This window comes from Papio anubis, chromosome 7 (genome assembly GCF_008728515.1).
Source record: "Papio anubis isolate 15944 chromosome 7, Panubis1.0, whole genome shotgun sequence".
Lineage (NCBI taxonomy): Eukaryota > Metazoa > Chordata > Mammalia > Primates > Cercopithecidae > Papio > Papio anubis.
Genome location: NC_044982.1, coordinates 89549480 through 90126195, shown reverse-complemented (window position 1 = coordinate 90126195; position 576716 = coordinate 89549480). Strand labels below are relative to the sequence as shown.

The window sequence follows — 576716 nt, the reverse complement described above, 5'->3', positions numbered from 1 at the left end:
AATTATTTCTTTGGGTTATTCCTGGGGAAACCTGCAAAGAAATGCAGCCAGAGGACTCTGGTTCATTTTATTCCTCATCTCCTAAAAGTGGTTTCTCAGATTTTTAATCCTTTTTTTTTTCTTTTTCGAGGAAAGGGCAAGGAAATAATTTTTCGTATTATTCTTGTTATCATCTGTTTATTTAATAACAATTGACTATTGAAACAAAGGAAGTACTTATCTGCCAGGAAACTCCCTTCTATTATTGGACTTCCTTGCTTTCCATTTATATGTTGCCTAATTCCAAAGAGATTTTGAGACAGCTTTCAATTTAAAACAAAACAAAAACAAAAAACAAAAACAAAACACCGCATGCCACGTGGATAACACAGGACCTGTATGGTCAAATTGGCAACGACCATACCACACGAGAAGGAAGATTATTCTTCCTGGAATCTGGCTCTCTTGAGATTCTTTTTCTTTTCTTTCTTTTTTTTTTTTTTTTTTTTTTGAGATGGAGTTTCATTCTTGTTTTCCAGGCTGGAGTGCAGTGGCCTGATCTCCGGCTCACCGCAACCTCCGCCTCCCGGGTTCAAGCAATTCTCCTACCTCAGCCTCCCAAGTAGCTGGGATTACAGGCATGTGCCACCACACCCGGCTAATTTTGTATTTTTAGTAGAGATGGGGTTTCTCCATGTTGGTCAGGCTGGTCTCGAACTCCCAACCTCAGGTGATCCGCCCGCCTTGGCTCCCAAAATGCTGGGATTACAGGCGTGAGCCACCGCACCCAGCTTCCCTTGAGATTCTTATAAGCCAAGGCAAAAGAAGAGACACCTTAAAGTCTGTATGTGCACACCTGCCTCCCCCTCATTTTATATACAATTCAAGGGCTTTGCTTTTGGAAAGTTTGCCTATGTAGTCGTCCAGGGCTAAATTAACACCTGTCTTTATCTTTGTGTAAGGCTCTCTGGGAGGAGCTGTGAGGCAAATAAAAATAAGGAATAGTGTCCTGCAAGGAGCTTACAATGTATGCATTACAAGTATATACTGAGCATGGCCCTGGGAACACAATGAAAAAACAGTATTCCTGCCCTAATGCCGTGTACACTAGTGGAAGAGAGAGCGAGAGAGGCAGTAAACCTAAAAATAAGTCTTTTAAAAAAACTGTGGTAAAATGCACATAACATAAAATTTACCATCTAACCATTTTTACATGTATAGTTCAGTGGCAGTAAGAACTTTCACATTGTTTTGCAGCCATTACCATCATTTATCTTCAGAACTTTTTCATCTCGCGCAACTGAAGCTGTACCTATTAAACAGTAACTCCTCGTTCTCCTTTCCACCTAGCCCCCGGCCAAAAACAAAAATAAATCTTTGATCGTAAATGTGATCAGTGCTTTGAAGGAGATGGGAGGGATGCTATCATAAAATGATGGGGCTGCAGGAATGTCACCTACCCAGAGAGGGCAGTCGGGAGAGACCTCTTGGGAATGATGACATCCAGCAGGCAGGTCATTAAGGCATCTCTGAACGGGTCGAGAGTGCAGGGAGACATGAGCCAGGCAGATGGAGCAGCATGTGTGAAGGCCCAGAGTCAGGAAATGGTCTGCTTCCTTCCAAGGAAAAGAAAACAACCAGTGTGATTGGAGGAGGGACTAGGAGAGAAAAGATGTGCATGTGTATGTGTTTGTGTACCTCCATCATGATTTAGTAATATCAGCGCCACTGTGTACTGAACCTGGAGTACAGACAGACACAGCCGCATCCCAAAGCTTAAGAGTGCTGGTACCAGGAAATTACGGAAATCTTTGCCGAATAGATGAATGAATGCATCTTCCTTGATACAGGGTCAGAGAGGGGAAATCTGAGAAAAGCAGGTGGGCAGTGTACTCCCGACATACTGCCTTCCATTGCAGTGGCCTTGAGTGATGGAGCAAGGGTGAAGGAATGTTCCCATGGCACTGGCACCAGGATGATTTTTTGTGAAGCAAGAGCAGTGGGTCTTAGATAGTGGAGGTGCAGGAGGCGTGAGAACTGGGCAATCTGACGGCTGCACCAGCCAGCTGGCTGTCTTTGCCACCTCCACGCCCAGGAGCTGGCCCAGGGCGCCTGTGCACAAAGCCAGTGCTCTTTTCAAACCGAAAACAGCCTGTGTATGTTCTTGCTTGTAACTCAGATGTCCAGCCCACTGATCCAGGAAGAGATTCCTTTGACCTGGGAAGTCATAATGACAGATATTTAGACCCAGCTCTCAAGCAGGCCTCCAAGTTGTTCCAGTGAACCCCTAACTTTGAGTAACCTGTGCTGGAACCAGAGAGCAGGAACTAGTTGCAGAACCTTGTTGAATAGAATTATTTAGCATTGTCCATTTATTTGAGCATTTCAGGATGCCTATCCTAAAATTCGGTATCGTCATGGTATTTACTCTTCACCCACCTCAATCTCAGCCCAGTAATTAATAACAAGGGACTTGGTTCTTCACCTCTTTCTTTGTTGGTTGTAGGAAGTCTTTTCCTTACCACAGAGGAAGGAACTTCTGGATCCACAGAGAGTTTTCATCTAATCTGTGTATTAGTCTGTTTTCACACTGCTGATAAAGACATATCCAAGACTGGGCAATTTACAAAAGAAAGAAGTTTATTGGACTTACCGTTCCATGTGACTGGAGAGACCTCACAATCATGGTGGAAAGTGAAAGGTACATCTCACATGGCAGCAGCCAAGAGAAGAAGAGCTTGTGCAGGGAAACTTCCATTTTTAAAACCATCAGATCTTGTGAGACATATTAACTAATAACAGCAAGGGAAAAACCCACACCCATGATTCAGTTAGCTCCCACTGGGTCCCTCCCACAACACGTGGGAATTATAGGAGCTACAAGATGAGATTTGGGTGGGAACACAGAGCCAAACCCTATCACTGTGTAAAGGTTGAATAAAGTTATTTAGGAGCACATTGCATTGGGAGTTTGTGTTTTGAAGAGCCAAGTAAAGTCACTGGAAATCCCACCCTACCTCCCCTACCCCAGTAGGTACCTGCATCCTGTGAAGACCCTTCAAAATAGCATCTGAACTATACTGGGCCTTCAAATGATGTCTTGGGTAAACCCATGTCCAACCTGCACTAAATGAAGATTATTTTCCAGCGAATGGATTTAAGAACAGTGCTGAAAAACTAGAATTTGTAATATTTTTATTTGAGCAGTGGTGAAATTTGAAATATTTTAGAATCTTGTCTTACGATATTTTTTTCTTTCTTTGCCATATAGTCGTCCCCTAGAAATTAAATCTCTGGATCCCTAGTATATGATCTAATCAGAGACATGGCTTGGGGTCTCCTCCTTTGCCCGCTTCCCAGCACATTATAATCCACTGGGCATCTCCAAGGATGAGAGACTAGCGGGTCATATTGTGAGACTGGACATCTCTCCTACCCCATGTACACTTCAGCTGAGCAGGCAGAAATAGCAGAGTCAGGACTAGAAGTTCAGTCTAGGGATCAAATAATAACAGTAGCTGATGTTTAAAGAGTACCTAAGATCCACCAGGAAACATACTCAATATAGTTCCATGGTTTGTCACATTTCATCTTATGCCAGTAGCACAGATGAAATTTGTCTTATGTGTATACTGAGGAAAACAAGTCCCTCTGATACACAGCAGCCAATAAATGACAAAGCTGGGATAGAAACTTACTTCAGTCTAACCTGAGAGTCCATGTTCTTACATGGGCACAGCCTGCCCTCCCCATGCTCTGCTTCCTAAACAGAGGATGGACTTAAGCATCTTAAAATTTTAAACATTGACTTTCCCTAAATCCAATTAAAAAAAAAAAAAAAAAAAAAAGACAGACAGACATGACTTGGGCCCTTAAAAATGCAGCCAGGCTGGCATATAAATGGGCGTAGGCTGTTTTGAAATTTTTGCTTTAAATTTTGCCAGCATAGCTTCTGGACTGGTAGTTTTGTTTGCTTTTTAATATAGTTTTGACACTGTTTATGTGCAGAGGAATGCTACCTCACGTCATCATGCCCTCCTCCCTGAAGGCAAGCCAAGGATGTCAAGGGGCCACTTCAGGGGATGTGCACCCTGAAGGTAAAGCTGCCCCAGTGGGAGGGGTTGGGGTAAATGACAATGTTAGCAGCTGGTAAATTTTTTTTAACATGGGATATCTCACAAGACTTACTGATGCATATTATACATAATAACCTGAGGCACATCAACATTTTCCACTTTTTCCTGTTCTTTCTGTATTTTCATTGATACTTTTTTCAAAAAAATCTCCAATAAGTTTAGGATCAGCTTCAAGATTTCTCTTCAGGTAAATCTACTTGTATTCTTGATGGCCATCCTAGTCCAGTGTGAAGATATAAACAAGAAACCCCACATAAAGGAAGCAAGATCGCTGGCTGCTTTCTCTTGGTAGCTTGAGTTGTATACTAATTCGTAGATTATTTCTCTTCATCGAAAAAGCAAAACATTCTACAGAAGGCAGTCATGTGTCTGCTGTGCCTCTGCTCCTGTGTGCACCATAAAACTTGAAAGTGAGCCAGAATTTGAAAATACTGGATTGGGATGTTATTTCTTTAAGCCCCTGGCTAATTTAATATAAAGTGTTTACACTTCATTTTTCTGGCAGTGGATTTTCTATGTAGGTGGTGGAAGATTTCCTGTAAGTTTTGCAAGTTCCAGGGCAAAGAGAGTTGCAGTATGCAATATCTTTCTGTGGTCACAGCAACAGAACGGGCGGTTTCTTAACCTGCTGCTGTTACCATGTGTGTAGGTGGATGCTGGATATTACAGATGGTATCCTTTCAACCCTCAAAATTGTTGCAAGTTCACAGGTATGTTAATGAAAACGAATAAGTGGCATTTTTAGGAATTCCAAATACTGAGTCTTGGAAGTACATACTCTTTTCCCTAAATGTATGCTCCAGTCAGAACTGCTGCCTACCATACCTCGTGGGTGAAACAGATATTTCCAGCATGACTGAGCTTATTAAGAGCCCTGGGGGGCTTCCTCTGCCGGGGGTTTAGAAATTTCAAAGGATGGGGGTTGAGGGAGGGAGGGAGGAGTTATGGGCATGTGATGTGGACAGGGCAGGCAGGAGGATGGAAGTAACAGTTTCAAAATGTATCTTTGGTGTCCCTGCAGAGCTCTTGCATGGGGTGAGAATGGTAATTTAGGAAGAGCAAGTCTTCCCATCTCTGAAGCAGAAGAAAAAAGTGGACTTAAGGAGAGGTTTGGGTGCTATTTGTTTAGATAGAAGTAAGGAGAGTGCAGTTGGGGGAAAAAGCATTTCATAGGCTTTACTTAGACTAGCAGAAGTCTGTTTGGGGGATGGGAAACAAGTGCAGGTGGGGAGAAAAATGCTTTCAATAGGCAGTTTCAGAATTGGAAGTTGGAGGAGGGCAGTCCATTTCAACATTTCCAACAATATTAAAGAAAATTTGTAGGTTGTTTGTCAAAAGGGGTCATATGCTTTAAAGACTGAGAGATCTCTTCTTTTCGGTGAAGTAGGGGAGCTGGGGACATCGTGATGTGACAAGAGCCCTGGGCTCAGAGGCTGGGGACCTGGGTATTTAGCCCAACTCTTGTGAGTGGTGTGACTGTCATAGCTTTGATTCTCTGGTTTTCACTTTATCTGCCAAATGAAGACATTTGACTGGATGTCATGTTCTTGAGTTGCTTTCAGCTCCAGAATCTGATGACCTCTTCCATTGGGCATTCATCTAATTTTTCTTTCTTTCTTTTTTTTTTTGTTATATGTCATACATTTATTAGTGAATATCCCTCTGAAATCAGCAACAATATTTTAAAAAATAATGATTGCACTACTTGGTCAAGCAGAACTAGCAACTTTCATTTTTAAAAAAGTACAGCTCTGTTAAAGATTTCCATCAATATACACACATATATAATACAATATACTAGTTATGTTAAATGCTACAAACCAATGTGAATCCCATGGAATGGGAAAAAACCACACATTTAAGCTTTAAGAACCATTTTTTCCTCTCTATATTAGCATTTTCTCAAATACATACATGGGAAAAATTAGGTAACTGTAAAATGTGCAAGGAACAGGGCCCCCAAAATTACATATATTTCTATATATATATATGTAATTACATATATATAAAACCTTTCCAACACAGAACACAGGCGCTGGGCCCAGCCGGGGCTGGAGGAAGGTGCCCACTGTCATGCCTAGGCCAGAAGTTGGTAAATAAAAGAGTAAACAATGGCAAACCCCCACCACAGGAAATCATTGGTAACATGGCATCTATATCTAGACTGGCTAATCACAAACATCCTAAGTAATTGTTGTATAAATCAGCATTCATCTAATTTCAAAGATGCTCCCTGCTTCTTGCTCTGCAGTGAAGTAGAACAAAGTGAAACAGCCTAGCTTGGGGGTGAGGAGTCAGCCCTCCTTTTCCCCTCCCTTTCCAGGTCCTCTGGGTGAATGGGGGAAACTGAGAAGCCGTTCTCTTCTTCAGAGCGCTCCATTTAACAAGCATTGCAGAGCCTGGCTCGTGCTGCAGTGAACAAATGCTGACTTCAGCCTTTACCCTGGGTTTCAGGTCACACTGATTGTTTGCAAAACATGTTCTTTTTTTGTCACTTGCCAGTACTTGTTCTCTGTGAGTAAAACACAAACACATCCTCAGGGATGCTGCACACTAGTTTGCGGCAGGCACTGCGGCTTCTGCACTGTGGCCTCCCCAGGCCCTCGGCTCCAGGATGAGGATGCTCCGGGATCTCGGGAGACAGCAGTTGTTTTGACATGAATCTCAAGGAAGTTCCTACAAAGCTTATTTCTTCGAAGAAGACAAAAAAAAAAAAAAAAAGAAATCTCTTAAACATTTTCAGATCCTTGTTTTCAGATTATTCAAGTCCAGAATGTTGGATAAGATTTTTGAAGAAGAGATTTATGCTTGAGATTGCTTTTGGTTTCTTTCTTTTTTTTTTTTTTTTTTTTTAGGTGACTTGGCCAGTTTGGGTTTTTACAGTGTTCAGGGAAAGGATTAGGAAGTTAATTTGGGAAGCACAGCCATGTGTTGTACAAGTTGCTGTCTACTGATCCTTTCATTTAGCAAGTAAACTTTACACATTCTCGTGGTGTGCAAAGCATGTGGATGCATGGGCAGTTACTGGGGCTTCCGTGCAGTTTGACTCCTTTGTGTGTATGAACTTTTCTTTCTTTCTTTTTTTTTTTTTTTTTTTTTTTTTGCGAATGGCTTTAGTGTTCAGACCAAGGATGGAATGAAAGATCACGTATGCTTTCCACTGTAGAGCTGCCCTGCTTGATTTGATTTTATAGTTATTCTGAGTGTTAAGTTCCTTCATCTTTCAAAGCAAATTCCTTTGATCCCTGAAAATCAGCTAATGTCTGAGAGGCAATTAAAAGATGAGGCTGTGGGGTGGGGTGAAGGCTTCTCCAGCAGGAAGAGAGGAGAAGCCCACTGTATCTTGCGGCACCGTCCTAGGACTCTCTAAGCCTGACCTTCTTGGCCCAGAGTGGTCAGATAGTTTGCCAGGGCATAGAATGGATGACAGGCCTCATACCCACCGCATCTGAAGGGAAAGCCCTTGAATTTTCCACCCTACTTTTTAGCAACAGTAGGCTTTGTCATAATTAGCTTCATGTTCCAGCTTTCCTAGAACTGTAAGTGATGTTGGGTGGGCTGGCAGCAAAATAATTCACTTTATAATTTGCATGATAGTCTAGAATGAACCGAATACTTAAAACCAGGAAATAATAGTAGGTATTTAATGGCTCGGGGATCAAATAAGAATTTACTCTCAGATGTTTCCTAATTAATTGGAAAAAGCAGAAGGTTTCTGGAAGGCCATCTCCATTGGGCCTTTCAGATGAAATTCACTCTTTCAACTAGGATTTTACTCATGGGATGCCTGTGTTCTTCATTTGAACCCAGTTTTACCTATCATCTACAAAAAAAAAAGAAAACTATTAAGAGTTAAGAAAAAAAAAAGAGAGAGTTTTGAACTTTGCACATTTTATAAAGTATGGGGTCAGATTTTTTCCCCTAGTTGAAATTGAGGAAATGAGAGTTGCCAATATGATTGGATTTGTACTGCCAAGATGGGATTTTAGCACTTTTAATGCATTCTGGCAAGGTTGGTATGTTTTTATCAAGTGCACAGCCCCACTACCACCACCTCTACCACCCACAAAAATAAAAACTAAGCAAAATAAAATATGAGCCAACAGAATTCTGTGGGAATGGCAAGGGTTTTGGTTTTGTTTTTAGTAGTAATCTTTGCGAGAACATTCCAAAGATGATAGTTTTGCATTTGTATTTTTTTCCAAGGCACTTTTGAATCATCAGATAGATTAAATATAAGTTCCATATATTTTTGAAGGTGAGAGTGTTCTTTGGTACAGTTCCCCAAGAAAACTGGTTCTCATAAGGCTTCTGTGGTAATTCTGTTAACCAGAATGTGTGATTATCTGCGATACTCTGTTCCGCTCTCCATCCTGGAGAAGAGTTTACTTTGAAAGTCTAGTTGATCTTTTGTGATTTCTGCACAGTGTAAAAGGTACTTTAACTTCAGGAGATAAGGCCAGCAATCAGATTTGATGATGGAAAAGAGTAGTGTAGCATTTAAGCATAATGTATACTCTATAATAAATGTTTACAAGTCCAAAAGTGTGCCATCAGGAAGTAACCAGATCAAAGGAGAGGTGACCAGAGAAGCTGGAAAGGTAAGAAATAAACAAGTTTCAAGGTTACTGATCTGTAGCTATCCATGCTTCTTGGCAGATCTAATTATGACAGGGAGAGGGACCCAGAGGAAGAGAGAGAAACTGACTTACACATAAAGGCATTTTATCACCAAGCCGTGTAAAACAAAAGTGTTAAAGGCACAATGCTCCGTTTAAAAAGCATGTACTTCTTTAAGAGCTCAAATTTAAATATATAATACAAACTTAAGATCCAAGGAAGAAAATGGACCCAGGACATGAAGAGAAGTTAATGCAAGAGGTAATGCAGATGACCAAGAGATGTGTGAAACAGATAATCCAGCCTCACCAACAGCCACAGAATTGAAATGAGATACCTGTTTCCACTTCTGACATTAGGAAAGAAAGAAAAATGGCACTAACGCCATTTTTTTCAAAAATTTGCTACTCTTGAGGTTCTGTCAAAGAATGTGTCGTAGCCTCTAGAAGCATTTTTAAAAAGAGACTTCTCACAAGTGATTGTGCAAAATTGTGAGGTCACTGAATAGGTGTGTATCCTACTAAGGAGGTGGCATTGGAGGAGCTGTTCTCATTCAATTTACTCAGCACCTGTGAAGAGGCTTCACTGTGATTTGCATATACAGGTGTGCAGGTAAAAATCTAAGTTCCACAGGTACTACAATACAATCTACCCCCCCAGGAACCTCATACATTTATCACAGTTTCCTGGTAAATAGTTCTGCTGTTGTTGACAAAATTTTATGCGAAACATTGCATACTCTTCTCTAAATAGTAATTTCCCTACAAGTGGCTGTCTTCAGTTTAGTCATTTAAATTATGTTGATATAAATGATTATGTGTGTGGCAGGGGCTTTTGCATAGGTTTTTGGAACATTACACCTTTTGGACTAACAGTTTCTACCAAAATAGGCAGAAGTGACATTTGCAGCTCCAGCTGTGTAACATTGAGCTTCTAAGGGTATGTGTAATAGACAGTGTATCGGTAGCATTGATACTTTGGTCGACACCAGTAAGCTATGTAATTGCCCAGAAGTGGGCCCTAACACTGGTTTTAGGAGATGCAGCCAAAACCACAAAGCTGGAGGCCTCTCCCTCTGAGCTTGGCCTCCACTTGGTCAAAACAGTCCCCAGTTTGTCCCTACAGGACACAGGCCTGCCTTGTTAGGAAATCAGCAACATTTAGGAGCCCACAATACCTCACATAACTCTGTGTACAGTAACAGAGAATGGAAATAGGGCTGTAAGCACGAACAACCAGTCAAGTTATAAATATAGAATACTCTCTCAATTCCACTTTAGTTAGTCATGGAGGGACAGTGTGAGTTTTATAAACTTATAAGGAATATACAAACAGTTCCAAATTTAAAATAACTTGAAGTAACTTTTAAGTGTGTGAAAAGAATATTTTTTCCACCCTGTCCATTTAAGCGTCTGTGACAGGCAGTATTAAGTGATGGGTGTCTTTAGGTACATGTGCCTGTTGTTCACAGCACTTGGGAAGAGTTGCAAAATAGTCACCCATTCTGCAGTGATTTCTCTCTTGTTCGTGAAAGACTCCTGAAAGAAAAAAAAAAGACCGGGTTCAGTGGCTCATACCTATAATCCCAGCACCTTGGGAGGCCAAGTCAGGTGGATCACAAGGTTAGGAGAGCGAGACCATCCTGACTAACACGGTGAAACCAACCCCGTCTCTACTAAAAATACAAAAAATTAGCTTGGCGTGGTGGTGGGCGTCTATAATCCCAGCTACTTGGGAGGCTGAGGCAGGAGAATTACTTGAACTCTGGAGGTGGAGGTTGCAGTGAGCCTAGATTGTGCCACTGCACTCCAGCCTAAGTGGCAAAGCAAGACTCTGTCTCAAAAAAAAAAAAAAGATGTGGGGGATGTGGGTTGTGAGAGAGACACTGTATGTCCATGCGTGAAGAAACCTGGCCCATGATGACCTCGCCCCAGAACGCCGGAGCAGGGCCATCCAGCCTGGACTCCACAGTGTTCTTCATTGCCTTTGTCCTTGATTTTTCTTTGTTACCATTATAGCTTATCTTTCCCAAATTTATAAATAGGCTTTGAATTTGAGTTTAAAAGAAAGAATTTGGGGATGATTTCAAAGTACACTAGAATATTTTTTTTTTTTTTTTTTTTTTTTTTTTTTTTGAGACGGAGTCTCGCTCTGTCGCCCAGGCTGGAGTGCAGTGGCCAGATCTCCGCTCACTGCAAGCTCCGCCTCCCGAGTTCGCGCAATTCTCCTGCCTCAGCCTCCCGAGCAGCTGGGACTACAGGCGCCCGCCACCTCGCCCGGCTAGTTTTTTTGTATTTTTAGTAGAGACGGGGTTTCACCGTGTTAGCCAGGATGGTCTCGATCTCCTGACCTCGTGAAGAATATTTTTTAAAAGAATATTGTTTTATAAAAATACAGTGATAGTAAAAGAAGTAGAAGGTCAAATTCCACCCCCAGCCCCTTCTTAATATTGGACTTTATTCCTTTGCTTTTCCCTTGCTGCCATCTAAGGAGGCTTTCTGTGATACAGCATCCATTTCCTCTGCCAGGCATTTCTGTAAAGATGAGGCTCATTCCATTATTTTATTCTCCATCATTAGAGCAGGTGTCCTGCTGACCCGGAGCAGAGGGGAGGCACACGGGGGTTGAACATTCCCTGACAGATTGGATGTCTCTCTTTTTTCCTGGTATCAAAGAATGGCACAATTTAGTCAGTTTGATAGAGTTACCAAATCCTTTTTCCTTTCAAATGAATCTAGAATGCAGATAGATTCTGAGATCCAGAAGGGCCTCTCTCCACCAACCTGTGACCAGTGTACCTGTGATTTTATCACTACACATTAATAGAAAGGTTTACAGGGCTAATCTTCCCATGATGTGAATCATGAAAGTCAAAATTTATGAATGAAAATAAAAAGGAAATGAGGTACTGATATGTGCCACACCAGAAATAAATATTGAAAACATTACCTATGCTAAGTAAAAGAAGCCAGTCACAAAAGACACTACCTATTGTCTGATTCCATTCATGTAAAATGTCCAGAATAGGCAAATCTATAGAGACAGAAAATATAATAGTGATTGCCTAGGGAAAGGGGGTGGGAAACATGGCTAATGAATGTTGGGTTTTTCTTTGGGGTGATAAAAATATTAAGATTAATTGTGGTGGTGTTTGTACAACTTTTAAATATACTAGAAACTACCAAATTGTACACTTTAAATGGGTGAGTTATAGGGTATGTGAATTAGATCTCTGTAAAGCTGTTGTAAAAAATGTGTGAAGGAAGGGGGAAAATCATATAACCTATACCATCCCAACAGCCCAGCTAGAGGACTATTCCTGAGCCTCCTTCTCAGCTTTTGTGTTAATTCTTTGCATTGATGGCTTCTCTCTCTTTACCCTTACTAATTAGCTCTCAAAACCTCTATTTAATAATGATGCTATTTATAACTTTCCTCCTTCTGGTTTCTTGCTTGCCCTTTTTGTGGTGTTTGTTTGTTTTTCTTTTTTCTTAATACTCTGCCCAGTGTTGCATGTTGGTTCCGGAGGCTTAAGTGATCCAATGAGCACTGTCAGACGATTATTTCTTTTGCTCATTAATTAAGTGTTCACAGATACATTCAGCAGCCAAACCTTGTGGCATGCCTTCTGTCCCGGGCAGTGAGAATCTACTTGGAACTTGAATATTTCTGTGAGCCTTGATTATATGTACCACCAAGGGGATGGCGTGCGTAGAACTACATTTTTTCTTGTTCTCCACAACAGACTTTGTTCTTTAATTTCACAAGCTTGACAGCCTGTAAGACATCATACTGGTACCACAGACAGTTTTCTCTTGATGCCCATGGGGGATTCGTTCTGGGACCTCCCACAGATACCAAAATCCACAGGTTTATCAGCAAGGGTCACTGCTCAATTGCAACAACTGAAGCAGAAGCTCCTCTCATCAGAGGCAGTTACTGCAGCATGTTCCTTAGGGCAAACATAACCATATATAAATGGCTATACTATCAGGAGACAGAACAACAAGACCCAGAAAGACTCAATGACCCACAGAGCCAGTTCTACCCAAACAAGTCTTACTAATGAGATTAGATAATGAGAGTTTATTTTCTTCATCAATTCATGTAGCTCAGCAAGACTGAAAACTCTGCGTGTACACTTCTGCAGAGAAGGAAAAAAAAAAAAGTCCTCGAGGTCTCCATTTGCTGGAACTCAATGAATAAAGAAGGCCTTAGTGGGTTCATGTTATCTCCTTAGCATCACCTGGATGCCTGACCCTTTTCCAGAGTGTCGTGTTTCCTGGGTTTTGTCCTTCAGACTAAGTGGTACACCTCTTAGTGTGGCGGAGAAAAGGGTGCTGTCTTTTTGGATGCATGCTCAAGTGGAAAAGTAGTGTGAGATGAACTCCCATAGCCCTTCATTGTTTTTTAAAATTATTTATTTATTTATTTATTTATTTATTTATTTTTGAGATGGAGTCTCAATCTGTTGCCCAGGCTGGAGTGCAGTGGTGCGATCTCGGCCCACTGCAACCTCCGCCTGCCAGGTTCAAGCACTTCTCCTGCCTTGGCCTCCCGAGTAGCTGGGACTACAGGTGCGTACCACCACACCTAGCTAATTTTTGTATTTTTAGTAGAGATGGGCTTTAACCATGTTGACCAGGCTGCTCTTGAACTCTTGACGTCAGGTGATCCACCCGCCTCCCAAAGTGCTGGGATTACAGGCATGAGCCACTGTGCCTGGCCACCCCTTTGTTTTAGACAGTAGAGACATGCTGCAACCACATACCACCATAAACACAGTGGGGAAAGAGGCTGCAATCAGCAATCAGGAGGATCTGGGTTCCAAGCCCAGGTTTGCAGTTTTTAACAGCTGTGTGCTCTTGGTTCCACCATTTGGTCATCTACAAATGAGGATAATGATACCGCCCCCTTGTGATCATTATGAGGATTAAGTTAAATGCAGAAATGTATGTGAGATGCTTAATGTATTGCAAGGCACATGGAATATACTTAGTGAATATTAACTGTATATTAATACAGAGTCCTGTATTCAGAATCTCCAGTATAAATTACATTCATATAGTAGAGATTTGAGTAGTTTCTCTGAACAAGAAGACCTAGGAATTTCAGGTGACAGGAACCTCAGAGTGAGCCAGCTATGTTTGATGATAGTTATTCTTAAGATCATACAGAGAAACTGCAAGCAAGCTGCTTTGGGCAAAAAAGAGCATTGTTGTCTTTTCGTTCTGTCATATTCTACACTGTTCAGACTGCTTCTGTACTGTTAGAATAGGTCTGGGGCATGTTGCGTGAGTGGTGACTGAGTAAGGTGTTCAGAGGGAAGCCATGACCATCATCTTGGAATATTGTTTGAAAGTCTGACCTGTACAAAGCAACACCCACTTCCCCTGTGTGTCAGACGCCTGCATGAGGGCTGGGGAGGGTTCAGTACAGGAAAGCACATTTTTAATATGTGTATGGAGGAAGTTGGTCAAGATGGGTGCTATCTGGCAGTGGAGTAGCACTTCCTGGAAAGTAATGAGTTCCCTTAGACTTTGTTTGAAGGGTCACCCAGGTTTTTGTAAAGAAGTGTTTTAGATCAGTATGCAATGGATGACTGTAAATTTCTCTTCAAATCTAAGAATCTATGATTGGATGAAAGGGAGAGAGGACTGCGTAAGTACTTGTTGCTGGTAAACTGGGCCAGGTAACTGGGCTGGTAAACATGGCCCTAGAAGCTGCTTGCCTGTTTTTGCATGTCGTAAAGCAGTCCTGCAACCCAGTGTCACCTCAGAGGGACTGGAATGTAGAAGAGAGTGAACAGGGACAGTGACGAGGGGTGAAAATACGTAACTCCTCGCCCCTTCTGTATACCCTAGTACTTTAGGAAGTTCACCCTTGTCTAGGCTTCTTCCTGTTAGGAAGACAGCAGACTCAAAATCAACCCCTTTCAAAGACTGCAAGATCTCCTTGCACACACTGGACTTGGGAGAAAATGAGAGCTTTCAGGCCTTCTGTCTTAACAGGTTCAGAAAGGTGTGGTCCAGCCCTGTGACTAACCAGCCCTGCCGTGCACACTGAGAGTTCTGTTCGGGTGTACCTTTCTGTGTGCTCCTGGGTGCACCCCCAAAACGCTGGTTCTCTTGAAAACCTTTTTATTTAGGTTCAGACAGACAAACTGTGATATCTTCCATTCTGACCATAAAGTGTTTCTTCTGGGTCTAACTACTGTAGTGGCATATTTTCTCTAGAATGAGGTTGTTTCTTTTTGGCATTGAGAAGAGTGATGTTGCCAATGTGATTTTCTTTTGTGAATGTTTAAGACACAGAGCTTGCCACTTGAGCTTTCTTTTGCCATGCATAGCTGCTTCCACATAATGGCTGCAGCTCCAGACAGAAACCTGTTTGGAAATTGTTTTAAACTCTTCCTGGAATCTCTAGGCAGTGGCTCAGTGGGGTTTTTCTTCAACCATTCCTTAGGATGACCAGAAGCTTGACAGAATCCTCTTGTCTTCATTTTGAGAAAATATTTCTTTACTGTGTGTATGTGCAGCATTTGGTTTTACCTCATGGGTCTAAACATTTTCAACTAAGCTTCCTTTTCCAAACTAGCAGACTTGTTTAGAGAACTTCAAACTAATATGCCGAGGTACAATACGGTGGCTCTCTGAGCCTGAGAAGCCTGTGCTCACCATCACTGTGTTCTTCACTGGGGTGATAGGGGTGGAGAGTAGTATGTGTGAGAGGACAAAAGCGAGGGTTGATTGAAGATTATTTTACGAGGCGAGAGCATGGTGGCACACCTGTCGGCTGAGTGGACTCAGCGCCTGCCCTGGCCAGGCTGTCCTCCTCCTGTGCCAGTCATGGGCTCCCTGAGCCCTTCTGCAGTCATTCGTGGGTGTTGGAAATAAAGATACCCTTTCTGTCGAAAGTGTTTGCTGGGCTGCCTCTGCCTCCCTGGAAAAGCAGCGGGGCACACAGGCTTCCTAAGTAGCCCCTGAGGGAGGGGCTCTTTTTACTGTCACTCTGGTTAGTTTGAAGACCAGACAGAAGGCAGCAAGGACCAACCCTTGGTTGAAAACTCTTTGCCTTTAGGCCCTTGGTAGCGTGTTCACAAGGCTCCAGATAATTCCGCAAATACATTATTATTGTTACCTAGACTTGGGGAGAGAGAAGGGTGAAACATGGGTCTGGGAATTCACAGATGAATATACTGTAATCCACTGGAGCACATTTCTTTTAAAGGAGTAGGGTATTCTAAAGGAGTGAAGACTCTGCTGGGGGTTGCTAGGCCCCTGTGAACGGTGGTAGCCTTGGCCACGGTGTGTGCTGGGATCTGTCCTGGGTCCCCCGGGCATCCTCAGACCTCCCCCACACCCCACCCACAATCCCCTCTCCATCCATCTGCTGACCACACCTCAGGACATTTCCAGCTCAGATTGCGCCTGATTGCATCCATACAAACTGTGCGCTAGGCATTTCCGTTTGGATGTGTACACAAAAACAACACGTCCCAGACTGAGCTAATCTTTCTGTACCCCTCAAAAGAAAAGTTCTGTACCCAGCGGGGCGCGGTAGCTCACTCCTGCAATCCCAGCACTTTGGGAGGCCAAGGCAGACAGATCACGAGGTCAGGAGATTGATACCATCCTGGCTAATACTGTGAAACCCTGTCTCTACTAGAAATACAAAAAACTAGCCAGGTGTGGTGACAGGCGCCTGTAATCCCAGCTACTCGGGAGGCTGAGGCAGGAGAATGGCGAAAATCCGGGAAGTGGAGCTTGCAGTGAGCTGAGATAGCGCCACTGCACTCCAGTCTGGGCGACAGAGCGAGACTCCGTCTCAAAAAAAAAAAAAAAAAAGGTCTGTACCCTTCCAAATGGTCCTGGACATATCTTGAATCTACCCTGCTTTTCCTCATCTGCACTTGATCTGGGCCGCTGTGGCTAAAATGCACATCTGATCATGTGCCTCCTGCTTAAAATAGTCTTTTTCCTCTTAAGAGTAGTCCAAACTCCTATTGCTGGATTAAAAGTCTGTTCCAGGCTCTCCTACCTCGGGGCACACCATCTTTCCTCCCAGTCTCCCCTCCCCTCTGTCCCCAGTGCTTCCATCCTTCAGTCGTGCCGAGATTTTCTTTGTTACCTTTGCTTCTCTTGGCCCACACTCTGTCGGCTCTGCCAACATCCCTATGCACCTGCTAGCTCCTACTCACTTTTCCAGCTTTGGCCTGGAAGTCCCTTCCCCTGGCAAGCAGCCCTAATCTGCCCTTTGCTTGCTACTGGCTCATATTCCCACTGCTTGTCCTCAGGCTGTGAGCCCTGGGAGGGCTGGGCTGAGTCCTGAACCTGCCAGGTTTATAGGGTGTAACCTACCTGAGGCCTGACTGCTAAAATCCAAAGAAGCCTTTCTCATTCCCTCAGCTGAGCTAAGTCCTTTCTGGAGAAGAATGCCCATGGCCTGGGTGGACTTCTGTTCGGGCTGGGGGAGGACCCTGCATGTCAGTTTACTTAGAGCTCCTCGCTTGCCCTCCCCTCCTCTCCCTGTCCTTCTCCTCCCTGTGTTGTCTGATGGTCAGTTCCTCTCCTGGCAAGGCAAGAGAATCATAAAATCTCTTTGGACCATGTGTCTCTCTGATGCACTTTGGAGGTCGAAGCTGACTTTCATGAAGTTAGGAGCAGTTAATACTCCTGCATAAGGGTGCATGCCTGCTAGGGAAAGCCTCCCTGTGTTTATATGGAACAGTGTCCCTTAGGGCAACCCAGAAACAGCTGAGACGGCCCTAAACTCTTCTATATTTTGATTCAGAAGCTTTACCTTATTTGAACATCTACAGAAATAAGTTCTTCCCTCTAGAAATTACCGCGGATAAAATTGTTTGCATTGTAAAATATTGTATGGCCAAGTGACCCCCCCCTTTCATGTTTTGTTCCTTGTGAAGAGGTTGAGTATCTTTTTTTTTTTTTTTTTGGAGATAGAATTTCGCTCTTGTTCCTCAGGCTGGAGTAAAATGGCATGATCTAGCTCTGTCGCCCAGGCTGGAGTGCGGTGGTGCCATCTTGGCTCACTGCAGCCTCTGCCTCCTGGGTTCAAACAGTTCTCCTGCCTCAGCCTCCCAAGTAGCTGGGATTACAGGCACGTGCCACCACACCTGGCTAATTTTTGTATTTTTAGTAAGAGATGGGGTTTCTCTATGTTGGGCAGGCTGGTCTCAACCTCAGGTGATATGCCTGCCTCGGCTTCCCAAAGTGCTGGGATCACAGGCATGAGCCACCATGCCCGGCCTATGGTGTGCTTTTAAAAATGGTTTCTCCAAATTAATGATTATTTAAAAAAAAAAAAAAAACTCTAGCAAGAACAAAAACAAATGGTTTTTTAAAAAACTCTAGAAATAATTTGATACATTCAAGGACTCTGGAGAAGGAGAGAGTTAAAGGCTGATGCGTGTGACTCTTTTTCCTCTCCCCCCAAGGAAAAAAAAAAATGAAGAGAACGAGCTTTTAAATGCAGTGCCTCGTTTTTATGTGATCGCAACCCTGAACCAATCCTTTTAGTGGTAGATGTGGGACATATTGTTAGCTTTTCCAACAGTTTAGATGGGCCTTTGTTTTTATTGTTGGTCACTAAGAATTCCAAGGAATAGAAAGATCTCATGGGCAAAATCAGTTTGCTTTTTTCTCTGTATATTTGTTAGTTTATAGCAGCTTCTGCTTTCCTCCTATTTTTAAAAGCTGAAATGCCTTTAATCGCACTCAGTGTGTTTATTCATAGAAGCCAGAGAAGAGGGTCCATTCCTTTCCCCCATAGCACTGTAATGGAAATTTGGTACTAGATGAAATTCTCAGTTTTGGCGCTCACATGGAACAGCCATCCATCTGCTGGCGAGACACACTGCCCGGGGCTTTTCAAGAAATCCCTTAATGGTCCTGAACACTAATAATATTTATATACATCGAGATGAGACAAAATTTACAGCGGGCTTCTGGAGCTGGCTCCGGGACTCTAATCCCGCACTTGCTCGCATTCTCTTGCTTGCCTCCCAGATTCTTTCAGGTTGTGCTTCAGTGAGGGGAGCATGGTGGCCGTCTCTGGAGCAATGCTTATTTACACAGTTCGTCCTCTAACAAACACATCACCTTTCCTTTTGACCTTCCCCTCTTCTTCCCATCACATTCCATTGCTACTCCCGCATAGAGCATGTGTTTATGCATAGTTTGCATCATTTAACACAAAGGAACCCCTTGATTTGTGATCCCTTTAAGAAGTTGCTCTGTATATAAAGAAAATGATTTTTCCTGGTTGGTTTTACTGAAGTTCCTTCAGAAATAGCTCCCACCACCGAAACAAACCCTACTTCCCCAGCCTGTGTATTGGTTGTGGCACGAACTGACTGACTGGATAATACAATTTCACTCACTCCTTTGGGAGGTTTTGGGGGACCACTGTTCAGATGTGTGGGAAATGCAGAATATGTCTACAAGTACTTTGTCAAGTTTTTTTTTCTTTCTTTCTTTCTCATCCTGGAAAAGCCCGACATTGATATTTAGGTATAATCATTTGCAAGCAAGTGCAGAGGGACATTTTTCTGTTCTTTTCAACATTCTTGAGTTATTACTACTGCATTAATAGCTACTTGATCTTAATGTCTATTACACATCATTTTATGTAATGTTTTCTTTAAATTGTCAGGGAAAGGGATTCTGCAAGTAGATGTTGGTCCCCCCAGTTAGTCTCTGATGATGACGGTAAGATTCTCAATCAGTGTTTCCTTCCTCTAATGACAAAGCATGGTGATGGTGATGTCTGCAGAGCAACCTCCAGGGACTTCAGTGCTCCAAGATGGGTGTATTCTTAATACTGCTGGCACACGCCTGATGAGCAGGAATGTGAGAGTTGTTTCTCTAGCCAGTTTTATTGAACCTCACAGATCTATTATACGATGTGAATTTTGTGGGAATAACATAGGCTGAAAGTCTGTTCTCTTCCAGCCTGGTCCCTCTCTCCTTTCAACCCTACCCTCTCTGATCATCATGCCCCTTGCACTGCTGCCAGGTAACCTTTCTGATACGAAAATCTGGCCATGTTGTTCCCTTGCCTAAAACTCTCCATGGTTTCATATTATCCACAGTTGGGCTAAACCGTTTTGGACAGGCCTTCGGTGCCTCCCTGAGCCGTGGTCCCTGGCCTTCTTCATTAACACCCAGCCCTTGCACCCATAGTGACCCCGTTGCTTTTACAAGCATTTACATGTGATTGCGCCTGCCATGTTCTTTATTCCTCCCTTGCTCATCTTTCCACTTGCAACTCCACAAAACCTTCCCCAGCACCCAGAAGTCCAGGAAACACCAGGCAGCTCCACTCACTACTGTACTTGCTGTGTCGTCCATTCCTTGGGGACAGGATTGGCACTGGTCCTGTGTGCATCTCTCTGGCACACAGGTGCAGCACACATTAAATGGTTGCTAAATGAATAAATGAAGAATAGATGGAATTATATTCTGTTGTTACCAGTTTAAAAACATGAAATTGGGATACCCAATTTCAGTGTATCTTTAGATCTTGGACCTTGACGTGACCTCTGTAATGGACATATTTGAAATTACTAACTGTCTTCAAGTGGGGACTTGATGATAGAGAGAGTGTGTGTGTGTGTGTGTTTACAGCAAATATACTAGGTTTGTAAATTCAAATTTGTGTTATCCTCTTCAAGAAAGTCACCTTGTCAGACAGCATATATATCCCAACATTTTAGGAACTCATAAAATGCATACTTTTATGGTGTGATCAGAGATGGGTAACTCCTTATTACTTGTGGGTTAGATTAGTTTTTGGAAATAGCCTGGAGTCATTGAGAGCCAATCCTTATCAACAAAATGGCATAAACTGACAGGAATGGGTTTCTTCTTTACTTTATAGATAGCTCTGAAGACATGTCCAGTTGGGATTAGTTCAGTTGCATATATGAATAGCAGTCATTGAAACAAGATAAAAGTGTATTTTCTTGCATCTAAAGATGTCTGGAGTAAGCAGTCCAGGGTTAGCCTAGCGACCCCACTCTCGTGAGGTACTAAGTTCCTTTTATTGTGCTTCACCATTCTTGATGTTTCACCTTGTGGTCCAAGGTTGGTACTTGAGCTCCAAGCATTACTACTGCATTCCAGCCATCAAGGAGCAGGATGGCCATGCCCTCTCTGTTCTCAGGAGTCTTCCAGTCAAAAAGTTTGTTTATATCTCGCTGGCCAGAACTTAAGTCATAGGGCCACCTCTAGCTACAAGGAAGACTGGGAGATGTAGTCTGTAACTGGATGGCAATATTCCCAACTAAAAATTACTGAAAACGATAAGAAGAATAAATAATGGAAGGCAACCTGTTGTTTCTGTCAAAGGATGACTTCAAAAGAGAAAGTTGCAAAAGTATTTTAAACTTGACAGTATCACAGCAATTTTCTTCAGAGGTGACACTGTTTATTTGCATGTCCAAGTTCTGATATCTGTTTTCAAGTTCACCTATTTGCAGCGAAATAGGAACTCTTGGAGGCAACTAGTGGGTATATAAACTGGTACAAACTTTCTAGAGGACAGTTTAACCCAACAAGATGAATTCTGGAAATTGGTCCGAACGAAATGTTAAGGGTGCTCATGAAGATTGCTTTGCTGATTGCAATAATAAAAAGTAAAGGAAATATCTTATAGTTGGGAACAGGTGTAACTTACGATACATTCTACAATGGGATGTAGTACTGCTGTTAAATGTTTGTGGAATTCACAACCTTTTGTGCCAAAAAAAAAAAGCTTTCAGAATGGCTTGTCCTTTTTATAGATACTTGTATTTATATGTCCATGTACATACATAAGAAAGAACCAGGGAAGGTCTGCATGAAGATATTAATAAAGGGGTCACTTGTGGGTACATGGACTTACTCGTTCTCTGTATTCTCTTGTTTGTGATCTCTGATTTTTTTCATCATGTATTTTTATTACAAGAAAAAACGAATTCTAGAATCTCCACTCAGTATTGCAGGTCAGAGTCAAAAACATACACATTTAAATAATTTTGTATTGTTTTCCAATTTGAGGATAAAGTAGGAAATGTATAATGCAAACCAGATTTCATATTTTGTTGATTTATACTTAATTTACAAGTAAGACTAACAGCCCACAGAGTGTGATCATGACAGAATTGTTATGGAAATAAATGCCAGCTCATCTATTTGGGATGTACACATGGATCTGTGGTTATTAGACACTGATTTAACTTTAGCACACAAAGAGGCTTAGAGGAAATGGCTTCTAATATCCTGTGGTTCCGTGGGCTCAGAGATACTACTCACCCACCTGTCAGAGGCATTGAAACCAGAGCAACTCCATCTTGAATAGGAGCTAGGTAAAATGGGGCCGAATTCCAGATGGTTAAGGCATTCTAAGTAACAGGATGAGATTAAAGGTCAGCACAAAATACAGGTCATAAAGACCTTGCTGATCTAACAGTTGCGGTAAAGAAGCCGGCCCAAACTCACCAAAACCAAGATGGTGACGAGAGTGACCTGTGGTCGTCCTCACTGCTGCACTCCCACCAGCACCATGAGTGTTTACAGATGCCATAGCAACATCAGGGAGTTACCCTATATGGTCTAAAAAGGGGAGGTATGAATAATCCACCCCTTGTTTAGCATATCATCAAGAAATAACCATAAAAATGGGCAACCGCTCTGTCCTGGTTCTTCTGTTCCTTTACTTTCCTAATCAACTTGCTTTCAGTTTATAGACTCACCCTGAATTATTCTTGAGTAAAATCCAAGAACCCTCTCTTGGGATCTGGGTCAGGACCCCTTTCCTGTAACAAACGAATGTTCTTGGACTTGAGAATGACCCTCAGACATGGTGACTTCTTGGTCATCTTACAGGTTAGGATATCATGGCTTATTTGGGGTAACACCTTTGATATCATTAAGCCAACAGAAATTTTCCTGAAGTCATTTTGAATGCTATCATCTTTACTATAGAGTGTAGTTTAATCATTTTCAAAATAAGCATTTCTACACACTAAGGCTTTAAAAGAGTTTTCAGTAAGGAACATATTTGAAATGCAAAGTGAGCATAGCACAATGCCTTTTAAATTACTAATGAACCATAGGGTTCCTGTAGGGCTTCCACTGGCTCACCCACGCCTGAGGCAACCTTCAAAAGTGGATATTATCTCCCTCATTTTACAGATGGGAAGGGAGAGGATCAGGATCACCGAAGCTAATGGTTTGTCCCAGACCAAACAAGGAGTTCCTAGGACAGGCTGAACTTTAAATATATCTACTCTCTGCAGGTCTAAGTGGCTGGGGAGAGGATTTCGTAGTGTGTTTTTGTATTGTCTCCTCAGTGAGCGATCTGGTGCTGGTGGTAGCAGTGAATGACGCAAAAGGATGCTGGCCAGGCCCAGAGAAGGCGGTGCCACCCCTGCCCCGTCTCACCTCCATCTCTCCTCTGTCTCCACAGTGTGCCCGAGTGCCTGTGGGAAGAGGGCATGCACCGAGAACAACGAGTGCTGCCACCCCGAGTGCCTGGGCAGCTGCAGCGCGCCTGACAACGACACGGCCTGTGTAGCTTGCCGCCACTACTACTACGCCGGTGTCTGCGTGCCTGCCTGCCCGCCCAACACCTACAGGTTTGAGGGCTGGCGCTGTGTGGACCGTGACTTCTGCGCCAACATCCTCAGCGCCGAGAGCAGCGACTCCGAGGGTTTCGTGATCCACGACGGCGAGTGCATGCAGGAGTGCCCCTCAGGCTTCATCCGCAACGGCAGCCAGAGGTCAGTCGTGGCCACACCTGTGGTCACTACCCGCCCCCACTCCACCCGCCACCCTGGCACAGAAAAGTAGACTGTCAGTTGTTTCATCTGGGTGCAGCCCTCAGGAAGTTAACTGAGGTGGGTCAGTTTGAGAGGGCTGGCTTACCTTAAATGTTTGGTGAGATTTTGGGAACAATTGGCATGGCTTACTGGCCCCCCTCACCAGTTTGTTTTATTTTTTAAGTGCATACTGCCTGGCCATTTGAAATTAAGTACTTGCTGGTTTCAATACCCAGAGTTCATGGTCTCTCTGGGTACTTGCCAAGCTGGCATCTAAGACGGGACTATAGTTTTAGATTTTCCTAGTCTAGGTGTTGCTAGCCAGGTGAGGCTTTGGAAGTGCAAGAGAAAAGACAGGCCAAGCCCCCACCACCATCCTTGAGACCAGCAAGCAGACCTAAACATCTTAGTGCAAGAGCTAGCAGCAGCTCAGAGTAAGCAGTAGCTTAAAATAAGCAACATTTTCCCATCAACACTTCCTTCCTCTCATCCCCCTCTACCTTGACCCTCCCACAGTGCTCATCATGTCCTTCATTTTCCTTCCTGAACTTTGAGACTTCACTTGGGAAGCAAAGAATTTCCTTATGGCCGGGCACGTGGCTCACGCCTGTAATCTCAACACTTTGGGAGGCTGAGGTGCATGGATCACCTGAGGTCAGAGTTTGAGACCAGCCTGGCCAACGTGGTGAAACCCTGTCTCTACTAAAAATACAGAAATTAGCCGGGTATGGTGGGACGTGCCTGTAGTCCCAGCTACTCGGGAGGCCGAGGCAGGAGAATTGCTTGAACCTGGGAGGCAGAGGTTGCAGTGAGCCAAGATCACACCACTTCATTCCATCCTGGGCGACAGAGCGAGACTCTGTCTCCAAAAAAAAAAAAAAAAAATGGAGTTTCTTATAACAAATGCCATCCCTTTTGTACATGTCAACTGGACTTCTACAAATTTGTCATTGGTTTATGCTTTTGAAAATAAGATGCTAACATTGTTTAGAAATGCGGTAACTATAACTTTGAAAGCAAAAGAAGATTGGGTTTATGCTTTTGAAAATAAGATGCTAGCATTGTTTAGAAATGTGGGAATTACAATTTTGAAAGCAAAAGAAGATTGGAGATTTGAGGTTGCTGTTCCCTTTCCTGGAGCAGAGTAAAGAACTTTTAGGGGCTCACCCCTGTAATCCCAGCACTTTGGGAGGCCGAGGTAGGCAGAACCCTTGAGCCCATGGGTTCAAGATCAGCCTGGGCAACATGCAAACCCCATCTGTACAAAAGATACAAAAATTAGCTGGGCGTGTTGGCACACACCTGTAGTCTCAGCTACTCGGGAGTTGGAAGTGGGAGGATCACCTGAGCCCTTGAGGTCAAGGCTGAAATAAGCCAAAATCACCTTACTGCATTCCAGCACAGGCAACAGAGACTCTGTCTCAAAAAAAAAAGGACTTTTAGGAAAGTGCTGTTTTAGTGGACAAAATGCCTTCTTCGTGATTAGCACCAGGGGGCCTGTCTTTCTGAGTCTGTCAAAATCTATTCTACAAATATAAAAATATCGGCCAGGTGTGGTGGCTCCCGCCTGTACTCCCAGCACTTTGGGAGGCCGAGGCAGGCGGATCACGAAGTGAGGTCAGGAGATAGAGACCATCCTGGCTAACAGGGTGAAACCCCGTCTCTATTAAAAATACAAAAAATTAGCCAGGCCTGGTGGCGGGTGCCTGTAGTCCCAGCTACTCGGGAGGCTAAGGCAGGAGAATGGCATGAACTCGGGAGGCAAAGCTTGCAGTGAGCCGAGATCGCGCCGCTGTACTCCAGCCTGGGCAACAAAGTGAGACTCCGTCTCAAAAAAAATAAATAAATAAATATCATTTATCATTCGAAAAGTAGATGTTAATTTTAAATATAATTTTTGCTGCAGTTTATTTCTATAAAGTATATCGAGCAAGTGTTTATAAAGGGGTTCTTTTTCTAGTGTATTATTTGGAGATGCAGCTTCTACTGTAGGTTTACCTTCAAATCAAAGATAATACTCATTTTCTTTTATAGTATTAGATGTAGAGCAACTTTCTGCCTCTTATGATTTGTATAACCATTAGGATAGTAACAAGAAGAACAAAATTACTCTGAATACTTTAAAATGATAAATAGGCCAAGGACTTCAGTGAGCTGCAGAGGATACATATTATGTCCAGAATCAGTCTACCGCATTGTACTCACATTTTGTTGGCAGCCTTTGAGTGTAAAAGGGCCTTTACTGGTGCACACCTCGGGCCCAGGGGCAGTGCCTGGAACCAAGTTGAGGCTCAGCCACTATTCAGACATCACCTTGCTCCTTGGGGTGGGGTTAGGGGAGCGGTAGCTTGTCCATGAACTCAGTATGCTATCATCTTTGTTTTGTGAATACATTTTCTGAATGACATTTGGAGGCCTTTGGTCATTCTGCAGCCACCAGAGTTGTGGCAAAGTGGGAATGCTGTCCATTTGACAGTGTTGTTTCTTCCGCTCTAGCACACTCTTCAGAGAATTGAGCCATTATTTCCCCTATTCATTCTTACAGTCCATTCAAAACTATACATCTACCTTTTTGTTTAAAAATAAAACACCATAAAGAATAATAAATTCCCTTCTCTCTGCCTTTGAGGCTTACTTAACAATTACTTTAAAATATTTATTTTTTTATCTTGTTTATACCTTCTCTATACCATAATGGATTTGAGGAAGCTTAATCTATAAACATGTTATCAAAACATTTCTTAGAAAAACATTTTTTAAGTGCCCGATGATTCCTAGACTTTTTACCAAAGACGATTGTTTCCTTTTTTTTTCCCCCTTTTCTTTTCTCTTTGATAGACTGGCTGTGTCGCCCAGGCTGGAGTGCAGTGGCACTATCATAGCTCACTGCAGCCTCAAATTCCTGGGCTCAAGTGATCCTGCTGCCTCAGCCTCCCAAAGTGCTGGGATTACAGATGTGAGCCACTGTACCCAGCTTCAGATTTTTCTATTTGAGTGAAAGATGGAGATAAACTAAACAGACACTTACGTTACAACCCAGCAGTTGTAACCATGGATATTTATCCCAGAGAAATGAAATTTATGTCAACACAAAAACATGTACACCATCGTCCGTAGCAGCTTTATTTGTAATAACCCCAAACTGGAAATCACTCAGATGTCCTATGATAGGTAATTAGTTAAACTGTGGGACATCCGCACCATGGAATATTATTACTCAGCAGTAAAAAGGAACAAACCATTGAAGTACACTGCTTGGATGGATCTCAAGAACGTTATGCTCTGTGAAAAAGCCAACCTCAGAAGATCACGTACTGTATAATTCCATTTATACAACATCCTCAAAATGACAGATTATAGCCGGGCGAGGTGGCTCACGCCTGTGAGCCCAGCACTTTGGGAGGCTGAGGTGGGTGGATAACCTGAGGTCAGGAGTTCGAGACCAGCCTGGCCAACATAGTGAAACCCTGTCTCTACTAAAAATACAAAGTTTGACCAGACACAGTGGCTCATAACCTATCTCAGCACCTTGGGAGGCTGAGGTGGGCAGATTGCTTGAGGTCAGGAGGCCAACTTGGTGAAACCCCATCTCTACTAAAAATACAAAAATTAGCTGGGCGTGGTGACCCGCCTCTGTAATCCCAGCTACTCAGGAGGCTGAGGCAGGAGAATCACTTGAACCCAGAAGGGCTGAGGTTGCAGTGAACCAAGATTGCGCCACTGTACTCCACCCTGGGTGACAGAGTGAGATTCTTGTCTCAAAAAAAAAAATATAGAAGCCAGGCATGGTGGTGCAAACCTGTAGTTTCAGCTACTCCAGAGGCTGAGGCAGGAGAATCACTTGAACCGCCAGGAGGTGGAGGTTATCGTGAGCTGAGATCATGCTACTGCACTCTAGCCTAGGCGACAGAGTGAGACCCTGTCTCAAAAAAAAAAGACAGATTATAGAGATGGAAAACAGATACGTGGTTGCCAGGTTTAGGGACATTGGGGACTAGGTTGAGCAGGGCAGTGAGTATGAACAGGTAGCATCAGGGAGAGCTCTGTGGTGATGGAACAGTTCTGTATCTTGATTGTAGTGATTACACAAATCTACACAAGTGATCAGTGACAGAGCACCATGCGGGCACGTGCGTGCACACACACACACACACACACACACAGTTAATTTCCAGGTTTGATACTGCATTATCATGATGTAAGATGTAGTGACCATTGGAGGAAACTGGATGAAGGCTATGTGGGATCTCTCTGTAACTTTGTAAATCTTTGCAACTTTTTGTGACTCTATAATTATTTTAAAATAAAATGTTTTTTTAAAGGGAGAGTGGGAGTTTATAGGGTATGTAGATAAATTAGAAACAACAGAAGACCAAGTAAAAAAGTGCTGAAGGTAAGCCCCCAACCCAGGCTAGAAATGAGAATGGTGAGTGCAATGGTAGAGGAAGGACTCCCCATCTGTGGGTGAGTCCAGTTCCTGCAGGAGCCTTCTGGAAGCCATGATCCCCATTCTCCCAAACACGCAATAGGAAAATACCAGAGAAGTTTTGTTTACCTATTAGCTTTTAAACAAAACAGAACCCTACATCTTTGTCTTAGATACAAAATAACCTTCATAGATAGGGGGAAGGGACATTAATAAAAAGAGCTATAATTTACACTGTTTTTCTTGAATGTTTTTACTTCATGAAATTTGAGAGATGATTTAAGAACAATAATGTACATGTAATGGCTCCCCAACTTACCATCCTGTTAACACACACGTCGCAAAAGGTCGTATCATTTGTCTTGTTTGGAAATCAATTCAACTTTCTGACCCTTGTTCTATATATAACTATAGATCCCAAAGGTTCAGCTGCTAGGTTAGCGTTTTGTCTGCTATTTCGTAAATAACGGCAGGTAAGCAGGAAAAGTGCCAGTCTTTCTTGTCCCTGACTCTTGGTGGTTTGTGCCATGTTCAGGATAGCATTTGAAATAAGAGCTCATTACAACGTAATGGAAACCCCTTGCTTTTATTGTGTATGCAGCGAAAACAACATTTGGATCAGTTTACAAGTTTCTGCAAAACACTGTCAAGAAATAATTTCAGTTGTGCTTTAGCAAGAAAATAATGGATCTGCGCTGTACCACATGCCTTTTGGCATCCGTCACTGGGCTTCCCTGAGACACTGACTGCAGGAGCTGGACTACTGTTAGGCAGAGACACTACAGTCCCTTTGCTGTCTCTGTCTTCTCTCCTAGCTACTCCTCCAGGTACACAGGCCAGGGTCACAATATCAGAAAGCAGCTCTGTGTTCCTCCAGAGAACCCCCAGAGCTTCCTTTCTGCAACACTATCTCTCCCACATGGAACCAGCTGGCTCATCAGTCAACAGGCTATGATACACAAATGCCTTGAGGATGCATCATGTATTTTGTCTGGAAGCAAGCAACACGCTCTTCCTTTGTAGGCTCTTTCTCCTTTTGGTTGCAATGTGAGTGGCTTATCTTGGGTGGGCTTGGGAATGATATACCATGTGACCACACGAACACTTCAAAACAGTTGCTTTTTCTAATGCATGCTGTAATAACAATAAAAAGCATATCCTTATGACTTTTTTAATGCAAGAAGACAGACTCAATTATCTGTGTTTTTGATTTTTTTTTTTTTCTTCAACAGCATGTACTGCATCCCTTGTGAAGGTCCTTGCCCCAAGGTCTGTGAGGAAGAAAAGAAAACAAAGACCATTGATTCTGTTACTTCTGCTCAGATGCTCCAAGGATGCACCATCTTCAAGGGCAATTTGCTCATTAACATCCGACGGGGGAGTAAGTATTTCATCCCACTGAAAAAATGGCTAGATCTCATGGTTTTCTTTTGTTGATGCTTTTCATGCTCCTGTCCCTGAGTCAACACTAAAATATGGGCTTAGATAAACAACATGGTGTGTAAGCCTCATGCATGACGTCTCTTCTTTGAGTTTCCCTGAAAGATAAAAAACAGATTGAAAGGCAATCTGTTTTTTAGCCATTGGCACATCATTTATTCCTGTAAAGAGGGTCATCGCTCATCTTTTTGTTAGTCACATCTTGCATAGGAGAGGCAAGCCCTGACACATACAAACCCCAGAAGAGACCATTGGATCAGAGGTGTGACTCAGCAGACTCCAGCTGTAGCCAAATCCACACATCTTTCAAGTCTAAAGAGTGATCGTTACTTGAATTTACTGAGAAGACTGAGCAAAGGGAAGTTTAGTGATATCACGTTAAACTTTTATGAAGTCCAAAAGAATGCTAGATTGCCAAATTTACTTGTGAGAGACAAAAGGATACAAGTATGTGTCATTGTGTACGTAAAGTTTCAGTCTCACCTCGGTACAATGACCTATATTTGCAGTAGATGGCATTCCTGGTAAGTTGCTTCTAAGTTGGATTTGTGCAAAGGATTTCCCACTGACTTAGCCTGCGATCTCGTCACTTCTTTGTTTTTTTGTGTGTTTGTTTCTTTGTTTTGTTTTGAGACAGAGTCTCACTGTGTCACCCAGGCTGGAGTGCAATGGCACAATCATAGCTCACTGTAACCTGGAACTCCTGGTCTCAAACAATCCTTCTACTCAGCCTCCCACATTGCTGGGACTACAGGCACACCCTACCATGCCTGGATAATTTTAAAAATCTTTTCACTTGTGATTTTTTCATTGCCAAGGGCTTCTAGTAATGGTGCCTTAAATTCTCTGCTACTGGGACCACTTGTTCAAGGTACTGATAGTTTTATAAGCTAGAATAAATACTGTAAAAAGACTTTCAAGTTGAAAGGAATTTTGGGGGGAAAATCCTTTTATGAAGAATTTTTTTTTTTACAGTTTGAGAGGAAAAATAATGTATTTTGAGAATTTGCTTTTCCTTAATATTTGTTAAATGAATAAACTGTTTTCTTAAGGTTTAGAAAGGACAGAAACAAGTTTTTGCTTATTTCTTCCGACTTTGTTGATATCCCTTGCTGTTGTTCACAATATACCCACTCTCAGTCCTCCATGATGAAGGTAACTCTGTTCCCCACAACTAGGGCTTCCCTGCTCTCATGGTACTTCTGAAGTTTAATTCTTTTGGCTGTGTCTGCATTTTCTCATTTACTTTTAATTTGCTTATCCCTAGAACATACCTTTTGAGTGCCTAAACTTTTTTATCTTCCTCTGAAGATAAAATTTCAATCTGTGAATTAAATCCATGGAGAAGTATCATTTTACGAAGGAATTGGTGCATATTTATGCATGATGATGAAGTGTGTCTTCCGGTTTATGTCCATTGCAGGAAATAGATTGGATTTAGGATGATGGGACATCTCATTATAGGGGAAATTTCCTGATCTTGACTAAGGCATGCTTCCTGCCCCACATTTAAAATTCAGGATCTCTTCCTTAAAACATCAACTGCACACAAGCTCTCATCTTTTCAACTTAAATTTCCCTTTAATTTTTCTTGGAAAGCTGTTAAATTAGATGTAGGGCTTTATCCTTTAGTACCCTTATTTTATTTGTATCAACTCAAAGCAAAATAGAGCCTTTTATTAAATATGTCTTCATAAATTATACACAGTAAAATCCCATTAATTGAACCACACCCAGTTCATTATGGTCTTTATTAAAATTTTAGCGTTAGTTGAACTGAAAATTGGTTTTTATTTACTAGGGGAAAGGGTAGACTAAACAAGATGAAAGGAAACCTGTTGTTTGCATATTATGTTTGTACATCTGTATTAGCAACTATTTTTCCAACTATTTTCTAGTTCCAAAAGCAATACGTAAATATTATAGAAAACTTAGCAATGCAGAAATGAATTTTTAAAAATCCCTCATAGATAGCCGTTGTTAACATTTTGGTATATTTTCTTCTAGTCTTAGTAAAATGGAACCTTTAAATATAGATTCCTGTATCTTAGGAATTAGAAAGGCAGCAAAGGCAGTTCTGAATGAGATGGAGAAAATGTTGTTGATTTAGTCATGCCCTTGTACTGTGGAGGCCATACTGTCTGTTGACAGAGCATATTAAAAGACGTTCCCTACATTTGTCAGCCTTAGCTAATTGCCAGTCTGGTATTTATGATCAGCTTGAGAGCTGCAGTACCCCCAACCTCTTAGAAACTTGCCTTCCCCTGCCTGGGAGGCCTCATTCCAGGAGTGGTTGTTGAGAGTCAAGCCAGGGAAGCGTGCTTTTGTCCGGGAATGGCCAGTCCTGTGCTGGGAGCCTGAGCATCTCAGGGGGCACCTGCCATTGAATTGTTCTCACTTGTGTTTGTAAGAATCCAAGTATGTCACCCTTACACCAAGTGAGCACACAGTGACACGATCCCCTTTCAATGTAGATAACATTGCTTCAGAACTGGAGAACTTCATGGGGCTCATCGAGGTGGTGACGGGCTACGTGAAGATCCGCCATTCCCATGCCTTGGTCTCCTTGTCCTTCCTAAAAAACCTTCGCCTCATCTTAGGAGAGGAGCAGCTAGAAGGGTAAGTGCCCCAAATTTCATGAGCTGATGTTCTCCTATTACAAAATAAGCAGCATACTTGTAAAACTGTTGCTGAGGTAAGAGCCCTCCCTGCCTTGTTAAATAGAAGAAAGGAAGAAGCCGCAGTATTGCCTGTGCTGCTCGAGTAGGTGTTGGGTAGAGTCATGATTCTCCGTTCTTGCTGTTTTGGAAAACAGATGTTTTCCCCCTTACTCGATTTTGCCTCGTCAGTCAAGAGTTGCATGTCTGACTGTGACCAGTGAGACGGCAGAATTGGAGCAGACTTGGTGTTCTTGGGGCTTTTCTGCCAAGACTGACAGCCAGTTGATCTGGAGTGCTCACCTCCCTGTGAAATCATTCGCACAACCCTCATCTGCCTCAGGATGCTGTACTCTACTATGCACAACTACTCCATCTCTTAAGATATTGGAAGTGAGAGCAGCAGAGGAGCATGGGCAGTTCATTTTGTTATAAAGAAATCCAGATTCACAAGATTGTTTTTATTGATTAGTTTACAGGATTTGCACTATTGATAGAATTTTTGCCTTGGCACAGACGTGCTTTGTGATAGGGGTTTTAAAATAATCATGGGCTTTTCACTGGAGGATAAAAGCTGGTGCTTATTGCATGCACAATTGCTTTCCAGCCGTCAGCCTATGTGTACCTTTGCATGTGTACTTTTCTCTTTAAACCCTCCCTTTTAAGTATGACTGTTGCCTGGCTTTAAGCAAATGCTTCAAAATAAAAGGAGTTATCAATTAAGGAGTGAATTCCTTCTAAAGAGAATTTGGGAAAATAATTTAGGAAAAAAAGAGGCGAGAAGGTCATGGGAAAGGTTGTCCTTGCTGATTTATCTGCCCCAACTGGATAAAGTTACTGCATAAGGGTTTCTTTACAGCCTCCCTGTTTTTCTCAGACTAACTCTTGGTCAGTCTTAAATTCTTAAAATTCCATCATCTGATAGAGCTAACGAGAGCGGGCAGCTCTTCATTCCATCCTTGAAAAGCACAGTGTCCTCCCCACTGGGAACACCAATCCTTGAAAAACTTCTTTCTCATTGCAAATCGAAGGAGGCTGCCACTGCGCCCAGCCCCAGACTCCTCAGTCACTTATCTGGCAAGCTGAGGTCCTACCAATTTAAGGTGATGATCATTGTTCATTGTATTAAATTTTAAAATGAATTTTTTATCCGCCTTTTTTTTTTTTCTAAGTAGGTTTGTGTTTCTGGAATCCTGGATATTTGTGAGCTCTTTTTTCTTTAGCAGATTAGTAGCTGTCAGATTTTCCTGTTGCTTAACGATACACCTTTTTTTTTTCCTAGACTAAGCAAATGATAGACATAAAGGTGAATGCTGAGAGGAGAGTTTAATTTCTATTAGGAAATTAACCTTTTCATGGAGTGTTAACTAAGTATTGTGCACTTAAATGTAGCTAGAAATTAAAGCCTGATTTTTATTTGCAAGAATATTTATGATGTCTTTCTCATTATCTGAAACTTGCATAAAACCTGAAGTATCAGCAAAATCTTTTAAGGATACATGCTCAGGTGTTTGCGAGGCTTCCCAGGTAAGCCTGGGCCCCTGGCCTGCTCTTACCATTTTAGATGCAGGGGAGGGCAAGTGGGCCCTGGGTTTTCCCTGCTGCTGCTGCTCCCCAGTAGCCCTGCAGCAACAAGGATGCCGGCTCCAGCCTTTCATTCCTGTGTGCTGCTTCTAAGAGGCTCTCTTTTGAGCTAGGGCTCTTAAGAATCTTTCACCTCTCGATGGGAGCTCTTTTCTCTCACCCTGTCTTCCTGGCACATGACCACAAAGGTATAGCCCGTCCTCACGATGATGAGCTCCCCAAGAGCTCTGTTTGCTTCAGGTGTTGAGACCACTAGCAACACCTCAGCTGTTCATTTCTCCTTAGACTCAGGGACAGAGTCAGGTCTGGCCCCTTCACTGGCTGCCCTCACTTCTTCTGCAAGAAGGGAAGAGTCAGAGCAAGAAAGAGAAGGACAGGATATGATAGACAGATAAACATCAGCAGTGCAAAGCAGAACTCGCACAGTGTTACAAGGGAAAGAGAGAAATGTGCCCTAGGCATGGAGAAGAGCCAGATACCTGAGAAGATCAGACAGGCTTCTGACGAGGTGGCATTTGAGATGGGCCTTGAAGGCGTTCGGGAAAAACTTGAGGAAAGCAGAGGATTGAAGTGAAGAAAGGCAATTCGAGGTAGGGTGGCAGGAGCAAAGGCAACAAGTTGGGGCATCCTGGGGCCTGTTGGGCAACTAACGCTGGAGAGGTGGGTGGTACTAGAGTTACGTAAGATGTTTTGCACCCAGGTATAAAGGGTTATAATTTAGGTAGACCATGGAACATATTCAAGGCTTTTGAATAGAAGAGTGTTAGCAGAGCTGAAATTTTTATTTCGATATGCTTTTGGTTTAAGCCAAGATAACTTTTATCTCAGTGTTTCTCAAACTTTGCTACACATTATGGAATCACTGGGGGTGGGGGCAGGGGTGGGGTTGAGAAATCCTGATGTCCAAGTTGCACCCCCACCCCAATTCAATAGGAGTGTTTGGGATCAGGATCCAGGAATCAGTGCTTGTCTAAAGATCCCTAGGCACTTCAGCAGGGAGCAAAGATTGGAAACCAGTGCTTTATCCCTTCATTTCTTTCCATGTGCATATCACAAAGCACTTTGACGGTTTTTTTCCTAAGTATTTTCCCCTCACACTGCTGCCTAATGTTTTAGAGGTTCATCCATGTTGTTACACGTGTCACACTATTTTCTTAAACTTTTTCTTTTTTCTTTTTTCTTTTTTTTTTGAGATGAAATCTTGCTCTGTTGCCTAGGCTGGAGTGTAGTGGCACTGTCTCGGCTCACTGCACCTCTGCTTCCTGGGTTCAAGCAATTCTCCTGCCTCAGCCTCCTGAGTAGCTGGAATTACTGGCATGCACTACCACGCCTGGCTTATTTTTGTACTTTTAGTAGAGACGGGCTTTCACCATGTTGGTCAGGCTGTTCTCGAACTCCTGACCTTGTGATCCACCCGCCTTGGCCTCCCAAAGTACTGGGATTACAGGCTTGAGCCACCACGCCCAGCCTTCTTGAACTTCTTTTACAGTCAGTGATAACATAAATGTTTCCATTTGGTTCAATAGGATGAAAGTTTTGTAGCCTTTTGTTTTTGATGGAGAACAGAACAATTCGAGATACAGAGATCCTTCATCTCTGACAACCTTGACTTTCCAAAATGTCACTGAGATCCCTCTCAAAAAGTCTCCTGAGCCATCCAGAACAGAGAATTCAAGCATTTTACGTAGAGCAGAGCTCTTATTCCTCACTCAGAGCCTGTTGACTTCTATATCACACTCAGGGTGAGCTGATTTTGCAACCGAGTGACAAAAGCTATAGTCATGGTTTCCTCAAGGACACCACTAGGGTGTATTTCTAGAGTAATGACCTTAGACATTAAGAAAATCAAGGCCGCTCTGCTGTTTACAAAGGAAACAGGTTTTGTAATCCACATGTACACGATTTTTATAAAATAGTTAATTTTTAAGCTCTTAAATAAGAGAATATTTTCACTGTCTGGAAAATCCCCTTTTTTGGACAACCTTGTTTCCTGATGGCATCAGGTAACTAAGGAGTTAAAATTTCACGTTCTTTGGTGCTACCAAGGATTGTTGCCTTGAAAAGAAGAAGGAAAAAGTAGATGGAGGGTGGTGAGTTAAAAGAATTGACATTCGCAGATAGGCATTTCTATGCTTTTGTTCCTACCACTTGACTTTGCAACACACAGTGCTTTGTAATACCTTCTTGGAGCTCTAAGGCCGAAACATGGCCGCTCTTTAACATTTCCCTGGGACTTTTGGAAAATATACACTCAACCCTGTGACCCAGCAATTCCAGGATCCACCCAAGAGAAATGAAAACATGCCCACACAAGACTTGTGTATGAATTTTGGTAGCAGTATTACTCATAATAGCCTCCTGGGACTCCCCTGACCCCCAGGCTAAAGAAAAAGACCCACTGGAAACCAGTCAGATGTTCATCAACAGATGAATGGATAAAAAGATAAATGGATAAATAAAATGTGGCACAAAGGACAACTGACTACTCAACAATAAAAAGACGTGAAGTATGACGCGTGTTACGACATGGGTGAACCTCTAAAACATTAGGATAAGTGAAAAGGAAAAATCCAGACACAAAAGGCTACATATTGTATGACTCATTAGTATGTAATTTGCAGAAAAGGCAAAACTATAGAGACAGAAAGCAGACCAGGGATGGCTGCGGGGAAGAGGTGGAGATTGACCACCAATGGGAATGAGGGAACTCTCGGGTGATGGAAATGTTCTGAAACTGAGTAGTGGACAGTTGTGTAAATTTACTGAAGCTCATGGAATGATGGGTGAATTTTTTTTTCTCTTTTTTTTTTGAAACGGAGTCTCACTGTGTTGCCCAGGTTGAAGTGCAGTGGCGCTATCTTGGCTCACTGCAAGCTCCACCTCCTGGGTTCACGCCATTCTCCTGCCTCAGCCTTCCAAGTAGCTGGGACTACAGGCGCCCACCACCATGCCCAGCTAATTTTTTGTATTTTTAGTGGAGATGGGGTTTCACCATGTTGGCTAGGATGGTCTCGATCTCCTGACTTCATGATCCGCCCGCCTCGGCCTCCCAAAGTGCTGGGATTACAGGCGTGAGCCACCGCTCCCGGCCTGATGGGTGAATATTTGATAGGTAGATTATACTTCAGAAGTAAAGCTATTTTTAAGAAACACCTAACAAAACAAAGAGGAAACATTTTCTGAGTATCTGTATGGTGCCTGGTTCCACCTAGATAGACATTCCCACCCTTGCTGAACCCCTAAGGTTGATGTAAATATTGGATTTGCGGGAGGGTGGACATGATATAAACCAACCCGTTTGCAGATGAATTGGTGGGAGCATCTGCAGAAAGGCAAAAAAGGCCAACTACTCTATCAGTTGCAGATGGCTCTGTTGCCGATGACAGCCTGTGTCCTGGGTTCTGATGCCCTCTAGAGACAGCCGTGAAGAGGCAGTTTTCTCCTCTGAGAAAGGAACTGGAATGATTGGTTGTATAATTGCAGAATTGTTTCCAATATATCAGCAAGTACTGAAATGGGGAAACTGTCCTTCCTACCTCTGTAGGCTGGAGACCTCAGGTTCAGCTCCGTTTATCAGGGCACAGGACCTTCCTGTTCTGAGACTTTGTTCCAGGGGACTTTTACACTTCAGAGAGTAGCACAGGTCATCCTGCACTTTTGTGGGGTGATTAAAAGCTCACGGTATCCTCTTATGTTTAGCCCATCCAATTCTTCCAGCTGGCCTCAGCCAGAAAAGCAAGGAAGACACCCCCAGTTTGCAGCTGAGAGACTCCAGCCTGGGAGAGCTGAATAAATCTTTTGCCCAGAGTTGTTCCTCAGTAAGTGCTGGAGATGAGGCTCAGACCTGACCTTTGGATTCCCAGATGGAGTGCTCTGAACCCTGTACCTGGGGCTATCTTCAAGCAGCACTCAAATATCGATAGAGATAACATAAAGATGTCCTCAGGAAGATAACCAACTGTTGCCACCCCGTGTGGTCTACAGATTGGGAGACAGGGCCTACCCAAGTGTAGAAACAAACATTTTTTACAACATAGAGAAGGCTGAGAACCAGGATACCAGTATCAATAAAATCTGGATATCACAGAGCATATGAAAGCTAAAGAAAAATAAATAACTGGTCAGGTGTGGTGGCTCACACCTGTAATCCCAGCACTTTGGAAGACCATGGCAAGGGATTGCTTGAGCCCAGGAGTTTGAGACCAGCCAGGGCAACATAGTGAGATACCAGCTCTTAAAAAAAAAAAGAAAGAGAAATTAACCAAGCATGGTGGGGCATACATATGGTACCAGCTACTTGAGAGGCTGAGGTAGGAGGGTAGCCTACGCCTGCGAGGTTGAGGCTGCAGTGATCTGTCATTGCGCCTCTGCACTCCAACCTGGATGACAGAGTGAGACCCTGTCTCGAGAAAAAAAACCCTAATTTTTAAAAGCATTCTTTGAAGGTAAAGGCAGTAAGCTTAGAAACAATGGAAATCACATTTACTGAGTTATTTACTTAAGTAGTCTTTTCCTTTAGGAAACAATGATAACTTTATGCATATTTTAAAGATGTGCAGACAGGTCTCTGCCTTTTACCCTCTCTTAATTCTCACCTAATCATGGAAGGAATTTAGCAGGGAGCCTTGCCCCAAGCTGCGGCTGGAATAACAAGCACAGTATTGACAGGCAGCTCATGAATGACTTGATTATTATTTTGACAAGGGTTTTATTTTTATTTTTCTTTAGCTTCCACAGGCTCCATAATGCCTGGGTTTTATTGATATTGGTATCCTGGCTCCCAGCCTCTTCAATGATTGTAAAAAATGTTTGTGTTTACTGTAAAAAGATAATCTTGCTTTTCAAAGTGATTAATCAAATACACAGAATTTCAGTGTGCCTGCCATTCATTTGTCAAATTCCTGATTTATAATTCATGCTTCCTCCCGTGGGGAGAAGAATGTTTTGTTCAGAAGGTATTTTTGGTGTGGTTCTGTTCCCTGCTAGTGAAATTAGTTTACTAAAAGAGGCCTCGTTCTGGGTGTAGATGGAAGTTTGGCCTGATTAATTGGTCCTTACCGGCATCCTAGAGGTTTCTTCACCAGCAGGGATATTTTGTCCTGTAACACTAACTCAGGTACCTGGAAGCAGCCCCACGCTTGGGCATGCATCACTGCAGAGTCTCCTTTGGAGCTGGAGAAACTCCATGAGCAAGAATGGGCTTATGATAGGACACATCCATTTTCACGCCATCCCTCCTTCAGTTGTATGACTGCATGGAGCCCTTCTGACCTCCAGCAGTGTCACCTGAAACCTGGCTGTGAGAAAGAGCAGGTGTGGATGGGGCCTACCCCCGGCAGCAGTAGAGCCAACTGGGCCATATCCCAGCACTGCTCCCCGGGAAACACGCCTTGTGTTGCATTGACCAGATCTGAGATCATTTGGACAATGTCTTACGCGGCTTTTCCAGGATAGCTATGTGTTCAGGAGTGAGCCCTTACTGAAAGGGAAGAATTGTTGACTCACAAGTTTTTGCTACCAGTTTGGTAGCCACTAATGTGTCCAGAGGCCTAAAGATGGGCTTGTGAGGAGCCTGACTTAGCGTCAGAGGCGCTGTCTTTCGACTCACTTGTGTGTTCACTGCACCCCTGTGCTGGCAGGACTCCCACCTCCACCCCCAGCACTTGTGTGAACAGAGAGCCCAGTGCTCAGGGAAGGGTTGGGCTTCAGGCTTGTAGGATGGATTCCATGGCAGCTCTGTGACTCCTTCTGGGCATTCTTAAAGTAGACAGGGAGCTTAGATGTCACCTGTGCCTTCCCCTTATTGTCCTACGAGTGAGTAAACAGGGCTACAAATAGCACTAAGGGACCTGCATGTGGCTGTGCAGTCATTTCTGGTCCTGGGTCCCAGTCTCTGAACTCCCTCCTGGTCTGACCTCTGTTTGTGAATGTTCAGGAAAATGTCACAGGGCTGCTTGGCAGCATTGTAACCATAATGAGAATCAGGCTGAGGATTGACCAGCTGGTTAGAGGTCCTGGTTTGGGTGTAAATGAAGACCCTTACCAGATGCAGAGAGATCCCCAATGCACGTAGCCTCCAGGGCAGAGGAAGGCTTAGGGGTTCTGTTCTGACCTGGCTATGCTGGCTCTGTAGGGAGGGCTGGGGTCCTTTTTCGTTTGTGTGTTTATACATTAGATCTGTGAGTGGATCTTAGAAATCACTCAAAGTACTGCACTGATTCCTAAACTTAGTAAGAAGCAGAGCAGGAAGAGGAGAGGAAGGATTCATGGTCCATGGGGATCAGGCCCATCAGCACAGAGAACTCAGACTGTCAGCCCTGGCATTGTCCGCTGGCTTCCTGGGGAAGCCAGAGAGAAAGGCCCACTGCAGGGATCTTTCTCTAGACCCAAGCCATAGCTGTCTGCTTTCTTGCCTCCCTGGGGATGGACTTGTCCTGCCACCTGGGTAGCCAGATAGAACGGCTTCCTGTGCTGGTTGGATCCGCTACTTGTGTGTACACCCTCTGGGGCAGAAGCCACTTCTGGTTTGGTGGGCTTTGGTCCTCCAGCACTTCACTGAAACTCAACCTCTCCTAGATTGCTGGTTCTCCACGTGTGGTCCAGGGACCACAGCAGGGGTCAGCACCACCTGGCACTTGTGATAAACGCAGATTCTTTGCCCACCCCAGCTGAATCAGAAGCTCTGGGGGTGGGGCCCAGCCACTTCGCAAACAAGCTTTGTGCACACGAAACTTGGAGAACCACTGTATTGGATTCCAAGTCCTCTTGCCTGGATGAGACGCCAAGGGCACTGCCTGTTGGTGGCTCTTCCTCCTCCCCCACACCTCCAGGGACTGGAACTGGGGCTTCTCAGAGTGAAAGATGAATCAGGGAAGGAGAAGGCCCAGGGTTGACCCCCCACAAGTTTGTCTCCCTGTCACATGCTGTCTCCTATCCCATCATGCTGCCGATTGGGCATGGGCAGGATTTACTTCCATGGATAATGGGAGACTTTAGAGCAAATGTGTAAGCTGTTCCGGTTGGGTAGCAGAGCATGTCTGTTCTCTCATGGATTGCTTTCAAGCACGTTGTGCATACTTGGCTGAGAAAAATAACCAAAGGCATTTCTTGGGAATGATTCTAGTAACATCCTCTGATACAAGAAGCATTATTTGATGGTAATAGAGGTCATAAAATTAATTAGCATCTTATCGATTTTGATACATTGTCCTTGAATCATGTTGTTGCCATTGTTAACAGCAACTATCTGTTCTCCTATAGTGTTAATAACTAAATCTCTTATTGGCAAAGGAAATGTATTGTGGAGCAGGTGGCAAAGAGGACGTATGTTATGTGGCCAGCAGGCTAGAGAAGACTGTGGCCAAGGGCAGGTGCTCTAACATAACATAACATTGATTTCTATGCTTCTAGGAATTACTCCTTCTACGTCCTCGACAACCAGAACTTGCAGCAACTATGGGACTGGGACCACCGCAACCTGACCATCAAAGCAGGGAAAATGTACTTTGCTTTCAATCCCAAATTGTGTGTTTCGGAAATTTACCGCATGGAGGAGGTGACGGGGACTAAAGGGCGCCAAAGCAAAGGGGACATAAACACCAGGAACAACGGGGAGAGAGCCTCCTGTGAGTGACAGCACCCAAAACACCGTGGGCCAAACCATCATGATAACAGCAGACCCTTCTCCCATGTGTGATGGCAACTTTCCTCTGCGGCCCTTTCTTGTTTCACATGGGGGACCACTAGACCATCTTCACTAGCGTTTTGCTGCTACTTATATGTCTTCAGAATCAGTAGTGGGCAGATACGTGATGTATTCATATTTACAAATTCTGTACATCTCTGTGAGTGTGTGAAACACTTATAAATAGGTTCTCTCTCAAACTTTAAAGTGCTGCTTACAGAATGCACAATTAAATGTCCTTTCATACACAGGTGCACAGTTAGATTATTTCTTTTTCTTTTTCTTTTTCTTCTTCTTCTTTTTTTTTTTTTTTTTGAGATGGAGTCTCACTCTGTCACCCAAGCTGGAGTGCAGTGGCATGATCTTGGCTCATTGTAACCTCTGCCTCCTTGGTTCAAGCGATTCTCATGCCTCAGCCTCCCGGGTAGCTGAGATTATGACACCCGCCACCATGCCCAGCTAATTTTTGTATTTTTTTGTAGAGACGGGGTTTCATCATGTTGGCCAGGCTGGTCTCAAACTCTTGACCTCAAATGATCCACCTGCCTCAGCCTCCCACAGTGCTGGAATTACAGGTGTGAGCCACCATGCCCTGTCTGATTATTTTTCAGGGAAGAGCCAGGGTGCTCCAGCCCTGTGAGCTCTATCCTCCCGCTCCCACAGAAGGGAAGCACAGGCCTGTGAGGTGGAGGCGGCTCTGCCCTAAGAACAGCCGCTGTGGGCCACAGGTTTCCTGTCCCTTACACTCGGCTGCCTTGTTTCTCCCACCCCAACGTGAAAAAGATGGAGTGAGCCTGCATCCCTGAGTTGATACCGCTTTTTAAATTTAGAACAATATAATTATAGCCTTGTACTGGTTATAAAACTTAAGGTCTCGTATCAGAGATACAGCAGCGCCTTTCTCATCTAACCATGTGTAGAATATGGCTGCTGAGAATGTGTGGCTCTCTTTGGCTGGACAGGGTTATAAAAGTAAATCGTCTTTTCACCTTTGGCTTTTAATAAGGGAAGGGTATTAGAAAAAAAAAGTAGTTTGTGTGATTAAGGGTGATTTGTGCGTGTGTGCACGCAGACGTACATGCGGGGAGGCAAATCAGAGCTGATACGTGTTTGGCTTTGGCTTGTTTTCCTGGTGTCTGGATTTACCTGGCAATACTTGTTGCTCTGGGGGATCATAGAGGGAAGCATGCTGACTGACCTAGGGCTGAACAGCAGGCTTAGGACCAGTGCCACTTCCCTCCCCCTGCCCACTCTGTCCCTGCAAAGCCCCTGCCTTGCTCACTGTTCAGACCGTAGTAAAATCGGATGTATCAGAGCATTTCAGAGTGCTTTTCTCCTTAGAGTCAGCCAGTCTGACCTGTCAGATCATAAATGTAGTAGCCATTTATTTTCTTTTGAAAAAAAAAATCATGGTTTCCTTTCTAACACTTCAGCAGGAACTGTGACATTTTCCGATCTCAGTTGTGCACATTTTGCCCTAAAGACTTCTTAGCTCTTTTACTGTCTTCAGTCCCTCTGCTTCACCTCTTGAGTGTGTAGTGGGATTCAGGCAGATAAGGGGGCAAAAGGACAACTCATCAGAGAGCTCTGGGTCTCCATGAGGGTAGGCAGTCATCAGTCTTTCCCTGGTCCTTATCGTACTTTGAATTTGGTCCAAGGAATAAGAGAGGGACTTGGCACAGCTTCCCTGCCATACCTGCCAACCAGGCCCACTTCCCATAGAGCACATTAGGCTTGGTCAAGTGAAATCTTCTTGTCATTGCTTAATCCAGCCCCCTGTTGTTTGTCAGCCCTCACTGGAGGCCTCACAGGAGTTCCTGTGTCCTTCCAGTTTGATACCAAGTTTAGACCAAGAAAAGTTCCTTTCTGTGGCACACCTGTGGTCTCTTACCTGTGTTTGGTGGTTGTACAGGAACAGGCAGATATCCACAACTGCAGAACAAGTGTCATCGTCTCTCTAAGAAGATTCAGGGCAGCCTAAAGGCTCATCCTCACCCTACCAGGTCCCCTTTCATAGCCAGGATCTTAGGGATGGAGAAGAAAGATAAGTTCACCTTGTTCACTGAAGTTGCCCTTTGTTTTCAGGTTAGGAAACCCAGGTTCATGTCCAAGTCCCTGGGCAAGTAGCCAGTGCAACTGATTGACCTAAAACAAAGGATGGAACCCTTGGAGCTCTGCATAGTGAAACGTATGATTTCTTAGTGGAAAACGAGAAAACCACTTAGGAAGCCCAGCAGGGAACTTAGCACATATAACCAGCTTTGGGGAAGGGGAAAGCAGTGCCGAGCAAGACAGGTGCTTTTCAGAGACACATGAATCTCTGTCACTCACGGATGTACTCTGTGCCCCAGGTGAAAGTGACGTCCTGCATTTCACCTCCACCACCACGTGGAAGAATCGCATCATCATAACCTGGCACCGGTACCGGCCCCCTGACTACAGGGATCTCATCAGCTTCACCGTTTACTACAAGGAAGCGTGAGTTTCTGCTTTGGGTGATGCCATTCTGTTGACAGGGCTATGAATGGGGAGGGGCCAGTCTTTTGATCCTTGAGTGGGTTGGCTCAATATGGGGAGTCAGCAGAGTCTTCAGGGAGAGCCACATCAAGCATCCCCAGTTCATCCTCATGCACCCTCTCGGGCTGTCCCCTTGATGTCAGTCACAGCCAGTGACAGCCACCAATGGGAAAGTGTTAGCTTGAGGCCTGTCATTCTTTAGTGAGTGATTAGAGATGTTTGAATAAAATAAACCCAGAGTAGGCAAAGCTTGTTTTTTCCAGAATTAGGTCAGTCCAGACTCATAAAGGATGATGGGGGACTTCACTGAAATAATCGTTTCAGTCTCCTTACCCACTAGCCCTACCCTAGGAACACCCTGCAGGCACATGGCTCCCTTGTATCATCTTATTCCTGTCTCTCTCTGTGTGTGCCTCTCCCAAGCTGTGGCCCTCTGCTCTAGGTCATGAGCCTTCCAAACAAGTGAAGGAAAGTGGAGAGAGAAAAACCTTCATGTCTTGAGCTTTTTGTGACTTCTCCTGGACTCTGTTGGGAGCTTTTCTTGTGCAATCACATGACATTCACCCATCTAAGCAGCCGACGGTTATTCCTCCCTACTGCAGCTCTCTTTGGTCTCCCTCTTCTTTCCTTTGCCTCCTGTATCCATGTGGCTACCCTGGTCTACTTAGCCATCCCCGTTCCTAGGTCCCATCTTAATCTCATAGTTCTCTTTCCCAATGAATGGCTTCCAAAGAGCAGGAACCAGAGGCACCTTATGACAGCATCTTTTACTCTTTCCTCCTGCCAGAGCTGGGGTCCTATGAATGAGAAATGGGGTACTTAGGATTACTAGGCTTTCAGGGTTCATACATAGGGGAGCCCCTCATGATCTCCCATCGTGACAGACAGGGTTTTGTTAATGTTTGTTTCAGAAGCCAGTGACCAGCAGCTGTCCAGTCCTTTTATCTGATAAATGTAAAATATCTACCCAACCATGCATCTGTGCAAAGTACTATATTCTCTTTGATAGTCACACCAATGCTTTGGCAATGTCAGCTGGTAATTTCACTAAGGACTTGATGCTAGTTTCTAAGGCAATCTGGAAACTAAATATTTGAATATTATAAGATGCTTAAGCATCAGAATTTTTGATGAGCAATTTGAATTTTAGAAGCTACTTCTGTTTGTCTGTAGGAAAGTCATTTTTCTCCAAGTTACCTTTTATCAATATCTGATATTTGCATTAACTGACTATGCTTGTTTTTTTCTTAATGATGGAAAAATGCTGCAATCAGAAGAGAGAAAAATAGTATTTACATCTGTTCTTAAGGAGCAGTAACTGTCAAATCCTGGTAACTGTTGAACTGGTTCTTCCTGAGGCAGAGCATTCAATTCTGTAGTGCACGACTGGGGAAGCCCAGAGTCCAGTCGCTTCATTTTCTTCTTCTATAAAAGTCTAATTGATTAATAAAGAAAGTGTGACGTGCTGGGCCTCTGGGGAAGATTTTTGAGGATTTTGATGTCAGAGCCCCAAACTTTCTCTAAACTTGATTGTCTTTCAGACCTTTTAAGAATGTCACGGAGTATGATGGGCAGGATGCCTGCGGCTCCAACAGCTGGAACATGGTGGACGTGGACCTCCCGCCCAACAAGGACGTGGAGCCCGGCATCTTACTGCATGGGCTGAAGCCCTGGACTCAGTACGCCGTTTACGTCAAGGCTGTGACCCTCACCATGGTGGAGAACGACCATATCCGTGGGGCCAAGAGTGAGATCTTGTACATTCGCACCAATGCTTCAGGTATCCATGCCCAGACAAGCCCCCAGCATCCACACTTCTTCACAAGCTCACTGGGCTTGCTTATACAAGGTGTCATTGTAGAGTTACCAGTGAGCTATGCCTGTTGTCTTTCTTATCAATACGTAATACTGTGTTATATTCTTTTTCCCACTGCTAACACATTAGGCTCTTCCGTGCCATTTTCTGGCCTCAGTACCATCTTCCATCATCTCTCTCCTGCTCTGTGCCTTTGAGCCCAGGTCCTCCAGAATGCTGGGCTGGTTTCTTTGGAAGGCCCAGCCTGGAAACAGCCATCTTCGGCTGCCCTTCTTTCTTGTTTATTTTGATGTTGAATCCTCCAGGAACTGAAACCATGCTGATCTGTGTTCCACTTAATTCATGTGGCTCACTGGTTTTCCATCTTCATTCTGGAGCCTGTAGAGTTCTAAAGTGTTCAACAAAAGTTGAAAGATTGCAGATGTAGTATGTTGTGGATATTCAAAGTATTCACTGATGATGATATTCCTCCTTCCTCTATCTTTAGGTTCTAAACCGCCTCATTTCTCAACTCCAGATCTGGAAACAATAAAAGCAAACATAAATGTTTTCCAAGTATATAAAAGCTAGTTTAGAAGTAGGAAAATCCACTTCAGTTTTAAAGACACTGATTGTTTTAGTCCATTGGAGCTTCTGTCACAAAAAAACAGCGTAGCCTGGGTGGCTTATAAGCAATAGAAATGTATTTCTCACAGTTCCAGAAGCCACAAAGTGCAAGATCAAGGCGCTGGCAGGTTTGGTGTCTAGTGAGGGCCCACTCCATGGCTCATAGATGGCTGTCTTTTCGTTGCGTCCTTGCATGGTGGCAGGGATGCAGGAGCACTCTCCAGGGCCTCTCGTAGAAGGGCCTGAATTCCATTCATGAGGGCTTCACCCCCATGACCCAATCACCTCCCAAAGGCCACACCTCCTAATTCCATCACCTTAGGGGTTCAAATTTTGACATGTGAATTTTGGTGGGGGGCACAGACATTCAGCCTATAGCACTGATAAACATTATTTGATAATAGCCATTATTTTAGTGGGTAAGATGTTTTTAAATACCCATAAGCAAGCACAAAATGAGTTTAAATGGCAAGAGAGGAGGGTGAGAAGAAAATGCTGGTGGGGAAAACCTTTTGCTGTGTGCACCTGCTTCTTCCTCCCCTCCTACCCCATTTCCATGACCCTGTTAAGTGGCCACAGTCATGTCACTGGGTGAAGTGCTTATTAAAAAGAAATTGGCACAGGCTTCTGATCCTGGGTGTGGGTTGGTATAGCAGAGATTCAATGCAACAGAGTAAGTTTTTCATCTTAAAATTTGGAAGTAATCCCTGCCTAGCAATTCACTGTAGCATTTGGGAAACATAGGAATATCTGCTTATTGTGACAGATTCTCAAGAAATCTGCTTCCTTTCCACAAAGATGGAAACCAGGCACTGTACAAATGAGTCAGTTCACGACATTTTGTCCTCTGTCCTTACACGCAGCAGAAACAGACAAGAACTTGGTCCTCTGCCTCTGCTTTTTTGTGACACCTATCATAAGAATGTATCTAGGAATGAGCTGTTTATTTTTGAAGTACTTATTTTTGGAAACCCTAAAGTGGCTGAGCATCAAGTGGTTATGTTTTCTTTGAAAACATTAGTATTAGTCATAACCTTTTTCCAAAGTATTATCCCTTAAAGATGTTCAGAACCTTGTGTGTATTGTATAACCTGGAGCACCCTCAAGCTCTCCACCCTTTTCGAGTTTGAAAAATGGCTTAGGCAAACATGTTGCTTAAGCGATATCCAGCGAAGGTGTCTCCTGCGCTTTGGAAAACCGTCAACATTGGTGCTTTTTTGTGACCCAATAAGGACAAGATTTCAGTGGTTCTGGGATGCATTTGATCTTTATGCACACTTCAGCTCTGGGTTTGGGTTCAGGGGTCAGCGTAAGTAAACCTTGATCAGATAACTATGCTTTGCCTATAATCAGCATTCATTCTGCTGGTAACAGAGTCCTTTGCTTGAAATGAGGCTTCCATGCATTTGCAGTTTTAGACTGCTTTTCAGAGTCATGCCTCACTCATTGTACCGAAGGATGCTTGTGGAAATGGCGGACTTCCGTGTTCTTTGCATTGCCTCTTCCCCATCCCTGTTACAGCTGTGACACGGGCATGCACACTCCTGCACACACACAGGCTCTCCAGCCCCCTTTCCACTACCCTCTTTCCATTTGACTTCATGACATTTTTATCAGAGATTCAGAATCTCAGATGAAATCCAAGTCAGCCTATTTTACCAGTTGTCGAAACTGCCAGAGTTCAGCGCTGTGGAGAATGGCAGTTGTAATAAATGAGAAATACCAGGTGTTTGAATTAGCTGTAGATTTTCATATTGTCTCTTCTAACTCTGCTTGTGCCCCCGCAGCCTTTTTCCATTTACAATTCAGTAATATTTGTTTTCACAGAGATTATCTGAGGAAATAAATTATAAAGGGAAATGTTGGCATTTAAAGTAGTACTATTTCAAAATAAGGTTCACTTTTCACTTTGTATTTCATTGTTCATTGTTATTTTCTTATCCAGGTCAAACTTACAGTTTCCTGTTGGCTTGCACAGAGTATCTGATAGCCTGAATCTTAAGTTCATTTCATTTTCTGGAATATTCTTTGTTCCCCTTTGCAGTTCCTTCCATTCCCTTGGACGTTCTTTCAGCATCGAACTCCTCTTCTCAGTTAATCGTGAAGTGGAACCCTCCCTCTCTGCCCAACGGCAACCTGAGTTACTACATTGTGCGCTGGCAGCGGCAGCCTCAGGACGGCTACCTTTACCGGCACAATTACTGCTCCAAAGGTAAAGGTGCACCGGCGGCCTGGACGGAGGGTGTGACTGTTCATTCCTGTGGTTTGAATGTACCTGGGCCCTATTTACACATATCAGATAACAGTGTAGTTCTCCATTACACACCAGCTATCTTTTTTTTTCTTTTTTTTTTTTGGTGAGACAGAGTCTCAATCTGTTGCCCAGGCTGGAGTGCAGTGGTACAATCAGGGGTCACTGCAATTTCTGCTTCCCAGGTTCAAGCAATTCTCATTCCTCAGCCTTCCGAGTAGCTGGGGTTACAGGCATGCACCACCATGCCTGGCTACTTTTTATATTTTTAGTAGAGATGGGTTTCACCATGTTGCCCAGGCTGGTCTCAAACTTCTGACCTCAGGTGATTCCCCCGCCAAAGCCTCCCAAAGTGCTGGGATTATAGCCTTGTGCCACCGCATCTGGCCAAGACCAGCTATCTTCTTGATTAAAGGTGCTGAGAGCTATTATTTTTCTTCACAAGCATGTATAGTGGCTTTCATTCCCACTCTTGTTTTGGCTTTTCTTTTCCGAGAAGACAAAATCCCCATCAGGAAGTATGCCGACGGCACCATTGACATTGAGGAGGTCACAGAGAACCCGAAGACTGAGGTGTGTGGTGGAGAGAAAGGGCCTTGCTGCGCCTGCCCCAAAACTGAAGCTGAGAAGCAGGCCGAGAAGGAGGAGGCTGAGTACCGCAAAGTCTTTGAGAATTTCCTGCACAACTCCATCTTTGTGCCCAGGTATCGAACTCTTGTGAAATTTCACTTGGCAAAACCCACTGCTCAGGTGGGTTCTGTTGCCTTTCTCCCCACCAGGTAATGTGTAAGTCAGCAGCGGGGAGGTACGATACAGTAGCCATTGAGATGGAGCCAAAAAAGATGACAGGTTCGGTGAAGTGAGTTCCTGTGGAAGCCAGTCAGCCCTGAAGGGAACAGGGACCAGGGCTTGGGTTGCTGGGGCCACCGATGTGACAGGTGCTGCTGTCTCAGCCACAACCCCCTACAGAGAGCAGGTAGGCACCCTATGGTAGAGGCAGGGAGGGGAAACTCAAAGAGTACTGAAATCCGCTGCCTGGTAAGAGGAAAGGCCAGGATTTGGGCCCATCTCTGCCCTTCCCAATTCTCTCTGCCGCCTCTCTCAGCCTGACAGAGGAGGAGTGAAGCAAGAGGGAAAAACATCAGAGTCTGTTGGAAGGGGCCTGACTTCAAAACCTAGCCAGGTGCCGCAGGCATCCTTTACAAGTAGGTTTAGGAACCAGTGTAGGGAGACAGCCTGCAGTGGCTGTTTATTCCGTGGTTACTCTGCCTTTCAAAGCAACACAGCCCCTGCCCCAGGGTCTCTGCTCCTTTGCTGTGGTCTTGGTTTCTGGGGAGTGGGTACAAAAGCAGAAGAAAGTAAATGTTCATAGTAGCCAAATCCGGAAACAACCCAGTGTACATCAACAGGTGAGTGGCTTAACAGAGTGGGCTTGAACCATACAGTGGAATATTACTCAGCCATAAAAAGGGAGGGAATTTCGATCCATGTCACAACACAGATGAACCTCGAAGACACCGTGCCAAGTAAAACAAGGCCAGACACAAAAAGACAAATAGTGTATGATTTTATGTTGTGTGAAATATATGGAATGGGCAAATGTATGGTGACAGAAAGTAGAGTTGAGTTTACCAGGGGATGGGGATAGAGTGTGGAGAGGAATGGGAATTATTCCATAATTGATAGATTTTCTATTTGGAGTGATGAAAATTTTTGGAAATAGATGATGATGATAGTTGTACCATTCTGTGAATGTAATTAATGCCACTGAATTGTACCCTTAAAATGATTAAAATGGCAAATTTTTGTCTTACATATATTTATTTTGTTTTAAAATTTTATTTTAACACAATAAAAAATGTTAAACAATTTTTGTTTTCCTTTCAAAAAAGGATTAGCCCAGTAAAGGATTTCCAGTGTGGGAAAGGAGATGGAAGCACAGTGGTATTCCCTGGCCCTCTCTTCCTGTAAGATTATAGTGCAGATTTTGGAAACGACCTCATGCCTGAAAACTAGGCCAAGGAGTTGGATTTAAATCAGCATGGTACCCATGAGTTGCCCACCTGCAGTCCCCACGGTGCCCCTGCTGCCACTACCCCACCCAGCACGTTCCCTTCCCCTCACTGCCCCCAACCCTGAGAGGAGCCTGTAGTAGCTATTTATTCTGCAATGACTCTGCCCTTATAGACTTTCTTAGGCTGTAACAACAAATGGTTTTTAAAGTGATTTTTTTTTCTGCCAAATGACCTTTTTGATATTTGCAAAATGGTTGAAATAGCTGTTTCACTTCGAGAAATCAGTAAAGTGAGAAATAAAGACCGATTAGAACTGGAGGCACTATTTCCTTTTGAGAGTGAGCCTCTTCATTGCTTGGTGGCTTTCTTCCCCTCCCCTCCTCTCTCGAAGTTAAAACCACCAGAGCAGCCGGACATGGTGGCTCACGCCTGTAATCCCAGCACTTTGGGGGAGGCTGAGGTGGGCAGATCATGAGGTCAGGAGTTCGAGACCAGCCTGGCAACATGGTGAAACCCCATCTCTACTAAAGATATAAAAAATTAGCCAAGCGTGGTGGCATGCACCTGTAATCCCAGCTACTCGGGAAGCTGAGGCAGGAGAATCGCTTGAACCGAGAGGTGGAGGTTGCAGTGAGCTGAGATTGTGCCATTGCACTCCAGCGTGGGCAACACAGCAAGACTCCATCTCAAGGAAAAAAAAAAAAAAACACCAGAGCTGTGAGAAGGGCCTGCGAGCCCTTCATGGCCTCTCGCATCCTGCCCCGCTGGGGAAATCTTCTGTCTGCTGGTAGGTGACAGGGCTTTGAGTGTGAGCCTTGAGGTTCAGTGCCCTAGGCCATTTCCTTATCCAGGATATCTGTGTATCACTGGTGGTTCCTAGAAAGCAGAAAGTTTGAGGACTAGAAAGATTGCAAAGAGTTGTGGAAACTGGAACTCAATGAGGTTTGGTGACTTCTCCGACATCCTAATTAATTAAGAATCGGTCTGGGACCTGGCCCTTATTCCCACACACCAACTCTCTTTCCCTCCTCTTCTCCTCCATTGCGTTGCTTCTCGTGGTGCTTTCCACCTAGACCAGCAGAGGCTCAGCTTGTGGCAGCTCCTGCGCCCGCCACATGGAAGGATGGATTTAGAGTGTCCCAAGCAGGCTGGGTGGGAAGTTTGTTTATTCTCTATCAAAGGCCATTGGTTACGTTGCTGTCTTGTTCCACCAACCAGCAGGAGGTTCGGGTTGTGAATCAAGGTTTTGGGAAGATTTTGCTGAAAGGCCCCTTGCTTTCAGTTGTAGTTACAAGGCAAGACCTGTTTTTTTCTCATCAGATGTGGAGCACAAGATTATGTGATGTGTGAAGGCAGAGCCGCGATTGACACTGATGTTATTAATGCACAGCATTGGTGGTGGTGGGTTCAAAACAAGTTTCCTCTATTCCACTTGAGAAGTGTGTTTATCTGTCCCCCCAGTCCTTCCTTTCTCTCTCCTAAGACAAGTCCAACTTATGATTCTCCTTTCCATGGATGTATATAAAGACAATATTTTGTTCATGGTGAGAGGCCATACTTTATAAGAAGTTAATGTTTGTTTTTTGCCTCCTACTGAGTTCTGGCAGAGTTGGGTGAAGGAGTGTCCAGCTGACAGTATGATTGAATCATAAAGGCTGGCTTTCTATCTTACAAGTGAAATGTCCGAAAACGGATTTGATTTCTTTCAATTCATTCTGAGAATAATTTATTTGTGGGATAAAACCAGTTAAGTAAGATTTAGTTCCTTATAAATTGTCCAGAATATCCTGTATGTTTTGAAGTAGAGTGGAAGCTAGAGTTTGTAAAACTAGTTTCTGAAGTCAGTGTTTGGCAGTAAATGCCTTTCTTTTGACTACTGTCTTTATTTTGTAAATCACATAGTTTGGTTTAACTAGCTAAAATGTTGACAGATGTTGGAAAGTAAAAGGTTTTCCAATAGGGCTAGGTTGTATCATGGGGTGGAGCGGGGAAAGTTGGCAGTAATGTTTGCTGTTGGGCACACGATTTGGAAATGTAGTTGTTTACCAAAAAATGATGTATGAGCCATTGTGCTTCCCCTGTTCCTGCCTTCCAGATAATGTTCTGTGTCACCTCCCTCCCCTTGTCACTGCCTTGATGTCATCAGCATTGAGAGCTGTGCAATCCCTAAAAGTGTGGTGTTGATAAACAAGTAAACTACTGAGTATACTTAATGATGTAATCCCGGTTAAACGTGGTGGCCGGGCTAGGAGAGGGGTTTTGACACAGAATTAATTTGTAGTGCATCAAACCTAAGCAACTTCTGACAGACACAAGTGTATATTGTGTTGGTTTTGAAGGAAGGGCTGGAAATTTGTTGATGTGTTGACAAAGATTTCCGTGGCAGTAAATGTGGTTTCTTGTGTTTTTCCCTTCCAGGAAGCTTGGTTGGCTGGTTGGTTGGCTTGCAGAGTGTGAGGATTGTGGATAATCAGCCTCATGTCCTTACCCTTCCTCCCCCAGTATTGTGAAAGCAAATGTACATGCCCTGACCTTGTGGTTTTCTGCTTGTTGGAATGAGCCTATCTGTGTTGGGCAGTTTATGCCTTTGATGGGACCCCCATGTGCCACTACACAAAGAAGGACCATGTTTTCCTCAGGGGAATCCATGGGCTGAGAAGACTAGGGAGCCAGAGGCCCTTTCCCCAAGCCCCCTGCTCTCCCCTTCCCAGGTTCTGGCCTAAGGACCAGCCAGAAACCTGCCGAGCGTCAGCTGAACCTGCTAGTGGCTTCTGGACTGCTCCGTCCCCTGTGTGAGCTTTCCCTGTCTGCTGCTGCTGCCGCTCTCTCCCCTCCATGGCACTGATGAGCTTCCCATGTTCTGGACTTTCTCATTTCCCTGGGCAGATGGAATTCATCCCATTTACTCCCTGCCTTTTGCCTGTTCCTAAGACCAGTGACCCCAGCCAAAGGCCTCAGCCTTGTTTTCTCACCATTGGTCCGTGGCTGACCTGAGGGTTGCCCTTTCTCCATCTGGGTGCTCCTCTCGTATTCTGTTTGTTTTTGTTGGTTCCTGTAAACATTAGGATTCTGTTTTAAGGTTTCTAGGGGGAGCCACAAAGCCCATTTTTTCATATTTGACCAAAGCAGCAATTAGAGGGTCACACCCTCATGCCTCATCTGCCCTTTTCGGTGTGAATGTCCTCTTTGTGATGACTTTATGCACTCCCTTTTGCTTTTTGGTTGTTCCAGTCCCCATTCAAATCCATGACAAAGACTCTGCCCTCTCGTGGGCAGGACCTTGGTGAGGCCACAGGTGCTCACTGCTGAGTTGGGAGGAGGCCTGGGTGGGCTTCAGGGACCTGCAGAGTGTAGCAAGCACAGATGCTTGGGGTTGGGGGTGGGCCCGCAGCAGAAGCCCCCAAGAAGAGACCTGAGGTCCGTGGAGCTGCTTGTTGCTAGGCTCCAGGCATCTTTATTTCCACAGTCAGAGCAGATCCAAGGAGCCACCACCATAGGCTTTTATATCCCTCTGCCCCAGGTCTTTGGGGCCTCTGCCACACACCTCACCTCTCCCCTCCTGCCCTAATAAATCTTAGCGCAGCTGGTAGGTTTGCCACCTTTAATGCTTAACCGTAAGGTCTGTGACCAGATGGCTTGAGTGTTCTGATGACACAGCCAGGACTGCCTGGCCAAGAATGGCAGAGACACTGTTTGCCTCTAGGTAAAATCGAAGAACCACTCTGAGAGCCAGGGGGTGGGGGTGAGAGTTTGTGTGCCTATTCTGACACTTGCATAGTAGAGAAAGCAAGATAATGAGGAAGGACATCCCCGTGTTATTCATGCGTTCTTATCCAAGGGGGCTGAATAGCTCCTTCTATTCCATGGTTAAGATTCTTCTGTTACTCTTACTCAAGTCATAGAAAAGACGAAAGAGGTAAAAGCACTTAAAAGCCACATTTATCTCTTCCTTGCAGACCTGAAAGGAAGCGGAGAGATGTCATGCAAGTGGCCAACACCACCATGTCCAGCCGAAGCAGGAACACCACGGCGGCAGACACCTACAACATCACAGATCTGGAAGAGCTAGAGACAGAGTACCCTTTCTTTGAGAGCAGAGTGGATAATAAGGAGAGAACTGTCATTTCTAACCTTCGGCCTTTCACATTGTACCGCATTGATATCCACAGCTGCAACCACGAGGCTGAGAAACTGGGCTGCAGCGCCTCCAACTTTGTCTTTGCAAGGACTATGCCTGCAGGTACGGTATATCCGGGTGGCCCCATTGCCACCTTCCTCACAACCTAGTGGAGAAGATGTGTTTTATGGACAAAGGGTCTGACACCCAGGGCCACGACCCTTAGACTCAGGTCTGCCTGCTAAATAACGTGCCATCATTGGCAGGTGGCGTAGTAGACCAGCTGCCTAGGGAATAGAGCTCATGCTCTCCTAGTGACACCACTCCCAGCCTGGTCTCTCCGTGGAACATGCTGGGAGCAGGGAGCTGTCTGCATGGTCCGCCCTCCACCTGCTACTTGGTGCACATCGTGCACTCCCACTGTCTTTTGCCCCTCTTGTGCACAAATCGGGTTGCCCCCCCCCACCCCCGAGCTCTGACATATTCAGAGATGTCTCCAGTTAATTGCCTCGATCCAGAGTAACCATTGCCCCTCAAGATCAACTCCTGGAGTAGCCTCTGGTCTTGCTTATTTAGCCTTTGGCTTTCCCTTGTTGTTAGGCACTGCCTGTCACTCGGGCATTCAAGAACTGCCCTGTTCTTTAGGAAGCCTCAGGCAGTAGAAACAGCATGGAGGTGATAGGAGTCTGGGGCTTGGGGTCCTCCATGCAGTTCTGGCACTGAAGTCCATTGTAGCATGCCTTGAGGCAATCGTCAGGCTCCCTGCCTCAGTTTCCTTAGCCCTCCCAGGAGAGACATAGCCCAACTGACCCGTCAGGTGCCTTTTGCAGCTGTAACTTTCCGTGACCTTTGCTCATCACCACTTTATTCACTGCTTCAAGAAGCAAAAGCAAGAAAGGAACCACCACAAGGTCAATCAGCCGCTGGAGGAGTTGATGCCAGCAGGGAGAGCTTGCCCTGCTCTCAGCACCAGCCTCCCAGCAGCTTCCTCACAGGCTGGGCTTGGGGCCATCCTTTGTGCCTGTGTAAAAATTGCAGTTGCCGTGTGTAGCCGTGGGCCACGGAAGGTCCCTGTCACAGCCGGCAGACCCCACGCCCTGCTTCTGCTTATTCAGCATCTTTTCAGGGCTGCTTGTGTTTGATGGCTTCACAAAGCTTTCTTTTTTCAAGCGGTAGGCACAGAAGAGAAGAAAGTTACTTAGGTTGCCAAGATTTTCCTGCTGTGCTTGGCAGCAGGCTTTTTTTGTTGAAGGACTGGGGAGAAAGGAGGATCTTGTGGCATCTTGAGACGTGCAAGTTGTGGGGTTGGTATGATTCTGAATCCTCCGCTGTGTGTGAGCAGCCTGCTCAGGGGCAGTGTACGTGGCTGATCTCCATAGTCCTGCCCGCGTGGATTGGGGGGTTATTCTCAGGTCAGCCCAGTGTTGGCCTCCCTCCCTGGGAACCCAAATCCAACTTTGTCACTTGTTTAAATTGTACAGAAGGAGCAGATGACATTCCTGGGCCAGTGACCTGGGAGCCAAGGCCTGAAAACTCCATCTTTTTAAAGTGGCCAGAACCTGAGAATCCCAATGGATTGATTCTAATGTATGAAATAAAATACGGATCACAAGTTGAGGTAGGACTGGGGCCGTGGCCTGTGCCCGCATGTATGTATTTCCATCCATTGACAACATATGCTACCTGACTGCGCAGGATACCTCCTGGTTAGCATAGGAGTTAAAACAATAAAATACGTGCCAAGCTGGTGAGGATTTGGGTCTTTCTACCCACTCCATACTCTCTAAGGAGTACTCCATAGAGGGCAAAGAGCTAGGCTGCTTTTTGCCTTCAAGAAATGATTTCATTATTTAAGATAACCTTGTGGCATAGGCCAGATCAGTTCTAATAACTTTTAATCCTTCTGGAGTTCTTGGTTACAAAAATGTTTGGTTAAAGCTTTTGGGTGTACTTAAAGCCACCTGAAGACGACCTTTTAAGATTTGATTTCTTTCTCTTTACTGACACTCGGGATCATTGTTAGGTGGGAGGTCATATCAGGCAGCTGGAGTCCCCAGTGTGGTGAGTTTAGTTGGCAGGCCCGAGATTTCTCCTGCGTTCATGGGAAATTGACATGTATGTTTTATTTCCCCAGGATCAGCGAGAATGTGTGTCCAGACAGGAATACAGGAAGTATGGAGGGGCCAAGCTAAACCGGCTAAACCCAGGGAACTACACAGCCCGGATTCAGGCTACATCTCTCTCTGGGAATGGGTCGTGGACAGATCCTGTGTTCTTCTATGTCCAGGCCAAAAGTAAGGCTTGTGGAGGGAGAAGAAATGTGTAAAACTGAAAGCAGGGTGGTCCAGGATTAGGACAGCCTGAGTGTTTATGGCCCTCTTATTTTCTGTTAAAATAGAGTTGGTCAGTTTTCAGAAGGGTCATGCTAAGGTGCCGGCACATACCAGCACTTTGTGTGGAAGCTTGGGTGGGGCAGATGCTGAGCTTTGGGCCCCTACCTCATGTGGCAGGAAGGGAGAGGAACTGAGCCTCTCTTTTGAGGTGGTGCAACCACTGGAGAGCCAGAGGAGACTGTTGCTTTCGACCTGGCTTATATTCAAAGACCTTTCTTTTTCTTTCTTTCTTTTTTTTTTTAAACAAAAGACATTTTATAAAGCATTGAATTGACCATTCCACCTCCTACTTGGTCAGTAAAACTAGATAGGGCTCAGATTCAGGGCTTGAAGTCCTAAGGGGTGAAAGGAACTCCAGAGGTCATCTGGTTCAGCCTGCTACAGGGCAGGAATTTCCATGGTAGCATCCCAGACCCTCCAGTGCCCTTTTAAAGCCCCCATATGCCTTGGAAATGTACGGTGCTCACCCTTTGGTGCAGAGACTGAGGAATGTGAGTTTATGCTCAAGTCATTAACAAGAGAATTCTTAGGCTGTTCTGTGTGATGACTTCAGATTTTAAAACAAATTATAGGATGTGTAAGTACAACAAGAGCCACATATTTGTTGTTTGACCAACAAAATTTAATATTTTGGTGAAATTATTTCTGTGTTGAGTTTCTGTTATTTCTTATTAGAAACCCAGTTTTTAAGATTATTTCATGTTCATGGAATGGAATCAACTTTGGCATAACACATAAAATAGCAATGCAGCCTTGCTTTGTGGTAACACTCTTGGGTCTAGTGGGCTGATCTTTCCTGGTGTCCACATTTCTGCTATGCGGATCTGGAGTTACATTAAAACATGCACTCGGCCCAGCACGGTGGCTCACGCCTATAATCCCAGCACTTCAGGAGGCCAAGGCGGGCGGATCACTTAAGGTCAGGAGTTTGAGACTAGCCTGGCCAACATAGTGAAACCCCGTCTCTGCTGAAAATGCAAAAATTAGTTGGGGGCGGTGGTGCAAGCCTGTAATCCCAGCTACTTGGGAGGCTGAGGCAGGAGAATCTCTTGAACCCAGGAGGCTGAGGTTGCAGTGAGCCGAGATCATGCCACTGTACTCCAGCCTGGGCAACAGAGCAGGACTCTGTCATATATTAAAATTAATTTGAAAAAAAAGGAAAAAGAAAGTCTCCAGTAGTCATCTGGTCAGCACCCAATATTCTAATCTGTTTGTGATATCACCAAACACATACAAAAAATCGTGTATGTCGAATAGCATATGTTCATTACCGCGTTAATTGCAGCACGTTCTACAATGTCCATGACATGGATTTCAAATAGTGTCAATCATGTATGTACATGAATAAATATAGTACAATTTTTCATTCATATACATTATAGAATACTAATTCTGAACATAAATTAGAAAAAGAAATGTCATCCAGTAGTCATCCTGGTCAGCACCCAATATTCTAATCTGTTTGTGATATCTGAAAATCCTAATACAGCAAAAGAGCAGGATGGGGGTGAATAGAACTGCAAATCTTGAGCCAACATTTTATGTGCCTGGCATTGTTCCTGGGTTCAGGTTTTTAGAGGTAAATGGATGTTTAGGCAGATAATTTTGTCAATTAAAATAGAATTCTCCCATCTAGTCCAGTTAACCTAGTCTCACCAGTTAGTCTGTGCCACCTTTGCAGCACCTAGAACCTTCACAATATTCCTGTAACCTTGTCCAGAGTAGTGGCTTGCTTGCTTTCTCTCCCCTGCCTCCTTCCCTTGTCTTTTTCCTCCCTTCCATCTCCTAGAAACAGAGCCTACCTAGTTTGGGGGTCTGTGATCTGTGAAACAGCAGCCTTGGCTTCTGGGGTTGAGTGAACTCAGCTTGTTTTGGTGACATGACATGTTCCTGTCTGCCTGTGCTGCTCCATTTTTAACCTTGTAAGTGCCAGGATGCCAGTGGGAAATCAGGAGTCCTTCTGATGAAATTTTTCCAGCAGATATTATCACATACTGCAGGGAAATTGAATCTACGTGCTGGCCTTACTGTTGAGAAATTTTTCCTTATGTCAGACAAGACTCTGTCCTACTACAGTTTAGTCTCATTTCCTCTTATTTAATCCTCAGAGGATATGGAAGGTTTGGAAGCTTTCAGGCAACTGCCTTCCTTTTAGGAACTCCTTGTGTGCCTGAATACTATTAAATCACTCCTCAGACTTCTCTTTTCCAGATGAAATAATCTCAGGTCTTTTGGCCTTTTCTTGTAGCCCAATATCATACACCAATTTCCCAGCCATTTAATCATTTTGTTCTTCTCTGGATGTATTCCAGTTTCTCCATGTCCCTGTTGAAATGTGAAACTCAAAAAGAACACAGTACAGCCTGACCAGTAGTATAAGTGATATAAACAGCAGGCCTCAGTGGGGAAGAAAGAAAAATCTGCCAGCTTCCCCTTGGTAGTGATCACCTGTGAGTGTTTTGAGGAATTATAAAATGCCGGATACTGCATCCATTTTAAGAGACACAATATCAATAAAAATATCTTTTTTCTTCGATCAAAATACTTCTAATTTTAAAAATTAAAACAGCTTTAGTAGTCTTTAAAGCGTAACCATGATCACAGTTTTTAATGGCAAAATAATCATTGATAGGGAACTTATGATTAATGTTAACTTGATCCCCAGTGATTCCAAGCCCATTTCCGCATAGACATCTGTGCTTGGATGTCTCAGAGAGGTCTCAGATTCGTTGTGTCAAAACCAAAATCACAGTTGTTGCCCTCAAAAGGCCTCTTCTCTCCTTTGCTGCTTAGCTCAGTCAGTGGCCTTGTAATCCATTCGTTACCCAAGCCAGGAACCTCACAGCATCCCTCACTCTTCTTTCTCTCCAGCCACCCCTTTTTCATTCCAACCCAAGCCTCATGGATTCTGCCTGTTAAATGTCTCTGGAATCCAGCCATCTATCACCACCAGCACCGCCACAGCTCAGACTCCAGGTCACTCACCCTGGGGGGATGGTATGAGCTATCATATTGTATGAGCCTCTTCCTGGGGCCATGACTTACCAAGCCAGAGCATCTCTGTGAGTCTGCCTGGTGTATAGACAAGGATTGGTGACTTCTTTGTAGGTCTGAACTGGGTAATGCAGAGCATGCCCAGGAGACATGGCTTGTACCTCCAATTCTCTAAGACATGACAGTGCCTTCTCTTACTGCCAGATCCCTCAGTCTGTCCTCAGCACAGCCATTTCCCTGGATCTCAAATCTTATCAGTTCACTGCTGGGCCTGAAAGCTTTCGCTGACTCCTTTTAATCTGCAGAATGAGGTTGAAACTGCTTAGCTTGGACAGGGTCCCTTGTGAGCTGGCCCTGACATCTCTGCAGTATCATCATTTTCTAGGAAAGCCATTTCCCCACAACCCCCAAGAAAAGCATATCATAAAGAAGTTTTCCCTTAGGGAGGTTCCCTTGACTCCCTTCTCTCCTCTCCTTTCCTCTCTGAATCCTTGCCATATGTGAAGTCCACATTTCTAGTTGTCATGCTACCTGTTGACACTGATTTCCCATGTCCCACAGAATGTTTCAGGGTGAGGGTCCATGTCCCTGGTGCCCAGCCAGGCATCTGCCATACAAGTGCTGGTTCTGATGATCAGTGGTCTCTGTGGTCTTAGACTTGTAACAGGACTCAAATGTTTGCAGCAGCATTGGAAAGGGGTGCCATCCAGTGCGTGAATGTGTGTGTGTGTTTATTTTAAATTGTCTATGGAACTATCTCAAAGATTAAGGCTGGCAGGACTTGATCTATACATAGATGTAGACTATACATAGATGTAAGAATTTCTGTTCATTTTATAAAAATGAATAGAAATTTTCATTCTGTTTATTAGAAATAGAATGCTTGCTGCTGCAAGTATTTGAGTCGTTTTACAGGTGTGAGATCACAGAGACCCCTTACCACCAGAACCAACACTTGTATGGCAGATGCTAGGCTGGGTACCAGGGACATGGACCAAACCCTGGAACATTCTGTGGGATGTGGGAAATTAGTGTCAAATGTATGCATTTTTACTAACAGTCATTAAACTGCATGCAAAGATTATTTTTCTTCAGTCTATCATTGAAACTATTACGCCAGAATATACTGTACTTTAAAAAATGAGTTTATGCCTCAGTCTGCACGTATTTACTCTTTTTTCAAATAATTGTTTGCCATGTTCTATTTCTGACACCATTTACCTTCAGGAATTCTTACTGTATGATGGGGAATAAATGAATATACAGGTATTTTTTTCGTACTTCTGACTGAATGTGAAAAAATGAAATGAGCAGATTCTTCACCTGGTGATATTTATCATTTCCTCCTCTTTGCTGCAGCAGGATATGAAAACTTCATCCATCTGATCATCGCTCTGCCCGTCGCTGTCCTGTTGATCGTGGGAGGGTTGGTGATCATGCTGTACGTCTTCCATAGAAAGAGGTCAGTGATGTGCAAAGTTATGACACTCTGTGGCTAAGTGGTTTGATGATTTGAATGTGAGTGAAGGTAATCTTTTTGAAGATTTCAAGGAAATATTTTATGGACTGGAAAACCTGATTTTCCCATCAAGTGTTCTTCCAGGAAAAGAGAACCTTTTCTAATGATTTTAACAACAGCCAAAATAATTTTTCGATAGTACAGACCTTCCCCTGGCTGGCTTCTCTGGTACACAGAACTGCTGCTGGTGCATGCTTTTCCAAACGTGATGCACTAGCCCTCCCAATCAAATAAGCCTTTTTATTTCCAATGAAGTAAAGAAACAGATGTTTCTTAAAAAGCTCTAATTTCAGGCTACTGAGGAAGCCAGAAGATGTGTTAGCAAATGTCTGCTGGCCCACCCAGGCCTGAATTGGGAGTGTAGACAAGAGCTGCTGTAAACAGTAAGCTCTCCCCATTCTCTTCTGCTGATACTGTGTGAGACAGAACAAATGAAACTGTTGTAGCAAAGATGAAAGTATATACAGAAATGTATGGAGGTGGGGTTTTGTTAACGTAAGTTTAATATTTTTGACAGAAATAACAGCAGGCTGGGGAATGGAGTGCTGTACGCGTCTGTGAACCCGGAGTACTTCAGCGCTGCGGATGGTAAGAGTCCGGGCCACCGGCACTGCTAGCGTGCAGGGGAGGTAGATCGGGAGCTTCAGGAGGGTTGCTTATTCGGGAAAGGAAGGAGGTTTGCATTATTTTGAGCTACCTTTGGCCTTGGACCTGTCTTCATTAATATTTCTTTTTTTTTTTAGTCAAAGTTTTTAGCAGTTCAGTGAATATGTCAAAACTTGTGAACTGTATGGGGTGCCCCAAGGAAACACAGGCTTTAGAGATGAATGTGGCCAGCACAGTAATCAATTTATTTAATTGCTTGAGATGTTATGCTAGAATGAAAACAGCTTTTTAATTGTTAACATCTAGTCAGAGGATGTGCTGCAGCTGACAAAAGAGTCCTTTTAAACTAGTTTCAGCTTGAGTATCATCTCATTATAATTGTCTTTGATGAATTACAGCTCTGCTTTTTTTTTAATCATGGAATTTTTCTGTCATTCCCTTCGACTAGGGTTATACGCTCATGGATCATTCACATTCCCTTTGGTAATAACTAATGAGGGCCATTCAGTTAAGCGGCTGGGAAGGTCTGACATGGAAGTTGGGTGATCCTCAATGGTTATTTCCTTTTTTGCTCTTTTCTTTCTAGTATTTTTATATCCAGACCTTTTGAGTGAGTCAGATTAGAGTGAGGGGTTGGTCATTGAGTCCAGTGATACTAGGACCCTTAACTGGCACTTTGCTAGGGGCTTTTACAAACACCATCCCATTTATTTCTTAAACCCCTGCAAAGTGGGTTTTCTTAATGCCCATCTGCAGGTGAAGAAATGAGCTCCCGAAGAAACTTGTGCAGGGTCACATAGCTAGACAGTTGAGAAGTCAGGAGGAGAATGGAATCACTGCGGAAAGGGCTGTGAGGTCCCCTGGGCAGGCAAGGAACTGGCCCGCAGGAGGGGCTGGACTGGATTCATCAAATGAATAAATAAGTTGAGTGAGTATGTTTAGAGGAAAGTGTTTGCTGCCTTCTTGCCTCGGGAGAAGTGAAAGTAGATGCAGGAGATGTGAAATAAAGAGACATGATTGTTGTAATTATTGTGGTCAAATGAGAAAACATAAGAAAATACTTCGATAATGTGAAAACACCATTATACTGTGTAGGGTTTTACTATGGTTTCTTTAATCATTTCTAATTCAGTTTATGGTAAAGTCAATCAAAAGCAGCCTCCTCTGAATGGGAATCAGGTGCAGAATAATAAGGACATTATTTCTGTCTACATAAAGATCTCACAAAGTTGGTTTCTTAATAGTAGTATATACATGCATACATCTGTATGTTTGTGTATGTGAGGCAGAAAGAACATTCTGGACGGATGCACACCACACTTAAAAGAGTTGTTACTTGTGGAGAGGATCTTTCCCTTTTTAAAAAAAAAAAAAAAGCCAGATGTGGTTGCATGCACCTGTAGTCCCGGCTACTCAGGAGACTGAGATGAGAGGATTACCTGAGCCCAAGGGCTGCAATGAGCTAGAATCTCACCACTGCACTACAGCCTAGACTATAGAGCGAGACTGGCTCTTAAAAATCAAAATCCATCAAGAAGATAGATATGCATTGTTTGTATAAATAATAGCTTCTAAAAAAGAAAAAAACAGGAAGGGAGTCATCCCAGATAATGGAATTGATAGGAACGAGGCAAGACCACTTTCCCCTCTGTGAGGGTGGACTGTGACCGTACCAGAGAAGCTATTCTGCTTTGAAATACAGCACTAGAGGTTGGTGTGTGTAGTTTTTGACTATGAAGTGTCCAGGAAGAGAAAGCAAGCATCAATACAACAAAATCAGATTCTCATGGTGACTTTAATTCACATTTTGTGTCCTTCTAGAATGCTTTCATGATATGTCTTGGTACTTCATTAAAACAAAAACAAACTTATTGCCACCCATGCCGACAGGTGGGAACAGTGTCACCTTATTTGAACTTAATTTATTCGGCCTTTGACAAGCACCTTATAGCCAGTATCCTCAAGGGACAACAAAATGACTTTGCAGTTCAAAAGTGCTTTAAAAACTTGCTTTTCCCAAAGCTAATCTGCATGTCACCATTCTCCAGAGTACATTGAAAATCCCCTACAGGAAAGTGCTGATAACATTGAGCACAGAAACCACTCCTGGCTGGTGGCACTGGGGACTGCTGCTTAAAGTCAGAGCTGCTGGGTTGAATGTAGAGAAAAGGATTGAGGGTATTGACTTCAGAGATCTCCCAGGGAATGAATGTGATTGGTTTTAACTCCGTGTTTTATGGCAGGCTAAATAGTTAATTCTGATTAAAAGCAAGCCTGGATTCTCAGAGATAAATGGCTGGAGACAATGAACTCTTTACACTTTCTGAGGGGCATTGTGAAGAGCCTTATCTCCTGGGTTGTTTTGCATACTTACTCTCCTCTGACAAGCACCCGCCTCTTCTTCAGGGGTGCAAGCCACCTACGCCAGCTGGAGGGCAGAGTTCCATTCGTGAAACCCTTGAGACATATGTACTGTAAAGTACAAAAATGTATAGGAAAGAAAACTGAAGATGATTAATAAAGTTCATATTGGACACCCCTCAGAGGTCTAAATTGATGGTGCCCCTCCTGGGCCTAATTTATAATAAACATCTGTCCTTTTAGACATCACTTAAGGGTCGATAATTGGGATATGGAGATGTTGGGATACAGTTGTCAGCCTCTCACATCCAGCCACAGGCCCAGGGTCAACATCTGAAAGCATTAAAGCAAAAACAGGCACATCTCCACTTCCTTTCTGAGCCAGGACCACTTCCTTCCCACAGTCAGTGTGTGGTAGAGCCTGGTGGCAGGTCCCGTCAGGCAAGGACATTAGCACACAGCATCAGAGGAATTATTGACGTTTCGTATGGATCTTATGGAATAGGTTGATTTTATTTTCATTTTTACCCTACCCATTTGGAGATGTAGAATTAAGCCTCTGGTTTTGTTTTCTTTCCGATCTTTTTTCTTTTTTTCTCTTTGTTTTGCCTTCCTGCCTGCCTAAAAATATTTGTTTATTCATTCATTCGTTTTTTTGAGACAGGTTCTCACTCTCTTGCCCAGGCTGGAGTGCAGTGGTGTGATCTCAGCTCACTGTAGCCTCAACCTCCTGGGCTCAGGCAATTCTCCTGCCTCAGCCCCCTGAGTAGCTGGGATTCCAGGTGTGTGCCACTACACCTGGCTAATTTTTTAATAGAGATGGTGTTTTGCCATGTTGCCCAGGCTGGTCTCAGATTCCTGGGCTCAAGCAATCCTCCCATCTTGGCCTGCGATTACAGGCGTGAGCCACTGCACACGGCCTATTTATTTTCTTAAACCAGATCGAATCTAAACAGAAACTGGAGAAGAAATCCTATTCAGGCTTGGTATTTACTGTGCATTCCTCCGTTGCCGAAGGTCCTCCTGAGTTCACAGAGCCCTGGAAACGCCTCTGCTCATCAGCTGCCTAATTGCCTCTCCACACTGGGCACCACCAAGTCTCTCCCTCAGTCTCAGAGCTCAGTTGCTTCTGCATCTCGTCAGGGATCCAGCCATCAAAGCCAAGGCTGGGAACACTTTGATTAGAGTAATCCTACCAATAATGCAATTCACCTTTGTAACCGCAAATTTTCTAGTAGCCGTATTTTTTAAAAGTAAAAAGAAACAGATCAAATGCATGTTAATAATGTTTTTAGTTCAAATAATGTTTTATTTAACCCATTATAGCCAAAATATCCATTTTAACATACAGTCAGTATTAAAGTTACCTAAATACTTTTTTTTTTTTTTTGGCTGGTCTTTGAAATCCCATGTGTATTTTATTTACACTTACAGCATGTCTCAAATTGGACTAGCCACATGGAGTGCTCAGGAGTCCCATGTAGGGACCAGCTACCGTGTTAGATAGCCCAGGCATAGCATCTGTGTTGAGGGCCCTTGACACCCCTTTTGGATTCATCCAGGAAGTAGGACCTCACATGCACCATCATCACCTCTCACATGCGACTCTGACCTTTTTCCCAACCCAGCGTAAGAACTCTTCCCTCTCGCTCCTGCTCTCCTCCTTTTCACATTTGCATTTTAATCTGTTGGTGAAGATGGGTACAATCCTGCTTGACCATTTCATTCAGTTTCTCTATCCCCTATGGTTAATTTGTTTTTTTCAAAAATGTATTTTTATATGATGAAATCTAAAAAAACAACTGCTTTCTTTCCTATACTAGGCTTCTTTGCTTCGTTCTGGTCCTTATATCTGTTAGTATCCTCAGATTATCTTGAAATCCTCAGAGATTTGAAATACTAGTACTGACTGTACAGTTTTCTTACTCAAATCGATAGCATGTGGAAAGCTGAGAGCAAGCCATGCCGTCGCTTCCTGGTATTCTCCTTTGTGGGTTTAAGGAAGCAGCATTTTACATTCTTTGGCTTAGAGTTCCCCCAAAGCACGTTCTGTCTAAGGCCTTGTTTCTGTACCTGCTTTAATTACGGTTTCTTCTCCAGTGTACGTTCCTGATGAGTGGGAGGTGGCTCGGGAGAAGATCACCATGAGCCGGGAACTTGGGCAGGGGTCGTTTGGGATGGTCTATGAAGGAGTTGCCAAGGGTGTGGTGAAAGACGAACCTGAAACCAGAGTGGCCATTAAAACAGTGAACGAGGCCGCGAGCATGCGTGAAAGGATCGAGTTTCTCAACGAGGCTTCTGTGATGAAGGAGTTCAATTGTCACCATGTGGTAAGAGAAAGTTCCTGAAAAGCCAAAATGCTGCACAGGAAGAGGGTATCACACAAGCCCCTCAGTGTGTTCTTGGCTACATATACCCGTGGGTTTGGTGTCTTGCCTTTGCCTTTTGGATAGTTACCCCATTACCTCACTGTTACCTTCCGACCCCTATGCTCAGACCAGGCCACAGCACCACAGAGACAGTTCCAGACAACACAGGCACCAGCAAGGGCCACCCTGACCCTCTGAGTCTTTCTCTTTTTGATTCCTCCCAGGTGCGGTTGCTGGGTGTGGTGTCCCAGGGCCAGCCAACGCTGGTCATCATGGAACTGATGACGCGGGGTGATCTCAAAAGTTATCTCCGGTCTCTGAGGCCAGAAATGGAGGTCAGTTTTCATTTCCACCAGTATTACATGTTGCCTTGTCTAGCTGTCTTTCCTTTAGAACCTCTCTGCAAGGAAATGCTGTGTCTTTAAATCAGTTTACTCTTCCAGCGTCCAGTGTTTCTTACTGCATGCTCGGTTATAGGTCATTTGTGCAAAGGATTTCCCCAACTAGAGTCAGACTCTGATCTTTGTGAGGGGAACTTCCTGTTCCTTGGATCCCCTCTGCTAAGCCCCTCTGTGCCTTTGTTCCTGCATTCCCTCTGCCCCCAGTCCCTTCCCCACATCAGTGTCCACCTGCCAAGCCAGGCCAGTGCCACTCTTTCCCCGAAGTTTTCCTGCCCCACTCCAGTAACCATCTCCTCTGCTAACTTCTTGATGCGCTTGACTCATGTCCTTGCATGCATTCTCTCTCGTTGTGTTGTGTTGTTTTGTGTTGTGTTGTGTTGTTGTGGGAGTGTGTCCCCCCCCCCCCCCCATTGTGTTTAGCTTTTAATGTCAGTCCAAACACGTGGCTCAGGGCCACATTTGTGGCAGGCACTCTGTCAATAAATGTGTGTTACAGTTCAAGGTTAAGGTGCCTGGATTCTTGCCCTTGCATCTGAGAAGTTGCTGGGTGATTTCCCACCCAGCTCTGTGCACAAGATGTTCACCCATTCATAAACCCACTCCCCACACACAGCCCCCTTCCTCGGCATTGTTGGTGGTCCTTGTCTTTGCCAGTGGGAATCTGGTTTCCTCAGACTCTACGTCCACGTTTCAGGATTGATCCAGGGTCAATGTCTTGCTTGCACTTTTGAATGAATGATCCCACCTCAGTGGCAGGATTTCTGCTCAGTTTCCTAAAAATTTCACTTTGGGTTATGAGCTTCAAATTCTAAACCTGCTGAAGTCCTATGCAATTTTTCATTAGTCACCGTGGTATCTCCCCGCTCTGTAGTATGAACCTACAGGCCAGCTTTTTAACGTATGCAGGCATGACTTTTGAGTAATTAATTCTACAGATAAGCTGGGAGATAAATGCTGAGAAATAAAGCCAGCAACAACTGTTTTCATTTGGCTGCCTCCGTGGGTCGAAGTCTTGACCCTTACTTTGCTACTTACGGGGAAGCAATGTGTCTGCTTTTATTCCTTAGAAGCAGTAACTTCCCCTTCTCGGCCCCTTTGGAAGTTCTTTTGCCGTTCTTCATTTGGGCTTTTTTTTTTTTTTTTCTTTAAATGTTCTTTGAATCGGCAACTTAATCATCTTCCAAGTGACAGTTTCCTAATTTTAGTTCCAAACACCTGTTCATGTATGACTTCATTTATTTACAGCACATTGTGTTTGGGGCCAAGTGTGGACTGGGGCTCCAAGCAGGGTGGTTTACAAAACTCCCACCCTCTGTTCCACCAAGCATTGGTCCCCAGCACCCCTGGGTGTTAGTGCCTCTTCCTGGTTCACTCACTCACTTTCTGTCTCTCTCTCTCTTTCTCTCTGTCTCTCTCGCTCTCTTTCTTTGTCTGTCTTTCTTTCTTTCTCTTTCTTTCTTTCTTTCCTTTCTTTTCTTTTCTTTCTTTCATTCTGTCTTTCTGTCTTTCTTTCTTGATGGAGTTTTGCTCTGTTGCCCAGGCTGGGGTGCAGTGGCGTGATCTCAGCTCACTGCAACCTCCACCACCCGGGTTCAAGCGATTCTCCTGCCTCAGTCTCCCAAGTAGCTGGGTTTACAGGTGTGCACCACCATGCCCAGCTAATTTTTGTATTTTTAGTAGAGACGGGGTTTCACCATGTTGGCCAGGCTGGTCTTGAACTCCTGACCTCAGGTGATTCACCCACCTCAGCCTCCCAAAGTGCTGGAATTACAGGTGTGAGTCGCTGTGCCTGGCCCTTGGTTCACTTTAATACACAAAACAGCATGAAGGAGAAACGCTTGATGAAACAGGTGACTGGAGATTTGGCAGAGTATTTCTTGCCAGCATCGTTTGAGGCACCTCTGAAAAGTCCGAAACTTACTCCCTTCCTCCCCAGTTTCAGGCACAGAATAAAAATTCAGAACATGTGGCCTCGGTCGTGGCTCTGTGGCTGGCTGCCTGTGGTCCTCAGCCAGCCACTGCAGGTTCCTGGGCCTCAGTGTCCTCAATATAAAATAAGAGGGTGGGACAAGATTACTGAAGTCCCTTTCAGAACTAAAATTCACCTTTAGATTGGTCAGATTTAAATTTTTTTTTCTAGCTCATGTCAAGTATTAAAATGTGTGTGCTTACCCTGCAGTTTCATTATATTCAGTCTGCTCCCCCGACCAAGATTCACTTACTTATCTCACTAAGCGTACGTGTATGTGTATACTTGCCTTAAATAGCTCTAACCAAATTAAAGATTTCTGCTAAGACGAATGAAAGAATGGCAGTGCAACACCATAAACTGACAAAATTTCAGCCCCCTCTCTTTCTCTGTGCTTAAAGTTGAGTGCTTTTATTGATTCTGTTGTTCACAGCGATTATAAATGACCACTTCATAACACATATACGTCATATTGTAATATTCAAGTATTGTGAGCATAAACTTTACATTTCACATGCATATTTCCTAATGCACCACACATATCTAAAGCCCTAAAAAGTAGTGATTTGGACTTACCCCCACTGACTTAATGTCACTTCCCCAGATAACCACGTGATAAGTATTTTAAGTCACCAAGAGACAGCTTTGACAGCCTGTTCAAAATTCAAAGGTTTGTGTCTCTGAGTGTAGAGAACCAACCCAGAAGTACTGAGGAGTTGTTACTCTGATTCCAAATACTAGCTTTCAGTAGAAACTAGCACCTCGTAGGGCAACAGCCAGCATCTACTGAGCATTGACTATGTGCCAGGCACCACTGGGTACTTTCTGTGCATGGCCCCAGGTCATCTTCTAATCAGTGAAACCATCGTGATACCCCATGTGGAAGAGCCTGGGCATGCTCATCCGGTGGCCAGCCTACAGGTTTGAGACCTATCAGAGCCCTGTGGCTTTGCAGTGTTGTGTGAGATGCTTTGCAGTCAAGAAAACCAAGGTAAAGTCTATTGCACTTGGATATGCGAGAGTAAAAGGTAGCATGAAAATTAGGGACTAGTGATTGTTTTAGGATGGAGAAACTTGGGCATATGTTTTATATAAAGCTTTTTTCTAAATGGATGTATTATTTAGGGGTAATTCTTTTTAATTCCAAAGCCAGCATGTTGCTGTCCTCTGCAAATAGGAGATGCTTATCCATGTTACTTATTCCTGGTCTCCTCCAAGATAAGCTGCAGCTGGACTTCAGTTGTCAAGGACTTGTCTTCCATAATGCCCACAGAAAATAATAATGCCACATTGTAAGGTGAAAAGAGTAATCCTGGTATTTTTGTATTTTAGAAGAAGGTTAAAGGGAAAGAAAAGGATTAAATAAGTTATAATGATGCTTTTATGGGAAACAAAATATACCATATCCATTTGGAAACACATTTGCTTACTTCCACACAGCCTTTGTAACGTGCTCTCCTTCCTCTTACCTGTACTTTGGTGATGGAAATAAAAGGAACATATAAACGAATAGTAATTTGAGTAACTGAGAATCCTTACTACCAAATATTGCTTGTTTCACTTTAAAAATTTTTTTGCCCTACCCACAATAGAAAATGCTGGTCCTAGAGAGAGCAAACTGGTGTTTCCCTCGGCAGCTCTGTGATGTGGTCAGGGAGCAAGCGCAGATAAACTTGCGGGAGCAAACAGGTGCCATGCTCTCCATCATGGTTTGTTCCTTCCGAGCAAGTCCTGGTTTCTTAGCATAAACAACCCACGGTGCCCAGATTGGACAAAGATGATTTGCAAACCTCGAAAGAAAATTGGCATAGAAAAAAAATCCAAAATTCTCATGTGAATTTTTTTTAATCTCCAACAGAATAATCCAGTCCTAGCACCTCCAAGCCTAAGCAAGATGATTCAGATGGCTGGAGAGATTGCAGACGGCATGGCATACCTCAACGCCAACAAGTTCGTCCACAGAGACCTTGCTGCCCGGAATTGCATGGTAGCCGAGGATTTCACAGTCAAAATTGGAGGTGTGTCCTTAGCTTTCCAGATCTGAGCAAGAACTAAACTCACAGGTGTTTTGAGGACCTTGTTGGCATTAGTCTGCCCCTGGAGAGGTTTTCTAAAGTGTGTCCCTTGAGTGCACGGACTCTTTCTTGGGAATGATGTGATTGTCTCCAATTGATGGTCACAAACCTGGTGTGGTCAGTCCCAGTGCTGATCGCTCATGGACATGATGGTTCAGCTACTGGGCGTGGTCCCTGAGGCTGCCTCTCCAGATATTTGAGGCATTTCTTGGTAGAACACATCTTAGCATTGGTTACAGAAATAATCAAGACAATGTCTTCAGGAGATTTCGACTTGGGAATAAAACTCATTGTCCAACTTTGCATTCATCCCTCAAATTTTCCTAGCTTATAAGGAACATTGCTCCCCTTCCAGGGGTCCACATTGTTTTCTAAGAGGTGCGCTGCCCTAATGTTGAAGCCTCTGCATGGAGCAGGAGAAGTGGCAGGAGCTGGCATGGCAGTGCCTTAGGTGAGGGACGATCACTGCTCACTGGGTTTCACAGCCGGGGCCACACAGCCTCCAAGCTCTCGACCACTGTCTCACAACACTTACTGTCCTGCTCTTAGCTGACCAGCCTACTGGTTAGACCCCCTTGTTGCCACCACCCACTGTCACACCAGAAAAGGGGTTGAATTGAATTTCTGAGCAATGGTTAAAACCCACTTCAGCCTTTAGGTTTGTGTTGTTACTTTGATCTTTTAATCTGCCTAATAAAACACACATAACATCAGGGCTGCTCAGGAAACCACTACTTTTACCAGGATTCTCATCTTCCCACTATGATATGATGATAGTTTAGAAAAATACCAAATATTTATCCTGAGAAATTGCAGGGGAGATTTAACACCCAAAAGAAGCTATTTCAAATGGACCTCTGTGTCTAGTTCTTGAGCTGCCTTTTCTGGAAGTGTTCGCCTTCCTTTAGTAACGTATTTTTTTCTTTTAGTAGTGATTTTTAAATGAAATGTTTTAGCCCCTTTAGTGAACAATGAGAATCCTTTAGAGAATGGTTTCTTTTTTTGAGACGGAGTTTTGCTCTTATTGCCCAAGCTGGAGTGCAATGGCGCAATCTTGGCTCACCACAACCTCCACCTCCCAGGTTCAAGCGATTCTCCTGCCTCAGCCTCCTGAGGAGCTGGGATTACAGGCGCATGCCACCACACCCAGCTAGTTTTTTGTATTTTTAGTAAAAACAGGGTTTCATCATGTTAGCCAGGCTGGTCTTGAACTCCTGACCTCAGGTGATCCACCCGCCTCGGCCTCTCAAAGTACTGTGATTACAGGCGTGAACCACCGTGCCTGGCTGAGAATGGTTTCTAAAGTAGGAGTGAGTGTCTCTTTTTCCTCTGTAGGAGCTAGCGGTATTGAAACGGAGCCATGTCCCAGAGCCCACATCCCTCCGTCATCAGAGTTCCTTGTTCAGGATCCACGAGTGCGTACCTAGGTTTGGCACGTTGTGGTGTCCTCACGTTTGGTGCCCTGTGAAGCTGGGCAGCCCTTAGAGAGGCAAAGGAGTCCCGAGAGGCCGTCCTGCCTCAGGGCTCCCGGGGAAGAGTTGCCTGTGTCCCTGGCTGGGCTTCCTTCGTGCACCCAGCTCACTTCTTCCCCTTCTCCTTCCCCTTCCCTCTCTGTAGAACTCAGATTGTCCCCATGGAAATGTCAGCCAGCTCCCCAGCACAGGGGAGAGCACAGGGACTGGGGAACCAGGTGGGCCTGAGGTGGGCCAGTTCTGTCACTAATTGATGAGAGACTTGGGCCAGGTGCCTTAACCCGGGAGCCTCAATTTCTTCACCTCGGAAGTAGGGTGATAATGTAACAGACCCCATGGGATTGTGAGGACTTGGTACAGGAAAGCAGCAGCATGTGCCTGGCACGGGGCAGGGCCTCTCCAGATGGCAGTTCCTGTCTGTGTCGTCTTCCCACCCTCCTGGCACATGGGAGGAACTCAGTTTCTCCCCACTGTGCATCACACTGGGAGAGGTGTTTTTTGTGCCAATTGCCATTTTAAATCCAAATCAGCAGGGATCATGTTTGCTGTTGAACCATGTGGCATATTTATAGTGTTTTTTTGTGTGTGATCATGGTTTTTCTTTCTAGAATTTTAAGCTTTTCATGTGTGCTGAGGAAGATCATTTGTGTTTTTTAGTAGGATTCCTTTTCCACTTTGTGCAAGTAAAGGCAAATCCCCTATTTGCATGTGACTGGATTAATTCACAGATAACACTTTCGCACTTCATTTTTATTCTTCACAAGGGTTCAAGATGTTTTCCCAATGCCCAGCATCTCGTGGATGACAAATATGACAAGTAATTTTACCAAAGGCAGTTTGAGGGCTCTTAGCATAGCGCAAGTAAATTATGTTGGTTCAAGTCCAAGGAACTTTGTTCTCTTTGTGTTTGCTTTTGTAGCCTTACCTCTTTGTGGCATGAGTTAGAGACATACATGAGCATTTTAAAGTAGAGAAGCCCTTTCTCCTGGGAAGGAGAAATGGCAGAGTCCAGTTAAGAAAAGGTTGTATGATTGAGTGCAAAATCAAAACCTGACAAAGCAGCAATAATTTAGCATTATAAAGCGAGCCTGCCATCAAACATCATTATGTGGCATCTTCTGGAGAAATGGAAAATGGAAGAAATTTTCAAAAATGAGTGGGAGTATTATGTTGAAAAACATATTGAGTAATAGCTTCAGGGGCCTCGTAAATAGCATCTCTTCGGCATCTTACTGGGTACTTTTGTCATCATGAATTGTTACTCTGAATATTTTCCCCCTTATTAAGCAGTGAAATTATTTACTTTTCTCCAATGATGGGGCAGTGCTACCAAGTAAATAAGCATCTGTACTCTCCTGTTTATTTGGTCAGGTTTTAAAACTGTGTGTAAATGACCATTGGTCTCTGCAGTACTACATATTTTCTTAAATCGTGGGACTCTAATTTTTACACTGCCTCCGTTTTTCTTAATTTTTATTTTCAAGACAGGGTCTCTGGCACCCAAGCTGGAGTGCAGTGTTGTGATCATGGCTCACTGCAGCCTCGACCTCCAGGGCTCAAGTGATTCTTCCACCTTAGCCTTCCAAGTAGCTGGAACACAGGTGCACACCATCACTCACAAGTGGCTAATTTTTTATTCTTTTATACAGACAGGGTCTTGCTATGTTGCCCAGGCTGATCTTGAATTCCTGGGCGCAAGCAGTCTTCCTGCCGTGGCCTCCCAAAGTACTGGGATTACAGGTGTTGAGTCACTGCACTCAGCCTGCCTCCCATTTAAATGCAATAAAGGAATTAACTTCTTAAGGGAATCAGATTGTAAATATGTTAAAAGTGGAGATTGCTTGGTATTTGCTTGTCATGTGATTAATCATCCCTTACTGTCTCCACCTTATAAAATTGCAAACCCTAATATTTGGCTGCCTTAAAGTGGGACGTGTCTGTGTCTTGCCTTATGTCTCTCCACAAAAAATGAGTGTAGGGTCCTCTGCTGCGACAGTAGTGGTGCCTGCTCCAGCGTGTGACTCTGCACCCTCTCTTCCCCTTACAGATTTTGGGATGACGCGAGATATCTATGAGACAGACTATTACCGGAAAGGAGGGAAAGGGCTGTTGCCCGTGCGCTGGATGTCTCCCGAGTCCCTCAAGGATGGAGTCTTCACCACTTACTCGGACGTCTGGTATGACAGCCTTTACTGCAGTGCCAGCCTGGACCCCCCAGCCTCCTCACTTCCCACCAGCTCAGTCTCCAGGGCTTTACCTTTCTCTGTTCATTGTTACCCATTTCCAGCTTTAGCTCAGTGTTGTGTGAGCCACGCTTCTTCATCATTGAGGTGTTCCTGTTGTCAGTGGGCTAGCTAAGGGCAGAAGGGCATTTGTGGGATTTTAAAGAATTTGTGGGACCAGCATTTCTTTCCATCTTCAGTGGACACCAATTATGTTTCCAGGAGCTGGGATGTGCCAGAAGCCATCATCTCTTTTTGTTTCTCCCCTGCCTGCCTTCTTTCTCTTTTCCTCTTTAATAAACAGATACTGTCTGTATGTCTGCCTCACCTAATCTAACCCTCAGATTGCAGACAGTGCTTTATTTAGACCCAAAGCTTATGAGTCCTGATTGTGTTTTCCTGCTGCTCCCATCTGCTGTCTGTCTTTCAGTGGGCATCCACCGTTGCTGACCCAGGGATGGTTATGGGAAGCAAAATGTCTCCCTTAATTGTAAACAGTGTCTTCTAGCAGAAGCTCATCAGCCGAGGGATCAGAGGCCTCTAGGTAGTATTGTTTATTGTGGTTCCTTGGCAACGTTGCAGAGAGGCGGTCAGGTTCTGAAATACAAATGAGGTTATTGGCAGGCTGAGGCCCTGGCACAGGCACCTTCTAGAATGTCAGCTAGTGTCTTGGCTTTCCTCTGGGGGGGATCCCGTTGCTGTTGTGTTACAGAAATGGTAGTTGTTTACTCCAACAGTCTGGATGACCACATAGAGGAACTATTTCAATAGTGACTGACATCATATTTTTTTTTTAACCTCGTAAACCTTTCACAGTTCAAGGGCCTTGGATCTTATTTTGAAGACAGGTGCAAATTGGAAATAGCATTTGAATATGACCTGGCAAAGCATAATTGCTTCTTGAGCTCAAGTATGAGATCTGTTTTGCAATCAGCTTGTCCAAGATGGTTATCTCTTTACTGTCAAAGCAAAGTGCTCTGCATGGTTTTTAGAGATTGGGATGGTGAGGAGAGGGCAAGCCTGGGTACGTGCATGCATCTGTTTATTCTAGGCTTTGTGCCTCCAAGAGCTTGGAGGTCAGCTTTGTAGTATAATAAAATAGAAAACTATACAGCCAGGGAGAACAGAAGCAGGATAGAACAATAAAGTGTTGTTAATACCTCTCAGGCAAATTTTACCCAAATTCTGACTAGCAGTTATTGCTACAAGCAGCAACAAAGGGACATAGGGTGTGTTCAATGCCAGTTTCTGTCCATTTGACTACATAACTACTATGAACCAATACGAAAAGATACGTATAAACATGAATAGGCGTTTGGTATTCATTCCATGAAATGTTCAGGCATTGACTGTGCTTCAGGTTTTGTTTGGTTTTTAACACAGGCTTTGAGAATAGCACAGGTCAGGAAGGCTAGGGCGTTGGAGTAGGTTTCTCAGCTGTCCAGGCTCTGAACTAAAGCTGTCCCTCTCAAAAGAATGGAAATGATTTTAGATTGTATTCAACAGCACAAAGCAATGATTCCTAAATAGTTTAAAATCTAGAAAGAAACACAAATTTATTTGACTTTGTAGAAGAGACCCCAGAATTTTAGGATTTGGGATGTATCCCTGCAGTCAGGCGCAGTCCCCAACGCACCCACAGCATCTTTGACAGCTGGTGGTTGAGCTTCTACTAAGAGGTTTCTAGGGACTCCATGTTCACTTCCTCACAGAGGCAGGCCAGCCTCATGCTTTAGACGTCCTTGTTCTAGGCAAGTCCCTCGTGTTCTGCTGCGTCAGCCTCTGTGTGACACCCATTGGACCTTCTCTCTGTAGCACAATTGCATACCTTGCTCTGTTCTTGATAAGATAGGTCTAGGAATCATCTAAGGAGGTGTGTCTGTTCTGGGCAGAAAACCTCCAGGTTTCCTGCTGTCTTCCAAGACTTCATTCCCAGGCCCTTGGGCGCTGTAGCTGCTCTCCCCGCAGCTCCCTGTAGCACCTGTCCCTCTGAAATGACAAGGGTGCCCTCTAGGCATGGAGCAAACCAGGCAAAGGACTGGGGAACTGCACCCCACAGCCTAGAGCTGCGTCTTCTTCCTGAGCATCTGGATCACCCAACACATAATCTTTATTTTTTATTAAGAAGCTTTCCAAATAGTCACAAATAGCCAAGGTTATTTGCTTCTTTCATGGCGAATTACCATCTGTGGGGAATGTGGATTTCTCTGTAGGTTTTAATTTGCTGGTGAGTGGGCCATTGCTACCATCGCCTCCTAGTGTGGGGAAGTGTAGTTACTGAATGCTGCCTCCATCCAGCACGGGCATTGCGGGGGGACTCACAGCCGCAGGTCTGCTCCCTGGGGAAACAACCTCAAGATTCCTAATTAGAAAGGGCTTTACACAGAGACATTTATCTAATGTTTGAAGATTAAACCTGTCCATGAAATGGAAGACTTGATTTTATATGAAGTCATGAATAGCCAACACCACATAGGAAAATACCGGCTTTGAAAACCACAGAAGTGTTGCATATTTCTCAGTGCTTCTGACTGGCTGTGTGGCTGTGTTAAACCTCAGCTTCTCTGGCCTTCGGTTGCTCCATCTGTAAGGTAAGGTCTGTCTAGAGAAGTCTGTGGTACCTGAATAGAGGTTTAAATGGCTGCTGTGGCAACTGGTATTGGGTAGAGATGGTTCAATCTCCACACCTTGCAGTTGTCACATTAAGCTGTGAAGGACGACAGACTCCAGCACTTGGTGGCCCTCGGTGACAGGTGATGCTGACCTCAGACAAGAGTTGCTCAGGAGATAGGCTTTGCAGTTCAACTTGACAAGCATTTGTGGAGAGCTGGGTCTGCTACCTCCTGTATTGTTGCCTGTGTGTGATGATAAGGCTCTAGGGGGTGTGGAAGATGCAGGGATGATGATGATGATGATGATGATGATGATGATGTCATCGTCGTCCTGGTCCTTGAAGGATAAAATCTTGTGGAGAAGAGGAAGCAATTCTGACAGTTTGGGGTTGCAGAAGCCTTCACAGAAGAGATGAAGTTGTGTAGGCACCCTAAGTATGGATTGTCACAAAAGGAGCACTAGGAAGCGGGGCAGGGCAGGGTGGGGGGTTCCTGGCAGTGAGAATACTGGGCAGGCATGGCAGTAGGGAGCGCCTGCTGCAGATGGGGTTGGTGGGGTTTCCTTGGGGGACTTAGGCTGCAGAGAGATCAAGCCAGGCCTCAGCTGTTGTGTTAGGGATTCTGGACTAATTCTTTAAGCCCTGTTAAGGTTTCTGAACCAGAGGGTGATTAGAGCTGTGCTTGAAGAAGTTCTTGTTAGCCGGAATATACGGCTGCGTTGAGCAAGACACTGTAACCAAAGAAGAGAGGGGTGTGGTGGGCAAGGCAAGGAGGATCCTGCACACTGAGGGAGCTCTGGGGGACAGAAGGAGGGTGCCAGACCTTGGACAGATGTGAGCCTGAGTGGACAGGTCGCAGTGGGACTCCGAGGATGCCAAGGGCATGGGTGACAGCAGGCAGACTGCTCAGGTGGAATAGGCATCAGCCGCAGGGAAGCCGGGGAAGAACAGGGCACGAATCAGAGTTCAGTGTGAGACGCACTGAGTTTGTGGGTAGCCCAGTAACCGGGAACTTGGAATGGAGCAGTTGGGCCGTGAAGGCCAAGGTGGGAGCCATGCCGTGAGAATTGGCTGCCTGCAAGCCAGTGACACAGCCAGGAAAGGCACGTGGGGCAAGAGGAGAAGTGGGCCTGGGAGGGAGCCACATCCTCAGGCCATTTCCCAGACCAGCCTGCAGTCAGCAAAAGCAGAGAGCTAGTCATTTCTTCTTTTTTATTTTATTTTTAATTTTTTGTTGTTGGAGAGCTAGTCATTTCTTGTTCCAAGCTGCATTTCAGATGTGTGGGTCCTACTTGCCACTGGCATCTGAGGCATGCTGCCCGTATGGCTGGGCTGGTTGCAGAAGGCAGAACTTCCTGCAAAAGCTGAGGGAGAGCCCCTTCTCCCCTGGGCTCAGGCCTCTCTAAGCTGCGCTTTGGCCTCTGGGTATCTTGTACAACCTGAAGATGACAGCATTTGTTGGTCACTTGCAGTTAAAAAGGACCTTGGGTTGGTCTGTCCTCTGATTGCTAAGATTCTGTCTAGCATCTACTTTTAGTATCAATTTGTACAAAAATTTTTGATTCACCGAAAGTAGCTGAAGCAGTGAATAAAACATTCTCATACAGTCAGGGGCCCTGTGGACTTGGGCACAAGGTCAAGGTCCCAAGAACTCTTGGTGGAAAATCTCCTGCCCCAGGTTCTTCCATGAGGGTTGACCAGCACCTGTAGCCCAGGACAGGTCCAGCTAGAATCCCTGCCCCTACTTGCTGATGAGTAGCCTACTTTACTCCGCCAAAGGGAACCACGTGGAAAGGCACACAGGCCAGGGAGAATTTGTGAATTATGGAGATTTGCCCTGGGAGGGCACATTTGTTTTGCAGATTCCAGCATTGTCTTTTTTAACATTCTGTCTGAAATTTGTATACGTGTACTATCTGTTTTAATTTGTTTTCCAGTAGTTTGATCTTCTAAACTGACAAAGCTGCATGCATGGCAGAATTGCTCACTACAAAGTTATTCCTCAGCCAGCTTCTCTGCTTAAGGATTCTTTCTCCATGATACCCCCTACCAGCCAGTGCAGCCCACCCTGGTCCCCCAACCTATGACACAGGCCCTCCAGGCCAGCAGCTCCGCAGCTTTGTTGGAGGTGGGGGAGCAGCAGGAATTCTCTTCTCCCTTGGCCCAACTGGACCTCAAGATCCCTATAGATCTTTTAAACATTCCAGGACCCAGGCCCTCACCCGAGACCAATCAAATCAGAGTTTCTATTGGGTGTCCAGGCCTCTGTTGAAAACCTCCCCAGGAGATTCTCCTGTGCAGCCAGCAGTGAGAACCACTTGGGTAGAGGTTTCCAAAATTGTCTGATTATCAAAATCACTTGAGGAGCTTGGTAAAGCTTGACTGTCCCAGGCCTCATTCGAGGCTACCAAGTCAATGTCCATGCTGGGGCTTGGACAACAATGTCATTCATTTTGGGTTAAAGCCAGTTTGGGAGGTACTGCCTTGCCAGGTAAATGGCTGGGACTAGGTAGATGACGAACCCAGTATACTCTGCGTTCAAAGCACAGATCAGGGGCTTCCTGACCATTCAAGGGATGCTGAAAGTGCCCTCACCATCACCTTCATTAGCTCTACCACCAGGGCTGAATTTAGTCTATGGGGAACATTAGCAGCAACAAAGGGAGGATGATGTCCTACACTTAGCCCAGGGCCTGGCTCGCTGTCTATGACAATCACTGTCACCATAGTAAGGACAGTTTCTCTGCTCAGGATGTAAGAAGTGCTGGAAAGTAAGGGGTAGCATGGTTCAGTCCATCCCTTTCCAAGCTCCTCACAGTTTTTTTCTCCCTGCAGGTCCTTCGGGGTTGTCCTCTGGGAGATCGCCACACTGGCCGAGCAGCCCTACCAGGGCTTGTCCAACGAGCAAGTCCTTCGCTTCGTCATGGAGGGCGGCCTTCTGGACAAGCCAGACAACTGCCCCGACATGCTGTACGTACTTCCTGGGCCCCCTCAGTGCTCTTCTGATTTCTCTTCTCAAATGCCGGTTTTCCTTGGTCACAGGGATTAGGTTAAAGCCATTCTCTCTGGTCCTTCGCCTCTCTGGCCAGCCGCGGCTGAGGAAAGGTTCGTCCTCATGGAAGGAGCTGAGTTTGGTTGGTAGACCTGTGCCTTTCCATGGGCACCTTAATTCTACCCTATATTCCTTAACGCTTTCGTTCTGATTTGCAGTTCGCACTATAGTTTCTCAGGCCAAATGTCTCTGAAATGTTTGGCCAGAGTAATCCATCCTTATTCATCCTCTCCATGTGAGGTTTTGTTTCTTTTTAAAGAAGGCAACAACACAACACTTTTACTACTCTGAAGTCAAATTCAAGAGCCCCCCGCCCCACCTCTGGCAGGCCTGAGAGAACTGCTGCAGTGAGTGTACACAGAGCTGCATGGTCAGGACTCCAGCATGTGCCATGTAGGGTCAGCTTAGTGTCTTCTGAACCCTGCCCCACATGTCTTCTCTGTTAAGTGTTCACAAAAGTCATAAACCATCCAAGTAACATGCTCTCCAGAGCTTCATCCACTGACCAGTGTGGACCTGGAGTGTGTGTGAACTGACATCCCTGCGAAGCGCTGATGAATTTGTCTTCTCATTGCACTTTTTTTTTTTTTTTTTTTTTTTTTTTGAGATGGAGTCTCGCTCTGTCTCCCAGGCTGGAGTGTATTGGCCTGATCTTGGCTCACTGCAACCTCTGCCTCCCGAGTTCAAGCAATTCTCCTGCCTCAACCTCTCAAATAGCTAGGATTACAGGCACCCACCACCACGCCCAGCTAATTTTAGTGGAGATGGGGTTTCACCATATTGGCCAGGCTGGTCTTGAACTCCTGACCTCAGATGATCTGCCTGCCTCAGCCTTCCAAAGTGCTGGGATTATAGGCATGAGCCATCACACCTGGCAACCCCACTTATTTTGAAAAAACACTTTGCAGCTTTTAGTCCTAAGTTTTGTCAGATGACAAGAGAGAGTTTGTGATGCCTCCCGGTGATGGTGAGGCCTCACTACTCAGCACTCCCTGGAGAAGCCCCACTTTTGGTGGAGGACTTACTCTGTGTCCATGGATGGTGCTGTTGGTGGCTCAGTGGAGGTCAGAGCTGCTGGAGCAGGGAGGCCTCTTTGTCTTTCCTGGAACGAGTTTGAGGAGGGGGTGAAGGTGTTCTGGTTCAGTCGTCAGGTGCACAACAGGTACAGGTTGGGAACAATGACTTTGCTTTTGACATGCACTTTAAGGCAGGCTTCAGAGATTGTTCTGGATCTCCATAGGTGAACATAAACATAGTAGGCTCCCACTAGTATCTCAAGACCAATTCAGGAGATTTCCAGAAATGCTTTTCAGGACAGGCCTGGCTTCACTTTGGAAAGGATCCTGAAGAATTACTGGGCTGTTATGTCTGCATGAAGGCACCCAGCTCCTACCTCTCACCCATCCACCCACCTGGAGCCAGCACAGACTCAGGCTGGGTCCACAGTGGCGGGATGATAAATACAAACCAGACGTGTGTCAGGTGGACAGGAGGGAATGCGGGCTCCAGCAGCCACAAAAGCTTTGCTCATTTGGTCCCGTACAATGTGGGCCAGGAATCCAGATGCAGGTGTTCTTGTTCTCAGCTCAGAGTAGCAGGAGGCAGAAATCAAGATGTCAGTGGGGCTGTGGTCTCACCTGAGGCTCAGGGCCATCTTAAGGCACCTCAGGGTTCTGCAGTTGCAGGACTGAGGTCCCCATATTCTTGGCACCTGTCACCTGGGTACTGCTTTCAACTTCTGGAGGCCAAGGCCACTCACAGTCCTTGCCATATACACCCTCCGTAGGCCTGCTCATAACAGCAGTCTTTTTTTTCAAGACTGATAAGAGGATCGCTCTCTACTGCTTCTACTGGTTTTTTACCTGATGAGGTAAGATCTACCCGAGATAATCTCTCCCTTTTAAGTGATTCAGTCAACTGATTAGAAGCCTAATTAGAGGCGTGAAGTATCCTCTCATGTTGACAAGTCCCACCCATACTCAAGTGAGGGGATTATATGGGACATTTACACCAGGGGCAGCAATCTTGGGGGGCATCTTAGAATTCCATAGTCTCAGAAATCATTGTCCTTATCAAACAATCAAGGTGCTATTTTTGTTTCATAGCACTTTGAGTGTTGCTACAAATACTGAATCCCTAAGCTCCTTGTAAATGGCCTGCCTCTGGAGGGCATGGGGTGGGGAAGACTAGACACACACCCCTGTGCTTTGGGAGTATGTTGGCTGGGCGTCATGCTCAATTAGCTGCTGCTTCTGAACATAGGTTCAGCTAAAGTGTATCCCAGGCAATGGACACTTTGTGTGGAATTCAGAAAGGTGGCTGCAGGAAGAATGCCAGGGAAAGCCAGAGTGAAGGCATCACCCTCGCACAGCTAGCACACGTCAGGGTCCCCATTGTCCTATCAAGGCAGGGCCAGAACCGGAAAGTTGGCTGGTGCCCTGGGCCTGTGCCAGTGATGGGAGGCTCCTCTTCTCTGAGGGTGGCACCTACAGATGCAGAAGCACTGGGTTTCCTGGAGCCCTCATCAAGCAAACTTGCTAGCATGGCCTCTTCAGAACTCCACAATCCAAACTTGGAAGAGACTCGAAAGACCACTTAGTACCTTTTCTTACCCAGTATAGAAATTCTTCTTCTCTCTGTGTTAGTTTTTTATCGCAGTATAACGAACTACCCAAAACCTACTAGTTGAGAGCAACAGTAAACATGTATTATCACTCAGAGGTTTCTGAAGGTGAGGAATGCAGGAGCGGCATAGCCGGCTGGCTCTGGCTTGGAGCCCTTCTCACGGTTGCAGCCCAGCTGTCCACTGGGGCTGCAGTCATCTGACAGCTTGCCTGGGGCAGGCAGACCCACTTGCAAGGTGTTGCTGCATAGGTAGTATGCCCTGCATGAACCACCCTGTTCTACATGGGCCTCTCCATAGCACTGCCCGAGTGTCTCAGGATGTATAGCTGGCTTCTCTTAGAGCATAGTTCGGCACACTCTTTCTCTAAAAGGCCAGCTAAAAAATATTTTTGACTGTGTGGGCCCATACGACCTTGACTGTGACTACTTGACTCTGCCATTGTGGAACAAACACAGCTGGAGGTGTCATATAAGCTAGTGTGGCTGTGTTCCAATACAATTTTATTTTTGCATACTGAAATTTGAATTCCACATAATCTCTTGTGTTGTCACAAAATATTCTTATTTTGAATTTCTTTTAGCCATTTACATGAAAACCATTCTTAGGCCATAGACCTTGGAAAACTAGGCAACAGGCCAGATTTTACCCACAGGTACATAGTTTGCCTGCTGTGCCCTAGAGTAAAAGATCCAGGACCTGAGCAGAAGGCACAACGTCCTTTCTGACCAGACCTCAGAAGTCACACTCTGAAGCTCCCACCTTCTCCTTCAGGTTACACCATGTGGGAGTCAATCACATGGGGATGTGAGCTCCAGGACACGAGGGAGAGGACCACAGCTACTCCCCTGCTCCCCACTAACACACACACACACACACACACACATACACACACACACCCACCCAGTGCCCCTCACAGGTGACCATCCACTCCACACTTTGAGTAGTACAGCCACTGTTTTCTTGTCAGCCATTATAAGAAAAATCATGCTTTCGAGTCTGAATATAAGCCATGGAGTATGAGAGCTGACGACCACTGAATTTGCATAAAGGTACAGTGCCAGAATCTAGGCTAATATTAGAACTGGTGGTATTTTAGCAAGCTTAGAAACAGCCCATGAAAGCAGGTGTGAGTTTTGCTTTTGTGGTTTGGGGTGGGTGAGGGAGAGTGTGTTGTTTTTGTGCTTTCTCTTTGACTCGGGTAAACGTTTATCTACAAGAGACTTGTGGGATTCTTACTTGGTCCACCTCCAGGTAACTGGGGTCTTAATATTAACGTAAGCTGCCTGGGATGCAGCCTACCTGCCATGGGAAACGCAGGGCACTTCCTGTTCCCAGCATAGAGTGACAAGGAAATTTACTCAAAGCGGTTACTCTGACATTAAATGTTTACTTCAGGAGGCATTTCTGCTTTGCCATCGAGAATTTTTCTCCCTTCCAAGAAAAAAGTAGAATGAAAGGAGGCAATTTGGTTTCATAGGGAGTGTCCATGTTGTCATTCTGAGTTTACTGATGAGCTTACGTGAGAAAGGAGGGTTCTGGGATGGGAGTTCTGTTGTTACAAGACATGAAAGAATGGCCTCTGTTTATCCCAGAGAGGAGAGTCCGTGAGCCCTTGCGAGTTGCCCTGAAACCTCTGCCAGGTCCCAGTTGAGAAAGTGTGTGAGTTGTGTGTTTCTGAGATCTGAACAGGCACTACCTGGTGACATTGGGGGGCTGAAGGAGCTCAGTGGCTGCAGGTGAACTGGAGCTCACCATCAGGAAGTAGCCAGATTCTCACCCCTCAGTGTCACCGAGTGTTCTGGCTTTAGAGGAAGGACTCCATGGTCCCCAAGCAACGAGGTGTTGAGGTCTGAGTCTCAACGCCATGACTCAGTGTGAATTGACTCAGCAAGTACCACGGCATCAGATTTGGGTTGTGGTTCCCTGTTGGGTCTGTACTTTAGATTGATGACAAAGCCCATCCTCAGCCTTATTTCAGCCCAGATCTCAGTATTTATGCCACAGATGTTGTTAAGCCCCTCTGGGTGCATGCTGACGCTGAGGTCACACAGATGAGCCAGGAGTGGCCCTGGCTTTCATGAAACGTAGTGACGTAAAAGGTCCCAGCTCTGATGCTCCGGGATAAGGGCCGGGACAGAGGTGTGAACGCAGCCATGGAAAACTTGGGCTAGGAAGCCATTTGTTCTGCTGGTAACACTTCCACAGCTCCACGTGTCCGGACTCTTGCCAGAGATGTCTTCGGTCTGCAGGATTCAGGAGGGAATCTGAACTTTTTTAGCCTGGAGCATTATCAACTAATAGATGAGTCTGAAACAAACTTAGTGAAATCTGATGGTTTTTTGTAGTTTTTCCCATTGCTGGAATCCCGGTTTGGTTCTGCGGGAATCGAGTGCTTGAGTGGGCTCCAAACAGGCAGGAAGGGCGCTCCTGCTCAGTTATTCCCAGTGAGCTCACGGAGGCACACAGGCCCCATGTCCTCCTGGCTGAGGCGTGGTTCCTAAGACAACCCTCACTGTTGAGGACTGCCAGGAGAGAGACACATTCAGCCCTGCAGGTCCTCTGGGAATCCGGTGAGCGTCGGCAGCATGCGGGAATGTGCGGGTGCCTCATGGCCTGCTGACATCCCACACAGGTCACAGCCTGTCCAGTTCAGGACATCAGGGCCAAGAGTGGAATGGGAATACAGAGGCACCTCCGTGTGCTCATCCTGCTGACCATCACCCAGCCTCCAGGGCGCACAGCTGGCCCCCAGGAGGCTGCTTCCCAGCAGGGCAGGAATTCCATTTGAGTCTTGTCCCTGTTCCAGAAGGGCCAGGTATGTGTCCCCCAAAGGGGAGAGCATTCGAGAAGGATGGCTCCAGACTTGCCAGAGCTGACCCATGGGGAAAAAAAAAAAAGGTGGTTTTTAAAAGATGAGTTTTATCAGCTCACACATCCTTCTAGAGTCTAATGGAGATTTTTTGTATGTGTGGAAATAGTAAACAAGGTCTTGAATCCCACAGAGCAAAAAAGACTTCCTTTTTTGGGCAGCCCTGGAAGGGTTGTTACTCTGGAATGGTTTAAAAGAGGCATCACATGGCTTGTTTGTGCTGATGTCACTGCCTCGCTGCCCCTCCAGTGGCACCTCCTCAGTCCCCGGCCACAGGGCACAAAGCCAAGCACATCTCATGCTCTTGGCCCGGGTACACTTCTGCCCAGGGGCAAGTCAGCCGGAGAGGAGTTCACATCCCAGCCATATGGAGATGCATTTCATGTCATTATGGCCTATTTTAATTCTTTTTAACCCCGATCGTTTTTCTTAGGCAGTGATGGGGAGTATGGAAAGGCAGGCTTATTTGTCATCAAGCTGCCAGTTTTTATCACCGCAAAGCACATCCCTGTGACATCTGTGACTGTCCCTTGGACAGTTAGGCGAGGGAGGGTCTCCTGGTGGGCCCAGGGTTACTCTTACTTAGATTAAGAGAAAATTCCTTTTTCCGGGGTCGTTGGCAATCAAAGTGTAGTCATCCTGTTGCACAGAGAACTCCATCCCAGCTCCACCCTCATGAATTTCGTAACCTTGGACAAATTATTTAATGTCTGAGTGCTTCTGTTCCCCCGTCTGTAACATGGGTGTATATTATAGTCAGTAGCACCTGCTTCACAAACTCGTGAGGACTTCATCAGTTCACACACATAACTGTCTCACTGCCTGGCACCTAGTGTGCACACAGCATTCTACTGTGGGGTAGACTTAAAATTGTGGCTAAAGAGATGCTTTTCCGGAAAAGTGGCCACATGGAACTCTCCATATCTAAGAAGCATACTGTGGGGTGCTTCCTATTTTGTCTAATTCCTTTACCCCTAGAACAGGAACCCGCAACCTTCCTTCTGTAAAGGGCCACATGGTAAATCAGCATTTTTAGACTTGCAGGCCACGGTCTCTGTCCTAATGTCCTCAGCTGGTAGTTGTAGCTGGAAAGCAGCTGCAGCCCACATGGAAATGAGGGAGCATGGCCCATGCCAGTGCAGCTGATGAGCAGAGGTGGGTAGCCCCGGGTTAGACCCTGTGGAGATGCAGGCCCCCAGGCTCCAGAACGCTGAATTCTAGTGGATTCTGGATGGCTCTCCCTCACACCTAGGCTCACCCTCCCTCAAGGTTGCACCGTCTCCATCTGAAGGAAGCTGCCAGGTGGCCATTAGAGCCCTTCTCTTGGCAGGCCAGCTTCCAGGCCGAGTGGCTTATCTTATATCAGGGGCCTCCCCTTGGAATTTTCCCTGAAAGCCAGAGATGGGCAGGTGGTCTGTGGTTAAGCAGCCGGCCTGACAGGAGGCTAGATGCCATTGGGTGCTTTGAGTTTCCTAGATGTGGAGAGTTCTATGTGGCCACTTTTATGGAAAAGCATCTCTTTTAGGAAGAATTTTAAAACAAAGAGGAGAGCTTCCTGGTGAGAACAGAGGTGGAAAGGAAGGCACTTTGGTTTCACGCTCACGTAAGAGGGCTGTTGGCGGTCACTCCTCAGAACTATGGCCAGCCCTGGACGGTAGCCAGCTGTACCTTTTTGCCCCAAAAGTCTGTTTACCTGGGTCTTTCTGCGTTCTGGAAGCTTGTCAAAGCCCGGGCCTTTCCTGGGTCAGGGCAGCCGGCTTTCCTTGTCCGCGTGTGGCTGACTGTTTTCGTGGGGGGCCCTGGCCACAGCTGGCAAGACTTCCTTTGTCCCATGCGACTCTGAGGGCCTCACAGATATTTGCAGCCCAGGTGCTGTCGGAGCCCAGCCAATGCGACCAAGACACAGCACAAGCGTCATCCTGTTCTGCCTGTCCTTGCTTGTGGAGTGGACTCGTGCCCAGGGCTCTCTTTGCTGGCTCATTGGAATCTGGCTTCGGGTCTACACTGGGCCTCTTGTTTGGTCCAGAATAGCCTGGCTCATCGGCTGGGGCTTGCCTGTGCAGGGCTGGAGCAAGCAGGTGCTAGATGGAGACAGCAGCAGACTCGGAGTGTGTATTTCTTCGTGTTGCAAGCCTGGCCTCATGGTGCCTTCTTCCTTTGGTCCTCTGCCAGGGGTAGCCCTGCACCAGGAGGAAGCTTAGAAATAACAGGTGGGACCTGGAGAGAGAGCGTTGGGGAAGCTGCGGTCACTCATCAGCCTTCTTAGAAACCGGGGGTTTCCTGCTTTCTAATTCTGGAAAGGATGTTTCAGCAGTGGCTGCATGAGATGTCTCAGATAGAAAACTGCTTATTTTTATTTCTTAGCACTGACACCATAAATAATACCTGTAACGATGGACAGTGTGGACCTAGATTAGTGCTTCTTGGGAAAGGAGAGTTTGGGTTTTGTACTGTGGTAGTGCTGGGTGAAGTGAACGGAACCATACGAGGTAAAACAGGAGACTCTGAAGGCCACTTGGGCCATCCAGGCAGAAAGCCAGGGACGGAGAGGGACAGTAGGGTTGTATTCAGTGCTCCCACCATACGCTTATAGGTGGGAAACCACTGCAGGCGGCCCATGAAGCCTCTTGGCCACATACGCCCTCCCAGTTTGGACCCCCCTTCCATGTGTCTTGGCTGCAGGTTTGAATTGATGCGCATGTGCTGGCAGTACAACCCCAAGATGAGGCCTTCCTTCCTGGAGATCATCAGCAGCATCAAAGACGAGATGGAGCCTGGCTTCCGGGAGGTCTCCTTCTACTACAGTGAGGAGAACAAGCTGCCCGAGCCGGAGGAGCTGGACCTGGAGCCAGAGAACATGGAGAGCGTCCCCCTGGACCCCTCGGCCTCCTCGTCCTCCCTGCCACTGCCCGACAGACACTCAGGACACAAGGCCGAGAACGGCCCCGGCCCTGGAGTGCTGGTGCTCCGTGCCAGCTTCGATGAGAGACAGCCTTACGCACACATGAACGGTGGCCGCAAGAACGAGCGGGCCTTGCCGCTGCCCCAGTCTTCGACCTGCTGATCCTTGGATCCTGAATCTGTGCAAACAGTAACATGTGTGCACGCTCAGCGGGGTGGGGGGAGAGAGAAAGTTTTAACAATCTATTCACAAGCCTCCTGTACCTCAGTGGATCTTCAGAACTGCCATTGCTGCCCGCGGGAGACAGCTTCTCTGCAGTAAACACATTTGGGATGTTCCTTTTTTCAATATGCAAGCAGCTTTTTATTCCCTACCCAAACCCTTAACTGACATGGGCCTTTAAGAACCTTAATGACAACACTTAATAGCAACAGAGCACTTGAGAACCAGTCTCCTTACTCTGTCCCTGTCCTTCCTCATCCTCTCTCTCTCTCCCTCCCTTTCTCTCTCTCTCTCTCTCACTTTTCTCTTTCTCTCTGCTTCATAATGGAAAAATAATTGCCATAAGTCTAGCTGGGAAGCCCTTTTTTTATCAGTTTGAGGAAGTGGCTGTCCCTGTGGCCCCATCCAACCCCTGTACACACCCGCCCGACACCGTAGGTCATTACAAAAAAAACACATGGAGATGGAAATTTTTACCTTTATCTTTCACCTTTCTAGGGACATGAAATTTGCAAAGGGCCATCGTTCATCCAAGGCTGTTACCATTTTAACGCTGCCTAATTTTGCCAAAATCCTGAACTTTCTCCCTCACCGTCCCTGCGCTGATTCCTTGTGTCCGGAGGCATGGGTGAGCGTGGCATCTGGTTGCTCCGTTTTGAGAGATACGCTGGCGACACGCTCCGTCCGTCTGACTGCCCCTGCTGTGCTTCTCAAGGCCACATGCACACAGGTCTCATTGCTTCTGACTAGGTTATTATTTGGGGGAACTGGACACAATGGGACTTTCTCTCAGTGAAGGTGGGGAGAAGCTAAACTGGCTTCCCTGCCCTGCCTCCCCACCCCCGCCCAACCCCCAAGAATCTGGTGGCCATAGGCCCTGAAGCAGCCTGGTGGACAGGCTTTGAGTCAAGGGGCCCCATGCCTGCTTCTCTCCCAGCCCCAGCTCCCCCACCCACCCCCAAGGACACAGATGGGAAGGGGTTTCCAGGGACTCAGCCCAACTGTTGATGCAGGTTTGCAAGGAAAGAAATTCAAACACCACAACAGCAGTAAGAAGAAAAGCAGTCAATGGATTCAAGCATTCTAAGCTTTGTTGACATTTCTCTGTTCCTAGGACTTCTTCATGGGTCTTACAGTTCTATGTTAGACCATGAAACATTTGCATACACATCGTCTTTAATGTCACTTTTATAACTTTTTTACGGTTCAGATATTCATCTATACGTCTGTACAGAAAAAAAAAAAAAGCTGCTATTTTTTTTGTTCTTGATCTTTGTGGATTTAATCTATGAAAACCTTCAGGTCCACCCTCTCCCCTTTCTGCTCACTCCAAGAAACTTCTTATGCTTTGTACTAGAGTGCGTGACTTTCTTCCTCTTTTCCCGGTAATTGATACTTCTACGACATAATTTGCCATGAACTGTTTGATGCCTTTTTATAAATACATCCCCCCTCCCTGCTCCCACCTCCCCCTTTAGTTGTCTTCTAACCCGTAGGCTCTGTGGGCACGAGGCTGGTGAGGGCACGAGGCGGAAAGAAGGCCGGGCACCTGTCCTGAGAGGGCCGTGGTGCTCTCCCCAGCCCGCCCTCACAGCATTGGAGTCTGTTACAGTGCAAGACATGATACAAACTCAGGTCAGAAAAACAAAGGTTAAATACTTCACACGTCTTTGTTCAGTGTTTCCACTCCACCGTGGTTGAGAAGCCTCACCCTCTCTTTCCCTTGCCTTTGTTTAGGTTGTGACACACATATATATATTTTTTTAATTCTTGGGTACAACAGCAGTGTTAACTGCAGACACTAGGCATTTGGATTACTATTTTTTTTAATGGCTATTTAATCTTTCCATCCCATGAAAAACAGCTGCTGAGTCCAAGGGAGCAGCAGAGCGTGGTCCGGGCAGGCCCTGCTGTGGCCCTCGCCAGCACCCTCACCAGACCGACCGACCGACCTGTCTTTGGAACCAGAACATCCCAAGGGACCTCCTTTGCACTGGCAGGGAGTGGGACCCTGGGATCCAGGCTGGCCCAGGGCGGCATCCTCAGGGCTGTGCCAGCTGGAGCGCCAGGTCGGGGCAGCGCAGACGCCACGGTGGCCCAAGAGCCCCTTTGCTCCCTGCCAGGGGACCGGGGCTGTCTGCCAGGGGACCGGGGCTGTGGTGCTGGCCCTCTTTCCCTCGGCCAGGAATCCAGGTCCTCGGGGCCCAGGGGTCTTGTTTAGTTTTGTTTTGTTTTTAGCACTTCTCACCAGAGAGATGACGGCACAAGAGTTGCTTCTGGGATGGAAATGTTTAGGAGTAAGAACAAAGCTGGGATACGGTGATTGCTAGTTGTGACTGAAGATTAAACACAAAAAAAAGTCTGTAGTGCTTTTTTTGCTTGTCAGCAGTTTGTCTCACTGCTTTCTCTAGCCTCTATCCCATAGTGTGTTCCCTTTTAAAAAAGAAAAAAGAAGGTATTATATGTAGGAGTTCTCTTTTAATTTATTTTGTGATGCCAGTTTCAATCACTGTAGAGAAGCCCCATTATGAATTTAAATTTCAAGGAAAGGGTGTGTGTATGTGTGTGGGGTGTGTGTGTGTATGAGTGATGGGACAGTTTTTGATTTTTTGGGTTTTTTTCCCCCCAAACATTTATCTACCTCACTCTTATTTTTTATATGTGTATATAGACAAAAGAATACATCTCACATTTCTCAGCACCTGACAATAGGCCGTTGATACTGGTAACCTCATCCACGCCACAGGCTCCACACCCAGGTGATGCAGGGAGAAGCCAGGCTGTATTCCGGGGTCAAAGCAACACTGACTCACCTCTCTGTGTATTTCAGACAGCTTGCCTTTTTCTGAGATGTCTCGTTTTGTGTTGCTTTTATTTTATTTTATTTTATTTTCTACCTTGGTTTCCACCAAGGTGTTACATTTTTCCTCCTCTCCTAGCCAGTGGCCTTGTGAGGCCAAGGAGGGCACCAGAGCACACTTTCGGGGGGCCACCAGGCTGTCCCTGGCTGGTTATCTTTGGAAAAAACTGCTTCCATGCAGATCGAACACATTTCATCCTTAAGAGAGCAATTGTTCCTCAGGTTCTGAGGACAGGAAGGTGTCCAGGCAGCATAGTCTCTGTGAGAATCTCCTGGGTAAAGGCATATTGGGTTTGCTCCCCTTGCTGCTGCTCCTGCATCCCTGGAGGAGGCTTGCACCGAGGCAGGGCCATGCGGCCATGGCTGCTGCATTCATTCAGCACAAAGGTGTAGCTGCAGCAGCAGCTGGAGAGTAAGATCTGCCCAGCCTGTGCTCCAGAATGCAGAGGCTCCTAACCTCAAAGCCAGTCCCTAATAGAACACACACAGGAGCAGAGTCCCCTCCCCCTCCAGGCTGCCCTCTCAACTTCTCCCTCACCTCCTCCTCCCCTAGGGGTAGACAGAGATGTACCAAACCTTCGGGCTGGAAAGGCCAGTGGTCGGCGCCGAGCCTCCATGGTGTCTCACCACCCGCCAGGGCTGTACCTCCATCTGTCCCTGGTCCTGCTGCTCACAGGACAGACGGTTCGCTCCCCTCTTCCAGCAGCTGCTCTTACAGGCACTGATGATTTAGCTGGGAAATGTGGCGGGCAGCTTTCCCCAAGTGTGGATGGTTCCTTTGCAATTCCAGTACTAAGTGAATGCGCTCAGGAGCCTTTTTCCTCCTGCCAGAACAGGACCCATCTCTCCCAAGACCCCAGGGATCTTAAGGTCATTGAGAAATACTGTTTGATCAGGGTTTTCTTCTTCCACACTGTAGGTGACCCCTTGGAATAATGGCCTCTCCTCTCTTTTGCACATACCTACCGGTTTCCACAACTGGATTTCTACAGATCGATCAGCTGGTTATAAGGGTTTTGTTTAAACTGTCCAAGTTACTGATGTCATTTTGTTTTTGTCTTATGTAGGTGGCTTTTCTTTAAGTAGAAAACACTAGCAGTGTAGTGCCCATCATAACAAATGCTTCAGAAACACTTCAATAAAAGAGAAAACTTGGCTTGTGTGATGGTGCAGTCATTTTACTGGACCAACCCACCCACCTTGACTATACCAAGGCATCATCTATCCACAGTTCTAGCCTAACTTCACGCTGATTTCTCCGCCTCTTGATTTTCCTCTTTTGTGTCCAAATAATCTTAAGCTGAGTTGTGGCATTTTCCATGCAACCTCCTCCTGCCAGCAGCTCACACTGCTTGAAGTCACGTGAACCACTGAGGCACATCATGGAATTGATGTGAGCATTAAGACATTCTCCCACACAGCCCTTCCCTGAGGCAGCAGGAGCTGGTGTGTACTGGAGACATTGTTGAACTTGAGCTGTGTGAGACCCAGACCACCCCAGGTCTCCTTCGTTTTGACACCGTTGGATGTCATGACGTTTGACATACCGTTGGAACGAGCCTCCTCCTCAGAAGATGGAAGACCATGTTCGTGGCCGACCGGGCCTCTCCTTCTGGCCTGTTTCTTAAGATGCGGAACCACATTTCAGTGGTAGGAAAAGTGGCTTCGTAAAATAGAAGAGCAGTCACTGTGGAACTACCAAATGACAAGATGCTCGGTGCAAATAGGGGTGCTTTGGGATAAAAGATTTATGAGCCAACTATTCTGTGGCACCAGATTCTAGGCCAGTTTGTTCCACCGAAGCCTCTCCCACAGCAGTCCACCTCTGCAGGCTGGTGGCCGAATGGCTTGTAAGTGGCTCTGTGGCAAGATCACACTGAGATCAGAAGGCTAGGATGCTTGTCTAGTGTCCTTAGCTGTCACATTGGGTCCTTCCAGGGTGGCCAGACAGTGTTGGTGGCCACTTCCTTCTAAAACATAGGCACCCTCCTGGTGACAGTGACCCGCCATGGTATGCCTTGGCCCATTCCAGCAGTCCCAGTTATGCATTTAAAGTTTGGGGTTTGTTCTTTTCGTTAATGTTACTCTGTGTTGTCAGCTGTCTTTTCATTTCCTGGGCTAAGCAGCATTGGGAGATGTGGACCAGAGATCCACTCCTTAAGAACCAGTGATGAAAGACACTTTCTTCATTCTGAAGTAGCTGTTGGTACAAATGAGAACTTAAAGAGAGGATGTTATTTAGACTGAACCTCTGTTGCTAGAGATGCTGAAGATACAGACCTTGGACAGGTCAGAGGGTTTCATTTTTGGCCTTCATCTTAGATGACTGGTTGCGTCATTTGGAGAAGTGAGCGCTCCTTGATGGTGGAATGACCAGGTGGTAGGTACGGAACCATTGTCACAGGGATCCTGGCACAGAGAAGAGTTACGAGCAGCTGGGTGCAGGGCTTGGAAGAAATGTGGGCAATGTTTTGAACTTGTTGGTTTCTGAAGCTATCAGACCACATCAAGGCTCAGCAGTCATCCATGGGCATTTGGTTTCAACAAAGAAACCTAACATCCTACTCTGGAAACTGATCTCGGAGTTAAGGCGAATTGTTCAAGAACACGAACTACATCGCACTCGTCAGTTGTCAGTTCTGGGGCATGACTTTAGGGTTTTATTTTGTTTCTGCAACAACATAATCACTCATTTGTATGTCCACGTGTGTGTGTCCGCATCTTTCTGGTCAACATTGTTTTAACTAGTCACTCATTAGCATTTTCAATAGGGCTCTTAAGTCCAGTAGATTACGGGTAGTCAGTTGACGAAGATCTGGTTTACAAGAACTAATTAAATGTTTCATTGCATTTTTGTAAGAACATAGAATAATTTTATAAAATGTTTGTAGTTTATAATTGCCGAAAATAATTTAAAGACACTTTTTTTCTCTGTGTGTGCAAATGTGTTTGTGATCCATTTTTTTTTAGGACACCTGTTTACTAGCTAGCTTTACAATATGCCAAAAAAGGATTTTTCCCTGACCCCAGCCGTGGTTCAACCTCTTTTCCCCCCATGCTTTGTGCCCTAGTTTATAACAAAGGAATGATGATTTAAAAAGTAGTTCTGTATCTTCAGTATCTTGGTCTTCCAGAACCCTCTGGTTGGGAAGGGGATCATTTTTTACTGGTCATTTCCCTTTGGAGTGTAGCTACTTTAACAGATGGAAAGAACCTCATTGGCCATGGAAACAGCAGAGGTGTTGGAGCCCAGCAGTGCATGGCACCGTTCAGCATCTGGTTTGGTTGGTCTGGCTGCCGTCATTGTCACGCAGTGCCATGGACATGGGAAGACTTGACTGCACAGCCAATGGTTTTCATGATGATTACAGCATACACAGTGATCACATAAAAGATGACAGCTCTGGGGCACACAGGCCATTTGCTTACATGCCTCGTATCATGATTAATGCTTTTTGAAGGCAGAATCCCGAAGATACATATCTCCAATACAGAAAACAATTCTTTTTAATAAAAACTACAGCATACACAAAAATTTGTTCTAAAGTTTGACTCCACTTCCTCTAACTCCAGTGGATTGTTGGCCATGTCTCCCGACTCCACAGTATCTCTGTTGTGGGAAGCACTGGGTTTTTGCACTACATGGGAGAAAGACCCGGAAACTATTTGGGTTGTTTTCAGCTTTTCATTTGGATGTTTGGCGTTGCACACACACATCCACAGGTGGAAGAGACGCCTGGCGAAAACACCTGTCTGCTTTCTAAGCCAGTGAGGTTGAGGTGAGAGGTTTGCCAGAGTTTGTCTACCTCTGGGTATCCCTTTATCTGGGATAAAAAAATCAAACCAGAAGGCGGGATGGAATGGATGCACCGCAAATAATGCATTTTCTGAGTTTTCTTGTTTAAAAAAAGTTTTTTTAAAAAAGTAAAAAAAAAAAAAGGTAATAACATGGCCAATTTGTTACATAAAATGACTTTCTGTGTATAAATTATTCCTAAAAAAAACCTGTTTATATAAAAAATCAGTAGATGAAAAAAATTTCAAAATGTTTTTGTATATTCTGTTGTAAGAATTTATTCCTGTTATTCCGATATACTCTGGATTCTTTACATTATGGAAAAAAAGAAACTGTCTATTTTGAATGGCTGAAGCTAAGGCAACGTTAGTTTCTCTTACTCTGCTTTTTTCTAGTAAAGTACTACATGGTTTAAGTTAAATAAAAGAATTCTGTATGCATTTCTATCTCTGGTTTTGTTTTGTCCCTCCTGGAAGCATCACCACACTTTGGTGGCAGGGAAGCTGAGCTACGTGGGGCACGTGTGTTCACGCATGTTGCCTGGAAGCATTCTCCACAAAAGCATTGCCTCTTCTCTGACAGCTGAGCTTTCTCAGCATGCAAATTGCTAGTGAAGACGACAGGGAAGCTATTCTATTTCTCACTCCGTTAAATCATCTGGAAAGAAATTTGAATGCATAAATTACGGAAATCTGTACTGCAGTTCTGACTGATTTGTGGACTTTTTTCCTATACCTTCCACTAACAACAGTCAGGCCAAGGCAAGTCTGATCTGCATGACTCCAGGGCAGAGGACTTCAGTTCTTCACATTTCCCGTGTGCTTTTTGGTCTTTCACAGCTGACATGCCCGCCTCGGGGGATGCTGGTGAGAACCCAGTGGGCCACACACAGGATGTGGCTCACTGGAGGAGCTCTAAAGTCTTACTTTCTAGCTGCTGCTTAGTGATCTCTGTCTGCCCCAGGGACGCTACAATGTAAATATTATTTTTGTCAGGGGAAATGGCTATGTATGGCAAGGTGCGAATGTTCTAGAATCAGACTAAGGATTCATAGACACATCAGGAGGAGAAGCTGGTCATTTCCCTCAACTTTATCATGGGAAAACAGCAAAATCAGGCCAGTAGAAGAAGAGCTGCCTAGCTATGTGTAGGTAGGAGAAGTAAACCAAAGACCATGGTTACTTCAGACCTGTTGAGCCTCAGAAGTGTTTGCACCTAAAAGCAAAAGGCCTTTCTGAAAGGGGACTCTCTGCCGGGCGCAGTGGCTCACGCGTGTAATCCCAGCACTTTGGGAGGCTCAGGTGGATAACATGAGCTCAGGAGTTGGAGACCAGCCTGGCTAACATGGTGAAACCCCATCTCTACTAAAAATACAAAAAATCAGCGGGACATGGTGGCAGCTGCCTGTAATCCCAGCTACTTGGGAGGCTAAGGCAGGAGAATCACTTGAACTCGGGAGGCGGAGGTTGCAGTGAGCCAAGATCGTGCCACTGTACTCCAGCCTGGGTGACAGAGTGAGACGCCGTCTCAAAAAAGAGGGTACTCTCAAACTTTGCATTGCTTCAGGGTTACTGCTCACTGTTGTCACCGAGTGCCTGGCACTCAGGGGATCTTCTTTAGGTGACTGATGACAAGGAGGTCTCAATTCTGAGGCTGGAAAGCCTAACAGGGCCTCCCTCTTTCCTGGGCAGGTTGGTGCTGCACTTGCAGGTTGCCACAGTGCGGTCTGCACTTGGCCTGCCCAGCCAGAAGGAGCAGCAATGTCTAAGGATGAAGGTGCTGGGTCTTTAGAAGCATTAGAACTTTTCCCCCTGTGCCATTTCTTAAGACTGCAAGCCCTCAAGAGCTGGTTCTTCATTTACCCTCCCCAAGTCCAGGTGGGCGGTTTTTGTAGGGTTCTAATGTTACTAAAAGACCTTCACATTCATTCTCTCACCAGGTGTTCACAATCACCCTGCAAAGAAAGGATTTTAATTACTCTTACAGATGAGCAAACATACAAGCATGCTCAAGACCCCCCTTCCCACCTCCCCGCCAACTATTAAATGACCAACCCAGGACTCAGCCTTTTCTTCTGTGGTTCTCAAACTGACTTCAGCACTGCCAGAACTAAGCAGGCTCTGTGCATACTGACAAGGGATGCTGGGCGAAGTACACAGCCCAGGATGTGAATGAGCCTTCTGGGGTTCTCCCTGGAGAACTTCAGAGGCCACAGTGGGGGAAATGATGGGGAAGTTCATGAAGAGGGAGCTCTGGGCCTCCCAATTGGATAATATCTAAAAATTTTTAAAATGTTATGGCATGCTGCCAAGGAGTCTGAAATATAACACTGGAGCCCAGTCCTGGGGGCCCCTTGCTTGACAGTGTCCTGGGACAGAATTGCCCATAGCACAAGCAGATCTCCACATTACCAACCAGGCAGCCAGACCTGTCCACGCCACCCAGCACCACCTCCCCCATCCCCCAACATGCGGGCTTTGATCGGTTTTCTAGCAAATGATCCAGGTATACTTGCAAAGGGAGTCCTCTAAAGGCCACTCCAAATGCAAAAAGTGTGCTGGCGGCCTTGACTGGTTCCTTTGGTTTTTTGTCTTCTTGGGTTTTTCTTGTTTGTTTGTGGGTGGGTGGGTGTGTGTGTGTGTGTGTGTGTGTGTGTGTGTGTGTGTTTTTGAGACGGAGTTTTGCTCTTGTTGACCAGGCTGGAGTGCAATAGTGCAATCTTGGCTCACTGCAACCTCTGCCTCCTGGGTTCAAGCGATTCCCCTGCCTCAGCCTCCCGAGTAGCTGGGATTATAGACACCCGCCACCACACCTGGCTAATTTTTTTTGTAATTTTAGTAGAGACTGGGTTTCACATGTTGGTCAGGCTGGTCTCGAACTCCTGACCTCAAGTGATCCGCCCACCTCGGCCTCCCAAAGTGCTGGGATTATAGGTGTGAGCCACCGTGCCTGGCCTGGTTCCTTTGTTAGGAAACTGCAAATGCTTTTCTTAGTAGTGAATGAATCTGAACACTAAATGATGAATTTTTTAAATTTAGTCAAGTGAAAAATGGTAGCTGTAATCACACCAACATGAAATTTCCCAGAGCTTAGCTATCTTCGCTCACTTCCTCCAAAAAAAAAAAAAAAGCAATGTTACCAATAGGACTCCCAACGGAAATCTGCTCCTAGAAAACACTGAACAGGTAGACTCTTGCTGGGAGAAGCCTGGCACAAGACCCAGCGCTGTGTCATAAAAGCAAAACAAAAGATGAAACAGAAAGAAGATTCTGTTTTTAAAAAGGGATGACACCATGGAGAGAAGCTAAGCCCAGCTATTAACCTGTGCTTTAGGACCAAACACTACCAGTATGACTATAAAATGGTGCAGCTGCTGTGCAAAACAAAATGGCAGTTCCTTAAAAAATTAAACACAGAATTAGCATTGAATCCAGGAATTCACCTCTGGATGTTTACCTGAAAGCAAGGACTTGGACACATATTTGCACACTAGTGTTTGTAGCAGCATGATTTGCAACAACCAAAAGGGGCAAGTAACATAAGCGTTCATCTAAAGATGAATGGATAAACAAAATGTGGTCGATACCTACACTGGAATATTATTCAGCCTTCAACAGAATGAAATCCTGTCCCATGCTACAACATGGATGAACCTGGAGGACATGAGGCTGAAATAAGCCAGATGCAAGAGGACCAGTGCTGCATGACTCCCTCATGTGAGCTACCTAGAGTCAGATTCATAGGGATGGAGGGTGGAATGGTGGGCGCCAGGGGCTGGGAAGAAGAAGGAATAGGGAGTTAACAGGCCTAGAGTTTTGGTTTGGGATGAGGAGAAAGTTCTGGAGATGGATGGTGGTAACGGTTGTGCAACAAGTAAATGTACTGTATACTACTGAACTGTAAGCTTGAAAATTATTAAAATGAGTAAGTAATAAAAGGGGCAAACACAGAGACAGAGAAATCATACAGTAGAGCCTCAGTGGCTTCAAGGCTACCCAGGACCTGGACACACAAGCTCTAAGGCAAGGAATGGGGCCCCTGGAGCAGTGGCTGTCTCTATGCTTCTGTAAGCCTCTCCAAAACAGGTTTGTGGTCCCCGTAGTCTGGGCAGGATCACATAGACCCACTGTGTAGATTTTCAGAAGAAAACAGATGACTCGGATTTCATTTTATTGTCATGAAAACCGTAACTGAAGCTAGTTCATCCCGTGAAATGTCCACCTTTCAGAGTGTTCTTTCTCCCGACAATAAAATAGCCCAACAAAATCACAAAAAGTTTTTCCCCATCTTTGTCTTACAAGCAATTTTTGAAAAAGTTTCTCAATGCACAGCTGAATGCTACACACAGGATTGAAACGTTTAATCTTCTCTAAAGGAGCAATGCCCCGGTCAGTTCCCTTTGGCTGGTAGCACCATGGTTGAGTTTTCTTCGAACCGGGCTTTGCACTCCGGCTTTTCCACACTCTTCCAGCATTTCCTGGATGATGACTTGCAAGGCTCTTCCCAGCAGGCTGGCCGGGAGCCCACGCGATAGTGGAGGGACATGAATGAGTGCCGCGCAGCCCTTTCCGTGATGCAGAGAGAGGTAATAGGTATAATCACAGACGTATCTGCAACCACAGGAAATGCCACATTAATTCTTGGACCAGCCTCTAACCTCAGTGAAACATAAGCAGAAGGGGCAATGCAACACCCACAAAGCCTGAGGGGGGAGGACTGACACCCAAGGGAGACTTCAGTTGTGTTGTTTCACCTCAGAAAGAACACGGTGCCGGGGATGAGGTGGGGAGAGCTGGCTCTTGGCCTCATGATCTCATGACCAGCAAGTGACCAAGACAGAAAGGGGTCAGATATTCCACAAACCAGTCCATAACACCGGCATCCCAGTGAATCCCTGTCATTCATGTCTTCCTGAGTCACTTACTCATTCATTCCTTGGGGAAAGGGGAAACCACCTACTGGGGATCAGAGCTTGGAAAAACAAAGGTAAATCAATCTTTATCTGGGGCTACATCAACATAGTTAACTCACAACTTCGGTCACCCCGAAAATCAAAATTAGAAAACATTCACGAAATGTTAGTGGCTCTTGAAGTCTGCCTTCCCATCTCTTCTCCTAGATCCACACACCAAAGACCATGTTCCCACAGGGAGGTCTCACAAACGAGCCCCCACGCAAAGTGTTAGCAACTGTGCTGACCTGCACGCAGCAAAGAGGGGCGATCTGGGGGCAGCACTGCATGGCCAAGTGGCCGGCTGGACGGTACAGGATGGCTTCTTGGAGGCTAGGGGGATGCCGAAGGCCATTGCTTCTCTCCTACCTGCTCAGAGGCCTAACAAACACCCACAGAGCATACCTGCCTGCATCTCGAGAAAATAGCACCTCGACATCCTCCACAGCTACGTGCTTGCAGACTGCCTTCATGCAGACCCCTGACTCCAGCATGTCTGGGCCGCCAGGTAGGCACACGCCGCCCTCCGGCCGGAAGCCCCGGATGTCGGCGTCCCGGTAGCCTTGGTTCTTGCCAGACTGTTCCAGAATGATCGCCTTGGCGGAGGTGTCCATGCCCACATGCACGACGAGCTGTGTGAACAGGCAACAGCAGAGAGACCCCAGGAAAATGAGGCCCACCCTGCTCACCAAATGTGCAGGAGGGCCACTCCTTTAGCGAGCCCGGCTCCATGCCAAACGTCTCAAACCCCAAATCCACTGGGAAACCCCAGGATCCCCCACTAGTGTCTCCTAATTAATATGGCTGGAAAGAAAAATAGCTGGATTCTTTTGGCTGAATAAAAACTCGTGCTGCATTTACATTTAAATACTTTTTACTTCAAATTATTCTTACGGAGCAATGTATTCTCTTTTTGTAGGGGGAGGGTTGGAGGGAGGAGAGGCAAGCTGGTTAAGTGGTGAGGCTACCACAGCAGAGGCTTCGTGTTTTGGTGGAAACCTGCATCATTTTATTTTATTTTATGTGTGTATTTATTTATTTTTATTTTTGTGAGACAGAGTGTGGCTCTATAACCCAGGGTGGAGTGCAATGGCACCATCTCAGCTCATTGCAACCTCCGCCTCCTGGGTTCAAGTGATTCTCCTGCCTCAGCCTCTGGAGTAGCTGGGACTACAGGTGCACCACCACGCCCAGCTAATTTTTGTATTTGTAGTAGAGACAGGGTTTCACTATCTTGGCCAGGCTGGTCTCAAACTCCTGACCTCAAGTGATCCACCCGCCTCAGCCTCCCAAAGTGTTGGGATTACAGGCGTGAGTCACCGCGCCCACCTCCTGCATCTTTTTTAAAAATGAAACTTAATAAAGGAAGTTAGTAGCAGTCCAATGAAATCTTAGAATTTATTAAAGCTGATTATTTTTCCTTTTAGAAAAATAGCTGCCCAAGTATTTTATCAAAACATCTGGGGCACTGTCTGAATGGCTTGATAGTGTATGTTGTTCTTTTTTTTTTTTTTTTGAGATGGAGTCTTGCTCTGTCGCCCAGGCTGGAGTGCAGTGGCACTATCTTGGCTCACTGCAAGCTCCACCTCCCAGGTTCACGCCATTCTCCTGCCTCAGCCTCCCGAGTAGCTGGGACTACAGGCACCCACCACCATGCCCAGCTAATTTTTTTTTTGTATTTTTAGGAGAGACGGGGTTTCACCGTGTCAGCCAGGATGCTCTCGATCTCCTGACCTTGTGATCCACCTGCCTCAGCCTCCCAAAGTGCTAGGATTACAGGCGAAAGCCACCGTGCCCAGCCGTGATAGTGTATGTTTTATTAACCTCATCATCTGGTCCTTGTTTGGGGAATTTTGGGGGGGGGGGGTGAGGGTGTACCTGTTTTATATACAATAATTATGTCCAGATAAAATGGGCTGGGTGCTATGAAGATGGGCCTCCCCCAGATTGGCCACCCTCCCAGTCGTTCCCTGGGCACAGAGGTCCTTGCCTCATGCCCACCTTCAAACCTACCTGCCCCTCATGGGTATGGATGGGGCCCAACCCAAGGGCCTCTCCCTTAGGTGGAAACTATTTTTGAGTCCTGGCTGGGAATAATACTTCCATTTCTTTTCCTCCTCCTTTCTCTCCAGATTTTCTATTAAGACCTACTCCATATTTTGACTTAAACTTTTACAAACAGACCCAGAACCTTAGACAATCAGCTGGGATCTTGCAGGACTGGTGGGGCCTGGGGACGGGGTGCCCCTCAACCATCAACCCTAGAACCAGGGCCCGGGGGTCTCAGACTCCAGCTCCACCACATCGCCAGCCCCATGCCCCGCTGCCTCCCGCCATCATTTACTTGTGGCTGATGATCTTCCCAGATTCCGGTGACCCTCCGCTTAGCCTCCCTGTAGTCTACAGGCAGCTCCAGAGTCCGCAGCTGCACCACTGTGTCATTCCCCAGGCCCAGCTTGGAGAGCTCCTGCGGAAAGCGGCAGGTGGACTTGCCTCAGTTAATGGAGCGGGCACCAGGAGTCCCTGAAAACCCAATCCTTGGGGTCTACTTCCGGGGTCTCCCGTGGCCTGGACTTTGCCCTCAAGGAGCTCACAAAGTGGCAAGGGGCCAAGAAGAGAGTCACAGTTCCCACACAAGAGGCAAATGCACACAGCAGCACCTATCTAGGAGGGAACACAAGAGAGGCACGTCTGACAGCCATGTTTGCCAAGGGGATGCAGGTGAGGTCTGTGGACAGGCGGGAGTGAGCCAGATGGAGACGCTGGGGAAGAGTATGCCAGGCGGAGGAAGCTGCAAGGGCAGAAGACATCATCAGAACCTGAGGCCTGGCCGGGAACAGTGGCTCACGCCTGTAATCCCAGCACTTTGGGAGGCCAAGGCAGGCGGATCATGAGGTCAAGAGATCGAGACCATCCTGGCCAACATGGTGAAACCCCATCTCTACTAAAAATGCAAAAATTAGCTGGGCTTGGTGGCGCGTGCCTGTAGTCCCAGCTACTCAGGAGGGTGAGGCAGGAGAATCGCTTGAACCCAGGAGGCAGAGGTTGTAGTGAACTGATATCGTGCCACTGCACTCCAGCCTGGCAACAGAGCGAGACTCCATCTCAAAAAAAAAAAAAAAAAGAACCTGAGGCCTTTGGGGAACTTGGCGTGACCTGGTGCTCCTGGCAAGGCTGAAGGCTTCTTCGTGTGTCTTGAATGCCTCAGGACAGGACATTTTGCACCCCTGGACTCTTAACAGCATCCCCAGATATTTTGACAAGGAACTCACCACCTCCACCCACCTCCAGTGCCAGGGAGTACTGCACACCAGGGAAGGCTGGGAACAGACACTGGGGCAGTCTGTGGAAGCCAGACTGAGAGCTTAGCTCAGCGTGAACTTTATTCTTAGGGCAATTGGGAGCCATGGAAAGGTTGTACTCAAGGAGCTAAAGAGCCAGAGCTGCTTCCTAAGGGGATAGAGGAGGAGGCAGAGCTGGGCTGGGGATATCATGCCGGTGATTGGGGTCCTGCCGAGTTTGAAGTGCCCAGGGAGGCTGGCCTCTTGGCTGTTGTGTGTCTAGAGCTCACAGACAGGCTTCTGGGAGGACACTGCCATGTCTGGGCAGCAAAACCTATAGGTTAGGTGAGACGCAGAGAGAGAAAGAGATTCAGAGAGAGACGGAATGGGGAGGAAGTGAAGGGCTGTGGAGCCCCAGAGTCAGGCAGCACCCTCCTGCCCAAACAGCCAGCAGTTTGCAAGGAAGAAAAGAAGCAGCGCAAGAGCTTAGAGCTGTGCGTTTCACTCTTGGTAAAAGTCACATCAGGAACGTTAACACCATCTCCAAAAGGCCCAGCCCTTTCCCAGCACCAGGAGCTATGCTTATCATCAGGATGGTTTTCAATTTACGCCTCTGTTTTTCCTGACTACTTTCCTGGCATTTCAGGGCACTCGGGAGAATGCTTTCTTGGACAGATAATGGCCAAGCCAGGCTGTCTGGCCTCTCCCAAGATCCCAGATAGGAAGTTCCAGGTCCCTGCCTAGGCCTCAGAGGAGTCAGGTCTACCCAGATGCTGCAGAGGCAGGTGGGGACGACATGCCCAGATGAGGCTCTGCCTGGGCTGCCTCATCCAGGAGTGGGGTGGCCAATTTCTGGCATCTCGGGTCTGTCCTTGATCAGCTCAGCCTCCCTGCGGGGCTCTGCTCCACCCTTCAGACACCTGCTCAGTTCCCTCCCCAGCTCAAGCTTTGTTCTCTTCCAAAAATCAATGCCAAGACCAGCATCCCCACTGAGGCCCTGGCGGGGGAGATCACTGGCCTGACTGTGATGGTGGGAGGCAAGAAGGAGGGCCGGGTAAGCACAGGGCAGTGGACTGTGGGGCCCAGGAGGAAGGGGCTGCAATTCCAAGTGGACCTCCCCAGGCCCAGACAGACCAAAGGGACTCCAGGCAACCCTGCATTCTAGGTCTTGTGCCGCCATCCATCTTGGGCCTCCTGTCCTGAGGGTACCTGTGAGGCTGGGCATGGAGGGGGCACACTTCAAGGAGTGGGGACAGGAAGCCATCACGCTGGGGTCCCCTTCAGCTCTGCCAGAGGATCGCTTGAACCCAAGAGGCAGAGGTTGCAGTGAGCCAAGATACCGCTGTTGCCCTCCAGCCTGGGCGACAGGGCAAGGCTCCATCTCAAAAAAAAAGAAAAAAGAAAAAAAAAAAAAAACAAGAAAGAAAAGAAAAGAAAGTGATATTTATTAGAATCTGATGAGCCTGGGGCCGGTCGGAAGCAGAGAGAACACTCTGCACAAGCAGACTGCTGGCTGCAGCCACTCTTTCTGCCAAGAAGGGCTGGTTGTTTTAGCAAAGGGCATGTCGGTTCCATGCAGACCTAGGAGAGCCAGGGCTTTGTGTTTTCTGAACTGGCACACTTTCTCGGCTAGAATTTCAGAGTGTTTTATGCTAACGCAGGGAGGACAGAGCCGGTGTAACCACTGTCCGCAGAGTGAAATCCAGGGCATTGCTGAAGCTGCAGGAATGAGCCGGCTCAGCAGGGCGCTGTGTGCCCAGCCCACAGTCCCTCGAAAAGGCGTGAACCTCCCCACCTACAAAGGTCCCGAGGAAGCAGAGAGCCCTGCCTTTGGCCTCTTTCTCTCACTTCTTCTGAATTCCACGTCTCCCGAAATCCAGTTGCCAGGAACACATGGCAGTTTAACAAAGGGAACGGAAGGAAGGAAAAAGACACCAGTTGCTCTCTGAATTTGTTCAAATCCATTGAGGCTGTGGCACCAGCTGGTGTTGAAAAACAGTTGCTGTTTTTCCAAGATCTGAGTCTTCTCTTATCAAATATGAGTTCGGGGCTAGCACCAGAATGCATGAATGCATTCATTTATTGAATTGTTCCAGAAAACTCCCTGAGAGCCTAAAATGCAGCCTCAGCTCATGGATACATGATGGAGGCTCGTGATCTTGGAGATGTGTGAACTAGAAGCGGGCAGGGCTGGGCTACAGAAGCTGAGGGTGAGGACTCAGGGTGAGAGAGAAGGAGACCAAGCCCCCCTGCTTCCCCTCACTGCTGTGAGAGTTTGGGCAACTCATTGTAGTTTTCTGAGCCTCAGTTTCCCTATCTGTGCATCACAGTAATAACAGGACTTTGACAAAGGTAAGCGAGGCCATGCAGGTGAAGGGCTGCATGAGGGGAAGGCTCTGTGACCAGGGCTTGGAGGATCAGTAGGAGTCTTCCAGCAAAATAACTTTTTTTGTGGTTGTTGTTGAGACAAAGTCTTGCTCTATCACCCAGGCTGAAGTACAGTGGCACCATCTCGGCTCACTGCAGCCTCTGCCTCCCAGGTTCAAGTGATTTTCATGCCTCAGCCTCCTGAGTAGCTGGGATTACAGGTGCCCGCCACCACACCCAGCTAATTTTTCTATTTTTAGTAGAGATAGGGTTTCACCATGTTAGCTAGGCTGGTCTCGGACTCTTGACCTCAAGTGATCCTCCAGCCTTGGCCTCCCAAAGTGCTAGGATTATAGGCATGAGCCACCGTACCCGGCCCCAGCAAAATAACTATCCACAGAGCAAGAACAGTGAGGCTTGAAAGTATGTGCGAAGACCTTCCTTCCTTTTTTTCCTTCTTTTCATCCTTTCTTCCCCTTTCTTTCCCTGCCCTTCCACCTTTTCTTCTTTACTTCCTTCTTTCTTTTCATGTTATCTTCTACCCATCAGTCATGGGACATGGATGAGGCACCTACTGCTTGCAGTCTCTGTGCTAAGCTCTGGCTGGGGGTTTTGGGGTATGTGTTGTGGAAGGGAGGTCAGGGTGACAATGGAAGAGGGAGAGATAATGTGTTCCTCTTCACCGGATGGGTTGGAAGGGACCTGGGATTTGGGAGCTATCCCATATAGCTAAGACCCAGGCCTGGCCTCCAACACCATCCAGGCTGGAAGCTCCATGTGAAGACAGAAGTTACTGTCAGAGCCAGAGGCTCACCAGGCACAGGAAGAGGAGCACGAGAGATGAGAGGAGGCCAGGCAGAGCAGGGAGGGGAGAAGGTGCAGGACAGCCGTCAGGGGAGCAGCAGGCAGCCATTAAAAACGACGTATAAAGCATTGATTGACATGGGAAAGCCCTGGAGAAGGAAAAAGTTTAAAAATCAGGGTCTCAGACTGTTGCCTGCAGCCATGGATGGAAATGGAGCAAGACTGAAATGGTCATCCCCTGAGGGAAGAACTGGGGCTGATTCCCGTTTCTTTCTATACTCTTCATAAGATTTTTATAATGAATGTGTATGTACCATATCTCTGGTTTTAAAAAGAAGGGTTTCAAAATAGTCCAGTAATCCTACTAGCTGTCTCTGGAGGACCCTTACTGTGTGCAGGCACCATGCCAAACACCTCGCCACGACCCTCTTGATGAAGTGCTGATGATGTCCCCATTCTACAGAGGAGGAGACTGAGGTCTAGGGAGGGTACGTTTATTTATTCATTATTGATTTTGGAGACAAGGTCTGGCTCTGTTGCCTGGGCTGCAGTGCAACAGCGTGATCATAGCTCACTGCAACCTCAAATTCCTGGGCTCCGGTGATCCGCCCAGCTCAGCCTCCCAAGTAGCTGGGACTACAGGTGTGCATCACCATGCCCAGCTAATTCTTTTTTTTTTTTTTTTTTTAGTGATGGGGTCTCGCTTTGTTGCCCAGGGTGGTCTCAAACTGCTGGCTTCAAGTGATCCTCCTGCCTTGGTTTCCCAAATTGCTGGAATTACGGGCATGAGCCACCACGCCTGGCTGAGGGTACGTATAAAAGAACAGAGGAGTTCCAGGAAGCAGCCACACAGGAGATGCTACCACAACAGTGGGGGTCCACCATTTAGGCCTGATCACAGCCCTCACAAGTGGGGAAATCCTGGAATGCCAGTTAACGATCACTCTCTTCCTTCACGATGCCAAGTTCCATCTTCCAGATGTGACGCTTACCCCAACCCACTCCCAGTATCCTTTAGGTCCTTCTTCCAAACTGCTGGGTTGGTCTTCCCTGAAAAATCCAGGAAGGAAAAACAGCAATGCCATAATTCCCAATCCTCTATCTGGAGTGGTTGTCTCCAAATATTTTTGATCACTTGTCCCTGTTTATAAAAATATTCTAGCGTGCATAAGCATGTGTGCATGCACGCACATTGCCATTAGCTCATGTCTTGATGTCTCAAGGCACAATACACACTTCAAGTGAGCCTCTGGTTAATAAATGGATGTAAATCTATATTTTAAGTGGTTTTCTTAGTTCCTTCCTTTTTGGCCAGCTTCTCGGCTTGTCATTGTTTTTCTATTGAAATGGGCTGACACAGAGCTCCTGTGAGTGGTAGGAGAAGTGCCACTCAGCTGTTTCCTCATGGTTTGCCCAGATTTGTATTATGGTCTTCTTCTTCTTTTTTTTTTTAGGTCATTTTTGTGAGGATTCCTTGGTCATCATTTGAGGATTAGTTTAGTTAAAACAGGATAATATAACCCTGAAACCCATTAACTGGGCTGAAACACTTTGTAATAAATTAGAAGTGAATCAAAGAGGGAGGACCTCTCTATCACCACAGCATCCCTTTCCCCACCAGTGCAAGGATCCTCCTCCCAGGAAGCCATGCTGTCCAGGGAGGTAAGGACACACAAGGCAAGGCATAGTGTCAATGTCAGTCCAGCTATGACATACTGACGAACGTTAATTTCTTATGTTTTATAGACTAAAACTATAGAAATTCACACCATTAGGATGCCCACTATCAAAAACCAGAAAAGAACAACTGTTGGTGAGGATGTTGAGAAATCGGAGGCCTTGTGCACTGTTGGTAGAAATGTAAAACGGTGCCGCCATTGTGGAAAACAATATGGTGATTCCTCAAAAAATTAAACCCAGAACCACGTTATGATCCAGCAATTCCATGTCTGGGTATGTGGCCAAAAGAATTGAAATCAGGATCTCAAAGAGATATTTGCACACCATGTTCACTTCAGCATTATTCACAATAGCCAGGAGGTGGAAACAATCCAAGTGTCTATCAACAGATAAATTGATAAAATGTGGTAAATACATGCAATGAAACATTATTCAGTTTTAAAAAAGAAGAAACCGGCAGGGCGTGGTGGCTCTCGCCTGTAATCCCAGCACTTTGGGAAGCCAAGGCAGGCGGATCACTTGAGATCAGGAGTTCGAGACCAGCCTGGCCAACATGGCGAAACCCCATCTCTACTAAAAATACAAAAAGTAGCTGGGCCTGGTGGCACGTGCCTGTAATCCCAGCTATTTGGGAGGCTGAGGGAGGAGAATCGCTTGAACCCAGGAAGCAGAGGTTGCAGTGAGCCAAGATTGTACCACTGCACTCCAGCCTGGGTGACAGTGTGAGACTCCATCTCAAAAAAATAAATAAATAATAAAAAAGAAGGAAATCCTGTCACGTGCTACAGTGTGGATGAACTTTGAGGATATTATGCTAAATGGAATAAGCCAATCACAAAAATACAAATACTGTATGGTTCCACTTACATGAGGTACCTAAAATAGTCAAATTCATAGAAACAGAATAGTAGTTACCACAGACTTCCCCAGGAAATGGGGAAGCATTATTCAATGGGTACAGTTTTTATTTTGCAAGATAAAAAGTTCTGGAGATCTGTTGCATAACAATCTGAATATAAACTCTACTGAACTATATACTTTAAAGTGGTTAGGTCATAAATTTTATATTGTGCATTTTTAAATCACAGTTTAAACAACATAGAAATGGAAATCCTAATACTGTATTTTTTCCTATACCCCAATGGATCACCTTGAAAACCCCACTTTGGAAATGACTGAGGATCCTCAAAGAGGTGATGATGTAGGAAGTGTTGTAAAAGGCCTGAAGGATGAAGGGTAGAAGGATCTGCAGGAAAAGGCTGTGCAAGAAAGGGCTGGCCTATGACTCACTTTAGGCAATCACTTTAGGCAACAGAATTCAGCCAGCTTGGGGCCTAAGTGTAAGAAGTCCTGGCAGCTTCTGCATTTCGCTACCCAGCTGTAGAGACCTCAAGGAGAGATCACAGGGCAAGGGACAGGCCCTGCTGTCCTCACACCTGAGTCAAGCCCCCATGACTCCACCTCCTGCCTCCATCTCACTGCAACCACATGAAAGCCCCAAGAAAGATAAGCAGAAGAACTTCCCTGCTGAGCCCTGTGGACCTACAGAGCCAGGAGAGAGAATGGTGGTTTTTTTGATACTGCTAAGTTTCAGATTGGTTTAATTTGCAGCCATTGACAGCTGACACAGAGCATTATAATAAATACTGTGAGGAAATGCACTATACTCAGAGTTATTTTTAGATGGTGAATTACAATCTAATTTTTAAAATGTTTCTTTTTGGTGTTTAGAGGTTTTTTGTAATTGGAAAAAAGAACAACACATGTTGTTAAAAGTAAGATGCATGTTTTTGCTTCCTCAGAAATATAAACTTTTTAAAACAATGATATTCCTTCAACAAATGTTAATTTTGCCTCTACCATGTGCTAGGCCCATGCTAGATGCTAAAGACAAAGTGGTGACCAGGACAGAGGAGAGTGAGGAAGGGGCAGATACAGAGAACATTGCCATGGGATAGGGAAGGTGCCCAAGTTCAGTGGCAAACGTGGGAAAAAATAAAGATTTATGGAGAGTGACATCAACAAGATGACAGAAGAGAAGATCCGCTGGCACCACTCCTTCCACAAAAATACCATTAGAAACTATTTAAAGACAAGAATGCCACCTAAATAAATCCGAACAAAAAGGAGAAACAGAGAAACCCTCTGGTCCCACAGAGTTAAGAGAAGCCGCAACCAGTAAGAGAATTGGTCTTTTCAGACTGTGGTATCCCTCCCCTAAGCCAGCATAGTATCACTCACAGAGAATTTCCCTAGACCTGTGGTTGCTGAGGGGAGAGGAGGGAATTGGAGGTGAACATTCAATCTTCCCACCAGTCTGGGAATCTTCATAAGAAGCCTACTCCAGTCCCATTCCATGGGAACCACTGGGAGTGCCAGGAGGGCTGAACCACTGGGGGTGCATTGGGGACAAAGAATGGGGCACTGATCACAGAAACTGGCATGTCAATCTTGGTGGCTACGCAGCACTCAAATCATCAAGGACACCACATTAAAGAGCCTGGCTAGTACCATAGCATCGCAAAGACAGTAATTGGTGGGAAGGTCTGAATCTTTAGTTAGATTTTTCCATAAAGCCCAGATGTTCATGTGGAGGCTTCCCCTGGCCTTGAAACAACCTAGAGGCTGGAATGAAGTTCCTGTGCCTGCTTGTCTTCCCCAGACTGGGAAACAATGGCTGGGCAGTGGTTTAGCTCCAGAGCAGTGTTAAGTTCCAGTGTTTACTGTATGTCTTCCTCAGACTGGGAAACAATGACAGAGCAACAAGTTCTACTGCAGTATTTTAGTTCTGCTACTCACTATAAGTCCTCCCTAGAAAGGGAAGAAACAACAGGTCAGTGTTTAAGTTCTGATATTAACAAGAATAGATCTAACATCAAAGAACACATGAAAAAATGTAAGAAGTGGCTGTCTTTTCAAGTTCACAGGTATTGATGTAAAGACACAAGGAATGTAAAAATTCAGGGAAATATGACACCACCAAAAGAAACCAACAAAGCCCTAGCAATAGACCTCCCCCAAATTGAGTATTTGTGAAGTGTCTGACAGAGAGTTCAGAATAATTCTCTTAAAGAAGTTCAGGGAATCACAAAAAACCTATGAATAGAAAGCTAAACAAAATTTGGAAAACAATCCAGGAACAAAATGAGAAATTTGACAAATAAATAGAAACAATTTTTTAATCCTAGAAACAAATAATGCAATAAGTGAACTAAAAAACTTATCAGAAAGTTTCAACAGTACACTTGGTCAACCAGAAAAAAAGAACTAGAGTGCTTGAAAACAGATCATATGAAGTTATCCAATCAGCGAAGAAAGAAAAAAAAACAAGAATAAAAAAGAGCAAAGAAGGCCAATGAGAATTATGAGACACCATCAAGAGAACTAATCTCCGCATAATTGGAATTCCTGAAGGAGACAAGAGAGAAAAGGCCTACAAAGAATACTTAAAAAAAATAATGGCTGAAAATTTCCCAAATCTGGAGAAAAACAACAGCATCCAGGTACAGGAAGCTCAGCGATCACCAATCAAATTCAACTAAAAGAATAATTTCCCAAGGTACATCATAATACAACTAGCAAAAAATACAAAGAAAGAATACTCAAAGCAGCAAGAGAAAAGAAAGGTATCATGTTTAATAGGGCCATAATCAGCCGGGCGCCAGTGGCTCACGCCTGTAATCATGAGCACTTTGGGAGGCCAAGACGAGTGGATCACGAGGTCAGGAGATAGAGACCAGCCTGGCTAAAACAGTGAAACCCCTTCTCTACTAAAAATACAAAAAAAAATTAGCCAGGCGTGGTGGCAGGCGCCTGTAGTCCCAGCAATTCGGAGGCTGAGGCAGGAGAACGGCATGAACGTGGGAGGCAGAGCTTGCAGTGAGCTGAGATAGTGCGACTGCACTCCAGCCTGGGCGACAGAGCAAGACTCCGTCTCAAAAAAAAAAAAAACAAAAAAATAGGGCCATAATATGACTTTCAGAAGATTTCCCAGCAGAAACTCTGTAGTTCAGAAGAGAGTGGTATTTTATATTCAAAGTGTGAAGGGGCCAGGCATGGTGGCTCATGCTTGTAATTCCAGCATTTTGGGAGGCTGAGGCAGGTGGATCACTTGAGGCCAGGAGTTTGAGACCAGCCTGGCCAACATGGTGAAACCCTATTTCTACTAAAAATACAAAAATTAGCCAGGCATGGTGCCACATGCCTGTAAACCCAGCTACTTGGGAGGCTGAGGCAGGAGAATCACTTGAACCTAGGAGGTGGAGCTTGCAGTGAGCAGAAATAGCACCACTGCACTCCAGCCTGGATGACAGAGCTAGACTGTTTCAAAAAAAAAAGAGAGAGAAAGAAAAGAAAAAAAAACCCAAAATGTGAAGGAAAAAAAACCCACCAACAACAATACTGTAGCCAGCAAAGCTATCCTTCAAACATGAAGGAGAAATAAAGACTTTCCCAGACAGAAACTGAGGAAATCAACGCCAGACCTGCCTTACAAATCTAAAGAGAGTTCTTCAACTTGAAAGAAACAGATACTACCATGTAACAAGAAAACTTTGGAAGGTATTAAACTCACTGGCACAAGTAAGAAAACAAATTCAGAATACTCTAATACTGTAATTGTGTTAAGTAAATCATGTATGTCTTAAGTATGAGACTAAAAGACAAAACTATAAAAAACAATAATTACTACAATTGGTTAAGAGATAGACAACATAAAAAGATAAAACTGAAACACTAAAAAGTCAAAATGTGGGTGAAGGGTGGTGTTAAATTGTAGAATTTGTTTTTGATACTTTTCTTTGCAATCAATGTTCAGTTGTTATCATTTAAAAATAACTTAAAACTATCAAATTTTTTGTAAGCCTCATGGTAATCACAAAAGAAAAACCTGTTAGAGATACATTAAAAATAAATAGCATGGGCCAGCCATGGTGGTTCACACCTGTAATCCCAGCACTTTGGGAGGCCGAGGCAGGTGGATCACTAGAGGTCAGGAGCTCAACACCAGCCTGACTAACATGGTGAACCCCCATCTCTACTAAATTACAAATACAAATACAAAAATTAGCTGGATGTGGTGGCAAATGCCTGTAATCCCAGCTACTTGGGATGCTAAGGCAGGAGAACCACTTGAACCTGGGAGGTGGAGGTTGCAGTGAACTGAGATCGTGCCACGCACCATTGCACTCCAGCCTGGGCAACAAGAGCAAAACTCCGTCTCAAAAATAAATAAATAAATAAACAGCATGAAATAAAAACATTCTACTAGAGAAAAGCACTTAACCACAAATAAAGATAGTAAGAGAGGAAGAAAGGAAGAAGAGCTCTACAAAGCAACCAGAAAATAAGTATCAAAATGGCAGTAGTAAACACTTGCCTATCAATAATAACCTTGAGTGTAATGGATTAAATTATCCAATTAAAAGGTGCAGTGTAGCTGAATGGATTTTGAAAAAAATAAAACAAGATCCAACTATATGTTGTATACAAGAGATTACTTTACCTAAAAAGATATGCACAGACTAAAAGTGAAGGGATGACAAAAGATATTCCATGCAAACAGAAACCAAAAAACAGCAGGAGTAGCTATGCTTATGTCAGATAAAATGGACTTTAAGTCAAGAACGGTGAAAAAAAGGACACAGAAGAACATCATATAATGATAGAGGGATCAATAAAGCAAGAGGATATAGCTATTATAAATGTATATGTACCTGACACCAGAGCACCTGAATATATAAAACAAATATTAATAGACCTAAAGGGAGAGATTAACTGCAACCAATAATGGCAGGAAACTTTGATACTCCACTTTTAGCAATGGACAAATCATCCAGACAGAAAATCAACAAAGAAACATTTCAGTTAAACTGCACTTTAGACCAAATGGAAGGAACAGACGTTTACAGAACACTCCATCCAACAGCTGAATACACGTTTTTCTCAACAGCACATGGATCATTCTCCAGAATAGTCCGTATGTGAGGTCGCAAAACAAGTAACAAATTTTGAAAAATTAAAATTATATCAAGTATCTTTTCTGACCACAGTGGACTAAAACTAGAAATCAGTAACAGAAGGAATGTTGGAAACTGCACAAATTCATGGAAATTAAACAGCATACTCCTGGACAATAAATGAGCCAATGAAGAAATTAAAAAGAAAATTAAAAAATTTCTTGAGACAAATGGCAATGGAAACACAATATATCAAAACCTATGGGATATAGCAAAAATGACTCTGAGAGGGAAGATTATAGCAACAAGTGCTTTCATCAAAAAGATAGAAAGACTTCAAATAAACAGCCTAATGATGCACCTAATATAACTGGCACTAACAAACCAAACCACACATTAGTAAAAGGAAAGGAATAATAAAGATCAGAGCAGAAATAAATAAAAACTGAAACAAAAAAGCAACACAAAAGATTGCTGATATGAATAGGTGGTTTTTAGAACAGATAAACAGAATCAACAAGCCTTTAGCTAGACTAAGAAAAAAAAGAGAAGACCCAAATACCTAAAATTTGATACGAAAAAGGAGACATTAAAATTGATACCCAAAAAATACAAAGGATCATCAGACAATAATGAACAACTGTAAACCATCAGATTGGAAAATACAGAAGAAACAGGCTGGGCACAGTGGCTCATGGCTATAATCCCACCACTTTGGTAGGCCAAGGTGGGCAGATCACTTGAACCCAGGAGTTCAAGACCAGGATAACATGGCACAACCCTGTCTGTACTAAAAAAGACAAAAATTAGCTAGACTTGCTGGTGCACATCTGTAACCCCAGCTACTCAAGAGGCTGAGGTAGGAGGATTGCTTGAGCCCAGAAGGTTGACACTGAAGTAAGCCAAGATCATGGCACTGCACTCCAGCCTGGGTGACAGAGCAAGACCCTGTCTCAAAAAAAGAGAAGAAAAAAAAAAAAAAGAAACAAATAAATTTCTGGACATATACAACCTACCAAGATTGAACCATGAAGAAATAAAAAACCTAAACAGACCAATAATGACTAACAGATTGAATCAGTAATAAAAAGTCTCCCAACAAAGAAAAGTCTAGAACCTGATGGCTTCACTGCTGAATTCTACCAAACACTGAATGAACTGATACCAATTCTACTCAACTATTGTAAAAAATTAATGAGGGGCCGGGCACCGTGGCTCAGGCCTGTAATCCCAGCACTTTGGGAGGCAGAGACAGGTGGATCACGAGGTCAGGCATTTGAGAGCAGCCTGGCCAACATAGCAAAACTCCATCTCTACTAAAAATACAAAAAAATTAGCTGGGCGTGGTGGCCAGCGCCTGTAATCCCAGCTACTTGGGAGGCTGAGGCAGAAGAATCACTTGAACCTGGGAGGCAGAGGTTGCAGTGAGGCGAGATCATGCCACAGCACTCCAGCCTGGGCAACAGTGCGAGACACCATCTCAAAATAATAATAATAATAATAATAATAAATGAGGAAGGAATATTTACAAACTCATTCTATGAGACTAGCATTATCCTGAAACCAAAACCAGACAAGGACACAGCAAAAAGGAAAACTACAGGCCAGTGTCCCTGCAAAAATCTTTAACAAATTACTAGCAAAATGAATTCAGCAGCACATCAAAAAGATCATTCACTGGCTGGGCGCAGTGGTTCACGTCTGTAATCCCAGCACCTTGCGAGGCCGAGGCAGGCAGATCTTATGAAGTCAGGAGTTCGAGACCAGCCTGACCAACATGGAGAAACGCCGTCTCTACTAAAAATACAAAATTAGCCGGGCGTGGTGGCACATGCCTGTAATCCCAGCTACTTGGGAGGCTGAGGCAGGAAAATCTCTTGAACCCGGGAGGTGGAGGTTTTGGTGAGCCAAGATTGTGCCATCGCACTCCAACCTGGGCAACAAGAGTGAAACTACGTCTCAAAAAAAAAATATCATTCACCATGATCAAGTGGGATTTTTCTGAGGGATTGCAAGAATGCTTCAACATATGTAAATCAATAAACCTGATACATCACATTAACAGAATCAAGAACAAAAACCAGATGATCATTTTGACAGATACTAAAAAAGCATTCAATAAAATTCAACATCACTTCATAATAAAAACTCTCAACAAACTGAGTATAGAAATAGCACACCTCAGGCCGGGCACGGTGGCTCAAGCCTGTAATCCCAGCACTTTGGGAGGCCGAGACGGGCGGATCACGAGGTCAGGAGATCGAGACCATCCTGGCTAACATGGTGAAACCCCGTCTCTATTAAAAAGTACAAAAAAAAAAAAAACTAGCCGGGTGAGGTGGCGGGCACCTGTAGTCCCAGCTACTTGGGAGGCTGAGGCAGGAGAATGGCGTAAATCTTGGAAGCAGAGCTTGCAGTGAGCTGAGATCCAGCCACTGCGCTCCAGCCTAGGCCACAGAGCGACACTCCGTCTCAAAAAAAAAAAAAAAAGAAAAAAGAAATAGCACACTTCAAAACAATACAGGCCATATATGACAAATCCACAGCTAGCGTCATACTAAGCAGGTAAAACTCTTGCCTGTAAGATCTGGAACAAGACAAGGTTATGGCCATTTTCACCACTTTTATTCAGCATAGTACTGGCAGTCCTAGCCAGAGCAATTAGGCAATAGAAAGAAATACAAGACATGCAAATTGAAAAGGAAGAAGTTATAGTATCCTTGTCTACAGATGACATGGTGCTATATTTAGAAAAACTTAAAGACTCCACCAAAAAAATTGTTAGAATTGATAAATTCAGGCCGGGCTTGGTGGCTCATGCCTGTAATCCCGACACTTTGGGAGGCCAAGGGGGGTGCATCACCTAAAGTTGAAAATTCAAGACTAGCCTGGCCAACATGGTGAAACCCCATGTCTACTAAAAATACAAAAATTAGCTGGTGTGGTGGTGCACGTCTGTGGTCCCAGCTACTCGGGAGACTGAGGCAGGAGAATTGCTTGAACCGTAGGAGGCGGAGGTTGCAGTGAGCCAAGATCGCACACTTCACTCCAACCTGGGCAACAAGAACGAAACTCTGTCTCAAAAAAAAAAAAAACAAAACAAAAAAAACCTAAAAAGAGATGGACCATATTATCCAGAAATCTGACTGCTGGGTATATATCAAAATAAAGGAAATCAGTATATCAAAAAGATATCTGCATTCCCATGTCTTTTGTAGCATTATTCATAATAGCCAGGATATGGAATCAACCTAAGTGCCCATGAATGAATGAATGGATAAAGAAAATATGGTATATATACACAGTGGAATATCATTCAGCCATGAAAAGAATGGAATCCTGTCATTTGTAGCAACATGGATGGAACTGGAGGTCATCATGTTAAGTGAAATAAGCCTGACACAGACAGACAAACATTACACATTTTCACTCATATATGAAAGCTAAAAAAGTTGATCTCATGGAGGTAGAGAGTAGAATGATGGTTACCAGAAGGTGGGAAGGGATGAGGGGGAGGAAAGTATGAAAAGAGGTTGGTTATTGGATACAAAAATGCAGTCAGATTGAAGGAATAAGTTCCAGTGTTCAATAGCATAGTGGGGTGGCAAGAGTTAACATTTATTTATTGTACACTCAAAATAGCTAGAAGAGATTAGAATGTCCTCAGCACAAAGAAATAAGTGTTTGAGGTGATGGATATCTTAATTACCCTGATTTAATCATTACATATTGTATGTATGTATCAAAATATCACTCGTACCCCATGAATATGTATAATTGGCTGGGCATGGTGGCTCACACCTGTGATTATAGCACTTTGGGAGGCCGAGACGGGCAGACTACTTGATGTCAGGAGTTTGAGACCAGCCTGGCCAACATGGTGAAACTCCGTCTCTACTAAAAATACAAAAATTAGCCAGGCATGGTGGTGCATGCCTGTAATCCTAGCTACTTGGGAGGCCGAGGCAGGAGAATCGCTTGAACCCAGGAGGCGGAGGTTGCAGTGATCCAAGATCATGCCACCGCACTCCAGCCTGGGTGATAATATGTACAATTATTATGTATTAAGAAAAAATTGAAAAGAAAAGATGCATGGTGAAATAAGCCAGATTAAAAAAAGAAAGACAAATGTATGATTTCATTTATATGAAATATCTAGAATAGTCAAATTCTTAGAGAAAGAACATAATAGTGATTACCAGACATTGGGGGAAGGAAGGCATGGAGGGTTATTGTTAATGAATACAGAGTGTTAGTGTGGGACGATGGAAAGTTCTGGACACTATAGTAATGATAGTTGTACAACAATGTGAATGTACTTAATGCCACTTACTTGTACACTTAAAAAGGGTTAAAATGGTAAATTTAATGTTATACATAAATGTTATATATATTTTACCACAATTTTAAGAAAACTATGGCTTTCACCATCACCCTCCCCCACCAACATTTTTTAACCTGACTAAAAAGTTTGCTCTGAAGGAAGACTAAATTCATAGTAAATCATTTAGCTCATGCTAACATCCCTCAGGGATAATAACTAAGTCAGGATTTTAACTAAGCGTACTCTTTTCCATATCTGAAAGCCTTCTAGAGCTCTATGGCATCACAATCTAAAAGTCATTTTCCACATCACAACAATAAAATCTGAAGCCTAACAGTATTTAAGCTGCTGGTTTGCTGAAAATGTCTCAAGACTTGAGGCGTCTTGAAGAGAAGTCATTATGGATGGCAATTATTCCCATATAAATGCTGTATTGCAAACCCAGAACAATCAAAACATAGATGTTTTCCTAGGAACAGAAGAAGCAAGGAGGGGCAGTGGCCACTCCAGAATTTTCTGGTGGCTGAGGCCTGAGCATGGTGAGCTGGTTGGAGGAGGGCATGGTCTTGGTAAGGGAAGCTCATGAGTACATTATATTCACCTGCTGCATCTCAGAGACATCAGTAAAGATATGAAAATTTCAATAAAGATAATAAATTTTTATAGATTATTATTTTATTTCACTGAATTATCACAGCAACCTTTCAAGTTAATAAGAGGAAGAACAGGGAGGTCCCAGTCAACTTGGGCCTCATGCTCCTCACCTGTATAATGGGTACAACAATACTGTATCCATCAGAAGGATTATTAGGACCCCTGAGAGGTCAAGTAAAATGGCAAAAAAAAAAAAAAAAAAAGGTGTGTAGTGACTTTGATGAGAGTAGTTTGAGTATGGAACCAGGCCTGGAGGCCAGGCCATGGTAAATAAATTTAAAAGTTAATAGGAATGGTCTCTTTTTCTCTTTTTATTTATTTTTTCTTGATCAGTCTAAATGAAGGTTTATCAACTTTATTAATTTTCTCAAAATACTAACTTTTGGGTTTTGGTTTCTTTGATTTCTATTATTATCTTTCTGCTACTTCATTGATTTCTGCTTTCATCTTTACTATTACCTTTCTTCTGCTTAGTTTGAGTTTAATTTGTTCTTTCTTTAGTTTCTTAAGATAGAAATCAAAGTCACTGATTTGAGAACTTTCTTCTTCTATAATATTGTTTAGTGCTATAAATTTCCCTCTAAGTTCTGCTTTAGCAGCATGCCACAAAATTTGATATGTTATAATTTTCATTCATTTCAAAATGCTTTCTAATTTCCTTTTTAGGTCTCCTTTCATCCCTGGCTTATTTAGAAGTATCTTGTTTGGTTTCCAAAATTTAGGAAATTTCCAGATGTCTTTCTGTTATTGATTTCTAATTAAAATCCATCGTGGCCAGAGAACATACTTTATGTGACCTGAATCCTTTTGAATTTATTCAGACTTGTTTTATGGCCCAGGGTGTAGTCTGTCTTGGCAAATGCTCCATATGCACATATGAGAGTGTGTTCCATGTTGGGTGGAGTGTTCTGTAAATGTCAATGAGGTCTGGTAGGTTGGTAGTGTTGTTTAAGTCTGCTGTATCCTTTTTGGTCTATGTGTTCTGTCCATTATTGAGAGGGGTACTGAAATCATTGACTATTAACTGGGAATTTATCTAGTCTCCTTGCAGTTCTATTAGTTTTTGCTGCATGTATTTTAGAAGCACTACTATTAGGAGCATGAATGTTTACATCTATTATGTCTTCTTTATTTATTGACCAAGGTTCATTGAATGCTTAATACCTAATTGCTACATGACTTTCTGACTCCACATTGTGAGCTCTAGAACACAGCTACCAAGGGAGGTACAGGTCAGGAATAGTCTTACAAGTGGGCAAAAAATAGGGTGAGCCCAGTAGGCTACTGGCTGAGGGCTGCTGCCCAAAATGCATCTTGTGCCTCTCCAACCATTTCCCCACCTTTAGGGGACCCAATGCCTGAAATTTCACCTCCAGAGATCTTTTCCGTTCATTAGTCCCTGTCTAGATAGTTTTGCAAATGCCTGCAAGAGAGGAAACACAGCAGCACACATGCTTCCCTGCTGAGAGAGAAGGTGCCACGTGTGAGCACTGGGGCCCAGAGTGGAACCCAAAACTGGGAGAATCGGGGGCACCCCTGAGAGGCGCAACTTCCCAAGGTTGGTCTGGGGTGTGGAGTAATCATCTGTGATTACAGATGTCAGTGTAGAGTCCAGGGACCTGATTAATGGCATCTCAAACTGGCTCACAGCCTGCAGGCCCAGGCGGGCCTACTGGATTTTGGAATCCCAGGTTTGGCATCTGTAATGTAGTGCTGACATTTTTCAAGATTTGTATAGCGGAAGTGGATGTGAGGATGGAGATGAGAAAAGGTTTGCCCAGTAGACTTCCCTTTTTTATGTTTCTTCCCCAAAAAACTGTTTAAAATGGAAAAGAACTAAGATTTGTCTTTTGAATCCCAGTCCCAATTAGACATTCTGCTGCCCTAAGTAACCTGCCTGATTTCCAGGGCCCCACTTACTTGTGTCTTTTTCTCTGGCATTAGGCTGTGTGTGTTGCAGGATATATATATACACACACATATATATATATATTTTGTTTGTTTATTTGTTTGTTTGTTTTTGTTTGAGGCAGAGTCTCGCTCTGTCACCAGGCTGGAGTGCAGTGGCATGATCTGGGCTCACTGCAACCTCCACCTCCTGGGTTCAAGCGATTCTCCTGCCTCAGCCTCCCAAGTAGCTGGGACTACAGGCATGTGCCACCATGCTCAGCTAATTTTTGTATTTTTAGTAGAGATGGGGTTTTACCATGTTGGCCAGGATGGTCTCAATCTCTTGACCTCGTGATCTGCCCGCGTTGGCCTCCCAAATTGCTGGGATTACAGGTGTGAGCCACCACGACTGGCTGCAGGATACATTTTTTATTACATATACGGCAGTACAAATATAGCCCTAATGCCCTCAAGATTCTGGTCTGGATTCTGTGAAACAAGATAAACAGGTTGGAATGTTTCCCATGCTGATACAGTGCATAACCCAGGAAGGACGTGATGGATTTCATCAAATCTAAGTCCCAGAGATGGAACACCAAGCATTATTTTAGGAACCAGCAAGACAGTAAAAGTACTGCTCAACTGTAACAAAGCGTAAGATGCAGTTGACTGTGAGATTCATCTGATTTCAGGATGCCAAAATTAAAACAAACAAAAAAAAAACAAAAAACACCTGGCTCTTTGCATCAATAAAATACGATAGGTGATGAGAACAAGAACAGGAGGACATGCACATAGCAACACAGCACAGACTTCCATATAAAAGTAGTGTGGTTATTTAATAAGTGCCAAACAATTTGCAATTGCAGAAACATGGAACCAGCTCAAATTCCCATCAATCAATGAGTGGATAAAGAAACTGTGGTATATAGATAGAATGGAATACTACTCAGCCATAAAAAGAAATTTATTAATGGCATTTGCAGCAACCTGGATGGGTTTGGAGACTATTCTTCTTCTTCTTCTTTTTTTTTTTTTTTTTTTGGAGACAGAATCTCACTCTGTCACCCAGGCTGGACTGTAGTGGTACAATCTCGGCTCACTGCAACCTCCGCCTCCCAGGTTGAAGCAATTCTTCTGTCTCAGCCTCCCGAGTAGCTGGGACTACAGGCGAGCGCCACCACACCCAGCTAATTTTTGTATTTTTAATAGAAATGGGGTTTTACCATACTGGCCAGGCTGTTCTCGAACTCCTGACCTCGTGATCTGCCTGCCTCGGAGACTATTATTCTAAGTGAAGTAACTCAGGAATGGAAAACCAAACACCGTTATGTGGTGTTTGTGAGCTCCACTCACAAGTGGAAGCTAAGCTATGAGGACGCAAAGGCATAAGAATGATACAATGGACATTGGGGACTTGAGGAGAAAGGGTGGGAAGCAGGTGAGGGATGAAAGAGTACAAATTGGGTTCAGTGTATACTACTTGGGTGATGCTGCACCAAAATCTCACAAATCACCACTAAAGAACTTACTCATGTAACCAAATACCACCTATACCCCAAAAACTTATGAAAATAAAGAATAAATAAATAAATAAATAAATAAATAAATATAAATAAATAAAAAGTGTCCAACTTAGTCTAACTTTCAATACAGCTAAACACACAGCCATAAAATCAAAGCATGGACTCATGCCATTTCCCTTGGAGCAGAGAAACCTGAATGATCAGGGAGGCATTGTCCCAAGATAGTAAAGGGAGGAGGGAGGAGGAAAAGGTTTCAGGAGGAGATAGACTTTCCAAAGGAAACAAGCCATAGGCCAAAATATGAGAAATAAATATTCATGAGTCCATCCTGATCTAAAGAAATGACTACATAAATAAGTAAACAAATAAGTAAGTGGGTCCAGGAGGAGGAGTCAGCTCTCTCACGCACATGCACTCCCAATAACTGATGTAACTCCTCTGCCCTGAAGCGGAGAGGAACTCCCCACTCAAGTGTGGGCTGCATAGAGTTACTTCCTTTCAAAGAGTACAGGATAGAAGTGGGGACAAAAAGTAACTGTATGTAACTATATGGGGGCCGGGCGCGGTAGCTCACACCTGTAATCCCAGCACTTTGGGAGGCCGAGGTGGGCGGATCACCTGAGGTCAGGAGTTTGAGACCAGCGTGGCTAACAGAGTGAAACCCCGTTGCTACTACAAATAAAAAAATTAGCCAGGCATGGTGGCATGTGCCTATAGTCCCAGCTGTTCAGGAGTCTGAGACAGGAGAATCACTTGAACCTGCGGGACAGAGTTTGCACTGAGCCAAGATCACCCCCACTGCACTCCAGCCTGGGCGACAGAGAGAGACTCTGTCTGGAAAAAAAAAAAAAAAAAAGAGTAATTGTATGGTAGAGAGGCTCGACAAACCCTCCCTCTACCAAGTACGGTCAAGGTCATCATGGACAGTGCTAAGTCGTGTTGATACTGTGTGCCCTTGATCCGACAGGAAGAAAATGACACTTTACCTCTATCTTCCTCCCGCTAACCTCAGTCTGATCATGAGAAAGGCAGCAGAAAAATCCCAGTTGAGAAACAAACTATAAATTCCTGGCCAGATTCTTCAAAACCATCAAGGTCATCAAAAACTAGGAAAGTCTGAGAAATGGCCACAGCCAAGACAAGCCTAGAGAAACTCGAGGACTTATGAAAGTGGTGTTCTGGGTGAGATTCTGGGACAGAAAAGAGGCATTAGGGGAAACTGAGGGAACCCGAATAAACTATGGACTTTATGTAATGGTAATATATTCATACTGGTTCTGTCTTATGACAAATACACCATACTAACGTACAAGGTAAATAATGCGAAGAATTGAGGAATATGCATTCTGTGCTATCTTCATAACTTTTCTGTACATATAAATGTATTTTTAAATAAAAATTTCTCTAAAAAAATAAACAGGACACAAGCTGGAGAGGCTGCTCTGTTTAGCACCCTGGAAAAGGGTAAGGACTCTAGACTTGCTAGGGGGCCATGTAGGAAGTAGGGGGACCCACAGTAACACCTGGGGAAAATGTGGGGGTCATTCTGAAAGATCTATCATCTTGGTCTAGTTTTTCTGGCTTGTCTTCCTGTTAATGTGGGAATGGATTTGGGGTTTAGCTAGAACTAAACATATGACTCACTTGTCTGTGAATAGCAAACTTTTCTCCAAATAAGCAGAATAAATATGTCTCCTTGAGTGTTTACTAAGAGCATGGTGTTTGTAGGGAGGACTGTGAAGCCACAGCAGACTCTGTCCATGCACATGGACCTTGGGGTCTCCTCCACCGAGGTGTGGGTTCCATCTACACTCGCCTCGATCCTTAGGAGCTCCCTGGAGTGCTGCCCCTTATGCAGGCGACTGGGGCTATCACAGCAAGCCTTCTGCCCAGGGCACAGGCTCTTTGCCATGGGCTCACACAGTCCCCATATTCTTGTGGATTCTTGTGTCATTTCAAAGTGAGAATGCAAGGACAGTCCTATTTCATGCTGTTCCAAGGCCAGCATGAACTGTGCATCACTACTTGGTTACTTCTCTTCCCAGACAAGGTGGGCTCACACTACAGTCACCAGACTGAAAAAAAGGAGGTGTAAGACGTCATGGGAAAGCGCATTTGGGTTATCCAACCATGCAGGCCAATGTTCAGACAACTCATTGAAGTGGTTGCCCAGGACACGGTTGGCGCTGAGCTGGTGGCTATCATAGGTGAGATCTCTGTAAACTAGAGACACGTCTGAGGTCTCCCTTCCTCCTCATTCTGGTTATTTTTATCTGACGCTTTCTCTGTCTCTCTCTCTCTCTCTTTTTTGAGACAGAGTCTTGCTGTGTCACCCAGGCTGGAGTGCGGTGGCATGATCTTGGCTCACTGCAACCTCTGCTTCCCAGATTTTAGCAATTCTCATCCCTTAGCCTCCTGAGTAGCTGGGTTTATAGGCACCCACCACCACACCCAGCTGATTTTTGTGTTTTTAGTAGAGACAGGGTCTCGCCATGTTGGCCAGGATGGTCTCAAACTCCTGGCCTCAAGTGATCCACCTGCCTCAGCCTCCCAAAGTGCTGGGATTATAGGCATAAGCCACCGCACCCCGCCTGAGGCTTTCTCATTTAAATCAAGAAAACAAAACAAACCCACTCTGGACTAATTGGAAAAATGTCTGTCATATATATGTTTGTATTCACCTAGGTTGGAAAAAGATTTTGTCCTGGGATTTAGTGGGAAGAATAAAGGTTCTCTTGGGAAAAAAAAATAAAGAAGAATCAAGAGAAACAATTCTCTTTTACTTGGAAAGGTTTGCAGTTACTTGCCTATCCCTGAACAGGACTCAGTTTTCATCCTAAAGCGCCGTTCAGCTTGGAAATTCTTTGACTGTTCTGATTCACTGCCTTTTATTTATTATTATTATTATTATTAATTGTTTAAAGCAACATGTAAGAAAGGCACCAGGCCACCTCATCTTTGGGGCAAAGATAAATTATTCTGCATATCAAGTTAATCAAATATGAGAAGAGCCCTGACCTCTTGGCTCCCTAGGCTATGAGTATTTTAAGTGCAGTTATGTAACGTCTTGGCCCAACTGACCTGGGGTGTGTTTTCAAAAACCCTTATTTTATTTGCTGACTCTCCAGGCTAAGGCACTTAAGAGAAGAGCTAAGCATGTAATTTCTTTTGAATGAATATGAGGTGGTAGTGGCTCCAAAATTAGAGTATCCAGAAACCAGGGGATAATGATGTAATCACTGCATAGGTCACTATGTAAAACTTGAGACTAGGAAGGGAAGCGTGCCTGTCATAGTCTGGCTCAATGTTAAATATTTTGGCACATATTGTTGGTAAACAGCATGAAGTCGCTTTTCTGGGAGTTTGTAGGAACCGCCTCTTTTCCTTGTGAACTTTTAGCATTTACAATAATATTTCCGTATTTTTCTTCTTTTCAAAACATCCTTTTCCCATTTATGAGCAACCACAATAAAAATGCATTTTAGTTATTATTTGTTAATAGCTTACCTCTCTTAGAGGCAAAATGCTGCTGGTATAGAATTGAACATTTTTTTTCTTACTATCTATAATTCCATGAGTTCCCATTTATAATGCCTGGCAGTGGAGTAAGTAGTCTTTTCTTTTTTTTCGAGACGGAGTCCCGCTCTGTCGCCCAGGCTGGAGTGCATTGGCGCAGCTCACTGCAAGATCTGCCTCCCGGGTTCACGCCATTCTCCTGCCTCAGCCTCCTGAGTAGCTGGGACTATAGGTGCCTACCACCACGCCTGGCTAATTTTTTTGTATTTTTTAGTAGAGACGGGGTTTCACCATGTTAGCCAGGATGGTCTCAATCTCCTGACCTCATGATCCACCCGCATGGCCTCCCAAAGTGCTGGGATTACAGGCGTGAGCCACCACGCTCAGCCTGGAGTAAGTACTCTTTAACCATTGCTTGGTAATGCTCATGATACTGATAAAGTTGACTTTTGCTGGGAGAATGCAGGAGGATAGAAAAGAAAAATATTCATTCATGTAACCAGTGAACACATAGCCGGGCCTTCAGTGGAGATGGGGATATGTTACACAGGTCCCTAGAGACAGTGAGATGCTTGTATTGACACAAGATGCTATGTGCCCTTTTGTTCATTATTCAGCCCATCTAAGTCTATTTCTATATCTGTGTAATGGGTCAAATGAATGTACATGAACTTTACCTTAATACAGCCACTTAGATGATTATACCTACTATGGACACTGTTGGCCATATGCTGGCACTTTCAGTGGGTACTACCAATGAGGTCCCAAACCAGAATCCCAGTGGAGTCTACAGACGTGTTGGTGGAGGACCTGGAGTGACGCAGGATAGCCCAGGAAGACAGACAGTGGTCCTGCAGATTGATGGTGAAGAGAGCTTCTAAAGAGGTTGCAATGGACTCTGCCCAGACGAAAATAACACCAAGAAGGGGAAAATGAAAGCTAGAGACTGATAGCAAGGATGGTGGAAAAGGCAAATTCGACTGGCAGAGGGTACCGGAACCCTGGACGTGGGCCTGCCAGCCTAGGAAACTGCTGCTTCCAGATGCCATTCCTGGTAGTGCTCCTTGTGCATCATCCACTATTACTGGGGCTTCTGTTCTGGTCACCACGCACACGGCCCCATGGTGAGCAAGAAGACTGAGCAGCCTGTAGTGCAGTCTGTGTCTAAGGCACTGGAAGCAGAACTTGAAGAGAGGCAAATATGAACTCATGGCAGAGGGATAGCCATGAAGAGATGGATGTAGGGCTGAGGCATTTGGGTGAATACCCTCACTTTGCTCACCCTCAGGTCCTCGGGTCCTTCTATCTCTTGAGTTTTACTAAGTTTCAAACCCACTGGCTGGGTGCAGTGGCTCACGCCTGTAATCCTAGCACTTTGGGAGGCCAAGGCAGGTGGATCACCTGAGGTTAGGGGTTCGGGACCAGCCTGGCCAACATGGTGAAACCTCGTCTCTACTAAAACTACAAAAATCAGCTGGCGTGATGGCAGGCGCCTGTAATCTCAGCTACTCAGGAGGCTGAGGCAGGAGAATTGCTTGAACCCGGGAGGCAGTGGTTGCAGTGAGCCAAGATGGTGCCATCGCACTCCAGCCTGGGCAACAGAACAGGACTCCATCTCAAAAACAAAAAACAAACAAACAAAAAACCCCATTCTTGTGCTAGAAGTGATCCTCTTCCTCTGAACTAAATGTTTTCTGGCCCCAGGGGAAGAGCGCAAGTGGGCTGAACCTGGCCTTCTCTCAACAGGACCAACTGAGGTTGGAATGCACGCACCACCACTTTGTGGCAAGTGCCCTCAGGCCAGATGTGCAACCTCTCTGAGCATCCCTTTCCTCATCTGCAAAGTGGGAACAATTTCAATGTCTTTGGAAGGCAGGAAGAATTCAGTGAACTACTCCGCATAGTGTCCGGTATGGTAAAGAGCATGTGATCATTTTGATAATTTATTCCAGCTTTCCGGAAGAAGTTAGCCTTCATTGCTGCTTCCACCAGGCAGCCTTCCCAGCTACCCTCCCTCCAGGGTACAGTCTCTTTTCACTTTGCTTTAGCTTCCTCATTATGTTGCTTGCTTTCACATGTTCTCCAGAATGAAATTAATCTCTTTTCTTCCTCAGATGCCTATAGTGCAGCATGTAGCTCTTCTCAGAATCTGCTTTGTGTTATAATTATTTTGTTTATGGACCATGTCCTCTCCCTAAACAGGAACCCCTATAGGGAACTGTGGTATAAGACAGAGTATACTTAGCCTGTGTCCCTGGTTCCAGGCACAGAGTTTCAAAAAACCCTTAGAATTTCATGAGTGATAGAAGAAGTGTCTTTCATGGGAATGAGGTGACTCATGTGGGCCCCCCACTGAAGATAGCTTCAGGATGGGATCTGGCCACCAGAAAAAACAATCAAGTGATCAGAGAGTTAGACTTTCTGGTACCAGATCTTCAAAAAGGGGAGGTGGACTGAAGATTGAGTTTAATCACATGACCAATGATGTAATCAGTCATGTCTACATAATGAGTCTCCAACAAAAACTCTGGACACCAAAGCTAAGTAGAGCTTCTTGATGAGTGTATGGATATGCCAGGAGGGTAACATGCCAACTCCATAGTGAGAGGGCATGGATTTGGGATCCTCCCAGACCTCACCCTTCATAATGAAACTGTAATTGTAACTACAGTTCTGTAAGTAGTTCTGGTGAATCATTGAACCTGGGGTTGTAGGAACTCCTGAATTAATAGCCATTTGGCCAGAAGTGCAGGTGGATCTGGTGACCCCTTGAAGTGTGGCTGGCATCTAAAGTGGGGACAACTTAATGGAAAACTTTGCTCTTAGCCTATGGGGTCTGTGCTAACTCCAGATAATTAGTGTCAAAATTGTATGCAGTACACCCAGTTGGGGTGGAAATCGAAGAGGAAAAGACTAACGTTATAATGGTCTTTGTGCTCCACATCAGGAATGGATAAATATATGTAAGACTTCAAAGAGCTGATATAGGCCGGGTGTGGTGGCTCATGCCTGTAATCCCAGCACTTTGGGAGGCCAAGGCAGGCGGATCACGAGGTCAGGAGATGGAGACCAGCCTGGTCAATATGGTGAAACCTTGTTTCTACTAATAATACAAAAACTAGCCAGGTGTGGTGGTGTGCACCTATAGTCCCAGCTAATTGAGAGGCTGAGCCAGGAGACTTGCTTAAACCCAGGAGGCAGAGGTTGCAATGAGCCAAGATTGTGCCTCTGCACTCCAGCCTGGGAGACAGAGTGAGACTCCATCTCAAAAAAAAAAAAGAGAGATGATTTAATTTTTGATATTCATATAGGCATTTGTTATTTCTTTGGCCTTCCTCTGTTTGGGGCAACCCCTGATATTGGAGTGTTGGTGGTAGATAGAGTCTGGCTCCCACTACACCTGCTGAAAAGGCTAGACAATCTCTCATGCAGCCAGGACAGGGTCACATGACTTAGGCTCAGCCAATATGATGCACTCACCCTCAACTTTCCATCAGGAGCAAATGTTTCTGATAGAAGCAAAAACATCAAGCTTCCCAGGGCAAAAGTAAAGTCTCACGAGGCAGGCAGGAGTGGTGATGGGGTGGTGGTGGGTGCAGTATCCGCTAGCATGAGGACAACTACAGTGCCTCGTGTTCAGCAGAGATGGCAGTGGTGCCTTTACCCACCTTGTTCTATGGGGTGATTTTTGGTCTCTATGACTGAAACTTTGTTTGTTTTCTTATCTGTTTTGTAATTTTATTGAAACCACATACTCTATTTCTACGCTTTAATAGTTACTCTTGAAGATGGCCAAATAGGAGTAGCTCCAGTCTGCAGCTCCCAGCGAGATCAACACAGAAGGCAGGTGATTCCTGCATTTCCAACTGAGGTACCCGGTTCATCTCACTGGGACTGGCTAGACAGTGGGTGCAGCCCACGGAGGGCGAGCTGAAGCAGGGTGGGGTGTCGCCTCACCTGGGAAGCACAAGGGGTCTGGGGATTCCCCTCTCCCAGCCAAGGGAAGCTGTGACAGACTGTACTGGGTGGAACAGTGCACTGCGGCCCAGATACTGTGCTTTTCCCACAGTCTTCGCAACTGGCAGACCAGGAGATTCCCTCCGGTGCCTAGGCCGCCAGGGCCCTGGGTTTCAAGCACAAAACTGGACAGCTGTTTGGGCAGACACCTAGCTAGCTGCAGGAGTTTATTTTTTTTTTCATACCCCAGTGGCACCTGGAATGCCAGCGAGACAGAATCATTCGCTCCCCTGGAAAGAGGGCTGAAGCCAGGGAGCCAAGTGATCTGGCTCAGTGGGTCCCACCCCCACAGAGCCCAGCAAGCCAAGATCCACTGGCTTGAAATTCTCGCTGCTAGCACAGCAGTCTGAGGTCGACCTGGGACCCTTGAGCTTGGTGAGGGGAGGGGTGTCCACCATTCCTGAGGCTTAAGTAGATGGTTTCACCCTCAGAGTGTAAACAAAGTCACCAGGGAGTTCGAACTGGGCACAGCTCAGCAAGGCCGCTGTGGCCAGACTGCCTCTCTAGATTTCTCCTCTCTGGGAAGGGCATCTCTGAAAAAACGGCAGCAGCCCCAGTCAGGGACGTATAGATAAAACCCCCATCTCCCTGGGACAGAGCACCTGGGGGAAGAGGCAGCTGTGGGCGCAGCTTCAGCAGACTTAAACGTCCCTGCCTGTCGGCTCTGAAGAGAGCAGCGGATCTCCCAGCACAGTGTTTGATCTCTGATAAGGGACAGACTGCCTCCTCAAGTAGGCCCCTGACCCCTATGTACCCTGACTGGGAGACACCTCCCAGTAGGGGCCGACAGACACCTCACACAGGAGAGCTTTGGCTGGCATCTGGAAGGTGCCCCTCTGGGAAGAAGCTTCAGGCAGCAATCTTTGCTGTTCTGCAGCCTTTGCCAGTGACACCCAGGCAAACAGGGTCCAGAGTAGACCTCCAGCAAACTCCAGCAGACCTGCAGTAGAGGGGCCTGACTGTTAGAAGGAAACTAACAAACAGAAAGAAGTAGCATTAACATCAACAAAAAGGATGTCCAGACACAGAAACCCCATCCAAAGGTCACCAACATCAGAGACCAAACGTAGATAAATCCACAAAGATGGGGAAAAACCAGTGCAAAAAGGCTGAAAATTCCAAAAACCAGAATGCCGCTTCACCTCCAAAGGATCCTCGCCAGCAAGGGAACAAAACTGGACGGAGAATGAGTTTGACGAACTGACAAAAGTAGGCTTCACAAGGTGGATAATAACAAACTCCTCCCAGCTAAAGAAGCGTGTTCTAACCCAATGTAAGGAAGCTAAGAACCTTGAAAAAAGGTTAGACAATTTGCTAACTAGAATAACCAGTTAAGAGAAGAACACAATTGACCTGATGGAGCTGAAAACCACAGCATAATAACTTCACGAAGCATACACAAGTATCAATAGCTGAATTGATCAAGCGGAAGAAAGGATATTAGAGATTGAAGATCAACTCAATGAAATAAAGTGAGAAGACAAGATTAGAGAAAAAAGAGTGAAAAGAAATGAACAAAGCCTCCAAGAAATATGGGACTATGTGAAAATAACAAATCTACATTTGATTGGTGTACCTGAAAGTGACAGGGAGAATGGAACCAAGTTGGAAAACACTCTTCAGGATATCATCCAGGAGAACTTCCCGAATCTAGCAAGGCAAGCCAACATTCAAATTCAGGAAATACAGAGACCACCACAAAGATATTCCTCGAGAAGAGCAACCCCAAGACACATAATCGTCAGATTCACCAAGGTTGAAATGAAGGAAAAAAATGTTAAGGGCAGCCAGAGAGAAAGGTCGGGTTAGCCACAAAGGGAACCCTATCAGACTAATAGCGGATCTCTCGGCAGAAACCCTGCAAGCCAGAAGAGAGTGGGGGCCAATATCCAACACTCTTAAAGAAAAGAATTTTCAACCCAAAATTTCATATCCAGCCAAACTAAGCTTCATAAGTAAAGGATAAATAAAATCCTTTATAGATAAGCAAATGCTGAGAGATTTTGTCACCACCAGGCCTGCCTTACAAGAGCTCCTGAAGGAAGCACTAAACGTGTAAAGGAACCACTGGTACCAGCCACTGCAAAAACATACCAAATTGTAAAGACCATTGATGCTATGAAGAAACTGCATCAACTAACAGGCAAAATAACCAGCTAGCATCATAATGACAGGATCAAATTCACACATAACAATATTAACCTTAAATGTAAATGGGCTAAATGCCTCAATTAAAAGACACAGACTGGCAAATTGGATAGAGTCAAGACCCATTGGAGTGCTGTATTCAGGAGACTCATCTCACGTGCAAAGACACACATAGGCTCAAAATAAAGGGATGGAGGAATATTTACCAAGCAAATGGAAAGCCAAAAAGAAAAAAAAAAAGTGGGGTTTACAATCCTAGTCTCTGATAAAACAGACTTTAAACCAACAAAGATCAAAAGAGATAAATAAGGGCATTACATAATGGTAAAGGGATCAATGCAACAAGAAAAGCTAACCGTCCTAAATACATATGCACCCAATATAGGAGCACCCAGATTCATAAAGCAAGTTCTTGGAGAATTACAAAGAGACTTACACTCCCACACAATAATAGTGGGAGACTTTAACACCCCACTGTCAATATTAGACAGATCAATGAGACAGAAAATTAACAAGGATATCTAGGACTTGAATTCAGCTCTGGACCAAGAGGACCTAATAGACATCAACAGAACTTTCCACCCCAAATAAACAGAATATACATTCATATCAGCACCACATCGCACTTATTCTAAAATTGACCACATAATTGGAAGTAAAACACTCCTCAGCAAATGCAAAAGAATGGAAATCATAACAGTTTCTCAGACCACAGTGCAATCAAATTAGAACTCAGGATTAAGAAACTCACTCAAAACCGCACAACTACATGGAAACTGAACAACCTGCCCCTGAATGACTACTGGGTAAATAATGAAATTGAGGAAGAAATAAAGATGTTCTTTGACACCAATGAGAACAAAGATACAATGTACCAGAATCTCTGGGACACATTTAAAGCAGTGTGTAGAGAGAAGTTCACAGCACTAAATGCCCACAAGAGAAAGCAGTAAAGATCTAAAATCAACACCCTAACATCACAATTAAAAGAACTAGAGAAGCAAGAACAAACAAATTCAAAAGCTAGCAGAAGACAAGAAATAACTAGAATCAAAGTAGAATTGAAGGAGATGAAGACATGAAAAACCCTTCAAAAATCAATGAATCCAGGAGCTGGTTTTTGAAAAGATCAACAAAGTAGATAATATGCTAGCCAGACTAATAAAGAAGAAAAGAGAGAATAATCAAATAGATGCAATAAAAAATGATAAATGAGATATCACCACCGATCCCACAGAAATAGAAACTACCATCAGAGAATACTATAAACACCTCTACACAAATAAACTAGAAAATCTAGAAGAAATGGATAAATTCCTGGACACATACACCCTCCCAAGATTAAACCAGGAAGAAGTCAAATCCCTAAATAGACCAATAACAAGTTCTGAAATTGAGGCACTAATTAATAGCCTACCAACCAAAAAAAGTCCAGGACGAGACGGATTCATGGCCAAATTCTACCAGAGGTACAAAGAGGAGCTGGTATCATTCCTTCTGAAACTATTCCAAACAATAGATAAAGAGGGAATCTTCCCTAACTCATTCTATGAGGCCAGCATCATCCCGATACCAAAACCTGGCAGACATACAACAAAAAAAGAGAATTTCAGGCCAATATCCCTGATGAACATTGATGCAAAAATCCTCAATACTGGCAAACTGATTCCAGCAGCACATCACACAGCTTACCTACCATGATCAAGTTGGCTTCATCCCTGGGATGCAAGGCTGGTTCAATATATGCAACTCAATAAACATAAGCCATCACATAAACAGAACCAATGACAAAAACTACATGATTATCTCAATAGATATAGAAAAGGCCTCCAACAAAATTCAACACACCTTCATGCTAAAAACTCTCAATAAACTAGGTACTGATGGAATGTATCTCAAAACAATAAGAGCTATTTATGATAAACCCATAGCCAATATCATACTGAATGAGCAAAAACTGGAAGCATTCGTTTTGAAAACTGGCACAAGACAAGGATGCCCTCTGTCACCACTCTTATTCAACATACTATTGGAAGTTCTGGCCAGGGCAATCAGGCAAGAGAAAGAAATAAAGGGCATTCAAATAGGAAGAGAGGAAGTCAAATTGTCTCTGTTTGCAGATGACATGATTATATATTTAGAAAGCCCCATCGTCTCAGCCCAAAATCTCCTTAAGCTGATAAGCAACTTCAGCAAAGTCTCAGGATACAAAATCAATGTGCAAAAATTACAAGCATTCCTATACACCAATAACAGACAAACAGAGAGCCAAATCATGAGTGAACTCCCATTCACAATTGCTACAGAGAGAATAAAATACCAAGGAATACAACTTACAAAGGATGTGAAGGACCTCTTCAAGGAGAACTACAAACCACTGCTCAAGGAAATAAGAGAAGACACAAACAAATGGAAAAACATTCCATGCTCATGGATAGGAAGAATCAATATCATGAAAATGGACATACTGCCCAAAGTGATTTATAGATTCAATGCTATCCCCATCAAGCTACCATTGACTTTCTTCACAGAATTGGAAAAAACTACTTTAAATTTCATATGGAACCAAAAAAGAGCCCACATAACCCAGACAATCCTAAGCAAAAAGAACAAAGCTGGAGGCATCATGTTACCTGACTTCCAACTATACTACAAGGCTACAGTAACAAAAACAGCATGGTACTGGTACCAAAACAGATATATAGGCCAATGGAACAGAACAGAGGCCTCAGAAATAACAGCACACATCTACAACCATCTGATCTTTGACAAACCTGACAAAAACAGGCAATGGGGAAAGGATTCGCTATTTAATAAATGGTGTTTGGGAAACTGGCTAGTCATACGCAGAAAGCTGAAACTGGATTCCTTCCTTACACCTTATACAAAAATTAACTCAAGATGGATTAAAGACTTAAACATAAGAAACGTAAGACCTAAAACCATAAGAACCCTAGAAGAAAACCTAGGCAATACCATTCAGGACATAGGCATGGGCAAAGACTTCATGACTAAAAGACCAAAAGCAATGGCAACAAAAGCCAAAACTGACAAATGATATCTAATTAAACTAAAGAGATTCAGCACAGCAAAAGAAACTATCATCAGAGTGAACAGGCAACCTACAGAATGGGAGAAAATTTTTGCCATCTATCCATCGGACAAAGGGCTAATATCTAGAATCTACAAAGAACTTAAATTTACAAGAATAAAACAATACTATCAAAAAGTGGGCAAAGGATATGAACAGACACTTCTCAAAAGAAGACATTTATGCGGCCAACAAACATATGTAAAAAAGCTCATCATCACTGGTCATTAGAGAAATGCAAATCAAAACCATAATGAGACACCATCTCACGCCAGTTAGAATGGTGATAATTAAAAAGTCAGGAAACAACAGATACTGGAGAGGATGTGGAGAAATAGGAATACTTTTACACTGTTGGTGGGAGTATAAACTAGTTCAACCATTGTGGAAGACAGCGTGGTGATTCCTCAAGGATATAGAACTAGAAATACACAGATACAGAAAATCAAACACCGCATGTTCTCACTCATAGTGGGAGTTAAACAATGAGAACACATGGACACCAGGGGGTGGGGGTGGGCATCACACACTAGGGACTGTCAGGGGGTGGGGAGCTGGGGGAGGGATAGCATTAGTAGAAATACCTAATGTAGATGATGGGTTGATGGGTGCAGCAAACCACCATGGCACGTGTATACCTATGTAACAAAACTGCATGTTCTGCACATGTACCCCAGAACTTAAAGTATAATTTTAAAAATTACATGAAAAAAATTACATGAATTACAGAACTTAAAGTATAATTTAAAAAATTACATGTCTTTGCTTCATTTTTCATGTTTTTGAAACATAATTTTGCTGGGTATACAATTTTGTTTTGAAAAAATAAAACAAAAAAAATAGTTACTCTTGAAATTTTTCCATACATATATAATTTAACAAAGTCTAAAGCTGATATCTGGATGCTTGTCCTATAGAATACAAGGACCTTAAAAAACTTAAACTTTGACCTGGCACGGTGTCTCATTCCTGAAATCCCAGCACTTTGGGAGGCTGAGGCGGGTGGATCACGAGGTGAGGAGATCAAGACCATCCTAGCCAACATGGTGAAACCCCATCTCTACTAAAAATACAAAAATTAGCTGGGCGTGGTGGTGCACACCTGTAGTCCCAGCTACTCGGGAGGCTGAGGCAGGAGAATAGCTTGAACCTGGGATGCGGAGGTTGCAGTGAGCCGAGATCATGCCACTGCACTCCAGCCTGGGTGAAAAAGCAAGACTCTGTCTCAAAAAACAAAAACAAAAACAAAAACCTTAAACTTCGATCATCCTTCTTGGCTTATAAAAGCTTTCGTTGTCTTACATTTTAGTTCAGTTCTCTATTTTAAGCCTAAAAAGAAGCTATTGGCCAGGCGTGGTGGCTCACACCTGTAATCCCAGCACTTTGGGAGGCTGAGGTGGGTGGATTGCTTGAGTCCAGGAGTTCAAGATCAGCCTGGGCAACATGGCAAAACCTTGCCTCTACTAAAAAATACAAAAATTAGTCAGGCATGGTGGCACGTGCCTATAATCCCAGCTACACTGCATTCCAGCTTGGGCAATTGGAGTGAGACCCTGTATCAAAAAAGAAAAAAAAAAATGGAGCCATTATTACTACGACCTTATACAAATAATGCTAGTTTAGATTTTGCCTGCAGGCTCACTACCCCTCTTTGCATTTCACACTGTCTTTCTCAGATCATTCTCCTTCCTTCTGAAGGACATCCTTTAGTTGTTCCCTTAGGGCTGTGCCTTTGATAGTAAACTCTTGGTGTTTGTTTTTATAAAAATGTATTTGCTTCATTTTTCATGTTTTTGAAACATAATTTTGCTGGGTACACAACTATAGGTTGATAACTTTTTGGCACTTTGAATATATTACTCTATGTATTCTGGTTTTTACTGTTGCCTTTGAGACATTTATTCTTAGTCTAATTAGGTTGTCAATTTTTGCAAGTAATCTGTCTGTTTCTCTCTGGCTAAAGACCTCCTTGTCTTTGGTGTTCTGTAGCTTAACTATAATGTGTATAGGTGTGGATCTTGTTTGTCCTTGTTTGGTCTATTTTGTGCTCATCTCTGTGGATTCATGCCTTTCATCACTTCTGGAATATTCTCAGTCATTTTCTCTATGAATATTGCTTCTGTTCCATTCTCATTGTTCTCTCCTTCTGGAACTCCTATTAAATGTATTTAGAACATTACATTTTATTGTCCACATTTATTTCTGTCTTCTTTCTATAATTTTTGAGTTATATCTTCAGATCTATCTTCCAGTTCACTAATATTCTCTTCATTTTTCTCTAAACTTCCATATATGCATATGTATGTATATCTAATCTGTCTTTATTGACATATAATTCACCTCCCATACAATTATCCCATTTAAAGTGTACAAGTCAAGCTGGGTGCGGTGGCTCACACCTGTAATCCCAGCACTTTGGGAGGCTGAGGTGGGTGGATCACCCGAGGTCAGGAGTTTGAGACCAGCCTGGGCAACATGGTGAAACCCCCATCTCTACTAAAAATATAAAAATTAGCCAGGCATGGTGGCACATGCCTGTAATCCCAGCTACTTGGGAGACTGAAGCAGGAGAATCTCTTGAACCCAGGAAGCGGAGGTTGCAATGAGCCAAGATGGTACCACCACACCCAGCCTGGGTGACAGAGCTAGACTCTGTCTCAAAATAAATAAATAAATAAATAAATAAATAAATAAATAAAGTCTACAATTCAATGGTTTTTAGTAGATGCACAGAGTTATGTAACCATCACTACAATCAATTTTAGAATCCTTCTATCACTCCCAAAAGAAACCCCATATTCATTGTCACTCCCCATTTCCCCACCACCTTCCTCCTCTTCATCTACCCTAGAAAACCGTTAATCTTCTTTTTGTCTCAATAGATTTGCTTAATCTGGACAATTAGGTAAGTGGAATCTTACCATATGTAGTCTTTTGTGACTGGTGCCTTTCATTTACCATAATTCTAACCTGCCTTTTAAATCATCTGTTAAATTTTTCACCTCAACAATTGTGTTTTAAATTTCTGTAAGTTTTAATTTCCTTTTCAATTTACCTGATCTTTTCATCGTCTTTTTGCTTACTTTTGTGATTCTATCTTTAAATATTTCATATGTAGTTATGCTATTTTCTGATCATTCTTGTAGCTGAAGTCCTTGAGCTTCTAAATCTGCTTCTGCTGATTTTTACCCATGGTAGTTTGCTTCTCTGTATACTTGGTGATCTTTAATTGGAAACTGACATTTAGTTCATCTTAATTTGTGAAAAATCAGAGGTTTTCATTCAAGAGAAATTGCACAAGCTTCTGCAGGAGTCAGGGTGCTTGAGACCACAAGGTCCCTTAAGGGACTGACTTAAAGAAAGGTCAGACCACAAGGTCCCTCAAGGGTCTGACTTAAAGAAAGAGCCTTGGTGTCATCTCCACCCCACCTTGCTGCTCACAATGCTGATCATGAAATTCACCCTCACCTGTGTATGTGTGCTAACCACTCACTCACCTCAACCTGAAGCTCTTGGTGTGTGTGTATGTGTGTGCGTATGGCTAGGTGTATACATGCATGTGTATATAGGGGTGTATATGTGTGTGTACACATGTATATGTATGGGTGTGCATGTATGTATATGTGTGTTGTGTGTGCATGTTGTATATGTATATATGCATGCATGTGTATATGTCTGCATGTGTGTTATGTGTGTGCATGTTGTATATGTATATATGTATGCATGTGTGTATGCCTGTGTGTGTTGTGTGTGTATGTGTTGTATATGTATTTATGCATGTGTGTATGCATGTGTGCATGTGTGGGTATGTGTTTGGTCCTCAGCGCTGTCCTTTACCTTCTGCTTGGCCAGCCATGCACAGAGGCTCTATCTTACCCAGTGATATCTACCTTATCTGTGAATCATCAGAGTCAGATCCTATTTGCCTGCAACTGAGAACCCTGACTCATGGACTAGCCATTTAGTAATAGAAGAATTATATCTGTGAGCACTGACAGAATGCCCCACCCAGTTCTAAGGGGTTTACATGTGTTAACTCCCTTAATCATCACACCTTCCCATTTCACAGATAAGAAAACTGAGACACAGAAAAGCTGGGTGACTTGTCTTGGGTCTCACAGCTTGCAACTGTTGGAACTGGGAGCTAAACCCAGGAGGCTTGGCTCTTTTCCATTCTCATAACTGCAAAAAGAAATGGAAGGGTTCAGGATCATCCAGGATTTGGCAGAAAAGGTCCTGTTTCTTGAGGAACTGCCTGCAGACACACAGGAGCCCATGAAAGCCCCAAGCTGGCCTTTCTGGTATGTTGTGTGCAGCAGTGAGGCTTGGCAGTGGCTCTGGGATTCCCTCAGCATTTTCCTGGTTGAAAGAAACCTAAATTCTAACTCAGGAGTTGAGAGTTTCCTTGACTGCATCTGTACTGACAGCCTAGAAAACCGATGCTACAGCTGCTGCAAATGCATGGTACAAGTGGTTTTGCTGCATTTTCAAATTGACCGAGAAACTCAGAATAGACTGAAGACCCCACCTTGATCCAACAGAGGCATGAAATTGATGGCCAAGTGTGAATAAGCAGTTGGCGGTGTGTCACCTGAGTGACAGTTGTATGGGGACAGAGAGCAGACAAGTGCCCCAAGGAGAAGAGGCAGTTTCCTCCTCAAGGCCTGTCTGAGGTTGTGCTTTGTCCTAGTTGGCTACTTTCTTACAAATAAGCATGCTGTTTATGACAATAGACATTTATTAAGTGCTTACTCTGTGCCCAGGTGCTAAAATAGCTGCTTGTACAAAGTGGTTTTACATTACATACTTACCTCTTTGGATCCTCAGAACAACCCTGCAACACCTGCTCTATTATTCCCTCATTTCATGAATGAGAAAGCTGAGGCTGGGGGAAATGACTTTCCCGGGCCCCATAGCCAGACGGGACGCAGACAATAGAAACCTAGCTCTGGGCCAGCGAACCTGCTCTGGGGACACTCCCCATCCCTCCCAGGAGGGTCCCTTTAGGCCCCTTTCTTTATTTCAGAGGCAGGAGGGGCGTGAGGCAGTCAAGTCACAACCCAAGGGCCAAAAACAAGCTGTTCTCTCAGGGGCCCATGCACTTGTTTTTCCTCCCGCCCCTGCAGATCTGGTTACTGAGGGCCCTGCACTCTGGGGGTTTCTCAGCAGCCACAGAAGAAACTCACTGGGCGCTGAGCTCCTGGGTCTTGAGCTGCAGGGTTTTTACCTTCACTGCTTCCCAGCTGGAATTCACCAAGTGCTGCCGGAAGGGCCCAAAACCTGAAACCAAACATGCCCAGGTTTGCTCAAGCCAGACCTTGGGACTGGGGCCTCTACTCCTGGCTGCTCTCAAGCACCAGGCCCCACCCCATAAGACTCTCTTCCTGCTCCTCCGACCATCTTGGGCCCTAGGGATCTTTGCACGTCCCCTTTCTCATGGAGGCTGCAACTGTGCCAACCTGGGAGCATTCTCAGAGTCCTCATCTGTGAGGCATTGTTGGGGAGCAAAGAAAGAACATGGAGCTGACCCACTGCCAAGTTGGGAGGGCTTAAGAACATGTGTGCACAAATGTCTGAATAAAAAGCATGTTTTGTAGAGAACCCTGAAATAGACCCACATGAATACGCCCAGTTGTTTGTTGACACAGGTGCAAAAGCAGTTTCAATGGAAGAGGGATAGGTTTGTCAACAAATGGTGTTAGAACAATCAGACAACAACAGGCAAAAAACTGAACCCTTCAACCTAAGCCTCACCCCTTACACAAAACTTAACCCAAATGAATAATGGACTTAAATATAAAAAGCAAAAGTAGCCGGGCACGGTGGCTCATGCCTGTAATCCCAGCACTTTGGGAGGCCGAGGTGGGTGGATCACCTGAGGTCAGGAGTTCGAGACCAGCCTGGCCAACCTGGCGAAACCCCGTCTCTACTAAATATACAAAAATTAGCCAGGTATAGTGGTGGGCACCTATAATTCCAGCTACTAGGAAGGCTGAGGCAGGAGAATCGCTTGAACCCGGGAGGCAGAGGTTGCAGTGAGCTGAGATTGCACCACTTCACTCCAGCCTGGGTGAAAGAGCAAAACTCTGGTTCAGAAAAAAAAAAAAAAAAAAAAAAAGCTATAAGTTTTTTGGGGGGAAGGTGAAAATCTTAGGCTATAAGGCTAGGCAAAGAGTTCTTAGATTTGAAACCAAAAGCAGGCTGCATAACAGGAATAATTAACAAACTGGATTCCATCAAAATTAAAAACTTTTGCTCTGTGACAGACCCTGTTAAGAGGAGGAAGAGATAAGCTACAGATGGAGAAAACAGTTGCAAATCATGTATTTCACCAAGGCTTTGTATATAAAATATATAAAGAACTCTTGAAACTCAAACAGTCCAATTAGGAGATGGGCAAACCACATGAAGAGACATGTCATTGATGAGGATATACAGGTGACAAATAAGCACATGAAAAGATGTTCAACATCACCAGCTATCATATAAATACATATTAAAATCTGGATGAGATGTCACCAACACTTATCAAAGTGGCTGAAATAGAAAGACTGATAACACCAAATGTTGACAAGGATGAGGAGAAACTAGGTCATTCACACATTGGTGATGGGAATATAAAATGGTACTGTCACTCTGCGAAATAGTTTGACAATTTTGTTTGTTTGTTTTTTTAATTGAAAGTAGATGTACCAGCATTTGCACTCCTGGACGTTTATCTCAGAGAAACGAAAACTTATATTCATACAGAAGTGTATACAAAAATGTTCATAGAAGCTTTATTTGTAATAGACCAAAGCTGTAAACTACCCAAATGTTACTCAGTGGGTTAACAGTCATACAAATCATGGTTCACCCATCTCATGGAATACACTCAGCAGTGAAAAAAAAAAGTAGAAACATCAAAATGTCCATTAACTGATGAACAGCAAACAAAATGCGGTAAAATGCACACAATGAAATATTATTTGTCAATAAAAAGCACCGAAGTACTGATACATGCTACCATGTGGATCAACCTTGAAAACATGCTAAGTGACAGAAGCCAGACGCAAAGGACCACACGTAAAATGATTCCGTTTATATGAAATGTCAGAATAGGCACATCTATAGGACATTAGTGGTTGCCAGAAGCTGGGTATGTGTGTTGTGGGGGGACATGAGTGGTGACAGCTAAGGCGTGTGGGGTTTCTTTTTGGGGTGCTGAAAATGTTCTAAAATTGACTGTAGTGATGAACATGTAACTCTGTGACTATACTGAGCCACCGATTGTTACTCGCTTTAAATGGGTAAATTGTGTAGCATGTGGATTATATCTCAATGAAGTAGTTTAAAAACTTTTTATAATGAAGTGACTATTGATACACACAACTTGGAGAACCTTAAAGAAATTATGCCAAGTGAAAAAGAACCAATCTCAACAGGACATATACTGCAGATTTCATTTATATAATATTTGTGTTTTTTTCTTTATTTTTGCTTGTTTCCTTTTTGAGACAGTCTTGCCCTGTCACTCAGGCTGGAGTGCAGTGGTGCAATCTCAGCTCACTGCAACCTCCGCCTCCCGGGTTCAAGCAATTCTCCTGCCTCAGCCTCCTGAGTAGCTGGGATTACAGGCACCCACCACCACACCCAGCTAATTTTTGTATTTTTAGTAGAGATGGGGTTTCACCATGTTGGCCAGGCTGTTCTGGAACTCCTGGAACTCCTGACCCCACTCAGCCTCTCCAAGTGCTGGGATTATAGGCATGAGCCATCGCACCTGGCCCTATTTTTCTTTATTTATTTACAGACAGGATCTCACTCTGTCACGCAGGCTGGAATGCAGTACCAGGATCATAGCTCACTGCAGCTTCAATCTCCTGGGTTCAAGTGATCCTTCCACCCCAGCCTCCCGAGTAGCTGGGACCACAGGTGCATGCCACCATATCTGGTTAATTTTTTGTATTTTTGCCATGTTGCCCAGGCTGTCCTTGAACTCCTGGTCTCAGGCGATCCACCCCTCTCAACCTCCCAAAGTGCTGGGATTACGGGTGTGAGTCATTGTGAGAGGTGACAACGTGCTAGCAGCCCTCACTCGCTCTCAGCGCCTCCTGGGCCTCAGCACCCACTCTGGCTGCACTTGAGGAGCACTTCAGCCCTCCGCTGCACTGTGGGAGCCCCTCTCTGGGCTGGAGGAGTCCGAAGCCGGCTCCCTCTGCTTGCGAGGAGGTGTGGAGGAAGAGGCACCGGCAGGAACCCGGGCTGCGCACCACGCTCCAGGGCCAGCGCGAGTTACGGGTGGGCGCGAGCTCTGTGGCCCGCAGGCGGAGCTGCCCGCAGGTGCCGCCTCGCCGGGCAGCGAGGGGCTTAGCTCCCGGGCCAGCAGCTGCGGAAGGTGTGCCGGGTCCCCCAGCACTGCCAGCCCCCACACCACACTTGAGTTCTCGCCAGGCCTCAGCTGCCTCCCTGTGGGGCAGGGCTCCCGACCTGCAGCCCCGCCATGCCGGAGCCCCCACACCGGTGGGCTCCCGCACAGCCAGAGCCCAAGGGCTAAGGAGTGCGGGTGGGCAGCTGCGGGACTGGTAGGCAGCTCCCCCTCCCCGTGGCCCCTGCTGGGGATCCACTAGGGGAAGCCAGCTGGGCTCCTGAGTGGGGTGGGGACTTGGAGAACTTTCCTGTCTAGCTAAAGGTTTGTAAATGCACCAATCAGCACTTTGTGTCTAGCTCAAGGTTTGTAAAGGCACCAGTGCTCTGTGTCTAGCTAATCTAGTGGGGACTTGGAGAACTTTTGCGTCTAGCTAAAGGATTGTAAATGTACCAATCAGCACCCTATCAAAACGGACCAATCAGCTCTCCGTAAAATGGGCCAATCAGCTCTCTGTAAAATGAACCAATCAGCAGGATGTGGGTGGAGCCAGCTAAGGGAATAAAAGCAGGCTGCCAGCGCCAGCAGTGGCAACCAGCTTGGGTCTCCTTCCATGCCATGGAAGCTTTGTTCTTTGCAATAAATCTTGTTGCTGCTCACTCCGTGGGTCCATGTTTCCTTTATGAGCTGTAACACCATGAAGGTCTGCAGCTTCACTCCTGAAGCCATGGAGACCACGAACCCACCAGAAGGAAGAAACTCCGGACACATCTGAACATCTGAAGGAACAAACTGCGGACACATCATCTTTAAGAACTGTAACACTCACGGTGAGAGTCTGCAGCTTCATTCTTGAAGTCAGCGAGACCAAGAACCCACCAATTCCAGACACAATCGTGCCCAGCCTACATAAAATATTTGTAAAATAAAATGATTATACAGATGGAGAACAGACTAATGGTTGCCAGGTGTTTGAGATGGGAGGAAGGGGGTGGGTGTGGCTGTAAAGAGCTAGCACCAGTGAGCTTTGTGGTGATGGTACTGCTATGTATCTTGATTGTGATGGTGGTTATAGGAAACTACACACGAGATGAAACTACACCCTGCATGCACATACAAATTTTGAATTATACCAATGTCAATATCCTGGCTTTTACATTGAAAATGTTAATATGTCAGTTTCAGGAGAGGCTGGGTAAAGGGTATAGGGGACCTCTCTGTACACTTCTTTGCAAATTCCTATGAATATTTATTTCAAAATAAAAAGTTTTAAAAACTATGTGGCCTCCTGTGTGGGAGACTAGCCAGTGCCAGATATGCCTGTGATGGAGTGGGGTGCTCAATTAGGTGGGCTGCAGATACAAGTGGAATTCTCTAACTCAGCTTTATCCTGGAGCACAGCTGAAGTTTTGTTCCATCTCTTATTCCTGTGACACATTTCTCAATTCATTCAAACTCTTAGATGAGGAAAGGGCTGTGATTAAATGTCAGTCTCTGAAAACCTAGCTCCCTGGACCTCAGGCCTTTAGAGTAGGAACCAGTTCTGGAGAGAAACTTGAATTATGCCTTTGCAATTCCTGAACAGCGGGGTATGGACCCACAAACAGGGTTGACTCACGAGGGGGTAAAAACTTTCTCAGGGAATGAAAAAGTTTTGGACAGGACGTCCCAAAAAGCCCATGGTGTCCTCTGATTTGACCAACTCCTTTAGAATAAATAAGACTTCAGCTGCCTCTGGAAACAGCCAGGAAAAAAAAAAAAAAAAAAGCAGTTATAGAAAATGGTGAGATTAAGAAAAAAAAGCACTGAGAAGCCAGGTACCTCCTGGGATAATAAAAATGCAGTAACACACAAAAATCACATCCTGCTTTAGAATCATATTTTTATCAGCAAATAAGACATCTCTTATCTGTTTTAAATTAGAAAAATCAACTCTGCAAGTGAAGGTTTGAAGCTCTTGTGTTGCAGGGTCAAACCTCATTTTAAACTTGTCGGCCCCCCAGTGGAACTTGCAAAAGGAGCCGGAGAAATCTCTTAGAATTCTGAGAGGCCCATGGGAGGGATGCATGTTTTCTCACTCTTGTTATTGTTGGTGCCAGTCTGAACACCTTGATCTCGAAGCAATTTATCAGAGCCCTGGTTCTCCCACCATCTGTCTACATGCCAATTGTCTTGGTGAGATTTACACACGAAGCAAATCCAATTAAATGAAGAGACTGCCCCTGGCAGCTCAAAGCATTTCTAACACAGGAAGGCCATGCTCTGGAATCCAGCGGGCATTCTCAAATCGCGGCTGATTATCAGCTACTTCATCAAACAATCTCCAGTTTGCCAGCAAACCACAGGCTAACAAGACAAAGGCAGGGGTCAGTGTGGTTCTAAGATGGTGCTTCAATGTCCGTATTTCATTCATGACAAGCACTGCATGTAGAGGAGTACAGTTTCCTTAGGAATTCAAGAGTAATTTGAACCATTCAATCTCCAGAACCAAAATAACACAAATAAGAGCAAGGGAGTTAAAGGTTTCCCAAATAACTTTCTTTTTCTCAGAAAGTCAATAGGAGTTTGAATTACAGTCTGAAAAAATTAAGCGACACAACTTTCAATTTCCCATTCATCCAGGAAACCCTGTCTCTTCATCCAACACAATTCAGAAAACTTAAAACTGGCCAAATGTGTCTAACTAAAAATGAAGGCTGGACACGATGGCTCATGCCTATAATTCCAGCATTTTGGGAGGCCAAGGCGGGAGGATCACTTCAGCCAGGGAGTTAAGACACCAGTCTGGGGAATACAGGAAAACCCTGTTTCTACTAAAAACTAAAAATACATTGTGGGATGTGGTGGTGAGTGCCTGTTGTCCCAGCTACTCCAGAGGCTGAGGTGGGAGGATTACTTGAGCCCAGGAGTTTGAGGCTGCGGTGAGCTATGACTGAGTCACTGCACTCCAGCCTGGACAACAGAGGGAGACCGTCTCAGAAAAATTAAAAATACAAAAATAAAAATAGGGCCAGGAGTGGTGGCTCATGCCTGTAGTCCCAGCACTTTGGGAGGCTGAGGCGGGCAGATCACAAGGTCAAGAGATCGAAACCATCCTGGCCAATATGGTGAAAACCCGTCTCTACTAAAAATACAAAAATTAGCCGGGCGTGGTGATGGGTGCCTGTGGTCCCAGCTACTTGGGAGGCTGAGGCAGGAGAATCACTTGAACCTGGGAGGCGGAGGTTGCAGTGAGCCGAGATTGAGCCACTGCACTCCAGCCTAGTGATAGAGTGAGACTCTGTCTCAAAAAAAAAAAAAAATTAATAAAAATAAAAATAAAGAGCTTTGTGAAGATCAGACCCCCAGGGTCCCGCTGGGATGCTGACTTGGTGAGGCACATGTGGGTGGGGGTGACTTTGGATGTACTGGTGTTTGCAGAAGTGAGCAGCCACCATTCCTTCCAAGTCGACCTTCTGGGGCTCAGGGTCTCCAGCTAATGGCTCTGAGAGGGTGCTTCAGAGCTCCCTGAGAAATGGAAGCTCTCACTCTGGGAGCGGGGCCTGTGTGTTCCTTTGCGGGTGGCCGTTGTAGAGGGGCTTGCAAGCCTTGTGAGGGCCCTGTGGCTTCTGGGCCTACAGATTCCTCTTCCTTGCTATGAGCCTGCACCCCCAAGGGATACCTCAGGCCCCACTCAGGGAAAGCAGGTACCAGCCTCAGCTTCCTCCCTGCTGGGTTGAAAGGCAAGGTCTGAGCCTAAGCCACCAGCGGCACCTTCGTGTGTGCCACTCAAGAGTTATTTGAAGCGAATGAGCCACAGAAGCAGAAATGCCTGTGTTCCTGATTGTTTATTAATGGGGCACAGCAGGAAGTTCGTTTCCATCTGGAATTATCAGCACCACCAGTTGCCACTCTTTTTTCCCCTCAGGGAACTGTTTAAGACCCAGGATCAAGCCAGTGCGCATTCCAGGGCCAGGCTAAAAGCAGCAACAAATAGGAGAGAAAAAAAGTATATAGTCTTACCAGTCACCACCACGCAGCTGGGCTGGGAATCCATGAAGACGAAGTGGGAGCTCGCTCTGTGCTTCCTGGGTCAGGCGGCTGCCCAGTGGCCGGGCTCTGCGCTCTCTGAGCTCCGGCGTTTCCTCCGCCTGGCCGCGTGCTGGCCTGGGGAGGGGAGCCGCTATGGAGCGGGAGCCCAACCCCTCCTGGCCGCCGGGCTTCCGTAGCGTTCTGGGCCCCGAAAGGCCAAGGATCTGGGGGAGAGTGTTAAGGCGATGCCCCTTCAAAGCAGAACGATCCAGCTTAGGACAGCGGGTCGGAGCGCCAGCAGGGACTTTCTGGACATTTGGGCGTGGGTCAGTTTGTTGTTCAGGATGGTTCAAAGGTGAGCTAAGGGTTTGGCCACCAGCTGTCCCGGTTTGCCTGGGATGGAGGGGTGTCTGGGACGGGTAGAACGTGCTCAAAGGGGTACCGTCCTGGGCACTGTGGGCTACCCTACAAGTCGTTTATTTAGATCTTATTTTTTTCCTCTTTAGTAATCCCCGCTCCCTGCCAGAGCCCCTCGTTGTGTTTGGCCACTGTGATTTGGTAAAATTTGATTGCTCTGGAAACTCATTCCACAAAATACGTTACATGTGAGCAGAAGAAAAAAAAAAAGAAGAAGAAAAGAAAAAGAAAGAAAACAAAACCATAGATGAATCTTACCGCGCCTGCCTTTAAAATATTGATTGAAATCTCTGCTGCTGTGGATCCTCAGGGAAGTTAACCTCTGTGCTCAGGTTTCCTGTTTTGGGAAACAAGGATCACAGCACTGGATCATGTATGGATTCTTTCTGTGCCCCAGGCACTGTCCCCAGCTTCATCAGCCCTGAGGGACAGAGGCTTGCCACCTAGTTAGTGTCTGTGCAGGCTTGGTAGCTCTGCGCTCACCACCCTGCGTTCTACCTGGGAAAAGTGCTTGCTTGACACTCTGCTGGACTCCTTAAATGTGCCACTGACAGTGAGGCACAGCCGTGGCATGCCACCTGGCTCTGCAGACAGTCCTCCTCTTTTTGTGTCAGAATAACTGAAAAAACTAACATTTGGGGCTATCCCCTCTACTGAAGAAGCTGTTATACAACATCTTGATCTTTCAGAGAATACTATTAAAAAACAAAACAAAACAGAACAAACTTTTGGCCAGGTGCACTGGCTCATGCCTTTAATTTCAGCGTTTTGAGAGGCCAAGGTGGGAGGATAGCTTGAAGCCAGAAGTTCAAGATCAACCTAGGCAACATGGCAAGACTGCGTCAATTAAATTTTTTAAAAAGTGGTGTGTGCCCGTAGTCCTGGCTACTTGGGAGGCTGAGGCGGGAGGATCACTTGAGCCCAGTCAAGCATGACTGCACCTCTGCACCCCACCCTGGGTGACAAAGCGATACCCTGTCTCTAAAAATATTCTTAAAAATTTTTTTTTCTTAAGTAAAAATACTATTTTTCAAAAGCTATATAGTAAGAGGAAGAAGAGCCATAATTCTCTGTTCCCATCTAGGCCTGGGTAGGAGAAGCTCCCTTCAGGGAAGCAGGCAGAGCCTCTCAAGCACAGTGCGGCCTCTAGAAAGCTCAGTGTGACAGCAGGACCACGTGGCTGCATCTTCTGAATCGTCCTCCTGATACAAAGCGCTCCCTTTTAATTGGGATCACCTCCAGGGATTAGACCCCACTTGATGGCTTTCTGGGATTCTGAACCAGGCTCAGTTCCCTTTAATTGGCTCCTGGTGTGGGCTGCAGGCTTTTTTACAGCCAAGAACAGGTAGGAAGTGCCATTTGCTCCCACTGGTCTCCCACTCCCTGCCCTGAGAAGCTGGGGCCCACCTTGTGTTGAGTGGGATGCAGAGGACTTTGGACTTGCCTTATTTCATGGAAGTTACCCAGTTTCTCACATTCCCTGAGGCACTTGTGGACTTGGTCTCAACCTCCTCTGGTGAGCAGCTCTCCTGGCTCCTATCATTTACCTAGTTCCATCATGGGGGCTTGGCTTCCCCTGCACTGTTAAAGGAAGAGATTGGGCCATTAAGAAATGCCCACATTTGGTGTTTTTGTTTGTTTGTTTTTGAGATGTAGTCTAGCTCTGTTGCCCAGGCTGGAGTGCAGTGGCGTGAGCTTGGCTCACTGCAACCTCTGCCTCCCAGGTTCAAGCAATTCTCTGCCTCAGCCTCCCGAGTAGCTGGGGTTATAGGCACCCACCACCACTCCTGGCTATTTTTTGTATTTTTAGTAGAGACAGGGTTTGACCATCTTGGCCAGGCTGGTCTTGAACTCCTGACCTCGTGATCCACCTGCCTCAGCCTCCCAAAGTGCTGTGATTACAGACATGAGCCACCACACCCAGCCAGAAATGCCCACATTTGTGAAGTTGGTTGCTGCTAGGGTCCAACTCTACTATCAACATTCACCGATGAGGTCTGGGAATGGGAACTCGTGTTTAAGCAGACTCCCTAAGTGCTAAGACTGCCCGTCTTTAACCATACTACTTTTCTGATAACAAAGCTGAAATTTTCATCATTACTATTTTTTTGATTTGACATGAGCTACTCTTATTTTAACTAAACTGGAATGTGTCCTGGAGTTTTCACTTTCCTGTAATTCACTTATTATTTTTCTGTTCTGAAACTTTCTCTAATTTTGAAATTAATAGAAAAAGAAAACAACAGATATAAAATATTTTACTCAGTCACAGCGATATGTTTATTTGTGTATTCATTCACCTCCCCTCTCCCCACACAAGAAACTCCCAGCATAGTCCTACATTCTGGAATGAAAATAGCTCCAAAAAGTATGGATTTTGAGGTTCAACATCTGCACTTTTCTTTCTTTTTCCGTTGTAAAAACAAATGGTCTCTAATAATTGATGTCAAACACAGTCTTCAGGCCGATGAAATACAGTAAGCCTGAGAACAAATAAGGGAACTAAATGGAGCTGTTTTATTTAACAGAAAGCACAGTGATCTTCCTTACAAGCTGGATTCCCGAGAGGAAAATGTTTGTAATCAGATTTGACTCTAGGATTAACAGGGCAAGGTGCGACCCTCTTAGTGAACCGAAAAGTAAACAACAGTACACAGGTGTTCTCACCAGGGACAGCAAATGGGAGTTGCCAAGATTACAAGATCCCAAGACCTAAACTATTTCACGTGCTGAACTAAACTCAGAACTTTGTGGGATTTGTTTTAAATTTCTCATTGGCAAGTGGTGACTTCCTGCTCTAGCAAGAAAAATGATTAAAGGGGTTTGTTTACTGTCTCTGACACAAACAACTCTAACAACACGTTTTGTACGCTTGACATAAATGAAATTTAATCAAACTGGTCAAATTCCTTTGGGAGGTGGGGAGAAAATAAATCAATCAGCAAGAAGCACTTGTGATTTCCAAAATAATGATAACGTAAGTCTTTCTCTATGTCTAACATCACTGTTTCCAGATAAGCGACTTAGCTCTACTGTAAAACACAACCCATAGCCAAATTGCTTCTTGTCAAAGCACTACGGGATCCTCCAATAATATCACTTTACCAAGGCAGCATTCAGAACTCACCCTCCCCTACACCTCTGCCTCTGCAGCTTTGTACCCCAGCAGGGGCCAGCCAGCACACGATTTCTGAAAAGGGCCAGAAAATAAATGAATAAATGTAATGGGCTTTTGCTTTTTTTTTTTTTGAGACAAGGTCTCACTCTGTGGCCCAAGCTGGAGTGCAGTGGTGCAGTCTCGGTTCACCACAACCTCCGCCTCCCGGTTCAAGCAATTCTCATGCCTCAGCCTCCTGAGTAGCTGGGATTACAGGTGTGCACCACCACACCCGGCTAATTTTAGTAGAGACAGGATTTCACCATGTTGGCCAGGCTGGTCTCAAACTCCTAACCTCAAGTGATCTGCTTGCCTTAGCCTCCTAAAGTGCTGGTATTACAGGCGTGAGCCACTACAGCCGGCCCATGCTGTAGGCTTTGTGGGCCAGTTGCAACTTGGCTGTTGTGGCGTGAAAGCAGCAATAGATAATATGTAAGTAAATGGGTATGGCTGCATTCCAATTATTATTTATGGATGCTGAATTTTGAATTTAATGCCAATGTGTCATGGATTTTGTGTCTTTGGATTTTTTCAGCTATTTACAAGTGTAGAAACTATTCTTATCTCTCAGGCTGTACAAAAACAGGCAATGGCTAAATTAGGGCTGTGAGCTGTCATTTGCAAAATCTTTCACTTGAATATTTCTCTTATAGGGGACATGATATGGCTGCTGATATGGTGACCTTATGGTATACAACTAACAAATATTCAGTTAAATGAGTAAATAGATTATAATTAAAATGGAAACAAGAACTAAAAGTGATTCTGAATATTTCATCAAAAAACTCATTGCTTTCCCTTTTTTGTTAAGTTCATCCATTGTTAGAAGAGCATTCTGAAGAGACATGGCCAACATTCTTGTTTTCAAAATTATACTATTTATGATGTGTACTAGGAATTAACAGAAGCAGTTAGTACAATTAATTTTTTACAAAAAAAAAATTTACAAACAATTTTTTCCTGGTACAATTAATTTGTTAAAAATTTGGTAAGAACCTTCTCCCACCCCCCAGCACTCCAACCGGGATGTGAATGTGCTGATTGTTCAAGGTGGGATCTGGCTGCTGTGCCCAGGTAGGTTAGGAACCTGAAGCTCTAATTCATCTTCTTGGAGGTATTGGACACTGTACATTCATGTTTTTAAACTTTATACTAAAGCATGCTTCTCAAATGCTTACACCATTTACTTCTTTTAAAATTAAAAACTTGAGCCTGGGTGCAGTGGCTCATGCCTGTAATCCCGGCACTTTGGAAGGCTGAGTTGAGGCAGGCGGATCACTTGAGGTCAGGAGTTCAAGACCAACCTGGCCAACATGGTGAAACCCCATCGCTACAAAAAATACAAAAAATAGGCAGGCATGGTGGCAGGTGCCTATAGTCCCAGCTACTCAGGAGGCTGAGGAAGGAAAATCGCTTGAGCCCAGGAGGCAGACGTTGCAGTGAGCCAAGATCGTGCCATTGCACTCCAGCCTGGGTGACAGAGTGAGACTCCATCTCAATCAATGAATCAATCAATAAAATTAAAAACTTGAGGCGAGGTACGGGGGCATGCTCCTGTATTCCCAGCTACATAGGAGCTTCTCCCAGCTATTGAGAGAAGATTGCTTGAGCCTGGGAGGTCAAGGCTGCAGTGAGCTATGATCTCTGCACTCCAGCCTGGATGGGAGGGCAAGACCCTGTCTCTAAAAATGAAAAAAATAAAAAATAAAAATGAAAAAGATGAGACTTTTATAACTTTCTGAAACAACCATTTCAAATGGTTTTAAAACCATCAAGAAATTGGTATGCTAGGATAATCTTCAACATCCCATGGGAAACTGATATTGAAGATACTGGAATTTACAACCTCACCTATGAATTCTGAATAAACAGTTTTGAGAATGGATGTTTTAAAATTCCTGGCAGGGCCAGGTGCGGTGGTTCGCACCTATAATCCCAGCACTTTGGGAGGCTGAGGCAGGCAGATCACTTGAGGTCAGGAGTTCGAGACCAGCCTGGCCAACATCATGAAACCCCATCTCTATTTAAAATACAAAAATTAGCTGGGTGTAGTGGCACGCACCTGTAGTCCCAACTACCTGGGAGGCTGAGGCAGGAGAATCGCTTGAACCAGAGAGGCAGAGGCTGCAGTAAGCTGAGATAGCACCACTGCACTCCAGGCTGAGCGACAGAGCCAGACTCCATCTCAAGAAAAAAAAAAAAATTAAATTAAATTAAATTAAAAATAAAATTCCTGGCCGGGCACGGTGGCTCACACCTGTAATCCCAGCACTTTGGGAGGCCAAGGTGGGCAGATCCCAAGGTCAGGAGATTGAGACCATCCTGGCTAACATGGTGAAACCCCATCTCTACTGAAAATACAAAAAATTAGCCAGGCATGGTGGCAGGTGCCTGTAGTCCCAGCAAATTGGGCAGCTGAGGTAGGAGAATGGCGTGAACCCGGGAGGCAGAGCTTGCTGTGAGCCGAGATCGCACCATGGCACTCCAGCCTGGGCAACAGAGCAAGACTCTCTCTCAAAAAGTACAATACAAATACAAATACAATACAATACAATACAATACAATACAATACAATACAATACAATTCAATTCCTGGCAGTTTTCTAATATATCACAAGGTGATATTTCTGTTACATTTTGTAGGAGAAGGATTTGTCTTTATTTTTCTTCTGTCTTATATTTTTCCCTTAGATTTTTGCTAAGTCTTGATCACTTTTTTTTTTAGGGACTACAGCTCCTTGACTGCAAAGTAACAACTGTTGCAAAAGGAAGTTTTCTACTTGTTAAAATCCAGTAGCTTGTTAGTCCTATTGTTTAAATACTGGATTTTTCTTTCAAATTTCACAAATATCTTAGGAATGACTGAAACATTTGTGTTCTTAACACTGAGGAAATTCTTGTGTAGACAAATGAGGCCAGATGGAGGGTGCAGCAGAGAGCTTAATATCCTCTTGGAATGGAAGGAGGGGGCCATACTAAAACATGCTCCAGGCCTTCCAGGGGCCCCTATTTTCCAGTATACACATATAAGAGGCATTTTTCTTTTTTCCTTGATTGGGGTCAAGGGTAATTTTTGTGTCAGAAGTGAGTGCTAAGTGGCTGAGTAGGTTTGAGAAAGGCTTAGAAATCCAACTTATAGACAATTCAATTATAATATTTATGATCACTGATTTTTAAAAATTACTGGACCTCTTAAAAATGGTTGGATATGAGACTGGTATATACTGAAGCTAATAGCTGTCTCTTTGCAAAGCGATAGTGTCTCTCTCTGATGACTCACAGGCTGGAGTTGGAGTACAGTGGCACTATCAGAGCTCACTGCATCCTCAAACTCCTGAGCTCAAGAGATCCGCCCATCTCAGCCTTCTGTGTAGCTAGGACCACAGGTGTGTGCCACCATGCTCAGTTAATTTTTTAATTTTTTCTTTTTTGTAGAGATGGAGTCTTGCTGTGTTGCCCAGGCTGGTCTTGAACTCTTGGCCTCAAGCGATCCTCCTGCCTTGGCCTCCCAAAGTATTGGGATTATAGGTAGGAGCCACCTCTCAGGGTCTAAGAGTTTTCTTATATATCAGCAATAACTAACTCTAACGTAATTGGAGAAAAGAAACAGCCCATCCACAATACCCTTCAAACAGAAATGTATGAGATCCCTTTGGGGAAGACTGTGGAACTGGCGGGGTGTGGTGGCTCATGCCAGTAATCCCAGCACTTTGGGAGGCCAAGGCAGGTGGATCACCTGAGGTCAGGAGTTCGAGACAAGCCCGGCCAACATGGTGAAACCCTGTTCTCTACTAAAAATACAAAAATTAGCCAGGTGTGGTGGTTCGTGCCTGTAATCCCAGCTACTTGGGAGGCTGAGGCAGGAGAATCGCTTGAACCCAGGAGGCGGAGGATGCAGTGAGCCGAGATCACACCATTGCACTCCAGCCTGCGCAACAAGAGTGAAACTCTGTCTCAAAAAGAAGAAAGAAAGAAAGAAAGAAAATGGTGGGACTTTAGAAAAAAAACATAGAAGACCCGAATAAACCAAAGGATGCTATGTTCTATAATGGGAAGATTCAAAACTTTTAAAATGTTAATGCAAACCGATGTTAAAGACTAGATGTAACTGGCTTGCCTTCCCAGATATCCAAATATATGCCAAAAGTTAGGGTAATTAAAATAGTGCAATATTGTTGTAGAAATAGGAAAACTGTCAATAAAATAGCTAGAATGTAAATGAGAATTTAATATACAGTTAAAGAGATAATTCAAAAATTAGTAGCAGAAAGAATATACCATTTAATGCTGTGGGAACCATAATATATAGCCAGATCCATTCCTTGTGCCATATAGGTCAGTAAATTCTGATTGGATTAAAATTCAAGTCTGAAAATCAAGACAGTAAGAATGCTAGAAGTAAATTTAGAAGAATTATTTTCTAGTTTTGGAGTAGTTTCAAATTACTCATGCGAGACGCAAAACTCAGAAACTAAAAGGAAAATAGGAGGTATTTGACTAATACTGACTTTGGAAATAGGAGTTGAATAAGAAGCAGGGAACTTTTCAGTTCATTAGTCTGTATATATACTGTATACACGCACACACATATTTTAAAGGAACTGTTCAGGCACTATACACGTCTTTTTTTTTTTTTTGAGACAGAGTCTTGCTCTGTCCCCCAGGCTGCAGTGCAGTGGCGTGATCTCGGCTCACTGCAAGCCCCGCCTCCCAGGTTCACGCCATTTTCCTGGCTCAGCCTCCCAAGTGTAGCTGGGACTACAGGTGCCCACCAGCACTCCCGGCTAATTTTTTTGTATTTTTAGTAGACACGGGGTTTCACCGTGTTAGCCAGGATGGTCTCTTATCTCCTGACTGACCGTGTTAGCCAGGATGGTCTCGATCTCTGACCTGGTGATCCACCCGCCTCAGCCTCCCAAAGTGCTGGGATTACAGGCGTGAGCCATGGCGCCCGGCCCCATACATGTAATTTTTTCAAAACAAGAGAACTTTAAAAAATGTAACAAAAATGTACACCAAAAAATGTATACTTCTTCATACATTGAAGCAATATATATATATATATATATATATATATATATATATATATATTTTTTTTTTTTTTTGGTCAAGCTCTGTCATGTGAGCTGGGTGCCCAGTGGCGGATCTCAGCTCACTACAGGCTCCATGCCTCCCGGGTTCCGCCATTCTCCACGCCTCAGCCTCCCGAGTAGCTGGGACCACAGGCGCCCGCCGCCAGCCCGGTGAATTTTTAATGTTAAAGTAAGAATGAGGGTTTCACCGTGTTAACCAGCATGGATCTCAGATCTCCTGACTCGTGATCGCCCATCGGTACCAGGGTCACTGGGATTACGGGCGAACCGGCGCCCGGCCACGGAAACAATATATTTTACGATTTTGGCGGACGATGTCAGACGCTGGTCCGCAATATTGCGCAATGGCTGAGCTGCAATTGCAGGACCATAACCGGTTCTGCGGGACAGATCGTTAAGGACGCTGAGGCGAAGGCGCAAGCGATAGAAGAAAAGAAGAAGAAGAAGAAGAAAGAAGAAAGAAAAAGAAAGAAAGAAAGAAAGAAAACAGGGGAAGAAGAGAAGGGAGCACCCTGCTTCTAGTGGGCAAAGGCAGCCCCCCTGAGCTTCCACAGCCCTTCGTATTTATTGGGACAATGAGCAGGGAGGAGGCGATAAGATTGGTCAGCTGCTTAATTGATCACCAGTTCCCATTACTAACAGGCTTCAATTATGTCTAATCATAAAAACACTTGCGCCTGGGTCATGACTGCCCTCAGCAGCCCTTCTAGGCGGCAGACACAGTTTGTCAGTTTGCCAGCACCCTGCTCTCGTGAGAAACAGTTTGCTGCTTACTCACGTGGCCTCCAGTGGTATAGTGAGTTGATCACGACCCACAATCTTTCGGCCTCTAAGAGCCGCCGGCGGGGGTAGGGAGGTGCCAGCCTGCTGAGGCCTTTGGGTTCCTAGGCTTCTGGCATTTTAAAATCACCACTGCATTCCACCTTCCCTTGGATAACACCCTGAAACAGGCCAAGAAGAAATACAGGGGGAAAAATTACCTGCTGTTGTATATTTCTATTTCAAATGAATACTAGCTGAACATTTACTAAATAACATTGTTAGGTATCAGCAAAAGCGGGCTTATAATAGTTGGGTGAGGACAGGGAAAGACTTTGAAATGGGCAGAAAAGATTACTGGATGTCCTGCAGGTTCAGTGTGCTTTGGCCTATTTTTCAACTGTGTAAATTTTCACCGCCGCCGCCTATTTTTCAACTGTCTAAATTTTCACCGCCAAAGCCGCCACCAAAGTCGCCAAAGCCGCCAAAACTGCCGCCGCCACAGCCTCCTCAAAAGCCGCCGCCGCCACCAAAGCCGCCGCAGCCAAAGCCGCTGCCAAAGCTGCCGCCACCGCCGCCGCCGCCTCCTCCTCCTCGTCCTCCCCCTTATCCTCCTCCTCGTCCTCCTCCTCGCTCTCCTCCCTCTCCTCCTCCTTCCTTCTAGTAAGCTTACTGGAGTGAAACTTGAACATTTTCAAAAAGGGTTAACGCAAATGATTCTTGTCCAAAGAAATAGAAATAATAGAAGTGTGAAGGGGCGTGGGAAGGGGTTGAGATGTGCCCGTTCAGGCCCGGGGGCACTGGCGAGGGTGTGCGTGTGAGTGGGGGGTGGGGGCGTTAACGGTTTTTTCTCCCCACAATGAAAGAGAAATAGTAAATTCTCCTGGGGGCGGCGAATCAGGTGGGAAGGTGGAGCCAACGCTCTTTGCAAACTGTCTGGGGAGCCAGGGGTTGGTGGCAGGGAAGACTGTTCGGTGGTGACCCTGGGGGAGGAGGAGGGAGCGGGGAGCGGGGGCAGCCCTGGGGGAGGAATGGGAGAGGGAGGAGGACGCGAGGGGCACAGGGACAGCCTCCGGGGCGGGGCGCGGTGCCACCCGAGCCCGAGGATGGAGGCTGAAGCCGCCGCGAAGCTGCAGGTAAGGGGAGCCGCTCTGGCCCGGCCCAGGGCAGTCCGCCTCCCTCCCCGCGCGCGGCAACAGCTCCTCCCCGCGTCTCGGGTTTCAATGGCTCTGCCTGCCCGAAACCTGGGCCCCCGCGCTGCTAGAGGATCCCGTAAACAGCGCGCAGCGGCCAGGGAAACTTTCCCCTTAGCCGGCGCCAGGGTGCCGCGAGCCGCGCACCTGTTGTTGCCCCGGGACTGAACTGCAGCGGCGGGCCGGCGGGCGGGGCTCCTGGACGTCTAGTGCGGGGCCGGCGGGGCTCCCGCACTCACCCTCGGGAGGGTTTCAGTCCCTCCCGGGAAAAAGGGGGAAGAAATGCTCGGGGGAGCCAGAAGAGGCACTGCCAGCATCAACTCCACGCGCGCCCCGGCCTCGGTCACGGCTTGTCCCGGAGGTCCCCCAGCGACACCGCGCGCAGGGACTGACCTGGGCTTGCTTCCCAGGCGCGGCAGCGAGGGCAAGCCCCAGCCTTCCCAGGGCCTCCGCCGTCTTGTCTGTGAAATGGGAACCACACAGTGCGGGAGAATTCTTTACGGCACCTCTGGTTACTGCTAGCGCCCTTCCGCCCCCGCCACCCTCCCTGGGCCGGGACGCCTCGGCAGTGGTTGGGGGCGGGGAATTGGAGCGGGTGGGGGTCGCAGGAGCCCGGGCTTCATGCCAGTTCTGGACCTGGAGCGCGCGCGTCCCCGAGCCCGTCGCTTCCCGGGCCCCAGAGGGTGCCATGCTTGGCCCCTCTCTCCAGAAAACCAGGCAGAGCGGGTGCACCTACTGAATCTGAAAGCACATGAAACAGAACACCCCAAAGCCCACCAGCCCCTGAAATGCTGGGATAGGAGCAAGAGCAGGGCCCTTGGATGCTGAGAAAGTGCCTCTTTCCCTCCTGCTCCTTCCCTTCTCCTTGTGGGGACACGTGGCAGGGCCGGGTGTGGGAATGGGACCCGTTTCTCGAGGGATGGAGGGCGCGGTGACTGGCTGCTGCCTCCCCCTACACGTCCAGTCCGACCCGTTAGGCGCCCTGGCCTCAGGTGGCCCGCCCGCCCCAGCAGCAGCTCAGTCGCAGACTGGCCACCTTCTCCCGCCACACGTCTCGGTAAGGGAACAAAAAATCTCATAAAGGCTCCTCTGCCTTTTCTTGGAAGGCAACTTCAGCGGCGAATTACGCTGTTTTATGACTTGCTCTAAAAGCTGTGACTTTGAGTTGCTTTTCTCCTGATTTTAGTTGAGTGAGTTAAGAAGGGAAGGTAGCTATTAGCCAATTGTATATCCATACAGTTACATTTTTTGTGGATGTTTTAGTTGGCCTAGAGATTGAGAAGGGGTTTTTTGCTTGTTTATTTGTGTGTGTGTTTTGAGACAGAGTCTCTGTCACCCAGGTTGGAGTGCAGAGGCGCAATCTCATCTCACTGAAACCTCCGGCCCACCCCCACCCCCTCCTGGGTTCAAGCAATTCTCCTGCCTCAGCCCCTCCAGTAGCTGCGACTACAGGCGCTCGCCACCATGCCTGGCTAATTTTTGTATTTTTGGTCGAGACGGGGTTTCACCATGTTGGCCAGGCTGATTTCGAACTCGTGACCTCAAGTGACCCGCCCACCTAGGCCTCACAAAGTGCTGGGATTATGGGCGTGAGCCACCATGCCCTGCCGAGAAATGTTTTTTGTCTTTCGTTTTGGAAGGGGAGATACTATTTGTTTTTTGATTGTTTTCTCTGTGCTTCTTTCTAGAAAGTTGGGTTTCATGGTTGTGGATGGCAAGTACTGTTTCCAGTTTACACGTTGGAGAACTAGGGCAAGGAAAAAAAGTTATTTGCTCTTTGAATCTCATCTCTCTCATCTACAAAATGGAGGAGGTTTTGCCCACTTAGGGGTTTATTGTACAGCAGTATTACACCGAGGTGCTCCCAGAAGCTCCTGCCTGCCCCTAGGCCTGTGAGTGATTTCATGAGTCAGAGGGTTCCTTCCAAGGATTGCTTTAGAGATCTGTCTTACTCTACCCAGTCTCCTTACCTTTTAATGGGAAAAGTAATGGTAATTTCATCTTCTGGAAAAGTATAGTTGGCTTAAAACGGTTTAAGGATTTTCCTGTATTTCTTTCAACTTTTGCTGTGGCTTTGATGGTCGCTGATGGCCAAGATGACACACAGCAGTTGCACATTAATAATTTCCACATGTACTAGATCCTAATGGATTGGAGTTTTGCATAGCTGAACCATTGCCTGAACTTTGGTAGCCTCTTTCCAAAAAGGGCTTGAGCAAATCATGTCTACTTGGGAATCTGATTTCCTGTAGCAAGGAAGCAGGAAACTAAGAATTAGGCTTGCAGGTAAGGCTGTATCCCAGGTTCCACTGAGCTCTAGTGCTGAAACACAGCGAGAAGGCACACAACATCCCCCTGGGAGCTGTGCTCTGTCTGCATAAGTCTCCTCAATGTTGGTGTGTCTGGTTTTCAGGAGGCAGGTGTACTGTCTGAAGAGGCTTTGGAGATACCCCAAATAATTCAGGTCTTGACCTGCCCCAGGGCCACACACATGCGTATGCTCTCTCTGCTGTCTGTCTGTCTGTCTGTCTCTCTCTCTCTCTCTGGATTTCTCAGAGTGTGTATGTGTTTTTAATTTCCCCGGTGCTGCAGACCTTCTTAGGTTCCACCAGACCATCTGTTGCTGTCATTTCAGCTTGGAGTGCAGTGGAAAGAAAAAAGAAAGACACAGCCCGATTCTGTTACTGCCCTCATCCTTTACCTTGGCCTTCCATCATCTATAAGAACTTAACCTGCCTTGTAAGGATTAGATGAGACTGTGTGCATAAGAACCAACCGCCAGGCCCATGGCAAAACTGAGAACAGATTGTGGAGAAAGCCATTTGTTCTGACCTCCTCCCTTCTGTTTACATACAAAACCGAAGCCTTTGTGAGAATTGTGTATGTTATGACTTTCATTTAGGAAGTCAGTTAAGTGTTTAAATTTGGAAAAGGGTGTTCTGACAATTTGCACTGGTGATAAAGCAGAGAGGGGCCTGTGCAGTGGCTCAAGCCTATAATCCCAGCACTTTGAGAGGCCAAAGTGGGCAGATCACCCACGTTAGGAGCTCGAGACCAGCCTGGCCAACATGGTAAAATCCTGTCTCTACTAAAAATACAAAAATTAACCGGGCTTAGTGGCGGGTACCTGTAATCCCAGGTACTTGGGAGGCTGAGGCAGGAGAATCGCTTGAACCTGGGAGGCAGAGGTTGCAGTGAGCCAAGATGGCGCCACTGCACTCTAGCCTGGGCGACAGAGCAAGACTCTGTCTCAAAAAAAAACAAAAAACAAAAAAAAAACTGAGAGGGTTAGTAGACCAGAAAGATAGCAGGTGAGGGGAAAAATTGAGGGTGACTCAGAAGCTTGGGTTTGGGGGTGGGGAACAGGGACAGTGGTGACACCCATAGAGGAACTGGCTCTCAGCGGGGGAAATGGTGCAATAGAGACATGGTGATTTCAGAGTGTTTCGGGACATACCTCCCGTTGGAGATACCAAGAGTTGGGAGAAAATACTAACTCCAGAGCTTAGGGGGAATTTAAGTGCTAATTCTAGAAAAGCCAGTGCCTGCACCTGAGCTCTGAGGGACCCCCTGTTACTTAGTGGAGAGAGAACAGAGCAGATGGAACCCCTGGAAAGGCTGTCTTAGCCCTTGGGGCATGGGAGGAGGAGAGGAGCTGAGGACAGGGGCAGAAAGCTCAGAGAGTGAGAAGTGTTGAGGACCTGGTTTTGAGACAAGGCCCCAAAGGAGGAGAGACCAGAAAGGAAAGAGGCCAGAGGCAGGTCTGATGCTGAGGAAGACTGAGACACATGCAGGTTTGGAGAGGCCCAGAAAAAGGATCAGGGAGGGGAGAGTTGCTATATCTCGGGACGTTAAACAGGGTTGGGTACAGCTACCATTTCCAAAGGGTTTGCAGGAATAAGAAAAAGGAGGAGGCTGAGCTCGAAGTGATGTCAAGCATTAGGGAAGGTGGCTTTTCCTTTGTGTTTTTGGGTGGGCGAGGACTGAATACATTTTTAGTAAACTAACCTTTAGGAACAGTTTACTATATGCCAGGTATGGTGCTAAGCCCTTTCCTACAGTACCTTAAATGATTTTAACAATAAATAGTATACATGGATCCAAAAGTTCCCCCTTATCCAGTAGTATATTTTCCAAGACCCCCAGTAGGTGCCTGAAACTGAGGACAGGACTGAACCCTATATATACTATGCACGAATTTCTCTTTCCTTCTTCACAGACAGCTTCAAGGATAGAAATTTGTTCTTACTGCAGATCTTAGCAAGCTCAGTATAGGACTTTTTTTTCTTTCTTTCCTTACTAAATTGAGAACTTTCACCTTTTCGCTTAAAGAAAACACTTTACTGGCTGGGCATGGTGGCTCATGCCTGTAATCCCAGCACTTTGGGAGCCCGAGGTGGGCAGATCGCTTGAGCCCAGGAGTTCAAAACCAGCCTGGGCAACATGGCGAAACCCTGTCTCTACAAAAAATGCAAAAATTGGCCAGGTTTAGTGGCGCACACCTGTAGTCCCAGCTACTTGGGAGGCTGAGGTGGGAGAATCACCTGAGCCCAGGGAGGTTGAGGCTGCAGTGAGCTGTGATGGTGCCATGGCACTCCAGCCTGGATGACAGAGACCTTGTCTAAAAAATATATATATATATATATGAAGGAAGGAAAGCAAGCAAGCAAGCACTTCACAGCATCTCTTTGGCATTTCTGAATTGCCAGCATCTCTACTTTTATGCTTTGGGGCCGTGATTAAGTAAAATAAGAATTACTTGAACACAAGCACTGTGACACCAGAACAATTAATCTGATCATTGAGATGGCTCCTAACTGACTAATAGACAAGTAGCATTGACAGCGTGGATCCATTGGACAAAAGGATGATTCATGCCTCTGGTTGGACAGATCCAGATGCCTCGAGATTTCATCATGCTACTCAGAACAACATGCAATTAAAAACTTTCAAATTGTTCATTTCCAGAATTTTCCATTTAATATTTTCAGACTGTGGTGGTCTGCAAATAATTGAAGCCTTGGAAAGCAAAACTGAGGATAAGGGGGGACTACTGTACTGTTATTATCCTCGTTTCACTGGTGAGGAAGCTGAGGCACAGAGATGAAGTAACTTGCCTAAGGTCACCTGGATAGTAAGTGGCAGTGTGGCCATGGGGTTGGTGGCGGTTTGATTCCCAGAGAAAGGAATCTGTCATGAGGGTGAGGTTCAAAGTGAATGCTCCCTCCCCTCCAAAAAGTGGAGTCCCCTCTAAAAAAGTGGAGGCCTAGAAAGTAAATAATTTATGATTCAGTTTCTAAGGGGACTCCTTCAGAGATGACCTCATGTAGACATAACATTTTTTAAAACCAGGCCAGGCGCAGTGGCTCATGCCTGTAATTCAAGCACTTTGGGAGGCTGAGGCGGGTGGATCACTTGAGGCCAAGAGTTTGAGACCAGCCTGGCCAACATGGTGAAACTCCATCTCTACCAAAAAAATACAAAAAAATAGCCAGGCATTGTGGCTCATGCCTGTAATCTCACCTACTCGGGAGGCTGAGGCACAAGAATTGCTTGAACCTGGGAAGTGGAGGTTGTAGTGAGCTGAGATTGCACCACTGCACTCCAGCCTGGGTGACAGAGTGAGACCCCATCTCAAAAAAGAATACTCCCCCAACCAAATAGTCATCAGTCATTTTGGATCTTCTCTAGTCTGTGCTGTGTAAGTGTCTCTGTAGGGGAACGTGGACCCAGCATGTCTGGGATTTCAGTTCTTGGGGAGCAGGGCCTCACTGGGGACCATGGACGGGGGCTGGGCTGGATATCTGGACTCATAACACTGCCATAGACTATTCCCATTCCTTCATCAGTGTGAAAGGAAAGGATGAGGTGGCCTCTGAAAGTCTGCCTGGCTATGGAGGTTGTCAGTTACTTCTCACCCAAGCAGATAATGCAGTCAGTGAGGGCAGTACCTGCGCTGATCCTCCAGCCCTAGTGCCGTGCCTGTACCTGGCACACAGCAGGCGCTCCGTGAGCATGGGATGGAGGAAACATTTCCTGTTAGGTGCCGCAAAGACCCTCATAGGTTCTGTGGTTGTAGGAAAGTTCGCTGGGAGGGATTTTTTTGTGATTGGGTGTATCGACCACCTGGCCAGGGCTCTGGACAGCCCATCCCCTAGAATGTCTTTCCAGGGATCCTGTTCTTCCTGTGAGGGCCAGCTCCACAGTGAGTTCCCCTGATGGCCCAGGCATCTGCATTTCCATCTTCTGTTGTGATTCCTTGCCATGTAGTGGCATCTACACTAGAGATGGTTCTTGTCACCCCCTTTCTACACATCAGGGGCTGTAGGATATCTGTATGAAATGGGATCTCCACAGCATAAGATGGTTGGTGTCCTGACCCCCTCCACATGGGTCCTGCCATGGCCTGGCAGGACAGAGTGAATGACCAGACGGCCGGGACTTGGATAGGGTGGTGGCAGGGCAGTGGATGCTGAGCGTTATCATTTTGACCTTTGAAACCCTAGTCTGGCAGCCAGCTGACCAGTCTTTGCTGGGCTCCTGACATTGGCTGGCTGCTGGTTCCTCTGATATTCAGATTTACAGCTCAGCCCTGGGAAATTCAGAGGACTGTAGAAAATGGCTGTTTTGTGGTATAGAAAGGAACTTTAGGGAAAAATTTAAATGCTTGGTCAGATGCCCCGGGGGTCACATGACTTTTAAAGTCAGGGTTGCTGGAGGGCTGGAAGAGCAGTTGCAGGTCAGTGACACCTGTCAGACCTGAAGGTCTGGGGCTTTGGCAAGCAAAAGTGGCGGTTTAGAAATGCCACGCCTTCTAGTATGCCCACCCATGGTTGTGGGTTTGCTTTTCCAAGGTCAGCAGTCAGCAGGCTTGGGCAGAGGTGGGGCACACAGGCTGCATGAATCCAAAGGCCACTGTTGAAATCCAGGCATGTCCCTCCACCCCCTACTGCTCTTCTCCCTGTCTTTCTTTCCTGTCCCATTCTTTGGGCCACTCTGAGCCTTCTCACTTCAAACCTTTTGCATTCTATATCCCCAGGCAATGGCTTCATTTCCCTCCTAAGAGGAACCTGCTCAAACCAATGCCTATTAACTATCAAGGCACAGAAAACTTTCCATGCTTCCTTGCTCTTCCAAAGCAGGGCAGCCACAGAACCACCAGGAACTGCCCTGAGGCTGAGTCCTGGGAGTGCATGGGGAGGGCAGGAGGGGAACTCCTTGTGATGTGTGTGTGTGTGTGTGTGTGTAAGGGAGGCTCCCATGGCCCAAACCCTCATAGACCACTTGGTTTCCTTTACTTGAAAAAATTAAGATAAATGTGTTTTTTTTGGAAACCGAGTCTGTAACCACGATTGGCAAATTCCATTAACACAGAGAAAGCTGCGTTCATTTCTTCATTGCATTTTGCAATGAAGTTGATTTTTCGGAGTCTTTGTTGCATAAAGCGCCTCCCAATACTGCCCCCTGTCCAGCTGTATTCTATTAGACCGGTACTTAGCAGATTATTTTTGGTGTATGCATGTATGTGGCAGAGTTGTATAATATTCAAACAGCGAATTATGGTTGGTTACTCATTTTTACCTTTATGGTTCCCAAGAAGTGATTTGTGTGATACACGGATACTGCCCACATTTGACCTGCTGGAACATCTTGAAAAAAAATTTTTTTAAGCTATGCAGGAGGAAAAAATAAGCTATGCTTTATTTTTTTCATAATATATGAATACTAAATTAAAATATTATTAAAATATTTAAAAATACTGGGGGTAAAAAAAAAATCTCTCCTCCAAAAGAAAAGTCTAGTTATTTGTTGATGAATATCTGCTTTTAAGAATAACACTTACACATGGTTATTGGCAGATCATCTTTTCTTCATTTCTTGCCTTCTTTTATTTATTTATTTGTTTGTTTGTTTGTTTATTTGATGGAGTCTTGCTCTGTCACCCAGGCTGGAGTGCAGTGGTACGATCTTGGCTCAATGCAACATACGCCTCCCGGATTTAAGCGATTCTTGTACCTCAACCTTCCGAGTAGCTGGGATTATAGGCGCCCACCATGACACCCAGCTAATATTTGTATTTTTGGTAGAGACAGAGTTTCACCATGTTGGCCAGGCTGGTCTTGAACTCTTGACCTCAAGTGATCCTCCTGCCTTGGCCTCCCAAAATGCCGGGATTACAGGCGTGAGCCACGGCACCCTGCCCATTTCTTGCCCTTTAAATGAGTTGAGATTCCCTTCACCTTTGCCCCAGTCCCATTTTTTTCTCTTTCCTTTGAAATTTAATATCTATGTTTCTATTCTTTTAGAAGCTAACTTAGAAATCTTAATATGCATGTTTCACTTTATTTTCAAATCAATGATTTTTAAAGCTTTCTCTGGAAAAATATAAGGTTCTTAGAATGCTTATACTCCAATTACTCCTTCTCACCTTGTGTACTATTGTTTGTAGCACCTTAGTTCTATGATGATTTTTTTTTAGCTCCTCAGATTAGATGCTTGTGTTCTGTATTCTCAGCATTTTGACTTAGATTTATTCACATGTTGATATTTTTGTTGTTCCCATTCCTTCTTGACTGTTACCTCTTTATTGTTGTTGTTGTTGTTGTTGTTGGTTTAAATTCTTTTTTTTTCTTTTTTTTCTGAGATGGAGTCTCACTCTGTCACCCAGGCTGGAGTGCAGTGGTGCAATCCCGGCTCACTGCAACCTCCGCCTCCAGGGTTCCAGCAATTCTCTGCCTCAGCCTCCCGAGTAACTGGGATTACAGGCACGTGCCACCACGCCTGGCTAATTTTTGTATTTTTAGTAGAGACGGGGTTTCACCATCTTGGCCAGGCTGGTCTTGAACTCCTGACCTCGTGATCCACCTGCCTCAACCTCCCAAAGTGCTGAGATTACAGGCATGAGCCATCGCACCTGGCCTTAAATTTTTTTCCTTTATTTTTGTCTGACCGAGTTAACCCAAAGAACTGGTCTTTGAGCTCTGAGATTGTTTCCTCAGCTTGGTCTTCTGCTGTTAATACTTCTGAGTGTATTATGAAATTCTTGCAGTGAGGCTTTTTTTTTTTTTTTTTTCAGTTCAATCAGTTTAGTTTGATTTTCTTTCTTTCTTTCCTTTCTTTCTTCCTTTCTTGATGGAGTCTTGCTCTGTCGCCCAGGCTGGAGTGCAGTGGCGCAATCTTGGCTCACTGCAAGCTCCGCCTCCCAGGTTCACACTATTCTCCTGCCTCAGCCTCCCGAGTAGCTGGGACTACAGGTACCCGCCACCACACCTGGCTAATTTTTTGTATTTTTAGTAGAGACAGGGTTTCATCGTGTTAGCTAGGATGGTCTCCATCTCCTGACCTCATGATCTGCCCACCTCGGCCTCCCAAAGTGCTGGAATTACAGATGTGAGCCACTGTGCCCTCTCCCCTCCCCTCCCCTCCCCTTCCCTTCCTTTCCCCTCCTTTCCTTTTTCTTTTCTAGTGTGGGTCCTAGGACCGAAGATCACATGTTGTCATGACTCCTGGAACTGCAAAACTCGGAGGGGTACTGGGAGCCCAGGTGGGGGCGCACCAGGGAGGTGCAGGCACCTGCCCAGCAGCCAGGAGGGGAACCTGTGACCCACCCATAGTTCCATTACCAGGCTACAGCTCCTGGGCCGCCATCCTGCGGCTGCCTCTGCTCTCCACCCTCCCTGGAGGCTGATGCTGAAAGAAGGGACCGGAGGCCTGGGTACTGATCTCCCTCACTCATACATACTCCCTCAGCAGAGGGAGTGGGGCCAATAGGGACTATGATGTCCTCTGGATGCCGCCTTCCTGGATTGTTCATTTGGAACTTCTCTTCCATTTCAAGTTTCCCTGTGATGCTCATTGAAACCAGATGGCACTTGCTCAGCAGTTTGGAGGAGAAGACCTGTTCCCCCGCAGGTGTGGTGTGGGCCTTTGGGATCATTACCCTCCCCAGACCTGGCAGCTCCATCAGGTGGTGGCTCTTTCTCCAGTCGTCCTTGACACCTTTAGTGCCCCTCCTTCTTCTGTGCCCTCTGGTGAGCTGGGGTTTTCTGCATCTGTGGTGACCATATTTCTGAACCCAAAACGAATCATGGGTATGAGAATTCTTGGGGTGTTCAAGGGAACAAATATTTATTTATTTATTTATTCATTTATCGAGACATGGTTGTACTCAGTCTGAACTCACCCAGGAGTTCAGTGCCATGATCATGGCTCACTGCAGCCTCGACCTCTGGGCTCAAGCCATCCTCCCACCTCAGCCTCCCTAGTAGCTGGGACTATAGGCATATGCCACTATACTCAGCTAAATTTTTGTACTTTTTTTTTTTTTTTAGAGAGATGGGGTTTCACCATGTTGCCCAGGCTGGTCTCAAACACCTAGTCACAAACAATCTTCCTGCCTTGGCCTCCCAGAGTGTTGGGACTGCAGTGGGAGCAGATCTTTGAAATTGTGGCTGCCCTGAGAAACCAGGGACACATGGCAGTTGTACCTCTGCTGGAGCATCCTGGGAGGTTTCCAGTGATGGGACTTCCTTTTTGGGTATGGTCAGACTAGTTGCATGCCTTTTTATTTCACTTGTTGCCTAGGTTTCTCCCTCATGAACTTCACTTATTTCAGTTACCAAAAAATACTTTGTAGATAATGATGGGGGCTTCTTACATTGATGGCCCAGAAACACGGGAAGATGTAGGTTAACCAGATGGCCTAGGCACAAAAGCCATATCCACACATTCTAAACAGGGAGAGTGCTGAGAGCACACCCTTTGCTTTATTTCTGGGAAAAAAAATATTGCCTCCTTCCCTTAAGAAACTGATCTGATTTTTCAGTGTGGCCGTCAATGTTCATCTACCCTAAGGATACTCAACTCTACTTCATGTTGTTGTGTACATAAAGCCTAAGGGTTGGCAAGAGGTTCCGGCTTCACCTAAAATACTCATTCACTGGTTGTGAACTCTTTTGTGAGAGGTGGATTCTGAAAGTGAATGTGTGGCTCTTGAATACTGCGATCAACACCAGCTCTATTAGCAGCAGAACTTGGGGGGTTTCAGGGAAAGAGACCTGGGGCAACAAAGGGAGGGTAGATGGGCAGAGCGGGGGTGAGTGGGGCGGAGCTGGAATGGGGAAGGCCAAGGTAAAGATGGACTGAGAGCTGAGACTAGCTGAGGAGCCCTGGTCTGCATGGCTGGGGCAAGGCTGGCTCAATCTCAGCTCACCGCAACTTCCATCTCCTGGGTTCAAGCAATTCTCCTGCCTCATCCTCCTGAGTAGCTGGGACTACAGGTGCCTGCCCCCAGGCCCAGCTAATTTTTGTATTTTTAGTAGAGATGGGTTTTCACCTCGTTGACCAGGATGGCCTTGATCACTTGGTCTTAAGTGATCCATCCACCTCGGCCTCCCAAAGTGTTAGAATTACAGGTGTGAGCCACCGTGCCCAGCCCCTTGGACACATATCTTTAGGTGGTTTATTTAACAAACACTTACAAGAGTCTACAATGGGCTCGACTTACATGGGGGAAAGATGCCCATTGTGAAAGAACCCTTACAGTGGACTTTTTTTTTTTTGAGTCAGGGTCTCACTGTTACCCAGAGTGGAGTGCACTGGTGTGATCATGACTCACTGCAGCCTCGACATCCCAGGCTCAGGTGATCCTCCCACCTCAGCCTCCCAAGTAGCTGGGGCCATAGGTATATACCACCACGCCCAGCTAGTTTTTAAATTTTTTTGTAGAAATGGGGTTTCTCCATGTTGCCCAGGCTGGTCTTGAACTCCTGGGCTCAAGTGATCTGTCCATCTCAGCCTCCCAAAACCTGAAGCCAGGCCAGGTATGTTAGTTTCATCGGGCCCCCATGTCAAAATACCACAAACTGGGTGGCTTAAATATTGGTCATTTTATTGTTTCACCCTTCTAGAGTCAGAAGTCTGAGATTAATGTGTCAATAGGGTTGGTTCCAGGCATTTGGAGGTGGGGCACTCATATTTCCTTCTGAAGGCTGTGCGGGAGAATCTGTTCCATGCCCCTCTCCTAACTGCTGGCAATCTTTGGCATTCCTTGGCCGGCAGATGCATTGCCTGGATGCTTGCCTTCATTTTCACATGGCATGCTCCCTGTGTGTGTGTCTGTGTCCAAATGTCCCTTTTATAAGGTCACCTGTTGTATTGGATTAGGGGCCTACTCTACTCCACTGTGACCTCCTCTTAATTTAACTGTATCTGCAATGACTCTATTTCCTAATGAAGTCACATTCTTAGGCACTAGCGTGTTGGGTACCAAAATGTTAAGATTAGGACTTCAACATAGGAATTTGGAGTGTCAGGGACACAATTCAACCCATAACACCAGGTCCAAAGGGTGAGGCAAAGCCTGGATGGTGCCTGGGCAGTCGGGCAGGAAGAGAACCTGGGGTGAGAGTGAGGAAGAGTAAGGACGCTAGGGTCCTCGGGTGCTGAAGGATCAAGGAGCAAAGAGGGAGTGACCGAGGCAGGAATGAAGCCTGGATTCTGCCTCGGAGCTCCTGAATGCTTTCAGGAGGCAGGGCCCCTCCTAGGTGAGTTAGCCTGAGATGGCTCAGGTTCCCACATACTCCCTGATGGATGGCACCCATTTAGAAGTGGGGTGCTCAAACCGTGGGGAGTAGCATGCATAGGGCCAGTGGTGAGGCCAAGAGGCCTCAGCAATACTGAGATAATAAACTGCCCATCACTCCACAGTCCTGGCTAAAGACTACGTCTCAGGTCCCAGTTCTGTCCGTTAAACCAGGATATTCTGCCGACTCCCTAAAAACTTAGCAGGCTTAAAATCTGAGCCTTGTCTAGGCTGTTGGTGAATGTGGCAGCAACTATGAGTTGTCTTCCAATACCTATTCTCCTTTTCTTCCATAGTAAAAAAATCCCTAATCTTTAGCAAGGCATATGAGTTCCTGAAATAAAAGCATTTCCCAGCCTCCTTGCTGGGAATATGTGACCACATAACTAAGTTCTGACCAATATGAAGTAAGCAGAAGCTCCTGGGAAATTTCTGCCTTGGGAAATCTTCTGGTTCAAGACAACCTTCCTTTTTTCTCCTCCTTTTCTTCTCCCCTCTATCCCCAGTCCTTTTCCCATAGCTCTCTATTATTGAGCATTTAATATAAGCCAGGTGTCCTTCTAAGCATTTTATGTCTGTCAACTCCTTTGTTTCTCAAATGAGGAAACTAAAGCATACTTGGCACATGCCCTTATTTCTGTTTTGTTTTGTTTTGTTTTCTCTTTCCTCCGTCTCGTGGATGCAAAAATATAAACTAACCCAAGAGATTCATTCTTTAGAAAGTGATGCCTTATACCTAGGATTTAGTCAGTGGCTCTTCAGAAAGCCACTTGTCATGTAGAAAGCAGCTTTGCTGGCCGCCACTTTTGATCAAGGGCTAAACTCTGAGGGTGACATGCTGCTAAGGAGCTGAAAAGAGCCTGGGTCCTTGCAGCAGAGGCTGGTCTCCAGACCTGTCTGTCCTTCTTCTTGGGCACACAGCTAGGCTACATTCCCCAGCCTTCCTTGGGGCTTAGAATAATTCCTAGCCAATAGCACTTGAGTAGATTTGAGTGGGCCACCTCCAGATGTGGCCCATTACAAGTCACATTCTCTGCTTTGTGCTCTTCCCCATCATCTGGCCAAGTACAGAGGAGTCTGAGGATTTAAGTAATAGCAGAGCCACAAGATAGAAGGAATCTGTGTCCCTGATTCTGTGAACACATATCTTTAAGTGGTTTATTTAACAGATACTTACAAGAGCCTACAATGAGCTAGACCTACATAGAGGAAAGATGCCCACTGTGGAGGAACACTTATATTGGACTTTTTCTTTTTCTTTTTTTCTTTTTTTTTTTTTGAGACAGGGTCCCGTCCCATTCTGTCATCCAGGCTGGAGTGCAGTGGCATGATTACGACTCACTGCAGTGTCAGCCTCCCAGGCTCAATTGATCCTCCCACCTCAGCCTCCCGAGTAACTTGGACCACAGGTGCACGCCACCACACCCAGCTAGTTTTAGTATTTTTTTGTACAGATGGGGTTTCTCCACATTCCTCAGACTGGTCTTAAACTCCTGGGCTCAAGCGATCTGCTTACCTTGGCCTCCCAAAGTGCTGGGATTGTAGGTGTGAGCCACCATACCCAGCTCTGCATTGGATTTTTGTTTGTTTTGTTTTGTCTTGTTTTTGAGATGGAGTCTCCCTCTGTTACCCAGGCTGGAGTGTAGTGGCGCGATCTAGGCTCACTGAAACCTTTGCCTCCCAGGTTCAAGCGATTCTCTCACCTCTGCCTCCCAAGTAGCTGGGACTATAGGCACACATCACCATGCCTGGCTAATTTTTTTATTTTTAGTAGTGGCGGGGTTTCACCGTGTTGGCCAGGCTGGTTTCAAACTTCTGACCTCAAGTTATCTGCCTGCCTCAGCCTCCCAAAATACTGGGATTACAGGTGTGAACCACTAAGCCTGGCCCCCACATTGGACTCTTGAATAACCAGAGGGAACCATCTTCATTGGGTTAAGATGTTGACATTTGCAGATTTGTCTCTGTAGCCAGCATTTATTTGAACTAAAATAATCCTCAAGACCATTGTGGAACAGATTGGCCACACTAACCCTGAACAGGCTGCATAGGGACTTCTATATGAGAGAGAAACAAACCATTATGCTTCTTGCTTTCTCTCTGTTATTTCCATGACTTCTGTAATTCTCATTTGTTACTTGGAGTTTTCTGCTATGCACAGATCAAGCTAATCCTGAAAGAGAAAGTGACAAGTGCCTTGGTCCTCTTGGTGCTTCCCTCCCTTGCTTCTTGCCCCTGTTTTGGTCCAGTGTGCAACTAACGTGGACCCTGGGGTTTCCCACAAATGTAGCTTTGCCAGCTTTAACCCTCAGAGGTTCCAAAATGCCACTTACTCCAAGAATGCCCTTTGGTGCCTCCAACCCAGGTCACTTCAGGTGATAATCCTTCTGCCTGGAAGGGTTGGGCACCCTGATATGCAAAAATCCGCATTAACTTCACAGATGACTCAATTAGTGGGTGATGACTTACAGGCAGTGTGTATTACAATGGCCTTTCTAGTTGTGATCTTCCCAGTTGACATTTTTAAAATTTGATCTCTACAGTTTCCAAAAACACTACTTGACACCTGTGGATTTAAAAATGAAATAGCCTCAGATACAAAATAACCTTTCCCCAATCCATTCATTGTAGTTGGAAGCTGGTCTTACTAATGGCAGGGCGACCATAACACTTGGTTATGAACCAGGGTATTGCCTCCAACCAAGCCTTAACAATCTCATCCTCCCTTTAGCCTTCCATGATTAGACCTCAACTCGTGAGAACTCTTGCCTTGCTCATAAGTGGGAGTACATGCTCATAGCTCTAGAAATCTCCCAGGAACCAGACATCATGGAAGCTAGAAAGGCTAAGGGAGTCCAGCCTTCCTCTAAATTGGCCAACAGTGGAGTGGTGGAAAGATAACCAGCTGCAAACCAGACAGACCCAAACTTGAATCTCACCTCTGCCAACCTACCAGGTACGTGAGTTTTTCCAAGTTATATCACTCGCCTGATACTCAGGCGCCTCATCTGAAAGATGAAGACTCTTCCTATCTTGCAAGGACGAAGCATATGGAATGGAAAGCCCTCTGTCAACATGGTTATCTTTGGAAGTGATTGCAGCTCTCTTGCTTCATTCTCGCACACCTCTGGAGCCCTTGGTCTCAGTTAGAATCCCAGCCCTGACACTTAATGAGGTGTGTAACTTGTTCAATAATCTAACTTCTATGTACCATCTTTTAAAAAAAGACAATAATAGCACTACCCGCACAGCACTGTTGCGAGGATTTGGTGAGTTAAAGTGTGCGTAGTACATAAAGCAGAGTGTGTAGAAGTATCCAGTGAATTGTTATTATCATATGAAGAGACTATTTGGTTGATCTCATCAAGGACAGAAAGCTCCTTGGGGGTTGAAACCTTGTTTGTATACCAGTTACAAACTTCCTTTTGCTGTTAAACCCAGTCCTTACGATGCTCAGTCAAATCCTGTGGACTTACTGGCTGGTCTGCTGACGTGGAAACAAGGTACGGTGTGACCCATCTCCGGGAGAGTAAACTTTTGGGCACCTGCACAGTGTCCGAGCCTCAGGTACCACCTCTAAATGGATGGAACCCTGTGTCTGTGCCCATAGCATTGGTCTGGTCTGTCATCAGAAAAGAATCTTGCTGTCAGATGATTACACATCCTCCCATAGTCTAGTGTAGTTTAGGTTAGTTTAGTTTTTGAAGACAGGGTCTTGCTCTGTCCCCCAGGCTGGAGTGCAATGGCATGATCATGGCTCACTGCAACCTTGACCTCCCAGGCTCAAGTGATTCTCCCACTTTTGTCTCCCAAGTAGCTGGAACTACAGGCATGCACCACCATGCCTGGCTAATTTAAACATTTTTTGTAGAGAAGGGGTTTACCAGTGTTGCCCAGCCTGGTCTTGAACTCCTAGGCTCAAGCGATCCTCCTGCTTTGGCCTCCCAAATTGTTGGGATTACAGGCGTGAGCCACTGCACCTGGTCCCCAGCGTGTAGAGGATGGTGCAGGTTCTGTTTTTAAATGTACCTGTTGAGTATGTATTAGCTCAGAGTTTACCTGAGATGTGCATCTGGGGTCTACGTTCTTTGGCACTGTCACTCATTTTCTTCCTCCAACATTCTCCCAATCTCTCTCTGTTAACCCCAACAACCTGCCACCCCTCCCTAACAAAGGATTCTCAGCTCAAGGCCAATTGGATCAAGTTTTTCTCCTGCAGAAATTGTGGGGAGGTGGCTTCAGAGGCCCACAGGCAGAACCCCGCCCAGACTCATAAACCTTTCTTTGGCTTGTACCAACTCCTCTATTGCAGGCTGTGGTCCAAATAGGTTATACAAGTCTCTACCTCTTCTAGCTGAAGCTAACCTCCCAGGAAAAGGATGAGAGGAGAAAGCCATCCTGCCTGATGTGTGGATAACACCACCACCAGAGTCTCCTGTAATTTCAACTCGATGACATGCAGCCACATGACCTAAGGCACGTATCTCCATTCACAGGGTGTGGTCAGTACTCCGTGAATGTCAGATGTTCTTTCTGCCCTGTCTCCTGTCCTCCTGGAGCCTGCCCTTACCCAGTGAGTCCCTGGAGAGAACATTCTAGCATCTGGCTATGAGCTGTCACACACATGGGTTTCTTTCGGTTCCCAGAATGATGGAATTCCAGCTCCTGGCTGCCTGCAAGAAGCTTGGGAGCAGCACAGGCTTGGCTGTCCCAGAGGAAGAGCCTAGCATTGGGCCAGGCGGCTCAGGAGGGCAGATGAGCTCGGTATCTCCTGTATGCAGACCAGGTCATCACAGGGACCTGCCTCCGCATTTGCATCCTCCGCGGCATATTTTCCCAGCACATGCAGCATCGGGAACTTGAACGTCCCTCTGCTTTTCCTTGTGTGAGACCCACCAACCCCGCATTAGGAAGGAGCCTGAACATTTGACGGAGCTTTCCCGTCACCTGTGAGCAACGTTCAGGCTGCTTCCGAAGAAAGAGACATCCCCCTGCTGAGAGACACCCCCCTGCTGTTTTCTCACAGTGGGACGATTCAACTTTGTCTTTCTCACAATCCCAGATAATTCTATCTTCCCAGGTTTTGTCATCTTCACGGACTACTTCATATCTAGTTATGAGTCAAACAAAACCCGATTTAACTGATAACTAACCAGCCATCACGTATCCCTGAAGATAAACCTGGTTTATCCTTTTTATACCCTCTGGCAGAGCAAAGGAACAAGGAGTTCAGGGAAAAAAAAAAAAAAACACTAGAAACAACACTGACATATGTCGTTAAATACAAATGTGAGCAGCCTTGATTACAAGTGTTGTTACCCTCTTTTAACAGGCACCTACCCCGAACTTTCATTAACCCCTGCTAGCTGAGAAGCAGCTTGTGTAAGCGAGGTGCGGGGATTTTGTCAAAGCCTGCCTTAGTGTAAAAGGCAGGGCCACCCACCATGAACTTCTCTCTGTGACTTCATTCTTTAGCAGTGCTCAAGTGTAAATAAACTTGTTTACCAGGATCAGAATGGCCATGTTAATGAAGTCTTATTTGTGTCACCACAATGACATGTAATTTGTGCACAGTTGGACTCAGAGAGTGGACAAAACCAGAGAAATTGTATTTCTGTTCTGAAGTTTCCATACAGATGCCTTGGGCCAAAGTTAGTACAGCCAATATTTGTCTATTTCTTTTGATTGTGTGTCCATGCTAGAGAAAAACCTTGTTACTGTGCCCAGTGTGGTAAATGAAATTATACTGTATGCAATGAGAAGAAAAATGAAATAAGAAGCATTGATGAATGTACCCACGGGTGTAACCTTGGTGGCCAGTATGTGGTTGTTATGAAACGAATGCAAGAATATGAGGACCCTAATTATTGCTTTCAACTGACAGAGTATGGTGAATATATAGAGAATGTTGCTGTACAACACTGGCTGTGTCTCAAAGCAGCTTTAGAAGTAAATATAGAAATTCTTGTGTACATGCTATTGCATAGAAAGTCATTAAGAAAAAAGCAAGACAATTTGTTAAGACCTTGTTAAGTGGAGCTGGGGTATGATTAATTTTGTTTGTTTGTTTTTGTTGTTCCCTAGTAGAGATCAACGAAGTACAGACTATGGGACCAACTGCTGCTTTTGTAAATAAAACTTTATTGGAAAAAAGCCACGTTCAAGTATGTGTTGTCTGTGGCTGCTTTTGTGCTACCAAGACAGAGTTGTATAGTCGCAACAGAGACCATATGGATCCACAAGACCTAAATTATTTTATTTATTTATTTATTTATTTATTTATTTTTATTTTATTTTATTTTTTTGAGACAGGGTCTCACTCTTGTCACCCAAGCTGGAGTGCAGTGACATGATCTTGGACTACCACGCCTGGCCCAAGACGTAAATTATTTACTATTTGGCCTTTTACGGAAAAAGTTCACCAGCGCCTGTTCTTTTGGAAATAGTTATTTCAGAGAAGGTTTGCTCATGTGGAGTTAGTGTGGTGATGGCCAGATGGAGGAGAGAAAGAAAAAGTCACAGGATGATGGGAAGGAAGGCACAGTATTAGAGTATGTGCAGAGGAAATTGAGGCCTTCAATTAGGAGGTGGGCTCCAAAGTGAACAGGGAGAAGAAAGGGCTACATGGGTTGTGATTCCATTCTCTAATAAGCAGTCTATGTGGAGTAAAAGTCTAAATGTAAATGCTCAGGTACAAAGGGAAATTACCATGTAGGTTTTCATAGCGGTATTAAACATTTTATCAGCTCACGGGATCTCTGACTCACAAATAAATCATGTCAAAGTCAGAACTACAGTAGAGCAAAACATTTCTTTGGAAGCTCAACCATGGAAGGGAAGGATCCTGACTTCCTCTTGTAGTTGTGTTCTCTGGCTTTTAAAGATTTGTCTGAAGGCCATCACCCACATTTGCACTGTTGCTGCAAACCGAGAGAAAAGAAGCATGGAGAATTTTTCTCCTGCCACAGGGATCTATTGCTCAATAGAGTTTATGACATTAGGCCTGTGCCTATCTGTTTAATAATTCTGAGTCTGGATTCAGTAGCCCAGTGGGTTATAAGGAAAGTACGGGCTGTGGATTTTACTGGAGATGGGGATCTTTCAATCCCAAAGGTAGGGCTGTGAGATTGCTCTGAGTAGACAGTAAATAATTAGACTATTAATACAATAATAGCTCATTAGCCCAGTTAGCCCAATGTCTGGGCCTTCTTTTTTTTTTCAAGACGGAGTTTTGCTCTTGTCGCCCAGGCTGTAGTGCAGTGGTGTGATCTCGACTAACTGCAACCTCTGCCTCCCGGGTTCAAGCGATTCTCCTGCCTCAGTCTCCCAAGCAGCTGGGATTACAGGTGACTGACACCATGCCTGGATAATTTTTTGTATTTTTAGTAGAGACGGGATTTTGCCACGTTGGGCAGCCTGGTCTCAAACTCCTGACCTCAGGTGATCTGCCTGCCTCAGCCTCCCAAAGTGCTGGGATTACAGGCGTGAGCCACCACACCGGACCTGTCTGGGCCTTTTTAGTCATGTAAAAGATGACTTCTAGTTCAAAAAGTCCTAGCAGAACTTTTCTTGCTGCCTTCCCTTTCTGCTGTATTGGTGAGAATAGGGCCTGTGTACACAGCCAGGCAGTGTGATTCCAGAGTCTATGCTTTAAAAACTTTTTTTTAGTGGACCTCAGGTTCATAGAATTAGATTAATTACAATCTTCTCATGCATGGGCTCTCTTTAACTTAATGAAGTCACAAATCATTTAACACACATACACACACATACACACACACACACACACATAATCTTAGTTTAGGCTCCCACAGAGGCAGACTCTGAGACAGGGATTTGAGTGCAGGTGGTTTACTTGGGAGGTGAAGGGAAATCAGCAAGAAAGGGGTGATGTGAGACACTAAAAAGAAGGCAGCAGATACAGAGTACATTCCTCAGGAGCAACCACAGGAGGGGCAACCAGAACTTAGTCATGTTGGCAAACTCTGGGAAACATCTGCTTCAGAATTGCCCAGTGCAGCCCAGGGGTGAGGGAGTTGGGGTATTTATATACCAACCCCAGTCTCTTGCTGGTTGAATGAAGGGAAAACCTTCATGGACAAAGATACAGATCCCAGTAGTTCAGGATCATCTGGGGTACATGAAAAAGCAGAATCCAAAGTACTTTTTCCTTTTTTTTTTTTTTTTTTGGTTTTTTTTTTGTTTGTTGTTGTTGTTGTTGTTTGTTTTTTGAGACAGAGTTTTGTTCTTGTTGCCCAGGCTGGAGTGCAATGGCACAATCTGGCTCACCACAACCTCTGCCTCTCGGGTTCAAGCGATTCTCTTGCCTCAGCCTCCCAAGTAGCTGGGATTACAGGCATGTGCCACCATGCCTGGCTAGTTTTGTATTTTTAGTAGAGATGGGGTTTCTCCATGTTCATCAGGCTTGAACTCCCAACCTCAGGTGATCTGCCCACCTTGGCCTCCCAAAGTACTGGGATTACAGGCATGATCCACCGCACCTGGCCCAGCACTGTTTCTTGATCTTCTTAATTGAATAATTGCCACCCCAAGTAGCTTTTTTTTTTTTTTTTTTTTTTCTTTTTGAGACAGAGTCTTGCTCTGTCGCCCAGGCTGGAGTGCAGTGGCACTATCTCAGCTCGCTGCAACGTCTGCCTCCTGGTTTAAAGCAATTCTCTTGCTTCGGCCTCCCAAGTAGCTAGGATTACAGGCACTATCTACTAAATTCTTTTGTACATTTATTTCATCCTCTATCAGCCCTGGGAGGTCTACATTATTTATTAGCTTCACTTTACACAGAAGGAATTAGTGCTTAAGAGGTCATGTGATCGATCACTCCCTGAAAATCTCACAGAGAGGAAGTGGATGAAAGCAGACTTAATTCTGGGTCCAAGTCATTCGTCTTTTCATGAATCAAGTAGCAACTGAGTATTAGTAGGTGCCAGACAGGGTGCTGGGGCCTGTGAATTTAGTGAAGGGCAGAACAGACTGGACTTTGCTCTCAAGGAGTGTAGAATCTAGTGGAGAGACAGATATTAAAAGAACAATTGTAATGCTTTTTTGTTGTTGTTTTCTTTTTTTTTTTTTTTTTTTTTTCTTGAGACGGAGTCTTACTCTGTTGCCCAGGCTGGAGTGCAGAGGCATGATCTCAGCTCACTGCAACCTCCGCCTCCCGGATTTCAGGCGATTCTCCTTCCTCAGCCTCCTGAGCAGCTGGGACTACAGCCATGCACCACCATGCCCGGCTAATTTTTTTTATTTTTAGTAGGGACAGTGTTTCACCATGTTGGTCAGGCTGGTCTTGAACTCCTAAACTCAGGTGATACGGCTGCCTCAGCCTCCGAAAGTGCTAGGATTACAGGCATAAGCCACTGCACCCAGCCCCTAAGTAGGTTTTTTGAACGTTTTCTTCCTAATTGCTTCTCGACTCCCCATGAAATTTTAGTACCACAGATATACTGTAGATCTGTTTATGTACTGTGTCCCTTTGGAGGGACCCAAACCATTATTAAAATATGCAGATTTTTTTGTCCCCACTGTCCCATCCCTGGATCGATTTTTTTTTTTTTTTTTTTACCCATTAGCAGTGTTGCCCCTGTTGAGGAGGTATGGCCCTAGTGCCATGGGCAGGACAGTAACTGATGCATGTGTACAGTGGGCCCCAGACCACCCTGACCTTATCTCTCTATACCTGTTATTTGGGGCAACTCTTTGGTGCTGGAGTGGTGAATCCACAGGAATAGAAGGAAAAAAACACTGCATCAGTTCATTCTTCTAGTCTATGGAGTCTTGGGAGTAGGAGACGAGAGAGGTGGGGCAGATGGAAACAAATGGTTATCTTTGATCATCTATCACAGCAGAAATGAAGCTGTGGTTTTCATTATTTTCATGGATTCCTATACAGTTCTGATTTCCCCAAAAGAAGCCCCAGCACAAAGCAATGAGGCCCCGCTTGGCATTTCGCTGCTGTTGAAATCAGATGCTAGAGAGGATGTGAACATCCCTCTCTGCGCCTGAGTCCCACCACAATCTCGCACCAGTGTCAGGCTAGCTTCTCATGTTCCCGAGTTGAAAACAGATGGTGGCTGACACCTTTCTCAGGAATCCTGGAAACCCACCAGTCTACCCACTGAGGCACACACACACACACACACAAAAGGGGGAGGGGATCCGAAAATGTGGTGTAGAAAGAAAAATAACTGAAGTAGGATGAGCCCAAGAGAAGCCTGTCCTGCTCAGTGTGATGGAGCAGTGTTCTCTAAGTGTTCTCACAAGCCAGACATTTGGGAGCAGGGGCAGGTGACTTGCAATCCCTTAGGTGAGGGATGTTGCCGCAGCCAGGAGTCGGGGACCAAACAGCATTCTGACCCTGCCTGGGCACTGGGAAACTCTTTCTCCCAAAGACTCTGGAGATGAGTTAGAGCAATGCATTCCAAATTTTTATGCTTGCCTTAAAGCAACAGAATTTCTTCCAGGTTCTAAATGGAAGCTTAAGTTGTGAAAACTAGATCATAGAAAAAATGAAGAGAAGAAAAGGAAAACCACTGCAATATGGCATAGCTACATTTTCCTTGAGAAAGCAAAACACACCACAGACCCATGTGCACACTTAAGCACTGAGGATCAAGCAAGGAAATTTTCCAGGCTTGTTAGGATAAGAAAAAAAGTCTTGTTTCCTTGTTAGGATAATAAAAAAGTCTAAGCAAAGAATGTCTTTGAGGGGAAAGGAAAATCTCAGCTTTAATCCTGAAGTAACACCTTGGTAAGATGTATATATCTGCCTTTATGCTTAATGATTTCAGATTTTTTTAAATAAATAGGGCAGTAAGTGTAGCATATAATCCAGACCTATGCCAAATTCTTTCCCTCTTTTATTTAACTTGAGACATAATAGCTATATTACATTTGTCCTGTAACAAACTCATCTTTCAGCCTCAGTAAGAATTTTGTGGCTGACCACCTAAAAATTACCAGAAATGAAACAACTGTAGCAGAATTGCTCTAATTTTTTTTGTTTTTTAGATGGAGTCTCACTCTGTCACCAGGCTGGAGTGCAATGGCGCCATCTCAGCTCACTGCAACCTCCAACTCCCTGGTTCAAGCAGTTCTCCTTCCTCAGCGTCCCAAGTAGCTGGAATTACAGGCACGTGCCACCATGCCCAGCTAATTTTTGTATTTTTAGTAGAGATAAGGTTTCATCATATTGGCCAGGATGGTCTCGAACGCCTGACCTCAGGTGTTCCACCCACCTTGGCCTCCCAAAGTGCTGAGATTACAGGTGTGAGCCACTGTGCCTCACGTAATTTTTCAGTTTCCATAAATTCAATGCATTAGGACATTAGAAGCCCTTGCAGGAACAGAAAAGAAACCTAGAATACAGAACATACTATTGTTTTAGGTCAAATGGAATCTATTTTTTAAAAAATTATTTAGTTGCCCAGGCTGGAGTGCAATGGCACGATCTCGACTCACTGCAACTTCTGCTTCCCGGGTTCAAGTGATTCTCCTGTCTCAGCAAGTAGCTGGGACCACAGGTGCCTGCCACCATGCTGGCTAATTTTGGTATTTTTAGTAGAGACGGAGGTTTCACCATGTTGGCCAGGCTGGTCTTGAACTCCTGACCTCAGGTGATCCGCCCAACTCGGCCTCCCAAAGTGTTGGGATTACAGGTGTGAGCTACCGCACCCAGCCATCAGATGGAATCTTAAAGATCCAGCAGAATCACTGAAAGGATGTCAGGATAGCTATTCCCATGCCTGTCCCACCTCCTCCCCACCACCACCACCACACACAAAAAAACACGTTCAAATCCCATATACTTGTTTTCAGATGCCTGAAGAGCAGGAATAAATGTTTCATTTTACAATTAAATAGGGGCTTTACATGCACATGGAAGTGATATAGTCATCCCCAATATCAAATTATACAACCACAGACAGAGAATGGAAAGCAAGTTTATATATATATATGTGTGTGTGTGTGTATATATATATATACACACTTGTATATATAACTCTCTCTCTCTATATATATATATATATAAACCCTCACTCTACTGCCCAGGCCGGAGTGTAGTGGCACAATCTTGGCTCACTGCAAACTCTGCTTCCCAGGTTCAAGCAATTATCATGCCTCAGCCTTCCGAGTAGCTGGGACTACAGGCATGTGCCACCACATCCAGCTAATTTTTGTATTTTTAATAGAGACAGGGTTTCACCATGTTGGCCAGGCAGGTGTTGAACTCCTGACCTCAGGTGATCCAACCACCTTGGCCTCCCAAAGTGCTGGGATTACAGGCATGAGCCACCGAGCCCAGCCCAAGGAAAGGAAGTTTAAATGAGCTGACCAAGATCTCCTGCATTCAAGGAAAGAGCTGGGATCAGGAATTACTGAATATTTCTGACAGCATATCTGTTTACTGGAGCAGGTTTTAATAGAATCATAGGACCCCTCAGTTAACAGAACCCAATTTCAGAAAGGGATGCATGAGATGATCTTTTGGGGTATGGAAGAAAATATTAGATTTTTTGTTTTGATTTTAAGTAAAATATGAAGAAGAAATTCATTTTTACTACTATCTAATATGTAGATAATGTAATTGCTCTCTTTTGGTCAAACATCTCTCGTGTGAAAGGTACCAGGAATCCTGGGGAAAGAGAGGGAGGTCTCATCGTAATACATTGCTGTCTGAGTGTATGAAATAAAGCAGCTTCACAAATTATAGTACTTAGTTTTAAGTAAACTAACTCTAACAAAATGGACAAGTGGAACCTTTGGTGTACAAGTGATGAGCTAGGTTACTCAGAGTAACTCTCTGCTAAAAACATATAGAAATGCTGGACACAGGCCAGGCACGCTGGCTCAAGCCTGTAATCCTAGCACTTTGGGAGGCCGAGACAGGCGGATCACAAGGTCAGGAGATCGAGACCATCTTGTCTAACACGGTGAAACCCCGTCTCTACTAAAAAATACAAAAAACTAACCGGGCGAGGTGGCAGGCGCCTGTAGTCCCAGCTACTCCGGAGGCTGAGGCAGGAGAATGGCGTAAACCCAGGAGGCGGAGCTTGCAGTGAGCTGAGATCCCACCACTGCACCCCAGCCTGGATGACAGAGCAAGACTCCGTCTCAAAACAAACAAACAAAAAAAGAAATGCTGGACACAATATATTTTTTAAACTTTTCTTAAAGTATCAAGGAATTGGCAACATAGTTAGGAATTCCTAGGTACTTGAAAATTGAAGGAAAATTGAGAAGCTTAAGAACCTTTGTTCTCAGGGCACTTGCTGATCTAAACACATAGGAACATTAGATTTTACAGGATCTTGGGGAAAGAGGAATAGAAATCAAAACCATAAGAAGCCAACTTCCAAATAAGCTGGGACCTCAAAAGGATACACTCTCTAGGTATATATGATCCAGAAGTGAATCAATGGTTGAACGGATTTGAAGCTCAAAGTATCACAATTTGGGAGCACTAAACCCCTGCTAGCTGTAAGAAACTCAGACTGTAGTGCTTTGAGATACTCAGCAGAAACAAATACAAATCCTCTTGTGAGAATACTTCCTTCTAGATCTCAAATTATTCCTACAAATAATTTTTAGTGACAAAAAGCAGCATACACTAAAAATAATCAAGCACACAGGAAAATAGCCACTGTGAATGAGAAAATAAGAAACAATACAAAATAGAAGCATTTAAAGACTTCATACTTCAGAACTGTTAAACACAGATCATAAACAAATGTGTTTCCTATGTTTAAAGATTAAAAACAGCCTTAAAAATGTATATAGGGAATAGGAAACTATAGAGTATAATAGAAGATTTGAAAAAGAAATAAATAAAATTTCTACAAATGAAAAGGTCAAGAATTGAAATGAAGAACTCAATGGATGCATATAAAACATTCTAGACATAGCCAAAGAAAGAATTTAATAAGATGGAAGATATGCTGGAAGACATTTTCCAGGATGCAGAACAAAAAGATGACACATACAGAATAGAAGTTACAAGACATGGAAGATAAACAGAGAAGATCTAACATACGTTTAAGCAGAGTCCCTGAAGAGAGAATAGAGAGAATGATACAGAAGCATTATTTTAAAAGATTATGACTGATAATTCAATAATGAATCATTCCATAATGAATTTAACAATGAATTCAAAGCAAGATAAGTAAATGAAAATCTAGATATATTGTAGTGAAACATCAGCACACCTAAAACAAATAGAAAGTTATAAAGGAGTCAGTGTAAAAAGATGTACTTCCGTCAGTGGAGTGACAGACTGACAACTGACTTATCAGCTGTAAGAATGGAAGTCATAAGATAGTAGAATGATATCTTCAGTAGAATGAAAAAAATGGCTACCAACCAAGGATTCTATCCTTAGGGACAACATTTTTCAAGTATAAGAGCAAAACAAACAAACAAACAAAATCTACTTTCAGAAACAAAAAGTGTGACTTCACCACTGGTAGACTTTTGTTAAAAAAAAAAAAAAAATTCTAAAGGCAGAAAGAAATGTGTCCCAGAAAGAAGATAAAGAAGGAATGAAGAAGCAAGAAAGAATATATAGCCAATTCTAAATAAACACTGACTGTACAAAATAACCATAGTTTCTTGTGAAGTTAGAAGAAGAGAGATTAGGGGAAATTATAGTGGTGACAGCTCTTTTCTTGCACTGAATCTCCACATATTAGCAAACAACAATTACAAAAAAAACGGTGACAAGATATCTTCAAAAACCCTAAAATACAAGTGGATATGTGGACAAACCACCAATAACCTCAAGGTCTTTATGATTTTGGAATCTGTGTGGAAAGGGGAAAAAGAAAGCAACAGAGTGGCATTCGATATGCCTGAGAATAGCAGAACCCCGGCAGGAATTTGCTGGAAAACACTGAGAACTAATTGACAACAGCAGTTGACTCTGGGAGGGGCAAATACTGGGCAATGATATATATGGATCATGAACCCTAAAAGCTAACCGTCTAGGGCTTCCTTCTAGGACACAGTCCCAATAAGGAGAAAGTGCTGGAAGTAGAATTAAAACTGAGCAGGATGAAGACAATATAGATGAAGGAAAGAGAAGGTCTAGTTCAAAAGAGGAGAAGGAACCAGAGACAGGAAATCTCAGAGAATAAGCCATTATATTTTTGATGCATGTTGCACAAAAACAACAGAAGAAGACACTTCATGATGTTAGAAAACTTTCCTGAACCCACTTCATTCTAAAGTCAAGAATATGAATTTCACCTAAAACTAAGGTCAAATTCTGTACAAAGTTAGAATTTTTAAAAAAGAGAATAAGGATCAAAAATAATAAAACACACAAAAGGCATGCCCACAAAATAGACCAAAGAATGTAACTTACTATTTCAAAACAACTAAAAACATTTAAAAAATTATAAAAGACATGGAAATACATCAGCATTATAAAAACTTAGAAATGAAGTGAGAGAAATAAGAAGTAAAAGGCAAATTCACTTCAGAAATGAAAACTAAACTAGATGGAACATGGGAAAGAATAAACAACAAATAATGCCTTAAGAGGAATATAAGATTTTTAAAAAGTTTTCAAATAAAAAAGAAATGAAAAAAGGGATAAAAAGGATTTAGGAGAAAGTAACAGTGGCAAATGATAGCCAAGGATTATATGCTTTCTTCAAGAAAACCTGAGGAAGCATACCAAGAGAGGGACCAAAACAAATATTAATACTAAAAACTGTAATTAACCCAAGAAAACTTGCCCAAATTTTTAATTAAAGGATTTGAAATGACATGTTCAGGAGGACACTATGTACTTATCAATATTGACAAAAAGTTATTAACAGCTGGAGATATTCTAATATAATTACTGGACTTTAGAGAAGTTATTGGCTTGGGAGGCTGAGGTAGAAGCCAGGAGGTTGAGACTAGCCTGGACAATATAGCAAGACCCAATCTCTAAAATAAATAATAAAAATAAAAGTTATTTGGGCGGCCGCACGCAGTGGCTCAAGCCCGTAATCCCAGCACTTTGGGAGGCCAAGGCAGGCGGGATCACGAGGGTCAGAATCAAGACCATCTAGCTGCTTTCACGGTGAAATTCCCGTCTCTACTAAAAAAAAATACAAAAAACTAGCCGGGCGAGGTGGCGGGCACCTGTAGTCCCAGCTGCTTAGAAGTGAGGCAGGAGAATGCGGTAAACCTGGGAGGCGGGGCACGGTGAGCTGAGATCGGCCACTGCACTTGGCCTGGGCGACAGGCGAGACTGCACCCTCAAAAAAGTTATTTGGGCATAAAAAGAGAGAATGGAATTTGAATAGAAATGATAATAGATTATCGTCAGACTTTTTGAAAGCAGTACTTTATGCCAGAAAAAAAAATAGTCACATATTTAAGAAAAGGTGCATCCAGGATTTTATATTGCAGCAAAATTGAATTTCAAGTATTAAAAACACACTATTATCAACAAGAAAGATCTAAGGGAATATTGTTCCCATGAGTCTAAGAAGTTTAGTAGAGAACAAAACTTCAGACAACCAAAATGACCCTTACCGATGTGAAGGCAGATGGCGAGGATTAAATTTAACTTGTAGAATTAGGACTGAATAGTGGCTAAAAAGGTGTGCATATAGACTGTCCTGGCTATATGTTCTGTTAATATATAGCACAGCTGTTGAAAAATGGAGAGAGGGCTGGGTGCGGTGGCTCAATGCCTGTAATCCTAGCACTTTGAGAGGCCGGGGGCGGGGTGGATCACAAGGTCAGGAGATCGAGATCATCCCGGCCAACATGGTGACACTCCATCTTTACTAAAAATACAAAAATTAGCTGGACATGGTGGCGCAAGCCTGTAGTCCCAGCTACTCTGGAGGCTGAGGCAGGAGAATCACTTGAACCAGGGAGTTGGGGGTTGCAGCGAGCCAAGATCACGCCACTGCACTCCAGCCTGGCGACAGAGCGAGACTCTGTCTCAAAAAAAGAAAAAAAGAAAAATGGAGAGAGAACGGGAGAACATGTGCAAAAGATTTATGTTAATGTTTTAAAAATCATATTGATAGTAGATTAGTATTTTAGTATTTTTATTCCATGTCTGTTGTGTGTGTACTATGGGATTCAGGAAAATTATTAATTATGAGAAATTCTAATTACATGATTCCCTGTATTCTTGAGAACCAGGATTTGTGATAGAGAAGAAAGGAGTTACAGGTGTAATACAGAAGAAGTTAAATAAAATTGTGGTAGTTTGAATTAGAAGTATCAATATTGACTCATGAGCTATTTTATTTTTAAATATATAATTTTGGCCAGGCATGATGGCCTATGCCTGTAATCCCAGCACTTTAGGAGGCTGAGGAGGACAAGGTCAGGAGTTCAAGACCAGCCTGACCAACATGGTGAAACCCCGTCTTCACTAAAAATACAAAAAATTAGCTGGATGTGGTGGCACGTGCCTGTCGTCTCACCTCCTTAGGAGGCTGAGGCAAGAGATTCCCTTGAACCCAGGAGGTGGAGGTTGCAGTGAGCCGAGACTGTGCCACTGCACTCCAGCCTGGGTGACAGAGCAAGACTCGGTCTCAAAAAAATATTGTGCATATTTGTACAACATATTTGAATATGTGTTCTAATACATTAGAATTAGAAAAACTCAGAAGTAAGTGTGTGTGTGTGTGAGAGAGAGAGAGATTGAGAGAGAGAGACAGGGAGAGACAGAGAGAGTGTTCAGTGCCACAGAAAAGAAACAGTGACCAGTCTAGAGAAGTGAGCTTTGCTGGTGCTGATATTATGTATTCAAGTTCCACATCACACTACAAAGGACCAGGACTTCTTGCATAAATGACTGAATTCAGGTCTGGGCCTGGAACATCTTGTCATGTCAGAAAGCAGCGATGTTAAAGACTTCTAGCATCATGTCCAAAGGACTCAAGAACTAACCTAAAGAGGTTTGCACTGGCCCAAGTCAGAATAATTTGAAGCTACGGTAAAGATAATGTTTAAATTCGTGAGTGCGTGATAATATTGAAACAATAAAAAAGAACTAGTCACCCTCAGAGGATGACAAGAAACCGATTCATTATCTTGAAAACTGCCAAATAAAGGAAGAATCTAGCATCTATTCCCATTTCTATATGAACTGTACTGCTGGGTAACCAGATCGCAGTTGGAAAGCATCTCCTTAGAACAGTATTATAACCATTAAATAACAAAATGATGAAAAAGGTAGAATGTCACCATTTTGCATCCCCAGTGAATTATTAGATGGAGGCACTAAGCATCAACAACTGCTAACATCAATAAAAGAGACAACAGGGCTTTCTATGCCTCCTATTGTCTTGCCAATCTAAGGGATCAAATCTGAATCTGATCCAGTTCCTGGATTCAGCTACCCAAATTTCTGGAAATACAGAGGGCAGGGAAATGCAGTGTACCGTGAGGATGTAAGCAGCAAACTCTAAGCTGAAGGAAGCTAAACCACTCAGAGAGAGCCCAGGTTCCTCAAGAGATAAACTCCAAGGAAAAGAAAAGGATGAGAGGGAATTTACAGATTAAAAGAGACTTGAAGTGTTAAATTCTTTAACTCGGCAAAGCAATGCTATAGTATTATGGATACACCATTTGGTTGATAAAATTATTATTATTATTATTTTTGAGATGGAGTCTTGCTCTGTTGCCCAGGCTGGAGTGCAGTGGTGCAATCTCAGCTCACTGCAACCTCTGCTTCCTGGGTTCAAGTGATTCTCCTGCCCCAGCCTCCCAAGTAGCTGGGATTACAGGTGCACACCACCACACCTGGCCAATTTTTGTATTTTTAGTAGAGATGGGGTTTCACCATGTTGGGCCAGGCTGGTCTCAAACTCCTGACCTCAGGTGATCTGCCCTCCTTGGCCTCCCAAAGTGCTGGGATTACAGGCGTGAGCCACCACACCTGGCCAAATAAAATTATTTTTAAAGGAAATGATAAATATAGAAACTAGCACAGTGGTTACTTAAGAGGTAAAGGAGGGTTTGTCATTGGGAAGAAGCAGACAGAGGTGCTTCTGGGAAGACTGGCAAAATTTTATTTCTGACTTGAATGATGTTTATCTTAAAATCATTCAGTAAGCCATACAGTTGATTCATGTGGGTTTCTGTCTCTGGGCTTTATTTCACAATAAGAAGATTATTTTTAAAAATAGATTTGAATACATGGCAATAATGTTACATAAGGTTGGGAGAAGGGCAAGTGGAATTAAAGTGGTCTAAAACCTTTCTATTGTCCTGGGAGAGGGCAAAGGTACTGATTAAATATACTTCATTGTAATGTGCATGTTGAATACATACAAATATATATAATTTCTAGAATAGCAACTAAAAGAATAGAAATAGAATATAAAACTCTCAATGCAGTGGAAAGAATAAATGAAATAATAAAATTTATCCCACATTTTTAGGCAAGAAAGGAGAGAAAAAGAGGCATGGAGCAGATATATTACGGGTTGAATTGGGTTCACCAAAAAGATATGTTGAAATCCAAAGCCCCAGTGTCTGTGAAAGTTACCTTATTTGGAAATAAGGTCTTTGCCAATGTAAAGATAAAGTCATGCTGAATTAAGGCGAGCCCTAACCTAATATGGCTGGTGTCCTTATAAGAAGAGAAGAGACAGACAAAGGGAAGGAGTCCATGTGACAACGGGGCCAGTGGAAGTGATGCAACTGCCCGCCAAGCACACCAAGCATAGGTGACCACCAGCAGAAGCTCGGAAGATGCAAGGAAGGATTCTACACAGAATAACAGAGGGAGCATGGCCCAGCTGACACCTTGATTTCAAACTTGCAGCCTCAAGAAATGTGGATAATGACCTTGTGTCATTTTAAGCCACCCAGTTTGCAACACTTTCTTATGGCAATGTGATGGGTAATCTCATGTGTCCATGTGACTGAACCCCAGAATGCTTAGATACTTGATGAAACATTATTTCTGAGTGTATCTGGGAAGGTGTTTTTGGAAGACATTCAATTTGATTTGGTAGACTGAGTAAAGCAGATTGCCCTCCCCATAGGAGTGAACCTCATCCAAGTCATTGAAGGCCTGAACAGAATAAAAAGATGAGTAGGAAAGAATGAGCTGGGACATTGGTTTTCTCCTGCCTTCAGACTGGAACTGACATCATCAGCTCTCCTGGGTCTCCAGTTTGCCGAGTGTAGATTTTGGACTTCTTAGCTTTCATAATCACACGAGCCAATTTCTTATAGCAAATATCTTTGTCTATTATCTATCTATCCATCATCTATCAATCAATTATTTACCTAATTATCCTGTTGGCATATGTATCCTATTGGTTCTGTTTCTCTGGAGAACCCAGGCTAATACAGCCATACCTGGAAAACTAATACAAGATAGAACAATTGGAAAGCACAAAATAAAGTGCCAAATATAACCAAATATGGGGTGGTGGCTCATGCCTGTAATCCCTGCACTTTAAGAGGCCGAGGTGGGTGGATCAATTGAGGTCAGGAGTTCGAGACCAACTTGGCCAACATGGTGAAACCCTGTCTCTACTAAAAATATAAAAATCAGCCAGGCATGGTGGTACACACCTGTAGTCCCAGCTGGGAGGCTGAGACAGGAGAATTGCTTGAACCAGGAAAGTGGAGGTTGTAGTGAGCTGACATCGTGTCACTGCACTCCAGGCTGGGTGACAGACCCCCATCTCAAAAACAAAACAAAACAAACAAATGTAACCAAATATATAACAAAATGTAAATGGTTAAATGTTCCAAGTAAATGACAATGACAGGGTGATTTTTCAAAATTTCAGCTATATACTGTTTTTAAGAAAAATATCTAAAATAGAAGGCCACAAAAATTAAAATTAAAAGATTGAAGAAATCACAAAATGAAACTGATATTGCCACATTAGTATCAAACAACATATGCTTTACAGACAATAGTTTTAGCAGCAATAAGACAATCACTTCATGATAAAAGATTGAATTCAACAGGACTATATAATAATTTAAAATGTATGTATACCTAGTATCATTTCCTCAAAATATATCAAGTAAAAGACAAAATTAGGCCAGGCATGGTGGGTCACGCCTGTAATCCCAGCACTTTCGGAGGCCGAGGCAGGTGGATTACCTGAGGTCAGGAGTTCTAGACAAGCCTGGCCAGCATGGTGAAACCCTGTCTCTACTAAAAACACAAAAATTAGCTGGGCATGGTGGTGCATGTAGCTGTAATCCCAGCTACTCGGGAGGCTAAGGCATGAGAATCACTTGAACCCAGGAGGTGGAGGTTGCAGTGAGCCAAGATCGCACCACTGCACTCCAGCCTAGGCGACAGAGTGAGAATCAGTCTCAAAAAACTAAAAGACAAAATTATACAGAGAAAGAGACAAACCCTCAATCAATGTGGAGATTTTTAACAAAATCAATGAGTAGCTTAAAAAGATGTGGAATATTATCACATACTAAAAGGTTATACTATATAATATGTATGTTATATCATTTAATAATGCAAACATAAGGAAACCAAACAAATTTGCAGAACTGACCCTTCTCTTATTCCTACTATAAGCTCTTAGCTGCACTGAAAGATAAAAAAATGATGAACTAATCAGATTAGAAGTGAAGTCCAAACAGTGTTATAATTGCCAAGTAATATGAACCCTTAAATAAGGGTTCATATTAACTGTCCTCAATGATGAATATTGCCCTAAGTGTGCACTGCACCTAGAAACACTTGCTGATGGTAAGATAAAGTCATCAGGATTGATCTGACACTTGAAAGCTAACATTCACTTTCAGGAAGGGATACTGGAACAACTGGATAGCCCCCTTGTGGGAATTGGGGAGAACTGTGTTCCCTACCTTAAAAAATTAATGCAAGATGGATCCCAAACTTACATGTAATTTTTTTTTCTTTTTTCTTTTTTTTTTTTTGAGACAGAGTCTCGCTCTGTAACCCAGGCTGGAGTTCAGTGGCCCGATCTCAGCTCACTGCAAGCTCCACTTCCTGGGTTCACGCCATTCTCCTGCCTCTGCCTCCTGAGTAGCTGGGACTACAGGCGCCCACCACCACGCCTGGCTAGTTTTTTGTATTTTTAGTAGAGATGGGGTTTCACCGTGTTAGCCAGGATGGTCTCGATCTCCTGACCTGGTAATCCACCCTCCTTGGCCTCCCAAAGTCCTGGGATTACAGGCGTGAGCCACCGTGCCCAGCCAATTGCTCCAATTTTTCTGGCAATCTTGAAAGTAATGAAATATTCAATCCATACCTTAAAACATTTCATTAAATGCAATGGTAAACACTTAGAAATCTCTTCTAAGGTTTTTGGCACAAAAGACCAAAATTCACATATCATTTCTGGATATCTGATCTATTTTTCATGTAAAAATAGTATAACTAATATATAGAAAAATAAAGACAAAGTGAAATGCATTCATTTGTCTGAAAATACTGCTGAAGATTTGAAAATAAAAGTACTAGAAAAATAAGCAATAAGAGATATTTACTGTGTCGTTGTATAAAAGTACAGTGAGTTTTTTTAACATGTATTAGTCTATGGTATTTGCTTGATTTTGTTTCAATGATGAAAAACAAATAATTTGATTGGAAGCTACTAAGGAAAAGATGTAGCAGAGAAGATATATTCTCAATAGTATATGACTTTATTAAAAACAATGTTTTGTGGGAAAACAGTGTAAATGTAACTAACCACAGCAGGGATGGCTGGGGTTTTTTGTTTTGTTTTGAGGTGGAGTCTCTGTTGCCCTAGGCTGGAGTGCAATGGCATGATCTTGGCTCACTACAACCTCCACCTCCCAGGTTCAAGCGATTCTTGTGCCACAGCCTCCCGAGTAGCTGGGATTACAGGTGCCCGCCACCATGCCCGGCTAATTTTTGTATTTTTAGTAGAGACTGGGTTTCACAAAACATAGTGGCCATGCTGACCTCAAGTGATCCACCCGCCTCCGGCTCCCCAAGTGCTGGGACTACAGGTGTGAGCCACCACGGCCAGCCAGATGACTGTTTTGATTGTAATTTTCTTTTTATAAAAGGTCTGAGGTAGGCCGGGGGCGGTGGCTCACGCCTGTAATCCCAGCACTTTCGGAGGCCAAGGTGGGCGGATCACAAGGTCAGGAGTTCGAGACCAGCCTGGCCAATATGGTGAAACCCTGTCTCTACTTAAAATACAAAAATTGGCCGGGCGCGGTGGCTCAAGCCTGTAATCCCAGCACTTTGGGAGGCCGAGATGGGCGGATCACGAGGTCAGGAGATCGAGACCATCCTGGCTAACACGGTGAAACCCCGTCTCTACTAAAAAATACAAAAAACTAGCCGGGCGCGGTGGTGGGCGCCTGTAGTCCCAACTACTCGGGAGGCTGAGGCAGGAGAATGGCGTGAACCCGGGAGGCGGAGCTTGCAGTGAGCTGAGATCCGGCCACTGCACTCCAGCCTGGGCGGCAGAGTGAGACTCCGTCTCAAAAAAAAAAAAAAAATACAAAAATTAGCCAGGGGTGGTGGTGGGCACCTGTAGTCCCAGCTACTAGGGAAGCTGAGGCAGGAGAATCGCTTGAACCCAGGTGGCGGAGGTTGCAGTGGGGCAAGATTGTGCCACTGCACTCCAGCCTGGGCGACAGGCTGGACTCCATCTCAAAAAATAAAAAAAATTCCATCTCAAAAAATAAAAAAAATTTAAAAAATAATTTTTAGTGTTAATTAATAAAATAAAAATTCAAAATAGATTTATTTCATTTATCGCTCATTCTTTTAAAAGTCTATTTTGTGATGGTTATTCTAGGCATATCTATTATTATTACGGTAGAATGTGATATACGTTTGCATAAACACACACACACACACACACACACAGGCTGCATCCTCAAAATACTTTCCTGATGGGAGTGCTCAGTGCAAACACTTTGAGCCCCTTACCTGGTTCAACTGCCCACCATGCTTAGCTTGCTTCTTTTGCATCCTGAGTGCTTGACCAGCTGATGCTCAAATGTATTCTATACCAGGGAATGGCTGCATCCCTGCGGCCTAGGGGCTGTTGGAAGGGGCTGAGAGTTTCTGCCATGTACCTAATCAAAACCCACCTCCCTGGATGTTCTGCTTATTGCCCCCAGCCCAGCCCTGCCCTTATAGCCCATAGTCCACACTGGCTTCTGCTTGACCCAGCTGCCCTTCAGCACACTTGCAGATCATCCAAGTCTCAGAGTTACCCTCTTCTAGTGGAGTCTCACTCATTTTTTGGTCATCTAACATCCCACTTCATTTTTAACAGTACACTGAATTTCATCTGGGGCATTCCCTGAGAAGCCTTGTCCTGAAGCCTGTGCCCAGGGGCTTGGCCTCTGTCCAGCCTTAGCACCACTAGGAAACTTGCATGTAATGTCCCAGGACTTTGGATCTTAAGCAAGGGACACAAAGATGTGGGATAGTTGGAGCTTACATTTATCCTCAGGGATCCTTCTAAAGGTTTCGTGTGTCTTAGTGTGACACCCCCCCACACACACACAATAAATCTCCCGATTTCCTAGCCACCCCCATCTCAGGAACTGGCATCTCACTGGGCCAAGAACCTGGGAGTTCTTAAACTTCTCTCTTTCCCTTGTACTTTATCTAATCCACTAGTATTGTCAGTTCCACCTCCAAAGAATATCTAGGGTCTGGTTATTTCTTATTCCCTACTGGAACAGCTCCCTCAACCCCTAGCACCTGTTGCAGAGACCCCCACCTGGGTGCCTCCCACCTGGGCTCTCTCTGGGTGCTTCTCCACTTCATGTTCCACACGTGGAAGTCAGAGAGATTCTTTCAGCATGTTGGCCGGGTGCCGTGGCTCATGCCTGTAGTCCCAGCACTTTGGGAGGCTCATGTGGGCAGATTGCTTGAGCCCAGGAATTCAAGTCCAGCCTGGGCAACATGGTGAAACACCATGTCTACAAAAATGCAAAAATTAGCCAGATGTGATAGTGTGCGCCTGTAGCTACTCAGGAGGCTGAAGTCGGAGGATGGCTTGAGCCCAGGGAGACAGAGAACGCAGTGAGCCATGATTGAGCCACTGCACTCCAGTCTGGGCAACAGAGCCAGACCCTGTCTGGGGAAAAAAAAAAAAAAAAAAAAGGATTCTTTCAGCATGTAAATCAAATTGGGTTAGGGTTATCCCCCTGTTCAAATCCTTCCAGTGGCTCACCATTTCACTCGAAATCCACAGCGCTCACTGTGGCCTGCTAAGTTGGCAGTAGCCACATGGGTCTAACTGTTCCCATGACAGACAGAGCTTGTTCTAGCCCCCATTCTTCTGCTGGAGATGCTGGCCCCACAGAGATTTGCAAGGCTGCATTTTCTCTGCATTCAGCAATCTCTTCTGATTGCATCACTGGAAAGGACTTCCTGTCCCCTGCATCTGAAACAGAACCCCTCCATGCCCTGTGTGGCTCTGGGGCCCTCCTTCGCCTTCATACATTGTTATCCCACCTGCTATTCTATTACCTGTGGATGTGCTGTTGCTTGGCACCTAGTAGGCACACAGTAAATGTTTGGGGAATGAAAGAACGGGGGATTCCTGCTGCCTGACCATCTGGAGCCATCTTGGTTCCTGTCCATTTCCTAAGCCATCAGGTTTGATGAGTTCTGTTAGCCTCCCAATGAATGCCTTTCTTACGTAAGCTTGCCTGAGTCCATTTTTGCCACTACTTTCCAGGAGCTCAAAGTGATGCACCTCTTACAAACACATAGGCTCCTTTCTTTCAGGTGTTCCTTATATGGTCTCATCCTCTCTTGAGATAAGGGATCCATAGGAGTGGATCCAGCGAGGAGCCACAACACACTTGACAAAGATGTGGCAGGGTGTGAGGCAAGGCAGACAGAGAGTGGCAGTCCTGCTGACTTTAACTCCTGCCCCCACAACTCAACCACCAGCTCCTTTGGCCCAGCTAGCATCATCTCTCATCTGGACCCCAGCAAGAACCTCCTACCCAATCTCTTCTCGTAATTTGGATCCTCTCTGGATCACTGTCCAAACTGCAGCCAAAGGGGTGCTTCTATCCCTCTGTGAGCTGTGAGCAGGATCACAGCATTTCACAGCAGTTCACGTGCTTCTCAGCACGGTTCAAGTTCCACCTGGCCCACTCATTCCCCTCGCTCCCCCTATCCCCAGCACACACACCTCAGAGGAGCATGTTAGCTCCTCTGATCCTTCCTGGTTCTCAGACCCCTGCCCAATTTCTGCACCTTTGCCTCACCCTGGGATAGCGGGGCAGACACTGTCAGTGCCCTGGGACCTTGGTGGACAGCTCCCGACAGGCTGACACCTCTGTCCCTCCAACACCTGCCTTTCTGTGGCCTGAGAGTCCTCTGTGGCTACAGTGGGGCAGCCCCCTGGCTCAGGGTGTAAGTTGGAAGTGCTGTGGGATCAATGTTCTCTTAAGAGCATCCTTCAGCCATGAGCGGAATTTGGAGATAAGCACCTAGCTCGTGGCTTTGTGGGTGGGACGCTCCTTAAGTGTGTTTCACATGGTCCCTCAGGAGATCTCCAGCAGGCCTGAGCTTCCATTGCCCATGGCAGAAAATCTCCCACGGATATTCCTTTCACTGACTCCCTTCCCTGTCTCCCTTCCCCACCCGCTGTCTGAGTTTACCTCCCAGATGAATTCCTTACACACAAACTCTGTCTCAGGGTAAGCTTTCCGACAAAAGCTGTTTTTTGTTTTTTGTTTTTTTTTTGGAGACAGGGTCTTGCTCTGTGACCCAGGCTGCAGTGTGGTGGCACAACCACCTCTCTCACTCTGGCCTTTACCTCCTGGGCTCAAGCGATCCTTCCACCTCTGCCTCCTGAGTAACTGGGACCACAGGTGCGTGCCACCATGCCCTGGCTAATTTTTTGTAGAGACAGGGACTTCCTCTGTTGCATAGGCTGGTCTTGAACTCCTGGCCTCAAGCAATCCTCCCACCTTAGCCTCCCAAAGTGCTGGGATTTCAGACATTAGCCACAGCACCTGGCCAGCACCTCTCCTTCACAGCATAAAATATACTTTGTAATAATAAGCATTATAATTGCTTTTCAAATATCTGTCTCTCCAGTAGATTCTAAACTCCCTGAGAGCAAAGTCCAGTCTTCTGCTCTTCACTAAATTCATAGGCCCCAGCACCCTGCCTGGCACCTACTAATACTCAGTCACTACTTGATTCATGACAGGATGAATGACTTGAGCCCAGAACTAAGTCTACTTGTATCTACTTCCTCTCTGTGAGATTTACGGTGAGTGATCACATGACCTCTTTAAGCGCCAATTTCTTCTGTGTAAAGTGAAGCTAATAAATAATGTTGACTACCCAGGGCTGACACAGGATTAAATGAAATCATGTACAAAAGAATTTAGTAGATGGTGAATGCTCAATACGGTCACGTGCTAGATAACAGGTTAGTCAAGGATGGACTGCCTACAGGACGGTGATCCCATAAGATTATAATACATGCAGGCCAGGCACGGTGGCTCATGCCTGTAATTCCAACACTTTGGGAGGCCCAGGCGGGCAGATCACTTGAGGTCAGGAGTTCGAGACCAGCCTGGGCAATATGGTGAAACCCCGTCTCTACTAAAAATACAAAATTTAGGCGGGCATGGTAGCTGGTGCTTGTAATCCCAGCTAATCGGGAGGCTGAGGTAGGAGAATCACTTGAACTTGGGAGGCAGAGGTTGTATGAGCCGAGATCATACCATTGCACTTCAGCCTGTGTGACAAGAGCAAAACTCGGTCTCAAAAAAAAAAAAAAAAAAGATTATAATACATGTTATTATGCACTTGTCAAAACCCATGGAACTGTATGACACAAAGAGTGAATGTTAGTGTAAATTCTGGATTATAGTTAATGACAATGTATCAGTGTTGGTTCATTGATTGTAAGAAATGTACCACATGTAAGAATTTCATAGGATAAACCACGGTGGGGTGGGTGAGAGAGCAGTGGATGGGTGCATGAAATTCTATGTCGTTTTGCTTAATTATTCTGTAAATCTAAATCTGTACTATAATAAAGCTTATTAATTGTTTCTAAAAAGATTATAATGCTGTATTTTTACTCTGCGTTTTCTATGTTTGTATAGATATACAAACACCACTGTATTACAATTACCTACAACACTTGGGACAGTAACACGCTGTACAGGTTTGTAGCTTCAGAGCAACGGGCTATATCATACAGCCTAGGGGTGTACCAGGCTGTGTAGGTTTGTGTAAGTAGACTTTACAATCTTCATACGACAACGAAATCGCCTTATGACAGATTTCTCAGAGCGTATCCCCATTGTTAAGCAACGCATGACTGTAGCTGGTAACTGTCGTTACTATCCTCAGGTCCAAAATAGACCTGCACAGCAGGGGTACCTGAGGAGCACATGGATAGCGCCTGGAGGCAGAGAATCAGGAGACAAATGGGAGGAGGGCTGACACATTCCGGAGATGCAGACATCTGTGCAGGGTCAGTTTTTACCTGCCCTCTGTTCACGTGTGGGACATGACATTGAAGTGTTCTTGGACAAATGGACACCCTGGATTGACATCAAGGACAATTGCACCATGACTGCTCTCTGAATGGGGGTGCAGAGTCTCCATCCCAGAGACAGGGATAGTGCGGGATGGGGCGTGGTATGTAAAAGGTTCAGAGAGGAGACACAAGTGTTGGGAGACTCCCCAGGCAGAAGGTGGGAGGCTTGCCCACTTTCCAACACCCTCAGTCTTGAAATGTGGAGTGTGCCTCAGTGGCCTCTCCCTCAGCTCAGAGCACGTTCAATGGCAGGAAAGCAGCACCTTAGTATTTGTTTGTCCAGTGACTGTTCTCAAGCTTAACTGTTAGAGAAGTGACCAAAGGTCCATGACATCTAATAATTTGCCAGTTTGCTCAGGCACTGGTTTGAATTGCATCAGATTGGTGTGAGGAACAAATCATCACGCAGCTTGTGACCAAACCTAGTCAACAGCCCGGCATCCACCCTCAGTGTGGATTCGTAATGTTTTATTTACAGTTGTGTGTGCACTGACTCTCATTAAGGGTCTACAGGGATCTTTAGTTCAGTAGGTTCAGTAAGACTTTACTGCATTTTTACACTTATTTATTATCATTATATTATACATAATACCACATATGTACAAATATGTACATTTATACTTATTTGTAATATTTACATTGTTAAAGCATTTTGTTATGTATTCTGTTTATATTATTATGTATCATATTGTTAAAGCATTCTGCTACACTAGGACATTGAAGATTTCTAAAGTCCTTCACACCCAATCTTTATGGATAGCAAGGTTTTTCTTTGTTATTTGTTTATTTATTTATTTAGTTTTGAGACAGAATCTCCCTCTGTCATCCAGGCTGGAGTACAGTGACTCCATTTCGGCTCACTGCAACCTCCACCTCCCAGGTTCAAGTGATTCTCCTGCCTCAGCCTCTTGAGTAGCTGGGATTATTCTGGCCAGGCTGGTCTCGAACTCCTGACTTCAAGTGATCTACCCACCTCGGCCTCCCAAAGTACTGGGATTACATGTGTGAGGCTCCACACCTGGCCTTTCTACTATTTAAAATTGGCTAGTCTGACTCAAAATGGGAGGAGTATGGGTCTCCTGTGTAACCCAAAACACTTCTAGTTACCCCTCCCCTGCGTGCTTGGTTTGTGAGTGCCCTTAGCAGCAGAACTGATCACTGATATAGTTTGGCTTTGTGTCCCCAGCCAAATCTCATGTTGAATTGTAATCCCCAATGTTGGAGGTGGGAGTCTGGTGGGAGGTGATTGCATCATGGCGGCGGACTTCCCTGTTGGTACTGTCGTGGAGATAGTGACTTCTTGTGAGATCTGGTTGTTGAAAAGTGTGTGGCGACTCCCCTGCTCCTCTCTTCCTCATGCTCTGGCCATGTGAAATGTTGGCTCTGCCTTTGCCTTCCATCATGATTGTAAGTTCCCTGAGGCCTCCCCAGAATCTGATGCCATGCTTCCTGTATAGCCTGCAGAACTGTGAGCCAATTAAACCCCTTTTCTTTATAAATCACCTAGTCTCAGGTATTTCTTTATAGCAATGAGAGAATGGACTAATACATTCACCATTAAACCATTAAAGTTTTTTCTCTATTATCATTCTTTTTTTTCTTTTTCCTTTTTTTTTTTTTTTTTTTGAGGCGAGTCTCGCTCTGTCACCCAGGTTGGAGTGTAGTGGTGCAATCTGTAACTTCTGCCTCCTGGGTTCAAGCAATTCTCCCACTTCAGTCTCCCAAGTAACTGGGATTACAGCCATGCACCACTATGCCCTGCTAATATTTGTGTTTTAGTAGAGAGGGGGTTTCACCATGTTGGCCAGGCTGGTCTCAAACTCCTGGCCTCAAGTGACCTGACCACCTAAGCCTCACAAAGTGCTAGGATTACAGGCATGAGCCACCTGTGCCTGGCGTTTTCTCTACTATCTTTCTGACCCATGGTGTACATAGGCAGGGTGTAGTGGACATCCGTCATACTTACCTGCTCAGCATCCCTGACCTCTTTTAATAAAGGGAACCATGATTTCTTTTAGAGACCCAAGTCTCTAAGTTCTCTTAGGCCTGGCCAACAAGGGACAAAAAAGGTTCACTGAAAGAGCCAACCTGAGAATAAAGCCAACAGGGAGGAAAACAGGGCTAAGACATGGAGAAGGCCAGTCGATATAATGTTGTTAATCTCCTGTATCAAGCTATGCCTGAAGCTGGACCCTTCCATTATCAGTTTCATGAGCCAATTAAATTTCTTTTTTGCTTAAATCAGTCTGGGTTGGATTTCTGTCTTTTCCAGAAAACAGGAAGAGTCCTGACAAGCCTTAAAAGGACTGGGCTTAAAAGGACTGCCATGTGGCTTGAAGGATTTAAGAAGACAGTAGTCAGGAGACCCAAAGGTAGCTGCTGTCCACTGGCATTATGTCTACATGTGTAATTAGCCTTCTGTCACTGGCTTGTACATCCGTTTCAAAGACACATGGCTAACTGCCAGTTATTCACACTGAGGAGTCAGTTTTAATTCCTCTCCATGAAGACCCTGCAGCTCACTTTATAGGACTGTTTATGATTTATTCTTTCTTCCAAGGTTGCCCATAACTGCAAAACCACACACTTTGGAGCCAGATGGATCCTGGCCCTGCTGTATACTAACTGTGTGACACTGGGTAACTTACTTAGCCTGATTCTGAGTTCCTTTTATATGCAATAATTTTGTCTACATTCTAGGTTTCCACAAAGATTCAAATGTATAAGTAAAGAGCCTTAGTTTGTAGCATATAGCTGACCCATCAAAAGAAGTAGCTGATTATACTACTGGCCACATGACTGTGCCCTCTCTTAAGTGCTAGGCCCTGGGCTAAGGGTTTTTACAGGCATTATTTCACGTAATCCTCTGAACTACCCTGGGAGGTATGCCCACCTGTGCTCCCCAGGGGGCAGGTACTGTGTTAAGTCCTTCACATATGAAGCTATCATTAAATCCTCACAACAGGGGGAGCACAAAGAGTTTAAGGAGTGTGACCAAGGCTGTGCAGCTCTGTTCCCTATGTCCTTGCTCCATTGCTGGGTACCACTGCCCCTCCAAATAGGGCAGCCCCTGAGATGATGCTGGGACAGTGTCACATTCCTTTGGCATAAACAGAGAGCAGAATCCAGGCAATGGAATGGAACCATATCTCCATTTGGGAGTAGTTTCATGCTGAGGAGAACCTCAGGAAGAAGTGCAGAGCCAAGGCAGGCGTTAGGGACCCCCAGGCTCCAGCCTGCATCTGGAAGGGAAAAGGCAGCAGCCATGCTGCTACATTCCTGACCCTGCTGAGGACTCTTACTGGCTCCTGGGATGGGGACCTGGGCTCTGGGATGTCAGGGCAAACCCAGATGGGGTTGCCCCCAGCTGGAAGTGACTGCTGGTTCTCATGGAAGCTGGTGTCTGGGATTAGCAGAGTCATTGCCAAGGAGAGTGAGCCTGCCTCCTGGCCTGTCAGCTAGGAAGTGCCAAGCAAGGGACTAGCAACAAAAAGTGCGGTCCCGAGCAAGACACAAGAGCAGTGGAAAAGGCCTGGGTTTTTCCACTAGGAAATGGGAGGCCTTACCGGAGCTGATCAACTTGTTCATACTGTGGAGTTGACTGTAACCAATACAACAATGCTGGAAGTAAAAGCTATAAGATATTCATGCTGTCCTTTTCCCACAGAAATATACTATGTATCAAGCTAAGTAAATGTCTGAAAACCTGGAAACCTCCCAAAACTGGTAGAAGCAGCTTCTTTTCTTTATTTTATTTTATTTTATTTTTTTAACTATTTCTCACACACACACACACACAAAGCTAGAGAAAAACCATGTTTCTTGGATTTAATTTTGTTCACGCAAATTTTCTTTCTTAAAAAAGAATAAACTGGAACCATCTAATCTAAGGTAAGCATGAAACTGTCACAGCGACTCTTAAAAGTTGTCTGTAATTGTGTGACTTGAAAATTAATTTCTTTCCAGATGAAGAAACCCGATGCAGGTCTTGTGAGTGAAAATTATTGGTAACCCCCTCAGGAAGCCGCTCGAACAATGAGAAGGGGCGGAGGACCCTGTGGGACCTGCAGGCAAAACACGAGGGCTGCTTGCAACTTGCCTGAAATAGAAAATAGAGTTAGCAACAACTTTCCCGCCTGCCAGGCCCCTCTTTGGAAGGCTCTGTGGGGTAACAAGTACCGAGGCAGGACGCTACCCAAGAGCCTCTCTGGAGATGGACAAGAGCCCCTGGGGCAGCTGGAGTGAAACGAATGCCCCCTGGCTTCCTTCTCACCTCTAGGGAGCAGGCTCGCCCACTAGACTTACCTCCAGTGCTGATGCCCTTTTGCTTTGTTCTGCTGAAAAAGTCAAACCAGTTACTGTTTTGATCTTTTTTTAAAGGTCTTCGAATGACACATATTACCCGAGCTTTATTTGGAGGAGTGATTGGCGGGGTAATGTGCTCTTAACCGTGGAATAAGCCTTAACGCTGAAGGGTGAAGGACCGGGGGGGACCAGGGTTCGAATCCCAGCTTGGTCAGCTTCTTTTTGAGCTCCGCAGGATAAGAAGGTTGGGCAAGGCCCAGCCTGCACGTGGCTAGTGCTTAGAAACATAACCCCAGCACTTTGAGAGGCCTAGGCGGGAGGATCACGAGGTGAAGAGATGGAGGCCATCCTAGCCAACAAGGGATACCCTGTCTCTACTAAAAATACAAAAATTAGCTGGGCTGGTGGCGCGCGCCTGTAGTCCCAGCTACTCAGGAGGCTGAGGCAGAAGAATCGATTGAACCCGGAAGGCGGAGGTTGCAGTGAGCCAAGATCGCACCACCGCACTCCAGCCTGGGGGTCAGAGCGAGACTTCCCTGCGCGTCACCAGGCTCACCTGAGAGGCTGGAAAAGCAGGGTTGGAGGGAGGAGTGAGGAAGAGAGGGAAGGGGGTGGCGAGGAAAGTGCCCGAGCCCACACTGATCCCCAAATCGTACCTTTTTAATTATCTTAGTAACTTGCACCCCAATGGCACGGCTTATCTTAACACTGATTACTGCAGCACCCCGCACCCCGCCCCCACCTTCCCCCACCCCGTGCACTCTCAAATGCTTCACATGAAATCGACATGGCAAAGTCACACCCTCGAACTGAAACGGTTTTCCAATTTTGGAAGCTTGACTAGCCATAAAAAGGTTTTGTTTTCTTCTTTTCCCTCTTCTTCCCTGCCTGTGACACCGCCCCCTCCCCCGCCCCCCCTCCGCCCCCACGCCAACCTCCTCCGCACTCTCAAGAGCCGATCGGCGCCCGCCGCCGCGGAACCTGCGGGCCTGTTTACCAGCGGCTGCTCCCCGGCGCTGCCCGGCGCCGCCCCCTGCCGGCGGGAGTCGGAGCTGCTCCGCGTGCGTGCCGGCCGCTGCGGGCTGATGACCCAACGCCGCAGGCATCTGAGGATAACCTTTCCCCTTTCTTTCCAAGACCAAATAAGGGGGCTCTTCCCTCTGCGCGCCGGGCCCGCGGCAGTTAGGCCAAGGGGCGTGGAAAGGAGGATCCGGGAATGAGGCTGACAGTCGGCAACAACCGAGCACATTGTTCCTGCGGCGCCCGGCCTCCCCCTCCTTCAGCGGGCCCGGCCTGTGCCCACCCTGCAGCCGCGGGCGCGGGGAGCCAGGCGGGATGGGCGCGACCCCGGACCCCGTCGGCAGCTCCGTCAAGCGCTCCAGCCCCTCCCACGAAAAGAAGTGAAGGGCAGGGTGCCCGCGGGCCCTCGCCCCGGTGCAGACCCTGCAGGCCCGCGGGGCAGCAGACCCGGGACCCCGGCGGGGGCCAGGCCCGATGCCCGGCCTCGGAACCCTGGCATCGCCCCCGAGGGAGGGAGTGGGTGGTTGACAGTGTTTGGTAACCACAGAAACCGAGATTTGACCTATATTTTCGAACATGGCCTAAACTCTAGCTTTCCTTCTAGAAATCAAAGTGAGAGAATCTGACTTGCTGCCTATTTTCCTCCTGCTTTATATTCCAAAATGCCGCCCGGAAGACAGGGCAAGTCAAGCCTCGCTGGCGGTGTGGATGGCTGGTGAGGGTCCCCGGTGCTCCAATTAGGAGGCAGGGTCTGTCTCCTCTGCAGCCTCCCGCCGGCCACAGCGTCCTCCTGTCCACCAGCGGCTGGTGCATTTCTGGAGGGCAATTGGATAACATTGATCAGGATTTAAAATAAGTGCACTGTTTGACGATTTCATTCCACTTCTCGGTGTTTATCCTAAGTAGGTGCTGAGAAGGGTGCACAAAGATAAACATTCTAAACACAGAGGATGGCCACAGTCCTGCTTAACAGTAACAGTAGTTGGCCTTAACAGCATTTACTGTTAAGTGCAGTGCTTAACAGTGCTAAAAACTGTTCTAAACATTTTACAAATAGCTACTCACAACATCCCTATGCTGCGGGGACTGTATTATTTTTTATTTTTATCTGTATTTTCTGTCGCCCAGGCTGGAGTGCAGTGGTGCGATCTCAGCTCACTGCAACCTCTGCCTCCCGATTTCAAGCGATTCTCCTGATTCAGCCTCCCGAGTAGCTGGGACTACAGGTGTGCACCACCACGCCAGGTTAATTTTTTTGTATGTTTAATAGAGACAGGGTTTCACCATATTGGCCAGGCTGGTCTGAAACTCCTGACCTCATGATCCACCCTCCTCGGCCTCCCAAAGTGCTGGGATTACAGGCGTGAGCCACTGTGCCCGGCCGGGGGCTGTATTGTTAATACAATCAGCCCTCCATATCTGTGGATTCAACCAACCATGCATGGAAAACATTCCGGAAAAAAAAAAAATTCCTCCAAGTTCCAAAAAGCAAAACCCAAATTTGCGATGCGCGGAGTACTACTACATTGGATCCACAAGAATGAAATGAAGCGTTGGCACTGTATGGGGTATTATAAGTAATCCAGAGAAGATTTAAAGTATACAGGAGGATGTGTGCAGGTTATATACAAATATCACACCATTTTATATAAGGGACTTGAGCATCTGTGGATTTTGGTATAGGGCTCCTGGAACCAATTCCTCACGCACACCAAGAAACAACTGCACCTCCATTTAATACAGGAGGAACATACTCAGAGATGCTAGGTTTCTGCTGACCGTCACCCAGCTGGGGAGTTGCACAGCCAGGATTGATGCCACGCTCTAAGGCTCCAGAGTCTGTGCCCTTGACCACAACACTAAATGTTTATCGATGGGGATTTGATTAATTTAGAGTACATCCGTATAATGGAGTATTTGCCGGCCGCTTAAATGGTGATGTAGATTGGGAATAATTGGCATGGAAAAATGTCCATGACATATTGTTGAGTGAGAACAGCTGGTTATATAAGAGTGTGCCTAACGGGATCCCGTGGCTGTGCAGAAGGCCACTCATGGCTATGCTACCCATGATCACCTTTGGACATTAGAATTTCAGGTGGCTAATTTTACAGGTATGTTGTCTGTGTTGTTGAACTCTTTTTTTTTTTTCTTATTGTTAATCACAGTCTGGGCTGTGTCCAAATCCCACTTTCTTCACATAAGCGTTTCCTGATCCCCAAAGTTGGAAGCTGCAGCTCCCCATGATTCTGACAAGTGGGAACTTGTGTTGGAAGGTTATTCAGCGGCATGAGCATCTACCTGTGTTGTAAGCTAAACTGTGAACTTGGGAGGGAGGCACAGACTGTTTCATCTTTTTCGGTATGTCCATTTGTACATTGCATGGTACTTTACCCACTGCAGTATTCAAATATTTATCAGTAATTTGGTATAACCCAATGACGATGGAGCAATCCTCAGAAAAATTAATTGCATAATCAGTTGTTTGAGAGCTGCTTCCATTAGCTAGGTGGTAAGTTCCTTAGGGACAGAGACGTACCTGTTCCTTTCCTATCCTGGCACTAGGGCAGTGCCTGCACACAGTAGGTGCTCCATAAATGTTTGTTAAGTGAGTAAGCCAAGGCTGCTCTGCCCCAAGCAGTCGTCCTTCTTGAGGAATCAAAATGAGAGCTTCTTTGCTTTTCTCGGGGACCTCTGTCTGTCAAATGATTAGTCACCTATATGAATCAGACCCCTCAGCAGAAATTGGCTCTGGTTAACATAAAAGAAAAAGGAACCTCTTGAAATGGATGGGAAGGCAAGAGAAGAAGGCTTGAAAATTGGGCAGGAAATGAAGGAAGGGGAAGGCAAGAGGAAGACTTGGCCAAAGTCATGCCAGGGAGGGGCAACTGACTCTGGCACCCTTGGGCCCTGCCACCACCCCCACTAGATTCCCCTCTGCCCTGCCATGGCCAGCTGCCCCTGCAGTACATGGATTCTGTCTTGTTCCTGTGTCTTGGATCACTTGCCTGAGAGTCAAGGCCTCAGAGGGAGGATCAGGTGGCTAAACCCAAGTGCTGTGCTGGGTGGTGGGCTGAGAAACGTTTAACAGCTTGCTCACCAGTGGGAAAAGCCCTGATTTGTAGCATTTGCTGACTTCCATGGTGAAGACATTCTCACCATGACTGATTTTTATTTGCCAACCATTTAACAAGCAGCTGGAAGGATTCCTGAGAATTTAAAAGTTGGTGCCGGTAGGCCGGTGAGCTGTGCTCCAGCATAGTCCTGTGTGTGCCCCATTGTCTGAGATTCCCACAGTAGGGAAAATCCCCTGGAAAGAAAGCAGGAAGGATGCCAGGTAGCCCTGCAACACCAGCGCACATCCATATCTCAAAGCAATCCAGGGTGTTGTGGCAGGGGCGCTATAACCCAAAGTGTGCTAGCCCTTTTACTTGTTAACAGGAGCTTTCAGAGATAATACCCAAAGGAAGGTGAACAATGAAATTTAAGATTGTGGGACAGGCCAGTGGGGGAGATGTTTGAAGGCAGAGATGGATGAGGGAAAGATGTTTAGATCTGTACCCTTCAGTTATCTCAGACAGTGTCTCTCCTATACTTGTAGCCCTCCAAGAACAAAGTCCCAGCCCTGAATTATCCAATAAGTGGTTGGGAAACAGGAAAGCCTTCTCCAGGAGGGATTTACCTCTTTTCCCAGGTTTCAAGTCCAAGGGCAAGAATAATTACAACAGTGGCTACTATGGTGTACACAGAGCTTCCTGCATGTGCCAGGCACTGTGTGAAGCATAGTCCTTCACCTAGGTAGCTTTTCTAAAGATAGATCACTCATGGATAATCCCCCTGGGATTTGAGCCCAGGCTGTCTAATGGCCAAGCCATGTTCCTGATCACAAAGCCATCCTGACTTGGCCCATCTGTGGGTTGTCTTTGAATGAACCACGAGGCATGCCCACATTTTGGAAAATGGAGAACCATTCAAAACCCTGGAGCTTCCAGACACACATTAGATTAAAGAGACTGCGGAGACAATGTGGTCAAGCTGATGTACACTGGCATCTGAGGTCTGCCCCTTGGCAGCTTTCTTCTATGTGAAAATGGATACAGGGATGCCCAATGCCAGGGCTGTGGTGGAGCCGTGTTAGAGCACAGGACATCCGACACGTCATAGGCTGTTAGTGTCATTACGCATTTTTAGAAGATCGTTTACTTACATCGAAATTATTACGGACATTTACTATTTTTGTTTTAAAAATCATCTCTCAGACATCGCTTAGAGATATTCACACATCAATTTAAGAGTTAAGACGTCAAAATGTGGGAGACTGGCTTATTGAGCAGGCAGTACTCCTGGGATGTCATCATGAAAGTAACTGATTTTTTTCTCACGTTTTCCCTTGAAATGTCCCTCAGAATTGCCTTTTCTGGTTCTGGATGAAGTCTCAGGTCAGTTCCATGTCTTTCCTGGTCACTCTTAGGGGCATAGAATGTTCGAGGTGACAACAGAGACAGCCTCCTCTCCAGACACTGGTTACATGCGGTGCCGGCTGATAACCAGTCTCTGCCTTCCTTCACAGTGACAGCTGCTGCCCCTCCACTGTAGGACCTACTGCAGGCAAGGGCCTGCTGCACAGGAATGGGGGAAGGGAAATGGGCATTGTCTCCCTTTCCAGTCCTCTTCCACAGCTTGAAGACGACAGACAAATTCAGACTCTTCTGGGTTGAGTGAAACAACCAGTTTTTTTTTGAGATGGAGTTTAGCTGGAGTACAATGGCGTAATCTCGACTCACTGCAACCTCTGCCTCCCGGGTTCAAGCAATTCTCCTACCTCAGCCTCCCAAGTAGCTGGGATTACAAGCGTGCACCACCTTGCCTGGCTAATTTTTGTATTTTTAGTAGAGACGGGGTTTCACCATGTTGGTCAGGCTGGTCTCAAACTCCTGACCTCAAGTGATCCACCCCCCTCGGCCTCCCAAAGTACTGGGATTATAGGCATGAGCCACTGCGCCCGGCGGAAAGTCACATCATTTAAGAACCACCTAAGCAATGACCCATGTGAAGGGACACCTGGCCTTGGCCCTGCCACTGCCACTGCAGTGGGAAATGGGGTGGGGAAGAGGGGAGTAGGAAAGGGGGCAACAAAGCCCATCATTCCTTCCTCAGCCTTGTTGTAAGAGGTTTTCTGCTTGTGGGGCCTGGCAAGGGGCTTCCATGGGTTCTTTGGCTGGTGCCAGTGGAAATATTTGACTGCATATGTTATGACAAAGGCGGGGCATTTCCCCCAGGCAGGCTCACACCCCTGATAGTCAACTCCACACGGGTTCTTCCTGTTGGGATTCTATTGCCCAACAGCGTCACACCTGCTCCATGGGGAAAGGTCACACATTTTCTGTTCCATCAAATTGTGGGAGTAGAGACCCATTCAGTGCAGTAGCCCTCAACTAGTCAGCTCCTCCCTTGTCCTCAAAGTTTCCTGATCGGTCATCAGATACCAGGTCACCAGGTCCCCCTTGATGACAAGGGACACATGTCAAGCTCTCCATGTGATCCCTTGAAACCCCATGCTCCTGATTGAGGGAAGGAGGGAGGCAGCTTCACTCCGCCCTGCCTGGGTTGGTTCTCTCAGCTTAGGCATCTGCGGAGTGGTACCCTTTATAAATCTTCTCTAATGCCTAATGACCCAATCCCTCAGGGGGTCTAGGCTTGGAGAGTCATAAGACTGGCTTCACGCCCACTGCTTTGGAATGCTCACCACTCCAGCACCTACAGTTCCAATTTGGCATCCTGCAAGAATTTACCAACTGAGTGATAATTACAGGGGTCTTGGCCTGATGATATTTTACTACATCGTACACTTAGGATTTAGGCATTTCATTCTCTGTGAATGAAAGAACAAACAAAAATGCTTTAAAAAGTATACACTGACTAGGGCTAGGTGTGGTGGCTCATGCCTGTAATCCCAACATTTTGGGAGGCCGAGGCAGGCGGATCACCAGATCAAGAGAGCAAGACTATCCTGGCCAACATGGTGAAACCCCGTCTCTACTAAAAATATAAAAATTAGCCAGGCGTGGTAGCACGTGCCTGTAATCTCAGCTACTTGGGAGGCTGAGGCAGGAGAATTGCTTGAACCCGGGAAGCGGAGGTTGCAGTCAGCCGAGATCACACCACTGCACTCCAGCCTGGTGACAGAGCAAGACTCTGTCAAAAAAAAAAAAGTATCCACTGACCACCATGTGAGATGGGAAAGAACAGGTAGAAAGGAAAATGGGCTGGTTCTTGGCCAAAGAGTGCAAGACATGCCAATGCTCATTTTCATGATGATCTGGAATCTTAAGAGATGTAAGAACATAGTAGGAAGTGGAGTGTGATGTGAATCTGGAAGGGAACCCCAAGGGTGAGGGATCTGAGACAATGGCTGGTAGGAAGATAAGACTAGAAGAAACTACACTCTGTGTCCTGTCCTCTCCTGCAGGCTAACCATGTTCAGTTGTGAGTTCTACACTGAGTCTTCTCATGTCTCTCCATTAGTGTAGTAACAGTGACTAAAAAGGCTCCCTGTGGAAATTGTGCCTCCCTGGCCTTCCACCTCTGTTTCTGCGTTTTGGTATCCTGGAGGAGAATGCCAGTCATCAGCCATCAGCCATGGCCAGTAAGTTTCACCTAACAGCCTCCCATCTCTCTAGACCCTGTGCAGTCCGTTCCAGTCAGTTTAGTCATGCTTTGTAACAAACAACCCCCAAATCTTGGTGGCTTAAAACAATGAAGATCAGCCAGGCTCAGTGGCTCACACCTGTAATTCCAGCACTTTGGAATCACACGCCTGTAATTCCAGTACTTCTGTTGCCTAGGCTGGAGTGCAGCAGCACCGTCTCAGCTCACTGCAACCTCTGCCTCCTGGGTTCAAGCAATCCTCCTGCCTCAGCCTCCCAAGTAGCTGGATTACAGGAATTTGATGTTGAGGTCAGGAATTTGAAACCAGCCTGGCCAACATGGTGAAACACTGTCTCTATTAAAAATACAAAAATTAGCAAGGAGTAGTGGCACACGCGTGTAATCCTAGCTACTCAGGAGGCTGAGGCAGGAGAATCGCTTGAACCTGGGAGGCAGAGGTTGCAGTGAGCCGAGATTGCGCTGCTGCAAACTCCAGCCTGGGCGACAGAGTAAGACTCTGTCTCAAAAAACAAAAACAAAAACAAAAAACAAAAAAAAAACCAAAGATCTATTTCTTGATCATGTCATATGCCCATTGTTGGGAGACTAGGGGCTTGTCCCGGCACTACCCTCACCCCAGGACCTAGGTGGGCAGAGGAGCTGTGAGCCGGCGTGTTGCCAGGTGTCTGGCAGAGGAAGAGAGAGCTTAGCAAGTAGTGCGCTGGTTCCTGAAGCTTCCACCTTGAAATAACACAGGTCATTTTCCCTCACGTTTTATTAGCCAAAGCAAGTCACAGAGCTAACTCCATGTCACATGGCTAACTCCAATCCTATCATTACCCAGGAAAAAAAAAAGAGAAATACTTAATGAACAGCACTAAAGATGACCCCTGGGTCCTTCTTTCATCCCTGTCAGAGGCATTCAGAGGACAGGTGTCTGGGCAAGCAGGAATGGGACACACACCAGAAATGGGTTAAATAATTTGGGTTAAAAAGAAAGGACCAAGGAGAAGGTTCTACCTGTAAGACAGTGGTGGCAGTGGGCTTGGAGGGTAGCTGGGAGGAGTGGTTTGAGAGCAGCCTGAGTGGCTTGGTGGGAATGGAAGAGAGTCAAGATCTCAGGAGAGTGAGAAGGGAGTAAGGAGGTTCTCATTGTCAGCTCTTGACTTCTCTGTACTCCCAACCATGGGGCTTCTTTGTGGGTGTAGTGGATTCAGCTTGGATCCTCCAGGCTGGCTTCTGTTAGCTGAGCATTTGATCCACCTCCTGAGCACAGGGAGGAAATACTGACTGTTCTCCTCTGCTCTCTGTGCTGTCCTCTCTGAAACTTACCAGACCTGCCCTAAGCCCCTAACAGGGCATCTATCTTCCTTCTCCTTAGAAATGGGAAATGTCTCATTGAGCCACCTGAAGAATCCTTTATTTATTTATTTATTTATTTATTTATTTATTTATTATTTGAGACGGAGTCTCACTCTGTTGCCTAGGCTGGAGTGCAATGGCAAGATCTCGGCTCACTGCAACCTCTGCCTCCTGGCAGAGCAGTTCTCCTGCTTCAGCCTCCCAAGTAGCTGGGATTACAGATGTGCACCACCGCGCCTGGCTAATTTTTTTTGTATCTTCAGTGGAGACGGTGTTTCACCATGTTGGTCAGTCTGGTCTCAAAACTCTTGACCTCAGATGATCTGCTGGCCTTAGCCTCCCAAAGTGCTGGGATTACAGGCATGAGCCACCATGCCTGCCCTATTTATTTATTTGAGATGGAGTCTCCCACTGTCGCCTAGGCTGGAGTGTAGCAGCACTGTCTTGGCTCACTGCAACCTCCACTTCCTGGGTTCAAGTGATCCTCCTGCCTCAGCCTCCCAAGTAGCTGGATTGCAAGTGTGGGCCACCCTCACCTGGCTAATTTTTTTATTTTTAGTAGAGACGGGGTTTCACCATGTTGGCCAGGGTGGTCTCGAGCTCCTGGCCTCAAGTGATCCACCCACCTCAGCCTCCCAAACTGCTGGGATTACAGGCATGAGTCACCATGCCCAGCCAGAGTCCCTTTATTTTAAAAAATATTATAAAAAATTCCAAATACTGGTTGGGCGTGGCTCATGCCTGCAATCCCAGCACTTCGGGAGGCTGAGGCAGGCAGATCATGAGGTCAGGAGATCGAGACCATCCTGGCTAACACAGTGAAACCCCATCTCTACTAAAAATAAAAAAATTAGCCAGGCGTGGTGGCGGGTGCCTGTAGTCCCAGCTACTTGGGAGGCTGAGGAAGGAGAATGGCGTCAACCCAGGAGGCGGAGCTTGCAGTGAGCTGAGATGGTGCCACTGCACTCCAGCCTGGGCGACAGAGTGAGACTCCGTCTCAAAAAAAAAAAAAAAATTCCAAATACTGAGACATAGAGAGACGAGTACAGTGCACCTCCATGTAGACATCATGAAAGATGTTTTCTGCAGTTTTGCTATCTAAGAACAGAATCACCATGCTAAACTCTGCAGAAACTTGGTCCCATCTTATCTGCACGAGAGTCTTATTATTATTTGTCCCATTTTATAAATGAGGAACTGGGACTCAGAGAAGCTAAGTGACTTGGTCAAATTCACACAGCTAGTGAGGATAGAGCTGATGGCACATCCACCCCTGGCAGGGCCGCTGGAGGGTGTTACAGCCTCAGGGGTAGATAGAGTTTGGCTAGAGGCCATGGCAGGGAAGCAGGCATGTCTGTCTTAACAAGGTGCTAGCCACGTGTAAGCCTGGCTCCCCTTCCAGTCTGCTTTGCTCTGAGCCGGGGTGTCACTTATCAAGAGCTAGAGGAGGAGGCAAAATCCAAGAAATCAGAAGGACCCTTATCCCCAAAGAGGAATCGTCGTGAAATGCAAGAGTGTGGGCGCATAGACTTTCACTTGCCATTTACGCTAGCATTTATTCTTCAGTATTTACTGAGTCCTGACTCTGCACCAGCTCTGAAAATACAAAAATGAGTGAGCTGGGCCTGGCCCTTGCCCTGTAGGGGAGACTCCTGCCTCTCTGGGTGACTGACTAGATGATCTCAAATGCCTGCATTGGAGTCTCCCTTTCCTCACCATTGTGAGCTACTGAATTACACACTTTAAAGTGGTTAATTTTATGTTCTAGGAAGTTTATTTCAATTTTAAAAATAGGCAGAGTGATAGCCTCTGTACAGCAAGACTGTTGTGAAGATTAAGTCAGCTCATGCACATAGATGAGTGGGAGCTGCTACCTCCTTCCGTGCCCATGGGCAGGGGTAACATTCCAAGTACTGAACAATCCGGAAGGCACAGTCAGCAATCACTAAGTAGGTCAGAGCTGAATATGGGCCTTGGTGTTGCTGTGTTTTCACAGATAGATCCCTAGACAGCTCTGGTTAGTGGGTGCTGTTTGGTCTTATGAATAGGTTTCCGGCCAGGCACAGTGGCTCATGCCTGTAATCCCAGCACTTTGGGAGGCCAACACGGGCAGATCACTTGAGATCAGGAGTTCGAGACCAGCCTGGTCAACATGGTGAAACCTCGTCTCTACTAAAAATACAAAAATTAGCCGGGCATGATGGTGCACACTTGTAATCCCAGCTACTTGCGAGGCTGAGGCAGGAGGATAGCTTGAACCCAGGAGGCGGGTGTTGCAGTGAGCCGACATCACATCCCTGCACTCCAGCCTGGGCGACAGAGCAGAGCAAGACTCCATCTCAAAAAAATAAAAACCAAAATAATAATAATGAGTAGGTTTCCCAAAGGTGGCTGGCCTCTTGACCCTAGCTGGCTGAGGTTCATCCATGCTGTTGGTCTCCAGGGCTGGAAGCATGTGTAGATGGACCCCACTCCTAACCCCTATACCCATCCCTTCTAATACACCCACCCTTGTAAGTGCAGGGCCAAGAATATCTGGAGAGTAACAAAAGATTGGAGACATACCCAGATCCTCCTCTTGTGCTTAAAGCCTGTGTCTTTCACTCTGGTGGGTTCCTGCAAGAGAAAGAACAGTTTGCTACTCTTGTCTTGGTAATGAGCCCTTTCTAAGGACCTACCATATCCAAAGTTCCCACGGAAGGATGCATCAGCCCCCGTATACCTGCTGGAGGGGAGAGGTGTGCGCAAGAGCTTTGCCCGTTGCTGCTGTGAATCCACCTGAAATAAATTAATTTGTTCTGTGCTAGTTACAGACATGTTACAAAGCTTCTTCTTTTAAAGTAGCAGCAAATGTCTTCTAATATTAATGAGGATGATTCTGGGGGAAAAAAGTCTCTAGAAAGGTTTTTTCTTCTTCCAGAGTGTTAGGCTGTCTACATCTCATTACTTGGGGAAGATTCTCTTTCTCCTGCCTCTTCCATGTTATTAAAAACCAGTTTGTTCCTATGTTCATGTGTGGCTGTAGGATTAGACCACATGCAAGAAATTCAACAACAATTGGAACTGGGATTGGAATTGGGGTCGGACTGGGGAGGAAAAGTCTGCCAGCTCTATTTGCAGAAACCCACATGGAAAGATAAATTGCAGCAAGAAACTCTGACAATCCAGTGAAATAATTAATGCATCATTGTGAAGTATTCTAAATCACATTCCTCAGTATCATTTTCCCCATTTGGCTGCTACCAGTAAACTGAGATGTGTGATCCTATAGTGTAGTGCTGCTCTCCCCCAAAGAAGCTCACTGGGATTAGGAAATGCTAATGAATTAGGTGGCACATGACTCTGAATATGCTATTATTATACCTACATTACAGATAAGAGACTGAATCATCAAAAAAATGTAAGTAATCTGCTTGGTGTCAACTTAGAAGTCACTGGTGATGGGCTGGGTGCGGTGGCTCATGCCTGTAATCCCAGCACTTTGGTGAGGCCAAGGTGGGATCACTTGAGGTCAAGAGTTGGAGACCAGTCTGGCCAACATGGCGAAACCCTGTCTCTACTAAAAATACAAAAAAATACCACCGGGCATGGTGGTGGGCACCTGTAACCCTAGTTACTCGGGAGGCCGAGGCAGGAGAATAGCTTGGACCCGGGAGGCAGAGGTTGCAGTAAGCCAAGATGGCATCATTGCACTCCAGTCTGGGACACAAGAGCAAGACTCTGTCTCAAAAAAAGAAAGAAAGAGAGAAAGAAAGAAAAAGTCACTGGTGATGATTTGGAAGGATCCGCTGCTCTACCCTGGCTGATGTAAATTCACAGTTTCCCTCAGGCCAAGGTTAACAGACGAAAGTCAGGGGCAAGATATTTCCTGAAGTCTCTGGCCTTCAGACCTCTCCCCATTGTGTGGGGGAGAAAGGGGAGGCTGGGAGGAATCCTGTAGAGACAGGAGGCATCTGGGAGGACCAGTGGGGGGCTGCATACCTGCTGTTGACTGACCATTGCTAGGAGGACAGGGACAGACAGATTCCAAATAGAGAAACAGGCGCATTGCTCCAGGGCTGCCGCTGCGGGCCCCTCGCTCAAAGTTATCTAAAAGACCGTATGTCTTTGACATAGGGACCTGAAGGGTGTGGAGCGGGTGTGGAGCGGGTGTGGAGCAGGTGAGGAGGCAGGGGTGCCTTGCACCATCCCCAGTCCGTTCACCTCCTATTTTGAGGCCAGGAGCCTGGGACAAGCTTATGTCTCCCAAAAACTGCTGAGAAGAGACCACTCACATCACTTTGAGCTCAGTCCAAGAGAGGAACCAGAGCCTGGGAAACTTGGAGAGGGTGCTGGATCCTGAAAACGTTGTCATTTCAACCCTGGGAGGGCTTTTATGTTTGCAGGGGATGGAGGCCTGCATGCATCTTTGGGAAGGTGTTTCCCTAGGTTCTGGAAAAGCCACCCAGAGAAGCACACACATTAGGGAGGCCATCTGCCCCATGCATGTGCGGGTTCTTGAACAGGGATACAAACCACCGACTGCATTCAACCTTCTGATGTGATCTGTTTGGCCTAAACAATGTTTGAAAAATAAACAAGTTCACAGTTAAAAATTAGAATCTCCTTTTTTTTTTTTGAGACGGAGTCTTGCTCTATCGCCCAGGCTGGAGTGCAGTGGCCGGATCTCAGCTCACTGCAAGCTCCGCCTCCCAGGTTTACTCCATTCTCCTGCCTCAGCCTCCCGAGTAGCTGGGACTACAGGCACCCGCCACCTCGCCCGGCTAGTTTTTTGTATTTTTTAGTAGAGACGGGGTTTCACCGTGTTAGCCGAATGGTCTCGATCTCCTGACCTGGTGATCCGCCCGTCTCGGCCTCCCAAAGTGCTGGGATTACAGGCTCCTTACTTCTTTTGTTTTTTTTGTTTGTTTGTTTCATTTTGAGATGGAGTCTCGCTCTGTCACCCAGACTGTAGTGCAGTGGCACAATCTCAGCTCACTGCAACCTCCGCCTCCCGGGTTCAAGTGATTCCTGTGCCTCAGCCTCCCAAGTAGCTGAGATTACAGGCGTTTGCCACCACGCCTGACTGATTTTTGTATTTTTAGTAGAGAGATGGTTTCACCATGTTGTCCAGGCTGGTCTCAAACTCCTGACCTCAAGTGATCCGCCCACCTCAGCTTCCCAAAATGATGGGATTACAGGCATGAGCCACCATGCCTGGCTTTACTTCTTTTTTTCTTAAAGCAACAAAACTTGAAAATCTAGCATCGCTCCACCTACATTTGCAGATGGCCCCCAACTCCCCTTTGGACAGGTTTGTAGGCTCCAGTGCACCCCTCCCCTATAGCACCAATATTGCTTGTAGCTCCCTCACCCCATGTGGAAGCTGAACACTTATCATTTCATTTGCACCATTGTTTTCATTATAGAAGAGCCTGTGTTTCTTCGTACCTGGGTCTCTATCAAACATGGATCAAAATAATATGGTAAGGTGTCTCTGTGACTCCTCAGGGGCATTTGGGTTTGCATCCCCTGATATAGGAGATTGTCTCTCTTGAAGTGAGAAGCCAGTGAGATTTCCTTTGGATAATATTTTTCCTAAAAAGGGATCTAGACAACCTGCAGCATCCAACTGTTGTTTGTTTTTGAGGAAATATTAATAATAAAGTTAACATTTATTGAGTACTTGCTCTGTGCTTGACAATTTCCCAAGCTCTTTACGTGATTTTTTTTTTTTTTTTTTTTTGAGATGGAGTTTCTTCTAGTCACCCTGGCTTGAGTGCAACGGCGTGATCTTGGCTCACTGCAACCTTCACCTCCCAGGTTCAAGCGATTCTCCTGCCTCAGCCTCACAAGTAGCTGGGATTACAGGCATACACCACCACGCCCGGCTAATTTTTGTATTTTTAGTAGAGATGGGGTTTCACCATGTTGGTCAGGCTTGTCTCGAACTCCTGACCTCAGGTGATCTGCCTGACTCGGCCTCCCAAAGTGCTGGGATTACAGGTGTGAGCCACGGTGCCCAGCCTACATGAATTAATTTATGTAATTCTCACAAGGATATGCAGTAAATACAATTATTGCTAATTTATTATTTTTTTATTTGTATTGAGACAGGGTCTTGCTCTGTCACCCAGGCTAGACGTACAGCAGTGCGATCATGGCTCACTGCAGCCTTGACCTGGCTCAAACAATCCTCCCGACTCAGTCTCACGATTAGCTGAAACTACAGGCACGTGTCACAGCTAATTTATCTTGTTTTTGTTTTTTTGTTGTGATGGGGGTCTTGCTTTGTTGCCCAAGCTGTACATTATTGCCATTTAATAGAAGACGAGACAGAGGCATAAAAATCTTGAGTAATTTTCCCAATATCTCTCAGTGAGGAAGTGGTAGAGCCAAAATTCAAATGCAAGCATCACAAGCCATGGGGCCCCAGAGATGGGGCAGTTACTTGCCATGCTATCGTGCCTGCATGTGTCTTTTCTGGACCAGTTTTCACAGGTTCATCAGTCAGGATGGGCTACTAGACCATGCTACATACAGAAGCAACCCTCACATCTCAGTGGCTTAAAACAACAAAAGCTTATTTCTTGCTTATGCCACATGATTACTGAGGGTCAGCTGATGTGTCATTGTGGTCCTGGACAGACAGAGCTAACCCATCTGGAACACCGCCAGTTGCCATGGCAAAGAGGAAAGACAGCATAGCCCCTGTGCATCAGCTCTTAAAGGCTTTTCCCCTAGAAAGTGGAGCTCATCACTTCTGCTCCAGTTTCACTGGCCAAAGCAAGTCACATGGCCAAGCCCAACTGCAAGAGGCTGGGGCAGTGCAACCCTCCTGCAGAGAGAAGGGCTGGTGAGCAGTTTGCAGAAGAGGAGATGAAGCAGACTTGCAAGATGCACATTTGTGACCTTCAGGAAATAAGCAGAGCTGTTTGGGGGCCCAGAGGACAAAGTTCGCACAGTTAGGAAGATGGCTTTCCTCCCTACCTCTGCTGCAGCTCCTTAGACAGCACTGATGGCTTCAGAAAACTCAGGATGTCCACTTATCAGGACTATTGGCATGCAAAGGGCACATTTCTGTACCCAGTGCTTTGCATATGCTGTTTGCTCTGCCTGGGTCTCTTCCCCACCCTACCTCCTCACCTACTTAGTTCCTTCATCCTTCATATCTCATCAGTAAGTCCAGTTCCTCTGGGAAGCCTCTCTTATAACTTCCACTGTATTAGACCCCCTGTTATTCTGCATTGCACCCTTTGGTTTTAATTGCCTGCACTTATTAAAGATTATTCTTGCATGTGGATCTGCGTGATAATGTGATTGCGCTTATTTTCCCAAAAAGCCTGTAAGCTTCATGAAGGTAGGCTCCAAGACTGTCTCACTCACCTTGCCCCCCCAGCACGTGGCACAGTATGAGGCACATCACCAAGTCTCTCCTTAATGCCAGTGAATGCAAGTGAAGACAGGCCATGCAGTGGGGGACTGCAGCTGACAAACAAGACTGTGGGCACATGGGAGGTTCCCCTTCTAGGACTTCAAGAAATAATTTAGGGGAAATTTCCAGGGGTTCAGTGGTCCTGGAACTGAGGTAGAGTCAAGACAGGAGAGAGTTCATAGAAAGGATAAGCAATATTTTATCAGAGGCCCCCCAGAACCCCTGATCCTGAGTCAAGCATCAGGAGGCAAGTAGTTTATATGAGAGATGATCTCAAGGGGCACTGGCAGGGGACTGGGGAAGGAGGCAGGAATGGGGAGGAAGCCAGCCATTCTCAACTTATCAGTGTGGCCACGGAAGCACATCCTACCCACCACAAGCATTCTGGTTGTGGTGTAAAACACATGCCTAGAGTTAATCCCATCTAGGCAGTGAGGGAGCTGGGGTATTTATACACTGACTCCAGCTGATCATTGATCCAGGGTTGCTCTCAGGGTCTGCCAAGTGGACAACAGAGATGGCTTCTGCAGCAAGGGAAAATATCAGACGGAAATGCAGGCGCTGGCAGTTGCAGAGCAATGAGGGCATAGTTGGCATCTGTTTCACTAAGGAAGAGTCCATTTACCCCATTCTCACTGTGGCATCTCCTATACTGGTGAGAGCTGAGGTTCTACTCTAAGCTTCTCAATATCCATTTTGCATTTTCTGGCTCTCTGGGAGTGCTCTGGGAAGTCCTTGACATAGACTCAGGCTAGTCTGGTGTAGAATTTATGTTTATGGCTTGGCCATATCTCTACTGCTATTTCATTCATCATTCATCATTTCACTTAATAGACCCCTCAAACATTTATTGAATTTCTTTGTTTGGCTGGCACTGACCTAGAGGCTGGGGTATAACAATCAGATAAAGCACAATCTCTGCTTTGAAGTACTTTATAAAGCAGTATTTCCCAGGATTTAGAGAGGTGCTAAATACCAAACAAGATATTTTGTTAAATAAGTTTGAAAAGCTTTGCAAAATACCACCTCTTCTTGGACAACTGCAAAGCACATTGACATATTAAAGGCTCTGAGAATGTCTGCAGAAAAGATATCTGTTTATTTTACCTAGGATTTTCCACACTTATTTGGCATTGGAGCCCTTTTCTACCAAATTGCCTTTATTAACATCCCAAGGAGCTTGAATTCTGTGGAACATACTTTGACAAAGTTACTTGATTTCCATCTAATCCACTGAAGGCCTCAATAGAAAAAAAAAAAAAAAAGGTTGAGTCGGCAAGAATTCACTCTCTCGGCCTTAGAGCTGGGTCTTCACTCTCTGGTCTTTGAGTTGGGACATCAGTCCTTTGCCTTTGGGATTGGACTTGAACTGGAACTTACATTATTGGCTCTCCTGGTCTCAGGTCTTTGGCCTCAAGACTGGAACAATACCATCAGCTTTCCTATGTGTCCAGCTTGCCAATAGCAGATTTGGGGGCTTCTCAGCCTCCATTATCAATTGAGTTGATTCTTCATCATATATGATATATCCTGTTGCTTCTGGTTCTCTGAAGAACCCTAACCGATACAAATTTTGATTGAGATTTTTGATGGGATGGTCTGCAGGGCCTCATGGCTCACTGGCTGCTTTATAGATGAATAGCTACGAAGGAAATCTCAAATCCTTCACATCACTGACCTGCTCTGGGATATAGAAACTGTCTGCCTCCTCATGGAGTCAGAGTTCTTGGTTCTCAGAAATACATACATTGTATATTCATTAAAAACACTATTTATACATTCTGATGGGAAAAAGTCCAAATAATAGAAACACTGATACAGTAATTACACTCAGTTTTGGAGCTAATTTTATTGCAAAATTGTCCTTAAATTGTTTCTTGACTTTGCCCTTAATCATGACCCTCACAGGAAACACTCAGAGGAAATCAGCATATGGCTCTTTAATGAACCAGCAGTGCATGACCAAGAAGTGTGGAGGTTGGTGTTTATTTTGAGATCAAAGGGAGAAAAATGAAGCCCAGAGGTACTTGTTTTCAGAAAAAAAAAAAAAAAATCACACTCCTGTGTGTGAGGGTGACGGGAATCTTTTTAATTTAACAGTTTTCTCCTGACTGTCCTGTTTACTCCCACCACTAATCTGAATCTATAAATAGCATTTAAATATTGCCCCCTGGCTGTTTAATACACAGTCAATTATTTACTTTTAATTAAGAGATTTCCAAAGAGCCTCCTTCCATTTCACCCTTGCAGCCAAACAACAGAGGGTGTGGCCTTTCCACAAAGAATGACTTTCTGTAACTCACAGCCAAGAAAAGACACTGAAACAGGAGGAGACTAAGGAGCACTTCCTCTCTTTGACTTGAAGCAAGGCCAGGCTTAAAGATGATCATTTCCCCCCCCCCAGAACTTAAAAAAAAAAAAAAAAAGCTGTATGCTCACTACATGATGCAGGATGAGGCCAGAACCTGGCACAATTCCTGGTCCCAGGTCTGTTCCGTTCCATCTTTGGTTGCTTCCTGCTTGCCTAAGTCCTTCACCTCCCCAAGAGTTCGGCAAAAACCTGGTTGTTGAAATGCTGTCGTGTGGATAACACGCCATCTAGTGGTTAATAGGACAATTGCAAAAATAGCTTCACAGGTCATGCCTCAAATTATTCCAAAATTGGGCTTCTGACCTGAGTTATCTATGCCACTGGTTCTCAGGGTTTGCTTCTCATTAAAATCACCCGGGGAGCCTTTAAAAATCTGATGTCCAGGCCGCACCTCATCACAATTAAATCAGAATCTCTGGACGGAGGGCCCAGACATCAGCATTTTAAAAAATCCCCAGGTGATTCCAAAGGGCAGCCAAGCTTGAGAACTGGTGACCGTTGCAACCAAAACAATGGGTTAAAAGGTAGAAACACTTTATGCAGTTATTATAAATTACATGTTTCATAAAAAACATTTCATACATAAAGCATATATAGAAGTTGATTTTTTTCCTTCTTCTTCTTTATAATTGGATTTCATTGATTTTGTTTAGACAGGGTCTCACGCTGTCCCCCAGGCTGAAGTGCAGTGGTGAGATCTCGGCTTACCGCACACTCCGCCTCCTGGGTTCAAGCGATTCTTGTGCCTCAGCCTCCCGAGTAACTGGGACTACAGGCATGTGCCACCATGCCTGGCTAATTTTTGTATTTTTAGTAGAGAGAGGGTTTTGCCATGCTGACCAGGCTGGTCTTGAACTCCTGGCCTCAAGTGATCCACCTACCTCAGCCTCCCAAAGTATTGGGATTACAGGCATGAGCCACCATGCCTGGCTCATAATAGTACTTAAAACTTGTTTTTTCAACTTAATATGTTATGGATATCTCATATAGTCAATACTCTAGATCTAACTCGTTTCCTTTTTTACAAAAACTTTTATTTTAGGTTCAGGGGTATATGTGCAGGTTTGTTATGTAGGTAAACTCATGTCACTGGGGTTTGTGTACAGATTATTTTGTCACCCAAGTACAAAGCCTAGTACCCAATAGTTATTTTTTTCTGATCCTCTTCCTCCTTCCTCCCTCCACCCTTAGGTAGTCCTCAGTGTCTATTCTCTTTTTTTGTGTCCATGTCTTCTCATCATTGAACTCCCACTTATAAGTGAGAACATGCAGTATTTGGTTTTCTGTTCCTGTGTTAGTTTGCTAAGGATAATGGCCTCCAGCTCCATCCATGTTTCTGCAAACGGCATGATCTTGTTCTTTTTTATGGCTGTATGGTATTTCATGGTGTATATGTACCATATCTTCTTTATAAAGTCTACTATTGATGGGCATTTAGGTTGATTCCATGTTTTTGCTATTGTGAATAGTGCTGCAGTGAACATAAGTGTGCATGTATCTTTATAACAGAATGATTTATATTCCTTTGGGTACATACCCAGTAATGGGATTGCTGGGTCCAATGGTGGTTCTGTTTTTAGCTCTTTTGGGAATCGTCACTCTGCTTTCCACAATAGTTAACCAATTTACACTCCCACCAACAGTGTATAAGCATTCCCCTTTCTCCACAACCTCACCAGCATCTGTTATTTTTTGACTTTTCAATCGTAGCCATTCTGACTGGTGTGAGATGGTATCTCACTGTAGTTTTGATTTGCATTTCTCAAATGATCAGTGATATTGAGCTTTTTTTCCTATACTGTTGGCCACATATATGTCTTCTTTTGAAAAGTATCTATTCATGTTCTTTGCCCACTCTTTAATGAGGTTGTTTTCTCCTTATAGATGCTGAGTATTAGACCTTGTAAATATTTTCTGCCATTCTGCAGGTTGTCTGTTTACTTTGTTGATAGTTTCTTTTGCTGTGCAGAAGCTCCCAATTTTATTAAATCCCATTTGTCAATCTTTGCTTTTGTGGCAATTGCTTTTGGTGTCCTCATCATGAAATCTTTGGCAGTCCCTATGTCCAGAATGGTATTGCTTAGGTTGTCTTCCAAGGCTCTTATAGTTTTGGGTTTTACATTTAAGTCTTGAATTCATCTTGAATTGATTTTTGCATATGGTGTAAGGAAGGGGTCCGGTTTCAATCTTCTGCATATGACTAGGCAGTTATCTCAGCACCATTTATCAAATAGGGAGCTCTTTCCCCATTGCTTGTTTTGTCAGCATTGTTGGAGATCAGACGGTTGTAGGAGTGTGGCCTTATTCAGTGCTATTCCTATCAAACTACCAAGGACATTCCTCAGAGATCTAGAAAAAACTATTTAAAAATTCATATGGAACCAAAAAAGAGCCCAAATAGCAATTCTAAGCAAAAAGAACAAAGCTGGAGGCGTTACCTTACCCAACTTCAAATTATACTACAGGGCTACAGTAACCAAAACAGCATGGTACTGGTACAAAAACAGACATGTAGACCAGGGGAACAGAGCAGAGAGCCCAGAAATAAGGCCTAACTCATTTTCAATAGCTGTGAAAAATGAAAAACCACCTGTAAATATGTGTCCTTTGAGGTATAACATCCACCAGTGGATTTCTTTGGTTAGATGGTGTATATGTTTGACATTTAACCAAAGCTTCTGGCCAGCATTCTTTGTCCAAAGGACAGTAATTCACTCTCCCACTAACATCGTATGAACTATTTCATCTCCACCTTCATAAGCACTGAATGCTATCAAGCTTTTTAATTCTTGCCAATATGATTTGTGAGAAATCCTTTCATGTTACCTTATAAAATACATTGCATTTCCCTGTCTAGTGAGTCTGGGGATCTTTCACTTACTGACCATTTTCATTTCCCTTCCCATGTATTGCCCAGTCACGTCCTTTGTGCGTATTTCTGTTGGGTTGAGAGTTTTTTTCCTTATCAGTTGCAAGAGCTCCTTATGTATTACAGATATTAATTCACGAATCAAGAATGTTGCAGATATTTTCCCCAATCTGTTCTTTTTTTTTTTGAGACGGAGTCTTGCTCTGTCACCCAGGCTGGAGTGCAGTGGCACAATCTTGGCTCACTGCAAGCTCTGCCTCCTGGGTTCATGCTGTTCTCTTGCCTCAGCCTTCCAAGTAGCTGGGACTACAGGCGCCCGCCACCACACCCGGCTAATTTTTTGTATTTTTAGTAGAGACGGGGTTTCACCGTGTTAGCCAGGATGGTCTTGATCTCCTGACCTTGTGATCCGCCCACCTCAGCCTCCCAAAGTGCTGGGATTACAGGCATGAGCCACCGCACCCGGTCTACCCCAATCTGTTCTTGTGTTTTAACTTTTATTGTATTAATTTTTATTTATTTATTTGAGACAAGGTCTTGCTCTGTTACCCAGGCTGGAGTGCAGTGACCCAATCACGAACTCCCGGGCTCAGACAATTCTCCCATTTCTGCCTCCATACCTGGCTAATTTACAAATATTTTTGTAAAGACAGGGTCTCCCTATGTTGCCCTGGCTTCTCTTGGACTCCTCAAGTGATCCTCCCACCTTAGCCTGGCAAAGTGTTGGGATTACAGTCATGAGTCACTGCACCTGGCCATGTTTTAACTTTTTATAGTCAAACTTGTCTTTTCTCTTCTGGATTCTAGATTTCCTGTAACGCATAAGCAACAATCCCCACCCCCACCACACCCAATCTTGAAATTATACACATTTTCTCCTAAATTTATTCTATTATTTTTTGTTTTATTTTTCATTTAGGGTTAATTCATTCATAATGATTTTATTCATGGCTGGAGGTGTTATTTTCCAGATGAATAAACAATTACGTTAGTAGTATTAATTAAATAAACCATCTTCTCTCCCACTGAACTAAAATGCCATGTTTATAATGTATTAAATTTGAATATACACTCAGTTTTTTTTGACTTTCTGGTCTTCTGATCTGCACACTTATTTATAAGCTAAAGTCATACAGTTTTTAAATTATTATATTAGCTTTGTAGAAAGTTTTAATAGCTGGTAAGGGAATCCCACTCACTGTCTTTTCACAGTTAAATATTTTTGTTGTCAGTTCTAAAACATTTAGAATTTCTCCAATATAAATGCTAAATACTTTTTGTATAGCCCCAGGAAAAGACCTCTGATATTCTGATTGGAATTAACTTAAGGTACATATTTATTTGGAAATCATTGACATTTATCATGATTAATTCTTCCCATTCAAGGACAGCCTGTGTCTCACAATTAGTTGAAATATTGTTTTTATGCCCTGTAACAAAATGTATAGCTTTCTTCATGGAGGTCTCACAATTTTTGGTAAATTTTAACAGTTAATTTTTCTAAGTAAATAATATAGTGGCTATACAGCATTTAACCCAGAAATCCAGTGTGTACTAACTATTACAAATGTTAGATATTAAAATTATTGTTGTTATTTTTATTAGTAGCTTAACTTATTCTCATTGAGTAAAATCATAGAAAAGATAAAGTTTGAAAAAGCTCTTTGCTGGTTAACTCACATAGATTCTCGATGTTGTAAAAATGTAATTTCTCCCCAAAATTGATCTATAGAATCAATACAATTCCAATAAAAATTCTAGGAGAGGCCGGGTGCCGTGGCTCAAGCCTGTAATCCCAGCACTTTGGGAGGCCAGGATGGAAGTGGGATCACGCGAGGTCAGGAGGTCAGAGACCATCCTGGCTACAACAGTGAAACCCGTCTCTACTAAAAATACAAAAAAAACTAGCCGGGCTGAGGTGGCTGAGCCTGTAGTCCCAGCTACTGGGGAGGCTGAGCAGAAAGAATGGCATAAACCGGGCCGGAGCTTGCAGTGAGCTGAGATCAACCCACTGTACTCCAGCCTGAAATACGACAGAGAAAGCAGAGACTCCGTCTCAAAAAAAAACAAAAAATTCTAGGAGATTGTATGTGTGTGTATAAATTCACAAGTTGCTTGTAAAATTTATATAGAAAGACAAAGAGCCAAAATATCAAGCTAATCGGAAGGAGAAATAAAGAGGACTTGTAGCAGGGGATGTGGGGCTGCTTGTGAGCTCAATAGTGCAAGACAGTGGTGATTTTTTTTTTTTGAGGCAGTCTGCGCTCTGTCACCGAGCTGAGTCCCGGCGGATCTCAACTTTCACTACAGCTTCCCAGACTACCATTCTCCTGCCTCGGCTCTCCAGTAACTGAACTGAGTGCCCGCCACAGTTTTTGTATTTTTAGTAGAGATGGGGTTTCACCGTGTTATCAGGTTGGTCTTGATCTCCCGACACTAAATGATCGCCCTGTCTCGACTTACTCCCAGGTGCTGGAGATTACAGGCAACCGTGCCCGGCTGACAATGTGGTATTTAAGCAAGATTAGACAAATGACGAATAGAACAGAATAGTCTAGAGGTACACACACATGCTCAATTTATGACGAGTCAGAGCAATAGGAAGGTATGATCTTTTCAATAAATAGTGCTCAGTCAATTAAAAATTAATGTTTATGTTAATCTCTATAAACATTTTACAGGTGGATTATAAGTCAAAATATAAAAGGTAAAACAAAAAAACATATAAAAGACAATACAGAAGAATGCCTTCATGACCTTGGGATAGACAAAGACTTCTTTCACAGTATACAAAAAAACAAAAAGGAAGTAAAACATTGGCTGGGCATGGTGGCTCATGCCTGTAATCCCAGCACTTTGGGAGGCCGAGGTGAATGCATCACTTGAGTTCAAGACCAGCCTGGCCAATTTGGTGAAACTCTGTCTCTACTAGAAATACAAAATTTAGCCAGGCATGGTGGTGGGTGACTATAATCCCAGCTACTCAGGAGGCTGAGGCAGGAGAATAGCATGAACCCAGGAGGTGGAGGTTGCAGTGAACTGCGATCACACCACTGCACTCCAGCCTGGGTGACAGAGCAAGACTCCATCTCAAAAAAGAAAAAAAGTAAGTAAAGCATTATAAATTGACCTATATTAAGATTAAGAATTATTTATTGAAAGGCACCATTATTTGGCTCAACATAAGAAAATCAATCAATGCAATATACCATATTATTGGAATAAAAGAGAAAAAACAACATGATCATCTCAATAGATGCAGAAAAAGCATTTGACAAAATCCACCACCCTCTCATAATAAAAACACTCAACAAACTAGGAATAGAAGGGAACTCCCTTAACCTGATGAAGGGCATCTATGAAAATCCCACAATTAACATCATTCTTAATAAAGAAAGACCTAATGGTGAAAAGGCAAAAGACCTAAGATTCTCCTAAGATCAAGAACAAGGCAAAGATGTCCATTTTCATTATTTCTATTTGTCATGGTCCCAAAGGCTCCCAGGGCAATTAGGCAAGAAAGTAAACTAAAAGGCATCTAGACTGGAAAGGAAGAAGACTATCTCTATTTGCAGATGACATGATCTTGTATATAGAAAATTCAAAGGGATACATACCAAAGAAACTTATTAGAATAAATGAGTTTGGCAAGGTTGCAGAATACAAGGTCAATATACAAAAATCTGTTGTATTTCTATATATGAGCAATGAGGAATCTGAAAATGAAACTAAAAAATAATTCCATTTATAGTAGCATCATAGGGAGTAATATAGGAGGAAATTTAACAAAAGATGTACAAGATTTGTATACTGAAAAGTACAACACATTGTTAAAAGAAAGAAGATTTAAAGAAATGAAAAGACATCCATGTTCATGGATTGGAACACTTAATATTGTTAAGATGGCAATCCTCTCCAAATTGATCAACAGATCCACTTCAGTTCCTAGCAAAATCCCAGCTGCTTGTTTTGCGGAAGTTGAAAGCTGATTCTAAAATTCATATAAAATTTTCTGATTCAAGGGACCCAGAATAGTCAGAACAATCTTGCAAAAACAGAACGAAGTTAGAATACTCAAGCTTCCTTGATTTCAAAACTTACTACAGAGCTACAGTAATCAAGGCTTTGTGGTACTGGGATAAGGATAGCCATATAGATCAATGAAATAGAATTGAAAATCCAGAAATAAACCCTTGCACTAATGGTCAACTGATTTTTGACAAGCATGCTGAGGCAATTTAATGGTGGGAAAGAATATTCTTTCCAATAAATAGTGCTGAACAACTGCAGATCCACATGCAAGGAGTGAAATTGGATCCCTACCTCACACCATACCCCAAAATTAACTTGAAATGGATCATACACTAAAGCTAAAACTATCAAACTCTTAGAAGGAGACATAGGTGCAAATCTTTATGATTGTGGATTAGGCAATGATTCTTTAGACATGATACCAAAAGTACAAGTAACCAAAGAAGAAATAGATAAATTGGACTTCTTCAAAATTAAAAACTTTTGTACTTCAAAGGATGCCATCAAGAAAATGGAAGACAACCCATAGAATGATAGAAACTATTTGCAAATCATGTATGTGATAAGGGACTTGCAGTCAGATATAACTCTTACAACTCAACATGAAGAAACAAATAATACAATTAAAAAATGAGCTAAGGATTTGAACAGACATTTCTTTCTTTTTCTTTTTCTTTTTTCTTTCTTTTTTCTTTTTTTCTTTTCTTTTTTTTTTTTTTTTAAAACAGTCTTGCTCTGGCACCCAGGCTGGAATGCTGTGGCATGACTTTGACTCACTGAAACCTTTGCCTCCTAGGTTCAAGTGATTCTCCTGCCTCAGCTTCCTGAGTAGCTGGGATTACCGGCATGTGCTGCCATGTCTGGCTAATTTTTGTATTTTTAGTAGAGATGGGGTTTCACCATGTTGGCCAGGCTGGTCTTGAACTCCTGGTCTCAAGTGATCCTCCTGCCTTGGCCTCCCAAAGTGCTGGGATTACAGGCATGAGCCATCGTACCAGGTTGAACAGACATTTCTTCAAAGAAGATGTATGAATTGCCAATAAGCAGATGAAAAGATGCTAAACATCATTAATCAGGAAAATGCAAATCAAAACCACAATTAAATACCACTTTCTATTCTCTAGGATAGCTATAATAAAAAAGATAGACAATAGCAAGTGCTGGCAAGGATGTAGATAAATTGAACCCTCACACCTTGCTGATGGGAATGTAAAATGGTGAGGCTGCTTTTAAGAACAGTTTGGTCATTCCTCAAAAGGTTAAATACAGTTACATATGACCCAACAATTTCACTCCCAGTGATAAATTCAAAAGAATTGACATCATATGTTCACACAAAATCCTGTACACCAGTGTTCATAGCAGCATTATTTATAATGGCCAAAAAGCAAAAAAAATTCAAATGTCCATCAGCTGATAAACTGATAAACAGAATGTATTATATGTATACAATGGAATACACATGTCACAACATGGATGAACTTTGAAAACACTTTGCTAAGTAATAGAAGCCAGACACAAACAGTCACACATATTGTATGATTCTGTTTATATGAAGTGTCCAAAATAGGCAAATACAGAGAGACAAAGTTTAGGTTAGTGGTTGCCGAGGATGAGAGGAGAAGGGAAAGAGAAGTGATAGTTAAAGGGAATGGAGTTTTTTGGGGAGGTGGTGAAAATGTTCTGGAATTGGATAGTGGTGATGAATGAACAACCTTGTGAATATACCAAAAACTACTGAAACATACACTTTAAACATGTATTTTATGGTATGTAAATTAGATCTAAATTTTAAAAAGATCTCATTAAGAAAAAGAAAAGGCAAGACCCAGTGTGAGAGGAAATATTTGCAATGTGTAACTATAGAGGTACAACCAGAGATACGAGAAAGTACTTGTATTTTACACATACAAAGAACAAAGCAGGCAGGACGTGGTGGCTCACGCCTGTAATTCCAGCACTTTGGGAGGCCAAGATGGGCAGATCGCTTGAGCCTAGGAGATCGAGACCAGCCTGGGCAACATGGGGAAACCAAACTCTACAAAAAAGTACAATAATTAGCTGGGTGTGGTTGTGCATGCCGGTGGTCCCAGCTACTCAGGGGGCTGAGGTGGGATGATCACTGACACCCAGGAGGTCAAATGATGGTGCCACTGCACTCCAGCCTGGTGACAGAGTGAGACCTTTTCTCAAAACAAAACAAAACAAAGAAAAGAAAAGCAAATCAATGAGCAAAAGACGCACAGCACTGCAGAAAAATGAGCAAAAGATGTGGACACTTCACAAAGAGGTTATTAACATAGCGAATAAATATATGAAAATAAATGTTCAATGTCGTTAGTAATCAGAACACTGTAAGACCCTAATCCTAATTCAACTACTACTCCTAACCTTAATCCTAAACCTTAACTCTAAATCCTACCATAATGGCTACAATTTAAAATTTAAAACTCTTGGGACATTACCCTTTCTCTCCTCCCCAGAGGGAATCACAGCTCTTGCTGCTACTTGCTGGTTGTGTTTGCATTTGAATGGTATATTCTTTTGAATCTGGCTTCTTTCACTCAATGTTCTGTTTGTGAGATTCACCCACACTGCTATGTCTCTTGCCAGGTCATTCATTTTGGTTACTGTGTTGTATCCCATTGTAGAATAGATTATAGTTTACTTATTCATTATTTCTCTTGCTGAGCATTTGGGTTGTTTCCAGTGCTGGTCTATTACAAATAACACTGCCATGTGGAGTGAAAGAAGTCAGATACACAAGAATGCACACAGTGTGATTCCATTCCACTGGCTCACCCCGTCTGTTGGGGTGTGTGTGTGTGTGTGTGTGTGTGTGTGTGTGTGTGTGTGTTGAGATAAGGCCTGGCTCTATTGCCCAGGCTGGAGGGCAGTGGCGCAATCTCACCTCACTGCAACCTCCACATTCCAGACTCAAACATCCTCCCACCTCAGCCTTCCAAGTAGCTGAGACCACAGGTATGTGCCACCACGCCCAGTTCATTTTTGTATTTTTGGTAGAGATGGGTTTTCTCCATGTTGGCCAGGCTGATCTAGAGCTCATGAGCTCAAGTGATCCACCTGTCTCGGCCTCCCAAAGTGCTGGGATTATAGGCGTGAGCCACCGTGTGCAGCTTCCAGTCTATGGTTTTAAAGGGAAAGGATAGTGCCTGGCAGGGCACATGAGGGCGGCTGCTTCTGGCTGCTGGTTATCTTCTGTTTCTGGATCCTGGTGATGGCACAAGGGTGTGCTCACTTTGTGATTCTGTGAGTGGTACACTTAGGATTTACACCATTCTACACTTCAATCAAAACCGATTTAGGAAACTCAAAACTCACTTGAGACCAAATTGGGCAATGTATTTCCTTTGCTATCCACAAGCTACTAAAGCCACTTTATGAAGACAGGCAAGCTGGAGCTACTCCAGATGGAGGCTGGCCACGGGGCATTTGTCATGGTTATTATTTACAGGCTTGAGTATTCCTCCTAGGCTGCCCTGCTTTTTGGTTTACTTCTCAGACATCCTTGATTCATGGGCTCCATATAGTACCTCCTTGGGTCTTTACCTCACCCTCACAGTTGCTGGTGATGGCTTTTCCATTCTTGACTGTAAGTAATAAGAACTGATAGTATGAATGACAATAGAATCCATTCACTCTTTTAGGGACTTCCTTTACTGTGAGTAAATTACTAACAGTGATGGACAATCGGGTGAAATGATCATAAGAAAAGATATATCCGGCTGGACACAGTGGCTCACGCCTATAATCCCAGCACTTTGGGAGGCCAAGGCGGGTGGATCACTTGAGGTCAGGAGTTCGAGACCAGCCTGGCCAACGTGGCGAAACCCTGTCTCTATTAAACATACAATACCAAAAATTAGCCGGGTGTAGTGGCTCATGCCTATAGTCCCAGCTACTTGGGAGGCTGAGGCAGAAGGATCACTTGAAGCTGGGAGGTGGAGATTGCAGTAAGCTGAGATTGCACCACTGCACTCCAGCCGGGGTGACTGAGTGAGACTTCATCTCAAAAAAAAAAAAAAAAAAAAAGAAAAGATATTTCCTAACTATCCTAAATTCTGTTACATTGATACAAACAAAGATATTTGTTCCATTATAAGTTTCTGGAGAAATCAGAATGAAAAGCCCCATGCCAGTATTATTTCAACAGTCCCTGAAAAACAGCTTTGGTGAAGCTCTCTGAAGAGCTAATGCTTTATACATGGGCATCTCCATTAGGCATCTGGAGTGTTAGTTGCACTTGCTATATTTTAATTTATTAGAATATGTATTTTAAAGCAGTAGGCTGGAAATCTGACATATATCCTGATTTTTTTTTTTATCACATTGTCATATAAGGGTGTTTCTAAATTCAATGGCTTTCAGAAGAGAATAGAGCTGCTTGAAAATCGATTAAGTGTATTTAATCATGCAATCCAGTCTCTTAGATGCACAGGAAACATTCTGCTGCTCCCTTGACAGGATGGGCTGTGAGTCTGGCCAGGCCTTTCTGCCTAGACTCACTGCATAGTCATACTTCTCTGGAATCCTGCCACCCTTCCAGATGCCACGGCCTCCCTGGTTGTTCCTCTGCCCAGGGTACAGCCAAGGGAACACGCCACAGGAGCCCTTCCTTGGGAAGCACCACCCCACTCCTGGCCTTCTCAACAACTCTTCCACTCTGCCAAGGGGGAAAAATTTTTCCTGGCCTGGGGGTTCGGGGTGGAGGGCAAAAAGCTGTGTTCTTTCTCTAGGGTAGTTCTCCCAGGTGCCGCATACACGAGGTATCTTCTATCACCCCGAGACTGAGGCATTGGTAAAACTAAGGCCAGTGTCTGAATCTTTGCCCTTCCCTACTTTCTGATCATCCTTCCCTAAGTGACCTGCAAAGCTGACAATATGGGGAAGGGGAATCTGGCTATTATTTCAAATATTACGCACCCCCTCCCACACTAGCAGCCCTGGGTCTCTCGTGCCTCCCTTCTAATCAAATCCCAGAAAATGACTGAGCCTCCACCTGACTCAGTAGTCACGTCTGCCCAGGTATTCTAACTTTGTGTCCTGCTGTACAAAGTTCAACAGGAATTACTCCCAGGTTTGTGTGTGGTCTGGGGTTATCTTCACACCACAGCCTTCTACTAACTTGCCAGATAAAGACTTGACTGTTTGGGATCTGCTGCCTCCCTGCTCCCCCGCCACCCCCAGCCAAGATCTCTGTGTCAAAGCCCAGTGTGATCTCAGTGGAAAAAGCATATCTAGGACCCAAGATCTCCTGGTACTTGTCACCCCATGACCCACTCTGACTCGTCCTGTCACACTGAGCAAATTGTTCAAACCTCTGTGGCTTGGTCTTGTTGCAAAATATCACTGACATTTGCTTCCTCCCTTCTTGACAGTTATGTGGGGAGAGTCAGTGAAATACTGTACCGCCATCACTAGTAAAACAACAGCTTATTGGACTTGAGACACTTTCACATCTATTATCGCATCTATCCAAACACTTGGCTTCAGAAAAAATAATCCTCTTGGGGTATACAAATATAAAGGAGGAGAAATTGCTCTTTAATACACTAAAAAATACCCGGGTTCCTTTATCTTCTGGAATTCCGTTCCCTAGTACAGTATTTCCATTTTGATTGGTTTTTCTGCTATTCACTCCCCAAGCATGTCTTTATTTCATTCACAAAGGAAAAACTCACATGGTGGAGCAGCAGTGTGTTCAGCTCTGTGTGGTCTAGCAATTGGAAAGGGATCTGTTGGAAGGAGCAAGGAAGCTACCGCAGTGATCTTGGTGAAGTAGCCAGGTTTGCTAAAGTCAATGGGAGGTTTGCAGCCAAATAACTCTCCGGTCTTGGCAGGGCGTGGTGGCTCACGTCTGTAATCCCAGCACTTTGGGAGGCCGAGGTGGGCAGGTCATGAGGTCAAGAGCTCAAGACCATCCTGGCCAACATGGCGAAACCCCATCTCTACTAAAAATATAAAAATTATGGCTGAAAAAGTGGTGCTTATCTCTGGTCTCTCTGACTAAACAGTCAGTCACCTGGATGGGCTTTCTGAACTCTCGGCTCAAGTTCTAATGTCATCGTCTCCTCCTCCATCCTCATCTATCTAATCAATCCTAGTGTCATTATCTGGAGAACCTATCTCGGCGCCGGCGTGGAAGGAAGGAAGGAAGGAAGGAAGGAGACAATTGAAGGAAGGAAGGAAAGAAGGCAGCAGAAAAGAAACAAGGAAGAAGGCAAAGGAAGGAGAGGAGGAGGGAGAGGAAGGAAGGAGGAAAAGAAGAAAAAGAAGGAAGGAAGGAGGAGGAGAAGGAAGGAAGAAGAAGAAAGAAAAAGTAGAAGAAGAAAAGAAAAGGAGGAGGAGGAGGAGGAGGAACTAGGAGAAGAAAAGAATATGTCTCTTTCTGGTGCAAATAAGTCCCTGAGGCACCGGCCTCTCAGACTAGGCATCCATCAGCTTCTCTCTTCCTCAGCCTCTGTCATCATCTTATCCTCCATCTCCTTCCATTCCATAACACCAAAAAGTCCAAAGCTCCCCATCCAGTTAAGACTATTTAGATCTTTTTTTTTTTTTTTTTGAGATGGGGTCTTGCTATGTTGCCCAGGCTGGCCTTGAACTCCTGGGCCCAAGTGATCCTCCTGCCTCAGCCTTCTGAGTAGCCGGGAATATGGTCATGGTGGCTTCAATCTTTTTGATCCAAGAGGCAATTACTAAGTTCAAGATGGGGTTTATCTAAATGACCACATTACTTAAACAAGAAAATACTGCAACAAAAGCCCGTTTGATAAAGCAAATGCTTTCAGAGCAACACACTTTTAATCTTCCAGAGTCATCTCCCACCCATCTACACCTCTTTTCTTATTTTTCCTAATTTCTTTTATTTTTATTTTTATTTTCTTTTTTTGAGACGGAGTCTCACTATGTCACCCAGGCTGCAGAATAGTGGCATACTCTCGGCTCACTGCAAACTCCGCCTCCCTGGTTCAAGTGATTCTCCTGTCTCAACTTCCCAGGTAGCTGGGATTACAGGCATGCACCACCATGCCCAGCTAAATTTTGTATTTTCAGTAGATACAGGGTTTCACCATGTTGGCCAGGCTGATCTCAAACTCCTGACCACAGGTGATCTGCCCACCTCAGCCTCCCGAAGTGCTGGGATTATAGGCATGAGCCACTGCACCCCTTTTCCTAATTTTATTTTCACGTGCACTCCCATCCTTTCAACAAACCTACGTTGAGGGTCTCTTCCATGGAACCCCAAATCTAGAGACCCATAGTGGGCAGAACAGACCCTTTCCCTCCAAATGTGCTTTATCACCCTCAGCATTCTCTTTCCTCTTGCAGCCCCTTCTTACCATCTTTCCAAACTCATCCCCACACTTGTCATCAGCCCTTGTCATCAGCTGATGAGGCCATCAGCTGGTGGTTTCATTTGGGGAACCACCAGAGCTCAAACTGCAGCCAGAGAAGACACAGGCCTCCTGAACCCACCCTCCATGCTCTTAATTTCCTTCCCAGCCCCGTGTTTATCATGGATGGTGGGCTCATTTTAAACAGAAAATCACTTCTTGTCACTTGTCCTGTCAAAAGTCTTCTGTTAATCCAGTCTGACCTGGTAGCCCCATTGCCCAGCTGTCTGTTTTCAACCTTCAGCTATTTTTCTGGCGGTGACTTAGCAAGCTGCACTCACCCTTCTCCCCTGAGAGTTCCCTGGGTCCGTGGCTGCCTGGGGAGACAGTGCAAGTATTACCACTGCTCAAGACACATTTCTCATGATAAGGCAGAAGTGAAACAAAGCAAGCCTGTACCTCATTTTCAGTCACCACTGAGGAATTGCAAATGTTGCAAAAGTGAAACTCATTTGCATTCTTCCAGTCACCTAATTTATCTGGATTTCCGCCTTCATTTGTTAAATAAAGGATTCAGTGAAGCAAAATCAACAAGGCTTTGGGAACTCTTATAAAAACAAATAAAATAAATATTGTGATTCCACAGTATGTTTTGACATATTTTATATTATCTCTTTATGATTCTGGCTGGGGGCAGGAGGGGAAAGATTGACAATTGCTGTAAATCAGGCTTTTCCCGAATGCAATGGCTGTATTTCAGGGACTTTAGGCTTATAGAATTTTAGAGCCAGAAACAATTTGTATGAGTTGTCTATTGCTGTGTAACAAAGTACCTCAAGTCAGCAAATATTTATTATCTCACAGTTTCTGAGGGTCTGGAATGCAGGAGTGGCTTAGCTGGGTTGCCTGGGCTCTGATTCTTGCATGGAGCTGCAGTCAAGTTGTGGGCCAGGGCTGCAGTTGTCTCAAGGATTGGCTGGGGCTGGGGAATCCACTTTCAAGCTCACTCGTATGGTTGCTGGCAGCTCTTGGTTCCTCATAGGCTGTGGGCCAAGGCTTCAGTTACTTATTGGCTACATCTCCAAAGGGGTGCCTATCACATGGCATCTAACTTCTCCCAGAGTGAGGGATCCAAAGTAGAGAGAGAATGACCAAGAAGGAAGACATAGTACCTTTGTGTGTTTGGTTTTTTTTTTTTTTTTTGGTGAGATGTAGTCTCGCTCTGTCACCCGGGCTGGAGTGCAGTGGTGCAATCTCGGCTCACTGCAACCTCTGCCTCCCAGGTTCAAGCGATTCTCCTGCCTCAGCCTCAAGAGTAGCTGTGATTACAGGTGTGCGCCACCACGCACGGCTAATTTTTGTATTTTTAGCAGAGATGGGATTTCACCATGTTGGTCAGGCTGATCTCAAACTCTTGATCTGCCCACCTCGGCCCCCCAAAGTGCTGGGATTACAGGCGTGAGCCACCGTGCCTGGCCCATAGTACCTTTTATAATCTATTATCAGAAGTGACATACCGACCACCCTAGGTACAAAGACGAAGTAACGACAGGAGATGGGGATCACTGGGCACTGTCTTGGAGGATGGCTACCCCAGAATCTTAGAAATAATGGAGTCCTGTTCCCTTAATGACAGCTAAGGAAGCTAAGGTCCGAGAGTTATAACCTCTGAGTGAGTTGGCCAACATCACACCAGAGGTTAATCACCAAACCAGAACTTGAACCCAGACTTTCCATATTTTAAAACATTGCAATTTAGCAGCTACATATTTTCCTCATTCAGTGCTTACCAAAAACAAGAACTGGACTAGGCAGCATGGATATTCCAGGATAAAGAATACAATCATGGTCCCTGACCATAATAAGGTCACAGGAGTGGTGTGGAGTGGGATATACTGAATGAGATTACCCAGTAGAATGGAGCACACTTCATCAGAAAGCTACAACTGAAGACCCTTGACAGTTCAAAGGCAGGCCTGATTTCCACCGGCACCCTCAGGGCAAGCTTTGTGGAGGTGTTAACATCTGAGTTGGGCCTTGAAGTATAGATGGATTTAGGCAGATGGGGAGGAATGGGGTGGGGCTAGGCTGAGAGTTCACGATTCCACCCTGATGTCTCCAAATCTAACTTTGTGAGCTTCAACTATGGCAGCATTAATCAAAGGCTCCAGCTCTGAGTTACCCTTTTGGCTGCTGATGACTAAACTTTGGGGCTATCTGGAAGCAGGGTGTTGGTAGCTTTTGTAAGAGCTTCAGTTGCCTTGGCTGTCACTGATATTTTTACTGATGATGCTGACACTTTGTGATCGAGAAATTGAAACCAGCTTCCTGACCATAGCTATCGATGTCATCCAGACAATTCCCCAATACAGTAGAAAAACAATTTCAAGTAGTTTGTGAGTCCATAAATTATCCTTGCCTACTGATTTAGCTGCTTGTGAGTTGATGTAGGAAATTTACTATTGAGGAGGTGGTAAGAGGTTAGAAAGGGTGGGCTTGAGTTGAGGGCAGCATTTCCCCAACCACAGGCCAGGAGCCTTCAGGAAGGTGGGAGTGGAGGTGTGGCCAGTGGAGGTCCATTACAGAATGTGTTCAATCAGACTCATTATCCACCACATTTAGAAAACCCACAGGTGGCCTGGGTGTGGTGGCTCATACCTATAATCTCAGTACTTTGGGAGGCTGAGGTGGGCAGATCACCTGAGGTCAGGAGTTCCAGACCAGCCTGGCCAACATGGTGAAACCCTGTCTCTACTAATCACACAAAAATGAGCCGGGCCTGGTGGCAGGTGCCTGTAATCCCAGACACTTAGGAGGCTGAGGCAAGATAATTGCTTGAACCTGGTAGGCAGAGGTTGCAGTGAGCCAAGATCACGCCACTGCACTCCAGGCTGGGCTGGGTAACAGGGTGAAATCTGTCTTAAAAACAAAGAAAAGAAAACCCACAAGTGTTGATGAATGCCAGGCTAATGTAACTGATTAATGTGTAGATGACAACATTTGAATGAAGGGTTTTAAAATTATAAAGCAAGATCCATTAATGAGTCATGATATTAAATTTGTGGCATCAATCCAGCATCAAAAAGGAGATTAAAACATTGGAGGGATAAGAAATGCTTTGTAGAACTTTTGTTTCAGTTATTTGCATGTGTGTGCAATGAAAAATATATTTCCTTTTGATGTGGTCACTGACAAAACAGTTTCTATTTTATCTACTTTATTTTTTTTTTAAATATTTTATTTTTGGAAACAGGGTCTTACTTATCACCCAGACTGGAGTGCAGTGGTGATCACAGCTCACTGCATCTTCAAACTCCTGGGCTCAACTGATCCTCCTGCCTCAGCCTTCTAAGTAGCTGGGACTGCAGGCACATCACCATGCCCAGCCAAGTTTTTTATGTTTAGTAGAGATGAGGCCTCACTACGTTGCCCAGGCTGGTCTTGAACTCCTGGCCTCAAGTGATCCTCCTGTCTCAGCCTCCCAAAGTACTTCAAAGTACTTTAGAAACATAAAATTAACATTTTAAATGATATCATAGATAGCACTTTTTGGGATAAATGTCTTTTTTTTTCTTCTGAGATAGAGTCTTGCTCTGTCACCCAGTCTGGAGTGCAGTGGTGCCATCTCAGCTCACTATAACCTCCGTCTCCTGGGTTCAAGTGATTCTCCTGTCTTAACCTCCCAAGTAGCTGGGGATTACAGGTGCACGCCACCATGCCTGGCTAATTTCTGTATGTAGTAGAGATGGGGTTTCACCATGTTGGCCAGACTGGTCTCGAACTCCGGACCTCAGGTGATCCACCTGCCTTGGCCTCCCAAAGAGCTGAGATTACAGCCGTGAGTCACCCTGCCCCGCTGGGATAAATGTCTCTTTAAAAAAATCAACTTTATTGTAGCACACTTACTAAAATTTACTAATTTTAAGGGTGCAGTTTAAGGAACTAGATATGTATAGTTGTGTTACCACCACTCAAGTCAAGATGTGGAAGAGTTCTGTTTTACCAAGAAGATTCCTGTTCCCCTTCTCAGTCAGTCTCCTTCCATCACCCAGCCTGTCGTGTACAGCAAGGGGGCCAAGGTATCTAAGGCAGAAGCACAAGGAGGGATAAGTTGATCAATATGTGTTAAGGATCCACAGCACGTAGGGCTTTGTAGGTCAGAGGATGTCCAGGGTTTTGGGTTTACTCTAAATGAGGTGGGGAGGCATGGGAGGGTTTTGAGCAAAGGAGTGATCTGATTTAGGTTTTGAAAAGAGTATGGAGAAACTACTTTATATATACACAAGGGGTGAACAAATAAGAAACTATACTATAGGTAATGAGAGCCAGGCTTCTTACTGCTAGAGAAAGAAATTACAAATGAGAAATAAGGGAAGGGGAGGCTAGAATGATCCTTGTGGATGGGAGCTGGAGGCATCAGTATGAACCTGTGTGAGGACAGCCAGCTAGATACATAGAGAAAGAAATATGGACATGCCTGTAGACATTGGTTACATGTGTGCATGTGTGTGTATGTGTGTATGTATGTGTGTTGCCATCTTAACAATAGTAAATCTTCTAATCCATGAACACAGGCTGTCTTTCCATCAATTTAGGTCTCTTTAAAAATGTATCTTAAGAATGGTCATTTTCAGGGTGCAAGTCTCAAATTTCTTTCATTAAATTTACTTCTAAGTAATTTTTTTATATCATTATGAATGGAACTTCTTTTTTTGTTTGTTTTTTGCTTTTTTGAGATGGTGTCTTGCTCTGTTGCCCAGGCTGGAGTGCAGTGGCACCATCTCAGCTCACTGCAACCTCCATCTCCAGGGTTCAGGTGATTCTCCTACCTCAGTCTCCCTAGTAGCTGGGACTATAGGCGCCTGCCACCGCACCCAGCTAGTTTCTGGCTTTTTTTTTTTTTTTTTGTATTTTTAGTGGAGATGAGGTTTCACCAGGTTGGCCAGTCTAGTCTCAAACTCCTGACCTCAAATGATCTGCCCGCCTCAGCCTCCCAAAGTGCTGGGATTACAGGCATGAGCCACTACAACCAGCCATGAATGGAACTTCTAAATTAAAGTTCCATTTACACAAAAAGAAAAAAAAATTAAGTGAATATTAACTGCAGTTTTGGATTGTTTATTGCTAATGGGTAGGGGAGTATTGATAGTTCCCGCATGCTGTTGAGGTGTGATTGCTAAGACTTTCACCTTCATGAACTGGGACAAGATACAGTAGAAGTGGAGGCAGGTGAAAGGGTAAAATCCCATGAGCTATTGAGAGGTTTGGAGGAACGGTAACTAGAAGGACTATAAAATCAAGTGACTTTTGCTAAGTGCCACTAACTCATTAAGAGAGAAAATGTCTGTCTCAGATCTGTTGCTCAGCGATTTACAGCCAAGTGTGAGAGTCTCAAGGCCTACTTGACTGCTTTTAAAAGAACCCTCACCCCCTACAGGCAGAAGGCAGAGAGAACGGAAGAGCAGGCACAGCTTCTAATTGTGAGAGAGGCTGAGTTCTCATTCTGGGCAAGCCTCTAATGTCAAAGCCAGGGCTCTGATGGGAAAGGAGTAGGACTGTGAGACTTGGGATGGGGGTATTTGGGGACTGCAGGTAAGAGCCATGGTTCTCCAGATTCCCTTGCAGAAGTGACCCACTCCCCCTTTCAGGAATATAGGCCCTTCCCCACCGCCGCCAACTTCTGCCAGAAGACTACACAGGCCACAAATAAGGCAGAGGCCTTACAAGGCAATGCTTTCCCTTTGGGGTCCACCACCACCTCTCTCCTGGCCACCAGATCTGTATCTAGGGTCAAACCTCAGCAAGCCCAGCTGGGAAGTACTGGGCCAGCTCAGGAAGGAGGGGAATTATACAAGCAAAGGTGCTACAGGACCTGATTCATGCTTGCCAGCAGGGACTGAAGCAGAAAGCCTGGGCATGGGAGGATAGGTGGTCTGCAAGGTGCTGGGTCAAGGTGGGCTTGTGGGTCAAGGCTATATAGCTGGAGTATGGGAGAGTTGTTGGTGTAGGGGCCCTGTCCTGTGACAAAGATTCACTTCCTGGCAAGGGCCTTGGGCAGCTGCTAATGTGCCGCTGGGGTAGCCCTGGGAAGCCTGGGAAAGGGAGAGTACACATTAAATGAATGAAGTAGAGACGCCAGGACAGACAATGCAGGAGGGAAGGAACAAATATCAGAGAAATGGGAGTAAGACCAGAAAACCCACCAGGCTAGCAACGTTCCTGGGGAGGCCTGGAGGATCCTCCATCTATCAAAGTGATAAGGAAGCAGCTGGTGAGGGGCACCAGCCCACTGAGAAGCTGAGTGGTACCTGTCCTCTGGAGGAGAGGGACTGACAGAAGAGACACTGTTACAGAGCTGGCCTCTCTGGTGGGAATGAGAAGATGCAGCAGCGGCTCTCAAACTAGCATGTATTCAAATCAACTGGAGGGCTTGTTAAAACACACAGGGTTTCACCCGCAGGTCTGGGCTGGGGCTAGAGAGGGTACATTTCTAAAAAGTTCCCAGGTGATGCTTCTGTTGCTCATCCAGGTACCAGACTTTGAGAGCCACTGGCTACAGGCCTAGCAGAGGGCGGATGGCAGCCCATAAGTCTCAGAAAAAAGGTGAGTATAATTACTGTAATGAGCTGCAAAGTTGGAATGGCCATGGGGGTGGGGAGTGAACTAAGGATTCTACAGACTCAGGGATCTGAGGGATCAGTGACTCAGAACATGGTGTTCCTAGGGGAAAGATAAATGGGCTGCCGGCAGAAACATCCCCAAGTATATATATAATCAAAAACACTTCTAAGCAAAGTTATGATCCAGTTTTCTGACGCTGAGCCACCAGAACACACTGGCTGAAAGAAGGACCCAACAACCTCTATGGCAAGTGAGAGCCTTGGTCCTTCCCCAGAGCAACTGCAGCCAGTTAGAACATGAGCATTCATTTCTTTTCAGAATGGTTGGTTCCTACTATGGCGTCTAAACTGATGCTGATACCCAGGGACCCACAGCACCACCATGGCCCCCGTGTTAGAACAGGGACATATGGGGGTCATGTCATCCACAGAGCCCTGGCCCAAGACACAGCAGGGTCAGAACAGCAGTCTGGGCTGCAGCCACACATCCGAGGATCACTGGCATGTTGTTGTATTTGAAGCCATGACATTGGGTTGGAGTAGCAGCAGGTAGACAGAGAAGAGGTGAGTGGCTAAATGACTAGTGGGTGGCAATTAGGGGAGGAGCAGGCACTTGTGACAGCGTTAGGAGAAGAGAGCAACCTCCCCAAGCTCTCTGGCCTCCCCAGGCCCCAGGTCTATGAGGAAAGCGGCTGTGTCTTTCTCCTTTCTGTGTTCCCAGGGCCCAGCCCAGCGCCAGGCACATAGAGGGGACTCAAAAACTGGCTTTCGAGTTACCCTTTCATGAACACCACCAACAAACTCCACGGAAAATGTGCGTCTAAGGGCAGGGAGAGCAAATATGCTGTTTCTTGAAGGCAAATTATTCTTTTTTTAGTTCTTCAGTGGAAGTGAGAAGTCTTGTCCCTGCTGGGAAGATTAATCAGGGTATGTTTCTTTGTCACTTGGGGCCCTTCCCAAGTTCATCTGTAATGATTACGACATGACTTTCCAAATTAAGAGAAGGAAGTTGTACAGCTTAAATTACTGCACTTTTTTTTTGATGTGACAAATGCTATTTTTGCACTTTTTGAAAAGGCAGCCTATACCCCAACAAACACCTGCTGTGCTCCTATGAAACAGTGACAAACAAATGATCTGCCCACCCAAAATAGCCAGAAGAGCTGTGACAGAGTGGGGACACTGTGGGCTCTGAGCAAGAGCAGCTGGATTCAGACTTTGGAGTGAGATGGAGCGTGAAGACGCTCTGTCCTGAGGCTTTTACATTCTCATCTTACTTGTTCCTTGTAGCAATCCTATGAGGGAGGGGTTATCCTCACTTTACAGGTGAGGAAACTGAGTCTGGGAGGCCCAAGGACTAGCTTGTCCCTGTCCTCCTGCTCCCTAGACTCAGCTGGTCTCAGACCCTGCTGAGCTGCCATCATCTGCATCCATGCCCTGACTCTTCAGCCTCTCTCCCTGGCCTTCTGGAGACAGACCTCTGGCCGGTGGCTTCCATATGATTCTGGGCTCCAGGACTTCTCCCATGAAGATGACCAACGCTTGCTGAGTGCGGTGTGCTAAGTCTTGTGCAACACGTTTCACAGAGCGTAACAGGCAGTGTGGCAAAGTGGGTAAGGTAAGGGTTCAAATCCTGGTTGTGCCACTTTTTACTTGCATGGGCTCAGGCAAGCTGACTACTCTGTGGCTCAGCGTCCACATCATTTACCTCGAGCTGATGGTACCCGCTGCACAGGCTGCTGTGCTGATTGAGGTGACCATGAGCTCAGAACAGTGCTGACGTAGCCAGGGACATACAAGGACCAGCTCTGTTGGGAGGAGCTCCTTGTGGTCCTTGCCTGGCAGCTTGCATCTTCCTCACTTGGGAATGGACTAATGCTTAGCCAGCTCCAGGCTACTGACTCTAAGAACTCTCTTATGTGTGTGGCAAATTTGGGGATCTGCATTTTAACAAGCTCTCAGTGGGGCCAGCGTTATAGACGCTTAGTCCTTCTAACACCTATATAGGAAGGACTATTTTGTTCTCATTACTGTTACATGGATAAGGAGATGGGCTCAGAGGGGCTGTCATGCCTAAGGTTATGCTGGTACTAAGTTCCAGGATGCAAAGTGAGTCAGTCCACTCTACACCACTGTGCCCGGCCCAGCCCTTCCCACCAGTCTGATGCATTTCCCTTTCCCACTGGCTTCATTTCCTACCTGGCCAAGCCTGTTGGGGGCAAGCATGCCTCTCAGTCCGCAAACTTAGGTAGGCAGGGAACAACCACAGAGTGATGAAAACTCAATCCCCATCCATTAAAGGGGTTAGAGATCTGACCCCCTTCCCTAGATTGCACTAGAACTGTTGAGGACTTACACAGCGCTAAGGCACCAGGGCTGGGGGCCTACCTGATCCTCATGCCACCTATCGCTGCTGGCACCCACTAGCCTTCCAAAAGAGCCCTAGATCTTCATCCCTACAGGCAGAGGCTGGGACAGTGGGCCACTTTGGATAGTTAAGTGGCTTGATCACTGCACAAACATATCCGGATGGGGTGATTAGTGGGACTGAAATCCCACCTGTGCTGTCCTTGCTGAGCTATGGATGTGGGTGCAGGGCAGCCTCCACCCTGAGGCAGGGTGTCTCTTCCTTAGCACCAAGGAACCATCCACGGACCAGGTCATGCACCCAATGGGCTCATTCATCTTCCCAGAAAGGGTGACTTTTCCTAATTTGCACAAAGGAACCTTAGAGATGGATGTGGCCCTGCTGGCGTGGCCCCATGCTGTTGGAGTGGCTCCCATAGGTCTGCGGTCCTCTGCCACTTCCAGGTGGCGCTCAGGCCACTGGCCTCACTCAGGCTTGGGGAGATGGGGTGCAGGGGAGGGCATTGGGGAAGGCTATCCTGGGCCATGCCGCGGCCCTTCCTCTCAGGCCCACAACTTCCCCAAGGCTGCCTCTGGGAAGTAGGGCACAAGGGGCCCGTGGGATCGGTGCTTGGATCCCACAATATAACTGGGGTTTTGCTGTCTCCTGGGGCTCTGCCGAGGAAGGGGTGCAAGGCTCCCCTCACTACGACCCAGCGGCTGTGCTTCCATTCCACTCCATCACCCCTCCTTCAATATTTTCTTGCCTCTGCGGAAACCCAAGGCTACTCAGCCTTCCTTCAGGATTTTCTCCCCATCTTTAGTCCAGCTAGAAGTCCTACCCGACTTCCTAAAATCTTGGATTTTGGAGACCACAGTCACGCCTTTTCTTTTCGTCTAGGGTATAGGCCTCCCCTCAGGCAGTGAGCAGAAGGAATGAGCTGGAGTAGGGGGACAGGGAAGAGGAGATCTATTAATCGTCCCACCCCACAATTATTGCACATGCCTGGGAGCCCCGTGGAGCGCAGGCCACACTGTGCCGGGTCCTCCGAGTAGGGAAAGACTAGCTATTCCCACTTCCCCAGCCCTGCGCAGGGGCTGATGGAAAAGGCTGTAGCCCCCGGCGCGCGTAGCCTCATGGTTCTTGGACTTTGCTAAAATTCTGGCTGCGGAGCCGCGCTGCTTCGGATCCACCGCGCCGCTCAAGCGAAGGCTCAGGGGGTCCCCCGCCCGAGGAGGCCCCGGAGCCGCCCCTCTGGTCTCCATCCCGGAGCACCGCCCACCCTCCCTCCTTGAGAGGCGCTGCCCCAGCGGTCGGGTGTTTTCACCCCCGACCGCAAGCTTCCTACAGTTCCTCCACCCACCGCAGAAAGCGGGCGCACATGTCACTCTCTTTCTCCAATTCCGCTACATCCCTGAGTTCGGTTTTCACTGCAAACGACGCTGCCTGGGGTTGATGGTCCCTAAGGTGTTCAGCCTGCGAAAGAGGGCTGTGGTTAAAAAATTAAAAATACACTAGAGCCTCACCGAGTCCTAAGCAATTATATATATTTATGTATATTATATATTATATACTATATATTATATAATACATTATTATATATTATATATTATATATTATATTGTTATATTACGTATTATATAATACATTGTTATATATTATATATCATATATTATATTATATATTAATATATTATATAATGTATTATTATATATTATTAATAATTATATTAATTATATTAATATATAATTATGTGTTATATATACTCTTCCAGCTTAGAGAGAGAGATATATATATATGAAATATCTGTATCTACGGGCGATATCTAGATAGATAGATCGTGGGATTCAGTAAAACAATTTTTATTTGAATGAAAAAATGACCTGTAAATTTGTTTTCTAGAATTGACCTAATACAAAACAAATTGCTTAGGACTCGGTAAAGGCTCTGGTATTTTTAAACCTGGCCTGCCCCTCTTTCGCGGGCTGAACACTGAACCATCAACCCGAACAGCGATAAGATTTACAGTAACCGAACTCCAGAGATAACAACGAAACAGGCGCACCCTTTCTGCAGTGAAATGAAAAGGCTGTAAGGCTCAGTAGCTGCAACTTATGAACGCTCTGGAGAGCGGCTCTTCCGGATGAAGACGAGAGCATCAGGGCGCCTCGACTTCGCTTGAGCAACGCGATGAATCAACGCTCGCAGCCTGGGCTAACAAGTCGAACATGAACGCCTTTCCGAAACTACGGCACTTTCATCAGCACCCTCGCGAAGCGAAGAAGTGAATAACTTCTACTCGAGACCCCAGCTGGCTGCGGCGACTCCCAGGCATGCAATTGGTCTGTGATGGTCTCCTTCTGATACTACTCCGGCTTCATTCACTTCTGCTGCCTGAAGCGAAACGATGCCAAATCGGGTACAGGAGATAGAATGAAGACTTCTGGCTGGTGCTAAGATGAGGGAAAAATCCTGAAGAAGGCTGCCGGAACTTTCGCGGGAAATGTTGAAAGGAGGGTGGAGTGGAATAGGCTGGTGGCTAGTGAGGAGCCCTTGCCTTTCCTCGGCGTGAGACGCAAACTTCCCAGTTATTGTGAGACCAGCTTACCCGTCCCCGCAGCCTGTGCTACTTTCGGCCGAAGTTGAACTGAAGGAAAGAGCGCGTGGTCCAGATAACTTTATTAACACTGCACCCGCTCCCCAAGCAGTGAAAGACCGGTGCCTGGCTTCACCTGAAGAACCGCCAGAAACCCACTCAACGCAGCATGAACGCCAGCATCATCTTTCTAAAACCGCTGCAAATTAGGAAAGTCACCTACTGAAGATGGCCATTGAGTAGTCGTGAATATTCGCAGTATGAGAAAAGCACCCTGCCTCGGTGGTATATCGCTGGTACAGGTGGTCAGTCCCATATCACCCGATGACCGGTGATCAACGCTAACTTTCTTCAAAGTATCCCCAGCTGCAGCGAGATGAAGATTAGGGCTTTCTCTTGAAGCTGGTGATGCCAGCTTTGAATGTGTGTATATATTGTACATATTGTATATTATATAGGAAATGCATATTTATGCATATGATTTATGGTACCATGTTTATAAATGTATATATTTATAATATATGTATAAATATATATGTTATAGTATATATTTTATATATTATATATAAAATATATAATATTTCCAGCTTAGATTACCCACTCTATTGAATAGAAGAATATCAATAAGAAGTGAAGATTGCAGGACTTTTATTTTTGCCATTAAGCTATTAATACAAATGCAAAGTTGTTAATATGTTAGCTACATGTCTCTCAAATTTTTATTACAAATAATAATAAAGTACACACTGCTCCTTAACATAAATTCCACATAGCAAATTGATTCTAGCAGAATGGTCTCATTGATTTTTGCAGAACTCTGCTGTTCCTAGTGAATTTATGGTCACAGTTGACAAATGAATGCAGCACCATGAATATTGATATTTTTGTTTACCTTAGCAAGAAAGACAAAGGTGAAATAACTGAGAAACTTCATTTATTCCTCATCATGATGTAACTTCTTTTTAAATTTTTTGTTGTATTTTTAAATTTTGTTAAGACAGGATCTCACTCTGTTACCCAGGCTGGAGTGCAATGGCTCAATCACGGTTCACCAAAGCCTCCATCTCCTGGGCTCAAGGAGTCCTCTCACTTCAGCCTCCCGAGTAGCTGGGATTACAGGTGCATGCCACCATGCCCAGTTAATTTTTGTATTTTTTTGGAGAGAGGGGGTTTTGCCATGTTGTCCAGGCTGGTCTGGAACTCCTGAGCTCAAGTGCTCTGCATGCCTTGGCCTCCCGAAGTCTTGGTATTATGAGTGGAAGCCACCACACCCAGACATGAAGCAACTTCTTTCCTGATCTGGATACAAGTTTTGAGACACTGGACAAACATTTCCTCAAGTTTTTATGCTATTTACAATTCAATAGCTACAGACACAACATGCCACTCAATTTAATCTGCACTATTAACAAACTCTCCACTGCTTTTAAGGGCTAGACAATCAACAAAACATCAAATCCACAAAAACAAGTTATTGGCTGATTTCTGTGTTGTAAATACTCAGGCTACCAGCACGACGTCAGTGAATATGGAGTAGGATAGTACACATTAAATGGCATTTCTATGGTGCAGGCACACTACTCATTCATAACTTCAAGAACAGATCATAGGAAAATGCAGTGAAATATTGAGGAAGTGATACGTTTTGAATATGTTTGCTCTTTGTGTAATTGTAAGCTTCTATAATTAATTTTTAATAATGGCTGTGTTTAACAAGTGGTCCACAAAATTCTAGAAATTTAACAGTTGGCACTCACAAACCTGTGGGAGCCAACCACAGTGCACCACTGCCAGGCTCCAGTGACTTCTGGCCTCCACAGCGGGAGGCACTGGCAAGAGAAGGGAGGCTTGGAGGAAGAACTGGGTTTTCCTCCTCCTGGGATCCATTCTGCTCCTCTTTTCCAGCGCTCTGGGCTTCTCCAGGCTCAGTCAACACCCTAGGGTGCTAACAGCTTCTTAGCTTCTTGCTCTTGCTGGTTCCTGGTGCTTCCTCATCTCATCTACCCCCATCCCATCAATCATTCCCTTCCCTTTGAGTTTGCCTCTGCTTCCTGGCCAGACCCTGCCTGCTCAAGTCTGCTCTTGTGGTCACAACTTTTAATACGTCTAGTCACTTCACCCCTCCGAGCTTCAGTGTTGTGAGGATTCAGCATGAAGCAGCAGAATATTATCCTGAAAGAGTAGCGGGGGGTAGTTCCTCCCTCCCACCTCCTGGCCCTGCTAGTTCATGGTCCCCTATAACTCCTTCCCTACCTGGGCAGCTGTATGCTGGAGCAGTCAATTCCTCGGGGACAGGATTTACAGCAGAAATGGGGGAAAAGTTTTGAGTTTCAAAGTCCAAGATCCTGAAGGGCACCAGGCAAAGAAAGACTAATGAGTCACTGCAAAGTGTCCTGCTGGGACTCACCGGTCCCTGAGAAGGTTCTCCCACCCTGCAGAGCTGTCTCCTGCCCAGCCAGGGGATGTGGGACAGCAGAACCCCTGTTAGCGTGGGGAGTCAAAGAGCTGAGAACAAACAGCTGCAGTGGAGTCCGGGCAATGGTGAGAGCCGCCCTCCTGCACCCCAATGTCCCAGAGGGGCCCAGGACTGGCAGGGTCTCCACATAGGTTTTGGTGATGACACCACAGCAGCTCTGTTGTTTGACAAGCAAAGGCCAGGTGTCAGTGTGCACCTGGGGGAATGGGAGAAGGATGGACAATGATGGGGTGATGGGGGTCCAAATCCCCCTGTCCCACACCAAGGTGAATAAACCCAAGCACTGAATAAACCCACTCTCCACCCCCACTTAGTTTTAGCAGAAAAGCACAGGGAATTATTCATTGAAAGATATTAATTTCTACCACTTACAGAATAGGATCTCGAACATAGGGTCTCTAGAAAAAGGAAGGCCCACTTTCTGCCTTGCTTGTGATTGGAGGCTCATGCCTGTGACAAGGAGAGCACTAGAAGCTTTCTCAGAGGCCCTGGACCAGCTTGCTGAGTAGTCCACCTTTCCATGCCATCTGTAAAATACACTAACTGCTGGCCCTGCCATGAGGAGCTCTCTGGCCAGTGGATGACCGTCCAGGTCTCCCCCTGGGCACTTGTGTCACCACCAGTCCAACGGTACCCCAACCAAGGGTCAGCTGGTTTGTCCCTGTGAGCCTCAATGACACTTCTACTGAGAATTGTCATTCATAAATAACTGCCATGAAAACTAATGAAATGCAAGTGTACAAAAAAGAGCTGTGGTTTCTATGACAATTAAATCGAATACTTTCTTAGGGAAATGTTGGAAAGAAACAGCTGTCACATTGGGGTGTGTGTGAGAGCTGTAAAAGTTCGGGGAGATGTTAGATGTCTAGAAAGTTCTGTACTTGGAGCACTTCATGGCTATCGCCTGTAATCCCAGGACTTTGGGAGGCCGAGGCGGGCAGATCACCTTAGATCGGGAGTTTGAGACCAGCCTGGCCAACATGGAGAAAAAAAAAATTAGCCGGGCGTGGTGGTACCGGCCTGTAATCCCGGTAACTCGGGAGGCTGAGGCAGGATAATCATTTGAACCCGGGAGGCGGAGGATGCGGTGAGCCGAGATCGCTCCATTGCACTCCAGCCTGGGCAACAAGAGCGAAGCTCTGTCTCAAAAAAAAAAAAAAAAAAAAAAAAAAAAATTAATGCGCATGTATGCGCCATATATATATATATGAGATGGCATCTCACTCTGTTGCCCAGGCTGGAGTGCAGTGGCACGATCAGGCTCACTGCAGCTTTGAACTCCTGGGTTCAAGTGATCCTCCCACTTCAGTCTCCCAAGTAGCGCGTGTGACCACGCCAGGTTATTATTATTATTTTTTTTGGTAGAGACAGGGTCTCTCTATGTTGCTCAGGCTGGTCTCGAACTCCCGGGCTCAAGCGATCCTCCCACCGTGGCTTCCCAAAGTGCTGGGATTACAGGCGTGAGCCACCGCGCCCGATCCATATAATTTTTTTTTAAAATAGAAAACCCCCCAATCTCCAGGGCCTCGGGTAAGAAGTCTCTCGTAAATGGCCAGCACCACAGCAACTCAATAGGCTTCTATTTCCATCCACGAACGCCAGGACACTCGTATGCTGCGGGCACGCGTGACGAGACAGCAGCAGGGCGCCTTCTCCCGCGTCCCTTCGCTGAGCCCGGCCTGGCTAGCCCGCCACCCCGCCCGCTGTTACCCGACTCCCCGCCCGGACCACCGTCGGCCGCCAAGGTGCTGCAGGGGGCGCTGTCCGGCTGCAGAGGCAGCGCTGAGCCGCGCTCTGATTGGCTGGAGGCCGCGGCCCTCGCCCAGTTCGCCCGCCCCGTCCGCTAAGTGCCCGGGATCTCCAGCTCGCGTCCCAGTCTGCGGGCCTCCGGGGCAGCGGCGAGGCCGGAGCGTTGTGGCGGAGGGGACAAGACCAGGACAAGACCAGGGCAGGAGGGAGCCGGCCAGCCGCGAAAGCCCCGCACGCCCGGCAAGATGCTGTCCTGGCGGCTGCAGACGGGACCCGAGAAGGCCGAGCTGCAGGAGCTCAACGCCCGGCTCTATGACTACGTGTGCCGGGTGCGGGAGCTGGAGCGCGAAAACCTGCTCCTGGAGGAGGAGCTGCGCGGCCGGCGCGGGCGAGAGGGCCTGTGGGCCGAGGGGCAGGCCCGCTGCGCCGAGGAGGCGCGCAGCTTGCGGCAGCAGTTGGACGAACTGAGCTGGGCCACTGCGCTGGCGGAGGGAGAGCGGGACGCTCTGCGGCGCGAGTTGCGGGAGCTGCAGCGCCTGGATGCGGAGGAGCGCGCCGCCCGCGGCCGCCTGGACGCCGAGCTGGGTGCGCAGCAGCGCGAGCTGCAGGAGGCGCTGGGCACGCGCGCCGCCCTCGAGGCGCTGCTGGGCCGGCTGCAGGCCGAGCGCCGCGGCCTGGACGCGGCCCACGAACGCGACGTGCGGGAGCTGCGCGCCCGCGCCGCCAACCTGACCATGCACTTCCGCGCCCGGGCCACCGGCCCCGCTGCGCCCCCGCCGCGCCTGCGGGACGTGCACGACAGCTACGCACTGCTGGTGGCAGAGTCGTGGCGAGAGACCGTGCAGCTGTACGAGGACGAGGTGCGCGAGCTGGAGGAGGCGCTGCGGCGCGGCGAGGAGAGCAGACTCCAGGCGGAGGAGGAGACGCGGCTGTGCGCGCAGGAGGCCGAGGGGCTGCAGCGCGAGGTGCTCGGGTTGGAGCAGCTGCGCGCGCGGCTGGAGGAAGAGCTGCTGCGGATGCGCGAGGAGTACGGGTTGCAGGCCCAGGAGCGGCAGGTCTGTGCACGGGGACTGCGCGCTGACCCCATACCCCCTGCCGCCGCCCCGGCACCCTGCCCTTGACGGGGTGGGGCAGCGGCCCCTTCACCAGGGACGCGGCGTCGCGGATCTGTAGGGCCCGCCCAGAGGATGCCCGAATGGCCTGGGGACCCGGACTCGGTCCGCTGGTCCATCGACTCAGCGGGCGAGCGCCGGGCGGCAGTTGCCAGCGGATAGTCCCGTCCCCGTCATGGAGTTAGGTGGCAGCTGCTCTAACTTTTGACGCGCGTGACTGGGCGCATCCTGATAGGCGACCCTGTTAGCTCTAGGTTTTCCTTCCTTTTCCCATGCTTCGTAGACCCAGTAGATCCAAATCTAAGAGTCAACCAAGAAACCTCTCTCACTTCCAGAAGTGACGGCTTATGGTCCTCAGGGGAAAACTCAAAGTTAATTTCCAAAACGGTTTTTATTTTGCCAATATGATTTCCCAGTTGGAAGCCGCAGTTGTGGCTCCCTGGGCGGCTGCCTTGTTTGATCTTGGGAGGGGCAGCAACCGTAATGCAGAAGAGAGCTTGATCGAAGATGTTTTGCTCACAGCACACGCTGACGTCAGATCTCTGCGTAGTGTAAAAGTTGTGGGAAAGTGGGGCCCTTTGGCAGGATGTTATTACAAGTGCAGAGTGATATAAACAGTTACTATTTCAGAGAAGCAAACCCTCTGACACCGGCGGGGTGACACCTGTGGCTGATGTAAACTATGCCCAGTCCAGTCCTAGCGTTTGGCCCCCGCCCTGCCCAGCCTCAGCCAGAATTGGAAATATTCCCAAATCACACTGTCAGTTCTCAGGAGGACAGTTGGAAATAACATCTGTACAATTTCACAAATATTTCAAGAGTACAGTTTGCAGCTGTGAGTTAAAGATTTGAGACTGACTTTTTAAAATTAGAGGTGAGAGGAACATGGGGGTTGTCATATGGAATGACTGGGGTGATGTGACAGGTGTCCACAGATGATAAGGAAATACCTGTTGATTCTGCCTGGGTCCCCAGCACTGCGCTAGACTTTTAAGTATTCAAAGAGCTACAGGCTAGATGCGAAATCATAGAATGCAATATGGTACTAAATTGGGATTTAATCTTTTGAGTTGTGGGTTTTGTTTGGCTTCCGCCTCAATTTTTGAAAGTGTTCTCTTGGGGCTTTGCCATAGCTAGAGCAGGGACAGGGACTGACCCAGTGTGTACCGATTTCCACTTGTGAGCTCTTGTGTCCCTTCGCAATGACAGTGGCCTGAGGTCTGAGTTGCACAGGTCCTATACCCCTTGTTGAGTGAAAGTTAAAAAGTGCCTTAATGTGGCATTCATGGAGATTTAACCAGTGGTTATTGTGACTCTCCAAAAAGGAGTGTCTGTCAAACCTACTGCCCAGGGAACCCCTTTGTAGGGAACCCTCACTACCAACTCAAGGGCCTGTGCTGTGCAGGCAGGTTTAGAAAATGCTGCTTTGAGCCATGCTATGTGGACCAAATTCTCACTATGCGTTCACAGCCACAGCTCACTTGGCACATTTCAGACCTTCAAACTCTGGTTCCAGTGTTCTTTCTTAGCGGCAAAGCCCTTTTCCCCCCAATGAAATCTTCAGTGGAACCCCTAATCTGAGACATATGAAATCAGAGTTCCCCTCACTGGAGGAGAGATGGGGACTTGGAAGTGCAGTTAGAATCCTGTCCAGCCCTCCTTTGACACAGGGACTCCAGGGTCCACCAGGGAAGTGCTTTTCCTGAGGTCATACCTGCCCTAGTGGGGCTGGGACCTCACTCTCAGTTTCCCATTCAGCGATAGCTCCCTCTTGTTAGAATTTGCTGCTTTTTCCTAAAAGCAAAGAGCGAGGAAAATGTCAATAAGGACCTGGGTTTGTTTGTTTGTTTGTTTTGGTTTGTTTTTTGTTTTTTGAGACAGAATCTCGCTCTGTTGCCCAGGCTGGAGTGCAGTGGCTGATCTCGGCTCACTGCAACATCTGCTTCCCGGGTTCAAGTGATTCTTGTGCCTCAGCCTCCCAAGTAGCTGGGATTACAGGAGCCCACCACCATGCCCGGCTAATTTTTGTATTTTTGGTAGAGACAGGGTTTCACCATGTTGGCCAGGCTGGTCTCAAACTCCTGACCTCAAGTGATCCACTTGCCTTGGCCTCCCACAGTGCTGAGATTACAGGTGTGAGCCCCTGTGCCTGGCTGTTTTTTTTTTTTTTTTTCAGTTCCAATTTGCAGAGGTTTTATTGTACTAAATGTTACCAGTCACTACCTTGTCCATATACTGAATTTTCCCTCAGTTAACTTAAGTCAACCCCATTTCAAATTGCATTCCAGAAGATTCAGCACCAATCACAGAGATGCTAGGAAGTATGTGAAAGAGTGAGTATGGATGATTTAACCCCAAGCCTGTGATTTTTTTCAAGTTCTGTAGAAGCTTACTATGGGGAGACTGAAAAAATCCTAAAAATGGGTTTAATTATACAGTAATAAATATCTTATTACTAAGAGCCTGTAGCAAGTGCTTCCTGTGTGCCAGGTACCACAGATGCCCTTCACAAATGTTCAGTCTCAGTGCCCGCACAGTGTTAGGAAGTGGGTACTAATATTAGCTCCACTTTACAGAGGAGGAAACTGAGGCACATAGGTCACCTGATTAGTAAGTAGTTAAGCCAGGATTCAACTCAGGCTCCAGTGCCTGAGCAGCTCACCACTGAGCCACCGTTTCTTCTGTCTGTTCGATCAGAGAGAAACCTTTAACCAGTATTCTTGCATTCACAGCATAATAATCATTGCTTTTCCTAAGAGCTAGTCTGAGGTACTCTACTGATTTCCAGTCCTAAAATGCTTTTAGACCCCTCCAACTGGCTGATGTCAGAATAGTTTGGGTATTAAAACTGTTTTCTTTCATTTCTTTCTTTCTGGGTTCCATGTGCTTTAATGCCCCTCCCCTGGAGGCAGGAGCTGGAGGCAGTAGAGGGTGCCTCCACGTTGTGCCCAGCTCTCCTTGCCTCTTGCTAGCTTCTGTGGCTCAAGGGGGAAGATGCTTGCTAAGATTCTACTTGAGGAGAAACTGGTCCTTCCCAGTTGGCCCATGCGCCTTCACTATATGAGGTGATAGTTGGCCTGCCCCAGGCCTGGCCTCAGATTTGCCTGAGGAAAATTTGCTGAACTGACATCCAAGTTCCCAAATGTGATCTAGATCACTTAAAGCCTGAGTAACACACCCAGGCTGCGGGAGGGGGCTTCAGAAAACACTTGAAGACATTTATGATAGGGTGAAGACCAGCATTACTCTGCAAACACTGAGATTTTTGCTTATGAAAGTGAGCCCTTAGCTACTCAGGCTGACTGTTTGGAAAAGGCTTCCAAGCCCCCAAAACATGATTGAATGAAAACTTTCTGTAGATGGGAAGGTGGGGTGGGATTAGGATGGGATTAGCAAAGGGTCAGTGCTCTGCAGCTATCCTACCTGGCCCTGAATTCTGACTCTGCTGCTCTCTGGGTAGGTTATGTTCCTTAACCTGTCTGCAATTCAGTTTCCCCATTTGTGAAACAAGAGGTACTGGAAGTAGCTCCCAGGGTGTACACAATTGGTTCATTCGTTCGACCAACAGCCGTTGAACATTTAGTGTGCCAAGCTCAGTTCTTCATGGCTGCGGATTCAGCAGTGAAAAATGCCACATAAAGCAAGGAAAGTCCCTTGACCTGAGAGGACTTCAGGTGGAAACAGCGCATGGCTTTTTGGGGATGCCTCAGCCAGACTGCTGATGTGGCTAGGGCACAGCGAGCAGGGGGTAGAATGGCCACTGCAGGACTTGGGCTTTTACTCTGAGTGCCATGGGAAGCCACTGGAGGTTCTGAGCAGAGGAGAGTTGGGGCCTGGCTGTATCTTAATGGAATCACTGTTGCTGCTGTTTTTAAAATAGACTGAGTGGGCGCAGGGATGCCTTAAGAGACTGTTGCAGTAATCCAGGTAGGAAGTGCTGGAGGCTTGGACCAGGGGTCTCAGAGGGGGACCTGCCTTCAAGTTGAAGCCAACAGCGTTTGCCGCCAGATTGAATGTGATGGGAGAGGGAGAAATCACAGTGGGCTTAAGGCCTTGTGGCCTGACCAACTGGAAGAAGGGGGTACCCTTTACTGCAGGGCATTGGTTAGGAAGATGGGCCTGGATGGGAGATTCAAGTTCAGTGTACATGTGTTCAGTTTGAGATGCTTCTTACATACCAACCTGGGATTGTAAAATATAGAACTTGAGTTCAGGGTGCTGTCTGGGCTAGAGCTATAAATACTTTGTTGGCATCCAATTCATGCTTATTGTTATGAATACATTTAAATTTTATGTCTAACTGAAGTTATCACAGTATTTAAATCCCCTGGAGCTCTACCTTTCAAGGTTGCAGATGACTGTGGTATTTGTGAACTATCCCACAGACTTGCTCAATGAGCGGTAGCTCAAGTTTGGCTAAGAGAAAATTAATTCTTTTGATACTAACAGCAGCGTGCCTTTCCTGGTGTGGAGCAAGATTTCATCATCAGTTGTGATGCTGCCCAACAGTTCTCTAAATAGCAAAAAGGTGACTTCTCTCCCAGGCTTTTGCAGCATTAGGTGAAACAGCCTCTGCTTGGGTTAGATTTAGCGTCCTGTGTCTGGGGCTCCAGTGCCTCTGTTCCGACCCACAGCTTGCAGACTGGCAAAGCAGAGCCTAAGTCTGAAGTTTTATTCAACAGCAGGATTTGTTGTGATTTCTGCGGAGACTGTTGGGAGCCAGTTAAGTCTTATATTCCTGCTTCCAAATGTCAACTAAATTTCCTTTGACAATTGAGGAGGAGCTGACTCACATGGAAATGTGGTTGAAACTATACTTATTCCAACTTCAACACAGTTTGGTTTTCCTCTTTATATTTTGTGGGGTGCAGAACTATTCCGTGTCCTCTGGGAGGAGAATCTTCCTGCGCACCCCTTTGACGTGACTGGGCCTTCTTGACCTGTTCAGGAGGTTTGTGGTTGGAGAGCTTTCATCGTATTTTTTTTCTAAGTAGTGTAACAACATTTGAACTTCTTTGTAAGGAATAAATTACTATAAATTTTTAATTTGTAATAGTTATGTCAAATTTCCTGTAGTAGGAAGAACACACATACATACATACATGCATGCATGCATACATACAGCCCATCTTATACGATAACCTTGTACCTAAATTTGTATTCCCTCTGAAACAGGGGAATGTAGGATTTTGACACTGAGATTTAACTATAGAATGTGTGAATATTGTGGCTGAATTGTGGCAGTGCTGTCACATCAAGACTGGCAGTTGCTCTGCTTTGGTGAGCTTCTCTATCTGTTTATAATGCCAGCTGTGGAATCTGTGAATGTTTTTCCACCCTGGGACATAAGCCAGTGATTTTTAAGTTTACTTCTTTGCTTTAAAAGCTAAGGGGTTTTAAACTATTTTAGTAGCCTTTATATTCAAAGGGAACCTAACAACAATCGCTGGCATAGAAATACAACTGTTATGAGAAGTGGAAATATTTATTGGCCGATCATGCATTTTGAAAAATGATAAATTCCGGCTGAGTGCGGTGGCTCATGCCTATAATCCCAGCACTTTGGGAGGCTAAGGCGGGAGGATCACCTGAGGTCAGGAGTTGAGACTATCCTGGCCAACATGGTGAAACCCTGTCTCTACTAAAAATACAAAAATTAGTTGGGTGTGGTGGTGTGCACCTGTAATCCCAGCTACTTGGGAGGCTGAGGCAGGAGAATCGCTTGAACCTGGGAGGTGGAGGCTGCAGTGAGCTGAGATTGCGCCGCTGCACTCCAGCCTGGGTGACAGAGCAAGACTCTGTCTCAAAAAACAAACAAACAAAAACAAAAAGATAAATTCCATGTGCAATCTTAGTAGTTCGTTTGTTGGTTTCACAGACATATGTGTTGTGGACCCTCAGCATCTTGCCGGGTGCCTTTGGTGAAGGGATTCCAGCAGCAATGAACATAATATTCCCTCTCCCAGTAGTCTTACCATTTTTGAATTCTACAAAGATAAATGTTTATAGGTCTAGCTTAGTTTAGTTAATTATGTTCAGAAGTAACGCGACTTCCCATTACAAACCAGAAGTTAAAAGTATATGGACTTATTTCAGTGTTGAAATACTTGCTTGGTTAATTGTTCCCCAGAGTAACTAACAACTAGGAAGAAAACAAAACTAGAAATCGGTGCAGCTGAAGCCCATGTGTGTATTAATTAGAAGATACTGTGGACTTCAAACAGGACATTTTAAGGAGGGTAATATGATCTGGATCACTTCATTTTAAATTTAATTGAACAGCTATGTGTTGTGTGACTTGTATGTGGTGGGTGCTAGTCTAGGACTGGACTTCAGAAGGCTGCAGTATCTCCCTGCCAGGTAGAGAGGCAGGTGAGGGACCCGGCCGGGGGTGAGGGGAGCTGCAAGGAGCACCCAGGATGCCCTTACTAACTGCACTGTGCAAGTACAGTTCAAAAAAAAGTTTTATTTATTTTTATTTTATTTTTTGAGTTGGAGTCTTGCTCTGTCACTCAGGTTGGAGTGCAGTGGCATGATCTTGACTCACTGCAACCTCTGCCTCCTGAGTTCAAGTGATTCCTGTTCCTCAGCCTCCCAAGTAGCTGGGATTTCAGGTCTGCACCACCATGTCCAGCCAATTTTTGTATTTTTAGTAGAGACAGGGTTTTGCCAGTTTGGCCAGGCTGGTCTGGAACTCCTGACCTCAAGTGATCCGCCCACCTCGGCCTCCCAAAGTGTTGGGATTACAGGCTTGAGCCACCGTGCCCGGCCCAAAAAGAAGTTTTATATCTGAGTCTGTATTTTGTCATTTATGCCCAGAATGCATTTCTCCCCAGATGATCTTAAAGTAGCTTTTCTAAGTGAAACAAAACTGTATCAGTTTACCTGCTTATTATTGGAGAAATTGTGACTTTGGGGGGTACATTCCAGTTCAAATCTGAGTGACTGATGCTTCAAATATTGTAAAACCCCTGATTTCTAGTGTTGGCTTATTTTCCATAGCGTCTTAGTGACTGGTTTGAGGCTTTCCTAAGCTGCCTGATGTCTGAACGGTAGAGATGATTTGAATAAACTCCTAAGCATTCATTATTAATAGAGAGTCTGAACACAGAAGCCAGTGTCCTGTCAAAATGTTCCATGTGCAATAACAAACTTCCATATGGAAGAGAGAAAACATTGGAAACCATCCTGCAAATGACTGCATGTTTAATAACGCTGGATGTTTTTCAGCTCTTCTAATAATCCTGGTCTGTTTTTATGTCCTGAATTGTTGGTACCTTCAGTTCGACCCAGTAAAGCTCCAGTTCTCCAATCTAAAAGTCTGTCTATTCTCTTTAGAGAGTGATTGACTGCCTGGAGGATGAGAAGGCGACCCTCACCTTGGCCATGGCTGACTGGCTGCGGGACTATCAGGACCTCCTGCAGGTGAAGACCGGCCTCAGCCTGGAGGTGGCAACCTACCGGTAAGGATGCTGTGCTGAGTTGGTCTTGATGAAGCCATGGGGGTGTAACTTGTACATGAAGGAGACTGGTCTAGGGACCATAGCCTCTGTGGAGTCCCTGTGGCTTTGTGACAAGCAGAGAGCAGCCCTTGGCGTGGCCAAGCACGGAGTCCAAGGCCAAAAGGAAGAGGAAGAGTAGGGGCTAGCTTAGGTCACTGAGCAGGTATCCCCTGTATGGGAGTAGCTGAGCCTTGCCGCCTTACCTAGTGTTCGTATGTTCTGGGGACTGCTGAAGAGCTTGACACATGTCGACGTGTTGGATCCTAGGAGCTAGAGACTGTGTTTACAGATGAACAGACTTTGCTCAGAGAAGTTACAGAGCTGGAAAGTGGAGGGCCAGGATGTGTTAGTGTGTTTTCACACTACTGTAAAGATACTACCTGAGCCTGGGTAATTTATAAAGGAAAGAGGTTTAATTGACTCACAGTTCCTCAGGGCTGGGGAGGCCTCAGGAAACTTACAGTCATGGCAGAAAGTGAAGGAGAAGCAAGAACCTCTTCCCAAGGTGGCAGGAGAGAGAGAGAGAGAGCTCAGGGGAAACTGCCACTTTTAAAGCATCAGGTGTCGTGAGAACTCAGTCACTATCATGAGAACAGCATGGGGAAAATCGCCCCCATGGTCCAGTCACCTCCCACCAGGTCCCTCCCTCGATATGTGGGGGTTACAATTCAAGATGAGGTTTGGGTGGGGACCCAGAGCCAAACCATGTCACAGGATTTGGACCCAGGAAGTCTGTGTCTATCAAAGCCTTTTGATTGTTGCTTTGAATCTCAGGGCTCTGATGCCACCGTGTCGGGATTTGGCCATGAACTGAATCTCTTCCAAGAGATTAGCATGGTGCATGGTGATGTAGGGCAAATGGCTTTATTTATCAAGATGTTGACTTGAATTCAAGGTAACCAACTCTGATGAAAAGGTCACAAAGGCTGGGTGCTGGGCGGGGCAGAGATGCAGTCCAGTCCCGTCCCCCTGGGTGTGGCCTGCAGGCCGGCAGAACAGTGCTCCTCCCCTCCTTGGCATCACCCCTCCCTTCCCCTGGGTGCCAGTGGGTCTTTGATTGAGGTGGTGCCCCTTATTTCCTGGCAGCTCTCATGCTCAGGACTGCTATGAGGAGCAGGATCTGTGAAGCTTACAATGGAAGGAATTTTAGAGACCCGGATGTCCAACTTGCAGGAACGATAACAATAGCCAGCTTTATGGCGTCCTTACTGCCTGCCAGACGTGGTGCTAAGTTCTTTGCTGCTATTCTATGCTCCGAGTCAACCTCTGAGGTGGGCGCCACTCTCCCCTCTTAGAGGTGAGAGAGAGAGGCCTGGAGGTTGGAGCTGCAGGCTGGTGAGGGGCAGAGCCAGCGGGTCTGGTGCCAAACCTGTGCCATGCCCACCAAGCCACGTAAAAATGGCACACTGCCTGCTCCATTCCCAGGATTGTGGAACATGTGTCAATGGAGGGTGTGAGCAAGCTGTGGAAACCCCTTTGGCAAAAGAGTCAAAGCCCTGGTCATCAAAGCCATGTTCTAGTGGTGTCTCCTTAACAGGTGGGGGAGTTAAACCTGGAGAGGTTAAGAAGGGGACCAACTCCCCTGGGGAGGGCTAGAGCAGGGACCATCCCCTGGCCTGGTTCAGCACATCTTGTAGGCTGCCTCTGTAATCTTCTGATCATGATTTTTTTTTTTTTTTTTTTTTTTGGAGACAGAGTCTTGCTCCATATCCCAGGCTGGCATGCAGTGGCGCGATCTCAGCTCACTGCAACCTCCGCCTCCTGGGTTCAAGCAATTCTGTCTCAGTCTTCTGAGTAGCTGGGACTACAGGCGCCTGCCACCATGCCTGGCTAGTTTTTGTATTTTTCATAGAGATGGGGTTTCACCTTGTTGGTCAGGCTGTTCTCGAACTCCTGACCTCAGGTGATCCACCCACCTCACCCCCACAAAAAGCTGAGATTACAGATGTGAGCCACTGCGCCCAGCCCTGATCGTGATTTTTTGCTCTAAGAATATCAGGGTGGCCTGAATTGCTTTGATGTCTATTAAAAGGGTATCTGGCTGATAAGTGCTTGTAGTTTACATTGCAGCCTGGGCCGGCCTCACTGTCTTTATTTTCTGGAAGACTTACATCAGCCAGGGTTCATCCCAGCCTCACTCCCATGAGTGAAGAGGGAGCAGCTCTATCGGGCAGCCCCTGGCCTGGGCCCCAGGAGGCTGCTAAGGGGTGAGGCCTTCCCAGGGGCATGGCAGTCTGTGCAGGAGCCATGGCTTAATTGAGGAATGAATTGAGGGTCGGTCCTGGGGCCAAGGCCATGAGGGCCTTTCTGGATCCCCATTTGAGAACCTTACCGAAGCTGAGGGGCTGGTGGCCGGGGCTTAGAGAAAGGGGAAAAAATGCTGCCAGCCTGGACTTCCCAAAGCCCATTCTTGGCATTCTCCTTGGAAATCTTGTGGGGTGAACACTTGCACAATTAAATCGGTAGGGCATTGAAACACATGTTGAGTTAGATAATCTAAACTTTAATATGGAAAACTTGAAAACACTCAGGCTTTATTTGGGGGAAGAAAGCATTAATCAGGAATTTTTCATTTGTGAGTGACAGAAACTCTCCTCAGACTGCCACAAGTCGGAAAAAGAATTTATTACTCACATACCTGCAAGTCTTGTGCTGGTCCACTCTGTGTGTGAAGGAATAACTGAGACTGGATCGTTCGTAAAGAAAAGAGGTTTATTTTGACTCACAGTTCTGCAGGCTGTACAGGAATCATGGTGCTGGCATCTGCTCCTGGTGAAGCCTCAGGCAGCATGCAGTCATGGTGGAAGGTGAAAGGGGAGCAGGCATGTCACATGACAAGAAAGTGAGCAAGAGAGGGTGGGGAGGTGCCAGGTTCTTTTTTTTTTTTTTTTCCTTTTTGAGATGGAGTCTCACTCTGTCACCCAGGCTGGAGTGCACTGGCACAATCTCACCTCACTGCAACCTCTGCCTCCCACGTTCAAGTGATTCTCCTGATTCTCCTGCCTCGGCCTGGAGAATATTGGCCAGGCTGGTCTCGAACTCCTGACCTTGTGATCCTCCCGCCTCAGCCTCTCTTAAAGTGCTGGGGTTACAGGCATGAGCCACTGTGCCTGGCCAGTGCTGGGTTCTTTCAAACAACCAGATCTCATGTGGACTCATAGAGTGAGAACTCACTCATTATCACAAGGACGGCACCAAGCCATTCTTCAGCGATCCACCCCCCTAACCAAACCCAAATACCTTCCACTAGGCCCCACCTTCAACACAGAGGTCACATTTCAGCATGAGAATAGGAGAAGACACACATCCAAACCATATCACATCCTTAGTTTCAGGTGCAGCTGGTCCACATGGCAGGATGGTCTCTCTCTTCTGGACTCTTCCCACCACGTGGCTGGATGGGGCCTGAGCAGCTCTAGGCTTAGGGCCACCCAGCCTTGTGCCTGTGGTCAAAGGCGGGGGCCTCTCCTGTCAGCCTCTCCATCTCTGTTGGGTCATGTTCCTGCCTCAGTGCCCGTCACTGGCCAGAGGGATGAAGGGCTCTAGAGCTTTGGGGTGGGGTCCCAGCCTCTTGTGAGTCACATGGACTGAGACTGGGGTGGTGGGAGTTACCTCAAATCAGGCACTGTTCTAGGGCAGATGCCAGGCAGGCCTGGAAAACTGACTTCTGTGTCTGTGTTAGGAAATGCCCCATGCCAGATGCATCTTTTCCCTGCAGGGCAGTTGGATTTTTCTATTTTCTTTCTGTAATAGTTCTCTGAGTTAGAATCAGGAAACTTATTTTGTGTCTTGTGTCTCTGGGATGTTGAGCTCTTTCCTTCCCTACTTCGTCCTGCCCCTGTTCTCCGTCCTGAAAAGCCAGTGTATAAACATGGGCGTCCTGTCTGAGAGTCTGGGGCCTGCCTTTTTGGCAGGTTATTCACAAGCCCATGGGCCCAGCTTTTCCAGGGCATCGATTGCGAGCCGTTTCTGCTCGCTGTCAGCAGTCTGTCAGCCAGGACAGAGTTTATTTTGTCTGTCTATGGCTGGCATTTCCCTAACCCAATTATGGATTGATGTGGCCATCTTCTAGGAATTTAGGAGCTACTCGTGCTTTCCGGGGAGCAAGTGATGGATTTCACTGTACCTCTTTCTGCTGTCCACGTTTGCATGGGGAAAATGAGGACCCCTGCCAGGAGCCTGCCTGACTGGCCCTGCCCTGCTGCAGACTCCCGGCCCTGCTGCAGACTCCCAGCCCTGCTGCAGACTCCCAACCCTGCTGCAGACTCCCAACCCTGCTGCAGACTCCCAACCCTGCTGCAGACTCCCAACCCTGCTGCAGACTCCCAACCCTGCTGCAGACTCCCAACCCTGCTGGGTAGCATTGCTGCAGGCCTCCCACCTCTGTGCTCTGGTTTAGTCTCGGAGATGCCCATCGATGAAAAAGACACACAGATGGTTGACTAGAACCCATTCTTTTGTATAAGCCAAAAACTTAGCATTTTTGAAAATCACCAGTGCATGTGTGGAAGACAAACCCTCGTCATCCTCGATGTGAGTCTTTTTCAGTAGTCTGCACTGCTCCTATTAGGAAGACAGATGTGACGTTCCTGTTTGTGTTAGTGGACTTGCGCTCTGCTGACACTTACTCTTTAACTAAAGTGCCCATTTGATCTCTGTAAACCTTGTCCCACCTGTGGTGGCCGTTGCCCCAGAATTGCTGAGTTGACCATCATCATCCTGTGGCTTATTGGTTCTCATTCACATGCAAGGGAAGGGTCTGTGGCTCTTTAATGCTTAAAGCACATTTTGCTGAGATTTGTCCATTGTCCCAAGGACTCTCAAATGTACTGAACACTGGCCGAGCACGGTGACTCACGCCTGTAATCCCCGCGCTTTGGGAGGCCGAGGTGGTTGGATCATGAGGTCAGGAGATTGAGACCACCCTGGCTAACACGGTGAAACCCCGTCCTTACTAAAAATTAACCGGGTGTGGTGGCGCACACCTGTAGTCCCAGCTACTTGGGAGGCTGCGGCAGGAGAATGGCGTGAACCCGGGAGGTGGAGCTTGCAGTGAGCTGAGATCGCGCCACAGCACTCCAGCCTGGGTGACAGAGTGAGACTCCGTCTCAAAGAAAACAAAAACAAAAACAAAATGTACTGAACACCTCCCAACCCAGATCTTTGGCCCTTCTAGGTGACTGTCACAGGGAAGGAGCAACATTAAAGTAATAATATAATTGTATACTTGTAATTTCCAAAGAGACTTGCAATTTACAAATAAATATATAACTTAATAAAATAAACATAGGATAATAAAATTAAAACAAAGCAAACCTCGGAGAGTCTTAAGACTGGGGGTTTGCCTTTGGCCAGTACATGGCAAGTGAAGCTGCTGGCACCTTGCCTGACAGGTGAAGATGAGATCGAGACCTCTGAGCATCCTAAGACGTGCAGCACCATCCCACCCTTTCCTCCTGCATTGCGGGTGGCAGTGAGCGGGAGCTGTGGGGCTGGGCTTGGGGCCATGGATACTGAGAAGAGAGGAGACACACCCTGCCTGCAAGCTGGCACCAGGCTGTACTGGCTCTTGTCTCCTGTCAAGACTATCTGCAGTTGTGTGGGGCTGGAGGTACTGATCCATTTGCTGTATGATCACAGGGTCTTGCCTGGAGTGTGCATTTTATGGCACTAGCAGCAGAATAGTAAGGGAAAGATGCTTAGAGACAGGGAGGGACTGCACCTGGGAATCTCCAGGCCCTCAAGATTCTGATTAGATTAGTGACAGGTGGAACCAGCACAGTGGTTTTAAACCTCCCGGATGATTGTCAGGTACCACCAGGATAGGGAATCCCTGGTCCAGGGCCTCACTGCTCACAGGGCGGCAGCATGCACATTGTGAGGCATTGCAACTTTGTTGGGAATGCAGAATCTTGGGCCTACCCAGACATGCTGGACCAAAGTTGGCCTTGTAACAAAATCCCAGGTGATTTGTGCGCACACTGCTGTTGGCAGAGTGGCCCAGGGGCAGGTAAGTGTTAGGTCTTCTCACAGCGGCCTGGAGGACAAGATGAAGGATGGATTGATGGAGGAGAGGGGAAGCAGTCATGGTAGGAGGCGGGGCTTACACCAGGACCCACACGCCAGTCTGGGCTGTTTGCAGTTGCGTGTGGCAGTCCCCTTAGAGCTGCATGGGGCCTGTCCGAGGTCACAGAATCCTGTGGAGCCACCTGGAGAGACCACACTTTAGAGAAGGTAATGACTTGGATTGGACAGAATTTGAAGCTCTGAACACCCCAGATGAGCAACACAACTCATTCCTTTAAGTCTTGTTTTGCAGAATCATGTCAAAACAAATAGTTTATCTAGTTTCCCCAACATTTTGTTACGAGAATTTCCAAAGATAAGAAAAGTTGAAAGAATAATGAATGTTCCATTTGAGTTATCCAATGAACATTTGACTGCATTTGCTTTATCTCACGACTGTCCACCCGTATCATCATCCATCTTACTTTTTGATGCATTCCAAAGTAGGTGCTGTTACCTCTGACCATGAATGGGTAACAGGGAGTGACAGCTGCCTTCTGTTTAGTACCTACCATGTGCTAAGTGCTTTATAGACAGTATCTCCAGTTTTTATAGCTTCACCGAAGAAGCTCATTTTCCATGTGATGAAACCCAGGTTGAAGGAAGTTACTTACAAGGTTATACAACTCATAATCGGAGAGCCTGAGATTCTAACTTCAGGCCTTAAACCAGGGCTGTTCCCTCCATGCCCTGCTGAATGTGGAATTAGAAAGGAGCTGGATGTACTGGGATGCTGGGCAGATGGTGGTACAGACCTAGTCCCTGTCCTCAGTGGTAGGATGATGATGTTTTGGGTGCATTTGGGGGAGGCTGACAGGGCAGGCAGGGAGGGCTTCCTGGAAGAGGCAATGCTTGATTCTTATAGGAAGAGAAAGAGAAGCTGGAAATGACTTTTTGGAAAGGGTTTTCCAGGCAGAGGGAATGGCCAGGGGGAGGCCCTGAGGACTGAGCTAGTGTGGTATTTGTGACAGTGCCAGTCTCTGGGCAGCTGGGGTTTGGGGGCCTGTCATGGAGGGCCGCGTGTGATGGTTGGATAAGAGCCACACCTGCCCTCAGCCTGCTCCGAGACACTTGGTATGCAGGATATGATGCTGGGTGGGGGCCTGCAAAGATACTGCCAGTGTGGGCTTCATGTCAAGGAACATGGGCTGTAGATGAGGCAGCATGGATCTGGGGAGCCTGCTGCAGGGCAGGGAACCCAAAGGACCGCCAGAGACCCTCCAGCACGAGGCTTCTGGAGCTGGCGAGGGAGTTGTGAGAATCCGGGGAGGCTTCTAGAGGGATTTGAGATGGATGAAAGTCTTGAAAGAAGGGGACATTTGAGCAGACATAGAGGAGAGAGGGAGATGAACAGTAGGGGGTAGCGTAGCAGGAGGGACACAGAATGTTGAGGTAAAAAGTCAAGCATGTTCCAATAATAGAAGGCATGTTCCTAGGAGGTAGTGTCGATGGTTCGCTGCCACCTAACAGGGAAAGCTGTCCATGGGTCACCGCTGGATGGAGCACTTCAGACCGAGGTGATGAGAAGAGATTTGCGAAGAGGTGTGGGGTTTGGGCCTTTGGGTGGTGGGGAAGTGGGGAGATGGGAATTGGACTGGGAGAAAGGAATCAGGAAGGAGCTCCAGGTGGGCAAATTTGAATAAGAGAATAAGTTGAGAGAGGAACGTGCAAGGGGAGTGTGGAGAGGTCTGGGAATGAGGCAGAGTGCAGGGGCCTTGCATGCTGGGAAGCCTCTGTGGGGCTTTCTGGGGCCTGCGGGGGCAGTCCCAGGGCCAGCACTGTGGCGGGAGTAGGCGGGGCTGGGGAGGCAGCAGCAGGCAGAGTGCAGGAGGCCTGCAGCGCTGGGGGCCATGGGGTGTCTGGGTGGCTGCAGGGAGGCTTCCGAAGTTGCCTGCAGTCGCCAGCACCCAGGTGTGTAGACCTGATGGAGGTGGCTGTGGCAGGAGGCAGGAGCCTGAGGGACTGAGAGGTAAGGAAATATGAGAGACGTGTTGCTGTGACTCTCTGCAGGCTAGCACAGAGTCTTGTGAATAGTCGGATGGTAATTGATGATAAGATGGTGAAAACCCTAGCAATGTCCAGAACCTGCAGCGTCCCAAACCCTCTCACTGCCGGTGTGAAGATCTGGTCCAGATTCTACAGACTGACGACGTGCAGAAGCACAGATAGAAAAGAAACAGCCTCCCCATACACACAGTCAGCATAGAGCCCAGTCATCAGCAAGAAGCTGTTAGAAAACATAATCTTTCAAAAAAGATACTCAATATTGAAACAACAAATGCAAGAATACCCAGGAGTGGACAGTGCAGAAACCACAGAACAGAAGGATGCAGAAACAGTGTGCATGACATGAGGCCAATCCTAGGTTTCTGGTCTGGAAGACAGACAATGCGGTCTCTGTACGAATCCAAAAAGAGGCTTTTGTGTTCTATCTTTTGGGAGATGAAAGATATGATAATTGTTCTAAATTTCACCTGAAAGAAAAAATGGAAAGCTGGGTCAAAATGATTTTTCAGTAGAAAAATCCCAAAGGAAGCCTTCCGTCGGCAGATAGGAAAATGTAATGCAGAGATTTATTTACTGCCTGGGATCTTTAAGGCAAAAGTCCTTTTAAAAGGTTAGGTTAGAAACAACATCAAAAAATATGTTGTGTGTGCCAGGAAGGGCATGGGAAGCTTCCTGTTTCTTCTTTCTAATCCCAGTTGGCAGAAACAGCATGTTTTAATGGAGAAAAATATGATGTGGTCTCTGGTCTCGATGTAGACTGCTAATGTAGCAACACAGAGGACTCCTGATGTTTACATCTCATCATTCTAGTGACATTTCTGATTGCTCCATTATTTTTAGGCCACCTGTACCTTTTCATATGTCTATTCAAAGGAAAACGTTTCTTAGGGGTTTCCTCAAGGTTTTGCAGAAGTTTATTTTGTTTTTTTTTTAAGTTAGATCCCACCTTTTTTGGGAAGACTTATAAAAATGTGTGAACACTGAGACTTATCTGATTGCTAGATAAAATACTTGAAGTGAATAAAATCTTGTAGTTTTAAGAATAGGGTTGGGCATGGTGGCTCGTGCCTGTAATCCTAGCACTTTGGGAGGCTGAGGTGGGTGGATCACTTGAGCCCAGGAGTTGGAGACCAGCCTGGGCAACATGGGGAAACCCCATCTCTACAAATAGTACAAAAACAACCAGCTGGGTGTGGTGGCACGTGCCTGTAGTCCCAGCCCCTTGGGAGGCTGAGGTGGGAGGATCACCTATGCCTGGGAGGCAGAGGTTGCAGTGAGCTGAGATGGCACCACTGCACTCCAGCCTGGGTGACAGAGTAAGATCCTGTAAATAAATAAATAAATCAAATATATAATTGAAAGGATCGACCAGTACCTTTGGTTGCTGGCCAAATAAATGAGTTAACATTCAGTTAACCATAAAATACAGGTGATCCACAATCTCTTCCCTTGTGGACTCATTTTAGTTAGCTGGAAATCAGTTTTCTTTGAAGGATGTAGAGGAGGTGGTGATGACGTGATCGCTGATGTTTGGTGAGCTCTTATTCTGTGACAGCCATGGTTCTGAGAACTTCCTGCTTCTGGATTAGTTCCTACTGCAAACCTGTGAGTTCTCTCCATTTCAGAAATGGGGAAACTGAGTCACAGTGGGTTTGAGCGGCCTGCCAGGTCACAGAACTAGGAAGCGGCAGGCCCCAGATTTGAATCCAGACATCCTGACTCCAGAGCTGTGTCCTGCGTTTCCTCTCTGTTTAATAAGTAACGTTTGTCTCTGTTGATTATCTGATTTTTTTTTTTTCAGTCTCTAGTATTGACCTAGAGATGGCTCTGGGATGTGATTGAATACTGACCCCAGAAGGGATGCCCGGAAATGGCCCAGCACTGTCACCTTACCTCCTGTTATCCGTCCTATGAAGCCGGTGGTCGTGTCACCTTTCCCATTCAGGTGGCATTGCTGGTCATGGGAATGGAACTCCCCGCTGCTCCCTCCCTTCTGCTCCCTGGTCTTCCCGGTGACTGACCAGCCACGGGTCCGCATCTGGGGTGACCCAGGCGGTGCCTCCACTCTGTGTGGAGCTTGGCTCCCTTTGGCACAGTGAGGAGCCAAGGGAGGCGGTTCTGCAGCTCCTCCAGCTCTGAGGCCTCCGTTTCTTCTATGTACTTCTCCACCTGCTGTTTGCTAGGAAGCACCGTGTGAACCACCCACAGGCCCAGGCCCTGGCCCTAGCAGGCTCCCGCACAGGCCTGGCTTCTGGGAACATCCTGACAGTGCCTCATTTATGGGGCTGCACAGAGCGGTGGCCTTGTGCCTGCAGTGCTGAATCACGGCAGATTGTTCAGAAATTCCATTAGGATAATCTATCCCAGACGGAGAGCCTTGCCTTGGGGCCTGCTCAGGACACCGGGTGGCTCATTAGGGCCTGGCGCCTGGCCAGAGACCACATTACAGCCGGCTTCTGCGCTGTGGATTTGTCTTGGGCTCCTTAATGAGGCCAGGGACGTGGGTTTTCTTGCACTTTGGCTTATTTTCCTGCCTAAAGGGCCACCAACCTGTGGTGCTATGTGAAATGCCCACAATAGCCCATGACTCAGGGGATTAGCATTTCTCACAGTCCCTGAGGCTTGGGGGCAGATTTCCTCCAACCGCTCTCAAAATAACCAGGTTTGATTGCAGCCTCAGAGAACAGTCTACCCATTTCTTAAAGTGGTACAAACCTTTTCCTTAAAAATGTCCCTCGCAGAGCTTTAGAGGAAATCGTAGTTTCTGGCTTCTCCTCAGAGTCTTGTTGGTGACTTCGCCGTGTAGTCCTGGGGCTGTGCGGAAGGCTGGTGGCTGCCACTGGGCTGGGTCTGCCACCCTAAGCATGAACTCAGTGGCCAATGCCCAGCCGGGTGCTCACAGAGAGTAAAGGTGACATGTGTCCCTGCCTGCTAGGATCCAGCCATTGAGAGGACACAGATGACGGACAGCTCCTTCTCTAGCAGGAGCTTCTTACTCTCATAGGAGAGCTCTGCAGGGCCATATTGGATGAAATCACAAAGATGATTTCATTAGTATGGCCCGGAGGGTCTATCTGCAGGATTTATGCTCTCTGAAATTTGTATGCAATACCATGGTCTCTAGCCTCACTGGGAGGCTTAGTGATATCACAGGGGAGGGGGCTGAGAGCTCAGGCTGCCTGGGTTTGCATTTTTCTCTTTATTGGTGAGCTGTGTGCCCTTGACCAAGACGCTATCTCTGTGCCCCGGTCTTCTCACCTATAGAGCGAGGATGCGGCCACAGGCCCTGGGTTGGGGGTGGCTCCGACTGTAAGTACAGACATGAGAGTGACCACAATGCATGGTGCTCAGTGTCGGCCAGGGATTGTACAGGCCTAGAAAGGGGAGGCCGTGGGGCAGTATCTTGTCTCCTGAACCAGGCCGGAAGCCCCACGCTGGGCTGATGCCTGTCTCTTGTACCTCAGAGTCTTGAACTCTAGGAAGGTTTGGTGATGCTTTGGAATTCTCCTGGAAGAGGAGCAGAACCATTCCCCTTGGAGGGGTGGGGAAGACATATTTTTCCCTGGACAGCAACATACCTTCCGTTCTAACTTGGCCAGCTCAAGGGAGAGGCCCCGTGGTACCCAAGGTTGGCAGCTAAGCCAGGCCGGGAGGATCTGAACTGGAACCTAGTCTTTCTCCCCACACCCTACTCTAGCTCCTCTGCTGTAGGACGCCACCCCTTCTGCTGCTGTCATCCTGGGGTGCAGACCCTTGGAGCTTAGCTTTATCCTGAATGTTCCTCTGATTATATAGACCTCAGAACTTTCTCAGCAGTGAAAGCTGTTTGCGTTCCTGGAACCTAAAATGCTTGGTCATGGGGGTGTGGGATTCATGGGTTGGTGTCCTGTTTCCTGGCTTCTGCCCTGAGCCAAGGGCTGGGGCTCCGGCCTCAGGCTCCTGCCCATCCCCCATCCACACACCAGCACTCTGCAGTCACCGCTCCGGGGAGGGCCCGCCGTGTGCACCTTCGGGAGAGCGCCTCATGCCTTCCTTGCTTTATTCCAGCTGCCCACAGGGTTCTCATGTTCATGGGGCTCACCATGTTTAACTAGAGGGATATACAACTCGGTGCAGTTTGTCCAAGCTGCCAAGTCCCCGCTTGGGGGTGGCGTCCTGCTCCATTTTTCTGCCCAGCTCTCAGCCATAAGATGGGCTTTTCTCAGTGGGCTCTGGTCCTGGATGCCGTTTGCCGTATGCCGGGCATTTCTTGGAACCGGAGTTAGTGACTTCACATGTTGCTCTAGCAACTGAGAAACTGTTACACCCAGAGCCGCCAGCAGCCCAGGGGGTCTTCGTGAGTGACTGGCTGACAGGCATCCCGGGCTAAGCCCCTCACCAGCAGGCTGGGGCTGCTGGGACCACTCTCTCCTCAGCTCTGGGATCTGAAGCCGTAGACATGAACAACCTGATGAAACCTCTATCATGTTAGAACTTTGGAGCAGACGTAGTCAAAAAAAATCACCTCATTGGGCACTTCTCACCATTTTATTAAAGGAGATAACAGGATGCCAGTTTGGATGAAGTGAGGCCCCTGGGACTGGCATTGGGAGGGTGCTGGTGACGGGGCGCTTTAGCACTGCCTTTTCCATCTGCCTGCCTTCTGCTGCTTTTTGTCATCTCCAGGATGACCCCCTGGAAGGCAGTTTGAAACCGCAGATGCAGTTTGGCTGCCTTACAAGTGTCAGTCCCTGCTGTGCTCCTGGTCAGCCCTCTGCAAGCTGCCCCCCAAGCTGTGACTCCAGGAAGACCCCAGTGGGGGGTATAGCTGCTCTGGGGCCCTCTAGCCTGGGGTGACAGGCCATGCCTGGGGCCCACATTTCTCCAGTGCCCCCATGCTCCTGCTCCTCTTCACCCTGGACTGAGAAAGCTTTCTAGAAGGGCTTGGCTCGCCAGTATTGTTGAAGCCCTAGCCTGATCATTTTGTTCATTGGGCTAGTAGGGATTGAGCGCCATGCTGGGCGCCAGGGATGTGGGCGGTGAGCAGAGCAGGCGGCCTGGCCCAGGTCTGCTGAGGCTGGTGGGTGGGCTTGCAAGCCCTATGGTGCAGCCCTGCCCAAGCCGCCTCTTCAGGTAGAAGTCCTAAAACATGTGACACTATGGTCATTGGCACATACCACATAATACATTTTATTAGAGGCACTTCTTACTCTTTCATTTCCTAATGAATTATGTTTTAAAATTATTTTTACAGGGCCTTATTGGAAGGAGAAAGTAATCCAGAGATAGTGGTCTGGACTGAGCACATTGAAAACATGCCATCAGGTAAATAAAAGCTAATGATTTAACTTAGCTTTAAGCATCTGAACTGTCTATTCTGTGGCTAGATAGTAAAGCACCATCATCTGGAAGAACGGGTTAGATATGGTGTTTAGATAACAGGAGTTCATCTCTCATTTAAGTACCAAATAGATTTTAGTTTAGTGTGACATAGTTTCAGTTATGTGAAGGAGAATGTTTGGGAAGGTGCTTGATAAACTTGGTCCTCTCTTGACAGGATGCAGGAGCGGAAGGGGCTGATGGCACTGGGCAGTGTGAGGACGAGGAGGAATGCACATGGACTTGTGTTTCACACCCCTAGAAGAGACACTCCTTCCATTTCCAGACCAAGGGGTTATGGTTGTTACACCTGTAGAGGGAGGTATGGCCTTGGAGGGCAGGCAGGCAGTACTCTGGAACCTGCTGCCCTAACAGGAGAGAGATATGGGAGTGGTTACATTGTTTCCACCACCCTAGGTTGGTGTGGGCAGCTCAGGAAAATGTGTCTTGGTGCCTTGAAGACTATCTTATTCAGGCCAAGAGCCTCAGGACAGGGCCCATCCTTCCTATGGCTGCAGAACTGACATAAGATAATTAATGTTCATTAGAAAGATCCTAAGAAACTGAGGGATAACTTGTTTTTTAACCTTTTAAAGCCCTATAGAATCTTAAAGAGCTCTGGCTAAGCAAGGGTCGATTAAATTACGTATAGAATGTTGAGTTCACACCTTAGGCAGCATGGTTGTAGTCTTCCTTGTTTCTTTTAGGCACCTCATGGATTTGACACGTCACTGGGTTGAGAATAATATTTGGATTCTAATCATCTATAACTGGAAGGGATCTGGTCTTAGATAACATGCAGCAAATTTTCTTTCTAATTTTGAGAGGAAGTTTGAAAAAAGCAAAGGTGTTCATGGAAGGGTAGGCATTGGTCAGCCTGCCTGGCATCAGTTAACATATGACATCTCTAAAACAAGAATTAACTCCCCAGATTTCAAGATTTACTTAGTTACCTACATTTTTAACCCGTTGATACCTAAGTTTGGACATCCATCATGTAACCTAAAGAGAGGGGAGAAGGAAGGGACAGGCCCAGGAGCTCCGAGGAAGACCAACAGTCTAAGTAAGCCAGGGCCTTGCTCAAATTTTCCCAGTTGTGATTTGGAGCCGAGGGAGAGCACATGGAGGGGCTAATGGCTGTTGCTGTTAACTTGCTTCATTCATTCATTCATTCATTCATTCATTCATTCATTTTTCAGACTTCTTGAAGGAAATAGAGACTTAATATTTGTAAACTAAATTTATTCTGGAAATTACATATTATGCCAAAAGCTTTAGAATAAAAATTACTAGTTGGGAATTTTTTTATTGGACTTTGAGCTTCTAGATAGTTCTGTTGAATAAATGTACAGATAAGTTCCTAGGTAGTGAATTTATCAGTACTTATTAGTGTGCTTGTGTTTCTTTTGTAACGTTGCATAATGTTGGCCACTTGCCCACTAGCTGATAGACCTAAACTCAGTCTGTAATATTCCATATTTCTTGTTGAATCTTCATCATAAATGAGATGGTTCCTGCACTGTTTCTTGGGGGTTCATCTTCTGGGACTTCTCAGTTGGATCAGTAGGATCCGTTGACCTGAAAAGAGGAGTCTTGTAGAAAATATCCTGGCCTGGTCTCTTTCCTGTATCTTGGGATCTATCCAAAGGAGGCCTCTGGCCTTGGCTGCCATAAGGGGGAGAGAAGGCCTTGTCCCCGCTGAGCCAGCTGGGGTGTGGGTAGATGCCGGGGGCACTCTCGGGGTGGATGGTGCTCCTGGCTATGTTCTAACCACCAGCTGCCATTCTTAAAGAGCAGTTTACCCTGCTGGGGTTTGGACACCCCAAAGGGTAGCACTGTCTGCAAACAGCCTGGAGCAAAGCTGGAAGCCCTGAGGACTGCCTCCCAAGTTCAGGATCGTGACAGTAAGACAGACTGGGGTGTTTCTGCACTGGCTCCTTATCAGATAAGAAGGTTGTTAAGTGTAAAAATAAAAGATCAGAAAGCTTAAAAAAGTTAAGTTCTTTAATACTTGGCCCAATATGGAAATCAGTGAAAAATAAGAGTATATTAAATAGTGGAGGATAGTGCTATTTGGTGTTTAATCATGATATACTTTTAATTTTAGAGCCCTTCTCTGCTAAAGTAAGTAAATTAAACTTACCTCAAAAAGCAGAAATTAATGATTTCAAAATATAAGATTGTGAAATTTCAGCCTAAAAAAACTGCACCTCTGACCTCCTTGGGATATGCATTGTGCTTTAGGATTGATGTTAAGATGAGTGAGTATTTTAACATCAGTAACTGGAGAAATGCGTTAGGCTGAAGTATTTGTAGTGCTGCCTTTTATTGTAACAGGATTTTGTAAACTGCCAAAAAATAATTTGGGCACCGAATGTAACTTATTTTTATAATGAGCTTTCTGTGGTAACAGTATATATTTATTATGATGGGATGGGATTTGACTTGCAACAATACTTTTAGATGGAAAAGGGTAATGATGCCTGCCATTTTAATGAACTGTTTGTTCAATTTCTACAGAATTCAGAAACAAATCCTATCACTATACCGACTCACTGTTACAGAGGGAAAATGAAAGAAATCTGTTTTCAAGGCAGAAAGCACCTTTGGCGAGTTTAAATCACAGCTCGGCACTGTATTCTAACCTGTCAGCACACCGTGGATATCAGACGGGCACATCTGTTGGAGGTGATGCCAGAAGAGGCTTCTTGGGCTCGGGATATTCTTCCTCGGCCACTACCCAGCAGGAAAACTCATACGGAAAAACCGTCAACAGTTCAACTAATGTCAGAACTTTCTCTCCAACCTATGGCCTTTTAAGAAATACTGAGGCTCAAGTGAAAACATTCCCTGACAGACCAAAAGCTGGAGATACAAGGGAGGTCCCCGTTTACAGAGCTGAAGATTCCACAGTTGCCCGCGAGTCGTACCGGGACCGCCGAGACAATGTGGCGGCAGGTGCTTCGGAAAGCACACGGTCAAATGAGAGGACCGTCATTCTGGGAAAGAAAACAGAAGTGAAAGCCACAAGGGAGCAAGAAAGAAACAGACCGGAAACCATCCGAACAAAGCCAGAAGAGAAAATGTTCGATTCTAAAGAGAAGGCTTCCGAGGAGAGGAACCTAAGATGGGAAGAACTGACAAAGTTAGATAAAGAAGCGAGACAGAGAGAAAGCCAGCAGATGAGGGAGAAGGCCAAGGAGAAGGACTCACCGAAGGAGAAGAGCGTGCGAGAGAGAGAGATCCCGATTAGTCTCGAAGTATCCCAGGACAGAAGAGCAGAGGTGTCGCTGAAAGGTTTGCAGATGCCTGTGAAGGATGCTGGTGGCGGGACGGGTAGAGAGGCAGAAGCAAGAGCGCTGCAGTTCACGTTGGGCACCAGAGATGCCACTGGTTCTCTGCAAGGCGATTCCATGACAGAAACCGTAGCAGAAAACATCGTTACCAGTATCCTGAAGCAGTTCACTCAGTCTCCAGAGACAGAAGCATCTGCTGATTCTTTTCCAGACACAAAAGTCACTTATGTGGACAGGAAAGAGCTTCCTGGGGAAAGGAAAACAAAGACTGAAATAGTTGTGGAGTCGAAACTGACTGAGGATGTTGATATTTCTGATGAAGCTGGCCTGGACTACCTTTTAAGCAAGGATATTAAGGAAGTGGGGCTGAAAGGCAGGTCAGCCGAGCAGATGATAGGAGACGTCATCAACCTTGGCCTGAAAGGGAGGGAGGGGAGAGCCAAGGTCGTCAACGTGGAGATCGTCGAGGAGCCTGTGAGCTACGTCAGTGAGGGGAAACCAGAGGAGTTTTCTGTCCCATTCAAAGTGGAGGAGGTCGAAGATGTGTCCCCAGGCTCCTGGGGGTTGGTTAAGGAAGAGGAAGGTTATGGAGAAAGTGATGTCACATTCTCAGTTAATCAGCATCAAAGGACCAAGCAGCCCCAGGAGAACACGACTCACGTTGAAGAAGTGACAGAGGCAGGTGATTCAGAGAGCGAGCAGAGTTATTTTGTGTCAACTCCAGATGAATACCCTGGGGGGCACGACAGAGATGACGGCTCGGTGTATGGGCAGATCCACATCGAGGAGGAATCCACCATCAGGTACTCTTGGCAGGATGAAATTGTGCAGGGGACTGGAAGGAGGACACAGAAGGATGGTGCAGTGGGTGAGAAGGTTGTGAAGCCTTCAGAGATCCCAGCGTCCTCTCTGGAGGGGAACCTGGGTTCCACTCACTGGAAAGAACAAGCTAGAAGTGGTGAATTTCATGCCGAACCCACAGTCATTGAAAAAGAAATTAAAATACCCCCTGAATTCCATACCTCCATGAAGGGTATCTCCTCCAAGGAGCCCCGGCAGCAGCTGGTGGAGGTGATCGGGCAGCTGGAGGAAACCCTTCCCGAGCGCATGAGGGAAGAGCTGTCTGCCCTCACCAGAGAGGGGCAGGGCGGGCCGGGGAGCATTTCCGTGGACGTCAAGAAGGTCCAGGGTGCTGGTGGCGGTTCCGTGACCCTGGTTGCTGAAGTCAACGTCTCACAAACTGTGGATGCCGATCGGTTAGACCTGGAGGAGCTGAGCAGAGATGAGGCCAGTGAAATGGAGAAAGCTGTGGAGTCGGTGGTTCGGGAGAGCCTGAGCAAGCAACGCAGCCCAGCGCCTGGCAGCCCAGATGAGGAAGATGGAGCGGAGGCCCCGGCTGCTGGCGCTCGCTTCAGGCGTTGGGCCACCCGGGAGCTGTACATCCCTGCAGGCGAGAGTGAGGATGCTGGTGGGGCCCCTCACAGCTCGGGGCAGCACGCTCGCCAGGGCCCAGTGTCGGCCACTGTGGAGGTCAGCAGCCCCACAGGCTTTGCCCAGTCACAGGTGCTGGAGGACGTGAGCCAGGCTGCAAGGCGCATAAAACTCGGCCCCTCTGAAGTCTGGAGGACTGAGCGAATGTCCTATGAAGGACCCGCTGCAGAAGTGGTGGAGGTAAGTGGGGGAGACGACCTAAGTCAGGCAGCGAGCCCGACCGGAGCCAGCCGGTCTGTGAGGCATGTCACGCTGGGTCCCGGTCCAAGTCCACCGTCCAGAGAAGTCATCTTCCTAGGCCCTGCCCCTGCCTGTCCGGAGGCGGGAGGCTCACCAGAACCTGGCCCGGCAGAGTCTTCTGCAGATACGGACGGACTGGGGAGGCACAGCACATTTGGCTCCAGACAATTTCATGCTGAAAAGGAGATTATTTTTCAGGGCCCCATTTCTGCTGCAGGGAAGGTTGGTGATTATTTCACAAAAGAAGAGTCAGTGGGTACCCAGACTTCTGTCAGGCAACTCCAGTTAGGCCCTAAAGAAGGGTTCAGTGGGCAAATCCAGTTCACTGCTCCACTTTCAGACGAGGTGGAGTTGGGTGTCAGAGGAGATTCTGTACACATGGAAGGGTTGCCAGGGAGCAGCACATCCATCAGGCACATCAGCATCGGGCCTCAGAGGCATCAGACCACCCAGCAGATAGTTTACCATGGGCTGCTTCCCCAATCGGGGGAGTCTGGTGACTCAGAGAGCATTGTGCATGGAGAAGGCGCAGCAGATGTGCACCAGGCCACTCATAGTCACACCTTAGGTAGGCAAACCATTATGACTGAAAAGAGCACCTTCCAAAGTGTCGTTTCTAAATCTCCTCAGGAGGACAGTGCAGGGGACACGTCAGGGGCAGAAATGACATCGGGTGTTAGCAGATCCTTTAGGCACATTCGACTAGGTCCTACAGAAATGGAAACCTCTGAACACGTCGTCGTCCATGGACCCGTGTCCAGAACATTTGTGCTTGCTGGTTCAGCGGACTCCCCTGAGCTAGGCAAGTTAGCAGACAGCAGCAGAATGCTAAGACACATTACACCAGGGCCCAAAGAAACTTCGTTTACCTTTCAGATGGATGTGAGTAACGTAGAGGCGATCCGCAGCCGGACACAGGAAGCGGGAGATCGCGGTGTGTCTGACCGTGGTACCTGGACAGACGCGGACAGTAGGAATGACCAGGCAGTTGGCATGAGCTTTAAGGCCTCTGCTGGGGAAGGAGACCAGGCCCATGGAGAACAGGGCAAGGAGCAGGCCATGTTTGATAAGAAGGTGCAGCTCCAGAGAATGGTAGACCAAAGGTCAGTGATTTCAGATGAAAAGAAAGTTGCCCTCCTCTATCTAGACAATGAGGAGGAGGAGAATGATGGGCATTGGTTTTAATAAGCAGAAACATTTTGTCTTAATGGCATCCTGTTGGCGACATGCCAACATCCAAAGGCCTTAACTTTAAGAGGCGGAGGGAGTCTATGAAAATCTCCCCTTTTTTACTTTCTTAAAGAGTACTCCAGGCAGTGTCAATTTCCTTTATAGTTACTCCGTAAAGGTTTCCAGTTAATCCGTGCCTTAAAAGGCACTGCAATTTTATTTTTGAGTTGGGACTTTTACAAAACACGTTTTTTCCTGGAGTCTTCTCTCCACTTCTGGAGATGATTTCTGTGTTTTGCACCTGGTCACAGACATGGCTTGCATCTGTTTGAAACTACAATTAATTATAGATGTCAAAACATTAACCAGATTAAAGTAATATATTTAAGAGTCAATTTTGCTTGCATGTGCTAATATGAAATAACAAACTAACATTTTAGGGGGAAAATAAATACAATTTAGACTCTTTCTAAAAAGTCTTTTCAAAAAGAAATAGGAAATAGGCAGACTGTTCATGTTAAAAAAATTTCTTGCTAAATGATTTCATCTTTAGGAAAAATTTACTGGCCATATAGAGTTAAATTCATGTTAAGACTTGAATGAATTGCTTTCTATGTACAGAACTTTAAAAAATATAGTATTTATGGAGAGGACAGCTGTAGTCTGTTGTGATATTTCACATTCTATTTGCACAGGTTCCCCGGCACTGGTAGGGTAGATGATTATTGGGAATCACTTACAGTACCATTTCAATTTTTTTGGCACTAGGTCATTAAGTAGCATACAGTGTGAATACCTTTTTTTTGGTATAGCCTAAGTTCTGGAGTGGCCAGTTCCTATCAGACTGTGCAGACTTGAGCTTCTCTGTACCTTAGCCCTTAGCACTCAAACATTTAATTTCACTGGTGGGAGGTAGACCTTGAAGACAATGAAGAGAATGCCGATGCTCAGACTACAGCTGGACTGGCAAGCTGGCTGTGTACAGGAAAATTGGAAACACACAGTAGACCATGCCTCCTAAAGACACCTTTCCCAACCCTTCATTCATGGGATGCAGGTCTTTCTGAGCTCAAGGGTGAAAGATGAATACAGTAACAACCATGAACCCACCTCATGGAAGCCTTTTTTGCACTTTCAACAGAAGTCATTGCAGTTGGGGTGTTTCGTCCAGGGCAACAATCTATTAAATAGAAGGATGTTTTGGGGGAAGGAACTGGATCTCTCTCCTGCAGCCCAGCACTGAGATACCCAGGATGGGCCTGGAGGATGAGAAAGGCCCCCATGCTCATGGGCCGCAGAGTGTGGACCTGTAGATAGGCACCACCAAGTTTAAGATACTGGGATGAGCATGCTTCATTGGATTCGTTTTATTTTACACTTGGGTATTGTTTTAAAGTTTCCATCTGTAAAGTGTGGCATCATATAAAAAGAGTTTTGCTAGCAGCACAGCATTTTTTTAGTCCAGGCTAGCTTCTTTCACATAATGCTGTCTCAACTGTACTTCCTGTAACACAGTATCATAGCACTGACTGTAGTGCACTGAGGAGTAACAGTCTGAGGTAGCACCACCCTCAGGCAGGCTACAGTGAAGGCACTGGAGGGTCTTCCCTCTCAGATTCACCTGGAGGCCCTCAGACCCCCCAGGGTGCACGTCTCCCCAGGTCCTAGTAGTGGCTACCCCAGGTAGTTTCCGGAGAGTGCATTTTCTTCATTGATAAGTGGAGGAGAAATGCAGCACAGCTTTCAAGATGATATTTTAAAAACACCAAGAATCAGAGTATGGAAAGAAAGTTGATTTGAATTGCAAGTTTAAACCTTTGTTGTCCATCTGCCAAATGAACTAGTGATTGTCAGACTGGTATGGCGGTGACTGCTTTGTAAGGTTTTGTCGTTTCTAATACAGTCAAAGATGTGCTGATTTTGTTTTAACTGTAACAAGTAATGGTTTTTGGATAGATAATTGATCGGTGAGAATTTGGTCAAGGTGACAGCCTCCTGTCTGATGACAAGACAGACTGGTGGTGAGGAGTCTAAGTGGGCTCAGTTTGATGTCAGTGTCTGGGCTCATGACTTGTAAATGGAAGCTGATGTGAACACGTAATTAATGTTATAACCCACTTCTATTTACTTTGTGAAATATCGTGAATCTTAATTGTCATCTGCAAGTTTGGAACACATAACTTCAAGAAGTATTCTGCCAGAAGTATTTATAAGTATGGAATCATGAGCTATTGTTGGTTGCTAAATCTGTGAATCACCCAGGACTGTGCCCTTGACATTGTGACAGGTCACCCCAAAGCTCCATGTCCTTTAAAACCAGTCACTCTGGACACAAGAGAAATCAACTTCGTGGTTGGATGGGGCCGGAACACAACCAGTCTTTTTGTATTTATTGTTATTTAGACAAAACAGTACTCACTGAGTGTTTTTCAGTTTCCCACTGGTTGTTTTGATATTGTTTGTTTAAGATGTATATTTAGAATGGCATCATCTAAGAAGCTGATTTTGCTAAACTCCTGTTCCCTACAATGGGAAATGTCACAAGAATGTGCAAAAATAAAAATCTGAGGAAAAAACCCACATTGTTCTTAAAGAGAATGAATATTTTCAGTAGATTTTGATGTTTCCTTTAAACTCTAAATAAAGAATCTACGTGTTTACATGCATGTTTTTAGTGTAGCAGAGAATTACTGGGCAGAATATATATGAAAAGTTCCAGTTTTCTAATTCCTCCCCCGAATCAGAACTCAATATTGGGAGCACAGAGCTAGAAAGCACGGCAGATAGAGCATAAGCCAACTGGCTTGTATTCAGATACACACTGGACAATTTGTGGTAAAAATGTCATCATCACAGCCTGAATGATTAGTGGCAGTAGGGTACCACCAGCCATCCCATTTGGGATGGAGAGGTTTCTTGGGATGTGGGACTTTGAGTGCTAAAACCAGGACTGTCCTGGGCATACCAGGGCATACCAGGACTAAGAAATGGCCATGGCCATTTCTTAGGGGCTTGAAAAAATTGAGGTAGTTTGAGACAAAGGAATAGCTAGATATCTTTACCTGTTTGTAACCTTGTAGCCCTTTACCAAAAATAGAAAAACACAAGTAGCTGTAGTCTTCCTTTTTTGTTGAAGTCAACAGAATTGCCAGATGGGAGACATTGGAGGGAACATTCCCAAATTCATTGTTTCCTGGGGTGGGGTGGGATGGGGGCGCTAAATTTTAAAAATGTGTTTTAGTTTTTGTGATTCCAAGATACCCTTCAAGAAATACAGAAAGGAAGAAGTAACATCATAATTCACATTTATTTAAAAAACTCAGCATGGACTCTCAGTTCAGGCTGCTGTAACAGAAAGCCATAGCCTGAAAGGCTTAAACAACAAACATTTATTTCTTACAGTTCTGGAAGCTGGGAAGTCTCAAGGTGCCAACAGATTCACTTCCTGGTGAGGGCTCTCTTCCTGGCCTGCAGGTGGCTGCCTTCTCAGTGTGTCCTCACATGGTGGAAAGAGAGATCCTCTCTCTGGTGTCTCTTCTTATAAAGCACTAATCCCATTTATCAGGGCTCCACCCTCATAACCTAATCACCTCTCCAAGGCCCCACCCTCTAGTACCATCCCTTTGGGGATTAGGGCTTCAGTGTGGATTGGGAGCATATGAACATTCACCCCTTAGCAGACTCCACCCATGTCAACTAGATAGGAGACACGGTGAGTAATGACCACATCTTACACCTTTTTAGCACACTGCTGATGTCCGACAGGCCTGGGTGTGGGACCAGTGTGTACCAGCAAGCATGGTCTGCAGGGTCAGCTGTCAACGCTCCTGAGGAAGACAGTGGACCCTGCTTCTCTCCACCCTGTCATGGCTCTATTAAGTTTCTTTTCCCCATCAATACTGGAGGTGGTGCCCTGCACAAATGGCCCCAGGGTGGTTCGGATGTCCCACTGGGGGCTGGAGGGGAGGGCCCTGTGCTGCAGTCTGCTGTCATCTTAGCACTGGCCTGCAGCCTCGTGGCCATAGGGGAGGGAGGGGAAGGGACGGCACTGCCTACACCTGCACCCCTACCCCTGTGTGTTCTGTCCACCTCGATCTGGCACTGGATCTTCTTGTTGACATCGTGGAGAAAGGCGCTGAAAGCTTCCTGTTCAACTTTGCCATCCTCACACAACTATGGCCTCCTTCCGGGAGGCTGAAGACTGCTGTGTACACGATAGTGTGCCAACTCAGGAAGCAGCTCCAGGTGGCGTCCAGGTTTGTCCTGCCTGCAGTGGAGGCCACAGGAGGGATGCGAAGCAGCAGGGAGTCTGCGGTCCTCCCCTGGCAGCCTCCTGCTAGCCTTTCTTTTCACTCCCTTATACCTTCCCCCCTGGACCCCAGGCCAAGTCAGGTGTGTTGGCCTCCTGCCCCTCCTACTGGGCTCTTTCCCAAACCCCTTTTCAGGCTTCGAGGAACTCTGAGGCAGGCTGCACTTTGAAGACACATGCTGACACCAGCGCGTTCAGGTTTCCCTTTATTAGCATTTTCTTCTCATGTTATTCTCAATCCCTATTAGCCTCCTATAAGAAAGGGCTTCCTTCTTGAATTTCACTGTTCCAGATCTGATTCCAGACCTATGCAAGGAGCTGTGTGTACAAGCAGATGTCGGGCTGACTCCTGCACAGGGTGCACCAAACTTTTGAAGAGAAGTTTTTCAGCCACAGTAGTGCTGATGGGTAAAAATTCTTTGTTAGCAAGAAAAACCACTTAGGTGATAGAAAGAAAACTGCTTTATAGCATATATCACCCTGAAGGGCATCCACTGTCAAAATGTGGCCAATGGGAGGCTTACGGTCTCACTGTTGCATGTTGGGGCCAACAGTTGGCCTTGGAAATCTGTATCCTGACTGTTGAATTCCATTTTCTAGGTGGAGACAGATTTATACAGCACCCTAAATGACAGTGCCCAGGAATGTCCTAGGCTTTTTCAGGGTGGGGGCGTCAGTCTGCTGTTGTGCCGGGCCGAGCCTTCGCCAGCATGGTGTCCTGAGGGATGCTGGTGCAGAAGGCCACTTTGGCTTTCGATGCCTGCCTTGGCTTCGCAGCAACCTTGGGGGCCCTGCAGACAAGCAGAAGTTGGGGTGATTGTGGTGCCCCTCAGCCCCCACACCGTTCCCATCCAGCCCCCACACCGTTCCCATCCAGCCTTTGCTGCCCAGCCGGTGCCCAGACCTATTCATGAGAAGCCTCGGGAGGGGCTATAAATGAGAGGAGAATTGTAGCACAGAGCATAAAACGAGATGTTTTCCTTCCATCTTCTATTTTTTATTAATTTTTGTTTTCAAACAGAGTATCACTCTGTCACCCAGGCTGGAGTGCAGTGGCCCAATCTCGGCTCCCTGCAACTTCCGCCTCTCAGGTTCAAGCAATTCTTGTGCCTCTCAACTTCCTGAGTAGCTGGGATTACAGGCACATGCCACCACACCCAGCTAATTTTTGTATTTTTAGTAGAGACAGGGTTTCGCCGTGTTGGCCAGTCTGGTCTCAAACTCCTGGTCTCAAGTGATCCACCGCCTCGGCCTCCCAAGGTGCTGGGATTATAGGCATGAGTCACCTCGCCCGGCCCCGCCCATCTTTTAAAATCACGTGTGACCATCCCCACTGAGCTGAGGCACTCAACCCTTAGCTGTCTTGGTGAGCAGGACATGGGTGAGGAGGATGGTCAGGGTTGTGCTGGAGGCCGCCCTGGCTCGCCTTCCCTCCTGGCCAGGTTTTCTCTGCTCCAGGCTGTGGCCCTGTTTCCCTGAGCACAGACTCAGGCAGCCCTGGGGCTGCTCCCTGTGAATCAGGATTTGTGAGGTGGGCCCTCCACAGCAGAGTGCTGGGCCTCTGCTCAGGGGTTGAGAAAGGACGTGGTGGGCCAGCTTTTAAGGTCAAGTCAGTGAACTCTCCAGCTGCAGTCCTGACAGGCATCCGAGGGCAGAGGGAAGCCAGAAGCAGGGCTGCAGGAGGCCACAGGAATTCCTGGGGCCCTCCCCCTGCAGCGGGTGCCTTAGCCTGCAGGGGCTGGTCTGCAGGAAGACAACATCCAGCATATATTTCTGACTTAAAGGATGAATTTTTAAAAAAATATCTGGGCAAGGAATTTATTTTACAACTTGGGTTTCAAAGGAACTTGTCCTTTATGGAAGTTATGGGAAGTCAGTAAAACATTCCAGAGAAGGTTCCACAGAACCTTCTAGAACCAGCTTCCTCTTGAGCTTCTGAATGGAAAGGGAATGAGATACTCAGAGAAAGTGTGAGGGAAGCCAACTCACGTGGAGAAGATGCCCATGGCCTGCTGGGTGGCCAGAGTCCTTTTGTCCTGTGGTCCGTATAAGACGGTCTGGATCTGGAGACACTGTAGAACACCAAGCAGCTATCATAAGGCTACGGAAATGTCGCTGAGAGCAGGAAAATAAGGTCTCCCTTGAATGAGAGAAAGATCACTTCATTCTTAGACCCTGCTGTGATGGAATTACCACGTTCTTGGGGTTTCTCCTAGTGACTGACCTTTGATTTGGATGTTCTGAGGGATCTAGGCAAAAATGAACAGTTTTAGCACTATTTCACAAAACTCTGTGACTTATCTGTATGCAAAAAATATATTTAAAAGTAGTATTTTTAAAAATAAAGGCAAGAACCTTGGTACTGACCAGAGCATGGGCTCCAGCTTCTATTTTTAAATGTGGCCCTTGCTATAGCCTGGAAAAGATTAAAAAAAAAAAAATAGATTTTTTTTTTTTTTTTGTAAACACATACTTTACTTTTATTAATACATGGGCTTTCTATACTCTTTACTACACAGCAATGTCTTAGTTATTAGGAGTCAAATATTCAGCTTATGGATTATCCAGGGCTGGCTTTGGCTTGATTTCTCTCTTCTGCTTACTTTAAGTCTTGCCATTTGATTGCTCGTCCTAGGCTAGGGCAAATCGAGGAGAGGAGAAAGATTAAAGCTGTGCCAAAAATGGCCAGAATCATTTTGAGAAAGAATGAGGTGCAGGAACTTGCTTTACTGGATGCCAAGACCCTTTTATTTTTTATTTTTTTAATAAAGTAAGACAGCACGTTAGCCAGGGTAGACAAAAAGACCAGTGGACAGGGCAGAGAGCCCAAGCCTTGACAGATGACAGAACTGACCTTGCAGGGTTGGTGAGGAAGAGGTGGGCTAGTCAATAAATGGTACTGGGACCGCTGGTTTTCCAAACAGAAGAAAATGGATCACTACCCCAAATCAAACACAAAAATTAAGCTCAAGAAAGATTTAAAGTACTAAATGTGAAATGCAAAACTTGGAGCTTTTAGATGAAAATATTGGATTTTTTTTTTTTTTTTTTTTTACGGAGTCTCACTCTGTCGCCCAGGCTGGAGTGCAGTGGGGCGATCTTGGCCCACTGAAACCTCCACCTCCCAGGTTCATGTGATTTTCCTGCCTCAGCCTCCCGAGTAGCTGAGATTACAGGCACCCGCCACCACAGTTGGCTAATTTTTGCATTTTTATTTTTTTATTTTCCTAATTCTTTTTTTATAATTCTTATTTTTTAAAATTATACTTTAAGTTCTAGGGTACATGTGCACAACGTGCAGGTTTGTTACATATGTATCCATGTGCCACGTTGGTGTGCTGCACCCATTAACTCGTCATTTACATTAGGTATATCTCCTAATGCTATCCCTCCCGCTTCCCCCAACCCCACGACAGGCCCTGGTGTGTGATGTTCCCCATGAAGTTTCACTATGTTGGCCAGGCTGGTCTCAAACTCCTGACTGCAGGTGATCCACCTGCCTTGGCCTCCCAAAGTGCTGGGATTATAGGAGTAAGTCACCATGCCCGACCGGAAAATATCTTTATGATCTTGAGGTAGGGAAGTATTTCTTAGACAAGATCTGGACAAAGCAAAAGTGAAAGACTGATAAAGTGTAACTATATGAAAACCTAAAATATTTGTGCACCAAAATTCACCATAAGCAAAGTAGAAAGACAAACCATGCTGAGAAAAGATTCTTGCAGTGTACAGAAATGAGGAAGGTTTAACATTCGGAATACATGAAGAATTCCTATAAGGTAATGAGAAATACCAAACCAAACCAAAACCTCTCAATAGAATAACAGTCAAAAGATATAAACAGATTATTCAAAGAGTTGAAATCTGATGAAATAAACATGCTTAATCTCATTAATAACCAGAAATACAAACTACAACTTCAATAAGGTAGGTACCATTTCACCCATCAGCCTGCAAAAACTACCAAGCTTTGTTAAAGATACAAAGCAACAAGAATTCTTTTACATATTGATAGTGGGTATTCAAACTGTTATAGTCCCTTTGTAAAACAATTTAGCAATATTTAGTAATGAATATGTAAATTGTGATATGTATATATTATATATGTATGTGATATATAAATGTTTGATATATGTATGTGTATATATAACCACATACATGAATCTCATGATTACAAAGTCAAGGGGAAAAAGAAAACTACAGATGAATGCACATGATATATATTATAATTTATATGAAGTTTTAAAACATGCAAAACAAAACTATAGTAAAATAAGAGCATGGGAATGATACAAAATTAAAAAAAGTAGCTATCTGGGGATGGGGTACAGGGGACTTCAACTGGATGGGTCATGTTTTATTTCTTATATTGAATAGTGAGTTCAAAGGTCTTTATTATGTTATCCATACTTTTCTGCATAACTGAAATATTTCATAATATATTTTTTAAAAATTGGATGAATTGTGCTACATGGTAATAGCTTGAGTAAAAAAAAGTGTGAGGGTTTGGGGACTTACTACTGAAGGCTGTTTATTCATTCTGATCTGCCAACCATTTTTAGGTCTTCAAGAAAATTAAAATGCAAGCAGCCAAATGCCTTTGTCTTTATAAGCTGTGGAAACTATAAAAACTGTCTGAATGTTTCAGTCTGAGGAATTGAGAATGTGTTTTTCAAATCTGAGAATGTGGTTGTCCTTTGAAAAAAGTAACTATCATATGAGAATATGACAGGATTTTTTAAATAACAGAAAATATTCACTATTTCTTAGTCAGTTGACTAAGAAATATACAGTATCAAGAAGTAGTAAACGCTGCTTGTTCTTTTATTTAATGCATAATTCAAATTCTACAAAGGCAAGGATCCCTGTCCCTCTGTCCAACAAGCCCTTGACTTTCTAAATCTGCACAGGGACCTTGGCCTGGCCTAGGCAGTGGGCTGAGCTGCTCATTCCATGGGGTTGAGCTAACGTTGCTTTAATGCTTTAGGTTGTTGTGACCCTAGAAATGTAGGAATTTTGACTAAGCTCTGTTGCTTTGAGGGGAGGGGATGGGGACATGTTTTTGATACCCATGGTACCTGATGAAAACCCTTCCAGCACCCTGCTTGGGTTACAGCTATTGGAAGCCTGGGCACACTGGGCCTGGCAGAGGAGGTGGCGCTCAGAAAGGGCCACAGAGCAAGAGAGGCAAGATGCTTCCCCCCACTGTCGCCCATCAGTGAGAGGCTCCTCTCTCTAGCGTTAACACTTCTTACCCAGAATAGATTTTATTTTGCCCAGAAATACCTTCACTCAGTGTAAAAGATCAGGGCTATTTTTAGAGCCACCCAATCTTCCCTGTGTTTATATATTTATGAATGCCTCTGATGCAGCTCATTTTGAGAGGTGATGTTGTCACTGCTTGTCGTTAATTCATTCACTGTGGCATTAGAGTTACTGACACTGTAACAATTAGTTGAGACAGTCTGAGGTCTCAGTTCACTCTGCCTTAACAGATTGCCTTCAAAATCTAGTATTTGAGAGGAATTTCCATCCTACCCCTTTGGTGATTGAAGCTGCTTCTCCTTGGCCCCTCATTCTCTAGGGATAGAAATACACTGTTCGCTGAATATGCACGAATCCCTGGGAAGAATGAGAAGGCAACTGACAGTGCTTATTCAAATTATCAGTGGGTCTACTAACCATCCCCACTTGTTACAAACCTTTGTGCTGATCATTTTCACTACTATGTTCGTAGAGAGAGTGGAGTTGAGAGAAGATTGTGGTTGGGTCAAGAGATCCTTTCCAGTAATCAAGCCCTGAAGAGAGGAGCCCCATCCTTACCCTACCCCTAGACCTTTGTCAAAACTCAACTCTTCCTGGTATTAATATATTTTTTTTCCCTAAGGTTACTTATCCTTACTAAGGAGATTTGCCCAAAATTCCAGCTGAAGTGAAAAGAGATGCAAAGGGGTGTCAACTAGGAGACAAACAGATCCTCAGCCCCTCACTAATCCCTTGTGTGATTACAGTGTAAGGTCAGGCACCAAGGCTGGAAAAAATGGTCATCCATTAACTAAACTACTCTTCCAAAGATAGCTTTTTAAAACAGCAAAATAACCCATTAGGGACTTCTTCTAGAAAATGTTTTATATAGTTATGTATTTATCTAAGAAACATAAACTGAATTTTTCAACATTCAGCTGTTCTTAGCTAAATTTACTTAAGCATTTTTGTGTGAAGTAGGTGTTTTGATTCTTTTGTTAAAAACATAGGCATTGACAGAGAGGAAGTCAATAAATGTTAATTGAACCTACTGGAGCCAGGCATTGTAAACATGTCGCTGAGCTAAGTAAAGAACTCGCCAAACCTTGACAGTAGAACATTCTCCACTATAAGTAAAGGTACTCTGTGCTCCCCAGATTCTTCTGAGAGGCAGATATGCTCCTCCTTGAAATGAGCCAATAAGGGGTGTTTCTCACTTTTCTTTAAAGTGAACAATAAACTGAACTCCTGAGTGTCCAGATGAATTTTAGGAGCCATTCCTTACATTCTCTTTGATTTTATATGCAGGGTTGTGAGAAGTCACTTGTGTTTCTATTGTTCCTTAAATACCAACCAGGGAGCTTTTCTTTCCCTTGCAGGAAGACAAAAGGGAATGTCTGCTTTTATACCAGCCTGCAGGCTGTCCCTAAATGGGGCCATGTTTGTCTTGCTCACCACTGTGTTCCAGGGCCTTGCACAACCCCTGGCACACAAGCAGATGCAGTAGTTGTTAAGTGAGTGAATGATTAAATAGGACAAACACGTAAGCTGGGGAAATTCTTATATGGAGTCTAGACTCCTTAAGACACAGTTGGACCCTAGGGTTCCAGTGGCTCATCAGTTATTAAAAACCTCGGCTAGGGAAGTCCCACTGGGTATGTGGTGTTAAAAACCCTCGAAATTACAGTCCAGCCTTCAATAGGAGAAAGACGGCTGTTCACTATTTGCTGCTTACTCTTAGGACTCATTCGGAAAGCTGGGGTAGTTAAGAGACAATCTTAAGCATTTGATGCAAACTTTCAGAATTCTTTTTGATATGACTTTGAGGTTTGAAAGCTAGCAGTCTAAGGAGCCCAGGAGCCAAGAAAGCTGGGATAGGTGCTATCAGTTAGCCATCTTCCTAGCTGTGGTGCCTTTGAGCTAACACCCTTCCCAGTGTGGACAGAGGGGTGGCTCAGTGGCAGCTATGGCATCAGGGTTGGGTGACTCAGTGTACTGTCATTTAAAAACCCACAGTAATTCAATACCCAAACTCAGGAAGAATATTTTCTGTTTTAGGGGGATCTGTGAAAATCTGCAGTTGTTACTGAGGGCCATTTTCATAGCAGCATCCTGCAGAAGTAGATTGGTGGTATCTCCCTTCCTCCCTTAACCTCCTGCCTAAGGTCCCAGAATTGCATCATAGCTTCTATTGAGGAATTTCAGATGATGAAGGTACCGATGGAACACCTCCTATTCATTAATGGAGACAGTGCAGCAAGGACTGCAACTAAAGGGTCATTTAAGTTACAAGGCTACATGACTCCGTAACAGAAAATCGAGAAAAGCATACTACTATTCATTCCTGGTAAGGTTCCAAGCCAGGCTTGTCAAGCTATTACTTGTATTTTGTACTTACATGAAATGAAAAAGCTAAAGAAAGGTAAATTTTAAAAAATGCTCTAACGCTGAGGATCTGAAATCACTACTCTTCTTTACACACATTATCCAATGCCAGATTATGTCCACGGGGGAGAAATTACTCAGAAACTTGAAAATTGTGCTTCTGTTTTCATGTCAATTCTCAAGGCTGATACTAAGAGAAAAGATGACTCCGGAAGCCTTACTCCTTGGAAGCGTGAAATGTGATACATCTTTCAAGAAATACAAGTGCGCTTTCATTTACCAACCGTTACAAGGCAGGCAGAAACGACTAATTTGGGGGAATTGAAGGAGTAAACCAAAACATAATTCATCAGACAGCCTTCCCTGCAGAAACACAGTTGGGGTAGTGGGTGGTTCTTCTGAGCCACGCAGAAACCAGCCTTGTCCTGGCTGGACGCATGTCTTCGTCCACATTCGCCACTTCCTGAAGCAGGTGTCTGCTGAACACCTGCAACACGCCAACCCTGTGGCTACTTCGGAGATGGAATGGAGAATGGGCAGAAGTGGGCCTTGCTCTCAGGGGGCTTCCAGTGGAGTGGCGGAGACAGATATTTTTAAAATACATAAATAAACATGTCATAAAAATCTGTGATAAGAGCTACAAAAGAAAAAAAAAAAAAGACGACGGGGCTATGAATGAATACTGGGGGGTGTTGGTGGTGGTCGATCCAGGGTACCTGGGCCAGCAGAGGCCTATGTGAGGAGGTGTCACTGGAGTGAGACCTGAGGACTGGGGAGTCAGCAGGTGAAGAACAAACAGGGCAGGATGGGGATGGAGGGAGGTGGTGGTGGGGGTGGGGGTGGGCTCACAGGGAGAAGGAATTCCGAGTGTGTGTTTGAGAGAACACACCCCTGCATCCTCTTTTTCTCGGTCTATGTCTCTCTCTCTGTCTCTGTCTCTCTATCTTTCTGTCTCTGTCTCTGTCTGTCTCTCTCACACAGCCCTGCAGCTCCCTTACTTGGAGGGCCAGTGATCCTATGACCTGAGGACTGAGGCACTGGTTGGTGGGTAGGGAGCCTCCCATGAGAGAAACACAGGGAAGGTAGGAAGGGGGATGCTGGGCTTTGCAGGGAAATGGGAGATGAAGGATAAAGGGGGTGAGGTCCAGCCACTGCCACCCGCACAGCTCCTCAGAGCAGACTCTTTCAGAAAGCTCTCCCTGAGTATGTCCTGGGTGCCAGCCCTGGGGGCATGGATGTCATCCTTGCTGTCTCCCTCACTCCTCACCTCTAGGTTGCCAAGTCCCATGGGTTCTATGTCCTTATCGACATCCCTCGACTGCCCCACGACTTTGTTCCATCCCTTGGCCACTGTACTGGAGCAAGGTACCATTATCCTTCTCCACAACAACTGCAATACAAATATTTAGAAAATAAATGCATTGGCAGGACTTGCTATTGAGAGAAATCCTGCTGTGTACCCACATAGAAATTATGGTTTCTTTTTCAAGTGGAGCCGGCTTTTTGTATAAAGGCTGGATTTGCCTATTTCTAAGCCAGCCAAGGAAAGGGATGCAGACCCTTAAAGCTGGGCCTTCTGAACTGCCTTCTCTTGGCAAATTTCCCTATTACATGGAGCTCAGCGATCTGGTTCAGTCCCTCCTGAATCTGTGCTATCCACACCAGCCATTCCTGACCATTACTCTTTCAACTTGTTTAAGGTTACACTAGATTTATGTAACAGGAGCTTTTGCTTTTCCCTCCATCCCTGGCCATGTACCCATAAACTCACTGTTTCTAGCGAAGCTCTGAAAAACTGCTAGAGAGCCTCAGGCCAGGATGGTCTGTCCACACCCACAGTTCTGCACCCCTCCAGACCTTGTGGGATAGTTGATGACCCTCTGAGGCACTGTACACTCACTAAGCCATGGTCAGAGTTCTGATGCTTGAAGAGCTTTCCACAGCAAATGTAGCCTTGTCAGTGGGCAGCCTGTGTACACTACAAATCAAGTGTTTTCCAAGGGAGAGCAAACATGGAGGGGCACTGTGCCTGGGTGCCACAGCTGGGCGCGCCCAACCTCAGGAGGGTGCCTTTTCCCTGCAGCTGATGATGTTGGGGAGGCCTGTGGCCAGAAGAACTGGAATTCTTATTCCCACACAGCCTATAGTGGGCAAGGGAGGCTCCACATTCATTCTTTTTTGTTTTTTGAGATGGAGTCTCGCTCTGTCTCCCAGGCTGGAGTACAGTGGTGTGGTCTCGGCTCACTGCAACCTCTGCCTCCCAGGTTCAAGCAATTCTCCTGCCTCAGTCTCCCGAGTAGCTGGGATTACAGGCATGCCACCACCACACCTGGCTAATTTTTGTATTTTTAGTAGAGATGGGGTTTCACCATGTTGGCCAGTCTGGTCCTGGACTCTTGACAGGTGATCCACCCGCCTTGGCCTCCCAAAGTGTTGGGATTATAGGCGTGAGCCATAGCGCCAGGTCTCCAAATTCACTCTTAACCAAGATAAGAATGAATGACCATGACCCCTTTAACAATTGGCTCTCATTCTCATATAAACTGATTTACAAACATCTTCAAGTCACAAGTGCTTGAAGAGTCTTTAAGCACACTTCTCAACCCAAGAACAAGACTTTTTATATGCAATTAATGTCATTATGACCTTCTCTTTAAAAAAGGTGGGCTGTTGTGGTCCAACAATGGGTCAAAGATGATTAGAAAAATCAGGATCAAGGACAAATGAGGCTCTACACATGAAAACAATGTGGAGTGGCGTGGTGGCTCTGTGGGAACTCCAAATTTGGCTCTGGATTTCCTGGTATATCCAGGACAACAAGGAAAATACCAAATATGCTAAAGGGAAAGTAAGACAAAGTGGGCTACTGATGGAATTACAGGGAATGGATTCTAACATAAGGTATGGCCTTCCCTAGGAAGGCTGTGTGTATTGGCCTGCTTGGAGGAATAGCTGGAATATAGCAGGGATTCCATAGCCTGTTCTCCAGTCTTGACTTATGACCACATAAGACCTTCCTAGGCTGGGCGTGGTGGCTCACGCCTGTAAGCCTAGCATTTTGGGAGGCCGAGGCAGGCGGATCACAAGGTCAGGAGTTCGAGACCAGCCTTTCCAGCATAGTGAAACCCCATCTCAATTAAAAATACACAAATTAGCCAGGCATGGTGGCATGTGCCTGTAGTCCAAGCTACTCGGGAGGCTGAGGCAGGAGAATTGCTTGAACCCGGGAGGCGGAGGTTGCAGTGAGCCAAGATCGTGCCACTGCACTCCAGCCTGGGCAACAGAATAAGACTCCATCTCAAAAAAAAAAAAAAAAAAAAGAAAAAAAAAGACCTTTTTAACATTGGCTTTCTTGCCTACAACCTCTGAATAAAAACTATGTTCCAACTCCCTTCTTAAAAAGATTCATTTTAGTGGGCTTTGATTTTTTGAAGAAAGGGGTCACATAAAATTATTTCATTCTTTTATGAAAATGTTTAATGCCCACAGCTAAAGTAGTGAGGCCGTGGATTGAACCCTGCTGAAGATAGTATCTAATATAGAGGCCAGATGAAGGCTGGACCCAAATCTGACTTCACACTGTTCTTGGGCTCAGCATACTCCTGAGGTTCCTGATCTATGAAGCAGCCTTCAGGAATTCTTTCTGCAGCCTTTCACCTGATGAAAATGTTGGTGATGATGACCATCCTAGAATACAATCAGGTTTCTATGTTGTACAAGTAGGTGAACTTTTGCTGTGGAAATTTCCATCTGGAGCCAAGAGAATTCTGTGATTTTCCCCTGCAGGCAGATGCCTTTAAAAGGCAGATCAATAATATGGTTTCCTTTTCGGTGATTTAATCCCGCTGTGTGCCTTGTTTCCCAGGCCTTCCTGTTTTTTGTTTTTCATGCCTGCAGTTCCATGCCTGGACCATTCAGCACAGGAGGGTACATCTGGAAAAGCCACTGTTCAGTGGGTTCCTGCTACTGAGTTGAAAACTTAGGGGATGCAGCTGTTGTTGTGATAAAAACGAGAGACACTTCTCAGGCAGTGTTTAGCTTTAGGAACTGCTGGCTTCACAGAGTCGAGTGCTAAATATGGCATTTGAGAAACTGCAGTCAGCAGCAGATGTGAAAAGCATGTTTTAAGTCCCCATCTGCGCCCTCGTATTCACAGAGCAGTCAGCCTGTCCTCAGACAGGTACATGTGGAGGAGTGGAGATCAGAACCGCAGGCACCACAGTGCACAACCTTGAGAAATACAAGTGTCCATCGTTTCTCTTGGAGTCTGGCAAACGGTCAGGTATCTTTAAGATGCCAATGCTATTGTTTTCAGGACTGATGGTAAACAAGGCCAAATCAGAGGAAAAAGGGGCCACCAACTTCTACCACAGGTTTTAGGGTGATGCACCCTGAGAGTTTCTTGAAGCTGAGCTGATTTTTAGCTTCTTGGGTGGCAGTGTGGCCCAGAGCAGTGTTTCTCAGCCTCTGCCTAGGAAACTGGCCAACATGCAGAACCCTGAGCACCTGGCCCCTGCCCCAGAGACTCTGATTCAGAAGGTGACCCTGATGCAGGGGGCTCAAGAAGGATATTTGGTGAGCCACTGGCATAGAGGAAAGAGTCAGGCCTTACATAAGAGTAACCTGCCCACAGACCACTGGCTTACTTCTGGGAGCCTCAGGCTCCTTCTCTGTTTAACAGAGCTATGCAGGTTTGACCTGCAGGGTTGCTGTGAAGATGAGGAATGATGTATGAGCCACACCTGGCAGCAGTGAGTGTGCAGTGGGGCACATAAACCACTTCAGTCCCACCGGGAGCCAGCAGTGACAGTGTAAAGGTCTGTGTGGTCCTGCTCAGCCCTGCTCAAGTTTCTGTGTATCTCTGTTATCATTTGCCACCCTCCTCTATTCTGAGGTCCTTCCCCTGCCTGGGGTGCAGTGGCTGGGCTGAACCCTAGGAAGAGTTTTTCCAGATGTTATCTACCTTCTTCAGGGGAGAAGTGAGGAGCGGGAAGGAAAGCAGGTATTCCCAGTGGCAGGCAGCGCCTTGGCTCTGCGTTTTCCTCTCTCCTGCAGAGGTGCTGATGGTTGGAACAGCTTCCCAGTGGCCTGCATGGCCTGCACACAGGCAGTGTCTGGTGCTCATTAGAACAGCCTCACTCAGTTCATCTCATTTGATCCCTAAAACTGTGGGATGGAAGGAGGACAAAGAAAACTGAGTCCTCTTGTCTCCATTCTTGGTCCACTCCATTCCATCCTCAACACTATCCTCATAGTGATTAAAAAAAAAAAATTCCAAAGGACAACTCTAGACCCATTGATTGTGCCCTGCTTAGCATTCCCTGTAAGCAGCATTCCCAGCTGCTTAGAGCAAGGCTCAGAAAAATTTTCTGCAAAGGGCCATATGGTAAATATTGTAGACGTAATAGTCCAAGAGACAAAGTTGAGGCTATTAGGTAGGTGCAGCACTTACATAACAAGACAGAAGACAAATTTCTACAAAATTTCTTTTCATGAAATTCAAGATATAATAATGAGCATTTTTTTGGCAATATAGTTCTATAGTTCTACTAATGAGAAAAATAGATTCATTTTGGGAGGAAGATAACTATTCACTTACTTGAAGTTCAAAGGTGTCCTCCATCATCAAATGGGTTGCAAATGATCATGTGTAAAAAATGTTTAACTTGAGGGCCACACAAAAGCAGGTGGAGGGCTGCATTTGGCCTGTGGGCCATAGTTTGGGACCCTTGCTTAAAGGATCAGGTCTTGGCCCCTTCACCTGGCAAACCTGGTCTCAAGGATTTGCCCTGCACCTCTCCCACCAGCAACCCCACAGCCAGCCAGCTCCAACTGCTTTTTGTTCCTTGGATGTACTTTGGTGTCCTGCCTCTGAGCACCCTTCTTCCATCCCACTTCCCAGTCTGGGAATTCCTGTTTCTCTTAGCCTATACTCTTTTTCAGGACTACTTATCTGGACACTTTCCCTAAATCTCTTCACTCCCGTAGATCCCAGTATGGACCTGCTGCATGGAACTGAGCATGTAATACACTTGGGAGGTTACGGTCTATAACTCCCTCATTGGTCTGGGACATTTTTAAGGAAAGGGGCCACTTCATTCCTATTGTATTCATTGCACATGTGCCAAAAACAGGGAGGGACGCTGGCAACCCTGGCCCAGGTCTTCTGACTATAGGATAGTGTTTCCTGTGCCACCTCCACCCCAGGCCACCCAGTTACCTTGGAAGTACTATGTTTTTATAGCTTACCACTCTCCTGGCCTTGGCTGACTGAGCCAGGGGTGGGCCCTGGATTCAAGCCAGGCCTGTCAGTCTTTCCCTGAGGTCTTTGAGGTCTTTCAAGCTGAGACAAGAAAAGGCACAGGGACAGAAAGTAAAACTATGGAGTGTTGCCAGCCTTGATCTTCACCTTGAGGGAAGACACTGCCATGAGAGAGGAGGAAGATGTGCAGAGAGGAGCAAGGAGAAGTCCTGGACAGAGAGCGCCTTCCTGGCATGAGAGTCTGGCTGAGGCTCAGCTGCATCCTGCCGGCTAATCACTGGCTGTCAGCCCTTATTTGGAAACCACAAGACAATAGACGCTCCTTTATACCTGAGCTAGTTTCAATTGTATTCTGTCAGTGACAACCCAAAGACTCCTACTGTTCTGATCTTGGCATTCTCCCCACCGTGCCATTCGCTTCCAAACATTTTTAAAGCCCAGGGACCCCTTGTTCAAAAACAAGTCTTACTTGGAATTCCAAGATGTGAAATAAATGACCCTGTAGTATAGACTGTGCGATACCAACCACCTGGCCAACACAGCGAAACCCTGTCTCTACTAAAAATACAAAAAATCTCCACTCCAACAACTCTGAGCCACATGATCAAGGCCAAGACACTTCTCTCTCAGCTTCAGCTTCCCTCTTTATAAAATACAGAGTAGAGGTACCCAAGTGATATAGTTTGTATATTTGTCCCCACCCAAATCTCATGTTGAATTATAATCCCAAATATTGGAGGTGGGGCCGGGTGGGAGGTGATTGGATCCTGTGGGTGGGGATTTCTCATGAATGTTTTAGCACTATCCTCTTAGTGCTGTCCTCATGATAGTCAGTGAGTTCTCATGACAGCTGTCTGTTTAAAAGTATGTGGCACTACCCCATTCTCTCTCTCTTGCTCCTGCTTTCCCCATGTGACGTGCCTTCTCCCACTTTGCCTTCTGCCATAAGTACAAGCTCCCTGAGGCCTTCCCAGAAGCTGAGCAGATACCAGCATCATGCTTGTACAGCCTGCAGAACCGTAATCCAATTAAACCTCTTTTCTTTATAAATTACTCCGTCTCAAGTATTACTATTTTTTTGCTTTTTCTTTTGAGACGGAGTCTTTCTTGCTCTGTGCCCCAGGCTGGAGTGCAGTGGCATGATCTCGGCTCACTGCAACCTCTGCCTCCTGAATTCAAGCGATTCTCCTGCCTCAGCCTCCCTACATAGCTGGGATTACAGGTGTGCATCAGCAGCTAATTTTTGTATTTTTAGTAGGCACGGGGTTTTGCCATGTTGGCCAGGCTGGTCTCTAACTTAGGTGGTCTGCCCAGCTCGGCCTCCAAAGTGCTGGGATTACAAGCATGAATCACCACGTCTGGCCTCGGGTATTTCTTTATAGCAATGCAAGAATGGCCTAATACACCAACTCTTAGGGTTACTGTAGGAGTTAAATGAGTTAATGTACACGAATTGCTTAACACGGTGCCACTGGTGTAACAATCACTCAAAAAGCACTGGCTCTTTTTTCACAGGGTCTCACTCTGTCACTCACAGGGTGGAGTGCAGTGGCATGATCTCGGCTCTCTACAACCTCCACCTCCTAGGTTCAAGCAATTCTCCCACCTCAGACTTCTGAGTAGCTGGGATTACAGGAGTGTGCCACCATGCCCAGCTAATTATTTGTATTTTTAGTAGAGACAGGGTTTCGCTGTGTTGGCCAAGTTGGTCTCGAACTCCTGGTCTCAAGTGGTCTGCCTGCCTCGGCCTCCCAAAGTTCTAGGATTATAGGCATGAGCCACCGTGCCTGGCCAGCATTGGCTCTTATTATATGGAGGTGACAGATGGGGAAATGCAGGGCATCTGCCACCCTCAGCTTCCGTCTCACCTCTCCCTCACCAAAATGTCTTTGGCATATGGATAATGTTTAAAGTATTAAAAATGATTGATCTAATATATTTCTTCCTGGCTAGACTGGGGACTCACAAAGACAAGGATCATATTCGTCTTGGTCACTGTTTTCCCTCAGGTCTGGCTAGCACAGTGACTGGCCTATTGAAGGTGCCAAGTAACTATTTGCTAACTAACTGATAAAAGATATGTGTCACCTCACCAACAAATAGGTGTCACACATGTTACCAAATCTAGTGTCTTTTGCAGCAGAATCAGAAAAATCATAAGAGAAAAATACTTGATTTATAGGATAGCCCCTCAGAACTAGTTAATTCTTTTGGTTTGATTAATTATGTTACTTAGGGTTTCCCAGGTTTTCCCCATTTTGAAACTAATGAATGTAATGAAAACATATGATGTAACTTATGAGATACATTTAGAATAAAAGAAAATTTCATATTCATAAACACTTAGATTAATAAAATGAAAATAAATGAATTAAATTCCCAACTCATAAACCCAGAAAAACAATTTTAACAGAGCAAAACAAAATAAGGTACAAGGACAGAAATAGTAAAGATAAAATCAGAAGTTAAGGAAATAGAGAATAGGATTTATGGGATTAAAGTCCTGGCTCTTTGAAAAAATTAACAAAATAGACAAACTAAGTCAAGGAAAAAGGGAGAAAACCCAAATATAAAAATAAGAAATTATAATGGGAAAATAACTATTAAAAAGTAGAAAGTTTTAAAATTCATGAGACCACTTTTCAAATCTCCATGCAAATAAATCTGAAAATGTAAGTGAAATGGATAATTATCTAGAAAAATACAGTTTGCCAAAATGACCCCATTAGGGACAGAAAGCTTCAACGGACCACTTTTTGTAAAAGAAATAGAAAAAATTATCAAGGAATTTCCCTACAAAAGAAGCACCAGGCCTAAAGGATGTCACAGAAGACACAAACCTCCAAAGACTACAGAGTTTCAATGCTACATAAATTCTTTCAGTGCACGAAAAATAAGGTAAACTTCCAAATTATTTTTATAAGCAAATATAACATTGATCCTTAAACAAATAATACATACAAATATTGGCAGAAAAATCCTACAATAAATGTTAGCATATAGAATCAACATCTGCTATGGTTTGAATGTGCCTCCCAAAATGCGTGTGTTGGAAACTTAATCCAAAATGCAACACTGTTGAGAGGTGGAGCCTAATGAGAGGGGATTAGGCCATTAGGACTCTGCCCTCATGCACAGATTAATGCTGTTATCTTGGGAGTGGTTTCATTATGAACGGCTGAGTTTGGCCTCCTTTTCTCTCCCTTTCTCTCTCTCATTTCCTTTCACTTTCTGCCAAGGGATTATGCAGCAGGAAGGCCCCTGCCAAATGTCAGCCCCTGGATCTTGGACTTCCCAGGCTCCAGAATTATAATAAATACATTTATTTTCTTTATAAATTACCCAATCTCTGGTAGTGTGAAATAAATTTATTTATTGTGATTTATTTAAATGATCTAAGAAGAACCATCTGATAATCTCCACTGACGCTGAAAAAGCCTTTGGTAATATTCAACATTTAGTTCTAATTAAAAAAGCACTCATGAAAATATAAATTGATGGATACTCTCTTAACATGATAAAATATATAAACCTTAGTTCTAAAACCAGCATCTATTAAATGAAGAATCACTGGAGGCATTTACACTAAGATCAGGAACATGGCAAGGATGCTCATTATCTCCACTGCTGTTTATTATTATATTGGAGGTATAAGCCAATGCAATTAGACAAACAAAATAAATTGGAGGCATAAGAACTGGAAAGCATAAAGTAAAACTAAGTCTATTTGCAGATAATGTAATAGAATACCCCCAAAACCTGGGAGAATCAATGCTTGAATTAACTCAAGCAATAAAAGAAGCAATTAGCAGGATATAAAATTTACAGAGAAACCAACTGGGTTCGTATGTAAAAAAAAAAAATCAAAAGATATAACAGTAGATAAATCTCCATTTATAATAGTAATAAGGAAGATCAAATGGTTAGAATTAAACTTAATAAGAGATATACAAAACCCATATGAAGAACACTTTTGGATGTGCCTGAAAGATATAAAAGTAGGCATGAAGAAATGGAAAGATACCCCTTGTTCTTGGATAGAAGAACTCAATATCACAAAGTTGCTAATTTTCACAAGATTTATTTATAAGTAATGCAATAAAAATACCAGCAAGCTCTTTACGGAGTTAGACAAATTGATACAAAACTTCATGTAGAAAAAAAAAAACATGGAAGAATAGCTAGAACACCTGATATTCTAGCAAAAGAAAAGCCATAAGCGTTGTCTACTCCTATCACATATTAAATCATTCTGTAAAATCTCTGTAGTTAAAACTGTGAAATATTGACACATGAATAAACAGAAAGACTAGTAGAAAAGAAGAGAAATCTAGAAATAGACTTAAGTCCATAAGGAAAATCAGTATATGATGAAGGTGTTATCTGAAGTCACTGGAGCATAGATGGGCTCTCTAATTAAATGGTGCTGGACAACTGGGTGGCCATTTGGAAAAAGGGTAAGATTAGATCCATTCCTCATGCCATCCACACAAATAAACTCCAAATTTAAAAGAAGAAAAAGAAGAATGACAATTGAAGAATATGTAAGAGAATTCCTCTATAAACTCAGTATATAGAGAGAGCACCACAAACATAAAGGACTGATAAATTATACTATGTAAAAAATTAAAAATATTTGCATAGTAAAAATAATTGATAATTCATTTAAAAAACATATATGTCTAAGAGGCTTACTATGTCTTTTACCCAAAAAGTATTAGCTTAGATCTACCACAAAAGTGATGTCATCCTATCTAAACAAGCCACTTCTAAAGTTTCATTTAAAAGAACCACCACAAGGGAGAGAAATTGACCTTGGAGAGGGGAGGGAGAGCCTACTCTTGTGTTCGTACTGGTTCCAGCTTTACCTTCTTCAGTTTCTTGTGGGCCTCACTGTGGTTCCCCTGCACCAGGTCTGCTCCTCCCAGGAGCCGGTATGTCTCTGCCACCTCGGGACTGAAATTGCCAAATACTCCCACTTTGGCTTCCAGGGACTCTCTCAGGATCGAGGTTGCTCTCTGTGAAAGGAACAGAAAGCTATCTGGTTAACAAGTTCAAAGGCTGATTAAGATCAGTGCCTCTTAAGAAAATTACATAACTTGTATATTTTCACATGGGTGTGGTAGTCTCATGAGCTGAGCCTATTCTCCTCTTGTATTAGTCCATTCTCATGCTGCTATGAAGAGATACCTGAGACTGGGTAATTTATAAAGCCAAGAAGTTTAATTGACTCACAGTTCCTCATGGGTGGGGAGGCCTCAAAAAACTTATAATCATGGCAGAGGGCACCTCTTTCATAGGGCAGCAGGAGACAGAAGTGCTGAACAAAGCAGGGAAAGCCCCTTATAAAACCATCAGATCTTGTGAGAATTCAGTCACTATCACAAGAACAGCATGGGGGTAACCACACCCATGGTTCAATCACCTCCCACAGGTCCCTACCATGACACATGGGTATTATAGGAACTACAATTCAAGATGAGATTTGGGTGGGGAAACAGCCAAATCATATCACCTCTGGTTGAACAGGAGTCAGGAAACAACACAAATGTGAGGAAAGATGTAAACTATGAAGAGAGAGGACACCTGGCAAAATAAACCAGGTAAAGGACACCTGGCAAAATAAACCCACTCAGCCATTACAGGAATCCATTTCAGTTGAGTAGTAAGAACAAAAGCTCACATGGATCAGTCCTCACATGTCAGTAATTGTGCTGAACACACACAATTGTGTGTGATCTCATTTAATTTTTGCTGTCTTCTTTAGATGGGTAAAATTTTAATCCTCATTAGGCAGAGGAGGAAACAGGCACAGAGCAGTTAAGAAACCTGCTCAGAGTCAGAGGGCTCAGCTATGTTGGTGCTAGGATCTGAATCCAGCCAGCAATTTTCATACTTTTTTTTTTTTTTTTAAATCCATCTCAGCAGATCTTCCATTTTACAACAGCAGGTGGAAATCTGGAGGTTTTTTTTTTGTTTTTTTGTTTTTTTTTTTTAGACAGAGTCTCTCTTTGTCTCCCAGGCTGAAGTGCGGTGGCATGATCCCAGCTCCCTGCAACCTCCACCTCCCACCGGTTCGAGCGATTCTCCTGCCTCAGCCTCCCAAGTAGCTGGGATTACAGGCGCCCACCACCATACCTGGCTAATTTTTGTATTTTTAGTAGAGACAGGGTTTCACCATGTTGGCCAGACTGGTCTTGAACTCCTGACCTCAAGTGATCCGCCCACCTTGGCCTCCCAAAGTGCTAGGATTACAGGCACGAGCCACAATGCCCAGCCTAATTTTCATACACTTTAGTCCCATGCTTTTCTCCCTCTGTCCACAATGCCATTCTTACAGAAGTGAAAATACAGCATTCCTGGGCAAATTATCTATGTATAGAACATCCTGAACACACTCCAGGCTTTACTATTCTCATAGGAAATCGTTTAGGAAACTGAAAGTAAACATTCCAACATGATGTGACATTTTGTTTGGTTTATCCAATTTATTTATACTAACATGGAATAAAAAATATGAATTGGTCAGGACACAGTATTTCCTGATACTAGCTTCTTCAGACACCAAAATATGCGGGGGAAAACCCTGTTAAAGTATGTCAATCCTCCATACTTTCTCCAGAAATTCTTCCACAATCTTCCACATGAAGGCACGACATCAGCTGCAGAGCATGGATGCTGAATTTGACTGCCAAATACAGCATGGACCATGGGAGCTTCCTCATGACACAGCCCCAAAGGTGTCCTGAAAGTGCTCCACAAACAGAAGGACAAGGAGGGCCTTTAATCCTTTTGTTGGCAATAATACAAGTCAGGGGCTAGGGCTGGGGTAGGGGAACCCCATTACAGGTGCTGATGAGGCAGAAATCAATTTCTCAGGTGAAAGAGGAATCCCTGTAGAGGCAGAGTGATTGTGTAACTCACCAGTGAGGCCCCACTGAGGTACATGAGGGACTAGCATTTAAATCTAGACTTGCCTGAGGGTAAAGCCCATCACATCTCCCAACTTCTGAGAGCAAGGACTTAGACTGATGAGAGTGTTGGGTTTGGTAATATTTCTGTGGGAATTGACTGTCAGATTTAGAGGAGCCAGTGATGGGGAGAAGACCCAGGGAGACTCCCTTTCTCAAATGAAGCTTTGGCTACTGTCTACAGCCTGACTGGGGAAACGGGGTAGATGTGAAGGAAGTTAAACGGCACGGATTTCTAGGAAACTGAGATGGCATCAACCTCTGCTAGGAAAAGCTTAATGGAGAGGAGTGAAGAGTAAAGAGGACTTAGGTGGGCTGAGAAGAGGGTATGGGCAACTGGGACCACAGGAGGAGCACATGGCCTGTTGACAGCCAGTGCGTGACCAGGCTGAGGAAGTAAGAGAAGATTCTTGAACAAAAGAGTGGCATAACTAGAAGACAAACCCTCGTAAAGTAGCTTACCCTGTGGCAGAGTGACCTTCACTTACATTTTACCTTAAAAGGCATTTCGGCCCCCAAAGATCATGTTCCACAGTGCCAATGGCCATGTGCTGTGGGAACATCTGGGATGGCCTGAGCACAGCCCCATTCTTGGCTCCGGGACTGTCCTTGGGCCCGGCCCTTGTTGGCCATGTTTGGCTGGGCAGGGGGTGCCACACACAGGGGTGCCTGGCCAGAGCATGGGGAGGGCTGAAATCCAGCCTCTGGTCCCCTCCAACATGGGTGGTATCTACCTGAGGAAGGGGCAGCTTTTTCTATTATCATAAGGGCACTGGATGGGCTGGTAGTGGCCCTAGAATGAAAAGAGCCAGTTTGCTAAACTCTTTGAGGGCAGCTTAGGAGAGTGAGATGCATCTTTTGATCAATACTGATCTGGGTGACCTGGGCAAGGGCAGTGAGGCATAGCATCACTGACAGTGAGCATTGGCTGACTCCGCAAGACACTATGGTGGGAAGCCAGACAGTACAGACGAACTGATGCATGGCCCATGGGAGTCAGAACAGCCAGCTGGCCCGTGGCCAAACATGCATCCACCTCTCTGCTCATCACTCGTCACCACAGGCAAGAGGGTCTCTGCTTTCACAGGTTCAGTCTAGTTGCAAGATAGATGTTAAATATCCACGTGAATATATACTTACAAATATTTGATGACATCAAATGGATTCTGTAAGGAAGAACAATGGGGAGCGTCTAAATGAAGCCTGGGGGAGAGGAATCAGAGAAGCTGATAAGAAATGAAGAATGGGTTAGCATTGGCCTGGAGATGAATGAGGAAGGGCCTTCCAGGAGGAGGAAACAGAAGCTGGCACTGCCTGGAAGTGGGAATTAGAAAAGGCCAGTGTGGCAGGAACATGGATTGGGGAGAGGAGGCAAAAATGAGCCCGGAAATGTCAGTGGAGTCCAGGTTGTGGACAATACTGTGGGCCATGTCAGGATTCTGGTTTATCCTGAGGGCATTGGGGAGCCAGTGGACTGGCTTTTACAAATTAGTGTTCACTGGTCAGATCTGCTTTTTGGAAACATCACCATGGCTTCCTTATTCTGAGTGGATTAGAAGAGAGCAAGCATGGAAAAAGCAGCTGAGAGACAGGAACTTGTTAGAGCGGTCCAGGCAAGAGATGATGAGCGGCAGGACTAAAGATGGAAAACAATGGATGCCCCATTATTCTGACCTGAGCACTCCCCTTAAGTATTCTAGAGATGTGAGGGGAGATGGGGAGGGAATATGATGCCCCTGGAAGGCATTTCTCTCCCTGGGGTTGGGTGACCAAGAAAACTCCCATTTGTCATGGTGATTGTGGCCCTACTTTGGCCCGAGAAACATGTGTATATCTATGTAAAAGCCCATGTTCCCTAACTGAGAGAAGGTGGGGGTAGTGGGGGGATTAAGGATGAGAAAAGAGCTGTGGGGGAGGAGGTCTACAGATGGCAAGGGAAATAAAGTTTTTCATTTCCAAGATTTGCCATGATAGAGTTGAAAAAAATATACAGCGAGCCCTCCATATCCATAGATCACAAATTATATGGGAAAAAACCAAAAATAACAATACAACAATAAAAACAATACAAATAAAAAATAGAGTGTAACAACTGTTACCATAGCATTTACATTGTATTAGGTATTATAAGCAATCTAGAGATGATATAAAGTATTCAGGAGGCTATGTCTAAGTTACATACAAATATGACACCATTTTGTACAAGGACTTGAGCATCCTTGGAGTTTGGTATCCTTGGGGGTTCTGGAACCAATCCCCCACAGATACTGAGGAACAACTATGTATATAGATATGTGTGTGTGTGTGTGTACACATATATGTACTGTGTACACATATGTGTATATATGTATGCATGTATGGTTTTCTAGGAAACTGAGATGGCATTAACCTCTGATAGGAAAAGCTTAACAGAGGCTGGACACAGTGGCTCACACTTGTAATCCCAGCACTTTGGGAGGCTGAGACGGGTGGATCACGAGGTCAGGAGTTCAAGACCAGCCTGGCCAAATGGTGAGCCCCATCTGACTAAAAGATTTTAGCAAACTAGCTCTTTAGTAGAGCCCCATCTCTACTAAAAATACAAAAAAATTAGCTGGGTGTGGTGGCGGGGGCCTGTAATCCCAGCTACTCAGGAGGCTGAGGCAGCGAACTGCTTGAACTCGGGAGGCGGAGGTTGCAGTGAGCTGACATTGCACCACTGCACTCCAGCTTGGGTGACAGAGCGAGACTCTGTCTCAAAAAAAAAGAAAAGCTTAACAGAGAGGAGTGAAGAGTAAACAGGACTTAGGTGCGCTGAGAGAGGGTGTGGGCATATATGCACACATACATATATATACACATACATATATACATATATATGCACACATATATATATAATTGTTCCTCAGTATCTGTCGGCGATTGGAGATATATATATATGTATTAATATGTATACACACACACACACACACACACACACACACACAAAAGAATATAGCCACGGTATGCTAGGCTTTGCAAGGAATACGTTCCCAAGGGTTTAATTGCCAATGAATATAAGGTCTGGGATTTGTTCTATTTTTATAAGCCATGTAAATCATGCTTGTATGAATCAATACTAAACAACTGAGCTGTAACTTCTGCACTGTATAGTTTTCCTTAGATACGCAAATTCCATTCATGACCCAAACTGAGGAGAGAGGGATTAGACACACTAACTGCCACACTATTCCAGCCAGATCTGCAGGGCTTCAATAAGCAGGGCCTGTCCACTATTTCTTTAGGATCTTTTGTAGGTGGGCATGACAATCTATATTCTCATGAAGTCTCCTAGCTTCTAAGAGCAAGTATCTCTGGAAGCTGCCCGAAAGGAGCCCTAGCCTTATTTATGTGTCCCTCTAGAGACTGGCACATGCTTTGCACACAATAGGTGCTTAATGGATGCTTGCAGAGTAAAGGAGTAGCCCTTTGGATATCAACTGTGAATAACTAGACAATTGTGATCCAAACTCACTTACCTCTTTTTGTCCAGTCATTTGTAGAAAATGGCAAAATTCATCTTGAATTGAAAGAAATTTGGTTCTTCCCATCCCTTCAGAATCCTTAAGATGAGCCATGCTCTCTTGAAAATACTGCTCAGCTACATCTGAAGAAAAGCATTTATTATAACTTTGAAAACTGCTCACAGATTTGAAATGGAAACAGAATAAATATACTGTTAGCAATGTTGAGCTATTTGAAAAGAGGTATTGGGACAAGAAAAAAAAAAACAGTTAAGACTGTCCTTTGCCCATTAATCTGCCTGTTTCATTAGAAAGAATTTAGGTCTGGAAAGATACCGTAATCTACTTTCCTTGATTTTCATACATCTAGCTTTCCTGGTGATACATAAAGAAAAGTTACTGCAAAAGAAGAAACTATGCCCTAGATCGGAACACACTGGTGAGTTTTCAGGTTGATCAACCATCAATTCTTCCTATAACCTTAGTTTTAGGGTAACTATAACTTTACTGAGGGTAGGACTCTGAAAGTTCACTTATTTTGATGTATTTGGAGGGTAATTTTGGTATGTATTTCTAAAACATGAAAAATCTTGCTGACATGCTGCTGAGGGAAGAAATCATTCAAAACCCCAATCATTCCAAATACTTCAACATACAGGTTATAATACAAGACACATATTTTTAAATGCATGCCAATCTTGAATGCAAGAAATAGAAAACCTCAGGTATGGAAAATGATGACAGAACTAAAAGCCAGAGAAGCGAGTGGGAGCTGAGGTTGAATGGCCCATGAGCATATTAGAAAAAAGGTCCATCTACTAATACTGGGGCTTTCTAAGTCTGAGCAGGACTAGGGATGAAGCCTAAGGATCATTTGTGGTGGAAAGCTGAAGAGAACTCCCTGCAAAAAGCTGGTGTGGCCCCCAGAAGTCTAAGGTGACCTGTGACCCTTGCTCTTGTGTAGTCCCTCCCCTGTGGTTATGGATGGAACTTGTGAGTATGAAGATATAGTTCTCCTGAGATGAGCTTATGTTATAGGGTACAGCTGACTTTAAGAAAGTGAGATTATGGCCGGTGGTAGTGGCTCACACCTGTAATTCCAGCACTTTGGGAGGCCAAGGTGGGAGGATCGCTTGAGCCTGGAAGACCAGCTTGGGCAACATGGTGAAACAAAAAATAAACAATACAAAAAAAATTAGCCAGATGTGGTGATGTGCACGTGTCATCCCAGCTACTTGGGAGGCTGAAGTGGGAGGATTGTTTGAGCCCAGGAGGTTGAGGTTTCAGTGAGCTGTGATCACACCACTGTACTCCAGCCTGGGTAACAGAGCCAAGACCCTGTCTCAAAAGAAAACAAAAACAAAAACAAAAACAGATTATCCCCTGGGCCAGACTTAATCACAGCAGCCCTTTAAAAGCAGAGAGTTTTCTCTGGCTGGTAGCAGAAAAGGAAGTCATATTTATGGAAAGCATGACAGAGATTTGATGAGAAGGATTGTGCCTGCTGCTGAGATGGAGAGGGGTATGGTGGAAGGACCTGAGCAAGAGCAGCCTATGGGAGGTGAGAGGGGTCACTGGCCACCAGCTCTCCAGAAAACAGGGGCTATAGTCCTGCAGCTGCAAGGAACTGAACTGTGCTCATAACAGGAACGAGCTTCAGAAAGGACCCCAACCTCCAGTTGAGAGTGGAGCTGGCCAACAAAGCAATTTCAGCCTTAGCAGAGAAGCAAGCCTTACCACACCAGACTTCCAACCGACAGAACTGCGAGGTAATAAATGGTAAACAAATTTGTTATGCACGAAATAAAATGAATACAGGCAGTGCTATGGTCTGAATGTTTATCCCCCTCGAATTCACGTGTTGAAATCTAACCCCCACGGTGATGATATTCAGAGGTAAGGCCTTTCAGAGGTAATTAAGTCATGAGGATGGCACCCTCATGAATGGGATTAGTGTCCTTATAAAAGACACATCAGAGAGTTTCCTCACTCCTTCCACCCTGTGAGGACACAGTGAAAAGACAGCTGTCTATGAACCAGGAAGCAGGTCACCAGGCACCAAATCTACCAGAGCCTTGATCTGGGAATTTCCAGACTTCAGAACTGTGAGAAAAAAACTTCTGTGGTTTATAAGCCACTTAGTCTATTGTGTTTTGTTATAGTTTCCCAAACAGACTAAGCCAGGAATCTCTAAAATGAAGATAAGAACAATTGCACTTGTTCCAGGTGTGGACTTAAGGGTGTCTACCCAGAGGCTCTGACTAGAAAAAGAATACCTGAAATAAGCATATATGCAGTCTGAATGTGTACCACCTACTTGGTCTGGAAATCCTGAACCAAGAAACCAGCACAGAAACTAGTCTGAAACTGGAAAAATCACAGGGCTCTAGCACAGGGTTTGGCAAACTTATTCTGTAAAGGACAGGATGGTAAATATTTTAGGCTTTGCAGGCCATATGATCCCCATTGTTGCTATTCAACTCTACTGTTGTAGCATGAAAGCAGCCATAGACAATACATAAATGAATGAGAATAACCATGTTCCAATAAAACTTTATTTACAAAAACAGGTGGTGAGCAAATTTGGCCCATGTGCATAAGTTTGCTGCCCCTACCCTAGTAGAGGAAAATGTGACGGCTTCCTCCCCTGGGAGACACAGGACTCCCATAGAAGCACCTGTTGAAGATAGCTTAATGGTGACACATGACAAGCACATAAAGTCTGTTGGGGAAGATTATGAGCCATATATACAGTGGTCTACTTGACATTTCTACTTGGAAATATCATATTTATTATGCACTGTACAAACCATTATCTTCTGCTTTTAGAAATTTCCTCAATATTTGGTTATTCCTTTCTATCATTTCTAGTTTTGTATTTGTACTTTCTCTCTGTTTTCTTGATTAGGCCAGCTAGTGTTTTATCTGTTTCATTATCTTTTCCAGTGAATTGATTTGGATTTATTTTTCTCATTCTGTGACGGTAATGTCAGGTGCTTCCAAAGTGGCCTCCATGGTCTTCAGGTACAGCTCTCTAGAACACATGAGGATCAAAAATCCAATTAGCCCCTGTAAAGTGTGCTGCTTCTTGGAGGCAGCAGGATGAGTGGCAAGGAGAGCAGGCTCTGGGCTTGCGTTATCTGGGCCCAGGTTCTGGCTCTACCCCTTATAGCTGTGTGCCTTGCTGTGTCTCTCAGGTTCCCCATCTGGAAAAGGGGGACCATTATATTAATAACTCCCTTATAAGGAGGTGTAAGAAGTAAACAGATTAATGCACACGAACAAATGATAACAGGACTGACCTATGGCTGGTGCTCAATAAATGTTGATGATTTTAATTTTAGGGACAGTTTTGATAATTGTGGCTATGGGTGTCCGTACTGGGCTGAAATAGCAGGCAGACTGGAAGCAGCAAGTGGCAGAAATGGACAGTGAGAGGAGAGAAACATGAAAACACACAGAGCGATCAAAAGACACAGAAGTCTAGCATCCTTTGCAGATAAACAGCCCTGTACACCTCAAGAGCTCTGAGAACATGCCTGAAATTTACAATGAGAATCGTGGGTCTTAAGAAATGATCTAATTGTATTCCATAGGATCTGTGTTAGAAAGGAGAGACGTAAACATTTGGGAAATATGTCTACCAAATGTAGTCAACCTAAAGATAGCTTAGGTCTGAAACAAGTTATGTTCATCTGCAAGATTTACTCCATGTAGATTTTAGACAGTTGCCAGACAGGAGCAGGAATTGCACTCAGTGCCAGCTGGCCCTGGGGTCTGCAGTTAGGCAGAAATCAATTGAACTGGATCCCTGTAACCCTCTCTTTCAATGGGGCCTGTCCCCAGCCACCAGCAGATGCATTTCTGGAGCACTACTCAGAAGTTTTTGTCTTGGTGGGAGAAAATCTACCACACGGAAAATGTTACATCTCTTCCTCATAGCTGACCCATGCGAGAAAACGTTACAGATTTAATGTGCAAACTGAGTATTAACTTTGGCTACTTTGATAATCTAATGACAGCAAATGTTGAGGATGAAGTGGCATTAATTTTGTTGATTATAAAAGCATTACAGAGATGAACATTCATGACTAAAATGAATGAAGATATTCAGGAGTGGAGTACTCTTTTGTTATTTTAATTTTCTGGCTAATTGAGAGTTAACTAAAGAATGTAGCTGAGTAATTCTTTTTAAAAGTAAAGATCTTTCTGCATCTCAGCCTTGTCCCTAAAGATGGGCCCTTACCGTGAAGACCTGCAGATGTATAAGGCATGGGGCAATTTGTGCACTGAGTTTCAGACTCTGGGCTTTGGCCGAAGCAGCATTGCCATGCTCAGGGAAAGGCAGAGGCCAAAAGGGCTAGGAAGCACTTCCCTGCCCTCTCCTAGGGTAGGAGCTGGTCTCCCTGGCACAGGTGGACACAGCCGCACCTCACATATATTAAGCCCTTTTATTTGTAATGTTCTCCCACCTCCCAGTATTCCTTCCCCTAACAGCCCATTTGGGCTGGTCCTCTCAACCCGAGAATGGCATGCTCCTGTCCCTCAGTGCAGCTCAGCTCACAGAGAAGCTTCGAGGGAGGATGCTGCGGGGTTCAATTCCAACTAATGCGCAAATGGCTCCTAACCTCAGACTTAGGGATGCCCAGTCATATTTTCCAAAGAGGATGCTTGTTAGTGTATGTGGACCTCCGGAAGAGGGAATGGGTGCAAGGGAGGAACGAAGAGAGGAGAGTGCGGAAGGAGTGTATTCCTTATGTGAAGGCAATGTGGCTGCTGAAGTGACAGAAGGCCAGGCGTTGTGGTGGGCAGACAGAGATGGGCCCTGCCTGGGAATCTGCCCTCTGGGGACCGCCTCCTCAAGTCGCTGCTCTCTTCCTTCAAATCCTTAGCTTTTCTAAGGTTTTGTGCTTTTCCCATTTTTGTTCCTGGTAGGTCTCTAGTCACAGGGGGATAAGGCCAGATAGAGGGTTCCCAAACAGATGTTGTCACATGCAAGCCAACGACACATGAGGCATCTGTGAACTCAGGTTAGGACCCCTGTATATTAAAATGGTCTAGAGCTGAGGAACAGAGGAAGGTCTAGTGCATCCACGTGGGCACCCTCCCTGTCTATAGATTTCAAACCACTTTTATCTTTATCTGGGATACAAGAAAGCTCCTTTATAGCAAGATCCTGACTTATTTCCCCCAACCCCCTCACCTCCAAATTAACTTTGAGAACTAAATCCACATAAGCAGTCTTTTAGGGGAGGGCAAATTGAGTCCTACAACTACAGCAAAGGGGTCACTTCCTGAGAAGCAGTTTATTCTCCTGGCAATGGACATCCCAGTCTATCTCCACCTGGGACAAGTGACAACAGGATTTCCAGAGGGATAGGAAGTCATAGCCCCTTAAAGTGGCTGCCACCTCCCGGCCTGAACCTTGTGCCCTGAAACAGGGTGTGGGTTCACAAAGAGCCAGCAGTTTCAGCACTCTCACACAAGTCCATCCCTACCTTTAAAAACCACTTCTAGAATCCTCTGCAATCTGATGCCGAAGGCCTGGGCAGAAGCTGAGGTCATTTTCTAAAACACAGGAGCATGACTTAGCCTGTAAATCTGAGCCCTAATGGCACAGGTGTTCCAAGGCCGTGAATCTTCTATTTCCACTCTAACAGAATGTTTAGGTTGGCGGTGAGTTACAGCAGGGAGAAGGTGTGGCTCGGTGGGCAGGGTGGTTTGACGTCTCTGCAGATGGCTCTGTCTGAGGACTTGGAGCCACGTCATTCCAAAAGACCCTGAAAGATTCTGTGTAGAGATGTTCATATACAGGCAACAGAAAACAAGGCTTCATCCCAAGAGCAAGAGGAATGCAGGGCTGCAATGTTGCCCACTGCCGGGGAGGCCAGGAGGCTTTTAATTAAAATAAATTCCAGTAACCCTGCGTTCATTTCCCTGTGGCTGTCCTAAGGCAGGAGTTGGAACAGTAAGGACAGTTTTCATTAAGAGGGAAGCCTCTGTGTACAATGTGACGATTGTCTTTTGTAGCAGTCTTAGGAAATAGTCCCTACTCTGTACCAACCGTAAAGGCTTTAAGGACCCCAGGGAGTTTAAAAATGGAAAGTCCCAAATCTTAGCCTGGCGCTAACCCAGAAGAGCTCGCTCACCCAGGAAACGAACACATTGAAGCTACTTAGACCCTGCTGGGGGCTGCTGTTCGAGGCTGCTAGCCTGTGGAGGCCACACGGGAAGCCTGAGAACACACAAAGCCTGGAAGAGACTCTTTCCTCACCCCAGAGCCTTCAGCGGTCCCCACAGGAGACCCTCTTCATGAGGAACACTTTCACAGTGCCATAGACAGGGGCCTGTGACATGGCTTCAGGGCTGCTGCTCACTAGCTGTGTGATACGAGGAAGTCTGTGGCCATCTCTAGGGACAGGTGTGCATCCATAAAGTGAAGTGATCCAATGGCAGCAGACCACGTGCGGCTCGCAGGGTATAAATATGCAGCGTGCCCACACACGGCCTGGTCACCATTGGGATCTGCCTGCCTTAAGTGTCCTCACCACCAGGAAAGTGACCAGCCCCCTCCGCCACCATAACTTGGGGCCACCATGTAGTGAAGGCTTCCAGCAACCTCAAGTTCCTGTCACTTGTCTTGGTGATGTAGATGCATTTTCCGTCAGCTGTCTTAAAAATCCTTTTTGAAGCTGAGTCGGGGTAGAAGTTACATAGGCTTCTCTAAGAAGTTCTGAACACAAATTACAAAGCAGCCCAGAAGTGAAAAACCCGAACCTCAGGAACGTGGTCACCATGTTGCTCATGCACTTCAGCCTCCCCAGGAGAGAAATGAAGGGACAGGCTTTGCTCTCAGACACAATGAAGGGACAGCAGCTGGTGAGCAAGCTTGATGAGGTTTCAGCTCTACCCTAGCTAGAGGGGCCAACAGCATAAACCTGGGTGGGGAACAGGCCTCCTCTTCTCCTCCTCCGCTGGCCCCAAGGGCTGCCAAGCCCTGTAGCCCCTACCTGCCTGTCCTTTAGGGCTGCTCAGAGCCCTGCACCCTCAGCGGGGGTGGGGTTGGGGGTAGGGGTGGGGCAACTCCCTCTCCGGGTCTGGAGTGTGGTAAGTGGGTGGCACCCGGGGTCCATTCTAGGCCTTGCTTGGCCTCTAACTTGCTGAGTGACCCTGGACCCTAATCCCCTAGATGTGACTACTCTAGAGTGACTTCCAGAAGTTTCTGAGAAGGGATCCTCCTGATGCCAGTGAAAACAGAGTACGGGGCATCTCTTTCCTTCTCTGGGCCTCGGCCTTACTCCACTGCACCCTCACTTCCCCTTTCTCCCTCGCTCCCTGTGGGGCACAGAGCAGGGATGGATGCCACATGTGCTGCTTGGGGAGCTCAAAGGCAAGGCCAAACTCAGGCTGGTTGGGCATTTTGTAAAAACAAATGGGCCCTGAGAAGCAATAGAGGAAGTTTCTCTCAGAGCGCACAGCGGCCCAGAGGAGTGGGAAGTCTGAAGGGAGAGAGGCAGCTGGGGCGTGGCCAGCCATGGCTTACTCTCACTTGACTGTACCACCAGGCCCCGCTTGGAGGCTCAGGTTGGGGGCATCATGAGAGGCAGCAGGGACAGCTAAGAAGAGCATGGGAAGGTAAAGGACACCTCACTGTGGCTGCTCCCAGGTGTCCATGTTACCTGTCAGGGGCCCACAAGACCTAGGGCCTGTGTACACCGGGGGTCCCTGATTTCTGGTCTCTCTGGAATACACGGGGCCCAAGGAGCATCAGTAATCCAGTGAGCAGCGAGGCGGGAGGGCCCAGCACTGGGCAAGCTAAGAAGGCAGGCCACAGGGGAAGAGTTGAGAAAAGGGAGGGTCGTGTAAGGTAAAAAGGAGGAGACCTGGGTGAGATGCAGTGCCCAGCTCCTGATACTGACATTTTTCCAGTCTACTGTGTAAAATGTGGCTAAAGGCTAGGACCAGTGGGGGCGGGAGGGATATACATATTCGTGCATAGGAAATTATATCTTAGGAATCCACTTAGTCAGCCCCTTCCCCCTAAGCTCTAACCGGACAGAGCCCATTCCATCTGCTGTCACTGGACACTGCAGAACTCCCCAGCCTGCAAGAGCCCAGGCCGCAGATGGGGCTACTTCCAAACAAGGCCGTCTGCACTCAGCAGGCTCTGCCTCTCAAAGGCTGATGCTGAAATGTTCTTGGCTTTGAACCATTTCATTTTAATATCCTTTAGGAGATGAGTTATAAACACAAAGCCAATGCCTTGAACACTTAGCAGGGTTGGGAAAGCTGTTAATACCAAGTTTGTCTATGGCTGCTCTGGGAAGCTGGCCAGGCTCAGGTTCGTGACATTCCAGGAGCCTGAATTGGGAATCTTTATGCAATCACAAGCCTTCGTGACTTCTTGGGCAGTTTTGTCTGCATAAGGAATACAGGGAAGGCACAGAGCTTGTGCGTCGAGACTGAAACACTTGCTCCTTGGCCATTGGCGTTTTGTTAGTTAGAGGGCAATGCCTTCAATGGGCATTCCGCACGCAAGCAGGCAGGCTACAGAGAATCCTCAAAGGAGAAATTTTTCTCATTAATAATTATTTTCTTCAGAAATCAAAACCAAAACCAACCCCCCAAAAGTCTTTGTACTCAGTACAAACAGGTTTAAGCACAGGAGAGCAGAGCTAAGATTCCCCCTTGGTGCTGGGTGGAACATGCAGATTTGCTCCTGGGATCCAGCCAGGACTTCTGAATTAGAAGTGACCAACGTCCAGGTCAGAAAGTCCTGTGCTGTTGAGAGCTGTAAGGGATTTGGTTGCCCCTTAGTTGTTACACAAAGATAAGTTGCAAATTGCCTTCTCTTATTTCTCCCTGGTGGAGGCAGCAGAGGCCTGGAGAAACCTAGGCCGCAGTGGATTTCTTTCATTCCTGCTGTGGGGGCAATGGCCACGTGAGGGGACAGCAGAGAGGTAACATAAAAGACAGTGGGAATGTACCCACCCGTGCTCCTGCTGCAGCCCCTGGCTGGGTGGTGCCTGTTGCATTTCTGCTTCTAGAGGGAAGCTGATTCCCCACACGTGCAACACGTGCTGGCCTGGTGAGCTCTTTTCCAGCCTTTCCCACATCTGCCACTATGGGTGCAAAGATTTCAATGGCAGCAGTTTTTAAACTATGTTCATGGAGTAGGAATAGTTTGAGAGTTCTTGCTTTTTTTGTTTCTGATTTGCCCATTTAGGTGATTTGTTTGAGGCCTTAGGGGCAAAGGTTTATGCTTCTTTTTGCACCTGTTTCAGGACTTCATGTTGCTGCAGGACAATCAGCATTTATTTCTAGCTCACTGCTTCTCTGCCCTGGCTCCTCATTTAGCATTTACTCACCTTTAAGGCCTCAGTAAGCTTTTTTCCTAACAGCATCAGGGTGATAAACAGTTCAAGTGTCTTCTGGTTGATAAGTACTGAATCTGACAAGGGCCTGCCTAGGAGCACCATACAGACTGATGGGGACTTGGTCCTTTTAGGGTAGAGCAAAGAGTAGAAACAGTAGGTCCCTCGGATTCATGGTACTTTCTGGTACGAAGAGGTGGCAGTGTGAACTCATCTGTAAAATGGAAGGTCCTGTCCTGCCTCCAAGGGTTGTTAAAAGGATTCAATGAGCATGTCTGTGGAAGTACCAGCACCTGTATATAAGAGGCGCCCAAGTGCTGCTGCTATGGTTGTTACTGTCATTATTATGATTCTTGCTTGCTCCTGAGTCTCTTCATCTTTTTTTTTTGAGACTGAGTCTCGCTCTGTCGCCAGGTCGGAGCGCAGTGGTACAATCTCGGCTCACTGCAACCTCTGCCTCCAGAGTTCAAGTGATTCTCCTGCCTCACCCTCCTGAGTAGCTGGGACTACAGGCGTGCACCACAACGCCCAGCTAATTTTTTTTGTATTTTTAGTAGAGACAGGGTTTCACCATGTTGGCCAGGATGGTCTCTATCTCTTGACCTCGTGATCCACCCACCTCAGCCTCCCAAAGTGCTGGGATTACAGGTGTGAGCCACTGGGCCCAGCCTCTTAGTCATCTTTTGCTTCTGCTTCAAGCAACCAGTCCTCCAGGCCTAATGCAGAAGCCACCCCCTTTCCCAATTTGTAAAACTATCAGTCCCAACTCCTTGTGCCTGGGAGAAGTTGTCTTCTTACCCATCTCCTTTATGTTTCTCACATTTTTTTTTTTTTTTTTTTTTGGAGACAGAGTATTGCTGTGTTGTCCAGGCCAGAGTGCAGTGGCACAATTTTGGCTCACTGTATAACCTTTGCCTCCCAGGTTCAAGTGACTCTCGTGCCTCAGCCTCCGGGACTAGCTGGGACTACAGGTGTGCGCCACCACACTCGGCTAATTTTTGTATTTTTTAGGAGAGATGGGGTTTCATCATGCTGGCCAGGCTGGTCTCGAACTCCTGACCTCATGTGATCCACCCATCTTGGCCTCCCAAACTGGTTCCTCACATATTTCAATTCTGACTGGCAAGTGAGCTTTTTGGGTGCACGTCACCAAATGCCCTCAGCTGCTGCAGGTTGGAGCTGAGATTCTCCACATGCTCCGGGGCCCCAGGCCTTCCCATTGGCACTCCAAACCCTTCTCTCTGGGCTGCCTTCATTCTTGCTGTGTCCCTTGTCTGCCCCACACTTCACAGATTCTTTGGTGGCCTAAGGATGGAGGAGACATGTGCAGTGCCAGACCCTATAATGTGACATGGCATAAAGAGCCTCTGGGGTGGTTGGCTGCCTGGGTTCATATCTTTACCACTCACTGGTTATGGGTCCTTGGAAAAATTACCTAATCTCTGGGTGCCTCAATTTCTCCATCCAACAAATGGGGATAATTGTACCTATCTCATCGAGTTGCAAGGATTTCTGAATTAATAAATGTAATGCGGTGAGAACCATTGCTGGTATGCCGTATATAAGCAGTAGCTATTAATATTATAACTGTGTGAGGTCATTTAATTATCATATATTTATTATCTGTATCAAATAGGTATTATTATCATTTTCAAATTAAGAGAAGGCAATAGTGTGCTATAGTTAGACTGGAAAACTTTTAAAAAATATATAACTAAAATTGGATTGCCTCTGATTCTGTAAGTCACGCAAAGCAGAGTGGCCTAACTTCACAGCTATGGGACAATAGCATTCTAGGGCACAGATTCACTAGGTCCCACTCAATTCATACCTGCAGTGAGTACACTGAGCACTGGGTCAAGTGCTGGAAACCAGAATCCCTCTAGGCAAAAAGATGGTCTTTTGGCCTTAGCTTCCTCTCTGTTTGGTATTCATTCAGGAATGACCCACCTCCCCTTACTCTGCCAATTTACACCCCCACGGAAAACAGGAAAGATCTGACAGCAACCTGACACTCTTGCTTTCCAGGTCAAAAGTCACGGATCCAGCCTTCACACTTGTTTTGACTTACTCAGAGTCTTAAACATATTTCAGTTAGTTATCATCAGTTAAAAATTGGGCTGGGTCTGTGGTGGCTCATGCTTGTTATCCCAGAGTTTTGGGAAGCCAAGATGGGAGGGTAGCCTAGGGCCAGGAATTCGAGACCATCCTGGGCAAGACTCTGTCTCTAAAAAAAAAATTTTTAATTAGCTGGGTGCAAGCAGTGTGTGCCTGTAGTCCCACCTACTTGGGAGGCTGAGGCAGGAAGACTACTTGAGCACAGGAGTTTGAGGCTGCAGTGGCTATAATTGCGCCACTGCACTCCAGCCTGGGTGACAGAGTGAGATCCTGTCTCTAAAAACATAAAAAATAATTTAAAAAAAATTGAAGATTCTCCAATAAAACTCCAAATTTCTACCTTCTCTTAAAAAAGCAGCTCTGCTAATATAAGCCTCCCTTCCACATGGCTGCCAGGGGCTGGAGCTAAGTAGCAGGTATGGGTTTTAGTTTGCCACAGTCCTCACCACTCTGTTTCGTCTCTCTCATACTATAGCCATCAGTTAGCTGCCATTTATAACTATGCTTGCTGCTGCTGCTGGTTTCTGATAACCACCTGCTTCACTCACATTGCTTGCTTGGTTCCTGTAGACATTTAGATTTGTGACTTGCTATTCTAGGAGTTTCCATCAAACATGTATTTTAAGTGTTTTATTAATAGGTATGGAATAGAAAGTACTTTCCTCCTATTACATGAATTTTAGGCACCAACAAGCAAACCTGATGGTTAGTGTGGAATGTTCTAGGAGCGGGGACAAGAAAGGTCACTTGTCTCCTCTCTCCATCCTTACACAGGCTCCTCCAGATCTAAAAAGGTGCTTCAAGCTCTAGCAGGTCAGAATGAGAGATCTGCAAGGTGTGATGGACAGATGGATAAACGCTGATGCCCCCTTCATCAGTTCCTCTGGGGACTGAAGCTCCCTGCCTGGCCCATGGATCTTTTTGGACCAGGTTGCTCACTGAAGCTTTCCCTTCACCTTCTCCCATGTGCTGGCCTCATTTTAGCGTAACTTCTGCTTCCTGAATCAACCCCATGCCTTCCAGATGTTGATTTTATGCTTTTGAGCACAGTGGACCTTATTTTATTCAGTACGTAATTATTTTCATTTGATATCTTGGAATACACCCCTAGGTTTCCTTTATGAATTGTACTCCATTTCTGAATATTATGACCAAAAAAAAAAATCATTAGTACTATGTGTTTTCTGCCAATGGAGGCACATTGTATGCTCTGTGTGCTCTGAGCCCAGGATGGTGGATTAAACAATTCCTTAAGCTTGATGCTCTACCTATTACGCGGGGATAAGAAAAACCATATGAGCCATAAATGGCAACTTCCTTTTGGAATCCTGAAGCCGTGTAAGTTCATCCTGATGGAAAGTTCAGCCCTGACAGTGTCTGGAGGCCGGCTGGCCCAGAGGCCAAAGCTGTTGCCACAACAATCTTTAAAAATAGATCACCTCTGAAAGCAGAGCAGATTTCCCTGTAAGCCCAGTACAGATGCTCTGGGGCTCTTAACAGCTACGTTTGCATAGAGATTAGCTGTATTTCAGAATAATAGATTAGAAGAAGGCTAGAAGGGGAAAGAAACCAAAGGACTCTGAGGAAAGCAGCAGAGTAGCATAGCTGCAGATGATCAGATAAAACAGGCCTGTGTCGCAGCTCTGTTCACCTGTTAACCCATCTAGAAGACAGCTCCTTTATAGACCCAGGTGCCTGTGAGACAGGAGGAGAAAAGGATTCTTCTCACCATGGTGCTCGTGTCTCCCTGAAGCGACAGCAGCGTGGGCGACGATGTGTGCGGAGTCTGCTGCCTCCACTTTAGAGGGGCTTCTACTCAGGATGATGAGATGTGCCTGTCACCACAGAAAGAAGAAACATGTTGTTTACATACTTGGCAGCAGCAACAGGGAACTAACTGTCCTTGCAGAGATAAGCAGAAAGCCAAGGAACTTTCCAGCAACCTAGAAGAAATGATTTATGTGGAAGTGAAATCAACTTGCAGGAGAGCTGGATTTTAAAAGGACTGAGTAGTGGAGGGAACACTGAACAATGAATCCAGATGGCTCAATGCTATGGCCAGGGCCTGTCACTAAGCAAATCATTAAACGTCTATGATCCTTTGAGTCAGTGTCAGCAAAGAGGAAGAGGGAGTTACAAGAAGTAAAGAGATGGAGAGAAGGTGTCAATGCTGTGCAGAGAAAGCGGACAAGTCCCGTGCCCTGCCTACCAGTCAGCCCCAAAAGTGGGACCTATCCATGGGTGTCAGCAGTCTCCCCACAGAAATACAGACTTCTCCTTTGTGCCTGTGCCACCAAGCCCATTTGCTTGCACCCTCTACAAACTTGCTCAGGGGAGCTGCCCAAACACAGAAAGCAGCTCAGTTCCTTGAAAATAAAGTTCACTAAAATGTTTTTGCCCAGGCATGGTGGCTCATGTCTGTAATCCCAGCACTCTGGGAGGCCAAGGTGGCTGGATCACTTGAGGTCAGGAGTTCACGACCAGCTTGGCCAATATGGTGAAACCCCGTCTCTACTAAAAATATAAAAATTAGCCGGGTGTGGTGGTGCATGCCTATAGTCCCAGCTATTTGTAAGGCTGAGGCACAAGAATCGCTTGAACCTGGGAGGTGGAGGTTGCAGTGAGCCGGGATTGCACCACTGCACTCCAGCCTGGGTGACAGAGACTCCATCTCAAAAAAAAAAAAAAAAAAAAAAAAAATAGTTTTTAAACAACAAACAAAAAACTATGATCTTATGAACATAAAATCACAATAATCCTTTCAAATAACATGAAAAATACATGCTTTCAAATAAAAAGTAACTACTCATCTCCCTGTCAGCATTTGAGTTTTAAAATACTATTAGTAACTTGTTTACATTCATTCATACTTAGGATCGCCTACTATAGGACAGGAATGGGCTAGAAAGTGTGGGCAGTACAAAAAATAAAATATGGTGAAGTAAGATCATACACTAATGTGAGTCAGTAGGTAGTTCACAATTAATTGCCAAAAGAGTGACAGAATACTAAAATGCCATGAGTAGGCCAGGCATGGTGGCTCACAACTGTACTCCCAGCACTTTGGGGGACTGAGGCTGGTAGATAGCTAGAGCTCAGGAGTTTAAGATCAGCCTGGGCAACATGGTGAAACCCTGTCTCTACAAAAAATACAAAAATTAGCCGGGTATGGTGTCATGTGCCTGTAGTCCCAGCTACTTGGGAGGGCTAAAGTGGGTGAATTGCTTTGAGCCCAGGAGGTTGAGGCTGCAATGAGGTATGATTATGCCACTGCACTTCAGCCTGGGTGACAGAGCAAGACCCTGTCACACACACACATACACACAAAAAGATAAAATGCTATGAGTTTAAAAAAGGAAAACACTAGGTTGGGATAGGCAAAATACACTAGCAATTCATAAGATGTAAGCTGCACTTTAATTCTTTTTTATTTGTGATACCAATTTTAATTTTCTTGATAATTGTTATCATCATTTTATACATGACAAAACTAAGATTGCTGAATGGGTGAGTACGATATCTCACAGCTAATAAGAGATAGAGATAAGAGTCTGACCCTGATCCTCTAACTTCAAATTCTGCTGTTTCTATCATGTCCTGAGTGCTGCCATTCCCCCCATCCTAGCCAGTGGTGGGAGACATCACTAACTGATGCCAGCACACTCCCCAGGGAACCCCGATTCGGTCCTCAGGAGCTGTGATTCATCCACGGGAGCTGGCACAGGAGATCAAGTCATCCCAGTTGAGCATTCTAGTATGGACCATGAAGTCCTTCCTCCTCTTATGGCCAGCTGAATGCATTTCTGAGACTATAATCAGGGTGGAGATAGAATCTTCGACTCTAGACTGTCACCTTACTTGTCACATGCTAAAACCTGCTGAGCTATTGGCTCCGGACTTTTTATGATGGGGCTACTCCAAAATAAGACTGTAGGTAATAATTTTTATTGCTGCATTAGAATAATCAGAATTTCTTATTCATAAGTGCCAACAATACCCTTTGCTTTAAAGCAACTTTTATTATTATCTAATATAAATTGAATATGTGATTTTGGCAACCCCAAATTAGCCACTGTCCTTGATTTGGCATGAAAGGCCCAGTCTTAAGCTCTGACTTGAATTGTTTTTCAAATAACGGGCACTATGAATTCAACTTCATTGTATGTATAGACAATAGGAGCCACAGGGATAGAGTCAAATTATTACTTGTGTAGTGTTTGGAGAAAGGAAAACAGAGAGGAAATACTCACCCCCTCCAAAAAATACCAAATGCAAATTGAGCCATGTTTACTTTGTTTTTCCCCTACTATCTCTACGATCTGTTATTTGAAGAGAACAATCACTGTGTAATGCCAGAAAAGCTTTAACTCATATGATGCAAAGACATATAGTATTTTAGATTAAAACTAAAACAAGAAAGATTTTATATTTTGTTTCTTCCTATTCAGTATTATAAATTCAAGAAAATGTTAATAGATATGTGTCTAACAAAATTATTTTCAAATGAATAATTACATGTTCTGAAACCACTGTAAGTTGTTTTTTTGCCATGGAGACAGAAAGCAAAGTTTTCCAAGAGCAAAATACACACAATATCAAGAAAGTGAGTCAGGCTAGGCTGGGTGCGCTGGCTCATGCCTATCTCAGCACCTTGGGAGGCTGAGGCAGGAGGATCACTCGAGCTCAGGAGTTTGAGACTAGCCTGGGCAACATAGTGAGACCCTGTCTCTACTAAAAAATAAAAAAAAAAATTAGCCAGGGGTGGTGCCATACACCTGTAGTCCCAGCTATGCAGGACGCTGAGGTGGGAAGATCACTTGATCCTGGGAGATCAAGACTGCAGTGAGCAGTGATCGTGTACTGCACTCCAGCTTGGGTGACAGAGCAAGACTGTCTCAAAAAATAAAAAAAAGAAAGTGGGTCCTGAAAGCTTAAAGGGATTTGAATTTATCACAAAATTTTCATGACTTAAATATTTTTCTACATGAGATGCTAACATAAGCAAACATTTATTATTCATTATTCACTTCAGAAACTCAATCCCTAATGTAATTTATTTGATGTTCATGAAGCTTTTAAAAACCATAAGCTAGAGGGAAGGGGATTTGACGGGGGGCACCCATGATGTCTAAAATGAGCAAAATTAGCATCTCATTTATTCAGTAAAATTCAATTTAATTCTATTTAATTTAATTCAGTCCTATTCAATTCAACTTATTTTCATTTTTAAATGCTTTCTACATGCCAGATATTGTGCTAACACTAGGAATTCCCCCTAAAAATTTGGCAGGAATTTTAGTTTTAAAGGCACTCACATGTGAACTACAAAAATGTAGGATAGTTTGCATTTTATGCAGATTTACAGACACCACCCCTCATTAGGTTTTTGCACTCAGCTAACTAACTTCCTATCTACCCTTACTCTTGTCATCATTTCCCAAGATTTCAGTATCCATGAGATTGGCCTGTACTCAATCAGGCAAGAAAGAGATGGCACATGTAAACAGGTTAATAGAGGAAAAGAGGTCAATAAAATGATTCCTGGCATGGAGGAAATCCAAGGTGAGTGTGTTGGGTCCCAAGACAAGGTGCCGGGGGCATTTGCTATACCCAGAAAGAAGAATTAGGGAAATGAGCAGTGAGTTTCAGTAGAGACGCAGCCGACCTGCAGGGACCTTGAAGGGAGGGGCTGGAGGAATGGATGCTCTGTCTCCATGTCGTCCCTGGTCCAGGCTGTGTACCTCTCAGTCTGAGGGAAAGGGCACTGAGATGGTAATTAAAGGTCAGCCTCTGGGGCACAGAATAGGACTGCGAAGGATGCAGAGTGTAGCTGAAGGACCAAATGGAAATGTCCAGCAAACGACCCAGCTAACGCCTTGGCCTCTCAGGTTTCTAACAGACTTACTTTCCACCTTACTCTCAGCTGCCCAGTCCCCGGGTCACACTCCAGACCTCATCATCGCCCACTCTGTGCTACCACTGGATCCTCCAGCTCACAGACCCATTTTGACTCTTGGGAGGCCCTGGATCTGCTGCATCCATGCACATCTACTCCACTGCCCCCTGACATTCTCACTAGTCATCCACCCCTCCTGCTGTCCTTCCCTTCTTCTTCAGCTTAATGGGCACCGCCCATTGCCTGTGTTGAAAATGCCCTCCACTGATGCATTAATTGAGATGGTAAAAAATGGGGAACCACCTAAATATCTATCAGCAGGGGAATGAACATATTGTGGTTTATTCTACAAGTTCTTGATTGAACTCCATCTACATATGTTAACATGGTTATATTTCAAAAACATACCACTGAGTGAAAGAAGCAACTTGTAAAAGGAGGCAAACACCATGGCACCATTGATTTTCAAGTTTCTTTTTTGGGGCAGAAGAACCCAAACAAAATCTTCTGTGGTTCTCTAATATACACAGCAGGAAAGAGTAGAACAGCTGCTCTCACAGAAGTAGGTGGATGGGGCCTGGAAGTCTGACTACCTCCTCCCAGCTGGCTGCCCCAGAACCTCCATGGAACATGAGGGCTCAGGGTGACACAGATTGAGAACCACAGCACATGCTGGGCAGTGAGGCTTCCTTAGGGAGTGAGTACAAAGGACGTTGACAAAGCTAGTGATTAGACTACACTGTCTTTCCAAACTCAACCATTGTTCACAATTTCGAACAATGCTTCATTTGCTAAGGGAATATAAATACCCTGTTACGTGCATCTGAGAGCATTTAAGGACTAGGAATCACAGTTAACAGAATTATAGGCATCCTGCTTGCATCTCCTGGATTTTTGCAAGAGATCAAGTAATGGGCCTCTCGGGGGCTCCATAGTTTGACCACACTCACTCCTTCTCCTCATGATTTATTAATCTCCCCAGGGCTTCCATTTCCCCTCATGTCCTTTGTTCTTTTTAGTATCTTACGGTTACATTTATCAACTGTCATCTTGAAGCTGAGGAGGAATGTTTAATATCCCCAAATCCCTTGGGGTGCTGGCATGTTGGACTGGGTTAAAAACAAACAAAAAACCTCTAATATCCCACATTGAACAAGGTCATTGATTAAGAAAAAACAAACTCATCCACAAGACCAAGGACCTCAACCCCTTTCAAGGCACAGAGCAGCTGTTCCATCCTGATGCCTTGTGTGTGTGTTTGGGGGAAACCACAGACTCCTCAGTGCCAATCAAGCTGTCAATAGATGCAGCCAGAGCCAGAACTGGCAGACTTTTATCTAACTGGGCCTGTCCCCTTGGATTTGTAAAATGTGTAATATTTCCTAAAGAGAAAGCTTGATGACTAGTGAAAAGGATGAGAGATACTTCTATTTCTGCAGGCAGACCCCATCATCTGAACACTCAACTTCAAACCCTGGGAGGAGTCTGAGTGTGGAATCCCAGCTCTTGGGGATGGGGTGGGTCTTGGGGGTGAGGGAAATATATTTTCCCCCCACTCTGCAATAATTAGGGGTTCAGTGACAGAGCAAAATCTCTCCTACAGCAAAGTAGAGAGTAAGTACACAAGAAGATCAAGGTACATTTGTGGACTTAGCCTGGATGTATTTACTCTGGAGATGAGAACACTCAGGGAGGAGACAATAGAATTCTTCAACTTAGTCACAGCCAGGATCTCTTTGTACAGCTGAGGGTGAGCAATGGAGGGACACAGGGAAGGAGGGAACTAACACCGATTCAGCATCTTCTTCTGCCATGTGTGGTACTAAGTGAAGTTTACCACTCACAGGTTCACTCAGTCTCAAAATGACCACTGAAAGTGATGTGAACAGCCCAATTTACAGAAGGGGAAATTAAGCCTCCAGGATATTAGGCTACTGGTTGAAGGTCACATTGTGGGTCAGCGGCAGAACAGAGATTCAGACTAAGGTCTATAATTCCCAACTGCATACTTTTCTAGTCTAACACTTGGTTATTGAGAGGGTAGAAGTTACAGAAAGATGATTTTCTAATCAATGTAATGAAGAGCTATTTAATGGTCAGAGAAAGAGGTTGTGAAAGAGTAGACTGTCTAGAAATGCAGTGGGCTGCCTAGATGGAAGAGTGAGGTGCTAACATGTGGATGCCTTAGCAGCTTCTAAATGCTTTAGAGGGATGCCATAAAGGAGAGAAAAGCAGCAGATGGTGGTTAGAGAAGATGTTATGGTGCCGTCCACCAAGAGTATATGAGTCTGCTTTGTTTCAAGTTTGTGCCTTAATTCAACAGAAGTTCAAGTCCACTTGTCATTGGAGGTGTGAGCTTGCTGTTTCTTTTATAACTGACTAGTTGTGAAGCTGCATAGCTTTCCTTCTCATCCTGCCAAAACTGGTCATTTCACCCTTCAAATTTGAGCTGACACCCTTACGCAAGACAGGGTCACGTTGCAGGCCCAGGTTGCCATTTCCTTCCCTCTCCCATCTCTGCCCAGCAGGGAAGCCTTTCGTGGCTACACACACCTTGGAGGCTGGGGCAGCTGGTGAACCTTGGCTAAGAAAAAGATGGAGCTGGGAATCCCTGGGGGATTAGATGAACAGGAAGTCACTGGGAGCAGACAGCATTGGAAAACTGAGTTCTGAGGGCCCTGGACTAAGCTAGTTTCTTTTAATAGTCAGAGAAAGTCCTCAGTGGCAGCTCTCCAGTTGTCAATTTTAGCTCCTCCAAAGAGCTGGGGAGAAAAAGCACTACTCTGTATAAGCATTAGCAACAAAATAGATACCTCAGGGCTTATATTTTCTTCGTTTGGTTGTAAGTATGTGTTTTCTTAAAACTTCATTAGATTTTTAAATGATAAGAGTATTACCTGCATATAATCTTCAAAAATTTTAAGTGGTGGAAAAGAATAAACAATTGAAATTAAAAATACTCCTTCCCCCTTCTACCTGCCTCACCCTCTTTTTCTCCCCCTTCTCAGCCTTACAGCTAATCAGTTTCCTGTATTGTTCCAGAAATTAATCTCTCTCTCTCTCTCTCACACACACACACACACACACACACACGCACACATGCACAATCATAACCCAGCCACATGCTGCTCTTAGCTTCATCTCCTATGACCCATACTGGGCTCCAGCCACAATGGCCAGACAGCTAAATTGCATTTCTTTAATTACAAGTGAGTCCGAGGATTATTTTTGTATGGTTATTGGTCATTTATGTTTCCTCTTCTGTAAACTGTATGTTCCTGTCTTGTGCATGTTTCTACTGAGTTGTCTTTTTTATCCAGATTTTTAAAGAACTCCTTCTATATTTTCTTCTCTTTGACATTTATGTTTTGACTTTATGATATATTATCACAGAGTAGCTTTTCATTTTTACTCTGTCAAATTTATCACTTTCTTCCTTTCTCTTTTTCTCTTCTGTCTCCTAATGTATACTCATCTGTATATATGCAGAGAAAAATTGTTCAGCAAGTGTCAATACTGGCTTTTCTGGGCCAGGAGGTCTGAGGTGACTGGTGGCATATATTTGATCTTTCCTATATAGCTTGATTTTTAAAAAACAAAGAGCATGTATCATTTTTAGAAAAAGTAGTTATTACTTAAAAAAAAAACAAACAGTAATCTTCCCCATTGTGGCACTTGGATTGATGTCATTCTTAGAAAATTTTTATAGTGAAACAATATGAAACAATAAGTGAAATAGTATGAAAATGGACTAATACAGTAAATTGGTACCAGCAGAACGGGGCATTGCTATAAGATACCAGAGAATGTGGAAGCGACTTTGGAACTGGGTAATGGGCAGAGGTTGGAAAAGTTTGGAGAACTCAGAAGACAGGAAGATGTGGAAAAGTTTGGAACTTCCTAAAGACTTGTGGAATGGCTTTGGCCGAAATGCTGATAGTGATAAGGACAGTGAATTCCAGGCTGAGGTGGTCTCAGATGGAGATGAGGAACTTGCTGGGAACTGGAGTAAAGGTCATTCTTGCTACGCTTTAGGAAAGAGACTGGTGGCTTTTTGGCCCTGCCCTAGAGATCTGTGGAACTAACTTGAGAGAAATGATTTTGGGTATCTGGTGGAAGAAATTTCTTTCTTTCTTTTTTTTTTTTTTTGAGACAGAGTCTCGCTCTGTCACCCAGGCTGGAGTGCAGTGGTGCAATCTCGGTTCACTGCAACCTCCGCCTCCTGGGTTCAAGTGATTCTCCTACCTCAGCCTCCTGAGTAGCTGGGACTACTGGCACGTGCTGCCAGGCCTGGCTAACTTTTTGTACACATATGTTTTTTTTTTAGTAGACAAGGGGTTTCACCGTGTTGGTCAGGATGGTCTTGATCTCTTGACCTTGTGATCCACCTGCCTCGGCCTCCCAAAGTATTGGATTACAGGCATGAGCCATTGCTCCTGGCCTGGTGGAAGAAATTTCTAAGCAGCAAAGCATTCAAGAAGCAACAGAGCATAAAGTTTGGAAAATCTGCAGCCTGACAATGCAGTAGAAAAGAAAAACCCATTTTCTGGGGAGAAATTCAAGCTGTCTGCAGAAATTTGCATAAGTAACGAGGAGCTGAATGTTAATCACCAAGACAATGGGGAAAATGTCTCCAGGGCATGCCAGAGACCTTCACAGCAGCCCCCCTCATCATAGGCCCTGAGATAGTAGGAAAAACGATTTTGTGGGCCCAGGACCCCCCTGCTGTGTGCAGCCTAGGGACTTGGTACCTTGCTTTCTGCTCCAGCCATGGCTAGAAGGGGCCAAGGTACAGCTTGGGTGTGGCTTCAGAGGGTGCAAGCCCCAAGCCTTGGTAGCTTCCATGAGGTGTTGAGCCTGCGGCTACACAGAAGTCAAGAACTGAGGTTTGGGAACCTCTGCCTAGATTTCAGATGTATGGAAATGCCTGGGTGTCCAGGCACAAGTGTGCTGCAGGGACGAAGCATGCACAGAGAACCTCTGCTAGGGCAGTGTGGAAGGGAAATGTGGGATGGAAGCCCCTACACAGAGTCTCCACTGGGCACTGCCTAGTGGAGCTGTGAGAAAAGGGCCACGGTCCTCCAGATCCCAGAATTGTAGGTCCACTGACAGCTTGCACTGTGCTCTGCAAAAGCCACAGACACTCGATGCCAGCCCATGGAAGCAGCCAAGAGGGGGGCTGTACCCTGCTGAAGGCCCTGGAGCTCATCTCTTGCATGAGTATGACCTGGATGTGAGACATGGAGTCAAAGGAGATCATTTTGGAACTTTAAGGTTTAATTACTACCTTATTGGATTTTGGACTTGCACGGGGTCTGTAGCCCCTTTGTTTTAGCCAATTTCTCCCATTTGGAATGGGTGTATTTACCCAATGTCTATACTCCCACTGCATCTAGGAAGTAACTAACTTGCTTTTGATTTTACAGGCTCATAGGTGGAGGGGACTTGCCTTGTCTCAGATGAGACTTTGGACTTGGACTTTTGGGTTAACATTGGAATGAGTTAAGACTTTGGGGGACTGTTGGAAGGGCATGACTATGTTTTGAAATGTGAAGACATGAGATATGGGAGAGGCCACAGGCAAAATGATATGGTTTGGCTTTGTGTCCCCACCCAAATCTCACCTTGCATTGTAATCCCACAATCCCTACGTGTCATGGGAGGGACCTGTGGGAGGTAATTAAATCGTGGGAGTGGTTTCCCCCATGCTGTTCTCATGATGGTGAATGAGTTCTCATGAGATCTGATGGTTTTATAAGTGTCTGGCATTTCCCCTGCTGGCTCTCATTCTCTCTCCTGCTGTTCTGTGAACAGGAGCCTTTTGTCATGATTGTAAGTTTCCTGAGGCCTCCCCAGTCATGCAAAACTGTGAGTCAATTAAACCTCTTTTCTTCATAAATTATCCAGTCTTGGGTATTTCCTTATAGCAGTGTGAGAATGGACTAATACAACTGCATTCTACATCTTTCCTAATTCTAAACAGAAGGCTAGTATTAATATTTTCAGAAATGTTTAAAATTAAAAATAGCATTATTCTGATTATTTACAATAAATTGATTGCATATTTATAGCAAATGCACAGCAACTACTAAGAGCCAATCAGAAGCACTGCCATTAGCTGAGAACTCTGCACCTGCCAGGAGCCATGTGGGAGCACTCAGCAGCCATCACCCCTGGCCTGACCAAGGCCAGTAAGTTGTCCAGGTTGAGACCCAAAGCTAGATTTTCTGGCTCCAAAGCTGTCAGTTGAGCAACTGATGAATTTAATGATTTCATTATACTTTGCAAGTCAAAATACCCTAAATTTGGGAACTCCTGAGTGGCAGAGCTACCCTGGAAACTGAAAAGAGGGATACGCAATTCAAGTGAGAGATGGGAAAAAGCAACCCAAGCTAGGACTGTTATGGGTGTGTTAATTTATACACACCCATAAACATACTCTCACTCACATAAGGAGAACCCTGTGATTTTTCTTTTGGATAGGAAAATAAGGTTTTATTGCCAAAATCTGCCATGAGGAGTTTCAGAAACAATCACATTTCCAATGTTTTCTTCCGGACCCCTGCGGTAGAGGGAGGGATGAGGTAGATGACGGCTCTTTCATCAGACCCTGGGACTGCTGCCTTCTTTGTGTTGGCTCTCCAGGACTTGGTTTATTTTTCTCCATTTTAATGAGCTAATCCCTAAAATGCTTTGGAACTTTTCTGTATTTTACAGGAAATAAAAGGTCTTTTCTCTCTGGGTATTTCTGTCATTCCAGAGGAATGAAGGGTGAAAAACAACAGGGAAAAAATAACAAAACCTCTTTGTGTATACTTAATAAACGGCTTTTATACATGGGTCCCCTTCGAGGGCTGTGGCCTTACTGCACCTTTCTGTATCTTAGGTAAATCTCCTAAAGGAAAGAGAAGGATTGAAAAATGTTTAATAATTACTGTTAAGAAATAAAAGTAGCTTATACTGGCAGAAGGCCTAATAGTTCACAAAGCACTTTCCATTTTGAACCTTTGAGTAGTTCTATGAAGTGGATGGAATATTTTGTAGGTTATTTTTTTTTTTTTTTTTTTGAGACGGAGTCTTGCTCTGTAGCCCGGGCTGGAGTGCAGTGGCCCGATCTCAGCTCACTGCAAGCTCCACCTCCCGGGTTTACGCCATTCTCCTGGCTCAGCCTCCGGAGTAGCTGGGACTACAGGCGCCCGCCACCTCGCCCGGCTAGTTTTTTGTATTTTTAGTAGAGACGGGGTTTCACCATGTTAGCCAGGATGGTCTCGATCTCCTCACCTCGTGATCCGCCCGTCTCGGCCTCCCAAAGTGCTGGGATTACAGGCTTGAGCCACCGCGCCCGGCCTTGTAGGTTATTTTTTTAAGGAGCTAAATGACTTGCCTACAATCAAACAGCTGATAAACAGAATAGTCTGAACTCCAACCCAGATTTTTTTTACTTCAAATTCAGTATTATTTTCATTTCACCAAGGTATTTCTTTAATAATCTGCAATTAGTTTTAAAACACTCTCTAATATTTTTTAACCTCAAGAATAAACAACAGCAAAAGTCACCTATCGAACTTCATAAGTATTATAAAAATGAATGAATTCCACTATAACCTGGATACAGGGAAATCCTTCTAACTTAGGGTCACAGGAAAGGTTGAAAATTTGAACACATTTAGAAAACTTGTGTGGCCAAAAGCAGAAATAGCACTAATAAATGAGTTCAGCAAGGTTGCAGGATACAAGATAAACATAAAAAACTATGTATTTCTATACATGAATAATCAGAAAATGAAATTGTAAATGCTTCCATTTGTAATAGCATGAAAAATAATAAAATACTTAGGAATAAATTTACCAAAAGAAGTACAAAGCTTATACTCTAAAAACTACAAAACATGGTTGAATGACATGAAAGAAGAGCTAAGTAAATAGATATCCCATGTTCAATGATTGAAAGACTTTGTTAAGATGTCAATACTTCCCAAATTGTGATACAGATTCAATGTAATCCCTACCAAAATCCTGGTGTTTTTTTGTTTTGTTTTTTGCAGAAATTGACAAGCTGATCCTAAAATTCACATAAAAATTCAAAGGATCCAGAATAGCCAAAAGAATCTTAAAAAAGAAGAACAAAATTAGAGATTTGCACTGATTTCAAAACTTACAACAAAACAATACTAATTAAGACAATGTGATACTGGCATAAGGATAAACACATAGATCAATGGACAGAATTGAGAATCTAGAAATAAACCCTTACATTTATGGCCAATTTATTTTGACAAGGGTCCCAAGATAATTTGATGGTGAAACAATAGTCCTTTCAATAAATAGTGCTAGGACAATTGGGATAGCCACTTCCCCCGCCCCCACTCCCTCAAAAAAGGAAGTTGGACCCCTATATCTCACACCATATATAAAAATTAACTCAAAATGAATCAAAGACCCACGTGTAAGAGCTAAAAATTATACAAACTCTTAGAAGAAAACATAGATGTAAGCCTTCATGACCTTGGATTAGGGAATGATTACTGAGATGTGATGCCAAAAGCACAAGCAAAAAACAAACAAACAAACAAAAACCCACACAAACAAACAAACAAAACCATAGACAAGTTGGACAATCAAAATGAAAAACTTTTGTGCTTCAAAGGACACTATAAAAAAATCAAAAGACAACCCACAGATTGGGAAACACCTCACAGATAAGGCTCTAGTATCTAGTATCCAGAATATGTAAATAACTATTATCAGTTAACAATAAAAAGACAAACAACCCTATTAAAAATATGCAAAGATTTTCCATAGACATTTCTCCCAGGAAGATATACAAATGGCCAATAAGCTTATGAAAAGATGTGCTACGTCATTAGTCATTAGGGAAATTCAAATAAAAAGCCACAGTGAGATATCACTTCATATGCACTACAATGACTGAAATTAAAAATGACAGATACTAAGAAGTCTTGGTGAGGATGTGGAGATATTGGAACTTTCATAAATTGTTGGTGGGAATGTAAAATAGTGAGGCTGCTTTGGAAAATAGCACAGTAGTTCCTTGAAAAGTTAAATATAGAGTTACCATATGATTCAGCAATTCCACTTGTAGCCTTATACCCAAGAGAAATAAAAACATATGTCCGTACAAAAAATTGTACATGAATGTTCACAGCAGTATTATTCATAATAGCCAAAAACTGGAAGCAACCCAAATGTCCATCTACTGATGAATGGATAAAAAAATGAGGTGAATCTGTATAATGGAATATTATTCCACCATGAAAAGGAATGAAGAACTGATACATGCTAAACATAGATGAACCTTGGACACATTATGCTAAATGAAAGAAGTCAGAAACAAAAGACCACATACTGTATGATTCTGTTTATATGGAATGTCTAGAATAGAAAAATCCATAGAAATAGAAAATAAATTGATGGTTGCCAGGATATGCGGGAAGAGGGAGGAATGACTGCCAATGAGTATGGAATTTCTTGAAAATACTCTGGAATTAGATAGTGGTAATGGTTACAAAACTCTGTGAATATAATAAAACCACCACATTGTACATTTTAAATGGGTAAATTTTGTGGTATACAAATTTTCTCAAAAAACACCATGAACAAAATTTTAAAAAATAAATTGGGTAAAAATATTTACAACATATGTCATAAATAAAGGGGCAATATGTATAAGAGATAAAGGATTTCTAGCAGTTAAGAAAACTGAACCAAAGCTTCTATTTAAAAATGGTGAAATGATAGGAATATTTCACAAAAAAGATAATTGACAAAAAATACATGAAAGTCACTTAAACATATGAAAAGATGTTCAACTCCTTTTTAAAAAATAAAAATGCAAATTAAAACTATCCTGAGACGTCATTTCTCACTCATCAGATTGGAATTAACTCAAAAGCTTGACAGTGTACTTTGCTGAAACAGGTTGTGGGGAAATTGGCACTATCATACACTGCTAATGGAAATACAAATGATACAAGCTTAATTAAAAGGCAATTTGGCAATACAGTAGTAGAATTCCAATAAGACAAACTTACCAATTAAGTTTTGTAGTAAATAAAACTACCAATATATACTCCCTTCAGCCTAGTGTCCCACGCCTAGGAATTTTCTCTGAAGATACAACTCCAACAATACAAAAATAATTTCAAAATATTAAAACCTATCTAAATGCCCCAAAGTGGAAACTATTTGGAAAAAGCCCACAGTACATACATAAAATGTATTATTATACATCTCTACAAGTAAGGGAGATTTCTATGAACTGCTGTAAAGTTCATAGTATGAAGGTTTCCAGATATACTGTTATATGAAAAAAAGCAAACATACTAATAACAAATAAATAACTTGGTAGGGAAAGAGAGGGACATTCCTAACAGCAGAATGCCAACTGATAAGTGTGGATAAAATGGTAGAATGGAAAATAATTATTTTACAACCACCACAGTTATGACTGGTTCAGGAAAGATTCATCAATAGATGTGTTAAACCCAGAGGGAAAATTTATGTGAGAAGCAAGATATTTACATAATCTTAAAATGTGTCTTTAAAGATGCTTATTAGCTGCAAGGGAAAAAACAGTTACTATATAGTGAAGAAACTGTACACCACCATGCATGGGTGATAAAAATTAATATCACCAGAAAAGGACAGATGGATTTCATGTGCCTCTGAATGAAATACCACAAGAAGGTACAATATCCCTTTGTAGTATTCTAGCTTGGCATGCTTCACTCATGAGGAAACATCAGACAAACCCAAACCAAGGAACAGTTTATAAAACAGCTGCCTTATATTCTTCAAAACTTTCAATGTCATAAGAAACAGACTGAATGAGAAACTATTCTAGATTAAAGGAGAGAAGAGCTATGACAACTAACTATAATACATGATGCTGGAGTGGATCTTGCATTGGAGGAAAAAGAATTGCCATAAAGGACCTAATTGGGACAACGGACAAAATGGAATATGATCAATGTTCAAAATTCCCTGAAAAGCCAGGAGTAAGTGGTTCATGCCTGTAATCCCAGCACTTTGGGAGGCTGAAGCGGGTGGACTGCTTGAGCCCAGGAGTTTGAAACCAGCCTGGGCAACGTGGCGAAAATAATATGTAAAAATTGGCTGGGTGTGGCAGTGCACGCCTATAGTCCCAGTGACTTAAAGGGCTGAAGTGGGAGGATTGCTTGACCTGGGAGGGCGAGGCTGCAGTGAGCTGTGTTTGCGCCACTACACTCCAGCCTGGGTGACAAGCAAGACCTGTCTAAAAAATAAATAAATAAGTAAATAAAATTCCTGGCTTTGATAGCTATATTGTGGTTACATATCTTTTTTTTTTTTTTTTCCTAGGCTGGAGTGCAGTGGCGTGATCTTGGCTCACTGCAACCTCCACCTCCTGGGTTCAAGCAATTCTCCTGCCTCAGCCTATCAAGTAGCTGGAATTAGAGGTGTGCACCACCACGCCTGGCTAATTTCCTTGTTCTTATAAAATATACACTGAAGTATTCAGGGATAAAAGGACATGATATATTGAACATATTTTCAAATGATTAAAAAATATAAACAATTATCTCTGAGTACATTTGTCTGTGTATATATATGTGTGTATGTTTGTATGTATGTCTATATAGATAAATAGAGAAAACAAATGTGGCAAAATACGTTACAATGGTGGTGAATCAGGGTGCTGCAAATGAAAGGCACTACATAACTCACTTCCCATTTCCAAAGCGCTAAGGACTCCTGGGAGTGATAAAACCTACATGCCGCATGCATACTTGAATACCTTTGCTGATTCCTACTTTTAGACATTTATATTTCTTTTTTTTTTTTTTTTTGAGACAGGGTGAAGTGCAGTGGCATCCAGGTTGGAGTGCAGTGATGCAATCTTGGCTCACTCTAGCCTCGGTCTCCCAGGCACAAGCGATCCTCCCACCTCAGCCACCTGAGTAGCTGGGACTACAGGTGTGCATCATCACATGTGGCTAATTTTTCTATTTTTTTTTTTTTTTTTGTAGAGACAAGGTTTTGCCATGCTGCCCAGGCTGGTCTCGAACTCTTCAGCCCAAGCGATCTGCCTGCCTTGGCCTTCCAAAGTGCTGGAACTACAGGCATAAGCTACCGTGCCTAGCCTACATTTCTTCCTTTAAGCTAAACTGTGGCCTGGGGACACTAGTATCTCACAGACTCATTAGACCTACTCTTGATTCATAATCCAAATTGGCATATTTAATGCACTATAAAGCCATAAGTAAATGTGTTTGATTTCAACTTAATACCTTTCAATTTTATTTAACCACAAACACTTTTTTCTAGGAAGACCTGTGAACTCTTATGATATGCTAGTACCCTATGGAACACAGCATGGGGAATGCTTCTCTAAACCAAACTCAAATCTTTGAATGCGTACTGTTAGTGTTGGCTCTTGGAGGCCATCTTTCAGTTCAGTGAATTTTGTCAGGAGAAATGGCCCTTGCTGGATGACTATGTGCATATTATCACTTATATGGTTTGGCTCTGTGTATTCCCTGCTGTTCTCGTGATAGTGACTAAGTCTCACAAGATTTGATGGTATTATAAGGAGGACTTTCCCTGCCCAATCTCTCTCTTTGCCTGCTGCCATCCACATAAGACGTGACTTGCTCCTCCTTGCCTTCTGCCATGATTGTGAGGCTTCCCCAGCCACGTGGAACTGTAGGTCCAATTAAACTTCTTTCTTTTGTAAACTGCCCAGTCTCGGATATGTCTTTATCAGCAGCATGAAAATGGACTAATACAGTAAATACAGCAGAGAGGGGTGCTGTGAAAAGATACCCGAAAAGGTGGAGACGACTTTGGAACTGGGAAACAGGCAGAGGTTGGAACAGTTTGGAGGGCTCAGAAGAAGACAGGAAAATGTGGGAAACTTTGGAACTTCCTAGAGACTTGTTGAATGGCTTTGACCAAAAGCCTGATAGTGATATGGACAATATGGTCCAGGCTGAGGTGGTCTCAGATGGAGATGAGGAACTTGTTGGGAATTGGAGCAAAGGTGATTCTTGTTATGGTTTAGCAAAGAGATTGGCAGCATTTTGCCCCTGTCCTAGAGATTTGTGGAACTTTGAACTTGAGAGAGATGATTTAGGGTATCTGGTGGAAGAAATTTCTAAGCAGCAAAGCATTCAAGATGTGAGTTGGGTGCTGTTAAAGGTATTCAGTTTCAAAAGGGAAAGACAGCATGAAAGTTTGGAAAATTTGCAGCCTGACAATGCAATAGAAAAGAAAATCCTATTTTCTGAGGAGAAATTCAAACTAGCTGCAGGTAATGAGGAGTGAATTTTAATCACCAAGACAATGGGGAAGATGTCTCCAGGGCATGTCAGAGACCTTTGCAGCAGTCCCTCCCATCACAGGCCTGGAGGCTTAGGAGGAAAAAGTGGTTTCACGGGCTGGGCCCGGGGTCCCCATGCTGTGTGCAGCCTAGGAACTTGACGCCCTGTGTCCCAGCTGCTCCAGCCTTGGCTGAAACGGGCCGACATAGAGTTTGGGCTGTGGCTTCAGAGGGTGCAAGCCTGAAGCCTTGGCAGCTTCCATGTGGTGTTGAGCCAGTGAGTGCACAGAAGTCATGAACTGAGGTTTGGGAACTTCTGCCTAGATTTCAGAAGATGTATAGAAATGCCTGGCTGCCCAGGCAGAAGTTGACTTTAGGGGTGGGGTCCTCATGAAGAACTTCTGCTAGGGCAGTGCAGAAGGGAAATGGGGGGTGGGAGCCCCCACACAGAGTCCCTAATGGGGCACTGCCTAGTAGAGCTGTGAGAATAGGACCACCGTTATCCAGACCCCAGAATAGTAGATCCATTGACAGTTTGCACCATGTGCCTGGAAAAGCTGCAGACACTCATCGTCAACCTGTAAAGGCAGCCAGGAGGGAGGTTGTACCCTGCAAAGCCACAGCGGCGGAGCTGCCCAAGACTATGGGAACCTACCTCTTGCATCAGCGTGACCACCTGGATGTGAGACATGGAGTCATAGGAGATCATTTTGGAGCTTTAAGATTTGACTGCCCTGTTGGATTTCAGACTTGCACAGGGTTTGTAGCCCCTTTGTTTTGGCCAATTTCTCGCATTTGGAATGGCTATACTTACCTAATACCTGTATCTAGAAACTAACTTGTTTTTTGACTTTACAGGCTCATAGGCAGACGGGACTTGCCTTGTCTCTGATTAAGACTTTGGACTGTGGACTTTTGAGCTAATGCTGAAATGAGGTGAGACGTTGGAGGACTGCTGGGAAGGCATGATTGGTTTTGAAATGTGAACGTACTAGATTTTGGAGAGGCCAGGGGCACAATGATATGGTTTGGCTCTGTGACTCCACTCAAATCTCATGTTGTAGTTCCCATAATTCCCACGTGTTGTGGGAGGGATCCGGTGGGAGATAATTGAATCATGGGGGTGGGTCTTTCCCATGCTGTTCTTGTGATAGTGAGTAAGTCTCATGAGATCTGACAGGATCATAAGGGGGAGTTTCCCTGACCAATCTGTTTGCCTGCTGCCATCCACATATGACATGACTTGCTCCTCCTTGCCTTCTGCCATGATTGTGAGGCTTCCCCAGCCATGTGGAACTGTCAGTCCAATTAAACCTCTTTCTTTTTTTTTTTTTTTTTTACTTTTTAAAAATTTTTTTTTTTATTTTTTATTTTTTTATTTTTTTTTAATCTTTTTTTTTTAAAATTATTATACTTTAAGTTCTAGGGTACATGTGCATAACGTGCACATTTGTTACATATGTATACTTGTGCCATGTTGCTGTGCTGCACCCATCAACTCGTCATTTACATCAGGTATAAATCCTATGCAATCCCTCCCCCCTCCCCCCTCCCCATAATAGGCCCCGGTGTGTGATGTCCCCCTTCCGGAGTCCAACCTCTTTCTTTTGTAAATTGCCCAGTCTTGGGTATGTCTTTATCAGCAGCATGACAATGGACTAATACAATCACTGAAGTCTTTCCATGAACTTGAGAAACTTGTAGCTGAGACCTTTTTTTTGAACTTTTGAAAGTTTTAAAGTTTGTGCTGGGCACAGTGGCTCACACCTATAATCCCAGAACTTTGGGAGGCTGAGGCAGTCATATCACTTAAGGTCAAGAGTTCAAGGCCAACATGATGAAACCCCATCTCTACTCAAAGACACAAAAATTAGTTGGGCGTGGTGGCGGGGGCCTGTAATCCCAGCTACTTGGGAGGCTGACGCAGGAGAATTACTTGAACCTGGGAGGTGGAGATTGCAGTGAGCTGAGATCACGCTACTGCACTCCAGCCTGGGTAGCAACAGCAAGACTCTATCTTAAAAAAAAAAGAAAAAAAAAAAAAGAAAAAGAAGAAAGTTTTAAAATTCTATTAAAGTTTTGAACTTTAGAAACTGATAGCTGAGATGTTGAGGATAGATCTGGATTTAGTCATGAAAAATTTAGAGAACAACTTTTAGAAATTGGATACGAAGACTCAATGTTGTCAAGATATGAATTCTTCCCAACTTGATATCCAGATTCAATGCAATCCTAATAAAAATCCCAGGAAGTTATTTTGTGGATATTGACAAACTGATTCTAAAGTTTGTATGCAGAGGCAAAAGATCCAGAATAGCCAATGAAATATGGAAGGAAAAGAACAAAATTAGTGGGCTGATACTACCCAACTTGAAGACTTACAATAAAGCTACAGTAATTAAGACAGTGTGGTAGTGGCAAAAGAAGAGACAGAGATCATGGAACAGAATAGAGAGCCCAGAAATAGACACACATAAATATAGTCCACTGATTTTTGGCAAAGGAGCAAAGGCAATACAATAAAAAAAAGATAGTTATTTCAACAAACCATGCTGGAAAAATTGGACATCTACGTGCAAAGAGAAAAAAAAAATAGAATTCAGACACAGACCTTACACCCTTCACAAAAAAAAAACTAAAAATGTGTTATAGACCTAAATGTAAAATAAAAACTAGTTGGGCGCAGTGGCTCACACCTGTAATCCCAGCACTTTGGGAGGTAGGTGGATCACCTGAGGTTGGGAGGTCAAGGCCAGCCTGACCAACACCAAGAAACCCTGCCTCTACTAAAAATACAAAATGAGCCGGGCATGGTGGCACATGCCTGTAATCCCAGCTACTAGGGAGGATAAGGCAAGACAATCGCTTGAATCTGGGAGGCGGAGGTTGGTGAGAGGAGATTGCACCATCGCACTCTGGCCTGAGAAACAAGAGTGAAACTCCATCTCAAAACAAAAACAAAAACAAAAAACCAAAACCAAAACCAAAACAAAACAACACTATAAAACTATAAAACTCCTAGAACATGACACAGGAGAAAATCTAGATGACCTTGGACTTGGTGATGACTTTTTAGATGTATCACCAAAGGCACAGTCCATGAATGACAGAAATGATAAGCTGGATTTCATTAAAATTAAAAATTTCTGCTCTGCAAAAGACATTGTCAAGAGAATTAAAAGCCACAGACTGGTAGAAAATCTTACAAAAGACATATTGAATTAAGGACTGTTATCCCAAATATATAAAGAACTCTTAAAAACTCAACAATAAGAAAATAAACAAATTTATTTTAAAAATGGGCCAGTAACTTTGACATCTCACCAAAGAAGATATACAGATGACAAGCCCATGGAAAGATGCCCCACATCATATATCACCAGGGAAATACAAATTAAAAGAACCATGAGATACCACTACACACCCATTAGACTGGCCTAAATCCAGGACACTGAAAACATAAGTACTGGCTTGGATACTTGATGGATATCAAGGATATGGAGCGGCAGAAACTCTCATTCATTGCTGGTGGGAATGTAAATGGTATAGCCATTTTGGAAGGCAGTTTGGTGGTTTCTTACAAAACTAGTTGTTGCCAGAGTTTAGGGGGAAGGAGAGATGAACAGGCAGAGCATGGAAGATTTTTAGGGCAGTGAAGCCACTCTATGTGATACTATAATAGAATATACATGATGCTGTAAGTTTGTGCAAACCCATAGAATGTACAATGCCAAGAGTGAACCTGAATGTAAACTATGGACTTTAGGTGATAATGATGTGTCAATGTAGGCTCATCAATTATAACAAATGTATGACTCTGGTGAGGGAGGGTATGCATGGGGGTGGCAGGCAGGGGCTATATCTTTGTACATGCCACTCAATTTTGCTGTGAACCTAAAACTGCTTAAAAGAAAAAAGCCTATTAAAAAGTTTGTTGGGAGGCTGAGGCGGGGGGATCTCTTGAGTTTAGGAGTTCGAGGCCAGCCTGGCCAACATGGTGAAACCCTGTCTCTACTACAAATACAAAATAGCTGGGCATGGTGGCGCATGCCTGTAATCCCAGCTACTCGGGAGGCTGAGGTAGGAGAATCCCTTGAACCCAGGAGGCGAAGGTTGCAGAGAGCCAAGATCGTGCCACTGCACTCCAGAGTGAGACTCTGTCTCAAAAAAAAAAGAAAGAAAAAAAAAGTTTGAGAGGTATGGGTTAAGAAAAAAAATTAAAGTAAATTTGAGACTCTATTCTGTAAAATGAGAGTAAAATAATGTAAAAAGCTGGCATGGTTGGTACAAAACTGCTTCATTTAAGAACAAAAAAAAAAAAAAACTGCCGGTGGCAAGGTACATCAAAAACAATTCTGTGGCAGAATGTTAATATGAATCCATATGAACTTCCTCCTACTAGTTTAATTTCTGGACATTTACCCCGGAAATAATTCAAGAAACTATAAAAGGTTTTTGTATAAGAATATTTACAGTTATTGATACTAACAAAAAATTGTAAACCTGCCAGTGTTCCTATGCTAAGTAAATGTTGCCATGAGCCACAGTGACCTAGGCCAGAAACCTGATGTAAAGCTGGACTCCTCCTCGAGATCTGCATAACCCCCAGGCCTGTCACATCTACTCCCCACATATCTCTCAGATCTGTCCATGCCTCTCCATTTTCACCAGCACCACCTGAGTATGGGCTGTCTCACCCCCAACCTGAACTGCTGCAGTCATCATCTGTGAGTTATCCCCCTGCTTATCTCACCACCATCTAGTCCATTCTCCATACCGCAGAGTGGTCCCTCCAGAATGATAATCTGATGATGCCCATCTCCCTGCCTGAAAACCTTCATCTGCCCTTAAGAGGAAGCTCAAATTCCTTAATATGACTTTCAGCATCTACCTAAACGATACCCGTCTACTGCCTTTGCCATTCCCACTGCCCAGGCAGAGGGAGCTTCTTATAGCTCCCTGAATGTGTCAAGCTTTGTCTAACCTTCAGACCTTATCACGTGCTCTGCCCTCTTGTCTAGGCTTGTCTTTCCCCAAAAACATCTCAGTACTTTTTGTAACTGCCAACTATACTTGCTATCTTTGGTCTCTCACATCTCACCTGCTATATAATCTGGTTTCTGTTCTTTTGTTTTGTTTTGTTTTTGAGACGGAGTCTTGCTCTGTTGTCCAGGCTGGAGTGCAGTGGTGCAATCTCAGCTCACTGCAAGCTCCGCCTCCCAGGCTCATGCCATTCTCCTGCCTCAGCCTCCCGAGTAGCTGGGACTACAGGCTGCCACCATCATGCCCAGCTAATTTTTTGTATTTTTAGTAGAGACGGGTTTCACTGTGTTAGCCAGGATGGTCTTGATCTCCTGACCTTATGATCCGCCTGCCTTGGCCTCCCAAAGTGCTGGGATTACAGGTGTGAACCACAGTGCCTGGTCTGGTTTCTGTTCTAATCATCACCCCAGTATTCACCTCAACAAAGTCATCAATGAAAGAAAAAGAAAAAAAAAAAAACATAAAAGGAAAGAGAAAATTAAAAACATCCAAATTTAGCACTATGTATCAGGTACTGTGCTAAGCGCTTTACAAACTTATTTATCCTCTCTGGAATTCCATGTCCTCCAAAACAGTGAAAGGTATCAAAAAGGAGGGAGGCCAGGCGCAGTGGCTTACGTCTGTAATCCCAGCACTTTGGGAGGCCAAGGTGGGTGGATCACGAGGTCAGGAGATGGAGTCAGGAGTTCACAACCAGCCTGGCCAACATGGTAAAACATCGTCTCTACTAAAAATACAAACATTAGCCGGGCATGGTGGTGGGCACCTGTAATCCCAGCTACTCGGGAGGCTGAGGCAGGAGAATCGCTTAAACCCAGGAGGTGGAGGTTGCAGTGAACCCAGATTGCGCCTGCACTTCAGCCTGGGCAACAGAGCGAGACTCCACTCAAAAAAAAAAAAAAGAAAAAAGAAAAAGAAGAAAAGAAAAGAAAGGGACAGAGGACACCACTTTCATTTTTCCTTTTCCTCCCTGTTTTCCTGGCAATCTTTCTCTGTTTCATTTGCTAGGTAATCCTTCTTTACTTCAGTCGTGAATACTGAAATTTCTCAAGAATCTGTCATTGGTTCTTTTCTCCCTCCATCAACTCTCCCTAGGTGATCTCATCCTCTCCCAGGGCAATCACTACGTGTAAGGGGATAACTTTCTGACCTATATTCTGAGCACCAGCCCCGATTATCTAACTGCCTATTGTCATTTCCACTTGTATGCCTCACAGGCATCTCAAACTCATCATCTAAAACACAGCTTGCCATCTCTCCATCACCCAGTCACACACCAGTTCCCTGGTAGAAACGGCACAAACATCTACTCAGCAGTCCATGCCAGAAACCTGGGAGTCATCCATGACTCTTCCCTTCCTTCTCTCCCCCACATCCAATCAATCTCTATGTCCTATCAATTCTGCCTCCTAAATCTTTCCTACATCCATCTACTTCTCTTCATCCCCACTATCTTCATCCTAGTTCAAGCTACCATCATTCTTACGTTTGGCTACCTCAGTAGCTTCCTAAGTGGTCCAGTTCTATGGTTGGCGCAACTTCCCCAATCCATTCTCTACAAATCAGCCAGAACAATCTTTCTAAAAAGTACTGGTTTTGAATGAGAGCATGCCATTTATTGGGTGTGTACTCCTGGGCATATCACTCAACCTCTCTAATTCTTGGCTTCCTTATCTATAGATGGGAAATAATAATGTGTCATGGGGTGGTAATCATGATTAAAAGAGACAATCTAGATAAAGTGAGAAAAAGGGGCACTCTAACAAACTGTGAGTAGGAGTATAAATTGTCAGACAAATTACAATAAGAAATATTAATGAAATACTCTCAGGACCTTGTCACTGTATCTCATTTCAAATAACAAGAATAGATTGGTCTGTATCTTAAAACTTTTACAGGAAAAAATTATCAGAAAAACTTTTTTATAAGTATCTTTGGCATGATACAATATAAAGACATAAAACTCACTATTATGGTTAATTTTACATGTGAACTTGGCTAGGCTATGGGGCCAGATTGTTTGGTCAAACGCTAGTCTAGGTGTTGCAGTGAATACACAGTATTTTGTAGATGTGATTAATATTCACAATCAATTGATTTTAAAGGAGATGGATAATATTGGTGGCCCTCATCTAATCAGTTGAAGACCTAGAGTGAAAAACTGAGGTTTCTAGAAGAAATTCTGCTGCAAGACTGCAACACAGAAATCCTTCCTGAGTTTCCAGACTGACGGCCTGTCCTGTGGATTCCAGACTTACCAGCCCCTAAATTGCATGGGTCAGTTCCTTAAGAGAGACCGGACCTGGTGGCTCATGCCTGTAATCCCAGCACTTTGGGAGGCTGAGGCAGGAGGATCACTTGAACCCAGGAGTTTGAAACCAGCCTGGGCAACATGATGAAACTGTGACTCTCAAAAAAAAAAAAAAAAAAATCAAAGACAACAACAAAAAATCTCTCTGTCTCTGTGTGTGTGTGTTTGTGTGTACATATGCTATTGGTCTATTTCTCTGGAGAACTCTGATGGACACACTCACTGAGGAATCTTATAAAGTAGACTAGCAGCTAACAGATAAAACTCCAAGTGGCTTCAGGTGAAGACTTTAGAATGTAGAAAAAAGGAGTCCTTATCAGTTTGGTAACATACTCTCTAAATAAATATTAAAAGATAAAGAAACCACCTTTAGGGCATCTCAGGCTGTTTGTGGTCTGTGCAGCTACTAACAGGGGACCAGTATCAGCACTTGCCCACGTGGCCATCTGATAAGAACACCCTTGTTGAGTGTCTACTCTAGGCCAAGTATTGTCCTTATCTATAGCAAATGACAAAGCCAGGCATTTTCAGAGCGGCTGTGCCACTTGTGTCTATGAAAAGCATTGGGTCTAGAACAGCTTTGGTAGCCAGGACCTTGTAGCTTACCTGGAGGAAGTGGTTAATGGATACATCGTGGAGTCCCAGGGCTTGCTCTACACCTGCTAATTCTCTCAATATGGGTACACACTCATGACTTTTTTCACCTTTACTGATCTCAACATATTCCAAAGCTGCTTGATAGTGGGACAAAGCTTCTTTTGATTTTTTCTGACCTTGACACACCCTAAAAAACAAAGGAATTATTTTATTTAATAATTAAAATAGAAAATACTGAAAATATAGGTGAGCTGGTAGTTGGGATGTGACTCTTTGATCCCTGGTGTCCAGGTTCGTTTCCTTGCTAACTAAGCTTTTCCTCCAAGAACCAGCTGGGCACGGTGGTTAAGAAAATGGGCTCTGGAATCACCAGGAAGGTTCAAGTCTTGGCTTCACCACTGACTAGATGTATGACCTTCCAGTCACTCAGTTTCCTCATTTGTGAGTTAAGGATAACAGTGCCCACACTTCATTGGGTTATTATGAAGATTAAATTAATTGACATTCATAAAACACCTAGAATAACCTCTAATACATAGTAAGTGCTATATAGGTAGGTATAATCTGGGAAGGAAAAAGATTAATAGGCGACCCAGTAATACTGGGCTTCCTTTCTGTGGGCTTCGTTGCTTCACAAAACAATTGCTGAAGGAGCTTCACAAAACAAGGATAGCAATCATCAAGGAAGGGATGCTGAGATGATAATAACTGATCTGTTGAGAAATTTTAGAAATTTCCCAGTACTGGGGAGGATGTGAAACACTCTCATTAACTGCTGAGGAGAATATAGTTTGGACATAAACTTTTTTATATCAAATCATACACATATATGTACACACATACACATACAATTTTGCTAATTCCAATTCTAGGAATTTATCTTGAAGTGATACTCTGGCAGGGCAAGAAGATATATATACAAGAACATTTATCTTAGTATTCTCTATAATGGTGGAAAAGTCCAAAGCACTTAAAATGCACCAATAGGAGACTATGCAAGCAGGTTACAGTAAGTACGTCTATACTGTGGAATGCCATGTAGCCATGAAAATTAGTGCTGATCCATATTTATTGACACAGAAGTTTACCCATTCTATATACTTCAGTGAAAAATCAGGCTCCAAAATATTCTGTATATCATCTCATGCATGTGAAAACTTTATATCTAATCTGCGTGTACACATATGCACAGAAAGACGCCAAAAGCCATTGCTATGTTAGCAATACTTACCTCTAAGCTGTTAGACTGTAATTTTACATTTCTTGTTTGTGCTTTTCTAAATATCCCAAATTTTCTTCTATGAAAATGTGTTACTTTTATATCATAAAAATGCTAATTTAGAAATTATAAGTAAAGGCGGCAGTGGGAAAATATTTCTATACCTTCTTAGAATAAGAATCTCTCATATAAAAAATGTATGCCTACATATTTTTTAGCAAACACAGCACATATTTAAAAATAATCTTCTCCAGAATATTTGTTAAGACTATTAGGAACCTTTTCTTTCATGGAAAAATTTTATGTGCAAAATTTATAATCCCTCCTATGTTGCCCTCCACACTAGAACTTTTAATATCAAAAGGCCTTGTGATTCCCAAGCTGCCCAAGGGAAAACTAAAAGACTACCAAAAAAAAGGTATTATTTTCAACTCAACCACTGGGTATTTTTCACACCTATTTTTGCTCTCCAAAGGAATTAACTGCTGGAAGTAAAGATACTTTTTGGATCTGTGGTCCAGATGGCCACAGTGGAATAAAATGCTGAGTGAACAGTTTATGAATCTGGATACCTTCTATAATTGTGAAGAGGTTTAAAAACACAGGAAGAATTCAGGGACTAAGGAGGGCTGTAGCTTGTAGAAACTCTAATCTGGGAAGGAAAAAGATTAATAGGTGACCCAGTAATACTGGGCATCCTTTCTGTGGGCTTCCTTCCTGATGCTGAAGGAGCTTAGAATGTAGTGGGTAATCCTTAGTTTTGTAAATATCATACTTTATATTTGAAGAGAAAACCCATTAGAACCTTTGGTGATAGAAAGAGTCTCTGAAACATATGGTTGGTAAGAAATCACTTAGCCAAATACTTAGATTCTGTGGTAGACAAAGCTTAAATAACTAAAAATGGGGGTCAGCAAATTATGGTGTGAGGGCCAAATCTGCTGTTTTTATAAATAAAGTTTTATTGGCACAATGCCATGCCTATTCATTTACATATCATCCATGGCTGCTTTTGAAATATGACACAGTTCATTGGTTGCCACAGAGACCATATGGCCTACAATATCTGAAATATTTATTATCTGGGCTTTTAGGGAAAAAGTTTGCTGACCTCTGGTCTAGAATCTAGAGAAAGTTACATACTTCCAAAATGATTTCAGATTTTTTTCCACCTAATTTAGCCTAGAGAACTCAGACAATGCCATGGATATTTGAGAGAAGGAAAAAAATCTTCATCTTTTTCCTGTCTCATGTTCATAATGATGCAGTGTGCCACTGAAGTAAAGAATGGGTCCTTTGTTTCCCAGACTGCCCGTAAAAGTCACAGAAGAGAAATGAAGGAAGTACAAACACCAAGATAATTTCATCTGGGCAATGGCTTTTAAAGAAAGCGTGTTTAAAGTTTAGTAATCAAGCTCATAAGTGAGCAAAAAAGAAAACAACAAGGCATGTATTCATTGATATATCAAAAATTCCTTCTTTCCTGAGGTAAGACACTAAAGAAAAGTGTTTGGGGGTTTGTTAATAGGTGAAGACCATGGAAAACTTGTAGCCACCTACTAACTATCTTAAGACAAAAGCACAGCATATCATCCCAAGTTAACACCAGGTCACCTTTTCAGGTCTCAAAAAGTCATCCTTCAAATACCTGACTCTTAGAGAAAATGTTATGGAAAAGAACAGAAAATGAGAGGCAGGAAAATCAGTTGTAAGTACGCGGGAGTAGAAAACCCAAATTGTAGTCTGAGCAGCCTTGTTGACAAAGCTTGGACAAGAACAAAATGTCTCGAATCTTGGTTTCATCATCCAAACACAGTGGTGGTTGTGAGAATTGAATAAGATGTTCATGAAAATGCTTTGCAGACAGAAGTACATTACACAGATTAGTATTAAATGTCTACACATAATCATATCTTTTACTCCTCCTCCCAACGTGCACACCATAAGCAACAGCCTCAGTTTGTTCCCATGTTGAAACGGGCTCAACTGTGATTTCAGCTCCACCCCAACACCAACCATAGAAGAGTTTGGAAAGTCCAAATAATAGGCAAAATCAGAGAAACTGATTGGAACTATTGTGCAAGTGAGGTGGGCATTTTCTTATCCAATTGAATTAAAAAAAAATAGAATAATTTTTATAAGAATACATACACATCACTAAAAGTAAGAACACATAAATAAAAACAAACGATATATAAAAGGAGATCCCTCATACCACATACACCAAAGTTCCAAGTGGATTAGAGGACAAATTAAAAAAAAAATTTTTAATTATTATGTATACATAACAATTGTATATATGTATGGAGTAGATGTAAAATTTTGATATAAGCACACAAAGTTAATGACTGAATCAGGGTTATCAGCATACCCATCACCTCAAGCATTTTTATCATTTCGTTGTGTTAGGAACATTCCAGTTCCATTCTTTTAGTTATTTAAAAATATACAATAAAATATTGTTAACTATAGTCAACTTATTGTACTACCAAACATTAGGTCTTATTCCCACTAATCACCTATATTTTTATACCCAATAGCTTTCCCCTCTTCATCTCCAGCTCCCTACTACCCTTCAAAGCCTGTAGTAACCATCATTCTGCTATCTCCATGAGTTCAATTTTTCTTTTTTCTTTTTTTTTTAAATCTTTTTAGCTCCCACATTTGAGTGAAAATGTGATATTTTCTGTGCCTGGCTTATTTCACTTAACATAATGTCCTCCAGTTCCATCCATTTTGCTGCAAATGATAGGATTTCATTCTTTTTTAATGGCTAAGTAATATTCCATTATGTATATCTACCACATTTTCTTTATCCATTCATCCACTGATTGTCACTTAGGTTGAGTCCTAGGTTGGCTGTTGTGAATAGTGCTGCAATAAACATGGGAGTGCAGATATTTCTTTTGATACACTGATTTCCTTTTTGGGGGGGTATATACTAAGTAATGAGATGGCTGGATCACATGGTAGTTCTATTATTAGTTTTCTGAGGAACTTCCACACTATTCTCCATAGTGGCTGTACTAACTTGCATTCCCACCAACAGTGTATGAGTGTTCCCCTTTCCCGACATCCTCACCAGCATCCGTTACTGCCTTTTTGATAGAAGGCATTTTAATTGGGGCGCGATATCTCATTGTAGTTTTGATTTGCATTTCTCTGATCATCAGTGATACTGAGTATGTTTTCACATACTTGTTGGTCATTTGCATGTCTTCTTTTGAGAAATGTCTATTCAGATCTTTTGCTCATTTTAAAATCAGGTTGTCTTTTTCTATTGAGTTGTTTGAACTCCTTATTTATTCTGGTTAGTAATCCCTTGACAGATGGGTAGTTTGCAAGTATTTTCACACATTCTGTGGATTGTTTCTTCACTTCGTTAATTGTTTCCTTTGCTATGCAGAAGCCTTTTAGCTTGATGTGTTCCCGTTTGTCCACTTTTGCTTTGGTTGCCTACGTTTTTGAGGTCTTCCTTAAGAAATCTTTGCCCCGACCGATTTTCTGGAGTGTTTTCTCAATATTTTCTTCCAGTAGTTTCAGAGTTTCAGTCTTAGATGTAAGATTTTTCTTTTTTCTTTTTCTTTTTTTTAGACAGGTCTTGTTCTGTGGCCCAGGCTGGAGTGCAGTGGTGCGATCATGGTTCACTACAGCCTCAACCTCCTGGGCTCAAATGATTCTCCCACCTTAGGCCCCAGAGTAGCTGGGACTATAGGTGCACACCAATATGCACCTGGCTAATTTTGTTTGTTTGTAAAGATGGAGTTTCACCATGTTGCCCAGGCTGGTCTTGAACTCCTGTGCTCAAGCAATCTTCCTGCCTTGGCCTCCCAAAGTGCTAGGACTACAGGCATGTGCCCCAGTTCCTGGCCAGATTTAAGTCTTTAATGAATTATAATTCAATTTTTGCATATAGCAAGAGCTAGGGGTCTAGTTTCATTCTTATGCATATGGATATTCAGTTTTCCCAGCACCACTTGTTGAAGACACTATATTTCTCCCAGTGTATGTTCTTGGCACCTTTGTCAAAAATGAGTTGACTGTAAATGCATGAATTTATTTCTGGGGTTTCTATTCTGTTCCATTGGTTTATGTGTCTATTTTTATGCCAGTATTATGCTGTTTTGGTTACTATAGATCTGTAGTATAGTGTGAAGTCAGATAATGTGAGGCCTCCAGCTTTGTTCTTTTTGGTCAGGATTTCTTTGACTCTTTTGGGACTTTCGTGGTTCCACACAAATTTTATGATTTTTTTTTCTATTTCAATGAAGAATGTAATTGGCATTTTGATAATGAGAGTTGATATTCTGAGAATGCATTAAATCTGTAGATTGCTTTGGGTTATATGCACATTTCAACAGTATTGACACTTCCATCCATGAACATGAAATCTTTTTGTATGTCCTCTTCATTTTCTGTCATCAATGTTTTATAGTTTTCATTGTAGAGATCTTTCTCTTTTTTGGTTAAGTTTATTCTTAACTATTTTATCTTATTTGTTGCTACGTATTTTTTTTTGTAGCTATTGTAAATGGGATTACTGTCTTGGTTTTTTTTTTTTTTTTCAGATTGTTAGCTGTTGGCATACAGAAATGCTATTGATTTTTGTATGTTGATTTTGTATCCTGCAACTTTACTGAATTTGTTGATCAGTTCTCATAGCTTTTTGGTAGAATCTATAGGTTTTCCTGAATAAAAGATCATATCATCTACAAACAAGGATAATTTGAATTCTTCCTTTCTAATTTGAATGTCATTTATTTATTTTTTCTTGCCTAACTTCTTGGGCTAGAGCTTTCTGTACTATGTTGAATAAAAATGGTAAAAGTGGGCATCCTTGTCTTGTCCCAGATCTTAGAGGAAAGGCTTTCAGTTTTTCGCTGTTCTGTATGATACTAGTTGTGGGTTTGTCATATATGGCTTTATGGCTTTTATTGTGTTGTGGTATGTTCCTTTAAGTAAGTTAAGTAAGTTCCTTTAAGTCCTTGTTTTTATCATGAAGGGATGTTGAATTGTATCAAATGCCTTTTCAGCATCTATTGAAATGATCATATGGTTTTTGTCTTTCATTTTGTTGATGTGAGGTATCATATTTACAGATTTGTGTATATTGAACCATCCTTGCATCCCTGGGATGAATTCCACTTGATCAACATGAATGATCCTTTTAATGTGTAGCTAAATTTGGTTTGAGGATTTTGCATCCATATTCATCAGAGATATTGGCCCATAGTTTTCTTTTTTGATATGTCTTCATCTGGTTTTGGTATTGAGATACTGCTGCTCTCATAGAATGAGTTTGGCAGTACTGCTTCCTCCTCAATTTTCTGGAACGGTTTATATAGGATTGATATTAGTTCTTCTTAAAATGTGTGGTAGAATTTAGCACAGAAGCTACCAGATCTTGGGCTTTTCTTTGATGGAAGACATTCTATCATTGCTTTTATCCTGTTACTTATTGGTTTATTCAGGTTTCTGATTTCTTCATGGTTCAATTGTAACAGGTTTTATGTGCCTAGGAACTTATCCATTTATTCTAGGTTTTCCAGTTTATTACACATAGTTGCTCATAATAGTCTCTAATGATCCTTTAAATATCTGTGGTAGCAGTTGTATTATCTTCTTTTGTGTCTCTGATTTTATTTATTTGGATCTTCTCTCTGTTTTTCTTAGTCTGGTAAAGGTTTGTTGATTTCGTTTAAACAAACTTTTTGTTATATTCATCTTTTGAATTTTTTTAGTCTCAATTTTATTTATTTGTGCTTGGATTTTTATTATTTTTTTAAATCTGAATTTGAGGTTTAGTTTGCTCTTGATTTTCCAGTTCCTTATGACACATTATTAGGCTGTTTATTTGAAGGTTTTCCACTTTCTGGAGGTAAGTGTTTATTGCTATAAACTTCCCTCGTAGTACTGCTTTTACTGTATTATATATGCTTTGGTATGTTATGTTTCCATTTTCATTTGTTTCAGGAAAATTTTTAATTTCATTCTTAATTTCTTCATTGCCCCAATGGCTGTTTAGGAGTCCTAAATTAAAAAAAAAAAACTGATATGTTTGAGAGAAGACACATGGAAAAGTAACCCTGTGTCTTTGAGTAGGGAAGGATTTCTAATATGTATACAAATAAGAACAGAAAACATAAGTAAAATTGATCATATTAAAAATAAAAACTCCTGTGCATCAAAAATCAAGGCAAACTACACATCTGAAGTACACACAACATATGTAAACAGCAAATAACTTGTTTCCAGAAATATGAAGACTATCCACCAATTTTTAGGAAAAATGCAAATAGCTCAGTAGCAAATAAGCAAAACATGTGAATAGATAATTCACAGAACAAGAATTCCAAATGTCTAGCAAACATATAAAAAGATATTTAACTTCCCTATCAGAAAAATTCAATTAAAGAAACCATAAGGGCCGGGTGTGGTGTCTCACACCTGTAATCCCAGCACTCTGGGGAGGTTGAGGCAGGTGGATCACTTGAGGTCAGGAGTTCGAGACCAGCCTGGCTATGGTGAAACCCCATCTCTACTAAAAATACAAAAATTAGTTGGCTTGGTGGCATGTGCCTGTAATCCCACCTACTCAGGAGGGTGAGGCATGAGAATTGCTTGAACCTGGGAGGTGGAGGATGCAGTGAGCTGAGCTCATGCCACTGCACTCCAGCCTGGGTGACAGAGCGAGACTCCATCTCAAATTAAATAAATAAATAAACCATAAGATATAATTTTGCATCTATATAATTGAGAACTATAAGAAGCCTGAGGATGTTGAGTAACAATTTATACACCCTGCTGGTGGAAGCAAAAATTGTTAGAAAGCGTTTGGTAAACCCAGTAAAATTGAAGATGCAGATGCTTGTCAAGTAAACAATTCTACTCCTGGGAATATACCTCAGAGATAATCCTGCATATGTGCCCAAAGAGACTTATATAAGAATGATCATGAAAGTAGTGTTTATAGTAGTAAAATATTGGAAATAATTCACATGTTCACCCTCATCAAAACAGACAATTAAATTAGGGGAAAGTCAGACAATTAAACACCATATGGAGGTCTAAAATGAAAAGACTAGAGCTGGATTATATCAGTTGGTAGAGATATATCTCAAAAATACAGATGTAATGGGAAAAAAGGAAGTTACAGAAGGAAACATACATATAAAGTTTAAAAATATGAAAATTTTATACATATATACACACACACATATATATATGCTATACATATACACAGTAAAGGTACAAAAACATTCAGAGGAATGAAAAACACCCAATTTCAGCATAATAATTGCCTATAATGTATGGGAATAAAATGGTATTGGGAAGAATGTATAACAAGCTTTCTTTGATCAGAAATAGATTTTGTAAGCTTAGTAGTGCGTATACTATTCTTTACACTACAAAATTTATATAACAATACTACATATATAGGTGCCTAAAATATTTTATTAAAAAGATGAATATAACATGCAATTGTACAAAGAATGAAGCACATCCTGCCCCTCACTGAAGGTTGCTGTTGCAGGCTATTTCATGGTCCCGGTACTAACACAGCCAGAAATGGAGGCTATCAAGCTAATGCAACCCACAATGAGCCTTCTGAAGTTCATTGTGAGTACATTATTCACATAAAAGAAAAGGCAAAATGGAAAATAAAATTACTGTAGTTTTATAATATATTTAATAAAAAAGGAATTGAGAGTACTACATCAAGAAATAACTAAATTATAGTCTTACATCCATCTACAACTTACTTAAAGCATCAGTTAATTTTGGGTAATCTTGTGTGTTTCCATTTTCTCATATGTAATGTTTGAGAGAGCAATATTTTCTCCTTTCCATTTCTATCTCCCTGCCAGGGATGCTTTAAGGATTTATTATCTAGTGTACCCACAATGTACTTGGTAGCTTAAGAGATACACTAGACAGATGAAAAGACAGAAAATGTTAAATAACAGAATGTGGCAGTATGTTAATTTGGCAGGTGCACAACTTAAGCCATGGCATATTTTATTGAAAGAAAATATATACACACTAATTCTACAGAGCACAAGAGGAGACACTATCTCATTGCAGACAAGTTTCAGATCTCACAGGGATGGAGACTTGTTTTAACAAGCAATAAACAATGCAATTTCTGGTATTACTAAGGCAACAGAGTTTCCTTTTAAAAGCTCTAGAATTTGGCAAGAATACTGAGCACCAGTATAAAGGAAAGGCTTTATGGGAATATCGCTGATCAGAATCTGATGAGAAACCAATCCCAAAAGGTAACAAATGGGATTTTCCATAGCCAACATGAGAAAAGAGTTACATCTGGGCCTCTTTTTATCACCTGAGACAATACAGGTAAAGGCTTTGCTCTGCTGAATGCATTGTGCGGTTTCCAGTCTACATCAGTAAATGTAATCTGTGCCATGGTTAGGAACTTGGACACTAGCATTGAATAGGCAGGGCTCTGCTGGGCCACTTTCCAGCTTCATCACTTCCTGCCTGTGTGACCCTGGAAGTGACCTCACTTCTCTCCGTCTTAGATGTTACATTTGAACATGGGAATACTAACAGTATCCACTACATACAGAGGACTAAGGATGAAAGGAGATGACATCTGTAAAGCACTTAGCAAAAGCCTGACAGAAGGTGGTCAATAATTGGTAGCTGGTGTGGTTTTTAAAAATATCATCATTATTTTATTTATATATATACACACACATATATATATGTATGCACACACACACACACACACACACACACACATATATATATATATATTTTTTGAGATGGAGTCTCGTTCTGTCGCCCAGGCCGGAGTGCAGTGGCGCGATCTCAGCTCAGTGCAACCTCTGCCTCCTGGGCTCACGCCATTCTCCTGCCTCAGCCTCCCGAGTAGCTGGGACTACAGGCACCCGCCACCATGTCTGGCTAATTTTTTTGTATTTTTAGTAGAGACGGGGTTTCACCGTGTTCACCAGGATGGTCTCGATCTCCTGACCTCGCGATCCGCCCGCCTTGGCCTCCCAAAGTGCTGGGATTACAGGCGTGAGCCACCGCGCTCGGCCTATTATTGTATTTTTGAGAAGGGGTCTCACTCTGTCACCCAGGTTGGAGTCCAGTGGCATGATCTTTGCTCACTGCAACCTCTGCCTCCTGGTCTCAGGCAGTCCTCCCGTCTGAGCCTCAGGAATAGCTGGGACTACAAGTGCATGCCGCCACGCCTGGCTAATTTTTTGTATTAGTGATTTTGTATTAGTTGTATTAATTTGAGACAGGGTTTTGCCATGTTACCCAAGCTGTCTTGAACTCCTGGGGTCAAATGATCCGCCTGTCTTGGCCTCCCAAAATTCTTGGATTACAGGTGTAAGTCACTGTGCCCAGCCTATTATTTGATATATATTATTATATACTGTGTATTTAGAGATACATGATTATATATTTATGTTACATATTAATACTAATGACATGTTATTTTAAAACATTACTATTTAAATCATTATTCTTATCTGTTTAGGAAAATATACATTAGAAGGGTATAATATCAGAAAGGGAAAGACAGAAATGCAGTGCTCTAAAACATTAAAGCTTTAGGAGATTCAAGAAATAGAAAGCAGATAAAGTATATGAAAGTAACCTGTGCCATGTGGTTTTTCTTTAGCTTCCCTACATTGAAAAAAATAATTAAAAAAAAAATCAGACTTGTGTAAGTTAAGAGCATCTCTTCAATCACAGAAATATAGGATTAGGAAGAGCGCCAGAGAAAACAAGCAATTTCCTTCCTTGTTAGGTAAGCAAAAACTATTCTAGGCACATAGTGTACCATAGGAGGAGCTGACAGGAGAAACATGTCTGCTGGAGAAGAGCAGGGAGCAAGCAAGGGAGCAGGACTTTGAACATATGAGCATTTGTTAGAGCCTTTATGCCCAAAAGACAGAAGCAGAGAAAATGCAACTCAGACATCAAGGAACCTGAGGTGATGGTAACAACTAAAAAATTTTTTTTTAAACGCTGAGTCCAGAAAGCAAAAGTTAGATGTTAAAATTTCTGACTGGACCAATTTGGGGATGACTATGGGATCTAAAAGCAAAGGTTATTACTGAAGTATCAAAAATTCCACTGGGAAGCATTTCTGGAGCAGCTTATGGAACTAAGTAGAACCCCATCATCTTAACAAGGTGATGGCAGGTAGATATGTACTCTGCTCTCCTTGCCACATCACTTCTCCATTATCTTCTCCTCCCTCCTAGGAAGTATGAGTTAAGGGAGAAACCTTCTCCTCCCCTTTCCCTTTGGAAAACTTGTGTTAGAATCACTTTCCAAATCTCATGACTTCACTGAATCAAGAGAGAGCAAGACAAAGAAAATCAAGCTTAAGGAAATAAGCATATACAGGTTGGGTGCAGTGGCTCATGCCTGTAATCCCAGCACTTTGGGAGGCCGAAGCAGGTGGATCACTTGAGGTCAGGAGTTTGAGACCAGCCTGGTCAACATGGTGAAACCCTGTCTCTACTAAAAATACAAAAATTAACCCGGGCGTGGTGGTACACATCTATAATCCCAGCCACTCGGGAGGCTGAGGCAGGAGAATCGCTTGAACCTGGGAGGTGGAGGTTGCAGTGAGCCAAGATCATGCCACTGCACTCCAGCCTGGGTGACAGAGACTGTTTTTTAAAAAAAGAAGTTAAGTATGTACTTATCTGATTTTAGCTTAGATGATTCAGGAGAGCAAAGAAAACAAAATGTAGCCTTCCGAGGGTATAGGGAAAAAATGCAGAAAAAAGTTGCACACCAAGGGCAGTCTTGAAGTACAAAACCTTAATATGTGATATAAGTACTTGATTTAAAATCACCTCTGAGATGAAACAGCAGAAAGCAAAATGTTCAATTAGATCGTAATGATAATTATAGTTGCCCTTTTCTTGCTTTCTTGCTTGTTTCTGAGGGTCTCCCATGCACCTAGATGCTTTAAAGTAAAATCTTTTTAATTGTCACAGCAACCCCTGGAGGTCTTATTATTCCCACTTCAACAGGAGAGGAGAGTGAGGCTCCCGGGAAGCACGAGATCTGCCCAAGTTCTACAGCTGGGAATTTTGAATGAACACTGATTTGAACCCAGGGCTTCTGACTCCAAAGACTACATTTTTTTTTTTTTTTAAATAGAGATGGGGTCTCACTATGTTGACCAGGCTGGTCTCAAACTCCTGGCCTCAAGCGATCCTCCCATCTCAGCCTCCCAGTGTTGGGATTACAGGCATGAACCACCATACCAGGCCCAAAGCCTACATTGTTAATGACACCATGGCACACTGCTTAGAAATACCTGGGAGGTGTCTTGTTGATGGTCTGAGGAAATAAAAGTGTTTACTCATTCCTGAGTTAGTTCAGCACAGTCATGCCAGGCAAAGTGTTCGCTGGACAAGCTGTGGGAGACTTCAAGGACATGTCAAGCAGTCAGAGAGAGCTGGGGGAAAATCACATGTTCTGGAGCAATAGTCTCAACAGATCATCATCATCATGGTGCACAGAAAGATAATTTAAAGAGGGGTGTGTGTGTGTGTGTGTGTCTGTGCATGCATGTGCAACGGCGTATGCCTGTATATACAAAGTCAACTATTTCTCTCTGGGCTTCTATCGGTAACCAGGATAGAAAATAATTCTCGACACTGGGGATAAATTTGCCCATTTTTGCAAGTGACTTTCCTTACCAGATTTAAAGACATATAACTGCGCACACAGGAATACATGATTTGGATTCACTCTCCAAAGTTAACAAACCATTAATGTATGAAGTAGCGCTGGAACAGAGGAGAGGAAGAAGGGGAGAAGTTTCAGGCCATATTCAGGGATGGGAGGCATGGAGCATGAGTCACCCTGCAGCACAGCACTTATCTGTCAGCCCAAGGAGAAAGGCACTGGGCTGTTGCAACGGGCACCATAAAAGGACAGGCAGGAGGAGGAAGGGGATACACTAAAAGATATCCTTTTAAGAGGGACATAGGACTGAGTGCAGTAGCTCACGCCTGTAATTCTAACACTTTGGGAGGCCGAGACAGGAGGATCGCTTGAGCCCAGCCTGGGAAATATAGTAGTGAGACCCTGTCTCTACAAAAAAAATAACATTAGCTGGGTGCAGTGGCACGTGCCTGTAGTCCCAGCTCCTCAAGAGGCTGAGAGGGGAGGACTGCTTGAGCCCAGGAGGTCAAGGCTGCTGTGAGCTGTCACTGTGAAACTGCACTCCAGCCAGAGCAACAGAGTTAAGACCCTATCTCCAAAAAAAAAAAAAAAAAAAAAAAAAAAAAAAAAAAAGAAAAAGAAAAAGGGGGACATAAATCCTATGAGCGCTGCCTGTGAAATTATCTTGGCCTTCCACTTCCAAGACCTGGCAAAAGAAAAGGCCCTCACGGTTCAACTGTAACTACAGAAGTGCATAGACCCAAAACACCGTGTTAATTTCTAAAACAGATCGATTTGGACAAAATACATTTCAATAAGGAAACAAAGCAAAGTAATTGAATGAAAATTATAGTTTAAGCATGCACATTGCGGTGATTATATCAGGGTGAAGAATTAGGATGAAAAGAAGTAGCAAACTTTGAAACAACTTGGTTAAACACAAAAGTAACTTTGTAGAAGAGTCTGGAAGATTAACTTAAATGCTCCTTGGCTATTCAGCCCAGATGTGTACAGAGCCCGCCATCTGCTGGCAAGGCTTGGTACTGCTAATTTGGAAGGCACTCAGAGGAGGTGCCAGAGGATCATTTACTCTTTTTCACAGCAACACCGCTCAATATTAAATACTGATATATTAATCAGGTCTCAACAAATGCAATAAATATTATATCTTGGATATCTGAATTGTGTATTTCCTATCTTATAAGACAGAATACCTAACTTTTGGCAGGAAGGGATTCTGGACTGGTAAAGCCCTCCCAGTCACTAACGACCTTCTTCCTCCTCCAGTTATATAAATGGAATCGTACAGTATGATTCTTTTGCATCTGGCTTCTTTCACTAAACATTGTTTGTGAGAGCCATTCAAGCTGTTAAGCTTAGGAGTAGTTTTAATCATTTTATTTATATTAACAGATCACATTTTTTCTGTTTTACTTTTGTTGAACCTTTAGGCTGTTTCCAACTCTTGGCTATTACAAATAATGTAGCTTTGAACATTCTTGGCTATGTCTTTCGGTGAAAACATGCATATGTTGGGCATATAATTTAGTAGTGATACTACTGGATCAAAGGGTATGCAAATGTTCAAATTTAGGAGACAATGCCAAATAGTTTTCTAAAGTAGTTACACCAAATGTATTTGAAATAATGGTATATGAAAGAGCATATCAGAGAACCACATCCTTCCAAATATTTGGTTTTATTAGTCTTAAAATTTTTTTTAGCCAATCTAGTGGGAATGTGATAGTATCTTATGACTTTATTTATTTATTAATTTAAAGAGACACAGTCTTGCTTTGTCATCCAGGCTGGAGTGCAGTGGTGTCGCATAGCTCACTGCAAATTCAAATTCCTGAGCTCAAGAGATCCTCCCACCTGAGTCTCCTGAGTAGCTAGGACTACAGGTGAGCACCACCACACTTGGATAATTTAAAAAATATTTTTGCAGAGATGGGGGTCTCCCCATCTTGCCCAGGCTGGTCTTGAGTTCCAGGGCTCAGGTTATCCTTCTGCCTCAGCCTCTCAAAGGGCTGGGATTACAGGTATGAGCCACCACACCCAGCCATATCTTATGATTCTAGTTTTCATTTTCTAATGACTGATGAGCTAGAACACCTTTTGATAGGTTTATTTGCTATATGGGTGTTCTTTTTTGGGAAAAGTTTCCTGCCTATCTTTCTCTTTCTTTTCTTTCTTCTTCTTCTTCTTTTTTTTTTTTTTGAGACGGAGTTTTGCTCTTGTTGCCCAGGGTGGAGTGCAATGGCACAATCTTGGCTCACCACAACCTCCGCCTCCCGGGTTCAAGCAATTCTTCTGCCTCAGCCTCCCAAGTAGCTGGGATTACAGGCACCCGCCACCACACCTAGCTAATTTTTGTATTTTTAGTAGAGACAGGGTCTCGCCATGTTGGCCAGGCTGTCTTGAACTCCTGACCTCAGGTGTTCCACCCACCTTGGCCTCCCAAAGTGCTGGGATTACAGGCATGAGCCACTGCGCCCAGCCTCCTGCCCATCTTTCTATCCAGTTATGTGTGTTTGTTTAACTGATACATAAGGGTTCTTTATAGATTTCAAATACAAGCCCTTTGTCAGTTATATGTATTACACATATTGTCTGCAGTATAAGATACACGATGATTTCAATACAGGACAACACAGCACCAAGCAGAGAGGATAAAGAGTGCTGGCATGCTCAAAGGTCCTTGCATTGTTCAGGAAGTAGTTAAATGATTAATTTACACTTAGATTCTAATAAATCAGGGATATAAATGACAAACTCCATGGTAACTACTAGAATAAAAAGAAAATAACAAAGCCAGGCATGGTGGCTCATACCTGTAATCCCAGCATTTTGGGAGGCCAAAGTGGGTGGACTGCTTGAGCTCAGGAGTTCAAGACCAGACTGGGCAACATAGTGAAATCTCATCTCTACAAAAAATACAAAAAGTGAGCTGGGTGTGGTGGCACACACCTGGAGTCCAAGCTACTCAGGATGCTGAGATAAGAGGATTGCTTGAGCCCAGGGCGGTTGAAGCTGCTGTGAGCCATGAACCCATCACTGTACTCTAGTCTGAGCAATAGAGTGAGACCCCGTATAAAACAAAGAAAAGAAGAAATAAAAGAAAAAACAAGAGAAAAGAGTGTATAACCTGCAAATTAATGGGTATAAAATGGAATGACAGAAATATTTAATTAATCTAAAAGAAAGCAAGTAAGGAAAAAGAAAGGGACATAAAATTGGTAGGAGAAAAGGAAATTTAAACCCAAATAAATATTTTTTAAAAGGTATTGTAGGAAAATATATACTAAAAGAGAGCTAGGATATAATATCAGACAGAATAGATGTAGGAGACAAAAAAGGACAAGGTCAACTAACCAATAAAGTGATAGGTTAAGAAGATATGAGGCTGTTAAACTCTCCTCCTCTCACCCCAACAAAATAGCTTCAGGATATATATAACAACACAATACAATTAAAAATCAGTAACATCAAGATATCTTGAAAACTCTCATAACTGCAAACCAAAACACACATCATTTGAATGATCCTTGGACTAAAGAATAATTTATAAATGGAGTTATGAAATACTAAGAAGTTATGACAGTGCTAATGCTTCATGATAAAATATATGGAGTAGAGTTAAAGTAGGTCTTGGAAGGAAATTTTAGAGAATATTTTTGATATTTAGCTGGAAAAGACTTTCTAACCAGACTCCCAAAGCATAAATCATAAGGTGAAAATGAATGGATTTGAGTGAAGCAAAATTAATAATTTCTAAGCCATGAAGAACACCATAGACAAAATTAATAAGTGGGCAATAGATATAAGAAAATATTTATATCATTAATATTTATAATATACAAGAAAACCCTGATTATCAATAGGAAAGGTACAGGAAACTGTAAAATAAAAATGAGAAGGAATACTAACAGGCAATTCATAGAAGGAGAATCCCAAGTGGCTAAGATGTATATGAAAAGTATTCAGACTCACTAATAGGAGAAATATAAACAGAACTTAAATAATTAGATAGCATGTTATATGCACCAGGTTGGCAAAGATCAACAATGTCAAATATTGCCAGGGGTGTGCTAGGAACCCACCCGCTCTGCAAGTGGGAATGCAAATGCAGATGGGTGTCGTGGTTGGCTGGTGCTTGGTGCACTTAAAGTTTGTTTGTACTCAGTACCACCCCTGGAATATAAACCTCAGAAAAGTAATACCACCCCTGGGATATAAACCTCAGAAAAAGTGTCGCTTAGCCCCCTATAAGTGAAGCTGTGTAAGAATGGTCATGGCAGCACTGCTGTGGCAGCAGAGAGCTGGGGACAAGCTGAATGTCTATTGTTAGGAGGATGTACAAACAAAATGCAACAAATGCATTTTATGGAGAATTATACAGGAACCAGAAGCAATGAACTAAAATCCAGGCAACAACCAAAACATGTTGAGTGGAAAACAGTAACAAGCAGAATGACACATATGCTACAAATTTATAGGAATTTTCTCTTTCTTTCTTTCTCTCTTTCTTTCTCTCTTTCTCTTTCTCTCTCTCTCTCTCCGCCCCCCCCCCCCCCCCCCCTTTCTTCCTTTCTTTTTGTTTGAGACAGAGTCCTACTCGGTCGCCCAGGCTGAAGTGCAGTGGTGAGGTCTCGGCTCATTGCAGCCTCTGCCTCCCAGGTTCAAGCAATTTCTCCTGCCTCAGCCTCCTGAGTAGCTGGGATTACAGGCATGCGCCACCATGCTCAGCTAATTTTTGTATTTTTAAGTAGAGATGGGGTTTCACCATGTTGGCAAGGCTGGTCTTGAACTCCTGACTTTGTGATCCACCTGCCTCAGCCTCCCAAAGTGCTGGGGTTACAGGTGTGAGCCGCTGTGCTCAGCCAAATTTATAGCAATTTTAAACACATAAATATGTAAAACAATACTATTTGTTACTCAGAGATACATACTCAAAAACATAAGCCATCATTAAAGTATTTATCTATGATGTGTGTGTAGGAGAATGAGAGAAAAAATCAGAAATGAAGGGAAAAAATTAATTTAAAAATCCATACCAGAGAATTTGCACAGACGAATGAGCTCTGCACTTGCAGTTCAAAAACCACTCAAGAAAAACAAAAGAACAAGGGGAATTGTGATCACAAAAGAAATACCTTTAACTGGATGAGTCAAAGTTGGTTCTTCCCATTTTCCATTCACATGGAAGCATTAGGTGTGTTCTCCTGGGGCCCTTTCCTAGCAATTTTCTTAAAATGATTCCGTGGGTTCTCTGAGTTGTCTTGGGAATCAACTTACACATACAATCTAGTTAGGAAGGTAAACTGAATTCTTCCAGGTTTGGCTGAGGGAAGCCATGTAGGTCAACTGGGATTCTCTGCCTCTTCCAACACAGACCTTTCTTCATCTTTTCCTCTGCACAAGTCCATCTTTCCAAAGAGTGTGGGCAAACTCTGTCACCCCAATACTCTGAGGAATTGGCTTAGGTTGCCCTTTGGAGAGAGATAAAAGTACTAACTACGCAGAACCTTTCTCTTCATATCTCTTCCAGCTGAGTTTACTTGGTGAGTATGGAGTAAGGCGAGGAACAAAGAACAATCCTTTCATTATCATGGATTCAGATATGTTTAAGATCTTTCTCCTTTTAGGTTTTCATCATAAAAGCAACCTGTTGAAGCATTTTAGACCAGAGCAGGGCAGGGAAAAAAGGAACGGAGGGAGGAAGAGAAGGGTGTAGGGGCTGGGGGTGAGGAGGGAGAGCAGGTAAAAAGAAAGTCAAGAGAATAATGATCAGAACTCCGGGACCCAGGGTGGATATGAGGGCACTCCATAGAAAGTGAAAAGTGTCACTGATGGATGCCTTGGTTAGGGCTGCTCTGACATGACTGTGCTCCTCTTTTACTTTTACGCAGTGGCCTCTGGAGAAGCCATAGCCGCAGCCTCATGGAGATGCTCCTCCTACCTGAGACAGATTCTACTGGCAAAGAGCCTCCAGCCATCATGTAAGCAAAATCCTAAACTTGAAACTTACTGTGCAAATGATAATCTGATCCGTGCTTCAATTTCTATCCATTCTTCCTTTATAATCCTTCCACATTGTAGCAGCTCCTTTGAAAGTCTCTCTGCTTTTGTCAAATTCTCTGAAGCTTCCTTAAATCTAAATTGTGTTCAGGAAACTTTCCACTTGGTTCTAGATTCTACACCCCATGTCCTGAACTTCCTTGGTTCCCATACTTCCAATCACACTTCCTAAGTTATCCATCAGCATCAGCTTTTTACTTGGCACATAAGTATTATATGAATAGTATTTCTATTTGTAAAAGTTAGAGGCAAAAGGATACTTTTGAAGGGAGAGTAAAGCTCTGCCCATGGTATGGAAAAGCTCAATGGAAAACTTGAAAACATCTGTATTCTCGTTATAGGGAGGCACAATGGAGTTGGCGAGGATTTGTTTGGCTTTTTCTGCATGTTGTTTCGCTTGCAGTGACAGTCCTGTGGACAAAGAAAAAGAGGTCTCAGTTTCTCTTTCATCTCAACTGGACAGGAATACAGTTCTCTACAGTCTGGGAATCTAACAAGGTCTCCTTCACATATTGTCAAATGGCACATGGAGATGTATCTGGGCAGCATGAAACACTGTCGTGACTGTAACAACCAAAGAAGTGTTTTATACCAAGTACTCAAGATAAATTTTCCCCCAATGGCCTTTTTAGAAATAAACAGAATGAGCTGGAATTGAACAACTTTGAAACTTCACCAATATCAGAAGTAAAATATGTTACATATAATTATAAGAAACAAATTGAATACAAGAACTACAGCATTCTGGGCAGGAAATAAAATATTCACGAATTTTAATCCTGGCTGTGTAACTGCAATCGTAATGAAATACTAAAAATTCTGAATCTTCAGCTCACTCACCTATAATCATAACGTCAGAGAGTTATTTTTTAACATAATACATATCTGATATCTACAAAAACTTACAAACACAATTCCAGTGAGGTAACAGATTAATGTGTGATAATTTCGTATTCCTATGTGGTAAGAGACTAATATGAAACAAAATGGAGCAAAAAAAAAAAAAATTACTACTAAGAACGAATTCCTCAGTGTGTTCCAGTGTTCCTCCATGGGCTTGTTAATCTGTGGGAAGGGAGGACTGAAGCCAGCAAGGCTTCAGGGCTTTGCACTTCCCTGTATTCCCATCCTCCTCCCTTACACTGACACCCACTTCCACTCACATACACACAGCCCCCGTCTTATGTTCTTAGTTACACAAAATTGTATCTCATATCTCTAAAAAAACCTGTCAAAATATGAAGTTAATTCTGTTCCTATGTCTATAAAACAGGAAGAATATATTTTCTAATGGAGAAAGTCAAGGGTATGCTTTTCATGTGGGAATTCTTACACGATATTATCTTATTACATATTTTTAAAAAGCACACACATGTATTAGTGCCACCTGTGCTTGTGATATTACACAAAGCATGGTGGACTGTATTTTCAACTGTGTCAAGTCCCTGAACTCAATTTACTGGAGGCAGCATAGGGTGAAGTTCAAGAACATTGGCTCTGAAGTCAGACTGCCCAGAATGGATCCCCTGCTCTACCACTTATTATAAAATGCTGGCCTCAGCTTTCTCAGCTGTAAACAGGGATATTAAAAATACCCACCTCTGAGGACCGTGGTGAGGACTGAACAAGGTTATGCATGGAAAGTAACATGATGCCTGGCACCAAATGAGACTTTAATAAATGGCAGATACTACTCTTACTTTAAATTGAGAAGGACTATCACGCAGAGAGGCAGCAGGCTGTATAAGAAAAGCATCATCTGAAACCCCAGATGGCAGGACAAACTGGCATTGAAATCCTAGGTCTGAGTCTTAGATCAGCTACTTATTAACAGTGTGGTATGGGGTAAGCTGTTCTAACTCAGACTCATTGTTTTCCCTGAATCTACAAAACGGGGTGGGAGGGCAGAGTTTAAACTAGATAATCTCCAAGGTCCCTAACAGCTTTGATCTGATAGGTAGGACAAGTCTATAATCAGATTTGGCCAAATTGATTGCATGGCAATAATGAATATGCTTGGTATAGAATATGCTTGGCATTTGGTGTTTTCCACTTCTATTGTTTTCTTTATTCACTGGGCCAACCCTGGAAAGTTAGCATCACCATCACCATCATTATCACTTTTCAGCCGAAGAAGCTGAGCAGAGAGATGCTCTTGTCCATCTTGTCTTAGGCTGCACAGTCAGTAAGTAGAAGCCATTATCACATCCTCGGTGTCTATTGTTTTTGTCTTCCCTGCACCCAGTCTCCCGTTTCCCTTTTGGGATGCCTGGCTCCTGCACATCCAATCCATGTGATTTGGCGAAGGCCTGCTTCTCCTTCAGGATCCAATGAAGCCAAAAGGAAGGTTTAGCCAATCAGACTACTCCTTGCCTTTGGTATACAACCCAAGTTGTTTCAATTAGAACCCTTCCCATATTCTAGGATTTTGGTAGAGGGACATTATTTTACTCCTGGGAATGTTTATAAGGGAAGCCTAAAGTTGCAGGCAGTCTTGCTGCCACTATGTGGGCAAAGCCTGGCTAAGAATGGAGCAAATACCAAGAAAAACAGAGCCAAGCAGTGGGAGAGAGACAAACTGAATCCTGGTCACATTGTTTGAACACTGGATATGGCTAAATCTAAAGCAAGTTTTTCTCTTGAATTTTTCAGTTGTATGAGCCAAAAACTTTTGTTTATGTCAATTTGGGTTAGTCTTTTTAAATTTTTTGGTTATTTACAGTCAAGAGATTCTCCAATAAAAGTGTGAATGAATCCCATTCTGGGCCCCTATTCCATACCTTGGGTTTTTTCCTACAAAGTCTTCTTTGTAGATTAATTTTCTCCTAAGAACCTTACTTTTGAAATCATAAAAAAAAAAGTTACAATATTTTTTCCCTTTTTCCCCTTTGAATGTTTACATGTTATATACTTTATCAACTCTTTCTAAAAGGAAATGGCTTCTTGGTATTTAGAAAGAAGAATATTAAAAAACCCCATCCTTCGAATTAAGTATGAATCAAATTTTGGGGAGAACAGCAGAAATCAACCAATTGATCACCCTCGGTCTAAGGCGAGCTTACCTTTCAGCTGGAGGTAGCCTTGAGCCAGATTAACATGTGCCTCTGCTAGTTTCCAATGTGAGTCTCCATAGCAAATTCTTGTCAGTGCTACGCAACGCACAAGCTCGTGGATGGCCTGTTTGTACTGTTAGGAAGAGAAAACAGGCTTACCAGTTATACAACTTAAAACTTAAGAGTCACAAAACACAAAATCAATGTGCTTTTATATCCCTTTGATAAATACTGAGTGACTACTATGTGCAAAACATTGTTCAAAGCACTTGAGATGTATCAGAGAACAAAACAGACAAAGATCTATTTGGGGTGGTAGAGTGTACAGCTGGTAAGATGAAATAGACAATAAACATAAGAAGTACAATTTATGGCACATTTAAAGGTGAAAAAAAGAAATAGAATTTAAAAAATAGAAAAAGTAGAGCAGACATCTAGTCATTCTCTAGGTTTCCCAGCTGTCCACCAATGAACAGCTACTCCATATGCAGGCACAACAGGGGCAAATGGTAGTGTTTGCAAATACTATACTTTGTGTGTGTGTGTGTGTGTGTGAGAGAGAGAGAGAGAGAGAGACAGAGTTAGAGTTAGGGTGAGAGAGAGAGAGAGAGAGAGAGAGAGACAGGGTCTCACTCTGTCACCCAGGCTGGAGTACAGTGGCACAATCTTGGCTCACTGTAGCCTCGACCTCCAGGGTGGGCTCGAGCAACCCTCCCACCTCAGCCTCCTGAGCAGCTGGGACCACAGGTGTGCACCACCACACCTGGCTAATTTTTTGTATTTTTGGTAGAGATAGGGTTTTGCCATGTTGCCCAGGCTGTCAAATACTATACTTTAGCTCTCAATTCAAAACTCTCCTTAGCCGTCTACACTAGCATAGCAAATGAGATCAGCAGGACTTACAGAGTTGATTAAAGCAGTGAGAAGCACATTTTCATTCAGGACTAGGACAAAAAGAACAGAAAACTAGATTCCCAGCTCGAGGTGATCTCAGAGCAGCCATATCCTCGAAGCAAAGCTGGTAGTTTTAAAACACAGTTCCAGGCTGGGCGCGGTGGCTCAAACCTGTAATCCCAGCACTTTGGGAGGCTAAGGTGGGTGGATCATGAGGTCAAGAGATTGAGACCATCCTGGCTAACATGGTGAAACCCTGTATTTTTAGTCTCTACTAAAAATACAACAAATTAGCCAAGCGTGGTGGTGGGCATCTGTTGTCCCAGCTACTTGGGAGGCTGAGGCAGAAGAACAGTGTGAACCTGGGAGGCGGAGCTTGTAGTGAGCCGAGATCGCACCACTGCACTCCAGCCTGGGCAACACAGCGAGACTCCATCTCAAAACAAACAAACAAACAAAAACCCTTAGCTCCAAAATTCTCTGATACTCCTTCCATCCAGAGATGGGGGTCTATGTCCCATTCCCTGTGAATCTGGGCTTTATGACTGTTTGGCCAATAGAACCTGGAGGAAATGATGCAGGACCAATTTTCAGGCCACAGTCTAAAGGAACTGGTGGCTTTGCTTTCTGTCCCTTCTTGGGTACTCACACTTGAAACCTGTTATGGGCTGGACTGTGTCCCCTCCCCAACCTCCCTGAATTTATATATTTAAGTCCCAACCCCCAGCAGCTTATAATTTAACTGTTTTTGGAGATGAGGTCTTTAAAGAGGTGATTTAAGTTCAAAGGAGGTGTTAGGGCGGACCTTAGTCCAATACAGCTGGTATCCTTATATATGAAGAGGAAAAGACACCAGGGATGGGCATGCACATGGAGAAATGACCATGTGAGAATACAGCAAGAGGGCAGTCATCTACAAACTAAGGAGAGAGGCTTTAGAATGAAATCAAGCCCTGCTCACACCTTGATCTTGGACTTCCAGCCTCCAGAACTGTGAGGAAATAAACTCTGTTCTTTAAGCCACAGCATGTGTGGAATTTTATTATGTCAGCACCACAAACTAATACAGAACCCAACCACAGTGCTGTGAGGAAGCCAACATGGCCCCATGGAGAGAAGACCCACATAGAAAGACCCACATAGAAAGTGAACCATTTTGGCACCAGATTCTCCAGACCTTTCAAGACCAGCTGATGCTGTGTGGAACAAAGCTGAGCAAACCCCACTGAGCTCTGCAAAAACTGCAAGCTCATGAGAAAATGAATCGCTGTTTTTGTTTTAAGACACTAAGTTGTTGGGGTGTTATGCAGCAGCATATAGTCAGAACAGCAAGAGAGATGGCTGAAGAAAGAAAGCTGAAGGGGTCAAAGCAGAGGAAGAAAGGTAAGAACAATGATGGAGTTGTGGAGAAGACCCAGGATGCCCCTAGGATGCACCTCCATCAATGTCAAAGCTCAAAGGACTTGCATTTCCACACAATTCCTACATGCATTGGAAATACCTTCACCCTAAAACAACATTTTTCTAGACAAAAATACACAGCCAGACAGTTGGCCAAAGAAGAGTCACTTTTGTGACCTAGCAGGAGGAAGCTAAGGAATACATGCTCACCATAAAGTGCTGAAAGAAGGTGGACTGTGGCATTTTTTTTCTATAGTAACATGTTTCTTACTGCAAAAATAATGTATGCTCATTGTCAAAATACAGACGAGCAAAAAGATAAAAACTAAAAATCACCTGTAAGTTTACCCCCTAGAGATATCTAGGCAGCTAAATATCCCTTTATTCTTTATTTTTATGAATCTATATATTTTTTCTTTTTCTTTTTTCTTTGTTTTTTTTTTGAGACGGAGTCTCGTTCTGTCACCCAGGCTGGAGTGCAGTGGTGCAATCTCCGCTCACTACAAGCTCCACCTCCCGGGTTCATGCCATTCTCCTGCCTCAGCCTCCCGAGTAGCTGGGACTATAGGCGCCCCCCACCATGCCCGGCTAATTTTTGTATTTTTAGTAGAGACAGGGTTTCACCTTGTTAGCCAGGATGGTCTCGATCTCCTGACCTCACGATCTGCCCGCCTCAGCCTCCCAAAGTGCTGGGATTACAGGTGTGAGCCACTGCGCCTGGCTATTTTTTCTTTTTCAAAAATAGGTTCATAAGCTACTTGCAGGTTTACAGTCTGCTGTTTTAACAATATATGAATAATTTCTCATGTCATCTTCTATGATATAAGTTTGAATGGCTCTACAGTATTTTATTATATGATTATATCATAACCGCATTACTCAATCCACTCTTTATTGGGCATTTAGGTGTCTGCAAATTTTTTACTCACTGAATATCCCGTATGGATACCTTTGCACACACCCATAAACATTCCCACAAAATAAATTCCTCCAAATGGGATCGTTGTGTAAAGGATATGCAAAATTCTGAGGCTGTGAGTAGCTATTGTTGAAGTACCTCTCCAAGAGGTTGCACCAGTTCATACTTTCAACACATCATATGTGAGCAGAAATGCCCCTTATGTTGAACTGAGTACAAATTGTGGAATTTTTGTTTTGGTTTTAGTTTGTCAATTTGTCAGTTGGCCCATTTCTTCTGGATTTAGTCCACATTTTTCCCCCAAATTGATGAGGCTGAATGTCTTCATGTGTTAGCTGGCTGTTTGTACTTCTTTTGGGAATCACCTTTTTATTGCCTCTAGACACAGGAAGTTTACGGAATGACTTCTTTGGAGAGAGAGAAAGAGAACAACAACTACAGTGTATGAAAGAGAAGGAAATGATGACAACATCACGGAATCCAGACAGACAAAAAGAGGGAGATCTGTTTTGATAGTGAATCTGTCCCAAATACAGATTTCCAGCAAAGGGGACTGTGCAGGCTGAGTTGGGCTTCCCTGATAATAACCTTGGTTCTCAGGACCTGAGCGGGGTTAGAGGTATACAAGAAACAGCTTGCCCTCCCTTCACTTCCTTATGTTATAAGGCATGGTCCAAATATCCCTATTGGTTTTCCAACCTTTATTCTACCAGTCCCAGTGGCTTTAGCAATAGGCATTGGTAAGGGGCAGACAGAAGACAAGTATGAAGTAGCAAGGCAATTTCAAAACTGGGAGGAGCCTTGGAAATAATCTAATCTGGTCCCCTCAATTTAAAGATGAAGGAATATAAGGCTGGAAAGTTGAGATGATTTACCAGCAAGTGGTAGCATCAGGAAGTGGTTAAACAATGAGGGGATGGATTGAGGACTCAGGAGTCAGCTTGAAGGGTCTCCCATTGGCAGATATGGAACAATCTGAGCTTCCAAGAAAACAATAGGTTGTAGGTTGTAGTGTATTTGAAAAATACAATTTCCTGAACACATACTGATAGGAATAAATGAATGATAAATAAGCTGTGAAGAAAGAAAAGCTCTTCCTTATAATAGAATGCCAACAAACAAATGTTGAAAGCATGTGGAAGTCAGCAACTGGCTCTGTGACAAACATCATAGTAATAATTGATTCAGGTGAAAATCATCAGTGAATACTAAAACTGACGGAGTGAAGTTTTAAATACATACATAGTCTCAGTGAATCTCCCCACAAAATACTTATTAATTACAAAGGGAAAAATAGCAATTCTGCAGTAAAGAAACCTGCCACACAGCACCTTAACCAAATGTTCAAGGTTGGCATCACTGTCACGAGACAAATAGACATTCTGCACCTCCTGACAGGACGCACTAAGGAGCGCCCCATGTCACACCTGTGGTGTTCCTGCTCCAAATGTACAATCTGAATAGAATCATGAGGAAGCATAAGACAAACTCAAAAGGAAAGATATTCTACAAAACAATTAGAGTACATATTTCCAAGATATCAAGATCATGAAAAACAAAGTAGGTTAAGCAACTGTTTCAGATTAAAGGAGACTAAAGAGACATAACAACTCTATTTAGCATGAATTCACAGACTGAACCATGGGTCTGATCATTTTCTGTAAAAGACATTATTAAGAAGAAATATAAACAAGGTTTACAGATTAGATAATAGTATTATACTGACATTAATTTCCTAATTACGATCACTGTACCATGGCTATGTAAGGGAATAGCTTTATTCTTAGGGAATAAACACTGAAGAATTTGGGGGTAAAGGGCCATAATATCTATAACTTACTCTCAGTTCAAAAAAACAATGAGAGTCAGAGAACAAAGCAATACAGCAAATGTTAACAATGAGTGAATCTTGTGCCTTTTCTGTAAGTCAGAAATTACTTTAAAATACAAAATTACCAAAAACCTGATATTTTAAAAAGTAAATTACATCACGTTAATACCTTGCTGAAAATATTTTTAAGGCCTTCCAGGGCACTTAGCTTGAAACCTGCAAGGCCGTAAAGTGAACTGACAGCCTCTCTCACTATGTTTAATGTCAGCTTGCAGCTTCTTCTCCTTGCTTCAAATATGTCCTGCTTGTGCCTATCTTGTAGCTTTACGTGTGCTATTTCCTCTCCCTAGAACCCTTTTCCCTCAGCTCCTCCACACTGGCTCCTTCTCTTCCTCAGGTCTCACCTTATCTTCCTGGAGGCCCTCCCTGATCACGCTACCCAAGACAGAGCCACTCTATGTCCTCCTTAGCACTTATCACAGTCTATAAGAATCTGGTCCATTTACAATGTCGATCGCCTCTCAGGTCCATCAGGGTATGTACCTTGTCTGTCCTATTCACCATTGTATCCTGGATTCTTCACCAGAACCACAGAACAACGACATGTTTAATACCATTCTAGATACACAGAAAATAAGTTAATTCTTTACATTTGTTAAATGCCTTTGGGCATGAGGGCTTAATTCTTTTGCAGAAGTCTGGTTGAGAAAGGCTGCCAGCCTACAGCCTACAGATAGTAAGTACTGAGTATCTGTTGCATAATGAACAAGTACAACCTCAAAACCAAATTTGTGCTCTTTCTCTATAATCCTGGTCTTTCTCCTGTATTCACTATACTGATGAAGGTCATGGGCAAGTCTCCAATCATCCAAGCAGACTCAGACCTTGGGTGGTAGGAATTCTACACACCCCATCTTTCTCACTCTCACATCCCCATTCCCTATGTCCCCTCAGTCATCCAGTCCTGTCCCACTGACTTCATTTCTAAATTCCTTTCAAAAGAGCTCAGCATTTCTATTGCCTCTGCCACGTGTTGTTCAGGTCCTCATTATTGGAGGATTATTGCAAATATCCTCCTAACTGATGCTCCTCTTCCAGTTTTACTCTTTTTTTGTCCATACTTTTCATAGCTATGGGAGTGATTGTTCTTAAAATCAAACCTGCTCATGGCATGCTTCTACTTATAACCTCATGGTAATCCTCCATCATCTTCAGGGGAAAATCAAAACTCTTTCACTAGGCCTTGAGTGCCCTCTGGGCCTCAGTTCCTGCCCATAATCCAGCTTCATATCTTGCCCTGTGTCACTAACACATTAGTCCCAGACAGCTCCTTATAGTTCTCCAAACAGACTGCACTCCCTCAGACCTTTGGCTCTTGTCTATCTGCTACCTCTGTCCAGAACATTTTGGTCCTCTTCCTCACCTGTCCAACTCCTAAGCACTGTTTACTAATGCAGTCTACGTAACTCCCATCCCAAGAAAGTGTGCTTTACCTGCTGTCCCTCTACCACCTCCAGGCTCACTGCCCACCCCTTTCTGTTTTGTATCTATGTCACTCGAGCTCTCACAGAACTTATCAAACTGACTACCATTATTTGTCCCCCATCTATCTTCCCAACCAAATCCCGAGTCCCTCCAAGACAAAGACTGTGGCTTTTCCTTCTGTGCCCCTGGTACCTACATGGCACCTGGCACATATTAGGCATACAATAGGTATTTATGATGAATGATGAACAGGACCCAACACATAAGAGGTGACAGAGAAATGCCTACTGAATGAGTTAGTGAATGAGTAAAATTTTTGAGGAAAGAATGGGAAAGAAGCATGCAGAGAACAAGATCTGAGATTATAAGGAATTATAAGCTCTATGAGAGCAGAAGCTTCATCTGCTTTTTTTGTGTTGTATCCCAGTGCCCAGACTTGGCACACAGTGGGACCTCAATAAATATTTGTTGTTGGCTGTGCCAGCTGCTGTGCTTGGAGCCTAGAGATACTACATTCATTCACGTTATAACAAAGGCACTGTCTTACATACTCTCTTGTACCAAACTGCTGAGATTAGGAATGTAATCCAAAACATTCTACTTCTCTTGATTATACCTTATAGCTCAAATCCCAGAGTAGAAATACAGAAACAAAAGTCTCCTTACTTCGTGACTGTTGGAATAAGACTTTGCTTTCTCTTCACAGAGGTGGAGTTTCTCTCGAGGAGGCTGGAATAGTGCTGTCTGAGGCAGCTTGTTTTGGAACTTCTTACTATGAGTGATGCTAACAGCAGCAACAACTTCATCTAGGTGGTTGGATATGTGGGTTTCCTGTGATTCTTGCATAGTTTTACATACATTGTCTTCTAATTTTAAAATAAAAAACAAAGATGTTAAATGATAATTTACATAGTTATTTTTAGAAATATACATTTCAACACTATACCATAATTTCTTTGAAATTAGTATTATATCCCAAGATTATGGTGGCTACTACTGACCTGCTGATTTCTACTTTCAACTAAATTAAACCTTCTTTATGTATATGGACACACATATATATACACATACATACACATGTATATATAAACACACACACATATAAATCATGGCAGTAATGGCCGTGCTCTCAGGATAAATTGAACAATTGCCACATACATGTAACCATTTATGTGCATTATATATAAAGTCCAGTAGAAATTAGCTTACTTTATACATATGTATTTAATAATACACATATATAAAGTCCAGTACATATATATATAAAGTCCAGTAGAAATTAGCTTAGCACATACATATGTATTTGTATGTACATATATATATAAAGTCCAGTAGAAATTAGCTTAGCACATACATATGTATTTGTATGTACATATATATATAAAGTCCAGTAGAAATTAGTTTAGCCCAAACAGCTCTCAATGACCCCAGATTAAATCAGCTGAAGCCCAACTGACCCTGAGGTAGAAAACAAATAACTGTTGTTACAACTTTTACTTCTGGCCAAGATGAAGTAATAGTAACTACATTTATCCTCTGGCCTGAAATAACCCAAAACAAACAAATAAACAGCCCACAGAACAAAGGATAAAACAATGGTTTCAAGAAACAAGCAATGAGAGAGCAATTCCTGAGAGATGGAAAAAATAAATCACCCCAGTTTATTGCTTTGAGAGAGTTTCCAGGAAACAGCACAGGGAGAGGGCACCCAGAAGTTACCCCAGTGGACTACCTGAGTTGAGGAAGTAGAGTTGAGAATTTGGGGAGACCAAGGTGACTAGAACTGACAGGACAAATTACTGAAGAGGAGAAGGCTCCAGAGACAGAGGAACCAAGAGATTAGCAGAGGGATACCCTTAAGTCTAGGGACAGAATACTGATTAGCATGTGCGTAAGAAAATTACTTAAGTCTGGAGAAAGAATCCTTCAACGAAGTTACAGGGAACAGTGTTTTGTGCTCACATAAGGCTGGTGCCTGTTGCCAGCAATCAGACTGAAAAAATTTCTAATTCATGAGGCATTAGATAGATACTCAGAAGTCTTTTATCTCAGTAGGGCTGATAATTAGCTGTAGACTGAACACTGCTCAGATCACCACACAGATCATAAAAAGTAAGACCTAAAAGGATCAAACTGTTTCCAATTGACTTGATTGCACTAGAGGACAATACTCAAGGATGTTCATAGGAATACTAAAATAATCAATACCTAACAAGGTAAAATTCACAAAGTCTAACATCCAAAGATCACCAAGCATCCAAAGAAGCAGGAAAACATGGCCCATAATGAGAATAATCAATCAATCAAAACTGACCCAGAATTGACACAGATGTTAAGTTAGCAAATAAAAACATTAAAACAGTTATAATAATTGTATTCTATCGGTTTAAAAAGTTACATAAAGACATGAAAGAAATAAAAAAGACCCAAATGGAACTTCTAGATAGAAAAATTATGTGTGAAGATGAAAATGCGTGGGATTAATGGCAGATTAGAAACTGCAGATGAAAAGATGAATTTGTAGACATAGCAATAAAAATTATCAAAAATGAAAAAAAATCAGTGGGCTGTAACACAACTTCAAGTTGCCTAATATATATGTCATTTCAGTCCGTAAAGGAAAGCAGATTGGAGGAGGGACAGAAAACATATTTGAAGAAATAATGGCCAATATTTTTCCAAATTTAAGAAAAAGCATAAAGCCAGAGATCCAAGAAGCTCAATGAACATGAAACACACAAAACATGAAGAAAACTATACCAAATAAAGTCAAAACATCATAAACAAATTGCTTAAAACTATGATGAAGCAAAAATCTCAAAAGTAGAGAAAAAGGACACATTACATATAAAAAATAAAGACAAAGATGATAACAGATTTCTTAGAGGAATAAAAAGCAAACAAGTATGGAAAGAAAAAAGTTGGCAACCTTAAATTCTGTACTTGTGAAAATACCTTTCAAAAACAAAATTTTAAGTAATTTATCACCAGAAGACTTGCACTACAATGTTCTCAAAGAAACAGGCGTGAGCCACTGTGCCTGGCCTGTTTTTTTTTTTTTTTTTTTTTTTTTTTGAGACGGAGTTTTACTCTTGTTGCCCAGGCTGGAGATAGAGCAATGGCTCTATCTTGGCTCACCACAACCTCTGCTTCCCAGGTTCAAGCGATTCTCCTGCCTCAGCCTCCCAAGTAGCTGGGATTACAGGCATGCGCCACCACGCCCAGCTAATTTTGTATTTTTAGTAGAGACAGGGTTTCTCCATGTTGGTCAGGTTGCTCTCGAACTCCTGACCTCAGGTGGTGATCAGCCCGCCTCGGTTGCCCAAAGTGCTGGGATTACAGGCGTGAGCCACCACACCTGTCCTGTGTCTTAGTTTTAACAAAAAAGTTTAAAAAGTAAAAAAAGAAAATAAAAAATTTTAAAAATGGAAAAAAGCTTACAGAGTAAGGACACAAAGAAAGAAAAATTTGGCCAGCCACGGTGGCTCACACCTGTAATCCCAGCACTTTGGGAGGCCAAGGCGAGTGGATCACAAGGTCAAGAGATGGAGACCATCCTGGCTAACATGGTGAAATCCCATCTCTACTAAAAACACAAAAAAGTAGCCGGGCATGGTGGCACATGCCTGCAGTCCCAGTTACTCGGGAGGCTGATGCAGGAGAATTGCTTGAACTTGGGAGGTGGGGGTTGCAGTGAGCCAAGATCACACCACCGCACTCCAGCCTGCACAACAGAGCGAGACTCCATCTCAAAAAAAAAAAAAAAGAAATGATCAAAGGGCCTGATAGATATTTCTCAAAAGACATACAAATGCCCAATAGGAGTATGAAGTAATGCCCAAGATTGTTAATCATTAGAGAAATGCAAATTATATCCATGAGATTTCTTCTTACACCTGTTAAAATGGCTATGATTTAAAAAAGAAAGATAAATGTTGGTGAAGATGTGGAGAAAAGGGAATCCTTGCACATTGCTGGTGGGAATGTAAATTATGGAACACAGTAAGGAGGTTTCTCAAAAAATTGAAAATAGAACTACCATATGATCAAGCAATCCCACTACTGGGTGATATATCCAAAGAACAGTATTAGTATATTGAAAAGATACCTGCACTCCATGTTCACTGCAACATTATTGACAATGATCAAGATATGGTGTCAATCTAAATGTCTATCAACAGATGAATGAATAAAGAAAATGTGGCATGTATACACAACAGAATACTACTCAGTCTTAAAAAAGAAGGGCATCCTGTCATTTGTGACAACATGATGAACCTGGAGATATTATGTTAAGTGAAATAGCCAGGCACAGAAAGACAAATACTGAATGATCTCATTCATATGTACAATCTACAAAAGTTGAACTCACACAAGTAGAGAGTAGAATGCTGCTTACCAGAGGTTGTGGGAGGAGAAATAAATTCAAGAGATCTATTGTATAACATGGTGACTACTGTATTGTTTCCTTGCAAATTGCTAAGAAAGTAGACTTCAAGTGTTCTGATCATAAAAAGGGATAAATATGTGAGGTAATACATATGTTAATTAGCTTATTTAGCCACTCCACAACATATACATATTTCAAAACATCATGTTGTACAAAATAAAAAATGAGAGAGATGCCATCACTACAGATTCTACAAATATTAAAAGGTTAATAAGAGAATATTATGAATACCTTTATACCATAAATTTGACAATACAGATGAACAAATTCCTTTAAAGACATAAACTACCAAAGCCCAAAATATTAATAAAAAAGAAAAACTGTATGATCATCTCACTCAACATAGAAAAAGCACTTGACAAGATCTAATATCTAATATCTATCCCTGATGAAACTTCTTAGTAAAGTAGGAATAGAATTATACTTCCTCAATCTGATAGGCACCTTTGAAAAACCTACAGCTAACATCGGACTTAACAGTGAAAGACTGAATGCTTTATCTCTACGATCAGAAATAAGACAAGATGGTTCACTCTCAATACTACTATTCACCATTGTACTGGAGCTTCTAGCCAGTGCAATCAATCAAGAAAAGAAAATAAAAGACATCCAGATCAGAAAGAAAGAAATGAAACTGCCTTTATTCACAAATAGTACATCTCTACTATCATTTATATAGAAAATATGAAATATGCAAAAAACCTACTAAGACAGGGGTGTCCAATCTTTTGGTGTCCCTGAGCCACAATGGATGAAGAATTGTCTTGGGCCACACATAAAATACACTAACACTAATAATAGTTGATGAGGTTAAAAAAAAAAAAAAAAGAAACTGCAAAGAAAAAAAAAGTCTCATGTTTTAATAAAGTTTACAAATTTGTGTTGGGTCACATTCAAAGCTGTCTTGGGCCACATGTGGCCCATAGGCCACGGGTTGGACAAGCTTGTTGTAGGATATAAGATCACTACACAAAATAATATTTTTCTGTATCAGCAATGAACAATCAAATTAAAATTAAAATATAATACCATGTGTAATAGCATCAAAAAATAGGGAATAAGAATAAATTTTACCAAAAGATGAGTAAGACCTGTACAAAAGTTAAAACTACAGAACACTACTGAGAGAAATTAAAGAAGGTCTAAGTAAACAGAAGCATACACCATATCCACAGGTTGAAAGACTGAACATTATTAAGATGTTAATTCTACCTAAATTGAGCTACAGATTTAAAGCATATACCCAATCCAAAACTCTACATGGGTTTCTGTGTTGGTTTTTTTTGGTAGAAATTGACAAATTGTTTTGTTGTTGTTTTTTTTTTTTTTGAGACAGAGTCTCGCTCTGTGGCCCAGGCTGGAGTGCAGTGGCCGGATCTCAGCTCACTGCAAGCTCCGCCTCCCGGGTTTACGCCATTCTCCTGCCTCAGCCTCCCGAGTAGCTGGGACTACAGGCGCCCGCCACCTCGCCCGGCTAGTTTTTTGTATTTTTTAGTAAAGACGGGGTTTCACCGTGTTAGCCAGGATGGTCTCGATCTCCTGAGCTCATGATCCGCCCGTCTCAGCCTCCCAAAGTGCTGGGATTACAGGCTTGAGCCACCGCGCCCGGCCGACAAATTGTTTTTAAAGTTCATATAAGAGTGCTAAGAATCTAGCACACCAAAATGACTTTGTAAAAGTAGAACACAGTTGGAAGATTAACATGGCTTTTTCCCATTCATTTATTTATAAAGTAGAAATTTAAACTTATTTAAATTTCTTTATTTATTCATTAAATCTAAAATATAGACTTTAGATTTTAATCTCAATGTGAAATTTAGACTTAAATCTAAAATACAGATTTATTGACCTATATTTATTATAAAGCTATGGTAGGCAAGGCAGTTTGTACTGCTGTTAAGATAGACAAGAAATGGAACAGAATGGAGAGTCCAGAAATGGACCCACACATACATGAATAACAGATTACTGACAAATATGCAAAAGCAATTCCTTGGAGAAAGAAGTCTGTTCAACAAATGATACTGGAATAACTGGATATTCACACGTAAAAATAAAACAAAACAAAAACTCCTTTGATCTATATCTCATACTATATATAAAAATTAACTCAAAATTGAATAGAGCTAAATGTAAAACTTAGAACTATCAAAACAATGTGTAAGAAAACCCTTGTGACCATGCATTAGGCAAAGCTTTCCTAGATATGACCACCAAACATAACCAATTGGATTTCATCAAAATTTTAAATTTTGCTCTTCAAGAGAAACTGTTCATTAGAAAACTAGAGGCTGGAAGAAAATATTTTCATAAATATGTATCTGATGTAAGATTTGTATCTTACTGGTATAAAGAACTCTCAACACTCAAGAAAACAGCTCCCTATACAAATGGGCAAATTATTTATTTATTTATTTATTGAGACGGGGTGTCACTCTGTCACCCAGGCTGGAGTGCAGTGGCGTGACCTTGGCTCCCTGCAAGTTCCACCTCCCAGGTTCATGCCATTCTCCTGCCTCAGTCTTCCAAGTAGCTGGGACTACAGGAGCCTGCCACCACACCTGGCTAAATTTTTTTTGTATATTTAGTAGAGACGGGGTTTCACCATGTTAGCCAGAATGGTCTTGATCTCCTGACCTCGTGATCTGCCCGCCTTGGCCTCTCAAAGTGCTGGAATTACAGGCGTGAGCCACCGTGCCTGGCCAAAAATGGGCAATTTATTTTAACAGATGCTTCATCAAAGAAGATATACCAAGAACAAATAAGCACATGCTTTATATTCAACACTATTAGGCATCAGGGAAATGCAAGTTAAAACCACAATGAGATGTTACTCATCAATTAGAATGACTAAAATTTAAAAGACTTATTGTACTAAGTGTTGATGAGGATGGGGAATAACTGGAACTCTCATACACTGTTGCTGGAAATGTAAATAAGGCCAGACACAGTGGCTCATGCCTATAATCCCAGCACTTTGGGAGATGGAGGCGGGAGGGTCACCTCAGCTCAGGAGTTTGGGACCAGCCTGGGCAACATGGCAAAACTCTATCTCTACAAAAATACAAAAATTAGCCGAATGCAGTGGCATGTGCCTGTAGTCTCAGCTACTCCGGAGGCTGAAGCAGGAGGATGGCTTGAGCCTGGGAGGAGGAGACTGCAGTGAGCCAAGATCACACCATTGCACCCCAGCCTGAGAGACAGAGGAAGACATTTTCTCAAAAAACAAAACAAAACAAAATTGTAGTAAAAATACATATATATATATAAAAAAATAAAATTTCTCATTTTAACCTTTTCATTTTTTTCCCTTTCTTCACATGGCCATTTTAAGCATTTTTGTTTGTTTTTGTTTTTGAGACGGAGTCTTGCTCTGTCGCCAGGCTGGAGTACAGTGGCGTGATCTCGGCTCGCTGCAATCTCTGTCTCCTGGGTTCAAGCGATTCCCCTGCCTCACCCTCCTGAGTAGCTGGGACTACAGGCGTGCACCACCATGCCCAGCTAACTTTTTGTGTTTTAGTAGAAATGAGGTTTCACCACGTTGGCCAGGATAGTCTCAATCTCCTGACCTCGTGATCCGCCTGTCTTGGCCTCCCAAAGTGCTGAGATTACAGGCCTGAGCCACCGTGCCATGACCATTTTAACCATTTTTAAGTGTGCAGTTCAGTGACATTAAGTAAATTCACATTGCTGTACAACCATTACCACTGTCCATCTCTAGAATTTCCTTCATCTTGCAAAACTGACACTCTGTACTCATTAAACAGTAACTCCCTATTCCTCCCACCCTCCACCTCTGGCAACACACATTCTACTTTCTGTCTGTGAATTTGACTGCTCTAGGTACTTTGTATGTGTGGAATCATACATTATTTTGCCTTTTGTGACTGCTTATGTCTCTTAGCATAATGCCTTCAAAGTTCATCCATATTGTAGCATGTCAGAATTTCCTTTCTTTTTAAGGCTAAATACTATATAACATACTGTGTTTACACATTTATCCATTAATGAACACTTGGGTTGCTTCCACCTTTTAGCTATTGTGAATAATGCTGCGATTGAACATTAATTTACAAGTATCTCTTTGGGTTTCTGCTTTCATTTTTGGGAGGTACATGCCCAGAAGTGAAACTGCTGGATCATATGATATGTTTTTAATTTTTTTTTTTTTTTATTGAGACGGAGTCTTGCTTTGTCACCCAGGCTGGAGTGCAGTGGCATTATCTCGGCTCACTGCAAGCTCTGTCTCGCGGGTTCACACCATTCTCCTGCCTCAGCCTCCGGAGTAGCTGAGACTACAGGTGCCTGCCACCACGCCCGGCTAATTTTTTGTATTTTTAGTAGAGACAGGGTTTCACAGTGTTAGCCAGGATGGTCTCAATCTCCTGACCTTGTGATCTGCCGCCTCGGCCTCCCAAAGAGCTGGGATTACAGGAGTGAGCCACTGCACCCGGCCCTATGTTTTTAATTTTTTGAGGAAACATCGTATTGTTTTCTACAGAGGCTATGCCATTCTACATTCCCACCAGCAGAGCACAAGGGCTCCAATTTCTCCACATTCTCGACAAAACTTATTTTCTGTTTTTAATAATAGCCATCCTAATGAATATGAAGTGCTATCTCATGGTGGCTTTGATTTGCAGTTCCCTAATGACTAGAGATTCTGAACATCTTTTCATGTACTTATTGGCCATCTGTATACTTACTTTGGAGAAATGTCTATTGGAGTCCTTTTTTTTTTTTTTTTTTGAGACAAGGTTTTACTCTGTCACCCAAGCTGGAGTGCAGTCGTGTGATCACAGCTCACTGCAGCCTACAACTCCTGGGTTCAAGTGATCCTCCTGCCTCAATCTCTGTTGCCCCTGCTGGTCTCCAACTCCTGGGCTCAAGCGATCCTCTTGCCTTGGCTTCCCAAAGTGCTGGGATTGCAGGTGTGAGGCACTGAGGCTGATCCTTTTCCCACTTTTTAATTGTTTTTGTTGTTCTAGTTACTGTTGATCTGTAGGATTTCTTTATATATGCTAGACCTTAACCCCTTATCAGATACACAATTTGTAGATATTTTCTTTCATTACATGGATTACCTTTTGTTGATTATTGTCCTGTTTTTGCACAAAAGTTTTCAATTTTGAAGTAGCCCAATTTATTTATTTTTTATTTTGTTGCCTTTGCCTCTGGTGTCATACCTGACAGTTTCTTAATAAGTTAAACATACACTTAGCACAGGAGCCATCGTTTCACTCTTAAGTTTTTGTTTTTGTTTTTGATTTTTTTGAGACAGAGTTTCACTCCTATTGCCCAGGTTGGAGTGCAATGGTGCAATCTTAGCTCACTGCAACCTCTGCCTCCTGGGTTCAAGCAATTCTCCTGCCTCAGCCTCCCGAGTAGCTGGGATTACAGGCGCCCACCACCATGCCCGGCTAATTTTTGTATTTTTAGTAGAGACGGGGTTTCACCATGTTGGCCAGGCTGGTCTCAAACTCCTGACCTTAAGTGATCCACCTTCCTCAGCTTCCCAAAGTTCTGGAACTACAGGCATGAGCCACCATGCCTGGCCAACTCCTACGTATTTACATGAGATAAATGAAAGCATACATTATAAAAAGACTTACATACAAATGTTCATAGAATTTTTATTTTTAATAGCCAAAAAACTAGAAAAAAACCCAAATGTCTATAAATAAGTAAATGGGTAAGCGAACTGTGGTGTAGCTATACAATGAAATACTACTCAGTAATAAAAAGGAATGAATATGTTGCAACATGAATAAATCTCAAAATAGTTATGCCGTGTGAAGAAGTCAGGCAAAATACAGTATATATCGCATGATTCCATTTATATAAATTTCAATGAAATCTACTCCAATGTATAATGACCAAAAGCAGATCAGTGATTCCCTTGAATTGGCCTAAGGAGGTGGTATGAAGGGGGTGGTACACAAGAGGGAGGAAGATGTAGGAAAGGGTGGAGTGGAGGGATTACAAGGGGCATGAGGAAACTTTTTGCAGTGGCGGATCTTCTCATTATTTTGACTGTGGTTGTGGTTTCTTGGGTGCACACAGATGCCCCAGATCATCAAATTGTATACTTTTATGCCAATTAATAAAACTGTTAAAAATCATATACATAGATCAGCCTTTCAGAGATCCCTCCCCATTCCTCCTCTTCAAACTCCAATTCCATTATTTACTATGGATAACATTTTAAATTTCATCCTATTGCAACTTGTTTATTTATTTTTTATTATTGTTATTTTTTGAGATGCAGTCTCACTCTGTCACCCAGGTTGGAGTGCAGTGGCACGATCTCAGCTCACTGCAACCTCCGCCTTCCAGGTTCAAGTAATTCTCCTGCCTCAGCCTCCCAGGTAGCTGGGATTACAGGCAGGCACCACCATGCCAGGCTAATTTTTGTTTTTTTTTTCCAGTAGAGATGGGGTTTCACCATGTTGGCCAGGTTGGTCTTGAACTCCCGACTTCAAGTGATCAGCCCACCTCGGCCTCCCAAAGTGCTGGATTACAGGCATGAACCACTGCACCTGGCCACAACTCATTTATTTATTCATTCCACAACTATTTACTGAATTCTGGCAAACAATGCACCAGGCTAATGTACTATGTGGAAAACAATAACCCCAAGAAATGTAAAGTAGAGAAGGAAAAATGATCAGGTACACATTAGCATAGTACTAGGTGCTAAAATTGTTAGAAGAGTGGCAAGTGCTAAGACTTCAGAAATGGGAATCATTGCTGCTGCAATGACCTTGCTTGTTTGGCTGAAAAGATTCCAGAGAACAAGGAGAAGAGAAAGCATCCCAAGCAGAGTGAATAATTAGAAAAGGCTTGGAAGTGGGAAAGCGAATATGGCTAACTGCTGGTGGTTCAATTTGGTGTATGTGAAATGAGGGACATGGCTATCGAACAGCATTTTCCAAGCCAATTTCTGCAGTACACTAGAGCCACAAGACATTAATGTACATTCCATCAAGGAGGGTTATTGACAGAGGTGATCAAATGAGTTGGTAAACACAAATATCGGTTCCACAAAAGGAGGATTCTGTGATCAAATAAATGGGTAAACATGGACAAGTTTCTTTAATTCAGGTCTTCTCAAAACTTTAATACCTTGTGAATATCCCAGAGTGGGTATAGTATACACCACTTTTTCAATCTTTTTTTGACCATGAGATTATCTTTTTTCTTGAGCACCTATTAAATCTTATGGAAACAGCACTTTTAAAACAGTTTGGGAAACCCTGAGCTAGGGGAAAAGTAAAACGCTGGATTTCAGGCTAAGAAGGCATTAATTCATTTCAGGCTAAGAGTTTGATTGACTGTTTTCCTCATAAAGCATTATAGCACAAAAATATGAAAAAGAGAAAGAAGGAATCAGCCAAAGGTCAAACTGTGAGAATGCTAGAGAGGCTGATCTACAATGCAGGTAGTGTTCTCATTCCTGGGTACCTCTTAAAAATGTTAAAGGTCAGGCAGATGTGGTGGCTCACGCCTGTAATCCCAGCAGCACTTTGGGAGGTCGAGGCATGCAGATCACGAGGTCAGGAGTTCGAGACCACCCTGGCCAACACAGTGAAAGCCCATCTCTACTAAAAATACAAAAATTAGCCCAGTGTGGTGGCACGCACCTGTAGTCCCAGCTACTCTGGAGGCTGAGGCAGGAGAATCGCTTGAACCAGGGAGGCAGAGGTTGCAATGAGCCGAGACTGTGCCATTGCACTCCAGTCTGGGTGATAGAGTGAGACTCTGTCTCAAAAAAAATAAATAAATAATAAAATAAAATAAAATAAAAAATAAATAAATAAAAATAAATAAAAATGTTAAAGGTCAATACTTCAGGTTTAACATGAAAGCTTTGCCTATACCCTGTTGTACAGAGACACAGTGCTATTTGAGATCCCAAGATGTTGGCTAACTTTTTTCTAATAACTTCCTGCCTTATGCTTCCTCATCTGTTCAACCCCACTGGCTGATAAGATGACCATTTCAACAGGTGCTGCTGTCTAGAGAAGAGCAGTAGCCAGAGATGGAGAATCTGAGATTCAAGAAACTGTGCTGTCCCAACTACCCATGTGATTTGGGCAATACCAACTAATATATACATAACACTTTATACTTTCACATATTTTATCTCATGTGGCCCTTACAACCATGTAAGGTACAGAGGGTAGGTATTATCATCCCCATTTTATAAATAAAGATGATGAAATGAAGCTAAATCAGTTACACATCACACAGCCAGAATTAGGACCCTGGTCTTCTCATAATTTGGTGGTTTCCCATGACAGGTGGTTTCCCTGCCTTTCACTGACCACAGTCTATAGCAGTGGGAAGCAAATGTTGTTGCTTTGGAAACTCAAGCCTGCATTTTAAAAAGTGACCATACATTTTTATATACAGGAATGCAACATTTTCAATAGATTTAACTATATTTTCTTATCTTCCATTTAGGGGAGTCAGAAAAGAAAGTTTAAAGATGAAATAAGTAAGATGCCCCGCAGTATTTATTATTCTGGGCCTCTGAACCTAGTGTTAAACTTCAAAATGGATTTAACTTTTCTTTTTTGGCTTAACTGTAAAAAGTGGTTTGTCTCATGCTGCCTCTTAATATTGCATCCTTAAAAGAGAGGTTATATTTATTCTGAGCGCTCATAAGCTCATCTAACTTGTATATACTTTTTTTTTTTTTTTTTTGGCCAGTTTAAAAAAATTGAGCCATCATTTTAAAATTAGGAGTTACATAAAGATGTAGATTTTGGGGTTTCTGACTTCTTGTGAAAACTCAGAACACTTGTCAACACTAGATCTGTGTCACCACAGGCAGTAATCAGCCAGGGAAGAGGGGTAGCTGCCCCTGGAGGCAAGGATACTTTCCTGTTGCCACCAATCCCTATTGGCTACCGGACATGAAGGCAGCAAAGTCATTCCCATTTGTCATTGTTCTTGTGTCTTATTGTAGGAAAGTAGGTCTCTGTATCCATTTTCTCTCTTTCAAAGTGAAAGGCCAACAGAGAAGGATATAATTTTCCTGGCCAACATCACTCATTTTCTGTATTTCATCTCATCTAAAGCACCACTGATTATAAGATGCTACCTTTTTTATACACCATTTGACTTGCAATTGTAATGTTCATTCTAATTTCAGAGATGTTCAAATGCCAAAAAAAAAAAAAAAAAAAAAGTACGTCTCTGAATCAACGAAAGGAGGAGGTATATTACCTGTCTGGCTTCAAGAGGCATTTGAGTCTGTGGCCTTACTTTAAATGTGTGTGTTTCAATGTATGTGGCATCATACAGTAACATCCTCAACATAAAAACATACTTCTCAGGCTGGGCACGGGGGCTTACGCCTGTAATCCCAGCACTTTGAGAGGCTGAGGCGGGCAGATCACCTGAGGTCGGGAGTTCGAGACCAGCCTGACCAACATGGAGAAACCCTGTCTCCACTAATAATGCAAAAAATTAGCCAGGTGTGGTGGCACACACCTGTAATCCCAGCTACTCGGAGGCTGAGGCACGAGAATCTCTTGAACCCAGGAGGCAGAGGTTGCAGTGAGCTGAGACTGCACCACTGCATTCCACTCTGGGCAACAAGAGCGAAACTGTCTCAAACAGACAAACAAACAAAAAACATGCTTCTGAGTTCACTTACTTTGAGTTACATGCTTATCATCAGTCACTTTTCTTTTCTTTGTAGCTATAGCTGGGGCTTAAAATTTCATCACACATCAGCCCAGGTCCCACAAACCACCCTCTTCCTGCCAGGTGTGGGTTCAGCTTTCTAGGCCTCTGAATCACAACTGCCAGGGAGACCTACTCAGTCAACTGATACTGTTTCTTCTACCAGACCTGCCCAGTAGAATGTTAAAGCACATAATCAGCCCCAGATCAAGGTGTTAGGAAGAAGAGGTCTGAAGTGGAGTCTCAGTCTTCCATTTCCAAGTGGTGATATTCAAAATAATAACTGAAATAGCAGGAGGGCCAACCAATCTATACAGGTGCCAACGAGGCTGGAGCTGGGTTTTGAAGGTCCCCTGCTATTCTGGGTGTGAACCTTTGGATGCTGACTTGTGGAGAGACGTAGGGGAGCCTGAGGAAGGGGCAGGGGCCCTCAGGGCAGTGGCTTTTAGGAAATAAAAAACCTTATCAATCAGGCATGGTGGCTCATGCTTGTAATACCAGTACTGTGGGAGGCTGAGGCAGGTGTACGGCTTGAGCCGAGGAGTTCAAGGCCAGGCTGGGCAACATATCAAAACCCTGTCTCCACTAAAATTACAAAAATCAGCTGGGTGTGGTGGCGCTTGGCTCCTCCAGCTACTCGGGAGGCTGAGTGGGGAGGATTGCTTGAGCCCAGGAGGCAGAGGCTGCAGTGAGCTGAGATCACACCACCGTACTCCAGCCTGGGTGACAGAGCAAGACCCTGTTTCAGGAAAAAAAAAAAAAAAAAGCCATTATGACTAGTTTCTTAACTAGCGTATGCTAGTGTACGCTAGTTAAGAAGCAACCTTACCCACATGCAAGCTAAGGCACTGGAAAAACACCCTAAAAAGATAAAAAATACTGAAACCAAATAACAGAAAAATAGAAAATCTGAATAGATCTATAACAAGTAAAAATTTTAAAATAGTAATTAAAAATATTTATACCAAGTTAAGCCCGGGCTCAGATGGCATCAGTGATGAATTCTACTAAACTTTACTAAACTTTTAAAGAAGAAACAACATGAGTATTTCATAAACTCTATCAGAAAATAGAGAAGGAAACTCTTTCCAACTTGTTCTATGAGGTATTACCCTGATATCAAAGCCAGACAAAGACATCACAAGAAAATAACAAATGAATATCCCTCGTGAACATGGACACAAAACTCCTCAACAAAATATTGGCAAACCAAATCTAGCAACAAATGCAAAGGATAATACATTATGATCAAGGTGGGGGTTATCCTAGGAATGGAAGGTTGGTTTAACATCTGAAATCATTAATATAATACACTATGTAATAGAATATGGTCACAAACCATCTGATCATCTTGATAGACGCAGAAAACACATTTGGCAAAATCCATATCCAATCATGATTAAAAAAACTTCCCCAACCTGATAGAAGGCTAATAAAAGCCTGATTTTACAAATCAAAATGGCTTAAAGACTTAAATGTAAGAGCTGAAACTATGAAATTACCAAAAGAAAACACTGAGGAAACTCTCTGGGACAGTGGTCTGGGCAAAGACTTCTTAAGAAAGATCTCAAAAGCACAGGCAACCAAAACAAAAATGGACAAATGGGATCACATCAAATAAAAAAGCTGCTGTATAGCAAAGGAAGCAATCAAAGTGAAGAGACAACCCACAGAATGGGAGAAAATATTTGCAAACTACCCATCTGACAAGGGATTAATAACCAGAATATATAAGGAGCTCAAACAAAACCCAACAGGAAAAAAAATCTAATAATCTGATTAAAAAGTGAGCAAAAGATCTGAATAGACACTTCTCAAAAGACATGCAAATGACCAACAAGTATATAAAAAATACTTAACATCACTGATCAGCACAGAAAGGCAAATCAAACTACAATGAGGTCACCTCACCCCACCTTAGATGGCTTTTATTAAAAAGGTAGTAATGGATGCTGGTGAGGATGTGGAGAAAGGGGGACACTCATATACTGTTGGTGGGAATGCAAGTTATTGCAATTACTATGGAGAATAGTATGGAAGTTCCTCAAAAAGCTAAAAACAGAAGAAGTACCATATGATCCAGCAATCCCACTGCTCCATATAGATCCTTTCCGCACTCCCATGTATACTGCAGCACTATTCACAACAGTCGAGATTTGGAATCAGCCTAAATGTTCATCAACACATGAATAGATAAAAAAATGTGGTAGACATACACACAAAACAGAATGAAATCCTGTCCTTTACAACAACATGGATGAAACTGAAGGATATTATACTAAGCGAAATAAACCAGGCAGAAAGACAAATTTTGCGTGTTCTCATTCATTGATGAGAGCAAAAAATTAAAACAACTGAACGCATGAAGACAGAGAGTAGAATGATGATTACCGGAGGCTGGGAAGGGTATTGGGGTGGGAGGCAAAAGTGGGGATAGTTAATGGGTACAAAACATAGTTAGACAGAATGAATAAGATCTAGTACTTGATATCACAACAGGGTGACTACAGTCAACACTAAGTTATTGTATATTTCAAAATAACTAAAAGAGTAGAATTGGAATCATTCTAACACAAAGAAATGATAAGTGTTTGAGAAGACAGATACCCAATTACTCTGATGTGATTATTATACATTGGATGCCTGCATCAAAACATCACATGTATCTCATAAATATATACACCTACTACTATGTACTCACAAAAATTAAAAATTACAAAACAAAACCAAAAAAACCTGATTTACAAAAACCTAAAGCTAATATCATACTTAACAGAGCATGTTTGAATGTTTTCCCTTTAAGATTGGAAACAAGGCAAGAGCGATTGCTCTTACCACCTGTAGTTAAGGTTGTAATGGATATTACAGTCAGAGCAATAGGCAAGAACAATAAATTAAGGCATGCAGATTAGAAAGGGAAAAATAAAACATTATTATCGGATGACATGACCCTCTACGTAGAAAATCCTAAGGATTCCACAATAAATAAACAACCCCCCCAACCCCATTAGAACGACTAAAGTTTGGCAAGGCCATGAGATACAAAATAAATAAATAAAATTGTATTTTTATATGTCAGCAATAAATAATCATAAAATAAAATTAAGAAAACATTTTGATTCAAAATAGGATAAAAGAGAATAAAATATGTAGGAATAAATTTAACAAAAGAAATACAAGACTTGTACAATGAAAATCATACATTATCGAAAGAACTTAAAGATCTAAATACATGGAGAGACATTCCATGTTCATGGATTAGAAGCCTCAATACTAAGATAGAATACTCCTCAAATTGATGTATAAATGTAATGTAATATCCATCAAAATCTCAGCTGTCTGTTTTTTTGCAGAAATTAACAAGTTGATCCTTATTATGGATCAATTAAGATGGAACTACAAGACCAAGAATAAATAAAACAATCTTAAAAAAGAAGAATAAAGTTGGAGGACTCACACTTCCCATTTTAAAAATTTACTATAAAACTACAGTAAAAGTAATCAAAAGTGTTGTACTTATAAATTTTCAGTTATAAGGTAAACAAGTTCTAGAGATATACAGCATGGTAACTATAGAAAATAACTGAAATTTGTTAAGATCTTAGGTGTTCTCATCACACACACAAAAATGGTAATTATGTCAGGTGATGAATGTGTGAGCTAGCTTTATTGTGGGAATCATATTACAAAAGGTATACTTATATCAAAATACCATGATGTTTACCTCAAATGTATATAATTTTTAGTTTGTCAATCATATTTCAATAAAGCTGGGGAAAAGCCCTCCCCAAAACAACGTGGTGGTACTGGCATAAGAAACAACATATAGAGGCCGGGTGTGGTGGCTCATGCCTGTAATCCCAGCACTTTGGGAGGCCGAGGTGGGCAGATTACTTGAGGTCGGGAGTTCGAGACCAGACTGGCCAACATGGCAAAACCCCATCTCTACTAGAAATACAAAAAATTTACAGGTGGTGACGAGTACCTGTAATTTCAGCTACTTGAGAGGCTGAGGCAGGAGAATCGCTTGAACCTGGGAGGCGGAGGTTGCAGTGAGCCAAGATTGTACCACTATACTCCAGCCTGGGTGACAGAGCGAGACTCTGTCTCCAAAAAAAAAAAAAAAAAAAAAGAATTGACATATAGAAAAATGGGATAGTGGCGAGAGTCCAAAAATAAACTCGTATATATGTGAATTATTTTTTAACAAGGGTGCCAAGATAGTTCAATGGGAAGAGAACAGTCTTTTCAAGAAACAGTGCTGGAATAACTGGATAGACACATGCAAATGAATAAAGTTGGATCTCTACACCTCATACCAAATATAAAAATTAACTCCAAATGGAGTAAAGATTTAACAGTAAGAGGTAAAACTATAAAACTCATTGCAAACATAGGAGTAAATCTTCATGAACTTTTTTTTTTTTTTTTTGAGATGTACTCTCACTCTGTCGCTTAGGCTGGAGTGGAGGTGATCCACCCGACTTGGCCTCCCAAAATACTGGGATTACAGGTGTGAGTCACAGGACCTGGCCTGTTAGGCAAATACTTCTGAGATACGACACCAAAAGCACAAGTGATAAAAGAGAAAGAAAACCATAAATTAGATTTCATCAAATTCAAACCTTTACTGCTTCAAAAGATACTATTATTAAAGTTAAAAGACAAACCACAGAATGGGAGACAAGATTTGTAAATCATTAATCTGATAAAAGACTTTAACCACAATATATAAAGAACAATTAAAAATCAGTAACATGGGACTGGGCGCGGTGGCTCACGCCTGTAATCCCAGCACTTTGGGAGGCTGAGGTGGGCAAAGCATGACGTCAAGAGTTCAACACCAGCCTGGCCAACATGCTGAAACCCTGTCTCTACTAAAAATACAAAAAATTAGCTGGGCATAGTGGCGGGCACCTGTAATCCCAGCTACTCGGGAGGCTGGGGCAGGAGAATTGCTTGAACCTGGGAGGCGGAGGTTGCAGTGAGCTGAGATCATGCCTGTAATCCCACCACTGTGGGAGGCCAAAGCGGGTGGATCACGAGGTCAGGAGTTCCAGACCACCCTGGCCAACATGGTGAAACCCCATCTCTACTAAAAATACAAAAAAATTAGCCGGGCACGGTCATGGGCGCCTGTAATCCTAGCTACTTGGGAGGCTGAGGCAGGAGAATTGCTTGAAGCGGGAAGGCAGACATTGCAGTGGGCCGAGACCGGGCCACTCTGCACTCCAGCCTGAGGGACAGAGCAAGACTCGGTCTCAAAATAAATAAATAAATAAATCAGTAACAAGATGACAACCCAATTAAAAAAAAAGGAAAAATATTTGAAAGACATTTTACAAAAGAAGATCTATGGATAGTCAATAAGCACATGAAAAGATGCTTCGTATCATCAGTCATTAGGAAAATGCAAATGAAAGCTGTAATAAGATACCACTTAAAATCCAGCCAAATGAATAAGACAGATCATAAGGAGTGTTGGTGAGGATGTGGACAAATTGGAGCCCTCATACACTCTGGTGGAAATGTAAAGTGGGAATTCACCTTGGAAAGCAGTTGTACAACACCTCAAAAAGTTACACATACAGAGTTACCATATGACAGTAATTCCACTCATAGATATACACCCAGGAAAACTGAAAACACATGTTCATACAAAAACTTGTACCCATCTTCATAGCAGCATTATTCATAATAGCTAAATACTGTACTGTATTTACTGTAATACAATTACAATTAGTACAATTAAACACTATCATTAAATACTGGAAGAAATCCAAATGTCTGTTAACTGGTACTGTTAAATAATAAAATGTGGTCTTGCCATCGAGTGGATTATTACCTAGCAACAAAAAGGAATGAAGTAATGAGACATACTACAACATGGATGAACCTCAAAAACATTATGCTAAGTAAAAGAAACCAGATGCAAAGGATCACATATTGTGTAATTCCATTTACATGCCCAGAAAAGGTAAATTTATAGACAGAAAGTTTTTTAGTGAGTGGGGCTGGGGATAGGAAACCAGGACTTGCCTGCAAATGGGCACAAAGTATTTTTTTAGGAAGATGAAAATTTTCTGAAATTGGAATGTGGTGATGGTTGTACAACTCTATTATATTTTCTAAAACAATCATTGAGTTATATCCTTAAATGAACCTTATAATATATAAATTATACTTCATTAAAGCTGGTAAAAAATAGCTATGAAACCGCAATGCAGTTTCATGTGTAATTCTGGTTTTTATACATCTTATGACAAGACTTTTATAAAGATGGGGCAACCATGATTCCCCAAGACAATGTGGCAGAGGTCCCCAAAAATCTTAAGAAGTAAACTCAATGCTTTCGAAGACTACAAAGAAATGCATCAAAATTTATATTATTCAGCAATGATAAGGTAAATGTATTTGGGTAAGCAGCAAGGTTACTCATCTGTGTGCCAGTATTTACAGTATGAGGCCCCTTAGCTTCTGGTCTCTGTTCTTGTAGTCATCTTAAATTGCACTGTCAGTTTTATCGTCTTCAAATATTACTTTCATAAGGTGTGCCTTCTGTTCCAGACACAGGACCAAAACCCTTGATTTTGGGAATTCTAGCTTTTCATTTTTCTCATGCTGTTTTTATAAATTTTTAACCAAAGTTTCCAAATGAACCTTCTGCTGCAGTCAGAGCCAGCTCTTCCTCGGGCTGCACATACTTGCTAACAACTCACTCACTAGTAGGGATGCCACTTCCCTTCTTTCCTCTCTGAAATTCTGCCCATTGCTCAGGCCCAAATTGAGTCTTACCCATACTGTGAAGCCTTCTCTGAATAATTCATCTCACATTGAGCTGAGCTCCTGAAGTATCTGTGCTCTACAACAGTCATCTGGGCATTACGAACTGTTCAGAAGTTTTAGTTTAAATGTTCTGAGCCTCATTTGTCCCTGTTCTTGAGGGGCTGGATTTTATTACTTTATATTCCCCTATATAGATTAACAGAAGCAACTCAAGAAATAGTTATTCATGTTTATCTATGTTTCCTTGATAAATTCTCTTTTATATTTGTTTTAATTTAAAATGCCATTTTTGAAAATACGATGCTAGATTTCTTTTTTGAGAATTTATCCTTACATGCTGATTCTGCTTCAGGTATCTATAGTATGTTTTATTTAGCCATTAGCAGATCTGTCCCTGGATTCCCTAATCCACAGATATACACAAAATTTGGGTTCAAGCAATTCTATTTTTCTCTTATATCTTTTAATAGATGTATTATCTATTATGCCAGGTATGACAATATACAAAAAAAATTCATTTAAAAATTACAATATTACTAAATGTCCTTCTAAATCCACATTTAAGCAACAAAAACGAAGCACAGATTCTTAAAGTAGAAAATGATCTATAGTTAATCTTACTATCTTGCCTCCTTTACTTTTCAAAAATCCACTGATAATCTGGGCATGATGCTTTCAAACCTTACCCTAAAGAGAAAAATACTCTCGGAACACTTCTTCCTGCTATCTTTAAATTGTGCTTGTATTTTTCTCTGCTTTTCTTTTGACACTCAATCACTCCTTTAAAACTTGTAAAAACAACAACAACAACAACAAAAAACAAAAACAAAACCGTAAAAGTTTCTGTAACTCTCCAATCTCCAACTATGTCGTAAAATCCTTTGCCGGTTTACCCAGTCTGCTGGGGAGGCTCACCGTTTCTTTTTCGAGCGAATGACACAGTTGTCTTGGCAGCGTGACTTGCCTTTTTGGTTCCTGCTTTATCAGTTTGGTGATTCTTTGTACAGATTGATAACCATGAAAAAGTCTAAAGTAGGGCAGTTCCGGAGCAGCTTTTTCCCGTAAAGCAAGGGGGTACCTCACAAAACTCCAGGCAAAAGCATGAATGATAGGGCACTCACCAATAGCGAGTGGAGAAGAGTATTTTGTCGAAGTTTGCAAACCAATCCTTGGGAGCCAGAGGTGGGAATTTTAAAATGAGGTCTTTTCCTTGGAATTTGCTTAAAGGGGTATCGCTGCCTGTTGCTATTGAAGTTTGTCAAAGAATGTAAAATCACCAGCTTAGAGAATTTTTTCCCCCTTCAAGAGAGAAAAAACGTGCAAATTGATTCTCTGCAAATTGGGAGAACTTCTAAGAGTGGGGTCATAGGATACTCTCACATATAATCACTTGGTAACTTTTGTGTCAATTTGGGGAGGAGGTGAAAGTAATTTTAACATGATTCATTTTTCGTGATCAAATATCAGATACTAAATTAATGCATTGAAAAACGGTATCCCCCTTTTTTAAAAAAAGAAATGAAAACTAAGAGGCTAACATTATTTTGAAAAAACTGTTCTATTGTTCATCTTCTTTCTTTTTTGGGGGGTGTACCTCTTCATATATTAGCAGCAAGTCTTATTATTTGGGTTGACCACAAAAGTATCTTTGTTTTTACACAAAATGTGGATTTCCTCATTTTAAGACCAGCAAAAAATTTGAGTGCCACGAATTCTTAGGTATTATGAAACTATCTTAGAAATACATGACATATACTGTGCTCTATACCTGAGTAGCTCTTGAAGACCAAATTTAACAGATAACTGATAAATATTTTATTATAACTCATACCTTGTTTTGAAACCAATGTTTTTTATTTAATGTAACTCTGCTTTCTAGGTTATTCATCTCTAAGAGTAATTAAGTCAGCCACTGTAAAACTGCTTCATTATAAAGTTAAGTTTCCTTGACAAGGAGCCTCGCAAATTAACAGACAGGCTTTTCACGGAACAAAAATCATCAGCGATTGTAGTAGAGGAAAATACTTTAAAACCTTCATTTCAGAAGGAAATTTGTCATATTGAAACACTTTAAAAAGTGTCTCTTAAAAATGTTTCCGAACTATGCTTCCAAGCATTTTTAACAGCATAAAACTCTTTCTTTGATGCTATTTCGCTGACATAATTTTTGTCTTGAAGAAATACATAATGACAGCCTACTCAGTCATGCTAGGAACTGTCATTGTATTTAACTCTCTAAATTGTTCCTGTCCTTTGTAGCAATCTTTTCTCACAATAAACCTTGGGTGCTTGAAGGGCAGAGACTAGGTTACCTCCTCCTCATCTTTGTTATCTACCAGTGCGCAGTGACCCCTTAAATCTAGTGCTTAAGACTCACTACTTGCTAACATTGGTTTCGTTACATAAACTCACTGGCCTGTTTTTCAACCGTCAGACTGGTGCTGTTAGTCCCTGTGTCACGGGATTGCTGTCAAGGGTTCAACGAGATAATCTATAAACAGCTCTTAGAATGAACGCTCAACGTGGGATCATTGCTGTAATCCCTCAACGTGTGCTACTGAATGAGAGGCCGAGTGACTGAATGAATGTATGAATGAAGGAACAGGCCAGTAACTGGCGGCTCCCGAGGTTGGAGCCGGCTAAATTACCCCTTCAAAACGCTAAACAAAAAGCCACTCCGTGGACATCAAACCCCACGCCGGAGCCGGAAGCAAGAGTAGAGCCGCGGGCGGGGCCAGAATAGAGGAAGTCGCGCTCTCGGCCAATAGACATATCGCTTGGCAAACGAACATTTTCCCACACCTATCGTGAAAGCGCGAGAACACAGGGGGTTATCGCGAGGTTCCCTGCTCCTCTCCCGCTCCCTCTTCTCCAGCTCCCTGTAGCGCGGGTTCCGCTCCGCCCCCGGAGCCCCGCCCCCGACGCCCGGCGCTCCGCCCCGCCCCCGCCCGGCTCCCTGCTCCGCCCCGCCCGCCGTCACCCGCTTGCCTTCCAGCGCCGCTTGCGCTCCGGAGCGCTGGCTCTGCTGGCGCTAAGGTGAGTAGAGCTGTCCGCCTCGTCGGGTGGTTCAAGTGGCAGGGCTCTCTGACCTGGCCCCCGGCGGGGACGCCCCAGACTTGGTCCTGCCAAAGCGTCCGGGTCGCGGCGAGTGGGACAGCGGGGCCGTCCGGGCCTCAGGTGGCCACAGCTGCTGGGTCCTTCTCGCACTCTGCGGCCCGCGGCCCCTGGGACCTGAGAACCCTGATACCGGGTCCGTGAAATCCCTGCTGCTGGGCTCACTGCTTCCCAACTGTAACGATCTCAGTGGCTGGCCAACTCGGGCGAAACGGCGTGTGTTTTGCCTAAGACTCTGCCAGTGTTTATTACCACTGAGCTGAGAAAATAGCCTTTTACAAATGCTTTTAATATGTAGCTTATAGTTCTCTCATCTCCAGCTTTAGGAAATTGGAATGCGTATTCTACTAAATTGAGTACGGGCAAGTCAGTCTAAGGGACTCCTTTCTTTCAAAATATTCCTTAATATGTGTGGAATTTTGTTGAGAGGTTTTTGATTTTTTTGTTTTGTTTTTAATAAGATAGATTGGTGTTCACCTGTCAGGAAGCTCGTGTGTAGGTGCAGCTGTATACAGCTGACATTAAGTAATACTATTTGCCTTAACTACGTGTAAGAGGTAGTATAACTATACAAGAGGTAGTTTGCTTAACTAGGTTAAGATGTAGTAAAGTGAAATGGAGTAAGAAAATTACCTTGTTAAAGGCTGTGTATGACCCGTGATTGCATACTGCAAAACTATGAGCATTGTTGATGCTTTATTGTCATTATTGGCAGTTTTAGGATTTCATTTGTTTAGATTTTATCTCCCAAACAGCCTTTGTAGCAATTTTAACAGAGTTTAATGGTGTTTTTGAGGCAGCCAATCCCAGCTAGAATATTCAGAAGGAAAGCCGTCAGGTTACAGGGAATCTCTTACTGAATCTTGCCTCAGTGAGTGTGGTTTTGCATTGTAGGGCGGCGGTGCACAGGCTTTGCAGTCAGTTCACCTGCGATGGAACTATGGCATGTTACCCTCCGAGAAACTCAGTTTCCTCCTCTGCAAAACGGGCTACATATGTCTATTGCAATGCACGATTGTAAAGATTAGACATCCTTGTGGCATGTAGCAAGCTTATAGGCTCTATCCGTGGTGTTGACATAGGTGGATGGAAAATCAGCCTTGCAATGTTCTTCCACATGTCATCAGATATTAGAAGGCTTACTTTAAAATTTTATTTTAAGTTCCTGGATACATGTGCAGAATATGCCGGTTTGTTACATAGGTAAACTTGTGCCTTGGTGATTTACTGCACCTATCAACCCATCACCTAGGTATTAGAAAGGGTTACTTTTAGTTATTGTGCTAGATGCAGGTATGCAAGCGTGAAGAAAACAACACAGTCCCTGCCCTTAGGATTTCTAAATAAGTTTCTGAAGAGTTTATTTGCAGGCTTTTTGGCTTTATTGACAATAAACAGGTGCAACGATAAATATTTAAATGACAAATTGTGAGGAGTCCTACGAAGGAAAAACAAACAGCCAAGTTCCTCTGAAAAGATAACAGGGGACTAGGGTTGGAGTAGGGAGGAGGTGGTTTTTTTTTTTTTTTTTAAGACCGAGTCTTTGTCGCCCAGGCTGGAGTGCAGTGGTGCGATCTCAGTTTACTGCAAGCTCTGCCTCCCGGCTTCAAGCGATTCTCCTGCCTCAGCCTCCCGAGTGGCTGGGATTACGGGCACCTGCCACCACACCCAGCTAATTTTTGTATTTTTAGTAGAGATGGGGTTTTGCCAAGTTGGCCAGTCTGTTCTCAAACTCCTCACCTCAGGTGATCCACCCTCCTCGGCCTCCCAGAGTGCTAGGATTACAGGTGTGAGCCACCGCGACTGGCCTCGGGAAGTGATTTTTATGTTGAAATCTGGAGAATGATGGGACATTGCTTTCTAGGCTAAGAGGAGAGCAGCAAGTGCTGTTAGGGGTTTGGTAGCTTTAAGGATTGGAAAAACCCAGAAGCTTGGTGAGAAGCCAAGCAGAGTTGCTGGAGAAGTGGGTGGGGGCAGATGGTGAGGCACCCTCAAGGCCTGGTATGGGTTTGATTTTCTGAATAAGAGGTTTCTGAAGGGTTTATTTAGTAAGATGTGTGCCGGAAAGAGTGAGATGTAATTGGATGTACATTTTTAAAGGCCCACTGCTGGGATTAATGAATTGGAAGTGACTAGAGTGGACACAGGGAGACCACTAATACAGTTGGCCAGGCAGGAAATGACAGTGGCTTGTGGTTTTGGCAGATGGAGAGATTTGGATGGATTTGAGATGTCTTTGGGAGATGGAAGCCTCTAGCCTTGTGATAGATTGGAGGTGGTCAGAATATGAGAGGATGGAATCATTCATGACTTCCTGCTGGTGGATGGAGGGGTGGGTCATTTATTGAGATGGGAAAAACTATGGAGATTTGGATTGATGATGAAAATGGAAAGCTCTTTGAGTGTGTTAAGTTTGAGATGGTTGTAAGACATCTCAACTGCTAACAGTTTATTAGTTCAGTGAATAATTACCTAAAAAGTTTCATTTTCTTCACGGAATCATTGATGTTATTTGTAGTCTACTTCCCTTTGCTTTACAGATAGGAGAATTAAGATGTGGAAAGATATATCTTGTACAAAGTCACATAATATATCTCATAAAATAGGTGAGTAGGTGGAATAAATGTGGGAAAGTATTGGATCCTTATGTTGCTTTGGAAATAGTTAATATTTCATACTTTGCCTTTTTATATAAAATGGCAAGTGCTAGCTCATTAGCTAGGAATTAGAATTTGGAAATAATAAAATATAACCAGAAAATTACAGAACTCTTGTTTATTGAAAGCTTATGTTGCTGCATTTTGTACTAATTTGGTATTAATTCCCAGTGAAAATCACTTTCCTTAAGAAAAAAAAAAAAAATATTGAAAGGTACTTTCCAAGAGAGAGTTGGGAAAAAGTGCTGAGGAAAACAGTCAAATCTTTAAGCAAAGCTCAACTTCTTTGTAGTTGTTTCAGCATTTCCTTAGTATCCTGTGGAATCTTGTGAGTCAGTGTCTGTAAAGAACCCAAACTTTGAAATTCATTGGACCTGGCATCAAACCCTTGCTTTTATCCCTTGTGAACGGTTTTGACCTTGGACAAATTACTGAAGGCTTTAGTTTGTTTCTTTTTGTGTTAACTGATGGTGAAGTTTGTTTTAGCTCTGTGCGTAGTGGATAAAATGGCAAATGTTACTTGTGTTGTTGCCCTTGTCAATTTTGGAGCTAGAAGAGAATTTATAATAATCTGCCCTGGACTCAGGCCTGTAAACCGGTACATTAGTTGCTATCTCCTTTCTATATATTAGGCAACTGGAGACCCAGAGACATTGTAGTATTATAGAATAATACAAGATTCTTGTTTCCGAGTGCAGTATTTCTTCTTTCATTGAAATAATTTAAAATAATGAAACTGTGTGGCCCTGGATCTATTTATTTGATGCCTCTGATAATCCATAAAGCTAAAAACAAAGAGGAGAGGCACAGTGGCTCACACCTGTAATCCCAGCATTTGGGGAGGCTGAGGTGGGAGGATTGCTTGAACTCAGGAGTTTGAGACTAGCCTGGGCAACACAGTGACACCCCCATCTCTAAAACAAATAAAACAATTTGCTGAGTGTGGTGGTGCTGCCTATGGTAACGGCTGCTTGGGAGGCTGAGGTGAGAGGATCACTTGAGCACAGAAGTTGAGGCTACAGTGAGCTATGATTGAGCCACTGCAGCCTAGCCTGGGCAACAGAGTGAGACCCTGTCTCTAAAAACAAAATAAGAAGAAAGAAAAGAATAAAGAGATAAAGAAAAAAATCAGAATATAGGACAATATTTACATACTAGGAAGTGAAGAAAATGAAGCTATTAATGCTCTAGATATAAATAATATATATTTTAATATTTTTGAAGTACCTTAAGCTAAATACAAAATGAGGTAGTTCATAAAAGAAATGGGGTTTGCTGCATTTGATTTTTAAGCTTCTCCTTTGGTTGCATGTTATGAAACTGGTCACTGTTTTTCTTAGACGAGGGTTCCTATCTCAAGTGCAAAAACTATTTTTTCCATTAGGACTATTTCTAATAAATAATAAATATTGTTTAATCAGAATATTTTTATTAAATTGTTATTCATTTTAATCTCCTCCTAAATATGTGTGACAATTTTAGTTGTTATAAAATAAAATGTAGGATTGAATGTATTAATATAATTATCTTTTTCAGTGTCTTCAAGTAGCTCTGGGTACTAAAAAATCTTATAATGAATACATTTTCTTGTTCTCTTTATAGAAATGGACCAATTTTGACAAGATATAGTACTGCAGTGTGCCTGATGGGATATAGTCAGTCATGGCGTCCGAACTTTGTAAGACGATCTCTGTGGCAAGGCTGGAAAAGCACAAGAATTTGTTCTTAAATTATAGGAATCTGCACCATTTTCCATTGGAGTTACTGAAAGATGAGGGACTGCAGTACTTGGAGAGACTCTATATGAAAAGGAACTCCCTGACAACCTTGGTACAGTATTATATTACACTACAAAAAATTATTTATACATGTGGTCCTGATCAAGATACATTTACATACCCTAAGGCATTCAGACCAAGACTTATATCCCCTGTTGTTATATATACGGTTAATATAAATGCACACACAGGGGTTTCTCATTGGCTATGAATTTGTTATCCAAGTTCGTGCAGTTATGAGGTTGCAAGGGAAGTTGTGAAGGAAAGCAAAATATTCACTCATGTATGACTTATCAAATTAGTAACCATTCAAAAACCTGTCTTCATTGAGCATGTGCTTCTGTCCTGACTTGTAATTTGTTTGTATGTTAAGCTTCTCAGGTGATTCTTGGATATTACAGCATTCACTAGACCAGTTAAAAAGTAAACAAGAGAAAGACCAACAGTGCTTTTGAGATACAGGTATTAAAGGGAGAATGATTTGAAAATTAAAGCATTAAGAGAGGCACTAGGGAAGCTTAATGTAACTTTTGAGTGTTTTGAAAACAAAACCTTTATGATTGGCCTGTGAAAATCAAATGACTTTGAATTGGGCTAGCATACAATTTTTTGGAAAAAATTTTGCCACAAAGGCAACATTTAATTTGCTCTTTTTATGTTCTAAGAATAATCACATAGTTTTTATTATAATCTGAATTGTATTACATATAAGATAAACTAAAAGTTTTTCAAAAGAATGTCCAAATCAAGCTTTTTATTCCCACTATTTATTGTAAAACTTGGACTCTGTATTAAATGGATTTACTTTGTATGGCCTTTTCTGGTTATCACTTAACCTTATTTGAATCTTGTACTTGAATTCTAGTTCTTACTCATTTTAGATGATTTATGAAATCTTACTACTTTGTGAATTCACCCATTCTTCATTCCCTTCGCTATATTGGACTTTGCTAAATATCTAGAAAGTGTATCTTATTGGCTTCATGTACATGGCATGTTTTCCTGGAAAAGTTTTATTTAATCTGTGTACAATGCCTATAGTGGGTAGAAAGCATTGTAAAATTAGTTTATCTTTGCTCTGTCTGGAAGTAAATAGATAAGTATGTTTTGTTCTTTTGTGATTAGCATATTGGCATATATGTTGAATGCCTACTTATATTTCTGAAATTAGATTTTTCAGTTTTTCCAACTTGGAAAATCTATATGCAGTTATAGGAATCCTTTTTTGCAAAGTCATCATCTCATGATATGAAACCATATTAGTATTTTTTTTAGCCCTTTAATGAGAAGTGGTATAAGAAATATTTTGACAAGGATTATAGCCTAGATTTTCCCATGTTTGCTCTTTATGTATAAAGAAAAATTTGTGAGTGGATTACTTATTAACTATCTACCATAGCCCAATGGGGTAGACTTTGTTCAGAGAATTGACCTTTGCTTATAAAAGTTAAATTTGTGGGCGGACTATGCGGCTGGAGGTGTGACTATCAGCCCAGGAGTGAGAGGATGGAGGCAGCTCTTGCAATCGAAAGGGACTTGAGACTCACCAGCCGCACGCCATGAAGGCCCTGTGGGTGCTGGGCCTCTGCCGTGTCCTGCTGACCTTCGGGTCGGTCAGAGCTGATGATGAAGTTCATGTGGATGGTACAGTAGAAGAGGATCTGGGTAAAAGTAGAGAAGGTTCAAGGACAGATGATGAAGTAGTACAGAGAGAGGAAGAAGCTATTCAGTTGAATGAATTAAATGCATCATAAATAAGAGTCCGAAAAGTTTGCCTTCCAAGCTGAAGTTAACAGAATGATGAAACTTATCATCAATTTGTTGTATGAAAATAAAGAGATTTTCCTGAGAGAACTGATTCTGAGGCTTTAGATAAGATAAGGCTAATATCACTGACTGATGAAAATGCTCTTTCTGGAAATGAGAAACTAACAGTCAAAATTAAGTGCGATAAGGTGAAGAATCTGCTGCGTGTCACAGACACTGGTGTAGGAATGACCAGAGAAGAGTTGGTTAAAAACTTTGGTACCATTGCCACATCTGGGACAAACAAGTTTTTAAACAAAATGACTGAAGCACAGGAAGATAGCCAGTCAACTTCCTGAATTGATTGGCCAGTTTGGCGTCGGTTTCTATTCCACCTTCCTTGTAGCAGATAAGGTTATTGTCACTTCAAAACACAACAGTGATACCCAGGACATCTGGGAGTCCAACTCCAGTGAATATTCTGTAATTGCTGACTCAAGAGGAGACACTCTAGGATGGGGAACAACAATTACCCTTGTCTTAAAAGAAAAAGCATTTGATTACCTTGAATTGGGTACAATTAAAAATCTCGTCAAAAATATTCACAGTTCGTAAACCTTCCTATTTATGTATGGAGCAGCAAGACTGAAACTGTTGAGGAGCCCATGAAGGAAGAAGCAGCAGCAAAAGAAGAGAAAGAAGAATCTTATGATGAAGCTGTAGTAGAGGAAGAAGAAGAAGAAGGAAGAAGAAGGAGAAGAAGGAAGAAGATGGAAGAAGAAGGAAGAAGAAGGAGAAGAGGAGGAGAAAAGAAACCAAAGACTAAAAATGTTGAAAAAACTGTCTGTGAATGGGAACTTATGAATGATATCAAACCAATATGGCAGAGACCATCCAAAGAAGTAGAAGATGAATACAAAGCTTTCTGCAAATCATTTTCAAAGGGAAGTGATGACACTGTGGCTTATATTCACTTTACTGCTGAAGGGGAAGTTACCTTCAAATCAATTTCATTTGTACCCACATTTGTTCCACATGGCCTATTTGACAAATATGGATCTAAAAAGAGCAATTACATTAAGCTCTATGTGCACTGCGTATTCATCACAGATGACTTCCTTGATATGATGCCTAAGTACGTTAATTTTGTCAAGGGTGTGGTGGACTCAGATGGTCTCCCTTTGAATGTTTCGTGCAAGACTGTTCGGCAACATAAACTGCTTAAGGTGATTAGGAAGAAACTTGTCCGTAAAACTCTGCACATGATCAAGATTGCTGATGAGAAATATAATGATACTTTTTGGAAAGAATTTGGTACCAACATTAAGCTTGGCGTGATTGAAGACCATTTGAATCGAACACGTCTTGCGAAACTTCTTAGGTTCCAGTTTTCTCATCATCCAACTGACATTGCTAGCCTACACCAGTATGTGGAAAGAATGAAGGAAAAACAAGACAAAATCTACCTCATGGCTGATCCAGCAGAAAAGAGGCTGAATCTTCTCCATTTGTTTAGCGACTTCTGAAAAAGGGCTATGAAGTTATTTACCTCACAGAACCTGTAGATGAATACTGCATTCAGGCCCTTCCCGAATTTGATGGGAAGAGGTTCCAGAATGTTGCCAAGGAACGAGTGAAGTTTGATGAAAGTGAGAAAACTAAGGAGAGTCATGAAGCAGTTGAGAAAGAATTTGAGCCTCTGCTCAATTGGATGAAAGATAAAGCCCTTAAGGACAAGATTGAAAAGGCTGTGGTATCTCAGTGCCTGACAGAATCTCCATGTGCTTTGGTGGCCAGCCAGTATGGGTGGTCTGGCAACATGGAGAGAATCATGAAAGCACAAGCATACCAAACGGGCAAGGACATCTCTACAAATTACCATGCAAGTCAGAAGAAAACATTTGAAATTAATCCCAGACATCTGCTGATCAGAGACCTGCTTCAACGAATTAAGGAAGATGAAGATGATAAAACAGTTTTGGATCTTGCTGTGGTTTTGTTTGAAACAGTAATGTTCCAGTCAGGATATCTTTTACCAGACACTAAAGCATATGGACATAGAATAGAAAGAATGCCTCGCCTCAGTTTGAACATTGATCCTGATGCAAAGATGGAAGAACCCAAAGAAGAACCTGAGGAGACAACAGAAGACGCAGAGCAAGACGAAGACAAAGAAATGGATGTGGGAACAGATGAAGAAGAACAAGAAACAGCAAAGGAATCTACAGCTGAAAAAGATGAATTGTAAATTATACTCTCACTGTTTGGATCCTGTGTGGAGAGGGAATGTGAAATTTAAGTCATTTCTTTTGGGAGAGACTTGTTTTAGATGCACCCCACCAGTCCCCTTCTCCCTGCACTGTTAAATGTGGGATTATGGGTTACAGGAAGAAGTGGGTTTTTTAGTTGAATTTTTTTAACATACCTTATTTGTACTATTTAACTGACTATTCTTGATGTAAAATCTTGTCATGTGTATAAAAATAAAAAAGATTCCCCCCCCCCGCCAAAAATTAAACTTTTGGTCTTGTCATAGTTTCTCAGCTTCAGTTTTTTATTTATGAAAATAAGAATCTACTGTCCAGTAAATTGATGTTTATAATAGCTTATGGTAATACATTTTATTTGTCTGCAACCTTTTTAATCATCAAAGATTAAATAGTTGTGTATGTTTATAATGATGTATATATTTTACTTTAATTGTTTTCTCTTAGCTGGAATATTTGATTTATGTATATCAAAGAACTTTGTAAACTATAAAGTGCTGTACAGATATGAGGAGATGGTGGGAATAGTAGCAGTCATCCCAAAGCCTGCGCATTGCCTGATTGTATCAGATACATGACAGCTTACAGCGCAGTTTTTGAAAACAGGTAAAACATTACTTTTCCTAGAGTGCTCAAAACTAGTAGTGATTCTTAGGGCTTTTGGAATATTTGCTGATGTTAAAATACAGTTCCTAAAAGAGAGTAATATGTGCAGTTTTATTTACAACTGCAATACTGTCCAAAACTGGGGAAAACATTATTGAAAATGTATAGTATCTCGAATATATTATTGCTTAATCGGCCTTTTACTTACGGATTTTAAACAAGCTTGGGAATCTGTCAGTCACTTCCATGTTCATGTTGTTTTAGTGTTTCTTAACATTGTTTTTTTTGTTTCCTGTTAACATTTTTGCATGTGTGTTAAACGCCTTCTCTCAGCATTTTCCTCCTTTCCTCTCCCACCCCTCAGCATATTAGGCCTCTTGCTGAGAAGAGAAGTTGTCGCTAATACACAGCCTCTACACTTCTCCCTTTTGCCCCTCAGTTGCTCAGAGCCATGTAGTGGCTTGTATTTGTAGGATGATTGCATGGCAAAAGTCCAGAACTTGGCGAGTGCTCATATTTAGAACTAAAGCACAAGAAAAAGCCTTTTTGCACATTTAAAAGAATAAACTTTGCAATTACAAAACTGGTATATGCCCTTATGTCAAACAACATAGAGGAGTATCTGGAAAGCAATCCTTTCTTTTTCCAGTTTGTGAAGCAACCAACATTAATAGTTGGATTGTATCCTTCTGCTTTGGTTCATTCATGCTGCCATAACAAAACACCATAAAATCAGTGGCTTATAAACAAATTTATTTCTTACTGCTCTGGAGGTGGGGAAGTACAAGATCAGGGTGCTAGCAGATTCGGTGTCTGGTGAGGTCTCTCTTACTGGATTGTAGATGGTGCCTTCTTGCTGTGTTCTCACATGGTGGAAGGGGTCAAGGGTCTCTCCCCGACCTCTTTTAAAGGACACTAATTCCATTCATAAGGGCTCTGCTGTCATAATCTAATTGCCTCTCAAAGGTCCCACCTCTTTTTTTTATTTTTATTTTTATTTTTTATTTTTTTGAGATGGAGTTTCACTCTTGTTGCCCAGGCTGGAGTGCAACAGCTCTATCTCGGCTCACGGCAACCTCTGCCTCCCGGATTTAAGTGATTCTCCTGCCTCAGCCTCCCGAGTAGCTTGGATTACAGGCATGCACCACCACGCCCAGCTAATTTTGTAATTTTAGTAGAGATGGGGTTTCTCCATGTTGGTCAGGCTAGTCTTGAACTCCCGACCTCAGGTGATCCACCCACCTCGGCCTCCCAAAGTACTAGGATTGCAGGCATGTGCCACCATGCCCAGCTGGTCCCACCTTCTAACACCATCATCATCTTGGGGTTTAGAATTTTAATGTATGAATTTGGGGAAACACAAACATTCAGACTATACCACCTTCCACCTCCTTGCTTGTGTTTATGTAATTATATATATATTCTGTTTGTATTTTTCCTTTTTTAATAACAAAAATAAAATCATACATATTTCTCTGGAAGTCTCTTTTTTCATTTCATGATATTCTCATTCCACTAACCTCTAGGCCAGTAGATATATGTATATTCTTGTATGTACATGTATGTTTATATTTAGGATAGCCTAAAAAGTAGGATTGTTGGACTAAAGGGTAGACACGTTTTATGTTTCAAAAGACTTTTGGCCAGTCATGGTGGCTCATGCCTGTAATCCTAGCACTTTGGGAGGCCAAGGCGGGCAGATCACTTGAAGCTAGGAGTTTGAGACCAGGCTGGCCAACATGGTGAAACCCCGTCTCTACCAAAAATATAAAAATTAGCTAGGCATGGTGGCACATGTCTGTAGTCCCAGCTACTTGGGAGGCTGAGGCAGGAGAATCACTTGAACCTGCAAGGTTGAGTTTGCAGTAAGCTGAGATTATGCCACTGCACTCCAGCCTGGGCAACAGAGTGAGACTCAGTCTCAAAAAAAACTTTTTTAAAGCAATATTTGATTATCATTTATTAGTATAACTGAGAAACCTTAAAACTTTTTGTTTTGTTTTGAGACAGGGTCTTGCTCTGTTGCCCAGGCTGGAGTATAGTATATACTCCTGGCTCACTGCAGCCCTGACCTCCTGAGCTCAAGTGAGCTTCCTGCCTCAGCTTCCTGAGTAGCTGGGACTACAAGCACACACCACCACACCATACACAGCTAAGTTTTACAACTTTTTATAGAGATGGGGTCTTGCTGTGTTGCCCAGGCTGATCTTGAACTCCTGGGCTCAAGTGATCCTCCTGCCTTAGCCTCCCAAAGTGCTGAGATTACAGTGAGCCACTGTGCCTGGCCAGAACTTTCTTTTTAAACATAAGCTGGTTTATATTGAAATGTAGTTATATAGTTGATAGGTGAACAAGAAGTAGTTGTGGGGGCCGGGTGCAGTGGCTCATGCCTGTAATCCTAGCACTTTGGGATGCTGAGGCAGGCGGATCACTTGAGCTCAGGAGTTCAAGACCAACCTGGGCAACATCACAAAATCCTCTCTCTATAAAAAATACCAAAAAAAAAAAAAAATAGCTGGTTGTGGTGGTGAGTGCCTGTAGTCCCAGCTACTTGGGGGGTCTGAGATGGGAGGATCGCTTGAACCCAGGAAGTTGAAGCTGCCATGAGCCAACATCACGCCCCTCCACTTCAGCCTGGGTGACAAAGTGAGACCCTGTCTCAAAAAAAAAAGTAGTTAAGAAACATGATTTTTCTTCCTATCTTCCTATGATTTACCTTAGAAAATGTTTTAAATACTTTTTCCATAATTATTTTAAATGCAATTCAGGAATTAAGTCAGATCTTTATGATCATTTTAAGATAAATAAGATATTAGGAGTAATATAGGGTCTGGGTTTGTCACATGATAGGTATTCATGTAGTGGTAGAATTAAACAAATGAATGTAAAGTAGAATTGCATAAAGACCATATTATAAGAGTTCCAGACTGAGAGCTTTCAAAAGCAGGAACTGTGTCTTGCATTCTGTACCTTCAGTGCCTGGCTTACTGCTTAACATGTGTAGTACACATAATTTCATTCTATGTAGCAGCATTGTAGAATATTTTAAAAATAAGATCCTATTTGTATGACACTGAAGACTGACTTTGACAGGCACTTAGGAGGAAGAGCATCATTCAATTAGTGTGTATTTCTTGAGTACTTACTGTGTACCCATCATTCTTCAAGACATTGACGATAGGTATATCATGGAATAGCTGCTGCTTCTCATGGAATTTTCATTTGTTGGCATTTCAAGTTTAAGGGAAGAAGATGAACTAAGACTCAGTGGCGCCATGTTCGAGGGACAAGTCTACATACCTGTTTCGCTTGCCTTGAGCAGTGGTTTTATAGGTTCTATTGGAAGTAAAAGCTCAGGGCCACAAAGAAAACGAGCACTCAGAGAATTTCTCAGCAAGGCCAATTTTCTTCTGTGGAAGAGTGTGGCTCATAGGCCTAGCCACCATGAGAACACACAGAACAAAGGAGAACAACGCAGATTCTGTCCTGTGTCTTTCTCCCATTGGCTGGGGTTGGACCACACAATCTAAACTAGTCCCGATTGGCTAAACATTTAAACTTTCTTAGACAAGGTAGGCACATGATAGAGGAGAGAGGGAGGGGAGGAAGGGGTCACCTACAGGTGACTAGAAAGCTAACCTATTTCCACATAAGGAAACAGGGCTGTGGCATGTCTAGGCATATTTAGACAGGTTAAAGCTCAGCAAAAGGGGGGAGTGGGGGCTGGAACTTGGAATAAATAACAGGGGAACTGGACAAACTGTTTGAAGAGGAACCTAGCTGTATCTAACAGTTCCACAGAACCTCAGGTTTACTGAGCAATGCTGAGGTGGGGACTGAGCAATAGTCTATCTCCACTTAAGCGGAAGCAGCTCTTCTTTTGTTTGAGTATTGATGTTCTCTATGGAAACCCCCACATAGATGGGATATGCAGAGAGGACCTCTAGTAAACAGATGGGTAGATAGGTCTTGAAGTTTGGCTGTGATATGGGATGGGCATAGTGGGGGAGAATTTGACAACAAAGGAGATTTTTCTTCTCTTCTTCCCTTTTCTTTTCCCTTTCCTTTCCCCCCCTCTTCTGTTTTCTAAGAGGACAGAGTAAATGCTGATAGGAAGTTCCCATTAGACAGGAGTTGAACCTCTGGAAAAAGGGAATAATTAAAAGTCCAAGTTTCCTAAGAATGGGCTCCAGAGTACACATGGAAGGATTGACCTTGGGAATATATCCTTTCCTCCTTTGTAAAAGTAAAGAAAGGGAGGACAGGTGGAAAGACAGATGGACACTGAGGGAGAGAGAGGCAGTTGAGAGAGTTTTTGTCTGATGCTTTTACCAGGTCAGACCATCTGCTTGGGAATGAACATTTGGGGAGAGGGCAGGTTGGAAGACTCACATGGCAGTTTGGCTAGAGAAAGATAGAATTGTTGGGTGTTACTTACAAGCAGTTGGTGATTAAGCTTATGGTGGAATCTTCTGCTTGTTTAGGGAACTTTCTCTTGCTGTACTCAGCTGTCTGAGGTATGGAGAAGGAAGACTGTGACATTCATACAGATTTAGGTTTTTGCCAGGTGGGTGCAGTACAAGTACGGAGAGACTAAGGAGGTTTAGGATTTGGCCAAGAGAGTGATATAACATGAAATCTGAGCTGGATTGGAGGCAAATAAAGGAAGAGTGAATACGGAGAATGGAGGTGGGCCAAAGTACCCATTGATGTTGAAGAACTGCTGTATTGGGTAAGCCATCTGGGATATGGGACATTTTGGTGGCAGAAAAAGACTGTGGTCATGGAGAAGTTTCTGATGATGACATGGTCTGAGTGTGCAAGGTGGAGGGGGCTGAGGTAGGGCCTTACAACCTTCCCTGCATTGGTACCTGTGGTCTTTGTAAGAAGTAGAAGGAATATAGCTTGGAAGCAACAATCACCAGTCCTTTCTAAAATTCTGAAGTTCCTCAAGGGAGGAAATTAGTAGTGGGAGCATTTCAGGGCTGCAGTCCCAGGAAGTGGCTGTTTCATGGTTTGGTAGCACAACTCAGGACTGAGAGGTAAGAGATCGAAGTCCTATGGCTTAACCTCTTTGGACCTCAGTTCCTTTATTTACAATAAAAAGGGCCACAAGAGACTTTGAGGAAAGTATAAAATCTCAACCTGGAAGCAAAATCACTTAATGAATCTGTCAACTTCTTTTCTTAATGGGAACAGTTGGCCTTCCTGAGGAAATGAAAGAGTAACTTGCCCAAATACTGATAGAGCTCTTACTACTTGCTTATTTTATAAATATGAATGGACAAGAAAGAGGTATCTTTTTTTTTTTTTTTTTTTTTTGAGACGGAGTCTCACTCTCGCCCAGGCTGGAATGCAGTGGCGCGATCTCGGCTCACTATAAGCTCCGCCTCCCAGGTTCATGCCATTCTCCTGCCTCAGCCTCCTGAGTAGCTGGGACTACAGGCGCCTGCCACCACGCCCGGCTAAGTTTTTTTTGTGTTTTTAGTACAGACGGGGTTTCACCATGTTAGCCAGGATGGTCTTGATCTCCTGACCTTGTGATCCGTCCGCCTCGGCCTCCCAAAATGCTGGGATTACAGGCATGAGCCGCCGCGCCCAGCCAGAGCTATCCAAATTTTAATGAAAGAGAGAGTTTGGCTTATAGCTAAGCAACAGGAGTAGATGGATCCTGATTAAGCAGTTAATTTATGCAACAAGAGATAATTTAACTTAAAAATTATATTCCGCCAAGTGAAGGAAAGAGAGGTCTGTCAATCGTATTCCTGAATTGGGCTGGGAAATGAGGCACAGATGTTTTTTCTTTCCTATTAGCCCAGGAGAAAGACATTCCTGACTTTCTGCTTCAAATATGAACAGGCAAATGAAAAAAGAATACAGATAGCAAAAACACATAAAAAGATGCACAACTTGGCCGGGCGCGGTGACTCAAGCACTTTGGGAGGTCGAGACGGGCGGATCACGAGGTCAGGAGATGTGACCATCCTAGCTGGTGAAACCCGTCTCACTAAAACTCCTAAAAACAGCTGAGGCGTGGTGGCCTCCCAGCCAGGGCGGCAGGACAGAGAATAGAAGTGAAACCAGGACTGCAGTGAGCTGCGAGATGACCACTGCATCCCAGCCTGGAGCAAGCCGAGACTGTCTCAAAAAAAAAAAAAAAAAAAGGTGCTCAGCTTAAGAGTGATAAAACACTAATCATTTTTACCTATCAGATTGGCAAAGATTAACACCTAATAGGCATTAGAGGATACAATGCTGAGATGGGAGGAGAATCCATGCAATAAGGGCCAAGGAGTTTGAAACCAGCCTGGGCAACACAGTGAGACCTTGTCTCAAAAAAAAGAAAAAAAAAAAAAAAGATTAACACCTAGTGTTAAGGATAATTAATACCCAGTGTTGGGTACAGTTGGGAGAAGATACTGTCACATACTCTTAATGGAAATTAATGTTTTTGTTGGGTGGTTGGGCCATATCTAGCAAAACTGTACATGAATATGTGTTTGAATCGGCATTTTCACTTGTAAGAATCTACCCAATAGAAAAGTCTGGTGAACAAGAATGTTCATCACAGGATTGAATATGATGAAAAATTGTTAAAACCTCAATATTCATCAATATTGGATTAGTTAAAATCTGATAGCAGCTAGCACTGTTTGAGTCTGTACCAAGTGCTCAGTTTTAAGCAAATGGCATGTGTTATTTAATCCTCGGGACAATTCTATGATGTAGGCACTATTATCTTTATTTTATAGACAAGTAAACTAAGGCATAGAAAGTACATCAAACTGATAGTGATTACAGTTGTAGATGGGTGGAGAGTGTGAGGGTAGGGGTGGAGTCTGAAAGAAACAGAGCCTTACTTAAGTGTTTATAGGAAAAGGGAAAGCCCTACTAGTAAGTTTGGTTTATATTAGTTTCAGTAAATATTTATTTTTATAGTTCAGAGTCAGTTAAAATAAGATGGTTAGAATACAGTACCACTAAGGTTTTATCAAGCTTTCTAATCAGTGAGTCTAAATATTTTGATTTACAGTGATGCGTATGTTTATGCCATATTGACATAGATGACTCTCTTAGCCGGTGGCTAGATGAGAGTGAGAGAGGTTGATGGCTAGGAAAGTCACACAACTATATCTGCCATCCCCCCACTTGAATTTGGTAATAGTAGGATCTGGATCAAATAAGGATCAGAACACCGTAAGGGAAAAAACAGTAAGCTAAGGAGATGGGCTAAAAAAGCATCATACAGCCAAGTGCGGTAGCAGAAACAGGGAGCGGGAATTAAGTTTTGTTGTTGGTTTGGTTCATTTTGAATTCCAGAGCAAGGACTTCCTGTTTTTCTCCGGTCTGTTGGATCCTTGCAGCTTGAACTGCTGCTAGGATGCAGGACCTCCATAATCGCCATGATTGCACTGTTCTTGAGCTGGCTCTGTATAAAAGCATCTCTGTTTCTTAAATTGACTATGTGGAAATATGTGAGTATATTAAATAGTAAAGCATTCTGATGGTCTGTTAGTGTTTTAGTGTTTGTATGTAATATGTGGTACTGTTCTGGAAGACAGCCATTACATTTATCCTGTCTTCATAATACACATGTGCCTGAAAATTAAGTTTTGTTACAACAACTTATTTTCCTATTGAATTTTCAGATTTAGAAGCTTTTCTGTCATTGTTACCACTTCCTTGTCAGTAATGTGGAACAGTGACTCCTTGTCAAATAATTAAGAAACTCAAGCCTCTCATATGTCATAAAGACTTTCATTTTTCAGGAAAATGAATGTCTGTTCCATAACTCTATTTATGGAGTCATAGGATTTTAAAGCTATAAGCTTTATTGATAATGTGGATATTTTTTCTTTCTGAAGAAAGTAGGAAAAGGATAATGGTTGGTTCTAAAGTCACTTTTATGGCTTTTCAGTGCAAAAATAAGGTCTCCTAATTTGTGGTCCAGTTAGTTTTGCTTCATTTTAATTCTGTAGATATTTATTGATAACCTCTTCCTAGTCTAGCACCACCATGCCGTTAAAATTTAACCACGTTTATCCACTGTGTAGAAATGAAGTGCTGCATGTTAAGTGAATTTTCCCAGTTAATTTTTGTAAAGCCTGTGTCTGAGTTTTCCTGTGAATAAAAGTCTAGCTTGCTAGAAATATTTTTAAAACATGTATCATTCTTTGCTTTTTAAATAAAATATAGGGAACCTGACTTAGCATGTACCCTGTAATTTGTAGTTTCTGCCTAGGGAGTTAGGAGGGGGACAGTTTAGAAAGAGGTGGTAGGAGAATGGCGTAGACCTGGGAGGCGGAGCTTGCAGTGAGCTGAGATCAGGCCACTGCACTCCAGCCTGGGCGACAGAGCAAGACTCCGTCTCAAAAAAAAAAAAAAAAAAAAAAAAAGAAAGAGGTGGCAGGGCTAGGGGTCTTTTCCTTAGAATAGACCATTTTCTTGTATACTTGAAGGGTGTTATTTGCAAGCAAAAGACTCAAAACCATTGGTATATGTATGTTTCCACAAGTTTAAATTCATTTTTCAGGCATTCACTATAATGAGGCACCTGTGTACTAGAAGTGAGACGCCAGTGTCTAAATGTTAGTCCCATCGAATCAGTCAACAAATACATATGTTATGTAAGTAAGGCACTTGTACACTGATCTTGGAACATGCTCCCCACCCCACGCCCCCAAACCAAACAGTTATGTCATAAACTTACAGAATTGTTCAAGCTATGCGTAATCTTAAATCATTGATCTGGCTTAATGGGAATGTGTTTGGTATTCTATTTTTGTGTGTATTTTATATTGCTTTGAAAATTTCATTTATAAAGTCATACTTATGGCATATTTATTAAATAGGATTTTTAAAAAATAAAAAGCTAGATAAGACTCTTCATGCTTGTAACCTCCAACCCTTGTTTCTGACATTTATATAACTTCCAGTTTTAACAAGTATTTTTAAGATAAATACTTCAAGAGGCATTTCAGCAATTTTTGATGCCTGTTTTTTCTTTTGAAAAATCTCTTCTTGGCAATCAAATTTCTATCAAATTCAGAAACATTTTATTCTTGTAAATGTACTAGATGTATAGTGTTTTTTTATTTTGAGCTCATTCTGTTAAGTTTTTGCTAAGTTAAAAATATCAGTCTCGATGTTTGTTTTATGTTTTTTGCCAGAAAACATTTGCAGTTTTGAAGGTACTTAAAATATTTTCATTTACATTTCTTAAGATGACAATTGTAATCTCTATAAATGCTAAGTAAATACTTTCATTTATTTCTAAGAAAAATAATCTAAAACATTTATCATTCATACAGTTAAGTAGTTATTCTTTATGTTTTATATTTGAAAGAGCTGAGTTTAAGTGAAAAATCAGTAGTGAATATAAAGGTATGAATTCTGCACACTTTACCAGCCACATGTGCTATTAACTTTTTTTTTTTTTTGGAGACAGTGTTTCACCCAGGCTGAAGTACAGTGGCACGAACTCAGCTCATCTCTGCCTCCCCGGTTCAAGTGATTCCCCTGCCTCAGCCTCCCGAGTAGCTGAGATTACAGGCACCCACCACCACGCCTGGCTAATTTTTGTGTTTTTAGTAGAGACGGGGTTTCACCATGTTGGCCAGGCTGGTCTTGAACTCCTGACCTCAGGTGATCCACCTCCCTCAGCCTCCCAAAGTGTTAGGATTACAGACATGAGCCACCATGCCTGGCATTAACATTTAAATTAAAGTGAAATAATATTAAAACTTCAGTTCCTCCATCACATAACCACATTTTAATTGCTTCATAGCCACATGTGGCTAGTGTCTGCCATATTGGACAGCACAGATGGAGAATGTTTCCATCGTGGCAGAGAGAGAAACAAAGGAAAGTGAGTAATAATTATGAAGTGAGCCAAGAGACAAAGGTAATGGTAACTAGGACCCTGAAGGCGTTTATGCTACTGCGGAAGAAGAAAGAATGCTGGTTCCCTCATTCTGTACCATTAGCCTGCTAGGGTTTCCGATTCCTCTGTTGATAAATATTGCTCTATGACATATATACAAATGGAGGGAAATACTGGAGAAGGAATGGGCAAGTTGAAAAGAGGTCTACCACAGTTTTAAAAAATCTGGACACGTGGTATTTAACTCATGCCGTGTACCTGCTTGGAAGCAGTGACATCAAATTATTGATCCAACTAAAAAGTTTGTTAAGTGTGTTGTGGTAGTTTGTGAATGAAGTACTTTTTATTCCTTCAGTACCAAAACTTCATTAGCTTTTTAAAAATGAAAACTAATTTATTGGGGTGAAACGGACATAACATAAAATTAATCCTGTTGAAATGAACAGTAGGATTCAGTACATTCACCGTGTATGCAGCCGCTTCTGTCTAGTTCCAAACATTTCATTCACTCCAGAGTAAAACCCCTCACCCATTAAGCAGTTTCTCCCCATTCCCTCGCCCCCACCCTCAGCTCCCACACCCAGCCCTAGTAACCAGCAATCTGTTTTCTCTCTGGGTTAACTCTAGATATTTTATATAAATGGGATCACAAAATATGAAACTTTGTGTATCTGGCTTCTTTAATTTAGCAAAATGTTTCCAAGGTTTATCCAAGTTTTAGCATAAGTCTGTACTTCATTATTTTTTTTTTTTTTTTTTTTGTGGTTCAGTAGGATCCCATTGTATGGCTATACCACCATTTGTTTACCCATTCATCTACTGACGGACATTTGGGCTATTTCCACCTTTTAGCTATTGTGAGTAGTGCTGTTATGAACGTGAATGTACATGTTAAAGGACCTGTTTTCAGTTCGTTTGGGTATATAAATAAGAGAGGAATTTCAGGATCGTATGATAATTTTATGCTTAATTTTTTGAGGAACCACCAAACTTTTCCACAGTGACTGAGCCATTTTACATTACCGCCAGCAATGCACAATGGTTCCAGTTTCTCCACATCCTTGCCGACACTTGTTATTTTCCTTTTTCTGTTAGTGTTACAGCTGTCTTAGTGGGTATGAAGTGTCACCTCATTGTAGTTTTGATTTGCATTTCCCTAATGCTAGCATCTTTACATGTGCTCGTTGGCCATTTGCATATCTTCTTGGGTGAAATGTCTATTCAGATCCTTTGCCCATTTTTTAATTGAGTTGTCATTTTGTTATTGAATTGTAAGGGTTCTTTTTATAGTCTGAATGCTAGACCCTTACCAGATACATGATTTGTAAGTATTTTCTCCCATTCTATAGGTTGTGTTTTTTACTTTCTTGTAATGTCCTGTAATGCACACAAGTTTTTATGTTTTGATGACATCCACTGTATCTTTTTTTTTTTTTTTTTTTTTTTGAGATGGAGTCTCACTCTGTTGCCAGGCTGGAGTGCAGTGGCGCCATCTCGGCTCACTGCAACCTCTGCCTCCTGGGTTCAAGCAATTCTCCTGCCTCAGCCTCCTGAACACCTGGGACTACAGGTGCGTGCCACCATGCCTAGCTAATTTTTATATTTTTAGTAGGCATGGGGTTTCACCATGTTGGCCAGGATGGTCTCCATCCCTTGACCTCGTGATCCACCTGGCTCAGCCTCTCAAAGTGCTGGGATTACAGGCGTAAGCTGCCGCATCCAGCCCTGTTTTTTCATTTATTTATTTTGAGGCGGAGTCTCACTCTGTCGCCCAAGCTGGAGTGCAGTGGCACAATCTCAGCTCACTGTAACCTCCCCCTCCTGGGTCCAAGGGATTCTCTTGCCTCAACCTCTGGAGTAGCTGGTACTATAGGCACATGCCACCATGCCCACCTATTTTTTTTGTATTTTTAGTAGAGATGACGTTTGACCAGGTTGGTCAGGCTGGTCTCGAACTCTTGATTTCAAATGATCCACCCACCTTGGCCTCCCGAAATGCTGAGATTATAGGCATGAGCCACTGCACCCGGCCAGTGTGTCTATTGTATCTATTGCTGCTCATGCTTTTGATGTAATAGCTATCAATTCATTGCCAAATCTAAGATTATGGAGATTTACTCTTATGTTTTCTTCTGTGAAGTTTGGTTTTAGCTCTTAAATTTAAGTTGCTGATCCATTTTGAGTTAATTTTTGTATATGGTATGAGATAGTGGTCCAAATTCATTCTGCTTTCTTCTACTTTTTATAACTTCTATAAGAACTGAAATACATTTAATCTGTGACTTCTTTGAAATGTGTTGTTAGAAGCCAGCATGGAGCAGGTTTTTCCGAACCCTGAGTCCTAGTGGCTTATAACAGCACACATATTTCTTGTCTACACTGAGCCTCTGCTCAGGAATGAAGCTGACAAAACGTCCAGCATGTGGCGGTCTCTGTGGAAGGGGTGAGGTCTTTTGTGCTCAATCTTGTCAAGGCTTCCACTTTGGCTTAATTTCACTGACCAAGCAAGTTACCTAGCCGTGGCCAGCTTGATGAAAGATGTGCAGTCCTAGCAGGTGTTCGGAAAGAGAAGGAAAGAAAGTAGGTAATGCACAGTGCCCACCAGAAGATATCACTGAACATGATGGTGTTTGCAAAATATTTGACGTATTTGTTCCAAGTTTAAAAATTTTAAAACATTCCCATTTAAGTGGAGTCTAAAAGGATATGGTAAAGCATTATTGATTCAGAATTTGGGGTAAGTTTTATACTAACTGCGCTTGCTGAAGTTTACTTTTTCATTATTGTAAAGAAAAGTTGTTTAGCTAGATAATAATGTAAATGGGATTTAATGAAGAGAATCCTTGGCTTGATTTAGAAAAACAATTTCTAGGTAATTTAGTAGGATGTATTTGAGTACATGTTATATTCATTTGATAAACTTTTCTGTTTCAAATAGTGAAACAAGAAGGCAATAATAGTAATAGATTTGAGAAGCACTTTAAGACTATTGCTTTTATCAGGATTTTAAATTTAAAAACATTAAAACACTTCATAGCTTGTAAATCCTATGGATTAGGATACACTAGTTTGTGTGACTTCCATAATCCAACATTAGAGCTTGGTTACCCACAAAGTAACAAAAATTCTGACATTAATTTCTAGTTGTCTAGTCTCTTACATGCTGTATCTAAATTATAGAAGTATAAAAATTAAAACGTATAGCATTTGTCAGCTACATTGCTAAAAATACGGCATTAGAAAACAGAGAGTGATATTATGGAACACCAGTAGGTGTCAGTCACAGCCTGTGCAAGGGCTGATTATTTGCCAGGAGTTTGGGGCATCTATTCCTAAATGTCTGTGTGTTTTAAGGCATTATTCTAATGAACTGCAATTTTCTCAAAGTGAATGTGCTTATTTTCAAATAAAAACACAATGTACCTACTTGTTAATAAAGACATAGAGATGCTCTATTGGCAGCAAAAGCATTATTTCAGTGCTTAATTGTGTGTAGAGCTACAGCTCAAAAGAACTAACTAGTTTGTCATGGAAAGATTAGAATGCTATTTGATGGAGCCAAGTAGACATGCAGAAAGAATGGCCGTGGAGTGTGTGAATTAGCCAGATAAAGTATTGATATTAGCAGATGAAACTAGTTGAAGGTCTAACAGTCAAACAGCATTTCTTTTTGGACAAATCTTTCCTTTTTATAGGAACAGCTATAATGAAGGCCCTCCACCCACTGGTTCCCTAATTTTTCTAGGATGCTTTGTATGTATGCCCGTAAACAGAAGTGTATAGTCTCAAGGGAGATACTGATAATAAAAACAAAACACACCAGGGATTTAGACGGATCCACAAGGAACATCTGAGAAATGACTAGTTTTGAAGGACCTTGTTGCATATATCAGTATAGAAACATGGGGCAAAAAGAATCACAGCTTTCAGCATTTCAAAATGAAATACAAATGGTACTGATAAGAGTGGGTACTCGAAAATGCTTCCTTGATTTCTTAACAATATTCATACTCAGTGATACTTGGTTATCACAAAAGGGAAGGATATGTATATATAAACAGTTTGGGATACTGTTGCTAACTATTTAAATACATCAGTGTGCCAGTATGACATTAATAATGACATTTTCTGGTTTAAAATAAACCAGTGATAATCCATTGTGTTCAGGATTTTTAAAAAGCTATTCCTTAGTATAAAATATAAGCCCTTAGTGATCTGTTCCTTGCCATTCTCTGTAAAATCATACATCTTCATACCCAATGGCCCAGACATACCAAACTAATGTCACTTGTCCTAGTGAATGTTTAGATCTCAAATTGTATACAATTGATTATAATTGTGTGTAATCTGCACACAGCAGATCTTAAAATTCAATTTTAATTTTTTTCAATTATAAAAGACACATGCTCATTGTTAAAAATCCAAGTTTCTCTATGAAAAATTTCTTGGTTATTTAAAATAGTCAACTTTCTAGTCCTTAACACATTAGTTTTTCTATTGACATGATTGTTTTTCTAACATTTTTGAAAATGTAAGATTTCTTCAGGAGTGCTGTTATGTAGTTATGGCAGAATAGATTGTATTTACAGTTTCCCCGTTGTACCTTGTTTTCTTTTGGCTTTTCGTATGTTGCTTCTTGTGCCTAGAAAGCTATACAGAACTACCCTCCTCTCCATTCCATGTCAGCCTGTTATAATTTATGTCTTTTGGAACTCGGGTCAGACCTAATGTCTTCTAAAAAGCCATTCTTGATTCGTTATTACTGATACACAGTTTACCCTATAGTATGCTTGAATGTAGATGAAAAAAATTAGTTCTGACTCAGTGTGCTCCTTCAGCCTTTCGACTCTTTCTTTTCGTTTGTGTAAATTTGAACCCCCTGTGTGTGTGTGTGTGTGTGTGTGAGAGAGAGAGAGAGAGAGAGAGAGATTATATGTGTATATATGCATATATCTGTGTGTGTGTGTGTATGTGTATGCAGACTGGCTTTCAGTTATTTACAGGAGGCTTTCTCCCCTACCCAGTACCTCCAGCAGAGAGAAGCCTGCTTTCAGTCTGTGAGTAGAATTGTTCTAGGATTCTTTTCATGGAAAGGCCAGCCCTTTCAGGACTCTGACTTTTTCTGGGTAAGGGACCTAGGTTTGTCTGCCTTTCTCTCTTCTGCCAATGGCCAATTTCCTGTCCCTCCCACATCACACCTCTACTCTGATCTCCAGACCTATGGCCAGGTCTGACACTCCCTTGGACCACATGAGCTCCAGCTTTCCCTGTTCATTTGGAGCTTAGTCGGGTCTTGTACCTGGGGGCCCTGCAGATTTCCCTTATTTTCTCTTGAGGAGCATGATTTGGGAATTTGGAGGATATATTAGTTTTTTAGGGCTGCCGTGACAAATTATCAAAAACTGGGTGACTTGAAACAACAAAAATGTATTCTCTGACAGTTCTTGAGACAAGAATTCCGCAATCAAGGTGTGGTCCGAAATGGTTCCTTTTCAGATTGGTTCCTTCTCAGGGCTCTGAGGGAGCATGTGCTCTTTGCGTTTCTCCTTGCTGGGAGTTGCCAGCAACCTTCAGTGTTCCTCAGCTTCCGGTTGTGTCACTTCAGTTTCTGGTTCTTCCCTCTGTCTGTGTCTGTGAAGCACATTTTCGTTTCTTCCATGACCATGGATTATGAGGTTTGTGGTTTCTCTAAGGCAGGGGTCCCCAATTCCTGGGCTGTGGACCTGGTACCTGTTAGGACTGGGGCCGCGCAGCAGGAGGTGAGTGGCAGGCAAGCGAGCAAAGCTTCATCTGTATTTACAGCCACTCCCTGTCACTTGCATTACCGACTGAATGCCATCTCTTGTCCTATCAGCAGCAGCATTAGATTCTCATAGCAGAAACCCTATTGTGAACTGCACACGTGAGGGATCTAGGTTGCGCACTTGTTATGAGAATCTAATGCCTGACGATCTGTCACAGTCTCCCATCACCCCCAGATGGGACCGTCTAGTTGCAGGAAAACAAGCTTAGAGCTCCCACTGATTCTTCATTATGGTGAGTTCTATAATTACTTCATTATGTATTACAATGCAATAATAATAGAAATAAAATGCAAAATAAACGTAATGCGCTTGAATCATCCCCACACCACCCCCACAACCTTATCTGGAAAATTGGTCTTCCAGGAAACCAGTCCCTGGAGACAAAAATGTTGGGGACCACTGCTCTAAGAGACATTGCTTTTTATTGTTCGAATTTATAAATTTAAATTGTAGTATGGTCTCTGTAAGAATAGAACCCAGACCTGCTGATTAATTATTTTCACATTTTCTCAAAATTTACACCCCTCAAAAAGGTAGTACTTTGTATTTAAATAAATTAGAAATGTTTCGACATTTTTCAAAAATAAAATTTAATTCTGAGTTTTTAATTTTCAGCCAGAAAACCTTGCTCAGAAGCTTCCAAACCTTGTGGAACTGTGAGTCTGTTTATTCAAATTTTTTAAAAACAAGAATGAACATAATTCTAAATTATTTGAAATAATAGGATATGTCATCTTAATGTATTAATTTGTTATTTTTTGGTATCATGATCATGGTACTCATGTAGGTAGACCTGTGATTCTACTAAACCCGATAGTATTTTAAAGTATTTAACCATTTACAATTGTATTTTAAATATTTCACTTCAAGGTAGTGAAGATGATGAGAAATGCCTTTTCTCTGGGTACAGTGTCTTCTGTCACAGAATCTTTGTGGATAGTCCATGTAATTGGGAAACTCTATTATTGTTATTACTACTACTACATGTGATACTTCATATAAACAGATAGCGTAAAATATAAGTAAAAGTCTCTTTTCATGCATCCTCCACGCTTCATTTGTTTTAGTTCTTTTTATGATTACCTCCAAGTGCTAAATACTATGTTTACACCATTGTTTTTTTAATGCGCCCGTGTTAATTGTCTGTTAACTTACCACTAAGGAAGATAAATTTAGATATCTTACATTTCCCTCTCTGTCTAGCTGCCTCCTGATTTTTTGCAGGAGGGTTTGCATTGCTATTTCTTGTACTCTCTGTTGTTTGGCACGATTTTCAAGAGGTCAAGGAAGGAAATCTAGCCTTACACCTGCCATCTTTTCTGTCATGTCCTTTGTCCCATCCTTTTATTTTGAAAAATTTCAAACTAACAAGAAAGTTGAAAACATAGAAAGAACACCCGTATACCCTTCACCTAAATTTAACCAATTTTGACATTTTGCCACATTTGCTTTCTCTTTCCCTTTTCTATCTGTCTCCTACCCCTCTGCCCCCCAGAAGCTGAATGATTTGAAAGTAAATTATAGACATAATGTCATTATCATACCTAAGGAAAGTAATATTCATTATAATTTAATACACAGCTTATGTTTAAATTATGTAAGTTTTCAAAAATAATGCCTTTTAAAAGTAGATGTCTGAATTCACTGGATTATTTCCTCTTGATTACATTGATTTAAACATTTTTGATGGTGTTTGACCGCAAAACTTGCTTTATCAAGTTTTTGGTTTCATCCTTTTGTATGTGTGTATATGTGTATTATTTTCTGAAGTTTCTGATAGTTATGCACATCATGGTTTTTTCTTTTCCTCTAAATACGTAAGTATGTATTTCTAGGAACAAGGCTGTCTTTCCATCTTTTTAGTTTACTTTTGTGTCCTTTAGGTACTTTATAGTTTTATTTAAAACAGGTTTTGAAAATTTCTAAAGTCTGTTACTAAGTATTTAATCTTTTTTTTTTTACTATTGTAAATGAATTTTGTCATGTGTTATATCTTCTAACTGGTTATGTTTTGTATATATGAACAATATTGATTTTTGCATGTTAACTTTATATCCTGGTATCTTGCTGAAATCTTTATTGTTTCAATTAGTTTTCATGATAGATTCTCTATAAAGTTTTCTAGATGTACTCTTACGTTGGAAAATACAGATGGTGTTACTTCTTCTTTTCCAACTGTTATCCCTTTAATTACTTTCTCTAGTCTTATTGCATTGGCTAGTTCCTCCATACAATGTGAAAGTGTCCTGGAGATAGTGGACATCCTCGTCTTCTTTCTTTAAAAAAAAAAACAAAAAATTTAAGACCGAATTTCACTCTTGTCGCCCAAGCTGCAATGCAGTGGCACGATCTCGGCCCACTGCAACCTCTGCCTCCCGGGTTCAGGCAATTCTCCTGCCTCAGCCTCCCAAGTAGCTGGGATTACAGGTGTCCACCACCACGCCTGGCTAGTTTTTGTATTTTTAGTGGAGACAGGGTTTCATCATCTTGGCCAGGCTAGTCTCAAACTCCTGACCTTGTGATCCACCCGCCTCAGCCTCCCAAAGTGCTGGGATTACAGGCATGAGCCCCTGTGCCTGGCCTCTTATCTTCTTTCTGACCTTGCTGGGAATGCTTCTAGGGTTTTCCCCATTAAGAAAGATGCTGACTTTACAGTTAAAGTATCTGTAATCTATTGTTTTAAGCAAATATTCATCTTTATTAATTATCTATTGCTGCTTAACAACTTACTCCCAAATGTAGTGATTTAAACATTCAATATCTTATATTTTCTGAGGCCCCAGAATCTGGGCCTGACTTAGCTGGGTGCCTTTGCCTCCAGGTCTCTTACAAAGCTGCAGTCAAGGTTGTTGGCCAGGACTGCAGTCTCATCTGAAGACTTAACTGAAGAAGGACCTTCTTCTATGTTCATTCATGTGGTTGTTGTCAGGTTCAATTCCTTGTAGGCTGTTGAACTGAAGGACTCTGTTTCTTGCTTGCTGTTGGCTAGAGCACCTCTCTCAGTTCCTTGCCATTTGGCCTTTCTATAGGATAGTTTACAACATAGCAACTGGCTTCCATCAGAGCAAGCAAGCCAAAGAGCAAGAGAGAGTATACACTTTCTCCCAATCCCTGGTAATCACTAATCTACTTTCTGCCTCTATGGATATACCTTTTTCTGGATGTCTTATATTAGTGGAATGAAACAATATGTGGCCTTTTGTATCTGGCTGCATTAACACAGCATAATGTTTTCAAGGTTTATTCATGTTGTAGCAGGTATCAGAATTCATTCCTTTTTATGGCTGAATAATATTCCATTGAGTAGATACATGACGGTTTGTTTATCTGTTCATCAGTTGATAGACATTTGTGATGTTTCCACATTTTGAAAGCTTTTCCTTTTACAGTTTCTGGTTTGTCAGTTGTTTGTTACAACTGTTTCAGGCAGCTGTGAAGTTAAACAATTGCCTGTAATTTGTTTCAGTTTACAACGGTTTTTGCACTGGGCAATCTCGTAGTCAGATGGAATAAAGACAGCCTTGCGAGTGGGTCTTCCAGGGAACCATGAGACGAATCTTTGACAGTTCTCTGAGAAGGAAGCTTTTAAGGCACTCTAATGTGGTCCTACCCCTTGCTACTGCTTTTCTCCTTGATTGTGGGCTGTTGGTTTTTCAGTCTTCTGCAGAGCAGGAGAGTGGAGTTTGGACTAGAGCAAGTGAAAATACCATGAAGCCTACAACCCACTGTTCTTACTGATATTCAGTCATTTTTTTCTTGAATAAATTCTCCCTATATTACTGTAAGCCTTAGGTTCATTTCCAGAGTTCTCAACATGTAGCATTTAGACATTTCTGACAGTTTCTCATTGTTTTTATGGAAGGGAATTTTTGGAGGTTCTTACTCTACCACTTTTGCTCTAAATTTTTAGTTTTGTAAAAAAACTGCCAATTTACCAGATTAGCTGTCCCATTTTACATTTCTCCTGGCAATGTATGATTGTTCCAGTGTCTGCACATCTTACCAGCATTTGATGTTGTCTTTGTTATTTTAGTCATTTTGATAGATGTGTGGTTTTTATTACATTGGAATTTTCATTTGTATTTCTATAATGACTAATGATATTGAACATCTTTTTGTAGACTTATTTGTCATTGGCATCTTTCTTTTGGTGAAATGTCTGTCCATGTCTATTGCTCATCTTCTGATTGTATTTTTTTTTAATTTATGAGTTTTAAGAGTTCTTCGTAAACTAGTTTTCTGTTTTATATGTTGTTTACAAATATTGTCTCCCAGTGGATAGCTTGTGTTTTCATCCTCTTTATGTTCTTTTGCAGAACAAAAGTTTTACATTTCGATGAGGTCCAGTTTATCATTTTTTGCTTTTATGTGTCCTGCTTTTGATGGCACATCTAAAAACTCTCTGTCTAGCCCTACGTCCCAAAGACTTTCTCCTTTCCCCACCCACCCCCCAAAGTCTTACAGTTTTTTAATTGTACATTTGTCACCTATATTTAAAAATTTTTTTTCTGGGATTAGAATTCTTAGTGACCATTTTATTTTCCTATCAGCCCTTTCATGATATTCATTATTCCCTGGTGTGCATAGTTTCTGAAGAAACATCTACAGTTGTTACATTTGTTTCTTTGTGTGTAATGTGTCTTTTTCTCCCTTGGGCTACTTTGAAGGGTTTTAAGGGATTTGATTTAGATGTATCTTGTTGTGGTTTTCTTCTTTCTTACCTTTGAGGTTCATGGGGCATCTTGGGGTTGTGTCTTCACAGTTTTTATCAAATTTGGAAAATTTTGACATTGTTTCTTCAGAGACTTATTTATATACCCTGTTCCTGGCCCCTGCTTGTGGAACTCTTACATGTTTGTTAGACTGTTTAATACTGTCCTGTAGTCACAAAGACTCTTCATTTCCTTTTGAAACTTTTATTCCCTATGTGCTTCAGTTTGGACAAATTGTATATTCTAGTTAAGAGTCAGTAATATTTTCTTCTTCAGTGTCTAATGTACTATACTAATCCCACTCAGTGAAGTTTTCTCTTTGGTTATTGTATTTTTTTTTTTTTTTAAGAGACACGGTCTTACTCTGTCACCCAGGCTGGAGTGCAGTGACTCTATCCTAGCTCATTGCAGCCTTGAACTCCTGGGCTCAAGGGATCCTCCCATCTCAGCCTCCCAAGTAGCTAGAAGTACAGGCATGCACCACCATGCCCAGCTACATTTTAAATTTTTTCATAAACATGGGGTCTTGCTATGTTGCCCAGGCTGGCTTTCTGTTTGTGTTTTTGAGACAAGGTCTTACATTGTCACCCAGGAGTCACACTGGAGTGTAGTGATGCAATCGTGGCTCACTGTAACTTCAAACTCCTGGTCTCAAGTGATCCTCCTGCCTCAGCCACCCAAAGCTCTGGGATTATAGGAGTGTCACTGTGCCCAGCCTGTTATTGTATTTATGATATCTGGAAGTTCTATTTATGCTTCTTTATATCTTACAGTTCTTACAATGTTCATATTTTCATTTAAATAGTTGAATATAGTTGTTATAGCTATTTTAATGTCCTGTTTGCTAATTCTATCATCTGTGTCATACTGGTTTTATTTGTAGTGACTGGTTTTTCTCCTGGTTATGGGTCATATTTTCCTGATTCTTGGAATGTCTAATACTTTTTGATTGGATGATGGACCTTATAAAGTTTGCATTTTTGAGAGTCTAAATTTTATTGTCTCCTTTTTTCTGGCATGTAGCTATTTGCAGTTTATTTTGATCCTTTTATGTCTTATTTTTATACTTTGTTAGGACAGGTGGGTAGGTTAGCCTTATTACTGAAGCATGAGCTTTCCAGAGTCTTTCTTGAATACCTCAAATGATCAACAAGGATTTGGCACACTTGCTCAGAACTTGAATGTCTCTCAACCCTGTGTGAGCTTTTCAGCGGCTCTCTCTTCTTCAGAACTTTACCCCACAACTTCCAGTTGCCTCAGGTTCCTGAACTCTAATATGTGTCCCCTGAACTCTGATAAGTGTCTCCATAACTCAGTGAGACTTCTGTACTTTGTTTGGGCTCTCCTTCCTGTTCTACAGTCCAGAATTTGCCTCTAGGAAGAAAGCTAGGGAGATTGTATGGCTTACTTCCTTTCTTGTAGGGAATGTAGTCCTAGTTGCCTTTGTTAATATCTGAAAATAATTGTTTCATGTAAGGTCATGCACAGCATAATGATGTTTTGGTCAACGACAGGCCACATATGTAATGGTGGTCCCATAAGATTATAATACTGTGTTTTTACTGTACCTTTTCTATACTTCTATACTGTACCTTTTCTATGTTTACATGTGTTTAGATATACAAATACATTGTGTATCAGTTGTCTGATGGTGTTACAGTTGTCTGCAGTATTCAGTACAATAACATACTGTCCAGATTTGTAGCCTAAGAGCAACTACACCTTACAACCTAGGCGTGTGGTAGGCTCTACCATCTAGGTTTGTATAAGAACACCCTATGGGCTGGGCATGGTGGCTCACGCCTGTAATCCCAGTACTTTGGTAGGCCGAGGTGGGCAGATCATGAGGTCAGGAGATCAAGACCATCCTGGCTAACAAGGTGAAAACCCGTCTCTGTTAAAAATACAAAAAGTTAGCCGGGCGTGGTGGCAGGCGCCTGTAGTCCCAACTACTCGGGAGGCTGAGGCAGGAGAATGGCGTGAACCTGGGAGGCGGAGCTTGCAGTGAGCTGAGATTGCGCCACTGCACTCCAGCCTGGGCGACAGAGCGAGACTCCATCTCAAATAAAATAAAAATAAAATAAAATAAAATAAAATAAAACAAGAACACCTATGATGTTTGCATAACAAGGAAATCACCTAATAACACATTTCTTAGAACATATCCCAGTCATTAAGTGGCACGTGACTGTATTTCATCCGGTTTTCTTGTTTATAACAGTTGGGTAAATCCTGTTTACTCCATTGCTGTTATTCATCCTGACTGAAAGTAGAAGTCCTGTTTCTGTAATTAAATTTTATTTATTTATTTATTTATTTTTGAGATGGAGTTTTGCTCTTGTTGGCCAGGCTGGAGTACAGTGGCACAATCTCAGCTCACTGGAACCTCCGCCTCCTGGGTTCAAGAGATTCTCCTGCCTCAGCCTCCCGAGTAGCTGGGAGTACAGGCATGTGCCACCACGCCCAGCTAATTTTTGTAGCTTTAGTAGAGACGAGTTTCTCCATGTTGGTCAGGCTGGTCTTGCACTCCTGACCTCAGGTGATCCACCTGCTTTGGCCTCCCAAAGTGCTGGGATTACAGGTGGGAGCCATTGCACCCAACCTAAAATAATTTTTTTAATAACTTTTTTATTTTGGAACAATTTTATATTTATAGAAAAGTTATAAACATAGTACTGAGCATTCTGGTATACCCCTTACCCAGTTTGTCCTGTTGTTAACATCTTAGAATTCCATGGTACAGGCCGGGCGTGGTGGCTCACGCCTGTAATCCTAGCACTTTGGGAGGCTGAGGTGGGCGGATCATGAGGTCAGGAGCTTGAGACCAGCCTGACCAACATGCTGAAACCCCATCTCTACTAAAAATACAAAAAACATTAGCCAAGTGTGGTGGCAAGCACCTGTAATCCCAGCTACTCAGGAGGCCGAGGCAGGAGAATCACTTGAGCCAGGGAGGCAGAGGTTGCAGTAAGCGGAGATCGAGCCATGGCACTCTAACTGGGGTGACAGAGGGAGACTCCATCTCAAAAAAAGAAAAAAAAAAAAAAAATTCCATGGTTCATTTGTCAAAACAAAGAAGCTGACTTTGGAATATTCCTATTAAGTAAACATCTATATTTAATGTTGTTAAAAAAAACTGCCAAGCCATTTTCCAAAGTGTGTATACCCCAAAGTGGCATTCCCACCAACAATGAATGAGAGTTCCTGCATTATTTGAGTAGAAGAGGAACATAATAAGAACATTGAAACATCAACATTTCAACTACTCTGAAATTACCAAAATTAAGTAAAAGGTAGTGACTTAAATTTGAAAGTCCTAAGCCTATGATTACAAATGACTCATAATAACTATAATAACAACAATAACAAGAGCATTCATTTAAATCCTACTGGGAGTCAAGCGCTATTCTAAGAGCTTTACATTTATTAATTCATTTAGTCCCTGCAACATCATAGATTAGGAGAGAGAGCAGTTCAGTAATTTCTCCATAGTCACATGGCTATTAAGGTGCAAGCAGTGTGGCTTCAGAGCCCGCTGTCTGATCCACTTTACCAGTAATGGTTCTTAATTGGTTGTACATCAGGATTATTGGAGTTGAGATGGTGTTTCACTTGCTACAGGATGGTTTCGGACACCAGTAAGACCCCTGGTGATTCTAATGTGCAGTTAGGATTGGCAACACTCTGTATTATTTTTTTAAAGATACATTTATTCAGCGTCATGATCACACTACTACATTTAGCAATCAACAGCATGGGTGCAAAAAAAATCTACATTAAAACCCTTTGTTGGAATGCTTTACACTTTCCACAGAACAGAAACTAAAATAGCCTGTTATACAATTATTCACAAATACAGTCCTCAAGCTTTTTGCCCATATACATGAGTATTTGTCTAAAACATGTCTTCTTTATAGCATCTAGGCCCTGCCACCACTGTGCTTTGCTGAGTTCTCAAAACTGTTGTAACCTGTAGCTTCCCTGTCACTTCTCTGGCTCTCCTCTCACACTAAGCTTTGTTTCCTGACAGTAATTAAAATCTTCTGACACTGCCATAGCTACTGCTGCTACTGGAACTGGCATAGCCACTTTGGTTTCATGGTTTGGTCAAGTATTGGCCTCTACCACCATAGGAGCCAGAGCTTCTGCCACCATTGTCCTCCCTTCATGGGTTCAAAATGTGAAGACTGACTGTTGTAATTGTCAAAATCATTCTTTCACCACTTCCAGAATTGCTTCCATCATTATCAAATCCATTGTAGCCATCCTCACTGCCACCATATCCACCATCACCATGGCTGCCACCAACCCCACCATGACTGCTGAAGTTTCTTCCACGACCAAAGTTGTCATTCCCATCAAAACCACTTCCACGACCACCATCAAAATTTCCAGAACCGCCTGCTCCACAGTGGCATAGTGACAAACCCAAAGCCCCGGCGCGCTTGGTGTTGGGATCTCTCATGACCACACAGTCCATGAGCATTCCCCATTGCTCAGAATGGCTCCTCAGGCTCTCATTGGTTGTTTCAAAGCTCACGCCTCCAATGAAGAGCTCCAATGAAGAGCTTCCATAGCTGTTCAGTCTCTTTAGGAGACTGACTTAGACATGATGGCAGGGGGAGGAGAGACTTTAACGATGCTTCTTCAGCAGCATCCACAGGCAGCCACTGTGTACTATTTCATACAGCATCTTCATTATATGTAGATAATATTTTAAAGTCTGTTTGAAAAATTCTAATCATAATAATGGGTACTTTAGTTCATATTTTGATTTGGACATTTTAATGTCTTTTTATAGGTAGAGCTTGAATTGAGGCAAGTATTTTGTTTAAAAAATTTTTTTAAATCAGTTCTCTATTTTGATTTGGGTATTCCTTCCTAAAATTAATGTTTAAAGAGTATTGATTTTAAAATGTGTAGTCATTTCATATACAGAAAGCAAGGACTGAAGTATATCATAGAGTAAATGGTGGGCTTATTTAAATTGTGTTATACCCAGCAGGTTAATTAACCTTCTACAAAATGGATTTAATTCAATATAAAATAATCTTCATAAAAGTGTTTTCTGTCTTATTTTGTGTTTATTGACATTTTAATATTCAATATTAGACTTTAAGAATGCAGAAGAAAACTTTTAAATTCTATTTAAAAGTACTTTATAAGATTTATTTTTAAAGTACAATAAATAAAACCATAGGTTTGAAAGTAAAGTTTACTAAAATCTAGTTCTGTTGTCTCTAAATCAATGATATAAATTTATTTTCTTAAATTATTGCTGTATGATCTCCAGCATTCACTTGTTTTGCTCTGAATAGTTGGTTACTGATTGCAGGAAGTCTCCACCAGAGTGTGCTCAAGACACTGTAGTGGGAAAAGTGTTACTTAGGCTTGCCTAGACTTTCTAGCCTCTGTGAAAAAGAAAATTTTTTAAGAGAAGCATTTGATTTCTTGTTACAAAATTTCTTTTGCCATGAAATAAATTCTGTACGTTGACAGTTGAGTAGTTCTACAGACACTGTAAATGAAGAGTATTTAATCTCTCCGTTGTTGGTTCTCAGTATGCGTGCTAGCTAGAAGTATCTTTATTTTGTGAAGTTATTTTTTAGAAATGAAAAGTTCATCTTCCTTTACACAATAGGTGTTGATTTTTTTCTCACAATAAGTATATTTTTTAAAGCCTGAATAAAATGAACTGGAAAAACTAGTAATTTGTGTTATGAAGTTAAAAAAAACCTTATAGTTTATCTATTATGTATGCTTTTATTTTAAAATAACTAAATCAGTAAATAGATTTAATATTTGCAATTCTAGTACAAAAGATTATTCTCGAAGTATTATTAGTTAGCTGTGCTAACCATTATTGTATGTCGATGCATTAGAGTAGGGTGTGAAAGTTGTGGCCTATTTATATTTGATAAATTTCTAAGTGAGCATTTTATAAACTGATTATCTGACAAAAGTACTTAATGACAATAGCTATTTTTTTTCTTTTTCCTTCCTAGATACCTGCACTCAAATAACATAGTTGTGGTTCCGGAAGGTATGTTTACTTAAAATTTTTAGTTAGAAGATAATATAATTTAAGCTTTGCTTTATAAATAGAACAAATTTTAATTTTAAGACACCTTTAATTTTTTAGCTTCAAAACTTTTTTTCTTCTAGTAAGTCCAGTTAAGAACTATAATTAAATAAATAAGTCTAAAATGGTTATAATAGTTAGGTAAACTATTATTAGATAAATTCCTATTAGGTAGATAATAAGTTCTAAATTTAATAAATCTAGTTAAGAATTCTGGTCAGATAAAAAAGGCCCTGTGTATCATTTCTTGAATTATTTTAGTTTTAATGTTTTTATTTGTGCTGTATTTTAAGTTATATTTTCTCTTGAGTTGGAAGTATTTATCACTTTCTTCAACTTAGTTTGATCCGTGTTTTTACTGTTTTGTGAGCAACTGAGACAAGGATATTAAGTAGTAAAATATTTTAACTTGGAATACTTGCATTACAGATTTGATGTAATACTTGAATCAAATTCATTTTGGTTCTCCTTTTCTCTTTGAAGCCATTGGGTCTCTTGTAAAACTCCAATGTCTGGATCTTAGTGACAATGCCTTAGAAATTGTTTGCCCAGAAATTGGTCGTCTGAGAGCTTTACGTCATCTTCGATTAGCTAATAACCAACTGCAATTCCTACCTCCAGGTAATCATAGTCTATAGCACACAATAGTTTCTTGTCTAGTATAAATCTATATTTCTTCATATTTCTCACTGTATGTCTAGGCAATGGGCTGTAGATGTATTTGTAAGTATTTGTCCATTTGTTTGAAGATGAAACTTTAAGGAATGTGGGCGAAATATTACTAAGAGTCTTTTTTGTGATGCAAATGTAAAAAGGTAGCATTTATATTTTAGATATAGCTACAATTACTACAATTGTGCATTGCAACCAATATCCCTTTGAATTACTGCTCTGGCAAAATATTTGTACAAAGAGCTACTTCAATTCTGAATTTCACATAAGAGAATTTAGGTGAGCTTTGCATGATATAATCATTTTACTATCCAAAAGTCAAATACATGCAGTGTTTTCTCTTATTCTCCAGTGAGGTAACTAATGTACATTAACTTTTTTTTTTTTTTTTTTTTTTTGAGACGGAGTCTCGCTGTGTCGTCAGGCTGGAGTGCAGTGGCACAATCTCAACTCACTGCAATCTCTGCCTCCCAGGTTCAAGCGATTCTCCTGCCTCAGCCTCCCGAGTAGCTGGGACTATAGGCGTGTGGCCCCATGCCCAGCTAATTTTTGAATTTTTAGTAGAGACAGGGTTTCACCATGTTGGCCAGGCTGGTCTCAAACTCCTGACCTCAAGTGATCCACCTGCCTCGGCCTCCCGAACCGCTGGGATTACAGGTGTGAGCCACCACGCCTGACCTAATGTATGTTAACTTTGATTTTAAAAGGAGTCATGCTAAAATTTAGTAGAACAATTTACATGTGAGACTTAGGATTGTCTATTCTGCCTGCTGAACATGTAAGTAAATTATGAATGTACCTTATAAATAGGCAGTACTAAAATCTTGCATTTTATTGACAGCCACCATTAAACCCTTTGATTGCTTGGGAGGAGCATCCAGAGACCTTGCTTTGTGAATCCACATATTTGCAAATCCCACTCTCATATATGATTTCATGTATTAAAAAACATGATAATTAAAAAATAAAAAACTTACGCTTCAGGTATTATATGAAAGTTACTGTGTATTCAAGAATGAGCAGAGAAAGATACAGATGTTAATTTGTCTGAGATTATTTTTACTCTTTTGAGTAAAACCAACTCGAGAATACCAACCAGCCTTTTAGTGTATCTAGGTGAAATATGTGACTCAAACAAAATTACAAATTACTACCTGTCATAGAACTTCAGGGTAACATGAGAATGTTAAAAATTATGCATGTTAAACCCACGAATGAAAAAGTCTATGATATTTCTTTGTTTTTTCAAGTACAGAAATGTCTAAATTAAAACATAGTAACAGATTTTTAGACTTTATGTTCTGGCCTTAATATATAGATTCAATACTGTATATAAAAATGGCACCAGTCAGGCTGGGCACAGTGGATCACACCTGTAATCCCAGCACTTTGGGAGGCCAAGGTGGGTGGATCACCTGAGGTCAGGAGTTCGAGACCAACCTGGCTAACATGGTGAAACCCCATCTCTACTAAAAATACAAAAATTAGCCGGGTGTGGTGGTGTTGTGCCTTTAGTTTCAGCTACTTGGGAGGCTGAGGCAGGAGAATTGCTTGAACCTGGCAGGCAGAGGTTGCAGTGAACCGAGATCACACCACTGCACTCCAGCTTGGGTGACAGAGTGAGACTCCACCTCAAAAAAAAAAAAAAAAAAAAATTGGCACCAGTCAGCGGTGACTGTGTTTTATAAAACATATTTTTTTACCCTCATATAATGAATGTCTTATTTTTTCTAACTCTAGTTAATATAAAAATTTTTGACACAATACAGGAATATGGTCTTTCCTTTATTATATATACATCAGGCCAATGGTGTTTCATCATTCTAGCTTTCATCAAGTTTGTACATTCAGATACCTAGAAAATGAGATACTCTTTTGAGGATTGCCTAGAAAATGTATCAGTAAAGATAATACTTTACATTTTTCTAACATTTTCATATATGAAACTTATATAAGATATACAACCAAAATGCATAAATATAATGCTGTATTTATGAACTCTTTTTTTTTACATACATTTAAAGAATATACAAAAAATACAATTCTGCCAGACATGGTGGTTCACATCTGTAATCCTACCACTTTGGGAAGCTGAGGCAAGAGGATCGCTTGAAGCCAGGAGTTCGAGACCAGCCAGGGCAACATAGTGAGGCTTTGTCTCTACTAAAATCCAACAATAATAATAATAAAAAAATTAGCCGTGCATGGTGACACACACCTTAGTCCTAGCTACTTGGGAGGCTGAGGTGGGAGAATCTCTTGAGCCCAGGATATCAAGGCTGCAGTGAACTCTGATTGCAGTATTGCACTCCAGCCTGGACAACGGAGTGAGACTCTGTCCCCAACCCCCCACAAAAAACAATTCTGTGATAAACCATTGTTCTGGGTGTTGTATTATTCTGTCTTTTCCTGTAATATAAAAACATGATGTAGTAGAATATGGTCATTTCCTTCCATTATATATCTTAGAGGTTAAGGATGTACTTCTAATATCATTGACTGCTTCTTAATAACCAGTGAAGGCTATATGTTTTGTGACTACTTTCATATAATTTATTTATATCTCTCCTGTTACACAAGAAATTTGAGGCATATACTTGTGATTTTATTTTCCTGGGTTTGTTTCTATTTGTGTTTGCTTTTGCTTGTTTTGAGTAAAATTATATACATTAACAGTTATACATTTTGGATAGGAACTTTTGATTGAGCCATGTATACAGACTTTATTCTTTCTTGCCACCATGAGTAGCAATGGACTGAGTTTTACCAATTATTTGATTCACTTTATACATCTCATGAGGTGATTTCAGATGTTATGATTTAAGTATGTAAGGGGCTAAGCATACATCCCCTAAATGCTTTATTATGTTTGGAGACATACTATGGGAGGGTATTCTAAATGTGGGAAAGAAATGTGAGGGACTGTGATCTTGTCCCTATTTGACCACAGTAGGCACCAGTTGATATCTGCTTAATAAGCCCCTTCTCCATAGTCCATAGTCCATGCCAAGACTTGTCACATGTTACGTTCTCTTAAAAGACTTAACATTTTACCATGTTTCTTTGTTGTCATTGAAAAGCCTTTGAATATAATTTTATAGTTTTATATCCAATATTTAAAATTTGCCAATTAGTTCTCAAAGTGGTTATGCCATTTTACACTGTTCTCTCAGCAATGTATGAGAGGTGCAGTTACTCCACATTCTTGCCAACATTTGGTGTTGTCTATTTGTTTGTTTAGCCATCATAATGGGTGTGAAGTAGTATTGCATTTTAAAAAAATTCTATTTAATTTGCATATCTCTCTTGACTAATGTTATTTAGCACTTTCTCATGTATTTATGGGCTATTCCAAATCTTTTTGAATTATAGGAGATATCTCCCTGCTTTAAAGACCAGCTGCCAGCAGGTTCAGTTGCTGAGGAATTCTCTTTGCTCTCCAGTTTGGCTTCTGGCTTTCTGTGACTTGAGAACTCTTTGAATCCTGCTGCTCCATCCTTGGCCTGTAAAGGTTGACTATCATCGCCCTGTACTCTGTGACGGTGGGTCTTGCCTCTGAGAAGTTTCTCTTGGCTTTTCTGTTACCACCTATCCTCCAGGTTTTCCCTTGCTGGAAGCCTAGAGTACATTGAGGAAATTATCTCAGTTCTTGCTCTCTTTCCTTGCCCTCATTTTTGGTGAAGGTTGGTGGGACAGAGTGGTTTGTGTGTCTGTGTTGAGCAGGGGGATTTATTAATAGTACAGTCTTTCTACACCTATGGATCCTCTGGGTTCTACACGGGTATGTCCACATAGAGCTTTCAAAGTTAGACTGTTTTCTCTTTAACCATTGTCTGTGGCAGATTTCTTTTCCCACCTCTATTTCAGTCAGGGATGATAGCAGCCAGGGATCTCTTCTCTTTGAAAATGTGCTTCTCACTCTTTGGAGCTGATTTAGTTTTCCCCATGTCCTCAGTCTCTGATGGGTTTTTATTCAGCTTGTTTTAGTTGTTAGGGTGAGAGCGATGATCTCTTTGGAGTTTCTATTTTCAAATTGGAATTAAGTCCTCCTTATTCCCAACTGACTTCCACAATTTGTTTTTGGTTCCTCTTTGCTTCCTTTCTATTTTTGGATTACTTGAGTGTGTTTTAGTGTTCCATTTTATTTCCTCCATTGACTTTTCTCTAGGCTTCACAATATGCTCCCTTAACTTATTACATTTAGAATATTGTACCATTTCATATAAATTATATACATTTATTATTGTGCATATTTTACAACAGTATACTTCCTTTTACCCTCCTTCTTTTGTACTACTATGTCATATATTTTATTTCAATATATGTTATAAACTCCTTAAGATAATATTATTTTTGCAAGTCAGTTGTCTTTAAAATACTAACACTGGGCACGGTGGCTCACACCTGTAATCCCAGCACTTTGGGAGGCCAAGGTGGGTGGATCACCTGAGGTTGGGAGTTTGAGACCAGCCTGACTAACATGGAGAAATTCCATTTCTACTAAAAATACAAAATTAACCAGGCATGGTGGCACATGCCTGTAATCCCAGCTACTCGGAGGCTGAGGCAGGAGAATCGCTTGAACACAGGAGGCGGAGGTTGTGGTGAGCTGAGATCACGCCATTGCATTCCAGCCTGGGCAACAAGAACGAAACTCTGTCTCAAAAAATAAAACACCTAAAAATTTTTCCTGAATATTCACTATTTCCTGTGCGTTCTATTCTTTTTTTCTTAAGAGACACAGTCTTGCTGTGTTGCCTGAGCTGATCTCAATATCCTGGCCTTCTAAAGCACTGAGATTACAGATGTGAGCCACTGCACCTGGCCATTTTTTCCTCTAGATTTAGTTTCCATCTGTCATTTCTCTTCAAGTCATTTCTCTTCAACCTGAAGTACTTCCTTTAGTATTTGTTTTAGTGCAGTTCTACTGGCAATGAACTATCTCAGTTTTTCTTTATGCAAAAATGTTATTTCATTTTCACTTTTGAAGAATATTTTCTCTGGAAATAAAATTCTGAATTGACAAGAGTTTTTTCTTTGAGCACTTTAAGGAAGATCTTCCATTATTTCCTGGCTGTCATTGTTTCTGATGAGAAGTCAGCCGTAATTTGTATCATTGTTACCCTGTATCTTTTTCTATGGCTGCATTAAGATTTCTCTCTTTAATCTTTTCTGTTTATCTTTGGTATTAGCAGTTTGTAGATGATGTGTCTTGATACAGGATTTTTTATATTTACCTTTCTTGGGGTTTTCTTTATTCCCAAATTGGCAAGTTTCCTGTTATTATTTCTTCAAATATTTTTCTGTTCCACATTTCCTCTCTTTCTGGAACTCTGGTTACACACATTAGATAATTTGGTATTCTTCTACAGGTCACTGAACTTTGTTCTTCTTCTTCTTTTTTTTTAATGTAATCTTTTTCTTGCCCTTATCTCAAGATTAGAAGATATCTGTTGATCTGACTTCTACTCACCGTTACTTTTATGCTCTCCAGTGTGCTAGTTTTTATGCTCCTCTGTCTTAATCCATTCAGGCTGCTGTAAACAAATACCATAAATGGGGTAGCTTATAAACAACAGAAATGTATTGCTGAGTTCTGGAGACTGGGAGTTCCAAGATCAAGGTGCCAGCAGATTTGGTATCTGGTGAGGTCCTACTTTTTGATTCATAGATGACACTTTTTCACTATGTTCTCATGTGGTGGAATGGGGCAAGGCAGCTCTCTGTGGCATCTTCTGTAAGGGCACTAATTCCACTCATGAGGGTTTCACCCTTAGGACCTCCCAAAGGCCCCACCTCCTGAGACCATTGCATTGGTGACTTGGTTTTAACATATGAATTTAGAGGTGGGGACATAAACATTCAGATCATAGCACCCTTTTTACCTCCTCACAGCCTTTTCATCTTTGGTGCCCTGTCCTGCATCTTCTAGGTGCTTCACTTGCCCGCCACTCTGATCTGTGCCTCTTCAGTTCTGCAAGACTGGAGCTCTGTTTAGGTTCCATTTCCCTGTGCTGTGGCCCAAAATAAGCCCCATGGCAGAAATTCAGGTCCAACATGGGGCTCATCTCTTGTGTTCCCCAGATTTTAAGGATTGTAGTTCTGGGTTGCCTGTCCATTGCTTGAAAACAATTGCTTCATATTTTTTGAGTAGTTTATTGTGTTTTGGTGGGAGGCAGGTCTGGCATCAGTTACCCTGTCATGTCTGGAAGTGGAAGTCCTATTAGATGTCCTTTGATTTCTCATCTGAGTGCTTCCCTACATTCTTTTATATATATGTTTTTGTAGTTGTTGTTGTTGCTGCTGCTAAGTGTGTACCACTTAAACATTTATGTATTGCTTTTCTCTATGCCTGGCATCAAAACTAGAACATTATTTGTCATAGAACATATTTAAACTAATTTTCTTCCAGTGACATTTTGTAATTTGATCATATAAAATTACGTAATCTATTATGAAGAGAATTTTACTGTGTACCTAGAAATAAAGGATTGTTGGAGAAAGGCTTCCATCAGTGCAGGGCCCCTTTCTGATTAAACCTCGCTAAATGTCACAAAGTCCAATGGATGTTTGAGGAGACAGAAAGAACAGCCAATCTTTGATAGTCAAGAGAAACCTGACGTCTTTGTGATTTGCTATAACCACTCTGAATTACCACAAGAGAAGGTTATAGTAACAAAGAAACAACGAAAAGTAACCAGCAGTCAGAAAAGATGTTGCTTACATCTGGCATATAAATCAGCCTATTTTTAAAAAATACTTTTATCCTTGAAAAGTTGTTTTGCATACCAAAAAAGGCAGGATTTTCAGCCCAAGTTAAAAGCATGACTCTGTTGTGTTTTAATGGCTGAAAGTATGCACAGACAGAAATGTGTACCACATATAACCAGCATGTGTTGTTCCGAAAACCCAGGTTTCAAGTGTAGTCAAATTTATTACCATTTTTTTCTTAAAATTTACTTTTTCACCCATTGAACCTCTGTAAGTTTATTGGAATGAAATTTAGTATCCTTTCTTAGGTCTGTCTCATTGCCACCTGAATTGTCGTGAAACCTCCGTGTTTATTCATCTCATGTGGAGGCGAAGAGGAGTACAATCTCATGTTGTACTGCCTATGCAGTACAGAGGTGCTGATTTTTCAGAGGTGCTGATCCCACCTTGTAGTTACAAGCCTTGGCACAGGTGCTCCATATTTGAATTCCCTGTGTTACAGTTTCTAGGAATGGTAAGTGGCCCAGGAACACTGGGTCAGCCCCGGTTTCCTCATCGCTTCCATTGTGCCTACATACTATGTGATCAGTTCAAAAGGAGAACAAAGCAGCTCTCATTTTGAATCCGCAAAACACAAAGTGTGTTATTCTGTCTCCTGTCCCCAGATATTCAAGGCTCTTCACCCCATATTACCCTCCTTAGGCGAATACCATGGTAATTTTGGGTGATTTACTCTTCTGGGAGACTCAGCTTTTCACTGATTACACATCAGTCTGGTAAAATAACTAGCTAGCACTTCTCTCACTAAAAAAGAATCTAAAAAATTAATCTCTGGCAGAGCATCCTTCTGGTGTCACCAGGCTATATATGTGTGGTCAGCAATATACATAAATAGATTTTCTCTATTTTGTGGGGTTATCTACATGACTGGAAGGGGACTTGCTATTTCATCTGCTTAACAAAATAGTTTTACTGCTCAAAGTATACCACGCTATGTGCTAGAGAAAGTGGGCGCTAAGAAGGAAAACAAAATCTGGACCCATACTTCAAGGGCACTTATAATATTTTATTGTCTAATATTTAAACTGCATGCAGTACTTGCAAAGAAGGAATTAGACAGAGAGGAGAGAGAAAGAAGTATTGAGTGTGTTATTGTAGCTAGTGATTATCTTGGTACACAGTGCTGAGACTTGAAATACCCATTTTGACAACTAATGGGTGGAGGGGCAAAAATCTAACAATCTACCTCAGCTTGCTAGATGACCACTGAATAAATTATCTACCAGATACAGAAATAATTAGCTGGGTGTGGTGATGGGTGCTGTAATCCCAGCTGTTCTGGAGGCTGAGGGCAGGAGAATCACTTGAACCCGGGAGGCAGAGGTTGCAGTGAGCCAAGATTGCACCATTGCACTCCAACCTGGGCAACAAGAGCAAAACTCTGTCTCAAAAAAATAAAATTAAATTAAAAAATTATCTACCAGAGCCCTAAACTCATATTAAGAACTTGTTCTTTCAGTAACTTTATTTTTTATTTTATTTATTTATTTTTTTTAGGGGCAGGATCTCACTCTGTCACCCAGGCTAGAGTGCAGTAGAGTAATCATAGCTCACTACAGCCTTGACCTTGTGGGCTCAAGTCATCCTCCTGCCTCAGCCTCCTGAGTAGCTGGGACTACGGGCATGCACCACCATGCCTGGCTAATTTTCTTTAATTTTTTTTTTTTTTTAAATATATGTGGGGTCTTGCTATGTCACCCAGGCTGGTCTCAGACTCCTGGCCTCAAGTGATCCTCATGCTTTGGCCTCCCTAAATGCTGGGTTAAAGGTGTGAGCCATCATGCCTGGCCCTCAATGATTTTTATGAACCTGAAGTTACCTTATTATTAATTATAACTTTGTAATGGATATAGTACTTTATTAGTAAAGTAACTTTATAGTATAATTAAACATACATATATTAAAAACTTTATAATAACATAGAGATTTTAAATTTAGATTTTTACATAAAATTATGGTATAATAAAACAGATTTCTCAGAAAAATATTTTTACTGTAGATAAACTATCAGCTATTGTAAAATCTTCTTACAAATGGAGCTAAGGCTCTTCAATTTTATTTACAAACTTTTGCAAGCTTTGAAAATTTGGTAAAACCTTAGGATAAAAATGACTTAAAAATATTCTAAAAGAAAAAAAGTTTTGTTTTCTGGACAATGTATCCTTCTCAGTGTCAAATAAATATAGAAAATACTCCTTTTTAGGAGCGGTGTAAAGGGAAATGTTAGAAAACTTGCCAGATGTCTAAAATACAAAAGTTCATTGCTACAATACTTAAAAAAAAAAAAAAGGCAAAAGAAGAAAAGTTGGTTGCTCAGACTTGGAAAGCCTCTACCATCAATCATGCTTAACGCCTAAGGCACGATGAACTCCTTTCCAGGGCCCATTCCTTTGTGAAAAGATTTAAAAGCAACTAACACTATAACCCAAGTGATCCAAATTCACTTCACATGCAGTACTTCTTATAGAATTAATTTATGACAGCATGGTATATTATAGGCTTGGTGCTGCATGGCAACAGTGATGACAGCACTGAGGTCAGTTAAGGAGGGCTTAAGGAGAAGGCAGATGTGAAGTGTGGGAACTAAGCTGGTGTGAAAGTGGTATGCAGGAGCAAATGATTTGGTTTTGGGTATTTTCCACTATTTATCTCTGAAATGTATCAATCTCATAATCCATTATACACACTGGTTCCAGGATTCTCTCTCTCAAATACAGATTTGACCAACTGTTTCCCCAGTTTAAAACCCTTCATTTAAATAAATTGCTGAAAATGTTGTGGTTGCATGATAGAAGCCTATACTGAGTTCATAACCATTTGTTTATGATCAATACCAGGAATTGGGGACATTTTTAAAAACCTGATAAATATAGAAGTGTTTTTAATCTTTTCAAGTGAATTTTCTTGAGAATATGTGTTTTCTTAGACAACAACCTATTAATGAGACTTCAGAGATCTAATTGTGAGATGGAGTCTCCCTGTGTCACGCAGGCTGGAGTGCAGTGGTGCAATCTTGGTTCGCTGCAACCTTCACTTCCCGGGTTGAAGCGATTCTCCTGCCTAAGCCTCCCAAGTAGCTGGGATTACAGGCATGTGCCACGATGCCCAGCTAATTTTTGTATTTTTAGTAGAGATGGGGTTTCACCATGTTAGCCTGGCTGATCTCAAACTCCTGACCTCAGGCAATCCACCTGCCTCTGCCTCCCAAAGTGCTGGGATTACAGGTGTGAACCACTGCACCTGGCTTTGTTCTTTTTGTATCTAAATCAGCCTGCAATATTTTAGAGGTGGCATGGAGTAATTTCTACGATACCTTTTGCTTTCTTGGCAAAATGTGGTTTAATTGTTTGTTTTTACTAAAGAACTTTCAAGTATTAAAATATTATATGAATAGTGATTTGATGTATTGCATTTGTTAACCAAACTCTGGCAAAAGTATGTTTTAGATAAATACATTAGCAAAGATAGCATTTTCATGTATAATTATTTTACAGTTTCAGCTGATTTTTCTACCTTGATTTCAATATATTGAAATGATTCAGTTGCTTTTTCTACCTTGATTTCAATATATTGAAGTGATTCAGTTGATTTTTCTACCTTGATTTCAATATATTTTGTTACATGACCAGAAAATTATGATTTTATGTAAATTGTGAAGAAAAATTAATATAGCTAATATATCTACATGTATTATATAGATGGATATAATATAGGTTTCATATACAGGTTCACATAATATAGCTACCAAAATAAGTGTTTCTTAAAAATTAATGTATTTAATATGCAAAACGTTTTATTTTTCATTTATTTGAACATGCCGTTGCTTTACTTCATCTGTAAATTACGTTTTAACTTGTTAAAGGTTTCAATTTAAATCGGATTTCTGTTATGCAAGTAATTTTAGAGTTAACGCTTGTTTTAATGAGTGAAAAGCTTTATGATTTGCCAAGGGTCGATGTAATGAGAAGTAATTTTTACAACGTTGTTTGATATTGTTTGTTATGAACCCCCCCCTCAATGTGCATAATAATTCTTTGTTTAATCCTTTTTATTAATGCTTTTATTAAAAATTGCCATTTTAAACAGATACTTTGTTTTTGAGAAGTTTTGGTTTTCACTGTGTATTTTTTGTAGGTAGTAGGAAAACATGAAGTCAAAACTGGCTGTAGAAGTGAGGAAGGGCTCAAAAAATGAATATCTTTATATGCTTATAGCACATATCACTAGTCGTTTATATGTCTGATCTGCTTCTTAGCTGGATCTGCTGACATCTCTGCTCCTGACATAATCTGAAAGAGAATTAAAGCCTGGCAGAGCTCTTTTGATGACTTTTTTAAATTTGAGAAGTTTGGCATTCTTCATTTTAGTGTGAATTTACAATACTAGTATTACTGACTTAGTTTTTCTTTTTTTTTTTTTTGAATAACCACAGGTTTTGTGGAAGTCATATTATTTTCATATATATTTAGGTCCCAGCATGAATCCATTTTTCTTAAATGAGATAGTTTTTACTGTAATTTCATAGTCATTATAAGATGTTGAAATAATTAAAATGTTGAGAACAAAATGCTGAAAGATATATATGGATGTTTATAGTAACATAAAGTCTTAGAATTTTTCTGTATCTATTTTTACCTAGTTTTAAAATATAAATGCATATTTTTATAAATGAAAGTCTCATATATAAAATTAAAATTTCAATTATTAAACTATTCAATTGAGTAATCAAAGAATTATTTTTATAATTTTTTGTTTACAGGCTATGAAAATAGTGTTTAATCTAAAGCAGAACAAATGTACATTGGAAAATATTTTTAAAAGTATGCACAATTGGCTGGGCACCATGGCTCATGCCTGTAATCCCAGCACTTTGGGAGGCCAAGGTGGGCGGATCACTTGAGGTCAGGAGTTTGAGAACAGCCTGGCCAACATGCTGAACCCTGTTTCTACTAAAAATACAAAAATTAGCCAGATGTGTTTGTGTGTATCTGTAATGCCAGCCCCTCAGGAAGCTGAGGCATGAGAATCGCTTGAACCCAAGAGGCGGAGGCTGCAGTGAGCCAAGATTGTGCCACAGCACTCCAGTCTGGGTGACAGAGTGAGACTCTGTCTAAGAAAATGAAATAAAATAAAAGGTGTGCACAATTACACATATTGTTGTATATGTCCTGAACCAAAATTATGATTTCTGTGGTGCTATTCTTCTATTACCTGATATCTCTAGGAAACTGATTACTACGTGTTCAAGAATGTGAGATAATTTTTCTGTACAGCTCTGTGTACATAACCAGTGAAGGAAGAATCACCGTTACTGTTTTATATACACAGGGTGTTGTCTTGCAGTATTTTTATCCATCAGAGGAGCTGTTCTCGTTCACAGATAAATTTCCGTAACTCGTTCTCTTTAAGTGAGAAGATCCAATAGCATAGTTGAATATGTATTTTACAAAGACCAAATCCCTAAATTATTTAGCAATCTAAGAGTCAAATATTTGTATTGTTTTTAAGTGCATGTTATATTAAATATAGACTATAGAATACTATTAATTTTTAAGTAAAAGGGAAGTGAATGTTTTAACCTTTTTCTTTTGAGACTCTTAATAAAATCAGCTTCATAAATCAAAGGTAATAATAATTGTATCTATTCTGTACTTCTTAATTTTTTTCTAAAATGCCAACCACCATATCTATTTTATTTGAATATTCTTGGTTTGCTTATGATATCCTGTGAAATTGCATTTGAACTTTATAGGTAAAACTATTTAAGTTTCCCACAACGGAATTCCATGGAGCTTTAAGTACTATAAACTTTCAATAAAGCAAAAGCCTATAAAATTATTGTTACTTGATCCCTCTATGTCTCCATTTTCTTATCCAATGTGGTAGGTAAATTTTAACATGATGGATTCTGATGTTCATTCCACCACTAAAACTCAACATTTTAAAATTTATACTAGCTCTAGCAGGTTTGATTTTATGGAGGACCTAAAATGATGCCTTTGAAAATTTGCTTCTGCTGCTAAAAGAGATGACATAATAAGGTGTGAGAGTTTACATATTACCAGTGTTTGTTTCCTATCCGCAGTTTAAATTTCTGACTACTTCTAAATCAGAAACATATGTAAAATTATGATATATAATGGTATGACAAGAAAGAGAACCTATATTTCCTTATCCCCAGGGCATGATCTATACTGATTTACAATGTGTGTTCTGTACATCACTTTTTTTTTCCTACATACCACTCATAAATGCCATCTAAGTAATGTCTTGTTAAACTTTATGACAGTGTCAATCATTTTATTCTTGGTATGAGTTAATAATTTTTTAAGCTATTGATATTCTTTGTGTGTGTGTGTGTGTGTTTTTGTTTTTGTTTTTGTTTTGAGATGGAAAACAAGTTTTGCTCTCGTTACCCAGGCTGGAGTGCAATGGCGCAATCTTGGCTCACTGCAACCTCTGCCTCCCAGGTTCAAACAATTCTCCTGCCTCAGCCTCCCAAGTAGCTGAGATTACAGGCATGTGCCACCAAGCTATTGATTTTTTAACAGCTTTTTTGAAGTATAAATTTATATGCCATAAAATTCATCATTTTACATGTACAGTTAATTAACTTTATTCAATGTCCACAGTTTAGGAACCCTCAATACAATCTAGTTTTAGAATTCTTCCTTCATTGCAGAAAGTTCCCTAGTGCCTGTTTATTGCTAGCCTCTGTTCTCACCCACAACCACTGATCTTGCTTTTTGTCTCTATAGTTTTGACTTTCCAGAAATTTCATGCAAATGTATATAACCTTATGTTTTAGTAGTTTAAATGTATATAACCTCATCTTTTATTGCTTTGTAATGTTTTATTGTATGGATGTGCCATATTTGGTTTATTCATCAGTTGTTTAATTGGGCTGTCTCCAGTTTGGGCTGTTAGGAATAATGTTGCTATGAACATTTGTGTACAGGCTTTTTGTGGGCATATGTTTTCTTTTCTTTTGGATAAATACCTAGGAGTAGAATTGCTGGATGTATTTTTAACTTTGAAAGAAACTGCCAAACTGTTTTCCAAAGTGGCTGTACCATTTTGCATTCCCACTAGCAGTGTATGAGGGTTCCAGTTCCTCATCCTTGCCAACATTTGGTATCTTCAGTCTTTTTTATTGTAGCTCTTCTAGTTGCTGTATGGTGGTATCTCATTGTGTTTTAAATTTGCATTTCACTAATAACTAAAGATTAAGCACCTTTTCATGTGTCTATTTGCCATCTCTTTGGCAAATATTAACTATTTCTATCTTTTGGCCATTTTTAAATGGAGTTGTTTATTTTCTTATTATTGTGTTGTAAGAGTTCTTTATGTATACTGGTGTTAATGGATAATTTTCATAAAAAAGCTAACATCGTGACTCCCATACAGATATAAAAAATTTAAAATGTGGTAAAGCTTTTATTTAACTCATTAATGAGTAAATTGATGAGGTGTTATAACCAGTTCAAGGAGAATCCCTAGGACAAACACATTTATAGATCAAGAATATAAAAATGGACCAGGCACAGTGGCTCACGCCTGTAATCCTAGCACTTTGGGAGGCTGAGGCAGGAGGATCACTTGAGGTCAGGAGTTTGAGATCAGCCTGGCCAACATGGTGAAACCCTGTCTCTACTAAAAATACAAAAATTAGCTGGGCATGGTGGTGCATGCCTGTAATCCCAGCTACTCAGGAGGCTGAGGCAGGAGAATCGCTTGAACCCAGGAGGTGGAGGTTGCAGTGAGCTGAGATTGTGCTATCCCACTCCAGGGTGAGGGAAAAAAACCAAACTCCATCTCAAAAAAAAAAAAAAAAAGAATGAATATTCAAATGAGGCAAAGCTGGTTTTCTCAACAAGGACAGAGCATTGTCCCCCCAGTGGATATAATTTATGTGTATGTTTATAAACAAGAATTATTTACATTGTTATCAGTTATCTGTAGTTTATGGAATTATAAAATTACTGTCAGAGACTCAGTGTCAGATAACCTGTATGGATATGCTAGAGACCAAGGGTTAGAAAACTCTGACTCGTGGGCCAAGTCTGGCACTTCATCTGATTTACTAAATAAAGTTTTTTTGGAACACATTCGTTTACATATTCTCTATGGCTGCTTTTATGCTGCAGTGGCAGAGTTGAGTAGTTGTGACAATGACCATATGGTTTGCAAAACCTAAAATATTTACATAAATAGCCCTTTACAGCAAGTTTGTAAACTTTTGTCAACCCCTGCGATTATCTGGATACAAGTCATTTATCAGATATATGATTTGCAAATATTTTTTCTCAGTCTGTGGTTTGTGTATTTTTTTAAATTGGCGTGTCTTTTGAAGAGCAAAACTTATTTTTCTTTGTTCCGGCACTCCATTCATTTATATATATATTCCTTTTTTTTTTTTTTCGAGACAGGGTCTTACTCTGTCACCCAGACTAGAGTGCAGTGGCGTGATCTTGGCTCACTGCAACCTCTGCCTCCTGGGTTATAGCGATTCTCGTGCCTCAGCCTCCTGAGTAGCTGGGATTACAGGTGCGCACCAACATGCCTGGCTCTTTTTTTTTTAGTAGAGACTGGGTTTCCCCATGTTGGCCAGGCTGGTCTTGAACTCCTGACCTCAAGTGATCCACCCGCCTCAGCCTCCCAAAGTGCTGGGATTACAGGTGTGAGCCACTATGCCCAGCCTTATATATATTTGTTTATGTGTGTTGGGTAGCAATATTAACAAGGATGACGATCTGAAAGACTATTTATTAAAGTGATTTATGGGGATCACGACCCTATTCAGTGTTAATTTCTAATCATTTGGTCTATTTCTTGCTTGTATTTTTATTTATGTAAGAATACTTATGGCTTTAATCTTGCTTCTCTAATTTTGTTGGGCCTCCACAACAATGTGCTTCTTATCAACAATATAGGGAGAGACTTGAGACTATGTGACCCACCCCAATCCTGTGGAACTGCTCACGTGCGTCTTTGATGGCCAGATCTTAGTGGTAGGAGTTGAGCCAAACAAGTGAAAGGCTCTTGGTTTTGGCACACATCAGATCAGCTAGGTGCATTTTGCTATCCTCTAGAGATCATGTAAATACATATATATAAAAGGAGACTAGAAGAAGGCATGCCGACAGCCAGGATGATTATTGGAAGAGTTCATCTCTCAGGCTTTTTTATAAATATGAATGAATTTTCTGTCTTGCTAAATGGTAGTAAATATTTTGAACATCTTTTTATATAGTCATGGTTGACGAGTCTTTCAGGGCTTTTACAGCACCGAAACTTGGTTTAATTTTTCTGTAATTTCTGAACTCTGATATTTAAATACATAAATTATCTATATAAAGATGTAGATTTTCTAGCACATATTCATTTAATTTTTTATTCTTTTATAAAGTAAAATAAATGCTACTTTGAAATTAATTAAGAAAATGTTTATAATGTTTGGATTTAACAAGATGTTTATAAGAAAAAAGTGTTTCTGAAATCGCTGAAATAAAATTATCCTAACACCTTCAGGATTCAAGCTTTAGCTTTCCATAAAATATCAGGGTTTGTTTATTTAAACAATGTTAATGAATACTATCTTTTTTTTTAAAAGCTCTGTGATATGCTAATTAGGGGTCAGTAAAATTTGCAAAGAGGAATATTATATATTTCTCCTTCTATATTTTTCTGTCATTTATAAATTAATTTGAAAATAAAAACAGTGACTTTGTTTTCTTGAAATCCTTCTTCGTGTTTCTCCACTCAAATCTTGAATGTTCAAACTGAGCTCTACATAAAGTATGTTAGTATATCTTTGTAAGAATTGTGATGCATAACTTCACATTTCTCCTTCATCACTTAGAAAAAGAGGGCAGTATTTTAGTATCAGTCATTGAGAAATTAAGCCTTAAGTGGTAGTAGTTCATTTATTTTTAACAACATGATTAAGGCTATTCAGAAGAATACTTTTGTTAAACATTTGGGTTTTTCCCTTTTGTCTTCATTTAATTATTTCTTAGTATTGTACATTATTAGGCTACATTACCTTGGTATCTCTAATTAAAAATTAAATATCTTATAATGATGTAGCTTTTAGGGAGACTTGCAGGCTAATGATGCCGAGGCATTTCTCTTCGCTGTTGGCCCAGACATTGCCCACTCGGTTTCCTAATTTAGTAACAGAAATAAAACTATGCACGACTGGGCAGGTTTGGTATGCCGGCGCCCTGCCAGGAAGCGTTGGTTTCTTAAGCAAATGGACCGATGGGGCTTTGAGGAAAACACAGATTATGTTACATGAGCTTTGCACTTTGCAAATCCCTAACTATTTAAAGGAACTCGGCTAACCCTCTGATACCTAAATAAAGTCAGTTTTGTTTAAACACACATACACACAAAATGATATATTGTTTCCTTTTCCAAAATTAAAAATTATGCTTCATATTTGTGTTTTTAATTTCACATTTTTTTGGTCAATGTTTAAAAGCTCTTGCTTGGTTAAATAATGTATGAAAATTATTGTTAATTTTGTTAAATTATTTTATGTATTTGTAATACCCTTCCATATAGCATAATATAAAGGAGTTGACAATGTACATATGCATTGTGCTTCTGTGTGAGGAAATGAAAGAAAGTTCTGGCAGGTTTTAAAAGAAGCCTAGTTTTATTCCTTGGCTCTGGCACCAGCTTGGCTGAGTGACCTTGGTGCCTATTGTCTGTCCTGCACTGTGAGTGTCATGAGTGTTCTGCGTCACGCTAACACTTTAGGTTGGTCTGCAGCCGTTTCTTTGCTGAGTGTTTGAGCACAGGCTGGTTTCCTATCCACTGACACGTTTCCTTCTTGCTGGTGCATCTTGTCTGGCACATCTTTGGTCCTTTTAAGGTCCATTGCCTCTGAATTTGGAGAAAAGCCTTGAAGCCCTGAGGATTAGCCTGCTGCTTTTCTCCTTCAAGCCATTATGTGTTTCTTCAGCCTCTGCCATTCATTGTCAGAATGGGGCCAGCTGTTCACTCTGGTGATCTTTGTTAAATTGCCATTAGACTGTATGTAAACCCTGGAGGCAGGTAATTCTGAAGCATGTTTTCATTGAGAGAGTTTATCTCATCTTTTACTAGACTTTTGACAGATAGAAATGAACAATGCTAATACTTGGGACACTGTGGGTTGGGTATGGAGAACGATACAGTGTGCAGGGTCCACATCATGCTTAAGGCAGCATTGGTTACAGTGTGGAACAAAGTGGATTTAATATAAATTTAAGTTGTCAAATCCCATGGACTTTAGGACGAGTAAGATTTCTCATCCTATAAATGCCATCCAAAAGTGTAAACATCAAAAATTCTTAACTGAAGTGGTCAGAACATTACTAATCTATGAAAATAATTCTTAGAAAGATCTATTCCTCTCCTTTTGAATATCTGAATAAGGCAGATAGATGCCCAGTCCTAGCATCAGAGACCAAAGATTCTAATCCTGTTCATTCATTTTTTAAAATGTAAAAGTTGTTACATATAGAAAAGTGATCAGACCAAAAGTATGTACTCAATAAATTTACCCTCTTCCTCATCTCATTTTTTTGCTTTCCCAGTTTATTTCTATCCTCTTAGAGTCCACACTCCATGAAGACTGGCTCATAGTTCCTCTGTCATTAGCCTTACCTTTGTTTTCCTGACTTCCAATACTCATCTCAGTTTTAAAGGGAAACTATAAAGATCCTGCAATTGAAAATCTTGTTAAGGTACAATATTCTATACTTGTTAACAGTAAAGACTTACTTATGTGTGACCTTGGTCACTGTGGATCCCATTCTGGATGCGAGAGGGAGTCACTGGTAGATTTTGAGCAGAGAAGTGATATGATCTCATTTATGTTTAAAATAATGACTCAGATAACTGTAAAGAAGGGCCAGTAATGAAAAACTTAAAGGAAGCACCAGCAACAAAAACTGAGAGATGGGTTAGAAATCTGCCAAAATAACCCCAGCAAGAAATGATAATGGCTTGCACTAGAATGGCAGCAGAACTGTTGATGAGAAGCAGTTGGATTTTGGCTTATTTAGTGCTTTATAATTTTCACAGTGTCTCACTCGTTTTCTTTTACCAACAGGGCAGGTTTTGTCCCTGGTTATAAATAAGAACTCTCGAGGCTCTGAGAGATTATGAACCTTACACAACATGACTTAGTAAGGTAGAATCGAGACTTAATGCTAGGTCTCGTGATTCTCAGTAGTGTTTTTTCCAAGTTATTAACATAAATACTTAATCTTAAAAAAAAAAGTCTGTTTCAAATATTTTATATAATTGAAGAAAGTAAAATCATGTACTAGTGACAGAGCATGGTGGCTTACACCTATAATCCCAGCGCTTTGGGAGGCTGAGGTAGGAGGATAGCTTAAGCTAGGAGTTCAAGACCAGCCTGAGCAACATAGTAAGACCCTGTCTCTACAAAAGATAAAAATAAAAAACTTAGTTAGGTGTGGTGGCACGTGCTTATAGTCCTAGCTGCTTGGGAAGCTGAGGTGGGAGGATTGCTTGAGTCTAGAATATTTGAGGTTGCAGTGACCTATGAATGCTCCACTGCACTTCCACCTGGGCAATAGAGTGGGACCCTGTCTCCAAAAAAAATAAATTAATTAATTAAAAATCATGTACTAGCTTATAATACTATATTATTTATCTCTACATAACAAATTACCACAAACTTAGTGGCATAAAACAACACACATTTATTATCTCAATTTCTATGGATCAGCAGTCTAAGCACAGCTTAGCTAGATCTGCTTAGGGTCTCAGAAAGCTGCAGTCAAGGTTGGGTTGACCAGGGCTGCAGTCTTATCTGAGGCTCAACTGCAGACTAATAAAGGAATTCTTGATTGTTTTTGCTATCTAAGATAAATAATTCTACTAAGGAACAGTGCCCTTGTCTTTTTTTCTATAGTATCACTCCCTTCTCACCTCAGCTTTGGATATGTAAACTTAGCAGTTGGAGTATAAATGCTTGTTTATTCCATTCTATAAGAATCTTGGAATGCAGACTCTATGTTTGTGGGTGTTATCCTCATTTTGCTGCCATGAGTAAATATCCTAATTAGGCTTGTTAGTGGTTATTTTCCATTTAGTTTCCTAATTCTGCTTTTGCTGTTAGTCCACTGTCAGGGTGATCTTTTGCAGGTTCTTTGGCTGATGAATTAAGAAAATTTGTGGAACCAAGCCCTGGGTTCAAAAAACAGAGTGACCCTCAACTGTGATCTGACTCTCTCCACTCCTGAAGCCTTTCTGAATTCTGCCTCAGCTTAGCTGATTGTTATAAACTAGTCTTTATTTGTGTGTATGGCATATAACTGAGGGAAGATGTCTTTTTTTTTTTTTCCCTTGAGATGGAGTCTCACTCTGTCGCCAAGGCTGGAATGCAGTGGCGCGATCTTGGCTCACTGCAACCTCTGCCTCCTGGGTTCGAGCGATTCTCCTGCCTCAGTCTCCTGAGTATCTGGGATTTCAGGCACGTGCCACCAGACCTGGCTAATTTTTGTATTTTTAGTAGAGATGGGGTTTCACCATGTTGGTCAGGCTGGTCTCGAACTCCTGATTTCGTGATCTGCCTGCCTCGGCCTCCCAACGTGCTGGGATTACAGGTGTGAGCCACCACACCCAGCTGGGAAGATGTCTTTTAAAAGCTTTTGGGCACTCTCTTCCACAGTTTCTTCTCTTAGGACTTCTGCTTATAGAATTGGAAGACTAGATAACTCAGACCAACCCTCCCTTGAGGACAGTGCGGAGTGGGGAGTCTGGGAGAATCTGTTTTGAAGGCGTTGGTGAGCTAATAAGGTGGTGAAGAATTCCAGGCCAAAGAGATTAAAACCTTTAAACACCATTTCCCACTAAAATGAGCCAGGTTGCTGGGTTTGAGGCACAACTTGTGGAAGATGCACCCTCGGAACATCTTGTGCCAGAAAACAGAGAATCAGTCAGAGACTACTGAGGGTCATGTGAAAATCGTACAGAAGTCAAAAGTGGACTGTTCAAGCATAAAAAGCAATGACTGAAATGTATTGAAACATATCAGATATAGAAACATCTATGAGTTTGTAATGGTGCTCTTAAAAACTTGTTGGTAAACTCTGGAGGTTGTTGTAGTACCAACTTGTTCTTCAAAATTTAAAGGGAAAGAACCAAACATTTTTCTGCCTTTTCTAAAACAACTATTTTTCAGGGTAACTGAATAGTTGAAGAGGGAAGAGTTTGTCTACATGGAATAATTACAGTTAATACATATAGAAGGAATGATGGAATTTTAAAAACCAACATTTATAATTTCTAATGAAATATCTTGGCAAAATCATTAATAGCTTCCTGAACCATTAGGTAAAAAGTTGATAGGAAGCTTTGTATTGAATGGATCAGGCTGATAACACTAGAATCTACTAGTTAATCTTAACTTCACTAAAAATGGGACAAGCAGACATTATGTACTACTACCCTGTATGATGAAATTGGAAGTGTATAGCCCTCTCCTTATAATGTAATCATGCCAAAGCAAAGTGAACAAGGGATAAGTGAGTATTTTTGATGACACAATGAAGGCACAATAATCCAAATTGAGGATGTTGAAAATTCTATAAGACAAAAATCTGTGTAAGTAAATGAAAGACCTGAAAATGAAGACGGGAGAGGGAGAACTGTTATAAATTAAGAGATTTAAGAGTCATATCCTTCCATTTCTTCAAGTCATACATGGTGACCATGCCAACACCATACTCTTCTGTAAGGTGTTTCACACAACACGGCTGTCCAGTTTCTCCAACAGTTTGACTTTCTGTGCTCTAGATAAACACAAATGCTTCCTATTTTTCTTATCACTGTTACCCACAGAGGTATTTGCAGGGCTTTTTGACATTTTCAGCAATATATTTACACCACAAAGCAGAGAATAAACAAAAAACCACAGTGAGTAATGCACGTAGGTCTTGGCCCTGTGTGGGTCATGGTGGGGAACCTGCTGTTGGTGTCCTTAGCCTGCACACATGCCCTTTCACTACCCTTTGTTGGTTTGCTTGTGTGGGGGTATCTGGGCGTGCACGAAAAGATATATTTCAGCTAAAGGGGACTGGGAGGGTCTTTTCTGTCTTGGGGACATGGAATAAACTGTGTGTTATGTACTTGCATTTTGACTGCAACCTGTCACGTGAGGATAGGTGTGTAATTTTCCACTTGTGGCATCATGTTAGCACTCAGAAATCTTTGGATTTTAGAGCATTTCAGATTTCAGGTTAAGTACTTCTTTCATTGCTTTACATATGTTGTGTGTTTGTTCTCATTCATTTCAAATATATTTTCTAATTTTCTTCTTTACCCATGAGTTGTTTACAAGTGTATTGTTCAATTTCCAAGTGTTTGGATGTTTCTCAAGTTTCTTCCTGTTGTTGATTTTCAATTTAATTCTGTTGTGGTCAGACTATATTCTTGTATGTTTTCAGTTTTAAAAAAGAAATTTAGTAAGACTTGTTTTATATCCTAACATGGGTTGGCAAACTATGACACACAGACCCAATCTGGTCAGTGGTCTTTTTGTGGTTGTTGTTATTTGCCTGCAAGTTCAGAATGATTTAAAAATTTTAAAGAGTACTTTAAGAAGCCAAGAATATGCAACAGAATCTGTACGTGGCCTACAAAGCCTAAAGTATTTACCATCTGGCCCTTTACTGAAAAAATTTGCCACCCCTGCTCTAGAATATGATCTATCAGATATGGTAAATATATGTGAAATATAAAGGGCTGAATATGTATATTTCTTAATTTCTTTTAAAAAACCCTAAAGATTATTTAAAGCAATAGTCATAACAATGAGAAAAGTGGAAACATCTATATTGGAGCAAAGTTGCTGTGTTTTACCAGAATTAAGCCAGTATTAACCTGAAATATATTGTGATTAATGATATATATTGTGATTCCTAGAATAATCACTAAAAAAACCCTCAAGAAGTATAGCTAAAAAACTAATAAAGGAAATTAAAACAATACACAAATATTTCTACAGTCATGCACTGCTTAATGATGGGAATACATGCTAAGAAATGTGTTGTTAGGTGATTTTGTTGTTGTGTGAACATCACAGAGTACTCTTACACAAACCTAGATATTATAGCTTGCTACACACTAAGCCATATGGTATAACTTATTGCTCCTAGGCTACAGACCTGTGCAGCATGGTGCTATACTGAATACTATAGGCAATTATAACACAATGTGACTTTATTGTTAAAAACTGAGACACTAACACACACATTAGCCTAGGCCTACACAGTGTCAAGATAATCAATATCACTGTCTTCCACCTCTAATCTTGTCCCACCAGAAGGTCTTCAGGGACAATAGCATGTATGGAGCTGTCATCACCTATGATAACAATGCCTTTTCCTGGACTGTCTCCTGAAAGACCTGCCTAACGCTCATTTACAGTTAATTTTTTTTATAAGTAGAAGGAGTACACTCTAAAATAAAAAGTATAGTATAATTAATAAACCAGTAAGAGTTGTTTATTATCAATTATTATGTACAGTATTTGTATGTGCTGTCCTTTATACAACTGGCAGCATAGTAGGTTTGTGTTTACACCAGATTCATCACAAACACGTAATGAGTTGTGCTACAATGTTACAATGGCTACAACTCTCACTAGGTGATAGGAATTTTTTAGTTACATTATAATTGTATGGGACCACTGTCTCATCTGCGGTCTGTTGTTGACCAAAATGTAGTTATGTGGTTCATGACTGTATGAGATAAAAAATAGTAATGGAAAAACAGACACAAAAAGACATGAGACATAATTTTAAAAATAGCTGAATAACAAATGTAAATATAACATCAGTAATTACATTAAATGTGAATGGTCTAAACACTACAATCAAAAGGAAGAGATTTTCCAACTTGATCAAAAAGCAAGATCCAAACTGTATTTTGTCAGAAGAGGTACAATTTAGGAACAAAGACACAAACAGGGCCAAAATAAAAAGAAGGAAAAAGATATACCATGCAAACAGGAAATAGTAGCTGTAGTAGCTATTTTAATAACAGACACAATACACTTTTAAGACAAGAAATATTGGAACTAAACAAAGACAGTTTATAATGATAAAAGGATCAGTATATCGAGAAGATATAACAATTATAAATGTAGATGCACTTACCATAAGAGGCCCAGAATACATGAAGCAGAAAATGACAGAATTGAAAGGGGAAATAAACAACTCAATTATGTTGAAGATTTTAGTAGTCCTCTCTTGGCATCTGAGAACAAGTAAAGATATAGAAAACTTGAACAATTTCATTGACCAACTTGAACTAAGGTAACTCTCCACTCAACAGGGGCAGAACGCGTTATTCTTTAGCAGCACACATTGAACATTCTTCTGCAGCACACACACAACATTCTTCAGGATACATCATATGCTAGGCCATAAAGCAAGTCTTAATAAATTCAAAAGAACTTGACTCCTTCCTGTTATTTTGAATTACCGTCTGATAATCATTTTCTTTCAGCCCTTTTAATCTTTCTTATAGGGCAGGTTTGCTAGCAACTAATTTTCTCATTTCTTATTTGTCTGAGAATGCCTTTATTTTGAATTTATGGCTGAAGGATAGTTTTCCTGTATGTAGAATTCTTGGTTGACATTTTTTTTTCTTTTCCTTACAGAGTTTGCCACTTTTAGGTGACAAAGCTGTGGGATTTTTGTCCCCTGCCCCAAATTGAGGGTGCTCTCTCTGGTAGCCAAGCTTTTGGTTTCCTTAGTCCTGTTTTGATAAACTACTATTCTTGTAGTCTGGGCTGGAGGTAGGATGTGATAGGAGCCATCCCAACCAAAAAAAGGCTTCAGACTTCCACTGTTCTTGAATGAAGGTTTTGTAGAACAAACACTACTGAATTTATTGTCTGCCTTTGGTTGATTTCTAGAGTTCTGAAATAGTTGTTTTTCAGAGTGTTGTCCAGTGTTATGCTGGTTTTTGGTGGAGAAACTGAGTTTTTCACATGCCCTAGGCTGCTGTTCTTCCAAAATATTCTCAAGCAATTTATTTAATTAACTATTTAAAAATATTGGACAGGTGTGGTGGCTCATCCTTGTAATCCTAGCACTCTGAGAGGCTGAGGCAGGTGGATCACTTGAATCTAGGAGTTTGAGATCAGCCTGGGGAACATGATGAAACCCCGTCTCTATAAAAAATTAGCAAGGAATGGTGACACATGCCTGTAGCCTCAGCTAATTGGGAGGCTAAGGTGAGAGGATCACTTAAGCCTGGGAGGTTGAGGCTATAGTGAGCTGTGATCACACCACTGTACTCCAGCCTGGGTGACAGAGTGAGACCTTGTCTCTAAGTAAATAAACAAATAAATGAATCAATAAATAATTTTTTAAAAGATATAAGGAGCTCACAGAGCTGTGGAATCCATATTTTTGTCATGAATTTGTAACAATATTTTATCATCTCTGATTCTGTAGCACTTCTAAAGTTACTGGGTAGGTTCCTGTGTTCACAGTTATTGACAAAAACATTGGGAATGTGTTTCTATGTTCTTTCATTTACTGAGATGGTATTTGTCTAGGTATGTAAACTGCTTTAAAGTATATAAAAGCCTTCTTACCCCCTTCACCTAACCTGGTTTTAAGTTCCTCTATAAGATGTTTGAACATCAATCTTTAGTGGAGAAAGTAGCCTTTAACTTGTCATTTTAGCTAATTATTCTTAGTGCAAGTATACATTTAGAAATCTTTCTGATATTAGCTTTTTTTTGAAGTGTGGCTCATGCAGGACAATGAAATTTACTTCATTCTTGCAGATTCACATAGCTAAAGACAAATGTAAATCTTTGGTTATAGCTTTCTCAGAAAGCAATAAGATGTATATACAACTTTAAATCTTGGATTTTATTTGTATAGGGTGTTATTTGACATCAATTTTTATTCTCTTTACTCCAAAGAATAAAATAGTAAAAGCTAGAAAATGTTTTTTGTAGATTTTCAGCTCTTCAGAGGATGAAAAATTTTTTTTATCATCAAACAAGTAATCATGCAGTTCTTGTAAAAATTCCCAGAGGAGCACAGTATAATTTCAGTGTTGATTATTTATTTAAAATATTAAACATAATTTAGTTTTGAGGACAACAGCAGATCAACAGACAGTAATATCTAGGTAACAGGAAAGTAAATTCATTTTATTATTTTAGATGTTGTGTTTAGATACTGTCATTGTTTAGGTACTGTTTCTGTATTAATTGTTTCTGTGATAGAAAGTTTCTTGGTGTTTTGAATCATTAACCAAACGAACTTTCTTATTCTCTTATTATAGGCTTAAAATGAACTTCCAGTGGAAAGTCACTACTACTATCCTAAAATTTTTATGGTGGGAAATAGAATTCTAGGATCTCATGCCAGTAGTGCTATTGACAGTCCATATGCTTGTTTGTTGATTAAACTCAATTTTGAAAAAATTATAGACTCTTATGCTGTTATAAGTCCATATATTTTGAACCAATCATATTTTTTCTTTTTAATTTTTTCCAGTTATTACCTGGTTTTGTACAAATTAGCTAATGCTACTTTGTGGGTAATGATAGAGGCCATATAGAAAGGTTTGAAGTTGATTGCTACTCTGTGGCCCCAATTTTGTTAAGCACCAACTATGATAATAGTCATGATTATGATAAGGTATCAGAAATACCATCTTCAGGCCAGGCATCTGGCTTACACCTGGAGGCTGAGGCAGGAAGATAGTTTGAGGCCAGGAGTTCCAGGATATAGTGAGTTGTGCATTCCAGCTAGGGCAACAGAGTCAGAACCTGTCTCCAAAAAAAGAAAAAGAAACATTATCTTCACCTACTAGAAGCCTGTTTCCCACTCACGAAATTCTTATTTTAAATTATGAATTCATAACAAAAAGCATCACACATTTTAAAAAGTTGAGTAAAGCATCAAATCAACAATTTTTGTGTGCTATTAATGGAATCTGCTCATGTTTTCTAGAAATTTTAACTTAAATAAAACATTTAGATATTAATGCTATATTGGCTCAACCAGTAAGCCTTTTATAAAGTTTGTTGTATCTATGTTGACAGTATTTCTGAATGTAAGGTTATATAAAAATCAATTCATCCATACTTTTGGTTACTCATTAAATATAATTTGTTATATATACTAATATCTCTTAATGAAAGTGAATACAAAGGAAATAATAATTATTTGAACAGTAGTTGTATCCATATTTTTGTAGACTCATTTCAAAACAGAGTGGTCTTTTTTTCCTTTTAATTTTATTTTCTTGTGAAGAATTTCTTGTGAAGAATTTGTCTGGTAGAAACCACTTGCCTCTGATAAGGAACTAGAGAAATAGGAATTAGGGAATAAGGAAAGTCATTTTTTTGGTGGAAAGATTTGAAGGAGGTTATGAATACAGTTCATTCCATATTTTATGAGAAACTTTTAAGTTCTATTACTGTATTGGGAACATTTGCTCTAAGGGGCTGAAGGCCTGTTTTTGCCTATAGGGAAGAAAGTAGAAAATTAATGGATGATAGGAGATAATTATTATACAAAGAGAAATTTGAGGTAGGATTTAAATAGAAAACTCTTAAAAAAAAAACTCTTTGAACATCCTTCCAGAGAACTACAAGAATAAAACAGTATCTATTGAAAGGACCATGGTGGATACAAGCTTGGACACCAGGGAAGGTTTTTGTTTGTTTGTTTTTTAAAGATTGGGTCTTGCCCTGTTGCCCCGGCTGGAGGAGTACAGTGGTGTGATCATAGCTCACTGCAGCCTCAAAATTTTGGGCTCCATCAATCCTTCTCCTTGGCCTCCAAAAGTGCTGGGATACAGGTGTGAGCCACCTACTGGGCCTTTTTTTTTTTTTTAATAGCACAGCCTAAAGTTATAATAATCAGAGCCTCATAAATGTTGCATGTACACAAGTACGCCAAGGACCACGAGTATTAGACTAGGATTTAGCATCCCCTTTTCATTTAGTTTCTCTTGAGCAGAGTCCAAGATAATTCCTTTTTATTTTTCCTGTAAAAAAGGAAAAATATTAGAACTACTATTGAAAATGTCTATGCCTTTCTGATGGAGTACCTATGTGCCTTAAAAGGTTGATGACCGACCTTTTCCAAACTTTCTTTACATGTTCTGTGAAAAAGTGTGCAGTGGCCAAATGTATGGGAACCTCCTGGTGAATCACAATTAAGTGGGTTTCCTGACTCAATAATGCTCTGTGATAGGTTAATGTGTAGTACAGTAAACAGTATAGTATATTGTTTTTCCTAAACTTACTAGACCATGAGAACATTGCTCTGAACTGGTGTTCCTGTGAACACAGTTGGATTAACCACTACTTGAGATGTGTGTTGTTCCATAAGGTCAGTAGTAAAAATTATTACAGACATTTGGTTTTTCTTAAAGTTAATTTAAAAATTAAATGTCAGCTTTCTTTTGTTCTTTTTTTTAAGTTGCTTTCTGGGGTGTTGTTTTGAAATAATTCCTACATTTTGCTAACCTGCCAGTTCAAATAATAGGAGAGTCGAACATAAAATTAATTTGGAAAATGTTAGTATTCTTGGAAATTTTATTTGCAATTAAAGCATTTCTGAAAAAAATATGACTTATAAAACACACATCATCTCTGCAACATTGAAGTGTTTGCTGTTCTCTATAAACATACAGGTTTTATTGTTCTTTTCCACTGTGGTGTTACTTGCTATTATTGAGGAGCATTTAAAAGCTTTGTTAATGCAGTTGCACAACAAAAGATTTATAGAACACAATAAAAGATTTTGAATTCTGGTGTGTACTGACTGCCTTGCAGCAAAGCAGTCGTCCTCTTTGTAGTATTTTTGCAAAGATTGGGAATAAATAGACATCTGAAGAAATATGTTCTTATATGTTCTCATTAGAAGCATCATACAATTTTCTATACTTGTAACTGACAGAAACTGTATGAAATTTGAGATTTAAAAGAATTTTATAATGACAGAATTTGTGAGACCCTCAGAAATATAGATTTACATAAAAGCATTATATATACACATTTATGAAATTTTTGTGTTCTGTTGCAGTGAACCAGAATATCATTAGGAAACCCAAATTTTTAGAATTTTAGTCACAGATTTCAGTGTGATAATTCTTAGCTAAAGTAAATACAACTAATAAATAAAAATGTAGCAGGTGCTTAGAATTGTTGTATTTCTTGTTCTAAGGAATCCCAAAGTGTGTGAGGAGGCACCATTAAATAATTCATTTTTATTGTAGAAGTAGTTCATCGCAATAGAAGTAAAAGTTTAAACAGCATAGGAAATTTTGAAATGGAAAGATAACATCTTTCTGTGCCACATTTCATTTCTACGCTTGATATTAATAATTTTTGAGTCTTTTTTTTCACTCTGTAGGTGGTTATCTGAGAACTCTAAACAAGAGCAGGCAGTAAATTTAGAGACTTTGCTTTTGTATTAAGATTAATAACCAATACGTGCATATTCAGAAATCTCTAACTCAGTGTTTTTCATGTAAATTGTGATGTGAGTTTCTTATTGTTTCTTACAAAGGCTATATATTAAGGTTTAGAAATCAGAATTATATATTGAATTTAACATGTAATTCTTTTAATTAATAGAGAGGTGTTTTTTTAAACTAGATAATTTATGTGTTGTGCATGTGTTTTTCCAGTGGTTTCCAAGTGTTCTATCAGGGGAGGTCGTCAGCCGCTTTCTATTTTTCATGGTAATTATTTTATGGGAATTTCAAAGAAATAAACTGGAATTAATCAATTTGGTAATCTGAAATATATATACACTAAAATGTTTTCCTTTAAAATTTCTTCCTGTTTTGAATTTAGAAAGTGAGATGAAAGCAGTCATCATTATTGTATCGTTCTTTCCAGCAAGTAAAATAGAGATTACTTTTACTTATTCTGTGCAAAGTAGTAAAGTTAAAAAATGAATTTTTATTCTGGACTGTGATGCTGTGATATTTCTTGAGGCAATGATTATAATAGTTTTATACCAACAATAGACACCTAGTGGCCTCATTCAGGTCAAAGCCTAAAAACCCCATTGTGCTAACTCAGTAAAGAGAAAAAAGCCTACCTAGAAGAAGTCTGTAAAATTGACCATCGCTAAAATAAAACATAAAATGAAAATCTGCGTATGTGATCTCCATGAATCTTGAAGAATGAAGAAGATAAAGGATTTTTCCAAATAGAAATCCATGTACAGACACAAAGCGATAACAAAGATGCTAACTTTTAGAATAAATGCTTTTAAAAATCAAAGACAATATATCTGAAAAAGAGATAAATACTATTTCTCTCTAGCAGTTAGTTATATTATAATTGTCATTTAGCAAGAATACTTTAATGACTAATTGGTTAGCTACCCAGTGAACACCTGGGAAATAACTTATTTGGAAGAATACTGAATGAAATTCTAGTGCATAATTTAGTCACACACAAAGCATGAGGTAAAATGTCAAAACAGTGTGATTTTTTTTTAAGTACTGTTTTTAACATTTAAAAAATTTTACTGGGAATTAATTGGCAAGCTTGACACCTGGACATAAATATTTAAATCAAATTCATTTTTCTTATGTTTGTCAGATGTCATATGTTTGGGGACGTTTTATTTTATTTTATTTATTTTTTATTTTATTTGAGACAGAACCAGGCTGGAGTGCAGTGGTGCGATCTCGGCTCATTGCAACCTCTGCCTCCTGGGTTCAAGCTATTCTCTGCCTCAGCCTCCCAAGTAGCTGGGACTACAGGTGCCCGCCACTATTCCCAGCTAATTTTTTTTGTACTTTTTAGTAGAGACAGGGTTTCACCATGTTGGCCAGGCTGGTCTCCAACTCCTGACCTCAGGGATTCCAACCGCCTCAGCCTCCCAAAGTGCTGGGATTACAGGTGTGAGCCACTGTGCCCAGCCAGGAGTATTTTATTTTAAAGCTCCCAAATAATATTTAATTATCTTTTATAAATATAATAGATATTCTGTTAAGAGGTCTTCTTAATTGCTGATTTAATTTTTTTAACTTTAAGTTCTTGTATATTGTTTATATTAGACAAATGCATGATTAATAAATTTTCTTGGTGTGCTTTCTGGTATTGTTAACTTTAAGTTATGGTCATTTGTTACTAAATATAACCTGCCACATATTCAAAAGTTATGAATATATAGCAAGCCTCTTATAATATGGACAGTTGTGTCCTATACTGGCAGATCCTAAGTAATGTATTACTAAGGGTTATAAAAAAATAAACATAGGTTCATGTTTAAATTTGTGGACCATCACTCTTTAGAGCCAAAATAATTGCTGGATAGGTTCCAAAGCAAGTTTCCCAACACCTGATTAACTCGTGGTGCCTTTGAAACATGTTATGCACTTGGAATTATAGGAGGGAACACATGCTAGTAAGCATGCAGCTATAATGGAGTGTAGTAAGAGCATGGAGAAATATGCTGGTGCTGTTTGAGCCCTACAAGCAGTCACTCCTTCAGACTTACTGGATCATGATGTGAACCAAAATCAAACTCTTTCTGGCCCATCAAATAGACCAGGTAAGGCATAGATTTGGTTTTGCCAAACTGGGTGGATCTGGTTGTACCTTCCCAAATGTGAAAATGATGTAATAGTTAAACAAATATACCCACATTCCAAATTTATAAAGTCAGATCATTGTTAATTCCTTCAAATTAGTTAATCTTGAAGATATATTTATTCCAACAAGACTTCATGGTTTTTAAGTTTAAATAAGATCTAATCGAGTTTCTAAATAGTTCCAAAAACAAAAGAACATCATTGTTATAAGAATGCCTCTGAGCTGTCATTGAGTATGTTATTCAGAGGATGCCAATCTTGTTTAAACATGAAAAAAATGTTTTCTTTTGGACCTGCCTTCAGAGTTTGAGGCATGTTCTTCTCAATGTAATTGATGGTATCATATCTTTATCATTTTGGGGTAGATTTGATCCCTAGAATCCATGAAAAAATTTTGTATCAAGATCTTAAGGGAATTTCAAACCAGAAATTTCAAAAATGTGAATGAACACATATCATTGGATTGGTTTTGCTGGCTTATGATCTTGAAGGGCAATATTTATTTGCTTACATGACTTCTGACATGCCTGCTGAAAATTTAGTTACATTATTTTATAGTCAACTCTAAGTTATGCACATTACATTTATTTCTGTAAAACTGTGTCAGCTATTTAGCAGATCACACATGCAAATTTGAAAATGCATAACAGACTGGGGCTATTTAGCTTGTGGGCAGCTGGTCTTCTGTCAGTAATGTCTTATAGAATACTCCCATCACTTGCATTCACAGAGATAATTATAAGACATTAAGGAAAACTTAAATTATGTTAAATGTGCAACAAACCTCTAGCAGTCTTGGATTTCACTTTTTTTCCTCCAAGGATTTGTGAGTTTCCTCAAAAGTCCACAACTGTTGTAATTTTGCTAAGCAACAAATCTGAATCGTAAGTATGAGGTTTGTGTGCAGCTGCAAGTCTGGTCTGTGGCCACTGAACAAGTGAGGCAGTTTAAGGAATACATTAATTAAGTCAAAAAATATTTACTGTGCACCTACCATGTGCTAGACTCTGCTAGGTGCTAGGAATATGGGGAATATAGCAGCAAACAAAGTCAAAGCCCCTATTCTTATGAGTGGGAGGTACACACTGTGGTTTGACATGTAAATGAATGAGTAATTAAATAAGTAAATGCAGGGAGGGAATAAATAGGATGCTACAACTGAGAAATAAGAAATCTACTTAAAGTCAGGGAAGGCCTTTGTGAAAATGTGATAGTAACGTTCTGAAAGACAAGGAAGAGTCTACAGTTTGGAGAGTTGGGAAAGAGCATTCCTGACTGAGGAATAACGGATTCAAAGGCTCCGAGGGAAGAAATAACTTAACGCTTCTTTGGGCCAGACAGAAGGAAGGACAAGGTAATTAGATTGTAGTGAGGTGGGGGAGAGAGGTGGGCCAGGGCTGATCTGGAGACCATGTTACTAGTAAGATGGTGTTAGAGATTTTATTGATGTGCTGCAGAAAGCCAGGGCAGAGTTTGGGGCAGGGAAGGACCATGATCTGACGTATATTTTAATATCACTTTGGCTTCTGTGTAGAAAATAGATTGGAGGGAGTGAGAATAGAAGCAAGAAGACCAATGGGGAGGCTTGTTGGATGAGTTCAGGCAAGAGATGGTAATAGGCTGAGCTCAGTGTCGACAGTGGAGGTGGAGACACGAACAGACTCGGTATGGATGTTGGAGTGTGGCCTCTTATGGGGACCTCACCTTCCTATTTCTCTCTATTCTGTAGAGGATATAAGTTAGAGTGGTGTTCCCAGATTTGGTCATTACCCAGTTCATAAATTATCAATAAAATAAGGGTATGTTCTTTGCTTTTTAAAAAATAAATAAATAAAAAATGATTGAAAGGTTTTAAAAGGTATACTTTCTTAACTGGAAAATTAACTTCAGACCCCCATTAAGGTCCAGTTGCCATTTTACAGTATGCTAATCATATTCTAGTTTATTCTTTCAGCAAAATGATAATGGTGCCTCCTGTGTTCCAGGCACAGAGCTAAGGCATGTTACTGCAAAGATGGGCAAGACAGTCCCTGCCCTTTAAAAGGTCGTGTCCTGGGGCAAAGCAAAAAGTCAAATATACAGCTAAGTTACTATTCAACTTTGTGGAAAGAACCAGGCTACTGAGTTAGCTTGGGTGGATGGGGGCTAACAGAGGCTTTGACCACTTTGTTGATGCTGCTGACTTTTCTGTGGTATTTCTGTATTTAACTTAATTTCTGTTTTCTGTCATCCAGTAATTTCTCACAATTTCTGGTTCATGATGCCTGCCGGTATTTTTTTTATTGCTTTTCTGGATTCTCTTTCTCACCTTTTTTAAAAAAATGTACACTCAGAAACATCTCAGACCCAGTTGTTCATGATAAATAATCATTTCCAGTGTTGCTAGCTTTCATTTGCTAATATTTTGTTAAGGATTTTTGCACTTATTTTCATGAAGGATATTGGTCTGTAGATTTCTTATGATGTTTTTGTATGGTTTTAGTATTAGGGTAATGTTCATAGAATGAATTGGGAAGTTTTTCCTCCTATTTTCTGAGACAGTTTGTGAACAATTGATATTATTTCTTCCTTAAATATATAATAGAATTGAAATAGTTGATAGAACAGAAAAGCAGGTTGACAAGGACCATCTGGACCTGGTCTTTCTTATGGGAGGATTTAAAGATTTAAAATTACGAATTCAGTTTTTTTTGTTTGTTTGTTTTTTGTTTTTTTGAGACAGAGTCTTGCTCTGTTACCTAGGCTGGAGTGCAGCGGCGCGATCTCAGCTCATGGCAACCTCTGCCCCCAAGGTTGAAGCAATTCTCCTGCCTTAGCCTCCCAAGTAGCTGGGATTACAGGTGTGTACCACCACACGCAGCTAGTTTTTGTAGTTTTAGTAGAGATGAGATTTCACCATGTTGGCCAGGCTGGTCTCAATCTCCTCACCTCAAGTGATTCACCTGCCTCAACCTCCCAAAATGCTGGGATTACAGGCATGAGCCACTGCGCCAGGGTACTAATTCAGTTTTTTAACTTGTGATATATCTATTTAGATTTTTAATTACTTCTTGAATTTGGTAATTTGTATCTTTTTAGAAAGATAAATTGCTAATTGATTGAAATAAATTTGTTCATATTATAGTATGTCCTTTTAATCTTTTTAATTTCTGTAAAGTTAATAGTGATATTTCATCTTTTGTTCCCAGTTTTGGTAATTCAAGTCAGTTTTCTTTTTCTGTGCATGTATTTATTTGCTTTGGTTAGTCTAGCTAAAGGTTTGTCAATTTTATTATCTTTTTAAAGAACTAACTTTTGTTTTCATTGACATTTTTTTCTGTTGCTTTTCTGATTTCTATTTCATTGATATCTACTATAATTTTTATTATTTTCTACTTATTTTGATTTAGTTTTTACTTCTTTTTCTCCTTTCTAAAGGTGGAAGCTTAGGAAATGGATTTGAGAACTTTCTTTCCAATACAGACATTTGAAGCTTTAAATCTCTCCCTAGTCATTTCCTTGGCTACATTCTATGAATTTTGATGTCTTGTATTGGTTGTTTCTATTTGGCAAAAATATTTTCAAAGTTTCCTTCTGATTTATTTTATTATTATGGGTTATTTAGAAGTGTGTTGTTTAATTTCCAAGTATGGGGATTTCCCAAATTTCTTTCTGTTGTTGATTTTTAATTTAGTTACCTTTTGATCAGAGAACATACTTTGTATGATTTGAATTCTTTTAAATGTGAGACTTAATAGTCTGGCATGTGGTCTGTCCTGGAGAATATACCAAGTTCACTTGAAAAGAATGTGTGTATTTTGCTGTAGTATTCTTAGATGTCAAATTAGGTCAGTTTGGTTGCAGTGCTGATCGTAATCCTGAAAGATACAGTCCTGAATGTGAGAACCCCAAATGTTGAAAGATCAAATTTCCTAAAGATCAGAATTCCTAACATATAAAATTCTGAAAGTCACAATTGTGAAAGATCAAAATCCTGAATGTTGAAATCCTAAAAGCCTAATTCTAGGGAAGGAGTTTTAGTACATTTTGGTTGTACCAGGATAGTTGCATCATGTTAGGTGGAACTATTACCTTGTTATTGTCTTTATTTGGAAATTAGGTATGATTTAAGGAGACGCATATGAGTGCCAGGTTGACAAGGAGTGGACTCGTGGACTTAATTTTAGGTGTCAACTTGACTGAATTAAGAAATACCTAGAAACTTGGTAAAACATTATTTTGGGTGTGTCTGTGAGGTGTATTCCAGAGGAGACTGGCACATGAGTCTGAGTGGACTAGGTAGGGGAAATCTGCCCTCATTACTGGTGGGCACTATCTAGTAGGCCAGGGGCCCAGAGAGAAAAATACTGCGGGCGAATTGGTCTCTGTCTCAGAGAAGGGACAGCGTTTTCTCCTGCTGCCTTAGACATTAAAATTCCAGGCTTGCCATCCTTTAGACTCTAGGATTTATACCAGCAGCCCCCCGGGTCCTGAGGCTTTTGATCTCAGAGTGAGAGTTGCATCATTGGCATCTTAGTTCTGAGGCCTTCAGACTGGGACTAAGCCACACTGTAGATATCCCAGGGTTCCAGCTTGCAGACAGTCTGTCATGGGACTTCTCATACATGAGCTGATTCCCCTAATAAATCCTTTCTCATATATCTGTATACGTATCTTATTGGTTCTGTCTCTTTGAAAACCTCTAATACAGATTTGGTATTGGGGAAGCCAAGTATCATTCCTTCTTACCATATTCCTTCTAACACAATGGAAGGGATCAGTGAAATTGTTCGCTTGCAAAAACGCTGTGATAAATTAAGTGTATGCGGCTACTTAATGGTAAAAGATAAATTTTAAAATATAATTGGTGCTATGAATACAGAAAATCACTTAATTGTAGTGGTCAAGCAATAACCAGACTTTCAAATAGACAGCATACACTTCAAAAATTTGTAGACCACAACCACCCTCCAAATACAAGTGGAGAGAGTGTTTTGAAGATATTAGAAGTGAAAATGCAAACAAAAAAATACAAGAAATCTCCCCTGCCAAATTTTTCAATGGTGTACAACTTCTGCCCCTTCACACATAGTGCCAGTTTGTTATGCTGAGCATTTCATCTTCGCATAATTTCCAACACTGGAGGTATAAATTGTGTAAACATTTCGAGAGTTCTAATTTGCATTTTTATAAATTTGAGTCCACGAAAGTGCATTATTACAATGTTAACTTTGGGTATAAGCACTGTGCATGTATGAAAAAGGTTGAAACTTCCTCAGTAAATGAAGAGATGTCCATTTTGTACATCTGCATATGTGAAAGATAACATTTCTTGAGATCTTGGCTCTTTGGATATGGATAACTGCGTATTCAGTGGTTGACCTGTCATAGTTTTTCATTGATCTCTTCAGAAGACTTAGGTTGTTCAACACGGTATTTCATGGATCTGACTGCAGTTATAAAGCTGGCGGCACACAGTTGCCAAGCATAGTGGTATGCATTTATGCATTTTGCTTTTTGACACATTTCCTTATGAATATGGTTTTTCTGCTTGTAGCTCTTATACCCATGCACCTATGATTAATATATCTGAGTGTTTATACTTGCAAAAATATATGTTTTTATTGCCTATTTTATTGTGTAAAGTGACCTATCAAGTATTGTTAGGTTTTTATGTTTCTAAAATAAACCCTCTTTATAAGATAAATACATGTCTTTTTTTAAAAAGGAATTTTTAAAAATTATTTCTCTCCAGAATTATACTTTTAGGATTTTGATCTTTCAGGATTGTGATTTTCATTCAAGATTTTACACTCGGGATTTTGGATCTTTCAGGATTTCAACATTTGGCATTATGGTTCTCAGGAGTGTGTCTGTTAGAATTATGGCCCAGGCCCATTTGGCTGATTGTGTAGTTTTAAGTTTTCTATATTCTTGGTGGTTTTCTGTTTAGTTGTTTTATTTTTATTGAGAGTAATGTATTAAAATCTCCATCTATCATGTTGAAATGTCTGCTTGTCCTTCCAGTTTTGTCAGTTTTTTACTTTATATAATGTTGGACTCTCGTTAGATGTCTATGTATTTATAGTTGACTTATTTTTCTAAAGTATTATCCATTTTACTATTATGAAATATTTCCTCTTTGCCTCTTATAGTATTTCTTGTCTGTTTTTTTTCTGATATGAATATAGCTGCTCTCTCTTATGTTACTTTTTGCATGGTATGTATTTTTTTCCATCCTTTTACTTTTCAACCTATTTGTGCCTTTGAATCTAAAGTGTATTTCTTATGGATAGCATATTGGTTTTTATGCAGTTGACAGCCTTCCCATTTGACTGGGTTATTTAGTCTGTTCACATTTAATGTAATTATTGATACGATTATGTTTATTAATACATCACCCATTTTGCCATGTGTAGTCTACATATCTTGTATTTTTTCCCTGTACCTCTCCTTTTATTGCCTTTTTTAATGTTAGATAAATATTTTTAGTGTGCAATTTCAATTACTGTGCCAACTTTTTTTAACTGTATATTTTTAATTATCTTCTTGTTGCCTCTGAACATGATGAGCCATTTTTCTATTGATGCTTTCAAGATTTTTTATGTATCTTTGTCTTTTATAGTTTGATTATGATGTGTATAGGTGTGGGTCTCTTTGTATTTATCCTACTTGGTCTTTATCAAGTTTAAGTCTTTTAATATTTCTCATCAAAATTTAAATTCATAATCATACCTTGTTGCCCCATTTTACAATAATGAAAAAAAAAGTGCAGGCCTTAGTAATTTTTGCAGCCATGTAAAAACACTTTTTTGCACATTTAATTATTTTTGAAATATGTTCAAAATCATTTATTTTACTTGCTTCCATGTACATTTTGATGGACTTTTTTCAAATACCTTTAAGTAGATGGTTTGTAAATAATGCAATTCAGAGGTATTGATGACATTTTAATTGTTTTTCTATAAAAATAAATTCTTAGAATTGGCATCAGCACACTTAAAGTGTAATAGTCTAGAAGCTTGTAACTGTCTTTGACTTTTTCCTATTTTATTATTTTTCATATTAAATCAAGCCTACCTCATGCTTTCGTTAAAGCACCTCTGGAATTTGTCTTCAAATTCTATCACACTGCATCTGTTCTAGTCAAATGCCTACTTGTTTTGTCAGCCTAGTATGTCCTTCCATATCATTGCTTTCTGCATATTTGCCTGTCTAACCTTTCCAAAAAACATCCCTTCATCCTTTAAGATTCTTCAGGAGATGTCATATTCTCACAATGGTAAGTCCAGGCTCCTCTACCCAATATTTATTATCATTCCTGTCTCCACCAAACTCTGTCTCTCTGTATTGAATTTATTTTCTGCTCTTCTCCCATTGGTCTTTGTCATTTGTTGGTCCCCAAAGAGCCCATTGTGCAAGCTGTATTTAGTTTTTCACTTGCATGCCTTTCCTCATGGTTTTAACCCCGCCCCCATGCCCTGCTGGGAATCCTTTACGTGTTTTCTTTGTGCCTTATTCAAATTCCCATCTCCAGTAAATTTTCGAAGAGTTTCTCCAAGCCTTCACATAACCTTCTCTGAGCTCCTCTTGCACCTTGTTGGTTGTGTGTGATGTGCTTCTCAATGGCAGAGGCCTTGTCTCATTCTTGTCTTGACACTGCCCATGTTAAGTTTGAGATTGGTTGCTCTTCTCTCCCACATAGTCATTTTTTGATTTTTAAATTTAGTTCTTTTCTCTTTTTCTTTGTATTTCTTCTTATGACTTATAAAACACGATGATTCTTCCTCATGTTTTATCCCCACACACCCAAAATCAGAAGCATTTTTTTTTGTGAAAGAGATAGACAGGCTTAGCAAGGTGGAATACTGTGCCAGGGGAGCCAAGCATGAAATTGACTCTCCTGTGCACTAGTTAAGTTCAAGTAGAAAACTCCCTTTCAGAGTCACAGGCTGTATACTGAATCCTACCTGCCTGCTCCGCTGCAGGTGTATATTTTGTTCAGTATTGAGGAAATTGAGCAGTAATGTATGAACTTCCCAGCACAAATTTGTAAATATTAGAAAAATAACTACGAGTTAGGGTATTTTGGACTTGTATTACTTTTATAAAGTAAAATAATTATTTTAAATTCTCTAACAAAAGGTCTGTAGCAAAGATCAGCAAACCTTTTCTGTAAATGGCCAGATAATGAATATTTTTAGGTGTTGCAAGCCACATATGGTCTCTGTCATGTGTTCTTTGTTTTTATTGTTGTTTACCATCCTTTAAAAATGTTAAAAAAAAAAAAAAACCAGTTTCAGCTTGCAGGCAGGACAAGAGCAGGCCACAGGCTAGATTTGACCTGTGAGCCATAGTTTACCACCACCTGGTCTGTAGCAATGAGAAAAGCTACTCTGTTCAGTTGAGCATCCAAGATGGCAGAAGACTGTTATCCAGTAGAGAAGACATAGCTAATACGAATCCAACTGTTGTACAAACTGGAATGTGCACAGAGGGGTACTGTCAAGTGGTAGAGCCTGGGAAATCTTAACCTGGGAGGAATGGCTCAGGAATAGGGACAGGATGAAAGAAGGGGAAGAGTGGTCTTCGACATCTAAGTCTCCATGATGTGAAAGTAGACTTGTCCTGCACAGTGCTGACTGTAGGTCTTCAGTACAATGTGCTGTCCTGGAAAAGAGTAAATGTCCTTCCCCTAAAATGGTGATTTTTCCCTGAGGGACTAAGTTCCTTGTAAGGAACTTCCTAATCTTCACTCAAGTCTTAAGTGATTTGATGTATGAAAAGGACCTAATTATACTCACCATGGAACAGATGACAACTGTAGGCATCAATGATGAGGAAATTATGGAGTAAATGGAAGTATTTAATTTGGGAATTAAAGTAAATCTTTATAGGGTATGTATACTTTGGGTTTTTTAAAAGGTGCCACATGCCTAAACAATATCTAAAAATGTTAGTTAAACTGTATCTCATTTTATTGTTAAAACCTTTACCATGATGAACATTTCCAAAAGACATTCTAATTTCTACTCCAGAAATCTATTTAGCTCATATGAACAAGTTGCACTTACTTCATTGCTATTATTCATAAATCTCCTATTTTCTTCTTAGATGGATGGTAAAATCACACAAGTAGCAAAAACCAGGTTCCTTGAAGTGACTGTAATTGTTCTTTTCTCACCCTGGCAACAAACTTGACTCATCAAGATGCAGAAGCCATAGTGACAGACTTCTGGTTCAGATTCACCACTTTGTGTCTCTTTTTTTCTCCATGCCAGCCGGCCCTTTTCTCCATTTAAGAAATTCTGGCAGGGTAATTTAAAGACATCCACCTAGGTTGGATTATTTGCATTTTCACCAAAACTCCTGTACTTCAGCATTCATGTTTATGGAAATAGTTGCAGCTACTGATTTCCTTTGGTTAAACTGTTATAATATTGATTCATTTTGTTTATTTCAGTTCATAAGGATGCAATTTATCCTAATTTTGATTTTGGTTGTAGAGGTTGGCGATTTGAAGGAGCTGCAGACACTAGACATTTCTACCAATCGTTTGCTAACTTTACCCGAGAGGCTTCACATGTGCCTTTCTCTGCAGTACCTCACTGTGGACCGAAATCGTCTATGGTATGTGCCGCGCCATCTGTGCCAGCTGCCCAGCCTCAATGAGCTCTCCATGGCTGGAAACCGTCTTGCATTTTTGCCACTTGGTAAGTAATTGTGTTTAAAGTAAAACAGCCAAAGAATAAGATGGAAAGCTTTTGTTTCTTTGACTGGAACCAATTAGTTAGTTTCCTTCCTTGTGTTTATCTTGATGATTGCTTCTCTAAGTTTGTTTTTGCAGTGAACAAAGTGTCATTCCTAGTTAACAAATGGAATTTATTTCAGTGAGGGATTTTATACTTTAAAAAAGAAATCTGTGCTAAAATTGTGTTTAGGGACAAAATATATGAGATGATTTCCTCAGAGAAAGGAATTAAAGTGTGTGTGTGTGTGTGTGTGTGTAAGGTATTGAACAATATGAAAAGATAGCTACTGGTACAAGTATTGGCTTAGGTGTTGACTTCTCCCTAGGAAAATTGATACTGGGTATCCTAATAGTTAGTATTGTCAAATAACCAGATTACAACACTTTAAAGACCTTAAAATTGGCTGAACTTCCTGCTGAGCTAGAAAGTCAGCTTGGCTAAAAAATAACGTATTATCCACTGTAGCTGTAGCTGACTCATTTTGACATAATATATGTCAAAGTACATGGGCCTTGAATAAAACAGTACATTTATTTTGTAGATAGCTGAATAATTTTGTTAACTTGTAAGAAACAAACGTGCCACTTAAAAAAATTTAAATATGAGGCCTCTTCGAAACTTAAACTGTCACAATAAGCATCATATGATTTTACTCATAAAAGCATTTTTATAGTGAATAATTCATCTCTGAGGGCAGTAAATAATTTACTAGTCCCCAAAGGAAATATTTTCCAACATAATACAATGCACATACTATTTTCAATTTAATATGTTCAAGGTAACTTTAAAATACTGAACACATTAAAATCAATTGAAGTGATAATCAAATTTAAGGAGATTATTTTTTTCCATAAATATAATTACGTTTTGTACTTATAAAATTAACAAAATGAGGCCGTTTCAGAAGCAGGCTACATTTCTAAGAAATCAGAGCTTCTTTCAAGTGAGAAAAATATCAAATATAAATAGATTTTTAAAAATAAAGGTACCTGCTGCTCTAACCCCACAGGTCATGCATAGACCAATTATGGTGGACAAGCACCAAATTACAAATCTAGAGATCCAGGTTATAGCCTGATTCCACCATTTCACAGTGTGTGACCTGGAGTAAGTCACCAGAACCTCTCTGAGCTTCATAAATTTTATTTTCCATGAGCCAGACATCATATTTATCCTGCTTCCTTTACAGTTATTTTGAAGTCGAATATGATAGTTTATGTATAAGAATTAGAAAGCACTGTACAAATGTAGATGACTCTCAAATGAGAAGATACAACTTGTAGATTACCATATCTGACTTAAAAAATGTTTACTCTTGAGCCAGGCGTGGTGATGCATACCTGTAGTCCCAGCTACCCAGGAGGCTGAGGTAGAAAGATCACTTGAGCCCAGGAGTTTAAGGATGTAGTGAGCTATGACTGTGCCTGAGAATAGCCACTGCTCTCCAGCCTGGGCAACATACCAATACCCCGTCTCTAAAAAAAATTGTTTTTACTCCCCTCACATTCACCTCCTCTCCTTGTAGTAAGTACCTAAACTTGTACTTACCACTTCCTAATGGAGATGGAAATGTGACCTATACCAGTGCCAACTGCCTTCCAAGTGATTGCCAGGATGTTGCTGTCAGTGCTGGCAATACATGAGGGAAGGCAAGGAGGGAGAGAGGGAGGGAGATAAAGGATGTGATGGTTTTATTTGTGTGGCATAGAATGCAACTTACTGGCATAACACCAGATTCAGAGTAAAGTTGCAAATTTCGTTGTAAGCAGCCTTTAACCTACTGTGGTTTGACTTTCAGACTTTCAGAAACAGATTAGCTTGTTAAGTCTGGGGTTGCCCATGCTACTATTCATAATGTTGTTGTTATTATAGACAATATATGTAAAAAGGAGTGTTTCCGTGTGCAATAATGGTATTATGTATACTACTATGACTATTTGTAAGAATAATAATAGCTATCAGATCCGCCCACTGCACTCCAGCCTGGGTAACAGAGCGAGACTCCGTCTCAAAAAAAAAAAGAATAATAATAGCTATCATTTATTGAGCACTGAGCCTTCGGCCAGGTATTCTATTTAATATGCTCACTAATTTAGTTATTACAAAACCTTAATGCAAAATCTATTATTATAAAAGTTATTGGCAACCTAATTTTGCAGATAAGGAAATTGAGGCTCACAGAAGTTAAGTAATCTGCCAGAGTCACAGCTAGTAAGAGACAGAATTGAGCTTTGTCTGATTCCAAACCTACATTGCCACATTGGCATGCTGTCTCCTTATTTCAGACATGGTCTCTCTACAGGGGGACCTTATTTGGGAATAGGGCTGAACCGTATTGAGCATCATATTGTTTGTGGCACCGTATTGTTTGTGGCCGTTTCCAGTGTCAAAGTTTGGCTCTGCCATTTTGGGCTCAAGATACTCCTAGTGACACTCTTGTTGGCCTCATTCAATATATCTCTCTGTTCACTTAACAAGATTACCTGCTGGAGGCTAGTGCTTTATCTCACCTACCCACTCTGTACACCAACCTGGTGCTCCCAATTACTTGTTTCCACCTGGCCTTGTGTCAGTAGCTTCTGCATCAACAGAAATCTTATAAAAGCCTAGGCCTGAACCCTGTTATCTAGATCTATCTTGGTGCTAGTAACTCTTATTCCATTGCCCGGCCCCTACAACTTCAGCAGAGCTCCTGGTTCCTTAATTTGGAGGTGTGCTCCTAATAAATTGTTTTTCTCTTGTCTTGGTTATTCTGTTACATATTCTTTGTCTCAGCTGTAAACCATTCATACAACTACTGGCTACATTGAGCCTGCCAGAGTCTGATCCATAGCCCTCTTCTCTTGTCTGATACTCAGATGTGCTCTTACCACAATGCCATCTGGTTCTAGAGCCCTAGCTCTGCCTAGATTCCTGCACACAATTGAACTCCTTAAGTTGAATGACTTTTGTTTGCTGCAGCTGGTTACTGTGCCCTTCGCCTTGCCTATTCTGCCTCCCTCACTATGGTTCCTTAGCCTTGGCTCCTCATTCCCCTAGTCATTGGCCACTCATTCCTGCCTTTCTTTCAGCAGTGACACAAGCTGAGTATGTGCCAAGGTGGCAGTGGTGGTGGGAGAATAGAGGGAAGCCATTCCCATAGGAAGCTGACCACTGTCATATTTGGGGCCCTGGGAGTGATGCTGTGTGTCATGCTGAATGCTTGCAGCAACAGAGGACCCAACTTGCAGTGGCTGGTGCAAGGTTAAAGAAATGGTTGTTGGTAGAGAACTGAGTGCTACATACACATGGCTAGTCTGCTCTTCTGCCTTGGCACCCTCAGTTATTTACTAGGGCATCTTCTGTATGCACCATGCTAATGGCCGGTGTGGCTAGGGAGGTGGGCATCTCTTCTTTGGTACACAATCTTCAGTGGTGAGTTGAACTATTACAGAGTAGCTTCTGTCTCTAGGTTTCTTGTTACTCCAAAGCCTTGCCTCTGTGTCAGGAGCAACTTTCCTTTGTGAATTTGTGAATGTGGTGTCAAAGAGCTTTAGAGGCAAGAGGGTCTACTCTGCACTTTGAGGAGGATGCCTTATGGCAGTTGAAGTAACCACAACTCCCAAGTCTTGGGCTGCAGATAGCCCAGGATAGGAAGCAGCTTCCACAAGGCTCTGGTCACCATCCTGGCTCATAAGGCTTACAGCCCTGGCAGAACATGGGCCTGTGAATAGGTTTTACTTTACTTTAGAAAAGCATACAAGCAAGAGGATGATGATGATGAAGATTATCCAGTATAAAAGAAGCAGGCTACCTGAAGCAGTGGTCTGTCCTGGTCTAAAACTGGATTCTTTGAGAACAGCAGGAAGAAAGGATCAGGGAGCAAATACAAGCCCTGGTGGCCTTGCTGCATCTGGTATACTGGATATTCTTTGTAAGAAATGGATGAGACAGCTAGAGAGCTCTGTGTGAGGTCACTCAAGGAAGGCTTCAGGAGACTGGAGACAGGATAATCCACAGAGATGAAGAAACTGAAGCTGACCAAAATAGCCACAGTTTCCTCATTCTTGTCTTTCTGTTTCTGGGGGTATTTTTTGCCATCATGAAGATCGATTTGGAAATTGAATTCAGTTCTGTCTTTAGGAAGAAAACAATTAAATTTATACACTTAAAACCTTTCCATGAACCTTTTTCTGAAAAACCAAAGCCATCTAATGCTAAGAACTGTCTGAGAGAGAGCCAAACAAAGCATGCAGCCTCTGGTACTGCCTTTTTTTTTAGAGAACTGAACTGTTCTTAGAAACTTAGCAAATGGGGTATCTCTTTACAGTAGTTTGGAAATACTCTGCACATACACACAGGCACACACTCACATGTACCTCTAAGGTTTTCAAATATTAGAAGGCTTCTGTGTTATAAGAGCCTTGATTCTATAAGAATAATACAGGAACTTGAAAGTTTTATGAAACGAATGCTGTGATATCGCTCCCTATGATAGGAGGTGGGAATCTTATTTTGGGGAGCCACTTAATGAATTCAGTTTCTTGCCAAAGAAGTGTGACTTAGGAGAAAACCAGTCTTCAAGTGGCTTCTTAAAGAAATGTAAGATTATAGCCTCTTCAAAAGGTAACTAAAGATACCATATGTAAGGGATGACTTAAATCACTTATAATACTGTCTAACCCATTAACAGTCTTTGAGTATGTTTCCCTAAGTCACTTGTAATACTGTTGAAACCATTAAGACTCTTTGACTGTGTTCTTCTTAAGATGAAAAGATGCATCAAAAGAAAAGGATGTTCCTATTATTACTATGCCAGCACAACTGAGTGACAGAAGATTCTACAGATAGAAGCTTTGTTCACGGTGGTGACTATCAGCAAGGAAGAGAGGGAAAGCAGTCACTTGAGCCTAGTGCTATGAAATTTAATAGAGTCCTCAAAACTTGAATATTTGCTTTTGATTCAAAATAGCTCCGTTAACTAAATAACTCAGACAACTGCAACTCATTTCTTGGCTTCTGAAAGTGTAGGGAGATATAAAGAAAATGATTTTTTTCTCTAAGGCTTTTTAACCATGCGCTTCTGGTTTTCATTGCATAATTAATAAGTCCAATTATCCAGGTGTGTTTACAACTTACTTAATGTTGAATAATAGATAGAAGGATTGTGAGATTGCCCATTCACAAATTGACTATGGAAGAGCATCCTTTAGTTAGCTCCCAGGAAATGCCGTGTCAGCCAAACTCAATGCCAGTAACTTCTGTAGTTTAAGAAAACAAGAAAACAAAAGTTGTACCCACATTAGCGATGGAATTCTTATTGAATGTTAACTTAAAAAACAGTGATTGGGCTGGGAACCGTGGCTCACTCCTGTAATCTCAACACTTTGGGAGACTGATGTGGGTGGATCACTTGAGGTCAGGAGTTCTAGACCAGCCTGGCCAACATGGTGAAACCCCGTCTCTACTAAAAATACAAAAATTAGCTGGATGTGGTGGCGGGCATCTGCAATCCCAGCTACTGGTGAGGCTGAGGCCCAAAAATCGCTTGAACCTGGGAGGTTGCAGTGAGCCAAGATTGCACCACTGCACTCCAGCCTGGGCAACAGAATGAGAAGAAAAAAAAAAGCGATTGAATTCGTAATCAGGAACGTTTGGCACAGGACATTGAGATTTACAGAATGGCTTGTGCATAAACCACCATGTAGTAAGCCCAACAGCTAGTAGAAAATAACTTTCTACTAAGGAAAATTAACTGGGTTTCTAAACCAGCCCCAGAGTTATCTCTTGGAGATTCTAGTAGTGTTTATTTTATTGGGAAGAGTTATTCTGTGTGTCAAGGACTTGTGCTACATACTGAAATGATGTTTGAAAAATATCAAATGTAAATAGATTTTTAAAAATGAATGTATCTCTGCACTAACCTAAAATTGTTTATAGAACAATTTTAGTGGACAAGCAAGCATGAGAGTGCAGAGATTCATGTTTTAGCGTGATTCTACCAGTCCTCCAGACCACACTCCGTGACTTTGATAAGGGTATAAAGCTGGCCCTTTGTCACGTAACAGGAGAACACTCCAGTTTTTTATAGTGGTAGTACTTGTATTTGTTTGTAGGAATTGGATGCCTTATGTAGAAAAAATATATAGCAAGTAATGGTGCAGTTTTAGAAACTAGCTCCTAGGCATTTTCAAAGCACATGCTGAAATCCCTTCTCTTTTTGTAAATGGCATATAAAAGGCACAAATCTGTTAACTGTACTTGTTTTTTCTATTGTCTCTTATTCCTACTTTGTTCCTACTTTCTCTGTATTTGCTTAGAAAGTCAGGAAAAGAATTGCTGTTTACTATTTTTTAATAAAAATTAAAGTCCACACAGTAAAACTATTTAAACTTCAATCTAGTATTGAAACTAGTTGGAAACCAGTTAATAATTTCCTAATCTCAGACTTACAGATGAGTGTAAACTGTACTGTACTGAACTGTGAATGTATTTCATCTGCAGTTTGAAGAACTGTGGCCTTGACGTCATTATTTAATGGGACCAATTTGCAGAATTTGTGACCTTAAGTAAATTTCAGTGAAGAACTTTATTCTAGTACGGACAAAAAGTCCCAAAGGTTGGAGTGAGTTCTGTGTTTGAGTAGAAGGTGTGATAGCTGCTTTCAAAAAGGGACCCAAGCTTGTGACAAAATGATGTTCTATAGTAATTGTTGGGCAGGTCTCTATTTAATGAAAACAGAGAAGAGAAAGTCTTGAAAGCAAGGTTCAAAATCTAGTAGTGGGAAGAAATGAGAGAATGAGTCTGTTAACAAAAATCCATACAGATCTTTCAGGAGAAAAGTTAGAACTCTGGAATGCAAATTTTGTCAAGGAAATGGATGTGCAATGCTTCTTTTTGAGCTCTGTCTTTTTGTAAGTATTTGTAACAAAAACTCTTCTTTATCCTTGTGCTGCTTATTCATCTGAGCCAATTCTACTGTCTTTTTTTTTTTTTTTTTTTTTTTGAGATGGAGTCTCTCTCTGTTGCCCAGGCTGGAGTGCAGTGGCGCGATATGGGCTCACTACAACCTCCGCCTCCCGGGTTCAAGCGATTCTCCTGCCTCAGCCTCCTGAGTAGCTGGGATTATAGGTGCATGCCACCACGGCTGGCTAATTTTTGTATTTTTAGTAGAGATGGGGATTTCACCATGTTGGCCAGGCTTGTCTCGAACTCCTGACGTCAGGTGATCCACCGGAGTCAGACTCCCAAAATGCTAGGATTATAGGCGTGAGTCACCACGCCCAGCCTATTCTACTGTCTTCTGACAGTGCTTTGTTTTTCTTTCATTGCATAAGGGTTTTTCTCTTGTTTAGGTTTTCTTAGGAAGTTAACGGTTATTTCATGTGGCTTCTGCAGCAAGGGCCAGACGTTGACTTACTATGCTAATGTATGAAGAGAAAAGTACAGCTAGATTAGGTGAGCTTTAAGTGAACAAATTTATATTTTTCTCTAGTTTTGGAGTAGGATTTAGGGGGTGGGACATGATTAATGTGAAGAAAGTGAGCCCTGTTCTCCCAAATATCAGTTAAAAGAAAAAGAAATGCTGCTCATTCTTAGGGCACAACGTGAAGCTTAGAAAAATAGTAGTATGAGGGCTAGCACCATGAGCAGAATGTTTACCAGGAGTTTTTTGTTATTCTGGTTCTGGAACTCACAGCTTTTTAAATAGTGACAGGAATGTGCAGTACTAGTGAAGTCTGGAAGATGTTATGAATTGACTTAAAAGCAAGAATCTAGAGTTTCCATCAGTCATAGCTTTCAGTAAAGTTTTAAGTTCCAAACAAACCAGAAAAACAGGCACATAGTGCAGCTGAGCAGCAGTTCAAGGTACAATGCAGTGAAGACATTTTGCTCTTCACATAGGCTGCCATGGTGGGGTTGTATTTTCCAAGTCCATACTGGACAGTCAACCAGTTTCCTTCTCTAGGATCTTCTCTGAAGGAATTCTTGGTATTTCTGCCATAAATCTGTAAGTTAGAACTAGCCCACCAGTTTTCTAGTCCTTTAAAGCAAGCAAAGAGAAACTTGGTTCATCACTTATCTCCTTGGCAATGTCTGCTTCAAGATCCAACTCCGATACTGTACCTGGATGCTTTGGGCAAGAACCAGCTCTCTCACCCTCAGCCCCCAGGCATCCTGCTAGGTAGTACCACTCCCTGCCCTGCATGGGAGTGTCCTGCTTGTATAGAAATAATGTGTTGGGGGAGGCTGTCTAACTTCCATCATGGTGAAACAGGCATATGTGCCTTTAAATCCCAGCTCTACCACTTAATAGCTGTGTAATCTTGGACTTAGGAGGGTTATTTAAGTCTCAGTAATAAGGTAATATTAGCACCTACTTCCTAGCACGATTGTGAGAATAAGATCCATAAAACATGTATCACTTATAAATACCACATAAGCATACAGTCAATATGAACTGTTTTTACTCTGTAACTAGACTGTAAGGAAGTGTAGGAAGTGTGTGTCTTCATGTTTGGACCCCAAGCATTGAGCACAGTGCCCAGCCCACTGCTTGTCATCTCTTTGTTACCTGAACTGTGCAACAGAAATAGAGATGCTGCAGCATGAATATTTAAACCAACAGCAAAGGAAGCCTGCAGTCATTCAAATTCATTAAAATCTATTTATTTTAATTTAACAGTTGATGATCTACCATGTATAAAGTTATCTTATTAAATTATAATTCACTGTGAGGTCTTATTTTGTAAAAGCTGAATAGACTAGAAAGACAGTGACTTTGTAAGAGAGTTAATGGAGTCTGTGTGTTTGTGTGTATTTAAAGAAGCTAGCACTTAAAAATTTATTACTCTGAGAAAGTGGTTGAAGGGTTGTCTTTGTAAAAAGCATCAGGTAGGTAATTTAAATTCATTTTAAGAATTATTTTGGAATACACTGTAAATTATTCTGAATTTATTACTAAGAAGCCCACGTTTTATAGTATTTAAAGCATTGTAATTATGACTAATAGTATCTCTGATTTATTGAACTGTGATAATTGGTTTAACATTGATAGAGCATTCCAAACAATTTATTTTGGTTGATTGCTTTGATGTTGTTGTTTCTTTTGGTCCATCATTTTGTTGATGAGAATATACATTCACCTTTTGATAAAATAAATGAGTTTCATACTGGTCAGCATGGAGTAAACACAGACCCTGTTCTGTCCTCTCCTGTGCTGTCATTCCATGCTCGCTTTTACAGTGTGGTTAAAAGGGCAGTAGTCTGAATACACAGGAGCTTTTTGTTCCATTTTCAGCCATGTGGACTGCATATGCCAGAGCCTTGAGGTTGAAAACAAACAAACAAACAAACAAACAAACAGAATTGGAGTTTGTGCAGGACTCCTAGATTTTGCTAATTTCTAAGTCAGAAACTCTGATCTGTGAGTTTGGAAGAAAAAAAGGAAATATTTTGAACACAGTACAGTACTTTAAAAAGCCACATGAAAAAGTTCTTTATGGCTGTAGCATCTATGCAGATGGACAGCTTCCTTGCTTTATAAATTTTACATACTGAGCCTTTTTTGCTCAAGAACTTTAAAAATATTATTGCATGATATATCTATTGTAAGGTATTGGTGCATTAATATTAATAAAAGGAAGAAAACCACCCCAGTGGTTAGTAGATGAGTGATCTCTTCCAAAGTTAATTATTGAGTGAAGGTTTTTTTGTCTTAAGAATGTAAGAAATATCTCAAAGCCTTTTCATGAAGTACATGTTTGTATTTCAGCCTCGTAGTGATTACGAATGCCATTCCATTGTGCTTGGGGTTTTTGCCAGCCGACTGCCTTCTGGGCAGGATCACGCTCTCAAGAGACTGTCACAGCACCGCCTTTACAGCCTGTGACCTTGCCTGGCGCTGCGGTGTCCTGGCCTCCCCACCAGGCTGTGCTGTGCCAACTAAAACTGCAGAGCTGCCTGGTTCTCTTCATCATCCCACACTGTTTTGTGATCTCCTCTTTGTATTCAGAAGTAGGAGGTAAAAGAATAAGATGTATCGAGTACCAATTATTTTGCCAGGAATAAAGCTGGGCACCATATATGTTGTTTAATCTTCGTAACAGGTCTGTGCGAAAGGTACTCTTATCCCCTTGTTGCAGTGGAGGAAGCAGGCTCAGAACATTTCATTTCCCTTCATGTCAGGAAGCAGTTAGCAAGTGGGGAAGCAGGATTCAGACTCAGTTCTGACTCCAGCACCCACTGCATTATCTAATTTCAGTACTGCCATTCCCTACTCTTTATCAGATTGTGTATTTGGAAAATTTAAGTGTCTGTATTACATACTCATGTCCATGTGGCATTATGCTGGCTAATGTATAATCTGAACATAGCAGGTACTGATTTTCTTTCAGCTTTAACATAAAATAGTCTGTTTCATGGTGGGCATATATTAAAAAATTACCTTCCTCAAAGTAGCCAGGAGGTACAAACTGAATTATCTGGAATATTGAAAAGCGAAGACAAGATCTGAACCTAATAGCATTTTTAAATTATCAACTCGTTTTTTCCTATAAAACTAACATAGGGAAAGAAGACTAAACTAGTAAGAGGTAGCAAGTGCCAGCTTTTATTTAACTTTATTGTGTGATCTTTGCATGTCACCTCATTTAATTTGCACAAGCTCTTTTGCAGTATAGAGAAAAGAGGTGCTTCCTCTGTCATGTCTCATTTTGTGTCCTTGGTTTGAGGGGATAAATCATTGTATCTAGAGGCTGTTGCCTCCAACTCTTTTCTGTGCAATTAAAGTATAGAAAAGTGTTACTACCATTTGCTGCATGCCAAAGAGAATTCTCTTTTAATTGGCCTTCTTCTACTGTAGGCACGTACTTCCAAATATGTCACTTACTAATAAAGAGAACAGTAACTGCCATATATTGGAGAAGGTTGTGTGCCAAGAATTCTATTTGATAATTTTTAAACCTTGTTAGCAATTCTCACTAAACCTGAGGACAGCTTTATTTTCCCCATTATACAGATGAGGAAACTAAGCCACACATTTAGTAATTAGAACAAGGATTCAAACCCAGGTTGTCTGACTCCAAGTCTGTGCTCCTGCTCTTTTAACTAGTATGCTCTGCCCCTTACCATTGCATATACCCAAGTAAAGAATATTTCCTGCTTTCTGTGAGCCCTGCTCAGATTTGTCTTTCAAGGGGCTCTGAAAGACAAATCTGAGACCAGAGATCATTTGCATTTTATCAACGCAGTTTCATTTTGAAAAAAAAAAAAAATTCCAAGGTGTTCTATGTGCTTTTAAAGTCTTCTATTTGTGACTGTAGGACTTGTTGAGCACCTTTTCATATACCTATTGGCCTTTTGTATATGTTCTTTGGAAAAATGTCTGTTGAGATGCTTTGCCCATATTTTAATTGAGTTGTTTTTCTGCTACTGAGTTGTAAGAGTTCTTTATGTATACCAGAGAAGTAGTGAAGAAATAAAATAGGCATTTTTAGTGCCATGTTGAGGCCTTTTTTATGCAAGTGGATTCTGGTATTTATAGTTTTCCCATCTATATTTTATAAATGTGTTGCCTTTTACACCAATAGATATGTCCATGAATGTTTACTTAAGTTAACAGTATGCAATATTTTGGTAATTCTCTAGTCTGATGCTTAAAAAACATATTGTATGCTGATTTAAATATCACAATTGTTTTAAACATTCAGTGACCTTGCAACTGGTAATATTGAGGGACCAGGTACTGTTACCCCATTTAACATATGAGCAAACAGAAGCTCTGCTCACATGCCTTGTAAGTGAATAGTCAGACACATGAGTCCTCTTATCCCCACGGTGAGCAAATTATTCTCTTCAGTGACTTATTTCTGAGTTAGCACCTCTCTTTTTATTTTTTACTTTTTTTAGCAGGGTCTCACTCTGTTGCCCAGGCTGGAGTACAGTGGCGCAGTCATGGCTCACTGCAGCCTTGAACTACTGGGCTCAAGTGATCCTCCTGCCTCAGCTTCCTGAGTAGGTGGGACTATAGACGTGGGCCACAATGCCCAGCTAATAGTCGTTCGTTCATTCATTCATTCATCCATCCATCCATTCATTCATTCATTCATTCATGTTTTTTGAGACAGGGTCTTGCTCTGTCACCCAAGCTAGAGTGCAGTGGTGCAACTGTGGCTCAGTACAGCCTCGAACTCCTAGGCTCAAGTGATCCTTCTGCCTCAGCTTCCTGAGTAGCTGGAACTATAGGCATGTGCCACCACTCCCAGCTAATTATTTTGTAGAGACAGAGTCTTGCTGTTTCCCAAGCTGATCTTAAACTTCTGGCCTTAAATGACTCTTGTTTCCTTTTGTTTTAAGATAAATTACATTTTAATACAATATTTTAAGAAATAAAATTAATGCAAAGAAATCCATGGTAAACAAAATAGCAAAAATCTGAATCAAGACAGGATCTGGCAATGCCATGTTGAGACATTTGAAGCCCAAGGCAAAAGGAAGAATGTGCACTCCTATGATTTTTTTCTAGAACCTTAATTTTTTAGGGCATTAAAGTACTTGAAAAAATATCAAAAACTGAAAGTAGGTGTATTAAAACTTGACTTTATTCTAAGTTTAAATATTTTGTTTATACTAAAGCCAGAATTCATTGTAAATTTACTTCTCCAGCTTTAATGGAAGCATACTTATCAAAAATATTTTCATTACAACCATTACCCATTTAAAAAATACATAAAAACCTGTATACGTGGTACACATTTTTCCTTTCCAAATTGTATGACCTCTGTTCCATGTTATTTTTCACTGAAGAAGGTTGTGTGTGTGTGTGTGTGTGTATTTTTTTAAGTAAATTTTCTTATGTACATTTCAGGTTTATAACATGATATTATGGGATACAAATAAATACTAAAGTGGTTACTGTAGACAAACAAATGAACATATCTATCATCTCACATAGTTTTTCATGACAAGAGCAGCTAAAAATATATTTAACAAAATTCTGTAATACAGTACAAGTTTATTAACCTTAGTCTTCATGTTGTACATTAGGATCTCTGAACTTGTTCATCCTACATGTCTGCTATTTTCCATCCTTACCTTCTTCCCACATGATAACCCCTGTTTCAGTCTTCTTGTGTACTTGAGCTCTTTTTTATTTTATTTTATTTTATTTTATTTCATTTTATTTATTTATTTTGAGATGGAGTCTCACTCTGTCGCCCAAGCTGGAGTGTAGTGGTACGAGAGTCTAGTGCAAGCTCTGCCTCCTGGGTTCATGCCCTTTTCTTGCCTCAGCCTCCCAAGTAGCTGGGACTACAGGCACCCGCCATCATGGCTAATTTTTTTGTATTTTTAGTAGAGACGGTTTCACGGTGTTAGCCAGGATGGTCTCCACCTCCTGACCTCGTGATGTGCCCGACTTGGCCTCCCAAAGTGCTGGGATTACAGGCGTGGAGCTCTTTTAAAAAATATTCTGTATATAAGTGAGATTGTGCAGCAGTTTTCTTTGTGTGTCTGCCTTATTTCACTTAGTATAATGTCTTCCAGATTCATCCAGGTTGTGGCATAAATCTCTTTTTTAAGGCTGAAAAATATTCCATTATGTATACATACCACATTTCTTTATCTGGTCATTCATCAATGGGCATTTACAGTGTTTCCATATCTTGGGCTGTGGTGAATAATGCTGCAGTGAATATGGGAGTGCAGATGTCTTTATGAGGCAATGATTGTATCTCCTTTGGATATATACCCAGAAGAGGGATTGCTGAGTCATGTGGTAGTTGTATTTTTCATTTCTTTAGGAACCTCCATACTGTTTTCCATAATGGCTGCACCAATCTACAGTCCTACTAACACGTACTAGGGTTCCCTTTTCTCCACACCCTCACCAACATTTGTTATCTCTTATCTTTTTTATGATAGCCATCCTTATAGGTGTGAGGTGGTAATCTCATAGTGGTTTTAATTTGCATTTCCTTTACTAGTGATGTTAAGCACCTTTTCATATACCTGTTGGCCTTTTGTATATATTCTTTGGAAAAATGTCTGTTTAGATGCTTTGCCCATTATTTATTCGAGTTGTTTTTCTGCTATTGAGTTATAAGAGTTCTTTATAAATTTTGGATATTAACCTCTTATCAGTTATGTGGTTTGCACTTATTTTTTTTTTCTCAGTGAGTAGGTTGCCTTTTCATTTTGTTAATTGTTTTCTTTGCTGTGCAGAAGCTTTTAAATTTGATGTAGTCTCCTTTATTTTTGTTTTTGTAGCCTGAGCTTTTGGTGTGATATCGAAAAAATCATTGCCAAGGCCAGTGTCAAGGAGCTTTTCTCCTATGTTTTATTCTAGGAGCTTTATGGTTTCAGGTTCTATATTTAGGTTTCTTAATCAGTTTTGCATTGATTTTTGTGTATTGTGTAAGATAAGGGTCCAATTTTATTCTTTTGCATGTGGAAATCCAGCGTTCCCAGCACCATCTATTGAAGACACTTTCTGTTCCCTGTTATGTCCTCTTGGTACCCATATATGTTTGGATTTATTTCTGGACTCTCTGTTCTGTTCCATTGGTCCAGGTTTCTGTTTTTGTGCCAGCATCATAGTGCTTTTGTTACCATAGCTTTGTAAAGTAATTTTAAATCAGGAAGTGAGATGCCTCCAGTTTTATTTTTCTGTCTCAGTATTGCTTTGGCTATTTGGGTTTTGTTGTTGTTGTTGTTATTGTTGTTTTATTTTTTGCTCCGTATGAATTTTAGGATTTTTTTTCTATTTCTGTGAAGAATGCCATTGGAATTTTGATAGACATTATATTAAATCTGTATATTGCTTTGGGTAGTTTGGATATTTTAACAATATTAATTCTTCCCATCCACGAACACTGGATATCTCTCCATTTATTTGTGTATTATTAATTTTCTCCCATCAGTTTTTTATAGTTTTCAGTGTATCTTTTCACCTCCTTAGTTACATTTTCACCTGCTTAGTTACATTCATTTCTAGGTACTTTTTAAAAATACTATCAAAAATGGGATTGTTTTCTTGATTTCTTTCTCTGGTCGGTTGTTATTTGTATATAGAAATTCAATGAGTTTTATATGTTGAAATGTATCCTGTAGCTATAGTGAATTCATTTATAAGTTCTGCTAGTTTTTTTGTGAAATCTTTGGGGTTTCATCTCTTATTTTTTACATATTTGCAGTTCAATTAGCACCACAGTTTTTCTCTTCTGGAATATGTACACTTTATAATTGTTTTTATCTTCTAGTCTTAGAGATCTTTTTTTCTTTTTGGTGTACTGGAGTAAAAATGGACTAAAAAGTTCATAAATGACCCTGAGACAGCTGAATCACCATTTGAAAAAGGGAATTATTAGCTGTACTTTTATGCCATGTATAAGAATAGACTCCAAATGAATTAGAACTCAATTTGTTTAAAAAAAAAAAAAAAAAAAGGAAGAGAAAAATGAAACCATATGAACACTAGAAGAAAATATGGGTGAATTCTGCTTAAACTTGGATGTCACAGGGAAGAGGTTTTCTAACTACGACTCAAAATCTGGAGGCAATTTTTAAAAAAGATAAATTGGAAGACTTTTCAGAATTTTGCATGACAAAAATACATCATCAACTAAGTTAAATGACAGCTGACAAACTGAGAGAAAGTATTTATAACATAAACCACAGATGTGGAACTCATGTCCCTGATACATAAAGGACTCATAAAAACAAGGGGTGAAATACCAAAAACCTGATCAAAAAATGAGAAAAATATTTGAACAGGCAATTTACAAAATGTATGTAAATGCCTCTCAGACATAGTTTTGAAATGTTCAAACTCATAAGTAGAAAAATGCAAGTTAAAACAATGTCAAGATACCTTTTCTTACCTATAAGGATGGCAAAAATTTTAAAACATGACGTTTTGCTTCCTATGAGGAAGCAGGTGCTCTCATACGTGGCTGGTAGGGGTGTAAATTGTTGTAACCCTTTTGAGGGAAATTGTGGTTCATTTTTGTAACTGGGCAGGATGATTGTAATAGGACCAGCAGGAAGTAATGTTAACCCACCCTACCCTCTCCCACAGGAACTCTTTCTTACCTTAACTTTATATTACGCTCCTCCTGCTTTCTGGGACAAATTATCCAGAACCCATTTGTGAACCATAAGACCTTCAACCAGCTTCTCTAACATAAGTGATCGTATTATATTACAGTTACCGTTTTTCCTGTTTCCACATAGGTTAATACTGTATTCATAGCTGTATTTCTAAGGCCTAGCATAGGCCTAAAGGTCCTTAATGGTTAAATGGGTTTTCTTTTGCAATATAAATGAATCTAAAAGCCTCCTAATGTAGCTATCTGGGCCTTTGACTTTCCTAAACTAAAGAAAGATTAGGAGGAAGAGCTGTCCTTCAGCCTATCTTCTGTTTTCGTAAGCAGAACCCTAGAAAACCTTTCAAAGACTATGTTCTTTCTTTTTTCTCTCTCTTTTTAAAAAATTTTTAGTCAGGGTCTGGCTATGTTGCACAAGCTGGATGCAGTGGAATGATCTTGGCTCATTGCAGCCTCAACCTCCCAGGCTCAAACAATCCTCTCACCTTTCCCGAGCAGCTGAAACTAGAGACACATGCCACCATACCTGGCTAATTTTTTTGTATTTTTTGGTAGAGATAGGGTTTCACCATGTGGCCCAGACTGGTCTTGAACTCCTGGGCTCTAGCAATCCACCTGCCTTGGCCTCCCAGGGTGCTGGGATTACAGGCATAAGCACCACCACCTCCCACCCCCGCCATATTATGTTCTTTCTTAAGAGCAGATGGTTAGCAAGACTGCTCAGGACTCTGTTGTGTACCTCTGTGACAATGAAGACAAATAGCCCTAGTCAGTGAGTGCTTAGGAGTGGAGAGGAGAGCTGGTTGCACATTCCTAGGCACATGGGAAGGGATGGCCTGGATATCTGAGAAGTGTCTCTACCACCTGTTCTTGCTGGGAATCTCCATCCGTACTTTCAGCCTTATTTCCTCACTGGATCCTCTTCCACTCTTTGCCTTCTCACTGCCCTGCTACCTCTGGGAAATACACTTGAGTTCTGCCTCTTTCTGACATTCTTGTTACTGTTGTAGACCCTTCTTTTGGGGCCCCCTCTCTCAACTTCCTCCTTTTCCAGGTTCATACCCGTTCCAGCCCCTGCTCTCTGGCCTTTAAGTCTTGTCTATGCCACTGTCCCACCTCACGGGACTGGGGTTTGGGTTCTGCTTCACTTCTTCCTCACAGGGAAGTTCTCTCTATTCCTACATCTGCCTGGATCCTAAGACTCCTGCCTAGCCAATGCCTGATCCCTAATCCTCTCCTCCATCCACCTTTGCCCATGGGAGGTGAGACACAGGAAATCTCTGTATAAGGTGTTAAAGAAAAAGTGATTCAGTGGCACTTGTTAAAGCATAGTACGGAAGATGTTATTTGAGACCATCAGCCTAGGTACAGCAACCGCTGCAACTGGGTCTTGTAGTTGGGGAAAGAGATTGGGCCAGCTCTGAATATAACATGGGCAAGTAGGAATTTACAGCCAAGGAGCAAGGTGATCAGTGGATGGAAATTGCTCAGAGGAAACATCAGGAATAAGGAGATATGTATAATCTCCATATGTATAACAATATGTAGTTCTGGCAAGAAAAGGGATGACTGACCAAGTAGAATTCTTACTAAAGACAGGCCAGGGTGATTATACCTAGGAGATGGGGGAGAAAGGAGGAACCCAGTCAGATATCCCAAGTGAGGGGTTCTTGCTAAACTGACTTAGCAGAGTTCTTTGCTAAAACTGGATTTTACAAGGTCCACATGTGGACCTAGAAGAAGGTTTAGGAACCTGACTAAAGTTTGGCCAAGCAAAGAATCTGTATCAAGGGGCAGAACTAGGCTTGTTTAGGCTGAGCTATAGCTTACTTTATATAACACTTTTATGGTTTTCTTCCAGAATAGAAATTTTCGAGTATTTCTAATATTATGTATTACATTTTATATTTCACATTATAATGGTGCCTGTATATAGGAATTACAGCACTTTTCTTTCTAATCCAGATTTAGGTCGATCTCGAGAACTACAGTATGTATACGTGGATAACAACATTCACCTGAAAGGCTTGCCATCTTATCTGTACAATAAAGTCATCGGGTGCAGTGGGTAAGGCCAATTTCACATTTTGAACTAAAAAACAGATTAACTACTTTTGGTACTTCTGTTCAATTTTGTCTTTGCCCTTGATATGCTAAACCAAGTATCCTTAGAAACTAAGGGTATTGGGCAGGCAGTTTGGAATATTGCCTGCTGGGTTCAATCAGTAAGTTATTTTCTAATTGAAAGAAAAATGAATCCATGTATACCTTTTTTTATTATGGAAAGAAACACCTTTATTTCCCCCCCACATACCCCAGCTTTATTGAAGTAGAGTTGGCAAATAAAATTGTAATTATTTAAATTGTACACGTGATGGTTTGATGTACATACATTGCCACACGTGCCATTATAAACTCAGTGGTGCTAGTCACAGAAAGTAGAGGAATCAGCATTAATTTAGAAGTTTTTCTTTCTCCGAAGCCCATTGCAATGACAATTTTACTGCAGTGACAGTCCTAGTATCTAGGATTTTACCAGTTGGAAATATTTAGAACTCAACATTTGAGATAGTCCCTCAAAATAAATCATGATTCTAGCAACCAAAACAGATATTTCAGTTAATGGGCTTTTATTTTCAGAGCAGCAATAATCTTTTCTTTTTAGTCAGGCTTTTAGAAAGATGGTTTCATCTTCTCCTTCTACAGTGCTGGCACAGAACCACCCTAAAGTGTTTCCCTGAGTGGCCAAGGATTAAGATGGGGCCACTCAACCACCAGGACCCACTTGTGACTGACCTTCCTTTCCCCACTTCAGCAGCCAAGTGAATACCCCGGAGGCAACCTAATCAGCATGTTTGACTCTCCCCTTCTAGTCCCCATCATCCTGCATGACTTGGCACAGGCTATGTGTAGTTCTGGCAAGAAAAGGGATGACAATAAATATATACATAGAAGACAGTCGTTCCCCGCCGTTGGCATAGCACAGCTCCAGGGGCAGTCCTAGGAGCAGTTCTTTTAGGAAAACTTATGCAGTTGTTATCTTGGGAAAGCCCAAGATGAGTTCAGTGCCTGTATAGGCTGATGAACTCCAAGCTGAGAGATGTATTCTGGAACTTTCTGTGAAGCAAAGATGATAGAATTGGTGTTTTTAGCTCAGTGATTTTTCTACAGCTGCTTATGTCACAGCTGTGATACTATGTAGTCATTAATCCTGATGAGTTCTTAAAGGATCATTAATATAGCCTAATTCTTCCAGGTGGTGAATAAAATGCCTGTAGTCACCATGGTACATAGAATGATGCAAGCAAGCTCCAAAGCTGAAGGCACTTTTTCGCACACCAGAACCTTCAGCGACCAAACTGAAATGCAATCTGCATCTCTGCCACAATTAAGGAGTAGCTCTTATTTAAGAAAAAGTGGGCCGGCCACGGTGGCTCAAGCCTGTAATCCCAGCACTTTGGGAGGCTGAGACTGGCAGATCAGGAGGTCAGGAGATCGAGACCAGCCTGGCTAATGCGGTGAAACCCCGTCTCCACTAAAAAAATACAAAAAACTAGCCGGGCGAGGTGGCAGGCGCCTGTAGTCCCAGCTACTCGGGAGGCTGAGGCAGGAGAATGGCATAAACCCGGGAGGCGGAGCTTGCAGTGAGCTGAGTCCAGCCACTGCACTCCAGCCTGGGCGAGAGAGCGAGACTCCGTCTCAAAAAAAAAAAAAAAAGAAAAAGTGCCTTATACTTTGTTGTTTAGATATAGATGTTACTGACTACTAGAAAGTTCTGTTTGTGCTAAGTAGAGAGATATTTTTAAGTCTTTGACTTGGTGTCTGATAGCAGTGGTAGTAAATTTGATGAGAACTCCAAATCTTTTTTAAAAAACAAAACACTAGGGAAAAATACACAAATTAGGTAGAAGTCGACTTTTTTTATTATTAAACTTTTGTTAGTAGTAATAGAGAAATAAAATTATTAACAATATAGGTATCAAACAACCAGTTTTCTAATAGTAGTATTGAGGGAATAAGCAGTCCTACTTACAAATGGCCTATAATCTAAAGGCCTTTTTAGCCTGTTGGTTTAACTCTGAACTCAGAATGCTTTCTTCATAGAAACGGCTCTAGCCACCACCTTGCTAAGCAAACTCATTGAAGAATCTATTGACTCATTGACTATTTTGCACCCCCTAAATTATACTTACATATTTCTATGGCAAAATGTGTTCAGAATTTTAATAGATGATAACTGCTGAAGCTTTGACAACAGCATTAAGAGTCTCCTTTCTTCTGCCTCTTTTATCTGTTGGATATGTGGAAAGGGACTTCCCAGTTCCAGTTCAAAGTAGTGTTGCTTCGTGCCTCAGCCTAAAGGAAAGGAGGGGGAAAGGGTAGTAGCACAAGGGCCTGGGGGAAATCTAGTAAAAGGACATACATACATGTATTCGAAGCCTAGAAAGTGCCCTTCTTGATTCAGAACAAGAATTTTGGTCCAGTTGTTCCTTCAGTGACCATTTATTGAGCAACTACTCTGGTCACTGTATGAGATAATGGCTATACAGTGATGTGCTAAGCAACGCAGTACCTGCCCTCATGGACCTTCTGATCTAGCCAGGGAGTCAAGCAAACCCTAAATAATGTAACAAACTTGGTACTAGTTCTCTTTAAGGAAGTAATATTTAATCTGAGACCTGAAAGATCAACTCCCTTGGTTCTTCACTGCTATCATATGTTGCATCTGGCCTAGATGTAGGCCCGGGATATAAGAATAGCTTCTGCTGTGCTGTACAAGCTCTGAAACAATTGCATTACCCTTTTCAGATTGAGGGTCTAAGAATTAGAGCAACAACTGAGCAAAATGAACACAGCTTTAGGGACTTGTGAGGCAATATAAGAAAAGTCTGAGAGAAATATATATATTTATCTCAGATTCACATCTCGGAGGGAGAATAGAGAGAGAATGGGGTATAAAACTTATAAACAGGTATAAAAACAGCAAATAGCAAATGTTGCAGTTTTAAGAAATCTCAGAAGTCTCATAAAATTATCTTTGGTATTCATGGAAATGCAAACAAAGTTAGCTTCTCCTTATTCTGTGTTTATTTGTCAAATAATTTGTGAACATTAGCAAATCAGCACAGTGCTATAAATTGTGGGAAAAACAAATATAGTTTAAATGTTTATCTTGATATGCAAAAATAACTGTAATACAAATAATAAATACCCTAAGAGAGGTAGAGCGATGGAAATGTATAGCATGGAACTGTGTTTTATGACCTAGCTTCAAAGCCACACACTGTTGTTTCTGTTAAATCCCGTTGATTACACAGGTCAACCCTATTCAAAGTAGGAAGGGAGTGACCACTAGGAGCGAGGACCATTCGGGGCCCACTTGGAGACTGGCTATCACAGCTTCATGGCATCTATACTATTTGCTAGCCTCATGGAAAGGAATGATCTTCATTTTTTCTGGGTTTTTCTTGTTATTACAGGAGTAAATGTCCTTTTTCTTCTACATTATAGCCAGAAAGAGGGGTTCATTCCATGTTAGAGTTTTAGAGAATGGTAATTGGCACACATGCTTACTGAGGAGAACTTAACGGTAAAAGTAATCCTCTACAGGATGATTTTTTCCAGTTGTTTAATCATGTAAAAAAGAAAGAAAAAAAACAACCAAGCCACTGCTTTGCTTTTTATTGTGTAAATAAGCAATTATAACTGGATTTGTGTCCAAATTGGTTAAATACTATTCTAAGGGTTTATTAATATAACCACTGAGGGTAATAGAGTTGCTTGTATGAGAAATGTAATACACTAAAAGTAGTCCATTTTTATGTAGGGGCTGCCTGCCCCCAGTATCGGATACCTGAAACACACTTTCATGGAGCAGGACCAAAGTGGCCTGGCTGCAGATGAAAGTACTCAAGTGTGATTGAAACTGTCGTTTAAGAGACCGAGTTTATTATACTTTAAACTCAGATAATAATAAAAAAAAAAAAAGAAAAAAGAGCTACATATGAAAAAATAAATAAATAAATAAATAAATAAATAAATAAAAAGAGACCGAGTTTGCAGTTTGACACCCATGAAGTTAATTGTTGTTAAAACAAAAATATTAATTACTTTTAAGTGTTAACAGAATATAAGAGAACCCAGGGTCTCTACAATATAACTTTCACAGTATCTAGGAAACATTCCAAAATTACAAGACATGTAAAGAATCAGGAAAATGTGACCCATTCTCAAGAGGAAAGGTGACCAGCAGAGATTCCAACTTTAGATGACCCAAATTGTTGAAGTGACACACAGAGATTTCAAAGCAACTGTTACAGTTATTCTCAATGATTAATGAATGAAAAGGCCAGAAAAATCGAGACTAAAAAAAAGGAAAATCTAGAATTGAAAACAGTGTCTGAAGTAAAAAATTAACTTAATGGACTTCATGGCAGAATGGTTGGAACAGAGAAAATGTCACTGAACTAGAGATAGATCAGTAGAATTGATCCCATCTGAAGGACACATAGAAAAGACATTGAAAACAAAAATGAACACAGCATCAGGGACTTGCCAGCCAATATAAAAGAGTCTTGTGCATGTATAATTGGCATCCTAGAAGGAAAATAGGGAGAGAATAGGTAACATCAGTAACAAACATGTTTGAAGAAATAATGTTTAAAAATTTCCCAAATTTGATGAAAAACAACTTTACATTTTCAAGAAGTGTTAGCAAATCCTAAGCAGTATAAATTCAAAGAAAACCATGCATAGGCAAAGCTGATGAAAACAAAAGATAAAAAGAAAATTTTGAAAGCAACCCGAGAAATAACATTACATACAAAGGAGTAATTCAAAAAGATTGTTAACTTCTCATCAGAAACTTTGAAGTCCAGAAAACAATACAACTATATTTTATAAGTGCTGAAGAAAAAAGTCAACTCAGAATTATATAAATACATTCTCAGAACAAAACTTAGCCTTAAGTAGCTCTGCCAAGATGACAGACTCTTTCTTTGTCCAAGCCAAGGTTTATTCTTTCTAGGTGACATAGTTTCTTTCCATCTCCATATCCACTTCTCCCCTTTCCTTTTACTTTTAAGCTGAAGAAAAACTTTTTTGCTAAAAAGGAGAAGGATAAATCTGTAGCACTTCCCACAAGAATGCACATGTAGATGACACAGCATAGTTTCTGAAGGAGAAAAGGTCATTATTTGGGTACTATCAAAAGTCATACAGCTCTCACTCCCCTCTCAGTCTATTATATATTAATGTCTGTCTCTCCTCACTATAAGAGGCCCAGTTTTGATCTTAAGTGTGTTCCTCACAAATGTATATGCTCATATGTACCAAATACACAATTTTTATGGAGACAGGATTTGTAGTAGCTCCACACTACAAACAGCCCAAATGTCCATCATTACTACACAGCAATGAAAATGAATAAACTACAGTACACAAAGCAACATGGATGAATTCCAGAAGTATAATGTTGACAAAAGAAACCAGGCACAGCAACCTTCATGCTGTTCAAACAGGCCAAACCAGACTATAGTGTTAGAATTTGGAATAGTGGTTCCCTTTGGGGTATGGGTTTTGCTTAGCAGGGGAACCCAAGGTGGTCTTCTGAGGTTCTTGTTCTTAACCTTGGTGATTAGTGTGTTCATCTTGTGAAAATCACAGAGCAACTGTGATTTCTGTACTTTTCTATATGATGATATGTTTAAATAATGTTTTAAATATTTTAAAGTTTACCTTAAAATATCAATAATTTATTCAACATTATATTAAAGAAAAACAAACATTACTATATTGGTATGTTAAGAAAAACTTTAGATGAATTCTGTAGCCATATATAATAATTTTTATATTAAATGTTGATGTATTCAAACTATGGCCATTAAAATCAGGAATAGGAGAGGAGTGAGGGCCCACTGTCACCACTACCATCTGTCTAATGCAATAAGATGGATAAAAAGGAAATAGACATTATAAATACTGGGAAAAAAGAACCAGAAAGGTCTTTATAGGTGATATGCTTGAATATCACCTATCTAGAAAACTCAAGATATGCTACCAAAAAAATCTTTCAGACACATAAAAGAATTTAGTAAGGTGGCTAAATATAAGATAGCATACAAAGATCAGCAGCTTTTATGTCTTCATAAATTAGAAATCAAAGTTAGGGAGAAAATGTCATTTATATTTGTACCACACATTTAAATATCCAGTAATAAATATCACAAGAAAGGAACAGAATCTGTATGAAGAAACTTGTGAAATTTTTATTAAAGGATAGGATATAAAGCACTAGGTGGATAGTACAGACACACCATGTTTTCAGATAAGGAAATTTATTATCAAATTACCTCTCTTAACATGGAAATCGATGTTAATTCTAATCCAAATCTCTGGAAGGCTTTAGGGAAATAGAGATAAAATAATTGTAAAGTTCAAATTGAATGGTAACTGAGAATTGCAAGAAAAAAAATTGAACAATAATAGTTAGGACAGACTTGTCAAATGATAGAATCTTCTATAAAGTATTGTAATCAAAACAATATAGAACTGACACAGAATTAAATTAATGTATCACTGAAACAGACTAAAGACTCCAGAAAGCAATGCCAGGGTATATGGGAACTTAATAGAATAAAGAGAACAGTGCGATTCAGAGGTAAATGATAGTGTTGTTTAATAATGCTACCCCAATTATTTTTCCCAATGTCCTATTTTATATTATATAACCAAGTAAGACAAACAGATAAAACATCTACATGTAAAGGCCAGGTGTAGTGGTTCACACTTGTAATCCCAGCACTTTAGGAGGCTGAGGCGGGCCTATCACTTGAGGTCAGAAGTTCAAGACCAGCCTGGCCAACATGGTGAAACCCCGTCTCTACTAAAAATACAAACATTAACCAGATGTGGTGGCGGGTCCCTGTAATCCTAGCTACTCGGGAGGCTGAGGCAGAAGAATCACTTGAACCCGGGAGGCAGAGGTTACAATGAGTTGAGATCGCGGACTGTACTCCAGCCTAGGTGACAGAGCAAGACTCCGTCTTAAAAAAAAAAAAAAAAATTCTACACCTAAAAATACAATAAACATACTGGAAGAAACTTTAGGATAATATATGCACAGTCTTCAAATTAGGGTAACCCTCTTAAGAAATTCAGAAAAATGTAGATACTGTGAAGAAAAGAAGTGGATAGATTTCACATCAGAAAAGAATGACTGCTGACAAAGGGAACCATATGCAAAGTTAAAAGACAAAAACATTTTTATTGATAAATATTTCAGTGTATATGACAGAGGATTGTTATCACCAATATGGAAGTTCCTACAAATTGTTATATTTTAATTCAACAGAAAATTAGGTAAGGGATGGACATGGACAGTTTACAGAAGAAAAAATACAAGTGGCCAGCAAACCTAACAAAAGGTGATCAAACTCATTAGTAACCAAGGAGACATTTCCATTAATCAGCCTAGCAAAAACTGAAATGACTGATAATATCCATTTCTGATGATGGTGTGAGGAAATGGATACTTTCTTAACAATCATTTTGGAAAGATCTCAGGCATTTAAAATGTTCATTTTTCATAGCCAGTGGTCTCAGTTTGGGAATTTTACTATAATAAAAACATCTGTGCATTGGAATGTATGTAAGATTTATTGTGGTGATGTATGTGTAGTAGGAGGGAAAACATTGAAGTCAGGATAAACATAATAAATAAATTAATAAACTGTGGTTCATCCATAGTATGGAATATTACAAAAGGAATTCTCTAAATCTATCTTGATTAGTATAAAAGCTTATGTGACACAAAGTCACATTTCAGAATTATTTGCTTTGGGAACTAACAGAGAAAGCCACTGGCTTCTTACCCATAATGATACTCCATACCTCTTCTGTTTATCTCAAGCTCTCATTTTCAAGACCCTAAAGACTTCCCCATTTCTGTTTCCTTCTATATTTGGATTCTCTTTACCTCTTTGCCACTTATCAGTCCCTTACCTGTCTACCATACTGTGGTCAGATAGTTGGTAAAAAAACAAAACAAAACAAAGAAACAAAAAAACCAAACCTAACAGTCTTCCCCATGAATTAAAACCATCTAACTTCAGCTAATATTCCTGGCCTCCTCCCCCTACCCATCCATACCTGTTTCCTGCATCCCTGTTTCCAGCACTGTTGAAACCAAGATGTAGCCATATTCTTTCAGGCTTCTGTACTGCTGCACATGCTGTTCCCTCTGCTTGGAATGCTCATTACACATTTCCATTTATTCCAGGTGAGTTGAACATTAAGTCAGATATTGACTTATCTTTAAAATTTCCCCTAATTCCCTGGACAGAGTCAGTCAACCCTTCTTTGCCCCCACATTAGAACAATTGTAGTGATTTCTCCCAAAGGAAGGGTTCATTCTCGTTTTTCTTAATTTAAGTATCTTAACTGACTAGCATATAGTAAGTGCTCTGGAAATGTTTTCTGATGGAGGGAAGGAACAAACGAAGAAAATTTAAAAAAAATAAATGAATCAAGGGCTTCTGGCTTCCAGTCCTGTGCCCTAAGCTTCATTGCTTGTATCTAGTCAAGGTTAGTGATATTATTTTGTGTTTTCAGAGCCAAGGTTTGTTGGCCATCTATTTGTCATTACACAAGAAAAGTATTGAGGCTCTTACGTTACCCAATGGTTTCACACAAGAAATAGAATGAGATTGGATTTGTGAGTTTTGGTAACATTGCAGCATTAGGGACGAGGACATCTCTGCCTTCTGGTTATGAGTGGCTGCAGGGAATAGGGCATGACTTGGCTTATTGAGTATGCCAAGAATATTTTCCCCACAAGTTTATGGAAGGATCCAATAAAGTTATCTTCTGCCATTTAAAATCTATTTGCTTTACGGGTTTAAGTTTTTCTACACAAAAATTCTATTAAACCAAGATGCTGTTACTCAACAAGGTACTTTTTTTTTTTCTTTTAATTTTGAGAGTTTCAAAAAAACACATACTTAGAGAGGGTAATAAAATGGGGAAAAGTAGAATTTACAAAGCAAATTATGTAGAGCCTAGGAAGGAAAGTTCCTTTAAGGTTCTTCCTTGCTGGAAGTGACTGGGCCTCAGCAATGATTTAGCTGAGTTCCAACTAATGAGTTTAGATTTCTGGGCCAGGTTTTATGAAGGAACCCGGGATAGCATCTGTTCACTTTGAAAAGAATTCTGGCAATTCTACTTTAAAAGAATTCACGAATTTTCAAATGTATATTTTGATTAACACATTTTATTGGCACCCGTATTCTTCTCCTTATTGCTAATAATACTGTGAATGTGTGTCTTTCTGCAGCTGTGGTGCTCCCATTCAAGTTTCCGAGGTGAAGCTGCTTTCCTTTTCATCAGGGCAGCGAACCGTTTTCCTCCCAGCCGAGGTGAAGGCCATAGGGACGGAGCATGATCACGTCCTCCCTCTGCAGGAATTGGCCATGAGAAGTCTGTATCATACCTACCACAGCTTGCTGAAAGGTACGTGGGACTTCTGGTTTTTTTATTATTCTGTGTTATTTAGTGAACATTGTGCTTTGTTCACCTGTTTGGGCTTTCATCTTAAAAAAAAAAATTATTGTGGTAAAATACACATAACACGAAAGTAACCATTTTATCCATCTTTAAGTGTACAGTTCAGTGGCATTAAGTACATTCACATTGTTTTGCAACAGGATTTTTCTAATAAGAAAAATACTTTTGATATTTTATCAACACTGATCACTTTAGCACCCCCTACAGACAGAGAAGCATTCTTAAAAAACGTGGTTGTCAGTTGCAAAGGACGGTGCTTAAAAGTTCAACTGTGTGGTTTCAGGTAAGGAACTTGGTGTTGGGAATGTGTATTTGGTTAAAGTAAAAGGCTGGCAGTAGGGGAAATTTGGAAAGATCTTGTCCTTAAAGTTGGATACGTCAGTAGAGCAGGTTTTTGCCTTGCCACCTCCTTGCATCTCAGCAATATGTAGACCTAAAGGAGGTAGAAGTACTGGGAGCCGTTGGCAGTATTGTCGTAGTTAGGCAGCTGAAATTTGGAAAGGATTTGGCAGTGCACAGATTTGATAGGTATTGTGGGTGTATGTCTGAAATGCTTTAAGACAGCACTAGGCAATATTAATACGAAAAATACATTTCAGGTGTTTTTAAAACTGTGAAATGTTTCATCTTTACTTAAAAAACAGAGTCCATACAAAAATATCTCACATTAACCTTCCAGAAATGCCTAGTGCAAAGTTAAGTTGGTTTTAAAAGTTAAACAGAAAATTATAGTTGTTCACCAATCAGTAAATTCCATTTTTTCTAAGTGTTATTGATGAGTCTGGACATATATAAAAGGTAAAAAGATGATTCGTATTTCCTTCCCAAAGATGAGTTGATAATTTTTAGATTTCACCTCAGCATGAGCATTTCTCTCTCTGTTGGATATTCATCATCAGTAGAAACCTGGTGTAAATGTGTCCTCAAGATTGCTTGGGCCACTGGGATGTTTTGCTTTAAATGTCTCTTTTGGGTAGCTCAGACTAAGCTGGGAAGGAAGCTCCCTGTTTTTATTAATGACAGTTCATGGGAATAAGACAAGGAAAAGCTTGATTTCATTATTTTTCATTCTTTTTTTATTTCCTCCTTTTCATTCTCTTTAAAAAATATGATTTAGCCTTGGTGGAAGATTGATACTAAATGCCTGATAGATTAGGGAGAACTTAATGAAAGTCAGTTTTAGTCGTCAGTTCCAAAAAGTCTCTGACTCTTATTAAAGTTTGCAAAAATCCTCTTTGGGTGAATTATCCCTTTTTGATCTTTGTTCTTAAAAAATATTTTATCTCACTTATTCCTTGCCTCTACCTCAGGATAGTTTCTGGCTCTTTTTTTTTTTTTTTTTTTGAGACGGAGTCTTGCTCTGTCGCCCAGGCTGGAGTGCAGTGTCCGGATCTCAACTCACTGCAAGCTCCGCCTCCTGGGTTCACGCCATTCTCCTGCCTCAGCCTCCCGAGTAGCTGGGACTACAGGCGCCCGCCACCTCACCCGGCTAGTTTTTTTGTACTTTTTTAGTAGAAACGGGGTTTCACCGTGTTAGCCAGGATGGCCTCGATCTCCTGACCTCATGATCCGCCCGTCTCGGCCTCCCAAAGTGCTGGGATTACAGGCTTGAGCCACCGCGCCCAGCCAGTTTCTGGCTCTTAAAATGATTGAATTTATGTTTTCTTTTAGTATCAAAAATATAAAAAAAACTTTCATTTTCAGATGATGTTAGATTTTTATTCAGTGTCTATCAATCAGATAACAGAATTTTCAACATGAAGTACTTTTAAGTAACTGAAATTATTTGGTAACAAAGAGAAATATTTTAAGAAGCCTAGTTTAAGGAAGTCTGATTTTTTACTCATGTGCGTGATTTTCTCTTGTGTTCCAGATTTGAACTTTCTGTCTCCAATCTCATTACCCAGAAGTCTCCTGGAGCTGCTGCATTGCCCTCTGGGGCACTGTCATCGGTGTAGTGAGCCTATGTTTACCATCGTCTACCCCAAGCTCTTTCCCTTGAGAGAGACGCCAATGGCAGGGCTGCACCAGTGGTAATCATGCCTAAGTGGGCACCAGGGTTTACACTCAGGCAAGGGGTGCCGGGTGGGGAGGCAAGAGGCTGTGCATGAAAGCATTAAGTCAGCAATTTTAAAGGGGCATAACATGCTTCCTGAGGAACAGCTAAATGAAATGATGCTCACTTTGAACATCAGAAGAAAACTGGACTTGCCTTTATTAGTTAATTTTTTGGTCATGTGCTGGACAGTTTTATTGTATATATTATTTAGAGGAACTCATTCTTTGTGAGAATGTTTTCCTGCTATTTCCCTATTCACAGTATCCTTTAGGCAATAAGGGATGCAAGAAAAAAAATGTGTTGTATAACGGGATGTGCCCAGCTCTTTTACTTAGTTGGTGTTGCTAACTGAAAATGTGTGATTGAGTTCTGTGTGTGTGTGTGTGAGAGAGAGAGTGTGCATGCGCACACACACACATTTCTGTTCTGAATTTCTAACCCTTCCAAGTGGCATTCTCATGCCCAATAGTGCTACTTTCAAAAAAGAATAGTGGGTTGGGCGTGGTGGCTCACGCCTGTAATCCCAGCACTTTGGGAGGCCGAGGCGGGTAGGTCACGAGATCAGGCGATGGAGACCATCCTGGCTAATACAGTAAAACCCTGTCTCTACTAAAAATATAAAAAATAGCCAGGCGTGGTAGCGGGTGCCTGTAGTCCCAGCTACTCAGGAGGCTGAGGCAGGAGAATGGCATGAACTCAGGAGGCGGAACTTGCAGTGAGCCGAGATCGCGCCACTGCACTCCAGCCTGGGTGACAGAGTGAGACTCCATCTCAAAAAAAAAAATAGCAGTTAAAGATAGGCCATCAAATGAAAAATTCCCCATTTCTACAACCTTAGTTTATGGGCTTCCTAAATTTAGGAAACTAAATTTACACGTTTTCTAACTTTGAATTTAAGTTAAAAAAAGTACTATAGTACCTCATTTATCACCATCAAATATATTTCATGTGAGTAAATTTTCCACATAACTGAAGCCATTATCCCTCTTTCATATGCCAAAAAGCATTTTGCTTGTAATCATGTTAATAGAAACCTTTCCAAGATTTTCTTTCCCTCCTTCGTTTCTTAATCCATGCAAGATAGGCAATATGGGGCAGTGTTCAGAGCATGGACTTTGCACCCAACAAGCTTGGCTCTTCTGTTGTGAGAACGTGGGCAGGCTGTGGGACTTCTCAAAATGGGGATACAACAGCCTGCGTGGCAGGGCCATGTGAGGCTTGGCAGATGAGAAAGGCACACACCTGGCACTTAAGAGGTATTCAACAAATGGTAGTTCCCATTTCCATAGCTCTACCCACTCCATCCCAAAACCGTGTTTATCTTTTTCTTGCTCTGGATAATCCTGTTTTGCTATATTTCATTTCCTATTTCAATCTTCTGTAATTTTAATGTTTCATGCTTGCAGGAGTTCTGCTCCAAATCGTTCTAATTTGCTACTTCTAAGGTGATCAGATAACCAGATTTGGTGGAATTGCATTTAAATTAGAATAAAAATAATTGAATTGGGTTCTAAGTATTACTACATGAATAAAATTAACAAATAAAATAGACATGTTTATGAGAAGCTTATAGTGGTGAAGTACACAGGCCCTGATTCCAACTCCACAGGCCACCTAAGGCAATTTACTGACCATCCCTGAGCTTAGTCTTTTCATCAATAGAATGGGAATAATAATAATATCTATTTAATAAAGTCATTGTGAGAATTAAATGTGATCATCCCTGCAAAGAGCCCAGGATGGTGTCTGGCAAGTAATAAAAAGCAAATGTTAACTATTATTATCTATTTTTGTAGTTCAGAGACTTTTACTTCTTATTTTTGCTGTGTTTTTAGCAAATGATCTTTATATTAGCAAGATATCATCGCAGGAAAATCTTAACTAATTCATTAAACTATAGTTCAAACCCTTATGCATTGTTATTATACAATTTCCTATAGAAGACATTTCCTTACTGAAAATACGAAAATGTAAACAAAATGATAGTGTCAGGATGCTCAGTAGCCAATCAAATTCTGAATACCTGTTTTTAAAATTAAACTTTTTAAATCATGGCAATTCATTTTTGAAAATAAAGTAGATCCTTCAAATGAAATCACTTTTATGTTATCTTTATATAAAATTTGGGGAATTTAGGCAGTACTTGCATTTTCCATTTACTATTTAATTTCCCTGCTACAACTTAGAAATATAGTGTGACTAATCTATTGTTTCAGGACATAAATATGATATTAATTTCATAAAATGAGTATATCAAGTACATAGAACTAAGGCAATGTTCTTTTCTTGCATAAAGCCAGAGTGCCTCTGTTTATAGCAGAGATGTAATGCCAAGATACAAACATGGCTTTCTGTGGGAAGTTAATGGTAGGGTCTGAAATTGAGAGTTTGTGGCTTTCATTCAGCCCACCAGGCTGTGCTCCTTCCCATGTTGCCATGGAGATTGTATTAAAAGCATCGGCTTCAGTTTCTACCATAGTCTTAAAAGTACTTTATTTTGTAATTGAAAACCAAATACTTGAATCTCCAGTAGCTTTTTGCTGAAAATATTTTTTAATATCATAAACTCTAAAAGATCTAAGTTTTCTAATATATTCAGTTGTTTGCATTGCTTGTCATAAAATACATTATATCAGCCAATATCTAAATTAATGTGAACATCTGGCATTATTTCAAAAAGGAACATATTGAATATTCTTCTAAAATACCAAATTCAGTGGAAGTGTTAGTTTCAACCTAAATTTAATACAGAGTGAAGTAAAAAGAAATGACAATATTTTGCATAAACAATAAATACCCAAACTTTCAAATATATACAGCAAAGAAGAATAGCTAGCAAATTCATGACTTTTGATCCTGTAGGCATAGCAAATTTTCATTTTCAAAACTTATTGTTCATTTATTTAAATGGAGGACTTCAACACAGAAGATTATTTCTTAGTAAAATAACATATTTCTCTTTTCCCAAGCATGTATGGATCTCACAAGTTCTGTATTTCCCAGTAGGAAACCAGGCTACCCAAAGTTTTTCAGGGGCATTGGATTAGTTTGCCAGGGATGCTGCAACAAAATGCTACAAACTGGGTGGCTTAAACAACAGAAATTTATTGTATCTCAGTTTTGGAGGCTGGAAGTCCAAGATCAAGGTGTCAGCAGGGTTGGTTCCTTCTGAGGCTGTGAGGGAGGGATCTGTTCCAGGCCTCCATCACTTGTAGATGACAATCTTCTCCCTTCATCTCTTCACATCATTTTCCCTTTATGAATGTCTGTCTCTGTGCACAAGTTTTCTCTTTTTATAAGGACACCATTCATACTGGATTAGGGCCTACCCTAATGACCTCATCTTATCTATTATATGTGCAAGGATATTGTTCCCAAATAAGGTCTCTATATTAGTCAGCACAGGCTGCCATAACAAAATGACAGGGTGGCTTAAACAGCAGAAATTATTTTCCCATAGTTCTGGACGAAAGAAGTCTGAAATCAAGAGGTCAGCATGGTTGGGTTCTAGTGAGGGCTCTCTTCCTAGCTTGCAGGCAACCAGCTTCTCATTGTCTCCTTATATGGCAGAGAATGTCTCTTCTTATAAGGGCACAAATCCTATCATGAGGATCCCACCTCATGACCTCATTTAAACCAATTATCTCCCAAAGACATCCTCTCCAAATGCCCTCACATTGGGGGTTTGGGCTTCAACATATGAATTTAGGAAGGAAACAGTCCAATCCATAGTAGTCACATTATGAGGTACTAGGGGTTAGGACTGAAACCCAGGAATTTTGGGGGCTATACAATTCAACCCATAACAGTTGGCGCTCTTTCCCCACTGAGATAAGAAAAAAAAAATGTTTTCTCCTGCTCTTACATAGTCACTCAATACTGAATATAATACAGAATGCTTCACCTCTTGTCACCAAAATTTGTGGGAAGTTCTCCCCACCAGCAACCAGCCAGTTCTCCAGTAGATACTAGCTAGGTGTCCTGTAAGTCCATCAGTTTCTGGACACTATCTTACTGGAGATAGCATTAGATCCCACAGGTTAAGGGCTCAGTCCCACAAGACTGCCTCCACTTAAGATGCTAGTTACAAGTTGTAGATTGTCACCTGTACTTCTGACCAACCAGCTGTAAAATCAGGGCTCCCAATACCTCCTTCTCATGTTCAGTTAATTTGTTAGAGTGGCTCACAGAGCTCATGGAAACACGTAACTGTTTTATCTGTTTTATTCTGCTATCACAGAGTACTTGAGATCAGGTAATTTATAAAGAAAAGAGGTTTATTTGGCTCATGCTTTGGAGCCTGGGAAGTCCAAGATGGAGTGGCCACGTCTGGTGAGGGCTGTCTTGCTGTATCATAACATGTCAGAAAGGCAGCAGGCACAAGAGACAAAGAAAATCAGACCAAACTCATCCTTTTCATCAGGAACCCCCTCCCATGATAACTAACCCATTCCTGTGATAACGGCACTCATGAGGGCAGAGCTCTCATGGCCTAATCACCTCTTAAAGGCCTCCAATATTGTCAAAGACCTTCCAATATTGTCATATTGGCAATTAAATGTCAACATAAACTTTGGAGGGGACTTTCAAACCATAGCATTTGAGTTTACTGATTTATTATAAAAGATACAGGTGAACAGCCAGATAGAAGAGACATATAAGGCAAGGCATGTGGGAATAAATATGGAGCTTCCATGCCTTCTCTGGGCATGCCATCTTCCAGCTATCCCAGAGTTCTCCAAACCCAGTCCTTTGGGCTTTTATGGAGGCTTCATTACATAGGCATGATTAATTAAACCATTGATTATTGGTGATTGGCACAACTTTCAGCCCCCCTCCCTTCCCCAAAGGTCGGGGATGGGGCTAAAAGTCCCAACCCTCTAATTATGTCTTGGTCTTTTCAGTGACCAGCACACATCCTGAAGCTACCTAGGGATTCCCCAGCCACCAGTTGTCTCATTAAGCATATGAATGACACTCTAATCACTTAAGAGATTCCAGAGTTTTAGGAGCCATATGTCAGGAAACAGGGTCTAAGACTAAATATATATTTCACAATACCACATCCCCCAAAATTCATGTCCTCACATGCAGAATAAATTCACCCCATCCCATCCCCAGAAAGTCCTAAATCTATTTCAGCATCAACCCTTAAGTTCAAAATCTCATCTTAAATATCTAAATCAGGTATGAGTCAGGATATAATTCATCCTGGGGCAAAACTCCTCTCCAGCTATGAACCTATGAAACCAGATGACAATTTAGCTGCTTCTAGCATGTAATGGTGGGACAGGAATACAATAGACATTCCTATTCCACAAGGGAGAATGTTAGAAGGGAAAAAAGGGGTCACAGGTCTCAAATCTAAAATCTAGAAGGTGAAATTGCATTAGATTTTAAGGCTTAAGAATAATCCTCTTTGGTTCCACATTCTGTTCTCTGGGCCCAGTGGGGTGACAATCACACCCCCTTAGTCCTGGATGAACCAAAGAGGTTGCCCTGCCCCTGGAATTGAGAAGGTTGCCCTACCCTCGGACTCTTTCTTCTCTTTAAGGATAACATATGTTTGCATCTAGGTAGTTCTTTTGCCCATCCTGCCTAAAATACCAGAAGTCTGACTGCATTTCTTGATCTCATCCCATCTCTGTCCTGTTCATACAAGCTAGCAGTATTTTTGCTGAAATAGTTGATGATCCACAAGTCACATACCTAATCTGTTTGCAAACCATTGTCCAGTCACACTGTTGATGTTCTCTTTCATGTTTTACAATATGAATAGACTTTGAGAATTTTCTAAATCTTCAAGTTCTGGTTCCTTGTGCTTAATAATAATGTGCTCTCAATTTATCTCTCTCCTCTTGTATTTTACTTACATCTATAAGCAGCAAGAAGAAACCAAGCAGTGTCTTCAACACTTTGCTTAGAAATCTCCTCAGCCAAATATCCAAATTATCATTTGCAAATTCTGCTTTCCATCCAACAGAACACAGTTCACTCAAGTCCTTTGCTACTTTATAACAAGGATCACCTTTCTTCCAGTTTCCAATAATACATTTCTCATTTGCAGTCTGAGACCTCACCAGAAGCATCTTTAACATTTGTATTTCTAGCAACATTCTGTTCCTGACAATGTATTTTCTAAGACAATAGAAACTTTCTCTATAGCGCCTTCCTTTTTTTTGTGAGCCCTCACCAGATTCTTCTTTATTTCTCCCAATAATCTGTTTTCTATCACACACCTAAAAACTCTTCCAGCCTCTATTCATTACCCCATGTCAAAGCCACTTCTACATTTTTAGGTATTTGTCACAGCAGCATCCCACTTCCTGATAGCAAAATCTCTCACATTGAAAGAGAGAGAATGACTGATTTTAAGAAATTGGCTCACACAATTGCAAAGGCTGGCAAGTTCAGAACTTTGGGGCAGACTGGCAGTCTGGACATTGAGGTAAGAGTTGAAGTTGCAGTGTTGAGTCTGAAATCTGCAGGGCACCAGGCTGGAAACTTAGGCAGGGATTCTTTATTGCAGTCTTAAGGAGAATACCTTCTACTTTTTTGCTCTTAAGGCCTTCAACTAATTGGATAAGGCCCACCCACACTATGGAGGGTAATCTGCTCAACTCAGAGTGTACTGATTTAAGTGTTAATCATATCTCTAAAAAATACCTTTACAGCAACAGCTAGACTAGTATTTGACCAAACAAATGGGCTCCATAGCCTAACCAAGTTGACACATAAAATTAACTATCACAGTTAATCAAAAGGTCTTACTTTAATCACCAGGGTATTTTGCGACAGGAACTGTAGATAGGCCAGTATCACAATGGTTCTTCCCATATTGCTGGTTAAGCTTTAGCCAAAACAGGTAGTACAGAGTGCATTCAGGCTTCATTGCTGTGTTGTCTCTGCTTTTGTGTAATAAGCCATGGGTGCAATGGAAGAACCAATAGTCCTAGGGATAAAGAGATCTAGTTTGGAAGTTAAGCTAAGGCTATATTACTTTTCTTAGTACTATAAGATATTTACTGTCGTTAGGTTGAATCATACAAGTCATATGCATTTCCATGTGGTCCAACTTGTGATATCCCTTTTACAAGGGAAACAGGTACAGGAAGATTATAAACTGGGCCAAGGTGTCACAGCAGAGCTGGGATTTGAACCCCAGCAGTCTGACTCCAAATCTGTGTTTTAGCCACTGTGCTGTTCAATTAGCTACTAAGTGGACCAGCATATTAGCATCGAGAAATCTTGAAATAAATAAACTTGTAAATAATGAGTTCAAATATACTTTCAACTCATAAATAAACTCATAAACACAAAATTAAATATTTTCTAACATTCTGAACAAGATACTTTTGAAATACATGTGTATGTGTATGTATGTACCCACACGTGTGTGTATGTGTATGTACCCACACGTGTGTGTATGTGTATGTATGTACCCACACGTGTGTGTGTGTGTACAGTTTGGGTGTTTGCACTAAAAAGTCCAGAAGGATGGAGTTCTAACTCTTTACTATGAGTATCTTGGGAAGGGGGGAATGTGGAGTTATGAGGTAGTCAGGTGGAAGGGGAACTTTCATTTTCAACTCTATATACTTGGGATATAATTTTACAAATCTACAAAACAATATTTGAAAAAAATTCTTTCTAGAGGTACTGAAAAAGCCTTTCTCTAAAATTGTATACACATTAAAAAAGAAAAGGAAAGATTGTTTTGGCAATTCTTTTTTGTTCAATTAAAAATGTTTTTATGCAAGTTGCATAAAAGATTGCATAGTGTGATCCAGTCTTTGTCAAGCAATTATAGGTGTGAATATATGTGTATATCTATGTGCACATATATAGTAAATACATGCACATACACATATGTTGAAATAATTGTATATCTATAGAAAAAGTCTTGGTAAGGACTCATACACCAAAGTAACAGTGGTTTCCTTTAAGTAGTGTTAAATTTTTGTAACAAACTGGTATTGCTTTAGAAATTAAAAATAGTTTTAATTATTAAAATATTAGTATGCCAGGTGCCTGTAATCCCAGCTACTGGGAGGCTGAGGCAGGAGAATTGCTTGAACCCGGGAGGCAGAGGTTGCAGTGAGCTGAGATCGTGCCACTGCACTCCAGCCTGGGTGACAGAGCAAGAGTCTGTCTCAAAAACAAAAACAAAAACAAAACATTAGTATGCCAATGGCTTCTTGTAAAAAAAATTTTCAAATTACTTCCAAGTAACTCAAAAGACTCATCCTCTTGTTTATTAATTTATCCAGTCGGTCAGCAAACACAGTTTGAGCACCTACTGCCAGCCGGGCGCTGTGGTAGGTGAGGACGCCATGGGCTTCAGTCAGGCCACTTTCAAGCTCAGATTTGCACAGCTTGGTTCTTTCAGGAATTCTTGGTCATCTGGGCCAGAGTGATTCTATGAGAGTGCCACGTGTCTGAGTGATTGCTGTGCCTTGAGATGGAGACCTGTTTGTTAGAGGGCCTGCAAAACTGACTTGGTCTTAAAGTTTCCCTTTGTCTTTCAGAAGAACTAATACTCCCTTCTCTCACTCACTAGTAGTTTATTTTTAAAATAAGCTCTTTTACATAATTCTTATCTGGTTTCATCACGTATGAAATGTTTCACATTTCCTTACCCTTGCTTTTTGTGGCTATTGCTTCTTTGAAGCCAAGTAATATCAGTCATACCGACATTATTTGCATACTCATTTTGGGAATTTTTTTTTTTCCTTTTGGCAGAAGCCTATTCATTGGCACCCTCTTAAGGTGACTTATGAAATTTCCCACAAGTGAAATAGTCTTCAAAAATTTAAGTAAATTGTTCTTAACTGTTTCTTCCTCCTTGTAACATTCAAAAATTATTTGTTGACCATCTGTCATGGGCCATGCTCTGCAGTAGATACTGACAATTCTGCTTTGACCCCACCACCTGATTCTTTTCTCATACATATCTCATTCCTAATGTCTAGGGCAAGGACACAATCAAGAAAGAAATCTGCTTGACATTTCTGTTTCTGTTTCTGCACACAGAATCTTCCCATGAAAGACAGTCACTAGGAACATAAATGCAACAAGCAGATACAATATGTTATTAGATAATTCTTGAGTAAGTTAATATGTACACAAGCTCAGGATTTTAGCTTTGTCTTATAAATATTTTTTTTTCTTTTGGCTTGACTTTCTGTATGAGTCAAATATATGCTTTATGTTTTTAATCAGGAAACATATTTGCAGAAGAAATCCCACATTTCTTATGATTTTTGTGGGCTCCAATATGTGCCAACAGCATTGTGATTCGTTCTTTTAAGGAATAGTGGTATTTCTGTATTTTAAAACCAAGCTGAAATGCTCTTTCTTCTGCCTTGCCTGTAAATATGCTCAGAGATTCTAAAGCAACAAATGTCATGTCTGATGTTCTTTGTAGAATTTATCAGCATCTTTTTCTTAACTGTAGAGCTTATTGCTCAGCTCAAAGTGTTTCCCCAGACCTCTGATGTCTCTGGTGCCACAGTTGTGGATTTTAAAGGACTTAACCAACATGAATCCATTCTTAAGGCAGCAGATTTGTTGGTGTACTTGTAATAACTCAGATTATTAATACAACAAACAGATACAATATGTTATTAGATGAGTCTCCCAAAAGCAAATAAGTACACAGCCTTGGGATTTATTTGTTGCACAAATATGACTCCTCCAGGTTACTCACTCCACCCCCATGAGCTTCATAAGGAGTTAATGATGATCCAAAGGACATTATCCTTACGAGTGTAAATCCTGTATCTTCATGGAATTGAATGGTTTTGCTTGGGAGCTGTTTTAGTTCGTTCTCATGCTGCTATGAAGAAATACCCAAGACTGGGTAATTTATAAAGGAAAGAGGTTTAATTGACTCACACTTCCACATGGCTGAGGAGGCCTCAGGAAACTTAGAATCATGGCTCAAGGGGAAGCAAGCATGGCCTTCTTCACGTGGCAGCGAGAGAGAATTACTGAGCAAAGAGGGAAAGGACACTTATAAAACCATCAGATCTCATGAGAACTCACTCACTGTCATGCAAACAGGCGCATGGGGGTAACCGCCCCCCCATGATTTAATTACCTCCCACTGGGTCCTTCCCGCGACACATGGGGATTATGGGAATTACAATTCAAGATGATATTTGGGTGGGTACGCAGCTAAACCATATGAGGAGCTTTATTTTTAAAAACTAAATGGCTGTGGTATGAAATGTATCCCTAGTATGAATGATTTGCATTTAACATAATTATCTTTTGATCCCTGTGTTAAGTTTAATCAACTAATCCCCCAAAATACACCTTTTGTGTCTGTGGTTCTTTTCAATTTGATTTATTCAAATGTATACATCCTAGTATAGCATAAAAATTATTGGAACTAGGGTTCTAACCAACTTCATTTAAAAAAATTATTTAAAAATTTTTTTCATTTCTAATTTTTGTCAGTACATAGTAGATATATTTATGGGGTACATGAGATGTTTGATACAGGCATGCAATACATAATAATCACATCATGAAAATCACATTCCCTCAAGCATTTATTCTTTGTATTACTAACAATGCAATTATACAATTTTAGTTACTTTAAAATGCACAATTAAATTACTGACTGTAGTCACCCTGTTGTGCTATCAAATAGTAGGTCTTACTCATTCTTTCTGATTATTTTTTGTACCCATTAACCATTACCCAACCAACTTCAATTTTTTAAAATTAGAGGTAATGCAAAAGTATCTAATAACTCAAAATTCACATAATTTCTTGAGTTAAGAAAAAAAATTCAAAAGTGGTGCTTGCCTTTTTGCTTTCCTAAACATGTCATTTGAAAACAAGTCTTCTGTTTTGATGAAGTTAAATTAATCCATTTCAATTTTATAGTAATGCTTTTTGTGTTCTAAGAAATCTTTACCTCCCCCAAGGTCATGAAGCCTATATAATTACATGTTAATATAATTATATTATAATTCTCTGTTCCATTCACTTGATCTATGTCTATCTGTTAGTCAATAGCAAACTGTCTTAATTACTATAGTTAGATTATGGTAGCCCTTAATATCAGGTTGAGTGATACTTCCACTTCACTTTTCCCTTTCAGGATTGTTTTAGCTATTCTAGGCCCTACACTTTTCCACTGAATTTTAGAATAAATTTATCTTTGTCTCCAAAAAGCCTTGTTGAGATTTTCATAAGAATTGCTTTAATTTTATAGATTAATCTGGAGACAGTTGACATATATACTATGTTGAGTCTTCTAATGCATGAACATGATGTGTTTTTCCATTTATTTAGGTCTTTTACTTCTTTCATCAGCATCTTATAATTTTCAGCATACATACCATTAAACGTTTTCCTAAGTTTATATCAAAATATTTCACTTTTTTGTGTGCTTATACATGATACTGTGTTTTAAAATTTCAATTTCCATATGTTCATTGTTAGCATATGGGAATGTTGTTCATTTTCATATTTTGATTGTATATGTGGCAGGCTTGCCGAACTGGCATTTTAGTTCTAGGAGTATTTTTTGTAGATGCCTTGGGATTTTCTGTATAGAAAATCATGTCATGCTGTCTGCTAAGGAGTGGTTTTATTTCTTCCCTTCCAATCTGTATGCCTTTATTTCTTTTTCTTGCCTTATTGCAGTGGTTAGAACTTCAAGTACTGTGCTGACTAAGGTTGTGAAAATAGGCATCCTTGCCTTGTTGTCTTGTTACCAATCTTTTTTTTTTTTGAGACAGAGTCTCGCTCTGTCACCCAGGCTGGAGTGCAGTGGCGTGATCTCAGCTCACTGCAAGTTCTGCCTCCTGGGTTCACACTATTCTCCTGCCTCAGCCTCCCAAGTAGCTGGGACCACAGGTGCCTGCCACCACACCTGGCTAAATTTTTTTGTAGTTTTAGTAGAGATGAGGTTTCACCATGTTAGCCAGGATGGTCTCGATCACCTGACCTCGTGATCTGCCCGCCTCCGCCTCCCAAAGTGCTGGGTTTACAGGCGTGAGCCACTGTGCCCAGCTGCCTTGTTCTCAATCTTAAAGGGAAAATACTCAGCCTTTCACTGTTAAGTATAATGTGTTAACTATAATAATATATATAATGTGTTAAGTATAATATAATCTCTTAAGTATAATGTGTTAACCCTACTGATAAGTATGGGTTTTTGGTATGTTCTGTTTATTAAATTAAGGAAGATTTCCTCTCTATGTAGTTTGCTGAGAGTTTTAATCATGAAAAAGTGTTCTATTTTGTTAAATGCTTCTTCTGAGTCCATTGATATAATCATATGGTTTTTCTTTTGCCTGTTGATGTGGCGGGTGATACTGACTATCAAATATTGAACTAGCCTCATATGCCTGGAATAACTCCCACTTGATCATGATGTCTAATTCTTTTTGTACATTTCTTTAATTTGTTAATACTTTGTTGAAGATTTTAAAATCTTTGTTCATGAAAGATGTTGGTCTGTAATTTTCTGTTTTTGTATTATCCTTGTCTGGTTCTGGAGTCAGGATAATATTGGCCTCATTAAATGAGTTAGGAAGTGTTCCTCTTCTTCTGTTTTTTCCTGAAGAAATTGTGTAAAACTTTTCAAAAATTTATTTTTTTACTCTTTGTTAGAATTCTTCAGTGAAACCATCTGGGCAGGGAAATTTGTTTTCTTTTTTAAATTATAAATTCAATTTATTTAATGGTTGTAGGACTGTTTAGGTTGTCTATTTCATCACAGTTGAGTTTTGGTAGTTTGTAGTTTTCTAGACACTAGACTGTTTCTTGTAAGTTGTCAAATTTATTAGTATACAGTTGTCCCTGGTATTCCTATACATCTTTTTAATGGCTGTAGGATCTGTGGTGATATCATCTGCTTCATTTCTAATATTAATTTGTGTGTTCTCTCTTTTTATCTTTGTCAGTCTTGCTCAAGATTTATCAGTTTTATTGTTATTCATAATCCTAGTGGTTGATTTCATTGGTTTCTCCTCATTATTTGGTATTATTCTGCTTGCTTTGGGCTTATTTTCTTTTTTTAGGTTTTTAAAAGCTAAAAGAGGACATTTATAGCACTAAGTACTTACATTAGAAAAGAGGAAAAGTCTCAAATCAATAATCTAAGCTTCTTTGTAATGTAAGCATTTAGTGATATAAATTTCCCTCAGCACTGCTGTCTTCTAGCTATGTACCAAAATCTTTGATTTTTGAATCGTATTTTCATCTTCGTTCAGTTTGTGTATGTTTTAAGTTCCTTTGATATTTCCTTTTGACCTGCGAAAGTGTGGTCATTTGATCCATGGGTCAAAGAACTCTGGTGTTTAATTTCTATATGTTTGAAGATTTTCCTCTTGTCTTTTTGTTATTGGTTTCTAGTTTGATTCTATTATAGTCAAAGAACATACTCTATGATTTTTCCCCTTGCTTTAAACTTAAATTGTTCTTCATTCTGTAGTTTCCTGGTAGAAATATGAGTTATTAATTTTAGACCTTTCTTTTCTAACATGTGTGTTTAGTACTCTAAGTTTCCCTTTAAGTACTGCTTTGGCTGCATCCTGTTACTTTTTGATGACTTGTATTTCATTTTCATTTAGTTGAAAATTTGTTTTATTTCTCTTCAGATTTCTTTTTTCACCTAAATATTTAGAATTAAGTTGTTTAATTTCCAAATATCTAGGAATTTTCCAGCTATCTTTTATAATTTCTAGTTTAATTCCCTTGTAGTTTGAGAACATAATTTGTATGGTATCTTTTAAATTTTTTAAGGTGTGGTTTTTTGCCCACATTTTGTAAACATTCTCATTTAAGTGTTCCTACCAGTTTATGGCTCTAGCAGCCCTGTCCAGGTAGGCAGATTTCAGCTGTGACTTGGTATATGGTCCATGGGCATTTGAGAAAAACAACGTATATTCTGCCACTGTTGGATAGTATTCTGTATATGTCAGATTTTTTTTTATTGTGTTGTTCAGTTTTTCTGTACTTGTACTAATTTTCTATCTAGTAATTCTATCAGTCGCTGAGAGTAAAGTATTGAAGTCCCCGACTCTATTTATGGATTTATCTATTTCTCCTTTCATCTCTATTATTTCTTAACAGCTTTATTGAGATAATTCACATATCATATAGTTTCATCCATTTAAAGTATACAATTCAGTGTTTCTTAGTACATTCAGTGATATGTGCAACCCTCACCCTAATCCATTTCAGAACATTTTCTCACCCTAAGGGAAACCCTGAACATTTAGCTCTTGCCCCTGTCCCTCTATCCCATCATATCTAGCTCTAGGCAACTGCTTATCTACTTTCTGTCTCTGTAGATTTTCCTATCCCTGGCCTTTGGCTTACTTTACTTGGATCCAATTTCATCTGGGCATGTTACTGGTTCTGGATTGGAGGTTTCTACAGCATTCTATTTAAGATATAGAGAGCAATAAGGTACCCAGGGAACTCGCCAGCACTGCGTTGTTCCTCAAGTCCCTCTGTCCCTGGGCTGTCTGCCTTCATTCTCCCTTTCAGAGCTTGCCTGTGCTTATTTGTTGTATTTTGTTCAGAGTGTTTCAGGTGTAGTGGAGAAGACCTGGGAAGAATGGGGCCTACCCCATCTTGGTGGAACCAGAAGTTCCCACTGAAATATATTTTCTCCCAAAATCCAGAGGGATCCACCAAGTGTGTATCTGTTTCTCTGTAGTGGGCAGTTCTGGATATAACTCTTCTTTTCCATTTGAAACTGCACTGATGTAGCAGGCATGTGAACTCTTGCAGGATTTCTCTCTCACCTCTGATAATCATGTATCTATTGAGGCATCAAGGGTGCTTGCTACTTCCAGTTTGTATTCCCCCTTGCAAATATATTTAGCCTTAGGGAAGAAAAGACTTCTTGGCCCTCCTGGAGATTTTCAGGAGGTGGCTGAGCAGGGTCCGCCACCTTGGGTCCTCTCTGCATTTCCATTTATCCCCCCTCTAGAATCTGCAAGGGGAGTCTAGCACAGCTGTCTCATCGGCTGTTGGCCTCCAATGAGTCAAGCCTTCTGTTAACCACTCCCAGGTGCTTAATGTGTCATATTCTGAGGTATAGGTGAAGTACCCCTGTTGGCCTGATCCAATCTTACATTCATTCTTGCTGGCTAATGTACTTAGAATCCATTTCCATGTGTGCCCTCCAGGTTCCTGCTAATATAGTTTGACAAGATCCTGCAACTCCGTCAGCATGTACATGATTTCCTCCAGGAGTAGACCTTGCAGTGATCTCTGGATCATGCTAGGATTTTACCCTTTTTGGCCCTAGAGGCGATGAGTATTGATGGTGGTGGGTCCTGAAAAGTTTTTAGATAACCACCACAGAGGAAGCCATTGAAACATGTGTACCCAAGGGAATGCTAGTTTTCGTAGAAGGTGGAAAGATCTGTTTCTGATATGAAGAAATGTTTAGAGGTGCTAGAGAGTCAAGGCTCTTAGATTTGTGCCTGTCTAGAGGCTCCCATATTAAGTCCCAAGTTCCCACTCTTTCCCAACAGCATCTTTTACCTTAGCATAAGAGACTTAGCATAAATATATCTTTATCTGGCATGTGATCCTGAAACCTCTACATTTAGCTTCAGCCATGTCCCTTGCAGATTCATAAAATAAGGATTCACTTAAGGCCACCATAAAAACTTTCTGATTCTCTACCCATGCTTTGAGTTGAGATCTCAAGGACTAAGCTTATCATTTTCTTTTCGGAATCTCTTCAGCACAGTTAAAAGAAGTCATCTCACCCCACAAACTTGGAATCACCATGATGCCATAGCAATCAAGTGCCACAGCCACTTGCTGTCCCAATGCCTTGCCCTCCTGTTACCTTCTGTTCCAGTGATATTTGAGTAACTGCGATGCCACCACATGCTACAGATTAGCAGGGTCCCACTTCTCCCTAGTAAGAAAGCCATTCATGTACTCACCAGCCCAACCTCAGAATGTCACTTGGATGAGCTGCTTTGTTGGGCCACTTCTCATAACACATACTGTATTCATCAGGGCTGAAAAACAAAATGCACATTTGGCTGAGACTTTTAAGAGAAATCAATGAAGAAGGGCAATTGGCTGAAGTTTGGGCAGGATGCAGAGCATCCAGAAGGATAATGAGGCACACAGGGACTCACAGCATAGGAAGCCCTTATCATGCTTAATCCGAGCTCTGGAGCCTGGCAAGAACCAGAGGTGGCAAAGGGGGCCTGCCTGATAGAATCTCCAGTCCCAGAGGTAGAGAGGAAGGGGGGTGGAAATACTCAACTTTCCCTCTTCCTGTCCTTCAGCCCCCTGCTGGTGCCTCCTGCTGGTGCCTCCCACTGGCCTAACCAGAAGCTGGAGTTGAGGCAGCTTTGCTGGTAAAGTCTACAGAGGTCCCCTTCCTGGGCCACAGAGAAAGGCGGACTGTGTTGGGGGTGAGGAAATAGAAGACAATTAGCACAGGGGGTCTTGTGGAAACAACAAGAGACTGTTCTCCCCCTACCAGAGGATAGCACTTCTGGCAGGAAAACAAGGCATCTAGCAGCTTAAACTGTCCAGAGTGAGTCGGAGGCCCCCTGGAGTCTGTGACTCACTGCACAAAGGTGCCCAAAGCTCTGATATGTGGGAAGACCTTTGAACTGTATTATTCAGATTCTGAAATGACCTCTATGAGCAATCTATGTGTATACATATATTTGTAGGATAAATTCCTTAAAATTATGTTGTTTAAGCTCTGGTATATATGTGTTCTGGCTAAATTGGTGACATTTTCTGTTACATGATTTTTATAATGGACTTCAAATTCTATGATTGCACTGTTGGTTCTAGTAAGCAGAATTCAAAACGTAAAGTGGAAAAGATTTTTTTTTTTCTTAGTTTCTGCTTTAGGGATAGTATATCCTCTGAACACCGCTATTAAAATGAACATTCACATGTATATACTTCACCTGATTCCAGTGCTCAGTTTTAAAAGGAAATTTAAATTTCTATTATGCAGTTTGTCGACCATGGCTAATCCTCCATTTTAACAAAGAAAAAAAAAAGAGACAGTTTTCAACAGAAAGAATCAGAGACTTTAATCTTGAACTCACAGTGTTCTTCTCTCCTTTTCCCATTCCAGGAGGACAACTGTTAGTTTTGTGGCTTACTGCTGCTCCACCCAGTGTCTGCAGACTTTTGACCTGCTGAGTTGATAAACACTCAAGAGCCTCAGGAGCGCTGCCAGCTTGACACTGGGGAATCCAGCCAGTCCAGCACACTCTTCCATTCTGTCCTGTCCAATGCGGGGGCACTGCAGAACTCTCTGGAAATGTCGTGATTGAGCTTCAGAGCTAAAATGCCTTCACCCTTCCCCCAAGTTGGAATATATCCCCCAAATTAAGGACCCATTTGTCTTCTGTGTTTTTCCTTTTTATGTGAGTGTGTCTTTTACACAAACCATTTAGATTGATGGGCCTCCCCAAATCTAATTTAAAGCAAGTTTCAGGTGCCTGGAGAACAGTGATTTGATAATCTAGCCAGATTCCCTTTTGAACACGCATACCTTCAATGATGCTTCCTCTCCTCTCCCTTGTTTTCCCCAGAGAGTTATTTCCCTGAGAGCATATTCTCCACAGTGTCTCCAATGGAAACTTGTTAGTTTTTGAGGAGTTTCAGAAAACCCCATGGCCTCAATGGTCTTGAGTAGCAGGGTAGGGTGCCTGAGTTGGCGGCAAAGTGAGGCTCCCATGGAGGCTCAGTGAGGATCCCAGAGCACACACCCTCTGGAAGTTCCAGCCTTGTTTATAAGTTTTACAGTGTAGCAACAGACTTTTGTGAGGGATTTTAAAAACAAAAATGTAGATTGTAATAAAATACACTTCTTATTTTTTAAAAATGTTTGCAGAAAAATGATTTTGAAATTTTTTATTTTTCTGATAAGTTTTTTTTATATGAGAAGAATTTGAGGAATATTTGAAGCTTTACAGGATCTGATTTTTTTTTCTTTCTCAATATAAACAGTTTCCATACAATGAGAAAGGGGGGAGAAAACACACATTGAAATAAGACCTCAGTGTTCTTTTTTGATGGGTTTATGATTAAGTTTATACTGACTTTGAAATATTTTTGTCACACGTGAAAGACAGGCTTCAGCTACTTCCACTACTAGTTTTTAACAGGATGATTCTAAGTACAAGCTGTGCACATTTACTTGGTCACCTGATGCATGACATTGTCTTCATTTTGACCCTCGTTTCTTGTATACTTAGCATACTGTCCAGATGCAACTGAGAAAATACAGGAAAAGCAGGTCCAAATTCAGCCTTGGACTTCTGCAAAAGTCCATAAACAGAAAGTCTGTGAGCCTCCACCCTGCCAGAAAGAACTGCTCTTCATGAAGGAGTCACGTATTTGCTCTTCCTTTCAAAGGATGGCATTTTAATGTTGCTTTGCTGCCAGATGTTCATCTGGTTGCTGTGAAGTGATTCTTTTTTTAAAATGTTTTTTAATGATGTAAGTTTTCTAAAAGGCAGGGCTGAATGGAGAACTAAGGATTTTCTTGGTAGAAAAATTATATTTTTTAAATTTCAGACTTATCAAAAATTTGGTTGATGGAATTTTTATTAGCCGCCCTGACTTTATAATGCTACGCTCTAACAGTGCCAAAAATCCTACATAGTTACTGACAAATGTGTGATCTTTTTACAGTCACACCACCTGCTGCCCGGAAAGCACACCATCCACGTAGAATGGAGAAGGCGGAAAGTTACCATGTGTTCCCACTGTATCTGCACTGTTCTTACTTCCTCTTGTCCCTTTTCATAACTTGGTCTATTCAGCCTTAACATTTCAAAGGCTTATAGTAAAATAGGAACTGAAGGTCTGTATCAAAATGTAACACTTTCATCCTTTGGAATAACTGAAGTTTTAACATAACCTCTACATGCATATAAGTTAGCCGGTGAAAATGTGGCATGAAACTTCACAATTGTGCTTCAGGCCTAAGTGACTGCTACCTGTCATTTAAGTGACAGTAAATGTCTTGCTACATTTTTCTATTTCATCCTCTACAATCATATGTCATGGAATGGAGCTATGAAATGTGCTAACTTGGTATTCAGGACTCTCATTGTGATAAGGTAATACATTAGTTTTACCTTGTTTGAAATTTTACAAAGATGCTTATAATCCAAGCATTCTTTCTCTACCTAACTACGGTGTGTTAAACAACAGCAGTGGCTGGGCAGACAACCTTTGGGCAGTCTCAACCTTAATCTTTGGGTATAGCACCTGAACTTAATTGAGGAGAAGTGGAACTTAAATGGTTTCCCTGGTGCTGTTCATTGTGGAAATTTTATGCTGGATTCATCGATGTCATTCTTAATCTTTTGATGTTATAAAGGAGTGTTATCAACTGGGGAAAATTTGCCTACATGCTGTATATTTGAATTGTGTCCAAAACTTTGCAGAAAAGCAAGTCTGCAGTTACTATATATGTTGTTTTCTGGAGCAACAGTTACGCTAGGTAGAAAAGTATTTCACACCATAATAGTAATGCAAAAAAAGTGAGCTACTTGGAAAGTATCTCTGTTCAGGTAAGTTTACTTCAGTGAGCTCTCGTGTGGTTAGTGGTAAATTTTAAAGTCCAGGATAGCCTCATGAGCATAGGCCTTCATATGATGTAGTGCAAAGGGGGCCCATTTTAGTGGATTACCCTATCAGTGTTCATCAGTATGTCCAATTGTTATCATACCAGAAACCTTAATTACATAACATTGTATGGATGAAATGCTGCATCTTCAGTTAATACATGTTTTGAGCACACTCTTAAAATACATAATAATTAAATGATCCCTATTCAAAAGAGCCCTGGCCTGGGCGGAGGATCCACTCCGGCTAATGGATAAGAGTGATGTACTTCTTTGTTACCTGGCCCTTCTCTTATGGAAAAGTGAGGTGTACATTAAACATCTTTTGGTCACTGTGCTTCACTAAGACCTTTCACACTCCAGCTTGTCTGACTAGTGTAATGTACATCTCACTCCTGTTTTACATTGAGCATTACAAATTAAAATCTTTACAGTCTAGGAAAAAAAAAGGCTTCAACACCAGTTGGCTTATGAGGCTCTGCGTATAATTTTCTCTAAAATACATAACTATTTTGTAGTCTCTGGGGACTTTCAAAGCCAGTTTTTAAAATTATTAGTAGTAAAGTTGTTTCTCTTTCCTGAATGAAAAATCAGAAATTCGAATCTTTGCTATAAAGTACTTAATACATTGCCTCAGCATAAATCAAAACATTTGTATTATGATGATTTATGAACATGGATTTCTAACTGGACCAACACTAATGCAACCTGATACAATTAAAAATTGAGATGTAAATTCATTTCACAGACTCATAAACACACTCTCTTCAAGACTCTTTAAATGGATCCTTACATTACCCTGCTCATTTTATTATGCCTTCATTTTTGTGGTTTTCATTCACTCTTGCTTGCTCCTCTTGAAGTTCTCATACATTTTCCCAGAAACTCAGTGAATATCTTGTCTGTGCTACAAACAAAGGGGGTTTTTATAAAGTTTGTATTTTGAAATAGCTCTATGTCTGTCTAAAAATCAAGTCTCAGCGGTGGCTCACGCCTGTAATCCTAGCACTTTGGGAGGCCGAGGACGGCAGATCACCTGAGGTCAGGAGTTTGAGACCAGCCTGACCAGCATGGTGAAACCCCGTCTCTACTAAAGATACAAAAAATTAGCCAGGCATAGTGGCGCACACCTGTAGTCCCAGTTACTCGGGAGGCTGAGGCAGGAGAATTGCTTGAACCCGTCACGCAGAGGTGGCAGTGAGCTGAGATCACACCATTACAATCCAGCCTGGGCAACAGAGTGAGACTCCGTCTCAAAAAAAAAAACAAAAAAACAAAAAAACATCGTTCAGGTCTCACTGTGCCTACAGGGAGGAACTACCTTCCTGTGTCATCAGCTAATAGATCTGAAAGTGATGCCGGTGTCTCTAGGAAAGGGATTGATCATAGCCAAGTGACTGATATTCTTGGTCAGGAAAAGAGCTTGCTTCACAGCCTTTGAAGCATGACTGTATGTGTGGTCCCATTGTACTTTGGAGACGGAAAGTATAGCAGCCAATGTGGTGGCTGGGCAGAAGGTGTAGCATTCGGAGATTATTTCTATATGTAATTAAGAGACTTTCAAGGGTTAGCCGGGTTTTTTTCCACTCAACAAGTGTGTATTATCGTTGCTACCTGTGTTAAAGAATATCAGGTTTTGTTTCTTATGGTGATTTTTGAGTCTTAATGATCCAAGATTTTTAAAATAGATACATAATGAAAGGATTGTCCAGGCCTCTGAAAAATTATGGCAACATTCATTTGGAGTGTGGCTAAAAACTCATACTTCATCCAGTTTGGTTGCCTCTCTCAGTTACTGCAGTTTATAGAATAATTGAGCTTGAACCATGTGAATGCTCAGAATGTCAATGGTGGAGTATTTATTCAAGAGAAATGATTGAATCTCGGTATGAACAACGAGGTATTTCCCCCTTCCATCTCTGTTGTATCCTTGAAAACCAACAGTATACAATGAAGGTGAAAAGTAGCAGCCTGGAAGCCACTAGAGGGGGCAGAATGGACTTAGAACTCCTTTAAAGCCACATTCCCAGAGAACTGTCATTATTTGACCTGTCAGGCAGGTCCCTGGAAGACCTCATTTGCAAGACTGTCTTTATTTTACCAGATTGGAGCTTGCCAGGTGTGAAAAGCCTTTTTCCCAGGGACGTTAATCAAGAAAGACTCAGAGGCAATTGGTTAATTTTGTGGTTGCCTCAAGTGGTGGCCAACCCTTGGAGCAGACAATAGGCTAACCAAAAATGTAAAAGGAAAAGCTAGGGAATGAGATGTCCATAAGGACCTCAAAAAGTTCTGGTATTCTTAGGAATTTAGATGGTCATGTGTATGTATAGAGCTTTGCATATGCCAAGGGTTATACTCCTGCTCAGGAAAGACTTAAGAATATCTTGAGCTGTCACCGTAGGTTGACCTTGACACACAAGCAGAAAGTGAGGCCAAAGGCAGCTTCCTTCCTGTCGCCTTCCTGGCTCAGTGTTGAAGGGGTGCCCCAACAGGCACCCAGAGCCCTTAGTACAGACTTGGAGACGTAGCACAGTAAGAAAACTCCCTTGGTAATGTTTAGGGAAATTTCTGTCCAATCATTAGCTGACCACTAAACGACCCTAGCAGAGACTTCAGTGTCCATGCACTATAAAGAATATAGACTTTACCTAATTAGTTCAGAATAGTCACTAAACAAGCCAAAAACTCAGCAAGTACATCAAACCCTTAGCAAGGAGATAAAAAGGTAAGTATGATTTCCAGAGTTGCCACATTGTTCTTTGAAATGTCCAGTTTTCCACAGAAAAATTATGAGACACATAAAGAAGAAAGTATGTTCCATATATGGGAGGAATAAAAAATAGAAACTGCACCTGAGAAAGTCTAGACATTGGATTTTTAGATGAATACTTTAAATTGGCTATTTTAAGTAGGTTCAGAGAACTAAAGAAAAATTATGTGTAAAGAACTAAAAGTATGAAAATGTCTCACTAAATAGAAAATGAAAAATTATTTTTAAAAGAACCAAATATAAATCATGAAGTTGAAAATACAATAACTGAATTGAAAAATTCATGAGAAGAACTCTATCTAGTCTGAGAAACAGAAAAAAGAATAAAGAAAAATGAATAGAGCCTCAGAGACCTGTGGCGCACCATCATGCATACCAATATATGCATAATTGGAGTCCCAGAAGAGAGGAGAGAAAGAGGTAGAATATTGGGGAAAAAATAATGGCCAAAAACTGAAATGTGATGAAAAGCATTGATTTACATACCCAAGAAGCTCAATGAACCTTGAGTAGTATAAACTCAGAGATTCATGCCTGGATACAAAATCACACTGTCCAAAGAATCTTGGAAGCAAAGAGAGAAGTGACTCATGTGCTAGGGATCTTCATCAGAAACTATGGAGTGTAGAAAACAGTGAGATGACGTATTCCAAGTGCTGAAAGTGAATGACTATCAAATAAGCATTCTATTTCCAGCAAAACTAGCCTTCAGAAATGAATAGGTCATGCCCAGATAAAAACAGAATTTATTAGCAAGTTTGCTCTACAAGAAATAATAAACAGAGAACTTAAGGCTGAAATGAAAAGATAATAGTAACTCAAATGCACATGAAGAAATAGCACTGGTAAAGGTAGCTATATTGGTAAATACAAAAGGCAGTACGAATGCATTTTTGGTAACTTATTTTCCTCCTATCTGATTTGAGGCAACGGCATAAAACAATAATTAAAAATCTGGGCACAAAGTGAAAAAACAATTTGTATGACAACATTACAAAGGAAGGCGGAGGGAAAAGAGTTACAGAGGAAGAAAATTTTTCTATACTGTTGAAGTTAGCATTATTCCAAACTAGGTAGTTATAAATCGAAATGTTATAATCCTCAGGGAAAACACTAAGAAAATAGCTAGAGAATATATAGTAAAAGTTACAACAAAGAAAATGGTACACTAGAAAATAGCTGCTGAGAAAAGACATGGAAGTAATGGAGGAATAAAGGAACAAAAAAACATAGAAAACAACAAGGCTGGTCACAGTGGCTCATGCCTATAATCCCAGCACTTTGGGAAGCTGAAGCAGGAGGATTGCTTGAGCCTGGGAGTTAAAGGCCAACATGGATAACATAGTGAGGCCTTGTCTCGATGAAAAAAAAAAAAAAAAAGGCAGACTAAACCCTACCTTATCAATAATTGCATTAAGCATAAATGGATTAAACACTCAAAAGGCAAAGGTGGTAGAATGGATAAAAATCATGGTCCAACTATATGCTGCCCACTAAGAAACTCTGTTTGTTTTTTTTTTCTCCTTTTACATATTTATTTTAACAATTCCTTTTGTTCCAGATGCAGGTAAGAATATTTTTTAAATTAATTAATTAATTTATTTATTTATTAATTATTATTATTATACTTTAGATTCAATGACACAAGTAGGCTGAAAGTAAAAGGATGAAAAAAATACATGTAAACTTTAAGAAAAAAGCTTGAGTGGATATAACATCAGACAGACTTTAAGATAAAAATTGTTGGTAGAGACAAAGACATTACATAATAAAAGGGACAATCCATCAAGAAGGCATAATTTTAATAGTTGAAATTATGCAAAACATGTTCTCTGACTGCAGTGGGATGAAATTAAAAATTGGAAGAATATTTGGGAAACCTATAAAAATGTGGAAATTAAACAGTACACTCCTTTTAACCAATGGGTCAAAGAAAAGAATCACAAGGGAAAAGGAAAGTCCCTTAAGAGAGTAATGAAAATGACAGAACATACCAGAACTTATGAGATGCAGCTAAACCATCACTTAAAGGACCATGTATAGCTATAAATGTCTCTGTTAAAAGCTTCAAATCAATAACCTAGCTCTAAACCTTCAGAAACCAGAAAAGGCTAGCAAACTAAATGTAAAGCAAGCGGAACAAAGAAATAATATGGATTAGAATCAAAATAAATGAAATAGAGGATAGAAAGAAAAATAGAGAAAATCAAACCAAAAGCTGATTCTTAGAAAAAGTCAATAAAGTTGACACACCCTTAGCCAGCCTAGAAAAAAAAAAAAAAAAAAAAAATTGAGAAGACAAATTACCAAAGTCAGGAATGAAAGATTACTACCAATCTTACAGAAATAAAAATAAGAGTTCATATGACAACAAATTAGGGAACTTAGATGACACAGACAAATTTCTACAAAGACATATACTATCAAAACTGAAGAAGAAATAAAAACTTTAAGTAAGTCTAAACAAGAGATTAAATTAATGAGTAATCAAAAAATTCCCACAGCCAGGCATGGTGGCTAACACCCGTAATGCCAACTACTTGGGAGGCTGAAGCAGAAGGATGGCTTTAGGCCAGGAGTTTAAGACCAGCCTGGGCAACATAATGAGACGTTGTCTCTAAAAATATATAAATTAAAAAAAAATAGGTGTGGTGGTGCACACCTGTAGTCCCAGCGCCTTGGGAGGCTGAGGTGGAAGCATCCCTTAAGCCCACAAGTTCAAGGCTGCAGTGAGCTATTGTCACACCACTGCACTCCAGCCTAGGTGAGAGTGAGACTCCCATCTCTTAAAAACAACAAACTTCCCACAGGGAAAAGTCCAGGAGCAGATGTCTTCACTGGTGAATTCTATCAAACATTTACAGAATACCACCAATTATTCACAAACTCTTCCAAAAAACAGAAAAGGAGGATACTCTTCCCAATTCAGTATCACCCACATTAGAAATCAGGCAAAGAAAACAACTACAGGCCAATAGCCCTCAATATAGATGCAAAAATCCTCAACAAAATACTAATGAAACTAAATCCAGCAACATACAGAAAGGAATATACACCATAAGCAAGTGAGGTTTATCTCAGGAATTCAAAATTCAACATACAGAAATCAATGTAGTACACCATATTATTAGAATAAAGGACAAAAACAACATGATCATCTCAATGCGTATAGAAAAAGCATTTAATATTTGGCAAAATCCAAAACTCTTAAACGAAAACATTCAAAAACCCAAAAATGGACTTTTTCATCCTGAGAAAGGACATCTATGAAAAACTCATAGCTGATATGTTGACACAAAATACTGTAAGCCTTCCCCCACCCCGCCCAAAGATCACAAATGAAACAAGGATGTTCTGTCTCATCACTTCTATTCAACCTTGTACTGGAGGTTCTAGCCAAAGCAGTAGGCAAGATGAAATAAAAAGCATCCAAATTGGAAAGGAAGAAGTAAAACAATTTGCAGATGACATGATCTTGTATGTAAAAAATATTAAGGGATTCACACCAAAATATTACTAGAGCTAATAAGTCCAATGAGGTTGCAGGATACAAGATTAATATACAAAGATCATTGATTTTTATACATTAGCAATGAACAACACAAAAATTTCCATTTACAACAGCATCACAAAGAATACTTGGATTTAACATCATTAAAAACCAAAGATAATTTGAATAAATATAAAGAAATTTCGGCCGGGCGCGGTGGCTCAAGCCTGTAATCCCAGCACTTTGGGAGGCGAGACGGGCGGATCACGAGGTCAGGAGAACGAGACCATCCTGGCTAACACGGTGAAACCCCGTCTCTACTGAAAAATACAAAAAACTAGCTGGGCGAGGTGGCGAGCGCCTGTAGTTCCAGCTACTCAGGAGGCTGAGGCAGGAGAATGGCGCTTGCAGTGAGCTGAGATCCGGCCACTGCACTCCAGCCCGGGCGAGAGAGCGAGACTCCGTCTCAAAAAAAAAAAAAAAAAAAAGAAATTTCATGTTCACGATTGGGAGAAAATATTGCTAAGATGTCAATACCCCCCAAACTGATCAACAATTTCTATCAAAATACCAGCTGCACTCTTTGCAGAAATGGACAAGCTGATCCTAAAGTAATACGGAAATGCAAGGGACCCAGAATAGCAAAATAATCTTGAAGAAAAAGTTGTAAGATTCACACTTCCCACTTCGAAACTTACTGCAAAGCTACTATAATCAAGACTACGTGATGCTGGCATAAGGATAAACACATGATCAATGGAATAGAATTGAGATCTCAGAAATCAACCATTACACTATGGTCAATTTATTTTTGATGAGGGTGCCAAGACAAATCAATGACGGAATGTATAATCTTTTAAACAAATGGTGCTAGTGAGATAGCCATATGAACCAATGAAATTGAACTCCTATTTCATACCATAGGCAAAAATTGCTGCAAATGGATGGCAGACCTAAATGAAAATAGGTCTTAGAATGAAAATAAACTCTTAGAAGAAAATGTAGATGTAAACCTTTATGACATCTGACTAAGCATTTGATTATTTGATATAACACCAAAAGCACAAGCAACCAAAGAAAAAATAGATAAATTGTGTTTCATTAAAATTAAAAACCTGTGCCTAAAGGACACTATCAAGAAAGTGAAAAGACAACTCACGGAATGGGAAAAATTGTCCCAAATTATATGTCTGATAAAGGTCTAGTATTTAGAATATATAAAGAATTCTTACAACTCAAAAAAAAATTCAAAGAAAAAATGGTCAAAGGATTTGAATACACATTTTTCCAAAGAAGATATGCAAATGTCCAAAATCACATGAAAAGATCTCAACATAATTAGTCACTGGGAAAATGCTAATCAAAACCATGAGATACCATTTTACACACACTAAGATGGCTATAAACAAATAGGTGGAGAATAATAAGCCTTGACAAGAATGGATAAATTAAAACTTTCGTACATTACTGGTGGGAATGTGTGAACTATGCACACTGGCTCAGCCTGGCAGTGCGTCAGAAGGTTAAACAGAGTTACCACATGACTGGTAATTCCACTTCTAGGCACTTAAGAAAACTGAAAACACATCCACACAAAAACTAGTGCATGAATGTTCATAATAGCCAAAAAGTGCCCATCAATGGATGGATGGATGAATCAAATCTAGTATATCCATATGATGGAATATTATTTAACCATAAAGAGGAATGGGTTAGTGACACATGCCACAACATGGATGAACCTTGAAAACATTATGACGTGAAAATGAAAGGAGCCAGCCACAAAAGATCACATGTATGATTCCATTAGCATGCAATGTCCAGAATAAGAAATCCCTAGGGACAGAAAGTAGCTAGTGGCCAGAAACTGAGGGGAGAAGAAAATGGGTACTAACTGCTAATGGGTATCGAGTTTCTTTGGGGGCAATGAAAATGGTCTGGAATTAGATAGCAGTGATGGTTGCACAACCTTGTGAATGTACCGAAAACCATCGAATTGAGGTAAAATTCAGTGTATGGTATATAATATCTCGATTTAAAAAATCAAAGCTAGAGATGCAACTTACTTTACATATCTGTTAGTACATTTTTTGGATAGACCAACACTCCTTCCAGAAGCCAGGGAACTGCTGTCACTGTGGCTGTAAAACAGAGAAAGCAGTACTAACAGCTCATCTGGTTTCAGATTCTGTTCTTGCTGGTTAACATCAGCATCAGGCCAAAACTGCAGTAATTTTAAATTTTCACTTGGAGAGTCTTCCAATTTACTTAATCTGTTGATCAAACAATTACCATCCTAGTAAGCGCTCCTCAAGGACTGAAACCTGCTGAAAGTAAGACACCATGAAATTAATGTGTTTGAACATAAAATCAAATGGAAAATTCTGTAAAGTACTAGGAAGTACTCCTCTGTAAAGCATTTGGATGCCATATTTGCTTTTTTCCTCAGTTTCCAACACTGTTTTGGTACCATTCTTTAGAATAAAAATGTACAGGAAGGAATTATCTACCAAACGTCCTCCTACAACTTACTTGTGCCTGGCACTGACCTGCACCATTAGATTTATTGACTGAAGAATTACACCCTCTTTGATGGTATGCAGTTTAATTCAATAGATAAAAGCTACGTCTAGATTTTAAATAAATGATAGGGATTTAAAATTGTATATAAAAAAACAGTCGTTGTATCTTGCTTTCTTTGGGTATGTATCCTTTCTTTAATTGAGCAGGCAAAGAATTTTAAGAGAAAAATATAAAATCCAGCTATAATATTATTAATCTGATCTTGCTATTTGAAAGAATCTAGGTCAGTTATGTTTTGAGCTATTACTGTTGAGTCCTGTGCATTGATTATTTAATCTTTTTTTCTTTTCTTTTCTTTTCTTTTTTTTTAGATTGAGTCTCTCTCTGTCTCCCAGGCTAGAGTGCAGAGGTGTGATCTTGGCTCACTGCAACCTCCTCCTCCCAGGTTCAAGTGATCTCCTGCCTCACCCTCCCGAGTAGCCGAGAATACAGGTGCATGCCACCACACCCAGCTAATTTTTGTATTTTTAGTAGAGACAGGGTTTCGTCACGTTGGCCAGGCTGGTCTCGAACGACTGGCCTCGTCCTCCCAAAGTGCCGGAATTACAGGATTGACTACCCTAAAAGGGAAGACCTGGTCTTTTTTTATTTAGTACAGAAGTGTACTTTAATCCCAGTCTCCTTGCAGGAATTCTCTATCCATGTAGTATTTTTTATAGTTTCTAAATCATATTAAAGTAGCCTTATTCTAATTACAAAAGTAATACTGCAGGCTAAAGAAAAGCGTGAAGTGAAAGCTTGAAATTTCATTAATCCCCCTCTCTTTTGATGAATATTTGCCTACCTTTTCATTCTTTCGTATGAATCCTACACATACATATGTGGTCTGACTTAAATGGCATATTTCTCTGCAGTTTTATAACCTGCAGTGATGTAAATCAATGTTTTCTTCACCTATTATGAAAATCTATATCAACAAACAGATGTACATAATCACTACATAGTATTACATGTCTACTGGCCAGATGCAGTGGCCCATACCTAAAATCCCAGCACTTTTGCCAAGGTGGGCAGATCACCTAAGGTCAGGAGTTCGAGACCAGCCTGACCAACATGGCAAAACCTCGTCTCTACTAAAAATACAAAAATTAGCCGGGCGTGGTGGCAGGTGTCTGTAATTCCAGCTACTGAAGAAGCTGCGGCAGAAGAATTGCTTGAACCGGGAGGTGGAGGTTGCAGTAAGCCAAGATCGTGCCATTGCACTCCAACCTGGGCAACAGAGTGAGACTTTATCTCAAAAAAAAAAAAAAAAAAAAGTATTATATGTCTGCCAATATCATTTAATATAACATATATTTGTATGTATATTTAATGTATTTTTAAACCTAAGTGTTTTTCTTTCTCTTGTATTTGAAAATATCGATTTCTTCCAGTTTCTTCCTCTATGATTTTATTTGAGCAGGCAGATGGAAGATTTAATTCTTTTACAAGCAAGTACTAAATTGCTGCTACTTTTATAAACACACATGATCAGTTCAGCTCTTTTCAACCAGAGCAATCTTGGAAAACATTATCTTTTTTTTTTTTTTTGAGTCTCACTTTGTCGCCCAGGCTGCATTGCAGTGGCACGGTGTCAGCTCACCGCAACCTCTGCCTCCGGGTTCAAGTGATTCTCCTGCCTCAGCCTCCCGAGTAGCGGGGATTACAGGTGCACACCACCACACCCAGCTAATTTTTTTGTATTTTTTTAGTAGAGATGGGGTTTCGCCATGTTGGCCAGGCTGGTCTCGAACTCCTGATCTCAGGTGATCTACCCGCCTCAGCCTCCCAATTTGCTGGGATTACAGGCGTGAGCCACCGTACCCGGCCCAGAAACTGTTATCTCTTTATTTAATGTAAGATTCATTTATGATGAGGCTTGTAATAGGATTTCATTCCAAATGTATTTTTATTTGTGTGACTGTCTGGTGTGCCATGGCCACACAATTTTCATTAGGTTTCCCAGAACCATCTCTGTTTGACGTATTATGTAAAAGCAGCAACAACAAAACAAGCTGGAGTTTCATCAATTAAGCTTTTGCTTAATATTAAATTCACAACATTGATTTACATCAGATTCATGGCCAAAATATTAATAGTTGGCATGTTGTTCAGGGGTCACTACAAAAATAAGCTATGGGGTCCAGCTTTAGTTAAAATGAACAGCTCACAGAAAGAGCTGTGTGAACACCGAGAAAATGGCATCAGGAAGATGAGGGTGGCAGCAGGGGTCCTTGTGTCAGCTGCAGAAGAGCAAGCCGCACCCTTTGGGGAGTTTTTGTGGCTGAGAAACTCCACAGACTTAGGAAGTGTGAAGAGTAAAGAGACTGGAGAAAAAAGAGAAGAAGAGGGTCGTGGGGATGGGGGGAGATGATGAAATACCACTGCTTTAGTAACAAGGCATTACTTACAAATTACCATGATTTTATCAGTGCCTATGTTTGCTCTGAAAGAGAATCCAAATTTAAGGAAAGAAATGTTATGGTGTTTCACACCTGTAATCCCAGCACTTTGGGAGGCCGAGGCAGTTGAATCACTTGAGGTCAGGAGTTCGAGACCAGCCTGAACAATATGGTGAAACCCCGTCTCTACTAAAAATACAAAAATTAGTCGGATGTGGTGGTGCATGCCTGTAATCCCAACTACTTAGGAGGCTGAGGCAGGAGAATCACTTGAACCCAGGAGGTGGAGGTTGCAGTGAGCTGAGATCGTGTCATTGCACTCCAGCCTAGGCAACAAGAGCAAAGCTCCATCTAAAAAAAAAAAAAGAAGAAAAAAGAAATGTTATGAATTGGTAACATCAGTCACATTCCTACAACGTGCTGGTGCCTGGCACTGACCTGCAGCAGCCTCTGAGATTACTAATAGGCTGAGTGTAGGAGTAGCCTGGACCGTGTCTCCATGGCTGTGGGGGATGGCTCTTCTGAAGAAAGACTTACGCTCAGTATTTAGAAAACCTGAAAGGAAAGTGAGCCCACCTCTGTTTACCCTGTAGGAAGCTAACCTAAGTGAGTAGCTGAAGATGAAGGGAAGCCTGGAGATTTTGCAGGTCACCAAAAAATCCCTAATCAAAGGAGGCACTACACAAATTTAGAAGAAATGGTGCATGATTGTTTACAAAGGTTCCTGGATTTGCAGTGTTTGGCAGAGGAAGAGACATGGAGAAATACTGAAACTCATGCTAAAGGTGAACATGAAAAAGTGAGATTAAAGAGCAGAATCATCTGATAGCACAAGTATCAAAAGAAAGCAAGCAACAACTTGATTTTTGCCTGTGCCTGTGGCCACCTCAAGGAGTTGTCTTCGCACGCCACTTTCCTTTGGGACAGTTTTGCCCAGTCCCATATCTTTGCATGATCTCACTGATGTATCTGAATTGGCAAACCTATCTCAGAGGATGTGGAAAATTCCTCAAATAGAATTCATCATGCTTCACCCCAACTCACCCTCAGGTTTCTCCAAGAAGCCCTCTCAGCCCCTTTGCCAAACCTGTAGCAAGCAAATGTAGATGATTCCTACTCGAGATCACTTCCTCTACTTCTATTAGGTGGTTCCCATTATTTAATTTAATTTAATTAATTTATTTATTTAGAGATGGAGTCTAGCTCTGTTGCCCAGGCTGGAGTGCAGTGGCTCAATCTCGGCTCACTGCAACCTTCACCTCCTGGGTTCAAGTGATTCTCCTGCCTCAGCCTCCCGAGTAGCTGGGATTATAGGCACCCACCACCATGCCCGGCTAATTTTTTGTATTTTTTTAGTAGACACAGCGTTTTACCATGTTGACCAGGCTGGTCTCAAACTCGCGACCTCAGATGATCTGCCTGCCTCAGCCTCCCAAAGTACTGGGATTACAGGCATGAGCCACCGTGCCTGGCCAGTTCCCATTATTTTTATATCAATATTTTAGTCATCTTCATCAGGAGTTGTGGTGGAAACTACATTTTCCACATTACCAATATCAAAACAATCTTTATTCTACTTATATAGAAAGACCCAGGGAAATCTGAGAGTTTCATTTGGACCACTTTCATGTCATGTTTTTCACTAGCGCCTTAAATGTCCATTCTAGCTAGAGCATTCATTTGAAAATATGCCATCTGGGACCTCACTTTGGTCACCCGAGTTTCTGAGAAGATGTACACTTCAAAGCATGAGTTAAATGGCTGCTTTCTATTTTAACCTGCAGCTTCCTCACAACAAAACTTTTTAATGGTACTGTATTAGTCCATTGTCATGCTGCTGATCAAGACATACCTGAGACTGGGCAATTTACAAAAGAAAGAGGTTTATTGGACTTACAGTTCCATGTGGCTGGGGAGGCCTCACAATCACCGCAGAAGGCAAAAGGTGTGTCTCACATGGCGGCAGACAAGAGAAGAGAGCTTGTGCCTGGAAACTCCCCCTTATATCATCAGATCTCCTGAGATGTAGTCATTATCACAAGAATAGCATGGGAAAGACCTGTCCCCATGATTCAATCACCTCCCACTGGGTTCCTTGCACGACATGTGGGAATTGTGGGAGTTACAATTCAAGATGAGATTTGGGTGGGGACACGACCAAACCATATCAGGTACTTTTACTATCCAAAGTGATACACAAAGCAGTCCCCACTAAGTGATATCCTGGTTCCTCTGAATAAAAGAAAAAAAAAATCCAAACAAGACTGAAAGCTAGGAAGCGAGCCCACCCAGACCAGCAAAACCAGAAGGAGCTGAAAAATCACTCCAGGCCTATCACGTTTGTAAAGTGCTTTTAAAAGTTCTTCCAATCCCAGCTCACTTTGTACTTAGGAAAAAAGAATTCAAGGTATAAATTGAATAAATAGATATGATAGTGATGACGTATGTAAAAGCAACCGCTCATACTTTTAGACTTGTGAAGTCAATTCTTTAGCTATGTTTTGGCCTATATAGAGGTTTAAGAATATTCAGACATGTATCTGTTACATGAAATAATCATTTCACTTCTAAAAATACTCTTCTGCTACTAATTCAATTTAAACAATGCAGCAGGAAAGCTTAATTAAGCTTTCTAGGTTGTTAAAACTGCTTCCAGAAAAATATACTATTCTTAGAGTCCCACAGTCAGATTGCAAGAAACGACTAATATATTATCAGTCAAGAAATGTTGGTCCCTTTCTTGTGCTTAGCACAGAGCCCAAGCTAAGAGATTTTTAACTCAGTAAACCCCGAGAGTGGGCAACTGGAGGGGACTTTGTTCTGCTGGTAATGTCAGCCTCGGGAGAGGGGAACTGACAAGAGGCCAAATTCCTCCAGGAAATTTGGGACTAGTTGAAACCATCCTACCCCTCCTTGCTTTGATGATGGTGATTGATAAGTTTTAATCTTTCAGCACCTGGTGTTAACAAGGCAGTCTTCACAGCACCAAAACAACAACAAAGAAAAACCTAAAACATCATTTACAGATTGGCAGCCTGATCCAGAGCCTGCAGAGGGAGGAGAAAGTAGCAAGGGAGGGGAGTGAGAAGCTTGACTCCCTTTTCCAGACACCGTAAGGAAAAAATCCAACCTGCTGAAAAGCCACAGGAAACATGAAGACTGTGTGGTGTTTGCTGGCTGGGTGGAAAGAGGCCTGCAGGAAGGGCCGGCCTACCTATGAGTGGATTTGAAGGGGAAGATTGTTCCAGGCAGAGGAAGGGCGGGACTGTGAGGCAGGGTCCCGTGGGATGGGATGGGGTGAGTGTGGGCCGGTGTGAGTGTGGACAGATGCGAGCCTGGATGGGGGGACGTGGGTGTGTGTGAGCGTGGATCGGGGACATGAACAGGGTGTGAACATGGACAGGTGTGAGCGTTGATGGTGGGTGAGTGTGGATGGGGGTTAGCATGGATGGGGCGGGCGTGGACGGGGGTGAGCATGGATGGGGGTGGACGTGGACAGGGGTGAGTGTGGATGGGGGATGGTGAGCGTGGATGGGAATGGGCGTGGATGGGGGTGAGCATGGATGTGGGTGAGCGTCAGCGGGGGTGAGTGTGGGTGGGGGGTGGTGGGCGTGGATGGGGATGGGCGTGGATGGGGGTGAGCATGGAGGGGGCGGGGGTGGGGGGGGGGGGGGGGGGGGGGGGAGGGGCGTGGATGGGGGCGGGCATGGACGGGGTGGTGGGTGTAGACCAGGCCGCAGGTGAGGCCTGGCTTGAGGAGCGCTGCTGAAGTGATTGTGTTTTCTTCCCCAGAGATGACAGCTGCAAAGCTATTGCATCGTTTCAGGGAGACTGACATTTTGTCACACTTAGTGCAATGCTGTGGAGAAGGGACTGGGGGAGGCAGGGGGCAGGGAGTGGGCACAGAGGTCTGGGGTGGTGGCTTGGACTAAACCAGAGTGCAGATGGGGTAAGGGACTAAGGGCAGAGGCGAGGAGGCGGTGAAAGGTGGTGAGAGGAGGGACGGCGAGGAGGGTAGATGGGAGGGTGAGGAGGGCGGACTAAAGGAATGGACCTGGGGTTTCCAGCAGGATCGCCCGCTGCCTCCTCCACCTCCACCTCGTGGCCCACCGCCCTTTTGGCTTCCATGTCTCCCTGTTCTCCTCACCAAGAAAGTGGGCTCCCTTCCCACTCCCACTTGCCCCCACCCTGCCTTCCCCACCCCCTGACACCACCCCTGCCCCTGCTGGGAGCACTGCCAGCAGCTTCTCCCCCACTCTCCTCCCGTGGGCTCTGAGCCAGGCTCCTGGCCTCCTTGTGCCTCTTTGGCTAGGTCACCTCCTCCTCCTGCTCCCACCCCAAGCCATTGGACCAGGGGTCCACCTGGTCCACCCACTGCCTGTGGCTCCCGCCATGACCTTGAAGGAGGGGCTGTCTCAACCCCACGTCCAGTCCTTACCAGCCCTGAGGCCTGGCCTGCGTCCTCAGCCTCACTGAAGCTCAAACAGTCACTTAAAATAAGATTGCAGTGATGTTTTACAACTCTGTGAATGCACCAATAGTCACTGAATTCTACACTAACATGTGCATTTTATGGTACATAAATTATACAAAACAAAAGGAAAAGACCACCAGCTCTCCTTTCTCCCCGGCCCTAACCTCCACACCCATGCCTTTGTCGCCAGGGAGCCACCACCTGCCCCCAACATGACTCACACTGACTCGTCCCTCTGACTAACTTCCCAGTCCAGAAAGTTTCCATAGCTGGCCAACCCTCGCCCACCTGTATTTCTCAAACTGCCCACCTCAGCCCCTACCATCCATCAGCAAACCCCCAAGGGCTCTGGGTCAGTGGTTCACAGCACAGGCACTGCCACCCACGGAGCATTCGGACCTTTGTGGGGGGCGCTTTCAGTTGTCACTTGACTCCAGGGCACTGCCAACAGAGGTGGATAGGAGAGGATGCAGGACAGCGTCTTACAACAAATTGTGGTGTCCTGCAGGCTTTAGAACACCCCATTCACTTTCTCTTCTGTCCAGATCAGTCTGGTCTGCTGTGAGCCCTCCTGCTACTCCATTTTTTGTATTAACCTGTTACTCTGCTCTTCGTTTTCATGAATCTCTTATACAGAATGGCTTCTGGCCCTCTTATTTTCTTAAATTCCAAATTGCCCCTCCTATCTAGCTGTCAGCAACCGATTCCTTCGCTGTCTATGAGGAAGGAGCAGGGCACTCTACAAACACCAGGATCACAGTGTGGCTCGGACCATGCGCTAGTGGGGACCTGGACCCCCACCTTCCAGCCAGAGGGACTGCCTCTGAGCTCGGCCTCATCTGGGACAAGTGGTTTCTTTGCAGCTTTCCTGGGCTAGGGTCTCCAGTTGCCCGACAACTGGCATTCCCAGACAACTCCCAGAAACAGCTGGCACCACCAGCCAGATTTCCTGGCACCTTGCAGCGTGGGTATTCCCACTGTGACGGGGTAACTTTCTCATGTGGGCCCTACAAAAAGGGAGAGTGACAGAGGTGGGGAGCCTCCCATGGGACATCTGTTGGCCAGCTCCCCACCGCCACTGCTGCGCTCTCTGTGGAATGTAGGAAGATGAGGGGCCCACCTCCTGTCTCTTGCTGAACCTGGCTTTGTAAGGGTCCACATCCCCTGGTAAGGCGTATTCCCTACCGGGGCCAGCGGCGGCATGGAGTCCAGTCTGAGCCTGTGAACATGCTGCCCTTTGCTTATTCTTGGCCCCTGGGGTCAGATGCCTTTGGACCTGCTCACTTCCGCCGGTCAGCAGCAAGCTCTCCCTCTCTCACTCTTAGAAAATGTTTTATTTGTAGTTCTCTAACGATGTAGGTCACTTCCTTCCTTACATATAACTGTCCCCTTTCTCCCACTGCAGTACTTTCCATGCAATCTATGATAAGTGCATGCAGGAGGGAAGTTCAGGTCTCATCATTCTAGAAATATTTAACATGTACCGAAGGTCTTGCACTAGATACCACTTTAGGGCCCCGCAGAGATACTGTTAAAGAAAAATTATTCGGTGGTTGTCGTTAAAGTGTGGGAAAGAAGACTATTCAGGACCATCAGGATAGCTATAGGGACTGCTGCGATGGACTTATACAGTGGGGAGGGGAGATTGGGACAGCTCTGAATACGGTATGGGCAAGGCGGAACTGACAGCCAAGGAGCAGGGTAGGGGCAGTGGATGGAAAATTCCTAAGAGGAAACATCAGGAGAAAGGGGGATACGGGGGATCCGGAGCAAATGCACCTCACAGGATTCTTGCAGAAGACAGGCCAAAGTGAGCAGACCCCACACGGGGGATGGTGGGGAGAGAGGAACCGGATCAGATATCGAGGGTGACCAGGTACAAATGGTAGGGGGTTCTTGCTCAACTGACTCAGCAGGGTTCTAAGTTAAAACTGGATTTTACAAGGAAATGCAAAGATGAGCCTAGGAGAAGGCCCAGGAATCCGACTAAAGTTTGGTCAAGCAAAGAATCTCTGTCAATTCCTACAGAGGGAATACAGTCCCTTCCTTTGAGAAGTTTATAATGTATTCATTTGTAGTCATTGGAGTACAAAGACATTAGTAGGAAAGGAGATTGGAGGGTGGGAAGAGGCAACACTTATAATCCAATAAGGATAAATGCCACCCCGTCCAAACCCACTATTGGGTCCAGTCAGGGATTTTGTGATGTGGTGACTGGAGTCAGCAGCGGGTCCAGCCATTCTCAATGAAACTTTCCCCTTGCAGGCTTGATGGGGTGCCACTCAAGACTTCCCTCAAGACTTCCCTCTGCTGCAGGATGGAAGAAAGCTCACCTGAGGAGGAAGAGGAAGGCTCCATGAGAGTCTCTGAGGTCCCCGATTTCTACTTTCTCAGACAGGAGTGCTGCATCTGGATGGCATGGCAGAGGGAAGCCCCAACTGCCACTGCTCCAGGGACCCTTATAGTTCCATGGTGATGGAGAGAAGAAAGAGGCTCTTCCAGGAAACAGCCTTGGGGACAAGGAGACCACACTCCTGGGTGATTCGAAGATCAGACAAGGCTCCTGTAAAATGAACGAATGAAGTGAATGAATGAGACAGTAAGTCCAGTGAAATGAAAGGTGCGGGTGTGGGCTTTGGGCTCTCCACCCTCTTACCATTCCACAGTGTCCCTTCCTTACAGGGAAGGGTGATAATATCCCCGGGGCCTTACTCTTTGGCAAATTTGGCCATTTCCAGCCAAGGCACCCTGGGCAAGCTGTGGTTAAGTAACTGAACATGGCGCGGTCAAGGCACACAGGGCACCTGTGTTCACAACCGAGAAATGAGAAAGCAGAGATATGACTTTGTCAGGATAAGGACCACACACCTCCCGAACTAGGCGACTCTTGCAGGTGTGAAATGGTGACAACAACCTGTCTTCTTGCTCATAAAAATAATTCTCCAGCTGGACATGGTGGCTCACGCCTATAATCCCAAAACTTTGGGAAGTCGAGGTGGGCAGATCACCTGAGGTCAGAAGTTCGAGACCAGCCTGACCAACATGGAGAAACCCCATCTCTACTAAAAATACAAAATTAGCTGGGCATGGTGGCACATGCCTGTAGTCCCAGCTACTCACGAGGCTGAGGCAGGGAGAATTGCTTGAACCTGGGAGGCAGAGATTGCCGTGAACCGAGATCGCGCCACTGCACTCCAGCCTGGGTAACAAGAGTGAAACTCAGTCTCAAAATAATAATAATAATAATTATTATTATAATTATCACCCTTAAAAATGCTTCAAACAAACAAAAATCTTTCCAGGTTCTGAGGCATTCAGTTGGCCTTTCCAGACCAGAAGTTTGTGGCGAGAATTCTCGTCCTTGCTCTACAAGCAGTGGCCAGCCTTCCAGGTGCACCCACATAGCCCCGCCAGGCTTTCTGCGCTCCCCGCCAGCTGCTGCTCTGGAGCTAGGATGTGCCAGGGTTAGCATCTTAAAAATAAAGATTTCTTCCAGCTGAAGATCCAAAATAGACTTGGTGAGAGTTTTTCAGATGAGAGAGAGGAGAAGAGCAGATTCTCTAAAAAACTGGTCCCGATTCTTACCCAAACCCAAGCTAGCGAGCTGGAGATGCCCATGAACTCAAGTCCCCCTTCTCAACCTCTCAGAGTCTACCCGTAGCCTGAAATCAGGCACGTCCCCACCTCGTGCCCAGCACGGTGCTGCACATTGCTCTGAGGAAGCTCTCAGTTCCTCCAGGTGGACAGTCAGGACTAGAGAGACAAAGAAGCTGGCAAAGCCAGGTGCAGAAGGACTGGGTGGGCACGGCACGGACCGGGCTTGCTCCTCTCTCCTGTCCCAGCCAGGCATGCTATCTGGGTGGTCCTGGCCTGGGTCCTTGCCAATCAACAGACATGAATGGAAGTCCATCTGGCACTGATACCCTGCCCAAATTGGCTGCCATTTCCACCTTGCTGTGCTGGGACCTTGGGCACACAAGGGCTGAGGGTGATCAGCTAGAGAGCTGGTGCTTCCAGCCTTCAGACAGGTAGGGCTCAGACGGAGGAGCTGGTGGATTCTACCTAGGGGCTCTGCCAAGACCTTTTGAAGGCTGCTCCCCAAGACCTTCCCTGGGCCTCATGTGCCTGCAAGGTTTCATCTGCCTTGGAAAACTGCATGTATTAAGTAACAGCTACTTTACTGTCCCATTTTTCTTGATAATCAAAGCACATGTATTTTTGCACACAGCCTCAGGTTAGGCTGGAGGGTCTCTGGGTTGCCGTAAATCCCACCTAACGCAGGTGTGCTGGGCCTGCGGCGTGGGCACATGTCTGCCTCCATGGGGTGCTCCCCGGACCCTGCTTCCCGTTTGCAGACCTCTTGAGCCCTGGACTCAGCAGAAGAGCTGGGCTTTGAGGACCTAGCCCTGCAGCCAGAGAACCACAGAAGCTGCTGAGGGAGCGCTGAGACTTCCCGTAGGCTGATGGGGCTGACTCTGGAGGTGACAGTCCCCAAGTCCTAGTCACTGGCACCACCACATTCTGCTGCCCTTGAAGTCCAGAGCCACCTTTGCCCTGGAGGGGACACAGCTCTGCAGCTAAATGGCATGTGTTTGCCCCTAGCCCGGCCATGCCCCTCAGCCTCTCTAAGCCTCATTTCCTGATCTTACAAAGGGAGATGATGAAGAGATTCTCCTAGGATTTTTTTGAGGAATAATGAAATGTGCCTGGTATACGCCAAGACCTCAAAAAGAAACCTTCTCCCCATTCCCCACCATCCCCCAAACTCTGCACACTCCCTCCTGCCCACTCCCTCCCTCTCCTGGGCGTGGCTCAGTATTTATCTTCACTCCTTGGAGCTGAGTTGGTGGGAGGGAGAGGGGTGCTGTAGGAAAGCCCTCCTCCTGTCCCCAGAGAGAGAGCATTCCCAAGGGGCTGATTCCAGCCTCCGCTCGCAGCACACTCCTGCCAAGCCTGCGGCCTCCTTTTTTCTCCTTATGGCTCCAGGCCCAGTTTTGGAGACATTTGGCTCTGATGCACTTCTAAGTGCTGAGACAAGTTACTTGGATGCCTTTAAACCCAAAACAAGGTCAGACATCAAACCACATCTCCCTGTGCAGCCAGGCTTCCACTCCCAGCTACCCCAGGGAGGTTGTGGAAAGAATAAAAAATATTAGTGGTGGAGTTAATATTGTGCCCACCCCCACTCCAGGCCCTTCCCCAGCTGCAGCCGCTCTTGCTGATGGTAGTCTGGGGTCTCTCTATTTTCTATATGTTTGCACACGTAAATGTTGCACATCTTATATAGTATGGTTTTGTGGGCATTGCACGGATAATATTGTTCTTCAACTGTGCTTTCACTAACTTGGCATTGCTGAGATGAAGCCCTGTGGATAAGTTTTGTGCATGGTGCTCCTGAGCTCCTGACTGCTGCCTGCCCTCCCCAGATATGGCCAGCATTTGCTGACTCTGAGGCAGTGTCTGGCCAAGGAGTGCCTTTCCTTCCAGATCACAACACGATCACTTTCATGATAATGTCACTTAAAGATATAAAAACACAAGGTACATTTGCCTGATTTGCAGCTGAGAGCATATTCTGTATGCTGGTTTCAGGCTGCAGAAAAGTTTTTGGTGCCAGCTGACACATAAACAGCACTGTTTCCTGATTTGGGTCATGGTGATGGCCGTGGCACCCTGAAGAGCACCCAGCACCTAATACTGGCAAGGGGTAGAGGGAGCTCCAGAGCCAGGGCTGAGCTGGAGATCGTGTTCTTCCTGTTCCTCCCGTGTCCCCAGCTGCCAGAAGGAAGCTGCTGCCTTCCTGTTTAAATGCATCTTAAATCTGTGCTCATCAAAAGCATCACTCAGGGCCAGGCACGGTGGCTGATGCCTGTAATCCCAGCGCTTTGAGGGGCCGAGGCTAGTGAATCACCCGAGGTCAGGAGTTCAAGACCAGCCTGGCCAACATGGTGAAACCCCAACTCTACTAAAAATACAACAAAATTAGCTGGGCGTGGTGGCAGGCATCTGTAATCCCAGCTACTCAGGAGGCTGAGGCAGGAGAATTGCTTGAACCCAGGAGGTGGAGGTTGCAGTGAGGTGAAATCGCACCACTGCACCCCAGCCTAGGCAACAAGAGTGAGACTCTGTCTCAAAAAAAAAAAAAAGGTATCACTCAAAACATGGGCCTGATGGGCAGCCTGGATTCCGCCCCAGCAGCCACCTGGTGAGTGGGGCCCCACTTAATGGGAGCCCTTCTAGAACAGCTCTAAGCCCCCTCTGCAACCTGTAGGTTATTACATGGATAATATTGTTCTTCATCTGTGCTTTCACAGTATCGCCCTCCTAGGTTTGCTGTGAGGATCAGATGAGCTAATTATTCATAAGAAACTTAGGACAACGCTAGACAAAGGACCTCAGTGCCTGCCTGGTGCTGTGTGAGAGGCTGCTGTGTCCATCAGGGACACAGGTGGGCTGGATGTCAGCGTCCACTGCCCATAACACATCCCTTTCTTCTCTCGGGGCTGTTTGTCTGAGACATGAGTCAAACCTACCCTCAGATGGCTTCATAAATATAAAATTGACAGGGTGGCCTGGTGCAGTCACTGCTCATGCCTATAATTCCAGCACTTTGGGAGGCTGAGGTGTGTGGATCACTTGAGGCCAGGAGTTCGAGACCAGCCTGGCCAATATGGTGAAACCCCATCTCTCTTAGAAAGAAAATACAAAAATTAGCCTGGTGCAGTGGCACAGGGCTGTAATTCTAGCTATTTGAGAGGCTGAGGCAAGAGAATTGCTTGAACCTGGGAGGTGGAGGTTGCAGTGAGCTGAGATCGCACCACTGCACTCCAGGATGGGTGACAGAATGAGATTCTGTCTCAAAAAATAATAATAAATTAATTAATTAAATAAAAATAAAATAAACAGGGCACAAAGCTACGAGTTCCCAAGGGTCTCTGAAGACCTGGTCAACCTTGGGGAGGTGGCCCACAACAGAGGGGTTCCATCTCCAGCCGTCACCACTCTGCATCAGGTAAGATGCCGAGTTCAGGCCAGCCAGGATGCATCCTAAAGGAAGGTCCATGTTAGGACACAGCCACCAGCCAGTCTAGCTGCCCAGCCCTAAGGCAAAGGCCCACTCTGAGCTGCAGTTTGATTTTCTGGTGTTTAACTAATGTCCTCTTCTTTTAGAGCTTGGGTTCCTCTGCTGCTGTCCACCAGCTCCCTCCCCTCTCCCCTAGGCCTGCCCCAAGCATCCCTGGCCCAGGGCTGAGACTGACTGGCCAGGCAGCATCCCACTGTCTTGGGCACTGTGACTGGTGGAGGAATCCAGGCCTGAGCCAATCAGCGCAGGCATTACTCTGGGCCCCAGAGTTGCAGCTCCAGTGGCTTGGAGGTGGGCGTGTGACCTAGTTTGAGACAGCGAGATGTGAATAGTTCCTTGCTCTTAAGAGTGAGCCAAGGAAAGAAACACCTCCTCTGTCTCTGGACATCTGGGCAGGCGGGTTTGAGGCCTGGGACAGCTGCCACCATTTTGCCACCATGAAGGAAGCCAGACTGAGGATGAAGCTAACACAGTTAATTTGGGAAGTCAGAGAATCACTGAGAGATGGGGCCACAGCCCCTGGATGAAGCCAGTCCTGAAGCCCACCCTGACCCTTGGCATGGAATTTATGTGAGAACAAACTTCCCTGTGGTTTGGCATCTTAGTGGAGGTGGTTTTCTTTGAGCTTAGGTGAGCAAGGGCTGAGGGTCTATTCAAGGAAACCTCCCTGCAAACTCCCTTTCTGGCGAACTCACCTACTCTGAGACTAGCCCAGTGTGACCGAGGATCAGTATTGCACATTGATGTCACAGGGTGAGTTGTCTGGATTAACAGGCATGTCAAAGGCACCTGCAGCCTTGGCTCTGCCTGTCCTGGATCCCTTTCCAAGTGACCCCCCAAAGACCCTAAGTGGAAGGAGAAATGGGCTTTGAGACCAGAGAAGAAGACAGCAGAACCATAGGCATACCTCCAAGGCCAGGACACCACTCTCTGGTGAGATCAGCTCCCTCATTACAGAAAGAGTGCCCGGATTCACTGCTCCACAATCCCAATGGCTGTGCTTATCCTTAGACAGGCAGGAGGGCTCAGAGGTTCAGAGTGCTGGGCTACCCAGCTCTGCTGCTTGTTCGTTGTCTGACCTTGGGCAAATTACTGAAGGTCTCTGTGATTCGGTTTCCTCATCTGTAAAATGGGAGTAGTATAGCCCTCCTAGGGTTTGCTGTGGGGATCAGATGAGCTAATTATTCATAAGAAACTTAGGACAATGCTAGACAAAGCAAGCACACAATCTAACAGCAGTTATTAGTAGTATTATAATTCTCATTAGCAATCATTAGTAGTATTATTTGCACTAGTGATTATTATTAGTATTATTATTTTCATTATTGGTAGGAATGGAGAGTCAGTTAAGTTAGTTTCTGGCTTTCTTTTTTGCTTTTCTTGAGACAGAGGTGCACTCTGTCGCCAGGCTAGAGTACAGTGGCGTGATCTCAGCTCACTGCAACCTCTGCTTCCCGGGTTGAAGCGATTCTTCTGCCTCAGCCTCCCAAGTAGCTGGGACTACAGGCACGTGCCACCACACCCAGCTAATCTTTTTATTTTTAGTACAGATGGAGTTTCACTATGTTGGCCAGGATGGTATCTCTTGACCTTGTGATCCACCTGCCTTGGCCTCCCAAAGTGCTGGGATTACAGGTGTGAGCCACTGCGCCCGGCCCTTTTTTCTTCTTACAATTTTTTTCTTTGTTTCCTGGGGAATGGAGTCTGAAGCTCTTAGACAGTGCTTTCCAGCAGCACTGGGAGGTAGACGGATTCTAGAACTCCCAAACATATCAAGATTCCCATACCCACACACTGGATGGATCTGAAGGGCAGCGCAGGCTGGGGTCTAGTGTCTCACCACACCCAGGACAGACCAGTGAGCCGGGCCTGCAGCACCTTGGCCTCATAGAGAAAGCCTGGGACCTCTGCTCTTCCCAAGGAAGAAGCCTAACGATGGCTGAGGTCAAGTTTCCTCCAGCGCAGCATAATGAGGCCTGGAGCTGAAAGTAAATGAATCCATAGAAACAAAAGCAATGAATCTTCCTTCCAGCCTGTGTTCATGCCCAGCACATGTATATACATCCTATAGGCCATCGCTAATCACGGAGGGCTTTCCTGCCCTGAGTACTTGCATTAGTTTCATGTTCCAAATGAGTCCCCTTATGAGATGCCTTGCGTGGAGCCTCATCTTGCTCCAGCACAAAGAAAGGTGAGGGGAAGACTGCCAAGAAGAGGAGAGCCACAGAGGCATGGCAGGGCAAGGCAGGGCTGCATCGGGCTGCTGAAGGCAGGCAGGACCTCAGGCTGAGAGAGACCACAAGGTCTCGGTGCTGGAGGGGACTGCATGGCAGACACTGTCTGGTGTGTTCCCCCAACTGCACTGTCTGGCACCCACCAGGAATCCAGCTTGGGGAAGAACCCCAGGGAACACTGGTGGTCCCTCTCCTGCTGGCCTCCCAGGGCCCCTCTCCCTTCCCTGGTCATGGGGTCCAGGCCAGTCCATGTGGCTGTGATTGGGGACAGGCTTTGGCACTATGCCAGCTCAGAACTCGGCCTTAGCCAGCCCATGCCAAGTTTCCAATAAGTCACTTCCACTCAGCGCTAACAAGTACCCTCGGCATTTTTCTTGCTCTGGACTCCAGAGGCTGCATGGTGATGCAATCATGGCCACTTTTTTGTTTGTTTTGTTTTGTTTATTGAGACAGAGTATTGCTTGGTTGCCTAGGCTAGAGTGCAGTGGCGCGATCTCAGCTCACTGCAAGCTCTGCCTCCTGGGCTCATGCCATTCTCCTGCCTCAGCCTTCTGAGTAGCTGCGCTACAGGTGCCTGACACCATGCCAGGCTAATTTTTTTTTTTTGTACTTTTAGTAGAGACGGGGTTTCACCATGTTAGCCAGGATGGTCTCGATCTCCTGATCTCGTGATCTGCCAGCCTCAGCCTCCCAAAGTGCTGGGATTACAGGTGTGAGCCACCAAGCCTGGCCTTTTTTTTTTTTTTTTTTTTTTGAGATGGAGTTGCGCTCTTCTTGCCCAGGCTGGAGTGCAATGGTGTGATCTTTGCTCACTGCAACCTCTGCCTCCCAGGTTAAAGTGATTCTCCTGCCTCAGCCTCCCAAGTAGCTGGGATTACAGGCGCCCACCACAATGCTCAGCTAATTTTTGTATTTTTTTAGTAGAGACGGGGTTTCATCATGTTTGGCCAAGTTAGTCTCGAACTCCTGACCTCAGGTGATCTACCTACCTTGGCCTCCCAAAGTGCTGGGATTACAGGCGTTAGCCATCGCACCAGCCATGGCCACTTTTTTGGCGGGGGGCGGGGGGCGGGGGGCAGGGGGTGGTGACACAGCTAGTGGTAATTAAATAAAATTGTTTACAGTGGTAGACTTTAAGACAAAAACACAAATGAAATAAAATGAAGTTCATTGCATAGAAACACTGAAAACATGGTTATGCCCTTTTACAACCCCTTATAAGACATACAAATGTTGTCAGAAACACCCCCTGGTTCCCATTTTAGATTTCATTCATTGAGTAATTATTTTTGCCCATTCTCTGTGCAGGGGTTGCAGTGTTATAGATGGTGGCAGCAGTGTGAATCAGATGAAGCCCCTGCTCTCCCAGAGTGATTGTGGCCACGTTAGTCCAGCCCAGAAGAGTCTCCAGGGGGTCGAGCATCTGTTCTCGTATCAGAACTAGCTTTGGGATTGTGACTTTGGGGGTTGCTTTGTTGGCCTTCCTTTTCCTGCCAGGCAGCATATAGGGCTGGGGGCTGTCAACCGTACCCTCCCTGAATCCACGTCCATCATGGGTCCCCTTGCAGGGCCTTCTTTTTTTTTTTGGACCCAGCGTCAGTCACGTGACTTGCTTTGGCCAAGCGATGTCAGCAAGTGGGATACAAGTAGAGGCCTGAAAAGTGCCAGCAAATGGGGCTTGCTCACTCGGCTCTGCCACAGTGTAAGAACATGCCTCGATTGGCCTGCTGGTGGACAGGACCCTTGGAACAGGACTGGCGTCCCCAGCTGCCCCAGCCGAGGCCACCCTAGACCAGCCAGCAGCCAGGACAATGGCCCGGGTGAGTCCCGCCTGCATCACTGGCTGCAGACTCGTGGGCTAAATAACTGCTCATTGCTTCAAGTCACTGAGTTTCAGGGCGATCCGTCCCACAGCATTATTGTGGCAGTGGTCACTGATGGGGCAGTAGGAGGGCTCCTGTCAGTACCAGGAGCTGCTGGCTCTTGTCAGAAAGGACCTAGTAGTAGCCAGTGTGGACCTGGAACAAGAGAGAGGTCCTTAAAATTAGGGTCTCCAGGCATCATGTGGGGCTGAGCCTCACAGGCAGCTGTTCCTGAAACGCAGGAGGTGGTAGGAAATGAGGAGGCGAAGGTGCGAGATGCTACAGCAGCTTCCCTGAGCGGGGACGATGGGCACCTCTCATCGGTGGGCACCGCAGGGTGAGTCAGTTCCCGGCCCTGCTGCTTGAACTCATTTCCCACAGGCACAGGCTGGCCGTGGGAGTCCACGGGCTATGTGCAGTCTCCTCATTCCCACCTCCTCCAGGTTTCCTTGCAGCCTCCACCTCCAGGGCTGAGTCATGAGGCTCATGGCCCCAGGGAATGAGAAGCTGGAAAGGCCTAGGACTTCAAGGTCACAGAGCTGTCAGCCCTCTGGGGAAATGCCTTGGCAGGAAAGAGCAGCCTCCTCATCCAAGGCAGCCCCCAGCCAGGGACGTATCAGCTTGGGGGCATAAACCTTGGTCCCCTCATTACAGCTTGGTGCAGCTCGCAGGGCCACCCCAGCTCCGGGGCTCCTCAGACCAGCTTCTCCCTCGAACCATCCCGCCTGTCCCATTCTGTCTCCTTCCATCAGGGCTGACCCCCCAGAGGACACCCTAACAACTCCCTGCAGCCCAGGCTCTACCTTGGTGGGTATCAGCTTCCCTGAAACCAGTGGTGCTTCTCATTCAGTCCCTGCAGAGTGAGAAGCAGCCTGACGGATCTCCCCTACTTCCAGGGGAGGCCCCAGGGATCCGCTGAGAATCTGGCTGGTTGGCTTGCCAGGAAACATCACTGTGAGGGTGAAGTGTCCCAGTCTTTGAGGGCTGCATGCCCACTGCGCAGGCGAAGGCTGAACGGGAGCTGCAGACCTCAGGAAATCACAGTGTGGGCAAGCCTAGGCTGCAGGACGGAGCCACAGCAAGGGTGATACAGGTTGCCAGCACCCCATGGAGGACGCCACAGAATCCCAGGGCAGCCCGGGCCTGCCGCACCTGCACTGTCGCCTACTTGGAGTGGATTCTTCTCAGGAATCAGCTATAGGAAATACGTAGTCTTATAATCTTTGTCCACCTGAGGAATTACAGACGGTCCCTGGCTCGTGGTGGCTCAATTTATGATTTTTTGAAATCTTGGCAGTTTTGACGAATGTACAATATTCAACATTTTATGATAAAATAGGCTTTGTGTGAAACGCTTTTGCCCAACTGTAGGCTAACCCGAGTGTCCTGAGCATGTTTAAGGTCCACTAGGCTAAGCTAGGATGTTCGGTAGCTTAGGTGTGTCAAATGCGTTTTCAATTTCCGATATATTCAACTTGGAATGGGTTTACCAGGATGCAACCCCCACGTAACTTGAGGAGCGCCTGTATGCGTCAATTGCCTTGACTCCCCTAACAGGGCGGGTGTGAGGGCTGCCATGTCAGAGAAAGCAGGTCTGGAATGGAGGTCAGAAGAGGATCCTGGAAATTCTGAGGTTTCCTAACAAGGCGCCAGTCATGGCGGGAGGCTCTGAAGGCTCCACTGGGGCTGGAGAATCTGCTTCCAGGCTCTCTCTGGTGTCCCCTGTTGGGGCTCCAGGCCTTCTCCAGCTGCTGGTGGAGGACGTGGATCACAGGGCTGCTCAGTACAGGGCAGCTGGCTTTTCCCAGAGCAAGGGCTCTGCAGGGGAGAGAACAAGAGAAGGCGGGCAAGCTGGGGGGCACAGTCATTTTGTAGCCAAATAATCTTGGAAGGGACAGCCCATTACCTTTGCTAGATTCTGCTCAGTAGAAGCCAGTCGCTAGGTGGCAGGAATCACGAGGGCCATCAGAGAGGCTGCCTGCCCTACGGGATCGCAGAGGGGACAAGGCGCAGCAAAGGCTGTGGAGCTGGGGGATGCCAAGCCCATTCAGGACGAAATGAAGAAGGACGCCGCAGAGCCTGCTTCTGTGTTCCTTCCCCTCACTGGGGCAGTCCATCTGCTGCGGCCTGTGCCCACTCCTCACGGATCTGCGTATTGCTTCCAGGGGTCCTTCAGTCCTGGGAGTTTAATCATTCTGTCCTGGCCTCTTTGCTCCCAGCCCTCCCCTGGCAGTTGCTGCTCTATTGTGCTAGCTCAGTTTTCACTTTTTGCCTTTGCAATGCACAAGGGTTAGCGATGCTTGATGGTACAGTCTCTCTGTTCAAAGAGCTGGGGTGGTTTCTACTTCTAGCTGGACCCTGAGTGATCCTTCAGGCAGGGGTCTCTGCGACTGGAGACACGCCCTGTGCATGAGGCCCCATGTACACTCCAATTGCATCCCCCACCCATGCCCAGCCCTGAAAGGCAGGCGAGACAGTCCCCTGTCACCGTCTCTGGGGTGGGCCTTGATTTATTGACTGAAGAATTACACCTTCTTTGATGGTATGCAGTTTAATTCAATAGATCAAAGCTGTGTCTAGATTTTAAATAAATGACAGGGATTTAAAATTGTATATAAAAAACAGTCGTTATATCTTGCTTTCTTTGGGTATGTATTCTTTCTTTAATTGAGCAGGCAAAGAACTTTAAGAGAAAAATATAAAATCCAGCTATAATATTATTAATCTGATCTTGCTGTTTGAAAGAATCTAGGTCGGTTATGTTTTGAGCTATTACTGTTGAGTCCTGTGCATTGATTATATATATTTTTTTATTTATTTACTTTAAGTTCTAGGGTACATGTGCACAACGTGCAGGTTTGTTACATATGTATCTATGTGCCATGTTGGTGTGCTGCACTCATTAACTCCTCATTTACATTAGGTATATCTCCTAATCCTATCCCTCCCCCTCCCCCTCCCCCACGACAGGCCCCAGTGTGTGATGTTCCCCACCCTGTGTCCAAGTGTTTTCATTGTTTAATTCCCACCTATGAGTGAGAACATGCGATGTTTGGTTTTCTGTCCTCATGATAGTTTGCTGGGAATGATGTTTTCCAGCTTCATCCATGTCCCTACAAAGGACATGAACTCATCCTTTTTAATGGCTGCATAGTATTCCATGGTATATATGTACCACTTTTTCTTAATCCAGTCTATCATTGATGGACATTTGGATTGGTTCCAAGTCTTTGTTATTGTGAATAGTGCCACAATAAACATACATGTGCATGTGTCTTTATAGCAGCATGATTTATAATCCTTTGGGTATATCCCCAGTAATGGGATGGCTGGGTCAAATGGTATTTATAGTTCTAGATCCTTGAGGAACTTCCACAACCATTGTCTTCCACAATGGTTGAACTAGTTTACGGTCCCACCGACAGTGTAAAAGTGTTCCTATTTCTCCACATCCTCTCCAGCATGTGTTGTTTCCTGACTTTTTAATGATCGCCATTCTAACTGGCGTGAGATGGTATCTCATTGTGGTTTTGATTTGCATTTCTCTGACGGCCAGTGATGATGAGCATTTTTTCATGGGTCTATTGGCTGCATAAATGTCTTCTTTTGAGAAGTGTTTGTTTATATCCTTTGCCCACTTTTTGATGGGGTTGTTTGATTTTTTTCTTGTAAATTTGTTTAAGTTCTTTGTAGATTCTGGATATTAGCCCTTTATCAGATGGGTAGATTGTAAAAATTTTCTCCCATTCTGTAGGTTGCCTGTTCACTCTGATGGTAGTTTCTTTTGCTGTGCAGAAGCTCTTTAGTTTAATTAGATCCCATTTCTCAATTTTGGCTTTTGTTGCCATTGCTTTTGGTGTTTTAGTCATGAAGTCCTTGTCCATGCCTATGTCCTGAACAGTATTGCCTAGGTTTTCTTCTAGCGTTTTTATGGTTTTAGGTCTGACATTTAAGTCTCTAATCCATCTTGAATTAATTTTTGTATAAGGTGTAAGGAAGGGATCCAGTTTCAGCTTTCTACATATGGCTAGCCAGTTTTCCCAGCACCGTTTATTAAATAGGGAATCCTTTCCCCATTTCTTGTTTTTGTCAGGTTTGTCAAAGATCAGATGGTTGTAGATGTGTGGTATTATTTCTGAGGGCTCTGTTCTGTTCCATTGGTCTATATCTCTGTTTTGGTACCAGTACCATGCTGTTTTGGTTACTGTAGCCTTATAGTATAGTTTTAAGTCAGGTAGCATGATGCCTCCAGCTTTGTTCTTTTGGCTTAGGATTGTCTTGGCAATGCAGGCTCTTTTTTGGTTCCATGTGAACTTTAAAGTAGTTTTTTCCAATTCTGTGAAGAAAGTCATTGGTAGCTTGATGGTGATGGCATTGAATCTATAAATTACCTTGGGCAGTATGGCCATTTTCACAATACTGATTCTTCCTATCCATGAGGATGGAATGTTCTTCCATTTGTTTGTGTCCTCTTTTATTTCATTGAGTAGTGGTTTGTAGTTTTCCTTGCAGAGGTCCTTCACATCCCTTGTAAATTGAATTCCTAGGTATTTTATTCCCTTTGAAGCAATTGTGAATAGGAGTTCACTAATGATTTGCCTCTCTGTCTGTTATTGGTGTAGAGGAATGCTTGTGATTTTTGCATATTGATTTTTTATCCTGAGACTTTGCTGCTGAAGTTGCTTATCAGCTTAAGGAGATTTTGGGCTGAGATGATGGGGTTTTCTAAATATACAATCATGTCATCTGCAAACAGGGACAATTTGACTTCCTCTTTTCCTAGTTAAATACTCTTTATTTCTTTCTCCTGCCTGATTGCCCTGACCAGAACTTCCAACACTATGTTGAATAGGAGTGGTGACAGAGGGCATCTCTGTCTTGTGCCAGTTTTCAAAGGGAATGCTTCCAGTTTTTACCAATTCAATATGATATTGGCTGTGGGTTTGTCATAAATAACTCTTATTATTTTGAGATATGTCCCAACAATACCTAGTTTATTGAGATTTTTTAGGATGAAGGGCTGTTGAATTTTGTTGAAGGCTTTTTCTGCATCTATTGAGATAGTTATGTGGTTTTTATCTTTGGTTCTGTTTATATGATGGATTACATTTATTGATTTGTGTATGTTGAACTAGCCTTGCAGCCCAGGGATGAAGCCAACTTGATTGTGGTGGATAAGCTTTTTGATGTGCTGCTGGATTTAGTTTGCCAGTATTTCACTGAGGATCTTTGCATTGATGTTCATCAGGAATATTGGTCTAAAATTCTCTTTTTTGGTTGTGTCTCTGCCAGGCTGTGGTATCAGGATGATGCTGGCCTCATAAAATGAGTTAGGGAGGATTCCCTCTTTCTCTATTGATTGGAATAGTTTCAGAAGGAAAGGTACCAGCTCTTCTTTGTACCTCTGGTAAAATTCGGCTGTGAATCTGTCTGGTCCTGGACTTTTTTTGTTTGGTAGGCTATTATCATTGCCTCAATTTCAGAGCCTGTTATTGGTCTATTCAGAGATTCAACTTCTTCCTAATTTAGTCTTGGGAGGGTGTATGTGTTCAGGAATTTATCCATTTCTTCAAGATTTTCTAGTTTATTTGTGTAGAGGTGTTTATAGTATTCTCTGATGGTAGTTTGTGTTTCTGTGGGATCGGTGGTGATATCCCCTTTATCATTTTTTATTGCATCTATTTGGTTCTTCTCTCTTTTCTTCTTTATTAGTCTTACTAGCAATCTATCAATTTTGTTGATCTTTTCAAAAAACCAGCTCCTGGATTCATTGATTTTTTGAAGGGTTTTTTGTGTCTCTATCTCCTTCAGTTCTGCTCTGATCTTAGTTATTTCTTGCCTTCTGCTAGCTTTTGAATGTGTTTGCTCTTGCTTTTCTAGTTCTTTTAATTGTGATGTTAGGGTGTCAATTTTAGATCTTTCCTGCTTTTTCTTGTTGGCATTTAGTGCTATAAATTTCCCTCTACACACTGTTTTAAATGTGTTCCAGAGATTCTGGTATGTTGTGTCTTTGTTCTCATTGGTTTCAAAGAACATCTTTATTTCTGCCTTCATTTCGTTATGTACCCAGTAATCACTCAGGAGCAGGTTGTTCAGTTTCCATATAGTTGAGCGGTTTTGAGTGAGTTTCTTAATCCTGAGTTCTAGTTTGATTGCACTGTGATCTGAGAGACAGTTTGTTATAATTTCTGTTCTTGTACATTTGCTGAGGAGTGCCTTACTTCCAACTATGTGGTCAATTTTGGAATAAGTGTGAAATGGTGCTGAGAAGAATGTATATTTTGTTGATTTGGGGTGGAGAGCTCTGTAGATGTCTATTAGGTCCACTTGGTGCAGAGCTGAGTTCAATTCCTGGATATCCTTGTCAACTTTCTGTCTCATTGATCTGTCTAATGTTGACAGTGGGGTGTAAAGTCTCCCATTACTATTGTGTGGGAGTCTAAGTCTCTTTGTTGGTCTCTAAGGATTTGCTTTATGAATCTGGGTGCTCCTGTATTGAGTGCATATATATTTAGGATAGTTAGCTCTTCTTGTTGAATTCATCCCTTTACCATTATGTAATGGCCTTCTTTGTCTCTTTTGATCTTTGTTGGTTTAAAGTCTGTTTTATCAGAGACTAGGATTACAACCCCTGCTCTTTTTTTGTTTTCCATTTGCTTGGTAGATCTTCCTCTATCCCTTTATTTTGAGCTTATGTGTGTCTCTGCAAGTGACATGGGTCTCCTGAATACAGCACACTGATGGGTCTTGACTCTTTATCCAATTTGCCAGTCTGTGTCTTTTAATTGGAGCATTTAGCCCATTTACATTTAAGGTTAATATTGTTATATGTGAATTTGATCCTGTCATTATGATGTTAGCTGGTTGTTTTGCTCATTAGTTGATGCAGTTTCTTCCTAGCATTGATGGTCTTTACAATTTGTCATGTTTTTGCAGTGGCTGGTACTGGTCATTCCTTACCATGTTTAGTGCTTCCTTCAGGAGCTCTTGTAAGCCAGGCCTGGTAGTGACAAAGTCTCTCAGCATTTGTTTGTGTGTAAAGGATTTTATTTCTCCTTCACTTATGAAGCTTAGTTTGGCTGGATATGAAATTCTGGGTTGAAAATTCTTTTATTTAAGAATGTTGAATATGGGCCCCCACTCTCTTCTGGCTTATAGAGTTTCTGCCGAGAGAGCCGCTGTTAGTCTGATGGGCTTCCCTTTGTGGGTAACCCTACCTTTTTCTGGCTGCCCCTAACATTTTTTCCTTCATTTCAACTTTAATGAATCTGACAATTATGTGTCTTGGAGTTGCTCTTCTCGAGAAGTATCTTTGTGATGTTCTCTATATGTCCTGAATTTGCATGTTGGCCTGCCTTGCTAGGTTGGGGAAGTTCTCCTGGATAATTTCCTGCAGAGTGTTTTCCAACTTGGTTCCATTCTCCCCGTCTCTTTCAGGTACACCAATCAGACGTAGATTTGGTTTTTTCACATAGTCCCATATTTATTAGAGGCTTTGTTCATTTCTTTTTACTCTTTTTCTCTAATCTTCTCTTCTTGCTTCATTTCATTCATTTGATCTTCAATCACTGATACCCTTTCTTCCACTTGATTGAATCAGCTACTGAAGTTTGTGCATGCATCACGTAGTTGTTGTGTCATGGTTTTTAGCTCCATCAGGTCATTTAAAGTCTTTTCTACACTGTTTATTCTAGTTAGCCATTCATCTAATCTTTTTTCAAGGTTTTTGGCTTCTTTGTGATGGGTTCAAACATCCCCTTTTACCTTGGAGAATTTGTTATTACTGATCATCTGAAGTCTTCTTCTCTCAACTCGTCAAAGTCATTCTCTGTCCAGCTTTGTGCCATTGCTGGCAAGGAGCTGCATTCCTTTGCGATCAGAAAAATCAGAGAAGAGGCACTCTGATTTTTAGAATTTTCAGCTTTTCTGCTCTGGTTTCTCCCCATCTTTGTGGTTTTATCTACCTTTGATCTTTGATGATGGTGATGTACTGATGGGGTTTTGGTTTGGATGTCCTTTCTGTTTGTTAGTTTTCCTTCTAACAGTCAGGACCCTCAGCTGCAGGTCTGTTGGAGTTTGCTGGAGGTCCACTCCAGATCCTGTTTGCCTGGGTATCACCAGTGGAGGCTGCAGAACAACAAATATTGCAGAAAGGCAAATGTTGCTGCCTGATCCTTCTTCTGGAAGCTTTGTCTCAGAGGGGCACCTGCCTGTATGAGGTGTCAGTCGGCCCCTACTGGGAGGTGTCTCCCAGTTAGGCTACTCGAGGGTCAGGGACCCACTTGAGGAGACAGTCTGTCCATTCTCAGATCTCAAACTCCGTGCTGGGAGAATCATTACTCTCTTCAAAGCTGTCAGACAGGGATGTTTAAGTCTGCAGAAGTTTCTGCTGCCTTTTGTTCAGCTATGCCCTGCCCCCAGAGGTGGAGTCTACAGAGGCAAGCAGGCCTCCTTGAGCTGCGGTGGGCTCCACCCAGTTCAAGCTTCCTGGTCCCTTTTTTTTACCTGCTCAAGCCTTAGCAAGGGCGGATACCATTGCTCAGGGCGACACAGCTGCAAGTGCAGCCCACTGCCCCTGCTCCTCCACTGCCCTGCAAGGAGGAGGAGGCCAGTCTCATTTCTTGGGCAAGGTGGGGACTTAAGACCCCAGGGCCGAGTTGCTCCCCTGTTCGGGAGCATTTGCTTCAGTCTGGGAATTCAGTCATCTGGGAATTATTTGAAAGAGGTGTAGAGGCCTTGAAAATCTTAGCTTGGGTTGATTGGGGGAGGGAGAGGGACAGTGTCCTGTGTTTTCTATTTTCTTTTTTTTGAAATTTTGGTTTTGGGGTACACATGCAGATTTGTTATATAGATAAACTGCATGTCATGGGGGATTGGTGTAAAGATTGCTTTGTCACCCAGGTCATAAGCACAGTTCAGATAGGTAATTTTTCTGCTCCTCTTCCTCCTCCCACTCTCCACTCTCAAGGAGGCCCCAGTGTGTGTTGCTCCCCTCTTGGTGTGTCCATGTGTTATGATTTAGCTCCCACTTATAAGTGAGAACATACATGTGATATTTGGCTCTCCTGCATTACTCTGCTAAGGATAATGAGCTCCAATTCCATGCACATTCCCACAAAGGACATGATCTCATTCTTTTTTATGGCTGCATAGTATTCCCTGGTATATATGTACCACATTTTCTTTATCCAGTCTACTGTTGATGGGCATTTAGGTTGGTTCCATATCTTTGATATTGTGAATAGTGCTGCAGTTAACATATGTGTGCATGTGTCTTTATGACAGAACAATTTATATTCTTTGGGGTATATACCCAGAAATGGGATTGCTGGGTTGAATGGTAGTTCTAGGTTCTTTGAGGAATCACCACACTGCTTTCCACAATGGCTGAAATAATTTATACTCCCATGAACAGTGTATAAGTGTTTCCTAGTCTCCACAACCTCACCAAGGTTTGTTATTTTTTGTCTTTTTAAAAACCATTCTGCAGGCCAGGCATGGTGGCTCACACCTGTAATCCCAGCACTTTGGGAGGCTGAGGCAGGCAGATCACGAGGTCAGGAGTTCAAAAGCAGCCTGGCCAACATGGTGAAACCCCCATCTCTACTAAAAATACAGTAGCCAGGTGTGGTGGTGGGTGCCTGTAATCCCAGCTACTTGGGAGGCTGAGGCAGGAGACTCCCTTGAAATGGAAGGTGGAGGTTGCTGTGAGCGGAGGTTGCGCCAGTGCACTCCAGGCCAGGCAAAAGAGCGAAACTCAGTCTCAAATCACAGTAATAATAATAATAATAATAGCCATTCTGACTGGTGTGTAATGGTATCTCATTGTGGTTTTGATTTGCATTTCTCAAATGATTAGTGATATTCAGCATTTTTTCATATGCTTGTTGGCTACATGTATGTCTTCTTTTAAGAAGTGTCTGTTTATGTCCTTTGCCCACTTCTGAATGGGGTTTTCATTTGTAAATTTGTTTAAGTTCCTTATAGATGCTGGATATTAGATCTTCGTCAGATGCATAGTTTGTAAATATCTTCTCCTATTCTTAAGTTGTCTGTTTACTCTGTTGATTTGCTGTGCAGAAGCGCTTTGATTTAATTAGATTCCATTTGTGAATTTTTGTTTTTGTTGCAATTGCTTTTGGCATCTTTACCATGAAATCTTTCCAAGTTCTATGTCCAGAATGGTATTTACTAAGGTGTCTTCCAGGGTGTTTATAGTTTTAGATTTTCCCTTTAAGTCTTTACTTCATCTTGAGTTGATTTTTGTATATGGTGTAAGGTAGGAGTCCAGTTTCATTCTTCCGCATATGGCTAGCCAGCTATCCCAGCACCATTTATCGAATAGGAATTCCTTTCCCCCATTGCTTGTTTTTGTCAGCTTTGTGAAGATCAGATAGTTGTAGGTGTTCAGCCTTATATCTGGGCTCTCTATTCTGTCCCATTGTGTCCTGTATTTTCAGTGAGGGAGACAAGGCCCTGAACTTACACAGCCCCAGCCCCTCCAGGGCTGTACGCCAGGGACCCCTGCCCAGACCTGCCAGGAATGGCTGCTCCTGTGTGGGCCTCCAGCTCAGCCATGCATGGACACAGGCAGGTCAATGACCAGAGGCTGAAGGGTCATAGGAAGGATGTCAGGGCAGCAGCAGCTCTGTGGAGGGAGCCGTGGACCACTCTTACATTTAAATCCACCTGCCAGTCAGGAACAAGTTCACTTCCATAACACAACTTTATTGTGTTTACACAGTTAAACACAGCCCACGTGTTCACTGTAGACACAGAACTGCTGTGAAAGGACGGCCCATTTCTAGGCTTTTCCATGAAGATTAATATGCCACTAGTTTGTTCCCTGTGCCCGTCTGCTAGCATTGGCCAGTCAGCGGCGGGTTACAGAGAACTCAGCAGGGAGAAACTTAAATTGGAGAAAAAAAATTTCTAGCAGATGCTGTTTGGTTACTCACCCAGCTTCCACCACCCTTTCTGCTGTCTCAAGAACCCAGATATTTTTTGTCATATTCCCCAAGTCCTCTCTCGGTAGAGGCCCCAGGAAGAGCCCTCAAAGGCGGAGCTCTCCAGACACTGTCATGAGCAAATGCGAGCCCGGGACAGCCGTGGCCACCCAGCAACACACCTTGTGGAGGGAAGTGTACACCACTCAGGGGGACTGGGGGACCAGAGCAGGTGCCATGGGAGAAGCCCAACCTGCAGCCCCTGGCCTCCGCTTAAACCGGTTTGAGCTGGATTTCCTATTACCTGCAGCTGAAGCACTTTGATTGCTACAATTCTACTCATCTTGTCTCTCTTAAGCTGGTCAAATGCAAGTGAATGTGGGTTCCAGCTGGATGCTGAGTTGAACTCTGCGTTTGCACTCCTGCTGCACCCCCTGTGGCACACTCAGCCAGGGGCCTGTGCTTCTTCCCTGTGCCTGGAAGGGGCATGGCTCCATGTGGGTTCCCCCTCGAGCAGACCACAATGAGGACTAGGGTGCATGAAGTGATCCCAGGAAGTGCAGGGCAGGGGTGGAGGTGGAGAGGGAGGCAGGGGAGGGAGACAGGTCCATGAATGAGGGGTTCCCACTGCAGGCAACGGGCTCAACCCACTGGGCCCTCAGGGAGACTGTGGGACACAGGCCTCCAATGTCCTCACTGGAGAGGGCAGAGGTGAGCATTTCTACAGACTCCCATCCCCATGGATGAGGGGGCCCTGGGGCACAGACTCCCCTGGCATAGCCCAGCTGTGCTTGCATGTGGGAGGGACATTCCCAAGGTGGCAGAGAAGAAAAGAATAATCGAGAAGCAGGCTAGTAGGTATGTCCTGTCCTACAGGACAGCTGGGTGGCTGGGGCTCTGAATGGGACTTCACAGCCTCTGCTTAATCACAGAAGCCTCAACTTTCTTATTTGTGAAATGGGGCTAATGTTTGGGGTACATACCTGGCAGGGCCAATGTGACAAGAAGCAATAATAAATGTACTTCCTGGCATACAGCAGGGGCTCTGTAAGTGCTGATCCTGTCAGTGGCAGCTCTGTAAGGAAAGCAGCTGCCTCGGTTATGGTGCCAAATGCTGTGTGCTGGGCTCTGCTCTCCCTCTGCCACCTCTACCCCACCCCTTCCTCCTGTGTCCACGAGTGGCCCGGGGCTCCAGGCAAATTAGGCGTTAGCACCCTGAGCTGGCCTGCTGGCCTAGAGGCCAGGCCACTGTCCTGAGTTGTCCCGGCCAAGGCTGTGGGGACCACATGAGGCAGCCAGGCCAGGCAGGTGCCCCTGCTTGGTGTCCGCAGCCTGGACCCAGGTTGATCTGCAGGGTCACTGCCAGCTGCCGGTGCCCACAGATCGCGCCACTTGGCCCTCTGGCCTGAGCAACCACCTGCTGCCTTCCATGGGAGGCCTAGCTGCCTGACCTTTCCCTCCCAACGTCATTTTCCGTTCTGCTGTGTTATTGGCTGGGCCTGAAACGCTCCTCTGAGGGCGTGGGAAGGACCGTTCTGAGGCTTGTCATTGTTTCAGGATCAGGTTGCCTCAGCCGCTAAATCAGACAGAAACCAGAACCTCCTCTTGAGTCACCCACACCCATGACAGGGGCCTCAGGAGGAGGGTGGGGCTGGGGTGGAGGGTGGGGACTCTCTCGGCCTGTCTGGGCCTAGAAGGCCTCAGTGGTGCCCTCCTGCAGGCAGCCCAGCTGCAATTTTGCAGCTCTGGCCAAGCACCAAGCTGGCATGAGGGTCTGGACCTCAGCCTGAGCCCTGCTCAGCCTGAGCAGGTGGGAAGGAGGTGGCCCCTCTCAGACAGGGGAATGCAACCGCTCCTACCATGGAACCAGGGGAAGGAGGCTTTGGGGTTTGGGATGAATGCTGCGAAGAAAGGCCCGCAGGAAGCTCCTTCAGATCTTCCTGAAGGCAGGAACCCCAGGACCCCAGCACTCACTTCCTAAGTCTCCAGCCCCATTTCAAGACTGGGCTGGGGCGTGAGGACCCCTGCACAGCTCACCACTTGAGCCCTCTCTAAACAGCCTCCTGTACATCTGCGTCCCATGTGTCCTTTGAGGAGGAAGGAAGCCACCCCTGGGGGTTCTCAGCCGTTCCCTGGAAGAAGTTGGCTCTGGCCTCAGACATGTGTCTCCTGTCAACAAACGAAAGCCGGGCCACTCATCAGCTCCACTGTTGGTTAGGAACCTGCAACCACCTCTGGCTCTCCGTCTGTACAGCCAGGGGTCCTGGCCCCATCCCCTCCCCAGGCTGGCTGGCTGTGGATTCCATGCCAAGACACACTGCCCAGGCACATCTCCAGCTGGCAGGAGGCTATGGTGCCACGTTCAGGCTCTGCCAGTGCTTCTAGGGCCTTTTGTCCCCTTCGAATGTCCTCAGATGGAGAGCCTGGGCCACTCCTCCTGTGTGCTCCTTGTTCTTCCACTGCAGAGTGGCCAAAGGAGGGGCTCTGGCTCCCAGCCTGGGCCCCAGCAGGAAGGCCTGTCAGCTTTTCCCATGGTGCAGCCTTTGAGGACCCCAGCTGAATCCCACCCGCCTGCCCTCCACGGGCTACAGCCCTTCCTCATGGTCACCTGCATTAAGCACCTACTGTATACCCAGGGCTGTGTCCCGTGAAAACAGAGCAGATGTAAGCCAGGTCTTTGGTCACGGCGCCAGCATCTGAACAGCGTTTGCAGTTCGAAAAGCATTCATTTGACCCTCATGGTCACTTCCAGGTGTGCAGAGTCCAGGAATTGTCCTGTTTTCCAGATGAGGAAATGGATGCTTTTGCGAGGTCACATCACATGCACGGAGCACAGATGTGCCTGAGGGCCACGCCCTGCAGCAGGGGTGGGATTAGAATCTAGCTGTTTTGGAGCCATCGTCTTTTCCGTGATGTTCTGAGGGGCCCCTCTGTTTCTTCTGAGGAGTTTCATGCTGATTATTAGAGACAAGGTGGTTCAGGCAAGACCGCTCTTGAGCATGGACGCAGGCACGTCAAAGTTCACGCACACTCACACCACAGGCATTCCAGAGCACCTCAGATGGGAGGGGCCTGCGGGAGGGTAAGGTCAGAGGGCCCTGGGTGGGCAGCGGATGCAGTGATGAGAAGAGGGCATCCTAGGGAGCTGCTCTGGGGATCAGCATGGGAGGCTGGACGAAGCGGTGTGGACAGAGCGCAGATGTGGTCACAGGCCACACTCTGCAGCAGGTCAGGCTAGGCTGGTGTTAGAGTCAAGAATGGGAGGCTTGGGACTGTGGTCTGTGGTCTGTGCTGCAGTTTGATGGTATCACAGCAGGTTTTGACCTGGGAGGTGACTCCCTGAATGCATTCAGTCTGGAGGAGCCTGGGAAGTGGTGAAGGGAAAGGGTCTCCAATGAGAGTAACTGCTGTTGCCCACTTGGCAGGTGAAGAGGGCCTGGAAATTGGATTTTTAAAACTTAGAGTCAACCTGATGATTCAGTAACAAGTGGGGCACATCTGGCTTGTAATAATAATAACTCATTCTGCACTGCAAAGGTCTTTATGGACCACAAACTGTGCCTACAGGAAAGACTTTACCATCTTTCATGGCAGCTTATCACCTTCAGAGCCTCTGGAAGGACCCCACAAGCCCTCCCCTTGCACTGAGGGTTGCCCCACACCTGCCTGCATAGGCTATTTGGGGGTCTCTGCACCCAGACCTGTCCCTGGATGGGGTTTGGCAGGTGGTCAGTTTTGCTGTGTGAATTGTAAATAAACAGTCTTTTAGCAGCCACCTCCCCACTCTCTGCAGCCTCAGCTTCACTGTTCTGTGCCCCTCCCCTCTTTCCTGCCTCGTACTATTTGGACTCCTTTCTCTAATCAAAATCTGTTACCTGGAAGAATCAGAGAGCAGTCACTTATTTTCCTCAGGGCCAACATCTTCACTCGGTCATCATTCTACTGTAAGCTGGTGAACATAGCACCTGACATAGAGTAGGTGCACAGTAAACTAGAAGGAAAGGAAAATGGGTTTTGAACGACTGGGTGGATGCATGGGTAGATGCGTGGGTGGATGCATGGATGTCTACGTGAAGAGGCTCTCCTATGCAGAAAAGCTACTGAACATGGATCGGATTAGAGAAAAGTGGGAAGAAGCCTCTGTCAGATGCTTCACCTCTCTTACTGCCTGGGCATTACTCTTCGGGCTCTCACTTTCTTGCAAGTGGCAAGAAATAAAGCTGATGAGTGTGTGAGAGGACGGGCAATGCGACCAGAGTGCTTACAGTCACAGGCAGTAACATGCATGCAGTGTGAGCAGAGGTGGTCCAGTTCAGGCTGAGGCAAGGTACAGCAATCTCAGTGGGACCTGGGAATGCTGCAGGGCCTGCCTCAGTGTCACTTGCAGGGCCCCAGATCCCTCCAGATGGAATGGGAGTCAACACATCCCTGATCTAGCTGGTGACACCGGGCATCTTTCATCTCCTGAGACTCCACTTTCTGATGAGGGACTATACTGAAGCAAGATAGTTTCCAAGGCCCCGTTGCCCCTTTGCTGACCCTTAGGTTTCATGGGTTAGAATGGCAAAGGTGCTGAGACCCCGGGTTCTCTCCAGAGCTGTAAACCATCTCCAAAGGAAAACTGCAAGGAACATCTGTCCATCTATCTATACGTACATGTGTAAGGGGATGGATATGCTAATTACTTGATTTAATTTTCTATGTTATGTTCATCAGTCATCACATCACTTTGTACTCATAAATACATACAACTGTAATTTATCCATTTAGAATATTAAAAGTAAAATTTAAGTGTAAAAAAGTGGGCCTCTGACATAGGAAGCTCTCGGGGGTGGCCCAGCCCGAGGATCTGGGCAGGCCTGGCCCTGAGCTCATGTGATCCGTCTGGCATGTGGCTTTGGTGGATACGGGAGGGGAAGCAGGGGAGGAGGGGGTCCTGCTCTGGTGTGGTCTGGTGCCTGAGAACTGGGCAGACCCATGTTGGGCCCCTGTGTGACTGTCTTCCTGACCAGCTCCCAGGCATTTGGGTGGCCAAAGGACTACTCCTAGCCAGGGAGCACAGGTGACCTGTGACACTTCCAGGCAAGAGCTTCTGAATGCTGGTGTGAGAACATCCAGAGGGCGCCTTCCCTCTGAAATGGAAGCCGACAGTTTGAGATGGTGGCTTCCTGTCAACCGAGTCCTGGAGAGACGACCACGATTAGCCTCCTGCTAACCACGATGGATGCTTACTGTGGGCAAGAAAGAAGCTTCTGCTGCTATCAGCCACAAAGACTTGGGGCTTGTGACCATTGCACCACCTAACCTGCCCTGACAGGGTTGAGGCCCCAATATTCCCAAAAATCCCAGAAAAAATCACCTTATTTTTCTTCTTCCCATGTGCTGGCTCTCAGATTCTTGGTGGCTGATCTGGGTTTCCTGGCAAAACTTTTCAGCAACACTGCTGATGACCTGAAGTGTTCCAACACCTTCCCTGCTCCTCCCCTAGGCTCCCAGCCACTCACTCTGGGGGATCGCTGCAGATGCAATGTTTCTTGATAGGAGGGAGGGTGTGACTCCAAGCCAGGCTGAGGAATTGCAGCGAATGGGGGCCTCCAGGAAAGGCCTCCCCTGGAATTGGAGCCCCAGTTGGCATAAAAAGCTGTTTTCGCCAGGAGTGGTGGCTCACACCTGTAATCCCAGCACTTTGGGAGGCTGAGGCGGGCTGATGAGCTGAGGTCAGGAGTTTGAGACCAGCCTCAACATGGAGAAACTCCGTCTCTACTAAAAATACAAAATTAACCGGGTGTGGTGGTGCATGCCTGTAATCCCAGCTACTCAGGAGACTGAGACAGGAGAATTGCTTGAACCTGGGAGGCGGAGGTTGTGGTAAGCTGAGATCACACCATTGCACTCCAGCCTGGACAACAAGAGGGAAACTCTGTCTCAAAAAAATAAATAAATAAAAATAAAAATAAATAAAAAGCTGTTTTCACACTTGCCTTATTTTCTGCTGAGAACTGATAGTCTCCTCTGGATGTGAAGCAGCCAGGGAGAAATCTCTGTCCCGGGAACGCAGTGTTAAGCAGGGAGCTGAGAGGTGCACACATAACCTTGGCAGGCTCGGCTCTGCCTCCTGGGCGTCTGCAGCCCAAGTGCATGACTGGCACACCCAGTGTGGACGCACCCTAAGTGCCCCTGGGGCTGGGCGGACCACAAAACACGCAGCCTTCAGCTCCGGCAGTGGCAGGTTCGATGGGGAGGTGGTTTTTAAAAACCTCCTGCTTATCGATTTCTGCGTGGTGAGGGAAAGTTCAGCCGGCCTTTCCGTGGAGAGAAGCTGAAAACCAACCCTGCTTTGTCCGCATCTATTTCCTGCCAGCTCTCAGCAGCGTGACCAGCTGCCTCTGCTGGTGGCGTGACCTTGGGTACGTCACCTCACTGCCGGCTCTCCGTTGCTCCCTCATCCCTGTCATCACCAACATTTCCTGAAGCCCACCATGGGCCACACATGGACTCCATGTCTCACAGGAAGTTGCTCCTTAAACGCTCACAGAACCACCCTGGGTAGGTACAACTCTTCTCCATTCCCATTTTTCCAGATGAGGCGATTGGCACACAGAGAGGTTAAGAAACGTAATGGAGGTCACCCAGTGGTGGCATTGGATGACAGAGAACTCAGCCCAGTACCCACCTCTGGGGACTGACTGCCCAGATGTGTGTTGCCAAAATCCACTCCCCTTCTGATTGGAGTACTTTTTCCTCCGTGTCATGCCCGTGCCCGCTTGCCCTGGTGTTTATGAACACATCATTCCCTTCTCTTCCCCATGGGGATAGCACAAGGGATGCTGGTGGCTGGCTGTGCCTCCAGCCATGTGAGGACCTGATAGGCCAGCCTCCCTGCCGGATTCAGGACCCAGCCTGCCAGTGGGCCTGAGTCACAAGAGAAGCCATGGCTGGTGAGGAGGGTCACTGGCCCGCCTGAGAGAGGTATGGGGACCAGTCTGATGCAGCAGCGTAAGGCGGGGCTGGCCCTTTTTCCAGTGGTCATCCTTGCACCCCACACAGAACCTTGGTACCAACGTGACCCCGCGTGGCAGCCCCCAGAAGGGTGATGAGCAACCACTGAGGCCAGAACCTCAGCTGGTGCTGGGAGACAGGCTGTTGCCCCTTCAGAGGCCTGGGTCAAGCAAAGGTGACATACCAGGGAGGGGTCAGGCCCCTAGGGGAGAGGTTGGGAGGGTCTCTGATCTAGAGAGCACAAGCAGGAGGAGCAGTTACGGGGCCTTGCCCAGCTCTTGGCAGTCCTTCTCTGTTGCCCATATTGGGTAATGTCGAGACCCAACCAAAGATCCCAGCAATATCAGTTTGACCTGGGGTAAGGGGGCTTTCATTCCAGACACTCAGGGTCTCTTCCTTTGGAATGGGATAGGGGTGTAGTGCGGAGGGTACTCCGTCAGGGGGTGCTGCTCAGCACAGGGTAAAGACATGCAGGTGTCCGGCCTGCATCTTCCATCAGCCCCCATAGCAGGAAGGAGATCCACAGCAGGGGATCCTGATGGGGGGACACGCCCACACCCTGTCCTTCAAGGCTGGCCCTGATGGCAAGCTCACGGCTCCTCCCAAGTCCTGTCTGGACCCTGTCATGTCCATCCAGGTCCTCCAGCAAGCAGACACCAAGCCAGGAGGAGAGGGGCAAGAGATTCATCGGGGGAAGCACCTGTGGCAGATGGGGAGAGAGACTTGAGTCTGGATGAAGGTCTGACCCTGGGACAGGGAGAGAGGGAAGGGGGATTGGGCAGGAGGATGTGCATACCCAGGGGAGCCCCGAGAAAGCTATGCTGCTAGGCTGATGAGAAGCCCCAGAGAGAGGCCTGCATACAGGGCAGTGGGTCGGGCAGGAATGGCTTGGTTCTAGGGACTAGTGCCTGTACCGTATCCAGCCACTGGCTGGAGTGGCTGGGGAAGGGGAGACCTCTGTGTGAACAGTGACTCCTGTTGGGGCGGCAGTGGGCAGCTGTGTCTTCTTCCAGCATGTTCTTTTAGGAGATCCCATAATTCCCACTGGTTTCTGGGGCCCCCTTTCCCCATAGGGACCCAGGCCTCCTATCTCCCCATGCCCTCTGTCTGTGGACCCCTCACCCCAGCTGACTGCCATCCCCTCTGGTCCTATCTGGCAGGCAGCTCTTGCTGCTGGGTCTGGGACCCACCTGCTAGGTGCTCCTCCTGCCCCGCAGCTGCCCAGAGAGGGGCACCTAGAAGCATGTGCAGCCTTAGTTCACAGGGAGTCCTGTGTGGGGCAGAAATGGCCCCCTGTGGGTGAGCCGGGACAGGAAAAGGCTGTGGAGATGAGGAAGGGACCCTGAAGACAGACCTGGCCTTGGCCACACTCATGCCTGGAGCTGGCTTGAGCCCTGTAGGGTGGGGTCAGATGGAGCCCAGATGCTGGCTGGAGGGTCCAGATGAACAAGTGCCGGGCGCGGGGGCAGCCTGGCCAGTTCTCAAGGGACCATAGGCAGCAGGACATTGGTGTCCCCACCTCCGCTGGGCCCAGCTTTTGAGAACAGTGAGAGGAAATGGAGGCTGGGATGGGCAGGGCCCTCACTGGACATAGGCCTACCGCCTGGGAAGGAGGCCTGTGTTTGAGAAATCCCTTCGGCCTGGGAGGGCAGAGAGACAACACCCTGTGTGGGTGTTCGGCCTTCAGCAGCACCACGCCCTCCCACCCCCAGAGCTATTTCTGCAGCTTCCTGGCTTGGTTCCTCTTGCTCCACCCCCACCTCTGTCCCGGGTGAGACCTGCTGGGAGCAGAGGCCCCAGGAGCCACAGCAGGGCAGGGCCTGGGGAGGAGGGACGCCCCCTGAGGAGCAGCATGGACGAGGGGCCATTGCCAAGTCACAGCCAGGTTTAACCCCTAGGATTCCAGTTAAAATGGAAAATTTGGACTCAATCTGCCTCTCCCCACTGAGCAGAACCTGCTGGGGCTCCAGCCTGCCTCCTTCTGGGCTCTGGGGGTTTCTTGGTAACTTCTCCCATGGCAGGGACGCCACAGAGCTTCGGGGGCAGATGACCACGTGTGGCTGCTCCTGTTGGCTGGAGGGGACAGGAACCTGTGACAGTGTCCTCTTTCTTCCCCTAGAGCAGAGCCGCGGACTGGGAAGGCGCCCTATCACCAAGAGGACAGGCCCTGCAGAATGCTGTGGGGAGGAAGACATGATGCAACAGCTTCAAAGCACCTGGCAGAGCTCTCGCCTCTTTCCCTGCAATTGCCAGTGTCCAGATGGGCAGTCGGTCAGCCCTGGGACTGCTCGACTGTTGCCTGCACTCAGCAGCCGTGACCCAGAGCCCAGCTGCCCAGAAAAACAGAAGCTGTCATGGAATTTGTGTTCTTGTCACACATTCAAAAATTACTTTTTTTTTTTTTTTTAAAAGAACCTATACTTTTGGGCCCTTATAAACAATCCATCTTCTAAAAGTCCACCTGAGACAGGCTGGATATCCTCACGGCCACCTATTTAAGTAAATTCCCCATCTCCATCACCACCCAGACTCCTCTCAGCTCCTGCTTCCTTTTTTCTCCTAGCTTGCGTTGTCAGTAACACACTCCGGATTAGACTTATTTACCTTGTTATCACGTCTTCCTACCCTGACTCCCAGTAGAATAGAAGCTCGAGGAGGGAGGGGTGTTGCCTGTCTTGTTTACTCTGTATCCTCAGAACTTAAACTGTGCCTGGCATGCCAGAGGCACTCGATAAATATTTCTGGAATGAATAAAAAGGATGCTTTCTTCAGAAAATGGTGACGCTTTCTCAGCAGGGCTGGAAGGGCAGACGCTGGCATCTCCGTTGCTCCTAGAAGCCCCCCTGACATGGTCTGCCCTGGGCTAGAATCCGGTGCACCTCCCTTTCTGGTCTTTACCACAACCTGGGACACCTTGAGACTGGACTCCTAGATGGGTGGCAGGACCTGCTCCGAGCTGCCCAGCAAGACCTGGGCAAGCCACCCCCACCAGCCTGGGGCTCCCAACTTCCTCTGTGCTCACCCCTGCACCCTCACGCCTCACCTGGGAGCTGATGAGACATGCGAAAACTCCAGCCCCACCCCGGACCTGCAGGGACCAGGGGATGCATTTGAACCAGGGATCCACGTCAAACAAGTGCACACCGCAGTTTCCCATGCGATGCCCTGCCCACAAACGCCCCCTTCTCCCAAGCTAAGTGGAGGGCTTTGCTGAAGTCATCTTGATTCTTCCTCCCTGCAGCTACTAAAACAGGCAACGCTGGCAGCTGAGGGGCGCAGGCCTTAGCATTACCGCAGAAACCGTGAAGGGCAAACCCGGCAATTAGCCGGGGAGAGTGGGGAGGCGAGGCAGGCACAATGGGAAGACAGGGGAACAGCAGCTGTAATTGCAGGGTGTGCCAGCCCTGGGGACGCGCAGGGGGAGGGCATTAAGACGTGGAGGCAACTACCTGTGTGTGAGCTCCTGTCGGGTGGGGGCCCACAGGGGCTGGCAGGGGAGCAGCGGGGTGACGGGATGCGAGGAAGATGTGAGTCCAGCCACCTTGAGCCTGAACCCAGCCTTCCTAGGTGTCCAGGGGGAGCCTCCCTCACTTGTCCCCACCCTCGCTGGTGACACCCAAGGGAC

General features: G+C 43.0%; 5 protein-coding genes, 3 long non-coding RNA genes and 1 pseudogene across 27 annotated transcripts in view; 5 read left to right on the top strand and 4 right to left on the bottom strand.

The window, feature by feature from the left end:
- The window catches only part of IGF1R (insulin like growth factor 1 receptor), a 317675-nt gene extending 221238 nt beyond the window's left edge, over positions 1-96437 (top strand). The window contains exons 3-21 of one of the 2 annotated variants that reach the window (XM_003901424.5): positions 23208-23520; positions 29218-29366; positions 31900-32044; positions 41077-41291; positions 43702-43828; positions 45409-45647; positions 48334-48501; positions 49040-49244; positions 54512-54795; positions 56154-56290; positions 56807-56966; positions 61419-61521; positions 62096-62166; positions 66646-66875; positions 67139-67249; positions 71143-71302; positions 74879-75008; positions 80500-80634; positions 88894-96437. In XM_003901424.5, the coding sequence (XP_003901473.2) occupies positions 23208-23520; positions 29218-29366; positions 31900-32044; positions 41077-41291; positions 43702-43828; positions 45409-45647; positions 48334-48501; positions 49040-49244; positions 54512-54795; positions 56154-56290; positions 56807-56966; positions 61419-61521; positions 62096-62166; positions 66646-66875; positions 67139-67249; positions 71143-71302; positions 74879-75008; positions 80500-80634; positions 88894-89275 (3464 nt within the window). In that variant the 3' untranslated portion in view covers positions 89276-96437. The remainder of the gene's footprint in view (positions 1-23207; positions 23521-29217; positions 29367-31899; positions 32045-41076; positions 41292-43701; positions 43829-45408; positions 45648-48333; positions 48502-49039; positions 49245-54511; positions 54796-56153; positions 56291-56806; positions 56967-61418; positions 61522-62095; positions 62167-66645; positions 66876-67138; positions 67250-71142; positions 71303-74878; positions 75009-80499; positions 80635-88893) is intronic. The other variant, XM_021940884.2, reaches the window with a different exon arrangement.
- A 3707-nt stretch (positions 96438-100144) lies between these two features.
- On the bottom strand, positions 100145-148675 carry PGPEP1L (pyroglutamyl-peptidase I like). Its single transcript, XM_031668307.1, is given in 6 exon segments — positions 100145-100446; positions 100448-100601; positions 101348-101574; positions 103287-103409; positions 141425-141477; positions 148547-148675. Coding segments are annotated over 6 exon segments (657 nt in total). The 5' UTR covers positions 148581-148675; the 3' UTR covers positions 100145-100380.
- A 1743-nt stretch (positions 148676-150418) lies between these two features.
- On the bottom strand, positions 150419-158889 carry LOC116275756. 2 transcript variants are annotated; one of them, XR_004184986.1, is made up of 4 exons: positions 158655-158889; positions 158001-158163; positions 156408-156497; positions 151026-152162 (listed from the first exon to the last, which is right to left on the bottom strand). It is a non-coding gene; the product is annotated as an uncharacterized LOC116275756 (long non-coding RNA). The 2 variants fall into 2 exon arrangements; XR_004184985.1 differs by lacking the exons at positions 151026-152162; positions 156408-156497 and adding an exon at positions 150419-150553 and having other exon boundaries at positions 158655-158880.
- On the top strand, positions 158834-177910 carry LOC103886075. 2 transcript variants are annotated; one of them, XR_001904637.2, is made up of 3 exons: positions 158834-158882; positions 174489-174713; positions 176070-177910. It is a non-coding gene; the product is annotated as an uncharacterized LOC103886075 (long non-coding RNA). The 2 variants fall into 2 exon arrangements; XR_001904638.3 differs by lacking the exon at positions 158834-158882 and adding an exon at positions 169513-169711.
- Positions 177911-253532: 75622 nt separating this feature from the next.
- Positions 253533-284349, top strand: SYNM (synemin). 2 transcript variants are annotated; one of them, XM_009210969.4, is made up of 5 exons: positions 253561-254496; positions 261892-262016; positions 275362-275432; positions 278007-280453; positions 281390-284349. In XM_009210969.4, the coding sequence occupies exons 1-5, from the start codon at positions 253687-253689 to the stop codon at positions 281696-281698; spliced, it is 3762 nt and encodes a 1253-aa protein (XP_009209233.1). In that variant the 5' UTR covers positions 253561-253686; the 3' UTR covers positions 281699-284349. The 2 variants fall into 2 exon arrangements, with proteins under 2 accessions (XP_003901474.1, XP_009209233.1); XM_003901425.3 differs by having other exon boundaries at positions 253533-254496; positions 278007-284349.
- Positions 284350-286185: 1836 nt separating this feature from the next.
- On the bottom strand, positions 286186-401229 carry TTC23 (tetratricopeptide repeat domain 23). 9 transcript variants are annotated; one of them, XM_021940889.2, is made up of 12 exons: positions 401136-401229; positions 399609-399786; positions 378222-378421; positions 371035-371158; positions 368233-368383; positions 367923-368048; positions 349006-349183; positions 323558-323663; positions 310352-310479; positions 304752-304901; positions 287982-288064; positions 286186-286783 (listed from the first exon to the last, which is right to left on the bottom strand). In XM_021940889.2, the coding sequence occupies exons 3-12, from the start codon at positions 378399-378401 to the stop codon at positions 286666-286668; spliced, it is 1344 nt and encodes a 447-aa protein (XP_021796581.1). In that variant the 5' UTR covers positions 378402-378421; positions 399609-399786; positions 401136-401229; the 3' UTR covers positions 286186-286665. The 9 variants fall into 9 exon arrangements, 6 of the variants coding, with proteins under 6 accessions (XP_021796581.1, XP_021796582.1, XP_021796585.1 ...); XM_021940890.2 differs by having other exon boundaries at positions 400900-401206; XR_002523231.2 differs by lacking the exons at positions 286186-286783; positions 399609-399786; positions 401136-401229 and adding exons at positions 294889-295011; positions 298585-298787; positions 399403-399596 and having other exon boundaries at positions 288020-288064.
- A 114-nt stretch (positions 401230-401343) lies between these two features.
- On the top strand, positions 401344-526515 carry LRRC28 (leucine rich repeat containing 28). Of its 7 annotated transcripts, none has more exons than XR_001904641.3 (12): positions 401344-401523; positions 405861-406088; positions 426958-426998; positions 437060-437097; positions 437620-437757; positions 444828-445033; positions 478793-478904; positions 496994-497096; positions 506361-506536; positions 508464-508623; positions 524945-525073; positions 525760-526515. XR_001904641.3 is itself a non-coding variant. In XM_017960949.2 (12 exons), exons 2-12 carry the CDS (start codon positions 405921-405923, stop codon positions 525830-525832), a joined length of 1287 nt encoding a protein of 428 aa, XP_017816438.1. In that variant the 5' UTR covers positions 401344-401523; positions 405861-405920; the 3' UTR covers positions 525833-526515. The 7 variants fall into 7 exon arrangements, 6 of the variants coding, with proteins under 6 accessions (XP_017816438.1, XP_017816440.1, XP_017816439.1 ...); XM_017960949.2 differs by having other exon boundaries at positions 524945-525016; XM_017960951.2 differs by lacking the exon at positions 444828-445033 and having other exon boundaries at positions 478698-478904; positions 524945-525016.
- LOC101001083 lies at positions 406095-410279 on the top strand (annotated as a pseudogene). Its single transcript, XR_649486.4, has one exon. The product of XR_649486.4 is annotated as an endoplasmin-like (transcript).
- LOC116275755 lies at positions 515305-536661 on the bottom strand. Its single transcript, XR_004184984.1, has 3 exons — positions 536595-536661; positions 524591-524668; positions 515305-515601 (listed from the first exon to the last, which is right to left on the bottom strand). It is a non-coding gene; the product is annotated as an uncharacterized LOC116275755 (long non-coding RNA).
- Positions 536662-576716: the final 40055 nt, after the last annotated feature.

Excerpts from the sequence above, each read along its gene's own strand:
- SYNM (XM_003901425.3), top strand. The coding sequence starts at position 253,687 with ATGCTGTCCTGGCGGCTGCAGACGGGACCCGAGAAGGCCGAGCTGCAG. Across the intron at positions 254,497-261,891 it reads TGCAGGCCCAGGAGCGGCAG|AGAGTGATTGACTGCCTGGA; the intron begins GTCTGTGCACGG and ends TATTCTCTTTAG. Across the intron at positions 262,017-275,361 it reads CTGGAGGTGGCAACCTACCG|GGCCTTATTGGAAGGAGAAA; the intron begins GTAAGGATGCTG and ends TTATTTTTACAG.
- LRRC28 (XM_017960949.2), top strand. The coding sequence starts at position 405,921 with ATGGCGTCCGAACTTTGTAAGACGATCTCTGTGGCAAGGCTGGAAAAG. Across the intron at positions 445,034-478,792 it reads TGTTACAGTTTCTAGGAATG|TACCTCACTGTGGACCGAAA; the intron begins GTAAGTGGCCCA and ends CTTTCTCTGCAG. Across the intron at positions 508,624-524,944 it reads ATGGCAGGGCTGCACCAGTG|CCCCCTGCTGGTGCCTCCTG; the intron begins GTAATCATGCCT and ends CCTGTCCTTCAG.
- TTC23 (XM_021940889.2), bottom strand. The coding sequence starts at position 378,401 with ATGCAAGAATCACAGGAAACCCACATATCCAACCACCTAGATGAAGTT. Across the intron at positions 323,664-349,005 it reads CCATTAACCACTTCCTCCAG|GCACATCTCATCATCCTGAG; the intron begins GTAAGCTACAAG and ends CTGTGGTGACAG. Across the intron at positions 288,065-304,751 it reads CCCACAAGAAACTGAAGAAG|TGTCTCCAGATCCAGACCGT; the intron begins GTAAAGCTGGAA and ends GGTGTTCTACAG.